The 557,556-nt window shown below is 41.7% G+C and overlaps 53 protein-coding genes, 3 long non-coding RNA genes and 1 other non-coding gene across 133 annotated transcripts in view; 31 read left to right on the top strand and 26 right to left on the bottom strand.

Annotated features, from left to right (window-relative positions):
* The window catches only part of LOC135502735 (structural maintenance of chromosomes flexible hinge domain-containing protein 1-like), a 29,528-nt gene extending 14,512 nt beyond the window's left edge, over positions 1-15,016 (bottom strand). The window contains exons 1-27 of one of the 4 annotated variants that reach the window (XM_064795748.1): positions 14,867-15,016; positions 14,610-14,692; positions 13,957-14,093; positions 13,397-13,423; positions 11,080-11,206; positions 10,541-10,660; positions 10,289-10,452; positions 9,925-10,024; positions 9,548-9,761; positions 8,595-8,718; positions 8,251-8,446; positions 7,880-8,074; positions 7,431-7,651; positions 6,930-7,123; positions 6,558-6,755; positions 6,251-6,395; positions 5,654-5,966; positions 5,111-5,257; positions 4,649-4,811; positions 4,298-4,508; positions 3,739-3,865; positions 3,303-3,539; positions 2,964-3,089; positions 2,511-2,590; positions 2,151-2,308; positions 1,114-1,229; positions 513-530 (exon numbers count right to left, since the gene is read on the bottom strand). In XM_064795748.1, the coding sequence (XP_064651818.1) occupies positions 513-530; positions 1,114-1,229; positions 2,151-2,308; positions 2,511-2,590; positions 2,964-3,089; positions 3,303-3,539; positions 3,739-3,865; positions 4,298-4,508; positions 4,649-4,811; positions 5,111-5,257; positions 5,654-5,966; positions 6,251-6,395; positions 6,558-6,755; positions 6,930-7,123; positions 7,431-7,651; positions 7,880-8,074; positions 8,251-8,446; positions 8,595-8,718; positions 9,548-9,761; positions 9,925-10,024; positions 10,289-10,452; positions 10,541-10,660; positions 11,080-11,206; positions 13,397-13,423; positions 13,957-14,093; positions 14,610-14,692; positions 14,867-14,906 (3,981 nt within the window). In that variant the 5' untranslated portion in view covers positions 14,907-15,016. The remainder of the gene's footprint in view (positions 1-512; positions 531-1,113; positions 1,230-2,150; positions 2,309-2,510; positions 2,591-2,963; positions 3,090-3,302; positions 3,540-3,738; positions 3,866-4,297; positions 4,509-4,648; positions 4,812-5,110; positions 5,258-5,653; positions 5,967-6,250; positions 6,396-6,557; positions 6,756-6,929; positions 7,124-7,430; positions 7,652-7,879; positions 8,075-8,250; positions 8,447-8,594; positions 8,719-9,547; positions 9,762-9,924; positions 10,025-10,288; positions 10,453-10,540; positions 10,661-11,079; positions 11,207-13,396; positions 13,424-13,956; positions 14,094-14,609; positions 14,693-14,866) is intronic. The other 3 variants (XM_064795749.1, XM_064795750.1, XM_064795751.1) reach the window with 3 other exon arrangements.
* A 3,023-nt stretch (positions 15,017-18,039) lies between these two features.
* LOC135503318 (serine/threonine-protein kinase 3-like) lies at positions 18,040-29,907 on the bottom strand. 6 transcript variants are annotated; one of them, XM_064796842.1, is made up of 14 exons: positions 29,742-29,907; positions 27,646-27,726; positions 25,191-25,274; positions 24,164-24,344; positions 23,851-23,913; positions 23,188-23,352; positions 22,662-22,829; positions 22,315-22,452; positions 21,999-22,112; positions 21,810-21,842; positions 21,437-21,527; positions 21,069-21,221; positions 20,204-20,394; positions 18,040-19,849 (listed from the first exon to the last, which is right to left on the bottom strand). In XM_064796842.1, exons 1-14 carry the CDS (start codon positions 29,753-29,755, stop codon positions 19,691-19,693), a joined length of 1,635 nt encoding a protein of 544 aa, XP_064652912.1. In that variant the 5' UTR covers positions 29,756-29,907; the 3' UTR covers positions 18,040-19,690. The 6 variants fall into 6 exon arrangements, with proteins under 6 accessions (XP_064652912.1, XP_064652915.1, XP_064652917.1 ...); XM_064796845.1 differs by lacking the exon at positions 21,810-21,842; XM_064796847.1 differs by lacking the exon at positions 25,191-25,274.
* On the top strand, positions 28,621-51,059 carry LOC135503316 (tudor domain-containing protein 7-like). 3 transcript variants are annotated; one of them, XM_064796839.1, is made up of 28 exons: positions 28,621-28,675; positions 31,261-31,384; positions 31,631-31,736; positions 31,848-31,980; positions 32,205-32,447; positions 34,031-34,178; positions 34,956-35,219; positions 35,593-35,667; positions 35,974-36,081; positions 36,388-36,473; positions 41,277-41,410; positions 41,553-41,687; positions 41,909-42,020; positions 42,527-42,646; positions 43,080-43,226; positions 43,427-43,511; positions 43,939-44,034; positions 44,205-44,305; positions 44,751-44,912; positions 45,385-45,593; positions 45,859-46,102; positions 46,425-46,649; positions 46,987-47,097; positions 47,495-47,598; positions 48,040-48,628; positions 48,815-48,886; positions 49,284-49,512; positions 49,689-51,059. In XM_064796839.1, the coding sequence occupies exons 2-28, from the start codon at positions 31,303-31,305 to the stop codon at positions 49,901-49,903; spliced, it is 4,335 nt and encodes a 1,444-aa protein (XP_064652909.1). In that variant the 5' UTR covers positions 28,621-28,675; positions 31,261-31,302; the 3' UTR covers positions 49,904-51,059. The 3 variants fall into 3 exon arrangements, with proteins under 3 accessions (XP_064652909.1, XP_064652910.1, XP_064652908.1); XM_064796840.1 differs by lacking the exon at positions 28,621-28,675 and adding an exon at positions 29,943-30,089 and having other exon boundaries at positions 35,974-36,012; XM_064796838.1 differs by lacking the exon at positions 28,621-28,675 and adding an exon at positions 29,943-30,089.
* LOC135503319 (kelch-like protein 38) lies at positions 36,105-40,636 on the bottom strand. Its single transcript, XM_064796848.1, has 4 exons — positions 40,308-40,636; positions 39,255-39,303; positions 38,627-38,910; positions 36,105-37,539 (listed from the first exon to the last, which is right to left on the bottom strand). The coding sequence occupies exons 2-4, from the start codon at positions 39,275-39,277 to the stop codon at positions 36,965-36,967; spliced, it is 882 nt and encodes a 293-aa protein (XP_064652918.1). The 5' UTR covers positions 39,278-39,303; positions 40,308-40,636; the 3' UTR covers positions 36,105-36,964.
* A 13-nt stretch (positions 51,060-51,072) lies between the features above and the next one.
* On the bottom strand, positions 51,073-53,517 carry LOC135503315 (snaclec agkicetin-C subunit beta-like). Its single transcript, XM_064796837.1, has 6 exons — positions 53,478-53,517; positions 53,184-53,232; positions 52,936-52,962; positions 52,524-52,679; positions 51,982-52,105; positions 51,073-51,374 (listed from the first exon to the last, which is right to left on the bottom strand). The coding sequence occupies exons 2-6, from the start codon at positions 53,218-53,220 to the stop codon at positions 51,227-51,229; spliced, it is 492 nt and encodes a 163-aa protein (XP_064652907.1). The 5' UTR covers positions 53,221-53,232; positions 53,478-53,517; the 3' UTR covers positions 51,073-51,226.
* Positions 53,518-54,261: 744 nt separating this feature from the next.
* LOC135502961 (DDB1- and CUL4-associated factor 13-like) lies at positions 54,262-58,260 on the top strand. The gene is made up of 11 exons (XM_064796190.1): positions 54,262-54,443; positions 54,793-54,992; positions 55,125-55,232; positions 55,511-55,660; positions 55,911-56,003; positions 56,176-56,336; positions 56,544-56,611; positions 56,802-56,898; positions 57,048-57,183; positions 57,356-57,519; positions 57,853-58,260. The coding sequence occupies exons 1-11, from the start codon at positions 54,374-54,376 to the stop codon at positions 57,938-57,940; spliced, it is 1,335 nt and encodes a 444-aa protein (XP_064652260.1). The 5' UTR covers positions 54,262-54,373; the 3' UTR covers positions 57,941-58,260.
* A 1,477-nt stretch (positions 58,261-59,737) lies between these two features.
* LOC135503049 (sialin-like) lies at positions 59,738-67,687 on the top strand. The gene is made up of 10 exons (XM_064796329.1): positions 59,738-59,845; positions 60,996-61,195; positions 61,449-61,682; positions 61,911-62,085; positions 62,474-62,607; positions 64,414-64,593; positions 64,842-64,974; positions 65,757-65,912; positions 66,250-66,335; positions 67,211-67,687. Exons 1-10 carry the CDS (start codon positions 59,743-59,745, stop codon positions 67,439-67,441), a joined length of 1,632 nt encoding a protein of 543 aa, XP_064652399.1. The 5' UTR covers positions 59,738-59,742; the 3' UTR covers positions 67,442-67,687.
* A 1,402-nt stretch (positions 67,688-69,089) lies between these two features.
* On the top strand, positions 69,090-72,885 carry LOC135503394 (collagen alpha-1(XIV) chain-like). Its single transcript, XM_064796953.1, has 6 exons — positions 69,090-69,159; positions 69,331-69,408; positions 69,931-70,248; positions 70,669-70,960; positions 71,454-71,833; positions 72,800-72,885. Exons 2-6 carry the CDS (start codon positions 69,342-69,344, stop codon positions 72,883-72,885), a joined length of 1,143 nt encoding a protein of 380 aa, XP_064653023.1. The 5' UTR covers positions 69,090-69,159; positions 69,331-69,341.
* A 1,375-nt stretch (positions 72,886-74,260) lies between these two features.
* On the top strand, positions 74,261-81,670 carry LOC135503057 (eomesodermin homolog). Its single transcript, XM_064796343.1, has 5 exons — positions 74,261-75,300; positions 78,396-78,550; positions 79,299-79,414; positions 79,604-79,750; positions 80,102-81,670. The coding sequence occupies exons 1-5, from the start codon at positions 74,681-74,683 to the stop codon at positions 80,840-80,842; spliced, it is 1,779 nt and encodes a 592-aa protein (XP_064652413.1). The 5' UTR covers positions 74,261-74,680; the 3' UTR covers positions 80,843-81,670.
* A 186-nt stretch (positions 81,671-81,856) lies between these two features.
* On the bottom strand, positions 81,857-85,023 carry LOC135503005 (uncharacterized). The gene is made up of 4 exons (XM_064796255.1): positions 84,988-85,023; positions 83,287-83,354; positions 82,893-82,960; positions 81,857-82,762 (listed from the first exon to the last, which is right to left on the bottom strand). Exons 2-4 carry the CDS (start codon positions 83,339-83,341, stop codon positions 82,523-82,525), a joined length of 363 nt encoding a protein of 120 aa, XP_064652325.1. The 5' UTR covers positions 83,342-83,354; positions 84,988-85,023; the 3' UTR covers positions 81,857-82,522.
* A 129-nt stretch (positions 85,024-85,152) lies between these two features.
* Positions 85,153-91,875, bottom strand: LOC135503290 (organic cation transporter protein-like). 2 transcript variants are annotated; one of them, XM_064796800.1, is made up of 11 exons: positions 91,723-91,875; positions 91,006-91,533; positions 89,450-89,573; positions 89,079-89,182; positions 88,425-88,579; positions 88,163-88,331; positions 87,694-87,921; positions 86,946-87,166; positions 86,519-86,700; positions 86,188-86,324; positions 85,153-85,943 (listed from the first exon to the last, which is right to left on the bottom strand). In XM_064796800.1, the coding sequence occupies exons 2-11, from the start codon at positions 91,281-91,283 to the stop codon at positions 85,865-85,867; spliced, it is 1,677 nt and encodes a 558-aa protein (XP_064652870.1). In that variant the 5' UTR covers positions 91,284-91,533; positions 91,723-91,875; the 3' UTR covers positions 85,153-85,864. The 2 variants fall into 2 exon arrangements, with proteins under 2 accessions (XP_064652870.1, XP_064652871.1); XM_064796801.1 differs by having other exon boundaries at positions 91,006-91,364.
* An 821-nt stretch (positions 91,876-92,696) lies between these two features.
* On the top strand, positions 92,697-107,295 carry LOC135502944 (WASH complex subunit 2-like). The gene is made up of 29 exons (XM_064796159.1): positions 92,697-92,768; positions 93,298-93,402; positions 93,526-93,690; positions 93,847-93,906; positions 94,123-94,302; positions 94,615-94,705; positions 95,647-95,735; positions 95,920-96,018; positions 96,444-96,530; positions 96,686-96,815; positions 96,988-97,104; positions 97,302-97,511; positions 97,849-97,908; positions 98,211-98,366; positions 98,660-98,802; positions 99,084-99,173; positions 99,306-99,448; positions 99,674-99,865; positions 100,070-100,169; positions 100,408-100,557; positions 100,873-101,007; positions 101,345-101,506; positions 101,739-101,810; positions 102,269-102,410; positions 102,602-102,852; positions 102,991-103,750; positions 103,984-104,105; positions 104,553-104,742; positions 105,085-107,295. The coding sequence occupies exons 2-29, from the start codon at positions 93,298-93,300 to the stop codon at positions 105,249-105,251; spliced, it is 4,368 nt and encodes a 1,455-aa protein (XP_064652229.1). The 5' UTR covers positions 92,697-92,768; the 3' UTR covers positions 105,252-107,295.
* A 1,338-nt stretch (positions 107,296-108,633) lies between these two features.
* LOC135502711 (DNA endonuclease RBBP8-like) lies at positions 108,634-110,110 on the bottom strand. Its single transcript, XM_064795675.1, has 4 exons — positions 109,976-110,110; positions 109,701-109,806; positions 109,418-109,565; positions 108,634-108,943 (listed from the first exon to the last, which is right to left on the bottom strand). The coding sequence occupies exons 2-4, from the start codon at positions 109,731-109,733 to the stop codon at positions 108,801-108,803; spliced, it is 324 nt and encodes a 107-aa protein (XP_064651745.1). The 5' UTR covers positions 109,734-109,806; positions 109,976-110,110; the 3' UTR covers positions 108,634-108,800.
* A 5,330-nt stretch (positions 110,111-115,440) lies between these two features.
* LOC135503091 (protein odd-skipped-related 2-like) lies at positions 115,441-123,508 on the bottom strand. The gene is made up of 5 exons (XM_064796422.1): positions 123,180-123,508; positions 121,999-122,239; positions 121,251-121,406; positions 119,643-119,742; positions 115,441-117,845 (listed from the first exon to the last, which is right to left on the bottom strand). The coding sequence occupies exons 1-5, from the start codon at positions 123,475-123,477 to the stop codon at positions 117,618-117,620; spliced, it is 1,023 nt and encodes a 340-aa protein (XP_064652492.1). The 5' UTR covers positions 123,478-123,508; the 3' UTR covers positions 115,441-117,617.
* A 27,471-nt stretch (positions 123,509-150,979) lies between these two features.
* On the top strand, positions 150,980-156,122 carry LOC135503047 (uncharacterized). The gene is made up of 5 exons (XR_010449850.1): positions 150,980-151,283; positions 151,675-151,727; positions 152,889-153,912; positions 154,592-154,652; positions 155,400-156,122. It is a non-coding gene; the product is annotated as an uncharacterized LOC135503047 (long non-coding RNA).
* Positions 156,123-157,104: 982 nt separating this feature from the next.
* Positions 157,105-171,401, bottom strand: LOC135503048 (uncharacterized). The gene is made up of 2 exons (XR_010449851.1): positions 171,252-171,401; positions 157,105-157,452 (listed from the first exon to the last, which is right to left on the bottom strand). It is a non-coding gene; the product is annotated as an uncharacterized LOC135503048 (long non-coding RNA).
* Positions 171,402-175,482: 4,081 nt separating this feature from the next.
* On the top strand, positions 175,483-208,074 carry LOC135503021 (RNA-binding protein 38-like). Of its 2 annotated transcripts, XM_064796277.1 has the most exons (5): positions 175,483-175,868; positions 181,868-181,997; positions 184,739-184,780; positions 187,018-187,111; positions 204,862-208,074. In XM_064796277.1, exons 1-5 carry the CDS (start codon positions 175,596-175,598, stop codon positions 205,226-205,228), a joined length of 906 nt encoding a protein of 301 aa, XP_064652347.1. In that variant the 5' UTR covers positions 175,483-175,595; the 3' UTR covers positions 205,229-208,074. The 2 variants fall into 2 exon arrangements, with proteins under 2 accessions (XP_064652347.1, XP_064652348.1); XM_064796278.1 differs by lacking the exon at positions 184,739-184,780.
* Positions 208,075-210,882: 2,808 nt separating this feature from the next.
* On the bottom strand, positions 210,883-212,688 carry LOC135503089 (large ribosomal subunit protein P1-like). Its single transcript, XM_064796420.1, has 5 exons — positions 212,498-212,688; positions 212,131-212,191; positions 211,641-211,769; positions 211,377-211,427; positions 210,883-210,987 (listed from the first exon to the last, which is right to left on the bottom strand). Exons 1-5 carry the CDS (start codon positions 212,567-212,569, stop codon positions 210,974-210,976), a joined length of 327 nt encoding a protein of 108 aa, XP_064652490.1. The 5' UTR covers positions 212,570-212,688; the 3' UTR covers positions 210,883-210,973.
* Positions 212,689-212,807: 119 nt separating this feature from the next.
* LOC135503302 (thioredoxin domain-containing protein 5-like) lies at positions 212,808-217,536 on the top strand. The gene is made up of 8 exons (XM_064796816.1): positions 212,808-212,974; positions 213,482-213,578; positions 213,893-213,951; positions 214,112-214,220; positions 214,500-214,697; positions 214,898-215,196; positions 215,456-215,585; positions 215,838-217,536. Exons 1-8 carry the CDS (start codon positions 212,814-212,816, stop codon positions 215,961-215,963), a joined length of 1,179 nt encoding a protein of 392 aa, XP_064652886.1. The 5' UTR covers positions 212,808-212,813; the 3' UTR covers positions 215,964-217,536.
* Positions 217,537-218,200: 664 nt separating this feature from the next.
* Positions 218,201-223,053, bottom strand: LOC135503221 (receptor-binding cancer antigen expressed on SiSo cells-like). 4 transcript variants are annotated; one of them, XM_064796685.1, is made up of 7 exons: positions 222,912-223,053; positions 222,221-222,431; positions 221,822-221,869; positions 221,311-221,511; positions 220,980-221,009; positions 220,018-220,101; positions 218,201-219,745 (listed from the first exon to the last, which is right to left on the bottom strand). In XM_064796685.1, the coding sequence occupies exons 2-7, from the start codon at positions 222,407-222,409 to the stop codon at positions 219,527-219,529; spliced, it is 771 nt and encodes a 256-aa protein (XP_064652755.1). In that variant the 5' UTR covers positions 222,410-222,431; positions 222,912-223,053; the 3' UTR covers positions 218,201-219,526. The 4 variants fall into 4 exon arrangements, with proteins under 4 accessions (XP_064652755.1, XP_064652756.1, XP_064652757.1 ...); XM_064796686.1 differs by having other exon boundaries at positions 222,867-223,046; XM_064796687.1 differs by lacking the exon at positions 220,980-221,009.
* Positions 223,054-223,144: 91 nt separating this feature from the next.
* LOC135503348 (protein LKAAEAR1-like) lies at positions 223,145-232,184 on the top strand. Its single transcript, XM_064796900.1, has 7 exons — positions 223,145-223,452; positions 223,832-223,987; positions 224,195-224,277; positions 230,407-230,478; positions 230,790-230,847; positions 231,089-231,211; positions 231,325-232,184. Exons 1-7 carry the CDS (start codon positions 223,441-223,443, stop codon positions 231,382-231,384), a joined length of 564 nt encoding a protein of 187 aa, XP_064652970.1. The 5' UTR covers positions 223,145-223,440; the 3' UTR covers positions 231,385-232,184.
* Positions 232,185-232,761: 577 nt separating this feature from the next.
* Positions 232,762-236,343, top strand: LOC135502943 (myosin regulatory light chain 12B-like). Its single transcript, XM_064796157.1, has 4 exons — positions 232,762-232,902; positions 234,354-234,462; positions 234,985-235,225; positions 235,530-236,343. The coding sequence occupies exons 2-4, from the start codon at positions 234,361-234,363 to the stop codon at positions 235,727-235,729; spliced, it is 543 nt and encodes a 180-aa protein (XP_064652227.1). The 5' UTR covers positions 232,762-232,902; positions 234,354-234,360; the 3' UTR covers positions 235,730-236,343.
* Positions 236,344-236,638: 295 nt separating this feature from the next.
* LOC135502990 (E3 SUMO-protein ligase NSE2-like) lies at positions 236,639-241,539 on the bottom strand. Of its 5 annotated transcripts, none has more exons than XM_064796230.1 (6): positions 241,417-241,539; positions 238,820-238,967; positions 238,509-238,618; positions 238,017-238,173; positions 237,629-237,818; positions 236,639-237,214 (listed from the first exon to the last, which is right to left on the bottom strand). In XM_064796230.1, exons 2-6 carry the CDS (start codon positions 238,950-238,952, stop codon positions 237,055-237,057), a joined length of 750 nt encoding a protein of 249 aa, XP_064652300.1. In that variant the 5' UTR covers positions 238,953-238,967; positions 241,417-241,539; the 3' UTR covers positions 236,639-237,054. The 5 variants fall into 5 exon arrangements, with proteins under 5 accessions (XP_064652300.1, XP_064652301.1, XP_064652302.1 ...); XM_064796231.1 differs by having other exon boundaries at positions 238,820-238,962; positions 241,417-241,536; XM_064796232.1 differs by lacking the exon at positions 241,417-241,539 and adding an exon at positions 239,316-239,439.
* A 906-nt stretch (positions 241,540-242,445) lies between these two features.
* Positions 242,446-259,344, top strand: LOC135502737 (arf-GAP with SH3 domain, ANK repeat and PH domain-containing protein 2-like). Of its 13 annotated transcripts, none has more exons than XR_010449823.1 (29): positions 242,446-242,641; positions 243,084-243,156; positions 244,651-244,799; positions 244,908-245,032; positions 245,236-245,311; positions 245,580-245,633; positions 245,794-245,879; positions 246,326-246,485; positions 246,900-246,926; positions 248,055-248,081; positions 248,833-249,003; positions 249,195-249,242; positions 249,601-249,652; positions 249,772-249,990; positions 250,171-250,304; positions 250,606-250,694; positions 250,836-251,019; positions 251,335-251,426; positions 251,526-251,712; positions 251,924-252,251; positions 252,580-252,609; positions 254,356-254,520; positions 254,771-254,825; positions 255,046-255,101; positions 255,585-255,841; positions 256,154-256,220; positions 257,493-257,549; positions 258,241-258,277; positions 259,001-259,344. XR_010449823.1 is itself a non-coding variant. In XM_064795756.1 (28 exons), coding segments are annotated over exons 1-28 (3,084 nt in total). In that variant the 5' UTR covers positions 242,446-242,506; the 3' UTR covers positions 259,002-259,344. The 13 variants fall into 13 exon arrangements, 9 of the variants coding, with proteins under 9 accessions (XP_064651826.1, XP_064651825.1, XP_064651828.1 ...); XR_010449821.1 differs by having other exon boundaries at positions 258,786-259,344; XR_010449822.1 differs by having other exon boundaries at positions 257,493-258,277.
* Positions 259,345-260,082: 738 nt separating this feature from the next.
* Positions 260,083-263,177, bottom strand: LOC135503087 (bystin-like). The gene is made up of 9 exons (XM_064796416.1): positions 262,984-263,177; positions 262,535-262,732; positions 262,228-262,360; positions 261,891-262,033; positions 261,523-261,620; positions 261,312-261,390; positions 261,100-261,165; positions 260,732-260,940; positions 260,083-260,491 (listed from the first exon to the last, which is right to left on the bottom strand). Exons 1-9 carry the CDS (start codon positions 263,134-263,136, stop codon positions 260,266-260,268), a joined length of 1,305 nt encoding a protein of 434 aa, XP_064652486.1. The 5' UTR covers positions 263,137-263,177; the 3' UTR covers positions 260,083-260,265.
* A 111-nt stretch (positions 263,178-263,288) lies between these two features.
* LOC135503118 (nicotinate phosphoribosyltransferase-like) lies at positions 263,289-270,933 on the top strand. Of its 2 annotated transcripts, XM_064796474.1 has the most exons (14): positions 263,289-263,404; positions 263,901-264,071; positions 264,193-264,403; positions 264,602-264,732; positions 264,883-264,998; positions 265,162-265,355; positions 265,525-265,665; positions 265,876-266,041; positions 266,518-266,620; positions 266,904-266,921; positions 267,804-267,889; positions 268,153-268,224; positions 268,475-268,582; positions 269,026-270,933. In XM_064796474.1, exons 1-14 carry the CDS (start codon positions 263,308-263,310, stop codon positions 269,101-269,103), a joined length of 1,692 nt encoding a protein of 563 aa, XP_064652544.1. In that variant the 5' UTR covers positions 263,289-263,307; the 3' UTR covers positions 269,104-270,933. The 2 variants fall into 2 exon arrangements, with proteins under 2 accessions (XP_064652544.1, XP_064652545.1); XM_064796475.1 differs by lacking the exon at positions 266,904-266,921.
* Positions 270,934-271,139: 206 nt separating this feature from the next.
* Positions 271,140-272,350, bottom strand: LOC135502998 (small ribosomal subunit protein bS1m-like). The gene is made up of 2 exons (XM_064796249.1): positions 271,897-272,350; positions 271,140-271,648 (listed from the first exon to the last, which is right to left on the bottom strand). The coding sequence occupies exons 1-2, from the start codon at positions 272,277-272,279 to the stop codon at positions 271,507-271,509; spliced, it is 525 nt and encodes a 174-aa protein (XP_064652319.1). The 5' UTR covers positions 272,280-272,350; the 3' UTR covers positions 271,140-271,506.
* A 30-nt stretch (positions 272,351-272,380) lies between these two features.
* LOC135502997 (5'-deoxynucleotidase HDDC2-like) lies at positions 272,381-274,615 on the top strand. Its single transcript, XM_064796248.1, has 6 exons — positions 272,381-272,521; positions 273,297-273,418; positions 273,572-273,674; positions 273,872-273,940; positions 274,135-274,276; positions 274,501-274,615. Exons 1-6 carry the CDS (start codon positions 272,462-272,464, stop codon positions 274,593-274,595), a joined length of 591 nt encoding a protein of 196 aa, XP_064652318.1. The 5' UTR covers positions 272,381-272,461; the 3' UTR covers positions 274,596-274,615.
* Positions 274,616-275,591: 976 nt separating this feature from the next.
* LOC135503079 (organic cation transporter protein-like) lies at positions 275,592-284,206 on the top strand. 3 transcript variants are annotated; one of them, XM_064796391.1, is made up of 11 exons: positions 275,592-275,841; positions 277,738-278,176; positions 278,676-278,779; positions 279,183-279,337; positions 279,852-280,020; positions 280,282-280,414; positions 280,806-280,912; positions 281,243-281,463; positions 281,835-282,013; positions 282,227-282,363; positions 282,527-284,206. In XM_064796391.1, exons 2-11 carry the CDS (start codon positions 277,775-277,777, stop codon positions 282,654-282,656), a joined length of 1,737 nt encoding a protein of 578 aa, XP_064652461.1. In that variant the 5' UTR covers positions 275,592-275,841; positions 277,738-277,774; the 3' UTR covers positions 282,657-284,206. The 3 variants fall into 3 exon arrangements, with proteins under 3 accessions (XP_064652461.1, XP_064652463.1, XP_064652460.1); XM_064796393.1 differs by lacking the exon at positions 275,592-275,841 and adding an exon at positions 276,772-276,941; XM_064796390.1 differs by lacking the exon at positions 275,592-275,841 and adding an exon at positions 277,424-277,497.
* A 12-nt stretch (positions 284,207-284,218) lies between these two features.
* On the bottom strand, positions 284,219-286,379 carry LOC135503078 (uncharacterized). The gene is made up of 5 exons (XR_010449854.1): positions 286,302-286,379; positions 285,631-285,727; positions 285,340-285,375; positions 284,822-284,854; positions 284,219-284,455 (listed from the first exon to the last, which is right to left on the bottom strand). It is a non-coding gene; the product is annotated as an uncharacterized LOC135503078 (long non-coding RNA).
* Positions 286,380-289,449: 3,070 nt separating this feature from the next.
* Positions 289,450-293,316, top strand: LOC135502886 (proteasomal ubiquitin receptor ADRM1-like). Its single transcript, XM_064796068.1, has 6 exons — positions 289,450-289,686; positions 289,891-290,007; positions 291,056-291,215; positions 291,599-291,752; positions 292,036-292,426; positions 292,801-293,316. Exons 1-6 carry the CDS (start codon positions 289,480-289,482, stop codon positions 292,990-292,992), a joined length of 1,221 nt encoding a protein of 406 aa, XP_064652138.1. The 5' UTR covers positions 289,450-289,479; the 3' UTR covers positions 292,993-293,316.
* A 2,953-nt stretch (positions 293,317-296,269) lies between these two features.
* On the bottom strand, positions 296,270-301,887 carry LOC135503270 (uncharacterized). Of its 2 annotated transcripts, none has more exons than XM_064796771.1 (7): positions 301,801-301,887; positions 301,000-301,233; positions 300,556-300,764; positions 299,799-300,358; positions 299,449-299,571; positions 299,095-299,217; positions 296,270-298,899 (listed from the first exon to the last, which is right to left on the bottom strand). In XM_064796771.1, the coding sequence occupies exons 2-7, from the start codon at positions 301,069-301,071 to the stop codon at positions 298,406-298,408; spliced, it is 1,581 nt and encodes a 526-aa protein (XP_064652841.1). In that variant the 5' UTR covers positions 301,072-301,233; positions 301,801-301,887; the 3' UTR covers positions 296,270-298,405. The 2 variants fall into 2 exon arrangements, with proteins under 2 accessions (XP_064652841.1, XP_064652842.1); XM_064796772.1 differs by having other exon boundaries at positions 301,794-301,883.
* A 228-nt stretch (positions 301,888-302,115) lies between these two features.
* Positions 302,116-309,742, top strand: LOC135502922 (exocyst complex component 3-like). Its single transcript, XM_064796121.1, has 20 exons — positions 302,116-302,281; positions 302,513-302,610; positions 302,837-303,006; positions 303,323-303,413; positions 303,690-303,796; positions 303,968-304,049; positions 304,374-304,522; positions 304,654-304,767; positions 305,243-305,432; positions 305,717-305,793; positions 306,012-306,107; positions 306,305-306,371; positions 306,730-306,822; positions 307,214-307,307; positions 307,563-307,633; positions 307,819-308,039; positions 308,398-308,553; positions 308,746-308,941; positions 309,120-309,212; positions 309,436-309,742. Exons 2-20 carry the CDS (start codon positions 302,533-302,535, stop codon positions 309,529-309,531), a joined length of 2,241 nt encoding a protein of 746 aa, XP_064652191.1. The 5' UTR covers positions 302,116-302,281; positions 302,513-302,532; the 3' UTR covers positions 309,532-309,742.
* Positions 309,743-311,677: 1,935 nt separating this feature from the next.
* On the top strand, positions 311,678-315,923 carry LOC135503065 (KICSTOR subunit 2-like). Of its 2 annotated transcripts, none has more exons than XM_064796353.1 (11): positions 311,678-311,740; positions 311,985-312,142; positions 312,428-312,571; positions 312,755-312,936; positions 313,085-313,222; positions 313,498-313,639; positions 314,036-314,095; positions 314,376-314,470; positions 314,754-314,919; positions 315,066-315,161; positions 315,314-315,923. In XM_064796353.1, exons 2-11 carry the CDS (start codon positions 312,002-312,004, stop codon positions 315,485-315,487), a joined length of 1,338 nt encoding a protein of 445 aa, XP_064652423.1. In that variant the 5' UTR covers positions 311,678-311,740; positions 311,985-312,001; the 3' UTR covers positions 315,488-315,923. The 2 variants fall into 2 exon arrangements, with proteins under 2 accessions (XP_064652423.1, XP_064652422.1); XM_064796352.1 differs by having other exon boundaries at positions 314,003-314,095; positions 315,314-315,922.
* Positions 315,924-315,982: 59 nt separating this feature from the next.
* Positions 315,983-336,529, bottom strand: LOC135503064 (uncharacterized). Its single transcript, XM_064796351.1, has 18 exons — positions 336,452-336,529; positions 335,823-335,935; positions 335,458-335,569; positions 335,018-335,195; positions 334,811-334,922; positions 334,501-334,607; positions 334,074-334,200; positions 333,778-333,898; positions 333,463-333,548; positions 332,894-333,075; positions 332,524-332,583; positions 332,195-332,359; positions 331,752-331,880; positions 331,239-331,353; positions 317,796-317,939; positions 317,483-317,655; positions 317,060-317,151; positions 315,983-316,826 (listed from the first exon to the last, which is right to left on the bottom strand). Exons 2-18 carry the CDS (start codon positions 335,926-335,928, stop codon positions 316,604-316,606), a joined length of 2,232 nt encoding a protein of 743 aa, XP_064652421.1. The 5' UTR covers positions 335,929-335,935; positions 336,452-336,529; the 3' UTR covers positions 315,983-316,603.
* Positions 318,487-322,299, top strand: LOC135503066 (uncharacterized). Its single transcript, XM_064796354.1, has 3 exons — positions 318,487-318,844; positions 319,252-319,404; positions 319,670-322,299. The coding sequence occupies exons 1-3, from the start codon at positions 318,502-318,504 to the stop codon at positions 319,900-319,902; spliced, it is 729 nt and encodes a 242-aa protein (XP_064652424.1). The 5' UTR covers positions 318,487-318,501; the 3' UTR covers positions 319,903-322,299.
* Positions 323,429-327,183, top strand: LOC135503067 (uncharacterized). Its single transcript, XM_064796355.1, has 3 exons — positions 323,429-323,759; positions 324,123-324,275; positions 324,541-327,183. Exons 1-3 carry the CDS (start codon positions 323,507-323,509, stop codon positions 324,771-324,773), a joined length of 639 nt encoding a protein of 212 aa, XP_064652425.1. The 5' UTR covers positions 323,429-323,506; the 3' UTR covers positions 324,774-327,183.
* Positions 328,502-331,131, top strand: LOC135503068 (uncharacterized). Its single transcript, XM_064796357.1, has 3 exons — positions 328,502-328,817; positions 329,173-329,358; positions 329,577-331,131. Exons 1-3 carry the CDS (start codon positions 328,544-328,546, stop codon positions 329,828-329,830), a joined length of 714 nt encoding a protein of 237 aa, XP_064652427.1. The 5' UTR covers positions 328,502-328,543; the 3' UTR covers positions 329,831-331,131.
* Positions 336,530-336,665: 136 nt separating the features above from the next.
* Positions 336,666-342,374, top strand: LOC135503050 (U4/U6 small nuclear ribonucleoprotein Prp3-like). 3 transcript variants are annotated; one of them, XM_064796330.1, is made up of 13 exons: positions 336,666-336,678; positions 337,288-337,467; positions 337,659-337,927; positions 338,045-338,268; positions 338,585-338,608; positions 338,901-339,201; positions 339,467-339,568; positions 339,818-339,974; positions 340,146-340,389; positions 340,694-340,807; positions 341,052-341,170; positions 341,391-341,524; positions 341,746-342,374. In XM_064796330.1, exons 2-13 carry the CDS (start codon positions 337,323-337,325, stop codon positions 341,899-341,901), a joined length of 1,989 nt encoding a protein of 662 aa, XP_064652400.1. In that variant the 5' UTR covers positions 336,666-336,678; positions 337,288-337,322; the 3' UTR covers positions 341,902-342,374. The 3 variants fall into 3 exon arrangements, with proteins under 3 accessions (XP_064652400.1, XP_064652401.1, XP_064652402.1); XM_064796331.1 differs by having other exon boundaries at positions 336,671-336,689; XM_064796332.1 differs by lacking the exon at positions 336,666-336,678 and adding an exon at positions 336,798-336,816.
* A 5,412-nt stretch (positions 342,375-347,786) lies between these two features.
* On the top strand, positions 347,787-355,733 carry LOC135503262 (protein unc-45 homolog B-like). The gene is made up of 18 exons (XM_064796760.1): positions 347,787-347,899; positions 348,203-348,415; positions 348,608-348,879; positions 349,071-349,238; positions 349,399-349,612; positions 349,842-350,009; positions 350,130-350,368; positions 350,590-350,682; positions 351,257-351,391; positions 351,559-351,653; positions 351,917-352,058; positions 352,571-352,750; positions 353,006-353,121; positions 353,477-353,657; positions 353,883-353,998; positions 354,184-354,301; positions 354,542-354,688; positions 354,998-355,733. The coding sequence occupies exons 2-18, from the start codon at positions 348,217-348,219 to the stop codon at positions 355,268-355,270; spliced, it is 2,856 nt and encodes a 951-aa protein (XP_064652830.1). The 5' UTR covers positions 347,787-347,899; positions 348,203-348,216; the 3' UTR covers positions 355,271-355,733.
* Positions 355,734-356,375: 642 nt separating this feature from the next.
* LOC135503208 (zinc finger protein 706-like) lies at positions 356,376-359,311 on the bottom strand. Its single transcript, XM_064796669.1, has 4 exons — positions 359,251-359,311; positions 358,585-358,749; positions 358,217-358,313; positions 356,376-358,004 (listed from the first exon to the last, which is right to left on the bottom strand). The coding sequence occupies exons 2-3, from the start codon at positions 358,717-358,719 to the stop codon at positions 358,218-358,220; spliced, it is 231 nt and encodes a 76-aa protein (XP_064652739.1). The 5' UTR covers positions 358,720-358,749; positions 359,251-359,311; the 3' UTR covers positions 356,376-358,004; position 358,217.
* A 4,989-nt stretch (positions 359,312-364,300) lies between these two features.
* Positions 364,301-377,634, bottom strand: LOC135502902 (DNA ligase 1-like). The gene is made up of 11 exons (XM_064796089.1): positions 377,501-377,634; positions 375,220-375,314; positions 374,971-375,111; positions 369,352-369,422; positions 368,377-368,478; positions 368,148-368,220; positions 367,631-367,878; positions 367,283-367,425; positions 366,850-366,995; positions 366,513-366,620; positions 364,301-366,210 (listed from the first exon to the last, which is right to left on the bottom strand). Exons 1-11 carry the CDS (start codon positions 377,532-377,534, stop codon positions 365,074-365,076), a joined length of 2,298 nt encoding a protein of 765 aa, XP_064652159.1. The 5' UTR covers positions 377,535-377,634; the 3' UTR covers positions 364,301-365,073.
* Positions 377,635-379,619: 1,985 nt separating this feature from the next.
* On the top strand, positions 379,620-392,586 carry LOC135503071 (double-strand-break repair protein rad21 homolog). 3 transcript variants are annotated; one of them, XM_064796361.1, is made up of 13 exons: positions 379,620-379,762; positions 380,605-380,770; positions 381,087-381,316; positions 381,536-381,642; positions 382,234-383,565; positions 384,611-384,823; positions 386,582-386,665; positions 386,884-387,003; positions 387,159-387,344; positions 387,699-387,925; positions 388,055-388,399; positions 388,613-388,921; positions 389,260-392,586. In XM_064796361.1, the coding sequence occupies exons 2-13, from the start codon at positions 380,627-380,629 to the stop codon at positions 389,548-389,550; spliced, it is 3,588 nt and encodes a 1,195-aa protein (XP_064652431.1). In that variant the 5' UTR covers positions 379,620-379,762; positions 380,605-380,626; the 3' UTR covers positions 389,551-392,586. The 3 variants fall into 3 exon arrangements, with proteins under 3 accessions (XP_064652431.1, XP_064652430.1, XP_064652432.1); XM_064796360.1 differs by having other exon boundaries at positions 382,234-383,574; XM_064796362.1 differs by lacking the exon at positions 382,234-383,565.
* Positions 392,587-400,168: 7,582 nt separating this feature from the next.
* LOC135503310 (uncharacterized protein C8orf34 homolog) lies at positions 400,169-407,113 on the bottom strand. 3 transcript variants are annotated; one of them, XM_064796828.1, is made up of 15 exons: positions 406,946-407,113; positions 406,538-406,727; positions 405,798-405,914; positions 405,079-405,242; positions 404,804-404,937; positions 404,481-404,629; positions 404,266-404,330; positions 403,951-403,983; positions 403,164-403,225; positions 402,879-403,041; positions 402,603-402,630; positions 402,147-402,233; positions 401,486-401,754; positions 401,054-401,189; positions 400,169-400,822 (listed from the first exon to the last, which is right to left on the bottom strand). In XM_064796828.1, exons 1-15 carry the CDS (start codon positions 407,006-407,008, stop codon positions 400,809-400,811), a joined length of 1,674 nt encoding a protein of 557 aa, XP_064652898.1. In that variant the 5' UTR covers positions 407,009-407,113; the 3' UTR covers positions 400,169-400,808. The 3 variants fall into 3 exon arrangements, with proteins under 3 accessions (XP_064652898.1, XP_064652901.1, XP_064652899.1); XM_064796831.1 differs by lacking the exon at positions 402,147-402,233; XM_064796829.1 differs by lacking the exon at positions 403,951-403,983.
* A 789-nt stretch (positions 407,114-407,902) lies between these two features.
* LOC135503213 (uncharacterized) lies at positions 407,903-413,876 on the top strand. Its single transcript, XM_064796675.1, has 5 exons — positions 407,903-407,955; positions 408,653-408,886; positions 410,295-410,406; positions 410,652-410,791; positions 410,880-413,876. Exons 2-5 carry the CDS (start codon positions 408,690-408,692, stop codon positions 410,947-410,949), a joined length of 519 nt encoding a protein of 172 aa, XP_064652745.1. The 5' UTR covers positions 407,903-407,955; positions 408,653-408,689; the 3' UTR covers positions 410,950-413,876.
* A 645-nt stretch (positions 413,877-414,521) lies between these two features.
* LOC135503026 (splicing factor 3B subunit 6-like) lies at positions 414,522-416,976 on the bottom strand. Its single transcript, XM_064796288.1, has 4 exons — positions 416,926-416,976; positions 416,303-416,421; positions 415,531-415,669; positions 414,522-415,156 (listed from the first exon to the last, which is right to left on the bottom strand). The coding sequence occupies exons 1-4, from the start codon at positions 416,947-416,949 to the stop codon at positions 415,067-415,069; spliced, it is 372 nt and encodes a 123-aa protein (XP_064652358.1). The 5' UTR covers positions 416,950-416,976; the 3' UTR covers positions 414,522-415,066.
* LOC135503507 (U6atac minor spliceosomal RNA) lies at positions 416,097-416,209 on the top strand. The gene has a single exon (XR_010449906.1). It is a non-coding gene; the product is annotated as a U6atac minor spliceosomal RNA (small nuclear RNA).
* Positions 416,977-417,182: 206 nt separating the features above from the next.
* LOC135503072 (tumor protein D54-like) lies at positions 417,183-467,031 on the top strand. 22 transcript variants are annotated; one of them, XM_064796363.1, is made up of 13 exons: positions 417,183-417,313; positions 445,985-446,083; positions 446,699-446,725; positions 451,719-451,852; positions 454,524-454,672; positions 454,860-454,919; positions 455,869-455,928; positions 456,577-456,636; positions 458,612-458,671; positions 461,577-461,678; positions 461,902-461,962; positions 462,316-462,378; positions 463,931-467,031. In XM_064796363.1, the coding sequence occupies exons 1-13, from the start codon at positions 417,262-417,264 to the stop codon at positions 464,054-464,056; spliced, it is 1,053 nt and encodes a 350-aa protein (XP_064652433.1). In that variant the 5' UTR covers positions 417,183-417,261; the 3' UTR covers positions 464,057-467,031. The 22 variants fall into 22 exon arrangements, with proteins under 22 accessions (XP_064652433.1, XP_064652435.1, XP_064652445.1 ...); XM_064796365.1 differs by lacking the exon at positions 445,985-446,083 and adding an exon at positions 420,897-420,956; XM_064796375.1 differs by lacking the exon at positions 462,316-462,378 and adding an exon at positions 462,857-462,941 and having other exon boundaries at positions 463,931-464,020.
* A 2,412-nt stretch (positions 467,032-469,443) lies between these two features.
* On the bottom strand, positions 469,444-474,309 carry LOC135502941 (sialin-like). Its single transcript, XM_064796155.1, has 8 exons — positions 474,147-474,309; positions 472,879-473,072; positions 472,102-472,519; positions 471,872-472,002; positions 471,546-471,695; positions 471,214-471,346; positions 470,806-470,961; positions 469,444-470,671 (listed from the first exon to the last, which is right to left on the bottom strand). The coding sequence occupies exons 1-8, from the start codon at positions 474,199-474,201 to the stop codon at positions 470,376-470,378; spliced, it is 1,533 nt and encodes a 510-aa protein (XP_064652225.1). The 5' UTR covers positions 474,202-474,309; the 3' UTR covers positions 469,444-470,375.
* Positions 474,310-474,500: 191 nt separating this feature from the next.
* On the top strand, positions 474,501-479,383 carry LOC135502893 (translation initiation factor eIF2B subunit delta-like). Of its 2 annotated transcripts, none has more exons than XM_064796079.1 (10): positions 474,501-474,561; positions 475,298-475,700; positions 475,826-475,943; positions 476,162-476,345; positions 476,614-476,805; positions 477,097-477,199; positions 477,365-477,492; positions 477,698-477,875; positions 478,171-478,351; positions 478,547-479,383. In XM_064796079.1, the coding sequence occupies exons 2-10, from the start codon at positions 475,350-475,352 to the stop codon at positions 478,750-478,752; spliced, it is 1,641 nt and encodes a 546-aa protein (XP_064652149.1). In that variant the 5' UTR covers positions 474,501-474,561; positions 475,298-475,349; the 3' UTR covers positions 478,753-479,383. The 2 variants fall into 2 exon arrangements, with proteins under 2 accessions (XP_064652149.1, XP_064652150.1); XM_064796080.1 differs by lacking the exon at positions 474,501-474,561 and adding an exon at positions 474,677-474,754.
* Positions 479,384-479,488: 105 nt separating this feature from the next.
* On the bottom strand, positions 479,489-483,135 carry LOC135502894 (adenylate kinase 2, mitochondrial-like). Its single transcript, XM_064796082.1, has 5 exons — positions 482,941-483,135; positions 482,555-482,600; positions 482,115-482,305; positions 481,664-481,831; positions 479,489-480,720 (listed from the first exon to the last, which is right to left on the bottom strand). The coding sequence occupies exons 1-5, from the start codon at positions 483,034-483,036 to the stop codon at positions 480,499-480,501; spliced, it is 723 nt and encodes a 240-aa protein (XP_064652152.1). The 5' UTR covers positions 483,037-483,135; the 3' UTR covers positions 479,489-480,498.
* A 630-nt stretch (positions 483,136-483,765) lies between these two features.
* On the top strand, positions 483,766-492,032 carry LOC135502953 (sorting nexin-17-like). 3 transcript variants are annotated; one of them, XM_064796169.1, is made up of 14 exons: positions 483,766-483,956; positions 484,392-484,466; positions 484,772-484,889; positions 485,053-485,117; positions 485,445-485,646; positions 485,831-485,991; positions 486,235-486,327; positions 486,685-486,825; positions 487,041-487,100; positions 487,498-487,701; positions 487,888-487,983; positions 488,297-488,353; positions 489,239-489,307; positions 489,508-492,032. In XM_064796169.1, exons 1-14 carry the CDS (start codon positions 483,897-483,899, stop codon positions 489,607-489,609), a joined length of 1,503 nt encoding a protein of 500 aa, XP_064652239.1. In that variant the 5' UTR covers positions 483,766-483,896; the 3' UTR covers positions 489,610-492,032. The 3 variants fall into 3 exon arrangements, with proteins under 3 accessions (XP_064652239.1, XP_064652238.1, XP_064652241.1); XM_064796168.1 differs by having other exon boundaries at positions 483,772-483,956; positions 487,038-487,100; XM_064796171.1 differs by lacking the exon at positions 488,297-488,353 and having other exon boundaries at positions 483,779-483,956; positions 487,038-487,100.
* Positions 492,033-496,341: 4,309 nt separating this feature from the next.
* LOC135503219 (transcription elongation factor B polypeptide 3-like) lies at positions 496,342-504,161 on the bottom strand. The gene is made up of 11 exons (XM_064796682.1): positions 504,078-504,161; positions 503,442-503,498; positions 501,141-503,108; positions 500,881-500,995; positions 500,508-500,597; positions 500,274-500,327; positions 500,025-500,122; positions 499,762-499,863; positions 499,454-499,532; positions 498,891-499,094; positions 496,342-498,667 (listed from the first exon to the last, which is right to left on the bottom strand). The coding sequence occupies exons 1-11, from the start codon at positions 504,150-504,152 to the stop codon at positions 498,603-498,605; spliced, it is 2,907 nt and encodes a 968-aa protein (XP_064652752.1). The 5' UTR covers positions 504,153-504,161; the 3' UTR covers positions 496,342-498,602.
* Positions 504,162-504,823: 662 nt separating this feature from the next.
* LOC135502938 (DENN domain-containing protein 3-like) lies at positions 504,824-516,118 on the bottom strand. 3 transcript variants are annotated; one of them, XM_064796152.1, is made up of 25 exons: positions 515,736-516,118; positions 515,262-515,604; positions 515,013-515,137; positions 514,697-514,842; positions 514,282-514,390; positions 513,924-514,121; positions 513,524-513,664; positions 513,149-513,306; positions 512,652-512,859; positions 512,175-512,311; positions 511,830-511,865; positions 510,330-510,504; positions 510,055-510,191; positions 509,673-509,845; positions 509,307-509,411; positions 508,799-508,991; positions 508,353-508,483; positions 507,975-508,143; positions 507,546-507,745; positions 507,261-507,379; positions 506,807-506,958; positions 506,331-506,467; positions 505,837-505,958; positions 505,436-505,558; positions 504,824-505,327 (listed from the first exon to the last, which is right to left on the bottom strand). In XM_064796152.1, the coding sequence occupies exons 1-25, from the start codon at positions 515,829-515,831 to the stop codon at positions 505,109-505,111; spliced, it is 3,852 nt and encodes a 1,283-aa protein (XP_064652222.1). In that variant the 5' UTR covers positions 515,832-516,118; the 3' UTR covers positions 504,824-505,108. The 3 variants fall into 3 exon arrangements, with proteins under 3 accessions (XP_064652222.1, XP_064652221.1, XP_064652223.1); XM_064796151.1 differs by lacking the exon at positions 511,830-511,865 and adding an exon at positions 511,188-511,253; XM_064796153.1 differs by lacking the exon at positions 511,830-511,865.
* Positions 516,119-517,409: 1,291 nt separating this feature from the next.
* LOC135503297 (uncharacterized) lies at positions 517,410-519,576 on the top strand. Its single transcript, XM_064796811.1, has 4 exons — positions 517,410-517,496; positions 517,833-518,458; positions 518,733-518,885; positions 519,156-519,576. Exons 1-4 carry the CDS (start codon positions 517,424-517,426, stop codon positions 519,495-519,497), a joined length of 1,194 nt encoding a protein of 397 aa, XP_064652881.1. The 5' UTR covers positions 517,410-517,423; the 3' UTR covers positions 519,498-519,576.
* A 53-nt stretch (positions 519,577-519,629) lies between these two features.
* LOC135503500 (rho GTPase-activating protein 18-like) lies at positions 519,630-540,693 on the bottom strand. 7 transcript variants are annotated; one of them, XM_064797130.1, is made up of 17 exons: positions 540,529-540,693; positions 531,769-531,828; positions 530,636-530,803; positions 529,834-530,069; positions 529,236-529,398; positions 529,014-529,150; positions 528,504-528,590; positions 528,110-528,272; positions 527,773-527,864; positions 527,372-527,609; positions 527,035-527,117; positions 526,414-526,704; positions 526,003-526,065; positions 525,544-525,576; positions 523,791-523,945; positions 523,389-523,474; positions 519,630-523,057 (listed from the first exon to the last, which is right to left on the bottom strand). In XM_064797130.1, the coding sequence occupies exons 3-17, from the start codon at positions 530,769-530,771 to the stop codon at positions 522,960-522,962; spliced, it is 2,061 nt and encodes a 686-aa protein (XP_064653200.1). In that variant the 5' UTR covers positions 530,772-530,803; positions 531,769-531,828; positions 540,529-540,693; the 3' UTR covers positions 519,630-522,959. The 7 variants fall into 7 exon arrangements, with proteins under 7 accessions (XP_064653200.1, XP_064653199.1, XP_064653201.1 ...); XM_064797129.1 differs by lacking the exon at positions 540,529-540,693 and adding an exon at positions 536,005-536,189; XM_064797131.1 differs by lacking the exon at positions 531,769-531,828.
* Positions 538,103-551,770, top strand: LOC135503498 (uncharacterized). Of its 3 annotated transcripts, none has more exons than XM_064797123.1 (11): positions 538,103-538,216; positions 543,274-544,761; positions 545,407-545,523; positions 546,086-546,268; positions 546,539-546,640; positions 547,366-547,476; positions 547,849-548,030; positions 548,407-548,604; positions 548,868-549,054; positions 549,267-549,402; positions 549,687-551,770. In XM_064797123.1, the coding sequence occupies exons 1-11, from the start codon at positions 538,198-538,200 to the stop codon at positions 549,739-549,741; spliced, it is 2,778 nt and encodes a 925-aa protein (XP_064653193.1). In that variant the 5' UTR covers positions 538,103-538,197; the 3' UTR covers positions 549,742-551,770. The 3 variants fall into 3 exon arrangements, with proteins under 3 accessions (XP_064653193.1, XP_064653194.1, XP_064653195.1); XM_064797124.1 differs by lacking the exon at positions 538,103-538,216 and adding an exon at positions 538,596-538,694; XM_064797125.1 differs by lacking the exon at positions 538,103-538,216 and adding an exon at positions 542,609-542,672.
* Positions 551,771-557,556: the final 5,786 nt, after the last annotated feature.

Genomic DNA, 557,556 nt, shown 5'->3' with positions numbered 1-557,556 from the left:
GTTCCGGCCATGCACAAATACTACGAGATGGTACTGGGGTACTCTGAGCAAAGTTCTGGAGTAAAACTTTTTAGTCATGAGAAATTGTTAATATGAGCTGTCTTCAGCATCATCATTATTACCCTACAAGCCAGGGGATATAGTTCCTATCAGCATTTCTCTTTAAAGAGAGACTGATCAAGCTTTGAGCAACAGGAACTGAGAGACATTGGAGGAGGCTTTGTGGGTACAGTGTCCTCAATAGTGAGGTTCCACTGTACTTTTGAAACAACTTTCTCAAAATACCCCTGACTTTGGGTTTCAAAGGTGACAAAAGCGTCAACAGGGGTCGTTATGTTTGGAATGGGTCATCTGGGACGTTATTTCTGCTAAGTAAATACTCTTTTTTCACCCTAAAGAGACCGGATAGGACAAACAGGCAAAGCTTGCGACCCATGCAATGGTTCATGCTGCTGACCCCTGACCTCTTGAGAATGAACGAAGAGTATTCATGTTGCACAAATGTACTGTACCAGTTTACTTCCTGAACCCTGCAAAAAAAGCAAGACATGAAAGTTCATCAAACAAAAACCCATAATTTATCTTTTTTTCACCACTTTCAGTTACCAACACTGCACATGAAGCAAACTCAGGACAGGGTAGGTTCTATCGGTAACCACCCCTCTTCCCGGCCTGAATCCAAATTGACTAAGTAACTGACAAAAGGTTTATTTCAAGCTCCCCTGACTTAAAATGATACTATGATGTGATTTACAACTTTGCGGAAATACGTCCGTTTTTAATTGTTGATCACAAATGTAAAGCTCAAATTTTCCATTTTTGATCAGATTTATAATAAAATCGCTGAATGTAAACCACCGCGACCGCGAAAATGTTCATGTCCGGGCGGGATTAAACCATCAATTTCTAGAAAATGTGCATTTCGATTCGAAAACAATACCGATTTATGAGAAAGTGACGTAGTCATTTGTCAAAAACAGCTAAAACATTATATGGTGAAATTTGACACGAGTTACCCTTTAAGTGAGTCTAGCAGTTGGCAGACTTGTTGCCGAGCCCTGGAGACCCAGTCATGAAATTGACGGGTTTTCTCGCTCTGTCTGGTATACTTACCGAGTCTGGTGGTTTAGGGTTGATGTTGTCCGCCCTCCAGAGCCGCATGGTCAGATACGATGGCTGGGCGGCTGTCATGAGTGTGTCGTCTTCTGCTATAACTTCGACTGTGTAGGCTGGAAAACAAACGGAAAACAAGGTATGGTAGTGGCTGATCAAATTCCTTAGAGGGTGCAGTCACTTGGGTCTCTTCTTGGGAATAATGCAGAGCTACCAACCTCTAAAAACCCCTTTCAGTATTTTCCCCCTGAATTTGTCACTTTTTCAGTATTTTGGGGGGGTCTTTCAGTAACACATAAATGACTTATTATCACAAACTTTCAGTAGGTTTTTTGTTCCTTGAGAAGCACTAATAAAGTCCAATCTCCGTGCGAACATCAAATTCAAGCCGTCAAAATCGAAATCCGCCATATTGTAATCTGAGAGTGAGTCGTGCGCAACGCAGGAGAAACGTTGGCAGTATCATAATGCCAATGTATTTGAAAAAGTTAATGTGATTTGCGCGAGACTTGGCGGTGCACAGAAATCAACAAAACGAAATCGACGAAACGAAAAAAAATTGAACTTTTTTTTGAAAATCGTATTTTTGATAGCAATTCCGTAACATCGTACTAAAATGCGTTTTTCGGCCAAAATCCGTACTAAATACGGAAAATCGTAACAGGTTGGCAGGTCTGATAATGGGGAGGGAGGTGTTCTCACCAGAAAACAACAAACAAGTTAAACACCACAGCAAACTAAACGCATCTGGGAAGATCTAGCACGTCGTTGTGATGTCATTTGCTTGCTCAGTAGCGTGTACTGCATGACATCATTGGTCATCATTCACAACATCAGCAGTTGGCATTGTCACTGTGATGTTGCTACGGAGTTGAAAAGGCACAAGCTTGCTGCAGCATCTACAGGGATTCATCACAAGTCTGCTATCCCATTTCAAGTAGTTCAGCTACCCAGGCTTTCACAGACTTCAATTAAGTTGGCGTAAGGCGATTTCCTAGGGCTTCGCCTCAGCTACTCCAGAGGGAATCAACACTCACATGGCATTGAGAATCCGACCACGTAGACAGCATTCTTGTCATACTGTAACTTAATGGAAACAGGCTTGGCAGCATCTGGCGTCACGCTGATCTTTAACTTCGGACCTGACAGCGCGACCTTCCCGTAGAGAGCTTTGGGTTGAATCTCATAACTCCCACTAAAATCAGAAAAATATTTCAAAACATCAAGGCGATATCAGTGGCATTTCTCAATTCATGACATCCGCAAGAAGCAAGTGTTCATACTGATAATCATTTCTGAAAACATGAGAAGGTGGCACAAGACATTCTGATCATTTCAATCATTGTACACATTCAAACAAATCGGACACAAAAAATTTACTGGACGGTCTTCCTTACGTTTTCGCTGTCACAATTAAGTTGCCGAAGTTCACTTGTCCAGCTTTGTCAACTTTGGTGGGTTGTGGTGCGGGAGATAGCTGTAAAATGGAATCAGAAACAAACATGAGAGTTGACAGACACGAGGCCTTGGGGGGGATTTTCAACCTCTGGCTTTGGACTATCCTGAGACGAAGACCGGTCTCGATTGGCCCATACACTTCTCAGCAGACGCCTTGGTTTCGGAGAGGACTTGCACAACAACTGACTCGAGTGTCTGACTGAAGTCGAGAGAGGAATAGCCACAAATGTTTGAGAGGTTTTGCATAGAGATGTCCACGGCATCTAAACAAAAGCTGAATTGACCACACCACAGTGAACTGAGGTTAAAGAGGTATCTCTGGGTCAACAACAGAGATATGTTCCACTAGAAACACCTTTCTCCATCCTAAAAGATGGACCATATGTTCTTACCTTGATGCCAGTATCCTTCGCCAGTTGAACTTTGACCTCAGGGTCGGAGGTCGGGTTGCCTAACTCATCACACACTTGTACGATCAATGGCTTCTCAAACTTGCGCTCGTTGAAGACAGCCACTGCCTGAAGATACAAATCGATTAAGTCAATCATCAATCCGTCCTGAACATCTGTGTCATCATCATCGTCATCATCAACCAGTATTCAAGGAACAACCTTAACTCGACCAGTAGGGGAACCAGGCAGTGACTCAGCCATGAGTCGAACCCACGACCTCTTGATCATGAGGATGACACTACCGCTCCCCCATAACATACTCTCTCAATCCCAACCCACCTGCGTTAAATCCCATCCAGGAATGGTCAACTTTGCCGGCGGCCCGGACACCATCTGTAGCCGAACATATTCCGTCAACTCCTTCCACTTGATCTTGAGTTCTTTCCCGCCAAGACTGTTGCCCTCGAACTTGACTCCTTTGATCACAAACGTATTGCCGTTGATGCTTTTGTCGATTTCGTGGATGTTCAGATCATCGCCCGAGACCTCGAGGTCATCTATTGCACTGCTGGGTAACTGGAAATTGGGAAAAGAGGATATGAAATCAAACAGGGAGGCAGGGAATTTTACCCCTTGACGACACCTGAAACATTTAGGTCAGCGATGCAGCCAAGATGGAGCGGTGCCAAAGAAGGCAGTAGTCTCAGTTAGCTTCTTCCCGAGGAAAAAAACCAGCTTTTTTAGACATTACATTTCTGGAAAGTTTCTTACTTACATTTTTAATTTCATTGTCTTTCTTATCCTTGAGGGTGATGACGATCTCGCCGTCAAGTGTTTCACCGATCCTCATTTGGGTCGATGCGCATTTACACTTCAACACAGCTGGCTCACCGGGGGTAGGTCTGAAAATAAACAAATTGTTATAATAATAATAATGAGTCTTTTATATGGCGCAATTCCGTGACACTATAGTTCGCGCTCAAAGCGCTTTGGGATATCATATTATTACCCCGGTCTCCACAGAAATCAATCAGGGGTTTCAAGGAGCAACCAGAAGGTGCTCACTTGAACTCGACCAGTGGGGGAACTAAGCAGTGACTCGGCCGGGAGTCGAACCCATGACCTCCTGATCATGAGGCCGACTCTCTTCCACTGCACTACCGCTGCCCCTCAAAATTGTTATAACTCAGTCAGATTAAACAGTATTATGATTGAAGAATGGGTCAAGATCTTGATCTTTTTAGTTGGCAAGATAACCAAACGATAGTGTCAATGAGAAGAAAGCGTTCCTCATTTAGAATTTCAGAAACCAAGTACTATAGCAATGTACTCACTTGATCGTGAAAGAGAAATCCACCCCAGTTCCATTGATACTTATATGACAATACTTGGTGTCGGAAGCAGACGTCGGTATTTTAATATCAGGCAGGCCGCCTTTCAAGACCAGGTCTTTGATTAACTTGGGCGTCCAGTTCACTTTGACTTTCTTGGCCAAATGGTCCTCCATTTCTATTTCCCGACCAGCTTCGTCAAAGATTTTGAAAGCTGAAAAGGTTACAATAGGTTTGAGAACAAAAAACAAAAGAGATAACATACAGATGTTGCCAAAGATGAGTTTCAATGTTAGGATGACGTGGTCTCACAAAACAAGTCAAATACTTGAAGATGGTCATGCAATTACTTACTAATTCCTTTAATCATTTCACCAGCCACACCATTGATGTCAGACCCTGCTCTGATAGGGAGATTTTTATCTCCGTTATACTTGTAGAATACCTCCATGTTGCTTGCCTTAGAACTCGGCACGATGACCAGCTTTCTCTCCACGGCTTTGATATTTCGCATACCCTGCAATGAGGAATAAGATAAAAGTGCAATTTCCACTTGCATAGGGCATCGTTAACACCAAATTGAGATTACTGGCTTTTAAAAGGAAAGGGCCTACTAATACTCCTTATGGTTTGTTGAAGCAACATCCTATCCGATTTCGTTTTCAGAATTATGACACAGGAATCCCTGCAAGGATAACACAGAACCACTGCGTTGACCATCAGGTAACTCGACTAGAACTGATCACACAGGGTGATGGAGTAGCGATTAATCAAAATCTTGAAAATATCAAAGGAGCATGCAGAAAATTTTCTTACATCTACCTGCACTTCGATCTTAGCAGTGAGGTTCTGTGATCCCCGCACTTTCTTCATGACGAGGGGCTCGCCTGTGAACACGATATGACCGGTGCTTGTACAGTCTCCAGTGTAGAGGTAATGGGCGAGGCCGGGCACACCTGTGAACTGAAAAGAGAAAATCACATCAGGTAAGATTGAGGTCTCTGGCAAGTGACGTTACTTCAATTTGTCTCTTTTCAGATCAGCACACCTTGTAGTGGAGTCGTGTTTAGTCCAGGCATCCCTGCCGCAAGAACAAGTGCTTCTGTAAACTTTGTAATCAAGGATAGCACAGGAGGTTCGAGGAAGTGGAATAGATGAGAAGAAGAGATGTGTCATGTAACATACCTTTGCCGTCAGCACAAGTGGAAACAGATGAGAAGAAGAGATGTGTCATGTAACATACCTTTGCCGTCAGCACAAGTGGAACCAGATGAGAAGAAGAGATGTGTCATGTAACATACCTTTGCCGTCAGCACAAGTGGAAACAGATGAGAAGAAGAGATGTGTCATGTAACATACCTTTGCCGTCAGCACCACTTTAGGAACTGTTGTCACATTGCCCGCTTCATCCAACAGACAGACGGTAAAGTTTGCTGGCTGTCCGTTCTCGATTTCAATCGGCTCTTCTGTCGGCTGTACCCGGATGGATTGGGGCGGACCAGGGAGTAACCTAATCTTGAGAGACTGTTTTGAGTTCTCTAGAGCCTCTACGCTCACCGTCAGATCGAAGTTTTGCCCGGTCACAGAGCTGACGGCACCTTTAGCTATGATGCCCTTGATGACCAATGTATTGCCTTTGATTTCTGTTTGGTCGTACTTCAACTCGAGGCCACTGAAAGGAAAGATCAGGATTTCAGCATTAGCTTTTATTGAGACTGTAGTGGGTCTCTGGTGTCCTCTTTGTCCTCCAAGCCAAAGGTTCTTCATAGGTTCATGTCTACACTCTTCAAATTCATCAGACAAGACTGCACACAATAATTACTGGTCTAACCTGAAAGCCTCTAAGGAAGGCTAATCCTACATGTATATTTGTTCCTAGTTTATGTACATTGACACAAAGAAACTTTCCGATATCGGTAGGAGAAACACGGAACAGTTTGAGTGACAAATGCCTACCTTGCTTCTAGTTTTGGTTCCAGTTTTTCACTTGGTTTTGTGAGGTTGTTGTATCCGTCCTGGAATTCTAACGGAATCTGGAATGGTGAGCCAACTCGGAACGGACCCTCCAGGAGACCGACGTTGAACTTTTCCGGCTCTGCCTCTGTGAAGAAAAAGATCTGCACATTAGAAGCGTGGCTCGAAATCCGAAATTGAAATGAATCTTAACCTCTTCAAAGACATATTCTTTTCGATCTTATGTGCTACAGGATCTGGCAGGATGATTTAAATCTTCGCAGGCCAAAATACTTTCAACATTTCTTACCTGTGACTGTGAATTTGATTTTCTCCATTGGGAGCTCCCGACCAGCAAACTTATTCGCTCCGCTCTCATTTAAGACGGCTTGGATAGAAATCGTGTATTGTCCAAGATTTTTGATGTTTTCCATCTTTCTGAACCAGTAGGGCCAGGTCTTGCCGTGCTGACTGATGTGAGAGACAATGACTTCATCACCATGTGGTGCTGCAAAGTAAAACGGACAGGAATGAGTCAGACACTGGTTTCGATGCCAGCATTGCTACAGTTCTTGACCATTGCCTGCAGCTCATAAATCACATCCTCTCGTGCAAGTCTCGTAAAAAATTGAATGATTTGTGAATTTAAGGTTTGATTACAAAACACAACAAAACCACTTACAATGCCATATAACTTTAAGCTCCACCAGCAGTTTCTTGGACGAGCCGACCGTCCCAGGCAACTTGCTGATGTACTCTCCCTTCCTATTGGCAATCTCAACTTTTATGGCACCGACTGTCTTTCCCGCCGCTCTCTTTTCACCCTTCGTCACTTCGTATCCCTCCGGCCACGCGATTTTCAATTTGTGAGGGAGTCTAAAAGATAAATCATTCAATCATACTTTCATGAGTGCATTCAGAGTTCCATTCCTCGAGTAGCAATGACTCGAACACACATAACTTACATTGTAAAAGCTTTACAAAGAAGTACAGAAGTGCATGTACCTCTCTACGGGTCATTGTTGTCGCAGGGGTGTCATTTCATGTCCCGCACTGTGGCTCAAGGGTAGCAAAAGGGTCAATGGAAGGTACACCATTCCAAATCGGCCAAAGCTGGCCCATTCATTAGGGCCGACACTTGAACAAAACAAACTTTACTTCACACAATAACTACATCACTCACTTTGCCTCTTCCTCCTCGATATATTTCTTGATCGCTTCCTGCGTCACTGTCCGGTCCAGCTTCACCAGCGGGTAGACTTTCACCTCATCGTACAACGTCTTTGGTTCCTGGACGATCTCAATGTCGCCACCTGTGGCAAACACGTCGCCCTCGTGGTCCCCGAAGAGTAAGAAGCGGTTGATTCTACCGTAGGTCACTGGCAGTGTTCTCTGTATCCGCACCTGGAGGAGATAATCGAATAGTCAGAGAGGCTCCAAAAGTGCCCTACAAATGAGCATATGATGATCATCACCCTCAGGACAGACTCGTGCTGTCCTTTATAGAGAGGTGTCATGATTAGAGAGGTCAAATCCCATGACAACAAACCAATATGGGAACAAAACTAGAGAGGGTGGCGGCTAAGGGAGGTTCCACTGTATCTGAATTCCATTTGTCAGCAAATGCCTTACCAGTTGACCTTTCTGGAAAGCCTTCCCATCCCACTCGATGTGCGTGTACTCTGCCCACGGCGTCTGCTTGTTTTTCGGCAGGTCATTCCTCGATACTTGTTTAGTGAAGTGAGAGAACTTGATCTGTTTGTCACACTGCTCGTGACACTCCTTCAACCAGTTGTAGAACTCTTTGTCGATATTTGTCCTCTTTTCCTGGAGAAAAGAAAAAGTCGTAAAGCATTCTAATGGGAGAAAGCCTGGGGACTTGAAAAGCCAGCTTCTGGCCGATAACTGAGTCACCAGGTCAATAAAGCCTGGCAGTTTTCTGGCACCCGGGATTCGCCTTAGGGCCCCGAAACTGCCTATAGTAGTTGGAAAGCCCTGCTTACCTGAGGCCTGGGTCCCTGGATGACCCGACTGAACACGCACTGCTTGTCTCTTAGCTTCATCTCAAGGTCGATGAAGGTCAACTTATTTGTGCTGACTTGGAACTTGTCGTTTGTGAAGAGAACACCAGAGATCCTGTTGAAACATTCCAGTGGGATGTTGCCCCTGGCTTTCTTCGGGATGCTGCACCATTCAAAACTGAAAACAGAAATGACGTGCAGGTGAAAGGAGTCACATAACACAGAGGAAAACCGCTTTCTAACTTGGGGAACTGGTCAGCCAGGCCAAGGAGCCATCATGGAGGGACAGAAAAGTCAGAGTCAGATAGTGACTGGTCGAAACTTACTCGTCAATCGTCGTGTATGGAATCAGCCGGCCGTTCCAGTAACACTCATAAATCGCCCTCCGGCCTCGGGCCGGTCTGATGTCAGAATAGTTGACGTCACTGTCGTCTTCCGGGAACGCTTCGGCTGCAAACAAAGAACAAGTGAGATACAGCGATGAATTTGCATAGGTGATTGAAAAAGTTGACGACATCGATATTTATTTGATGGACTACGATAGAAACACAAAAAGATTTTCAATCTTTAATCAAGACGAGTACAAAGAACTCAAGCAAAGAAAAATACAGTGTTACCTTGAAAAGATAACATGGTAAGGACTTCGAATTATCTTACGTGACTAAATTTAGAAACATTCAATTCTGTGAAAGCTCAGACAATCTTGGTTTTAGGTAACGTCATCTGAAGCCAAGGAACGGATTCTTTCAAGGAATTTAATTCTAAATTTCTGTGCACCCAACCAACACTAACTACATCAAAAGCATGCAAACAGTCCATTTAAAGGGACTAATACTGTCACTAGTGTCAGGCAGATTTTTTTGCACAGTGTTGCCTGTCATGATAATCATGAGTAAAACAAGCTTATAAGGAGTTTACATCACATCGAAGCTAAACCTTGCACACATATCATAATACCTCTTTCTGAATTTTCCAATAACACGGGGACTTGAAATTAAAGGGGGAAAAAAGTTTTGTGAAAGATTGAGTAAAAAAATTTGATAAAAAATATGACAGAGTGACATGATTTTTATTGGCATAGAGAGAATAAACTATTACAAATAAACTTGTTCAACCTCCATGGACTCTTTTTAAAGCACTTTACGACAAAGGAAGTGCAACTCCAGATAACAAACTAAATTGGACTGACTTTGACACTGGACACATCTCTTACTCATCACAAATGAATGATGCATCACTCCACTCAACAAATGTCTATCACCAAAATGACGCTACTCACCTCTGGGGTCGATGGCATCAGATGGGTACGTCTCTCGGTCGTACATGAACGGATGGTACCGCAGCACCCCCTCGACTACCCCCGTCCCCTCCACGGTCGCCTTGAAGTCGAAGTTACAGACGGCTGAGCGTATGTACTGTGTCTGCATGTCATCGCTGATGTCTCGTAAGCTGATGACTTTAGGCGTGGTGTGACCTTTGTTGAAGATTTTGATCTGAAAGTAGAATGTTGGACTTTAAGCACTGTTGACAGTCTGCATGTGTAGGGGGGATTTTGAATTTACTTTGCAGCACGTTTTGAAGAGGAATTGAGGTTATAAGTGAAGGCAGAACACTTCACACATCTAGATAACTCTAAAGTTTGACTAATTTCATTACCTCAATGTCGATATTTTTGAACGGGCTTCCTGGTCGCCTCGTTTCATCTGGTTTGTCCATGTTGCCATGTGGGCCATGGATGTAATAGTGATAGATGTGTCTGAAAGAGGAACGAAACAGTTGCAACACTTGATGTAGAGCGCCCCGCAAATGAGCATTTTAATCGCTGCGACCGGTGGCGATGATCGTTTGATCATGAGGGTCATCGCAGGTCGCCTCCGAGTCAATATCGAACCCAATGTTAACTCCAAGTGATGTCATCACAAACTGATCTCTAGTCCGGAGTGATTGATACATTTCGTTAGTCCCAAAAGATTAATATATCAGCAGGCAGTTGGGCAAAAAATTAAGTTATGAAACTCACGCTAATTGTCTTGCCCAGGATTTGGCCTGTGTCTTCATATATGGAATGTGTGTCTGGTTGATACCATTGATGACGACAGCGGTAAAATGGTCTTTGTCTTTTTCTTCTTCGATGAGATGGCGTACAACTTCGTCTTCATCTTTCAAGTGACTTGTATCGCCGGGCTACAAAACACAGATTTCATTTGACGATCATTTGTGACAAACTTGCCAACTCATTCAGCAAAGACCACAAGGTAATGATGATAAATACCTTTCTGTTTCTGATGAAACCACTGTATATGGCCTCCTTATTTTTCTCCTTCCTCTCAAACTCTTCCTTGGAGATAGTCAGCTCGTGGACGTCGCGGGAGTCCCTTGGTTTGGAGATCATCTGTAAATAAGGTAGGACAAATTATACCATGCATCTTTCAAGAAGCATGTCCCATCATAAAGAAGCAACAGGGAGATGTCCTCATATTCCGACCAGGGATGGTTTCATTATCCAGCACAATGAGGCATCTTCAAGTGAAGACCACAATGAGGCATCTTCAGGTGAAGACCATAATGAGGCATCTTCAAGTGAAGACCATAATGAGGCATCTTCAGGTGAAGACCACAATGAGGCATCTTCAAGTGAAGACCACAATGAGGCATCTTCAGGTGAAGACCACAATGAGGCATCTTCAAATGAAGACCATAATGAGGCATCTTCAAGTGAAGACCATAATGAGGCATCTTCAAGTGAAGACCATAATGAGGCATCTTCAAGTGAAGACCATAATGAGGCATCTTCAAGTGAAGACCACTTACCCTGGTGGATGTTCCGATGAAGAAAACGGCCTGTTTGCCACCTACTCCAAAATATGAGATGTCTGAGTTGAGAGATCTTGGTGCAGTGCCGGGGGTGGAGGGCCGGTTATCATCATCGTCATCATTCCTACAAGACAAGATACACATGTTGGATGACTTAAAGGACAAATTAGTCAATTGATAAGTCACTTGTGGCCCACTGGAACTTAGAATCAGAAATCAGTGAGTACAGTGGAACCCCGGTAACACGACCTCCCAAGGGACTAAGCCGAAGTGGTCGTGTTACCGGGGTGGTCGCGTTAGTGAATTTAAGAATCATAAGTAGGTTTTCCCGCCAAAACATCGTCCTAGCAGATATGCTGTGTGTACATTGACATGCATTAATGACTACGCCACCGGGTGATTCGATAATTTGTGTGTATATCACGAATAAAAAATCATTTTCTTGAGTGTTTTGCGTTTAATTTACAACTTATGTAAATGAGTAAATAAACTGACGAGAGCTAATTAGACCAAACATTACATTAAAACTTGAGCATGCTAATTAGAGCAAGCATGTCATTCACACCATCGGCAGCTGCCCTTCTTGATGTCAAGCTAATATTCCCGCTAACATTGAGAGAGGTGATGTGAGAAGATGTTGAGAATTATTCCTGATGTCTTCCTGCTTTAACTTCAGCCAATTTGAACTGGTACTGATTAAATCATCTTTTTAAAAACGTATTTTATCAATATTACGACGTAGTAAGCATTCTTTACTTTGAGTATCGGTACTCTTACTAATCAACATAATTTATTTGTCCTAAAAACTACGTGTGCATGCCTCTTGACATCATTTAATACTAAATGATGAAAAACAAACCGTGAGTCGAAAAGAAAGTTTATTCTTCATTTATTTGCGCTTACATTTGATCAAACTCACTTACACATCATTTATTTTCATATGGATTCCCATGGTCATTGTGTTCGAGGTGCTAACTATCAACACGGATTTGCGAGAAGGTGCCAATTGATACGATGCGGTCATGGTTGATTACGGCAATTAGGCCTCATGGTCGCGTTAGCGGGGTTAATTTGCAGTTTGGGACCGACCAAGCTGGTGGTCGCGGTCTGGGTACCGGGGTGGTCGTGTTAGCGAGGGCCAGTTAATGAGAATTAGAGAGAAAACCATTCGGGAGCGGAGAATTTTGGTCGTGTTCGCGGGGTGGTCGCGTTACTGAGGTGGTCGCCGACCGGGCTTCCACTGTACTTCACTCAGTTTGTATTGTTTAAGGTTCAGGTGACCCCACATCTATCAATCTCGTCCCCATGTGGACCCTCAAACCTTGAGATTGCCTCACTTTCGCACTACATGTATCTAATACTTGAGGAGCGAGGTCATTCTGGCAACATCTTGCCAGAACTGTTTACAAAGTGGAAAAAAAGACCGGCATAATTGATATCCTGGAGACCTCCGAGCCAGGGGATGGCACACAGTCCAGGTTTTGGTGCATATTTAGTCAAGGCCGAAAGTTCATGCAGGTAATGATGACATGCCTAACTGAACTATAAGTTAAACAATTTGAACTGTTACGCTGCAAGGGATACCCTACACCACTGAACCACTAACTACTCGACGAATTTCAAAATCTAAAGCTACCTGTCTTAACATTAGATTTGTACCCACTTCATTGCATCTGAGCACCCTTTACACACAAGTGATTTAAATTGCTGCTACCTGAGACGATAATCGCATGCGACAATAAGATATTGCACATCGCAGCGATTATAATCGCAGGCAACAGCAATTCATCATTTGCGCTGTTTTTAGAATGTAAAGACCACCACCTCGAGCATTGCCTGGAATCTAACCAGGCCTGGAATCTACCCAGGCTGAAGAAACGACCAAGCGGAGTTAGTAACCTACCAATAGATACAAAATAGATTGAAAAACAACACTAGTACAAAGGGTGATTTACTATAATAGCTGAATAAGAACACACATTCACCACATCAAAATGCCAAACACCCTTTCTTGAAATAGACAATGTGTTGTGAGAAAATGCACTAGGCCATAATGAGCAATCTTAGCAAAAGGAAAGTTATGGAGATTAGTGCAACTGGCCGTGCTTAAGTGCCGGGACAGATTTCCAATAACAGTAGACACGTATTTTGAGAATGGTTTAAGTGAGGTTTGTAAGGAGTGTATTACACACCTCTCAAATTCATTGGAGAAAGGCTAGTCTATTGGGCCCGATACAATCATCGATTTGGCACAATGGAAATGCAGCACAGAAACATTAATAGCAAAATGATGCCTGAATACTAAGTAACCTACCCTGCCCCTCCGTCCTCTGCAGCAGAGCTGTAATCAAAGTGAACTTGAAGCATGATAAGGAGATTGAGAAACAGCAACTAGAGGCAAACATGCCTGGAACTCAGCTGAGGATAGTTGACACTGCACCAGACAGAGGTGGCTGAATAATATCAGCTCCACAATAACAATTTAGGTAACCACAGTCTTTTGTTTGCTGTCGGTTTGTTGTGGGTCTCAGTGGCTTCCTCCGACTGGTACAGATATATGTAAAGCAGCAGAATCTTCTGTGTTGCCAGATGACGATTTTGTGTCGCTTGAAGAATGCACCCTTGCGTAAGTATGGCAGGCAGGCACATTCCTCTAGCAGCAGACAACTGAATGAAAGGTTATGAAAAAACGTTGTCTTCAGGAATGAAGACGTTTCATTTTTCGGGAGCACAAAGGCAAAAAGGGAAGGAACGAGACATATATTTCTGCATATTTCGACCCCAGCCTTCTAAGTTGATGCCTATGACATGAGCACAAACCAAAAACCTAACGTAAACAAACAACCGAAGCATCTTCGTTTTCCGGAAACTTACAATTTACGTTTCTTGTCCTTGCGGATGAACTTTGACAGCCTGTAGATGGCCCAGTTGTTCAGTTGTTTTGGTGCCATGCCCTTCCCGTTGTCGAGGACTACCATCACATTCTTGGATGGGTTTGTGTCGTCAAAATGCTGGAAAATGATGAGAAACAACTTAAACATAAGGGTAACTCGTGTCAAATTTCACCATTTAATGTTTTTTAGCTGTTTTTGACAAATGACTATGTCACTTTCTCATAAATCGGTAAGGTTTTCGAATGAAATGCACATTTCTAGAAATTGATGGTTTAATCCGGCCCGGACGGCTCGCTTCGATGCCTTTTTGCGGTCGCGGTGGTTTACATTCAGCGATTTTATAATAAATCTAATCAAAAATGGAAAATTTGAGCTTTACATTTGTGATCAACAATTAAAAACGGACGTATTTCCGCAAAGTTGTAAATCACATCATAGTATCACTTTAAGTAATACGAGAATGAAAATGGAGCAGAGATGACCAGCCAGACTTCGTAGTATCACTGATAGCTAAAAGTCTGTCAGGCTGACGTTGGTTGATCTATCAGGTTATATCATTATCATCCCACTTTACACTTCAGTCAACCTTGGTTTATCTAGAAAGTGAAACGGTTTATTCCTTGAATCACTTACCAATCTAATTTCAATCTGACGAACCCCCAGGTTATCAGCTGTGGCTGCCAAAGAGTTGTCAATCAGCTCGGCAAAGGCATATGCTGAAAACACAAAAACAAAGATTTGAGAATCATAAATAAGAGAGTATTAAGAACGAATGCAGACTCTGAAACGATTAGGGATTCATGGCAACGTTTCTGCTAACGCCAACTCAGCAACCTGGCCCAGGAGGCCAATGATGCAAAAAATGAAAAGCTGTAATGATATCTACTTACGCAATGGGTTCTGTCCCTCTGAAGCATAATATTCATACATGCCTCCCTTGACTATTGTATCATAGTGCGGGAGATAGTTTACCCGCTCCTCTGCCGGGGCGGGCAGGTCCTGGTTGATCGAGGTGAGGACATACAGGGTGTCACCTTTGTCAATGTAATCTGAAATGAAAGACAAGGAAAATTATTTTAAGTTTTGACAGTTCCAGAAATAATAACATTGGGTAGTCTGTTTCCTTGCTGATAGATGGCCACACTGGAGACATTTATGAAAATTAGCTAGTTTTTGGACAAAATATGCGATATTTTTCAAAATTATGCGAGAAAAAAAGAAAGATGAAGTTACTCCACAAATTGCATGATAAGAAAATAATCAATGAATATCAAAAAACCCAAAATGAGATTTCCGGATATTGTCTTTAATTTCTTTGTGATCTCCAAGATGGCGATACCGCAGCTAGTGGACATTTTGGGAATATCTTGAACTATTTGGTCTTCAAATCGTTATTCGGTGTGTTTTGCACTAGAGTTAGTCTTACCCCAGGTGTCATCATCGTGTATTTCATCACGATTGGTTGTGGTGATCACAAAACCTTCATCGTCAGCAATCTTCAATGCCTAAAAAGAGGACATAAATTGATTCAGTTTTTCATTCAATTTAGACAGTAAAAACACAGAAAGAGTGATTCTTTGCTAATTGCTTAATTGAAAACAGAACATAGGACTAATCAAGCAAGATAAGAAGGGGGAGAGCGCAGAGTTAGAAGTTTGATGTGGTCGCAAATGAAGCCAGCAGCCCCATTTTTGGCATTTTCTCTAGTCTTCCCACATTTTCTATTGATGATTGCTTCACTCATGCACTTTAGCAAATATCGAAATAGACTGGACTCTTATAGCTTGACAAAATCAATGATAAATGCAATATAGCATAGAGTTGTGGATGCCTTGATGGATATTTTCACGGATGGTCGCACAACGGACCCGCATCACAAGAGAAGAGTAAACATGTGTGTGTCATTGTACTATTGTGTGTGCATCGCTTGCATGGGAGCAATTTTCATTTTTTTGACGCGCAAAATACGGCATCTTTTACCTCCTTAACGCGAGTTCTAAAATCGTCAAAACTAAAAAGACCTCCAGTTTTTATTTTCGCCTCTGGCAGGTTTCCAGATCTTCGATCAAAAACGAAGACAAAGGGGTCATCTTCTTCATGATCGGATGAATTTCGAGAATTTGCTCGATCGCCGAGTGACTCCATCTTGAAATCAACACTGAAGAACCCGGATGACAGAAAATTAGGTGGTTCTAAATATTTCCATCAGATGGCGTGGCGGATTTTTTCGGCTGCTAGTTTTTTTAATGTTGCTGCAAAAAGCCCTAAAACTCTTTTTTGGGAGCTTGACATCAAACCGGAAGAGATGAAGGGCACAACTAGTGTCTGTGTGTAATCTCCTGATACTGGTAACTGATGTCAATCTAGCCTAATTCCAGTAAAATTAAAAGTTCCAAAAATCTCAAATGTTGCCACCCTACAGTGCTGCCATCTAAAATGAGTCGACTAAACTAACACACATCTTTGACACTTTCTTCAAAAAGCTAGATAAATAATTCCAGGCCGATTAAACGAACATGCTCTATTAGGGGAGAAATTTTGATACACAGAATGTAAATCGCAACTAATTTTAGAAAGAAAGGCAACAGCCTGTGAAATAAAACCTGGAAGCAAGTCAAATGTCCCCGTTCCCCTCCTACAAAGGGGGTATTTCAACCTCGCGATGAGGCAATTTTTAATTTTAAGTAATCGCGTAGTTCCACTTTTTTAGCTCAGATGGCGCCAGCTAGTGGGGAGGGGTCCTGTCAAAATCATTGGCCTACCTGAGGCTAATGAGGAAACTCACGAAACTCTACAGGGTGGCCCAGAAAGGTTTGTGTTTTCCCTTACACAATAGAATTATATTGTGAATCCATTGTGTGAGTAGAATTCTATTGTGTATCCATTGTGTGAGTGAAAATAATTCTGGGCCACCCTGTAGTACATGAACTTGTCACCCTGTTCAAAGACATCGTAGCGAAAGTGAAAAACGACCCACCCTTGTCTCCTCCACACTTAGGAAAAATTTGTCTCATTTTCACATGGTGAATACCTGATCATTTTCATAAAGGGATTGCATGAAATCAGAACACCAGACCTGAAGGGACAGCAGGTACTGCAACAACCATACCATAACATGCTGTCACAACCATACCTGATAATACAGCATTTGCTGTCACAACCAGACCTGATAGACAGGAGATGCTGGCACAACCAGACCTGATGAGATTGCAGATGCTGGCACAACCACACCTGATTAGATTGCAGATACTGTCACAACCAGACCTGGCGAGATAACAAATGCCTGTGCTGTCACAACCAGACCTGATAGACAGGAGATGCTGGCACAACCAGACCTGATGAGATTGCAGATGCTGGCACAACCAGACCTGGTTAGATTGCAGATACTGTCACAACCAGACCTGGCGAGATAACAAATGCCTGTGCTGTCACAACCAGACCTGATAGACAGGAGATGCTGGCACAACCAGACCTGATGAGATTGCAGATGCTGGCACAACCAGACCTGATTAGATTGCAGATACTGTCACAACCAGACCTGGCAAGATAACTAATACCCAGAGCCAAGGGCAGCAGGAGCAGATCTGAGGGATATGGATACATACTGGTGATACACCATTCAGTGGGAACTCAAGTTAATGTGATCACAATATCAATTGCAAGCTCGTGCCAATAACAGCAGAAAGATTATCCTTCATTAGAAGATTGATTGCTCTCAGGGAGAATGGGCAACTGATCCCCTGCAGTGTAAAATTGATACGACAGGTAGCACCACAGATGTTTGGCCAACAAAAGGGCTTGCCCGGGAGTTGAACCCGCGACCTCTCGCATCCAAAGCGAGAATCGTACCACCAGACCAACGAGGCAAAGGGCTCTGTATTCAGGGTGTCTCGAAAAACAGTAGGTTGTTCTCCAGCAAGGAGAAGATGTACTGGATGTAGATATCCTATTCAGGGTGTCTCAAGAGAGAGTAGGTTCTTCTCCAACAAGGACAAGGTGTACTTGAAGAAGGACTCTGTATTCAGGGTGTCTCAAAAGAAAACAATCAAGGTGTTAATTCTGTGTGAACTTCTATGTACAATTTATTTATAATTCTGTACACAAATTTTCCCTTACACAATATTGTTTACTGTACACAACCTAATATTTCATGGCTGTTCTTTCAAATGTCTGCAGCCAACGTTCATGAAATGAGACGACTTGAAGCCAACTAAGAGAAGCTTTTAGCTCAATGACATCAGCACAATGCAATATTTAAGAGAAGATGAAAATGCTTCACAAAAAAAACTAAATTTGTTTGACATACATGTATTAAAATCGGGAGAACAGTGGATAGAACAGCCCAAAACCTGTTTAAATGCATAAATTAAATACAGTTGCCATGGTAACATAGGCTACTAAACAGGAAGGACATAACTATAATTGGATAAAGACAAACTGTGCACAGTTTATACATTTGTCAACGACTTCGTCTCCTTTAAACAAGATTTCAACTACAAGTAGGTTTAACAAGATGCAGAAATTCGAACCAGGAAATTTGGAATGAGGTTAATAGGTGGCATCAGATATTTTCATTACACACCGTTACAGGAGGTGTCACTGTGATGAAGGTGTTTCAGGCCTTGTACCTTCCCCGACGTCAGACCCCCATTTCATCAAGAAAGCATCCCAATTGGCTATCGGAATTAAAAAGGCATATAAAAATGTTCAGAGAGTATTCCGAAAAATTGCGAGGCCGATATTAATATCAATAATTAATTTGTGATCCTCTTTGGCATTGAGACGACATGATTTATTACTGAGACCATAGCACACTAATGCCACAAACCTGTTGAGAACATTTACCCTAAACTCGCAGCACAAGAGACATTATATCAAGTGCTGTAATTGAGGTTAGATGTGTAAACAGGCGGTTGAGAACAGTGACTTATCAAGGAGCCTTATACGTATAAGGATAAACTTTAGGACAAATTGTGTGTACATATCTATCCATATACGTACGAGGATCCACGACAAGTCTCTGATCTTAAACTCCCTATTACTTTATGGACACCCCATACAAACAATCATCCCTGCCAAAATTGATATCATGGGGCGTAGCAGATAAGGACAAATCTTTACAAGAACAGTAACACACAAAAATTTAATGATACAAAATCTAGACAACTTAATACAATGTATTGTATAAACCTAACAAGAAACATCCTCGCAAATCGGGGTCAACTGCATGCCCCTCCCTCTTGCATGTGTTTGGAGGAGGTGCCAAGTGAAATTCACCTGAAGTTCAGGCTCAACAAGAAAAGCTACAATGTCTTCTCACAAATAAACATTTCATAAAACCTTTCTAACATACAGCGCAGCTTTTTACTTTGATCCATGGTCTTCACACAGGATACACCGTAACTGTAAACAGCCGAATTTTCAAGGATTCCCATTTCTCAAGAACCTGAACAAAACCATAGTACATGTATTTGACGAAGGAAACATTTGGAAGAAATGAAGACCAGAAACGTTAGGTACGCATTCTTGACAAGAGCATGGGATGACACCTGTTTGCATACAACCTCGTTCCAGCTTTATAAATTAGCACTACGCAACCACAAGTCTATATCAATATGTACTCAAGGGGTTCAGGTTAAATCTTATAAGAGGGAAAATATGTATCAGTCGTAACGTCCAATAGAAATCTGCGAATAAAATCATGTATGGAAAAATCAAAAGTTCTGCTGACGTTTCTTTTTTGTGTCGATTGCATCCAGGATTGGTTGTCGCTTTGCCTGATAGCGTTGTCGTAGTTCTTCGATTTCTCGCTCCATTTCTGGATCAAGGGCGGCCATTCTCGCTTGTAACTCCTCATAGGTCAAGTTTGAGATCTGTAGAAGAATACGAAAGTCATGAATTGAGTATCCCACATGGCAAATACTGTCCCTTAGTGGACACCTAAGGACAATAGTTTTGGTCCCACATTAGTTGTCTCCATTCAATTTAACCTCTCTAATCAGGACACCTCTCTATTAAGGACAATACTTGTCAGTCCTGAGGGTGTCCTTGATAGAGAGGTTCTATTGTACAACCATCTATCCTTAATAACTGATAATTTATGCTACTTACCCAAAAGATTTATGCTACTAGGTGACACAATAACATTATATACTTTTAATCTTGAATAATTCCCAAGATCAAAAGTATAAGATATTTTTTGAGACACCTAGTACTTAATTACTTACATAGTCGAAGTCACCATCAATGAAAGATCGTTGAAATGGCGTATGTTTTTGTGGTGCAAATGCGGCCGGCGATGCATTTGATTGTTTCGAGTTGTTACTGGAAGACGAAGCTCTGGGATCCTCCTTCTTTTCGAAATGTTCGAGAAATGCTGGACGGTATTTACTTTTGTTCACTTCACTTGTGTCGTGTCCTGAATAATACAGATAAAAATAAAAATAAAAATTTTCGGTTTTCGGTCTGTAAGGGATCTATTGATGAATTATTACAGACATTCAGTGGCCGGCTTGTAAAGGGCTGCTTTTGGGTGTCTTTTTGGGAGAAACATGAGGAAACCAGCCCTGTAAAATATTTAGCCGCCCTCCAACTTCAAGCACCCCGCTGATACTACACACAGTGATGATCGGCAAATTTACCTTATCTACCTAATGGCCAGCGTAACCAGTGATACTCGGGCCAGGTTCATCATCATGTGATCATGACTAATTACTGTGATGAGACAAAATTAGAAGTTATTTGGTCGACTACAAGGCAACCAGGATGTGATAGCAAGATCGGTTATGTAACAACATATGTTGACCTCAGCCTTTGGTCCGGCAACTCAGCAGGAGGTTACCTGGCTCAGATAAGCTGAGAGCTAAAGTCAATAAACTATTCCTCAGAAACTCTCCCCTCATCAAATATCCCCCCCCCCCCCCCGGCATCTAAGGCATTTTCCATTAGTTGGTGGGGGATGGTTAGGAGATAATTTTTACAGGGCTGGTTTCCTCATGAATTGCTCAAATGCTGCAGGGAAGTTCAGGGAAACAGGATCTGAAGGGTAAACCCAGGTCTAAACCTTTCTCGGATCAAATTCATAGATCTTACGTTTCATTGTAGATTCATCCTCATCATTCTCCATCTCTTCATCCGTGTCCGTCTCATTGATAACCATCGTCCCGAGCTCCGACTCCAAGTCGATCATCGTGTTTGCCTCGCTATTTACCATCATCGTCCCGCTGTCACCCGAAATTAACGTCGCTAGAATAGACAATGAAATCGTGATTGTACTACTCATTGGAGAACACATCTTATGTCAATCCAACAATTATGTTCTTTGGCCTTACAGAATAACTGTTTTACTGGTCACCCAAACGACCCTCGGAAAACATGAAAAAAAACGCCGACTTATGAACTCCGCACTGACAAATGGAATTGTTGAGAAAGCTGTTTGTCACGTATGACTGATCACTTACAAGCATCCACAGCAGGTTGGCTACCAGGCACTAACGTCCCCTCATCTCGCACTTGCACCATTGTACCTCCGTCAACGTCATCAGCCTCATCCTGAAGGAAAGACGAAATCATTTCAAACTGTGCGATGCCTTAGGATCCTGGGGGTTTTGTATTTCCATGGGATCAAGAACCCTATTACCATAAACGGAAATATGTTCACCGATGTATAGTTTCCCGTATGAGTCCATGAGGTATGTTTTTTGGGGGAACAATGTTTAAAACCACCACCTCGGCAGAAGGTTTTACCAAGCTCCTTCATGCACAACCAACCCAAAGCAAAATGGCCTAAAACAGAACGGCCCTGGCAGGGATTTATCTCCGGAAAAGACAAACCTCTAAATGTTCTGGCATCGAAGGCATTTCTTCCTAAAGAGAACAGAATGTGACATGTTACAACTGTGATCAGCAAGACAAATAAAGTACTATCCAAGTTATTGCAAAATGCAAAAATAAAACAGCGCGGTTTACGATATTAGTATAAAGGGTAAGTCAATGTGCCGTAGTTTGAAAGGGTTAACTTACTGAGTCATCATCGTCGTTGTCGTTAGTTTGGTTGCTTGCTTCTTGGATCTCCTTGGCCTCGATGATCATTTTGTGTAACACCGTCGTCGCTTTGGCATTTTTTATAAACTCGTGCTAGAATTGAAAGGAAGGAAGATTTCTTCAATAAAATACTTCCACAGTAGAATGTCTCTATTGAGGCACCCTCGTGATGGACAAGCGCTGTCCTTAATAGAGAGGTGTACCAATTAGAGAGGTAAAACTGAATGGAAACAATCACTTAGGGTCCCTATTAGAGAGGGTGACCATAATGGAGTGACCTTGGGATCCAACCTACCTGTAATAAATCTGACGCCAGCGATCGCTCCTCTGGATTTTTTACGAGACATCCTGACACAAAGTCTATAAATTCCGGTGACCACTTGTCGGGATTTCGAAATGATGGCGGAGGCTTGGTTGGAATCATAAATATTGCCTGAAAAGTAAACAGAAATTTCTGAAACATGATTTTGGGAATTCATTCCTGGGTGGAGAGAAGGAAGTAGAGTTAAGTTCATGCTCGAGGATACAAAGATAGAACAGCAGTGATCCCACTGAGTGTCGAACCCATGACCTCCTGATTATGACCCGGTATGGCCTGGCTAGGATAAACAACTACTCAACACAATCATTTCATTCACTTACCCGCATAGGATGTATATCACCGTACGGCGGCTTGCCCTCGGCCATTTCTAAAGCAGTAATTCCTAAACTCCATATATCCGCCACGCAATCGTACCCAATCTCCTGTATCACTTCTGGCGCCATCCAATAGGGGGTGCCAATCACCGTGTTACGCTTCGCCATTGTGTCCTGCAAAAGAAGCCATAGCATTAACACTTTGCCTTCTGCACTCGGTATAGACAAGTCGTCGTACTAACAGCCCGCAGTAATACGCACTGCAACATTTCCCCCCAGTGTTATCATTCAACCACAGTCCCTTTAAGTTTTTGGTTGGTTACACCTGAAAATATTAGATGCCTCATAAGAATTGCAGCACTATACTCAACATCTTTGTGAAACAGTTAGGAGCGAGTTTACAATCCCCGATCACACCCCAAAAAAAGGTCATCGGTTGACTAACCAAACACCAATGGATTTATAGTTGAATGCGATCAAACTACGTCATTTCCGATCGGGGATTCGAAAGTTTAGCCAACAGTTGACCTACCGTTAGTTGCCCTGCCACCCCAAAGTCAGCAAGTTTGGCATGGCCTTCTGTGTTTAATAATATATTCCCTGCTTTAATGTCTCGATGTATTTTTCGTCTCTGATGGAGATATTCTAAACCTTTTAACGTGTATGAAAGTATCGTGGCTATTTCTTCCTCTGTTAGCTGCAAAGATACAAATATATATGATGTAGAAGATATGTGACTCGCTCTACCAAAACTAGGCGCTTGTCGCATCTGAACTTGACAGGTTGATACGGACTTGTTGTTCACTTCCCTATTGTAGACCTTTTGTGAAATCTATTACAAACTGATTTGGTCACATTTCACAAAAGGTCTACAATAGGGAAATGAACAACAAGTCCGTATCAACCTGTCAAGTTCAGATGCGACAAGCGCCTAGTTTTGGTAGAGCGAGTCACATATTTGTTGGGAAGTAGTAATGTAGTAATGTGACGTGAACTGACGCAGTCGATAGCATTGCCCCCGGTACCCCCAATAAGAATGTCCATCATCATCATTTCGCTCCTAGTCCTATCATCACGCAGCCTGACGTAATATGTGGTTTTAAATATACTCCGCCTCTCGATACGATGTAGGAGTATCAAAAACCTGTATCTCAGGATGATCATCACGTTGATTTGGCTTAGCGGTCAAACGTACCGTTTTATTGCGCAACCTCATGATATCTGATACAGATCCAGCACCACAGTATTCCATCACAATCTGAAAGAGACAAAAAAATCCATGAAATACACGAAATACACGAAAATTAGGTGAAGCGGTCGTTAGTTTAGGTCAAGGACTGCAGTGGATCTGGGCTTATCTCATCTTCAGAGTTTGGGATTTTGAGAATCATGCCAGATAGCTCTAAGAGGAGCACTATCTGATGGTACCTTTTGTTTAATGATCAATTAAAGGGACAGGCCTTTAATCGTTTAATGATCAATTAAAGGGATAGGCCCTTAATACTTACCCATAAGTCTGTATTTTTGAAATAACTGCCGTAGTATTTGACGATGTACGGACTGTCACATTGTTGCATAATGGAGATCTCCTTGATGATTTCCTGGAGGTCCGTGTCGACAGGTACCTGCTTGATCGCCAGCACCTGACCGGACTCCTTGTGGAGGGCCTTGAATACGCTGCCATACGAACTGGAATCGAGAGGGAGAATTTAGAAAAAATTCATCGAGAGTTCGGTCAAACATGTCAAAGGGCTTTATGCTGCAATTTCTCCCCATTCTAAGAATATCTAGCATTATGTCTCACAAAGCATGGTATTTTAACCCACTCTTTCACTTTTACTACATGACTGTTGACAGAACACAGTTTCTATGTATACTCTACTGTTGACAAAGCCCCCAGTCCTCAAAACCGTTTTCTTCAACACAGAACTGAAGAAAGGGCAATTATGCCATAACAATTACACAACTACCGGTAACATAATTAGTCCTAATTCTGCTATTTACACCTATTTACACATGTCAGACATGTACATGTAAGCAACTACATACAGCAATGCATCCCCAAAGGCAATTTTTTTTGACAAATCAACCTAGGGCCTATGAGTTTTCAGATTTAGAGTTTACAGCAAAATATGTTAACAGATTTGTGATTTTTATCCCCAGCTTATATGTAACTTCAGATTGACAGAGACTCAAGATCAATTCCATGGCCTACAAAGCAATATGCCCTTTTGATTGGAATGCAACACATGCAGATACATTTTCACAAAATGCAACAAAAAACCATTTCACCACTAACTCAAACCAAAGGTTTCAACAGGCCATACCTCCTCATACACCAAAAAGCCACCAAACATGACACAGAAATCGTGTTACACTTTGACAAGTTTCAATTTTGAATTTTGAATTCATTGAGTTGAAACATTGAAACATATTTTCTAAATCAGACTTTTTACTTCATTGTATTGTTGCATCACAACTTCTGTGCCAAAACTAAGATATATTTCATCACACAACCATCATAACGAGTCTTACCCCTCGCCGAGCTTGCCCAAGATATCAAAAACCTCCTCCGGCGGCCGTGTGAGACTCTCCTCACTAAGCCGGTTTAAACGGTCGCTATGGCAACAAACGAAAAAAAACACAACAACATGAAAACAAAGGGGAACAGAAGACAATCGACAACAATGATTATGAGGCAAATTAATTATGCTAATTTATGCGAGCAGGTCGGAGATGACGAGATGTCGGCAGGCGGAGTGTACACAAACGTGGCTGGCTGCAAGCAAACGTTTTAGTGAGACGATCGTGGGTGGAGGAAGCTTGGGAGGATTTTCAATGCAGCGTCTTTTGATTTCATCATCATCATCATTATCATCATCATCATCATCATCATCATTATCATCATCATTATCATCATCATCATCATCATCATCATCATCATTCATCATCATTATCATCATTATCATCATCATCATTATCATCATTATTATCATCATCATCATCATCATTATTATCATCATCATCATCATCATCATCATCATCATCATCATCATCATCATCATCATTATTATCATTTAGGCATTGTGGCCCATGTCGCAGGTGCGAAGGGCAAAACTGCCAGATTTTTGACAACTACTGATGATCCTTGCCTGACATCAATCTGAATGTCCGACTTGATGTTCGACGTTCACCTTTTGAACTTGGCCTTGAGAAGGAGGATGTTCAGGAATGTTAGCCCACTGCATGTTTGATGCGGTTCATATCATAATATGCACATAATTACTATCAACAATCTGTAATAGTGTTAACAAACTGATGATATGATATCAACACAGCACATCATTGAGTGTATTTAGACTCAATAGTACATGTAGATCAGATGATACTTAAAAAAAACCCGCAGAAATGTAGTGTATGATAAGATTTTGTAGTAGATTAGAATCATGGTTCTTGCCAAGTTTTCACAAACTAGGGCAAAAGTTTTTAGACTAACTAATCACAATAAGAATTGATTTTGAAATGCTCAACACAAATCATGACATTGAAACTCCAAAGATTTTGAAAATTTTAAGCAAGGCGCAGAAATGTCCCCCAAATTTCCTCCACCTCCGTCAAAAATGCACTGAAAATTTATAAACATGCAATTAGTTAAAATTTACAATGGCAGGGCTTTTCAACTGGACAACAATGCCATTAAGAGTGCAGAACTGCCTAAGCTTTTCACAATACCAATTCCTTAGATAAAGGGCATTTCAAGGCTTTTCCCAGGACATGGTCGTGCCATTTGGGAGTTAAAAACCAAAAGGAGTGTGGTGGAGTACTGGGCCAAGTGACCTTGTGGACCCTTGGTTCAGCACAGGAGCCCCAGGAGTTGCTCAGTCATAGTTGAAAAGCACTGCAATGGTAAGGCAAGACTTTTTTTATACCTTGGTTAGCGTGCTCTTTCATCCAAGGACAAGCTGAGGAGGGTGGAATAAAACTTTCTCACATTTGTGACCCGCTCTACCAAAACTAGGCGCTTGTCGCATCTGAACTTGACAGGTTGATACGGACTTGTTGTTCATTTCCCTATTGTAGACCTTTTGTGAAATGTGACCAAATCAGTTTGTAATAGATTTCACAAAAGGTCTACAATAGGGAAATGAACAACAAGTCCGTATCAACCTGTCGAGTTCAGATGCGACAAGCGCCTAGTTTTGGTAGAGCGAGTCACATTTTCAGTTAATCGCTAGCGGTGGGCACGCTTACCAAGGTATCGAAAAGTTCTCGTCTAATACTCGGAGAGCAAACAACATCTAAGTTACCAACAACATTTATGCAAGCAAATATTAAACATAAAAGATGATTATCAAGTAGCATGGTGTAAATTCACATCATGATGCGGTAATGGATAAGGATGCTGGGTAATATCGAAGATTAGATCACCGTGGAGAGAAATATTAAAGTTCATGCGAATGACGGCTGTCACACCATGCAACAAGTTGAAAATGCCATTGTGCTTCAGTCCGCAACTGACAACATTGTCTCCACAACTCACAATGTTGTCTCCACAACTCACAATGTTGTCAGCGCAACTGACAACATTACCTTCCCAACTGACACCATTTGCTTGTTTCAAAGTCAAGGCTGAGCAGTCTGTGACACCTGCTGCACTTAATAACAATCTGCCTGTGTGACATTTCAGGCTGTCACCACCAGATGGTGTGGAGAGACACAAAACACATTTGTGATATCAAACTCAGTGCGCTGACTGTAAATGGACGCAACAATTAGTGAAAAATGTTATGTCAGATTCACACACGTAGTATTAGCATTTGGTGACATCTTACTACAGCCGGTAATTGATCGAATAGTACTCAATTATGTTTTTAAGAGGGAACATCATTCGAAGTTTTGGGTACAACTTCGTTTTAAAATGTGGAAGTAGCAGTTACAGGAGTGAAGCACACACAACAAGCACAACATCGAATATCCGGTGACGTCTTACCCGCGGCCGATCTTACAAACGACGTCAAATACCTCATCCGGTTGTCGGGCCAAGCTCTCATCACTGAGCTTTTTAAGTTCACTGTCGAGAAAATCATAGTCGTATTTTACCATTTTGAAAAAGATATTGCGGCATAATCCTCAGACCTAAGATAGAAATATTCTGGCTGTGTGTCCAGCATGACAATAAAAAATTTCAGCCCTGATATTACATTCCTTCATCAAACACATTTAGAAAGCAGACACAACCATGTGAGGCGCTGAAACAAAATATTGTAATGTCTTCCTTCCCCTCCCATTGTCCAGATTATCTTTGGGTTGCCCTGAAAATATAGCAGTGAAGAAATTCAGAAAATTCATTGGCAGATTTCAAAAAGAAATTCCCTGAATTGTCAACACTGTTTAGCCAGCCCACAATGCAGGCCCACTTCATGTGTACACATGTAAATGTAAAATAGGCCTGTGTACAGGCATCCATAACTGGATGAATCGTGTCGACGCAGTATGACCTTGCATCAGAGTCCAAGAACGGATAGCAACCAATTCCACTGGTATTTTTTAGCAGACTTACCCAGCCAGAGGTGTATCATGTCTATGTCTTCCTTTCAGCTTTCTGAACACCACAACATCGTCGACACTTGTATCCCTAACATGTACATTTCTAGGCATGACTAGAGTGGTATTCGGATCAGATAATGAGAAATTCCACTATTTATACTGATCTAAGGTAAACTTCTGATATTCCTGAGTCAAAGATTAGTAGTCACAACCAAACATCACACTGTGACTGTCTTCAGATAGACTGATTCTTTTTCTTCCTGGTTTGGTTGAAGAACATTTTTGTATTCGGGGATATTGACCGTGTCAATTCATGACCTCACTTATTAAAAGGTGATGACCAAATAAATCACAGCAAGTGACACCGAAACCTATATAATCGTACTTCTTTCTTATCGAGATCAAAGCTACATGTATTATCTGTCTGGCCTGTTTCAAAAGCCACGGATGACAGTTACAACTTACATGCACAAGTAAGTATCTAAGGAAGGGGAGGTAGAAACAAAAACCTGTTTCTCATCCGGTTTAAACCACCAACCTGAAAATATTTTTTTGCTGTTTTTTTTTATAAATAGTGTTGGCCACCACTACATCACATTTTACATGAACAGCAGACCACACATGCACAGCCGTGCTGCCAACATTTCTCTTACATCACATGGGCATGCTTTCTGCTTGGTTTAGGGGGATTGCCTTCAACCTAATACGTGTTAACTGTTCCCAAAGAAATATCTTTTGTCTGATTTTATTTGTACTGTATTGGTTAATACTCATACTGTTGTACTGATCAATCAACAATTATAGGTCTCAGTCAATAGCTTGCATAAGCTCATGTAAATCAACAGGGGACAAAGGAAGTAGGACAGAAGTATAACAAAACATCTTAGCTGGCTTTTGTTGTCTCAATCAATGTGAGGAAGATGTCAAGTTGGGAAAAGACCCAATGTTCAAGAAGCCAAAGGTTCTCTTGCCTATTGCGACGTTATCATCCTATGACCAGAGTTCCCCGACCTCAGAGTCTAACATTGCCCATTAGGCTCTTCTGCCATGTCAACATTCTCAAGCCCGTGACTCAAGGGTGTTGTTTTTCGTTAGTCCTCACATCATGACATATCAAGTCACGTCCTATTCCAATCCAAAATCTTCACATAACACTATCAGTCTTCACAGTACATTTACGGGACTTGCAACTTTTTCGACGTCACTTGTGATGTCACACTCGATAAGTCTTGCACCAGAAGTCTACTGGTTCAAAAAATTTAATATTTTGGGTACTGCGACAGTGCGAGATTCAACAGCCGACGAAGTTGTAAGTTCTGTTCGGTTTCACATTGGAAAATGGAGAGATTGACAGCAGCCAGATTTGTATAATCAATAGAATTGAAACTGAGATGAAAACACAAACAAAGGTCATCATCAATGATAGTGCTGAAGTGTAAGATCATGAGACACAGAATACAATGTAGCCATGTACATTTTCTGTACATTCGTGTACATAATGTACACGAAAATTCGTCACCTGAAAAATGCAACTCTCACCTTTTATCAGACATTTCTTCAGCTCCAAAAGACAGCTCAATATCAACAAGAGTCTACTCAACGTAATCACATGTCCAAAAAACCTCACTTTTGAGAATAAAGTACGTTTTTCAGCAATTTTAACATGTTTATTTACCGGAAGTTCACCAACCAACTCTCCCGGAAGTTATTTCTCCCCACAAGGATTGTGGGAAGTCGATAGATGGCGCCACAGTCATAAACGTGGAAGTTTTGAAGGATTTACCATCTGAAAGCGATTTTCTGAATAATTGACGTGAAACATAATATCTATACGACATTTTTTACAATCTTTAGATAACAGTCCTTTGTTTGGTTCATCATTTTAGTGTAAGTCAAGATGAAAACATAAGAATTTCAGGATTCAAAAATGATGCACAAAAGTCAACATTGGCATTTGCATGCATCAATGCACTGCCAGTGCCACTGCGCGTATGCACTGCATCAATGACAATATCATGACCTGCTCTCTGGTGTTCCCATTTAAAACTTTCCATTTTCAGGTGCATAACTGTGACTTAAGCTTCTTTAGTGCTCAATCAATTTATTGTGCATTTTTTGTTGCTGCTGGTTTATGCTAGGGCAGGCCTGCTTCAGTTTCACTTCACTCAGCCTGGCTACCTTTACCTTAGTCCACGGCATGATCAACTTCTTTCACTAGTTTCAGTCAAGCTAAGTGTCAGTCATGTAACGCCAGAATGAGAAGTCCTAAAATCGACGTGTTGTGCATATTATGGCTGTCTACCTCATGACCTTGTTCCCAGTGAACTTTCACTTGGCCATAATACATTTGGCGTTGTGACTTCAGACTTGTGGTAGAAAGAGTGATAAAAAGGGCGTGTGAATGATATTGTCATTTTGTTTGGAAGTACTGCAGGTACTGGAACATCACAAATACATTTTCTGTGCAAGTTAGTTGATGGAAAAAAAATGTACACAAACATTCTACAAAACGACTATTTCTTTGATCACAAATTAGGGCCTCCAATAATTATTTTAGCAGAGTAACACCATTTTCTCAGGAACCTGGCAACTATTCATTGAAAGTGACCTGCCGACAGTAATTCCCAGGCTCTTTCAGCAAAAATCAGTAGGCATAACCAAATCAAACCTTATTGAAAAGTAGGATATAGCTATTTAGCATAATTTATGGATTTAGTGATTCAAGGAATCCATGAACTGTATGGTCTTGGTGTTTGGTATGTCATAATCATGATTTATCTCCCACTTCACACCAAATAGTCTGTCTAGATTTCCATTGAATTCCTACACGTATTTCAGATTTCCAAAAAGCTGGGGACATATCTGGATGTGGTCAATGTCAGACACTTTTCAAGGACAGGAATGTACCACTATTTTCTAGTTTCATGTTTTCTTTCTCGAAGAATTTGTAGAAATAGGTTACAACAGGTGTATCTTTGACTTCATGTCTACTTCCAGATATATTGCAGGTTATATTTTGACCTTACTATTCTCATCCTTCTCAAATATTTACTTGCAGGCGAAATTTGATTTCATCGACCTTTAACCGCACACATACATAATGGACCTGAGTAATGTGAAGTCATTACTCAGGGCTGTGGTCCAGAGCTGCAAGGAGGGTGTTCCGCTCAGCAAACTTTCGGGTAAGTCATGACAGAATGTGATACATTTATCAAGCCTTGTCGATCTGCCCATGATTTCTTCTGTCTCATTGATTGATTGAACTGTCCTGTTGAATTCCACAATTCTTGGAGCCCTCTGTAATCAGGACACCTCTCAATTGAGGACATTTGTCAGTCCCGTGTGTGACCTAAACTATGAGGATCTGACACTACATATTTGGGCTTCATTCCTATCTTGTTATCATTTGACGTTTCGTGTTTTTTCAGGAGAGTACCGTGTGATAACCGGAGATCATATCCCATTCAAAAAGCTTGGTTATTCCACAATTGATGATTTCCTGAGGGCTATTCCTGATACTGCTTCTGTCAGAAGGTAATATTATACTCACCAATCTAAAGACTTCATTTATATAACATCAGGCCAGTGTGCTGTGGAATGTATTGCTGATTGTACCAATTGTAATAACATATGTGTATCTTCCAGGAATCGTGATGGCGACCTCACCGTCTACGCCGTGGCGGATGAGTCGACGGCCCATTTAGAAAAACTGATCGCCAAACAGAAGACAAATACTAAGAAGAGAGGAAGAGGAGGGTCGAGAAGGCCAACTGCTCGGGTATGTGGCGTTTGTCCCTTGCCAATACTTTCAAATGCACTTGGAGTTTATTCACTTGTTATCTTAAACACCCCCTGTTGAAAAAGGAAACTGTTGCCTTGCTGTTTTGGCCTCTAGTGCAAGTCGTCATCATCACAAGAAAATAATTTCAGACTTTTTTGCCCTCGCTCATTGACATCCCTGGAATATGCATGATCTCCAAGTTTTGTGTTTAACTTTTACAGATAACAAGGCCACTAACACATGGTGGAGGTCGAGGTGGTCGGGGCGGGGCCCAGGGCTCCTACTCCCGCATGCCACCTCGATCAAACTACTACAACAGTTTCCCAACCGCAAAAACAGCTCCTCCACCACGTTTCCCGCAATACAGCAGTGAGAATATGGCAGATTTCGGATACTCACGAAAGGTTTTGCAAGGCGGTGGCGACAAGTTTGGTCTGTCCGTCAGCTTTCAGAATACGGAGCAGGTAGGTTTTGGATGGTTGTGGCGGAGATTATTTCCTCGTTTAATATTATCACAAATATCGTACCTTTCTTTAACCCTACGTCTTGTCCCAGCTTCAACCTGGCTATTTGACATCTTTTCATCTCTGACTCTAGTCTCTGAACACACTCGTTCTATTCCTGACTTGTTGAGTGTTCCATTCCAGGAAAGGTTCAAATTGAATCCAATGGCTGCCTTGGCAACAGGGCTTCCTCTGTGTGCTCCTAACCCTGCAGTGATGTCATCAAGTAGCCTGCAGGCTGCCTGTGCTAGCCATATCCCCAGCACTCTGACAGCACCCAATCCCTATGCTGGCAGTAGCAGCTCTAGCATTTGGCCGAGCCCCAGTGCCTATTCCTGTGTTATTGGTGACAACCGTAGCATTTTGCCGGTGCCCGATGCCTATGCTAGTGGTTGCAGTACTAGCCTTTTAGCGGCACCAAGTGCCTATGCTAGTGCTAGCCCCTCTCATACTTTACTGACAACACAAGTCTGTGTACCAAGTTATACACCAGGCTCTACTACAAATTTTGTGGCCATTCAACAGAATAGAACTGTAGGAGTGTATAAGGCAATATTGCCCCAAGTTCAAAGGACAAGCGAGGTATTGCTTTTATTTCAGAAATGAAGACCTAATCATAACATTATCCAGCGTTGTGTGTGTCTCCTTTTAACCCGTCATGCTCCTGTCATTTAAAATGTCCAAATCTTGTAGATTGGTGCCTACAGATATAAAGTGCATGCCTGTCATTGTCTAGAGACACTCTCCCTTTAATATCTCCTCCAAATCTGCCTGTCGATTCTGTGTCAGGTTTCCCTTGTTCCGGTGAATGCATGATGTACTATATTTTACCCGAGTAAAGGGGACGTCAGCTCCCCAAGAGAACTCAGCAAGTGGTATGCTAAATTCATAAAAATACCATCAAACCAGTCATTTTATGGATTTAGTCGTAGGATTTGGTTTAATGTCTTGAAACATCTAGGTAAAGCCATTATATCAATAGATTTTGAGGTGAGACACGTGTAAATGTTCTTTGAAAATCAACTTTTTAACCCACCATACTTTTTTTAATCGCATGTGTACTTAACAGGTTATTTTTCCTATTTTCTGATTCTTGCCAATAGTGTCTGTTACTTCAAATAAGTTACTCATCTGTTAGTGTTATCACTGTCTTCTGCTAGTGTTGTCAATTTTGTAGCTCAGCTGACGAAAGTCTTATCAACATGTTAACATAATTGAGGTTGAAATAGAAGTACCAGGTACATGTACTTTCCATGTTTTGTACAGCCCTTGGGCCTCTTGTTTTCGAAAAAACACCATTGAAACATTTAGGCTTCAAAGAACCTTAGCTCTGGGCCAATTGGTCTGAATGGAATTTCTTCCATTATCTCCTGGTGTCATTCAGGCTCATCTTCTTTGTGACATGCGTCCGGTTTTGCTGTGACGTGTGACAAATATTCAAATTCCCTTCCCTTCAGCTGGTCCAGAAAGCTTAGGTCCTGGTGAAGCGAAATTCCTTCATTGATATCTTTCAACCTGGTTCTTCTTCTTTCTTGTTGTTCCAGTACCGCAAACCGCTCCTTCCAACGCCTCAAACAAAACAAGGTCATGGTGATGACTCTAAAATTCATTTCTCTGAGCGCTACCAAGTCCCGCCGCGATTTCAAAGACTTGTGGAATCCGGCAAGGCGAAGGGAGGTTCCAGGCAGGGACGTAAGTATCGAGTTTTTGCTCTCGTTTATGATTGTTTTCAGTGCGAGAGAAAAAAAGTGTAGCAGAAGAAAAGAATGTAAGAAAGTTGATGTGTGACCCGCTCTACCAAAACTAGGCGCTTGTCGCATCTGAACTTGACAGGTTGATACGGACTTGTTGTTCATTTCCCTATTGTAGACCTTTTGTGAAATGTGACCAAATCAGTTTGTAATAGATTTCACAAAAGGTCTACAATAGGGAAATGAACAACAAGTCCGTATCAACCTGTCAAGTTCAGATGCGACAAGCGCCTAGTTTTGGTAGAGCGAGTCACATGTATGGAAGAAAGTTGATGTAGGGAACAGCTGATGTTTCATCAGAGTCTCTTATTTGTACAAAATTGTGTTGATTTTAAAGCTATCCCAAACTGCAACACTTTACCAATGACGTCTACTCCTGAATCCCCCCCCCAAAAAAAATTAAAAGTTACAGAAAATGTTGTTCATGTGATGCATTGATGATCTGTTGTTTGTTTTTTTCTTGCTCAGGACATAAAACAGGTAAGTCATTTCCTCAAGATAGTGTTGTGTTGTTGTTGATTCCATATAAGGGAGGTTAATGGGATGGTGACGATAATAACACTTACAGCCCCTTAACCTCCCTATTATTGTCTACGTGATGTCAACGTTGGTATGGTTGACTGTAGAATATTGGGTTTGGCATCCATCATGTTTTCTGGTGAAACTCCTCATTTGTTCGTCTTCACTTTGTGGCATAAAAATATCAAATTATTTCCAGCCTTGGAAACAACCAACACAAATTCTAATCAACCGGAGACCAGAAGTCTATCGGCAGCGACCACTGATAATGTGTCTAACAATGACGTTGGTGCCACCTCGGATGCCTTCCCTCGAGGCGACACTTCAACCGTGGGTTACAAGTCCATGCTTAATATCTATTTGGCCAAACACAAGCTCAGCACTCCCATGTATAATTCGCTGGAAACACCGTCTGGATTTGTGTCGCATGTGAAAGTCAAAGGAAAGACGTATGGATCAAGAAGTAAGTAGAGGTCACTTCAGTGGAACCTCCCTTAGCAGACACCTCTCTATCAAGGACACCCTCTCTATTAAGGACACTAGTTTTTGGTTCCAAATTGGTTGTCTCGATTCAATTTGACCTCTCTAATCAGGACAACTCTCTATTAAGGTCAGCACTTTTCAGTCCCGCGGGTGTCCTCAGTAGAGAGGTTTTACTTAACTTACTTTCTAAAGCCCTTCCCTCTTCTGAGGCATAGACCGCTAACAACTCTCAACAATCGTCATCTGTCGTTCGGATTCTCTCCAGTTTTTGCCAAGAGTGATCCATGGTCTTCATGTCACACTTTGCATGCTTGTTGCATGAATTTTGACGTTGTTCTTGTTTTTTCTTGCAGGCATCGTAAAGGCCAAGAAAACAGCAGAACAACTGGCGGCACAGTCTGCATGTGAAGATCTAGGCATCAGTGAAGGTACGGGTCATCATCTTTCTTCAAGAAATAGCAGTTGTTCTTCTGTGCTTATTGAATTCGATATCACCTGACACCAATTCCATTGATTATCACATGATCTTCTCTTCATGGTTGGTTTCTGGGTCAGATTCATTGAATCCTTGCATTGGTCGTGATGACTTGCCTATTTACTGCAATTTCAGGTTATGATTGAAAATTAGAATTCAGTGAATCTTTCCAATGTTCAATTTGAAACAATGATGTATGATCGCCGTTGCCAATGGTGATAGTGCTATTGTTAGCCCATCAACCATTTTGTAATTTCAGCTCTAATCGAGAGTTATACGAAAAAGGTGCCCAAGAAAGGTAAACCAGTCAACTTGAGCAAAGGTCCTGATATACAGGGCATGAGTTTAGGCGGATTAGCTGGTGATGGTATGTTTATTGAGATGAAATTTCACTCTGACATTAAAGTGAAAGTGAAAGTGGTATTGGCCAATAAATGTGCTATTTGCCAACCATTTTAGCAAAAGTGAAAGTGATTTGGGCTTATACAAGTAGAAGTGTTGTCATTTCAGTGGAATCTCCCTTGCCGGACACTGCGATATGCAGGATATCCTCTCTATTTAGCGCACTGGTTTTGGTCCCAAACTGATCACTTCTACTCAGTCAGGATACATCACAAGGACAGCATTTCTCAGTTCCAACGGGGTCCAAAGTGATCGTTTTGTTGTTTTGCAGACAGCAAGATTGACGAAATGAGCAAAGAATTCAGCAAAGTTGTGGTGGATACGCCAAATAATGAGATCAAGAACAGAGTCCGAGATGTAAGTGTTGACTGTTATTTTGCAATAGATCATGTAGTCTTGCTCACACTTGCTCGAAGAATGGAATTCTCTGAAAACTGTCCTGGTCTTTGTCAAAGAGGTTAAACATGCATGTTGAATAGCTAGTGCTACTCTACTTGTCAAGCACCCTATCAAATTCTAGCATTGGCACACTATGACTATAAAAGAATACGGTATCCTATCACTATCAGTAGTCAAAGCACATATTCTGTCCATGCAGCAATTGCATGTTCATATTTAAAAATTATATAAAAAAAAAATAAATAAAAAAAAAAAAAAAAATGTTCATATTTTCCTGTCATTAGGAGACGTCACCAAATTTTGGTTACTAAGGTTCAAGAAACCTTCAGCTCCAGTAGAAACTAATCCATTCATTCAACAGATGTAAGTTATTCCATCCGTGCAGCGATCGCAGGTTTCCAGCTCAAGTCAAAACTGATCCATCATACACCCAAAAAGCAATCCAGTGTTCATATCTTCCTGTCTCTGGGAGTCGAGACAACCGAATTACAGTTACTATGGTTCAAATAGACCTTTCTCATGCCGATCGTCTCACTACACAGTCTACGAACTTGCCTCTGAACCTTCTCATTACACTCCGTACAAGAAAAATCAAACTTGTCATTCGTGATATGCCGGTAACATCTCTTACTCGGTGATTCCCATAATCCTTCAATCGTCCGCGTATACAGCAGTGTTTTCTCATGCTGTAATTTTAACGCTTCATGCTCCGAACGGGTATTCTTTTCCTTCCCCTGCATGGCGTAGGCATATTCCCGTAACGAGTCCAGTTTCGATTTGTAGATCATTAGAATTGTATGCGGTTCTAAATCGGTGAATTCGGGGCACTTTTCAACGTCTTCTAGGCAACAGTTTTTGGCGTAATCTACACATGATTTGAAGAGGCGTTTGAGGTTGTAGCGCTGGGCGGTCACGAGGGTCTCCATGGTGGGGTCCTTCTCCAAGAGGAAATCCTCGCATTTCGTCATTATTCGTTCCATCATGTATTCGTCAGCGAGCGATAGGAGGGTGTTGACGTTTTCATCTGAAAAAAGAAAGTTTCTTCAAGCTTATTAATTTTGTGGAAGGTGGAAGTTGATTTAGAAATCTATTATGTTGTGTTCAAGTAAAGTTTCTTAATGTTGTTTTGGTAAATACTTGTCAGGAGAAAACATGAGGTGGTCTCGGTTATGAGTTCAGTAAACACTAGAAGTGATTATGGTATTATTTTGGTTGAAAATCAACATCGTAGTCTTAATGGGCAAAGATTGGAAATGCTGTTTAAATCCGCGCATAATGGGAAAAAAGCTCCCAGGTTGTGGTTTGGGTCATTGTGGTATGTTTGTTAAAAATCAGCACTTTATGAAAAGCTGGAAGTGGAAGGAAATAAGCCAGAAAAATCGTGTTAATTTGTAAAATTTGGATAATCGAGATAAAAATCTCCAGACTGGTAAACCTGTAAACTTGCAGGTTGTTTCAAAGCTAGAAATATCAACTTATAAATTGTGACCCGCTCTACCAAAACTAGGCGCTTGTCGCATCTGAACTTGACAGGTTGATACGAACTTGTTGTTCATTTCCCTATTGTAGACCTTTTGTGAAATGTGACCAAATCAGTTTGTAATAGATTTCACAAAAGGTCTACAATAGGGAAATGAACAACAAGTCCGTATCAACCTGTCGAGGTCAGATGCGACAAGCGCCTAGTTTTGGTAGAGCGAGTCACAATTTATAAATCTATTAGTTTTTTGGGGGCATTTCTCAATGTGGAGTCCTGTGTTGAACTCTTCAGAAGTGATTAAGGTGGTAATAATAGAATTTTATGTGTGACTTATTTGATTGGCCAATTAGCATTGTGATGATTAAGTCACTTGGAATAATTTAATGAACCCTTCAAAGTGATTTAAATAATACTACAGTAGAACCTGCCTTAGTGGAAACCTCTCTATTAAGGACACTAGCTTTGGTCCAAAATTTATTAAGGACACTAGCTTTGGTCCCAGATTTGGTCTTTCCATTCAGTTTGACCTCTCTAATCAGAACACCTCTCTATTAAGGACAGCACTTGTCAGTCCCGAAATAAAGAGGTTTCCGCTGTCTGAACGTAAACAAGCACAAATGATGATACGAACCTGTGACTGCACTTTGCATCGGATAAATACATCGCAACAAATCCAATATGTCCTCCAACCTCTTCCCAGGCAGCATTATTTCCGTCTGGTTCCTATTCGCGAAGTTGGTCAGAAACATCGTGCGCCAAACGGACGACCATTCTGCCAAGTATTGTCGGTGGACGTACAGCTTCTTTTTCTCGACGACCAGAATGACGTCGCTGAGTTCGTCCGGATTCATGAAGTCACGGAATTCGTCTGATTCCATGTCGACGTTTACGTTATGTGTGCCGTTTGGGAGGTCACTGAAAATGGAAGTGATAGATTTGGTCTTGTGTGTTTGGATGAGATTCCTGACTGCTGGGTGCTGGCTCTCGTGTGCCAGTCCTTTATCGTGTCTCACTTCTGGTGCTTGAGTGTCAATCGATGTGTATGGTCTGTCATTGATTTGGCTTAGAGATTGAATGCCTTCATTGACCGGAGTAACACTCCCAGTGTGCAACCTGGCTTCAAAAAACAATGAAACCCATTGATTGTAGGATAGTATCTCTAATATGGATTGATTCTTATCTGTTGGCGACAAATGCACTTGGCACCAGCTTGAGGTTGGGATCAAGGGAGTCAGAATTTGCAGTAATAATTAACTTACTTTTCATTAGGTAGCTCCGACATAGTTGCAGTCTGTAATACTTTGCTCTCTGTGGAAAAGAGAAAGATTATTGCTGAAGAATGAATATCGTTTTGTATACTCTTTCGGTGGCTGAAATCCTTGAGAAGGAAGAGAAACTTAAAAGAATGACATGCATGTTCGTTCTCTGAGGCAACACAAGAAACTCAGTTTAAGACTTTGAGAACTTCAGAACAAAATAATGTTGAGAAAAGCTCCTACAGTTATTTCAGCAAGTGACCAGGCCGCCAGGCAATCACTTATCCAATTCATAACCCATTAGAAACTGAAAGATTGATAGATTTTTTCATAAATCTCGCCAAAATAGGCAGCAAATCTCATCATTCTTTGGAGCTTTCATGAGAATTAGAAATACATTAGATCAGGGCCTACTATATATACTGGTGAAATGGGCAGACGGCCCCAAGGCACTGTGTCAACACAGATTGGTAAACTCACAAAACACAAATCTCTCATAAGTGCAAAACAAAATAGACAGGTTGTCTTTTGTCTCCAAAATGTCATTGATGTCTGGTGGGTTGGATCCAAGTGTCAGATGCAGTCCAATTTTGATTGTGATCTTTGGCAAACCACATAGCATTATCGAACTGAACTGCAGTGATACACACCACTGATAAGATTTGACTGATTATGCATCGATTCTCTTTTAAGTATGTTTCTACATTGATTAAGCTCCCACTTTCAAAAATATGCGCTGATCATTGATCTCTTTGTGATACTTGCAACCAAATAGTTACCTACCTGAATTATTTATTGAGGTAGGCCTTTGTTTTGATGTGTGTAGGCAGTGTCTGATCATTGAATCTAAGCTTTGGTCTGATATAGCTGAGGTGTGCGTTCATACTTGCTGTGTGGGTGAGAATCATCCGAATTAATCTGAATTTCAGGATTCACTGGTCAAAAGTTGTAAAATTATTTTTAGTTCTTTTGTTGAAAATGACCCACAATGATCGCTCTCTGTCATATATTTTGTGCTTTAATCTTGATGAGACAAAGTTTTAAAAAGATACTTACCTTTAAAAGCTACTGCATAAATTCTCTCACAGAAGTGTCAAGTCCATAGTCTAATATCCTTTGCTACTCATAGATCAGTCTCACAGAAAGCTGTATCCGTTTAGAAAACTATCCCACTCATGAAAGAGTTGAAACAGTCACTTTGTCCACAGTAAAGACAAGTTTCAAACTCCCATAAATCTGTTTGGAATAGAAATCCTTATCCGTGATATTCAGAGAAATAATTTCATTGGACTGTCAGCTCGTTCAGTTCAAAGTGTGGGAGCTGAAGGATTGAAATATTTATGATGAATTGTCAAAACCGTACCCATAACCCAACTTCTATGTGTGTGGGTATTAGATTGTGAAAGTCGATTTGGTTCAAACAAACAGTCAAAAATATCTCATCTCCTAGAATCGTATGAATGAAAACAGAGCCAAAAAAATGCGCTTCCAACGAATTCCGTCTCTCTCAAAGGACTGAAAGCAGTAGTAAAACTTTGTCATAAGTGTAGACTTAATCCTATTTGAAAGAGCGTTTATAATAGTTCCTTTGCTTTTAAATCATTATGTCCGCACGTTAATGGCATTCATATTCCAGTAAATAGTTGTATTAGGGCTTTCACTAGCGATCTCCGATCTTCTAATCTAGGAAAACAAGCTTTCTATTGTTGTAGGCCTAGGCACACGGGGTATGCACACAGGGCCTATTCAGGGGCGGCTTTGACGAAATATTGGGTTGATATCTCGGTGTTTGTGTATGCTAATCGCGTTCGATTGTGTTTGCTTATGTAAAAATTAGTATCATAGGCTTTGTTGTGATTAACCCTTTGAGCTGTCAAAAGAGATAAATATTGGAGAAGTGAAATTTGATGAGCTGGGATTGAATTTCATGGAAATTAATCTCGTTGCAAAACATCTTGGAAAATGGAGCCAATCAAGATGAGTGGTTGCCCTTTCTCATCATTCCCCTCTTTCATGTCTTTTCAGTTGATTGCCACGAAACCCTCGGGAATGTGGAATACACGCTTCCCTATTGAATACAAAGAAAAATATGGCGAGAATTTACCATCAAATTATGGAGAATTACTTAAAAGCTGGGACGATATTATCAGAATTGAAGAGTAAGTTCTCTTAGACTGTAACTGCGTGAGAAAACGGCCAGAATTTCATAATCTGCCATATGAAAATCGTAAAAAGTATGTTTTTCGGAAATATTTGTAAATTGCATAAATGACGTGGCGTTTGTGTTATTTCACCCTCTAGGAGTGCAGCAGCGAAGACCATGTCTATATACTATCCAGTTAGTCAGTCAGCGACGAAAATGATGTCAACATCGTCTGGTGCTGCGTCCAGATTTGAGAAGGTCATCATCCCGCCGATGAAAACATACAAGGCTGGGTAAGAAACCTCTGATGTTAATTTTGTTTGGATCTGGCTGGAACCCTGAGGATCTCCTCTCAAGCTTCATGTCCTATGGGCAGAGGTCGCTCTCTCCGATTTGGAACTTGTAAACAACTTGTTGGTTGGGCTTGCAGCAGACGATGCCAATTTACACCAAACATCTAACAATCGTTACTGTTGAAATTGAGATAACTGTGAGATTCTGCCTTCTTTTTCAGTGATAAATTGAAAGTGTTCATATCATACACGCTGCATTGCAATGAGTTTTACGTCCAGGAGGAAGCCTCGTGTATCGAAAGGATCATGGAAGAAATCCGAGGCCACTATGAGGTGAGTTTAATAAACTGGTCTTGTACACTTGGCGGCTAAGTATTCCTCCTGCCCGCTTGTCACAGCCATAATCATAATAATTGGATGGGGTGTATCAACCATCAAGCCTTGTTACAGTACTCCATTTCACGAACAATGGCACAGCACGCAGAACAAGCCAAGCGGGAAACCTGCCAGTACTTGACTTGGCCTGTTTTGGCCCCAAGCCTCGTTCCACAAACTAGGCCGGTCTTGGTCAGGCTTTGTCCGAGTCTAGCCTAGTCAGTATGTTTGGATACCTTGGACTCACTGTCAAGATTACTTTTGATGGGCACAGTAAGTAAGTGGTTCATGAATGCTGTGGTTAGGCCTTGAGAAGTGCTCAAACTTGAGCGCTGTCTCCAGGCATTTATCAAAAGTCCACTTGCTCATGCTTTCATATAGCTAAGGGATCCCACTTACCCCAAAACTCGTAGTTATGATACATTTTGTTCAATTCCTTATGATGTTTTTTTTCTATATTCTAGTCGCGCGGCTGCCCGAAGGAAATTACGAAAATGGAGGAAGGGAGTTACTGCGTGGCGCAGTTCAGTGACGATGGTAACTGGTACAGGGCGAAGGTTATATCGACAAGGGTTTCTGGAAAGGTAAACGTATGTTTCGTCGCTTACTGTGAAAATCTTCTAACCCAGATGAGCACCAGGCCAAAATGATACTCTTTGGGGACACATCTCAAGATATCCCAAGCACCGAGCTAACATCACTGTAGGTATGAATGGATAGGGCAACATTGACGTCATAATCCTGACACCAGTGGCTTGTGATCTGGACAAGACACTTTACTTAGAATGTAAATAAAACTAAGAATCCAGTTGTTTGTACTTTGTTGTTATGCCAAGGCAGACGAGATAGTTCCAAGTTGGAAACATTGAAAGCCAAATTGATGACCAGACACTTGGGCAGAAAATCAACTGGCTTGACAAATGCAAAAAATGAGGAGTTTATGTGTGAAGGTCTTTATCCATGTGTTGTTTCATGAGTTTGTTTTGTGGAAATGAAATTTTGAAATGATTTTTTCAGTTTGAGACGGAAGGAGAGGTTCTTTATATTGACTACGGCAACACTGAGTTTATCCCCAAGTCGAAGATGAAGAGAATGTTATCATCAGTTGCTAAGGAACCAGCACAAGCTATAAAGTGTTCGTTACACGGGGTCACACCAACTGAGGTAAATGAACTTCGCTCTATCAGTCACCAGTGCGGTCTGGATGGGGGGGGGGGTATTGTCAACCTTGTATGCGGAATGATTTTCACTTGCTTGGTCTGTTGCATGTCTGCCCAAACCTGGCAGCTCTCTCCAGTGCAGCCACTTGATAAGCTCTCAATTTAGATTTCTTTGTTTTGTTGACTGTTCCTTTTCTCTTCCAGGCCTCTTGGAGCATAGACTGCATCAGGGAGTTCTGTAAACTCACGGAGGACCAGCTATTGACTGTTGAGGTTCTAGACGTCATCGGTGAGTCCTTGAATCTCCTTCTCCTTCTTCAGCCTGCCTGTGCCATATCTTCAGTCCTGTGTTGGAGATGAAGTGGTTTGTTGTTTTGAATCTGCTGTGTTCCCCTCAGTCTTGCCTTGAACTCGGTGTCTGCGGGCCAGAATTTCTGTCGCCACCTTAGCAGTACAACAGGAATTCTAGAGCGCTGGCAAATGGCATCACATAGGGTATGGTCCAGTGATGGGGGCAAGTCTGTCAATGCTGGCACCACCATGGCCGAATTTGAAACTAAACCTAGTTCATCACAAGAATGAGAATAATGGAAATGCCGAACATTGGGCTTGTAATATGCATTGTCTTTGATCGCGTCAGTTTGTTAAAATTTCACCGAATGGACCAGTAGGGTGTTTGATTTTGATGTGACATCTTTTCACCGTTTGTTTTTCAGATGACACTTGTGATATCTCGCTGGGAACCGACCTTCTCTGTATCAATGACGTCCTCGTAGAGAAAGGTTATGCAAATCAACGATTAGTAGAACCAGGTAATGTTTGATATTCGAGTTTGCTGGGCGACTGTGCCGGGATTAGAAACAGGGGTAACTTTGAGCAAAGGGGATCTGAGAGGGCACAGTGATTACATGTACATGTATGAAGTAAAAATGTACTGCTTAACAATGGAAATTGTAATCAACATGTATTTGTTCCTTTCCAGATACCTTGGTGATACCTGATGATGAAAATCTCGACGTCTTTGTGTCATTTATCAACAAAACATCGGACGTCGTTGTACGCCTTGTGGGGCCAAACTATTCAGTGAGTGGATTCCCGTTATGTTTCTCTGAAGGACGGTCCTTGTAGGCCTTAGTAAGAGCTCACAGGTGCTGAACCAAAGACTCTGATTGTCAACTTTAACTAGCAGACCACTTACACACAAATAATGACATTGTGCTCATGTAGTGATGACATCACAGATCTGTGTGTACTTTTGGGGAGGGAATTTTAAGTTAGTTGAGAAGAGTTGTTCATGGAGAACAGATTGAGTCAGGAGGACATATTATCTAGAGGATAAACTATACCAGTACATATGACAAAGAATGATCACAGGCAAGAGACCTGGGCTGGCCCATCATATGGAGTGACTGTATGAGTGGAATACAACCAATTTCAGTAAGTAATGACAAACTTTTCACTGATCACTGGTGCTGAACCCAGGCCCCTGAACATTTTATAAGTCTTCCTCCTTTCCTTTTGTCTCCAGGAACTATTAGAGGACCTCGAAGAAAAAATGGAGAGGTTTTACACCAAGAAAACCATCCCTCCAACATTCGTGCGAGCTGGTACGCTCTATGCTCTCGTGAATGAGAACGATGATGGTCTTTCGGTCAATCGGGTCCGTGCTATTCACGTTGATGGCGAAGAGGTGAGGATTGAATCATAGTTTGTGTAAACTACTCATTGTTGACCCCCTGCCTGAACATTCCTTTTAATTTGACCTTTTTGGAGATCTTCATCTTCTGCTGGTTGACACTGGTTGGCCCGTGTCTGTCATTTTGGTGTAAATTGCGTTGCACTGCGGTTATGCGCCAGGAATCCTGGCCCAGTGCATCCGTCTTCGGCAAAAGGAGATCTCCAGCAGCTACGCAGGACCACCAACTTTATAATAAAATCCGGACTGACTGTTTAAAACGTGGTGAACGAAAGAAAAGAAGAAAAAACTGGTTGGCCCCAACCACCAGCCACCTAAGAAGCTAAAAGTTCTGACAGAAGTGAAGGTGCAACCAAGAAAATTGGCATAGTTCCTGAATTTGTTTGAGAAAAAGCTCCATTTTCTGTAATCATAGATGCCAAGTTTAGAAAAAACTAACATTTAGGTGCCGTTTTGTTCATCTTAGGTGAATGTGTCATTTATGGATCACGGTGGAAGAGAAACCGTCAAGGTCAGCCAATTGAGGAATTTAGACAACAAGTTCAGGAAGCTGCCGTATCAGGCCATTACTGTCAGTTTATCAGGCTTGGAAGAATTTGAAACGAACGAAGAAATTTTGGAGAAATTGTTGGATGATGTACTTGGAAAGAGTTGCTTGGCGAAAGTTGTTAGCAGGTAGGTAAGAAATTGAGAAAGTGAGAAAAAACATTTTATGTAATTTTATTTCATCATTGTTTTATATCTGGGAATCTACTACTGTAACCCAGGAAAATTTGGCGGCAGGTTAATTTGCGGATTTGTGCTGACCGCAAATACCGCAAAATTAACCTGCCCGCAAAATTTTCCTGGGTTACAGTATTCATTAGTTTCATATCAAATTTGGATTCTGATGAATATTGTGGGTGCCGCTTTCAAACCCGAATTCCAATGCCTATTCCAGATCAGATCGTCTGAGTGTGATCCTCTTTGACACGTCTTCTGAAAACGACGTCAACGTCAACAATCTCCTCATGGAGACCGTCAGCGACCAAGACTTGTCACCACACCTGCCAACAGATGGCTCTCTCAAGGAAGTTTACATCATCCATATTGACCCTAATGGCCTGTTCCACCTCCAGGTGCCTGGGCCGGGGAAGCAGCGCCTTGAGACGATGATGGGAGAGATCCAGGCACACTTTTCTAAGGTAGGGGAAATGATACATCAGTTTTGAACTGGCCTCATGACATGGGGCCAGAGTGGTAATCCTGCTAGAATGACTATCGGTCTTTACCAGCATGATTTTCAACGAAGTTACATTCCTGCAGCTTAACATTTTGTTGAGGACACCTGAGATCCCTTGTCCGTCTTTAGACAGATATTTTAGGAGTGGCAATGTTAGTACAGTTTTGACAAAGTTAACATGTTTTACATTAACTTCTTTCCATTCTTTGTTACTAATGTTTAGCGTCCAAGTGACTCGAAAATCTCAAACGGATTTCCTAATTCTACAACATTTCATTTTGCAGAGGATTGGTGCGGATGAATTCATCGCGAATCCTGAACCGGGCCAGATAGTCTGTGCGAGAGACCTGGTAGACAGTCGATGGTGTCGGGCAGAGATTCTCCAGGTTCTTCCCGACAGGAAGGTGGAGGTGTATTACGTCGATTACGGCAATTCAGAAGTCACCGAGATCAGCGAACTGCGTAGTCCAGCTAAAGCTAGTCCGCATACACTGTCATTCCCTCATCAGGTAAAACCTTTCTTTCTCTACGTGTAACGTCTTTGTGATGGTGACTTTGGCCAATGATGACTGAGGGTCAGAACATGTTTTGTTGGGGCACATTTTGGGGGTAAAAAGGGACATAAGCCCTTTCTAGGAGTGGCATGGCACTATTTTGTGGAGTTTTTTTATGTCCTACTGAAAAAAGAAACTTATCAGATGAACACCTCCTGAGAAAGTGGAGTAACCTTACCAGTTACATTGGTCATACCTCAAGAACCTCATTTAAGTAGGTTTATCCAATTTATGTCATAAGTCATCTCGCATCAAAAGAGAATGTACAGTGACCTTGACCTTTCTATTACAGGCAGTGCAGTGTACATTGTTCGGTTTACCGCCTCCCGGGAAGATGTGGACCCAAGAGACTGTGAGGACTCTTGAAGCCTCCATCGATTTGGATGCGTTTGTGCCAATTAAGGTATGTTCGAAGAGGAGCAACGAGGTCTAGTTCTGCCTGGGAGTTCAACCCGATATAACAAGTTAGATCCACCCTTGTAAATGAGTTAGTTCTCCCCAGGTAGAAAAGTTCTACAATGAAATGACGTGGTGATGTCATTGGCAACGTCACACTCCTAGCACCTGTTATGTCATGACGTCATGGGTATCATTACGTCAGAGCCCTTGTTAATGATAGCCTGATTTGATTCATGACTGTTCACATTGGAGATAAGTCGCCAAACCATCATAGGCTAGTGACAACCATCACTGCCGTGATGCCAGTACACCAGTACTTGAGGGTTGTGCTTCATCTAGAAAACAATTCTGTGATGTTTTATCGGAAAAGATAATGACATGGTCATTTCCTTCTTTTGTAGACCATGACGCAAGCAACAGACAACAGTCCGGCGGAAGTGGTCATGTTCCTCTTCGACGAGAATGAGAGGAATTTCATCCCATTGAATGAAGATATATTAGAATTGTGAGCAAACTGTTTTGTTAGCTATGCACCTGTCGGCACTTTTCTTTCTTTCTTTTTTCTTTTTTTTTTTTTTTTTTTTTTTTCAGCACTGATGTCCTTGATTCTCAGTCGAGACCGTAATATTTACTCATGTGATAGACATCACGAGTTACTTCCTACTTACAGTACAATCTCCAATACTGTTTTGAGCCAATAATGTCCCAGTTGATGCTCAGCTTTGCTTTCAACTCATTAGAGACTCAATTTTTTAATCAATCTGTTTACCACTATCGAACTGTTTTAAATCCAAATATTTGCTTCTAACTCCATTGTAAAGTGCCTTGGAGCGTGCTCAGCTTGTACAAGGCACTATAATATCCGGTATTTATTAAATTATTATCATTATTTTATATTTCGATTGTGCATTGGTAACGAGCCAACTAATGCTCTTGTTCCCTGCAGTGCTGATGACTTGGAAGCCGAAGTGAATGATGTCGTATTTGATGATTTAGACGACGTAACTTTAGATGAATCGGCTGAAGCCGCCTATAGGCAGGAAGCGGAACTATCAGATGGTGCTACGGTAGCCTCGGATGCTTCAACAGCCATGACGTTGGATAGTCTTGATGTCAACATTTCAAAACTGATGGACACCACTGTTGATGCTTCTGAAGTTGGGCTGAACAATTGGCTAGTCTTGAATCACACTGGCGTCAACGATTCTTTAAATACTCAAAAAGAGGAAAATAACAACGGGCAAACAGTTACAGATATTCAAAATATCTCCGCTATTGAACCAGCGGCGCCACCAAACAACATTGGCAGCAACTCAAATTCGAACTCTGGGTCCATAGATTCGTTCCAGCTTCCAAATCATCGGACTAAGTCCATAGACTCGACGGCGAGCTTTGATAGCTTGTCGGAACCGTTATCGAGTATGCGGATGAAATATTATCACAGGATCCCGATACCGACGATAGCAGACATACCGGAGGTTGGGAGTTTCTTCGATATTCATGTGACGTGGGTTTGTGATCCAAGCAATTTCGCAGTAAGTTGTAAAGAAATTCTTTCCCACGTTGGCTGCTTTCTAACGTTTGAGACAACTTTCACAACACTCCGTTGTGAACTGTCTGTAACCGGTCGAGGATGATAACATGTTAACGTTGTTTATCAGGCACTCGTCATGTAGGATATTGTTAGAGCCAAACTGATCTTTCTCCTCCTTTTTCCCCAGGTTGTCCCCTATGACAGTCAAAAGGATCTCGAAACTCTGATGTCGGAGATGTACAGTGCTTATCAATTCAAGGTTAGTGTTTGATTAACCGTACTGTAAAACTACAAAATTTCAGCACCTGTCTATTCTTGCAATTGGCAAAAACGATATATATGTGACCCGTCACAGCAAAACCAGGCGCATGTCGCACAGAAGATGATCCTAAATGACAGCAGGAGATAATGGAAGAAATTGATGTGCTCATATTTCACAAAAGGCAGACAACAGAGAAATGAACAAACAGTCCGTCTCAATCTGCCAAGCTCAGAGCGACATGCGCCTGGTTTTGCTGTGACGGGTCACTCACATATCTCTGCGCACTCAATTGGTCTTATATCAACGGTGAGCTTTTTGACCCTACATCACATCAAGTGTCATCAAAAAGTGAGTTACAATCTCACTAATTCTAGCATTTTTTGTAATCTTTCAGTGGCAGCATACAAACTTGACTGTCTTTCACAAAGATCAGCTTTATGCTGCATTCTACGAGGATCTCTGGTATCGTGTGGTGGTTAAGGATCTCCTCCCTGAAGAGCAAACAGTCTCCGTGCAGTTCGTCGACTATGGAGACTACAATATAGTGCCAATGGATACATTGCAACCTCTGCCTGGAGACTTTAGGGAGCTTCCTCTACAAGCTTTCAGGGCTGAATTGAGTGGTAAGTTTACTTTAAGATCTTACTATCAAAAGTGTATGTCCAGGTTTAGAATTGTTAAGGGAATTCTCTGCAAGAAGATAATGTGGTTACATGTGCATTGATGTACATGTACATGAAAGGACATGTCAGCATGAGGTCAAGCCGAAACAGTTATCGTATTTGCATTTATCTTCCAGGGATTTGTCCGGCTGATGGTAAAGCGTGGTCGAACAACTGTGAAAAACGCCTGAGAGAACTCCTCAGCGATCGCGACCTTGTGGCCTTGATCAAGGACAATAACATCAAGCAAGGTCAAGCCATCAAGGTCAAGTTGGTTGACACATCTGACGAGGAAAACGATGTGTGTATTGACGATGTGTTAGTTAATGAGGGGTTTGCCAAATATGTATGATGCTTTGTTTCGCTGTTTCATCAGTAGACTTGGGTACCCTTGCAAAAGGTGCCCTCATAGAATCTTTGATGGCCGATGGTAGAATCTATGATCATCATCACAAACCATGTTTTACATCGGCGGTACCATCATAGATTCTAAGTAAAATGTCATTCCTTTTAAGGAGCATCTCAATATTGATTGAAGCCTGAAAAGACCAGTTTTTATCTTGGGGTGTGGGGGTTTCATCTGTTACACCAGCCAGTCTTCGTTCTTGAGGTATTGAAGAATAGATCTAAGAAGTGAGGTTACAGCTTTCTGTTTTTAGTCTTTTGGGAGGCAGGATTGGTTCAATCGGTGATATGAATAAAGACTAGCAAATGCTTTTACTTCAATTTTGTATAGAAAGACCTAGTGTATATGTACATGAAGTTTTAGATAAAAGCATTTGCTAGTCTTTATTCATATCACCCAATGAGAGGTAATTTTGTTGTCATTTCAAGGCTTCAACCTGTTTTGAGGTAGTCTCTTAATCAAGATGTCTTTAATGGTATGTTTCAGTTGCTTTTTAAATTTTATCATCGGAACGGGATAAGAGACGCCATGAAAAGTGTTTGTTCCGAGAAAATGTTGGACTTATTAGGAAAGTACCAATGCACTGGTGTACATATACAATAAAATGAGTTTCGTGCTGAGCTTTGAGGAGGAACATATGATGGAAGTTAATAAGGCAATTTAAGATTAAAGTTAAATTTGTGGTGAAAGATATTGCTGGAGGATGTCCGTTTTAGAGACACAGTTGGAACTGACTTATTGGTCGTCATGCGGAGGTCTCTATTCTAACCCTGTTGATAGATACATTTTACAACTTTTGTGGGACGTCCAATAAATTGATTGAAATGTTCATAGATGTGTATTTGACTCTGCTTGTCATAATGGTCGCAAGCCTTCATAATCAAACAGTCAGACTTTGTCACAAATTACTGCAATCGCTGTGTGTACCTAATTGTGCTTCGTATTATGTTCTTCTGACGTCACACTTGATATGCCCTGATGCAAGCAGCAGCCCGGCCCGTTAGCAGAGGTAAACTGCATCTAGATCATTGTGTTCATGTTGTTATTCATGCTTCCGCCGCTGCCATTCATCTTAAAATAAATCTGTACATAAGAATTACAACTTACTTCTTTCCTTTCATTTATTTGTATTTTATTGTCCTAGGCTATGATGAAATTTTTACAACATAAAATCTATGATGGGCCATCATAGATTCTATGGTGATTATCCTCAAAGAAAGATGGAATTTTTTGACGGAAACTTTTGCTGGGGGAAATGATTGTCATTGTTTACTTCTTGAATCTACAGATGAACTCCATGGGCCAATTGTAGTAGCATCCCGTCCAGAAGTATTTGCTATCATCCGGTCTGACCAGCATGCAGCCAGTCGGCCGGGACGTGCTCCACGGGCCCTTGTCACGGCCACCAGCCCAATGCCTGAAAGACACGAACAAGTGGAAAATTTATAACTACCTTAAGGAGACAAAATATGTTGGGGGAATTGATATGCAAGGAAGTTTTGGTGATGTCTATCGAACATCTCATAGACATCCCGAATAACTAGATGTCTAGAAGACAACAATTTGTTGTTGTCTATTGGATGTCGATCAGCCATTTGATGACTGTTGGATAAATATTCCAATGAGTTTTTCATCATCTGATGACTTTATGATCACAGAACTGAAAAAAAGCATTTTTAAACAAAACTTTAGACAAAGGGATTCTATTGGCAGCAGCCAGGAAGGCAAGATAGATAGTTACACAAAATTGCCAGTAGGGGTCTCACCTATCTCGCAGTATGTTGAAACTGCAGAGAAATATCCCCCCTGCTGAATAAACCATGACCAAGTACACTAACTGTGAATACAAGCCACTTTGACCCTGTAGCTCCTGCCTGTTTTCCCCTATTGGGACTTGACTCCTCCAGCTGGTTATCAAAACGAGGTCTTCCAGCAGCTCAAATAAAAGGCACGTGAAATTAAGAGCTCAATATCACCCCCCCCCCCCCCCCCCCCACACACACACAGCCCAAATTCCAACATACCTATACGTGGATGTCTCTCCGTCCATCCAACCCTCCGCAGACGACCCAACACTGTTGATGTTGATGAACAAGGCGTTGTCCTTGGCAACTGGGTTCAACTTCTCAATCAAAGCCTCGACGAAATCTACCACCAAAAAAAGGAGAAAAAACTAATTATTTGGGTCTCGGCTGTCGCTACTAATATGTCAATCAGGAGCCGTCGCAGCTAACGAGTGGAGGCAACATTTTGAAAGTAATTTGTCGTTGGATGTTCCTCTGTCTTATAGAAACAGGGGCTGCAACTACTCTATTGCGTAATAATGAGAGAAGGGGCTTCAATCATTCATGCAAGGAGATCAAGAGACACAGGTTTCTGATTTGATCCAATGTTGGGCAAGTGGTTGATGCGACAATTCTTCTTAGCGGCCGTCCATGGTTCTGCAGTCCCAACTCGCGTTCCCAATATTTTGGTTGGACTGTCCAACTCCCTGTCCATATCTTTTTGAGCCAGAGAAGATGGTGAGGACCGTACATAGGAGGAAACCGGATGATTGTCCACTCACCCTGTGCGCTCTGGCTTGGGATACTAGCCAAATCTCCACCCCTTCCCTTGCAGAACGTCTGTGCTCCGTTCCATGTCTGTAGCTCTCCTAGAGGCACCATGTAACAGCTGTTACTACCTGTGTGGTAGTTTTCCGCCTCTTGAGTGCACTCATCATCTGAAGATAATAGGCCGAGGGAACTGATGATGCAGGGACCAAGAGCGCCAGGCAGGGACACTTTGATCAGGACAACACTTGTTTATCGCAGACAAATATTATGGATTCATGGAATAGTACTCGTAGTCGCTACCAGAAATACTGTGTATTGTGTCGCAATGATTGTGATTTTCATGTGCCGTTATCGGGTTAATTCTATCCCCCACACGCATGGAGGGAGAAATCCTTCAAAATGGACAGAAATGCCTGAACTTACTGGTATTCGCCAAGAACGCATTGGCATCTGAAAGAAGTAAATATAGGATTCAAAGGACGGATTTTACTGCGCTTGATGTCTCTCTTATACTGGATGTGGACTCCACCTACCCATTCGGAAGGATGAGGCCACATCATCGCATTTGCACACATTCCCCGAAGCAATGACTGTCGCTATCAGAAAACTATTACATGATGTCTAATTACTACAAACGAATCTCGATGTATAAGAGAATAGCAAAGACTTACAGAGCACTGCGGACAGGAATAGACCTAGCCTCAACATGATGGAACGCAGCTGAAAGTGACCCAAAATTGAAGACAACTATTTAATTGCGTCCGAAAAATCAGGAAGATGTCTGCGAAAAAAGAGGCCGGAAAATGTGCTAATCTCTGCGCGTAAGAAGAGGACTGTTGAAATAGCAATAAATCCAAATCGGGGATGCGAATCAGTCCAAAATGAATGAGAGAAGTAGAGAAATGTTAGCGAATACCTACTTACCAGTCGATGTACAGATAAAAAATGAAACTTGAAATACAAACCTCTTTCCGACGTAGACGCTGGAGAAAGCGATGATGAGGCCTTTGCTTATCATACATCCTCTTTTATAGTCGTCTGGTCATTTATCCTGTGATGATACATCTGGGAGATAAAATGAGACTGCGACAGATGGTTGAGCCATGTCCTGATAGGGAGACGATACACACTGATATGAAGGACTGGCCATCTCACTGGGTCTGTCCTGGTCTTGGTTTGACATGGACATGGCTCATGGCTCTCTCAGTGCGGCAAACTATGGTTAATCGGTATATACCCTTTTCACATACCAAAAACAAATGAAAAGCAGAGGCCACGTGTTGCGCCACTACCCACGTGTTGCGCCGCAAATTATTTGAAATTCCCGCCAAATCAACATGCGGAGCGAGCATTCTTCAAGCGTCTTCAATGGTGATCATCGTTGCCAACACGGGGCCGACGCACATCCCAAGTTCACTGTACACATACGTCGGCAACAACAGTAAAATACGTAGTTTCTTGTTAGCCCAGCCGCCTATTGAGTAGCACTCTAGGTTTCCGAAACTCTAGAAAAACATGTCTTTGCCAAAACAACTGCTAAATCAACACTGGCATACTGTGAGAACCAAGAAATTAATGATATTTTAGAAACTACGATTAGGGCTTGGCCGGGCATGAGTCCCTAATGAGACCTTCATGGGGCACGTCATCATCGCCTACATTCGGGAAAAACTCCCTAACGAGACCTAAGTAACCCACATTAGACTTTTGACGGAATATGGTCTGCAGATTCACACTGTTTACAAATTTCTGAAAGCACGTGGACTTCCAAATCCTGCCGATTCGCAATCGAAAACGCGATCAAATCGTTGAAATCAAAAAGTTATTTCTCTAGATTTGAGTTAGTAAACACAAATATGACATGAGGGTCAAAATATTATCAAGAAATCCGAGTGAATTCCGTCGGGAAACGAAGAAAGACATTCAAAAAGGTGCGAAGATTTTGCTCGTGCAATTGCCTAGTCTGTTACTCTGTACATTTTGTAATGTGTTCGTGTTGTGTAAAAGAGTCGATGAGGGGTGGTCTTTAAACTCTTGCACTTGCAGTCTTGGGGCAGCTCATTCGTCATCCTTCGTTCGTGAACTTCCTAAAGTAGCGAGAAGTTTAGTTTTCCTGGACAATAGCCAATGGACGATGCTGTAACAAAACTGACTGTGAATGAAAGGGGATTTTGCATTCGTGGTGGGATGGACTTTGACATGTTCATAATTGGGCTTCGTTTTGTTGGAATGTAATTGAGTATGTGAGATTCTTAATCAGCCTTTTCTTTGTATTTTCAGTGCCAAGAAACTATGATCCTTCTCTTCATCCCTTTGAAGCTCCAAGAGAATACACCAGAGCTCTCAATGCAGCCAAACTAGAACGAGTCTTTGCCAAGCCGTTTGTTGGGTCCCTGGATGGACACAGCGAAGGGGTTCATTGCCTCTGTAAACATCCCAAACAGTTGTCAACGTTATTATCTGGTGCTTACGACGGGGAGGTAAGAATCAAATGCCTCAGGGCCCTGCAAACGAGAGATTTTAAATGGCTGCGATTCAGATCGCGTGCAGCGATTTGCTTTTTTGAGTGAAATTTCGCCTTCTGATTCCTGATCTCATGTTTGTTTTTGCAGCTGAAGTTATGGAACTTGCCGCGGAGGGAGTGTACTCGGAGTATCCAGGCTCATGATGGTTTTGTGCGTGGAATCTGCTGTCATCCAAATGGAGAATACTTCTTCTCAGTGAGTAGCTCTCAAAAAATGAATTGTTGAAGTCATTTTCGTTGATACTGGTAGGCATTTCAGTGTTATGGTTTTCCCAGTGTCCTTGCTGCTGAGCACCATGACCACTGTTGTTGTATTAAATGGAAAGACGAAAAAGTCTCTCTACTGTGTTGAGAGTGCTTCGGTGGTGTTTTTGAAGTGTTTATAATTTTCAATTGTCCCGAATTGATCTTATGAGGACGCCAACAGAACCATGAGTGCAATGTGTGATTTCATTTTCTTGTCTCTCCTTTTAGTGTGGAGATGACAAGATTATTAAACAATGGAGCATGGCGTCCCCTACAGATGGTCAGGAGGAACCAGTCAACTCGATCGTTGGGAAGCACATCTTTCAATCTATAGACCACCACTGGAAAAATAATATGTTTGCCACAGCTGGAGAAACGGTAAGAGGAAAGATCTTTCCAAGGTCGGCCGCAATGTTTCTTCTCCACGGTGATTTGACCTAGGTGGGGGGAGCTCTTGCCTATCAGTTCTGTCACAGAATTATTCCCCCCATCTTGCAGCCACCTCTGTTGAAATTTATATTCAATACTGATTAACGCAATTAGAAATTTTCAACTTCAATTACAAATTTTTAACAAATGGCATTGGCCTTTAAATCTGTTCATGTGGTGTCTTGTGGTTCTGTTCTAGGTTGACATTTGGGATGAAGAGCGATCGTCCCCTGTTCGGACATTCACATGGGGTGTTGATAGTATAGGCAGTGTGAAATTCAACCCGGTAGAGGTGAGTTTTAGCTTAGATTCCGAAATGTTTGTAATTAGTTTATATGGTTTCAAAACGATGTATGCCAGAACTAAGATGGCTTTTTTAGGGGCTGCTGGATCTTGGTATGTGTACGAAGCGTAGGAAGTGTATGAAATTTAGGAGATAAACACAATGCTGTATTTCTTTTCAGACTCATTTACTAGGAGCGACAGCCCAGGATAGATCTATTATTCTTTATGACATGAGAGGTGCTAATCCGTTGCGGAAGGTTATATTGAAATTGCGATCGAACACAATAGCTTGGAATCCGATGGAAGCGTTTATATTCACAGCAGCTAATGAAGATTATAAGTAAGTGAATTTAAAAAAGTGAGCTGAGAACTCAAATTTAGGCTCTTTGGACAGTATTTGGGCCTTTTGCTTAGGAGAGGGAACTAAGGTACTCAAAGGAAACCAAAATTGATGAATAGAGTAGCCCTCTCTATCACTTTGTGTTGTCACCTGTCAAGTCACTTGTGCACATTTTCAGGCTTATAACTTATCTTGTTCTTTTTTCAGCTTGTACACATTTGATATGAGGAACCTAAGCGAACCACTTAATGTTCATATGGATCATGTCTCCGCAGGTAAGAAAATTATAGAGAAAAGTTAAAAATTTGATCTTGGTCATTCTCACCATTTTATTGGTGGTACATGTACCTGACACTCATTTCACACCTTCATTTATCTGTTCATCATCTATATATTGATGAGCCTTGCCCTCTGATATCTTCTCATGCCTTTCTTGGACTTTCATGTTGTCATAATTCTGTTCAGTTTTAGATGTCGACTACTCACCGACTGGTAAAGAATTTGTATCAGGGAGTTACGACAAGACTATTCGGATCTTCTCTGTTGACAAGAGTCATAGCAGGTGCGTAGCTCTTATATTTTGATAGTAGACAAATAAAATGATTGCATGTACAAATGTACGTTGGTAAGGTTACATCAAGCTAAATATTGTCAGAGGCAGAAAGTGTTTCATTTTTTCCAACTGAATTTTTGGAATGTTGTTTATTTCAGGGAGATCTATCATACGAAGAGAATGCAGCGTGTAGTTTGTGTGAAATGGTCATCAGACAATAAATATCTATTATCTGGGTCGGACGAGATGAATATACGAGTATGGAAGGCGAAGGCATCAGAGAAACTTGGGGCGGTAAGTTACGGTTTTGTGATTGATTATCGGGTTAATGTGTGTTGCTGAGGTCTATGTTCAGCGCCAATGATGACCCGACATACTGTTTTACTTGTTGGGAATATGTCTGTGGTGACATTAAGCTCAGTCCTTCCAAGTCGAGTCTTACTATCTCTGTTATCTTGCATTCTAGTTACAATTGCGGGAGAAGGCGGCCTTCAACTACAACGAGAAGCTGAAAGAGAAGTTTGCACACCACCCGCACGTGAAACGTATCATCCGCCATCGGCATATACCCAGACCAGTCTACACCGCCGCCATTGAACACAGGACCATTAAATACTCGCAGAAGAGAAAGTAAGTTGTGATGTACTCACATCATGCTGCAGTCCTAATTGTAATTCTAACATTTTACTGGCTGGGCCTCCTGAATTCGAAGTGTATCATCTTGTAATTGGTTGCTATGAAGAAAGACTAGCAAATGCTTTTATCTAAAACACCATGTACATTTACATTAAGCCTTTCTGTACAAAGTTGAAGTAAAAGCTTTTGCTTGATTTTTCATATCAGCCATTGTTTCGAGACTTTCTTAAAAAGATAAACACTTTTTCTGTGCATACGAAGCTGAGAAGTTTTCAACTCGATCAGATGGTTCTGATATTTCATTCAAAATTGTTCTTGTTATTTCAGGGAGGCAAATCGTCGAGCCCACAGCAAGGCGGGAGCGGTGCCTTACGTCGGGGAGAGGAAGAAAAGCGTTGTGGGGGAAAGAAAATAGATGTCATGGGGGAATAGAAACTGTTTCTGAAAATATTCGTTATTCTGGACACAATATGTATATTTTGTGGACTTTTGTGATTTTGTGTCTTGTTCCAGATGGATTCTGGAGCTCTTTACTCTCAATGGACTTCAAAACCTTTTCTTGGACTGGTGCATTTAGAGTGTTCGTTGGCCCTGGTCAGAGTGAGATTTTCTTCGATTTCACGCGGTCGATAGGTATTAAACTTTTCCTTCGTGTGGAGAAAGTGAGAGTTTCCAGGAGTAAGAAAGCAATATGGTCTTGTAACTTCAACAATAAAACTCCAATTATTTATGTAATTCAATTTCAGTGTTGTCATTCAATACTTTTAGTTGAGACAAGACCACTAATGAATATTCATAGGTTGGAGGGTCCAGGCCTATCTATTAGACGAGTGCATGTTTTTTACTCTCAAGTACAATCATGTTCAAAAGTTTATGGACACCAGTTTTTGCACATTTTCTCAAAAACGGCTAATCCTATTGAACCCAAATTTTCACCAATGGTGGAGAATCTTCTTGGCTATCGAATGACGTGATAGTTGATATCAGGACCAATTGCATAACAAAGTTATTACATAATTTTGAGAGGGATCTTTTTTTTACTTTTTTGTTAATCAATTTTTCAAAACCAAATTAACCTACAGTATATATTGCACATAGCTAAGACTTTCTGTGAAAAAAATTTGGATAAATCTCATTTCGGTTTTGAGATATATCGAAATATCAAAATTTTGATATTTTGATAATTTGATATTTTTGGGTTTTTTGCAACTGTATCATTGAGAAGTCATACCCAAATAATGATTGGCACCAATTTAGCACAGCTAGCAACTAATATTGCTGAGAAAAGGTGGATACTTGGTAGTATGAAAATTTTCATATTATAATTTCAAGATGTTCCTTTAGTTGAAAATCAGAAAAAAATCACCATTCATTCAGGGGACATGGGTACTACTAGGATATATCGAAAAATCAGAAAAATCTCAAAATTTTCAGAATCTCAAAATTTTGATATTTTGATATATCATGAAAAGTAAATGATATTTTCAAATACTTTCTTCACAGAAAGTCTTAGCATTGTTATCTGTATGATGCAAGATTTATACTTCGATTTAAAAAAAATCAACCAAAAAGTGAAAAATAGATGCCTCTCAAAATTATGTAATAACTTTGTTATGCAATTGGTCCTGATATCAACTATCACGTCATTCGATAGCCAGGAAGATTCTCCACCATTGGTGAATATTTGGGTTCAATAGGATTAGCCGTTTTTGAGAAAATGTGCAAAAACTGGTGTCCATAAACTTTCCGACAAGGGTGTACATATTTGGAGAGGTATTGAAAAAATATTTGTTGTGGCAAGTCTACAGATATAAAGAAATTATTTGATGAAAAAATTAATTTCGAATTTTGCTAATTGGGTAATAGGGGGCGTGTTTTGAGTTTTTTCTGCCAGTTGGCTGAAAAGAGTGGAAATATCAAAGTCTGTCTAATTTGTCGATTAAAAAAAAATTTCCGTGGTCAATCACCATTTTATTTTTCACCATTTACTTGCCCGACTGTCCGGAATAACATAATCTAAATTTCAGATTCACAACACCACGCGTTCTTTGATGCGTCGCGGTCAAACATTGACAATTTAACTGCTAAAAGGCTTAAAAAATCAATTGTGGTCTTGTCTCAGTTTAAAATTACTGTGCCAGGTGACAGCACAGATCAGTTAGCAAAAATGGTCTGTAGGCTGTCTTTGCCTAATTGACTGGGTCACATGATTTCAAGATGGTAGGCGATGTAGACGCGCCATCTGCAGATCTGTCCGCTGATCTGTCAGAAAACCAGCGATTAATTAATTCAGACTCGGTCAAATATAAACCTCCAAAAGGTAATTGACAGATACATTGATGGGGCGTATGTGTTTCAATTTTCAGGGTATTTGGTTGGTGCGTTTTTGTGTGACATTCGTTTTGGTGGTGTAGGCCTACTTCCTTCAAAAAAGTTGAAATGTTATCAAGGTTGGGGTCCTTTCGAGTATCGTGTGATGTCCTGTCATCCAAGATAATTGCCAAACTAATCAAAGGATGGTTTTTAAGGCGGGCAGGCTGCCTTTTGGGGGAAAATGGGGCAGCACAGTGTCAGTGGTGCCCCTTGGCAGCATGCATGGTCCATCCATAATCCATCCCATGAGAGAAGTAGGCTATACCAGTAGTGGACCCAACACTCTTTGAAAGGTTGACTTTGGCACTTGTTTGTGATCATTTGGAGACATACAGACAGGTGGCCTATTTCACATGCATTGAGCAAGATCAACCAATCTGATGATAACAGCCCAGGTTTTGAAATGACCTACGAATTTCTCATCAGCCGTAGCTTGTAGGTTCAAGACCTGGTAGTGAAAGTGTTAATGATGTGGATTGATAGATTTGGGTCAAGGCAGTGTCAGTGACCTGGTAGATAATAGGTGATCTTTGTATTGTATCTTATCCCACTTAACCTATTGCCAGTATGTCCGTAATTGAAAGTCCACCAATTGCCTTGCCAGACCCTTGTATTTGACTTCATTTGATTGATGGATATCGGTTATCAGGTCGAAGTGATGGCATTGACTAGATAAATATTGGGCTGAGGTGTGTAATCGAATATTATGATCAAAATCAAAAAAAAGAAAGTAGGAACATAAATGTGTTGTAGCTTGACGATAATTTGAGCTTTTGTTAACAACAATCAAGCTTGCCTTGGAATAGAAATGTAGTTCTGACATATTGCCAAATTGTGCTGATAACGGACTTGGCCCTTGCATGGTGGGTCCTCTTGAAAATGTGAACAGTCATTTTTCTGACACAGCTCATCACCGAGTTAGTTCCCGAGTCAGTCCCCCTGGACCAAGCAGTTCCAGTCCCCAAATGTCTCCAGGGGATACCTTAGGCTCCTCAGGGGGCACTTGTCCCCAGATGTCAGAGATTCCTTGTCAAGGGGTGGGAGCAGGGGAGTAGGGGATGTCAACATCAAATGTATCCATTCTCATTTCTACCTAGGATGTATTCAAAGTCGCTATGTGCTGGCGTGGTGGGCGTTCTGTGGATTTTTCGTTGTTTACTCCCTGAGGGTTAATCTGAGTGTTGCCATGGTTGCCATGGTGAATCAGACTGACACCTCAGATACCAACAAGACCGGCAATAACTCTGAAGCCGAGTGTTCGTATCCCATTTCGTCAAATTCTTCAAGACAAGACAAGGTGGGTTAACTTTAGTCATCCTGATCATCCTTCTTCGATGGCAGTACGAGGCCGGTCCACTGCGTCCTGAGTGGAGAGCATGTAGGCTTGGAGACTTCATTTTGGGCATCCTGCTTGAGAGGTTTCCTGATTGTTGAGGAAGTAATCTTGAGTGGAAATTGCCAATACTGTAATAAAATGAAATGAAGACTTCACAGTACCAGGTTTGTAGCTTTGCTGCCAATGATTTTTCCCCCTTTTTTGTTTGTTCCAGCCGGGAGAGTTCAACTGGAGTTCCACAACAACTGGTGTCATTCTTGGTTCGTTTTTTTACGGATACATCGTAACGCAAGTCCCCGGTGGCTGGATTGCGGCCCGGTTTGGAGGAAAATGGGTATTTGGATTGGGCGTCCTTTGCACTGCTGTGCTGACTCTTGTCACGCCGCTTGCTGCCAGGTATAGCGTGGGGCTGTTCATCGCTGTCAGGGTTTTGGAAGGATTGGGAGAGGTAGGTCCAGTATTGTGTGTCCCAAGGCGAGGTGATTGCCATGCATGCACATGTCCTCCCTTCTCTGTATGAAACCCTGCATGTGGGGCCATTGGGCCCCTCACTTTGAGAAGAGTACTCTAGCTGCTCTAACTTACACTCTCGTCACTTCAGGGTGTCGCATTTCCATCCCACATTGGGCCCCTCCCTTTGAGAGAAGAAAACTCTCACATATTTCCTATACTTCAGGGCGTCACATTCCCAGCCATGCATGCCATGTGGGGCAATTGGGCTCCACCGTTAGAGAGGAGTAAACTAGGTGCTTTTACTTACACTGGTGCTCACATGGGGACGGTGTTCTCTCTGCCGATCTCCGGGTTTCTGTGTGATTACGCAGGATGGCCGTCCGTCTTTTATGTTTTTGGTAAGTTTTGAGCTGACAATAAGTTTCCAGTTTGATGATTTGGAACCAGGCCTACGAATAATGTCATTTCTGCTTGAAAATCTTCATGCTGATAAGTTTTGAGCTGATAATAAGTTTCCAGTTTGATTTGGAAGCGGGCCTACTACATGGTTTTATGAGAATAATGTCATTTCTGCTTGAAAATCTTCATGCTGATAAGTTTTGAGCTGACAATAAGTTTCCAGTTTGATGATTTGGAAGCAGGCCTACTACATGGTCTTGTGAATAATGTCTGCTTGAAAATCTTCATGCTGTAGACAATTTGATCTGATTTCTGCACAAGGCATTGTTCTGTATGTTTCTGCCTGTTTCTTTTATTGGTAATTAAATCGTCCAATTGATGTTGCAGGTGCTTTAGGTTGTGTGTGGTTCTTAATATGGATACTGGTAGTCCATGACACTCCAGATAAACATCCGAGGATCTCTCATGAGGAGAAGTTCTACATTGAAGGGTCACTCGGGAAACACTTGGAGAAAAGGATTGTAAGTATAGCAGGTAATAGCATGCCGCGAAGTTACTATTTATAGCTCACAAGATCATTTGCATAAGATGTTGATGACGTTTTAGTCACGTTACAGTCGGATATCGACACTTATTTCTACGCATTTGAGCTTATTCCAAAGTAAATTATCTTTGACCCTGCATTGTTAGCTCACCTCTTAGCAGAGGTGAGCTTATCCCATACCGTGGCGTCCGTCGTCCGTCGTCGTCGTCGTCGTCGTCGTCGTCGTCGTCGTCGTCGTCGTCGTCGTCGTCGTCGTCGTCGTCGTCCGTCGTCCGTTAGCAGGGCACGTTTCGTAACTGTTAGAGCTATTGAGTTGAAACTTGGTACACATGTACCCTTATGTAATGACACCTTGGAGACCAAGTTTCGGTCCGATTCGTTTCATGGTTTGGCCACCAGGGGGCCAAACGTTAAAAGTGAAAATATGCAATATCTCCCTTAATAGTAGTCGGGAAATTTTGAAAAAAATATGGTAGGTACTTCTAGCAAATGTGCATCATATATCCTCCTGGTTTTTGATTTGACCTCCTTTTCAAGGTCACAGAGGTCAAATGGTGTAAATTGGCCGTTAGGATGTAACGATGGCACGTTTCTAAACTGCAATGACTATTGATACCAAATTTGGTACACATTTACCCCTTAGTCAGGTGATCTCAGGGACTGAAGTTTGGTCCAATATGATTCACCACTTGACCACCAGGGGGCAAAATCCAAAAACCTTAAAAATGTGATTATTCCTTAACTTCTTGCCCGATTGCCACCAATTTGATATCATGGGTACATCTAACCACCTTACAGTATATGTCACACAGGTTTTTAATTTGACCTTCTTGTCAAGGTCACAAAGGTCAAATGGCGTAAATTCGCCGTCAGGCCGTAACTATGGCACGTTTCTTAACTGCAATGACTATCGATCAAAAATTAGGTACACATGTACCCCTTGGTCAGGTGATCTCAGGTACCGAAGTTTGGTGCGATCTGATTTGCCGTTTGGCCTCCAGGGAGGGGGCCAAATCCTAAATTCTTCAAAATGCCATTATTCCTAGTAATGACTTGCCCGATTGGCACCAATTTTATATCATAGGTACATCTAATTCTAACAACCATTCAATGTGTCACCCGGGTCTTCTTTGATTTGACCTACTTTTCAAGGTCACAGAGGTCGAATGTTATGTAAATTGGCCATTTTGGGGAAATTGTAATTGCTTGGACCTACATCAAACCTAACACTACATGACACAATACCATGCTCTTTATCCATCTTTCCTCCACATGAGGTGAGCACAATGGCCCTGGCCATTTCATTTTTAGAATGATACCATAGAGTCAGAGAGAGAAATATTCAGAACAATTATGTAGTATTTCCAACACTCGGACATCGCCAGATTGAATCTAACTGCCCTAGTTAGAAAGCCTGAATCCATTACGAAACCGCATTTTGTCCGACATTGCCTGTAATTAAACGATGGGGAAATAGAGGGCAGCAGCTGCAGTGACGTCATCTTCGCGGAATGCTATTGACTGAAAATTTACCTTTGGAATCTTGATGTATGTTGAAATGACTTACATCACATCCCCAACTCGATGTGGCCATTGGTAACTAGGTCAATCTGATATCATACGCTGTAAATTTTGAAGGCCTGTCCGGTTCTCGGCAAGGGCAAGGTGGAGAATCGATTCCCTAGGGTGTATCAGGTGAGCTTGCCATTATAATAACTTCTATAGTAGTTGAAATATCAACCAAAAGTTTGAACTTTTAACATTTCCTCTCCCTTATTTTCAGGCCAGTTCATCAGAGTCTGTCATAGTGGGAGTGCCCGATACTCCCTGGTGTGATATGTTTCTTTCTATTCGACTCTGGGCCTGCCTCGTCGCCCATACCTGTAGTAACTGGGGGTTCTATACACTACTGACATCACTTCCTGCGTACATGAAATATATACTCAAGTTTAATTTACAAGCGGTAAGTTTTTCTGCCAAACTGTTGACCAGGTTGTCATCACGAGATTTGAACTCCAGTGAGGATAAACAAGTTATCTGTTGTATCATTATATCGGTAATAAGAGTGCTGCCTTTGTGAGGAATGAAGTGGTCCAATCTTGGTTTTCTGGGTGTGACTTTTGTCCTTACATGACCGATTTGCATGAAATAGCACGGAATCTAACTAACACTGCGTCATTGTATCACGGTGTTCTCACTTTCATCTTTCAGGACGGTGTCTTATCCGCCCTGCCATACCTAGCCTACTTCATGATAGCAAACATCTCTGCCTTTATATTCGATGTATTGAGGAGGAAGGGTATTATGTCCACCACGTCGGTCAGGAAGTTCTGTAACTTTGTTGGTAGGTATAGAGGGCAGCAGTAGTTAATCTTAATGCAGCCATGACACATGAATGACAACCTTTTCACACTTTGTAAACACGTTTTGACGGCTTTAGGATCAGGAAGCCAATAACCATATTTGGCGCCTAACTGTTGAGTAGCACATGAAAAATATTCGGAAGTGAAGGCAGACTCGACCAAGAAATTATGTCAGCAAAAAGTTATGGCGTCAAATCATGTCAAGTTTTATATCCTATTTAATATTTACAATAAATTGCAGGACTTTTAGGTCCTGCCGTTCTGCTTCTTGGCGTGGGCTGGGCCGGCTGCAACAAAACCCTTGCGGTCACATTTCTCACGCTCTCCGTGGGGTTGGGTGGATTTGCAATGTCGGGTTACAATGTAAACCATTTGGATTTGTCCCCAAAGTTTGCAGGTATTGTTCTGATTATAAAGGCCTGGTTTCACTAAACACTTCCCTGCTGCAGTCGTCACTGTGACAAAACTATGTGGGTATTTTGAAATTAGAAACTATCCGGTTGCGGCGTCTTCCAATACCTCTGCTTCCCACAGCAGCAGTAAGATTTTGAAAATTTCCAAATAACTGCTGGGATGGAATGATATTTTGCTGCAGCGGCAAAGTGGAATCTCTAGTGGAACCTGGCCTTATTTGTGAGCATAGTCAGTTCCCTTTTCTACTTGTAATGGGCATATACATGTAGATAGAGTTATTCTGGTATGATATTTTTATGTTACCTTCTCCCAAACTTGTCTTGTTTTCAACCCCCTCTACCGTTTTTAGGATTAGTAGGCCCTGCCCTATTCCTGTTAGCAGTTGGTTGGGTTGGATGCGACCAAACCTGGGCTGTAGTATTCCTTGTCCTCTCTGTCGGAACGAATGGTATTTCTCTGTCCGGTTACACAGTCAACCATTTGGACATCGCCCCGAGATACGCAGGTGAGTTCGGCCCAAGCTTTTTAAATGGGGACTAGAGGCAGGAGGAGACACGCTAATTTGGCCATCTTCAGGTGACTCGTACACATAGTAAAGTTAGATACCTGAAATTTGCAAGCTATGTCAAAAAGGGTTTTGCAAAACTAGCGAAAATCATTGATAGATATCGGCTTCTTAGTAGATGCATGGGGAGACATTGAGCATCTCCAGGCGACATTCTTACGGGAAATAAACATTGGAGATGGATCTGCGCTCCAGTGATGATTGCCGGTAAAAGGGGTAGACATGAAGATCGATGATATTTACATAATCCCTAATTTGCATACTGCATGCCTTTCAGGTGCTCTGATGGGGATAACCAACTCTGCAGCAACCATTCCAGGATTCTTGGGGCCATTTGTCGTAGGAGTTCTAACCGATAAAGCAGTAAGTGTGGGCCATTTGTCGTAGGAGTTCTAACTGATAAAGCTGTAAGTGTGGGCCATTTGTCGTAGGAGTTCAAACCGATAAAGCTGTAAGTGTGGGCCATTTGTCGTAGGAGTTCAAACCGATAAAGCTGTAAGTGTGGGCCATTTGTCGTAGGAGTTCAAACCGATAAAGCTGTAAGTGTGGGCCATTTGTCGTAGGAGTTCTAACCGATAAAGCTGTAAGTGTGGGCCATTTGTCGTAGGAGTTCTAACCGATAAAGCAGTAAGTGTGGGCCATTTGTCGTAGGAGTTCTAACCGATAAAGCTGTAAGTGCGTCGCCTGGGTCAAGGCACTTTATCTCTATGCAAGGTGTTGATTTGAGATTCCATGACAACGAAGATAATTTCAGCGAATTCTCTGTTTATTTTGTTGTGATTTGGTTTTTGGCCAACTTTTCATGGTTGTGGTGCCTGGCAATGGAGAGGTTGGGTTCTGTGAAAGCGCCCCCCCCTCCCCCAAAGCATAACAAAATGTGTTTTTGTCATGGAGGTAAAAGTAAAAAAAAAGGGTCTCACCCCACAGAGTCTCCCAGGACGAAAGTGTTAAATACAACCCAGTGTTGCCAAGGTGCCTGGTGGCTCCGGCTGGTCGGTAACCATATTTTGAGTTGCAGGGGTGCAGCTGGGGGATGGGGGGTGGGTGGGGGGCGTACAGGGTGGCGAATGCTCCCCAGCCAAGAGTCACCAAATTATGAAATTTCAGAAAGGGTCATTTTGCCCCCCCCCAAGACCAAAAAGCTAGCTACACCCCTTAGAAGGGGGGTTATAGAATAGGAGGTTAATTTCAAGATTGGCCAACACCCTATTATTCATTGACTCATTCTACTCTTTTAGGAAACGAGAGGACAATGGATGATAGTTTTCTACATCTCTGCAGCTATCTACGGATTCGGTGCTCTTTTCTTCCTCATATTCGGCTCCGGCGACCGACAGCCGTGGAACGACCGCGGAATAATTACGGAGACATTCAAACGCCGCATCAGCATACGAACTCTCAAACGTGACACGGTCAATACTGAACGAAGTGACTATGGGTATCAGGCTGTTTCGCAGGACATGGAATAATTTTATTTCCGTCCACATGAGAGATTGTGATGTCGCAGTGTTTCTGACTTTCTTTATAAGTGATGAGAGCCCTGGAGGACCACAGGCAGAAGTGACGTGGAACTACGTGGTCACTAGTTCAGGTCTTGTTTGCCGGCCTCTGGTCAAAGTGCAAATGTCTATTGATTTTACAATACAATCCATGTAAAAGATTTTGTAATTCTGCACGTGACAAAATTGAATATAATAAATTGATATTATTTGTAACTTTTTTGTTATGTGTTATTATGGTTGAAACCATGGGGACCTTCTCCAAAAGCTGGTTGATATTTACCTCACTACCCCCTCCTGAGCTTCAGGGCCTTTCACTCAGAACTTCCTTCGTAAAGAGCTTATGTCAGTGCTGTATGGCAGGGGTGGAGCTAACAATTGAAGGTATTGGAGGATGCCATTCCCTCTGCTTGCACAGGGCATACATTTTATTATACACAACTGGAAATGTTTTTATTAAAACTGTCGCAGCTGAAACGCTGGGTGTTTTCGCGTATTCAAGATTTAAAAAACTTCAATGCAAAAAGGACATCTCCCGAGTGGAGGAGCACTGGTAGATTTGTTTTAAAGGTGGGGGGACTCAGACCCTCCTTGACATGCCCCCCCCCCCCCTCTTCCCTGGTGTGCCTCAGAGCCAGACAGCTCTGGGCAGACGGAGCTCATCGGCTTTCTGCTGGTTGTGACTTTGTCCTCATAAGCAGCCATTTGTGATGAATGGAAAGGATCCTTCCCCTCCCCATTCAAATATATGCCACAAAGGTGCACTCGTGGGCTGCGAATAAGCTGGCCCCAAACTTCTCCCTGGCCCCCCCCCCCCCCGTCAATAGGCCTAGCTGAGCATGGCAGTGAATGGAAAGACATAATAATGAAATCATCCTTGCATCCGTGGTGTTCCCTTCGTCCTAAATTGGTCTTCTGAGGACAAAGTCACAACGAATGCAGAGAAAGGTTAACTTTTTAAAGCTCGAAATCCCAAACGGAAAAGAAAATGGAGTTTTCGCAAATCCCCCGAAACGCCAGCGCGAACGCCTATCTCATAGTGTTCGACCTCAAGATAACGATGTCAAAATTTGGGATACGCGTTCACGTGGGCGTTTCGGGAGATTTACGAAAACTCTATACCGCTGAGTCTCCCGAAATAGTTTGTACTGTCTTCCAACATTGTCCTATGTTGTTGGAAATGACGATGCTGATCCACTGCGTCCGGAGTGTATGATAAGGAGTCCATTACAGGGTTCACAATCAGAATGTGTTTAAACTGGGCGTCTTCCTGATATGACTGATTGATCGCCGAGTGACAAATTGTCTGTTAAACCTTATCCGGATTGCGGATGAAATATTGGATTTCACCTTTATTCGCTGGGCTATTTGTCATGAACAAATACGGCAGCAACATGTTGATCTATCGGCCATAAGTTATTTTTTTGTTGATAAAATATTTAAAAATCCATAGCTCATAAATCATTTATTTGTGCGGTAAATTCATTCCGGGGTCCCAATTTTGAGTGTCGACGCATAAAATGTAATGATCCGTATATATATGTACATTTCCTTGAGAACCACTTTGTTTATTTTTGATAACAAAGGAACAACTGATAATCTTGCGGCCATTTGCGTCTGTCATCTTTCGCCAGTGCGGAGGGAAGCACTTATTGGGGTAGGACGAAGACATACCGCTATTTGGATCCGTAAGTCCTGTAGTCCTCCGTATTATGTTCTATCGCAGAAAACGAACCATTTGGCTCTGTTGAGACATTTCGCAGCATGCCGGGGCGTAGCTAGCATTTGGTCTTGGGGGAAAATGGCTCTCGCGGGATTCACAAAAGGAGCTTGATTAGCCATTTCTTGTTTTATTTCAGGTTCTCTATGAATGATGGCGTCTTTGACGCTGCTGATGATATTCCTGGTTCTGGCTCTTGGTTCTCACCAAGCGAATGGTGGGTCAAATTGTAGTCGGGTGCAATATTTGTGTTTGAAATTGTCTTTCAAATAAATAAAATTGAAAGACTCTGCTTGTGTATATACGGATAGGCCTACTGAAAGGTGTGGTTCGTTCGTGTTCAAAGTTTCATGTGACCCGCATTTCATTAGGAAACATTGCCGTATATACTATAGTGTAGTTGTTGCATAGGCTCTATGCACGCAAATGCGATGAAACTTAGCATGCATAGTACTATAAAATAGTAGGCTGTATCAGTCTTCACAACAGCTTTGGTGAAATTTGTATTCAATATATAGATATTGTCATTTGTCCTCTTCAGTCAGGATTCGACGGTAAGCGCGAAATGGCCTCGTCCTTATTGCATTGTAATATATCATAAAGGAATAAACGTAAATGGTACACTGATTGCGTATTACAAAACATTGGAAAAGTTGCTCGACAATTCTGAGCCAAACAGACAATAATGATCCGTTACGTTTATTTCTGTATGGTTTGTATATATTTTCGTCTATTTCAGCTTTCACAAGAACAGCCTGCGAACATAGAAAGATGTATATACGTTGTTCTGGTACAATTGTTGTATCGGGAGTATTTTGGGGGCGCACGAACACGCGCCTGTGCGGGGGTTACAAAACGTCGAATTGCATTGACAGAAGCGGACGCTCATTGGCGAAGGTGAAACAACTGTGCCATGGGAAAATTAATTGCTACTTTGCGGTGACTCCACAGACCCTGCTGGTGGACCCTTGTTCGGGAGTTACGAAGTATCTCACGGTGACCTACACGTGCAAGCCTCCGCCTACCCCACCGACTATAGGCCCGGCGAAAAATGTAGGTGAGATATATTCTAGGATGGATTATTCACGCTATTAAGGCTATTCTACATGTGAAGCACCTTATGCATCCTGGCATAAGTTGTTTTCAATATATATGTGCTCCGCCTCTCGATATTTTTGTGCATGACATCAGGTAGAATGGGGTTGTAGCCGCAGTTTATTTGTAGCCCCTGCATTGTTTGATGCGTGGGGATATCAATCAATATCATAGGCAGGGGCTACAATTAAACCGGGGCTACAAATACCCCATTCTACCTTACAAAACTGATTTAAGGATGGTTTAAATGGCGCACTGTTTACAAACGCATAAAGCACTGTGCGGCGTCGTGCCAATTCGCCGGGGAGGCGCCACGGGATTTGGCTACATCTCAGCTCTATCCACTTCGACAACATACAAAGTTTCCATTTTATTCTTTCAGCATGCGGCAACAATACCAAGGCAGACATATTCTTCCTTGTCGACTCCTCGGGTAGCGTCCGGAAAAGGAACTTCGTCCATCTCCTGCGCTTCATCAACACACTCGTCAACCAACTGGCGATCGGCCGGAACCAAGTCCGGGTGGGGCTTATCAGGTTCAGCTCTGGAGTCCAGCTCCACATCCCCCTGAACCGACATTACACGAAGGCGACCCTGCGAGCGGCTGTCCGGTACATCCCGTTCATAAGTGGAAGCACCGCCACATCAGCTGTGCTAAACAACATGCGAACCGTGTACGTATTAGCTTATTACTTTGCCTCAGCGGAGCTATCAGGCCACCGGGCCTCTAGTGTCATGCTTCTCGATCAGGGAAGCCATTCCGGCCATCGGGCCTATGGCATTATTACTCTGCAACATTGCTACAGAGCTTTACATAGCCAGTCCCGCAGGATTTGCAGCTTCAAGGGACTGATGCCTATCAAAAACCAAATAGCGACTGCAGCCTCACTGGTAGAGCCATGCCGACTTACCGGCGGTGAACGTCAATCCAAGTCTCCTACATGAAAGATGGATATACGCACAACGCCGGTCGATCGGCATTTGGGAGAGGTGACTGCAAGAATATGGTCGTCACTGTGGCCATGCTGTCAGAACCAGCAATAAACACTCTTAGCGGCAGCGAGAGATCTTTTTATCGCTTATCGCAACGATCATATTCGCAGTTCGCAGCGATAAAAATGTTTTGTTTGCGGGAAGCTTTACAAGTCAGGTTACTTTCCATTGCAGTGGCTTCACAGCACGGCATGGCGCCAGGGCGGGTGTCCCTCGGATAGGCATCCTGATAACAGATGGCATCCCCAACAACATGCCAAAAACGCTCCAACAGGCCGCACTCTGCAAGCGAGCCGGCATCGAGATATTCTGTGTGGCAGCGCAGGCCCCGGGGTATGCTAAAAAAGCCATTAAACAGATCGCCTCGAATCCTAAGCAGTCACATTCTTTCATCGTCGACAAGTTCAGCCAGATGACTTTGAAAGCGCCCCCTATCGCGAGGAAAATATGTAAAAAGTTGGCCAAGTTGCAACCAACGACGACAACATCGACGACAACGACGACGACGCCAAGTACTACAACGACGACTACGACAACGACAACGACAACAACGAGTGAGTCCTGAAATTTCAACATGATTGTCATGATTCAATTTAAATATCATAACACACAAATCACCCTTATCATCTTTGCCTTATCATATACATGTACAACTTCTGGAACCGGTGTTATATTCAAATGTGACTTCATAGATATTCAACCATTGCCATAACTTTTTCTAGTTTTTGCAGCGTGCGCTCCGGACACCCATCTCATCATCAGCGTCATAGACCTTCCTCATCCTAGAATAACTTGCACAAGTTAAATCCTTGAAAGTTTCCGCCGCCGATTCGAACCATCCTCCGGCGTGGCCCACCTCCAGGTGTCCCCTGACGTCACAAGCAATCGACCAACGTTCACTCACTCCCGCAGGCTATTTTTCGTCAATCTCTTGATTTATACAATAAACAGTCTTTATTTTAATTTGGTTCATAAATCATTCATTTTGGTCGCCAATTTATTCCAATGACGATGATGTCGAGCCGCTTTTTCACGCAAACACAGGATTAGGTATCTTTATTCTTAGAAACGTCCATATTCTTGAAAAAAACCCGCTCTAGTCTCATTTTCTGTGCGCTACAGAGAGGAGAAGGAGCAAAGATAACGACCTGGTCTCAAAGGTGGCAAACACTGTCTGCATGGCCTGCTCTCAAGAAAAGCAAGGATTAAACCATCTTCGCTCAAGATGCCACGACCCAATTTATTCGAGCCAAACTTGAGAATGATGCTCAGAAAGCCGAATTGCAGGTTGGACCACACAGCAAGGAAAAGTCTACGGCCGCGCTGCGTGATACCCTGCAGGTCACGCGCGGGTCCGGACAGAGGTCCCGGGACCTCCGCCTTTGCTTTGTATGCCCCTTATAGACGTTGCAATGATGATCGTTTCAGTTAAAGGGGGCTATAGGTAGGAGATGGGTGGTCACATGGTAGTCTTTAACTGTTTAACAGCGAAAAGGCCTAATAATGGTTAAAATTTTCAGAAGCCCGGGTCCATCGGTTGGATTGTGACCGGTTAGATCGCCGCACTCAAGCCACCGCTACGTGGACACTATTTGTAATGTTTTGAAAAAGTGCGACAAACTCGTGAGAGTAATTTTGGACAATTCTTTTGTTGTCGGAGTGGTGAACGAAAACTCAGAAATCGGCCGGTGTTTCCTGAACGCTTGGGTAAACTTCGCGTAAACCAAAGTAATTATTTGATACCAGCTATTGTTTATTATTACTAGGGGCATCTGTGACATTAGTAATCAAAGTCAAGTTTTTGAAAAAGTAACGGCCTTTTATTCTGTTTCTTCTTCTTCTTCAATATTACTCGGGGCAATCGTGGCATTAATTGGTCAATCAAAGTCAAGGTTTTGAAAAAAAAGAAACCGGTTTTTTATTTTGTACCTTCTCCTTCATCTGCGCTTGGATTGGTGTTCGGAGTTTCGAACTTAACTTGTGCCTCGGCGGCCCCACCCCATGGCGAAAGGTGGCTGCAACGTCGCATAGACGAACAGACCTAGATATAGTCCCAGGTTCCTAGTGTTAATAGCGAATCAATTAACACGGCCTTTTCTGAAATGAAAATCCCACAAAACATTGACACTAAATTAACGGTTGCCTGGGTTATAAGAAATACGCCCCATTCATTCTTCAAACATGCGTTGGATGAGAAATTAAAGGCCAGCGCAATTTACGTCAGAAATTGAGAATTTTTGTTTTCAAAGGAAAAACTAAAATTATTGATATTCTGCTGTCCGGAAACGGTAAAGATTCCAACAATCCTTAAACGTCGATTTCCCTCTCCAGTTCATTTTGCCAAAATGGCTTCAAGTCTCTTTGAGAAGCCACAAGGATTCGAAGCCATACAATTTGTGCTTAAAAAATTCAACATAGGCCAATTTTATTTTCGATAGTCGATGGTTTCACACCACTTGATACAACACATTACGGTCAAAATTCTGTGAACTGGACTTGAATACGAAGAGATGTATAATGACCTGCATGGGTAAAAATTGAAAAGCCCAAAGATGTTTGTTTGTATTTTAGAATTGGATTTAAGTATATTGGTGTCTGAGTATGGATTTTCAGTCTCTGGAGTTTCTCGAGTAGTGACTTCGTTTCTAACTGTTTTCTCCGTTCGTTTTGAAGTCACAGTCCCATGCAGTCCATTTCGTCATTCTGATCGTCCTTCTCCCCGGCAGCTGGACGAGACCGATCCACTGCGTTCGATCGCAGTGCAGTCAATATATGAATGACCTGGTTGGTCCCACATTCAACACGTACGAAGCCCATAAGTAATTTAACGACATAAAAGAGATTAGAAGTGATTGTTAATTTGAAAAATGCTCAATCATTCTTTAATCTGCAATAATCTTTTGCTGTGCAATGTTCTGCTCGTGCCAGAGACTTCCTGCATTGTTTCTTGTAAGCCTAGCTCAATATATGACAATAAATAGTGAACTGTGCTATGTTATTTTTGTTATAAATGAAGATTTGGTATCATCTCTATCCCAAGCCAGCGTAAAAAAAACAACGACTAAAATAAAAGCCAAACTTGTCACGAAAAATCACTTCTAAAATCAGCATAATTAGGTATCCGAAAGACCTGCGACATACAAGGTATGATGTAATTCAACCTCAACCTAATTGCCTCGCGTGTATTGACTGCGTAGCGCGTGCCTGTGGTAAGCGAAGGGAAACGAGGTCCAATGTAATTGACCAATGATGAGTGAGCGTTCAGTCAGCTGATTAGCTGAGTTGTCAATCGGAAAGGAGCAGGTGAGGGATAAAAAGGGTCGCAAGGACCAAGGAATCACACTTTGTTTTCTGCAACTTGACTGTGATAACCAGCGAGCCCAATAAACAAAATCAACAGAATGTTGCGACAAGATTTAAACTGTGATCTCGCACCGGAGCTGTCACCGGGGACCACTTCACCACCAAGAGTAGAAGATGTCACGCCGGAGGAGATAAATACGCAGGATGTCGTGGAGTCAGAGGATGACCAGACGTACGGGGAGCTGTCACCGCTCAAGCAGGCCTACTACTACCGCGACCAAACCGACGGAGCGGCCCCCTGCGCTTTCCCAGAAGAAAATGAAAGAAACAGTAACACGGATTCGCCGTATTTGCAGCCCATGAGATTCAGGGATGATGTCGACGAAGCTTTGCCCGCGCCTGCGAATTTACAGAACTACCAGAGTTATCAAACCCAGCACGGTGGGTATGATGTTGCCCCAGTCAGCCAAGGAACGTATCAGGACTCTTCATACGGTTACCAGAACACGTTGCCTTCCACGGTCGCCGCGCCAAGCTACAGCGCGCCCACTGCCCGAGTTCCGTCTCCGCCGAGCCAGAGTTACCCTCAACAACAACAACAGCAGCAGCAGCAGCAGCAGCAGGGCCAAGGGAAGGCATGCATCTACCTCTGCAACCGCGAGCTTTGGTGCAAGTTCCATCACAACACGACAGAAATGATCATCACGAAACAGGGCCGGTGAGTTGAATTTTTGATACTTTTGTAACTTCATGCTCATTGCTTTCCAGACTCATGTGACCACCATCCGAGGAGCTGTTTTGAAGACATTTTGCTCAGCAGTAACAAGAAGAGTTATGATAGGCCCATTAAGAAACTTTCTGTTGTAACCCCGTTTCATTTCCCCGAATGACATTCTTCTGTTTAGTATTTATTATAGGAAACAAGAAGGAAACTGTATTAACTAATGTCACACTGCCGTTGTATGGTTTCCAACATTCATGGTTTAGACTTGATGATCTTGTGAAAATGACTGCATGGTTAAGGCCATAGTTTCCATGGCCCCTTTAGGAAAACTGGTTCTTTGAAAGATGAGTTAATCTGGCCGCATTGGCAGCTTAGCTCAGCTTTATCCCAAGCGACGTCCAGCTACTTCTGAACTAAGCCTCCGTCATCATATCATGTTCTGGATATATGCATATATATCAAATTCTAATTATGTTTTATTCGTTCACATACAATGTCCTTTATGTGACAGTATGATATTAGGATACACTTTTTGAATGAATTCAGTGTGAAATCTAGCGCTAACTCAAAATCGCACTTGTGATATCTTGAAGTGATATAAACTAAATTGCTTTCTTTGGACGTGTGATTCACTTGTCTTAATCAAAATATACTGATTACGAAGTTTGCAGGATGAAAACCCTGCTTGGGTCAACTGAACTTAAGATGTAACTCTCATCACTTGTTCAATTAGGATTAATTACACGTCAATTTAATCACTAATTAATCAGATACATCGTATAAAATTACAGCAAACAAGTTCACTTTCTGAGAAATGTTGATTGATGTTTGGTTTTGTTGAACAAACACGTGTCCTATATGGTGAAATCGTTACAAATTTTCTTGGAGAGTTTCTCCAAGCCAATTCATTAACTGAGCACAGAAGACAAGAACAAAGTACTATGAATAATCGTGTCATTGCATAGCAAGTTTTCTTTCCAAATGGTTTCGAAGATGCCACGGTATAAGCTCTAGACGAGAAGCCGTCGCTGAGCTGATGCAGCTAAATGATTACATATTGAATATTAGTCACGGTGCTGAACGTGAAGTTCACCCGGAGTGGTTCAACTGAGCTAAGTTCCGACGTATTCTTTTTTTCTGATTGGAATAGAAAGGAAGTTTAAATACCGTTAATTGGCACCATCTACGCTTTACCAAAAATAACTGTCGACACTTTCTGATGTCAACATTCCTCTACCAAATTAAGAAGACCCTTTGGACTATGTCTGATATCTTGATCTATAATCTAACTCTGCCAATGCTAAAAAGTGCCAGCGACGAAATGTTTGCTGGGGACGTGTCGGCTGGCCTTGTTAAAATATTGAAGTTCTATCATTGAAATATTGAAATTCTATCATTGCTTATGTTCTTAGATAGCGATTAATTTTGATATGGCTTGGTAGCTACCCGTTCCGATGGCAGAATATCAGCCTTTTTATGAAGTATAGTGCCATGTCAGGTAACGCATGTAAACATTCACAACAACACGAATTCAAAGGAAACAACAACCATTGCATAACAATATAGAACCACAATGCATTTTTCTGTACACATTTATGAAAACCAAAAATTGGACGTCAGTAGTATTTGTCACGCCTCCAGCTTGTGTTTTCCACAGTTGACGATGATTTTCTATCATTAAGTCCTTCAGCATGGGCCTGTTCTATAGCTCAAGTACTTAATGTTTTACTTATGATGTTTTGGCCCCAATTATGTATATTTACGTTTTGGGGGTATGCTTCGCCAGCGCATCCTTTAGGGATTGGGAGTTTCTGCAGAAGAAAGGGATTCGCTGACATTGTTAGTTTTGTTGGTGGACAGACTTTCCTCGTCCCCTGGCTGAGGAACAGAAAAACATGGCGTCAAATTTGCAAAACTTTCAGTGGTCTTCAACTGTTCGCATATAATCCAGTGGTGAAATAATTTGTCTTTCATTCAAATGTAAATTATTTGTTTAATATATTTCTCGCTCTTCCTAATCCCTTCGGGGCGTTTAACAGATTCTTTCACTAAAACACGCGACACTATTTTTGCACTTTCCTTTCTGGTAAACACACACAAAACACGTTTACGAAGTGATTAACCCATTGTGTTTTATATTATTGATGTGATTATCCTTTAAAGGGGAATCTGCGAAAACAAGAGAAGCCTTAAGGGTCAAAAAGAACCAAAATCAAGAATTGAAAGGCGTGAAAAACGTGTGAATGGGGTGTTAAGCGTGTCCACTCGGATGGTTAACTACGCCATTGACCACTTGTTCAATCATTTGTAGTGATTTTTCACCACTAAACTACGTTTCAATTAATGTAAACAAAAACCCGGTCGTCTGCGACGTAATTTCAAAATGTTGATCGGCCCACCTGTAGCGCGCATGCTCGCGAAACAATCACGTGCAGCTGCCCCTTTGTTCATTGGACGCCACCCGGCCCTGTTGCGCCAAATTCCTTCCGACAGAAAACCATAACCATTTTTTCTTTCCACAAATCTTGAAGTGGGTAGGCGGGACATCGCTTAAAATGCCGGAAGATAAGCACGACATGCTCAAAATAAAAGTCGAATCATGTCTTGATAAAGTTAATCTTTCTGACCATCTTACACTGTGACGTCACAACGCCATTATTGTGTCATTAATTAGCATTGTTATCGGCGACTGGTACCGTCAATTATTCCTGCTGTAGGGGGCTGGACAACAATTGTTGACCACCAGCAGACGATTTAGTAAATCGGTTGTCTGAAAGACGCCAGATCGTGACATGAACGCTACAATTGTCAATGTTACATGGAATTATTCCGTTTGGAGCCAATGTCGTCTGCTAGCCGTCTGTAAACTTCCGACCTGGCCCAAAACATTCGGGGTGACCGAGTTCACCAAGATCCGTCATTTCCGTGACAATTATGTCATAAGGAAAACTATAGAAAAAGCATGGTCATGTATGGTAACAATATAGTATGCTTCATCTCAGGATAAAAATCACACGAATGTTAAGAAACTTAAAAATTTTCATTTATCTGTATGTTTACTCATGTTCCCCTTCATTTTCTCATTTCAGTCGCATGTTCCCAACCCTCCAGTTTAGTCTGACCGGTCTTGATTCCCAGCGCCATTACAACGTCTTCGTCGACATGGTATTGGCCGATCCCAACCATTGGAAGTTCCAGGGCGGGAAATGGGTCCCTTGCGGAGCAGCGGAACAACTTCCGCCAAGTAAGTCCCTCAACATTTATGAATTGTTTCATTTCAAGTCAAAGTAACATGAGCTACAGCAATGTGCCGTTAAAACTTGTCACTCGGCCATCTTATCATTCCCTGGATCCACCTGGACCGCAAGGTGTAAATGAATGACGATGTCCGTCACCATGACGACTTTTTCCGTTTGCAAAATACGCAACATTGGCGGGCAAAAATTGATCGGGTACCCAACGCGAACAACGAATCGCTTTGTTTTCATTACGATTCAATTCGAAGGTGATAATCAGGAATACATTTGGTAATTTAGAGCTGTTCACCTGCTCATCCCGAAAAGCAGACGGGAGATGGGGAAATTCTAAAGAACATTTAGAATGGGTGGAGAAATACTAAAGAATGAATAGGGCAATCCTGCGTGTAATTTGTCCTTTTGCTGCATGCATAGTTTGTGTGTCTAAATTACATCATACGGCATGTGCTTTCATAGTTGATGATATTAATCTCGTTCAGGTATTATTCAACAAATCGGACATGTGTGCGCTGATCCTTGTTTTTTTAGAGACGCGCGGCATCAATCAAAACAACAATAAAAGTCTAAAAGGAAGCGTCAGTGTGGCGCGTGGAAAACGGGATCGAACCACTGAATTTCCAATGGGCGTTACCTCCCCGAGATAATGTCTGGCCCCTTCCCGGCCCGTTTGCGTAAATGTTCGTAACCTCACTATTATCTACGGACTCGTCAATGTTCTGATTTCTCTCTCTATAGATGGTCGTGTTTACCTTCACCCCGACTCACCCAACTCTGGCGCCCACTGGATGAAACAGGACATCATCTTCAGCAAGCTCAAACTCACCAACAACAAGAACTCTAATCAGGGATATGTACGTATAAGACAGGTTTCGAATCAAAGCTGTAAACGTTGCGTAAACGGAGATAACGATGAATAGCACTGGCTTCTGAGATTGAGGCAATATCATTGAAATGATGAGAGCGAGGCGTAATTTGTTGCTAAACATTTGAAAAGGACAATCGACAACCCTTTTTAATAACGTGCATTATCTCCATTTCAGATCGTCTTGAACTCCATGCACAAGTACCAACCCCGCATCCACGTGATTGAGGTGACCACGTGCGGACCACGTGAGCAGAAGAATCTGCAGACCCATAGCTTCCCCGAGACTCAGTTCATCGCCGTCACAGCCTATCAGAATACAGACGTAAGTATTTTTGTGTGATACGTCGTTGTGTTCTGCTGTTTACGTCACGTTATGTTTGGTACCGGTTTTTTCCTTCTCCATACACGTTCCCTTCTTATTGCTCTGAATCCCGCGAGGGAATTTGGTCAAAACAATGGTGGTATCTAAATTGTGATTATATGAGGCACGCTAACGTATGGTACGTACCGATGTATCGTTTTTCTTTGCTCCTCATACCCCAGTGATCAAAGCTAGAGAGACCGCAACCTTTCAATAGGGAACAAAAACGTCTCAATATGTCTATATATATCTTCTTCATCCGTCACGTCCACCTTTTCCCCTGTGTAATCATTCCCTGTTTCTTACTCTTAGATAACTCAGCTGAAGATAGACCACAACCCATTCGCCAAGGGATTCCGCGACAACTACGACAGAACCACTGAGCGAACTCCGTCCCCTCCCATGTCAAACTACATGCCCGCTATGCAGCAAGCGACCGTCCACAATCCAAACGTCATCCCGCCTACGCTTACTTACCCAGGAATGCCAAGCAGGAAGCGATCGCGATCCCCCTTCAGTGCCCGCGAAACCAACCAATATGGCGCCCGACAAGCCCTTCCGGAAACATACAGCGATACCTATTCACCGAACGGGAACTATTTGGATGGACATTACGATAGTACCTTGCCATACGCGCAGTATCCTGGTTACGAGCAGGGCTACATGGCGCCGCCTGGTGGTTACACGCTACCACAGACATACGCAAAGCAAACGTACTCAATCTTGCCAGCAGAGGGAAGCACCGAAACGAAAGAAACGGCAGAATACGACGTTGCTTGGATGGAGGGCAAAGGTCAAGGACAGCAGATTGCCGGTGTTGAAAATTCGAAGCGACGGAAGTTGTCCACTGAAAATTCTCCCGAACAGATCGTCCCGGGAACAGGAGAGTCCAAGACGGACGAACATCAAATGTCTTTGTTCCAGGCCCAAGCTCAAGCGTTTTCTTCCTGCGGAGCAGACTCCACCTACCAGAATTCTTATTATCCAGCGACCTCTTTCGCTCACAACACGTACTACAACTCCATGCCAGAACCACAGATGACGTACACTTGAACAGTTATAGACCTTTGATAATAATATAGTGCTTTAATTCAGGTGCTCGACCTGGGACGTTTTGTATGCGTTCTCGGGTAAAATGGTTCACAGCGCCGCGAACAGCGAGAAACTGTACTACAGGAACACGAGATCCGCGGCCATTCAAATCAGTCAAATATGTTTAGAGCGTCCATGGCCAGTCGGCTTCACTGAGGGTCGGTGAAGAATGTTACTTATGCATAAATTGCGCTTTTAAAAGGACTATAATGGTAAAGCAAAGTTGAAGAAGAACAGAAGTGTAGGCCTATAATATATCAAAGCCGAACTTTATTGATGTTCTTCAGGAGCTGCTGTGGTTCTAACGCTTTGGTAGCCAATGTTTGCTCAAGCAAATCTGTGGTGACCTTTGACCCATGCGGTTTTGTATATTACATGAGGCCTATAGGTCGTTTGAGCAGTTAACTGCTCGATTGAGTTTCAGTCCGTGATTGTTTTTATAAGAGTCAGCATTTCAGTGCATTTAATAGTATTGTATATATCACTGCCGTTGTACTGTTTTGACACATGCCAAGCGTTGTTTTCGGATGTGCACAGGGATGTACATGCGTCATGTGGCGCCACCTATGTTGTGTCTGCTCAGAGCTATACCGTCCAATAATGAGTGTTTTTCGTAATGCAGCAAGTTGCGGATCAATTCCACACGTACAAAGACGCGACGTAGAATCTGTTTTATCGACGAATATGCAAATGAATTTATCCGAGTTGCGAAAATCCAGGTTTTTAAAATTGTATATATTTTATTTATTTTATTCCACAATATACTAAATGTATATTGAGAAGATAAAATCACAGATTTGTAAATTCGTTTATAGATGTTTGAATATAACGAGAAATCTTAAAAACGGCGTTATTTCATTCTTTCTGCAGGGATTGGAAAGGTTTTGAAATCCGTTCGAAAGGCATGCCCATGATTACATTTATAATTCGTTTCTTTATGGTAGAACAGAAAAAGGGAAATGCTAACAAACAAGAAGTAAGAATATCACTACATTTTATTTCGCCAATGGTGTGAACCGAACAGACAGATGGTTATGTCCAATGACAAAGATGTACTTTCCCGAGTAAGGTCCAAACCGAGCACTCCGGAATGTTCGTGATCATTTGGATCTTCTACGACCCCTCAGTGCACCGAAAGTAGTTCCCCACGTGCCGACTCATCATTACATTACTTTGGCCAATCGGCGCCCCGTGTGCATGGCCTAATGGTTTTAGGCTAAACTGAAAGCGAGCTAGGCCATTTTCTGCAGACTGTGTGGTTCACTTCCAGAGATGCATTCTGAAATCACTGTATAAAATGCAATGGCTATATGCATTAGAGGATCCAAATGCTGTCACAGTCATTCCCGAGCACTCGGCTGAGGTGCGGTTATATTTGACTCGTCAGCAACTTGAACTGTGACAATGATGTGAATACCGCACCCGTTCTATCCCACCTCTGTCACTCAGCCGCCGATTCACATAATCACCGTCACTGAGACCACGGATGTGCTATATATTATTGATGCGACCGAAAGTGGACCACACCATTTTGAAATGAGGCATCAGACTACATAAACTATCAATGGCGTCTGAGAAAAATTTAATTTTCGGTATCGGCGGCTGAGATACGGAAGCTCCTTCCAGCGATCGCAGCGACATCTAGAATTCGTAGCAGACGGATACAGATACTTCAAAGTTTTCCGTTCCCTCTGGTGTGAAGTATAATTTGTCTGTTTCTGTCGGTTTTGAGAAGTGTACGTGTCCATCCTTGCCCTTGGTCTTCCCGACGTCGACTTTCTTACCTCCCTCATCGGCTTCGACCTTGACCTCGCCACCTTTGACCTCGACCGCGATGACCGGGGGAGTCTTGTCTTTGCCCCGTTTCAGGTTGAGTTCGACCTGGAGGAAGCGAGGAAAATATAGTGAGGTTAAGATTTCATACGTGTACACTCAAGTTAGATGTGAGGGAAATCTCCTACGCTTAGGTCTGGACTCTGTTGGCCATAGCAGCAGTAATATCGTGTCTTACCGTTCCCTTGACTCCCTTGAACTCCTTAAAGGCATATGTGTCTTCACCGCTGCCGGCAGGGCATTCCGCTGAAAAGAAAACATTTCCAGATGTCAAATTTCAATCTCCCAATGAGAGGATAGCTAACATTTGCTCCGAAGCAAAGGCACGCTGATTACGAAGCAACCATTACCGATGGTGAGCCTTGGAGATTGGTCAAATATATGAATTTCAATTTGAAGACGTCGATACACCATCGAACGGATACTTCATATGTGTGATTGTTGCTATTACAGATTAATTCGGTGTCGGTGTAGAAGTAGAAAATGTCCCCTAGAAAAAGTTTCCGGCCCTATTGTATTCGGACTGATTATGGTACATTTGTATGCTTAGGTATGATATAAACTTTTCTCACCTGCAAAGGTAAAGCAAATAGCTGCCAACAGCAAGAGGGCAGTATACGTGTTCATGATGATGTTCGGTCTGGAAAGAGGAATAGTGATTAAATGAAAACAAGGCGTGATCACTTCTGGTATAGCACAGTATAAATTAGCACTAGCAGGGGTCAATCTAAGATTTTGGAAAGCAGTAGATATGCCTTTTTTCTCTCGACATCTGCAAAAAAAACATATGCGGGAGATTTTTCTGCTGCTGTAACCCGTAAATCTAGCAGGTATATATTCATTCAGTTGCTATCTACTCGCTGGGAGTACCCGCTCTCGTTCTCAGTTTAACATGCAGGGAGTATATGCCATGGACAACCTTGAACGAGGATGCGCTTTCCCCGGAAAGTTAATCAGGCAAGATAGGCAAAATTTGTAAAGTGATCACGTACGTTAGGATGCATTTATGACCATATTACTATTATAAAAGTAATTTCGTTATTGTCTGTGGTATTAGCGTGCTATTGCTATGATAACGAAGTGTATCTTGTACTAAAACAAATTAACACCCAACACATAAATTATGACAAAAAACGTATTACTTCAAAGTAATAAGTGTTTGGTGTGGCAGATATTAAGTGGTCAGAACGAAGCAATTACTTCTCCATGAACTATTTACCCTTTTATTGGTTTCGTTCGGTTATTAGTATTATCACTGAAGAGCAATCAATCAAATATGACATTTCTAAAGCGCCCAAATTTGGTGAAAAATTTCACCAACTCTCAGGCGCCTTTGAAATACACTCGAAAAAGGTGTGCTTTTAGCATTGTTCCAAAAGCTGCCTTTGACTCCGCAAGTCTCGTGTGTGGGCAGCCCATTCCATAGGAGTGGCGCTGCCTTGTAGAATGATCTGTCACCAAAACGTATGCACTTGGTGCATGGCTCCTGTAGAAGGAAAGCGGCATCAGGGAATAGGCTGACCACTTACATCAATGAGGATATGTTATGTATTTACTGTACAATGCAAGCCTCAACCACGCCTTGACTTGCTCCGGGTACAATAACGATAGCATTGTGTTCTCTCCTCTCTCTCCCCGCTTGTGGACATCGCACTTATTCGACCACCCTCTAACCTGTTTCGTGGGGGTCGATATTATCAAGATTTGCCCAGATAACCCTTTGATTAGATGTTGGAACGATGGGACTTTAGGCCTAACGGGCTATGTTTAAAGACAAGAGACTGTGCTACGCCTGAATTCTTTTAACCGCGCGGAAAAGGACAAAAAGGCGTAAAGGAGATGTCACTTTGACGGACAAAATATTATCATACATATATTTCAGCTGTGAACTCCAGAAAATAAAGGAGATACATTGAATAGGGAGGTTTCAAATTTTGCCAATATGCGTGTGATTGTTGACATCGAAGTGATCGAACCCGAAGGTCCTCGAGGCGGGGTTTCAGGACTCGAAGACAATTCATTTCTTGTTCGAATAGACGATGAGACCATTTGAGATATTTGAGGGGAGCATTTTGTAATAGAACCTCCAGCAAAACTTACCGTGTTATATAAGCAACAATCATGAAACGTGAGCCTACTATCTTTTATAAGCCCTTCATTGTCGAGAAATTAGAACTTAGTTCAGACTCTTTGTTCAAATGTTGTTGTTTTTCATATTGGCTATGTGGAACCGAAAAAAGCACAACTTACCTTCTGCTGAATGAATAACTCACTTTAGCAAAGGTTGTCTTCTTGCTTCTCTTCCCGGTGTTCCAGACAGGAGTGTTGCCTCATCACCATCCTCACCAATTTATACCCACCCAGTAGCATTTCTGGCATATGGGCAGCTAATTGCGCATAATTGAGAAACGAAAATACATCGTGAACTGTCCATTCCTCGTTTATTTGTGTGGTTGTGGCAAACATTATGAAGTATTAGATGAAGTACATGAGGTGAACAAAATGATCGAGATAGCTCGTCCTGACGTGGAGTATTCCGCTATGGTTATCACTAAACAATATGTCAAAGGCACAGCCTGTTGGCCTGCGCGTAGAGGAGTCCACTAGGGCCCCTGTCCACACCCGTGCAGGGTCTGCAGTCGCCCTGGCATAGATATCAGATACCACGGAACAAGCTAAAATAATTTATACTGTCCCATCAGACGGACGAAAAGAGCGTGGGTTTTTGGCCCGAATGGCCCCCGATTGAACCCGGGACCTGCTGCTTGGTAATGTTAGGCGGGCGTCATTAACCTTTAGACCATCGCGGCTCGATCTGTTTGATGAAGATGATAACATAAGTTATATCCAACCTCGAACAACTTAGTATATCCTCGACTTCTTGGTGTACAAATTGTCCTTAATAATCTAATTGTCCTATATCTACTGACAATTTTACATTATCCAACAATCAATTAATTATTTCTGCGCACCTTTGTTATTGAGCTTTGTGTAATATCTTTGCATTTCACGAAAACGGCACCAGCTGCATCACCTTATACTGAGCTCGTGAACAGTTACATGTAGCGTGCATTTCGGGTGGGCTATAGTTCCTGCCGTTCAATAATCTCAAGAAAATGAATTCCAATTCTTGTTGACATTTAGCAATTTTCATGCTTTCTGAGTCCCATTTGAGGCAGGTGAGTAATTCAACATCTCAGTGTTTGCATCTTCGTCTTTTTGCTTTTTCCTGAAAACGAACAACATTTCATATTAGATTGGATTGATAAACGCACTCAATGATTTAAAGTCGTCCCTCCAGCGATTAAAACTGAACTCCTTCGAAAGGCGAACACCCACAAGACCAACAAAAAACTCTGGCAGAAGGTATGCAGATACTGTGTCATACCAACTATGATTGGCCAATGCAACTAAAGTCTTTAAACTTCAACCAACCAGGACTGGTCTTACAAAATACATGCACATATACTCACGTGCCAAAGTTTTCTCCATCTTCTATAGTTTCTGGCAGTTTTTTGTTCAGTGTTTCTGGTAGGAGGAGGTTGGAGAGTCCAGCAGTGATGGCAACGACCCCAAGGATAATGGCGGGCAGAGGCTGCCAGACTATCGCCTGAATAGAATATAAGACGAGTGAGATCAGTGTCACGGTGATAGCGCTGAGGTTAGGCCTTAACAGAGAGAAAAATATATAAAGCGAGCCCTGCCCCTATATTTTTACCAATAGACATCTCCAGATTTCCCCTGTGTACATAATGATATTGTGATCACAAAATCTCCTAAAAAGCCGTGTTTGACTGAACTCACCAGCCTGACGAGTTGTGGCGCCACTAGTCCTCCTACCCGGGCGAACATCGAACCACAGCCGACTCCGACATTTCGGACCACGGTGGGGTAGTACTCCGACGAATGGAGGTACGCCCCGTGGAAACCAGCACAGTTAGCGATCTTCCCCAGGAAAGATACTGTGAAAAGGAGGGGATATAAATCTGAAACGAGAAACCAAGCACGTCCATTGTGAGGGCTAAGTCGGAGATCAGTGGGGCAAAGAGCTATATAGTATCCCAAACCATTGCCCCTAAGAGAGCCTTCTGATTGGCCAATTACAAATGAGCACGCCGAGGATGCAGAATGCGGCAGTTTTGATTGGACAGTCAACCGAAACGGCAACCGCAAATTAACTGCAAGTAAACCGCAATTTCCTATAGCAAATTCCTGAAAGTCTTTTACTTACGCTTCATATTTAACAAGGGAATGCATATAAAGATGCAGACTCCAGCGGTCACCGACATTGACATGATTCCAAGTCTTCTGCCGATTTTGTTGTAGAGAATCACGCAGACGAAATATGCCAAAATGGCCGCCGCTCCACTCTGGGCAACATTTGCATAAATGCTGAAGCCAAACCCGCGGTCACCGAGCATTAGGCCGTAGTATACTGCACTGGCGGAGAACCTAAAAGAAACGAAAAGAGATTTCAATTACAGTCAAACATAGGGTTACAATCAAGTGGTGTATTACGATTACGTCATCAGCTGATTTAGTCCGAAAAATTCCACATGCACGCGGATGGAAAGGACATTAATACTTTTCCATGCATGTTCCTTTCTTTTTACTCATCATAGGTTGTCACTATGTATGCCATCCGGCCATAGATATTCATTGATCTCTAACCGCTACCTACTACTACAAGATAGGTTACGTCGTCGTGGTGATCTAAAAACATTCGCAAAACAACTTTTTTGTGGACCAGCAGCACGAAGCATCCATAGTGCTTGTCACTGACCAATGCATCCGCGCGTTAAAACACTATACATGAATTAGCTCTCGGCAAAAGTTACCTGAAATATCACGGATTATGACAACACACTGCTTCGGAGCCCGACCTAGGAAAAAAGCAGCAACCAGACTTGGGATTCGAACCCGCGACCGATGGATTACGCTCCCTCACACCATCACTTATACCCTCCATGTGTTCTTACCACACGTAAAATGATACCAACGACCGCCTCCTCATATTCGGAGTCCTGAACAAATCCAACGCACTTGTGGCCTTCTCATCATCGTTGGCACTGTGGTCAATGAATGACTCTAGTTTGGTGTTCTCCGGGAATTGCCGCCGGTTGATCTTGGCAACCTTCCGCAGGAATACCTCGGCCTCCTCGAACCGGCCTTTGGTGACAAGCCATCGCGGCGACTCTGGGACCAACCTGGAAGCAAAAGAGTTGACGAGAACCATCAAACAGTGACTACATGCACCTCCCTGGGAGTCACAGCAGTTTTGTATTCTAAGGAATTGCCTCCAGTTGAACTTTGCCTGCCTTCCTCCCTCCCTCCCTCCATCCCTCTCGACTGCTCACCTCCTTCAGAGGTAAGTATCAGGAAGGAAACCAGTGAAATCTTGTCGTTTGTTGCTTATCGATTATTGCAGCCGTGTATCGCCATACTTACAATTTTGCTACTAGAAATATAACTGGCGGCACCGCGAATATCCACTGCATGTTGATATGGTCCTTCACGGTATAGCCAACTGCGACAGAGAGGAACACTCCCACGTCGAAGCCCCACTGGCCGAAGACGCCGATGACGGCGCGGTACCGGGGGCCGGTCAACTCGAGGACTGGAATATAGAGGACGAAAAATCATTGGTAGGACTTGGAATTTGGGGTGGAACAGACCCGCGAAACAGAAATAAAATGGCAGAATTACGTACCATAAACGTAGGCGCACGTATAGGCAGCTCCAGCAGTCGCCCCGAGCAGAAATCTAAAGACAGCGAACATTGAATAGAAGGGGATGTAGATCTCTGAAACAGCTATAACAAGTTCCAATCCTAATGCGATAAGGAAAGCGGTCAAACGGCCGTACCTGAAAGTCGTAGACGGAATATTTAGAGTTAGTGACATATATAGCGACTAAGCAGAGTTATGCAGGCCATTATTCAGGACTCAAAACCATCTTTGTGGCTTCGAGTGTCCATAGTCCATTGAGATCACAGGAAAAGCAAAAGGATTTCACCGACATTCATCAGTAGTCTCTTCAATTCCCCTCACACGCCCGTAAACGGCCACAAATTTTACCCTTTACCATAGGATCCTCTAAGCCTTCCACAATACCCCTCTAACGGCCGCCAACGGCCTGCTAATTTCGAAGGTGCCAAGAACCTAGGATCCTCTACATAGCGCGGACTCCACCACCAGCCTTCTGCAAAATCCCTCAAAAACCCGCCAACGGCCTACGCCAGCAACTTCTATGCAACCCGCCAACGCCCTGCTGCGGGAGGGAATGGTGAAGCCGTTTAACTGTAGGCCTACTCTCAAAACAGATATATCGAAGTAAGTTGGGACCTCGGTGGGTTCACACACACCTGTCCGATATAGTTCCGAAGAACAGGCAGCCGACCAGGTAGCCAGCCATGTAGATTGTCTGTAGCATGGAGGTGAGCCAGTCGCGGTCGCACACGAGGTCATACTGGAACGAAAATGGACAAAGTTCAGTAATCCTTTCGAAGCGGTCAACGGTCAGGCCAAAAGGGTCGTTTACACGTGACCAAATCGATCCAGATCGATCCGGATGAAGTGCAAACTGTACTGAGTTCAGATAGATCAGATGTCAGCATGCCGCGCAAACGTCCGATTCGGATTTCTATCAAAGCCGGCTCAGACCTCCATTATGGATGGGAGGGCCCCAGACTATGGCGAGGAGGTTAGTTTGGGATAGAGTTCCCCTCCGATATACCTGATTGAGCAATGTTGATGTAAACTCTGTTGAGCTGTATTCCCAGGAGTCGCACTTCTCAATCTCTCGACTTGCGTTCAGAGGTCCCGATGTGTTCCATGATGTCAGCTCTAACAGGCTAATACTACAAAGGGAGAAAGATGAAATAATGAACCCAGCTTCAATTTGTAAATAAAAAACTACCATAAAGAAACGAACTGGAATGACATGTTGGGTTCCATTTCTTGCTACCAGGTGGCTCTTCACCGAATATTATGTGTTGACATCACATTCGTGCACAGGTGCGTCATGTCGTGGGAGGAGTAAGAAGATGGGAACATGTATGGAGAAATACGATCGATTTAAAGGAAGTCTACACGTTTATCGCCAGTTATTGCCAGTAAGGCAAGATTATGTTGAAAAGGCACCAGATGGCACACTTTCACCAAACCTAGTACACGGGATCTGTTACGGAACGACTTCATATGTATACACTATGCAATGGCCTGGTCAGCGGGCGAGGTCGTATCACATTAAGCGCGCGTGTTTTAGAGTAGCGAAAACATAGCGAGACAGACAATTTGTCGGTGGAGTTTTGACTCTGTTGGGAGGTGAGACCAGTGCGACTTATTAATTCGATTATTGTGTGACACACCTATTAAACAGTTCATACGTTTAGTGTAAGTGAAAACATTGATTGTTTATGGTGGGAAATGTATTGCTTATCCGGTTGTGAAGCCGTCTAGATATTTGAACTGCATATCAATGGGGTTAGGGTTATCAGGACATTCAAGTTCATGAAACTTGTCTTATTGTGCACGCACAGTTATCAGTAATTATCTGATGATAACTTTGGACATAGTTTGTAGCAGATAACAATGGTGTTTCTGTCGTCCTGATCTGTAAGGCCGTTTACTCGGCACTTATGACGGCGCGGTCAATGACAAGTGTGATGGCAGGAGCATGCGATTGACCCAGGACGTTGTTTCGTGGACCGCCTAAAGACTGAACAAATTCTAGCTCGCTGAAAGAATAGTCCCGTTGATATATATACTGAATGAAAGAAGGTCATAGCTGATAAAAAAGTTGACTGGCACAGACCCAACTCTTGGCGACGATGCCTAAGTGAATATGATGATGATGAGGATGATTACGGAACTCATTTTGCGTAATGAATGTCATCAAGATAAGCGTCGACATTATCTAATTAGTAGAAATTATTTTGTCACAATTTCTGTAAGTTCATTAATCAGACAAAGCCTTATTGTTTTCTGTTGAGAGTGTGAAAACTGTCATGATTCTATCATTCTGATCGATGATTTTTGTCTGAAGTATAGATTGGTCAGCTGAGAAAACGTACTGTGACCTTCTTTCATGGGGTCACAGATTTGGCCTATGAATTGCATGCATGAATCACGGACTGTTCAGTGACCCCTCGGAAAGGAGTTGAAGTACATCCACGATAGCCGCCGGGCAGAGTCTGTTGACCTAGCGATTGTCTGATGGCCAAAAAGAGGTTTGACCACAATTCCACGTTGACTTACTTTAGTTTACATCGGCATTATAACGATAATTACCTTGAAATATTGAGGACATTCCTGTAGCACTGTCGACAAACGTCTTCTTTGATATTAGGTCCGCAGTACGCCGGCTCGACCAGGCTTCGTCGCTGGGTCTCATTCAGTCCCTCCAACCCCGGGACACGGCACCAGTGGTCTCTGTGTGCCCCAATGAACACGATGGAGACGGTGTGCCATCCCGTTGAGATGAAGGAAGCGCACAGCAGAAAGGACAGCATAATCTGGTAGCGGCCAAACTGTCCGATTTGAACAAGAATATCATCGAAAGTTCCCATCTTTGTTTTGTTTCTGAGTACCGGTAATGATATCAAGTCAATTTCCAGACGAGTATCCTTCACCTGACCTATTCGTGGTGACTGGAAAAGGCAAAACTCAGTGATTCAGGATGAGTTGTTCAGTCATTAGCAATAATTTGGAAGTCGTTGTCAGTATAGTAATATTTTCCCTAAGAAGGTTTGACGTATAGTCTCAGCTCTGTCTTTGAACATCCTCAGAAGTCCTGTTACTCAGACAACGGCATAAAACCTGAAAATAAGTAAAGACAAATCAAAGTGTATTGAAAAACAAGAGCAAACAAGAAATTAGCTCCGTACACATCATCCCTTGTGTGGTGAGAGTGAGTCACTACCTCCGAGTGTGCGAAGGCTCCAATTCCGGCAAAGAATTGAAATGCCGTCGCACACTCAGTGTTTCATCAAAACAAACTGGACTCACCTCTGGTCATGAAGATATCCGCGGTCTCGATGCCTTTTTCCACCAGTGTAATATTCTTGGCAGTTGCATACGAGGTTATCATTCCAGGCCGGTATGCATTCTGACTTGTCATTCGGTAGACTGGTGGTTTTGTTCCAATTTTCAATACTTGATCATCAGCGCTGACCTATTCAATGAACTGGTTCAAATCAATTAACAGCCTTCACCCTTAAACATGCTTAACTCGTCTTATCAACTCAATATTCAATGTTATGAGAATATTAGGTGTTGTTTGATAGTGTTATTAGTTTGATTGACACGGGCTTGATAAGACTCACCCTCGAATACCATTCAGGGTTAGTTCAATGAGTGTTCTTCCCCTCGCACACTCTGTCACATACGCTCTTTATTAAGAGCCAAGTGGAGGCCTTAAAGCTATGCGCAGAATTCAAGAAAATCTGTGAAAATGTCCGGGGAAACCTTACATTGCACTCTATGTTAATTCTCATACAAATGTTATTCCAACTGTTGGTTTCGTGAGTTTTGGACATGTACGTTTGTTATCATCTAAAATTATATAAGTTATCGTAATATCTGTGTGATTATGTCATAGCTATTCAGGTGGATTTTTAATTGTTTAAATGGTCGAATTATTTTTCTTCTCGCTGGCGAACCCTGGATATCGTGGCGTAACACTTAGCAAAACACTCAATTCCAAGGGACAATTTGCGGACGAAAAAAGTCTCGTGTCCTGAAACTATAAATAAACATTAAATAATCTCAATCGTGTCATTTATTTGCCATACAAGTCAAACTGTCTATATGCCTCGGACGATAGCGCAATACTTCGCACGTAGAACGTTTGCCCAAACGTAGAACGTTTGCCCAAACGTAATTCGGCGGAACCTCTCTAGTATGTGTTTTAGTTTAGAAATTTATCAATAGATGGCAATTCCAAAAAGTCACATGATACCTCAAAATTCAAGATGGCGCCTACTCCTGCCCCTCCGCCTCCTGAAGATTCTGGCCAAACTTTTGCCTCCCCCTCCCCCGATAGTGGAGCAGCTGTGAGTTGGTTGGTTTAGAACGAAAGAGCTCTTCGAATGCTATAGGAATAGTCTTATTTGCGTGCCAGAAACTCACCCAGATTTCTCTGTGCAGGCATTGTTTTGAATGTGTCATGTCCATTTTTTTATCTCTGCAATGCATTTGTACACAAAATGTACGTGTAATGTACGAGTTGGTAATGTAACAGTTACGACAACACTCGTGATCATGACCTATTTTTGGTGGTGATGACAGTCTAGCTCTGTGTCTCTATGGACAAGTCGGGAGAAGAGGATGTCCTTCTGCTCTTATCATCCCAATATGATATCTCTCTCTGAGTCTGAACTGAGACTGAGTCTGAGACTGAGTCTGACCAGGCCTCGTCTAGTAGCTCATCAACTGATAAATTGTCCATGTTACACAAAGCAGTGTCCACCGGTGATCAAGAAGATATTGTGGCCAGATGTTGACGACTTATATTAGCAGAAGAAGTAAAAAAGTTGTGGGTTTTCAACTCATTTTATCAATTCAATATCTTTTCAATTTCAGATGAATGGCCCCACAGCAGAAGGGGACAAGGTTTGGGAGAAAAGCTGGTCGGTTGATGAAATTAGGAAAGGCGCTGTAAACTGGTCACTAGCTGGAGATGCAGGCGTAAGTCCTGATACTAAAAAATACTGAATACGATAGTGCTGGACTCTTTTTCGAGGGGTCAGTTTTGATTGCTTCACCCCCTCAGCTGATGTAACTTTCTAAATTTGGTCTATCTGTTTTCAGCTGCTTCTACATCTGCAAGAATTCTCGCAAAAGATGGTGTCAAGGACACATGAGATTGAAAAACAGGTTGATGGCTTGGTTCATGAGACGAAGGTGGCCAATGTCAGAGTTCATAACGTCTTCAATGACTTCATCATGCTCGCTAATACACAGTTTGTCGAAAATGTAAGTTAAGTTGTAGTTAAAACTAAGTGACATACTCTTGAAATCATTCATTTATTCTTGCTGATATGGAGATACGGATCGAAACAAGAATTGATAAAAACTAGTAATTCTTGATAGAAATGATTACATGTAAGAGTTAAATGTTTGTATTTCCAGAGGGTTTATGATGAAGATGTCAGTCAGGAGCCAAAAGATGAGACTAAGAAAGAAGAACAGGTTAGTTATGATGAGTATCACTACAGATTGTAAACAGAGTGTTTCAAAAAATTTACACTCCAGGTAATTTGGTAACTGAAATATTACTTTTTACAGGTATCGAACAATAGAATTGGTTTCTGCCTGAAAAACATGATAAAATGCAGATAGGGCTAACACATCTGAATCGAAAGTCTGTCACTATGGTGTGAGATTAACGATGAATCTGTCTTTCAGGAGAAGAGTCGAGAACAGCGGGAAGTTGAGTTGATACCGAAGATAGCAGAGGCGATAGGTTTCGGTTTGAAAGTGATCGAAAACTCTTTCGAGGAGCTGGATGTAAATGTTGCAGATTCTGACTCAGAAGAGGATGATGATGATATGGTGGGTCGTGCCGACAAGATTCTCAAAGTAAAGGTGGGTGTATTCTTGAAGAAAACTAAAAAATGCTTTTGACTAGCCTTCTAGATTGTTGATTGGATCAGGAATTGAACTGCTGAGTATTGTTCCTACTGCTGGAATTGTAATTCTCGGGATATTGTAAATAGTTTTTTCTGTGAACATTATGAATGGTTCTTGTGGAAACCTCAAATCATCAGAGCTTTAGCTGATTTTCTTCCATGAATTTAGAAACCTGAACGCCATGACTTGATCTGGCAAAAGTAGAAGTTCTTGAAATGGCTGGCCCAAGGAACAAACTTGTCAGAATGTTTGTTTTCCATTTGATAGGATCCGTATGCTCACCGCCCCTTGCCACATTTGATCGGTAGTCCAGCGTTTATGCAGGAAGATGATGTTGGCATCGCTGAGGAATTCTCAGGTTTGTAAAACAATGCCTTAGGTTTATAATCATAGCGAGTGGCTTAAAAAACTAAGACACTTCAGCCAGATTGAAAAAAATCCATGAGATTTATCGCGACGTATAACTCTCCAGAAATTTATCTTGACTTAAACCTCTCCTGAAATGAGTTCCTTCTGGCATTTGGGACATATAAAGAGTAACAGAAGAGAGGCAAAAATACCAGTAAATCTGAAAGATCTCCACCTACATGTTTGAGGGAAGTTCTCAACTTTCAGGTTCTTATTTTGGGTTGTAAAAGAAATGTCCCTGGGCTTCGGACACCACTAGCTCGCAAGGAGGTCTGGTCGCTTCCTGGTCCCAGGTTTCAATCTTATCCCGTGTGCGGCACTCTGGCATCAATGGTGTCTGAAGCAGAGCGTGGCGTAGACACAGGAGATCAATTCTTCGATGCCAGTGCCTCAGAAATTTTCAGACCAGATTCATTCGAAGTTGATGATTGGTGTGGTTGAGGTTCTGGAGGCAGTGAAAAGTTTTAGTAGCTTTAACTTGACAAGTGGCGCATCAATTTGAAATTTTATCACACATTTCTATTATTATATATTAAAACAACAATCTACTGTATTAAATTTTTTTATTTTGATGTTACTGAAGCTTTTTTTGTCACATTATCATTTTGTGAGGTCATTGGCCCCTAGTGGCGATTTCTTGAACTACATGGTGACTTTGAAATAAGTACATTTTGTGTTTGCTTTTTCGAAAGGAACCACTTTGGATTGATATTGTAAGAATTTATGACAGCGATATCAGTTATGAAGCCCTTTTGAGCAATATTAACCCTTATCGCTCTGTGGTGACCACATTTTGACATTGGTAGTGGCAAAATAGATTTTTGTGGCATGTTGAAAGACGTCGGTAATTTTTTTTTACTAACATGAGATGTTGATTTTATGTGTTTTCAGATGAAGAAGAAATTGAAGAAGTGTCAGACAACGGCAGTATATCAGACTCTGATAAATCAGACATATCCGACTCAGAGTCTGAATCTAGTGTAAGTGATTTTTTTAAAAAGTGTGCAGTGTTATCGATCAAGTCTGGTAGCTGAGACTACAAACCGATCAGATGTATATGATGTACCTCTGTTTAATTGCTTGTCGATTTCCAGTTTTCTTGTCCTACTTGTGTTTTCGTCCTTCTCCCTCCTAGCATGTTGATGTTGTACATTTCATTTTTAGTACTCGGACACTGAGAGTGAAACAGATTCGGATGCCGAGAAACCACAGAAGCGAACAAAGTCTAAAATATCAAAACAGTCCAAGAATTCAGATGATGAGGTAATGCATGTTCAGTAGAACCTCCCTTAGCGGACACCTCTTTATTAAGGACACCCTCTCTATTAAGGACACTAGTTTTGGTCCCAAATTAGGTGTTTCCATTCAATTTGACCTCTCTAATCAGGACACCTCTCTATTAAGGACAGCACTTGTCAGTCCCCAGAGTGTCCTTAATAGAAAGGTTCTACTGTACATTGCTTCACAATAAGTAGTAATAGAGAGGTTTCAGACCGCAGGTCAAGTGTGTTGGGGCCAGTGAAAATCATCTTGTGGGATCTGTATGACGAGGGAAAGCTTTTTAGAGGTGAAACACTCTTTAAAGTGACGTTATTCATGGCAAAATAATGAGGACCAATGCTCCTAAGATCAAACAAAATCTGACTATTGAAACATTTTATGGACAAATTTTATCCTTTCTTTCTCAGAGCTCAGAAGGAGGAGACCTGTTTGGTACGAAAGATTCTGACGAAGCTTCAGATATGGACAGTGAGGAGGAGCAGGTTCTCAAGCAGGTGGGTTTAAGTTTTGCCTTTTCCCAGGCAGGAGTTTATTCCATGTTACCTTGGTAACAGACAAGACTGTAGTCAACTTAAAGGGAAGTGAGACAATATAAAATGCGATATACTTACTTTTTAAATAAGGTCGGGAAACTTGTCTTTTTTTGCAGAAGCCCATTGGAGGAATGGGTGGCATTGCTGCCGAACTTGCCGCCAAGATCGGAGCGCCCCCAGCCAGGCCAGCAGACGATGGTGGGGACTCGGAGGGCTGGGATGAAGAACCAAAACCGAAACAAAAAGGTAAAATTTGAAATTTTGCGCTTTTATATTGTAAACAGGGGGTGCTGGGGAAAAGTGTATAAAATTATTGTTCCTATGCACCCTCTGACCCTTCTCGGGAAGTCCTACGCCTTACATGACATTAACCATTCGTGTTTGGCTTGGTTTTACATGATATTTCTTCTGTCTTCAGAGCACAAGCATAAAAAGAAGAGAGCGGACTCTAGCACAAGTAAAGGCAGCCATCATCGTAAGCGTGCAGACTCCGAGAGGTCCAAGGGAAAATCAACAAAGAAAGCAGTAAAAGAAGGTATATTCCTTTTCTAAATTCTTTTGAGAAATAAAGCCCAAACTGCAACGTATTTTGCCAGTTTAGGAAGGCCTATCTTGTGTATAATAGGCCTATCTTGCGTATAATAGGCCTATCTTGTGTATAATAGGCCTATCTGTAACAGACGCCCTTCAAAAGACTAAAAGCATCGACATTATATATTCCATATTTTGCAGAGGATCCCTTCGGCGGCCCCTCGATCGAGGAAGACTCACCGTTCAGTAACAAAGGTGGTCTATTCTCGGGCGGCGGTGGCTTATTCGATGACGATAATGACGGTGGCTTGTTTGGCGACGTGCCGAAACCAAAGGCGGCAAAACCGGCGCCACCTGTGGAGGAAGACGAAGAGGAAGAGGAAGAAGAAGAAATCATAGAGAAGCCAGTTGGTGAGTTATAACTTTATTCATTTGATATTCAATCTTTTTCCTGGCTTTTGGTTTGAAGGCGTCTGACCTTCCAGTCTCTTATCACACTTTTTTGTGCAGCTGCCAATTTTGTGTTTCGATTCTTCTTAGAAAGTCATATTTTCACTGTTTCATGGCCTTTAAATGCGTTTTAAAGGGTTTGAGTCATCTAGATGCGTTGAATGGGGGTTTACATGACTTCGGGGATAAAGGAATTATTGCCATGTTGGCCACAGCGGTACCTCATGAAATGAGGAGAAGTGAAGCAGATGTGTGGGGTTGTTGGAGTTGGTTAATTGATGAGGTACTTCTCTTTCAGAGAGAGCAAAGACAAAAAGTGGAAAAAACATTCCAACCGGTGGTATCTCCATTTTCGGAGGTAAGGAAGTTTTGATATTCATCTAGATGTGTGTCAGCAATTCAGCATTCCATAATATTGAACAGGCACCTGATTGATTCACCCAGAAGTGTTATGATAAGTCATTGACACATTCTGAACTATCAGTGGTATTCCATTTGTTGCCTTCCCTCATACCTTTGCCGTTTGTCTATAGATCGATTGTCTCTGTTTATAGTGCCTGTACTGTCTGGGTCGGCATAATGAAGTTCAAAACCCGAGGATCAAGATATCGTTGATAAAGAGTTGCTTGATTCCTCATCTGTCATCATTTTAATTCTCAGGTGGAGATGATGAGTTATTCACCCCCTCACCCTTGGAAGATCAGGCACCAAAACAAAAGACGTCTGCCCCGGCGAAATCTTTTGGCGGTGGTCTCTTCGATGACGGTGATGATGACCTGTTTGGTTCAGCGCCGAAGAAGGCACCGACCAAAAAGGGTGAGTTTAGCATGATTTGAAACACACCAGACTTAATCAGATGGAAGAGGAGTGATGTGGTCTTGAAGTGGTTTTGAAATAACTACCAAATTGCTTGTGGCCTTTGGCAAGTCAATTACTTTGCCTCTTCACTTGAATGAAATGTGAAACAGAGATTCCTATACTGTGTATCTATGCCCTGGCAAGCAAAATGGGCCCAAGTGGCCCAGGATCAATCCTGGGACCTGCCACTTCTTAGGTAAACGCAATAACCTTGTAACAGAAGCTCATATCTCCTTGATATTTTTGAACAGAATCCACAAAGCCGCCTTCCAAACCATCAGTTGACTTATTTGGAGGTGAGGACGATGATGAGGGCGACCTGTTCGCTTCAATGCCACCAGTCAAAAAGGCAGAACCGCCGAAAGCAGCGGAGAAAAAAGTGACCAAGAAAAAGGTAAGAGTATTATTCCTTGGCTCTTTTAGTTTATTTTGAATTTGAATAAAAACTCATATCACTCTTTTATGTCAATGTTTTCAGTAGGTTTTGTGGTGACTGGTCAATCGCAAATCGATCGGTTGATTCTGATATCGCCACCTGCCTGTGATACATTGTGGACCTCAAAGTGTAATGGATAACTGTGTTGGCTGAGGGGATATCCTTGGGTAGTGCTTGGAGAATGCTCTTCAGTGTCTATCTGGTAGAGTGACTAATAGGCTGTCTGCTTTTATTTACAGCTGCCAGCTGGTGCAGTATCTGCATTTGGTAGTGGGCCTAATCCTCTTGCCGCTCTGATCAAATCACAGCGCCAGGGATCCGATGAGGAGGTACGTTTATTGTGTATTCTGTTTTTGTGAGCATACTATCAAACAAAAGTTATTTTCACAACAATTTTTAGTACATGTAGAGGACAGCTCCACACTTTTCGTGGCTAATTCTGGTATCATTCTCTTCTCCAGGAGGAAGGTGGTTGGTCAGATAGTAATAAATCAACAAGCTCGTCACTGTCGTCTGCTAAACATGACGCCAAGACGGAGCGTAGTCCATCTGTCTCGAGTAACAGTCTGTTTGCCGAGGAACCGGAAGAACAGAAAACTGAAAAGTGAGTGTGTCTTCGGAAAATGGGTCTTCAGACTCAGAATTCATGATTTATATCAAGGGTTGACAACAGGCACCTCCAATTTGGTTAGAACTTGAAATCCTAAGGCATTTTGAACTCTTTCCAAGCAAAGTGATTGTCAATTTCAAGAGTCAGTTCTTTGTTTTTGGAAATCTGATCACCACTTTTCACCCGTGTTCGAAAATCATCAGATCAATCTTTTTCCAGGAAACCTAGCAAACCTAGTTCCAAGGTGAGCTCAGGTTTGTTTGATGACGAGGAGGATGACCTATTCTCTGGGCTGCCGAAGACCAAACCGGCCGCAAAGGCAGCGAGTAAACCTAACAAACCAAGTCTGTTTGTCGAGGATGGTGAGGGAGACTTATTCGGTTCGGCATCTCCGCCGGCTCCAGCAGCTGCGTAAGTCAAGGCCTAAAATACAATGTTCTGCTAATTTTTTTGCCTAACTAGGTCCGAACCACAATTTTTGGTCAACTCAAAGTCAGGCACCAGTTGCTTCAATTCGGTATTGCCAACATCAAAAGTGTTTGACTGCATTATTTTGTTCATTTGAGTGTCGTCATGTTGATTTCAGCATCATGTTTCGTTTGTTGTGAATTTCAGTCCTGCCAAGAAGAAACCCACAGGGGGCGTATCCTTATTTGGTGGTGCAGACCTGTTTGGTGACAGTTTGAAGAAAACGCCAGAGCCAGAGGAGAAGAAGGTATACTGATAAAACTCCTTGTATTTGGCATTGGAATTCCTGGTTAGGGATTCGTCCCGTTCTACAGTGTATACATACTGCCAATTGGGGCTTGTAATTTTTGTTTCTTCATTTGACCTTTATTTCACAAATACAGAAATAAGATGTGATGAGCCTCTTGGCCAGGCCCTGTGAAGTATCTTGATTCTGTTGTTTATTCTTCTCCGTCCTGCTAACCTTCTCCAATATCTACCTGCAGATTGCACCCCTTACCGAGCCTGCTCCTTCGCCCGCCAAGCCAAAGACGACAGTGAAGAACTCACCGCTGTCGTTGTTTGACGATGATGATGAAGGCGATGGTGGTGACCTATTCGGTGCAGCGCCGCCGCAAAAGATAAAACCTCCAGATGTAAGTGACGGCCTTGGTTTGAAATCCTTGATATTTAGCCTGGGGGACAGACACAGACCTTGATGAGTATCTCCTCGGAGTGATGAGTACTTCATGATGGAAATCTAGAAGGGAAACATTACACCATTTTCTGCAATTTTCATGTCCTTTTGCCACTTTGAATTGGTCCGATTCACATGTTGCATGTCACTTGTCATGAGCATGTTCATAATAAGCTAATGGCTGAAACAACAAATGAGGTGAAACTATTGCAACGAGACTAACCAGTGCGTTTGTGAATTTGTTTATATTTTCTCAACGCTGTTTACTTCTCAGGACAAGAGGAAGAGGACGAGGAGTAAGAGTCTGTTCGAGGATGAGGACGTGTTGTTCGGGACGTCTCCAGCTGCTCCTGAGGACAACCCTACCGTGGATTTGTTTGGTGCTAACAGTCCCCTAACTCCCTCAGAGGTAACAAACGTCTATTATCAACTTTTTTGTCTGCATTTGCTCTTGAATGATAGTGCATATCAATGCAGTTTCCTGCATAGCAGCGGGCCAATGACGTCCTGACTGAAGTTTGCTCGAGGCAGCTTGACTCTTTTTTTGGACTTTTAGCTTGTCATAGGTGAGGCACTCTCGGCCAGATATTTCCAAGACGAGTTTGTATATATTTGTGATATTGTCCACTGGGATGTCTGACTCCTCTGCTGTACAAGCATCAGGAAATATACTGAATTTCTGCCAAATCACAAGTCATTCCTTCACCATACTTATATCAGTATGTTCACCTTTTGTATTGGTGCAGTCGAAAGCCAAGCCATTCCCAAAAGAAGAGCCCAAGGCTTCCCCAAGCGTGAAAGTCACTGGATCAACCACGAAATCCAGCAGTACTGACTTGTTTGGTGGAGATGACACGACGGATGATCTCTTTGCTGCGCCTGCCAAGAAACCGGAGCCGATAAAAAAGGTAGTTACCGGACAGTCGAACACATGATTGAGCAGCACAGCTCTATAGGAGGTGTCAGGATAGACTCCTCACCGGGGTGAAAGTGTGAAGTTTGGTGATACCTCTGTTGATATCCGATAAAATCCCACTTTTAGCATTATCGTATTGATTACAGTTGATTTTGATGTCAAACTAATAGAGATTTTTGTTGAATTGTAACGAGAATCTTTACTCTAACTTTCTGTGTTTTTAGCCAACTGTCCTACCATTAGGTGGCGCCACTGAAGATGAATCCTCATCTGATATGTTTGTTGCTCCTGCCAAGGTGAGTTTGATATGAGTTTGATATGAGTTTGATATGAGTTTGATATGAGTTTGATATGAGTTTGATATGAGTTCATTATGAGTTCGATATGAGTTCGATATGAGTTCGATATGAGTTCGATATGAGTTCGATATGAGTTCGATATGAGTTCGATATGAGTTCGATATGAGTTCGATATGAGTGTGATATGAGTGTGATATGAGTTTGATATGAGTTTGATATGAGTTTGATATGAGTCTGATATGAGTTTGATATGAGTTTGATATGAGTTTAATATGAGTTTGATATGAGTTGGTATCGTCAGTTCTGCTTATAAGATCATAATAAACAAATAAACAAACAAACAGCTCGAGATTCAGCACAATATCAGCTCACAAACAGAAAATGCTTTTTAAAAATCAAAATCACAACTAGACTGCTTGAAAATAGTCAGGAAGAAACCTTCCTTCTTGTTACAGCCTGCTGCTCCAGTTGTCAAGTCCAAGAAGCCAGTCGGTGGTGTGTCCATGTTTGGTGGCATGGACCCCTTCGCAGCAAAGAAAGCGGCCTCTAGTCCTAAAGAAGAGAAACCAGAAGTTGTGCTGAAAATGCCAGTGGCAGGTAAGGAATGAGTGGGTCGAGCTTTTACCATAAGGGGAGCAACGGTGTGAAAAGTTGATGACTTGTGGAGGTTGAGAGTTCAAACTTTGAAGCCTTTTTTCCCCAGAATAGAAAAACAAATACATCTGATTTTGTGATGAAACTTCACTTGTTGAGGCATATTTTATTTTGTTGTTGTTTTCTGTTTTAAGATCCGTTATTTGATGATGCAGATGACACGTTCGGTAAACCGGCCCCAAAAGTTGAAAGAACGCCGGAACCAGTTAGCAACGTCGACACGCAACGGAGCAGCGTTAGTCCCTCGAAAATCAAGGCGGCCGGGTTGAACATCAATCCTCAAGCTCTGCTGCCTGGTGCAGCTCCACCTATCAAAGAGCCGGAGCAGGTGGCGATTGGGTTCGATCAACCGGCCTCGGCGAATACTTTACAATCATTGACAAAGGTATGGAGAATTTAGGATATCTCTGGTCTTTGTTTAGAGTAAAAAGACTTTAACCTGCTCCAGTATACAGTTATTGGAATGAGGCCCATTTCTGTTATTTACATGTGTTAGAGTTCATTGTTTTCTTCTTATTTGTAGGGTCGAGCGAAAATACAACAAAAAAGACGTCTGCCATCACGAGGTCGTGGTGGTCCGCAAGGTGCTTCAAATGGACAGCAAAATGGACCAATTGACGAAATAGACGCATTAACAACAGTATTAGAGGCTCCACCTGTGGTGAATTCTATAGTTACTCAGCCGAAATTGCCAGATATAACGTCACAACCGCCTGAGGTGACAGCTACACCTCCTGCTGGAAGAGGTCGCGACTTATTCGGAAATGATGATTTATTTCCTGAAACTAGCCAATCAGATCCTTTGTTTTCATTTGGTGCGGATTCCTCGTCAACAAAAAAAGATTCCACAGACAATGACATGTTTAAATCTGTTGAAATATCAAAGGGTAATGGTCCGCCGTTAGGTGACGAGGACGATATATTCGGGTCCGGGAAAAAATCAGTTCCGCAGAAACAGGATTCTGGTGATATCATCAGTGCAAAATCATCAGGTTTAGCAGACGGTGATGACATATTCGCCTCTGGACCTAAGAAAAGTAAAGTGCCTAGTGACTTAGATATTTTTGCTCCAAAATCAAGCCAGAAAAGTGAAACAAATGACATATTCAGGAGTGCAGAGGAGAAAAATGGAGAGAAGCCGGCCCCAGATTTATTCAAAAGTCCGGCAACAGATGAAGAGGATATCTTTGCATCGAAATCAACAAAGGTTACAAAATCAAAATCTAGTGTTATGGATGACAATGATGACATATTTGCTGATTCCAGTGTCAATAAGAAAAAAGGTGAGTGTTTGAGACAGACTCCTTACTGCCATAATTTCTTATTCAGTGCTGTGCACATGTGCATTTCCCTGAACTCGCAGTGTAATACATGTAGGCCTACTTCAAAAATATCCTGAAGTGATTGAGCTCAAAAGGTATTTCAAGACAGGTTCTGAATCATAATAATTTTATCCAAATAAAGTGTTTGAAAGTTCATAATTTTTCAGTATTTAATTTATGGTAATGTTTTACAGAACCGAAGCCCGTCGTCACTGAATCGCAGCCCTCTGCCACGGCCATGGATGATGATGAAGTTGACATATTTGCCCCAAAAACAAAACAGTCAACAACGACTAAGAAAGCAGACGCATTTGAGGTAAGAAAAATGTTTTCCTGATATTTGACTATAGTGGACACGAGCTTGAACAGGAATGTACAGGCTTACAGTAAGGGTAATACTTGTTATTGGAACATATTCAGTTAATTTTTAGTAGTACCACCCGAGTCCAGGTGGTGATACTAGTGTAGTTTTACAGAGGACCAACAGGTGGACTTTGCTAGTTGGCCAGTTCAGTTTGTGTAATCAAGTCAAGTAGACAACTAATATATGCTCTGGAGGAGTAAACTTTATACCAAGGGTAGGAAGTCAAGGAGACAAGCAACACGGGCCGGCCCAAAGGATAGGAGCAGGAACAGTAGGACTGCAGTGAGTATAAACCCATTTTCAATACTATGGCGAAGGGCTTGTGAATCAAATCAAAAGGTTATTCGAGTACAAGCACATTCAATGTTATTATCATAAAAGTCGCTTGCCTTTCTCCAGGACGATGATGACCTATTCGCCAAACCTGTCAAGAAAGTCACTAAGCTTAAGAAGGAGAAGACGAAAGATGAAGACTTGTTCAAAGATGAGACGGACATCTTCGCGTCGCTACCTGCGTCTGCGCCTAAGGAGAAGAAGAAGAAGAAGAAGACAGATGCAGGGTCCAAGAGTTTGTTCAAGGGAGATGTTGGTGAGTGTGGTTTTATTGTTTATACACATTTGGGGAACATTTTAAGTTAATCCAGTTACTGTATACACCTTTCCAGAAATGGGGCGCTGTGTGTGTGATGTCATTAGGGGAAACTAGGCCTTCTGGTGGAGGGACAAAGAAGATAGTCATGGTTGACCAACACACTTGAATGCCTTTAATGACGGACACGGGGGGAAAAGTTAGTTCCAATGCAAGCCACAAATTTCGGGAAGCATGTATATGGTGACACTTTGAATATCATGAGAGCTCTCAGATAGACGTCACTACTGCTTGAAAAGTCCCAGTTATTCACTTTTAGTCTATGATTTGACCTCCCTTCAGACGATATCTTCGCAACACCCAAGTCCTCCTCACCGACATCGAAACCCAAGACCAAAAAAACGACCACGCCGAAGAAAAAGACGACGTCGGCAAAAGATGACGCTTCAATATTCGATGAAAATGCTCCGAGTATTTTTGACGACCCTCTCAATGCCATGCAGTCGTAGCTGTACTGATCAAATGAAGTTTGATTGCTGCTCAATAAATTTGACTTCGTTTGTGCTGGGAGTAACTCTTGAGTTGGGAGTGTTGCCGGGCCAGCCTCACCAAGACTGAGAGCTAAGCCTGGGTATTTCGACAACAGGACAGGGGTTACTCTCGGTGCGTCAGGCAAGCAGTTTTCAAGTTAGATTCACGTACGATACTCAATTCATAACCTGACGTCTACTGCCGCTCTGACCTTAAAATATGTTGGCACTTTCAGCTTGTTTTGTTTCTCTATATGTTTGAAATTGGTCAGCCCACATGGGAGCATTTTAAGGTCAAACCCTCGATAGATCATCTTGATGCAAGGTAATCATAATTTCGAAAGTGTTGCATCTTTCGTTGAAAATTTTGATCTAAACTGCCACATCTTGGGCTAGGCGGATAATCTAACTTTACAACTGCTTGTCAAATTGTCCAGAATTTGCCACTTCAATTCCATTATAGATTTAAATTGTTTATAAGAGATTATTTGTATAGCCCTAACTGTGATCAGGAACAGACATTCAAATATTGTGACAAACTTCACACAATCAGGCCAAGTTATAGAAAATGTACTGTAAGGACAGCAAGGAGCTACTGCTCTGCATTGTAATGTAATATTCATTAACTAAATTAAGTGCTTCATGTATTAGAAAGTCATGATGTCTCTTGACCAGTTTTACAGTATACCATCATGTTTGCACATGCAAAATGCATGATAACTTATTCCAGGGTTATCAAGATTGTTATCAGATGGGAACTAAGAAGGTCTCAGTGTTTGTTGGGGATTTGATCAAAATATATAATCAAGCTGCTAAAGTTGCAAGAATGATATTATATATAGCTTTATGTGGACATTTGTCCAGTGCTTGGGGATCCAAAATGACCTGTATACTTGTTGCGTTATGATTTTCCATGACCTCCAACCATCATTGACACAGGGAGGTGATTTTTGGGTCAAGACATTCTGCAGGATCCAGAAAGAGTGAGGTGGCCTATTGTGTTGCTTTATGAATTCTGAGGGCAGCATTTAACTTCCAGGGTTTAGATGTTGTGCGGTGATGTGCAGTAACCAGTCTTGTGATTGTTAGTGTATCAACAGTTTATGCATTTACCCAAGGAGGGTAGTGAAAGTGTGTCACTATGGAGTTATTTGTGTACATTATGCTTGTGATATATACATGTACATGTAATGCAAAGATGAGATGAAATTCTAATTCGAAACATAATCATATCAGGACTTAGAGGAACTCTTCTATTTCTAAACTATTCTTTGGGTAAATTTTTTTCAAATACATGTATGTTACCTCAGGCTATAACAAGGTGAAATTGGCTGCCCACACTTAAAATGAATAAACAATATATGACACTTTTCTGTGGGCCATACTCAACTCCAAAGTGACGCACTTCCATCCCTCTTTGGCATTTATCTACAGTTTTTGTTAGTACAGAAGTACAGGGTGTCTCTAAAAGAATGCCGACTGGGTTTGAAGCTCTATTGATTTTGGAGCTAACTCCTATCTTATACAGGTGTAGGCAGACTTGGTTCTGCTAGAAACTTAACAGAATCCCTTTTATATGATAATTTATATACTTAAGCCTGTCGTCTGCTATCAAAAAAGGACTAATGTACTCCACAAGTCAAATTTGGATGAAATGCATATCTGTCCCAGCTAACAATAGCCAGCGCCCCTAATTTGGATACAGACAACGTTAGACTTTGTGTATGAGAGGCCTGGCGGATGAAATTCAATACTGAAGGTAAATGCGATGGTGTCATCATCCTTAGTAACACCCTGGACCTGTGAGTCCCACAAAACAGCGCACTTAACAATCTGTACTTGCTTTAAAGACCACAGTGACCTCTTTGTTATATTTGGAGACAGTTTAAGAAAATTGAATATTCAAGGTAGTAATCCTGGATTGTAATAATATGTAATAATATGTATCAATATTATGTACAAATTGTAAAGAAATTGTCTATTAAGTATTATCTTAATCAGGTAATAAAAAGTATATGATTTACCGAAGTGTTTGATTTAGTTTCTTTCCCTTTGTTTACAAATGTGACGGCCTTTGTGACGTACTCTTACTTACTAAGGACCCTTGGTGAGTCAGGAGGCACATGGGGCTTCCAACAGGGTCCTCCACTCAAGTTGGTTGGCAGCTTTCTGCCTGGCTGACTCCCATGTGAGGACTGGAGGACCAGGAGTCTGATTGTAGTCTGGCTCCTCTCCTTCAGCCAATCTGGCAAGGTTGAACCAACCTGCAGCTTTCACTCCTTATTATACAGGTCAACTCTGATATCCACCTACAACTCTTCAAGTACTACTTAAACCCCAATACCACTTGGGTGGTTGGTGGTACCTGATACAGACAACTTCTTGGCTTGCTGTATACACCTTTCCAGAAATGGGGCGGTGAGTGTCCGAAATAGTGATGTCATAAGGGGAAACTCGGCCTTAGGGTGGAGGGACAAAGGAGATAGTCATGGTTGACCAACACACTTGAATGCCTTTAATGACGGACAAGGGGGAAAAAGTTAGTTCCAATGCAAGCCACCAATTTCGGGAAGGATGTATAGGCTAGGACAACTGGTCTTGCAAACTCTTGAATTTGACCATGATATTCTGAAATACCAAAGGGCTTCTCCTTCTCCAAGCCTTGGCTCTTGCAGCCGTCCTACAGTATAGAGGTTCAGAATTTGATCAGAGAACAAGGAGGCAAAACGGACCTGTCCACACTGTGTAGTGTTATTTGACACGGCCCTTGATGCTGTCCTCTGCACTGAGTGGTTCCACCTTAGTAAGGGCTATCAGAGTGTTGCAGTGGACAGATCAGTGCCTGCCACCTCTAGTACCGGGTTCCATTCCTGGTCAGTCATGGTATCCTTTCATGATAGAGAGAGCCCCTCTTACCGACAGCCTGGGTTTCTGCCCGGGACTGCTATTCAGTAAAATAATACAAGAATAATACATGTATATGTGTAGTATACTGCTATTCAGTAAAATAATACAAGAATAATACATGTATATGTGTAATGTACTCTTTATTGTCCTTCCAATGTCGGAATGAACACATCAATAGTCAATACAATTACAGGCATTCAATGTACAGGAGATTTGTCAAATTATTCAAAATTTATGATTCCAAAATTACAACCTTTCGATAAGTTAGAGCACAAATGTGTGTACATGTATCAGTTTAGACAAAATATTAGTATAATATCGCCGGATAATGGTTAATCTGCTGAGGCAGGAGACAATAAACAAATCATTCTGAACATTTCTCTGAATTTCTTTCCTGCCTTCAATCGGTAGCGAAACTCACTCAAAATCTATCAAAGTTTTTTCAAAACCCAAGTGCATCATGTGACGTTATCATTTCAATTAGTGATGAGTAATGGCCTGAAGTACTGCAATATTTTTGCGGGTGCGGCTTCGATGAAGGGGACGCAAGGCCTAGTGGTAACACAGCTGGCTACCACTAGGTGTACATGTCATCGTAAAAGAAGCATTTGCCGAGTCTGTTCAGCTTTTATCATCGAATTTCGGAGGTAGAATCGTCAATTTGTTTTTGCGACGGAACTTCTCCTTTCCCTTGGCTTTGGCTGGTTTCGGTTCGGGTGATTTGATGCTGGCCGGTCCAGCAGAAAAGGATTCATCGAGGTGACCTAGAAGTTGAGAAAAACAGGAGTGAGGACCATGCTAAGGTTTTCAAAACCAATCTTGGCATCTTGTATACAGTCACCTGACCTTATACAGTCACCTGACCTTATACAGTCACCTGACCTTATACAGTCACCTGGCCTTATACAGTCACCTGACCTTAGCAGTAGTCAGTCATCAGTGTGCAACACGCTTAAGTGTATCAACAATTGGGCTGACGTGGGCTTGGATTCGATTGTCACCGTCAGTACATACGAGCAATTTGCACACTGACAACTGGCAGATTCTAAATTCACGTAACTGTCAGTGGTTTCTCTTCTTCTTGTTGATACTGGAGAACAGTCTTGTTAGACTATTTTGCCCACATATATAAGAATTTAGGGCTAGATGTTGCAAAGTGTTGGGAATGACAATTAGCCCAGTGGTTCACACCAATAACTTGACTTTGAAGTAGTCTTTGCATCATAGGCAACACATACCTTTCATGTTCATGCTAAGACTCTGTGTCGATGGGATGTTCAGACACCAGAAATTTGGCGGTGTGTCTGGAGGGACGTAATAAGCTCGATGGCGGGACGATTCTTGCATTCGTTTCTGTCGCTCTTCCTCAGGTAGATAATCGTAATACTGGAGGTGAAAAAAAGAGTTGTAATTTTTGCAACGGACGTCAGATCAGACTATGAATACCAAATGAAGAGCTTCATAGCAAACGAGATATGCTTTTGCCATTTATAGGTGGCGTAGTAGTGATCGATCACTTACATCCTTACATCCAGCACAGTCATGTCCATGCATACAGTGATTCCTCTTCTGGCGATTCCTTTCGACTTTGCAGTAGGCGTAATCCGGTCCGTCATCCTTAGGTACCCTGCGGAGATAAAAGATATGTTTAAAGTTCAGTAGTAGTGTACTACATGTACGGACCCTAGGGAAAGACAAATGCTCTTTGAGAGGAGTCCTAAGTATAGGGGAGGTAAACTGTAAACCCATATGCCATTTCCAAGGGGACCGGCCGGGGAAGGGGTGAAGATTCTTACCTATCAAAACTGTTATCAATAAGTCGTTGCTCCTTCCTCTCTTTCCTTCGTCTACGTGAGATGCTTCTCTCGCTCTCATCAACAGGTGTCGCCACAATACCAGGACAGGGGTATTCATTGTCATCTCCCAATCCCTGACTGTCCTCTTCCAGATCAACATCCTTCTGGTTCCCAATTCCCAGGGCATCAGTCTTTCCCTCATTGACCTCAGACCCTGCATTATTAGCATCAAATAACAAAATGTCCAATTCGTCTGGAGATTGAGGTACCTCTGCAAAAGTTTTCGGCCGTGCACCAAATTTCATACTCTTGCACATGTCGGCCATCATGGCATCACCATCGTATTCAAAATGGCCACCGTTCCCCGAAACCATCACCGCATCATCCAGTTTTTCTGTCAAAACATAACTTGTCTCATCTGGCAAAGCAGATTTTTTACGACCTTTTCCAGCTTTTACACCCGACACGTCACGTTTTGAAGTCTTGTCTAATCCTCGCATTGATTTTTGGGAAAATTTAGAGCTCTGATTCTTACTATTGTCATTAGTGGCTTGACTGGCCTCAAATTTCTTTTGCCCAACTTTGGAATGAGATTTCCTTGACACTGTACTCGGCGCCGTCTCCTGACTTTTGATCCCTCGTTTCGGCCTCCCACTAAACTTGAAACTTTTCTCCGAGTCCTGTCCAGCAAAATCGAGTTGAGAATCGTAATCGGGATTAAGCAACAAGCTGGGTTTTTCCGGTGATTTTTTCTGAGATCTGTTTTTTGCTTTCCGGCTGCCAAGTCTTGCTGACTGAGGAAGTGGTGGTGATACCTCACTATCTAACAAATCAGCTTCAGGTTTTCCATGGCGGCTACGATTTCTGATTTTACGCCTGTTGAATGCAACCTCATGCCCAGGTGCTACAGGAAATTCAGAGTTCTGCGGAATCTCTGAAGCAAGTTCGGAAAAATTTGGCGGAAGTCCTGCAGAAACTGTTCCACCCTTTCCAAATGTGACACTGCGACAAGTGGAATGGAACGGTACTTCCTCTGAAAGGTTTGACTCAGTGCAAAGCAGAGGGTCAGCCACACTCTGGGCTGAGCTGCCGACAATGATTCCATCTTTACCAAAAACAACACTACAAGATTTACTCAATATCTTATCACTCATTTCGGACTGATCATTGTTCGATACCACGGAGTCCACATATGCTGATAAATTCAAGTCAGGGTCTATCGTACCATTGTACTTTGCAGCCGATAACAAGCTGTAACTTGTATCCATTTCAGAATCATGAAAGTTCGTTTCAGTTGTGCCGATAGGGGTTGCATCATTTTTCCTATAGCAGGGACTTGCGTCGATATAAGTCACTTCAGAACCGACCTCAGTACAGGGAAATGGGAAACGGGTCAAATCCGGATCAAAGGCCACATCTGCAGATTCCCGTTTCCTAGATTTAGCTCCAGTGGCGAACGTTTTAGGACGACGGAACTTTTGCGACATTGGTTTCTGAGGCGAAGGTGGAACATTCTCATCTTCTTCATCTTCGTCAAATTCAAAACTGAGGTTCGGCACGTCAGGATTATCGGCACCGTTTGATTTCTTCGACGACAGGACGCCACCGTTGAAAGTCGCAGCTTCAGACAAATCCATCTCGGTGTTCTTTTTCAACGTCAAATCGATCGTCTGCTGACGGAAATTCTTCGGCGACGATGTCACCGTCGTGTTCAGCGTAATATTCAGAGGCGTTTTAACCCTGTGTTTCTTAGGTTCTGGTTTCTTGGCAGAAAGCCAGACTTCCTCAGCGGAATTTTTGAAACCTGCATCGCTTTTAAATTCGTCGTCACTATTCCTCACATCCGTTGCTAGTTTGGTTTTAAACGTCTGGGACACACTCAACGGTGAATTGGGCAACGATGAATGTTTTGACTTCATAGGCGAGGGCAACCCTACTGATTTCGATTTCTTCTGATGAAGCAAATGCGAATCAGATTTGCTCTGCGCCAGAGATCGAGCAATGTTTTCTTCACCCGAACTATTCATGTCAGTCCCCGTCTGTCGATTAGAACTTCGATGAAGCGACATTCTGGACGAGACTAAACTCTGTGATCCACTCATCTCAGATTCCTGACTCTTCATCGACGATTGTGATTTTGCATTGACAGATTCCAATAACTTATCAGAGTCTGTGCTATTCTTTCTCCCGGGAACATCGAGCATCTGAGTATCCTTCCTTATACCATTTGAACTAACAATGTAACTGTTTGTTTCTGATTCTCCCGCCACATCAATTCGGACTTCACTACCTTCGGACAATTTATCCAGTGGAAGGTTTTTGGCATCATATGTAATTTTGACCTTGTTAACTATATGTCGGATAACAACGGGCGAATCACTTGAACCACCCGAACTTTGATTCGATCCGACTTTGAATCCTTGAGAAACTAAAGGAGATTTCTTAAAATTCGTCCCTGAACCTGAATTCTGCTGAACCTGATCTGTATTATCGTCATGTTCATGATTCAGATCCTGAACACCGTCAAAAACCGGTGATCTCGACCCATCAGATCCATTCTCCAAACGGGCAAATTCACTAGACATCGAATCACGTCGCTGACCTCTCCCACCATTTTTTAGGCCCTTTTTGACAGGGCTATATAGTGATGCCTCTGCCTCACTTTTTTCCATCCGCTGAGACTCTGAATCGGACAAAAGCTGCAAAGCCTGGGTGTAGCCCAACTGAATGCTAACTTCACCCGCTTTCACCTTTTGACCTTTCGGGGTCAAACTCTTCGCCCTCCTACCATCTCGCACCTTCGATTCAGGAGACATCTCTTTCGGATCACCTTCGGTAACTTTTCCTTCAGTATCAAAATCGAGTTTCGTTGTTACGGTCGTATCATGACTCTGCGACCAAATGAACATTTTCCTTACTGAATCTGGTGCGTCTCGTAAACTATCATTGTCTGAAGTATCAATGACTACGACAGACTTATCTGATACTGGCTTCAAAAGAAGCCTATCATCGAAATCGCCATATTCCTTTTCATCAGGCTCAAAATCCATGGGTACTGTCTCTGGAATAACAGAAATCTGATCACACCACTCTGCAGCATTTTTATAAACACTCCTTCCATTGTTTACATCTGAATCAACTTCACACGTCTGTCCAACGAGGATTTGTGCTGGATTCAGAGGTTCTGGAAACTGCGTGCTTTCCGTTTCGAGTTTTTGCATGAGTTTGTGCCCCTCAGGCGTTTTTGCAGAGTTGCTTGTCACGTCTGCTTGGCCCATTCTTCGCTTCTTTCGTTCTTGAGAGGACGGCTGAAATTGATAGAAAACAAGAATCACCCAGTTGGATATTGTTCAAGTTCAGTTTTTTCAACTTTGAAACAAACATAGCAGGACCTTTAAAAGCCCAGGATGAAGTCTTAGATCATAGTCACATTCACAATGAGAGCGAACCAGAAATGACAGTGAAAATACAACGTTAAAATGCTATATCATTGACCTTACCTCCTCCTTCTTTCTTCTTTTCTGTCTTCTCAAAATCGTAGTATCGGCCTCATCATTGAAAACCAGATTCTCTGCTGACTTGCTGCACGAAGATTCAGCTGGATCAACATTTTGAGTAAAATCGCTCTTGATCGACTCCTTTCTTTCCCCACAATTTGGGCATCTTCGGTTTGTGCTAAAAAACAATATCAATACTTGACTGCCAGAGAAAACCTAAAGGAACGGGGATGGAAGGGCTATAGGCAGTGGTGCCACCTACTATTTGAAGGATTCTATAACCATAGGACGGGCGGGATCAAGGTTTTCAAGCTGCATGAAAAGTATGATTTCTTGTCAAACTTTTGGAAGAGTATATTCTGAAATAGGTTATACTCACAGCTCAGCAATCTGGTTTTTCAATTTGCCTACTTCCTCTTCTAGAGTGTTGTTTTTTAACTCCAAACATTCCAAGTCTGTAACAGAGAAAAGGTGATGATAATGACTAATAGCCCTCTCCCTCCAAATCGAAACTTGGAATCTGGGTAATACTTTTTTCATAGTCTGGTGACAAGTCAGGTCACTTTTGATGAATAACCATACAGCAGCTTTACCCAAGAAATTTCCAGCTTCATGAAAATTGATATTCATAGCAATTAGCATACCTTTCATGGCCGACTTGTAGGTCGCAAAGACCTGTTCAAGAAGTGTCTCCATCCTGAAAATTCCTGTTGTCGGATCGAAGATCAAGATTACAACATCCTTTCCAACTGTACTTCCATCCTTGGAAGTCGCCCCCTTTTGGTCTCAGAGATACCTAAAGTGAATAATAAAAGTTATAAATGAATGACAGACACAGAATAAGAGTGACAGACTTGCAATTGCATGACATAATTGAGGGTCACCTTGTAAATGATGATGATGATGATGACGAGTTGACACATCCGTCGTCACGGATAGATGGTTTCGACTCGTCATTTTGGACATGAACCAATCCAATGTCATCATAAATTCAATCAATGAATGTCTTAACAAACTGTCAAACATGACTGACAGACACTGACACTGGCACTGCCAGAGACAGGAAGTGTCAGGGCAGGCCACTTGTCAGACCCCAATATCATTTAAGATTTGGAAGTTACGAATACTAGCATGGCGACAGTCCCCCCCCCCCCCCCCCCCCACTGACTCGACTCTCTAAAGCTGTAGTGCATTATCACATAGCCGATGGATAATGGCTATGCCATGGATACGGTTGTCGGATGAAAAATGGGTTGGAAGATGTACCGTAAAAGCTCGTTCCAAGATAACTGCAGTTATTCAAATTGTTTCCAAGTCTCCTGATATACGTTATCAACAAGCGAAATGTATCTTAGAGCCACAAGACAGGCAGTATGTTGAGATTTTTCCTTTGTTTTCGTCCGAGTTTCGTATTTGTTTTCATAACTCCCTCCAGTTTTTTAACATTGTCGTTGCTAATAAACTCGACAAAAGTGTTGGCGACGGAGCCGTAGTGCCAAGCGATAACCAACTGGAAGAGTCAACAGGCGGGGATGATAACCAGCCAGAAGAATCAAGAGTGCAAGAAACAATGCGACCATCGGTCTTCCATAGACTGTCTTGCAAAGTTGATCGGAAGGGAAATCCCTGGGCAACCGATTTGGCCAAAGTTGGTCATAGAGCATCCTGAAATAACTTCGCCCCTCGATGCGAACTTACCTGGTCCCGATTGTTTCCAAACAGGGTCACTTGTTGCTAGACAGGCGTCACCTCTTGCTGTAAAGTCATATTTCATTTGTCTGAGAATTCCGCCGGTCCAGAGCCCGGGGTACATTAAATTCCATTGCCTGCTGGTTCGCCATCCTCCATGACAGCGGGAGTGAAGTCAGGACCCCAGACTACTATCGCACATATCATGCCGTGACGAAAAAGAAGAATAGAAAATGCTGATATCAAATTATCGAAACGTTTTTTTATTTATCACAATATTTCAATTATTGAGTACTTGATAAATCATCATTTTATTTACAATAATTTTGATGAGTTAATGATCAATGTATGTACACAATCAAACGACAGTGAAATAACTTAATAACATCTAATACTAATATAGCAATACGCTTTGGCCTACATTAAGAACAATGAAGCCGCTTACATTACACTCCGAACGCAGTGGACCGGCCCCGTTCCTTACCATAAGGAGACCCAATTAGGATGACGCAATGGACTGCGCCGGGAGTCTTACACTACTATACACCTTTCCAGAAATGGAGCGCTGAGTGTCCGAGATAGTGATGTCATAAGGGGAAATTAGGCCTTATGGTGGAGGGACAAAGGAGATAGTCATGGTTGACCAACACACTTGAATGCCTTTAATGACGGACAAGGGGGGAAAAGTTAGTTCCAATGCAAGCCACCAATTTCGGGAAGCATGTATAACAGTGTCAATTTACCTAGAACAATGCGTTGATTTGGAATAGCACATTCATTGAACTATTCACATGCCACTGTATCGCGACTTTGTAAAATGTCTACGAAGGGTTAATACACAATGTTTTAACCCCTGCGAACCCCTTTGCTGGGGTTGTCGGAAGAATTCAGTTCCAAGAAAAACGCCAGTTGGCGCGTCACTATAAAACACCAGTTCAGTCTGAGAATTTCGTTTTGCCCTTGATACAAGGAACAATTCTCAACTAAATGTTGTACATCAATTGTTCAAAACAAAATAAAATGCTCGAGAATAAAATAAGTAATAGTTGAACATGATTTTTAATATCTATATACAAAAGTTCAGTAACTCAGTGGCCTCGTCATCCCCCAACGACACAGACACACAGACGGCATCCATTCACGGATTCCATCCAAGGCAACTATACAAAGACACCAGTAGCAACCACAGAAAGGAATGATGATTACTTTCGTCTGTTATCGTTTCAAACAATCCATGTTGTTTTTGAGACAGTGGGATTTAAACTACCATTTCATGCAGACATTTCAAGAAAAAAGACAAATGAAAAATCACGGTAGCACATATAGTGGTCGAGATAACATGTCCCTGCGGCGAATAACACAAGATTCAAATGCCACTGAATAAAATAATCAATCGAGACCAGTACTCATAATAAAGGCAACAATAATTAGGTGGGTGGCCCAAATAGTTCTCCGCATACCCAGTTGGATGCTGAATGTATCTGGAATCACTGTCATACTGTGGAATGGTATTGAGAATAATTGAAGAATAATATTGTCGAGTCCTCGTTTCGACCCAGTGGAATGAACGTGCCCGTGACTCCCAGTGGAGTCATGCGAGAGAAAATCATGGCTGAAAGGGTAGGCCTGTGGTAATTGTATAATACCTGTAGCGACCTTAACTTACCAACAGCAAATTGGTGACGAGATTTAAAAGAACCTACAGAGGACGGCTGTCACAAATTCTTCGATATAGGGATATGTAAGGGGGGGGGGGGGGTAGTCGAATTAGGTGTCACGGTCCCTATGATATGTATAAAGATATGTAAATTAATGACACCTTCGTCACTTTCAAAAGTTGCTGGGGTGATTAAAGAATACGATTCCCAGCCGTCGATTCATAGTAAGGTCTCACCGGCACGCACTGAGCCCTGAATGTAGCTACAAAAAACTACGCAGTCCCGTAAAACTACAGAATATATTGCACTTGTTTGCAGTTCAGTCTGAACATGCCAATTCAGTCTTTTGATATTTTTACACCAGTCAATCAGACGCCTCGTACCAGGGTCGTAAGAAGGCAGCAATTGTTCCCCTTAGAACAAATTAGACACAAGTGCTGCCATCATCATATCAAAATGCCTCCTTTAAGAATATCCAATATGACATTGCCTGCAGCATGAGGCTAAGAAGTTTCTGACATTTTGGTCCGTTCTATCAACTTTCTCCGTTTATGTATGGTGAACCAGTTGAAACCTGCAACTGCAACTATCTTTTTTCAGAGTCTTTCAAATAAATTTATTTGAATTGAAAGACTCTGCTTTTTTCAGCCAACTGTAGATCACCGTCCTTCCTCGGCCCCATGTACTTGGTGTTTCAACACGATGACGAGGTTGTTAGCAGACAACAACAAAATCTCAATACTTGTTTGTTGGCACAGTCTGTAGACACGAAATTCGTTTGTTATTGATTTCGTTTTATCAGACGACAGTGATGAACTCATCCTCGGAGTCAGGTAACATGTTGGCACCACACGGAGTGAGGTTGTGCGTCAAACTATGACGCCTGAGATCACAGTTCCTCCTGAAAACCTTTCCGCAATTTTGACAGTCGAACGGTTTAATGTCTGTATGCGTCAAAAGATGGGTCTTTAGGTTGCTGCGTTGGTTGAAGGTTTTCCCACAGGTGGCGCATTTGTGCGGAGATTCCTGAAATGACATAAAGAGGGAGACGCTATAGACCAATTCAGATAACAATTTTTTACCATTTAAAAAATTGAAATTTGTCGTTACAAGTGTTAAAAAAGTGTATGACAAGATCGTAGCAATTTCGAAACCATGAAAAATGAGTACTTAAAAGTTTCTGACATGTGCTCAATGTAAACAAACAGTGCATTCACAAATTTCCGAAAGCAGAATTTGTCGATTGTTCCAGTGTCAATTTTGCATCCGCGGCGCGCTCATTTGTAATGAGCCAATCAGAAAGCTCTGTTTGGGTTTAGTTCTGGACGTCAAACTTTGCTTTCGGGATAGGAAAATACAGACAGACAGGAAGGGAGACAACACTGAGTGACAAAAGCCGCAGTTGAGGACATGCAAACTGACTATAAGAATCTGTCTGGAGCCACTGCACCTGCGCAGCGCGTGCTGCCACCTTTTGAATGCAAAATAATTACTTTGTCCATGCGCAGAGAGTAGGGCGGGCAAGTTGAGTTACAAAAAAGCATGCCGTTTGGAGATTTGTGATTTTTACTTGATAGAAAGTATATCGATCATAAGATCACTGATAATCTTTCGGGAACAAAATGAGCGACTCCTCCGTTTCCCAAGTCACGAAAGGCTACACCATTAAACGTATCAACCAATTCCCACTGACTTGCGTAACACTGTGATAATCGCCCGAGAGATTGCGAAACTGTAGCACCGGGTACCAAGCCCTCCTCATCGCGACATCGAGTCTGACAACTTATCACCCGACCCATGCATGCAGTAGCCTGCACTCTTAGTCCCCCCCCCCCCCCCCCGCAGGCACACGTTGTTCTTAGAAGGAAGGTGAATGACGATTTCTCGTCACAGGAGCTGTCCGTGAAAACGTGATGTAGAAGTATGAATATCTTTCTCCTGGCCTCAAGGCGGCGCACCCTATTTTAATCTATACCATAAGGACGCCCTTTCCCGCGCCGCGAAAGGCAGAATCTTTCTCATATGGGTCGGTTACAAACGCTCTTGGAACATAAATTACACAGGACCCTATACGGAGCAAAACATATCACTTTTGACCAAAGTTATTATCTGGAATGAACCATGCACAGAGATTTCGTTTTTTCGCTTTGCGCGGATTCAACCAGGGTGAACACAGCTGAGTCGTCCCCGGAAGTTCGTAAAGCGACCTCTCCAGCAGTTTGTGTTTTGAACGTCTTAACTACAGATTATTCCTTTCATGCCTCCAACCTCTTCAACGCGGACTCGAAATACACAACTTTCCCCGTCAGAGTCAGGAAAGGGTAACAACGGGCCGGGTAGGCAGTGAAAGTGCCCCATGTTGACAAAGAAGACGACTACAAGCAGTGCGAAAGGAGCGGGTCTTGGGCTTGCGGGGATTGAGTGCGGTCGATATGTTAGGATCTACTCTTTTGGTTCTAGTAATTCGAAAAAATATCAGTTTCTATTAGGCGTTAGTGCTATCTTTATTTTGGAGTTGTCTCATTTTGACAACGCAAAAATGAAGTCAACGCCTAGTCAGTGAAGCAACGCCAGGTTTGTGAATAAATCCAGGCAAATTGGTAACCTCAGATATTCCGCCGCCGCTACGAATCTTACCAGTGTCAAAGAGATCAATAATCTTGATTTTTCATAAATAAAGACATTTCTCCAGGGTACTAAATTTACTTTCACACCGGGTGATAAGAGTATTGGCGGCTGGATATCCAAAGCCTCGCGCACTCTAATCCAACCTCGCACAAAGGTGAAGAAAGCGGGCATGCGTGTGCTATGTTTAAAGCTTACTTGCATGTGAAGTGTCTTGTGAACTGCAAGGGTCCGAGACTGGCAGAAGCCTTTTCCACATTCTGTACACTTGAATGGTTTTTCTTTTGAGTGAATATATCTGGAAAGAAAAACAAAAGAGCAGCCATTAGTTAAATTTTCAACTGGTAAATTTTTGCATAAATCAATCAATAGTCAATCAATCAAAACACCAATCAACAAGAAAATAAAAATCAACCACTGAACGCCCCAATCAACAATTTAAAACATCAATTCAGAAAAAAATTGACTTGTTGGGGTAAGATTATCGCGATCCTATTCGGTCAATTTGAATTATTCTTTCACCAGACGAAGTTTTATTAGCATATCAATCCACACTGGAGAGAATTTGGAAATAAACAAATGTCGCTAAATGTTTCGAAAAAACTGACCAAGTTAGTAATATAAAATATGTTGACGGAGAAGTTCACCGATAAACGGGAAGTTATGTTTATTGTTGATAGGTGCCATATGTTTCTCTGGCGATAGAACCATGCTATAACTTGTTTATAAATGGCCATCTTTTACCATGTTTTTACTAATTAGCGTCTTGCCAAGCGACCTCTTTAGCCATGCTTACAGTAAAAATGGGCATAATAACGATATGTACCTAATGCTTGACTGGCCGGGGCCCAAAAACGCCCAAAAAATATGTATCATAAAACTCGCCCTCAACAGGATTCGAACCCACAACACAGTTAGCGGCACTATCTGTGAGTCCGACGCGCTGTGCTCTGGGCTAAAGTGGCTCATGCCAATAGACGGCCGACAACATTGGTAAGTTTGATCCGGGAGTTTGATCAACCCTTTCTTAGACAATTTGCGCATGTCCGGCTCTGTCACCGTTAACCGTTTGCGCATGCGCGTGGTGCTCATTCAGTGCTCGATCGCCTGTTGATATATTTGTTGAATACTAAATAGCTGCTATATGAATTTATTGCTTATTAGAAAATAGCAGCCAGTTTTGTTTATATAACTCTCACAAAAGTCCCAATATCCGCAGTTCAAATTTCCCAAATTAATTCAGGCAAGTATGATATGCTTTAACTCGATACCACGCCTGTACCCTGTCTATAACTTTTTCCAATTCAATTCCCTGCCTAACATGTTTAATTCAACAGTTTCAAATGACAGTGGGGTAATTTGTTTAACCCTAATGAAACTTTATTCCCGTCCAACACTTCGCCGTAATTTTGTTTATATTCAAAATATTATGGAATAAAAACAAAATTGGACGAACGCCTGACGAAGTTCCGTGCTACAAGCAGGTTTCAAGACAATCTACGAGCCAGGATTTGGCAATTAACCCTGATACAATGTGGAATTTGGGAAGGATTCTTGCGGTGGACTACTTTTTTATCAACAGGGTGGCCAGCAAGTTCGTACGGTGCATTGTTGTGGGGCCGCCGCACGAGGTAATTGCTTTTAAGAGGGAATAGGCTTATTGCTTTTTGCATCGTTTTCTCTACGCTTTACGTGTGGCAATAACGTTTCTGAAGTCTTGAGGCCAGCTGGAAGCCATTTTTGTATGAATAGCAAATATATCTCAGCCGCAAATGGCCCCTTTAAATACTTGAATTTCATTCTTACCTATGGTCTCTGAGATGATCTTGCCTCCTGAATGCTTTGTTACAAATGTCACATGTATACGGCCGTTCGTCCGTGTGTGTTCGTTCGTGAATGAGAAGATTGTAAGATTTCGTAAATTTCCTTCCGCAGTATTTGCAGATGAATTCTTTCTTGGCCCTGGAGGAGTAAAAGAAGGTTACATTATTAAAAACCAGGTGGCAGCACTGATGATACAAGGATCTCCGAATTGTGCTTTATTTTCGCTTCCCGAAAAGGTTTGTAAATGCCATTGCGGGCGCGTTTTAGCCTGGAAGGAGTTCATCCCGACTTCTCTATTTTGATTAAAGTGCACAACGGGTTGTGAACCTCTGCATTTTAGTTTCATGGATCATTATGCCAATGTTTACCACACCAAACACCAAGACAGGTGTCTCTAAAGATGTTACTGTTAGTGTTAATGAGGTAGATCTATATATGACACGTTAGCACATTTCAGCCATTGATTTTAGCATGCTTAGCACATTGGATACATCTGTTCCGTTACCAAAGCAAAAGTGACGTCATCAATTAATCTAGTTCCGGGCTGCGCAGGAGTCTTCACCTGTTCGCGTTGAGCCTCGATCCTGTCATCGCACCTTCGCATCTCGTTATATGAATAGCTAAGTCGCTAATTTCTGCCGAATTCAGGATCAATAAATCGGAAATCGCCCCAAATTCTGCTTGCAGAAACCCGTGTTATTATGATATCTACATGTAATTTTCAAATTACCTTGCGGGTCCTCTTCCTCGTGGCTTTTTCTCTGCTAGTTGTTTGCACTGATTGCCCGGATGTGTTGGAATTATGGGATAGAACCCGCTTCGTAGGGGGTCGTGTCTGAAGTCGTTGATTGGAAAATGATGATTTGGCGGCAATGCGAATGGCTGCAATTTTTCCTCTTTAATGGGGTCTGGTTTCGTGCAAGATTCGGCTAAGTGCGCGAAGTCAAACCGTGGCTTCTTCTTGGGGGTTTCTGAAAAAGACAGGAAAAACTATGTTTGGAACGGCATCTTTCTCGGTCATTACCTTCAGAAATCCAATATGGTGGCAGGCACACGCGGCCATCTTTCTTTTCCTTCGGGCTCGCTTGGCATCCCGTTTTAAGACGCTGAAACAATTCGTCACTTCATGACAAGTTCTTTAAAATACCCAGAAGAATTTTAAACATTTCCAACAAATGATGTTTTAACTTCGTTTCCGCAGGCGTGACAAATTTCATCAATTTCCTCTGTTTATTCAGCGGCGTCCTAAAAGTCACGCTCCAATCGCGATCAAGTAGGGGAAGGACGCTTATGTCAGTAACAATCTGCACAATCCCCACCCCGAGTCAACAGAAACGCACAAATTACCAAATCATGTTCTCAATCGCGGACGGGAGAGATAATCCCCTGCTCAGAACCTCAGAAAGTACCCGGCTGATTTCCCAGCTGTAGATTCGAAACTACCGCTCGTGATTTGGGCTAGCTTATATTGCCGCCATTCGCAGGTGGACAAACAGACGACATGGATTTTGTGGTAATTCTAGTAGGCGAGCTTTGTCTTTGGCTCAACTTGCTGCTGGCTGACAGGGGAAGCACAAATCTTAATTATTTTCTGTCAACACTGATGGTGGCGAGAACAAATTGTGGCGTAATGGAATTTTTACAGTTTTCTTGAGAGAAAAATCTGCAGCGGGGGTAGGCGCATTTTGAAAATCAGAAATAGAACCACTAAAAAACGTGGCATTGAGGACAACCTAGCCTATTTTTTGTAAGTTCTGGTTAACTTAATAGGGTCCGTAAAACAATCGTGGTTCCAACATCTAGAAAACAATGACGTCGGGAGCAAAATTTGGCGATGAGCACAGCAAAAACTGATGACGAAACTACCAAATTGTGATTACGTAAATAGCAAATCGATGGCGAAATGCTTACCTTCTGTTTTCTCCCGTATTTTCTCTTCAACTTTCATGCCAAACTTTTTCACGTCCGTCCGCAGATCCTGGGGTGATGTTGGTGACCCAGGGGCGGTGTCTGGCGCGGGGATTGCACGGAGCGACGGATAGTAAGGAAAGGCCGTCTGGTATGAAACCATGTTGAGGAAGTTGAGCCCCGGGAATGGATACGCCATCGGGAGATGTGGCACCTGTGGGTGCCGCGACCGGAGGGCGGGAAGAGCCCCAGTGAGAAAGCTTGGGTGAGGGTAGAAGGGCAGGGCGAGGTTGTCCCGCATGTCTAGGGGTGAGGTCGGTGGCGTTGGCGGTATCTTCTCTTTCCGAAGATCTAGAAATGTGAAATATATAAAATATAAAATAACGAATTATATGATATAATGCTGTATACAGAATTGAGGCCTTAATCCTGAGATTCCTCTGAAAAATTGGAAATGTTCAATCCTAAAAGTTGTTTCAAAATTATTGGTAACGAAATCAATAATGCTTTATCTTTTACGATAAAGTTTCCTAACATGCGTATTTTAATTAATGGACTAAAAAATATAAGTTACTTTTGATTATAATATCTTATGCTGAGAATTATTAGCTAAAAAGCCTGTCAGTTCTCAGCCAAAAAGTCAAAGTCGAATGACTCTAATGCCTCCATGTAAATTTCACAGCAAGAAATTGCCGTTATTTTTTTCGAAAATCGTAATAACTACCCCGACTGGCTCCCATTATAAGAACAAAAATTCATTTGAAAAAATGATTCACGTCAAATAAAGTTCAAAGCGACAACGACACCCGTAGTGCAAATATCTTTTTTTTTAGTTTGTTTCGAGTTTGAAGGTCTTTTTATAGGCGTTGACCCTTTAGTGTGTTAAAAGGCTTCCACTTAACACATTTTCCTGCTCAACTGCCAAAAAGATGACCTCGTGTTTTTAAAATGTTAACACTCAGCTTAATAAGATGATAAAGGTCAGCGCTATCAGAGTAACGCAGTGCCGTGAGAGCGGGATAGCAGCAGTGCCTGTCACCTATGAGGTCGCGGGTTCGACTCCCGGTCGGCGCAGGAATTTGATGAGACGCAAAACAACAGTTTCCTTTGCACGGTTTTTGAGAGTGTGGTGCGATAGTGAGTTGAATTAAGAGAGATCTGAATAATACTAAGTAAACGCGTTGGGTCTCTTTACAGCCATTTCAGAGAACGCGCAGCAAATGGTAAGCTTACAGCGTTTTATACTTTATCCTTCTCTAATGGCAGGCATTTGGATCGTTTCTAAAATACTCTCAGACAAAGATTGTATTTTAGGAACTGCTGTGGGCACCCTGGAGAATAAATATCCCTGATTGCCGAGCATCTTGTCAGGCCTTCCAACTTACCGAGCAGACTGCCTCGGATAGTGCTCCTTGAGGCCTGGGAGAATGGCTGCCTTACAAGAAAAACATCCAAAACGTGCGCTCGTTCGTAACTTTTCTAAAATAAACTGTGTCCATCTGGTAACATCGGCAATATGTCATCATATGCACTAAATTTCGAGGTAAAATAACCAGCGGGTTACTCTGTGATGCACGCACAAACTCCATCAAAGTATATTTGACAATTTGTTCGCTTTCCATAGCACAAACCAGCAGGGCATTTTTATTTTTATTTTGCAAATCATACTTGAAGAACCTTATCACCAGATGAACACAATAACATTTTGTTGAAAGACCAAATACCGCAGTTTTTCTAACTTTATTAAATAAATTTTCCTTTCCCAGGACAGGCAAGCTCGGCAAACTTGAAGGCTTGATAACATGCTCAGCATTTTGAAATTACTGTCTGAATTGATATCAAATTATTGCTAGAAACCAAGTATTCTCTTTAAATTCTCATAAATTAGCAATTATACAACAATACGGACTGACAGTTAGTTCTCTTTAAAATAGACAAATTCGAGTGATGCCGCATTGAGAATGATCACAAGCTCCTGCCAAAGGTTTTATCTGAAATATAGGCAGGCCTGAAGAACTAACCGAAAGAGGTGCAAATAGCAGCGAAATTATTTAAACCGTTAGATTACAATGCCTGAAACTTTGCTGAAAAATCAAGAAATGGAAAGACACTTTCTTAAAATTGAGAGAAAAGGGAAGAAGTTTTCTTAAAAATAAGATTATGCAAAGAATTTTTTTTTTAATTCAGAGAAACGCAAAGAAGTTTTCTTGAAAGTAAGGAAAATGCCACGACGTTTCCTTAAAATCAAGATAGAAGTAAAGAAGTTTTCACAAAAAATCAAGGGAATTTCCAAAAAATGTTCTTAAAATAAAGAGAAAAGCCAAGCAGTTTCCTTGAAATTAAGAGAAATGTCCAGAAGAGACGAGAAGAAAAGGTTCCTTACCTGTCGGAAATGAACTGACCAACATTCTCAAGCTATCGAGATATTCCGAGATAAGAACTCTCAACAATAGATTCAATCAAAACAAAGCCGATGATAAACTCGAAGTGGAACTCGAGCTTGCTATATCACGAGACTAGTAATGTGCCATGAAAGTCCACCAAAGTTTATATAGGACTGCGTGCCGCAAACCTTGTCCCAGTGACAAATTAGCTGCGAAGTTAACACATTTCCTGATGCTTGCGAAAGGTGTGGCCACACGGGGACGGATCTGCCGCGCGAACCAATCAAATCGCGTGAGGCGTGGTTTCGTTGTTTGCTATATCGCGAAAGTGATTCAATCCTGGATTCAATACTCCATGCAGTGGTGTGTTTGTTTGGGGTTTTGTGGGCGGAATGTATTGTTCGGCTGTGTGTATGGAGTTTATCTTGTGATTTATGACATGTGGTTCATCACACAGGTGTAGGCTGCGAATAGATGACAAGTGCTGACGACAACCTGTTTTATGATTGCGACCTGGTTCCAGGTTTGTTGCCGGAAGTGATTAACCCCGTTTGGATAACTGGGCGCTAATTTCTGCGACATTTCACCAAACCGATAAGAGAAATAGCGAATAAAACTGAAGGGAAAACTAGCTCAGTGACTCGTTTGTCGAACACTGGTTTCTGCAACCATGCTTATAGTCAGTCATCGACTTTCAAAGGACAAGGGTCCCGTTTCACCGGAAGCAACAAAAAGAAAATGTGTGCGTGAGAGCAGAGTTGCATCAGCAATATCAACAGGTAAATCAATCCCTGCAGTTGCATCTCGCATGGCGGTGTCGTTTTCGTGTTCCGAAAGGGATGTTTTGTCTGGTCAGTACTGTACCGAATGAGCGCCTGTTAGACAAATATAGAGATTAATTCTAACCTTCTTAATTATCTGACTACAATGAGCGGGTACCTAACGGTAAACAACTATTTCAAGAAACAATAGGTCACACCCAACACGGCAAAGTCTGGGGATCCAAAGTCACAACAACGCATGACGCTGGGTAAACAAGTCGAAAGTCAACAAATTTGGTCCTCAGTTTCCGCTAAACCCGACCAGAGGTATTAGATAGGTTTCGCAAACCTTACGAACGACGAAATACGAGGGCCTATGCATGGTGTCATCAAGCCCTGCGCGAATTCATTCACGCGGCATTCATATATCGGGGTTCAGACTCGGCAGCAGATGGAAACAGGGAACGCTCGAAAACCTACTTGAAATGGTCCTGCTGCGACATCACCCGGGAAGATTTTCAGAAAAACCAATCAGTAGGCTATATTGTAGTTTAAAAAAAATCTTCAGCAAGTTGGAGGAGTGAAACTCTTGCGTAGAGGAGAGGAGGAGGAGATTCGACTCATAAGGCTTTTTATTGATCTTCATTATTCTGACTGATTTTAGATATCGTTGTCCAAAATGTGATAGAACGAAATCTGAGATTTGACCGAGGCATTTCTATGAATCTTGGACGCGCGTTAGCCTTTTATTTTGGTAGTTTAGGCGCCTAACACCGAATAAACAGATCACTTTGACAGTAAACTACTCAATAACCTGTCATTTCTCGCATGTTGAACTTAAACAAACCCGACAAAGCTACACATAATTAGATTTGAAAGGAAACAATTAAACCCTTTAGGACAAGGAGGGGACCCATTATCGCCAGGACGGCCATGTTTGAACGGCCATTATTGACAGTTTGGACAGTGGTTGTTCAGCAAAGAAGGTACATATCGCGAAGGCCGTTGCAAAATGGTAATCGTTTGTTTACGCGCCACGCCTGAGGAAGGCCCGTGAAGAATGAGCGGGCCTTTGCGCTAGCGCTACCGTGCATAAGGCTATTATGCTTGAAAATCCGAAACAAATTTCTAAATATTTTGACAGGATATTTTACCCGGTGTAAGTTGACTTAGTTCGGTGCGGATTGACAATCCTAAGCTAGGCCTAGTACACAGTAGTGAGCATGTTTTTGGACGCGCCGTCCAATGTTGTTTGCGCCTTCTTTGAAGCACTGAAACCGAAAATACCGGGATAGATTCGAAAAATCGACACGGCAACAGCATCGAACGCGATTGAGTGAAGCAAGTATTTCCACGAAAATCAAGTAAACACTTTCGGCACAAAATTCAAGATGGCCGACGCCGCGGAGCCATCTTGAAGAGGTTTTAATCAATTCGATGGAGGGTACTCTCCTCGCAATATCAATCAATTTCTCAAACATTTTCATGTCCACTAAAGTATTTCGTTCCAAAGCGCAGTGGGTACGCAGTCTGCAACCAACTTGTAACAACCGTGTTGTAGAACACTGTACGCGCTATAAAACCGCCTGAAGCACAGCCGATTTCCCAAATAAAAGCTGACGATCTACATTTTTATGTTGTATAAAACATCATTGGGACTTCTCATTTTTGTACGAGTGTTGTTGTAGTCGCCAAAAGGTAAATACCTCGATGCGGATTATCTATTTATGCACTGGTTAAAAAATATTCGGCTTGCAGATCCCGGGATAAGCTTCAATGATCACCGCCAGGTGCCGCAGGCTGTTGCTAAGCAATAGCGAAATGGATAAAATATAGGACAAAGAAAAAAGAAATATACTTTTGCTGTGCCGATCAGAACAGCAAACTTCAAAACGTATACGAAACGTGTTTTTAAGATAGTGGCGTAAAGATGGCTACGGTGGCGGCCATTTTGATTTTTGGAATACGCCTGTACGGACAGTCCTCAACCCGAATTAGACTGAGAACTGAAAAAAATCAAAGGGCCACTTCTTTTCAGCAGTATGGAAAAAAGTTCCGACATATTTGGTATGATCATGCATGACAGGCAATATCATTGCTTTGCACTGCTATGAGATATCCGGTGGGAATCTCTCAGCAACGTCGTGGCCGAATTCAGGGCGAGGTTCATGCACCAGGATTCAAAAGTCAAACGTCTGCTACAAAAATAAAGCAAAATAGTCAACATAATTCGTCACAGGTTGACGTTTCGCCATTGTACCAAGAGCCGACCCCGCGCCAATGTTTGTCAGGCGACGGCTACCAGCTCCTCGAGTAAACCTTGCACTGATCACACCCCGACTTCAAACGGGTGAGCCGGCGTTACACTCAGGACGCAGTGGACCGGCTCCGTCCCTCACTATAAGGAGATTCAAAGGATGATGCAATGGACTGCGCTGGGAGTCTAACCGGCGTGGACTCTGGACTATTTGTTCACTAGAACTCATTTACACTTGGATATTCCGCGCCTGGGATGGTTTTTGAACCTATTAGTGTTCTTCAGCCAACACAAATGTACACCCCTTGAAATTTTCTGAGAAATTACAAACCTCTCGTCGTCACGTTTATTTCAGACCCACATTTGGACAACGCATAGCTAGCCGTCACGGAAACATCGGCGTCACTGCAAATCCGTCCGCAGGACCCAAAGTTATTGACATTTCAGATAGCCTGAATAAGGAGCCGCCCTGATAGTGGAACTTTGACGGCGACCAATTAAAGTATTGGTTTAGGACCCTTTCTGCCCGATAAGCCCAAATGCAACTTTAAATTTTCGATTAGATGTTTGTCTTTAAAATGGTTTAGCGCCCGACTGACTGTGACGTCACTTTGCTTGTTCGTAGCCTAGTAGCGCGGTTTAAAAGTTTTAAGTCAATATTTCTCAGTTCATTGCAGGGCGTTTAAAGAAAGATTTGTCGTCTGTATTGTGGTGATTACAATTGAAATCATAATTATTATATATGGGGAGTCCTGAAAATGCTGGTAAATAACCTTTCATTTTACTATAAAGCAAATATTAAAAACTACGCTTGAATGTACTGTTCCGTCTATTCGGAGAAGTCTTTTCCGATGGATATTTTGAACTTTGAACACATTTTTTCCAAAACTTTTTAATACGACTCTGGCATTGTCCGTCTGGCTGACGAGGTAATGGCCCTCCTGTGCGGAGGTTGATTTCATAGGCCCACATTAAAAATGAGAGGCAAACCACAATAAGCTTGAAGCAAAACTAAAACCAGTGAACCTTCCCCAGTGGACTTTACACTAATTTTGATAAAGCTAAATATATATAACCCTCAATTTCGTAATAGACTTTCCATCAAGTTAAGACAAGTCAATCTAACTTCTAAAGTAGCGATAATCTCTTTTTCCCAAACCCGCACATGCAGCCACTTGCAGCCAATTCGTGAGAAGCATCGCCATAAAATAATCATCGGACCGCATCACCACACCTGCCAGATACCCATCTTCCATAATAAAACTCCTGAAAATGGCAACCAAACTATCAACAGATTAAAAATAATGCGCCTCTCTTCTTCAGAAATAACCACTGCGCAAATCTACGCCAAAAACACTCCCTAGGTAGCATGTCTGTTTCTCCCGTAGCCGGGAATCTCTCTCAAGGGGCACATCGCGGCCGCCCGCTGAACCATCGTTGGGCCGTGATTCCCCGTCTTACGGGTCGTTACACGTTTTATCGGCGGCGGAACCCCGTCACAGGTGCTGAAAGATCTCCTCGCTGGATGACTTGAAAGCTTCCTAATGAGTAAAAATGGATTCAGTAATTAATGAGTTGCTTTTATATCTGCTTTGACGAACCGTGGTTGGCTTTGGGATTTGAGCAACTTCGGTTTGGGTGTTTTAAGCCGCCGTTCCGCCGTCCCATGAATGCCCCCAGAGACCCGACTTATTAGGGCATTAGGGGAGAATGTTCTTGCGAATGTTGGCGCTGATGGGGTAGTGAAGTTAAGTAGGGAAGTTGTTACAAATGTCACAGTTGCGGTAATGATTTTAAAGATGATAAATCAGTGTGAATGTTTGAGACACATTTCTTCAAATGTTAATGGCCGTTCGGATGGGTTTTATTTCTAAAGCAAATTGGGCAGAATTTGTCAATTCTCGTACGACTGGCCAATTTAGTCAAAACCATTTTTGTTTATTTTTTTGAAATGAATTTCTTATCTCACGAACCTAGAATAGAATAACAGACAAACAAACCTAGCTACAAACTTTTCCATTTCGACACAAAGCAAACTGCGCATGCGTGACCGGAAGTTTTTGCGAGATCAGTGGTATCGTGTGCGTCACCGGATGTTGTGAACTTGAACGGAACAAAGTAATTTGTCAATTTTTGGTGAACTTTCCCTCGCCTATGTTATTAACGAGACGGCAAACAAATTTGTATTCCTGGGAAAATCTTGAGAAGTTGAACGGCGTCTGCGGAAGTATGTAGATTTTTGATGTTTTGTCGAATCAGGAGATGTATTTAGGGTGTGTCTTGTCTTAAGTAGAATTCGCAGTGTGGTGTGACTTTGCCCTCATCCGGTTGAAGACTGTTGATAGGGAATTGTAGGATTTTTATCGGTCGTGGATTAACGCCATGTGAGAACCTGTCAGGACCAAGAAAATAAAATTCTCCACGAAAAATTGAAATATCCACGTCCATAGATCAACCACGCGAGCCATTTCATTCCCTTGTGTCCCATCGATCATTGCGAACCAAACCGCCTTATATACACCCAAATTACCGTCCATTACGAGCCATTCCGCGGCTGCCTAGGGCTGGACCACGCACATAGCGTCCCCGCCAGTCACGATGCTCTTATCAATGCTGAAGGGAGCGGAGGGTGATGAGAACGATCCATTTGGAGAAATATACAAAAATGACCGGGAAAAGGCCTAATGCTCTCGGGATGAAGATTCCAGAACTTCTGATTGGATAAGAGTCTCATCCAATTTTAAGTGAGCCCGCTGATGGCGTTATATCAATGATGACCAATTTTATGTCCTGCTGAGGGTTCAGAACTCATGAGAGACCACTTCTGGGGTCATTAGAAGAGACAACGACAAACTGAACCCTGCAGGGCCAATTAAGTTTGCCCTTAACATCGAGAATTATTACAAAATGATTAGAGGGTAGAATACGCAAATGCCCCGAGACGCCATTGCAGATATCATGGTTTTCCCAAATGCTGAATTATTATGCAGCGAAATCTGGTTAATAGCCCCGGGTTGAATGCATCAACATTTCGATGTTCGATAAGTTGCGGGACGTCTTCAAGTCAGTTGGGTAATATTGGAAGTTTTGCGTTGTCATTGGACAAGAATCCTACAAGTTTTCCTCCCATGAACTGCAATTTATTTTTACCCCTTCTCCTCAGGAAAAAGGGTCGAAATCTCCAATGTTTTGATATGACAACAAAGAAATGGATGCACTCCGAATATTTTGTTTCTCAAATGCTGTTTACATCCAAATTTTGTCACTTCAAAACAATGACGAGACCGCCTCAATCTCTTTCCCTCAGTTACTGTTTGCTGGCAACAATGTACTTGACGACCCAGAGTCTTTCAATAAAGCCAATTTTATCGAAAGACTCTTGAAGATCCAACTTCATCGTTCGATCGGTTACCATCGGTCAGCATCGGTAAACATCGGTTATTTCCGCGAGATGACGCCCTAACGCGGCACGGCGGGAAACAACACCCGCGCCACTGACCGCCATGTTTGCTTTCGCATTCCGGCGGTTCAGGGAGACGCGTGTTGTGAATCATCATCAAAAATCACACAGAATATTGACTTTCAAAATTCCAATCATAGTCAAAATCGGCTAAAAATCAATTGATATCAGCTTTAGTCAATTAACTTGTGTTTGTTTTGAGTAATTTTGATATCAACTGTGTATACATTTGACATTCCTCAGAAGCGCGCGCCGGACGCGCCCCGTTTGTTGACAAGTTATGTTTACAAAATATGAAGTTGTCAGCTCGGCACAAAAGAAGTGAGGAACAAAAGCCAAGCGATAATTTGAAAAATTTTTATTAGAAAATTTAACTATGAAATTCAGATTTGTAAATTTACTTATCTGTTTAGGAAATTCTTCAGGAGTTCGCCGGGTGCTACACGGTTTGCTTGTTTACAAACATTCGTCCAACATTGGACAGAACGTCTAAAATTGGGTCTGGAACATATCAATACGCTTTAGATACAATAAATCGTCTGTATTTAGTGTAAAACAGAGTTTTATCTTTTGAGAAAAAGCCATAGGATTTAACTTGGAACATCTACTTCAACGGGTAAACCCACAATTTTAATCAGATAATCAAAATTACACAAAACATGTCCGTTCATGATATCCGTTCCGGTGTTTACCTTTATCAAAGCGAGGGCGCACCGCGAGAATAAAACTACGACAACACACCGATTGTTATTGCTCTCGTCTGCGACAATGGCGTTCGCAACAGGCACTTTGTCAACTCATATCAACACAATTAAATGAAAATAAAGATGAGTCAAAGCGGTTTCCTTTGAAGTTTTCGGGGCAGGATGATATTGGCGTCTTAAACTGCCTATTGGCGTTCTTTTGGTAACAGGGCCTATTTGGAATTTAACGGGGGTTAGAGGGTCATATAAATTGAATGTTTCGTGTTGTTTTACATTTTGATCTGATAATTTTGGAACAGATCCACTTCAAACCAAGTGGTATTATTGTGCGAGGTGGACCTATTTGGAATTTTAAATCCCTCTGGTAATAGGGTTAATTGTACGGTGCCTTGGAAAGGTACGGCGGCTGGGAAAGGACTTCACATGATTTTTTTTCAGTTGCCAAAATTTTTTTGACCACACTGGATTAAAACATTTTGGAATCAGTCCTGACTGGTTTATTGAAAAAAATCAAGCCAGTTTTAGCTGACCCATAAAGGGAGACCAAAGGCAGCAGCCAAGATTGGCAGGTATAGGCAAGATTAAGTTACACGAAATCGCCAATAGGGTCTCTCCTATACATGCCATACCAGTCGCTACAAAGATGTAAAATGGGAAAATTGGGAAAAGGCCTAAAATAATCTGTTCGCCTTTGGCTCAGCAGGAACAAATTTAACTTTGTATTCAGAAATTCAATAGTAGGCCAAGAATTTTTGAAATTTCGGCTCGCTTCGGATCTTCCAGGAGGTAAACATTTCTTAAGTATTAGTAAGATGAGATTTAATTATTGTCCTTGATATTCCAAAACGTATTATTGGACTTTAAGACATTGGGTGAATGAATAAAGACTAGCAAATGCTTTTATCTAAATCTCCATGTACATTTACACTAGGCCTTTCTGTACAAAACCGGAGTAAAAGCATTTGCTAGTCTTTATTCATATCACCCAATTGTCATCATTTGCCCCCGTGGGAATCAGTGAAAGCAATGCAAGTATTTGTGATGAAATTTCAAAATTCAAGATAATAATGCACTGCTTACTTAAAGATTATAAAAGAAATCACAAATCTTATAACAATATTCGTTTTTGTCGCATTTCACCTGTTTCGCAAAGCTCAAAGCGCCGAAAACATGTGATTTGTCTTGAATAATACCACCCAACTTTTAATAATATCAGTAGCGATTTTAACAATCGAAGATAATTTTTCGTACCCCGCGACTTAAACTGAGTGTTATTTTATTATAAACATCTTGGTGGTCTGCCGACTACAAAGCATCCGACAATTGATATTTTGATAACTTCTGTCGCAGTTAAATCTCGCATTTTCACGTGCGACAATAGGAGGAGTCGGTGTTTCATTGACAGCCGTCGGACCGTATGATTGCCTGACGCGGCCATCTTTGTTTGGTGTTTAGCAGAGGACAATGGATCAAAGGCACCACGTTTTGTGGAATGATTGCGTATTGAGAGTTTGATATTATTGGCCTGGGGGCGAGGCAGTGGATCTGGAAGTGATGGTTGACACTCAATTGGCCGATAAACTTAAGCATGACACCCCCTCAGTCAGTTCAAGTTACCGTACTTCAAGATATGAAATTAACGCCAAATTAGCCACTGCTTTGTTTTGTTTTGAACAATCCGACACTGACTTTGGAAAGTAGACTGAGACAGCGGTGGTACATCGTATAGTCTCTAATCAGTGCTGACGCCAGTGACCTTGACACTTAACGCACTTACTTCACCTTCTTAATAGGAATGTAGGCACCCCCTCAAAGCCATTTAGGCTGTGGAAAGTGCAACATTCCCCTTTCACCTCCCGGCCTTGCTCTGTACCGTGTCATATCCAGGAGGATGAGACGCATTTTTTAACAAGTGTCAAGCACCCTTCAGGTTGTTCATCTGAGATGTCGATCAACGCCCGAACATGCCCGAAGGAATCGTAGGAATCAATAGAATAATACTATGGTAGGGAGCGTTATTAGTAACTTCCTTCATTCAGATGAAGACCTATTATCTTACTTTTATAAGAGTGGCCTGAGGGAAGACGCCCATGTCCATTTTTTTGCTTTTCCTATGTGACTTTCTGAGGTACTTTCTGATCTATAAAAATAACAATTATATATTGTCCGAGGATACTTTCACCAAAAAATATCTCGGAGTTCAGTTTCCGGTCAGTATATTGACTGCAGCATTGTTAACTTCCAGTCTTGCCTTCGACGCTCTTTTGCCTAAAAAGACGTCATTTGTATTTTAAGAAGAAATAGTCCTTCCGTTTTGCTATCGGCAATATAGATATGCCTCTATGTCCTTTTCAGTGATGAAAGAGGTAAAGACAAAGCGGGTATACCGCTTTGTACTTTATGTGGTGGCAAAAATATACGGCATAAGGCTTTCGGCTACGCATGTAAGAACTTCCTGAATCTATCACTGGAGATAGCGCGCTATCTTTTGTCTTGGATTTTTACCATGTCCTAGTGGAGAGGCCAGGTCAAGAATCCGCCAATCCCTACAGACTATCAGAGGGACTATAAGACCATTGTACCTAAAATCAAGCATTCCATGGTCTTTTCGATAACCCCTCTCTCGCTGGAGGAATACAGGCGAAAAAGAACTGAATATAAAGATGACAGTCAAGTGGCATTTCTCTCTCTCCCTATCAAGTAAGTACGTATTCGTGAAGTGATTTACTGACTTAGCAATCGCGGCAAAACAGCATCTTCCGCGCCAGTGATCTGAAGGATTATCTTTTTCGACAGTGCCCGAAAACTATCAGCATCCACAGCACAAAGCAAACACTTAGAAACCAGTTATCAAACAAACTTTAAAACGTGGCATTTACTTCTTCATTTACTTACAGCTAGTCAAACGTTAACACAAAAGGAATGGGGGCTATTTACAAACGCAATATCTAGAAAACACTACAGCTTCGGCATTTCGGATTCCATTGTCGAAGCTTTCTAATCGAGCGGAAAAATATCACCACATTTTACTGTTTCTGAAGATGTAGAGAGGGTATTTCTTTCGCGTCGTGTTCAGTAGGCCTAAACAATGGGTGGAAAAGAACTATCTGAAGCAGAAAAATGCTGTAAACTTCAACCTCGTCTTCAGATACGCTTATTAGGAAAATCTAAGATTCTGCAACGTCTTCATTTCGGAATCAACATTGATACGACATTTTCCAGCGAACGTATACCAACTTAACACTGAAGCCAAGTATAGCGCCTGTTCATGTGAGGAAGTTGCCACTGTTAACCTTGGCGACGAGGTTTGTAACTTCTGTCAGCATCTTAGGATGCAGCATCTCAATGACTCCAGGGAATATACCTCTGACAAAGCGTTCCGCTGATGTCCTTAAAGAACATGTTTGAACAATAGAAACGAACACGCCGTTGTTTCTGAACAGTTTAAACAATGGTTAGCGACAATGGTTGTAAGAATGATCTATTGTTTTGGGAACAATGTAAAGAGACGACTCGATGTAAAGCATGAAATGCAACCCTCTGGCTCGTGCGTTACTACTGGCGGTTCATCTGCTTTTCATCGGCAGGTTTTTTGCTCAAGATTTTTTTTTGCTCCATCTTTCTGTCCATGGGTCTTGGTCTTTCTTACAAGCAGCCTTTAGGTAAAATGGAGCGAAAAAATCAGCTATGTGAAATCTTTGGCAGGGGCTATATTCACCTCAAAGCCATGGGCGATGATCCATGGGGTAAATGTAACCCCTGACCACGACGAGTTTTGAATTGTCTCGTGCACGGCAATGTTTTTTTACGTCGTCCGACGTAGCAAGTGTCCAAATAAAAAGTTAATTTGAACCATAGTTAGTACCTGAAACCAAGAACTTTGCAAAATAATATCGAATAGACATTGCAGCAAGCCAGCAGAATCGTTACAAACGCACCACCAAATTGTTTTCGTTGCCCATTGAAACTGTCTTGAAGTTTGTTCGAAGGACATTTAGCTGTCTCGAATCATCGGAGAACCCTAAACATATATTTATCTTTCTCATGAGAAGTTATCAGAACACTTTGCCGGCAATAAATATCCAAAAACAACACAAATGCACCTAAGTATCCAAGTCAGTTTAGAAAGGAATTAAAAATCATAATCTTCGTTTTGTAATCACAGTTGCTTTGGCGTATTTAAGGAAATTACATGTAGCTCTCTTTGTATGAATTTTGTTGATATATTGTTTGTAATGGAAAGGTTATGTAGCGATGTGTAGGCTTTTTCGTAATTATTCGTTTTGTTTACTTTCTACACACCTGGTTGTTAGGGGTGGAGAAAGACGGGAGAACAAGAGATGTCGGGTTTGAAAAGTGATTCATATCAAACAAAGTGATTTGATTAATTTGATAGTAATTAGTGATGATTAAAACTTGTTTTCTAAGCAATGTACCTTGGTTTTTTTTACGATGTACTGAGAATATTTTACCTTTTTTTCGCGCCAAAAGGTGCGTGGTATGTTACCTCGAAACAGAATAGTATCGAATGACTTGAAAACAATGTTAAATTACCTACATAATTAGTCAATAATTGTAATAACCTTAACAAAACAGTTAGAACTTTTACCCATATCAGTTTGCAAAATATCTGGCGAAATTATCAGGGTGATTCTTCGCGTGGTTGAGTCCGAGGCTGGTTTACCCGCGCTAATTTTTTGAGTACTTGCTCCCACGCGATAGTTGGTAATCGACTCTGAGACTGTATTAATTACTACATGTACTTCTATCAAACTGCTGATAAAGCAGTGAATGAAAGTCACGGATATTTGGCTCAATGGCGGGAAAGGTGCTACATCCGCGCGTTGGCGCGTTTCGAAAACTGAAATTCGCTGTCGACTCATGAAAGGCCAATGGTTTGTGATGTTGAATGTAACTTGTGATATAGCTAGACCATTATTTCGCAGTTGGCGCATTATTTCTTAATTGACTTCAACAGAACCAGGAAGCCTGTCTCCAAATCGACATGCCCTAAGCAACCGTCACCAAAGAAGCATGACGCGTGATCACCATTTTGCCGCCAGGTACCTTGGCCCCGACTCGCCCCAATGGTCGCCTTAATTGCAAAACTAAATATGGCGCCGCCAAAGTTTCTGAATATTTGCAAAATTATTCATCGATGATGTATGCGCTCATGTAGCCTATTCGGAAATATAACATTGACTTTATGAAGATAACATGCACATTAATCGATTTCCCCAACCACCTATAGGCCCTATCGTTGATGTTATGGGGATCGAATGGAAGTATAGCTTCAACCAGGTTTAGAAGTAGAAAATGTCCCCCTTGAAAAAGTGTCCGACCCTATGACGTTTGATAAGCAACAAAAGTCATATAATTCTTTTGAAACTGCCCAAAATTTCTTATCTATGAGCAATATTTCACAGGTTCGTTCACAGATAACATCAGCATTTCGCCCACGTCAGTTCTGTCACGGACGTTTATATAAAAGTGAATCGACGACCGTGGTTTTGGCAGATTTTCAGCCGAGTCCCACCTACTCTGGGTCATCATTTAATATCAAGTGGATATAAATTTTATAGAAACGAATACATAAGATCTTATTTGAGATACGGTTTATCATGTATATACACGTATATGGTTGCAACAATTTGGCACCGCTTTACAACCAGTTTAGCTCCAATTAATGATCAAAGACGGATAATAAAATCTCAATAACGACTTTAATCATAATCACAAAACGGTAGCGGTCGCCATCACTTGACTATAAAGTCATTGTCACTGTTCATTATCAAACCTCCCTGCGCATTTACGCGTTTATAGCCCACTAAACGGTCGTGGAGAAGGATGTTGTCATAGTTTGATATTTGTTGAGTCCTTTCAATCTGTCCGTGAGTAGGCGAGAGAGAAAAACTCTGACTCAGAACGACCATGATTTTGACAGCCACGGTAGGCCTATTTCTGGGTACCCGCCATCGCCGTGATGATTGTGTAAAGCAAAGAAAGGAGAAATATGGAGTTTTATAGACAAAAAGAGAATGACCACTCATTAAAGCAAGCAGTTTACGGTTGAAAATGCAAGTCCCGAGATGTTAGGTGAGGACGTTTTGTCACGTCACCTGAGTAAATCAAACTCGCTTTTCACATGCCTACTTAATATCATTGTTCGTTCTGAGAAGAGTTTGGGCATCTAGGGAAACCTGTGCTTATTTTGATACCAACACCATACGAAACATTATCGTTTCAAAGCAGTTGTCTGTAGTTGTCGGTAATTAGGACGACCCTCGTCATCATCCTCGTTGTCGTTGCCGGTTGTGATCGTCGTTACCATCATCGGTATCACTTTGGCGCCGCGTCTTTCCTACCACTCTCGTGATTTTGCCGCTATATCATTGCAACTGTGAGTTTGCTAATTTCCTTCTGGTTGCAAATTAACTGAGATCTTATCTCTAATTTATGCATTGGAACAACAGGTTACAAGGGTGACAGCCTTTGCCTTGCCGGTAGCAGCAAGTTTCACATTCTTCGGGCGAATATGCACATTTGTAAACATCCATGCATTTGTTTAATTCGTAGACTATCAAGCTTGCCGGTAGCTAGATCATTTCCTTTGCCCATAGGCCTACTGTACAGGTAGAGGTCACATAACCCCTTATGTTATAACTGGTTGCAAAAGTCACTGACGTAGCCCCCAATACCGGATAGGTGACTTATAGATTGAGCCTCTCAAGATATTCCACTGGGTGTGCCTCGGTTGGTATACCCGTGAGACAGTACAACAAGTTCTCATCTGAAAAAAAACCGCGAGAGCTTTTTTTGTTTAATTACATTGACCGTTTCCCCTATCCCTTTGGCCATTGGCTCATAGAGAATCGCCGAACAGATTCGAGTCAGTTTTGATCCCGTTTAAAGCACATTATATCTGATTAACGCCCACATATTTCCGAATTCAAACATAAGATTGATCTCAATTTCAAAAGAATTGAAAATTACCAGGGAAAACGCATCAATAAAAACAACAACAATAGTTGCGGTCATGAGACCAGCTCAAAAACTCATTCCCAAACACCAAGTCTGTGTTCACGCCGTTTATCGTGAGATCACGGGGACAAAATGGAGGCGGAGCGTCAGAGAAACAGACTTCACCCTCGGGCAGGTTCTCGCCCCCGACAGAATCTAATTCCCATAGAGAGCAGGGGACAACTTTGACCTGAAAGTCAGCCTACCCATTTTGCTTCTAAAATCTCAGGAGCACATTCCATCTCAACGTATTATTACCTTTTGAGGATTTAATAGCCTTTGGTTATCAGGCGGCCAACACAACAATAGACCGGAACCAGAAACGCGTTTTTTATATTTTCTCCAAATGGCCATGAGTCGTATCGTCAATCACGCCACAAAAGGCGGTAATAAATAATTCGAGATATGATAATCAGCGGTTGATTGTGTGGACACGCTTTGCTTGTTGCTTTGTAGTGATTTTGCTGTCATTTTAACCAAGTTTGGTTTCCGGTCAAACGTCAGGGTTTCTGTCAATCTCCCAATGAGAGTACGCGCTTGCCTCTTTAAACCGGAAAAGACCAAATGAATGCTACCATTGGCGAGGCTAGGAGATTTGGTTTCAGTGCGTAATCTTGTCTTTTCCTGACAAAGATTCAGGAACCGGAAAAGGCACATTCGGTAGTTCACCGACCCTTGGCGCTGGGTGGAGATCAGGTCACTTTGCAGAGGAGTCGAACCCGTGGGCTATGTCACCGGCAGTTCATCTTCAGTGACCTTTTCCGATTTACGCATTAGATCATGAGGTCCTTTGTTAGGCCTTGAAAGAAATTAGCCTTCCCCTACCCCCACCATGCAGGGGTGAACTCGTGGCATCTGTAAAGGTGACACTGTAATCTCCTTAACACCGAATTGTCCCTGGCGCCAGTGTTGCTGACTTCTAGAAGTAGAACTGTTTGATAAGGGGGCTGGAAATGGAAAGAATCACACTGACAGAAGGTGACGGTCCTACCTTGTTGGGGACTCCCGGCGTCATCATGGCATCTCGTCTTTGTGGAGCTGTAGTTGTAAGGCTGATACCTGCTACCCGAGGACGAGATCAAGAAAGATTTCGGCATTACCGCAGTTGTTTATTGTCGTAAATCAATAGGTGGATGTGGAAATTGTCCGAATGGAAAGTTTTTTCTTGAAAATTAACAGGTCCTGTTCTATTGAGGTGACCCTCCGTTTATCTAAAGTTGCCGGCCCATTTTCGACTCTTCCGACAAGACCAAGTATGAAGAATCTGAATCAGACGCAGAGGCGACTAAACGCCAATTTGAAAAATTGAGATAACTATGGTAAATTGAAGCTCACGGTACCTCAAATCTGATATCAGAGCAAAAGTCACTAGAGTAACGGCAAAAAAATTTAAATGGATTTAGTGGTATTTCTATCAGAAATCTTCATATATGTGAGATCAGTGTTTGTCGGAGACAAGGAGCTGTTGTGACACGTGATCCGTCCGCCCCTCGTCTTGGTCCGGTCCGTCGTTTGCGGTTGATTTTCGCTTCACTTCACTATCTGCAAACCTTCGCCTACAAGCCCTCCACTAATTAGCACTGTCTGTTTAATTAGAAAGGCTGAGATGTGTGTCGAAAATGACTATGTCTACATCCTCTCGTCCGCAATATATAATATGGCCTCAAGAAATTGGTCAAACAATAACTAATAGATTGTTTAACTCTCATGATCGAGTCGGCGGCAAATATCAGGTCGCGTGGGTGAGAGACGGGAATTAGTCACCCAGAAGACTAAAAACTATCGATACAATCAACAACCTGCAATATTTTATCGCAAGCGACATAAATTTCTCTTTTAACAGGCTTTGTCAACATGTTATTCTGAATTCCGAGTTTTAAACGCAAAATAAGTATTAAGTGATGAGTCACCACCGTTCGTTCAGCCGCAATAAAAAAAGTGATAAAATCGACTTCGAAAATGTTGAAAGATGAGTTACATGTGATCACACTAAACATCACTTCGCAGCTAAACGTGCGAAACATAACAAAATTACAAAAAAAATCGCATACGTCATTTTCCAATTTACTTTAATCAGTAATATTGCATAAACACAATTCAGGCTTCCTTGGTGGAACTCAGTTATATTTTTAAGCAGATTTCATGGTCATTTAACTGCAGGACATCTTTTTGTCGCGGATTCGCAACTACGTATCAGAATCGTGTGCTGAAAAGATGGCCGACAATGACTTCTGCAATCTTAGGTTGTATTTTTATGCCCATTAAACCGGTGGTCATGCCGGCTTTGACTATCTCGAGCAAACGGAATTGATAAATAAAACCTTGTAATTTGTCTCCGAAGTGTTGACATTCTTCTTTTCTAATAGCTACTAATAAAATCGTAAATCTAGGGCAATGAAAATTGAATCACATGAATGTCTCTTGTCGTCAACTACGCGATCGGGCCAGAAATATTGCAGAAATAGATTTCGGTTTTTCATGCCTGGACCTGCTGACGTGGCCTTATCTCAGGTGTTCAGTTATGCACAGTAATTGTGGCTTCCACGCGGTAGGGCTCGGGTTCGATTCCGGGGAGAACTCAGGATTGTATGTCTGGATGAACCAGCGAGGCTTTGATAAGGAACTAAATTCCTGGCTCTTCACAACAAATCTTATGAATATTAGAGGGTCGTGCTGTGTCGGATGAGACCAAAAGCCGTGGCCTCTTGTGGTTCAATGAGTGTTTTTATTTATCAAATGTCAACGTCATAAAGTCACAACGGAACTACATGTACGAATTCTTGTCGCGTCATCATAACTTTCGTGTAATAAAAAGCCGTTTGATAACCCCTTGATAAACCGTAGAAAATTCGGGACAGTAGCTTGAAAAGTTCAATACAGTCTCAATTACGTGTTCCCATTGTTCCTGACGATGCTTTTTCTGGCTTATTCATCCGTTTCTGCTGGGGTGATTTGCCCCAATCTATCTTACCGAAAACGCACGATTTTATTCCTTTTTTCAGTATCAAACTAATCAATTCATCATCCAATCATAATCCCACACAATCGCCTGCAACTATTTACCATCCGCCATCGTGGGCAAACTGGTGCATGTCACGTTTACTTTCATATCTCGCGTGTTTGTACGAGACATTCCTGAGCCATGTAACCGCCCGCGGACAAGTCAACTGCCCGTCAACAAATGAGCGTTTGTCGGGGTCTCATTCTAATTAAGACAAAATAAGATGCGGTTACATATTTGAATAATCTACCGAGGTCTGCATCGGGGCATCCTCGAGTCTAATACCTGATGCGCCTCCCATCGCACACGTTACTCATAAGCTCGGTCATTAGTGTCGAGTATTGCACTGAAGTTATGTACGACGACGGGACCTATTTTAACTTCACATAAGGCCAGAGTCCTCTATTAAAATTTGTGTACATTACATGTACATTGTTGTGCATACGTTTTGGTAAAAAAAGTACACCTTTGACCAATCAATCTGCACAAAATTTTATATATGTCAAGAAGAACCCTTTGCCAATAGCATAATAAAGTTTTTAAAAATTCCAATACCGATTGCCTGAGAAAAAAAGATTTCCGTACACCATATCGTCACTGGCGCATTGATATGGCCCTGTCAAAGTACAAGTTCTAAACTGACCAGTGAGACCACATTTTCTTAAATATATTATCAAAAAGCATATTTCTGTGATGGCCTGACTCTGTAGATTAAGAATCAACCACAGATTGAGAATTAATTCCACTTTGGTCCATCCCAGCCATGTATTTACCACAACTTGACATTTTGATAAGCTCTATGTGACGTGCCACACTTCCGGTCGTGGATGAATACATGACTCTGCCCATAACCTATCACTGCAATATCAGGAAAGATTACTATCCTTGACCGGAGCATGACCCCCCCCCCAAACATTTTTCAAGAGTTCCCCTGCAATGGCTTTGTGGGGGGAAAGATCTTAAAAGAGGTGACAGAAAAGCTTTTAGCGATATAAGTTCATTGTTATATATAAATGACTGACATTTTGTATTCATAACGTGTGAATTTTCAAATGAAAAACGAAAAAAAAGTATTTTTTTCCCCCAAATGAACGGGCGCCAACTCGCCCTGCGACTGCAGTGAGCCGCGGTCGGTTAGTTCCGCATGCTCAGGTGGACAGTAATTAGGCTCTCGAAAGCCACAAGTCAACAAATTAATGTTCACCAAATATATCAGATTATATACATTACTAATCATAAGATAAGTGTATAATCACTTCATTAATCCGATATTTCCCCTTTATACTTCAAACATTGCATCTAAACAAGGGTTTTGAATGCAACGTTGGTACAGTGTTGCAAGCATTTGTTTTGTCGAACAAAGCACCGCCCCAGAAGACGCGAACTTCTCGTAAAGATTTCGACATCGTGATGTTGTATTTCGAAATTTTTTGGAGTGATTTATGTCGTTCGGCGGGCTCTTCAAATATCTACTGCTTCCACTCCGTATAAATCGGCCTAAGTTCTGCCCCCACTGTGCGTTTGCCGCAGATTACGGTCACCGGCGTTGCAAAGGCTTAGTTGGTACATTCCCTCTCTTCGTGAATCGCCTGTGTCCACTGTCAACAAGCGCGTAATGAGAAGACCCGCTATACCGACAGCAAACCATTCCAATGGCCCAATTCTTTGTTGTAGAGGGTGGACAAGCGGACATTTTAATGCCACCGATTGAAAGCAAAAAATGGAATACCCTGCATAACAAAAGAATATGATCAATGGACTCTACTAGTGGGCGGCAAAGCCCTGTTCATTTGTACGCAGTGATGTCATACACCAGCCGTTGACAACGGCCATGTTTTGTTACCATTATTGTCAAGGTGACCAGTGGGTACTTGTTTTTGTGCCGCGATTTTTGTTTGTTCGGGATGTAAGTTCGTGTTCGGCCCGCGGTGAAATTAGCCACATCTCGCGGGAGGGGTGGACGGGTTTCGGCAGGAAAGTCACGAATCATCAGGTCGATACTTATTAGCCTGCTGCTCTCTGAACTGTGGAAGCCATGTTGTTGTTAGGGTTGCTGTTCGGTCTTTGTTTGAGATGATAGTCTATGCCCTACGTGAGACTGTGGGAGTGTTAACCGGCTCTGAGCGCGGTTGCAACCAACGCGAGAACTAGAGTCCAGTTCAAACATGTTCTACTGAAAAGGAATTCAATGAATCAAGACGTAACTTAAGAAGTTACATTGTTACTTTATAATTGCTATATCGCCTTCTTAAATCAGGAGTGATTTGGTGCTTTGTTGTCCAAGCCGAGGGTGTGAAATACAGTACGGGCACGCTTGCTCACTGTCGATTTATATGTAATAATTCCAGTTTGAGCATGTTCCGCTGCAGTGGGAGTCAATGAAATCAACACTGTTTAGAAAGAGTCAATTTCATTTTAATTATACTAAATGTTTCCTAATCAGTAGTAATTAGTGGTTCTCTGACAGGTAGTCACGGTTTCTTTGTCCAGGTGACGGACAGGTTGAACATGCCAATATATGAAGTAGAGTACAGTCTTGTTCCAAAGCACAGTTACGCCAGTTTTTCTGCATTGTTGTATCGGCAGGCGGCGCTCATAGCATCACATGATGCCTGCCCTTCTGCGTTTGTGGTTTAAATCTTTTTCAGTTATTCTGTTTGGAGAAGTCACGGTCCCTCTGGAAGCCATTTTTGTTATATGAAAAACCAACATATCTCATGCCCAAGTTGTCCTTTTAACATTGAATAGTGTTCCTGTGATGTAAAAGGTACGTGGGGTCTGTAGTCCGCCTTGGCTGACGAGTAAATCTCACACTTCGTAGATGGGAAAGCCGGCATTGCCGGTCTAAGTGGGGTCCAAAGCAGTGCACCCGTCAGACCCCCAGATCGCAATGACGCATCGGTCTTGCAGAAAAGGTTAATAAAAACTCATAAAAAGGCCGAGAAAAGTCACATTCAGTTTGAACTCAGAAACCCCCTTTTTTCACTTTGATTTCTGCGAAGCTTTAGCAAGTGTGTCTCGCGGAAACACGCCAAGATACATGGCTGAACTCTTCCTAGAACATGCACAAGAGGTCTTGGCGGGCTCTTCAACATCCCTCGATTCCGACTGGTCGCACTTCTGTTGGCAGGACTTTCCGTGTTTGCCTCCAAATTGTTGAATGACTTGAACATTGAAATCAAGGAATCAGACTCAATGGCAATCGTCCAAACGAAGTTGAAGACACGCCTGTTTTTGGGTCCGTAGTTCAGCCGATTCTGGGGCAGCCAGGTCACGTGATCAATAAGATCAGGTTACATGACTAGCCCTGAATCAGGACAAACGTGTTTCTCTCTTTCACCCACAGCAAAACATCTCAATTATTTGATCATGCGCCGACTCCTTCAGGGAGTGTCAAAAGTCTACCGATGTTTTCAATCAATTTCCCAAAAGTTATTATTCCCTTCCGGGCCCCATATTTGCATTATAACGCGCCGCGAGAATCCGTATCGCGGCCATTTTGTAAATTTTCCCGAGGCGAAGATGTCAGGTCGGAGAAGTACAAACGTTTGTCGTGTTTTTATTTTCAATCGAACATAAATATTCCGCCAGTGATTCTCATCAGACGACATCTTCAGTTGCAATCCCGTTCCTCTGCTTCTCATGTAGGCTTATACACAGATTCGCAGTGGTCTGATTGGCCCTGGGATCAAGGTTGTCGTCTGCAGGAGCTGTAGTATCGCTTCCGGGTGTCAGACCAAGTCCACATTCTGACGAACACATTTGCTGTGCAAAATTTTAATTAAAAAAATAGCTGGGGCGAGGATTGATTGGCATTTTTAAAACTGGATGATCAGAATGGCCGCGGGACGCGACCGCCAAGTCATGAGGTCAACTCTCTTGTTTTTATTCAGGATTAAACATAAATAATTCATATTTCTGTTTTCGTGATAATATATATATTTTGATAATGAAATCTGTCATTTTACATTAGGCCTATTTCGTGGATTGGACTTACACCGCGGAGCCACTGGTTGCATGCGTCTTGCACGCCTAACACCACTGAGCCAGGTGTATGTGGAACGACAACAACAACTAACGGCGATTGTCAGTAAACTGGACTGGAAGCTATTCGATCAGTAAATTATGAAACCGGCCAGAAATCAATGTGCATCCTACTGAAAACAGACTTAGAGGTGCGTTTGGCCTGCATGCAGATTCTTTACGGATGCTTCCTACATGTCAATCACGTAACATGTAGAAGTGAAGTGGGGGTCCCGACCAACTCTCTTATTCAACAGTTTTTTGTCACCAGTGTGCCCTCGGTGAGAAAGCGTATCAAGAGCATCCGTGGCTGCCCCCGTGGTAGACAGCGATGTTAACCACTGGGCAATGAGGCTCGTCAGTTTTGTCTTTTTGCTGAGAGGTGATGGGTTCCATCTTTCCAGCACTGGGACTACTTGACTTGCAAAAACCAAAACAACATAATCGACAAATTGCAGTTTGCACCAAATGACCCGAAAATTTTGCTATGTCAGAAATCTGACCGTGATTTGTTTACAAATATGACACTGTTTGTCCAGAGTGTTGCGTGGCCCGATATTTAGACAGGCGACAGATAAAGATGATAGGCTACTGTCCTAACTGTCTAACGGCATGCAGAACGGATGGCGCACTTGATGACCCAGTCCTCGCATGCCGGAAATATTTCCGAGACGAAAATTTAACTGTGTGAAAAAAGCATTTTGAGGGAGTTTTCATCACTTTCTTCAAGTATTTTAAATGACCTCCTGTTGGAGTTGATGACTTCCGGTTGACAGTGACCTAACCACCTTCAATCTGGCCTTTATTTCCATGCGCCGATTCGGACCCTCCCTCAAACGCCTGGAATCAGTGTAAACTGCATTCCGCTCTTCAGAAATGACTCTATCATTTTGAGATTTCAAGAATGTAATCCCGACCACTTTAATTGAGTCCAATCAACGTCAAACAGTTGTCAGAAAGATTAAAATTGGGGCAGATTACTACATAACTCCGCGGGTCAATAAGTACAGATTGATCTTCTGCGCTCGCCCACCTTGTGACCCACGACTCCCGCTGACCGACTGGTCGCCCAAACACAAGTTGCAATCTGCGGATGGGACGCTAAAATCGCCATCGCATCCAGGCGTTTTCTCTAATTTTGCTGACTTTTAACTTATGGAACGTCACTGTGGTGGCTCTTGGTTAAACGAATAAAAACTATGTGCAGGAGAGGTACTTTCATGTATGTTTGGAAAACTGGGGCCATGACTCCATCTCGGGCGCAGGCAATACATCGAATACATACCGACGGCGACTGACCGTGCAGACGGAGGAGGCCCACGATAGGGGGTCATGTTGGTCTGGACGGATGACAGCTTGACGGGTTGGCTGTCGACCAACAAAACCACAAGAAGTCAGATAACAAGTATTTGCCATTATCTACACGAGTAAATACTATAAACTATTGTCCAATCGATTAAACAGTACTAATAGTCTTATCAAGATGAGCTGATATTTTGACACAAACGGGGGCGATTGTGAGCCAAGCTCTGACATTTTTGAGAGGCCTGTCAGTGTCATGTCACGTGTCAAGTAAAGTGATGCTACCGTGAAGCAACATACAAACTGTACTGAATGACCGCAAAGATATCCAAATATCCTGCCAAGTAGGGCCTTGTTTATCCGCCCGCAGCGCCGCCTGGGAACTTGGCAGATATGTCCCATTACTAACTTCTCAAAAAAGCACTTGGCCACTCAATCTCTATAGGCAGTACGTTTGTCGTGGAAAGAAAAATGACATCACGTTCAATGATTTTGTTGTCAGAAAGTAGCGCCGCCACACGGGTCTGTTCGGTATTAGAATACGACGCGCCCATCCACTCTTGTGTTCATTTCGCGCCGATTTTGCCCAGTCTGCAGGGTTAAAGCACGGAGGACTATATTCGTGTACGACTTCTGTGGTTAGAGTCAGAGGCCCCGGCGTCTGCTTATCTTGTTGACAAGGGCCCGGCATACCTGTTGTGCGTCCCAAAATTAGTACTACCTGTCATTAAGTGCTAATTAAAGATTCTTAGCAATTAGGAAGCCATATATGATATTAATTAGATGCCTCCAGTGTCGAAAAAGGGGTAGGCGCTCGCAGTGACGTTTCGGGGGCTTTGCAAAAACTCCCGAATTGTTTCACCGTCAATAGGAATTCTTGCTGTTGTAAATAAAAAGTTTAACAGACGCTTGGCGTTGCTTACGAATTATCTTAAAAGTCTGTGCACCTGTGACCTAGGCGCAGCATGCCACGTGAACAATCAATCAGCGCAACCTCGAAAGTCACCGTTTTATTTGTGCGCAGGTCGTTATAAAAACAAAACACAACTACATGTAAAAGATGAAAGTCACGTTATTTATTTGAAGTCGTTCAATGTTTATCAAACCGCTCCAGGAGCAAATTTTTTGTTCTTTCTTGCAAATTTCTTGCAGCCTTTCGGCGGTCAGGTTCACGGGAGAAATACGTTGTCGGTGACGTCCGGGAGTTGCCCCCTCTGACACTCCTCTAAGTCTGAATATTATACTAATTATATACATGTAGTATTTTCACCCTTTGAGGGTTGACTGAAGGAAACTTATTTGTATCAAGGTGGGAGTTTTCTTCATTTCCTTTAAACCTGATGGTTGCCCCAATTTTGTTTGGCCACCACGTGGGGTATCGATATTTTTTCGCAGGCAGTGCAATACATCATCTTCCAAAACGCAGAGACAGGCCTTAGCAACCACTCTCCGTTGACCGGCCTCTTCAAAGTCTATACCAACGTATCATATGTCTATTAAAACCTGCTGAAGAATCATGATTTATTGAAAGCCCATTGTTTTTAACGCTCATCTCTCGATTCATCATCATCTACATAAGGAACGCCTGTCAGCCACTCGACAGAAGTTGGATTACTTTACGAGGCACGAGGCGGATGAACTGACCCCATCAACCGAAAGATAAACAAACACGTTTGGTTTGATAACTTGTCTTGACAAGCAGCATATAATGATGGACTGCCCTCACACCACGACAACCAATAATAAAGAGATATGCTCATCCGAGATATGACCGCCCGAGGATCGGGAATCAGAAATCAACAACATTGGGAGCAGTTTGTCAACTCCTCGGTCCGACAGCGACATCTGTGCGGACATGCCTCAACTCCTCGGTCCGACAGCGACATCTGTGCGGACAAGCCTCAACTCCTCAGTCCGACAGCGCCATCTGTGCGGACAAGCCTCAACCTGGTCCCGCCGGATCCTCGAGTGGTTTCGTCCAGCTATTGGTAAACGGTAGTGCAGTGCATGTATTATATACTCTCTGTTCTTCATGACGGAGACCTGACACTTCATCTTGTGAAATAATCAAGCTGTACACATATGACAGAAAGCTCTCGGAGTTCACAAACTGTCTCCACCAACTGGAGTTATTGCCATGGCCACGTGTTGCACTGTATTTCCCATGAATTTGAAGAAACAGCGCAATGCCCACGGGAATGGTCACGACGCGTGTTCCGGTCCAGTTTCGGGGCGTGCGCCCACTCTTGGCGCGCCTACCTCGTAGACCAGCGAGACCGCGACCGGCCACAAACACCCCTTGTTACAACACTTTCGATCTCCTTCAAACACTGAAACGATCATTAGTAACTTCTATGAGCTTCTAAAGGAGCCGACGGTATTTACATAACCACAGCCTTCGGTTCAAACTGTCATATCTATTGGTATAAGCGACAAATGACCGCCATTTTGTTGGCACAAGCGACAAAGAACCCGGATGATGCATCGCCTGGTCATCAGTTATTCACGTGACCAGTGGATGACAAATCACCATCAATCAAACCATTGTGTTTTAATTTCCAATGAAAGTTCAAATATTTATCGATTCTGCGCACCCCAATGGTACTTAAAAACATCTGTTTGACCATCCGAAGGGGGAAAACCGGAAGATAAGGTCGGGACTCGGTGGGAGGGGCTCCTAGTATATAGGAGCCGAAGACATCGGGAAGGGCACGTAGCGTGTAAAAGAGATAACAGCTGGAGTAAAAGTCATGTCGCGGCGCGTGTCATGTGATAAGTCATCGTCTGACAACGCTTTTGAGATATACTAAATGAATTATACTAATGAACGATACGGGCCAACAAACCTTGACGACAGGCTACTGTTTGGGCAGAATGACGATAAGCGGCAGGACACACATCCTGAACGTCAGTGCAGCACTCGGCACTAATGACCGAGATACGACTGACTCTGTTTTCGAGTATGAAGGTCACAGGACATGACTTCTTACTGTATAGTGATTTTGCAGTGGATCGATAAAGTGTTATTATCATCAATCATGCCCAATTAAATGATTACCTTCTTATTTTCTGTAATTGTGTGTTAGAATGTGGTGATTTATTTCTTGAATTTTCGGCCAAGCGCATTTGATTTCTGGGACAACCATAGAACTCGTTTACATCCCGAACAAAAGTTACAACGCACTTCGTTTGAAGGTAAGACAATTTCGAATCCGTTTTGTTAGGCCAAGGTTTGTTTAGGAGTCATCGCCGACGACGTCATGTCCCACGACTCGCACGAAACTTAGTAGTGTGTCGGTTTTACAGACTCCTCGTCCATCCAACATTTCAATATCGGCTTACAGTGAACAGATGCCAATACAGACTCGTGGCTAATGTTACAATATCCCGGGGTACACCTGACCCGGGGGGGGGGGGGGGGGGGGTACATCCTCATGAATCATAAATCCATCCTTATGCATACTGTATGATTTAAGCATGGATATCATGAACACCAGTCTGTTTATCACGCGTTTCCCTAATACGAGCTATCGTCGTGCTTGCTGAAAACTTGCAAAAACTATTATCACATACCTTCCTCTTTCAGAAAAATGAAGACTTTAATACTTTTGATGTTCCTTGGTCTCATTGCAATCACGTGTAAGTTTGTCCTCGATCAGTGCATTTTTCTTTGTCATGGTTGCGACATTGTCCTCAGTCGCGGTTGTGAAATAGTCCGCTGGAGCACCTGTTTTAAAGGTGGCTATGAATACTTTCCGACTCCAAACCGACGAGGGATAAGAGCCAATTCCTAATAGAACAAACAGTGACTGACTGACTCGTTTTCGACAAAAATTCGGTTGTTTGCAGAATAGATTTCTGAAAAATGGGTGCTATCTCGAAAATGATTCTTTGGTCAGAGCACGTCCCGTCGTTTCACCACCAGTAAAACAGCTTAGAACCGTAATTTCGAACAGCCGGTGTAACGACTTGGTTTGTCCCATATTTCCGTGTTTCCATACAATAGACAGCGAGAGAGACCATGCCTTTTTGATATATGGGGAAATTTTAGAAAAGTATCACTCTGTCTTGCAGCGTTCCCAAACAATGAGGGAAAACACTCGGTAACGAGAACATTCAGATTGGTAACACACCCCGGCGAACGATCCTTTTATCGCTCATTGCAACTATAACTGTCGCATGTCGCAGTGACAATAATCACCAGTTTGCGGGGTGCGTTAGTCTTTATGGAATGCACTTTGACGTGCGAGCAACACCGTCATATATACGTTGAGATGAATGCATTGTGAACAAGTGAACAACTCACTCCATTTGGTTGCATAGGCAAAGGTCACACCAATCAGTTTCGTAATCACCGCAAACTAAATACGAAATAATAGCAAACTCTACAGGCCTAAAAATAATAAGCCAATTTTTTGAAATTAGGTCATGATCTCACCGGGTGTGATCTCACACTTCGCTTGGTCATCGCGTTGTTCTTTTATGGACGTCACAATCAGAATCATGGAAGATGAGATTTAAATCATAATCGGACGTTACGTTATTTTGCCCCACATACCTCGCGCCGTTGAAAGAATTCAGGTCTAGCACAATACACGGTCTATTGTCTTTAAACAAGGCCCGCTCGCACCGGCAAATCTTGATAACATCCACCCCACAAACAGCTTTCCCGGGGGCCGATAGGCCAGAAGTTAAGGGCAAATTATCGTAATGGATCATATGCTCAGCTTGCAGACAATGCCGCTGTAAACACGTAAGACATAACTTTGCAAAACCTCATAATATGAAATTTTTTTCTAGGCGCCAAGTCGACAGGATCAAGCAACGTTCATTCCATATTCAAACGCGGAGAGTGCAACGCCCTCGGAGAAGCATGTCCCTGGACCTTCTGGGATAGGTGCTGCAATGAACTGCAGTGTCACAAGATTCACATGACGGAGGCGGGGACCTGCCAAATCTGCAAATTCATCGACAGCTACTGCAGCAAGGACAGTCAGTGCTGCCCGGGACTCCAGTGCAATTGGCTCGGGAAATGCGTCCGGGACACTTAGAATGGACACGGTCGCGCGCGAGATAATACTTATATGATAGGACCTACAAACAACAATCACACCATTTTGACTGTGACCCCTTTGAGAAATGCTAAGCCCTCTTTTTCGAGTTCGTAACAAACATGAATTTGAATTGATAACAACTTTTCACTTCAAATACAATCATTAATACAATCACTTCTCCGTCTGAATTCTTTCGTCAGTGCCGGCGACACGTTGGTTGTTCCCAGTATTTCATGTTTCAATAGCTAGCATGTACTTTGAAATAGAAGCGTCACCTTTTGGTCACTTCCTAACATTAATCTCACCCCGGTGTAACATCTGTGGTTGTTTCCCATGTGTCAGTGTTTCCAAACAATAGGCAGCTAGAGAGACCACGACTTTTCAATAGGGGGGATACACAGAAAAACTTGTCAATCTATTTTTGAGCGTTCCCAAACAATGAGGGGAAACACTCAAAAACAGAAACACTCAAAAACATTACACCGGGCCTCGCTCCTGCCTATAGTCCTAACTATTGAACATTGAACCCAACGTTGGCCGGGCTTTGAACTGGACGAGAAGAGGCCAATTCAAGAACAGTACCAGCAACATTTGATACACTTTTTAGTCGTCTGGGAAATAAACGATCAAAATAATCATGGCACAATTATTGTAGTTATCGTCATGGTATTTATGCTCTGTGATTTGCATACCAGTCGCATTCGATTTTTTGAGCCAGCTCACAGAACTCACCCGCCAACATTTTCAAGCAGCGCATTCGTCGAGACAGGGTAGGTACATCCGTTTCTGATACATTCACTTCTTCCCTCAAGCGGACTTCCTGTCCAGTTGACCAATCAAGAGCCAAGGAGCCATCTTTCATGCTTCCTTTTTTTCCAAATGAATCCTTGGGCGACTCTCAATTTCGCTCCATTCTTTTTTCGACTCAGAATTTCGCCTCATCTTTTTTTCACCCTTATTAGCCCCACCTTGATCGATCCCCCTTTTTCGACTCTCAACTTTTTCGACCCATTTTTCAAACAAAGGAAAAATACCCTCTGCGCGTTCAAAGACTTACATAACTTGTGGTGTGTGATGTTTATTAGCCATCTACAGGTTTTCCATGTGCATTGAGACCTCGAGTCATCCTACGGCGTTGCCGTAAAGTTGCCGTGATCTAGTCGTCGATGAGCCTCTCCTCTGGGTCGTATACTCGACCCCAGGCTAGTCTTGAAAGGATATATTCTTCTTTTCTTCATCTGCGTTCAGCCTGCCTGCACTACGCCTTCAGTCCAGTGACGGAGATGAAGTACCTTGTCTTTTCAAGGTCGTGCTGTGTTCCTCGTTCCTCGACATCGGTGTCTGCGGGCCAGAATTGTAGAATTGACAAGTTCCACATGATCTTTATAGGTTGTCATTATCTTTGCAGAAGACGATCGTTTCCTTAAACATTCTCTCGGGTTTTTTCAGAATCAAGACAAGATGAAAACTTTAATTGCTTTGACGTTCCTTGGCCTCGTCGCATTGACAAGTAAGTAGATCAAGTGACCATTGCGCGTCGGATGGGGACCAACACTTTTTGGAAGCCATACTGGCAACCCCGGCCCCAGTTTCAAGGATGGTGCTAATAATCTACACGTACATTTTTCCAAAAAAAGTTGTTTTTTTGTTCAAACGGCTGGCCCAGACAATTTCAGGACAAAAGTCGACTGCGTATACCAGCACTGCAACTGTTGTGGGCGGACTACAGACAGCACCCCCTTAAAAAAGGCTAAACGCCGCAATCTGGTGCAGCGAAAGTATTCAATATGGCAATTTAGTCCATCTATAAATTGCACGCAATTTCCTATACTTCGTCGACCCAATCAATTGTGATTACATCATTGGCCCAATTCTCAAATTGGCCATACATTTGGGATTGCCGAGCCATATATACCGGAAGGCATAACTTGCTTTTTTGTATATTTTTATCTTTTTTGGGGGAAAAATTTTGTCACTGATTCGGCTGACCTTTATGTCTCTGGAATTGTCCCAACTGGAAATACTAAATACTGAATTTTATTATGCTCAAACCGCTAGCCGCGGTGGTATTCATACGCAACAGCCATCTTTCGGCTAGAACTTCAACTACATGTACATGATATTGTATACGGCATGTACTGCAGATTATTTTGAGACTGGGCCATTTCAAATCTGTATGAGTTATGAAAAACCAGCATATCTCACACCCAAGCTATCCCTTTAACACCCAGTATGGTCACGGATATTCTTTTTTCAGCTGCCAAGTCCACTGGTAGCAACAGCTTCCGTTCCCTGTTCGAGACCAAGCGAGACAACGACTACGTTTGCAAGGGAGAAGGCAGACCTTTCGGCGCTGAGTGCTCATGGGTCCCTTGGGACAGATGCTGCGATCACCTCCTGTGCAGCAAGACGCACTTGAACAGCAAGGGGGAGTGCGCCTTCTGTAAGGCTCTCGACAGCTTGTGCAGCTGGGACAGCGAGTGCTGCAGCGGCGAGTGCAACTGGAAGAGGAGGTGCATCGAGGCTTAAGGGAATTGCTTTAACGAAGACAAAGAGTTAAACAGGTCGCGGACCGGCGCTCAGCTTACGGTCTTTCAAGGAAATACCTCCGTCATCCTGGCGTGCAGCTCTCAGACTGTCTTCCAAATGAAATACCTGTCTAGTAGCGCTAAGCCTAGATAGCAACATGCACAGTTTTTAATCTGAACGCCTGGCCGCAAACTGTTTATATATTTGACTTTTTACATTGTCCATTTGTGAAAGTACATGCACAGCAACTTGGAGTGCTCAATGCGTTGACCCCTTGAAATGCCGCAAGGAGGCGTTGTCGTATCTGGTGCATTCTCAGCTGGACAACAGCTGTATGTTTTCCAGAATGAGCCGTCTTTATCAAATTGTCAAACAAACAGGCATGACATGTCCCAAGATTTCCAATGTACATGTGTTCAATCGAATAAAATCAGCTAGTTCTCCACCCTAATTTGATTGCTTTCGAAAAATAACATATACCCGTGGTCAAAATATTATCTAAATACAAATGTATAACACGGCTGGTGGTGCCACCTGTGAATTCAACACTCACCTAAACGTCTGTCTTTACTGAAAGACAGGCAGATGCATGTGTACAAGAAGGCATCACCATGGCTGTTGACAATATTCGCCACCAAGACCAAGAAAAACTAAGGGGTTAGCATTAATTGGACAACAGGACGGATCTTAAGACGGATCAGCAGTGATCACCGGTGCAGAGACACGGATGTAGGCGACTCATATTGGTCCCTGATGCTCCCCGACACGACACCGTGAAAGAATTTCAGTTTGAATTCTCTTTGGTAGATGGCGCACCGGGATTGACGCCAGGTGTGTGGGAAAATCCGTCACAGAAGCGTTCTTCTCTGGAAGTTTTGAATTCTGAAGGCTTATACGGGAGCCTCTGCGCCTTGCTTGTAGGAACCTCGCTGTATTCAAAGTCAGAGGAGCCTTTACTCAATGATTCAGTGTCAGATGCAACTTTGAACCACACGAATAGACCGTAGGCCTACTTCGTACACGATGCTAACAAAATGTTATCGAAGGGAAAGTCCAGCAATCTCTCCGTCATTTAGTGTGCGAGCCTATTCGCAGGGGGCGATACTTGTCAATGTCATCGTCTGTCGTTGTCGCTGTCACTGTAAATTTCTAAACATTTCTGGGAGAAATCAATATGTTTTTTGACAAACAGACGTGTAGTTCCATTGGGCAAAGAATCAAGGCCCCGTCCGCGGATGTGTAAGGGGCAACTGTTGAACAATACCGGGGTGTTTCCTTCATGCAATCCCAACATCACCCTCCCTAACCAAAATTCCTCCTAAAATATTAAACGAGTTGTCCTTGCCGATAACGGTGAACCAAGGTGGGATACGGGCACCTGTTTCGGCACGTGCGAGGGCCCCAGTCCTGCATTCAATCACTTAAACGCGACCTTTCAAAATATTTTTATTTCGGCTACAAAACTGCATACATGTTTTACTTATCCTAAAAGGAATTGCGACCAATCATTACGTAGTCTGTTTATTACGTCATGGTTATGAATTATGACGCAATATAACAGTTGCGTTGGCCGATCAATTGTGTATTGTTGGTCCCATTGTTGTATTGTCTGGTGTTTTGGCCCTGGGTTATTTAGTGCACCGTGCGAAAATTTATCAAGTACTGTAAGAAGTCTCTGAGGCGTCCACTCCGCGATGTGGCATCAAGTCATGTGACTCTATGTCATCACTTTTCCCCCATTGCTACCGTGGTATCCAGTCCTTTCCTCTCTCCTTGCAATCCTGAAGCGAGAATAAAGAAGAACATGTATATTCGACAGTTGTCTGATTTGGTATGCGCCCGTTCACACCCTGGCAAATCATTCAGACACATACAGATTGACACTTTATGCAAATATTGACAAACAAAAGTAGTTGAAACCCAGTTTTAATCATGAGTCGCGGTTTTTCACTGAATTATACTTCATTGGTCGGAGTCGTACAAAGGATTACCAGAGAAGTACCAAACAGAGTAAAACACAGGATAAATATTGCGACAGCCATTTCTATTTTCGTTTTAGATATAATAGTTGACAACAAAGAAAGTGCTGTGGCGAATTTAGTTAATGCTAAAATGCTACTAAGCAGAATAAATATTTGTTATGTTCGCTTGCTGTTGCTTTAATTTACTCAATGATTTAGGTCCTACCAGACGTGTTGTTTTCAAAAGGGCCTACTGGGAAATTTAATCAGGTACAGTTGTCAGTGAGCTCTGGTAATAGAACTTGAAAAATCCCGGGCCTGAGACTCGCTGAGGCGTTTTCTGCAGCCTTGCCCATGGTGGCCCTCAGCGCCACCTTAAGATCGACACAGAACCAGGGCTACGGATCATGATCAAATCTGCATGGTGATACCAGCTTGGGGCTCCTACCATCTTTATGAACATAATCAACAAATGCTTATTCATGTAGGACACCAGACAGTGAATTCAATTCTCCTTTTTATCATTTGAATTGAATAATCTCATATGCTATTGCCAGCGTGGGCCCGCTATGCAAAAAAGAACTTCGCGCGACCTAAGTTCTTCTCAATCCGCACGGTCACAGTGGCGGGGGGTTCTCACGGATAGACCCGTACAGGCCGACAATGACCGAGGGATCAGCCGAGTGATTTAAACCACAGATCCGTTAATCCGTGCAAAATGATACGTAATATCGCCCCCAGCCGTTCGGTGGACAGAAAGCTCCCGTTATTGTCCGGGCACCAGTTCTTTGCGCCACCTTTCGCAACAATCTTATGATGAATTTTATAAAGGATAGCGGGCTGATCGAAGGCTTTCAGCAAGGCCTTGAGATTCATTTTTTATGCGGGTGGCAGTTTGCTGTGTTAAAATACCTATCATGTTAAGTTGGTAATGGGAGCCATTGGGTGGCAGCTCTATTGAGACTATTACTCAAAGGATTCAACGTTGAAACCCGAAACAATACGTTTCAACACTGTCTAGTATTTTCACTGACAACATTCATTTTCCAAGTTAATAAACGAAAACAAAAACAGACAGTATCCGGTTTTGTCTCATGTTTACTCTATACTTGAGTATCCTGTACATTAGCACAGCTTCCCTTGGTGAAATGTACAGTGGAGACGGGTGAGATCGAAGTTTTTTAGACTATATTCCTTGTATTTCGGTCAATACAAGAATTTAAAGCGACTTTTTCATAGATAGGAGCAATGTATGTCATATTAGATTACAAAAAGGCTCCTATAGTGGTCTCTCCGCATCTCAAAGTACATTTGCATCAAAACTAGTCACGCTTGTATGATGAATACACGCGTATACTTAATTTAATCCCAAATCTAACACGACCCATACACCTAACTATATGTATTCGTCAATTAAAGGAGACCATTTGACCCCCATTTCCAATTAGGTGATATGACAATCAGGCGAAATGGCATCAGGGAAGTAGAAAGCGTGTCAGGCTAACTGGCAATTATGCCTATAGCAATTTGTCTATTGTATAAGTAGCCCCAGCTGGAGAAAGCCTCGAAGTGAAAAGAGAAGTGCACGGTCTAAATGTTTGTGTGCTGTTTTGATTGACAATAAATGACTTATCGCCAGTACAAGCTGTATGAAATTGACAAGGTTCCAAAGAGTAATTGCATCTTGATATCACGCACGTGGCGCTTAAAAGGGGGTTGGCAAAATCCTTGCTTCCAGGGAATATTTGGCCGCTATACCCTGCTGGCTTTTCATCAACCCCACCAAATCCTGCAATAATTTAAACCGCAGAATAATTGTGTTGGTTTAAAATCCGTATTATCAAGTAGGCCTACTCTGTGTTATGTTAAAACTGTTCCAATTAGGCCTATGTAACGGTCATCTAAAGCAACAACCTAAGTCAAAGGGCCTAGTATTATTTTTGTGAGATTTACGGATTTGTCGTATTTATCTTTTATTATCTGACCGTTGTGCCAAGCTGTGCGAGGGTTCGTTTGGTGTGGACACAGTGGGACTTCATAGGCCTGAGTGGGCGAGAAATTGACCAAACTTTTGCTAACTGTACCCGGTTGACCTTGATAGCAAAGGGCCTAAGCCACTCGAAGTCTCGCATGCCTTACACACTCGGAAGCCCTGATTATTTGGCAGGGCCGTCTTTAGCTTTTCACCCCAGGCTGAATTACCTTGGATGTGCCAGGCGGGCCCAAGGTTTCAACCCAGCTGCTCGCTCACCTTGGCAAGCCTGTGCCAGGTAGGCCCTGAGCCAAGGTTCCATAGGCCTATCACTTTACATCCCATTCACCTGGTAAACTTCACTCATCGCAGTATGTTTTTCATGGCTTGTGAAGCATCGCTGGCAGAGGGCACCACTGCCGGAAGAGGAGACAGTGGCGACACGCGATAATTTCAAATCTCCATTGCCTTTGCAATTCTTTGCATGTTTTGCTCATACCTGACCTTTCGTTCATGCCAAAGTATTGGATCAACGTCCAGCTGTGGAGTCTAGACTGGAATTCATTGACGTCATGACCCACCAGACCACGTCGGCAATGCACTGCCAAAAACTGAATTTTGAATGGGGCTTCGAACGGAACGACCAATGTGAAATACATCTCCCATGTTTTGATTTTTCTATTCAGAAACGGTCTAAGACCGGTGACTCTCATTCGAGTATAGAAGTTATAAATTATGGTTCCGCCTTCAATTTTTTTCCATAGATCTGAATTTTGATTGACGGACTACACTGTTGAAGCACAACTAAGTTGAATTGCGATCACATTCGTCTCACAGTTACATGTATACGTGCATATCATTAGCCATGCACTGGCACATCCTCAAGTGCACTTGAAGAAGGTTTTATTTGATCCCAATCATATTTACAAATATTTAGAGTTGCTATGCCCATATGCCGACCATCATCATCCCATCCAAGGGCCCTTTCTAATGTGTCGACTAGAATTGTGATTACCAACTAAGCACAGCGCAAAGTGCGATTTTTATCGCTCCAACCTGCGATTATTGTCGCTGCGTTTGGCAAATTTTAGTAACACTAAAAGGTACGATGTCTGAGATCATTTTTAATTACTTCTTTTCCAAGTTTCTGATTTCATCAATGCGCTATTACGAATCTCTGCCAATCTGTTTTTGAGTTGATTGGAAATAATTCATGTCTCAATGAAATCAAGAAATTCATATATAGCAATATTGGCATTTTTCACCGATGAATAAAACAACAGACGGAAATACCGAGTTTTATTTTCACAGTTCATTAGTCAAATGAGAGATCATAAGAGTACAAACGCCCTAAGCGGTCAAACCAGATGAAATCGTCGCAACACGGGGCAATAGTGTTGCAGAGAATGCGTTGGGTTACATGAATATTTGCAATATTGCCGTCTTTAATGAAAAGTTTGCTATCGACGGGGGATTTGGAATGTTCTGTGGGTATTTTAACACGAGTGTTAATAACCAGATAACCGTATGAATACAATAATCGAGCATATTCATTTATATCATGCCATTACGTATTCAACGCAGCACCACTAATATTGAAAGTGCAGAATTCATATTACGTAATGGGGAAGAAAAAGTATAGTTTTGTTTGCATTTAATCTCAGAAAAGGTCCATGTTACGGAATTGACCAGGGATTATTGATGACCAAGTCTTGGTATTATGGAGGTTCGGATGTTGTACCGAGGGCGTGAACGAGGACGCTGTTGCATCTTGACGACAGATACGGCATTGCCTGTTGTCAGAATTGTACTGAAGCAGTTCAACATTTTCCTTTTCTTTCAGAACGTGAAGCCTACGTGGGACATAGAACCGATGAATCAGCAAACCCTTGCCAAGCCATGGAGTGACCATAACGAGAAAATATATCGCTTTTGATTAACAGTTAAAAGCCAGGATAAGCTCTTGCACACCGCACGAATATTTGTCTGAACAAAAAGATATGAAACCCGCAGCTTAAATTTGGAAAATGGCTGTTTTGACCTCTTGTGTCTCAGTTCGAGCTTAAACTATGAAATCTAGGTTTAACTTATTGAACTTGAATAAACACTACATGTATCTTTTAAGTCTGTATAGGAATGTTAATCGAAATAAAGTCATTTTTAAGTAATGATTCGCTCAGCTTCCTCTACTCGCAGTCTCTGCGGGAGCGGTAGACGTCAGGGTCATGTTCGGAAGGTCGAAGTGGGTTCGACCCCGGCTAGCTTCAGGGTCATGTTCGGAAGGTCGAAGTGGGTTCGACCCCGGCTAGGTCACTTCGTTCGTCTACTAATCAAGAAGACCTGCCAGCACTAGAGCTTTTCCCACTGCGACTGCATTATCTTCAGGGTCATGTTCGGAAGGTCGAAGTGGGTTCGACCCCGGCTAGGTCACTTCGTTCGTTTACTAATCAAGAACCCTGCCAGCACTAGAGCTTTTCCCACTGCGACTGCATTATCTTCCCGGTATGATGCGCATCATTTGAACGTTTGTTGACAATAAGACAATACTGACTGCTGCGTTCTGTTATTATTTTCTACTTCAGGTAAAAAAATTAACAATTTTTTTGTGGGAGCATGGTAAGTAGTTGTATTTATGCACCAGTTCGCTTAGGTTGGATGTCTAATTGCACAAGGTTAAAAGATGTTCCAAGCAGCATAGGCGGTTAATTAGTGCCGCCATGAGAGAACTGCTTAGATATGCACAATAGGAGAGGTTATCACCCTGTCTAGTCATCCCGAGATTCGCTTCGCCATACGACAGGCGGAGTATATTGAAAATGCCAGGATGAGTCTAGTATGCACGTCATGGTTTTCGTAATGGGTTGCTTCATCATCGGTACTCCTTCCATATATCACGTGTCGATCACGTGATACGTAAACAGAGCGGTACTGTACCACAATATTGATGAGGTTGCGATGAATACTGGTCTGTCCTGCTATAGACGTGTTTACAGTTGAGTTTATTTAACCGATTGCATTTCACCAGAGTGTACACAAATACATTTGCATACCTGTAAACCGCAACATTTTCATAAAATTTGTAATTGGCGAAAATTTCTTTCAAGTCTCGCCTATCAACGAATGCTGAACGTGCATGTATGTACATGTATCTATTATTCTGTATGTACCATAGGATATATTGTACAAAAAAAATAACTCGCCGACAAATATCTGAAGCTGTGATACACCATGAACTATCAAAAAATGTTGTTGAATAAACTGAGAAAGGTGCACGCGCTTGTGTTCGAAAGCATTCATAAGGTTGAATTTGTTATTGACACTACTCTCTTTCTAGACATTCTTAAGGATTCGTACTATTGATAACACCTATTACCTAGAGTGTTCTTCTTGCTATTACATACGCCGACTTTGACGTGTATTCGTCAGTTACATACCGTGTAATGCTATCAGCTGACTGAGCAGTCGTAAAGTTCTGTCTTCAAGATCATGATCAGCATCAGCGTCTATTCGGTCTCTGTCAATACTAACCGGGTCAAAGGTTGTCACAGGAATTGTAGGCCTACATATTCCAAGTTCAACCAATCAAATAAGAGCCGTCACGGCACGGATAAAGTTCAAGGGAGAAAAGCTCACGTCCGCGGGACAAATAGCCTTATTTCCACAGACAAAACAAGATGAAACAGATACCGTAGGCAAGCAATAGGCCTGCAGGTTTGGTAAGGCTTCAAGTTGAACATCAGCTTTGAGGTTTTATTGTTTATTGCCAAGTATGAGTTGTTAAACCTTGAAGAAAAGAAATTTCCTTGGAATTAAGGCTCGGCAGGTTATTAGTTATAATGAGAAAATATATTAGCGAGGTATGCATTTGGAGGTATATAAATTTAGAGGGAGAGCATTTTTATTCACCGTTTGCAAGGTGTTTGTATCTGTATTGTGTTGTTTGAAGCGTTTGCGCGAAGTTTTCACCATGATCAAAAGAATGAAACAGTACTAGTGAATTATTACTTGCATAGACTATTTACATGTAAAAATCAAGCAAAGTCATCCATCATTAGTAATATAAGTAATTATGACATTAATACACCTGTTTGCGTTCGTATTCTCCTTGCATGCCAATGCAACATGAACAGGCATTTGCAATTTTACCCGTTGTATCAATGGCCCTTTCTAGACTATACAAATGACGCATTCGTAGAGCAACATTTCTCTAACAAAATTGGCATCATATGATAAAGCGCGCAGCAAAGTGCATTGCAAAATTTCTAAACACGTCAACAAAAATATCGACCCTAAAGAATGACGTAAAGAAGGGCCGCCATGTTTTTTTTTCACGCGGGTTAATGCCGAGACTGGCGAGAGCAGTTCCGTGTTTGAAACCTCTCGCCAGGTGATCAACTTACTTACATTCCGTTGTTCTATAATTGACGAAGTACTTTGTAAGACGTGACAGCATGTTTCTTGTAAAGCCTAAACAAAACACCGTATTGGTTACCAAGGAATCCAACAGAGAGGTGGTTACTGTCTGTTCGTAAACTCCGCAAGGCCATGATGTTCATCCTTGGGAACAAGCTTTCCTCCAAATAAGCCCGAAAACAAAATTTATGTTGCATTGTAAATACTGTCGGAGTCACCCATAAGGGAACAGATTGAGAAGAATCGAAGAGAAATTAAAAGACTGAGGCATGAATGCAAGGTTTTGATGCATAGTGGCCAACGTTATGGGTATTTTGCATCATTTGAAGTTGTCCGGAAATGGATAACTTTCAACCGACTATTGGAATATTAGAGCATTGCATTTAACATTCTGTTCGTTCTATTGGCGAATCACTTTGAAAGCATGGCTCTCTATGGATGAAGACGGGGAAGGAGGGTGCCCCAGAAAGTGAGGTGATGCAGGTACGAAAACAGCACCAAAGAAACCTATGACATTTCCATGCCCAAAGATTTAGCTCAAGGCGTTGGACAATTTATTTTTCTGTATTTCAAATATATGTGAATATTTCTTCAACAAACCACGTATTACCTACCCGGCTTATGCTAATTAGCACTTAGTGGAAACACAGCATGAACATATACATACATTGCGGATAACTAGCTGTATAACATGTATAACAGCGATTTCTCTGAGAACACCGCAGACAGGTAGACTAGAATTCCTCCCTTGGCTGCTGGAAGAACATACCAATTAGAGTACTTTCGAAAATCAGACTAGTGGTCTATTTTTTCTCTCATAGAAATTAGAGCTATGGTCTATTTTCTCTGAAGGATCAGACCCATAGTCTATTTTCTCTAAAGGATCAGACCCACAGTCTATTTTCTCTAAAGGATCAGACCCATGGTCTATTTTCGGCCTCAGATGCTCCGATCGATGAGACTATTTTCATAAAAAAAAAATCAGACCTATGTCAATTTTGCTCCCAAAAAACAAACTACATGACCGTGTTGTCTTTTTTTCTCACGAATGAGACACGTTGTATATCTTCTCTTTAAAAAGTCAGACCTATGGTATATATATTTAATCAGACCTGGCCTATTCACTTCTTTTTTTAAAATGCGACATGCTGTGGACTTGCTCGCAAACACTCAAAAGTTTCACGATTTAAACATTACGCATAGCTTTTTTCGCTCTTTGACACACACATGGCCGCAAGCTTTCTCGTTTTTTTCATATTTCTCAATCTCAATTATTGATGGAAACGAAAGAGGAAAGTGCCTTTATTAGGCAGACTTGGCAATCTTTCATTGATTGCGAAATATTCATTGACCCATATGCACTGTTAGGTTTCTTTCTACGCCGTACTGTGAAAATACAGATCTTGGCAGAAATAATCCACCTGGATATGTTGAATAATTTAACTACGGATTATATTTCTCACCGATTGGTCACAGCAGTGGAAAATAAGAATGGTGACCGGTGAAAAGGACCAAATGAAATATTCCATATGGTTTAAGATAGTCTATGGTTTAAAATATTTCTCTGTTACGTTGTGTTATAGGTGCCGTTGGTAGTTAACACTTGACCGGGTAAAATATTTTCATCTGAGTCAAATTTATATTTTCATCACCAGAATGGGTTTCCTTCGGGGCCACAATGCCTCTAGTGTCCAGAATAACATAATAATTTAATAGAGCAACTCATTTTATTCTAAATTGTTACACAAAAACTCCTTGACTTGGTTTTCTGTTTCACTAGATGCAATACAATATAACTTTTTTACTATCATTTTATGTTCATCTAAAAAAAACACAAGTTCGGTAAATATTCGTCGATATTGTAATGTACCACCGCAGTCCAGTGCAAAGGATTGGCACACAACAAGTACGTACATGTACGCGTGCAAGATGTGCACGCAACATTGCACTCCATTGCAAGAGAATGCACATGAATGCATTTTAGACATACCGTTCCGTCACTACCCCCACTACTCATGACTGAACATGGGGAAAACATACAGCAGGATATAAATCTTATTTTATGATTTTTTTAAATATCGTTTTGGTCTATGCTCTGTTTGCTGCCATGCGTATCTCACTATGAATGATTTAATGGCGACGATGTTGTCTAGCGGCGGGGTTATTTCAAATTGGTTATCTGTCGAAGCCAATTTTAAGCAATTTTCAGCAAGATAACTGCGCCAAGGGCAACCTTTATTTCCATTTACCTGCAGCCAAAGGAAATGCCCGGTGTAACATCTGTGGTTGTTTCCCATGTGTCAGTGTTTCCAAACAATAGGCAGCTAGAGAGACCATGACTTTTCAATAGGGGGAAACACAGAAAAACTTGTCAATCTATCTTTTAGCGTTCCCAAACAATGAGGGGAAACACTCAAAAATTGAAACACTCAAAAACATTACACCGGTACTCTGTCAGCGAACAACAGTATAGCAAATTCAAATACACGTACCCGATACAAAATAGTCATAAAACACTTATAAAGAATTTATTTTAAATAACATATCGCTTTGCATAAGACTAGCAGGGGAAAAGTACCAACACAATAATATTGTGATACGGTTCCGATGCATTTTTTATATTAATTAATGATAAATGTACGTATTTTGTTGGGCAGGTTAAGGCTCCTTGGACCGATATGTACATTATCGATGGATATTTTAAAAGATGTTGAATTGTGATTTTTTTAACGACCTTTACAGATAGTTACATAATATGTTCATGGTCATGTAATCGTCTCAGATCGCTACAGGCGATGTGCACTCAGATATGACGTTATTTTGTCCCTTTACCTCGCGGTTACAAGAATTCAAGCTTGGTCCAATACACGGTCTATTTTCTTATGACAAAGCCCGCTCGCACATGGACCTACATTCCCATTGGTCTACTGTCTTATCAGAGGGTCATAAGGGCAAATCTTGATGCCATCAACCCCCACGTAACAGCTTTCTTAGGGTACGATAGGTATAAACCGATAACGGCAAATCTTTTTGAGTCACATACCAACTTATTCGATTGAAAATATGAGGTAAAATAGTTCTGCAATACCAAAACATACAAACCTATGGTTATGATTTATTCAAGGAGTTGATTCGCCGTCCGGGGTCGAACGGTGCAGGCCAGAGAGCGGCGTAATTAGTTTTTATTATGAATAATAACGCAATATTATCATGAAACACACCAATGGCTATTATACCTGAATTCTAACCTGCTGTTACATCAAAAAAGATGGAAATATTTTCCTTTCTTTTGAAGAGACCCCGCAAAGCATGTTTGGAGTGATACAGTGTTATTTGCAGTGCGGTTCTGACGTTTCTGATAGTTAACATTCCGATCGATCCTGGTGATTTCCCAACTTTTGATCGCAAGGTCTACCGCTAAGATGTGGCGGTGAACGAGAAAGTCCAACTGCTCAAATGAGTTCGAACCCCAAGCCCACATCAGCACTGAAGCATTCTACATATTGCTAGATGTCTATTCCCAATCTATATACCCGTAGTATCAACAAGTTATGGACTGCCGTAAGATAAGACATAGAGGAGGTAAATAGTCCTATCAAAGGATGCCCAGATTTAAAAGCAAGGGCAGCAGCTAAAGAATGTTATCATGGGCAACCTTTAATCTACGTACGGAGGCCCTTCTGCTGCAGTAGTGATGACACACCTGATCAACGCGCGCAATATAGGCCCCAAATCCCTCCTTCTCCAAACATGTCCCCGCTGGAACGTGCCAAGTGGTATGTCACATCAACACGTCATGCTTAGCACTCGACAACAAAACCTACTGCATCGTTGCACAGATATTTGAGTTGACAATTCTTTCAGAGAGAAAAGATGTTTTTATCAAACATGTTTTCATCAAAAGAAATAAAGTGAACAACTAGAGTGTAACAATGAGTAGGCTTTTCTACGGAACAGAGCGGTTCCGCAACTGGAGCAGTTCCGTTACTGGCGAGGTTCAGTCGATGATGTTATTATAATGTCCTAAGTTCAGTGAACAGGGCATGTGAAAAAAATTTTAACTCTCGTTGAGCACGTTTATCGATTTGATTAGTGAATGCTGCGATTTTCAATATATCGTGTCAATGGCGCTGAAATATATTTACAAAGAACTAAGGTTTCGTACATGTAATTGGTAATATTTTATATACAGTCTATTACACATGAAAAAAGCACTCCGATCGTTATGGATTTCATACAAATATTGCAGCAGTTGAACAAATTGTCATGTATCATCTCATACTATCACTCACTCAGTGGTCACGTAAGGGAAGTGTCCTCTAGCGGCCGGACTTCGCAACAGCCTCTCACAGCAAGAAGAACGAGCTGAGAAATATCAGATGCAACTTCGCAATCAATTAATTATCAAGAAAAAAATGTAGTATTGGATCAGTTACCGATGCACTGTTACAAAAACGAGTCGAAAACAATGTCTAAAAGGCTGTCTAGCCAATGCCTGGAATCAAGGGTATAGAAGAACGATGCATACAACTGCGTGTAGTTTACATTAATGTACTCTTGTCAGAATATGATACAATAAGGCAAAGCTTTGCAATCGGAGATTTCTTGTTTTTGTTTACTTTTTTTCTCGCCTCCTCAAACGAAGAGCACCATCATGGCGGCATTAACATCCTTTCTTGATAATAATGTCAGCTCAGGTGGTCTTGTGAATGTGAGACATAGACATATGACCTTCCAGGCCCTTAGAAAACATTTTCAAGCAAAATTGATTTGTTTTTAGCTTAATGACTTAAATTACCAATGTAAGACTGAGTCACGAAACATCTAGATGGTTTTCCTTTGCCTGAAATGACCGAAGAATAACCTCAATTCGGGATAAGTATGGTTCACGTTGAATGCTCATTCCTCCTACCTGATGGGGCTGTGGTATTTGGTATCTTATACTGAAATATTATTATTTTTGTATACTTATGTATGCAGACCACCGTGCATTCTTGTTGTACATTGCCTGCATCACGGAAGTAGACCTTGAAATTGGACAGATATACCAGTAAGTAGATGGATGCCCACCGTTAGCACTGGCGCGAGTGACGTCATTTGGTTGCAATGGCGTGAGTGTCGTCATTTAGTGACATACGAATTTAGGTTTACGAACTTTGTAACCAGTTCGTGCTGGGATGATGTCTTTAATGGCGATGCATGTACATTTCTAGCTGGGATGTTGTTGGTAGGTCTATTACAGGGGTGGAAGAGCAGTTTTTGTTCCCTTCTTGTACTTGAGCTCTCCACGCAGGGATATGAACTTTTAGGGGGCCCCCATATTTGGTGCTGGGTTCGAGAAAGGTACTGACAAATATCAAATACTGACAAATATAAATAAAGAATCAAGTCTTGTATTTATGTCACAAACCGTTGAATATACTGGACCACCAAATAAGAATGTTTCTGTACATGGAGACATATGTACACGAATAACTCCAGGGCAAAATACTCAATACCAAATCCATCACGAGCCATTATTGAAAGTGATTGTCCATTCTGTGGATCACACTACACCCCAAGGTGACACTCTAAGTCCATTCCATCTCAATACGTACGACATCAGCAATGCATTTATACATATCCGTGTGCATAAATGTTCAGCATTCTCTACGTAATTAGCGTGCGATGAATCTGCTTGTTTTGCACAGTATAATGTATCTCTCATTCTGTCCCAATAGGCTTAGACTAGTTGTCATAAACTTAGGGTAGTCTGTCAACAAATGGAGTGAAACAAACTGCACCTATGGACCTTGGGTGTCTGAAATATGTTCCACACTGTCAGATTCGGCCCAGGGTATTCTTTGGCAAAAAGGTTTTGAGAAAGAGATGTAGTGGTGGTATGATTCCTACTAGCTTAGGGTAGGGGGGAAATTCCCTTTAGCTCAGTCGGTAGAGTGATGGCCTTATAAGCGAGAGGTCCCGGGTTCAATCCCCGGTTGGACCTTGGTGTTTTTCCTCTGTTACACGTGCATGGCTGTACCTCGTGTTTGAAAATGTTTTTGATGGTTATGTAGGGGGACATCTCTCAATAGATTTCGGCTTTTCCGAGTAGTAGCTTTTTCAGCGCAGTGAACATGGGGTGAAAACAAAACTCAGTCCAACTGTGATTGCAAGCCCAAACGAACCCGATCAGATCTCACATTGTTTCACATCATGGGGTCGTAATGTAACGTTTTATCCCCTCAACTTGGGTTTTATCACAGAGGGGCCTCTCGAAAAATACCTTGTCGCATTAACTGCCTAGTGGCTTAACAGAAGACCTTGACGACAAGCATTTCCAGCTGAGATAACGGTTATGCACTAAGACCTAAGGTCAAGACAATACAGGCAAGACTAACGTTACACGTTTAAAGGATGCAAAAATCAAGTCGAAACAGACATTCCTAGGAAACAAAACCATTACATTATCTGCTCATTAGAGAAAGACTTGTCTCACAATTACGAGGCATTTTTGATGCTGGACGGATTTCGATTATAGGCGTCCCCAGGGGTGGGGGCCGGAGGGGATCCGAACGACTTATCACTTTGGCAACTAGAAGATGCATGGACTTTGGGAGAATGTGATACGAGGATCACGTGTACAAATCATCCTTGTCTTAAAGTTTCTACGTGGTACACTGCAGAATCCCGTAGCCCATGCGTGCACAACACCTTCCGGGTGATCTAGTAACAAACAAAAAACAAAACATCAATCTTTTATTATCAAAATCAACACTAATCAACAAACTCTACTTTTTTACCCGATGCTTCAAACGAAACAAACACTTGACTATGTTGAAGCTTCATCACGTGATAAGCGGCCCAAGTTCATTTCAGCCGAAGCCACTAATTTGCATATGCTTATACTAATTTGCATATGGTGCAATGGCCGACACGCTGTGAAGGTGACCGTACAAAACATGGCGCCGGTGGTGGGTGTAAATATTCGAAATTTAAAATTTGCTCAATTTACTATCAGTGTTCGAGGTTCCCAGATTGATAGAACACTATTTCAGACGAATCTGAAGACGATATTCAAATCTCTAAACAGTGCCAACGGTTCGAGTTCAGCACAGACCGAGGCGTTTCGAACACCATGCAACAGACAGAAAACACTGCAAACGTTTCATGCCAGCATAATTTTTGTTATTGAGCAAAACCAAAACACCAAAAAACACCCAAACCACACGGCCACTCGGTTAGTGTACTGTACCTATGGTCACAACATCATCAGCTTCAAGTATAATCCATTATTTTTCAGTAACGTGCCAGTTTTAGTCCGCTATTTCGAGAAATACGCGCTGGTATTCCTTTTAGCTTCCAATGAAGTACCTTGCATGGCGGTAACGCGGTCACCTTGGAGCGAGGCTCGAGAGGGTATTGGGAGCTGTGGTTCTCAACTTGGCCGTGAACAACCCTGAGGAATATTGGTTGAAATGAGTCATAAACCTTAATTAGTGTGTGTGTGTGTGTGTATGTCGTATTAAATTCTACCTCTCCAGAATAGTCTAATACCCTATGATTGAAAGTAACGTAGACCGAGCCTCTGTTTCTCTTTGAACTCTTTCGGAAACCGCAATGGGGCAAAGCTTGATGACGGGAATTGACGGAACCTTTCGGTGCTCTCAAAATATCTAATTTATCGTGTTTTTACTTGTTATGAGTCGCTTAATGCTCCAAGTGTTTTTTCAATAATCCAAAAACACAAAAGAAATGCCCCCAAATAGCGATTTAAATCTACCGTTCCGGGACGTAATAGGCAAATCGAAGCGGATTATAGGCCTATGGAGAATTAGCCTCGTGGATATAAGCCTTGAGCGCGGAGAAAGGGTTCGGGGGACTGAGACCAAGGCAAACTATGGCTAACAGTGGGAGGGCCATCGTGCTCGGGCAAACTTTGATAGGCATAACAGGTTTTAAAACGGGAACATGTATGTGATTAACTGTAAAAGAAACACTATGATTTTCTTTTAATTGGCTTCGATCAACACCAATATCAGTAATTTTGAGACGTTTGTAGACTTTAACAGGGGAATGGGTATACAATGCACAGAATGATGAGTTCAGGATTAGACGCAGAATTACGTATGATTTTTATGATAACGGTATTTCACGTTGATACCACGTTGATGAAGAATGAAAACGGCTATACCGTCTTTTAATTCTGTCTGGGTGTCTAGTAGAGACTTTTGGTAGGCCTGGTGGGGCAGGGGTCATATATTTCAAGAGATGACGTTGCCACGGGGAATGTGGTACGCAAGCAGGCTTTATTCCGGGCCCACTAGGCTTATTCGCCGCTGGGAGTGTTATGGCCATGCCCACTAAGTCCAGGGATTATAATATTAAGGTATTAACTGTCATATTTGCCGTAAATCGGATCTAAATCTCGTATGCACTTACAGCAGTTTTTTTCTTCATAATTATTACTTGTAACAATAAGACTTTACAGAGCATGCGCCCGCACCCGTTTCGACTGAAACTGTACAAATATTTGGAGAACGTATAAAAAATGGCCGATGTCATTTTGATCCACTTTTCAAATCAAATGAAAAGTTTGATTTTAGTTAAGTTAAATTACACTTAAGTTTATTACATATAGTCTTAATCAAAATTATATGATTGCAGAGGTACAAGGTGAAACTTGAAGGGATGATTATAATATTTTTTTCTGTTTCTGCATTGCTCTTTTCAAAACTACATGTAATCAATAACTACTTAATCAGCATACCGGCTGATCACCTCAGCCCTAATTTTGGCACTCATTTCAATAAAGTTAAAAATAAAAAGTGATATAAGGCATCCTCAACCTCTTGAGCTTGTACCCCCTTTAAATGTAGGGTATATTCAAATATCGATAAGATGCAAAAACCTTAGAGGGCAAGATGATTTTAGGGGATCGAGAGGAACCCCCAAGAGGAAACTAAAATATTCGTCGTTATTTCATTGGCACTGCTGGTCGGAACCTGTTGAAAACACAGGAAAATCAAGATGGCGACGATGAATTACCGGCGACGATATGTCTGAGGTGTAGTAGGGCCAACCAGAAGATTGAGGTGTTTGACACGGCGTTCATACAATCGAGTGCTGCCTCACTGCTGTGACAACTTAGTTTGTAAAATACATTTTTTGTCAGTTACTGGAAGAACTCAGCAAATTTGGAGTTCAGCTTGTGTATCACGAGTTCGTCAGAGACGAAACATCGCGCCTCATTGCGCATGACTATTGACACTCTTCCGGCGGTGTCGCAATCCTGTTACAAACACGGGTGAGACAAACAGACCATAGGCTTTGATTGTGTTAATGAAAGCCGTGCGAAATACAACACCCATAATGTATTAATTTGACACTGAGTATAACAAGCGGTCATCAAGACGTATTGTTTACTAATTAGATCACTAATTATGTGGGAGGGTTATGTGTATTACACGCGTTACTATGGACATTAGAGCCACCGATTGGAGAATTTATTCTCTAAAATATTGAAAAATAAATGAGTTTTTAACCACTATGCCTACAAGCCTTGAATGTCTCAAACTGCTCTATACCTCTGGTATCTTCAATATGCCTTCATGAATATACATCTTTACAGGAGAAATTGCTTTTTTAGACATTACATGTACGAGAGGTGGAGACTGTGTTTAAAAAATCCTATGCCATTTGAAATTTTTTTTCAATCATGGTGAAATACCCCAGGCTCAGATTTTAGACCAAAAGGCCACAATTCAAATCCGTTGAATTTATATTTTCGCCGTAGGATAAAGTTCATATTTTATAATATTTGCCCTAATCTTTGGGGATTATCCTAGATAATGCATGAGGGGAGAGAAGTATATATTATTTTCTTTACGAGAGACGCCAAATAGTCCAGACGCATTTAAAGCCAACCAGAAATATTGCGTTGGGAATGAAAATTGTTGTTGCATTTATCATTCTAGAGTTCACCGTTCTAGAATTCATCACATGAGTTCATCTTTTACCTCTAGTACAATTTTTTGGACAAAACATGGATTCCCCGTTCACTTGCACGTCCTCAACATTAGTTTTTCATAGCCGTGCAACCAACGAACCCTTGCAAAGCGTTTCTGGATCGGAAGAATTAATTCTTTGTGTACGATGCGTCTTTGTTTTATCCCTCACAAGAACAGACCCATCATTCTCAATTCGACCTACTCAAATTACCTCAATAAGTAATAATCTGCCATTGTTTTTGTTGTAAGCGACGAGAGAAACTTTCACAGCGAAATAGGCCGGGTCGTGTTTTTACTCAAAGGGTCCAGTGTGACAAAGATTAGGCCGTACTAATTACCAATTAAGGCAGTTTTACCAAAACAAATTTTCGAGATTCCCTTTGAAAGACCTAACTGTTTCTTTTGTGATTACCGCGGGCAGCTGTTGGGAACACATCGCAATAATAACAGCGGTGCATTAGAAGACGTTGTTGTCCTTTTTGGGCCGAATTTAACTAATTTTTAAAAATGTCAACAAAAAAAACAGCAAGCAACTTCACAAATAGCAACAGTAACGCATTTGTCTCATTACTGAAACATTGGCACGACATTTGAAAGCAACGATTCAATCTCGTCGCAACGAGATTATGCAAATCATGAAAAAGTAAACAAATCATAAAAATCTGCTAAATCTGGAATATCGTTAATTTTTGTACACACTTTGTGATGGGAGTCGCGGGGGTAATCATTCTGCACTTGTTTGAATATGAATTGCAAGTTACGATCCGCAACTGAGCTTTATGTTTTGAGACAATCGATAGATTTGGCGATATTGGGCACGTGGTCCTGATAGGGCCTACGTCATTCGCAGCTGCCAAAACCTTACAACAATCATGACTGTATTGCACATTGTCATGATATAGATTTGATTCGAGGGTTGCTGACAAAATGTGCATTCAGTAAATGTCAAATGAAAATGGCTGCCCAGGGTCACCCATTTTGTCGCATTTTCAGTTCCACGTGACGTCGATAGGAGCGCTGATGAGACGTGAGATTTAGCTTCGTATAAATGTCGACCAAATTTCGGTTGCCTCTTTGGTTACTCCGATTTTGCTCTTCCTTTCCATAATTAGTAATGAGGGTAATACTTCAGTTATCATTAGCAAATTAAAGCTCGTGAGAAGTCATTACTTTTTACCATTTAGGCCAATATTGAAGGTCATTGTTAGACAAATTTAAGGTTAGCCCTGGGGGTTAGCCAAAGTACCCGAAAGAGCTAAAAATTCGGAATATCACTCAGTTGATAAAAACTATATACACCATTCATATCATGAAATGTTTCTTTTCTCTGCGAAATGCAGGTGCGCACACGCCGCTTGGTTATTCATCCGCAGGGCGGCGCTTAATATGCAAATGAGCTAACTGTCAGGTGTATGGCTGACCGCGTGCGTATACAAATAATCTGGCCAGGTGAGCGTTTCTTTAGTACAGTTTAGGCTACCGAAGGAGTAACACCATTTCACTGTGATAAACTCTCGGGGGATACACGGATTTTACCCAGACACTTTATATATAAATTTGTATAGTTTATTTATTATATTTATTTCGCAATGGAGTCAGCAGTCAGAGCATCAGTCGCACAGGCAGTCCAGGGACAGTCCATCCAGCAGCTTCAGCAACCCGTCATGTCGCAGGTTTCGTTGCAGGGCTCGGGGCCGTACCCCTGCCAGAAAGACACAACTCTCACGAAACTTTTTGTGGGGGGCCTACCCTACCACACGACAAATGAGAGTCTTAGGAAATACTTTGAGGAGTTTGGAGATATTGAGGAAGCAGTTGTGATCACCGACAAACTGACGGAAAAAAGCCGGGGATACGGATTTGTAAGTAGATTGTATCTTTTCTTATGTTTGCTGATTATTTAGTTTCTTTTTCGTCATTACTTTCATCATGGTAACGGAAGCCTGGTCTTCGCGATCTTCCCCAATGCAAATGCTTGAGATAAGATGAAATGCTCATGAAAGCTTCGTTGATGGCCGAGGCCTTTGTAACTGCGAACCTATCTCTAGCACGTGCTTTTCACCTTGTTTCCGGGCCGAGAATGTCTTGTGTGGTTTTGCGATGGAGTTAACCAAAACGGATATTCGATCAATCTCTAAATGAAAACATATGAAATGATTCTATGAAACCTCGTTCCTGGACAGTCTTTGATATCAGATCTCACCTTTATTCTAAAAGCACTCCTGAGTTGATCTTACGACGCTGATGTGACGTAATTGCCTAAGTCTTGTTTGACAACCGTCTAAGACGGTGTTAACCCTATGTAGTTGATTGTTGATGAAGTTTTTACTTGAGCAATTCACGGTCCCAGCGTTCCCATCGGCATTCTCAGTGAAGCTACTCCATGGCACAGCCTCGGATATTTGTATCATGGTCCCTGGCAAGCCGTGGTCTTTTTGATAGGCTTTGGCTTGAAACTGGGCCACGAAAAATCAGATTTGCGTTGTCGATGTCAAAAAGTTTGGCGATCATCGGAGACGAAGAATAACGCAAAAAAATCTAGCAGATAATATTGAAATACAGTACATGTAGTCAATATTTGTCGTATGTCCATTCTATTATGGTTGGTATGTATTGTAAGAAGATATGATGGCAAAAAAGAGATATTTTTTAATCATATGTTCCACTCACATGTGGACAATAGACGAATTCGACCTGGTTCAATAGTTGACCTGTTTTGTGGTTGGAAGGGAAAAAATGCTAGGAAATCATAACGGTTAATGACAGTGTGCATGGCCGTGACTTCTGAAGGCAATGGAGAAGTGAGCCATGCTAGCTTAATCGTCGTCTTGGATAATTATTGATGTCTATAATTATTACCTGAGATGTCACTAAATGATTCAGCAATGCCATTTGGCGGTCACTGCGACGTTTCGCAGTGGGGGTCGGTGTCAATGGACACGACATGGTGAGCGCTTTGTCCTCGACCAATTGTCCAACCTTGGAGGAATAACTAATTACTTTGATAGTACACCAAGGAAGGTTTATGTATTTGTCATGATATGATGAAAAGATCGTGAAAAGATAGAGCAATATTTGTTTCGACTTGGTCACGAAAAACCTGCAAAACCAACCAAAATCCTTTGTGCTATGGAATTAGGCTTTGAAAATACTAAGATAAATGGATGAGATAGCGATGAAAAAAATTGTTGAACATTCTCACCAACCAAAACGCCAGCAGGAGCGAAGCTTCACACGTCATGCTCGGGGACAGGGCACCGATATATTTATTTTACGGCATGCTCGGATAATGGACACACGTGGAGCGATTCCACGCTACTGGGTTCTCGACAGACAAAGTACACATACCGATGGTGTACACTCACAGTGTATCCTGCTTAGATAGCGAAACCATGTGTGTTTCACCTGGAGAAATTCACATGCTATCTCTTGAAGCTTCTTGGCTTATGCGCTGCATGCATGTAGGCTACTGTGTACATGCATGTTATTGTATGCGGCGATGGTTTTCTTTTCCTCCAATATGTTGATATCATCAGCAATTGGTGAGGCCATTGAGGGCATTTTCTTCACTGAGAATCTCACAGAAGTTCCGCTAACTGCTCAAACGCTAGCCACACGTTTTGCCTTTCTGGGTAACAATGGGCTACTGTTTTCCGACCACTCAAAAAAAAGCACCTCGTGAGGTCAGACACCGGGCCTTGGGCGTCATCTTTTAGAGCTACCCACTTAGCCTCGTCTGCTTGCTTTGAAGATTAACCAAATCGCACAAAATCACTCAAAATATTTCCGAATATTTTGTTCAGCAGGTCTTTGTTGTATGAACATTCTTGATTGCAAAAACGAACACGTCTTTCATTTTTTGTACTTTTTGTGGGATAAGATTTTCTCCGGCAATTTGAGACTAGTCAAAACACAGGTTGCTCATTGTACAGTTCGTTTAGATTTCGACTTACTTTGGTTAGTACTTAGATTTGGTTTTGTTATTGTTAGCAAAAACACTAAAAAAAGTATCCCCTATCAAAGTACTAAGTATTTTATCATGGCATGTGTTAGAAGGAAATGTAAATCCGCCATTGTCTCCAGGTGGTAAACATCAAAATAAGATAATAGAACGCATAAAATTAGTAATATTCAACCTGTTCCTATTGTCAGATCTGGTTTTAATTAGCATTTAATTAAAAAGGACAAATACAGGTGAACCATGCTGTGACACGTTTGATCAGGGTCGAATGTCTGTTTCATGTCGGTCTACACTCAGATTCGCACGGATTTGTAGTGACATTATATATGCAAATTTGGAAGTGATTTGTTTTATATTTGTGTTCATCCGCCGTATAATTAGAGGATGCTGGTTATGATAGTGAAGCCTGAACCAACAACTGGCGCTACTTGGATACAGATTCGTATCAGTGATTATGGGGTGATAATGGTATCTATGCGTCTGTAGCAACATTATTTCGATACAATTATTTTTGTTTTTAAAAGCGAACAGTAACTCTATGAAAGTTTGATGTGGATCGCTTCAACCAAAGAAAACAATGAATCGTCCTTGCTCCAACCTCCGCTGATCCGGCCAAATTCAATTTACGAACTCCAACAACTATAGACAATGCAAAAGAAAAATATTGGCTCATTGCTGAGCACACAAGCCTGAAACCTGGTCACATTGACATCATCATTTCACACTCTTCAAGAATCTTTAGCGCTGTTGGCCTTGTTGTCATCAGCTTCTGTCAGTTATCATAACTTTGGCTGAACGTTCATCAGTTTACAAACAGTGCAGTCTTGTATAATGAAGGCAGTTGACAAACAAAGGCAGCTGCCATCGCTGAAGTCCAAACATTGACCTTGTTAATGTAATGCAGGCTGCTGTCATCTCTTAGGGCAATCATGAAGGAAATTGTAATCAAAATCAGAATGCAATTCTGTCTCATCCACCGCTGACCTTACACAGGTGTTAAGTCAACGACCTCCAAACTGGTCAGTGGCACCCAGCGAAACCTGCCCGCGAAAGAAGTAAGACAAAGAACGATGTGGTTGAATGCTCGCGTCCGGGTTTTATCGTTTGTCCAGCTGGACAGTTCTCTCCAGTGTCCGTGGGCACGTGCCAGCATAATCTGCTCTAATTTTAGCTGGTCACCTGTTTTTTTCACGACACGATTCTTTGGGCATCGTCCTTCAGCGGTCATACGGTAGACAGCCGATTACTTTCTGGTCGGTGTCAGTATTGTATCAATCATCGCCCAACGTTTACTATACACCCTATATTTGCAATGGAGAAGGCAGCATGCAGTTCTCTATAATACAATATATGTATCTGTCTACCAGCAACAAGTCCTCTGAAAAGTTTCACAACAAGACATTCCCACATGTCCAGGCAGTGCATAGATCAATACATTTATACACATCTCAGTGTGCAGTGCGTAGTATACCAAATTTAGCTCAGGCCCCCGCTTTGTTTAAGTAAAGTCTTTAGATTAAAGAAGCCGTACTTGATGTCAAGAGGGCCATGTCCTTTTCATGTCAAGCTCGTGTGTGTTTGCTTGAGCAATGCACGACGCCGCAGGGCTCACCGGAGTGATTGAAACATTAGAGAAACAATCTATGAATAAATCAAACAAACAATTAGACAAGTATATCGAACCAGAATGACTTGATTAGACGAGGGTGGCCTGGTGAGAAAGTAGGTCGAATCGGTAGCAAGACGATTTGCTCCAACTTTCTACAGATTGAAGACGTGGCGTCTCACAATGACGTAACAGTCATCACCACACGTGGTTTGCTTCACTCAAATGTCGTCACCTATATCCTTTTCCGCAGCGTTCGATCCTGTAACATCTTCTCGGTGGCTTGGAGATCTCAGCTCGGGCGAAAACTAGACATATTCCTTTCCAGCTTTGCGTAGCCCAGCTTGACCTACACATACGTTAGTGAACAGTCAGGGAACGATCTGATTAATAAGCAGTTATCAATCGAGTCGACAATGACGGCTAGGCCTCATTACAAGACGAATTCTAAAGGCGAAGTCAAGAGAACTCACAGGGCCTTTGTCCGCCGGCTGAGATATGTAGACACCATTGTCGCGATGACACAATTGTCGTTCTTTCCTGTTGACTGAGTTGTATCATCTTGGCAAATTCAAACCCGTTAGATATAGTCTTACATGCTTGATTAGACAATCTTCAAAATATTACCCATTTATTGCCTGTGTTAGAGTTGTTGTAAATGTCTATTGGTCTTAACCCTTAAATTTCTATGAATGTCTTGAATTGTAAGCAGTTACTTAACATCTTGATTTAGACTTTTTGAGACAGAATTGGATCTCAGCATGGGTTTTGACAGCGTTGATCCACTACGAAGTGAATGAGTGCTCCTGTATTATCTCGTTCTCAATAACTTTGTTGGCTTTCGAGAAGGCAAATGCTAATGGCAGAGCTGCAGTCGACAAACGAGTCGTTACAATTGAAAGCTACAGGCAGAATTTTAGCGATTGATAAAGCAAAAATTCAGCTAAAGCCTCTTTGGCGAAAGTATTGAACAGAAAGGAAATTGTGATCGAGATTTCTTAACCTGTTCTACGAAAAAATCCCCATACCATTCAAACCGTGACTGTGACGTACGATTTACGACCCAAGTCGTTACTGTGTAGTTATACGCATGACAGTGTACATATAACGGAAGGTGAACAGTATAAAGCCTAACTAAGCTGAAAAGTTGTAAAAACAACTCTTATTCGTGGTGTAGATCCTTTGTGGTCCAATGAAGGCTATGGCTTGAGTTCTGTAGAAGACCAGTGTTCGGCATTCCTCGTCAGACTCGATCCTTTAAACAAACACTAATGATCAGCGTTATTTACGTTGAAAAGTTGAACATACATTGTGTGCATCATATGCCCCATCAAAGGTCGGACAATTTTCAAGAAAAAGTATCAAAAACTAAACGTAGCCATCTGCGGCGATGGGTACATTCGTCTACTTCTATCTCATGATCAGGTACCAGCAATTATGTTGATAGTATCTGCCCGAGATGACTGAGAATGTGAAGCAAACCAGAAATGCTGAACACATGTTTGAAACCCCAACTGCTTTTATGAGATTCCAATGAATAAAGCTATGCCAACAATCTAGCATAACCTTGCAGAATACGGAGAAGCTTGGCATTATACGAAGCTATTTCAGCTGATCGATAGAAAGCATTACGCAATCGCCCAGCACTTACTAACAGTACACACAGTTGTGCATACAGAATCCTCTATCCTGAATCATTCTGGATTCCTGGAGGGGTTCCAGCATAATTGCTTGCCTACCAACAGATGCCTGATTAGCTTGCCAAGGAAGAGATTTGCAAGCACTTGATTTAATCCTCCTAACTACATTGGCGATCCCACCTGGATTGATTAGGAATTAATCATTGACTTTCATGGATTGCCATGGATATGGATGGACCTTATAGAGTAACTAGTTACTCTAAGGGTTGACCTTGAGATGCTCAGACCCCGACTGAATGAGAATCCAACATATAGATGAAAATACCGGAGCATTAGAAATTATTTTGTAGCATCCTTATGGTCCCCTTTTTTAACCAGTCGGCGTTCATAGATAGACCACGGACTTCTGTACACGTCTACACACTGTATAAGTCCAACTACCGGTCCTGTTTCCGTATACATAATTGTGCATCGTGGCCCTGATTCTATGGCCAGTGTAAATATAAGATAGTCCTGGTGACAGGGAAGAACCTTGTAGTACTCCAATATTTTCCAGGATACTTCTTGATGCACATTTGGCTGGTACTCCAGCTGCTGTACTAATTTGCGATGGCATGTGCTGTTTCTGACCAAGTCCTCCCCTTCTCATTTCAGGTCACGATGTCAGATAAAATTGGCGCAGAAAAAGCTATTGAAAATCCCAACCCGACGATAGACGGCCGAAAAGCAAATGTAAATTTAGCATATTTAGGAGCTAAACCTAGAAATAATAACTGTTTAACAGGTAAGAAGCATGTCTTTTGCATATTTTGTGTTTTGAATGGCTTTGTTCTTAGCCTAACAGGGCTCCCTTGCTCCAGCGAAACAACAATGAAATACGCTCCATCAAAAACCAGTACTTCCACTGCAAGATAATTTTGTATGCATACATACTTTGCAATGATGTATATCACAGTTTGGACGAATTGGAACCTGCTGCTAATGACGAAACATTGACACACAGCCTCGCCCAAAACCAGCAACAATACAAATGCTCTTTGCTTCAAGCATGTAAAGAGAAGGAAACAGACTCACTGGGAGCTGGGTTTAAAAGTCTCGTACTGAAAAACCCTAATTCTCTTCTTGACCTTGGTAAGCCAGTCAAAAGAATTTTTTATGTAGATTTAATTTCCCTTTTTGTCAGATTTTTTCTTTTCTTCCCAAATTGTCCCCAAATGGGTCTCAGTCCGTCACGCGTTTGCACAACAGACCCCTCACGCCAGAGGACTGACAAAGAAACGATTAGGCCAATAATCACAGGGGCGGTCTGTCTACAGTCAAAAAATCTACTTTTGACGATTTTCTTTGAAAATATAGCGAACTGTTCTTTTGTGGTTCTGATGTGTGCCTCGAATGCAAACACTTCTTGATAATGAATGACTATTATATCTGTACGAAATGCATCGGTGAATATTTTCTGCTTTCTGCTAATTTGCATGTTTGTTACGTCATTCTTAACCCTTTGTATTTTAACTTAAGTACACTTTTACTCTGCACGATCAAATAATACAGCAGTATCTAACTGTATTCTGGAGATTTTCTTCTTCATGTTTTTAGTCTAATCACATTGCTACATATAGACACACGTTGAAGTTAAATACACTTCATGTACTTCGATCACATATGTCTTCAAAGGTCCGTTTCTCAAACCCTGGCCAAGGGAAATATACCATTTTTCAATTAGTCCCATGCAGCGAACATTCTAAACTAGAATAAAATGTTAAGTATGCACTATGATTGTTTAAAGCGTAACTGATGCCCAGGTGATTGTAAGACTTTTGTGTCGGAACGATAAATGTGGCGTGTAGACACATACACCGTTATTAGAGATAGGGAAATTCGAATTTGCTGACGTTGAAACTTATAAGAAAAAAATCTATGCTATGGTGAACGGTCAGAGCAATTTTAAGACCAAATGAGGTCATGAACTGGTATCCTCTTCTACTTAGTCGAAACTGTACATCGGGAATGTGAACATCAACACCATCATTTGGGATAGGGGAATAAAAATGATGACGTAGACACTTTAAGGAGACTATATCTACACCAACTCCAGACATAATCATAAACCACAGACAACCAACACGAATCATTTACACGATACATAATGAAAATGATTTCATACACATGATTTAGGTGACAATATATGAGTGTAATTTTTCGGTCGGTTTGAGCCATTTAACCAATACAAAGACCGTTAATAAATGGGGTTTCACTTTTCACACCAACACATATAAATTACAAGTCTCAACATTTCCGTTAAATTAGGTCGTAGATCTTTGACAGTGAAAGAAGAGCATAATAACAACTGAGTATAAAGCCTGAGATTTGAATTGATAGTGCTCCAAAACTGACTTTTACCACAAATATTTCAACCTTCGCCTTAAAACTTTTGTCATCAAATAAAGGAAGGTATTTAGGGTTTTTTTCTCCTTCATACGGACTGTTGTGAATATGTATGATATCACTATATCATGCAGTACGTCATTCTGAAATATGAATGTAAAAAGATATGTATATTTCCTTGTCTTGTTATGTCTAGGTCTTGTTATGACTAGGAATGTTTTATTGCCTTTTTTTATTAAATACCCCAAATGTTGGCAAACCACTGAACCTGACGTCAACTATGACATCAGAAAATCATATCAAAAGAAACACTTTCAATAATCTAACTGCAAACGCGATTTAAACTGATCAACATCCGTTTGTAACACCGTCTTACTGATCATTCGGGCAATTTTTCTGATTTCAAGCTTAAACTTGTAAATTTGAACGAAAACACTAAAAGCTCCTGGAATTTCCTGAGATAGTAGTTCGCCTTTGTAATGACGTAACTGCCTGGTATGCATGTTATCGTGTATTCACCTCTTGCATGCACATACTAATGTCACCCTTTGTATAAAATGACGCATATTGACTCAGTCTTGAGCGAGCAAATGAAGCGAAATGATATTATCTAACACGTGTTTGCGCTGCTTGAGTGTTATGGCGGGGGTCGTGTGAAAATCTGAACTCATGGAAAGGAAAGAACCTAAATGCATGCGAATGGCCCATGCAATTACCATGTAAAAATGCCGATTGAGGCAAGGATACAGAATTGCGAGTAAGAGATTCAAAAACGAATATAGCCTACCCATTAGTAGTAGAATGCATGGACCTCCTTCAACCAAGTTTCTCTGACGTGCCACATAGTACTAGGTGACACAAAAAAATATCATGTTTTTTTGTTTTTCTTCTTGAATAGCTCCTAAAAGGATTGATCAAAGCTACATTGCAGAAATTTAGTAAAAGAATATTTTGTGGGTTTTTCAAGATTGTGTCACCGAGGATTGTATGAGATGTGGACGACGATGTTCCTTAAAGTTAGCTAGATGGTCATATTTTTGTTTTGCATGAATCATACTGTAGTCCTTGGTTGAAGGATATGGTAACCTCACCCCAGTTATTCCTCTGTATACTGAGTCCATGTATTTACTATAATTTTAGAGTTTGGTGCCCAGGATGACTACACAAATGAACTACGACGTTGTAAGTGCCATTATACTCTATCTATCCCCCTGTTCGAACCCTAGTCTTTAGGTTATAGGGCCATTCTTGGTCATAAATCACCTGCATGAAAAAAACTCATTAGGGGATGAGAGAGTGACAAAAGAAAAGCTGGCTAATATCTCCAACTGATATAGCTTTTATCAAATCCCGTCCATTTTCTTATCTATCAACAAAGCAATTAAGGAACTTATTGTAGTGGCTATTATAAACAAGGAAGGATGGGTGATATTCGGAATGCCATTGAAAGAATATTCTTATGGCTGCTATCAGTTCATGCGATTTCTGTTGGACTTAGCCCCTGACCAGGACGTATATGATCAAGTGCCTTGGCAGCGCTTTTCGACAGCAACATCAGACAATACGGTAACCATGTGAACAACAATGAATAGAATTGCTTCAAATTCAATGGATACAGTGTTCAGAAATGTATTGAAGTGACGATCGTATAATTGACTAATGAACTTGTAATGAATATACATTGTACCTCCACTTCATTGAAGCCTACTTATCTTTAAACTAAAGAAACACCCTGGGGTTCCTGAAGCGAGTTCACGACACTTCATCTAATAATGAATAATCTTGAACAAAATAACAGTTTAAAGTCACCGTGACGACCTGAAAGAGCTAGTAACTGTGTATGAATAGATAAAGTGCTAATCCTAACCAACAAGTCATAAAATCATGTAAAATAGGCCTTAATCCCTTTAATAATGGCAACAATTAATTTCCCTTCATTGGCGTTTCTTGTCGCTGCCTGGGCACCCTGAAGGCCCAAACTTCAATTCACGATCGTGTTTATTTGTTTACTAATTTTCCTAGAGGCAAAACACGTGAATAATCTTGTTAAAGTTGTGTCGGTATTTTGGTTCATACTCAGAAAGCCTAGAAAAGCATTGTTTTGACTATTTACACGCCCATTTAACTTCCTAGACAATTTAATGGCCTTTTAAAAACAGACAAGATGGCCGCCACAAGAGCAGGTCCGCAGAAATAGTGACTTGGCATTTCACAAAATTTCCTTTGGTTGGTAACAAAGTAACAGTGGCTAAATATATACGATATAACGGATATGGTATTTTTTTAAACCGATGACCTCATTAATGTTGGTCTACCTGATCACATGATTCAGGTGGGAAAAAAAGTTACTAAATTGGCACATTTTATTGCTAATAAAACTGACGTTAAACTGCAATACACGTACACCGAAGTATGATACAACTACAAAGAGTATCTAGATGCATGCGATTTTCAGCAGTTTGTCACACGACATCTAGTAGAATTCATACAGAAGGCAGACGTCCAACAAAACCTGCATATGAAATAACATGATATTAAGCAATAGGGTGCTATAAAGTTAGTGTCGAGTTCTTTGTGGCCCAGTTCATCTCGTTCCGTATGACGTATAGCTCAACGTGACCATGCGACCATAACCAAATGCAAGGAAAATTAACAAATCTTTTTTTACAATCTTTCGACCAAAGAAACAGTACAGTAGCACACCACATACATTGACAACACATGCACAATACACTGGAGATAGTTGGGGGGTTTGTCATTCAAGTCTTAGACAAACACTATCGTTGTTGTGTAACATTCTTATCTATTCTAGAATAATCCATGTCAAATCATACATAAAAGTGTCAATTTTCAAGTGGCTTGGTCGGGACAGTCGCTAAAACAGGCATTTAAATCAATAGATTATCTTCGATATGACTATTTGGGCTAACAATACAAGTTAAGCATCTTCACACACGCAACTGTCTGGTGGTGTGAAGTCTAGCATGTCTAGTGTTAAAAATACCAACACCTGATCTCAATACATTTTGTTCGTTGGTTGTCTGTGAACATGGGAGGCCAAAATGGCGTCGGAGAATATATTTTGGGGGAGTGCTTCCACCTTATGGCGCCCATGAGAACCATTAATTCGGAGAAATCAAATAGATGTTATAGAAATGCTGTCGGTACCAGCGTAATGCATGAGCCACCCCAGTGTGATTAGCTAAGAGAAGAGTATGAAAGCCCTCTTTCGATTTTGTGGACCCAGTCTGAAATAAAAAGGAAAAGAAATCTTGAAGCTTTGGGAATGATGTTCGTGTACTGAGAATGAATGATAGTTTTTTTCAACTGACGCTCGAATATATTTTTTTCTTTTGCACGTTTCCCGTTGCCCTTGGCCTCAGATGTCATAGTCTTAATAATTTTGCTCTTTTTTTCAGCAAATCTGCAAAATTACATTGCAATGCGGTCAGGAGGTATGTGGCCTCTTGGCTACGTGCAAAACAGCACAGGCAACGCCGTCTCATATGCAGGGTAGGTTCATTTACATATGTATCTTGTTTATTTACACAATTATTGATGACGTCATGCGCATGTTTTCTCACTTATGTTGACCTGGTTCCTCCTCTTGCAGCTGTATAAATGCAGGATATTTTTGTATCAAAAAGATGGCCATCATTTGGCAAAGAAATTCATAAAAAAAGCCAGAAAAATCTTGGCTGTAGACATGTTCATGACGTCATCATCACATCCAGATAAATCACTTCTTATGATCCTGTAATGTGTCGATTTTCATATCAATGATAGGGTCGCACCAAATATGCTGTAACCTAACTACAAATAGTAGCAAATCATGCTCCAATATACTTTCTGGACTCCCTGGCGGACTTGAGATGATACTCATGCCGATCACATAGACTGTGTCAACGGAGCAAATTGCCCAGCAGGTTATCTTTCATCAATCACTCCCTGAGGAGAAGAATGCCTTCCTCATCTTCGAGTACCTTTATTCGAAAGCTTCTTGGTGTCTTTAGGCCTTAAGAAGTGTTGTATACCAAGAGGCCCGAACCACAAGCAGTCTAATGTGATTCCCGACTGTCAACCTAACACTGTTTTATTCTTGTAGCGGCTGAGGCCCAGCTTAAATTCTATTGGATAATCATGATCACGTGGTCCCCAGTATCGCAGGTGATTGGTGGGATTATTCGTCAGAGGAACCAATAGCGTTCGGTACGACTTGTGTTTGAACTTGGTGTGTTTCGGTCATGCGCAGTGTTGCCTTCTATCTAGTATGAATATGTCCTTCTGTGGTGCTGTGGTGATGGCTTTCACGAAATTTCTCGTCGAACGCCACTGGCGGCGAAAAAGAAACTTAATCACCTATACCCTGTTTGTGTTTCGGCGTTTCCGATTGGGCGAGAGGTGGATCACATTTTTCTAGCCAATCATACCCGCAAGAACATAATACAAGCTTTCTTGGTTAGTTTCTTTCTCTTGCCGTTGGTGGCGCCTTTTTTGACTGAGGGAGTATTTGCATTTGAAAAATAACAAAATAACAGTTTGATAAGTTGGATTTGGAGGTTTATACACTTTATAATGTAGGATTTCTAATCGATTGAGTTGGTAGTTTTGCTGTATCAACAGTGTACACTTGTGACTTTGGTAGAAATAATCTCCACCTAACACAATAAAGGGAATGCGGAATAGGAAAATCAGAACAACACCACTAATCCTCAATGGATTTCTGTCAGTTGTGAGGCAGGTATGGTGCGTTGTCAACCATTTTGAGTTTTCAGAAAACTACTATATCAACTGCATGAGCTCGTGTTATTGGTAGATAAGCTATTGTAACTTCTACGAACAAGGCATAAATTGAAAAAACACGGTCACTACCTTCTGTCTTCTTTCAATGAATCCAAAACGTATCTACACTTCTTCCATAATCACCACAGCACTGCAATCTGGGTAAAACCTCATTATAGCACGTGGCGATTTCTGCTGTGCATAGCTGTAACCGTGTGCTCCTGACCCCTGCGTGGTTGTGCTTAGATTGATCTTCCAGTCCCTTTGTAAACTGTTTGTGGCATATATTTGGACGCTTTTTAGTCGATGTTGTCAGTTTGATGGTTTGGACCGGGTGGGATGGATTGCGTTTTGATTGACTAACGAGTTGAGTGACGTTTTCTCATTTGTTCCTTTGAAGTGTTTCGTGTAGAAATTGACAGCGATGTTTCCAATTCCGGAAACCGAAGTGACGTATCTATTATCGGACACAACGCAATGTAGTGATTTTGTGCAGCAATGTACAGTGTTTCGAATATCGGACACCGAAATTATTCATCTATCTTCGGACACATTTCAGCAGTTCACTAAGATGCATTTGGTACAGTACGAAATTATAATGTTTCGAATTTTGGACGCAGACATGCGCACCGATTAACTCTGATATGCTGTTGACAAATTTGGACACTGAGATGATAGTAACTGATACTGAGCCAGAGGTTAACGCATTGACGGCCGGATGAATGCTTATCGACCAGCAGATCCAACTGACCGAACTAGCGGACCAAATGGTCGGCTAAAGGACCAATACACGTGCATCTATATTCCCGAATCGACGCGGGCTAAGCTAATCAATACCGTATATTTATATCATTGTGTTTATTCTGCTCACTTTGCTTCGGGCTTGCCACACCAACTATGACCAATATGTTGACACAGAAGGCATGAATAGGAAATATCCCGAAAACCCGAATCTTTAAATTAGTAATGGGCGCCCCATAAAGATGTGACGTCGAGCGGGATGGCAACCTCGTTCCTGGTATGAGCCCCAGGGTCACGCATATGTTCACACAGTGCAATGTATCTATTCAGTTCAAATTACGGTAAATTACAGAATTACAGTGTACTTTTTTGACGCCATGATTTTGGTCACAGAACACGTTAGTACTCGTCATGTAAATTTACACAAAAACATGAGAATTTTTACACCTTAACTTAAATTTTTGACCAATCGGGATAATGAATGCACCGGCGCGAGTAGTGTACATAACCACCCGATAAATCAACAAGCTGGACAATATTTACAAAAAGCAGGTGAACGCTGTAACTACTGGTATTACATCGTGTACACTTTGTCAAATTTTCTGATCGTATTCATTTGGCGGCAAACCAATGGACTGGTTATTATGTGTTGAATCCTGGCATATACTGCCAATATTGTTGATATTGCTGGCAATCAAAATGATTTATACAATTCGTCTTTTAGATCTGTTTTGCCAACAGGCGTTGTAGCGGTTAAGACACTGTTGATCTGTATTGACCCATATTTACATGTTCTTGGGGCCGCTTTGCTTGTTTGGTAAAAAATATACATACGGCTTATAGACCTGCCGATGAAACCAAGACAAAGCATTTCTCTTGAAAATTACAACAACAAAAAACAAGACACGAGCTTCAAGCTTCGAGGCATGCACAGAAAAACTCGCGGCACGTCTCTCGACCGCCAGGGGGCGTAATTTCAAACACATGCAGCATCTGATTCTCAGACGCTTGCGTGGTTGTCTGCCTATTATGAAGCCTGCTATTCGCAAACTAAATTCACCCTGCAGCGCCGTGCACTGGTTGTTGGCCAATTCCGATGCTGTGGGAGATTTCGTGGATGCTCTAGGGGCCTGTCAGACAACTCTACAGATACATGTATGCTTGGCAACATTATCAAAGCATAGATGAAACAGGCTCATCTATTGTCCAAGATTTAGAACAGGACGGAAAAGCAAAATTGGTGATTTCTCTTTACTGATTTGTGTTTATTTGGTCTTTCACTATTCTTTGTCGGGAGGCAATCGGCGGACGTTTATATGCACCCACTTTCCATCGCATTCATAGTTGGTTAGCTTTTTATATCAACCCACTTGCAATATCATCGGGTGATTGCACTCAGTGAGCTTGTACTCTTGTGATGTTGCAATAACATCTACTTTTTATAACGACTCAAATCATGTCGAAAATCAAGGTATCCACGGGTAGTCGAACGAAGCGATCGATTGCGCCCGGGTTCACCTTTTAGTTCAAATCCTTTGGAAGCATTCTCACCAATCTCCCAGAGAGGATAGCTAGCTTTTGCTGCGGAGCAAAGGTACGCTAGTACACGGTGCAGGTTTCACTATGGAACCGCTACCAATTGCGAGGATTGGAGAATGCATTCTCACCTGCTGGTAACTTCTCATCGTTCATGACGTCACGATGTTTTAAGGATTTGGGAATGCTTCTCCCGAAAAAAGTTACTTAACCTCTTCATTGTACATACGAGGTTCATTGATTCGCTTGTCCTCTTTCTCTCACTTGTTTTCCCCCCCGCCAAAATTACCCATATCCAAGTGTATAAATTCCCTGGGCGACAGTTATGTTCACCCAAACTGGGTGAACCCCTAGGAGAACACGTCCTAATTCACTGTGTCATGTACTCACGTCGCCCATCTCAGCATATTACACGACTGTAAAGCAGATACAATGCCTTATTGGTCGCTTATCGTTTTGTACATCTATCGCCCCCGCTTGGGGCGCCCCGGGAGGGCCCAACATCCATAGTCCCAAGGCGAAGAACACGCCACGAGAATTGTTTAGGTACGACTATATTCATGTTATTAGCCTTCTTGAGTAAGTCTTCTATTCTTCGCTGATGTCATTAGGCATGTTGATTCAGGTTTTGATATACTTAATCATATCGATAAATGTTGGTGTCCGGTCCCCAAATAGGACAGTGTAGATGATTATAACTGTAAAGGTGTCAAAAGAAAATAACAGTCTATGTGATATTCAGACAGTCTTTGGTTGTACCATTAGAGCGGGTCATCGGTGACCGTACATCAAGGTACATGTGGAAGTATCAGAGTTTCGATGACCTACATTATAATCAAAATATCAAAAGTGGTTATCCGGTTCTCCTTCAACACCAGTACCGGTACATGCATTTTACAAGTATAAGTTTGTTTATGGAATCTTTAATGTCTGATATAATACCATGTGTACCTAGTGAATTCCGCCATGTTGTCCCACCAAATCGGATTGAGTCTCGCGCAATCAGCATGCAGAGGAGTTTCCCCCGACTAGCATTCGGTGTCAAAAATCAATCGTTCAAATTTTCCAACAGGCGTTTGAGGTTCAAATTACCTGTTGAAGTGGAAACAATTTCTCCAAGCTGTTTTTGTTATATTTGATGACAAATGGGCAGTTTTTATTGGTGTTTCTTTACACCTCTGGTTCTACCTTGCCAATTAGCATAGCTATGTCAGAACGAAAAATGTTGAAAGAGCATAAAGGTTAACCTTGGTTTCTGTGGGTCTAAAGCACTGTTTAAAATGTACGCATGAAAATGCACCCAAAAGTAAAATAGTAGGTCACTGAGGCGAGGCCAACTCAGCCAAACTCTACGTCACAAAAGCACTGACCAAGAACATCTTTCATTCCGTTCGATTTAGTGAAACAGCAACCTGGAATCCTTGTAGGGCCCCCGTGTCCTGACGGCTCAAATCAGAATTTCTCGTTGCTGATCGACAGTAACCACTTCAGCACCAGTGAAAGAACATCTCGTCACTATTGAAAACAAACATCCAACATAAAAAAGTCATATTCAAGCGACTAACAACACAGAAAGTGATAGTTGATTTAATAAGGATTCCTCCAACCAAGTGTAAACAACGCTTGTATTGAAATCATGGTAGAAAGCAAGTTGCCGCAGATACCTCGCCAAGAAAAAAGTTCGAAAAAAACAGCATGTATATCTCAGGTGTAGATTCTAAATCTACACCGCAACTTTTGAAGCAGTAGACGGTACTAAAATATTGCTCTTATCTTTTCACTGCTATCGCTGATAGTGTTTTTCGGATTCTATCTTTTCATTTTTGGTGAAAATAATCCCATTGTTTATTTTTGAACTCTGCTCCGACGATGTTTTATTTCAGTAGGTTGGCTTTTTCATTGCTTGGACGATTCTGTGTTCAGCTGAATGTCTTCTCACAAGATATTGTTGAGATCAGAAGTTAGTGCTTGATCAGGCACACCCCGAGGTGATTTCTGCCGGTGCTGTGAAGTAGGACTGTTCGTTTCATCAGGATGGATCGACAATTTCTAGTTTGTAATCACCCGCCATTGTGCCGTTGTTGTCGTTATTACATAAAACAGGTATTCACCTTCTTCTGTTACCGTGACCACTCTGAGTGGTGGACGTCTCCTCCCTTATATCAAACGATACTTCAGCGACAATGACTTTAATTTGCGCATCCAAGCCCTTGTCCAATGAATATATCATGAATTCGTATACAGATCTGGTCGTGGGGAAATCGGCTAAATAATGCAAATTTGATTGGTCAATCGAAGCTTTTCCCGAGTTAATGTACTGCTTTGAATGGAGATAATGCACTGCAAGTACGTGTAAGTTGCAGCTCATCAGCGCCACTCTTTGTATCTTTACTCTCTGTATGGCAATGTTATTGAAGGGATCTTTCACCTTGCTCATGTGTCGTCTGATAGCGTACTTTTGCTTACGAGGGCTCTGGATTGGAGGAAGGCGATGCTTGTTGTCACGTTCTTTTTGGGAATGTGTGGACTTGCACACCATACACAGGACAAAGGACAAGCCAAGATGGTCTGCAGTGTAGTACAGTGTAGACCTGCACTGCACGCGAGCCATGATCTGACCCCCGCCACTTGTCTGCTAGGCATCACACCAGGCTGCAGGCGTACGGCGTACTTCTGTCATCAAATACTTTCCATTTCATCCCATCTTGGATTGACATTCTTTTATACTTGAAGCAGTCGGCACATAGCCCGAATTAACCTTGGCTAATATCTACCAGAATTGACCCAGCACGCGTCCCTGGTATCACTTTCCACCATGTGGTCTTTTGGAGACAAAGAAATGGCCTTCCTGGAAGTAGGTTACTACTTCCATACGTGCGAATCAAAACATTTGAACAGCCATGGCAGCATCCTGTCTGATGTCTTGGTGTTTGAGATGCACTGGAGTGGGATCTTCTCAGTTGAACTCCACGCATTGCATCACATGAGGCATAGCATGAAAATGATGGTGATGATGATTACTAAAAAAGAGCATATAAACTTAATTACCAGATACATCTGCGAGTCATTCATGCAGATAAGTTTAGCTGATGAATCGTTTATGCTGATTCAAGAGACATCAAAGAAGGGAACCGAAGTTTCATCGATGATGTCGTAATCATTGCGATTGGGTGAATGTTAATCTTGATGGCTTGCAGCACTGGTTCATTTTCCTCTTCCTTCACCAATCGCCACCTGGAAACGCAGTGCTCTACAAGGTGCTTTGGTTGCGGCTGAAAAAATGGATATCTACGCACGCTATGATCATTGGTGAGTGCTAGTAATCGGTTGAATTGCCAGGGATGTAGTTTAATGGTGCTCTTAACCTATTGATATACTTTGGTTTTGATGTTGCATGTGTTGGTTGTCTACTTCCAGCCAGGTGGGAGAAACGTTTGGGGGACCATCTCAGAAAGAAAGTAATTTGACATGTGAAATGGCTTGTACAGCTTGTACTTGTATCGAACATGTGTATCACGTCCATGTCCTCGAAAATACAAGAACCCGGAGGCTGGTACACACAAGTGAAGCAAGAAGACTAGTCCTCTGTCCCACTATGTAGTTGGTTTACAATCTACTTCTCATAAATACCACGCTGTTTATGCAAAAGATAATTATTTATTAAACTGTTCAGACCAACACGATTATTACAATTCATCAATCGCAGTAAACCAAAATGGCGCGATGGTAACTTCCCAGTGTTAAAAGCTATCCAGAATCCAGGATACGCCGGGAAATTTTCTTCAGGCCTATTTGCTATTCCAAACATATGTTTGCCTGTAGGTACAAACCATGGATTACAGCGCTTGGGATTACGTTGGCATTAGTTTCTGTTGGTGCAACACGATGAAGCAAGATTTGAGTCCAGTCTGTATACCTGGGCTAGCCTACGAGGCTCTTGGAAAGCGTCCATCTGTTGATAGCAATGCAGACTTCTAACATGTTAACCCTTGTTTGTTTTAAATGTATTTTGTTTCTTTTTTTCTTGTGAACAACCGGATGCTTACATTCTTTAGGCCATGTCCAACTCAAAAATTGTGTCACAGTCTATGGAACTTACAATTCCAAGTAGAACGTCAGGCCACGTATGTATGCCGATCACGTGACCTTGGCCTTGACCTCAGTTAGAAAAGGTCGACCTCGGCAATTACAAAAATACTTCACCTGTTCCTTTGACAGAAACCATAAATTTCATGCCACTATGTAAGTGGGATTCTTCTGTGCAATAAACGTATGCAAGTGTACATCCATCTACTGCTAATTCTAAAGGTTAAGTTGAACATCGTGTCGTAAAGATAAATAAACTAGGTTGGCTACTTGTATCTTCTTTCGGTATTTCCTCTTCAAGGACTGACAATAATTGATTGATAGGGCATTTTGCTCAGACAGAGGTACGTCACAGTTCAATCTCCTGCAAGAATGATGAAGGGCCAATTCGCAACAAAACAATACCTGTTAAGAGTGAAGGACAAAGTGCGAAGGCTTGACCTTGATTTATGAAGGCAGATGGGCCTTTGGCTGTCAGATTCCTTTTGGGATCCCAAGGCCTAGCGAATAATACTGCGGAATTCGGTGAGATATTCTTCGTGAAGAAGATTGTGGCTAGCCTAGATGGGTATACCATTGTCTTTGTGATAAAGTCTCAAGTCTTGCAAAGTTACGATTGAAATTCAGCTCTAGAAACAAACAAAACTCATGATCACGGTGTACGTCCTAAGTGCACCGTTACTTGAGAGTCATTTCTCTATTACGACTTGTACTTATCTTGATTTTTCTATCGTCTTTATCATGAACAACACATTCAAGTGTTATGATTGATTATCTCTACACTCAAGAAACAATCTTTGAACTAGATCAGTTTGAAAAAAATTCATATCGATTCGGCGTTCCAATCATTTGGGGTAGCGAGTATGTCATTTTCAATGTGTGAATTTCGAAGGCCAACTAGACTTGCTACAAGTTCCTGTCTTTAACACCATGAACCCTTGTTCTATTCTCTTCTTCCTGTTCAGTCCTCTCCTCGAATTATCATAGTAGTTGGTTTCACCTGAGCATGCGAGAGGCTTCTAATGGAAGTTGAGTATTCAGTGGTCGAAGCCCTCGACGGACAGTGGTAAGGTAGCATCGAAGTACAAGGTATTCAAGTACCAATTCCTCTCTTATTGTTCTCATCATTGGCATCATCAAAGAAAGATAGCAACACATACTTAGCAGTCATCACTGAAAAAGCTATTATGTTCTCAGCAAGATCTCTCAAAGAGAGTCAAGTACAGCTCGTTGTTATCATTATTGTTTAAACATATTCATCAGTCATGGGGTAGCGAGTATGTTACGCAGTTGTGATGTATACCAATAAGCCTGAAGGTAGATTGTACATTTTTCGTCAGACTTGTTCTATATTGACAAGAGATGTCGGTAAATATGCTTGGCAAACAGTGGAAATGTTGAATATTTTCATCTACAGTTAGCCCAAGGCGACAGAGCGGGCTTGGTAGTTCGTAACACGTGGTTTAACCGCACTGCTCACACTCTGTGGTCGACCAATGGAATGGTGACACGTAGTGCAACTTGGGTGTTCACCACAACACAGTCATTCAAATTGACCTAAATGAGGGAATATTAAAGATGGCTACCGTAGCGGCCATTTTAAAGTAGAGTGTGCGGGGTCACTGAGCTTCAACAGATTCGATCCTATATCTTGAGGTCGATAAAAATGTTGCTATGTGGTGGGTCTGGCCATTGGCAACAAGGTTTTTTCTCATCGACGTTTGGGTTTTTGGCTGTGCAATGATAGAGATTCATGTCCGTCTACCTATGTATTCGCTAGATGTGTAGTTTGTTTCATGATCGTGTGAACTTCTCCAACAGACCAATCTGTACCTACCTTTTTACCTTGGAAAAATCTGCCATATCACCTGGACAAAGCAATATTTCATTTCAAGGAGAAAAACTCTGTCTGTGAGATTTAAGAGGAAAGTTATAGACTTGGGCCCAAAGGTGTGCACCCAGTCTGATCCTTAATAGTTTAAAGTATAACATAAGCTGAGGATGAACGCTCAGCCTCCAGTAAGATCTAACACTAAATTAGCAATACATGTTCAGGCTGGTATGAGAGAATGTGTTTTTTTACTGTATGTTGGTGGAATGGGTTCGGCGGAAATGTTAAGGCAGTATCTTAGACATACTGAGGTGTCATTTCCATCATTCATTATTGGCGTGAGAAACAAAAGCGATTCTTCTTCTCCTTCTAACACATGCCTCTATTTGCGCATCGAAGCCATGTACCTCTTCGTATGGAACTGTTGTAGTCTTTGTGGTTCTACATGTAATTGCTTCCCCTGCCTGTGGTGTCATTGGTGTGGGAATTAGCCTCGAAGTTGTTCATTATTCCTCCGCTTCAGTCATCGTTGTCAGCGTATGATTATGTGTGTTCCCCACAGTACATCAATCTGTGAAATGTGTAATCTGTATTGGTGTCAGCCTTTGGATTGGAGTCGATTCTCTTACTCTAATTGTGTCATTGTTGTCATCGTCAGCCTGTGAGCTTTTCCTCAAACGCGCCAACAGTGCGACCGACAAAGTTCTTCCTGGCACCTCTGCTAAAGGTGTCATCGGTGAAGGCATTTGCCTGGGAGTAGTTCCACATGACGGGCCCCACACGACACGTTGTTCCTTCTGGTCCCTCTCTGCTAAAGGTGATTTCGAAATCTGCTATCCCAACTCCGAGGCAGTCTGCTGCTTGTAGTCCGAGCATACCAGAAGCTAACAGAGCCGTCACTCTCTGTTCAGGCAGATGTTGCTTATTTCCCTCAACAGGTGAAGCCTACCTTGTAAGTTGTCGAGTTCGCTGAAGGTCGAGCATTACATTGTTTGGAGATCACTCGGGTATTGCTTCGGTGCACCAGCCGGGAAACATAGTCCGAGATCTCGGCTCAGGTATGTTGTATAGCTGTTGGCAAAAGAACAAACAGCATCCGAATCATTTCTATGATGGCCTACATTGCAAAAAAGCAAGGATTTTAACTAGGTTGAGGGAATGGGGTAAAAACAAATTCATGGGATTGACGGATGGTTTTTTATCTGGTATGTTTCACTTAATGTCAATAGGGATGTTACCTCAAGCCGGTAGTGCATGTCCATTGCACTGCCTTTACCTGCACCCCTGCTTCAATGCACCTTCCACTGCTCGTCGCCAGCAACGCCAGGGAGGAGATAGACCCTCGTGTTGCTCTTTTGTCGGGGGCGGAGGGTGAGTGAGACTCCACTGGAATTTTTGTGGGGCAAGTGATAGGCTAGTTTTCATGTATATACACAAATTTACAGCTGGGGTGACTCCTCTACAGGATCAAAGGCTTTGACACTGACTTGTGATTTAAGTTCTATTATAAACCGCGTTCAACACGAAAGTGTATAATAAGTCATGAATTGAATACGTGTAATGATTTTCACTGCACACACGTGTGTTTACATCCCATTCAGTGTACGATGATTACGATCACTGTATGAATACAAGTAATATAGTTGGAATAATATTTGTCCTTCTGGCAGGTAAATAATTTGTATACATTGCAATGTTCTGTTGCTACCACACATTGAGGATACACTGTGCCATGAAAGTCTTCAGAAAGATTTTTAGAGAGGTTTTTGATGGGTATGGTATTGATACTCTGAGAGTTAATCAAATGGATGATGCAAGGATTTGATAGGAGGCAGCATAGACTCCAGTCTTCTAAAATAAGGATGTTGGCATTTAGCTAGCTTCGCGATCACTCCTTGATCAACACCACGCCGGTAGAGGTTCTCATAGTGCATCAACCTTATGCATTATGGTATAATATCATGCATCAGTAATGTCAGTAGGTTGCCTGAGTCTTATATATCCAACAGGCAGCGATTTATCATACAAAGTGACGTCTGAGATTGACTATTTTTGACATATAACAGACGTATTTGAATTCAGTGTGTTAAACCAATGGATCAATGGCTTATTTCATTTGAATTACAACTGAACAAAACAAACGTTGTCACCTGTGGCATAATATCATTTCTGTAATTTTTGGGAAAAAAGTTATATAAATGAGGTTAAAGACTGCTTTTATCGGGAATAATATCTTTTTGATATTCTGTCGGTGGATAGAGAAACACAAAGATATCGCCATACACATTGTGGGGATTCTGTCCTGAATACCTAACTGTAAAGGTTGACCTTAGCTGAATAACTTGTATTGGTCTGGTGGGCAACAGTTAAATACCGAATTACATTGGACAAAGTTGTATCTGAGAGATGCGGTCATGTGAATAACACATCGAATTTTCATAAGTGGCACTACAATAGAAGAAATATTGGCAGATATTGACATATTGTATCTTCAGTTTATCTTTAAAAAACAGCCTTTATTGCCACCGTAGGCCTACCTGTTCAAACGTGTCCCAATTTGTTCAAAGATAGTCGTTTTTAAGTGTTTTTTGGCATTTTGATAGACATGTTGACGATTCCTGGGACCCCACATTAACGAGTGGTATGAACAATTCTTATATTTTTGCTGATTGGGTGAATGTCCTGAGGTTTGTTTTACTTCTGTCATTCTGAGAAGACTGTGTGGCCTTCATTCACCATGAGCTCTACCAGACCAGTAGTATCAGCAACATTTGCTGAAATCACCTCCTCTTCAGCGTATCGGTAACTTCAGTTGGACAGCAGTACCCTGGTTCCGTCTCCTTGAGTTCTTTTTTGATTGGTATATCTAAAACAAGGACTCTTAGTTGTTGTAGAGCCACTTGAACCCATGGCATCCTCAGCATGCGGGATGTTTACAGAAGTGGCATTCTGAAATAAATACGGGAACAGACCGTCTTTTTGTAGCTAATGCATTTTTTACGACGATCTGACGTCATGTTTAAGTATAAGATGGCCGAAAAGTTAGTTTCTGGTTTTCGAACCAGATGTCTCCCCTCTGTACTGAAAGTAGACACAGTAGTGTTGGGATCTTGACAAGAGTTTGTGGGCAAACCGGTGTCTTTTTCAGTCCAATCAAGTCCTGTAGTCTGTGCACATAACAAATACCACACCGTGTTTTCTCATGAACTTTATCAGAGCAGGAAACTCTGAGATAAAGTAAAAATTTGAACAGCTGCTAAGTTCCCCTGTCGTGACATGTGTAGGACAGGGATGGACAGTAAAATCGTATGACAGGACCCAAACGATATCTAGATGGGCATGATAACGACTTTTAATGTCCTTGAGGAATAGGTCAGGAAAGTCGTCCAGTAGCTCAAAAAATCGACAAACATAATAGATTGGCTGTTTGACCCAATTATGATATGTTGTGTAATACAATATGTGACCCGGGAGATCTTCGAACGAGATGGACAACATGAACAGGACATCAAGAATTCTTGGTCGTCAAGAGAAAAATAGGTCGAGCAGAGTGATTCTCTGATGAACACGAAACATATCAGACAGTAATTCGGTTATCCATACACACGTGTTATCTCATGGATATAAAATGGTATGACCAGACGCTGTTTTCTCTGATAACAGGGTGGAGTGGTCAGCATTGTGCAGTTGTTCCCAGACATTGGCAGAATACTTCAAAATAGAAGCTCCCGTGTCCTACATTCAGGATTGTGCAGACGGTGCCCTTTTATAAACACCTTTTTGGCCAAGAGTGTTGTTGCGGACGCGAAATAGGCTACCATTTGATACTTCTCCCAACCTGCTGGGGGACAACTGACGACACAACAGTACACCTGAGCCAGATTAGTATCCTTCGTCGGTCTATGACAGTATTTAAGCGGTGAAATGTGTATCTAGCACTCGTTGTGGTCTTGCGACAATCTGGCGCACAGGAGCATGAAGATCCAGATCAGAACGCCCGCCCAATTGACTCATCTCATCATCATTCCGGCGCCTGTGTGTGACTGGCAGGCTCGAGACTGAACACCCAGGACAAAGTCAACTGACATCAGTGTTGTATATACATTGTACATTGTAAATGAGTGACTACCGAGCGTCTGCTTCCCTTGTAGTACATGGCGTACGGTAAACAGGACTTGCTCTATCTGTACCTATCATCATCACTTCACAAGATAACATCACAATAATTAAGAAGTCACTCATTCCACTGGTACAGAAAACTTGGCGGGCATACTTTGCCTGGCCTTGTTCTCGCATACCTGTAAATCGGCTTGTTTTAGGTTACTTTATATCTCTGTGAGTAGACTGGAACATCATTGCGGAGCAATAAGTTAACATTGTTATTGCCAGGGGTTCTTTAGTCTAGTCTGTTTCACCATCTCCACTATATCTATTGATACAACCGTCATACACAATCATCTATGTGTCCAAACAGTAAGCATAAGGTGAAATATGTCCCATTGTCAGAACAAAGCAGAGAATAACTTCATGAGCAAGCATCGTTTTTGTACCTGTAAGTGAGATTGATAATTCTTGGGATGAAAAAATTCTTTCGCAACACATGACACAGGAGCCGAGCAAGCCAACTTTTAGCGGAAAAGAATTATGGCCAGGTGTTTTTGGTATCATGCTACTTATTGTTATTTTTTGGTTTCACCTCAAGTGAACTAAGCCACCTTGTAACAAGTCTTGGAACTAGGGTAATTTGGGCTGCATGCTTTAGTTTCGAACATCCTACAGTTTCGCTACGAATTCGGAGTTACCAACGGAACTCTAAATTGCTTATCAAACGACGATGTGACAATGAGTGCACTGCTGCTTACTTTTGGATGCGAAGTTGAGTGCAAAGTCATTCTGCCTCGTAGCCTCCTACTGTAGGTTTCTGCAACTAAGGCAAATGGTGATGTAGAACGCTATCCATACTTTCAAATCAATCGGTGTGAAATCGGCAGGTATACCAAACGCCAATTGATCATAGCATTATGTAACTTTTCAGGATTATGTAGGCTTTCGACTGATTGAACAAATTAATAAGAAGTTTGCAGGGTGGTTATCGGCAATCTGAGATCTTTGTAGATTGCACCTAAGCAGTATCGCCGTGGGGGTCTGGTAGGCCTACATCTTATGTAAAGGTATACCATTGGCTAGCAAAATAGGAAAAGATTCTGCGTACTATGCAGCAGCAAGTATTTTGATGATATATCTTCCTAAACGCTACAAATCCCCCATCACTCAAACTTCTAGCTATTGGATTATTATTCTGATCACCCACATAAAAGTACCGGGTATCTGCCCATCACTGAAGAACGTGTTCAAGGTTTCCAAACATAGAAATTGATCGGATTGCATCCCTCTAGTGAAACCGTACTCAAATTAGGGCATTGCAAACAGTGAAAGGTTCAATGGTCTACCATATGCCATTTGGTCCGCCTCACCAATCACCTTTCCTCAATCTTCATGCATATTAAATCAACCATAATTAACATTTGATAGTGTGTTTTTAAGCATATGATTGATCTTCCCTGACCCTCTGGCCCATACCTCTCCTTGCACCCCGAGGTGGAGAGTGAACACGGATCAAGTGACCAAATACCGATGTTAATTGAAAGTGTAATTTGGTTTGATCGTTGTTTCTGTGTACTGGCAGATCAGAAGTGAAATCGAAGCATAATTAACACGAGAGTTGGGTCCAACCTACCTTGACCTGAATCATCAGTGCATTCTATAGGTCTGAAGTGTGCATCTATTTACTTCTGCTTAAAGAACACAATGCCTCTGAATTAGTTCACAGGTAAATATCTCCGACTTGTTACTGTTGTTCGATGTTAGGCCACACGAGACTGTGGGAACGTCTGGGCAAAACGATGTTGATTGCTTCATTAATCTTGCATGAAACTGGCCATGGAGAAGCAGAGGCCATTGTTAGAGATGGACAAGACCTTGATCTTCTCGGTTGCTTTGGTAGAGAGCTGAACACCAACGTTCAAAGTACTATAGAACGAAAGTGAAGAAGATTGTTTGTAAGGATGGGTCACTTTGAGAGGGCAGTGCCATGCTCTGACCGGTACCCTACTTTTGTTGCTATCGGCCATCTTGAAATGGAAAAGTTGGTTGAAAAAACGTTGGTGTTTTAACAGACTGTCCGCATTTTAGAGGCGCTCTCTGTCGCCTGCCTCGCATTGCCACGTTGCCCATCCATCTCACAATGCTTCCATTTCAAGTCACACCCGCCTCGAGCGGGACAATGTTTTGATAACTACCTCACAATATGGTTTTACAACCCCCTGGCTTATTTGCTAACCACTAAATGTATTGAATACAGCTACTTTTTTCGCGACGTCTTTGTTTGCGATGACACAGGTTGTAGCTGGAGACCATGTAGGGTTTTGTTAAGGTATTAAATTGGGCCCATTAAGGTTCGGGTGAATTTGGATATGATACAAATATGATAAAGCCTAATTGTTGGCAATTGAATCTACATGTAAGATTGTGATCTTAGTTGTTCGTGATATTATTTGTCTGTGTGTGGACTTTCTGAAGTGATTCCAATCTCTTTAAACTCGACTAAGGACAGACCTTTCAGTATACCTCATGTTCAGTATGGTCGAGTCAGTTCAAGGTGTCAAAGCAATGATATCGCCACCCTACCCGCTGTGCGGTCCTTTGAGACCCACCCAGTTAAGAAAGTTCACAATTTGGAGCAAAGAAAGCAAGACATGGATAATTTGTTTGCAACACACAATCGGTACAATATCGGTAATTGGGTTGGCAATACTTTGACTTTGAAAGTGTCTACGTCTCCGTCGTTGTGTTGTATGTGTACCTCATTGGTCCTGAACCCCAAATGGCCAAACCAACACTTCACTGCTGGGTTTTTGGTCATTTGTGGAATCTCCTGCGTTTCTCCACTTTATGGAACATTCGAAAATGCCTCTACATAAAGAGGTCTCTCAGATTCATAAAAACAGAGCAGACTTCGTCCAGACTTGTCTCCATTATCAGTTGGTGCATTTCAATCCGTTATTTTGGAATGTAATCCCCAGGGACAAGCAGTGCAGGTGTATTCATGTGTACCTGTCACCAAGGATAAGGAACCCTCATCTTTAGAACAGTTTAGGATCCTGGCTTAGCCTTAATCAGCTGTCCCGTTCTAAATCCGTGCCCCAGATCCACCTGTTTTGAGCTTAAGTCCTTTTCTATACTTAGAGTATTTGCGAGTAATCCATATTACCCTTCAGGAACGGCTAAAATATTTATACAATTCTCAAAGAGACCAACAGGATTCTTGTTCTTAAATGGCAATTGATAACCAAAGGTTTAACCCTTTCTACAACATTTACCATCTCTTTTTGTTGGCAAACCTTCTAAGAGTTTATGAACAAAAAAGTCACAGACCTTCAACTGTGGTATAGGTTAAAGTTTTACACTCCAGGAATATGCAACCAAATTCCATATTCTCGGTAAGGATAGGGGAAGTTCTTTAAAGAAACACAAAAAGCTATTCAAGATGTCGGACATAACAGGTGTGGGCTCCAGGTATTAACAATGTCTTTCTTAAAGGCTTTAACTTGCAAAGGTCAGTGCCGATGGGTGTTAAGTATTGGGTTTGGAAAGGAATCTGGGAAAGAAACTCGTAACAGATATTAGACAAATACTTTAACTGGTTGCCGTAATTGTTTAGCAAACGTTTGTGAAAGAACATAGAACTTACGCGGGTTTGCATGTACGTGTATAAACGTATACCTTGGCTTCCTAACCTTTGCCAAAACTACTTCCGGGTCGGCGTGAAGGTCAAGGTAAATGAAGCCGTCAGGCGGAAATGGATATTTTTGTGTCTTGCATCTGTTCTTATCAGTACTTGTCATTGCTGAGCGCCGCTCTCTTATTTTCTGAGCAGTACGTCCGATATATATATGTTTCCCTACACTCCATTCTAGCACTGATGATATGGGTCGAAAAACCAATGGAATAGTATAGCGGTTCAAACATTATACACCGTCTTTCAATCCTAAAAAAACAATCCATCTTCCAGCAACCCTTCTCCTCAAATAAGTTTGACATTGGTGAAATAGCTATTGTGGAAGCAAGATGGATGACCCAATGTGGCCACCAGGCATCAGATCACTTGACACCATCGACCGATGGTGGCGCCTAAAGTTGCGAATAACTGGTTACTGCATAATTTCTGTACAGTAAAATACAAATGTAATCACGTGACTTATCTTTTCCTATTCTTGTGTCTTTGCAGATATCCCTACAGTGGACTTCCCCTGAACATTCTTCTGCCTCAACTTCAGTCGCAGTACGGAGCATTCCCACAGGCGTCGCCACTATCGCCAACAGCCCAGACGAGTACAGCCAACCCGCAGCATTTCTTCGACTATTCTGCTTACGCGAGTCAACTGGCAGGACAGGAGGGACTTCAGGCTTTCTACGCACCCCATCATCACCAACACGCAGCCCATCCCGCAGCTGCCCTCCAACACGCCCACAGCTTACAACAGCAGGCACAAGTAGCCGCCGCCCAGCCAGCTATCTATTCATATATGCCCCAGACAAATGCCGTCCACAGTGCATACCAAGCGCAGCAGTTAGCCACCCCAGACCAAATTTAACCTCGAGTCAGAGAAACGTAGAGACTTATGCAAATTGAGGAGAAATTTCCAGGTAATGGGAAGTTTGGGCGGACTAAGTTATGTCCATGTAAGCGCGCATCCGGGATAGTGCGTCCTGGCTTTGGGTGCAGGACGCGGGGACTGCTCTGTGAAAACTGGACAGTTCGTCTACAAGTCAGGATCAAGGTATGGACCAGCATACAGGAAGGACTCCGTTTCCGGCGCAAAAAAACATGGACTCTAGTGTCGTCTGCTTGTAAATAGTCACATGACCGCCGGACAAAATGGTGGACAACAAAGCAAGAGCACTCTTGATCTCCGCTATGCAATCATCCGTGATGTAACTTTTGTTGATATTTATTAATGATGTAAACATGAAACTGTGAAGATAAATCTAAGAAAGTGTTATAAATGTTATTAATGAAGTACAAAATGTATTTATGATTACCGATTTAGGTGAGATTGTGGCCAAGGGCTGGGTTGTTATGGGAACATGGTATAGGTTTTATCCATGACGGGAACAACATTCTCTCTGTGCTCGAAATGATGTTGATTTGTGTTTAGAGAGTAGGCTAGAGCAGTCGCCATATTGGCATGTGACAAGGCTGATTGAGAACGAGGCTGCATGCGTTGTTACTATGACAATCAATGTATGTATCTGCCGTTCCTGTCCGTGTGCACACCAAGGAAAGACTTTATTCAACTGAAGAGAAAAACTTTTCGCCCAACAAAAAGTTGATGATTTTGATAATGCATTGTAGTATGGGCGATGGAGGTTCATTTCTTAATAGGTGTGCACTTTCGATCAGGCGGAGAAACCGGTGTCAAGACATTCGGGCTTTGTCGGCAAGGTTCGGAAATGTGATCTCGTGAAACACTTACGCAGCTCTGATGGTAGTAACATCAGTCGGTCAGTGTTCATGGTTATAGAGCTATAGGCTAGTGCACTGTTTCAAGACATTACCGAAAGAATTTAGGGTAACCGTATTTAATGTATGCAACTTTTCAGCATCGGTAGGCCCCCTATGTATAAATGTATTATGTAAATTATAACTTAAGATATTCACAATGTAGATAGTACTAATAGAAAATTAGCAATAAACCACCTTATCGTTAGTAACCATATTAATAGAGAGTAGTTGTCTCCTGCTCACGCTGGAGATTCACCACTTTTCTCAAGCAGGGTTCAGGTATTGACCAATCAGAAGACATTTATCTTGCTTGTTCGACGTAGTACAGAGCTTCTGATTGGCCAATACTTATCGCCTGACAGGACAGTACGTTCCTAGTAGGACGTTGCGAGTTATTCCTGTTTCAGGAAAGTGGCGAATGGCGACACGCCTTTGGGGCTATGGGTGGAGGGAAAATATAGAATATTGTGCTAGCAAGTCCAAAGTCGGCGTGCCAGAGTCGCTTTTCTTGTTTTATCGTGACCAAGGTAAACTCTGGATAACGACGTAATCTGTCCAGTACCTAATAAATTACCAGCAGCTGAATATAAGGTGGATCTGCCACGCCCTCTATTTTTAAACCTCTGCCAAGCGGTCTTCAGTACTTGCCAATAGATGGCGTTTTGCTCAATATATTCAAGAACGCCACCTTTTAACTTAGTCAAGCATTAATCAAAGGAGCAAGAGGTCGATCTGGAGGAATATCCAAAATGACACGTGCCTTCCCTTTGTTTTGATTGCATAATTGTATATGTTATAGAAATCATCATAGGTCACTTTTAGCCAATAGAAATGACGCATTGTTGTCTTCGCAGCACTAGTCATTTGTTAGTTTCGTCACTTCCGCCTGGTAGTTAGGCTGCAGAATCCTGACTTTACTTACAGGTCGTCTCTCATTACAGTTTAATTAAATTATCTGCCTAAATGGGCAACTTTATCACTATATATTTTAGATTATGCCAGATCATCATTTTAGTAGAAATTTGAGGGTCAGGTCCGACCCAAGACAGTTAATCTTTTTAAACCCGAAGTCATTTCAAAAGTAACATCGTCGCTTTGGAATTCATTGCCAGTGGCCAACTAGATCCGCAAATTTAACGAGGGCAAAATGTAACTTCATCCATACTCACTCCAAACCTCGCCCGGTCCGATAGAGATTTGTGTGCTGTATTGACAACGCCGGGCCGTGCTGTTACATTATTATTCTTTTGCACAAATTGCTTTTCCATCCTCTTTTCGAAATGAAAGTCGGGCTTTAAATGGTTAACTTACTGAAATATCTGCCAGGAGCCGTTGCGAATCATGAAGGTGGCAGCATTGTCCACCAATACATTCTGTCCCATGGCAAGATGGGAGTAGTTCACTCTGCATTTGACACGAAGGAGTGTATTAATGTTCATGATGACGTATTCATTAGACACAGTTTTGTTATCTTGATTATGTCACCGTCACAGCGACTCCTGGCGGCTGTAACTGTACATTTCTCTGCCACTAAACATATTAGATAAGTTATACACACTAAGCATATATGATATTACTATAAGTATTGTCGGGCATTACGCCTGTAATGTATATTTTAAAAATGCCTGTTTATAGGAAAAAATCACTCTTTAGACTCACGTCGCTCATTATGAAATGTCTTGTGCAACAGTCATTTTCTTATTCCATTTTTATATTGATTCTGTGATTCAGAAACAGTGGGATTCACAACGACTATTGCGCAAGGCATCAATTAAGTCAAAATGTTGACTACGTCATCACATTTATATATGATGTCATCAAAAATGTTGTTCATCGTCATCATTCATCGTTCATTGTATATCTAATGTATAATTACTGTTAACTTCAACTGTAAACACTATAAAGGCCAATAAAGCCACATCTTCATACAGTACATCCGGGTCCTTGTCTTTATTGCCTCTTTTATTAAAAAAATCCTCACGGTCCCCAATCCACTTCACTCCGGAAGATGTGAACCGGCCTCGTCCCTCACCCAAGGATATATATAACATGAAGCGTTGGGCTGCCACAGGAGTCTACAAACTACACGTCTGATGATAGGACCGTGGTGGAGTTGAAAACTTTTGACGATCATGCTAAATTGGTAAATAGCATGACCATGACAACGGAGTGAGGCACCCGAAGAAAATACGTTCGGCTACCAAGCTGAGCACCCGACCCTGTAGCCTCTTGTTGCTCATGCCGTCCTTCGGCACTTACTGACTGCGGCACCAAGCGGTGGAACTAGACATCACGGGGTAGGTGAAGAGGCACCTTTAAATCTTCTTCGGCGCTTTTTTCACATGCGATTGCTTACAAAGTGATATATATATATCAATATATTACAGAATAGGAGTATTGTTTTGTGAGGTAAACAATGCTTTTGAATGACGATTACCTAGCAAGCTTGCATACCAGCACATACTCCGCGCTCCGCCAGCGAGAGCTAATTTAAAAGGCCTCACGCGGTCTCCAGGATGTGCGAATTGTTACAGTTTTTCCGGTTATGTATGCTTTACAGAGATGACAGGTGATACTTAACATAAGAAACGTGTAGAAAGAAACCTAGGGCAAAGTTCTATCAAAATCTCAGAGGCTTCTATTTCTTGAATGTATTTTGGTATGTATCGTATCTACCAAGCGTTCTACAAAGGAATGATTCGCAGCGCGGACTTCTTTCCCCAGGACAGAATTTCCTTTCTCATCTGGCCGCAACGAATGCTCAAGTGTCGCCATCTACGATCATTACTGTGTAACTAACCGCCGGAGATGGATCAATGGGTCGGTAGTACGAGAGGTATGATTGTCCTCACAACATCAATGACATATCGTGTCTGTCCAATGTGTTACCTGCATGGTTCCTTTGTTTTATGGTGACAGATAAAGCTACGGTTCTACAGATACCCATGCCCTTCAATAAACCAGAAGGTGAAGGAGAATAAGCGAGGACACATTTTCCCTTCACACCCGGGCCGTCGCCTGTCGCCAATGTGCAAGTGTCTCAATCTACGTCGACCGCTGTGTAACTAACCGTCTGTTTCGAGACAATTTGCAGTGTGGTTGTGAGGAGCATTGTCTTCACTATCAACGAGTGCGTTGTGCAATGTGCTGGCTGAAAATTGACGGTGTCATGCAATCCAAGATATGTATGCCTAAGATATATATAGGATGTCCCTCCCCCTCCCCCCAACCATGGATAGAAAGACGCCAGCGATAATGATGCCACAATAAACCTTGTGAGAAGACTTCAAAAGAGGGCCATTGCTTTAAGTTTTACCTAGAGTATGATGATGTGGACGACGGAAAGACAATTTTATGAAGAGGGAGATGTGAATGTAAATAGGAAAATGATGAAGACCAAGGTGTTGATAGGCCCCAACCAATGAGTTTGTGCTCGTCATACTGGCCGTGGACAGGTACACAGAGTGAAGGTAATCAGTGGAAAGACATCGTATGCTGGATGCAATCGAAGGAGAGACGGAGCCATGCTGTCCTTGATCTCAACAGGTCTAGATTGGTATGCTTGGCAAGAAAGCACGCACTGGATGGATGTGATTTGCAGACATTGGCGAAATCCGTTGCTGCTCTGAATGATAGAAGTCCAGGCCAAAGCGGGAGACACCCCACATGCTCTGAACGATGTCCTTTTCTACCCATTGCTCGACGTGTTTGCAGCAGGGTCGCAGATTGAAGGGGGAAGACAGACACGGTGGATGTGATCGAAGAAGGGACGGATACGAGAACCATGCTGCTTTTGCATTGATAGATTCCTTTGCAGTCCATTTCATCATCCTAATCGTCTTTCCAGGCATAGGACGAGGCCGGTCCACAACGCCCTGAGTGTCCGAATTGACAGCTTCGAAGGTCGGCCGTAATTTGACAGGACTGCAGACAGTACTGAGTGTGACTGGAAGATATTGGCGATATTTGCTTCGCTGTATGGTAGTAGGCCGGGCTGTGATTGACGAAAGGACAGCATGATAGAATCCCTGCTGTCCTCGTTTGGTCACATTCGATATATGCGCTTGTCCAGCTATTGCGATACTTGATGCTGTCGCTCTAGATGGTAGAAATGCTGTGGGGAGGGGATGCGATTGTCAATGAGACGACGAAAACCATGCTGTCGTCTAATAGGCCACAGTCAAGATGTGCTTGTTTAGCCAAAGTGAGACTGCAACGAGGTTGATATTGATAAAGACAGGTACAAAGGTCACAATCAAGACGATTCTGTGTCCGGTCATAGTCATACTGGATGTACGTCGGACCAAAGTTCTGAATGGGCTCAGCAAAGACACATGGTGTGCTCAGATCGGCTTCACCCACATTCATTGCTGCTCTGAATGGAGACCAAATGTCACAATCAGGATGTGCAAGTGTCCAGTCAGCAATACCATTCACTGCTCTGGTTTATAGGAGCAGTGGCTGTCCTCGATAGGACACTCCCAACACACGTAGTGAAGGAAACTGGGACGACAATAGCAAAGGACGCCCTTAACGATGTGCCGTCTCAAGTTTTGGGACAGGATGTGCGCCGCTTTGATGTGGGTGGCATGTTGATCAAGGATATAGTCACTCACTGGTTCATGACATCCTCAGTATGAGCATCCCTTTCAAGATGATGACATTTGTCCCACACTAAGAATATAACTTCCCTGTTCTGCTGAACACTTGGCTACAGACAGCACCAAAGAAAACAAAACATGATTTCAGGGATTTTTTCATTTATTTTCTTCACTGTACATAAAAAGTATATACAGATAGTGGTCTTTGTTGCATCTTGGTGTTCAGACAAGGCCTAATCGAAGAGACCTGGAACAAGAACAGAATGAAGGTTAGAACTGGTTGGAAACGAATACTTATTCCTCATCTGATACAAATGAACACTACCAGCATTCCAGTTCTCATGTGAAGGCATGGCCATACGGAACTATTCGCAGTCTACAACATTTGAGAACCAGATCTTCTTAGAAAAGAAGGACGAGGATATTTGCTTCAAAGGACACCATCTTGATGACGCATTGCAAGACGGGAGCCTCATAATAGGATAGATCAACATGCCAATTTCAGGATGTGAACAGCAAGTTTTTAATCATTGGCTCATCAAGTCTGTACTGGTGTTCATGTTTGTTATGGTCTTGAGGTGCCCCACTGAAAGTATCTTCGACAGCTGTGGCGAGAGGACCATCACATTAACTTACCGAATCCCATGTCGTCATCAGACTCCTCTTCAGATTCTTCCTTCTTCTCTTCTGTAATGAAGAAAATGAAAATTTAGCAAAATCTCCAGGATTTCCACATTTTTAATATGATAACAAACATGAGCATGACTGTACGACTCAACCCAGCTTATTCTCTGCACGCACGCAGATCATAACAAATTTAGGGCACGATGATTTCAAATATTTTCCGCAATGAAGGTACAGGGTTACCACAGACAGCAGCATGAATCAGCAGACACTCACCCTTCTTCTCCTCCTCAACTGGAGCAGCGGCTGCACCTGCACCAGCGGCAGGACCAGATCCAGCGGAGCTACCAATCTTTGTGACCAGCTCCTTGACATTAACATCGGTGAGGGCTTTGGCGAACAGACCTGAAAGTAACGCACACAAATATGATTACTCGAAGAAAAAGCTCACGAGGGCAAAGAATTCCAACCTTGGCTTGAAATGTTGTAAACATCATACAACATCACATGTATTGTATGTGAAGCCAAGACCAAGAGTTGGCGAATTTTTAGTTTATTAACAACGCAAGAAAGAGCCTCATATTAGCGGGTTGTATCATCAACTTCGTAATGTGTAGCATTTTATGATTTGTGAAATTTTAAAATCATCGGCTCTAAGTCTACTTATCAAACAGGACATTCAAACTACCGGTAGGCGGTACGGTAATGGCAGTGGCAATCGCATGCAAGTCCAACTTTTCGACTTTTCCCATTTTCTCAATCTCACCTGGCCAGAAAGGCTCCACTTTGACATTAGCGGCTTTGAGGATGGTCTGGAGCTTGTCGGCCTGAAATGAAGAAGCGAAAAAATTGGCGATCATCATTCATTCATGTCAATTGTCATGTGCATAGGCCTAGGCATAAATATCAATAAACAAGGTTGGTTTTGGTGCTGAACAATCATCGCCATCGTCGTGCTGATGGCATTAAACTATCTTCATTCTACCCCATTGCAGAGTCAAAGAGGTGAAAACTAGCATGCTCAGCAACTAATACCATGGACCCTTTACTCGTTACAGTGCACCTACAGCAGCACACACATGCAATTTAGTGCAGGCAGGACCATGGAAAAAAGAAAATCGACCCCAACTTACAGTGATGGCTACATCATCATCGGCAAGGATGAGGGCACTGTACGTGCAAGCCAATTCATCAGGAGTACACATAGTTTAATTTAAAGTATAAAGCGGTCTTGGATGACAAATCTATTCAGTGTATGTTGCCGGATTGGCCTTAGCTCTTTCGAGGACAGTACACTTTCGTCAACGACAAGATGGCAGAGAGGATGACCTCGGAAGTGAAGGAACGTAGGTCAAAAATTTAAATAATTTGCCGAACTGTGCAATAGTCTCTCGTAATATGACCAAATACTACCCGGTGTTTTGTGTGAGACTTTATTAAATTGACAACATGGCTCATTTTGAAAAATTATTGCTTCTCTTTTCCTCTGTTGTTCTAACTTTCGGAGGGGAAAAATTTTATGATGATGATGCCATTCCAGTGTACACAAATGAGTTTTTCAAAGCAAAAATAGAAAAAGATCCACATTTTGTGCTTTTCTACGCGCCTTGGTGAGTTTGAATTTCACTTGGTCTTTGACCTACTTTTCAAATTGTACATGTAGGGCTATGTATGTACACTGTACAGGCAGGCGTGTGACAGGTGCGAATGGTGCCACATCATCTGTTGATGATATATAGTATATAGGCCCCTCGCCGGAAAATGGCAATCAGGCTCTGATTAACAGGTCTTCACCATGTTAAGAGTCAAAGATACCAGACAGTCAAGGTGGAGGAGCCCTGTAGCTGTTCGAATGGCCAGCCAGCCAAAAAATAAAACTGAACTTGAAGCGCAACACCAACGTCAATGAACAAACAGATGAACACGTGGTCCAGGTTGGTATACAACCGCGGCTAAGCAGTCTTTTAAGATGGATCAGAGCCCATTAAAAACAAATGTGCACACTCAGAATCTGACTCGGAACACGTCAGAAGGCCTTAGCCGACTTCAGATAATGCAGCACCCAAACAATCGTCCATGAAAAGGTTGATTAAAACTACCTGCCATTCTCATTGTAGGTGCGGTCACTGCCAGAAAGTCTTGCCAACATGGCAGCAGCTTGGGGAGCATTATGATGGCTCTGATGATCTGAAGCCAAATGTTAAAATCTTACAGGTTGGTAGAAACAGTAGACAATGGGTAGTGGGTTCTCACCAGTACTTAGCAACAGCTGTCAGTTGGACGGTTGGACCAAAATCAGTGTCCAGCTAACGAAGGTGGCTGCTGGCAGGAGGTTCCCAGTCATTCACATTTGGGTTGTGGGGAGTGATCACATCAAAGCTTCATCACTCCCCTTAAATCATCCATTGGAGAGCTGTTATCACTCCCCGATGAAAAGAGACTTTTGAATTGGCGTCACCTAATCTTTCCTTACAAGACAGTCGGGATTGTTTTTGAATCTCTGTTTTATATAAATCTTTTTGTTTCAGGTTAATTGTGTCTTGAACACAGAACTCTGTGCCAATTACAATGTTCTTGGCTACCCAACGTAAGTACCAGCAAGAAATAATGACGACTTCAATATTTTTATTATCGTATCACTCATTCTGCTCAGTTTGTAGCTACCAGTTGATTAAAATGGGCAAAATGGCTTACCATTCATTTCATTCTGCTCGAAATAACACACTTTCACTTCATTCCTTTTTCAGAATGAAGTTCTTCGGTGTAAAGGGTACAGAACCAGTGACCTTTAAGGGTGGCCGTGACATTGAAACATTTGACGAATTCATTAAAAAACAAATGGTACCAGATGCCCAGGTAAAAGTTCATTCAAGCAATGAATAATATCATCAATAAACATGAGTTCATCAAGAAATTGTTGAGGCGGTAGTTTTGATAACTATTAAATCAGTTTGGGCCTCAGGTCTGTACTAGGTACCTTCCAGGCAGGTTGCTGGGTACGACAGACTACCCTGAATACACAAGATAAGATTTTGTCAGTGGGGGAACTGATTCTCCATGGCGAGTTATTGCGGGAACATCACAATAAAAAGAGTCTGCCCGTTTGTTGTACACTATACTTTTGCCTTGTCACAGGAGCCACTCACCCCCAATCCAGTTGTCAAGACAGGCCTGTACGAGCTCACAGAAGATACATTCCAGAACCACGTACAACACGGCGATCACTTCATCAAATTTTACGCCCCCTGGTGTGGACATTGTCAACGGTTAGCGCCGACGTGGGCCGAACTTGCAACATTCCATACAGAGAATCAAGATGTCAAAATAGGAAAGGTAGGTTAGGAACCCGCCGCCACCGTGATATGCAGTGTTACCTGAGAGTAAACATCAAAATACAGCTTTTTATGTTAAAAAAATGTGCCTTGATTTGGCACCCGATATGGCCTGATTGGAATACACAGTCACATCACAAGGAAGATGCCCTTTGCTATAATTTTCGAATATTATTTCTTGCATTCCTTTCTTCCGTTTAGGTTGACTGTACAGAAAATCGTGCCGTGTGTCAAAAACACAGCGTACGGGCCTATCCCACGTTGCTCTGGTTCAGGAATGGTATACAGTACGAGAAATATCAAGGCGTCCGAGATTTAAACACGCTCCGTGATTTCATCAAGCAGAAAGTGTCGGAAATGGCTGGGAGTGAAAATGAAGATGCTGAGAAAATACCTGACTCAAAAACACCAGCCCAAGAAAATGTTGTCAAACTGACCGGTGCCAACTTCGATGCATCTGTTGCATCTGGTGTCACTTTTATCAAATTCTATGTTGATTGGTGAGTTTTTATTTTGTTGAGAGAAGGAATTACAGCATGAATAATACACTATGCTTTACTTAGATGCACATCCCAGGCCTGTGACTGATTAAACCTGGGCTAATTGGACCATATTATCATACTGTTTCTATTTATTCTGTTGTGTGTTATCGGCAAAAACACTGATGAGGGGGAGTTGGTCCAGAGGTCGAATCAGAACTCAGCTATGTAAACATTTTTGCCCAATTCTGCACGCCACATTTCTTCTTTTTTTTTGAAGGTGTGGACACTGCAAAGCTCTTGCCCCTATATTTGAAGAGTTGGGAAAAGCGTTCCAGGTCTCGGGGAGTAGTGTAAAGATAGCAGAGATCAACTGTGAGGATAATGCAAATATTTGTGAGAAATTCAAGGTAAGGCCATCTCAAGCTCTGGGATTCATAAGTATATCAGCATCAGAGGTTGCACCGACTTTGACAACACAAGTGAATGTACTGCGAGTGCAGTCAGTGCAGAAGGTATAGCCCACAATGTGATTTTCTGGCAGAAGACTGTCCTCTCAGTCCTATAGGACTGTAGTTCTATAGGACTCACGTTGATGCCGAGTTCTTGACTGCCGATTCTATCATAAATACATGTAATAGTTTCTCCTTTTGTGCTTCCAGGTCCAAGGTTACCCAACAATTATGCTATTCAGGAACGGTGCACAGATTGATGAGTATTCCGGCCAACGTACTCTCAATGGATTCACCGAATATCTCTCCATGCAGACACTTCACGATGAATTGTAAATCATGCTCACGAATACAGTAAAGCCTCTGTATTAAGGACACCATTCGACTGACAAATGCTGTCTTTATTTGAGAGGTTTGGATCTTATTGCAGAGGTCAAATCCCCAATGGAAGTGACCGATTTGGAGCCAAAAACGGTGTCCTTGATAAAGAGGGGTCTACTGAGGGAGGTTCTATTGTACATAGATCACCTTTTTTGGGTCTGAGGGTTACTTCTGTCCAACGAATCGTAGAATTTTGAATTTTGTATCCTGTTTGTCCTGGAGTAAAGTCAGATTCATATTCTGATAGACACATGCCCAGCATTGGTAATAACGATCCAACATTCTAGATTACATGTGTGAAAGTCGTCAGAGTGTAAACCTGGCTTTATTGACACTTTACTTTGCAAATCTTGCCACCTTTTTGTGATAAAAACTTTCCGGTAAACTCCTCAATTTAGAGAGCTCACAAATTTCAGGCAAGTTTTGTGTAGCAGGTTCTTTAATCAGTCAACATGTAAGTCAAATTATTTAAACTATTGTCACAAGATCTTTACTGAAGCCTTAAATTCTGGTCTTTTGAAATGCTCAGTCCATTTTTTAAGGTCCATTTATCTATTGGGGAGGGGATTTCTTTTACCAATTAGCCTTGAGTTCAAAATTTTAATATCTATTCATTCTGAAGAGATTATCTATTTGCATTCTCTTTGTGTGTGTTTTGTTTTAGAATGTGTATATTTTGTTGCAATTTGATGGGTTTTTGTGGCGATGTATTTCAGCTGAGCGCCAGGCCCTTGTGCCTCTTGTTGTATCATATCAGATTCGCCAAGTATGGATTATAATCTGTACATTCACTCATCGGGTGCGGGCCTAGAAGTTTGTGCTCAATTTCGGTGCCAATTCGTGATATAGACACGATAGATGTATATAGTCATGGTATGTGTAGGTGCAGCAAATATGAACCAAGAATTCCTAGTTGCTTCATCTTGAGAATCTGGTCAGTTTGGCTCAGAACCTCTCCACAAATGGAAACATGAAAGTTATAGACCCTGGTACAAGAATAAGCTAACCTGTGCCCCTTCATTTATTCGGGTACACCCTGTAGTTAAACTTTGTCTTAGTTTAGTAGTGACATCTATACTGATCTAGTCTGGTTGTGGGTAAATCTGTGCTATTGAGTTGCTTTGAAAAATGGTTGTGTATGCCTTAATACATCAATGTACAACGAAATATTTCACTTGTAAATTATCATAACAGTTTAAAAATCACCAAACATTGGGTTTGTTTACGGAATTCCTGATCTTACATGTGCCAAAATCAAAGTCTTAAGACTTTTCATTGTGAGTTATTGATAATCAGCTATTGAAGAGCAACAATTTTGGCATCATCTAATACTTTTTTCCGAACAAATACTTGTCATTCTGTTTACAAACCCTAAATGTGCCTTTCAAACGCCACCAAGACCTGATAAAGACTGCATGAAGACTAGTATTTATTACGTCTTGACGCCAATCACATTTTCATGTAATGATATTCTGTTCAATGCGCACTTATTTATGCAAATCTGTGTAATAAAAATCATCCTTGGTAATCATTAGTGTCTTTTATTTTTGGGACTAATATGACAGCATTGGATCAAACCTCGACATACATTAATATCCCGATGTTGTGATTATTGCCTTGTTTTTCCATCATATTCCCTTACAAGAACCCAAAATCAATTGCAGAGTAGGGGAATTTCCCATCTCAAGACTGGTCTCGGCCAGCAGCACCACTTGGGAGAGCAACGCTACGAGCCCTGCGGCAAGACTCAACATAAGGGAGGAGGTCCAGTTCATCGGCTCGACCCATTACCTCTCTGGCATCACCAAGACTCACAACGACAGGGAGTAGGGCTAGCACCATTCCTCAACCAATTTGGACGAATTTCAGTTGAATCGGACTGATCACAACACAAATCAAGACGGAATTGAGCATTTCACACCTCGTGGGACTATTGTCCGGAGTGATTCTTTTGATGTATGCACTATTCCTGCATGTCTGACGCCAGAAGTGTCACCGAAGGACACTTCTTCCACACAGTGTAAATGTATCGTCCTAATATGCAAGTTTTCCTTGCAAGCGGCTGGTATAGGCTGTGGAATTGCTTTCCAAATAGAGCCAGTGATTCTTGGACGATGGGATCTTTTGAGTCAACCTTACAATCTTGGCTGTGACAGATGTGAAAGACAACAACGACAACAGAATCATTCAGGATTTTAAATTTTTATTCGCAGGCATACTCAAAGTGTCGATACGTAGAACCTCCCTATTAAGGACACTATCGGGACCGACAAATGCTGTCCTTAATAGAGAGGTGCCCTGATTAGAGAGGTCAAATTGAATGGAAACAACCAATTTGGGACCAAAACTAGTGTCCTTAATGGAGAGGTTGTCCTGAATAGAGAGGTGTCCGCTAAGGGAGGTTCCACTGTACATCCAAAGACACAATCAGACGTCTATATTTCTAAATCGCCTTTACAGACCTGAGCCTGGCTGTTCAGAACAAACTTTGGTCACCAACAATGGCGTAGAATACCTCGGACAATTCTTAACCCCTAAAAAACACTTTAAGAAAATAACACAGTGTCAGTCAATGACAACCAGGCCCTAGCAAGCAGAATTACAGAGTAAGCTTAAATAATTATCATTGCACTGCTTTTTCGGAAGAAATAACATAGTATTACCGTACTACGACATTCAGTGAACCAATTTTAGAAAGAAAAGAAAAAACAATTAAATGAACATCTCAATGAATACTTCACATCGCATGATATGCAAAACAGATCATACACTGGTCGATCTCTCGACCAGAACGTCCAGATCCCCACGCCAAGTTCCATTACTCAGTCTTTCCTTTCACTAAAGATCTAACAGTCAGAAAACACCAACAATATATCTACTGCTGCTATCATCAGATCAAGTTAAGAACCAGATAACTTGCACATTGGGTGATATGAATAAAGAGCAGTAAATGCTTTTATCTAAAACTCCATGTACATTTACACTAGGCCTTTCTGTACAAAATTGAAGTAAAAGCATTTGCTAGTCTTTATTCATGTCACCCATTGTCCAGAATATTTATTCATAACATACATGTTACATGTTGCTAATACAATTCTCCATTTTAATAGCTAATGCATGCTCAGTTGAGGACCAGACATCTCGCACAGTGTCCACGATATTCACTGATAACACAGCAAGTTACATGTCATTCCCCTTCCTGCAGCTATTGCATGCTATCAGTTTAGTTCAGGATAAGATAACTTGTACACTGTCCAGAATATTCACTGATAACATACCTCATGACTAATACGACCATCCCTTCACAAGTTGTTGTCAGTTGTGCAGCTCGTGCATGCTGCCACTTTGGTTCAGTGTAAGAGAACTTCACACAATTATCCAGAGTCCAGAATCTCCCCAACTACCGGTAGCTACATTATATGCAGCTGATATCAATCAGTCCACACCTGGTCCAGATTCACCATGCATAATCTTCCAGAATACTCATTACATATCACAGTAAAAAAGAGTACACTCCATCATGATAATTTCACCGCGCTAATGTGACCACCGCTGTCTTTTTTATGAAGTCTCTGAGAATCTCGCTCTATTTTTTTCTTCTGGTGTTCCAGGAAACGGTGTTCACGCTCTTGGCGACGTTTTTCTTTAATGGCCGCCTCCGCCTCCCACGACAGATCTTCACCTAAAGCCTCGTCCCAGGCATTCTCGGTGTCTTCCCACGAACCAAGATCCGGTCCCTGAAATGAGATTGTATGTTGTTATGCATAAGGGAACTGATAGTGACCGACTCAGCTAGACCAAACACAAGCCTCCAGCTGAGCGCATGGGAGAAAAATTGAAGTCCCACAGCGAGGTATCAATTTCTATTCGAGAAGGGGTCACAGTGAACATTTGCCAACCAATTTAATCCCAGGATTCCTTGGTAGTGGTCCTTGGTTACAACTCCAAAAACCAGTGCAATCGAAACGAGCCTTAGTTGAAAATGGTGCCAGGACTATCGAATCATTACCTGTTGAGGAATATCCGATCCTGACGACATCGCCAGCCTTGATGACAACGTCCCAGCTTGCTCTTCCTTTTTCCGGATCAATATCTGGAAGAAGTGTGAAATCATATCAAGAACATTCAACAAGACAAGTCAGAAGAAAAAGATATCAAAATATCTCTCCTGATTACAAACTATTCATATACATTTACACCAGATTTTAGTTTTACACGCAACAACACAACCCAGGTTCAAACTGGTGAACACCTATCACCAGGATGAAATGTTTTGATTCTTTTAAATGAGACAGACAGATTTCATTGGCCACCGCAATGTAGATGTCTTAAGAAGTTGGGTAAAAGCACTATTGTTACAATATGCAGCATAAAGGACTGGTTCCACCACAGAATGTTAACAAGAACACACGGCCGGCAAACTGCTCCAATGGCATCAGTCCTTTATTGTCAGCATTGAACACGAAGAAGCATTTGTGGGATAAACTGCCTATGGATGAAGGTGCCTTTTTTGGAATAGCCTAGCAAACTGCTCCAATGGCATCAGTCCTTTATTGTCTAGCATTGAACACGAAGAAGCATTTGTGGGATAAACTGCCTATGGATGAAGGTGCCTTTTTTGGAATAGCCTAGCAACTGTATACATATGTAACTAGGTTCAGGGCATTAGGATAGAGGAAGCTGTCATGCGATTCCAAGTTATGTGGAGTGGAGAATTTCTACGCACGCCTCCATGTTGTGATAAAAAACCTTTGGTTTGGACATTCAGAAATGATAATGGTGTGGTTTTTTAGACACGGAAACCTTAGCCACAGGGAAGGAATTTACAACAGATTTTGTTAAACAAGTTTAGTGTCAACGAAGTCCCAACTTAAAGCAGGTCAGGGTTACCATGATAAATCATTATTTCAAAGCCAAAATATTATAAAAGTCATAAAAATTCTCCACGGAATCTCAAAGAACCCCTCTAACCTTCTGTGATGACTCTGAGCCAACAAACATCTGGAAGTAAAGTTACATTTAGTCTTCACGATATTACAATAACAACATGATACTAAATGCCACACTTGTAAAGCGTACTTTTCAACAGTTCAGTTGTTGAAATGTGCCGAAACATATGATTACCCTTGGGGAGTATCACATCCCAGCTGCATGGTCCAGCACACAGGACGAGCAGTCACATTTTCCCATTGGCAAGGCCACCAGTTACCCATTCACTCATTGGTGGAGAGATGGCAAGTAGGGTTAAGTGCCTTCTCAAGGACACAAAGACAAAAAACAGTGCTGATAACTTTATACCAACCGTTTTTGGTTTCCTAAATGTCGGCGTCATATCCTGAAAGAAGTCTATTTCTGGCTCCTCCTGTGCATCAGTGTTATTCATTTGGTTGCCATGGTGACCTGGTCCACCTGTTTGGTAATTGTTGGCCATACCATTATCGACCACGCTGATGTTGATGGTACCGTCGCCTTGACCCCAGTTGTCCCAGGACTCGAGCTCAACCTAAATCGAGAATTTGATCACTACAATCAATGTTCATGAGAACTGATTTCACCATTAGAAAATTTCTTTTGGATATTGATAATGACAATGCTGAAATGATTGGGTATTAATCTATAACTGGGAGATTTTGAGGTGAACAGGTCTCGATCTTAACTCAGGAAAAGGACCAAAAGAGGTGATCAAATGTGGTTGGTGGATGTGGCTGGTGTATAGAGTTAGAGAAGGGGAATCAAAGATTGAGAAGATGTCCACCACCCCCATGCCATAATGGAAAGGAACCTGTAACTTTTGCCAAAAATGTAATTCTAACCTCCGGAGGCCCACCACTATCACCTTCCATTAACACATGAACTGCTTTCTGAAATGAAAGTTCCACATCACATTCTGCTAGTCTCGATACCCAATTTTTGTTCACCTTAAGTACTTCATGCAAGGAAACAATAATCAGGGTATAGCATAAACAAAAGGATAGATTCTAACAACAGGAGAATCAGCTGAAGTAAAAAATATTTCAAATGTAAGCCAGGGTAAGTGAATTTGGTCATTTTCCAACAAGAAGGAAAGAGTAGCAGTGACTGAATTCATCTTAACCCAGGCGCTATGAATAAGAAATCAAAACTTGATGAGACAAATTCTGAAGAAAGAGTTATGACTGACATTAGTGACAACTTCACAACGGAAGACTACTTCTTTGATTTTGGATACGTACCTCCTCATTTCCCGGCACGGACTGTGTAACATTTGCCGACATGGGATTAGGATAATGATTGGCTGTCGGCAGGAGAGTTCCGCTATCCCGGCGTTTCCGCCCAAGGAAGCACATGGCTCTCTTGAAGAGCGCCATGATGCCCAAGACGATGCCAAGGAACTTCCGGCTGATCACTGTGACGATACTCATTGTTGCTCCGGGGTAGTAGGATCTGCAAAGGTAAGAGAGTTTCTTTTCAGTCAGGATTCACCGAAAAAATAAGGTCGATGATGGAATATGAATTAAGCGGTCTGCACCACTGAATATACCCTACTGCAGGCTACTGTCCATTTGGCATGAAGATGACATTAGTGATAACGATGCTGACGCTGTGAGTGATGGGCATGATAATCATCATCACCGACGTCATCATGTTATTCCGCACAAGTAGTATGTGAGTAGCACTACTGTGAGGCCTACATTCTATTTAGTTATGCAATATATAGCATGGGAGGTAACTTGAATGCATGATCATTATCAATCATGATAACAATATCCTGCATCTGCATAGTGCATGAAGCAATGATGTCTGCAATGCATTGAGCATACAGTATACACTACACAAACTCAAAACACAAAACAACGACAATAATGAAGAATATTTTGCCTTCTTCAGCGATTAGATTGCACGCATCGGACTAAATAAATGTACCTATGAATTAAGTAAACATTTAAATATATATTTATCAGGTCGATATATCAATTCATCGTAATTTGACGAGACAAATGAGGTGTTTTTTCATGTTGTGAGGTGGCGAATCTGAAAAAGCTCGCCATTGCCTTTAGTCTCGCACAGACACATGTTTCGCGCAAGAGTTTTGCACAGTTCGGCAAATTTCGTATTTCCCGAAAATTCTCGCGAGATTTCCCGTAGCAACGCGTCAACTTCCGGTTCCGAAAATTTTTGTTTTCATAGTTTTTCTCCCTACAAAACCATTAAAATACTCATAGAAATACAACAATTTACAAGCAATCCACCGTTGTGGTGGGAGTTCATGTTGTGTTCTATTGTTTCAGCCAAGAAAAGCCCTCGAAAAAACGGAAGTTTTCTGAGAATCTGCTAAAACTCGAACACTTTTTGAGATTCTGGGGTCCAAAAAATATATTTTGGAAGCCCAAGTTGTCAGTAGTAGTGAGGCGTGAATTCAATGACATCTTGAAGCATATTAAGCAAATCAACCATGACAGACAAGGTGAGACACTCTTGAGCCGCCAGAATTGTTATCAGGACTGGCTGGGCTGCGCTGGCTGTGTCAGTGTGTGTACAGCTACAGTCTGGATCAGTCAATCCTGGTGCTAGTCTTTGTCGACTTCACTTTGGCACACGTTGTCGTTGCAATCACATTTAAACAACAACAAAGATCACCCGAACCTTTGGTCTCCGGATGCTAGGCCCCCCCCCCATCACAGATATGCACCATTTTGTGTCAAATTTGGCAATGACATGATGCCACGTCACAATTCTGAATGAAAAAAAGGGGAAGGGGGCTGCATCACTGCTGAATCCACACCTTCAAACAGTAGGCCCCTACTGGGTAAATTCTTACAAAATTTTCCTGTCTTTCTTTCCAGCCTGATGGCAACGAGAAACTGCCTCCAATCAAATCCAAGAAAGATGATGAAGACGTGGGGCCACCGAAGGAGAAATTTGCTGCCAAGAATTGGAAGGCCGTCCCTCAAAGTGAACTCAAGAAAATGTCACCACAGCAGAGGAGCAAATACTTAGCTGTAAGTAGTAACAGAAGCCTAGGCCAATGAAGGCATTGAGGTAGCAATCCCCAAACTAAGGACAGTTGTCACCAGTTGTAAGCGCTTTGAGTTTGAGACAGTACAGTTGTATAATATTAAGCACTCAGTCTAAGACCTCACATTTTTACATTTGCTGTTCCTTTTTATCGAAACTCCGAATACTAAAATACGCAAATCTTGTTTCAGTATGAAGAGCCCCCTAAAGATGCAGCAGCTGCTCAGTCTGAGGCACTCAAGAGGCTGGTCGAGCTGAAGAAACGAAGGCAAAAGTATGTACTGTTTTCAAAGATTTTTAAAATGCCATAGAGGCGGTTCACATCCTCTGCATCTGACTACTATAGATTCATGCACTTGATTGGGAACAACGTTTACATGACGTAGTGTTGGCCGTCGTCACGTCACCATGCATTTTTCATTACTGTAACGTGACGAGACGCGACGTTTTCGTAAACGTTGGTCCCAATCAAGTGCATGGATCTATAGACTATAAAAATAAAGAATCAATATTATTTGTTCTCTAACCTTTTGTGTCAATTTCTTGCGCTAATGAGCCTAGAAAACTCTACCATAAGGTTATTAACCTTTGGTAGTATATATTATGCTAATTCCTGCTAGCTCCGCTAGATGTCTGCAGTGTAGAAAAAGAGAGTCTGCGCATGCCATGGCGCATGCGCAGACCTCCCTTCCTCTGGAGTGACCACCTGAGATTGTCCTCATTCCTGCAGACACCGGTGTCGGTGTCACTTGTTTGCTTTGCTGGTTTGCAAAAAATGAGGGTATGTTTATCGATAACTTTTTCGATTTCTTCCCTGTTTTCCAGCTTTAGTTTGTTGCTAACGCTATTGCTTTTGCTTACATTGCAGTTGCTATTGTTTGCGCCCTGCCTCACGCGGTATTCGTCGTACGCATAGCTTCTGTTTACTGTTATTGTTTTTGCATTGCTTTGGCTTACTGCGAACAGCATACCCGCTTAGTAGCTGCTTTTATACTGACGAGCAGAACCAAGTCTCTTGTTTCGTCAGTACTCTGTTGCTTTTGTTCCTGCCTATCGTGGTACCAGCATGGGCAAGGATAAGGCTAGTAAGAGGACTAAGAAGGATAGGACCGGGTCCGGGCATCAGCGTGCCTTGTTTCCCGGCCCTGGCCCTGTCAGTAGTACTTTAGCTAGTAGACCTTCGTCTCCCGGCTCCTCCCCTGATCGTGTTCAGCTGGGGGTTGGGGATTTTCCGGGTAATGCTGGAGAGGTAGCTATGGAGGTCCAGGTGTCTTCTGACCATCGGGATCCCATTTCCGCTCTATTTTCCCCAAATAGGCAGAGGGGCAGGTCCCGCTCTCCTCAATCGTCAGTCGGTGGTTCCCCTCCTGGGTTAACTTTATCTCCGTCTGTTAGGTCTAGGGCCAGATCTAGAGCTATGCATCGGTATGTGAACGAGGGTAAGCCTAATGACGACGCTCAGGGTACTTATCAGGGTCGCTCAGGTTTTGACCTTGATATGTACCAAGATTTTCTGGATTATCAGAATTTCGTTAGGGCTAGGGGGGCTGGGGCGCAGTCTCTGGCCCCTTCTTTAACCCATGCTTCGGTAGCTGCTCGGCCTCAGCATCCTTTGGCTCGGGCGCCTACATTTATACCTACTTCTCGTTCTCGGTCACCGGAGGGCTCGGAGTATTCCCCTGACCACCAGGTCAGTTTACATCTTCACGCCCCCTCCCATACGGGGTTTAGTGAGGACGAGGATATTCGTTCAGTAATCTCTAGTCAGGACCTGGCTCAGCCCGAGGACCCAAAGTTATCATCAGAATTTGCTGTGCTAATGGATAACCTTCAGGTCGTGCTAGGGGAGGATCTCCCCTCGAGGAAGGTGTCATCCTCAAAGGTGACTGCCTTGTCTCAGCTGGAGGATGGGGACGAAGTAAGAAAGCCCTCCACCTTTCCTCATTCTTCTATCATCCCCTCCTCATTCGCTTGTCTTCACCAACAAATGTGGGGAGACGCCACGCTAAAGGTTGAGGACCCAAACTCTCTGCCCCCTTCCCTTATTGCAGGGAAAAAGTTGGGTAAGAGAAGGATTCCCAAATATAGGGAAAAGTTTTATTCAGTTAAGTCCGATTCCCTTCAGCCTTCTGCGGCGGACGTGGGGGTTAGTATGGAGTCTTACGCCACTGTCAAGGAGTCCTCTGTCAAGATCAAGGCAGAGGAGGTCAAGGGCATTGAGCGTCAGGCTAGAAGGTCATTACTGGCGATCAATGCCATGGATGTTCTCCTGGGTGGTATCAGAAAGATTGATAACATTCAGGATCCTACGGACATCGATCTAGAAGCCAGGAAAAGGTTCCTGTCTAGTCTAGTGCTGGCGGTAAAGCATGCGGCAGAGTTTTCTGCGACCGCAGTGGCCATGTCGATGAATTCTCGGAGAAAGGCCTTTCTAGAGGCCATCCCGGATTCCCTGCTCCCGCAAGCGGCCAGGAATTGGCTCCTTAATCAACCATTTCTTCCCCCCTCAGGGGACCAACATTCTTTGTTCGGGAATGTGGTTCCCCAGTTGAATAAATTCACTGCCAAGCATAATAAGTTGCATGGAGTGGCCAAGAGAGCAGGGGATTCGGGGGCGCCAAAGAAAAAGCCCTTTACTAGGCCTTCTGTTTTGGCTAATTCGTACCAGGCCCAGCCAAGGGGTGCGTATAATTCTTATGGGGCGATGAGGAGTTCTCGCCCCTATGCTAGGGGTCGTGGCCGTGGGGGTTCCTATAGGTTCAACTCTCCCGGTGTTTCTGGGGGTCAGCCTGCACGCGCAGCGCATGCCGGTCCTAAGAAATTCTCCTAACCTCTTTTCCTCAGGCCTTGCCCCCATGTCAGGGACCTCCAGTAGGGGCAAGGTTTCAGCACTTCGCATCCGAGTGGGAGAATATCACAAGCAACATCTGGGTGCGAAGTGTAGTCAGGGAGGGCCTTCAGTTAAAATTCAAATCTCTTCCCCCTCTATCTCCAATACACCGGAATGTTCAGCTCCCAAAAGATCCTCAAAAGTGCCAGGCGCTTTTGGGCGAGATACAAGCGATGCTTCTAAAGGAGGCAATCGAGGTTGTCCCTCGATCAGAGCTGGTACCAGGCTTCTATTCCCATATGTTCTGCGTGCCAAAGAAAACTGGGGGTTTCCGTCCAGTGATAGATCTAAAGCTCTTGAACAGGCACCTTGCAGTCCCCAAGTTCAAAATGGAGTCTGTGCACTCAGTAAGAGCGCAGCTAAATCAAGGGGAGTACGTGGCCACCCTAGACATGAAGGACGCGTATTTTCACATTCCGGTTCACAAATCACATCGTCGTTACCTTCAGTTTGCCATAAACGACACAGTCTATCGCTTCCGGGCCCTTTGTTTCGGCCTAGCGTCGGCTCCATTCATCTTCACAAAAGTTCTGAAGGAGATGGCCGTGTATCTGAGGCGTCTGGCTATCCTGATCCACCTCTATTTGGACGACTGGCTACTGAGGGCCAAGTCTCCAGAGACCCTTCTAGAGCAGCTGCAATTTGTCTTGCATCTGGCAGAGAAATTGGGCATCATCATCAATCTAGAAAAGTCGAACCTTCTGCCGCGTCAGGTGTTCGTATATCTAGGGGTGTTGTTCGATCTGGTAAGAGGCCTCGTTTTTCCCTCTCTGCAGTCGATCGACAAGGTCATGTCATGGATATCGCAGCTCAGAAGTCAGGTGGAGATTCGGGCGGGGGACTTCCTCGCTTTTCTAGGCCTGTTAAACTTCGTCGCGGACTTCATTCCCCTAGGTCGTCTCCATTTGAGACCCCTACAGTTTTATCTCAAATGTTTCTTCAGGGTCCACCAGGACCCCCTAGACAAAGTGGTCCCGCTGACTGCCCTGTTCTTCGAAGCTTTAGAATGGTGGGGCTACAGGGACAATCTGCTTGCCGGAGATCCCTTGCATCCTCCCGAGCCCCAAATGTCTCTGGTATGCGATGCCAGCGAGTCAGGTTGGGGGGCGCATCTCGCCCGGGACATGGTGTCAGGCCTCTGGAATCAGGAAGACCAGAGTTTGCACATCAACCTCCTGGAAATGAAGGCAGTAATTCTCGCCCTGGCGCATTTCCTACATCTAGTAAAGAGGAAGTGTGTCCGGGTCTTGTCAGACAACACCACGGTAGTTTCGTACATTCGGCGCCAGGGGGGCACTCATTCCATCGCCCTTTTTATGTTGACTCGAGACCTGTTCAGGTTCTGCCAACTACATCAGATATCCCTCAGAGTGGCGTATATCCCAGGCAAAAAGAATGTCATGGCGGACAGTCTCAGTCGCAAGAATCAGATATTGCCGGGCGAGTGGACTCTGTCAGTGTCTCTGTTCAGACAGATTCACAATTTGTTCCCCATGTTACAGATAGACCTGTTTGCAACATATCTCAACCACCAGCTGCCGCTGTATGTCAGCCCTTTCCCAGACGATCAGTCTTGGGCGACAGATGCGATGACCCTCCAGTGGGACGACCTAGTCGCATATGCTTTCCCTCCGGTGAGGCTAGTCTCACAGGTTCTGCAGAAAATTGCGTCAGCCAATTGTCTCATTCTCTTGGTGGCTCCAGCATGGCCATCTCAGCCGTGGTTCCCAACATTGCTGGGGCTCCTGGTGGAATTTCCTCTGGCCCTTCCTCTATCCAGGAAAATGCTACACCAACCAACATCCAATGTTTACCACTCCAACCCGGGGATGTTGGACCTGCACGTTTGGTTGTTATCGAGCGTTCGCTCATTCAGAGAGGTTTTTCTGAAGAGGTTGCGCGAAGGGCAGCCAGACCTCAGAGGCTCTCCTCACGTTCAGTGTATGAGAGCCACTTCTCCGCATTCAAAGGTTGGCTCGATAGGCGGGGTAGGTCTCTGGAGTCTGTCTCCATTCAACTAGTTGGAGATTATCTTTTGTACCTCTTTGAGGATCTCAAGAGATCGGTGAGCACAGTGACAAACCATAGGTCGGCTTTGTCAGATGTTTTGCCAATTTTTGACGGTTACACGGTGGGAAGTCACCCAGTGTTATCAAGTTTGATCAAGAACTTTAGTCACGACAGACCTGTCGTTAGGCAAAGAGTGCCTGATTGGGATTTAGTTTTGGTATTAAAGAGTCTTATGTCGGCCCCTTTTGAGCCTCCAACATATGGCTCAGTCCAGGATAAGCAGTTTCTTACCTGGAAAACCTGTTTTTTGCTAGCACTGGCGAGCACCAAGAGGGCCAGTGAACTACATGCCATTTCTAGAGATAAGCGCGATTTAGTTTTTTCTGATAAGGGTGTCTCTCTCAGAACGGTGCCTGGTTTTCTAGCTAAGACCCAGGCAGCGCAGGTTGATCCAAAACCTTTCTTTATTCCTCGTCATGACGCGTTCTCGGGCAGAGACACGCCAGACAGGTTTTTGTGCCCAGTAAGGTCGTTGAAGTTTTATTTGCATTGTACGGGGGGTCATAGGGATGGTCAGTCCCTGTTTGTTAAGTGCCGCGGTGAAGGCACAGTGTCTACAAAAACAATTTCGTCTTGGTTAAAGAAAGTTGTTTGCTATGCGTACGACAATACTCCTAGTGGGGGAGGGGCTCACCCGAGGGGTCACGACGTCCGGAAGCTCTCGGCGTCTTGGGCTTTCTCTGCGGGCATCCCAGTACGAGACATTCTTCAAGCCGGCTCATGGGCACGAGAGACGACTTTCACCTCCCACTATCTACACGATGTCCAGCAGCAGCTAGATGGTAGTAGGAGGCTTTGCCCAGTGGTGGCATGTTCCAACACTTTATAGGTTTCGTATCCACCGCCTCTCCTTTTCTTTTTCGGGGGGGGGGGATAAAGTTGGTCTTTACCAAATTAGATTCTCCGCCGGTATCACGGTTTGGAGGTCTTTCTCTGTTTTTTTTCCGGTGGGTATCCCCCTTATTCTCATATACTCCCACCTTCCTCTGCTGATTCAGCATAATATATACTACCAAAGGTTAATAACCTTATGGTAGAGTTTTCTAGGCTCATTAGCGCAAGAAATATTTCCCCTTTGAAATAAGGGGTCTATTTCTAAGCTATAGCCTAGAAAACTCTAAGTTTTCTGGATCCCACCCGTCCTCCCCTCTTGGGGGCTACCCATCACGGTGTAAGTGGGTGTCTACAGGAACGAGGACAATCTCAGGTGGTCACTCCAGAGGAAGGGAGGTCTGCGCATGCGCCATGGCATGCGCAGACTCTCTTTTTCTACACTGCAGACATCTAGCGGAGCTAGCAGGAATTAGCATAATATATACTACCAAAGGTTAATAACCTTATGGTAGAGTTTTCTAGGCTATAGCTTAGAAATAGACCCCTTATTTCAAAGGGGAAATTTTCTGTACTTTGCATTTTGTTTTTACCAATAGTCTTGATTTTCAGGGCAGAAAATTCTGAACGAGATGAGGAACTCGATGAGAAGGAGAAGCATGCCAAATTGATAGGACAACTCAAGTGAGTATATCTATTGACCCTATCAGTGTTCAGTGTCCTTATCAGTGTTCAGTGTTCTGATAATGCTACGTGCTCCAGTATACCCTCGGTCCTAGTCCTGTCAGTTGTCTTCAGCTTGCGATGGTGATCTTAGATTGAAAGTGAAAAACAAAGTCCAACTGTGAACTTCAGTTTAGGTTTTCATGTCTTTGCAAACTGTTGGCAACACAGGTGTTGCAGGGTAGAATTCTGTCTATGACATGACAATGTTAATCAACTGAGGTGCTGGAATTCTAGATCGCACGTTATATTGTCTTATATTTCATTTTTAGGGCTGCAGAGGCCAGAAACAGGCTTAGGATTATGAGATTAAGATACTTTGCTAACCGGGTAAGTTAATAGGCCAACCTGTCATTATTGGCCTATGGATCTGCCCCTGAGGCACCAATCCGACATTGAGAGTTGAGTTAGACTAGAGAGAGGCCAAAAGAAAGATATTCTTGTACCTAGAAATAGTGCAATCCAGCAGTGTGGTCCCAGGTTCTACCTTTAATGGCTTTAGATTACTGTCAGTTCAAAAGGTTTTTGTATAATTTTCAATATCATCATAATTCCAACAAATTCTTTCCAGGGCCAAGAGGTGAATCATTTGATCTCTTGTCAGCCGTCTGCACTGAAGGCCGTTCGCCTGCAGGCCTTGTTACCCGCTCACACAGACTATGATAATGTCAATGACACTATGGAGAAATTAGACGTAAGTAAAGACACTGCTCTATTATAGAATTTTAGAATCGAACTCGAACTAGAAAATGTCTAATTGACAGAGATTTAAGGTTCATGATTTGTGTGATATTTTTGTCTTTTCAGCGTGATCGATGTGAGAAACTCCTAGAAGACCAGAAGGGACTCTTGACTCACAGAACATAAACCAGAGGAGGTAGAAATCAAGGGCTTCGTGCATTTATATCATTGACTCTTTTTCAGTCATGTTAGTGACATCAACAGTTATATTCTTTAATAATTGCACCCAAATTCAGCAGGAAATGACCAATTCTGGATTGTCATTGTGATTTGGAATCCCACAGTACAAATGCAAGAGCGAGTCAAAGAATAGAATGTTCAAGGTTTTCACTTTAAAAGAGATTGTGATTTATAAAGTAGATTTTGCGCTACTTTTTCACATTTTGTATTTGTTTGTATTCTACCCTGACCGGTAAGTACAATTTTGGTTTTATTGTAAAAGATTGTGAAAGTCCAGTTTATACTATCCCAATTTAACCTAACGAATGTCATTCATAATCTTGTATAAAATCCTCATGATCAAGTATTCCAATTCGTCCTTACTGTATATTTCATTGTCTTATCTCAATAAAGTGCTGTGATATGTTTATTCATCCATCCAAATCTAGAAATGAGATTTGTAGTTTGTTTATAAATTATGTATAAAGTTTTATAAATAAAAAGTGTGGAGTGTACTGTCAAATCGGCCAGGAGCTGTAAAGACTTTTGAGAAGAGGAATAGCATCTGTATTATTTGGTGTGGCTTTTCTATAATAAAAGTCATTTTGTGCCACCAACAACAGCAGTAGGCTTTATTTGTTCTTGATGTCACTCTGTGATCTTCAAAGATTTCTGAAATCATGAGTATCGAATCTGATGGCATGAGAATTAACAATTTGAAAATAGCGGCCTGTAAATATTCGTTTCGGAATAAAGGGATGTAAATAGAAGTGATATTAAATGTCTGTAGTTTTTTTGTCTTTGCTTTCATTGCAAGAAAAGAGAATAGAGTTTGTAACAGCTGTAAACGAATAAGGAACAGCCGTACTTTATACTGGGCCCCAATCGATCGGGTTTGGTAACTTTTTGAACACCTGCAGAGGGACACTGGTTACTGTTACACCCGCCGTCAATACGCCACCGATGCTTCTGACAGTCCTTCGGATACCCTTCTCACTAACGGAACGCACACGGCTTGAGCCCTCGCGAAACCCTTTGCTGACAAATAATTAGCCAGTTGGTTGTCAACTGCTCGGTATCTTTCTTCTGCCCGAAAGTTTATCTACTTGACTGAGCCTATCGCTCCTTTGTAATGCAAGCCAACCCGACCTATCAGACGTGCAGCCGCATATATTCGAACGCAGGCAGACTAAGTTTCCTCCTAAAATAGGTCTCTAAAGACATGAGGGATTATCATTTCTTGTGAAGAAAGCGAATGTGGCCCCTCCCTGCTCTGTATTGACGGCGCCCCGACCACGTGTCACGTTCAAATTTCCCGCCACGACGGACTGCGCTGAGCGAATGATGGGAGTGATGCTAATCTCACTGCTTCATCAGCAGACTAGCATCACCTGGTTTATATTTCATCCTCATCATACGCAAGCCTCCATCTTTCCGGATACATACGCCATTCCTGTTGTTCGCAGGCCATTCAGACAAAGAAAGGTAATTAGCCGGCATATAAAATAAATGTAGTTTGCATTCATGTATTCGTTGAGAAATAAGCAGCTAGGTTTGTAGATTTCTTCTCCAAAGATCCAACAGTCTTTTCTGCTTCTGAAGTACATGTCGTATGTACGTGTACCTGGCATGCCTGGGTGCATAGGACCTGCCGTTGCACATTGGAGAAATCAACTTCAGTGTATAGCTTTCCGAGTAGCGTACACTGCTGCCAGAGAATCGGTGCAACCCGTGATGGAGATAGATATCACACAGACCGTTGCCGATAACCATGGTTCACAGAAATGCCAGTATAGGGGCCTACAATAGAACCTCAGGCCTCCTGACTTAATTAAATTTTGGCCAGTGTTGACAGAGACCATCCTCGTGTTTTGGTAGTATTCTCCTTCAAACAGATCATACCCGTGAAATCCTTTCCAGGAGGTCAGTGGCCGGCAGGGCCGTATTTAACTTTTTTGTCCAGGGGGGGGCAGCGGATAAATCGCCGAAGGGGATCTGCATGCGCCGCAGGCGCATCCGAACGGGGGGGTCTGGGGGCCCTCCCCCAGAAAAATTTGAAAATGAAAGGTCTGAAATGGCATTTTCCTGGCATTTGGAAGTGTGAATCAATAGTATTTTTACTCTAAAAAAGGACCACTTTTATGAAGTATTTTACGAAAATACCACATTTGGACAGAAAATGTTAATTTTCATAGTTTTAATTGTGCAGGATACCGTTAACAAGCAATAACAAGCTAGTCTTTACCTAATGTTGCATCATTGTGTATAACCATAGAAGACTAGGGTCAGGGCACTGGACTGGTCAGATTATAAGGGTTGCACCTGAGTTGATAACATCTGCTATCCATATGCTGCTATCATGCTGGTAAAGCTATGGCTAAGATTCGTTTGTCTTTTTATTACTGTCTGAAAATTTTTTTTTCAACATTTATTGCACAGGGGGGGCAGCTGCCCCCCCTGCCCCCCCTCTAAATACGGCCCTGGCCGGGTCTTCTACTTGCATGCAGATCGTAGGCCTGGTCATTGACCTCATCAGAAAGGTTTTCATGGTATGTTAATCCACGACAGCCTCCCATGTCAGATCACACATATTGATTCCCATGGTATTGATTGATTCAGCCTCAAATGAATAACATGTCTGAGCTGGTATTACCACAGATCAGCGAGATAAGCCTGCATCAATTCACTTTTCAATTCAAGTACAGTAACCCCTTCTATAGGGACACCTCACATTTGGACACCCTCTTTTCAGTCCAGAGACGAAGTTCCTTTAGAACTGTCTCAGTATAGTGTGCTATGTACCTCTGTCGAGAATCACCAAAGAATGGCATACTTTCCTCCCCCAAGTAATTACCATTTCTGTCTTTGAAGACCATCTATGAATATCTAAACAACACTTTCTGGTTATGCAGCCTGTGTTGACATCCTTTTTGCAGCCTCAAGATGTCTTCGAGTAAAGCTAAGAAGAAGCACAGAACGCGCGCCCAGCGCTACACCTCCAATGTCTTTGCCATGTTCAACCAAGCTCAGATACAAGAGTTCAAGGTAAGAAAGCCGCTAGACCTTAGAAACAGGTTCATAAAGTCTATCAGGTTGGCATAGAGACTGTCATTGCTGTGGGGGGCTGGACAGTTCGTCCCCAGGGGACGACTAAGGGTACAGTGTCTCAGCCTATCCACTTGTCTCTGGAAACTATAGTTACAGTAGAGTCCAGCGAAATGCGTTCTGAGGAAATCAGGGGTTAATGTTAGCTTCTCCGGCCCAGTTTGTGAGCTGGGCCTGAGAAGCGGACACTAACCCCTGATTTCTCAGGATGAAGAAAATGAAAGCTGTTGTACGAAGCTCCTTCATTATGGTTGCTATACACTACTGGTAGAGAGCGCAGCCGTTCCTTCTCGAGCACTTTCATGTGACCAGGAATTACACCTCTGTGTATTGATTCTTATATTCCCTGGGAGAAGGGATCTCTGCCTCCGTCTTCCAAACAATCAACTAGACAAGAAGCACAGGTATGTGAAATTTACCTGAACGTTCTTTGGGTGTTACTGTGTCCTCCTCTTCTTGCAGGAAGCGTTCAACGTGATAGATCAAAACAGAGATGGCTTCGTCGACAAAGACGACCTCCTGGAGATGTTGACTTCCCTGGGCAAGAACCCCACGGAAGACTTCCTTGAGAAGATGATCAGCGAGGCGCCCGGTCCCCTCAACTTCACCATGTTCCTCACCCTCTTTGGCGAGAAGCTCAACGGAACAGACCCAGAGGATGTGATCAAGAACGCCTTTGCTTGTTTTGACCCGGATGGCACTGGTGAGTTATATGAGTCGTTATGCAGCCTTTTGTAAGGTTCATTCAGGGAAGAGACTGCCTCAGCCCCGGTCGGCAACCTGTCCCGTCTATAGGAGAAGGAGAACTCTGATATAGAAACCGGGCAGTAAATGCCCTTATGGCCACTGAAGTCGGCAGGGTCCGGCCAAATTTACCAAGTTCCTGACCTTCTTAAATGAAAGTCTAGGCGGGGACCCAGGAGGGGTATTGGTCTAGACCCCCCTGATCCTCGAGGCCAATAGGAGATGTGTAATTATCTTTGAGGTCCTTCTCTTGTCTCTTTTAGGTTGCCTGAGCGAAGACCATCTTCGTGATCTCATGACCTCAATGGGCGACCGCTGGTCCGACGATCAGGTTGATGAACTCTTCCTCGGTGCTCCAATAGCGGAAGGAATGTTCAACTACTTGGAGTTCACCAAGACACTGAAACATGGCTCAGAGAAAGATGATGATATGCCTAATTTGCCTCCCCCGCCAAAGAAGTAATGAAGTGAACTTTTAACATGTGTATAGCGGAGTGAAAGTTCCTTTCGTGCAGACAGTTTTTCTTTTCAGAAGACTTGGTGCACATATGTAAAACTTTAAAACAATGTTGAGTGGAACATCCTGAGACTCTTCTTTCTTGAAGAAAGACCTGTGTTCCCACTGTCTCCTACAATAGAAAGTGGCTTTTCGATCTGGCCTCTGGGATAAGGACCGTTTGGTCACAACTTTCATCAGGGTAGGTCCCCAACCATTCGGTATCCAAGTCGGGCGACCTGATGCACTTCAAAAGTGGCTTCGCACCAGCAAGATCTCTACAGAAAGAATATTGGAACGTTCAGGTCATTAAAGTTTCTTGACTGATGGTAGCTTTAGGGGCCTCGCATCCTTCTCTTCTTATTCGAATACTCCGCCAACACAGCGTTGTCAGGACAGTAAATGGACATGTAGCATAGCTCACTTTCTCAGTTACCGGTATTCGCATTTTCTTCACAATTTTTGTACTCGTCTTGCCGACGATAATGTGATAGGATATTCACACACACGTTTATAAATTATGATACCAAAAGGCTGATGGAAAACCTGCAATAAAGATAGGTGTATTCGTTACAAATGTTTCTGTCGTCTTTGCCATTTGTCTGTTTTCTTGGTCTTGCTCTGAGCGATACCCGGCTACACTCGGGACGCAGTGGATTGGCTTCGTCCTGTGGCCAGGAGATCCAATTAGGATGACGCAATGGACTGTCCTGGGAGTCAACTGAACCAGGGATCAGCCTGGCCAGGTAAGACTACAAAGCAGTCCATTTCGTCATCCCGATCCTTCCTCTGCCAACCATGGCAGTATCACTACAATGCACAATTGCTGTCCAGACTGGGAGAAAGCAAGGCAAAACTCAACACCTTATGTTTCCTATTAAACATTGTATTTGAAAAATATTGATCGAGTTACAAATCTGACTAGTGAAAAATACACATGCACTTTCACAATAACGTCGAATATAAAATCTATATCATGAAATTGGTGCTAGAGGATAACATTTCTGTCTCCTCCGACCCTGCAATCATTCATTGTAGAAAATGTTCAAGTACCATCTCTCAGGCTTTTATGAGGATCATTTTCATAGACGAAACCCAATAACCCCCATAGGTTCATTATTTGTACCCAATAGCTTTCCAGGGCTGTGACTGTGTCTCACCCTATCGTACCACTTGTCCATCATTCATTTATCCCAGTAAAGCTATTTCGGAGTTCTCCTTTCGAATCAAACATTGGCAGTGTTCTTAAAAAACATCTCTCTTAGTCCCTTGTTACAAACACAAAGGATTCATCACTTGTGCGCTGTAGCCTTCTGTAACTGTGTCCCACCCTCGCGTCTCCTCTGCTTGCCCTGTCTGTTTTTCATCTCAATATATTTCTTCAACTCCTTGTTTTCATCCAAGTCGGATTTCTGGAGCGGTTTGTCGTTGTAGCAGCCTTGGACTGGACACCTGCGGAAGAGAATGAAGAGGAATCAAACTACATCCAACATTACGTGCCTCCTCGTTACCTTCGCTCTGAATCTCAGGACCTTCTCACTTGCAGGAAATATAGATTGAAAACATTTGGAGGTCGAGCATTCGCCACTTTAGCACCTCAACTGTGGAACTCTCTTTCCCCCACCCTGAGAGCTGCATCGGATGTCTTTACCTTTCGCAAGGAACTCAAGACCCTTTTTTCAACAGAGCTCACCAGCGCCGGTGAACATTTGTTTCAAGTGATACAGGCACTTTACAAATAACAATTTATTATTATTATTATTATATTACTACAAGCAATCCATGGGAGTAGCAACTGAAGTGGCTTAATATTATCGTCTCATTAACTAATCTAAGTGAATTATCATCCATAAATGATTGACAGACCTTGATTTCCTTTGTTTCAACATCTGATCCACAGCCTCTTTGTCGTAATTGTGTTTACAGATGAGATTCCTCCACGGATTTGTCATTTCTCTGGCGAGGTACGGACAGCGCGTGTTGATGTCTTGTTGCGTAACCGCGACTTCGTCATCACCTTCGTCACCAGCAGTTTCTTGAGTCGGCATAGGCTCATCTGCAACAGAAATGAAATAAATATGATTGTTAAGTTTTGGCCCCAAGTGGTTGTCTCCATTCAAATAAGACCTCACTAATTAGGTTTCTATCAACACTTTTTGCCCTAAGGTGAAAGAAGGAATCCTTGGGCTTTTTTCACTGAGGAAACCAAATGCTGCTCCTATTTCATGAATCAAGTCAAATTAAACCCACTTACCAGGATGTAAGATGTCCCATATTTTTTGCTTTAATTCGAGATATTTCTCATGTCCCTCAAGTTGTGCTACGTTATTGCTGGATTGTGCATCGTTAAGTAAGTCATCAAGTTGTTGGTTTAGATCCGGCCACTCTTTTTCCGAATCGATTGTCTTGGCCTGCAAAGAGGAAGATATTAGCTATGAGAAGATTTGTCAGACAAGAGCTAGTGTCACTGTCTGTCACAACCACAGATGTCTGATGCCCCTTTCGAGGACTTGAGGAGAACATCATATGGGACTGCTGTACAACCAAGGATGATCACTCGGCATTGACAAGAAAATTATCAGAGCAAAGAGAACTAGGAGCAAGTGCTTCCAGACCAAGATGTTCCCTTGATTTCAAGCATATTTTAAAACCACTTCATACAGCATCGTTATGATTTTATTTCTATTTTCAAGATTATTCACAACACTGAGGACTTTTTGGCCAAATCTCTGACGTCTGACCTCACCTTTGCTTTGACTATCCCAACATTTTCTGTAAACTGTTTCAGGTCCCTCTCCATGGCAGCATACTGCAACATGATTTCTTTCAAGTCATTCACTTTACTCTCACTATTTTCTGGAAGAAAAATAAAAACTTTATTTCCTCTTTTGTGATGACCTTGACAACATTCATGAGGGGTGTTTTGTACGTTGTATTGCCTTTATCAATGATATCGGATCAGTGGTACAGTATTTCAATGTTCGAATACCATAACCAGGCCTTAAAAGTTAGACCTCTAAATATTGGAAATGTCTCATCCTCATCGAATAAGATTACCTTTGTCACATTCCACCAGATCCAGGGACACATCGATTGTTGTTTCTATCCCAGCCATAATGTACTGCTCTACCTTCTTCAAGGTGTTCAATGCCTGATCCACCATACCAAACTTGCCTCCTGATGATGACATCTTGAAAGACCTGGACTGGAGAATAAAAGATTATATTACGGTTAAAAAATCTAATAGGCCTACCATACCGCCACTGCCTACCGCCCGGTACGCGGTATGATGACTCATAAGTTCCGATTCGATCTCTTGTTGACAGTTAGACAAGTTGTTGCAAGTTGCAAGATTATTTTGACACATTAAACCATTACATTTACTGCGTGTACATGATGCACACAGACACTGAGACAGCGAGTACACTAGCAGAGAAAAGAAAATTTTTTTCACTAAGTGCCCATTATTTCGCTGATCAAAACTTCAATTGAGATTAGCTTGTTTTATTTTGGTACATAAGATGACAAATATGATTTAGGGAGAGTCTCATACCAAACTTATTTTTGGAAATAGAAGAAATTGGATATTTATTCATGCATTTTTTGACATTTTTTGCAAATTGCCCCCATGCAGTGCTGCTCTCTTTTAGCGAAAGATTACATCGGGCTGCCATGTAGTGCTGCCCTCTTTTAGCGAAAGATTACATCGGGCCGCCAGCGAAATTTTTTTTCCTAGGATACTTGGTACACAGTGTACATCTTTCATCCAATCAGATAGCGGAAAAAAAGAAACGTCATCAATTACATTATCATATGCATTCAACCAAAACAATCAAATAGTAACATATCGCCTTCTTTTCGGCGAAACCGAGACTGAATTAGTGTGTTCAACTGCGTTCATTTCGCAATCAATTCATTAGTTACCAATGTATGCCTTAGAGGGGGCAGAATGGCACTGTTTAGACAAGAGGCCTCTCCAACAGCCCCAGGAATATTGGATAGAACGGCACTGTACTGGGTCCCAGTAATAAATATTGTCATAAAGACATATGATATTGTTCTGGGACTTATGTAAGATTAGTTCTCTCCGCCAAACCCAAGACTGAAGGATTAAAATCTTGTGTTTATAGGCTAACAAATGCAAACACTTCCAAGTGAACCCCCTACAAGAGAAGAGTGGCTCTTCTTCTCTCCGACTTTGACACCCTATGCGAACATATCAATAGATCAGCCAGCGGTCCTTGGTGTCGCCGCGTGGGTTACGTCCAGTGAAATTGTTTGCAAATGTCAGGGAACCACGATCTGGCATCAATAACCAGCGTATCCCCTTTTCATGCCAGTTGCAGTCGGGTGCCACACCACAGTCGGGATAGTGGCCGCCAAATGAATTGTTGACTGTTGTTGAATTTAAAATCATGAAATCATGAGACAGATCAAGCTAAAGGTCAAACTCAGGTACGTCAAGATCAAGATTTCCTTCAAATAAATTTTCAGCAAGACTTGATTTCACTTGGACAACCGCAACGTGAATTAAGACTATAGAGACCTAGCTGCCACCTAAGTTTTCCTGGCAATATGGTCCACCAGAATAGCACCAGGTAGCATATAATGCTGTCTTTATCATACATTTAAAGGCACTATGGCAAACTTCCATCTCCAATCACATCAAAGTATGTTGGATCAAACACCCACACAGGGTCTCCTAATTATCATGATCATATACATTATCAAATAGTAACATATCACCTTCTTTTCGGCGAAACCGAGACTGAATTATTCACATTGTGTTCAACTGCGTTCATTTCGCAGTCAATTCATTAGTTACCAATGTATGCCTTAGAGGGGGCAGAATGGCACTGTTTAGACAAGAAGCCTCTCCAACAGCCCGAGGAATATTGGATTGAACGGCACTGTACTGGATCCCAGTAATAAATATTGCCATAAAGACATATGATATTGTTCTGGGACTTATGTAAGATTAGTTCTCTCCGCCAAACCCAAGACTGAAGGATTAACATCTTGTGTTTATAGGCTAACAAATGCAAACACTTCCAAGTGAACCCCCTACAAGAGAAGAGTGGCTCTTCTTCTCTCCGACTTTGACACCCTATGCGAACATATCAATAGATCAGCCAGCGGTCCTTGGTGTCGCCGCGTGGGTTACGTCCAGTGAAATTGTTTGCAAATGTCAGGGAACCACGATCTGACATCCATAACCAGCGTATCCCCTTTTCATGCCAGTTATAGTCGGGTGCGACACCACAGTCGGGATAGTGGCCGCCAAATGAATTGTTGTTGAATTTAAAACTGTTAACTGTTTACGTCAATTAGACAAACCTTCGTGAATTCAGTGGAGATTTCCACATCACAGGATAGAAAAGCAGTGATGGGATCTCGCAGATTTAACATGATCACTTCCATCTTCACCATCATGACTTGGACGTGCGCCTTTCGTTTCTTTGAGTAAATGGTATTTGATTAGGGATGGCAATTAAAATTGCCGTTGAAGCGCAGTGATGTACATAATTCAACATGTCTGCCTTGAAATTTCAAACTGCGCAGTTCATTCCCCCCTTGATTGTATGACTATTTCTACAATAAAAACCCTTTAAAACCAACTCATACCTTTATCAGGAATAAATACTGTGTCTTACCTTCTGCTGCAGCAATTTTGATTTGTTTCGGAAAATTTGAAGGCATTTTAACGTTTGAAATCGGAGAAAGTGTTCCCGCGATGTTCTCCGCACCTCACACACCAACCGACTGGCGTTCAAATCAACCGCGACCGATCATGACCAAAGACAATACATTTGACGTCACACCAGGCCGGCTAGTAGTTATCTGCTCAAGCGAGACCTTTGTTCTGTCAATGATCAATATGACAGGCATTGTCAAAATGTGGGATTGGCTTTAGCATACATACTTGTACATGTACATATGCTGAGCGGTGGAAATGCATTAGGCAGGTTCCGTGAGCCAAGAGACGATGTAAATGCATTTTATCGACGATTTTTTTAAAATCATTTCCCCAATTCCTTCTACAACCAAGTATAAAATATGGTTCAGTGTCGTGGTTCACACCCATTCTGAACCATCAGAGTTAATCGGTCCGTTAGTGTAACGGAGTCCGGGTCGGCGGAGTGGATCCAAGGCTTGAGGGTCAAGATGCTCACACCAGCCGCCGGCTGTGAATGACCGGAGACTTCTCGTTTACCACACCCAACAAGTTCTGTAAGTCCCCACCAGGGGAATGACACAAGCCTCCCTTTAAACATGTTCAAAGCAGCATGAATGCCCTTGTGTTATTCATCTGATTGCAACACACGTGGAAGTCTTAATTATAGATACGCACGTGGCTACGTAAACATGGTGACAGTCTCTGATTGGATGATAGATGTACACTGGGTACCAAGTATCCTTGGGAAAAAAATTCGCGGGCCGCCATGCAGTGCTGCTCTCTTTTAGCGAAAGATTACATCGGGCAAAGCGAAATTTGCCAAAAATGATTTGATGAAATTCTATAATAAAGGCTGGATTGAAAACATTGATAATAATACTTACCAGAAATATTCATTCAGATATCAGTTAGATTTACAAAGATAATTGATGGATTCATATATTTTAAAAACAGAAAAACGTGATTTAATTCCATGCGGGATCGCCATTTAAAAAGGTCAATAAGTTCATGTTTTGAAAATGTACTTCCTCAATTTTCTTAGATAAATTGCCCTCAAAAACATCAAAATGTTCATGATTCCAACGCATCTCTCCGTACCGGAGTTTATTTCACTTACATCTGAGGATATGGATTCGCCAACAACGTCAAGTTTCTTTGAGAAAATGCCAAAATGTCGTGATACAGTGACATATCTAGAAGAGGTAAAAAAATCTCCCATTTCTGATTTCACTTTTCACATTTTTTTGGCATGTCTTCTTCATTCATGATCATCTGATTCTCATTTGCAGCTTCCATCTCCAATTATAATAACTTAATGATAACTTAATAGGCCTAGGTTGTAGGCCTACTGTATCGTCGTGCACAGCGTGCAGCGATGAAGATGTCAAGCATAGGCCTATAGCATGTTATGATATCGAGCGAGCTGCGATGCGACAAGTGCAGTTAAGTTTTGACACTTATAGTTATAAGTTATTGTCATGCAGTCTTTTGTTTGCCGTGGCCAGCCGTGGTTTCCTCCACCTGGTGTAAGGCAAGATTTGATGATGACGGCCTGAAGATGATAGATGAGCTCGAAAGATGAAATGCAAGCATTTCAAAGACACAGTAAATTGCAAATATATCGGACTCGTTTGCTGATTTCAGAATTTGGACTTTGACAGGAGTGGGCTGAACCGAACAAAGAAAGCTGTAAAGGCACTTTATAACTCTGGCACTAGTAAGTATGGGGACTTGGGCACGAAGTGAGCCCAGGGTTAATCCTACAGACCCTATTTCTTTTGTGGCCAAAAATACAGAACTTAGTTATATCTCTGAAAAATCGTTTGACTTTCTTACCAAGAATAACCACAAAATATAAAGCTTTGAAAAATTACTGAGATGAAAAAAGTTGTTTTTGCCAAAGAGGGGGGGGGGCAACTGAGGCCAACTTTATGCCCCCATTGGCCTGATTGATTGGTGAGCGTCTTCCAAAAAATGAAACAGGACATAAAACTCCTCACTTAATTCTTGTCATTTCTCACTTCTGTAGCAGCAATGAATGGGTCAATGATATACTATGATAGATACATTGTAGAGATGACTGATACTGTCTCTGATATCTGTTAATTCATCTCATTGTATCTACCATAATTTGCTTCCGTTAATTCTACTACATTGAAGTGCATTGACCTAAATAGGCTAAATTTGATTTAGTTTTTGTCAATACACCCTCACATTCCTCCCCAACTTGCGGAGGTCTAATTTGAGGCCGAACAAACATTATATGGGTTGTGATAGGGCCTTGAGGGGATGTAGAATGAACATACAAATCAAGAGTTAATCAAGACGACTCTTTATTAATTCTTGATATTAAACATGTACATGCATGCCCACGCTATCACTTCTCCTTGATGGACTTTACCGTGACTTCAAAAGTTAACTTCCTGGTAAAAACTCGGCACTCCCGGTTTTACCGAAACACACAATGAAGAAACATTGACAAAAATAGCTTGAATTTGTGTTTTTTAAAGCGTTCACATTTTACATTCTGTAAGTGTAACATGTGTTCAATGTAATGTTAGTGACTTCCTGAATTGATTGTCTCCATACACATATCTACAGTCATTCATTGACATCCCGGCATGATGGCTTGTGGGCAATTGGACAACATCCTGTTATCTTGACAATGGGGTGTAGTTAACTTTCTGAATATATGAAATGGTACGTGTAAGGAGTTGGTTGCTTTCCTCTAGCCATATTGACAACTGAGACTGCAAGCGCGATGTGGTAATTAGTCGAATGACGCATGCTATTTTATCACAAGTCCCAAGAGGTTGGTTGCCATGACAAATTTCATTACAAAACAATGACGAGCATTCGTGGCATTGTAAAATCCCAGCCAAGGAGTGGCGACGATTAATTGCTACATGATCTGCTGCTTCGACATGAATACTGGGCCAAGTCATTAAATAAACAAGTCTTTTAGTTCATGACATTGCTACTGGCAACAGATGGACAAGAGGGGGCATCTCAAGACTATTTTGATTTCATAGCCATTGATCTGATGTAATCAGGCACATTCGCCAAATGTTCATGAAATAAAGCTTAGCACATTCTTTCCTATGTGCAAATAAGATCAGCTGAGCAATGAGTATGAGCTGTGATGTGAATAGATGTACATGGGATCCACAATCCTGACAATACAGGACTGCATTCTCTCTGTGTGTTCCAGGTCAATCAATGAATGAGGATTATTTGGCCAAGAATTTTACGCGCCTTGCCAACAATGCCATGTCCAAGGAACAGGAGCCTGAAATTGGTGCTGCATTCATGAAGTTTGCCGTCGTGACGAAGGAGTTGTCTGATCTCATGAAGAACCTGGTAGGTGATTGAGGCCGATATTTTTAATTTTTTCGTGAAATCCGCGAAAGTAAGACCCCGGCAAAGCGGTTCACAGTACACCAAGCTACATGTCATTTTCTACTTCAGATGCAGAACTTAAACAACATTGTGATGTTTCCGATGGAATCTTTCCTGAAAGGTGATTCTCGGGACGTGAAGGGAGATTTGAAGAAACCATTCGACAAGGCTTGGAAGGATTACTTTACCAAGTAGTAAGTTTTGTGACTCCTAGTCCTACCTAGCCTGACTCATGATGATAGGATGTGGAATGGTCCCCTTCGAGGCCGATGACCCGGCATTTTGGTAACCTGGCTGTCATTCCCCTTGGAGTGACAGTCTCGCGATAGCTGATCAACGTCAATACAGCCAAAGAAATCAGACTTTATCTAGAAGTTTATCTGATTTTTGTTTTCAGTGGTAAGATTGAGAAAGAGAAGAAGCAGTTGGCCGAGAAACATGGATGTCATCGGACAGAGATCTCGGGCGCAGAGGTGAGTTTGTTTGTAAACTCTGTGTAAACGTACAAGTTCAGTTCAATCATGGACAGAGCACGAGATATCTTTGAAAAGGGGAGGTAGCATAAATCAATCAACAATTTGCAAGTTCTTATCCCTATTTGGGGTTTTACACTCTGGTACTAGGGACCATAGCTTCTAGTCTCATCCAACAGATACTTGTAACGGTTACCCCTTTGCTGGTATTCAGTTATATTTGACAGATTGCGATGGTGAAGTTGATTCAACTGTTGTTTTTTTACAGATTGCTGAAGAAATGGAAAAAGAGAGAAGAATGTTCCAGTTACAGATGTGTGAAGTGAGTAGAACAGAATTGGGCAATGGCCAATCAGATTTCTGTTAAAGTGGCTGCACGATTCTTTTGACCCTATCAGGGTACCCCTCGCAGAATTTTTTTCCTTCTGAGAATCTGTGATTTCTTTTTGGTTGATTTATTCCTCGATGTTCTTTTCTTGCAGTATTTGATCAAAGTCAATGAATTCAAGACGAGAAAAGGTGTGGAATTACTTCAACATTTAGTGGAATATTACAAGGCACAAACAAAGTAAGTTGAAGGAACTGAAATTTGAAACGTATGTTCTTTCGCGCTTTATACTGTATAGCAGTCTCGTAGCACTGCATAGTGTTCCTCAGCCTAACCCACGAACCAAGGAGTGCACATACTGCATTACACTTGGTCATTTCAAGCAACTGAGATTGCACTCGAGTGGCACTGGGCTCGAACCCATGACCTTCCGATTACAAGATTCAGATTCTCTTCCACTGTGCTATCGCGCTTGAATGTGATGCATGTCTTAGATAAACAGTGGCCAGGAAGAATCTGATCTCCATTCTGTTGACCGTCCGGACCTATACGGCTGTCGTGTGAGGTCCCCACAACCTCACTTGAATATCGGACAAGATTATTGAGTCATGGAAGCTTCACATCAAAGGATCAAAGCTGCTGTAAAAGAGAAATCACATTCATCTGTATGTCTTTGTTCTTTTCAGTTTCTTCACAGATGGCATGAAGGTTGTCAATCACTTCACAAGTTATATCGACGATCTTTGCTCGAATATCCATAAGACGAAACAACGCCAGGACTTAGAGCGACGGAACTTGGTTGACTTGAGAGACTCGCTGAAAAACGTCTTGGCTGTTTATAAAGAGGTGTGTTGCTATAATTACTTGTCTCTTATACCTGGACCATCATCCCTGCCCTCGGGAACGTTGCCTTGCTCGTAAAGAGTAAGCAGATTATGGTTGGAGGTGATTTGGAAGTCAGGGATGTTGATTTTTAGCTGGGCTTATATATTTTTGCTTGTAGGCCCTGATGAAAAGCATTGCTGTTCCAATCTACTTACTCTTTCAAGGCTTCTTGACTGAAGTTGGAATGCGGTGGAGGCAGCTTCTTACTTTTCAAGATGCAAGAATGTCCTATTGTACAATTAGCATGCAGCCATGGCATAAACTGATTTCATTCATTGTTATTTGGTTCATTCGGAGAAGGATGTACATGTAATCGAGAAAATTTTATCACTCAAATTCTTTTTGTCATCATCATCTGTTCATTCTCTTCAAAAGCATTCTTGTTTTCGAGGCTTGATCTCCGTAAGTAACGGTTCTGTCATTGGGAATGGTTTTCCGGGGCTCAAACTTGCTACATACACCAGATATATCTAAAATGAGTGCCCGCAACGAACGATTTTTATCACTGCGGCCTGTAATTATTATTGTGCGATGGGTGACAGAGAGATCTCGTGTTTGCACGGGTATGGCGAGACTTTTTTCATACCTTGGTTAGCGTCCTTTTTTTCAGGAGGGTGGAATAAAAAAATTTTTTTTTTTTCTCAGTTTTCAGCGACTTTCAGTGCGGTGCGCTGATGGGCTTGCTATTAAATAACAAATTCACATTTTCAGTTAATCACCTGGCAGCGGGCATGCTAACCAAGGTACAAAAAAGTCTCATCTAAAGCCGCTTGATTTTGTATCGTGACAGGTAACATGAACAACTCATGTTGCAGGTATCTGCAATGCCCACCGCAAACAGGAGACTTTTGTTGCATGTAAAAAAGATTGCAGGTCATTGCGATCAGAATCACTCGTTTGCTGGGCGCTTCAGAGTTCATCGTCTCACGAACAGTAGATCATTAGCATACTCCAGCATTCTGTTGCCACATCAAAAAGAAAAGAGCATTGCTCAATACTCTCATTATGTGGCACGATTATGTTATTGTGAAAAAGACTGTGGCCTTTTCTGTTCATTTCACATCCACATTCTTTTTGCCAGAGGAATACAGCCATGGAATGTTCACTTCAAGTAATATTGTTAACTGACTGGAAGAGTTTTTGCCATGCCACTGCAATGGCTGCTGTGGCAAATTGTAATTCAGGGATGACCACAAGTTGTCTGCTTAGTTTGAGCCCTTTCGGTTTTCTCTGCTAATGTCCATTTTTTACCTTGACCCGTAGCCTTGCGTTGATGTCGTATCTATAATTGTCAAATCAGAAATGCATGGCATGAGCCTTAAAGCGTAAAGTAGAATTAAATTTGGATGTCATTTTCCTTTAAATATTGATCGGATTGATGTCGTACATCTGTCAATTCTTTGTGAAATTATCTGTTGCTCATTTAAAAAGTTGTCAGTGATTAACTTTTGAGAAATCGTCCATTATCTTCGATTGTGCACTTATTCAAGCTGATGCTTCTAGTTTGGGTTTTTATCTTTTGAATTTCAGGGAGTCACATCTGATCATGAAACTTTGGTAACCATGATATGCTTTGAATTGATTCCTAAGGCTTCGCTTGAATTCAGGGACAAAATATTAGTTCAAAATGCTAATCATTTCAAAGTTTAAAAAAAGGATTTACGATGTTTTGTACCTTTGAGTAGGCAAGTCATAAGCCTACAAGAACATGTGAAGTTGAAATGTGCCATTTGCAAGCTTGGAAACCTTTGGCTTTAATCATCATTTTGATTGATATTTTGTCCCTGTTTGGAAGCACATGTGTTATTAAAGGTGTTGTGTTCAGGTGGTTTAGCTCGTGGCTTCGTCAGCTCTCCAAGTTGTGTATCATAGCCTGTGTGTCTTGGTTGAATCCTGGTTTGTGGTACCCTGTCTCCGGCTTGAACTTAAATATCGATTCATTCTTATGACTGTGGATGAAGTTGATGTCAGAACAGAATCTAATTATGTATACTTCTGTATATATTCTATTTGTGATCTATTGTACATTTCCATGTGGCTAAAAATTCACTGCCAATACATTCGCATGTGCATGTCACTGCATCAAATGCTTTCTGTCTTGTCTTACCAAAAGATCAACAAATAAGGAACAAAAAAGTTAGGTGGATGAGTTCTTTCTTTAAAATGATGTTTGTTGTAAAGAAGTACTCGTCTATTGACAGGGTTGAGTTTGTGTATGAGGAATTAACCAAAATGGCAACCGATGTTCATCATGTACATTTGGAAACCTCTCATAAAGAGTGTTAAAAAAACCTGTCCTTTCTTTCAGCCAACTTCCAAAGAGATGGGATACAATCTCCACCAGTTGTCGGGGAACAAAGTCCACGGGTGCGAGAAGCAAGGATACTTGTCCAAGCGTAGCGAGAATATGTTGAAGAAAGTTTGGCTGCGGCGGAAGGTCATGATAAAAGATGGAATCATGTTTATCAGCCGGTCCGATGTAAGTGTAACAAAACTCGGTCCTTCTTTTCAACGGCAAATACGGAATTCACATCGACGCTGAAATCAACAGAGTCTGACGCCATCACTTGGCAATGTTCGACCATGCCAACACATGAGGTGCTCATCTGGACAGAAATGTATCATGTTGATCTGAATTTGGATAATGAATCTCTTAATATTTCTTTTCAGTCGAGCAAAGAGCCAGTGAAACTTAACTTACTCACATGTTCAGCAAAGGTAGGTTCAAATGTTTGAAACCGCCACTAGCTTCATATTGCTATCTTTGACAGCTGGGTATTGATGAAGTGGTGCTCTCTCTTGGGTATCATGCTTCAAAAACGTTTCATTAACTCTGGAATGTAGACCTAACTCAACTGACATGAAGGGCCTGTACTAACACAAACTCTACAGTCACAATACGGGCTTGGGCCGGATGAAATAATTGACTATCACGAACATTTTTATGAACATTCTTGTTCCATAACAAGTTTCAAGAGGGCCTTGAGTGGTATTCCAAAAATCATACTGTATTGATCGCTAGGATCAGCATATGTTGAGGTTAAATTTTTTCTGATTGTTCCTCTTGTATTTAAAGGTTGCTACTGACGACCCGACGAAACGATGCTTCGACTTAATGTCAGGATCTCGTAAGTTACATTGCATATTTTGAAATCAGGCATGGTCTTCGGGCTGTGTTTCGTCTTGAAATTGTCAGAAAGATTCTCAAAACAGTCAAGAATATCTAACATGATCACCTCTCTTCCAGAAATCCGAACCTATCGATTCCAGGCGGAGGACATGAAGGAGTTGGAGGAATGGTTATCTGTCCTGCACAATGCAAAGGAGGCCGTCTTGATGAAAGCGTTTACCGACTCACCCGAGGACAACACCGTCAACCAAAGCGTGAAAGAGCTTACCAGGAGTATAATCGGCGAAGTGAAGAAATTACCGGGCAATCGATACTGCTGTGATTGTTCTGCGCCTGGTAGGTTGATAGTTACTTGCCGAAGAAACGGCCACGAGGCCTACCCCACTGGTGGAGAGTCTTGGGCTCCTGAAGTACTACAGGTCCACTCAAGTTCGATGACTGTCTTGATAGAGTTGGTTTTCAGCTCAGTCAATGAAGCTCAAACTTACTGTTAAAATGTTTCTTTATTTTCTTCAGAGCCAGAATGGTTGTCCACGAATCTAGGAGTCCTGGTGTGTCTGGAGTGCTGTGGTATCCATCGGGAAATGGGGGTCCATATCTCCCGGATGCAGTCGATAGTCATTGATGATCTGGGGACGTCGCAGTTATTGGTGAGTGTCCTAGAGCAGGTTTTATACCCTTGTAAAACGAAAGAGTTGTTCATGTTACTCATTTCCCATGTTTACGGGGAAGAGTTTGTTCGTATTCTTGAGGTGATACAATGTGAACCACTAAATCTCTGGTGCGTAATGGTATATTTGTGTTCCGAAATGATCTGGGTTTCAGGGTTATAAAAGCAGTCATTATGGCCTGTGCTGCCATTGTGCGTAATGTACCCTTTACCTTTGCTGATACTAATACCTTTGGTCCTAAATAAACCGCCTCAGTGTTACAAATTTATGTTGATTTCAGCTTGCTCGGGTGATAGGTAATGCGAGTTTCAATGAAATTATGGAAGCAACACTCAGCCCTGCACAGAAAATCACACCCTCACAACAAATGTAAGTAAAGAATGGAAATCAATGATTTGTTATCCTGGATTAGGCTTTGTTGTGAACAGTAGTGGGGACCAGAGGTGTGAAATCAATAAATTTACTCACGAATGGAACAATTTTTCATCCCCATTTGTTTCTTTTTAACAGAAGCCAAGAAAGAAAGGATTTCATCCGAGACAAATACGAGAAACATCACTTTGCGATCAAGATTTATACGAGCTCCGAGGCTATCCGACAAGACCTTAAACAAGCTATTCTCTCAAAGGACATCCTATCGTTATTACAAGTATTCTCTGAGGGGGCCAACTTGATGTGCCCCTTACCTGACATGGTAGGTAGAAGAACTCGCTCTTTTCAGTCTTCACTCTTTGGTTGTGGATTACGTCATTGAGACTTTGGCCGATTAAATTTGCAGGGTTTGAGTCAACAATGGGTTCACATTCACCCCTTGTGTTGGTTTTGTCTGCTTGGACAGGTGCTTAGGTCCAGATTATTCAAAGGGATGTCACGAATCAGGAATATGACTTCCACAAATCCCACACTGGTCCATCCGGTTAACAAACCGAGCATCACTTTAGTACCAAACACTGGCCATTGAGCTGGAGTTCTTTCATTGATGCTGAACATAATGTGTTTGCTATTTCAGCCAAATAATGAGACAGCCCTACACTTAGCCATTCAACAGGAGGACGGTACATCACTACATATGGTCGATTTCATTATACAGAATTCAATGAGGTAAGCAAAGCAAAACCTAACAAGCAAATACGGACCAAGGTCTGTGAGAATGTCACAAAAAAGTTGCAGTTATGATCAGTTCCCGAATTCTTTTTTCAGCAATGACTTGGAACGGACAACTAAACTTGGTGACACAGCCCTCCACATCTGTGCCAAATATAATCGAACAGAGTGTATGAAGTTATTACTCAGAACCAAGATGCACATTGTCACATTGCAGAACGGTAATGGGCAAACAGCGCTAGATATTGCCACCGAATACGGGTTTGATACGTGCATAGAATTGGTAAGAAAAATCTTTAATCTTTTCTTCACATTTCCTTCCTGTCATCATGTCCACTCAGTTAGCACAGTTTGCAAGGGCACTTTGGATGCCTGAAATTGATTAGGCATTTGAAAAAGAACTAGGCCTTCACATGGCATTCTGTGTCTTTGGTTATTGTTGAGTTGTCCCAAATGAGACAAAAAATACAAACTTCATCTTCTGATTTTTCCAGCTAAAACATGCAATAAACCACAAGACAGACATGTTCCATCACGTGAACATTGACTGGGATCTGATCCAGGAGGACCATATCTACGATCCCGTCGACGGTCTCGACGGTGTCGATTTCAGTGACGATGAGCTAGACGAACGGCCAGCGCCCCGCTTGGGAGAGTTCAAAGTTCGGTCACGACCTTCGAGTGCAATAGACATTGGCGTGAATCTTTATTTGCCACCGCCACCTGGAACGAAACCCTCGGATCAAATGGATGGGAGGGGTTTCGGGTTTGGGACGAGTCCAAAGGGCCAGCCACCTCCCCCACCTCCTCATAAACCGAAAGGTGAGAATCTTTCTAAACTGATCAGAGCAAGCTTTGCTACACAGATTGTAGGTTAGGCTACGGCTTTCTATTGCGTCTGTAGGTTTCATGCCCCGGGTTTTGAGGTCGGCCTGTGTAGTATAGATCCACAACTTTTTTCTCGGCACCAAGTCCACCGCCAGAAAACTGAGAGCTCGAATGTATGCAGTGTATTACAAAACCACACATTGAGGTGGTATAGTCCTGTTTGGCAATGAAAATCTCTCGTTTGCAAGGGGTGGGGCTTTAGCCATCCTGTGAGTGTCCGCCCAGCTCCGGTTCAGTACAATGTTACCCTCTTCCATTCTAGTATTCTACCGTCACTCCCTATGTCTGTCAGGTAAACACAAAATGCATTGGAATGTTGTAAAATCTTGACTGGCTGTTCCCTCTTTAGTTTGTGGCCTGAAGTTTATTCTGTCAAAAAAACAACCAAACTGAAAACCTTAATTGAAAATAAACAACTGTTTTGTTCTCTGAAGGTGACTGTTTTATAGCTTTTTGTACTTCCCCTGTGTTGTTTTTGTGACAAAATAAAATTTGATCCATATTTTTCTTTTGTGCTTGTGTATCCTGCATTCTGACTCTCAAACCCATTTTCTATTTGTTCAGGCAACCGTTCAATCAAACATGTTTATTTCACTTCGTAACCTCTATTCACTTAACTGCCAGTCTGGAGAGTGTTTAGGTGTCGTACCATATACTCTTCATACCTAACACCCTATTTATTTTTACTATTTTTGTTGTAATATCAAGATTTTTCATGATGTGTCGTACTACAGATTTCAGTGTTAGATTAGATTGTACATAAGCCTAAACAACCCTGTATTGTGCATCTAGATGATTACAAAAATGCCCCCTGAAACTATCAGGTTGTACGTGTTATTAGATGTATCTACACCTTATTTCAGATTGTGAATGTCCTAACCAAATATGGACGTGAGGCAGGCACAAATAAAGCTCTGTAGAAGCTGTACATGTGTAGAATCATTTTCGTCTGGAATTTTCAAATCGCAGATTTATACGGCAGTGATATAACCATTGTCATCTCACTCTTAAACCCCCACCCACAGTCTGCTGCACTCACATGAATGCAGCCCTGTCACCTTGGCATGTCCGTCAATCGAGGTCATCACTATCACTTGCATGTGTCTCACAATGCCTTCATCATATCCTTGTCACTAAACCAGATTTCTTATTCTTTGTTTCACATGCATCAGTAGGAATTGCAGGTATACAGTGTTCATATATCTATAAATAGTGATAGTGTGTTGTGTAGTTGATTTCTTTGACTTGACACGATCAGTCTGTTCAGTCTAAATCAGACGACCTCGACAGACCATAGGTTATGTGCTGCCATCTAGTGGCCATGGTCGACAAAAAGATGACATTACATCAGTGCTTGACCACTAATGTACACTTAAAGTTTTTGCCAAAGCATTTGGTATGTGATATGTGACCCGCTCTACCAAAACTAGGCGCTTGTCGCATCTGAACTTGACAGGTTGATACGGACTTGTTTTTCATTTCCCTATTGTAGACCTTTTGTGAAATGTGACCAAATCAGTTTGTAATAGATTTCACAAAAGGTCTACAATAGGGAAATGAACAACAAGTCCGTATCAACCTGTCGAGTTCAGATGCGACAAGCGCCTAGTTTTGGTAGAGCGAGTCACATATGTTATAGATGCCAATGCTGTACAGACATGATGTTATCATTTTGTAATCCATCGCCTCATTTTTGCCTTCCAATATTACCTCAGGACAAGACTGTATCAGATACAAAGTATCGTAGTTCTGTTGGTTTGTTTATAGTTGCTCTCTTTGTACTATGCTAAATAGTTCACTCGTGGTGAGGGTTGAACATGACGTTAGTTTCTTTGCCTCAGAGTTTCTTATGCTGTCCTTTAAAACAGCAGAGATTAGAAATACGTCCTTTCATTGCAAGAACCACAAATTCTGGAAGGTTGGAATCTAAAATATTTTTGTTCCCCTATTCAGATACCGTGACCAGTTAGCTGGTTTGAAAATTAAGCAAAATACCCCTTCCTGTAGATATTTTTTAGAAAATAATGATTTTTTCCAGTTCCGAATCTCATTATCCCAAACAATGGGACAGTGGCACCCCCACCAGTCCCCACTAAGAAGAAGCCAGCTCCACTTCCCCCTGGACCAAAGACCCCCACCGCACCCACCCACCGACGGACACCCTCAGAGCCTCCTCCTTTGCCAGCCAAATCCTTTCCCTCAGGTAGTTCACAGTTCCTATATCTTGTATCTGCCAAAACAATTAGTGAGATTTGCAGATTATGTCGTTTCACAGAAATAAAAATCACACGAGTTTATGTTTTGATTGAAAAGCCAGAAGAAATATGATTAGTAGTCTTTTTTGCACGAAAGCATTAAACTGTCTCTGGCCATCTTAGCAGACCACGCAAATACCCACTCAGTCTAAACATGCTGTAATATTATAAAATGTTTTTTTCAATTCTTTTCTGCAGGTGCTAAACTTGTACTCCCTCCTACAGTGCCAACAAGTCAGAGTGAACAGTCAGAGTAAGTCATGAATCAAGAGCCAGCAAAAACGAAAGAATTTACATTTCATAACTGAGAAATTCACGAGTGGAGAAATTGGCATCCCTCCAGAGGACTGTAAAACATGTCGATCTCTTCTTCAGTGGAGATTGACAACATGAGCTTGAAAAGTGCTGACAAACTTTGGTAAACCTAACACTAACAACCTGCAACTTGAATGAAAACCTTTGTTGTTTTTCAGCTCAGCCTTGAAGCCCAAGCCGTTTCCACGACACACCCGGTCCAGCAGCGACCAAGGTGAGTAGTGCCGGGATCTTGCCATTATACCAGCATTGGTACTGTTTAAGATCCTTTAACTGACGTTTTTAGAAGGGTTGTTAACACATGTGAATTTTCTTCTCCTAATAGTTTTTGTTAACAACACTTGACTGTCTACCCTGTGCATTGTCAAATGTCTGAGTGATCCATTGTCCCAAGAACATATATACGAGAGTTGTGTCACACAAAGAAGGGATTAGTAATTGACACACATAGAACAGCTCAGTGATAATAGTTGATTATATTATCATAGCTGTTAAGTCTGAAAAGGCCATTGTCTGTGTTCAGAGAGGGTTGGTGTCTCTTGATCTGTATAGAGAAAACCACTCTATAGCCTCAGTCAGTTTGCTCTTAGTCTTTTTCTTACTGTTTGTATTGTTTGATGATTAGTTCCACCTGTATTGAATAACTTAGACCTAATGTGAGTGGCAAGTATTTTAGTGGAGTATTTTGTATTTTCAGTTGATAGCGTTAAGACTTTCATCAACAATGAACCGTTGAAATCCCCAGGTAGTCTGAGCTCGAATGACTTTGCAGGTAGAGGAAACCCACCCGTCCCGGTGCGGAGGCAGAAGAAGAGTTCTGGGTCGGAGCCTGGTGGCGTACAGCGGCGGCGTTGTCGCGCACTGTATCCGTGTGTTGCGGATAAAAGGGATGAGTTGACGTTTCAGGAGGGTGAGATTATATTGGTGCTGAGGGAGGAGGATGAGACATGGTGGGTAAGTAGCCATGATGACGCCTACATGAGTTCTCTGTCATGAGGGCATTTCTGTGCCAACCACCTGGCCTACGGAGTATCCATCATGACATCAAACAGAACTCGCATGAACCAGTAGCCCTGAGTTAATGGTCTCTGTTGGCAGTGACATTGAGCTCATCTTGCCCTAGCTGTCAGATAACAGAAAACTGGCCTCGAAGCCATATTTGAGTTCTGCTGTTTTGTTGGAAAAAAACTGTCACCACTTATCCAAAAGGATAACCAATGCAGCTAATGACTGCTTGCGGATTTATCTTCTTATTTGATATTTCAGGAAGGTGAGATAGCAGGCCAACCCGATCGGCGGGGAATGTTCCCCGTCAGTTTTGTTCATATACTCAGTGAGTGACGTTACTGATGCATCTTGGGACACTGGTGACAGCATCCCCTAGTGGAAGGATTAGGAACTTTACTGTGGTGCTACGAGAAATGCTTGGATTAGTTGGTAGCTGCACCCCCTATTGGCTGAAATGGATGTGATTGTATTTTGGCATGGTAGACGTTTGATCCCGGTGTCAGCTCCCCTAGTGCCTGGAATGGAAACTACACAGTAGTCAGTGCTTTGTAGACGTCTGTCAATTTTACCACGAGTACAGATCAGGTTGTTGTGGGTAGTAAGGTGATAGATGGCGGCCATGTTTTCGTGGTGATGGTGTCCTGTAGTGGTGAGCTTTTTTGACCCAGCCAGCGAAGAGTTTGCCTGCTTTCTAACCATACAATGTGCATCCTGTGGAATCAGCTTCAGTCTCTCCGAGGAGCTCCCGCTCGTCGCTGACACGCTAATATTCATGGAGCACCTCTACTGTCATTCTTCACAGAAATGACATACATGCCTTCAAGTCTAATGATGATTTTTATGCAGTCCTCACCATAGACATATACTTAACTGATAAACTATTTCTGAAAATTTAGAGCTGAGCTTAAAATGTCACCTCAAAAATGTTTGGTGCAAAGGCCAATGTGATCAAGATTACGATAATATAATATATTTCTGTCCATGAATGTTTTTGACGAAAGAGACTTTCCTATTTTTAGATATCGCTTTAAAAATATTCATCTATTGTTTAAAATTGGGGTTGTGAAATTGTTGGGATTATTCCTAGATTTGCCAAAATATCTGTATGCCCACCAGAAAATGTAAAGAGCAGTCAGAATTAACATGATTAAAAGTGAATTTTTTATATGTAGATTCCATATATTCAATGTTGTACAAATGTCTATGTGTACATTCAGTCTATGCCAAAAACTTTATAAAGAAGGTGTGAATTGTTTCTTTCTTTATGGTCAAATGAAGTACTCACGTTCTTGTAGGTTTCTGGTCTAAGAGCATGAGGGTTATTGTGATTGTATTATAAGCAATTAACATGGATTAAATGAGAAGAATTTTTGCCAATATATTGTTGTAGTACATGTACAAAACATTGTGTATCACAGAGTTGCCCTGTGGGCTGACTTTACGAATGGGAGATTTTTCGTTATGCAGCAGTTTTGTTAAAATGCTGCTCAGTTAGGAAACTTTCATTTGATGGGAACTTCATTTCTATCAAGGCTTAAATTCCGCCAAAGTTTAAAGGATTTCCTTGTAATGCCCTACGTTGATGTATGTTCTACAGTTCCAGGAGACAAATACATTGATTCATACAGCTGAAGTGGTGGCGAGTTTCCAAAAGGTATGGAACTATCAAGTTTGAAAATCAAATCTATTTTGGAAAATTCTGTGTGTTTAATGTTGGAGATTAGGGTTAATGAAATGAATGTCGTGATGAATAAAAAGGTACAATTACAAATGAACTGAATATAATCATATTCAAGTTGGTGCTAACAAGATTAGGTGGTAGCTTGGAATTGTCTTGGTTGCCTAGGCCGGTTGTCCTGATTGCCTGGGCCGGTTGTCCTAATTGCCTGGGCCTGTTGTCCTGATTGCCTGGGCCGGTTGTCCTGATTGCCTGGGCTGGTTGTCCTGATCGCCTTGGCAAGTTTTCCAAGATGGGGCACGGTGACTTTATATCCCCTAGCTATAGAAGAGTTGATAAAATGTCCTCCAAATATAATAATTGGATTTGTATTGGGTATATAGATCTCTCTATTTTTGATTCCTATGAAATCTGAACCAATAATAATAACCAATACAAATGTGTAAAGATCTATGATATACTATAAGATACATGTATGCTATCGACTATGTGATGTGTTTATCAAATATATTTTTATACACATTCTTAATCTAAACCCCATGAATGTGACATTTGCAACATATTCCTATGCATTCCTGAACCCTTTAATGAGAGGGAACTGCAGAAATTAATGAGAGATGAGCTTTTATTTTTAAAACTGTGTAATATTTTCCCCTATTTCTAACAGATGATCCAAGCCTTGTATTCAGCTGGTTCGAAAGTTGGTGAGTGAATCTTTTCGCTGTCCTGTCATAAATTGGTGTCAATTAGTTAGTTAGCTGCCTTCACCAAGGAAAGGACAGGACAATGGTTGTCTCGGCAGAGAATTATTTTAGTGTGAAGCTCCCTTGTTTATGTGCATTGAATTTGTAGTACAGTAGAACCTCTCTATTAAGGACACCCTCGGGACTGACAAGTGATGTCCTTAATAGAGAGGTGTCCAGATAAGAGAGGTCAAATTGAATGGAAACAACGAATTTGGGACCAAAACTAGTGTCCCTAATAGAGAGGTTGTCCTTAATAGAGAGGTGTCTGCTAACGGAGGTTCCACTGTACATGAGAATCACCTGGTCACTGAACTTTCAAAATCGAAGTTTATTATATAAAGGCTCTCTATGCAACTTGGCCTGTTGATTTGTTCCAGTTGTGAGGTATCTCTTGTGAGGTATCTCTAAGTATTTTTGAGGTATCTCTAAGTAATGAAGTATTCTTGCTTTTTCTTGCCAATTTCAGACAAGGCTAGTCTTCTGCCATCCCGGTACCTTACCTTACCATACCCGGGCACAACAGACTTATTGCAGAGAAATTGACTCATTTTGTAAAATTAAGATAGGATCTACATATGTATTATGTGCTCTGATTCCGGCCAGAATAAATCGAATTCTGAGACTAAGTTTATTTTGGCACAATCTACTGTACTGATAGTGACTTTATGATTGATATTCCAGAGATCGTCGCAGTCTTTCCTCTCAAAATGATAACTGACTGGTTCAGTTATTGACCACTGGATGTAGCTACCAAACTTTGGTCCTACACGATTTGGCAGCTACAGAACCGATTGGAGGTTATTTCAATTGACAGTGTCAAAATATACTTTGGTCCTGTACTATAACTTGCAATCAAATTTAAACCTTGTTCAAGGATGACTTTGTTAGAGTTAGTTGTTGTACACGTATAGTCGTGTATAAGATATCAGTACTTATGTAAAACCATGAGAAGTCTTTGTTAATATATATATATGGATATATTGTAAAATTATAAAGAAAGTTAATAAATTTATCACATGGCATGACTTCTGTCTCTGTTTGATGATCCACTTGTCCTTCTTAAGACTCAGTGAGAGTGCTGCTGTGAGCCTTAAGCAGCCCTATACCAATCCTGAGATATCACTGATCAGGCAATTTCACTTGATGCATACCTGGTACTTACCTGGAACTTGCGGAAGGAGTCATGTTGTCTGCCCTGCTTGCAAGAGGGTGCCCTTGTACCGTCGGGGACTACTCCATGCCTACATGAGGTAACTTGGGTCTCCTGCCAAAGATCTTGATGTTCTAGGTTCAAAGCTGCCCTTGATATGTCAGTTGGGTGACTGTGTTCAGGGACTGGGCTACCTTGGCCCAGGAATAGACACTTGGGATACTATTGCCTTGGTTCTCGTCTGGCAAGCAATCGCAAGGGTCAAGGACATTCCATGTGTACACACGTATTTGAACCAAAGGCCACGCACTACCTATGGTCTTCATGTCAGTCTCCAGGTCCAGTTGCCAGCTGTTGGTACTGTGTCTATGGCAAGGGTTTCTTTTACAGGGCAAGGTTGCTGGCCTCATGTTCAACCCTCCTCTCTATATCTGGGCTTGGGACCAGCTGTGGCAGTTTTATAAGATGACTGGGGACTGATTATTCACTGGACTGATCTTGGCCAGAGGACGTGGGGACACCCTATCCTTACAGTGTTGCAAACAACCAGGAGTATGAGTTACAGTACACCAAAAAGACAAACGAAATGGATGACAATTATTCATATGGTTTATTTACAAATCTTAAAATTATCACCTGCAAGTGATTTACTTGCAGTTCAACCAACAAGGATATCAGTGCAGTGACAAGCCTTTCAGTGGGTGTTCAGTTACACTACCGAATCCGCGATGATCAAAATCCCAAGTCCTTGCTGTCTATCAAAATATAACAAGCTTCTGATTCCATCACCACAGTCCTATGAATCCATATCATCAGGTGGCGTTGCAGTCTCATCATCCCGACACTTTGAGTTCATCAGTTCGCGTCTTATTTCCGACGTTATCGTATGATGTGTATGCGCGCGTAGCACCTCCATTAACCCCTCTTTCTGTTCCGTCGAGATGTCCTGTTTGTAGCGCTGGATGAATGTGAGGAAGCACTGATGCCACAGGACAGGGAGCTCTCGCTTGTCCATTTGGAACCTGAAATTAGAGAATCCACGAAGAATTGTTGTCGAGAATTTTTGGGGTGAAGCAAGATAAAGGTTGAATTTTGGCTTCAACAGCACTCTGGGTCAGTCTCCTCATTCTTCTAGGTGACACGAGGCTTGTTCAAACTATCACAGGATGCTTCAATTCAAAAGTCACACCCACTGAATGAAATATAACTCCACTATTTCTTTTATTCTGTGCCTCCATCTGTGATTATGAAAGGATACTTACTTAATAAAGTGGAACACCACAGCATCCACCACTCGGTACGGTAATGCATATTTCTTATCAAGCAACGTCCGCAGAAAAATACTGTTGGCTCCGTTGTAGTCCATCTCCGCTATTTTCAAGATGGCGGCTGCTGAGTGCAGCATCGGTATTGAACACTTTGCAAGGATGCTGGCGATGATTACAGCTTCTCGTAGTGTGCATGTGCCACTCTGAAAAAGGAAAAAGATATCACAACATAAGATCCTCCACAAAACAACCCAAAATTTATTGAATTTTTCATCTTTGGACAACCACCTTAAGAATAATGACAGAACACCTGATACTGCCAGGGTTCTGTCAATAGGGCAGTATGTAGAGTGGAAACTTACCTCACAGAGTGGTAGAAGAAATCCCTTGAAAAATGCAGCCGGTTTGAAAAGTGCTTTCTTTATTGCCTGGAAAAAGAATTAAACGACATCAGATAAGTATGCCAGATACGATCAAAACAGGTCTTTAAAATGTACAGTAGTAGTTATAACGAAGATAACAGATTTGTTGGGGGGGGGGGATCAAGAAATAAGCACCTCTCTTGTTTACTCACCATGTATAAATGAAAATTCAACTTCTTATATTCTGCAATATCATCCCGCACCCGAGGCAACAGCACCAGATTTATGAACCTGGAACAAAAAAATGAAATACTGTCAAACCAGGAATATCTGCGTGCAAAAGTTTGTTAATCAAAAGAGTAATATGACATCCTACTGTCTTTTTAAATCATTCATTGTAACTCAAAGTCAATGTTTCCTTACCTTTGCGCCATTTTAGCATTGAGATTAGAAGCGAAGATCCTGGTTGCCTGGTAGGTGCTAGCGGCCGACCACTGGTCTGGTTCTGTGATGTAAAGAATCTGAAAAACCAAAATGAAGAACTGCTTTTACGCTGTATAGGAACACAACCGATGCGCAGTTTGATCAAGGTTTATCTGGTAATTCTCCTGTATAAAAGTCCCTCAGTACATCAGTTTTTTATACAACATTGTCTACCGATGACACACAGGCAGAAGTTTGCCAGAACCAATATTTGATTTTATCACAAAGCCCTCATTTAGTGACCTATGTAATGATAATTCCTTGGGGCAAAAACAGAATCGTGCAATCTCTAACAACCACCAACTCACCTGTTCCCAGTTTGACAACGATGGTATGATCTTGAAAGCCTTCGGTAACTTCCCACTCCGATATCTGGATAAGATCTGTTTTATTTGTTTGTACATGTTCACCACTCGCTCATCTAGCTGTTGAATCTGAAGACTTCCCTGGTCTGAAATGAGGGCGAGCGAAATGAGGGAGAGTCCTGTCAAGACATTATTACTGTCCTTTGAGGGAGAGGAGCAAGTTTTAGATGCACTGTCTTGTCTTATGATGGATGGGAGAGTATCACAGACAGATGGCAAAGGAAAGCTGTAAATCTTCTGCTTTTCTAAGAAGACACAAGAAGATCTCAGTGTCGCTCACCTGACATTAATGTGTGTATTTCTGTTTGTTTCTCGGTGAGTTTCTCTTGGATAATGTCAGCAAGTGTCCGCCGCTGTGGAGCTGATTTTGACATGAACATTTCCAATGCTTTCTCATCTTCATCATTAATTTCCTGAAAAATATGAAACCAATTCATAAAACCCTATCGGGGAAGATAAATGAATAAACTCAGTGATCACCAACTAAAAGTTTAGAATATTTCTTTTGGAAACAATTCCTAAAAAGCAACTTTATGTTCAGTTGTCAGAGCTCCAGCAGTTGCAGAGGTTATGAATATTTCACTTACAACATGCTCATAATCGAATTCTTCTGCATCCGATATATCATCTTCAGAATCAGACTGAGGTTTCGAAGGTCCCGCACCAAGACTGACAGTCTTCGGCGATTTCTTTTCTCTCTTCTTGACACCATGTTCATCTTCTAGTTCTTCTTGTTGGCGACGCGCCTGGTCTAAGATTTTCCGCGACAGTTTCTCATCAACAAACTGAAATAAAATTAGCATGATGATACTTATACTATTACTAGGCAACTTCAATGTCGGCATTCCTTTAGTTTACGCTTACAATGTTGATCAACAAAGGCCAGAGCTAATTGCAACTGTAGGCAGGACGAGTTCACTAAATATTCAAAAAGGACCAGAGGCTTGACAGTCCAGTAGAGTAATGCATTGGATATTATCATCATGTGAAAATGTACAGCAGCATACACTACAATACACATGAAATCATAGCCTACATCATCATCTTGCTCCCTCCGCTGTTTTCCCTTCGTACGGCCTGGAACGCGAACAGATTTATCTTCCAATATCTGGTCAGCTAAATGACCCCCTCTACTACTCAGTGGATCATTTGTAGCGGCCCTTGACTTTGATTTCTTTGCTTTTCCCATGTTTTAAATCGAGCAAAAATCCTCCAAAAAAGCCACATGCACCGGAAGTTGAAATTTTCAGTGACCTTCACCCTTTCTGAACACTCTCCGAAGGTGGAAAATCTCATTTTCAACCCCGCGTTTGGAGAGTTAAGATGACCTTGACCCAAGATAGCAACATCAAAACTGAACATGGATGGACAAGTTCACCTCGAACAACCTTCGATTCCTGCAACAAAAAAGTTGTCAGTGCACGAACAAAATGGAGTGGTACAACCTTTACTCACTGGTAAGAAGATGATGCAAAATTTGTGTCTATTGTCCTCAGAATTAGCTCTGAAGCAGTCGATAAAAAATGACACAAATATTTTTTGCTAAATCATCATGTTACTGAGTTAGGGATGCTTGCCTGTGCCCTGTTCACTGGACCTGTACAAATGTATGTGGAATGTCCCACATCAAAAAAACCCAGTCATGCCTGTGTAAAGTGCTCAGAACTCATTGCTTGCATGTCTTTATTTTGGTTCAATGCCAGACATGAGACAACATTGCAAGGTTGTTGGGACGTCATCCATCGTAATTGAAATATAACGTCATGATGCAAAAGTGGAAAAGGCGATAACACACACGACTTGGCGATAATATGACTTCTGGCGTTACAGATAATTGTGAAAATATACGACCAGGAAAAAAGAAAATGCATCATTGAAATCACTGTGTTACGGAGGACGGGGTTGTCAAAACGTATATATATATGTATAGTGTGCTGAATTTCTCCCTCCTAGATCTTTACCAGATCACCATGGCGTACGCCTACTGGAAGAGCCAGAAGAGGACCGACCGCAGCGTATTTGACCTGTACTTCAGGAAGAATCCCTTCCAAGGAGAGTTCACAATCTTTGCTGGTTTAGAGGAGTGTTTGAAATACTTGAAGAATTTTAAGTTCGCTACTGATGGTGGGTATTTTTATATATATTTGATCCGATATTTTGTTGTTGCTGCAGAGATTTGCACACTGAAGCTGAAATGTGTTGAATTGAGCAATGGTGTCTCTAGAAATGTTTCATATTTATGCAGATATTGAGTACCTACAAACTGTCCTGCCAGCCCACACCGACCCCGAGTTCTACGACTACCTTCTGAATCTAGACACGGCCACTGTGACCTTGTATGCCATCGATGAGGGGACGGTCGTCTTCCCAAAAGTCCCACTTCTTCGACTAGAGGGACCGTTACCAATTGTCCAACTGTTGGAGACAACATTACTTACTCTTGTCAACTATGCTAGGTACGAGTTTTATGACATCAGCAGTTTGGAAATTCAGAAATAACATCACTTTGAGGTTGAGGTTGATGTTGACATCTGCTCTTTGGCCATTTACATTGATAATTCATCCAACTTCAGCTTTTTTGATTCCTTATTCTAAGATGACTCTCTACTTGTTCTGTTAAGTATATGTACGACTGCTCTTTTGAACTCTTCCAGTCTTGTGGCAACCAACGCTGCCCGTTTCCGCCTTGCTGCTGGAGATAACATCATGCTGTTGGAGTTTGGTCTGAGGAGGGCCCAGGGGCCTGATGGGGGGCTGTCTGCTTCGAAATATTGTTATATGGGAGGTAAGATACAGCAAGGGACTGATATGTGATGCTCCGTTTTGATTCCATTCCATTTGCATTTTGTCGCCAGATCCCAGTAACATCTTATTTTTCCCAATGCAACACCAATATTCAAGAGGATAAGTATTTGCTTTACATTTTACTCTCCAGGGTTTGATGGGACAAGCAATGTTCTGGCGGGGAAGCTGTTTGGGATTCCAATCAAGGGGACACATGCCCATGCCTATGTCAATTCATTCACCGACTTGGATGAAATCAATTCAAGGGTAAGCTCATTAACTATGCATCTTAATAAGCTACGATCGTTGGGCAAAAAAATGTCGCAAAATCGAAGCTGAGGAAACGTCTAGATTGTGTAAAACAATTTCAATTTTAAATGAAATTAACATCTTTCTGGTTAGAAATGAAGATGATGAAAATTCATTTCAGGTGCTGAAGCATGCATCAGCTGATGAAGAGGTCGACTTTGTCTCCCTTGTCGATTCATGGCTGACAAAACTAGCACCGCTATTAAGTTGTATAAAAACTGAGGTCCACCTAGGAGAACAGGCAGCATTTATTTCCTACGCCATGGCATTTCCGACCGAGGTGCTTTGTTTGGTCGATACGTATGATGTAAAAAGGTTTGTATATATTATCCTCAACCAAAACCTCTTCTTATCTAAAATGTGTCACCTTTTAGTTGTATTTTTGGTCCAAATACATGAATAAACATGGATATCAAGGTCTGAATTCAAGAAACCAAATCCAATGTGTTTTCTTCATTAATAATTGTTATACTTTCCGTTGTAGGAGTGGAGTGCCAAACTTCTGTGCCGTCGCCTTGGCCCTAAACGACCTTGGGTACCGTCCAAAGGGTATTCGTCTAGACAGTGGCGACTTGGCATACCTCTCAGTGGAGGTTAGACAGACATTTAAGCTAGTCGCACAGAAGTAAGTCAAAACATTCCCTCTTTTGGGACAGCAGGAACAGCGAGGAGTATAGCATAAGATAGCCTTGATTCAGAAGTTCCAGAAAACTGTGTCAGAATTTGCCAAGAATGTCTGCCGGATGCCAGGTGTGGCCTTTTCATAACAGGGGTACCCCCTTCCCCTTATGTTATCATTTGCATAGACAGACTTGTGACATTCGTTTACTTTCAGATTTGACGTGCCATGGTTCGCAGACCTCATCATCGTGGCAAGTAATGACATTAACGAAGAGACCATCCACTCGCTGAACAATCAGGGCCATAGTATCAACTGTTTTGGAATAGGGACGCATCTTGTGACGTGCCAGAAACAACCAGCGTTAGGATGTGTTTTCAAGGTAATGGATTGTGCCAAATGATACCATAAAAATGGTTCCCTGTTTGTCTGTTTAGGAGAAGGACAATGTCACAATCAATCACCAGCTCCCTCCCTGTAAACATTGGGGGAAATTGTACACATTTTCAACCCTGTTCTGTTGAAAAAAACAGAAGGTAGGCTGTATCATTTCTATGCCCATAAAAGGGTGAATCTTGGTGTTCTTCCATGCTTTGTGCAGGCAAGATGAGCAGCATTAGAGTGACCCTGTAATGCAAGAATGACAACAATGTATTTGGGGAGAATATCAGCATCACAAGAAGGAACACCAATTATGATAACAATGGGTGATATGAATAAAGACTAGCAAATGCTTTTATCTAAAACTCCATGTACATTTACACTAGGCCTTTCTGTACAAAATTGAAGTAAAAGCATTTGCTAGCCTTTATTCATATCACCCATTGTCTTGATTTTCTTAACTTGTTTCTTTATCAGCTGGTAGAAATAAACAAAACCCCAAGGATGAAACTGAGTGAAGACGTTGAAAAAGTGACCATGCCAGGGAAGAAAGATGCATACAGGTTATACGGGAATGACGGTAAGGGGAGATCTCGTGGTGGTTTCTTGAAACAAATTTTGATTGGAACAGCTTACCGGTAATTGCATTGCACACATTCGACTAACCAAGATCGATGACTGAATAATCGAAAATTGGCAATGCTGATTGGTTGAACAGAGTAAAGTGACCGGTACCTAAACATATTGGGAAACTTTTGCAGATTGCAAAAATAAAAAGGAGTGAACATTAGGAGGTTAACAGTACAGGGGTATTTTTTCTCTTCCCTTTTCGCATGCTGACTGGTGTTGTTTTACATCTCTAGGTGAACACTGTGCCTTTGGTAAGTGGGAGTTTCCAAGTCCACTAAACTCCCCATGCTCCATATCCTTCCTGTCATTGTTGTCACGAATAGAAGCTGATTCCTTTTGTTTCCTTGCCTACCCCAAATTGTATATGATATGGTTGTAAAGCCTGTCTTGGGGGAGAGCTTTGGCCATTTAGACTTGTTAGTATTCCTACATTGATTTTATACCCAACTATACCAATTAGTTTTATGTGCCACTGCCCTAGCTGTGACAGCAATAGTTTGCAGGCATTCACGATCACATTTAGGGTGCATGATAACAAATAAAGCCCCACAACACTCCCGTAAAACTATCCATTGGAGACCTGTTATCACCCCAATGATAAGAGAGCATTGATACTTTTACTGTATGGAAAGTGATTCAGCTCTTTAGATCCAACTAAGGGACTGTAGTCCGATGCTGATACCTGAATAATGTAATGGAGGAACAATGTAGCATCGATCACAGAGGTGAGTCCCAGGGAAGGGGCTTATTCTGTGATGGCAGACAGGGGAGAACTGGCGTCATAGGCACCAAGGTCAAATGACTGTGGCGACAAAACATGTTGGTTGGCCTGGGAATCATTTGTGACCCGCTCTACCAAAACTAGGCGCTTGTCGCATCTGAACTTGACAGGTTGATACGGACTTGTTGTTCATTTCCCTATTGTAGACCTTTTGTGAAATGTGACCAAATCAGTTTGTAATAGATTTCACAAAAGGTCTACAATAGGGAAATGAACAACAAGTCCGTATCAACCTGTCAAGTTCAGATGCGACAAGTGCCTAGTTTTGGTAGAGCGGGTCACATTTATTAACATAGGAGAAGTAAAGATGATCTCTTGAAATGCTGTTGCTATTGATTACATGTACTTGCAGGCCACGCACTGGTTGATCTTCTCCAACAACCCAATGAACCTCCACCGAAACCAGGGAACAAAGTTCTCTGTAGACATCCATTTGTGGTATGTATTCTGAAAGTGGTCGAGTCTACTGAATTGAAACTCTAGTCCCAACCCATTCAGGAACGATTGTCAGAGTTGCGATGATCCTTGTCAAGCCTTAATTTCCGGTAAATATATTGCTTGAAGGAAACGCTAGATTCCCCTGTGGAGCGTCAAACATGTGGATATTTGCTACATAAAGTTTTAACCTTGAAGTATGAAGTTAAAGTAGGTCCAAATCCATCCTGACACAGATACCATGGATGCTATTTTTTCCCTTTTAGGAATCGAAGCGAGCCTATGTTAGTCCAGCCAAAGTTGAACCTCTCCTGAAATGCTACTGGAAAGAAGGAAAGGTATGCATTTCAAATGAAAAATGTGTTTTTGAAGTAATTGGGATTTCTAAATTAATGTCACAAGCTTGTTCGGAAGGCTGCCTTGCAAGAAAAGGCCACGTAGTATAGTGAGGCCTAGTGTCTCACAAAATGGTCTGTCAGTGTCTCTGGGAGTCAGATCCTGTGGTGGTTAAAGATGTGAGGCTATCACCAGATTTCATACCCACGTTGGGTTGGAGAAACTTTCTATATTATTGACATTATTATTCAGATTTGTCAGCGTTTGCCATCGATGGATGAGATTAGGCAGCGGCGATCCAACTCGCTGCAGCAGACAAGAAGCGATCACAAGAGGGCGCTGAATCCCACACCATACAAGGTAAGTGTCACCACGCATAATCAGCTATACTGAGCACGATTTTCGTCCATAGCGCATCTCCCAGCTTTCCTCAAAACAGTACTGGTATGTTCTCTCAAACGAGCAATAGTCACAGGCTAATATTTCATCTCTTTTGGCTTCATGTTTCTTAATAGCCAGTTGTATCTTGCCACTCGTCCTCAGCAGGTGACATAACTTGGATGATGGGGCCTGACACACCAACTCTGTGAAGGAAATTCCTTTACAGAGAGCCTGGTTAGATGGCTGTGTGTTTCTTATATGCAATGCATGTTCCACTGGTTACCTCAATTCCTATTCATTTAAACGCTTAACTCCCGGTGCAGGTAGCTTAGTCTCTTCTCTTTGAGTGTCTTTCTGGACGAATTGAAACTCTGGGACTCTGCAAGGTTCTTTCAGTGGTAACAATATTTTGTTTCTTCCAGGTGTCGGTGACGGGCAAACTCTACAATTTTATCCATGACCTCTGGATGAATGATGCACCGATTGGAGAGCTCTCGTAACCTGTTTAGCCATCGCCGATACCGACGTGAAAGGCGCAAAAATCATGTGATACAGGATAAACCAATAGGTGACGCGTTCGAGTTTTTATGATGGTCGGCCGTGCCATCTTTGTTATTGACACTACTTATCTATTATTAGTGTATGATTAGAGTTTATGGTAAATTTTCACATTTGTTCATAGGAAATCAAATATGGAGGTTGTTATTTGTTTTTCATCCTCCAGTCACGTCTGCGGTTGAAGCTAGAATCCTTATAAGCCTGCACTATTCATGTATGGTGTAGGCCTTTAAAGATACCAGGGAGTCTATTGTAGACCGTAATTGGCATTGTCAGTCTAGTGAACCAGTGTGCTTTTCTAAAAGATCATTTGCTTTAGCTTCTCCAGAGGATTAGCTGAGGGAGTTTTTGTCTTGTGCTGAATTCCCTTCTGTTCCGCGCATAGCTTCTTTCTCGATCCTTGGGGTATGTTTCACCATATTTACCGTATTTATTCTAAAGCTTAAGTGCTAATTAAATAGGCAGTTACAGGCTAGATTAAATGGAAAGTAGTTGAATGTTCTAGAAATCAAGATGTTCAGTGATGTTGGATAGGAAAATACTTTTACCGGTACAGTTGTTGAAGTGTATTTTCACCACTCTGGATAGTTTGGGTAGTTTACATGTACATGTACTTTCACCATCCTGGATAGTTGTAATGATAATTTCCATGTACTAGTGATTTTAGGCATCATGTTATCATTATGTTTTGTTTTATTTTGTCGATGTGATAGTTTGAATTTAGCTAAATTTTGTACTCAGGGAGAAGCATAAGTACAAACAACTTATTGGCACTGGCTGATCTAACACCATCATCTGTCTCGGTAAATCTTCCATCTCAGTTGCATTTGACTCAAAAGTCATGATAATTTGAGATTATAAGGTATTTTTATGTTTACATTTATACTGTTTCCATTTTTCTGGTATATAACGTATGTATTAGGGTAGATGATGGTAGACATATATTACATCATATACCGGAGTGAGTGATGATCTGAGATTGTTGAATGAAACTTGCCGATTTTTTAGGGAAAATCGGCGGAAACTCCCTGGACCTTCAGTCACGTGGGTTTCCTTGCCAAAGACCTTTCACTTGTGTGATCTGCTAACATGAAAATCTTACTCGAGTGGTTTTACTGTCACAGGCAAGCACAGTGGCTCAAGCTGTAGTATTGTGAGGAAAACGAAAGCAGGCAAAGGGGATCTACTTTGGCGTAAAGCTTTCACCAGGTTCACAGCCACAAATCCACTTCTTCCCCTTTGCCAAGACAAGTCGAATCTTACATTCCAGGCATTTACTGATCTAATAACTGTGCCATAACTTACACACAGAATAGCTTCAAATTATTCTTTAGAATTGTTGCTCTATGTAACAGTTTTGATAGTACATGTACATTACACAAGTTTTTAATAGTGTTGTAGAACCTGTTTTCTTCTTCTGGCCTCTCAATCTTCGCCTGTTGTGTAAAGGAGAAGCTTTCAGTGTTCACAATAGGCATGGTGTTTCTGAATGACCTCCTGAATTTCCAAATGTCAAAAGTTATCCTGCACACCACATCTTGATGAAAGAAGAGCGTGTAGCAGCTATATATGCTGATATTTATGCCAGGAACTTTAGCATATATCTTGGTTGTCGGTATCTGTCAGCAGCTCGTGCCACCAGCATTGCCATGTTCTTGATTGTAGTTTGTTCCCACCTCTTAGCAGTTGGGTCTATTGCACTGTAAATTAATCTATTAATCATGACAAAATAAAGCATAAGAGAATAAAATTAGATTTTGTCATTGATTTTATGCTCGTGTTTTTACTCAGTGGACTTTCAGTTTGAAGCCAGGCTATCGAGCCTTCTTTTTACAAGCTCAGGCTGATCCAGGTGGCTCTTGGGCAATCTTGTGTTGCCTCAGTACATGCACCTCAGACAGCCTTGGTCTGTGTTCTTAGCCCAAACTCCCAGACTAATCTACTGCCGATTAATAAAGAATAAACTGAAAAGGGAAGATTCTTTCATAAAACTTTATTCATTCAGAAATGAGTTTCTACCCAATGAAGGACGTTCAGTAACCCATTGATCAAATACACTACTAATCCCTGGGGCTGTAATCAACTCCCCATCTGTGCTGAGAGCATCGGAATGTATTTCTGAGTCAAATTTTTTTCTTGGTTACTGTGGGTTACCCTAGCTATGGTGGGAGAGCCCAAGTTCGAGAAGGCGAACTATAATACTAGTAGTAAGCATCCACTAAGTCTTCTTGGCAAAACTCAAAGACTAATCCACACATAATGTCTCTGTCACTTGATCCTTGAACTATGTCCATCTGTAGGTGATCTGATGACACACTGTCTATCATATTTTGTTAAATGACCAGCTACTTTTTACCACCTGAGTATAATCCCAGTAACGTTGCATCTGCTTCCAGTAGAGTTACGTGTTTTTCCGATCCAAGAAACTTTGATGACATCTCCAAGTCATGGAGACAGATCTTCACTTTGGCTCCTCTGTGATATTCGCTGGAAAGAAAATGAAGAAATTTATGTGGCAATATCTTGACCCAGGAAGGCCCTTCACAACAAAAATATAAGCATCTTTTCCAAATCCAGATGAATAAAGTGTTATTGTGATCGAGATTACATCAAAAATAAGAAGAAGTCTGGCATCTCATCTGGTTACGCCAGGGACAGTATGTGTCAGGGATGGGACTCCATGGCCATGGGGCGGCCAGCCATCATCATGGGTGAGAAATATTCTCTTTACACACCTTGACCGACCCTTTGGTCTGCGGCAAACACAATCGAATTTTCCTCCAAAGTCAATATAAAGATCATCAGCAACAACTTCTCGTATTTTGCCTACAAGAATGGCACCATTGGGATCACCTATCTGCATGAGACGTGAATTTCTGAGCATAGATGAGAAGCTTTCTTGAACAGGGGTTTCAGGGTCAGCAGTTTGAGACTCCAATTTTCCAAATTTCTCAAAGGCTTTAGTGAGTCCGCTGACTTTTTGAGGAGCTACAGTCGTATCTGAGATTCCTTTATCGTTTCCAGTCGTACTTGAGAATCTACGGGCGCATATTGGGGCATAAAACCTAGAAATTCTGCAGAAATTTGCAAGACACAGAACTTTGCTGGGCGCAGCCATCTTGGAATTTTATCCAATCAACATTGCTGTTGCAAATCCCGGATATGAAACGATAAATGTGATTGGATAAAATGCTGTGGTACTTCTGTCAGACAGCTGTTGGACGAAATTACGCGAAACCCACATTGTACCCATTGCATGCATGAAACAAGTCCAGGTTATTTCAGCTTATTTTTTGAAAGATGGCTAACTCCTGTCGCAGTAAAGCCTTGGACTTCTTCATGATCATTGGACAGCTAAAGGTGCTGTGACCTTATTGGGCTGACATGCTGTTATTTTACTCTCTCTCAGCATTGTATTTGTTTTTTGCTGTCGATATCGCTGTCCCAATGCAATGCATGTGCATGGTCATCGGCATCCATGGACATCCGACATGGTCAATTACGCTTATTCAAGATATCAATTTATATTCAATTATCCTTATTTAAGATATGCTCAAGCCTGCTTAAAGCACTGTTGTAATTAGTTTATATAATAAGACTACCAAGTTGTAATTATTACCGGTATTCATATTATACGTTGTATAGCTTTCTATTTCACATGTATTACATATTTTTATTCTACTTTATCTTATTTTGTACTGTATATTTGCTTGAAATTATTGTATAATACCATTGACCCCTAGAGGGTATTTTAGTGTAATAAAATCAATTTGAATTACGCTGTCACTGAGACCGTGCTGTTCGTTGTGCTGTCAAGCACTACACTACACATGGTAGCAGTACGCATCGTACAGCATGCTCTTCAGAGATCACTTCATATTTGAGGGACAGTTTTCTCTTTTAGCTTCTCTCTTTAGTCTTTCTTAGTTCAGCATCAATCGGATCAATCAAATATCGTTTCGTAACTTCATAACCATGCAATTTGTATTTAGCAAACATAGTTGCTGCGTGTGCAGCACCCCGGACTGCTTTGCTGCCTGCCATGTGTTCTCTGTTTATTGTGCCTATATTTAGGTTAGGTTTGGCTCTGAACAGTTTCTTAAAATTTGTATTTAGAATAACCTTTTTATTGCAGAAAATCAAGCGAACTGGCTGGGTCTATAGAAAAGTACCGGACCCAGAGCGTGTGGCTGGTCATATGTATCGGATGGCCATAATGTCTTTTCTTCTGGAAGATAAAACTTTAAATAGAGATAGGTGAGCAGCTCCTCAAAGCACAATTCAATTGTGTCATATGGAAGACAATAGCAATCCTGGACATGCTTAGATTGGTAATAGGCCCCACTGGCATGACTAGTGACTAAAGTTGTAATGGAGAGTGACAAATAACTTGGATATTTTCTCTTGCAGGTGCCTGAAGCTCTCGTTAGTTCATGATATGGCAGAGAGTATTGTTGGTGATATTGCACCTGATGATGGCATCTCTAAAGAGGAGAAATACAGAAGAGAAAAGGTATGGGTTTCATTTGTTGTTCTTGCATAGTATTACTATTCTGAATTATCTAGAACGCGATGTATAGTTCGGGGTTGGATTGTAGGAACTTGTGGTCCACGTTGGAGATTGACATTTTGGGTCATCTGACATCCGTCATCAGCTACCTGTGCTATTTTCTTTAAATCATATTTTGTCTTCAACTTTTAATTCTCTAGGAAGCACTGGATAAACTGCAGGGCCTAGTCAGTGAAGAGGTTGGAACAGAAATTGGCAGTTTATGGGAGGTAAGGTGATACATGTATGTTAACCCTGTAAGGACTGAAACAATGTTAGATCAGAATAAATGGTGGGCCTTGAAGTTGTTATTGTGTCATATAAACATCGTAGAAAGTCACCTTAATTGGCGGCGGTGGTGAAAGCATCAGCATTGCTGCCTGATCCTCAACAAATCTAAGCCTCTCGTTCAACCTAATTACAGGAATATACAAATCAAGCCACACCTGAAGCAAAAGCCGTGAAAGACTTTGATCGATTTGACATGATTCTTCAGGCTCATGAGTACGAACAGGATGAACCAGAGAGAGGAGCTTATCTCCAGGAATTCTTTGATTCCACCCAAGGTTGGTACTTGACCCTCCCAAAATTTCTATTCATTATGCACAAACCTATTGTACTCATGCGAGGTTGCCACACTTGAAGCACTTGAATTGATCCACTCCAAACTACTTCGTAATGTACACAAGTCCATTTTACACAAGCAAGGCTGGCTTAACGTCGTTTGTTTATAATTTGAAATTATCCCAGCAGCTTCTGAGGTTTATTGAGTTTTCTTCCACAATTACAGGTAAATTCCAGACGCCTCAAGTCGTTGAGTGGACAGAGGAATTATACAAGCGTAGAAACAATACAGCAGAGGAAAAGAGCGAATTGCAATCATGACTGAGGCATTTTCTGTAAATTGTGTAAATAAAGTTTTACATCTGAAAGTTCTTCAGCCTAGATTCCTTGATGTTGTGAAAAAGTTTTTGTGGAGAAGGGGGCTGCCTGTCCCATCACCCCATGAGAAATCGGAGAGGCAATGGTGGCCAACTCTGATGCAATTTCTGCCTCTCAATCTTCGGCCTTCCCAATCTGGCTTAAATGCTGGCCCCCCAGTATACAACTGAGATAAAATGGGATGTAGGGCATGTTGCACTACTTTTCTGTGATCCTCACAATTTGCATACATGAATGTTGTGGACACGAGAGGGTCAATGGGGGTCAGCACATGCATCCTAACTCACAGTCGCCTGTCTGGTAACCAGCTCTGCTCATAGAGGTGTCTGTAGAGTGAGTTGGGTGTCCTAGCTGGTACAGCTGCTAGACTATTTTGGACATCGGGTGTTCCAGCGAGTAGAGATGCCAGTAATTGACGGGGGCATAAGCAGCGGGGGGCAAATGCCCCTCCCCCTAACTTTGACCATGATTTTGGTGAAAGATTTTCAAAAAGTGTCCATCTAAGACCAAAAATCTAGCAGTGCCCCAGATTGAGAGAGCGTCCTGGAAGCGTTGGGTGTTCCAGAGGTAGATGTGTCTGTTGAGAGAAATTTCCTCGTTTTTTACTTTCGCTCCGATGTCTTTGAAGAGGGTGACAAGTTCATGTACAACAGGGTTGCCCAGAATTATTTTCCCTCACACAATGGATACACAATAGAATTCTATCGTGCAACGGAAAACCTTTCTGGGCCACCCTGTAAAGTTTCGTGAGTTTCATCATCAACCACCCAACGCTTCAAGGACACTCTCTCAACCTGGGACACTTTTTGAAAATCTTTCACCAAAATCATGGTCATCATCAATGATTTTGACAGGACCTCAGCTGGCGCCATCTGAGCTGAAAAAGTGGAACTACGCGATTACTTAAATTTAAAAATGACCTCAACGGGGGACGAGTTATTCCATGAACCCCAAACATGATGCTGACGTCGATCACAGCTTATCTTTAATCCAACTTACTTCATGACCAGGACCCTCATATGCAATGCAAATTCTCGCGCCATTACTCCTGTGTGGACATTTTATATGCGTACTATGTCGTATGAATAGCCAACGGCTGGGCCGGAGGGGCAGGAGCTCAGGATGAAATTAAATCTGCGATATTCTGTATTCATATTGCTGTGTAGGTGACTGCGTGGGACATAGGCAGGTAGGACAGATTAAAGGTCACCTAGGGCATAAGATCGATAACCAACACAGCGTTGAAAACCGCATAGATAATCGATCTATACCCATCTTCAAGTTATGGCAGGTAGAAAATTCAAACATTCCTGGTGGTGCAGAAGAATAAACTTGTGATGTACTTCATGCTGTACTGAAGTAACGTTTTCATGGTTTCCTGCCTACATACAGGTTCACCAAAAGCAATTGGTGACAAGGTAATTTAGCATGTAACTACCAGTTATTCACAACACAATATACATCATCAATAATTGTTCTTCCTGCACCACTGACCTGGAATGTTTGAATTACATGCGTTTTTACAGTCGTGCTTCTTATGTTCTGCTCTATACTCCAAGTTAAAATTCAAAATAAAAGCGTTTCAAGTCACTTTTCAGTTTACTGGCATGGTCGATTCTCGTCCGATTTGGCGACAATTAAACTTGCAAACTGGCTATCCTTTCTGTGAAGCAAGGACTAAAGATCTCAAAGATGGGTTCTGGCATGACATCTGAGCCATTCAATACCTGTTTAGTAATACGGGCGTGGGGATCATGAGCATGCCATTGACACTGGCATGCGAGTATCGACTTTGCAGAGCAGTGAGCTGATTATCCACCATCCCGAGATCAGGTTTTTGCTCTCCTGCCTCGTATACAAAAATATCGAGGGTATATTGAAAATCACTTGTTATGTCAGGATGATCACCCACTACTGCATATATAGTAGGCCTATAGTTTATCCCCACCGTCATTTAATGAAAATCGATATACTTTGGCATGCAACACTGATGCCAGCTGCCAAAGGTACCTTAAATAATTGTATATACTGGCATAAATCCTGTTGAGATAACAAATTTCAATTTCGGATGACATTGGATAATAGTTTTGAATATTGATAGAAACTGACGAGTCAAATAATTATACCAGGTTGCATATACACCCATACTGTCCCCGATTAGGCCTACCACGATGTTCGTGATGGGTATTCGCATTTGAATTTCTCCGGAAGGTGTTAGCTTACGGTGCTTCCCTTACTTCCTGTATAGGTAAAGTGAATTACGGTCGTTTTTTAATCAAGTAGATATTGGTAAGTTTCACTTTCATCGAAAGTTTCAGCTACGGACGCATATGTAATGAAATGTTCATTCTGGCACCAGTAATTTTCAATACTCCGGGGATCAGCCTCTCGATATTTCAAACGAAGGAGGTGAAATGTTGGGTTGGTGTATGCATGCTCCGCCTGCGACGATAGGGAGTCTTTCAATTTCATGTACAACCTTCGGACAATTGCGCTATTCAGCGGGACATTTTGTCACGCAAGTTTTTCATGGAGTTGCTCCGTTTGTAAAAAAAGCTAGTGAAAAATAGACCATCCGTGTCCTATCATAGTTTGACACCAAGGTTCAGGATTTTCGCATATCCTGAGATCGTCAGATCATGCAGACTTTTTTTATTCCTCTGTCGTGGCCAATACAAAAAAAAAATCGAGAGGCGGAGTATATTGAAAACAACTGGTGCTAGGATGTGGTTTTCGGTGTGTGTCGCTCCGAATAGCCTATCGGGGAAGTCCGAACGAAGCCATGGATGGGACCATGCAGGACTGATCGGCGTGAAAAGCCTCGCTCCGACGGGTCGTTAAATGAGTAGGTCATTGGTGGTTAGGAATTCACCCTGGTATAGATATATAGGGGGGACATTGGAGAAACTAGCGTAGACCATCCAATAAGATATCATATTGTTCAGATTTCGAACAAGACGCCGATTCGGTACACGACACTATTGTGGAGTCGCAACAAGTGAATACGCTTTGTGATTCAACTCTTTGAAATAAGCGAATTGTATAAAATGTGAACGGAGTGAATTTTAATTTTTTTTTTTTTCAGTTATACAACGTTTGAACGACAACATAGACGCAACAAGATGGTACAGAACTTCGACAAAATCTTCAACTCAATCGGACAGTGCGGCCGGTACCAGATCTTTCTCTACTTTCTGCTAGGTCTGGTTGCGTTTATATCGGGCTGGCTGAATTTGGTGATAATTTTCGTAGCTGGGAACCAGGACCATTGGTGCCGGATCCCCGAACTTGCAAATTACAGTTTCGCTGACCAGAAAACCATAGCAATACCCGCGATAGTTGGAGGAAGCTACAGCCATTGTAAGAAGTATGATTTCAACTATACGGTATATTCTGTGGAGGAAATTTTGTCTTGGAACCGGAGTTCTGGAAATGAGGTAATCAACAGTACGGATGTGGTAGAGTGCGGTAAAGATGGATGGACTTATGATACGACTTGGTGGCTGTCGACAATCGTGGAACAGGTAAACGTGCTTCGATAACGGTATATTGACTAAAAAATACGGGCTTACCGCGACCAGACAGATTCATTATTTTTATGGGGCGAGGGGCACGAATAATTTATTTTTATGAAGCGTTTCGCATGTCGGGTACCAGCAAGGATCTTCAATCTTTGTCACGAAAAATTGATAAATACTGATTCTATTTTGCATATTTTCACCTTACACATCATGATCATATAAACATACACTATTTATACTGCCGGTGTAACATCTGTGGTTGTTCCCCATGTGTCAGTGTTTCCAAAAAATATAGGCAGCTAGAGAGACCACGACTTTTCAATAGGGGGGATACACAGAAAAACTTGTCAATCTATTTTTGAGCGTTCCCAAACAATGAGGGGAAACACTCAAAAACAGAAACACTCAAAAACATTACACCGGTATTGTAATGTTATGCTACTCCTAGTGGAGGTTGGGCAAACCATTTCAAGTTATTCAGTGCCGTGATGTCTTGTTCCAGTTTGACCTTGTTTGCAAGAGAGAATGGATAGTTGCTATTACAACCACTGTCTTTATGACAGGAATGCTGGTGGGATGTGTCGGATTCGGAGCATTAGCTGACAAGTGAGTTTTGTTTTTGATTGTTTATAGTTAAATGCTTTTTCCAAGGACATCACCTTTGTTTCAGGGCCGACAGTCTCTCCCTGCGTGGACTCTGTTGCGGCGTGTTCTCGTGTTATCTCGTTAATATTACCGTAACCTGATCGGCTTCGGCCTCTTGCGTGGAGGCATTATCCGGCGAAATTTCTGGGAAAACCAAGTGATGTCAATTAAGCCAATCGGGTTCCATCTCTTTTTATTTTAACGCTGATGTCAACATGATTTTTCATTACTGCTTTGACGTGAAAACAATGTTTTCGACGTCGTTTCGCCAAGCATCTTCAACGTATAGGCCTACGCCATTGGCGTTTTTTTGTAATTAACCATCCCGAAAAATTGATGACAAAGTCGTAAATTACTTTTGCAGATTCGGTCGACATAAAGTGCTTTTACTGAACTTAGCACTTCACTTTGCCTTCGGTTTGGCGGCGGCTTTCTCCCCCAACGTGCTGATATTCGCCATGCTACGCTTCCTGTGCGGAATGGCGGCCGGAGGAGGGTACACGACCGCTTTCGTCCTCAGTATGTGACATGTTTACTTACCACCAAAGCCAGTGGTCCATTTCTACCTCCTGGTGTTCTACTTCAGCTTTAAAAACGTCCTCACCTAAACTGCATGGGGGCGTTGCCATCCTATAGCCACTTTCCTCAGGCAGAAAACATGCAGGACTTCCTGTCAGGTGACAGGTTTTGACCAATCAAAACCCCCGTAGTGATCATGGCAGTGATGTCTGTGCCAAACAAGCATGATAGCTCTCTTCTGATTGGTCGATATCTGTCCGGAAGTCCCAAATTGCTGCTTGAGGAAGTGGCGAATAGGTAACATGCTCAAAAATTAGACACTACAGATAGTTGGTGCCAGATACATACATTGTATTTCACTCTAGCGGCAATGCCTGCAATGCCAACGACACAATCATTGATTTCCTTTTATCATCAGAATCTCTCAATAAAAAAATATGATATCATCGAGTGTTATACGATACATGTACATCATGCACATGCCTTTTTGAAGCTCTCTCTTTCTCTTTAAAAGTCATGGAACTGAATGGGCCAAAACATCGCACAAAGCTAGGAATCTGGGTGCAAGGATTTTTCGGACTCGGATTCACGACTCTGCCCGGCCTCGCCTACTTCATCCGGAATCACGTGACCTTGCAGATCGTCATCGCAAGTCCTTGCCTTCTCCTTCTGTCGTACTATTGGTAGGTACAATGGTGGCCCACTATAATTTAGGTGCACGAGGTTAAATTAATCGACTTAGCATTAAAGGAGATAACGCAATGTTACAGTTAACTTGTATAGTCTTTACACACACCACGGTCAACCAAGAGGACATCTGTACGGCCTAGTACCTCTGGCCAAAACGATATAATAAATGCTATATACTGCATTGTAATGACACTCAGTTAAATATGAGTTTTCGATGTCGCCGGCAGGCTTGTAATGAGTTCTTTCTTCTGAAGGTTAATCCCCGAATCCCCGCGATGGCTGATGACCCAAGGGAGATATGAGGAGGCGGAGCGTATCGCGCGAAAGTTCGCGCGTCTCAACAGGCGTAGCGTCAGCAAGAAGATCAAACTCACTGAAGGCACAATGGTATACTATAATATGATAGCATGCGGTATACACCTTTCCAGAAATGGGGCGCTGATTGTCCGAAATAATGATGTCATAAGGGGAAACTAGGCCTAATAGTGGAGGGACAAAGGAGATAGCCATGGTTGACCAACTCACTTGAATGCCTTTGATGACGGACAAGGGGGAAAAAATTAGTTCCAATGCAAGACACCAATTTCGGGAAGCATTGTATAGGGCTAGCTCTCCGTGGTTGATAGAGAGTACCTTCCAAAAGTTGGGGGCGAAACCTAAATTTTTCAATCATTTTTCATTTGAAACTCCAGGGTGGGCCAGTGGTGGTCAAACAAACCTAATAACCATCTCTTGTGTTGTTTGCGTGGGTTCTTTTTATAATCATCATCGGTTGCAGATCTCGGACGATAATAAGAAGGACAAAGACAAAGACACCGCCAACATTCTTGACCTTCTGCGGACGCCGAACATAAGGAGGCAAACATTCTGTGTAGTGTTCATTTGGTAAATTAAGCATTTCTGTTCATCACCGTAAGATGTCTCACGCGCAATAACCGAGCAATCGTGTGCTTTTGTTGCGTAACACTCAAGTCAACGAAATCGGTTAGATTTTGGGCTTGTTCTACCGCCCATCTTGACCCTCAATGTTTTGAAATACAACGCGTATGGGCGGAAGCTACGGAGGCAATACCGCTGAAGTTCAGTATGTGCAACCCCACGGTGGGTAAAGTTTGCAACACAATAGAAACAAGGCGTTGGGGTAAAATCGGATAAAAATATTAAAGGAGGTCCTTACGCCCCTCAAAATGATTTGTGTGTTTCTTCCTGTTTCAGGCTTGTAAACAGTCTGGTCTACTACGGCCTCTCATTCAGCTCAGGCAGTTTCGGCGACAACATCTACCTCAATATCTTTCTGGGGGGCCTGGTGGAACTCCCGGCCTACGTAGTCACCATGCTCCTTCTCGATCGATTTGGTCGTCGGGTGATTCTAATTTCATTCATGGTCGCTGGCGGCGCTGCGTGTCTTGGGTGTATGCCGCTGCTCCCGCATAAAAGTAAGCCGCCTATATCCAGATCATGAAATATCTCGTCAAGATTGCAAGAAGCTATTACTTCAATATCATAACCTGCGTTAGTTACGTGACCCATCTTTGTTTTTTTGTATGCTAAAACACCTTGTTACAGAATTTTTGTGTGGTGGTATGTATGAGCCTCGTTTTGACCCCAGCGGTTTTGGTGAGACAACCGTTACCTCTTTCCTGCAAAATATGAAAAAGCAGTCGAAATCAAATTTCGATGTTTCTGTCAGTATTTATCATTGTCTCACCATTCACACCTCTATGACCTCGCCTTGGGTTTGACCTACATTTTAAAACTCCATCCATACGATGTTTTGTGTGTTTGACCTTGACCTACTTTTCTTCAGCTTCTCCGGTACTTTTGTCGATCGCTATGTTTGGGAAGTTCTGCATCTCCGCATCTTTTGCCATCATTTACCTCTGGACGGCTGAGATCTATCCCACAGTGGTCAGGACGGTGGGCGTCGGCAGCGGCTCAATGGCGGCCAGGTTTGGAGGACTACTAGCGCCACAGGTGGCTCTGCTGGTAAATATTCTTCTTTTTTTACTTCTGCTTGTGTATAATTACGGAGGGCAGAAAACACTCACCAACCACACACTTTACACATGCGGTCTACAATTTAATGGCACATAGATAATTTCATCTCAATTCATTATTCTTATCCTAATCGTCCCAGACTAGGTGGTCCTTCCATTTCATGACAGTGGTAGACTCGTGGTCTCAATCTCCGTGTTTCAGGTTAAAGTGTGGGAGCCCCTGCCCACCCTCCTTTTCGGGATTCTGTCTATCATGGCGGGACTTCTAGCCTTACTACTGCCAGAGACATTAAATAGACAACTGCCAGAGACACTGGAAGAAGGGGAGAAACTTGGAAGGTATGCACTGTAGACATTGCTCAACATTTTTGTATTACGAACAGGCGGGCTGCGATAGCTAGTCAGGCTGTCAACCCGGAGAGATGAATCATTTTGAACGGAACCTCATTCTTTTCTCTGACGACGATATCTCAATCTGTCTCCACAATTTTGATTTTTGTAGGATTTCTTCCCTAAGTGATACTTCGGATAAGATCATGATGAAGGCGTCGCCGCCTAGCAAAACTAGTCTAGACGAGGAGGAGGGGGAGATGGTGCCGGAGAATCGGATCATGGGCGAGCTTCCTTCATAATGAAAAAGCTTTAGACTGCATAATATCCATAACAATAGTTGCTGTATTATGATAATACTCCAAAAATGATAGCTTTTGATAGACGTATTGGTCAGGAGGAGAAGCGCGCCGAGTATGCCCGTAAAAAGAAAGCGTCACTGGGCAACAGTAGTCAAGACTTGTTACCTAGCAACAGCGATCAATCACTCATGCAAGGAAGTAGACTGGGGAGGAGTTTCCTCTCAGAAAGAATTATTGTGCTTATTGTATGATGGACCTGGTAGGGCTAGACTCATATGCGCATGCGCTTTTCAACGACGATTCTCGGAATATAGGGTGCACTCTAGTGGTAAGATTCCAATGCTTTAACCAGGTAATTAGGCGACCTGATCTTCAAACCGCAAAGTTGACCATGATAATTACATAGTTTGGGGGTCTATAGTACTAGTTTAGGGAGTCATATTGGACCACTTTCTACTGGTGAAAAGACTTTTCGGACCCCTGAGACCACATTATTTTGGCTATTGAAAAGAAACTTTAAAGTTATTCATTACCAGCTATTGTGGGCCTAGCCAATTAAGCCAATTAGTGCACCTGCTTAATTGGTCCTGGCAAGCCTAATGGAAAATGCATAGGAAATATCAATAAAGTTGGCTTTTTGGGCGGGGTGTTAAAATAATCCCAACTCCCGACTTCTGACACAATTCTATATATGTCTAGGTATTTACTGGCAAAATTTGGAGTGATTTGGATGGAAATTCGATGGGCTGAAAATTTTGGTAAATCTGTATATGCTTCACTCGCAGCCCGTAGTGTAAATTCCTGAGAAATTGGGTTTTGGGGGCTTTTCTAGCTGCGCTAGCTCCGAAACTATACATTTGATACAAACTCCCGACTTCAGACGTGATTGATATAACTCTTAGGATTATATTCCCAAGATTTCAGCTTTATTGGAGAAAAATTCATAGTGCCCATAGGGGGGCTGAAAATTGGAGGATTTTCAATTTTTTTCCCAACAAATATATGCGAAAAATATTACTTTCCACCTAGAATTAATCAAAATTTCGCAAACGATCATAAAGTACTTCCTTGCGACAATCATTTGTGTAGCTTTCAAAACTTTTGGCTGATTTATTTGCCCCTTAATTAGCAAAAACCAACATTTTAGTGTTTGCATGCAACAATGCACAGGAGGCTAATTGCCAATGCCAGATTAATTCACACCTGTCCAATCTCAAACAACAGGAATGATGGAGTCTCCCTCTATTCAAAACAGAGTGTGCTAGGCCTGCCATAGCTGGTAATGTGCCTTTTATACAAAAGGAATTCATAATTCACATCATATTGATGTATATGACCATTTGAAAACTTATTATTATCATTTGTATGTATTAAACCTAGCTGTTTTTCAGTAGATACAGGCGTGAAGGCAATATAATCACCTATGCACATGTTTCACACGTCCAGGTGTGTACAGTGAATATATTATCTACATAAACATCATAATAACAATACAGCTGTATATCACAAGTTAAAAATGTAGATATATTTGTGTTAAAATGAAAGGCCAAAAGCAACAAAACTTTGTTTAATTTCACTTTATTTCTGAAATCAATCCTCTCCATGAAAGTAAATACGAAACCACGAGAGTAGTAATGTGACGTCACGCGGGAGTCACCATAGCGTCATGTCATCGCAGGGAGTTACTTGGGCTGTATGGTGATTTGGCTCTGACGGCATCGCATCACCACCCGTGCGCTCAACTTCAAGATCGGCTGCCTAAAAACCCCCATCCAAACCAACTTCAAACCCGCTTTGAACTGAAAGAAGAGTGAAATTAGTGAAATAATTTACTATTCTACGAGATAATGTGATAATGAAGGTATGAATGTGATGTATTGTCGTGCCTCTACGGGTGGGCGCCAATTGAGTCTAAAGGACAGGTGACTCCGACCAAGCCATCACAAGCTTCATGAAGAGTGTTCTTGGATGGGGTTTTTGCTTGACATGTACTAGAAACCTCCGTTTTACGCGTCATTCGAAAGACTTTTCCTCTTTGTTTACCATCTTACAGAAATGAAAAATCTAAAATTTTGAATAATGCACATCACTGGCATCCAAGAAGTTCTGAACTGAAAACCACTGATACCTGCCAATGTTCTCACAAGACATGAGAGTGGACTTACATCGCTTACGACGGCTCAGAGTCTCCTTGTTGTCTGCGGACGACGAGAAGATGATAGCGTACATGAATATCATAAAGATATAAGCATTTAGAAAGGAGAAGGTGGGTGTGATTCATGTTCTTACTGCATGTTATTAGTTCACCTCTTTGCCGCCATCCATATGGCTCTTATAACCCTATAGTTGCTTTCGATTGTGATACAGGCGTAAAATGATGTAATGAGTTTTTAGGCTGCTGTAACGGTGCTTTTAGACCTATGCCGCCACATATGTACGGAACACCCTCGTGCGAAGAAAACGCCCGATACCACATCATTTTGTGTTGAGGGCTTAAAATATCGTCTCATGAGAAAATTCAGCCAACGGGCATCTTGACCCGCAATCATATGTTTTGATATCTCTAAATCACTCATCTCGATAGTGGTGACGCAAACGCATGAGAGTCAGGATGCCAATGGGAGGAGAGGAAACAAATGAATGATGAGGGAGATCACTGCAAGTAAATGTACTAGCTAATTACCTCGCTCGTGGCGGCTCAGTGTCTCCTCCTGGCGACCTGGAAAGAAATGTCAGACATCGCGTGAGGCGTTTTCTCAAAACAAAACAAATCAAAATCTACTTCACTTAGGGCGTAGTGCTGACTGAAAGGTTTTTTAAAGTGTGAAGTGGGAATGGGACGCTGGCCACTGTTACTTTATCTCCATTAATGTTCCCGTTCCATTGCTCACTTAGCGTAGAACATTGCTGCCACCTGAGGCAAGGTTTCTCGATACACCGACCGATCGTAGGCCTATATTCCGGGTCAACTCACGTTCAGGCACGTTTCGCTTGGCAAATGTGATGTCTGCGTCAGCCTGGTCCAGTGTCATTCCTAGGATGAGCGCCAACGCCAAGGAGATTGCAAACTTCTGAAATGTAGAAGTGAGGAGAGGAATATAGTCTTACTTGCCAAAGGACATCACCCTCACCACAAGGCTCTGGGGCTCTGTGGTGGGCTAGGACAGCCGATTTTTTTACCACTGAAAGGACTGTCTAGCATGCACCTCAAAAATTCCGAACGCAGAAAATGAAGACATACATGTATATTGTAAGGTCATACCAATTTTACCGCAGTAGGCCTACTGGTTTAAGGGGAGCCTAAGACCCAAACACAAGGCTGTGGCTAGCGAAAAGATAAATACAACCCTCAGGGAGCCATTTTCATGACCTCAGTGACGATGTGAACTGGGATTAGGCACGCCATACGCCATTTATGCATGTAGACGTCAGGTTTCGCGAGCCTTACGAAGGGCTACGATCGACAAAGTTTGAAGTACGTAGGTATTTTGGTTCTCCTACAAGTAAGTTTAAAAGACGATTCACGAGCACGAGTGTCGCGTGATGAAACACAGGACACTGCAAACATTTCGTTGTTCGTACTGACTGAGGAACCAGCCTCGTCTAGGTTGGAACGGCGATAAAGCAATACAATCATGTACTTACCATATCTACTTGTGACTTTGACGTTTTCTTGCCTGAGACTAGGAAGATATGGCATGCGGTGATTACCGTCTCTTAAATATAATTCCGAGGTCCTCTAGAGGCCCTGTCCTTATCATCCATCTCTAAATTTATCTTGCCATGAAAACATGCAATCTGATACTTAAGATCAGCAGCATGAAATAATTCAAAGATTAACCCCAGAGATTGAGAATTAGCATCTCGTAATGATTGTATCTAAAGATTAACATGCGATATTTCTGCAATTAATTTCCTTCTCTGATGCTCAATGATAAGAAATTAAAATTTATCAAGTCTTCTATAGGCCTAATCTTAATAAAAAAAGACGACTATTCAACTTTATTTCAATTGCTATCAAGTACCAGTTTCTCCAATGACTGGTGAAATTGTCTAGAACATTCTTGATCTAGCATCACCCGTTATAGCCTCGTTCCGCGCTGTACGCTGTGCATCTTTTGGGGACGAAGTATTGGTCGAAGCCAATCTCCCTGTCTTCGGTCCGTCTGTCGAATTTTACATTCACCCGCTGAAATTCTCACTGGCCATTCTCCAAGCGTCGTCAATGGTGATCATCGTCGTCAAGCCTCACTCGACCGACATAACAAGAAGGCTTTTCAATCCATGTTACAAGCAGCGCACTATAGGCTACACACTGGATCAGTGTGTGGACTATCAAACTGTTGCAGAGGGACTATGTGAGAATTTCAGCGGGTGCATGTAAAATTCGACAGACGGACCAAAGACAGGGAGATTGCTCACCGGCGAGCCAACTGTAGCAGAGACGGTAGGTCGAGTGAGGCTCGATTATGATGTTCACCTTTGACAACGCTTGGAGAATGCTGGCGAACTCGAATTATGAGACTTCAGTACAAATATCGGATTAATATGGTTTAAAAACAGTCCGTATAATAAAAAAAACAAATGCATTCATACATAGGATGAAATGATATCAAGCGATTGACTTGAACTCCATTATACATTTAATATTCATGTATCGCTACGTATCCTAAGTGAACACGCTCCCTTCATGCTTCATTCAGTTTGGGGCGGAATATTCTTTCCGACATTTCACAGGTGTCACCTGTTCCCGGGGGTGGGCGGGTGGGAGTGTTTAAAAATGGATTATCATTCTTTTGTGTTTTGCCATGCGGGGAGAGATTCCCTTATACCAAAGAATGATGCAGTAGTCTTCAGTTTCAACCTAACCAAGTTTTGGCCTCCTGCTTGACCAGACTACGAGAATTACGCAGGTAGCGCCGTCTGGTGTTAACTTAGGATAGCTTTATGTCTATTGGGCGTTGGTTGTTAGGTTCCAATCAATCTTGTCCGCCTTATCCGCGTGAAAATTCACTGGGACTTAGAAGTCCTGGATAAGAGGGACAGACCAATTAGAACCGAGGCTTTGCCTATAAAATATATCATATTACAAGTTATTCTCCAAGTCTGACCACCCGGCAGACTATTCTTGGCCCTTCATGTATTAGAATCGAGTTCATACCGATAGTCGCCCAGACATTTCGAGATCGAGAATTGCTCATTTACGGTACTCTCCTTTTCATTATAGTTCTGTCTGAGCATGGAGGTATTATTACCCAGCAGACTTATAGATTATGTTTATTTTTGGTTCGAACACCCAGCGAACCTGATTATATTCTCTAATATCTGATCCACCCAGCAGACTATAGACTATTTTATCTTTAGTGCGATCCAGCGGATCTCTGATTTTCTCTAATGTCTGACCACCCAGCAGACTATTTTATTTCATATCTTTGGTCCGATTACCCAGCGAACCACTGATTATTTCAATTACTTTTTGTTACAAGTGAGGTCCTGTATGGGCGGTTATTACCGCAAATAAAGACAAACCAAAGCAAAGACACTTGTGTAGCATATCAAGGACACGTAGATTGATACTCCTGGGCGGTTATTACCGCAAATAAAGACAAACCAAAGCAAAGACACTTGTGTAGCATATCAAGGACATGTAGATTGATACTCCTGGGCGGTTATTACCGCAAATAAAGACAAACCAAAGCAAAGACACCTGTGTAGCATATCAAGGACACGTAGATTGATACTCCTGGGCGGTTATTACCGCAAATAAAGACAAACCAAAGCAAAGACACTTGTGTAGCATATCAAGGACATGTAGATTGATACTCCTATGTGTGCCACATCAAAGACATCTGGACCATACACCACATCAAAGATAACGATGCGAAGTCAACAGGCGGCGCCACCGTCTTGGGACAAGTAAAAACGATTTCGACAACTATAGGTTTTTGTTGATATAAGCGACTATTTTTATTTTTATAATCATTTTTTTCTCGCAGTGAAATTTTTTATTAATTGATTCAACTTCAATAAGTTAAATGAGAAGAAAAATAAATATCTCGACTTGAAAAAAAAAATTTAATTTCAAATTTTTTTTCTTGACATGAAAAAAAATATCTTGACTAGAAAAAAATCATTTCGACTAGAAAAAAAATCATTTCGACTTTTTGAAGCAAACGGCTTGCCATAGGAGAGAGGTGGCAAATAACAACAACGTCAACAGGCAGCGTACGGCCGCCAGCAATCTACAGTGGCGCCGCCTGTTGACTTCGCATCGTTATCTTTGACGTGGTGTATGGTCCAGGTGTCTTTGATGTGGCACACACAGGAGTATCAATCTACATGTCCTTGATATGCTACACAAGTGTCTTTGCTTTGGTTTGTCTTTATTTGCGGTAATAACCGCCCAGGAGTATCAATCTACGTGTCCTTGATATGCTACACAAGTGTCTTTGCTTTGGTTTGTCTTTATTTGCGGTAATAACCACCCAGGAGTATCAATCTACGTGTCCTTGATATGCTACACAAGTGTCTTTGCTTTGGTTTGTCTTTATTTGCGGTAATAACCGCCCAGGAGTATCAATCTACGTGTCCTTGATATGCTACACAGGTGTCTTTGCTTTAGTTTGTCTTTATTTGCGGTAATAACCGCCCATAGTCCTGGATAAGGTCTGCGCGCGCTGTTCGCTTCCTAATGAAAGAATGACTGGACAACGAGAATTACGCAGGTAGCGCCGTCTGGTGTTAACTTAGGATATGTATTTTTCAAGAACAGTTTATCGATAACTTCAATCAGCAGGCTAGCTCACACCTCAAATTTGCGAAAATGGCGTCTGGTGCACTTTTCGGAAATGCAGCGAGTCGGGGAACTTCTAGCGGCCGAAATCTGGTTGAATTTCGAGCTGGAAAGATGTATATGAAGGGGAAGATGGTTCACCCTGATAAGAGGAAGGGTCTGGTCTATGTACATCAGTCGGATGACTCGTTGATGCACTTCTGTTGGAAGGATAGGACGTCCGGTGTCGTCGAAGATGTGAGCATAATTTATAACCTTGACCCCGCCAGTTGTTTCAAAATTGCATTGTCATACTTCATGTTCTTGTAAATGTTGTCAAGCCACTGAAGCCAAACGCCGAGCACGCCACAGGGCAGAATAATCAATTGTCCTCCATTGATTCGCAATTTACTGATTGACTTATCATTTCTTTACAAGTCCTTTCCTCCTAATTCCTTCCAGGATCTGATCATCTTTCCCGACGACATCGAATTCAAGCATGTCCCAGCGTGCACCACTGGCCGAGTCTACATCCTCAAGTTCAAGCTATCCAGCAGGAAGTTCTTCTTTTGGGTGCAGGTAGGATACCAGTACAGTAACTAGGCCTACCAAAAAATCGAGACAGAAGAATGCAGTAAATAGTAATACTAGGCCTAATATAATAGGCATAAGAACCTAGACTCACGACTGACATAGCCTAAGTAAGTTTGTAGTTGTACAAACCTAATTTTACACCCTTTTTAGTCTCCGCCATCAGCTGAGACTTTTGTATTAGGGTATTATTCTCCTCAAGAAATTATTCCAGCAAACTCTCGTCCCCAGGTGAAAGCTTCATATGTACGTACATGAACACGGCAATGCATTGCAAAACATCGATAAAACGAGGGTGTCCATGAACTAAGAAGTCAATCTGGGTAACAGCCGCGAAAGTGCTATGGGCATGCATAGCGCAATACATCTAAATTTTTAACCAATAAACCTCGCCATACCGGTGTAATGTTTTTGAGTGTTTCTGTTTTTGAGTGTTTCCCCTCATTGTTTGGGAACGCTCAAAAATAGATTGACGAGTTTTTCTGTGTATCCCCCCTATTGAAAAGTCATGGTCTCTCCAGCTGCCTATTGTTTGGAAACACTGAAACATGGGGAACAACCACAGATGTTACACCGGCACGATGACTGGTGCCCCGCGTTATGTGTATTACATATTGGCTGCACATATGGAGGAATGTAACGGATAAAGACCAGGGACAAGTCTACACCATCGAAGCATTTTTCTATAAAACCTAATATTTGGAGTTTATGGGCTATGAAATAAGAAAAAACGGCAGTGAATTGAAGCAGCTGAGTTTCAAGAATGTGTTCTTCCCTTCTGGACACTTTATGTTGCCTTGATCAGTCGTATTTCGCACATAAACCATCGCTTCGCTGAAGTGAAAGTGCGATGTTTTTGTTTTGTTTTTGTCAACATGCATGGCTGTGTGCATATGAGGCGGAGACTCCAGAGTCTGCAAAGACTCAACTGACAATTCTAGTTTCTTTTATCCTATCCTAAAATCAAGTTAGAAATGCTGTTTTTGTTATGATCATGTTTTGAAAGTAGCTTATCATGTGTTATGTCATTTCCCAGGAACCCAAGTCCGATAAAGATGAAGAGAATTGTCGCAAAGTGAACGAGTTCTTGAACAATCCGCCAACACCTGGGTCCACCCGTGGTGGTGGTGGTGGTGGTGGCGGTGGTGGAGGCTCCGGAGGACTTGGTGGTCTGCCGCCAGAGCTCGCTGGTCTAAGTAAGTGTAAACGCGAAAGAATAGCAGAGAAATATCTGCTCATGAACACATTATGGGTAATGAAAATAAAAGAACAAAGATATTTCAGAGCATTTGCTGAGTTGGCGTAGAGCTCTGAATTGGTATGTTCCTGTGTTATGTGAGAGCTGAATTGGTTCAGGTGTGTTCCTGTGTAATATGAGAGAGAGCTGAAGTGGTCATAGACCCTCGTGTCTATTGCATCTCACTCGGTCACTGCCTTGAGTGCAGGGTGTCACGAAATTAGAATGCCAAAGACAAGGGCTACACGTTTTGAAGTGGATGAAGAAAGTGGAAAAGACATCCAAGACTCAGATTTTCACAATCTATACAACAATGAAATTCCTATTTCTGTTCTTCCCTAGGTGGTGACAGCGATCTCCAGGGAATCCTTGGCAACATGAGCCAACAACAGCTGATGCAACTTCTTGGTGGGATGGGGATGGGAGGTCTGGGTGGCATGTCCAATCTGCTGGGTAGACCGGGCAGTGCCCAGTCTACTGACTCTGCTAGTGCCACGTAAGTATTTAGATATCAATTGAAGACATTGAGGTTGGTCCAGAGAGCAGCCCTGTTTTCTGGAAAGGTATCACAGTTTGAATCACTTTCATTAGCTGAGGGGGGGTCTCAAAAAGATAAAATAAAGAGGGAAATTTTCAGTCTCCCTCCCCACTCTGCAGTTATGCCCTTGACAGTTGATGATAATGTATATTTGTAGGTAGCCAGTAAGGACAATCATAGACACTGATGAAGTGTATGATACTCAAAAGTTAAGATGAAATTTATGCAATTTGTTTTCCAGACCTGTGCGTGTGCAATCCTCTCCAGGCCCAAGGACAACCACAGCGGCTGGAAGTGGCACGAGCACGACTCCTGCAAGTACTACGAGCTCCTCTACCCCAACAACGACCACCCCTTCTGCTTCGACCGGTGCCACCCCAGCACCTCCAGCTCTTGGGAGGCAAAGCTCAATTCAACTGACGGATCTCCAGAACATCTTGTCGAACCTCTCTGTTCCTGCGCAAAAAGACAACGTGGACTTGTCGCATGCGATGCCAGCGGAGGCAATCATTCCGCTCCTCTCGAACCCAGAGACTCAGCAGCGACTGATCCAGTTTCTCCCGGAGGCGGAGACATTGCCAAGAAACGAGACGGAGTTGAGAGCAACTATACAGTCGCCACAGTTTCAACAGGTGAGCATATTTGGTTGGATTGGATGCAGCCACAATCCAGCAAGAGGTGACCTCAATGCTGAGGTATCTCAGTGCGGAGGTATGAAATCCAAAGACCAGCATCACAAGGCAGTGTCAGAGATGTCAGAGATGATTACTGCGAGTCCATGCTCGATTGCATATTCCTTGTCTTCATTCCAACTCGAGGACGTTGGCTTCAGGCCATATCTTGCCTATACATTTTTCGTGGCTCCTGTTTTTAAAAAGAATGCACTAACTTTCCAGTTGATGTCGCCATGTACCTTTGCTGGAAACTATCCTTGATATGAGATTACAAATACATCGAGCAAAACTTGGACCAGTTCAGTAATGGAACTAATATCATTGTTTTTTAGGCCTTGAGTACCTTCAGTTCAGCCCTCGCCTCGGGCCAGCTTGGACCACTGATGCAGGAGTTTGGCCTTGGGGACGCTGTGGTGACTGCCGCTGTTGCTGGTGATGTTCCAGGATTCGTCAAGGCGTTGGAGGAGGAGGACAAGAAGAAAAAGGACTCTGCGGAGAAGATGGAAGAAGGTGACAAGGAGTGAGAAGAGATTCAATCGTGAACAAAAGTTCAATATTTCCTGGATTGGAACATGAACTATCATTTAGAAAATTTCCCCGGATGCTTAACTTCTCTAGTATAGAGTTCCTTGATCATCAGCAACTTCACATTGATTCTAAGAAACTCAAACTAAGTGCAGATTTGCCATTGATATAGTGAGCTAAAAAATGCCAAAGAACTACTTCATTCATCATTCAATTAGTAATTTGAGTCCAGATCAAAATGTATGGTATCTTCAAAGAATTGAATAGACAATCCCATCATTTCATTCACTGAATAAAATAATGAGGAAATGTTCTGCAAATAAGCTCGGACTTTCTAGTTGTTATTTTGGTGGTTCCAGGGTGAGCTGCTAGAATCTTATGAACTGACTGGGCACCTCTGACTGCTCATGGGTGCTCACTGAAGGCCAAGTCTCAGTCTTGAAGACTCCCAAGGCAGGCGAGATGGGTGAAGTCGCCAAAAAGCCTTAACACAACCACAGTCATTGTTCAGTGCTCGGTGCCCATGCTACATTCCTGATCTGTGATGCAGGTTGTGTCTGTCCCAAGTGGTTGTGAAATGACCTACAATGCAGTGCTAAAGTTTTGTGATGATCATTCCCATTCACCCAAAATTGTACCAGCCAGGCTGGGTCCTGTGTTGCACCTCTTGATGTCACAATGAGGAACGAAAAGATTATCCAAAATGTCACAACCACCGATTTATTTGGCAAGAGGTGGTGATGTCCATGATTTGGCCAGTGTGGCAACCATGCTCTAATCTGGTGGAAGACATCGGTGACCTATAGATGGACTCAAAATGTTCTCTAGTGCCAATACTGTTGGAGAGAGCAAGCATCAGGCATCCCTAGCAAGATTGAGACAGTGTCACATCTTCAAGTACAATGAAAGAAATACCTCTGTCTGTCACAATTCGTCGCTGGTGTAGCAGGAGGAATAGTCCCCTGCCTTGTGACTGGTGAAGCAGGCGACTTTTGGGTGGTGTAGCAGGAGGAATAGTCCCCTGTATTTCATAAATTTACATGGTCCCAGTCTCTCAAAACATACAGCTGGTGAAACAGAAGGTACTGTCCCTTGTCTTTTACAACTGGTGGCTGGTATAGCAGGACGAAATTCCCCCAGTCTCTCACAACATACAGCTGGTGAAGTAGGAGGTACAATCCCTGATCTTTCACAACTTGTGGATGGTGTAGCAGGAAGAAATAGTCCCCTGTCTTTCACAACCTTCTCCGCTGTCTTTCACAACTTGTAGCTGGTGTGGCAGGAGGAATAGTCTCCTGAGCTGTCTTTCAACTTGCGAATGGTGTAGCAAGAACTTGAGGCTGGTGTAGCAGGAAGAAATAGTCCCCTGTCTTTCACAACCTGCTCCGCTGTTTTTTACAACTTGTAGCTGGTGTAGCAGGAGGAATAGTCACCTGAGCTGTCTTTCAACTTGTGAATGGTGTAGCAAGAACTTGAGGCTGGTGTAGCAGGAAGAAATAGTCCCCTGTCTTTCACAACCTGCTCCGCTGTTTTTTACAACTTGTAGCTGGTGTAGCAGGAGGAATAGTCACCTGAGCTGTCTTTCAACTTGTGAATGGTGTAGCAAGAACTTGTGGCTGATGTAGCAGGAAAAACTGTCCCCTGTCTTTCACAACCTGCTCCGTTGTCTTTCACAACTTGTAGCTGGTGTAGCAGGAGGAATAGTCACCTGAGCTGTCTTTCAATTTGCGAATGGTGCAGCAAGAACTTGTGGCTGGTGTAGCAGGAAGAAATAGTCCCCTGTCTTTCACAACCTGCTCTGCTGTCTTTTACAACTTGTAGCTGGTGTAGCAGGAGGAATAGTCTCCTGCCAAGCACAGCTTTTCGCTCATAAAGCAGAATTGAAGGGCTGGCTCTCTGTCTTTAACATTATAACAACGTGTGGCTAGTGTAACATGGAATAGTCCCTGGCCTTTTCCAAACTGATGTACCAATGGTCCCTGCAGCTGTCACTCACAAGCTATAGCTGGTGAAGTAGGAGGTATGATAGCTTGTCTTTCGCAACTGGGGGCTAGTGAAGGAGAAAGAAACAGTCCCCCGGTCTCTCAACTTGTTATTTGGGTTTCAGGAGGAATGGTCCTCTGTCTTTGACAACTTGTGGCTGGTGGCAGGAGGCCTAAACCGGTGAAGAAGTTTAAAATGTCCCAGGAGAGGATTCCATTATGCGCTTATACGAACCTACCTATAAAAAAACCCTTGCAAACCGGCCCTGTCTGTCACTGCTTGTGACTAGTGTAGCAGGAGGAATAGTCCCCTGTCTCTCAACTTGTGACGTGTGTAGCAGGAGGAATAGTTCGTCTTTCACAATTTGTAGCTGGTGTAGTAAGAGGACTGTCACACCTTCAGCTAGTGTGCTGCTGTCTTTCACAAATTGACATGGTCCTTGTCTCACAACATATAGCTGGTGGAGTAGGAGGTCCCTTGTCCTTCATGTGACGCAGGTAATTTACTTGTTTTCTTTTGTCTTCGGGGGTTGGTTGTACCTCTGCGCCGTGGGTGTGTCCCGGCCAGAGTGGAACCTGTTGTGTTCGATTGTGTGTTGAGAGTTTGTCAAAGTAAGTTGAATAAAAGGCAGGAATTCAATCAATTGTGACAAGAGCTAGCCCTTGTCACGATTGATTAAATAACTCCAAGAACTATGAAATATCTCGCCACTTTCTCTCGACTTTTATTCAACTTACTTTGACAAAACTCTCCTCATCAACACAATCGAACACAACAGGTTCCACTCTGGCCGGGACACACCCACGGCGCAGAGGTACAACCAACCCCCGAAGACAAAAGAAAACGAGTTAACTACCTGCGTCACATTCACAACCTGCAGCTGGTGTAGCAAGTGGAAATAGTCCCCTGTCTTTCACAACCAGTTTGGCCGTCTTTTCAAAAGTTGCTCCCCGTCTCAGCTCATAACCAGTAGCTGGTGTAATCGAAGGCCTTAGCCCTCCCCCCATCTTTACACAACTTGTGGCTGGTGTAGTAGGAGAAATAGTCCCCTTGCCTTTCACAACCTGTGTTGCTGTCTTTTACAAGATGTTCCTCTGTCTCACGACCGGTAGCTTGTCTCACAGGAGACATAAACTCTGGTCTTTCACAACTAGTGGCTAGTGTCACAGAGTTGTGTCTGACCTTTGCCTTAGCCAGGGTTGAAGGGGATAAGTGTGCTCATGCACTCTGAAGGTCTTGTCCTGGATAAGATATGGCCTTGCCAGATAGAGGACACGAAAGACTATCTTTAAATATAGATCTGTAGAAAGTTTATTTATCTTCTGCCATATGTACAATATAAATGTCTAGAAATCTTATATACAGAATAACAATACCAATCTCCTACAAGGAGTCAATCAATGTATATGCCGAAATGGAATTCATTATAATCTACAGCACTCTCCTATACACTCCAGTTTCACCAGTCTAAGATTTGAAACTCATGCATATGGTGGTTCAATGCCTGTCAAAATAATTACAAGTTTTCAACAGGATTTTTGCCATTTTTCATGTGTAATAATCAAGAGCTACATGTATCAGTTGGAAAAATATGGTTTTGGTACAGGCAAATACATGTAGTTTCTGTATTGTATGGTCAGTCAAACCAATCTAAGCACACGAATGATTTAACCACTAGTGTAATTATAGGAGTTCGGCCAAAACTGTAAATCTATAATGTTCAATATTTTAACTTTTATAATCATACAATCAATTTCAACCATCCCAATAATTCTATCAATTTATCATTAACTTAAATTGCAATCATAAATCTTTCTGGCCAAAAATATTGATTTCGTTTTCAAAAGGTCTCAATACATGCAATAAATTGACCTTTTTAACAACGATTACATGATTTTGCTCAAAATAGATCCACTGTACACAAGTCACCCAATCAAAACCACAATCAGAAGTATACATTTTATAGTTGCCTGATCTGACACAAACAATCAGCAAAAATTACCTGTGCAACTGGAATGTGAAAATATTTCTTATCCCAGAATGTCTGCAGAGACATACATTTAAAATACAACTGTCTCTCTTCAGTCTTGGTCAAGCTTTCCACTTTTTGAAGAAGCCTCATACTAAAATCAATTAAATACAAGTAAATTTGAGTCATTCAGACATAAAATGCTTGGAATCCTATTCCAGATAATATAAATGCACAGGATCTGGTATTCTACCCCGTCTGACGATTCAAACACCTAACTTGACTCTGCCTTGTCCCTTGTTAGACCCAGATGAAAATCTACAAGTGTCTGCAATCACAAAACTCCACTGCCTTTTCAATATTACCCAAAATCAATACAGCATGGATATACCTGTATACTACTTCCTGATAAAATTCTCCACATTTCTTTTCCACCCAACGATCAAACACGACCTAGTCGTTCGACGACAACGAGGATGATGATGAACTAATGGACGAGACAGAGCCAAGTTTGCAAGATGAACGCAACATGGGTTTATAATGGCTAAAGAGCCATGTGTTCAAGACCACAAGTGGTGGCAATGTCATGATTTGCATAATAATTCCCGAAATGTCATTATGGTCAAGTCCATTCTAGAGTACCGTCATAAATAAATGACATGAGACCCTTCCAATTAAGAACATTTCTGCATTGGCCGGTACCATAATCTAGTTCTTGCCGCTACATTTACATGTTATAATATACAACCTCGCATACAATTCACAGCAGAGTAGACTAAAGTTACATGTATTGACAGCCCTAAGAAAATCAAAAGCTCTACAGAGTCAAAATAATTCTAAAACAACTATCATTGAATCGCAGATTTCAAACGCTCCGCCACCTACTCTTCAACAAAACTTTTCATGAAATAAATGCAAACTAAGACAAGTAATATCGAATGAACCCCCATTTTCAAAATATACAGCCATAAACAACCAAAAGAAACAAGAAAAAAATACAAATTCATCATATGGCTAATGCTCTTAGGATACCAATGGTCATGATATTCAGAATCGCATTGAAAACAACATACTGAAACAGTAGCCGCCAACCCTTCATGAGGGCCATCAGGAACTGCTTCCAAGAAGTTCCTTTCTTTTGGTACTTTTTACCAAAATATCATTTCTCTCTGGTAGCAGTATTTCTGCATGATCTTCAGTACTCTGCATGGGATATCGAAGGAAAATTTTGTACGATCTTACAAATTTTGACAAATTTCAGAAATATGGACTAAAAGTACTGATGGGTTGGCAGCCCTGTTGAAAAAGGTTGGTGTAGTGCTAGTTACTATCACTAGTATCAGCAGTCACTTTAGACTTATCAGTTCCTCCAACTCCCCACCTTTGAAAAGATTGTCAAAAATATAAAAACCCTCTCACGTAAACCACACCAGGGACACGTTTTAAATGACAATTTTTCATCAGTCATCATCATCCTCATCCTCACCACCAGTATAATCCTCATCATCAGAATACCGCCCTCGTTTCCTAGCCGCTGCCGTCTGCTCAGAAGTATTACTCTTCAAACTCGTCAGATTATCATCACCACCACTATCAGAGGCACAATCCTCTTTCATCTTCCCTTCCGCAATACATGTATTGCTATTTTCATCGGCTAAATCGTCCGGTACAGTTTCCTTCGTCGGCGGGATGCGGTTAGTTTTTGCAGCTTTTCGACTCCGCTTTCCCCCAACTCTGACTCCGCGTTCGTCAGAATGAGAGTTGCTCTCAGACTGTTCTGACTCGACCATGTCCTCACCGACAGTGCTCTGTTCTGACCAATCGGACGGAGCCGGGGATGGCATGGACAGATTTGGACGCTTCATACTCATCTCTATGAGCTGGTCGAAGCATTCAGACTTACGTTTTAGTTCATACTGCTTCATTTCAGCCTCAGCAACCCTCTTCTTCAAATCTGAAACAACATTGAGATATATTTCCAAATCTAACATTCAATCATCTAGTATAAGTATGGGAAGGGCATCTTTTATCACAAATAGTCAATTATGCACTAGGAAGGGCTGTCCAGGGATCAATTTATAGATGGCGAGGACGAATTGTCTGAAGATGAACATTCCTTGTTTCGCCATAGTGAAAAGGTCAACCTTACCTTCCATTTCCTTCTTGAGCTGGTCTTTCTGCTGCTGCATCTCACCCCGTTGCTTAGCAACCTTGCCTCGGATCTGTTTCATTATTCCCAACTGCTCAACAAGTTTTGTAAGACGCTTCGATTCTGAAATGATGAGATAATAGTGTTTATGTCAGCCTGTTTTCAAGATAAGTTTATCTGATTTGGACATCACATCCGTCAGATCAGAAGTTTGGTCAGTGAAAGTTGCACTCCTCAAGTAGATCGAAGAATTACCTCCCTGCCAACACAGATGTTAATTCCCCCATAAGGACCCAGACGTATCCAACCAACCCACCACACATCATGATTCAGGCAAACCATAGACGTTCTTACCTTCTTTGCCCACGCTGGACATGACGAGCTCAAGTTTTAACTTCTGTACGGCCGAAATGATGTCCTGCATGACGTTATCTAGGATTCCAACTTGAAGTATGCCCCGCCAGAATACCTGACTGTCTGAAATCAAAAGTTTGAATGCATTACAGAAATGGTAAAGCTAGGAGAATATAGACAGGTAGATGTCTGGCAAAATCATGTCACAACAAAACAATGTGGTTAGTACAGTTACCATGGAGATAGATTTACAATTCATCAGTATAGTTACGGTTGCCATGAGACAGAAAGACAACATAGTTAATACAGTTACCATGGCTACAGATAAACTACTCGGTTAAGTTAGTTACCTCGGCAATGTTCAAACATACTCAGCTCTTCAGGGTCAAGGTCATGGGTCGCTTCACTCTCCATATTAGCATCAGCACCATCGCTACTAGCACCATTATCGAGCGTCTTCAAGAATGACATCACGTTGCCATGGCTACCGTTCTCCTTAGCAACCACACCAGCTTTCAAGTCAGCCATGTTTAATCGTAGCAGTGAATTAGCTGCAGCAGTTTTTGCAACAGTTCCATGGCTTGCGTTAATAAAAACAGTCTGCATTTGCTCGGGGGTACTTCTTCCCGATATTGGTGTTGCGGCCACTAACGACACTGGAATTGCACGTGATCTTTGACTTGGTTTTGACACCTTAGCACCATGAAGATTTTTAGATAGTAAGCTTATTGGTTGACCCTTAGTTTTTACAGAATCATTTTCAAGCCAGTTGAAAGTAGTTTCTTTGATCGAGCCCACTTCTGTTAGGTTTAGTTCCGGTCGAGGGAGTGTAGTTGCCCGAGACAGACATCGCATCGTGCATGTTTCTTTATGGCGGTAGAAATCGAGGTGACCAGCTTCCATATAGCGCCTGAAGGGAAATTATATACCAGGTATACTTTATGGACAGATTCAATGATTCTTAAGAATGTTCTCCTCAATAACAAGGCTAACCTTAGCCTTGCTCTGGACACTGTATCTACATTGAAGCTACAATGTAGCCTACATCTTGCTATTCTGTATAACATTATCAACTGGTCTGCCTTTTAAAATGCGACATTGTCTTACCTGATTGGGATCCCGTTCACCCTGACAGCAGTCTTCCAATCCTTCAGCCTCTCTTTCTCCCCCATTTTCACAAACATTTTTGGCGTGACCATCAGTTCCTCTTCGACCTCTATACACTCCATGTGTATCCCAGGACAGTAGAAGCGATTCTTATGCAGCTTCCCCATGATTGTTCCACATGTTAGCCAGAGGTACTCATCCTCGACTGTCTGAAATGGTCAAGACTATTATTGCATTTAGAACATAAACGGAAGTTTGCCTCAAAAGTATTCGAAGAGACCTTAATTCAACTCCTGAGGGGAGTAGCAATGAATGAATCAAGTGCTCTGCTTGTTACCCTAGTGTGCCATGACAATGATGATGATCTGACAGTGACACCGTCTTAGTTTTATGTTATCCCCTAGAATTCCTAGCACATGGCCGGATGAGAAAAGATTAGCCCACCTGATTGAGATTTGCTGCAGCAATTCTGATCTCGGCCTCCTGCTGGTCAGGCACACCCACAACCTTACTCATCCCTGCGGTCAAATCAGTTCCCCTTCAATTTTGGGTTCCTCTAGGCTCTATACAAGCCTCACTCGCTTCCACTTCAGATGCAAAAATCCCTTGTGCAAATCCTGGGAGACCCAGTCACTATGAGTCAGGGGTCTTGTGGTTGTCAATCTTTGGAGCGCTGCCCTGAAGTGAAGAAAATACAAAAATAGAGATCATTTTCAGTGGATGGCTGACAAGCATCAATCTGTAATCTCTTATCTATTATCAGGCAAGTCGTTATGCTGTAGCTTCAATGGGCAATGGCCTCAACAACAACATCAATGACATCAAATCATGTCTCGCAGCTGTGTGCTCCAGTCCAGGATGGACGACAAGCAATACCCCTTACCCGTACCGGGGTACGAGTACCGGATCCTCATCAATGACATCCCAGGCATAAATGACGGTACTGACTGATAGGGATTCCTCGAAGGTGAAAATGCGACCTCTCAATTCAAATGCCAGCTGGAGGGCCTGTAACAAGTTTGGATGGGATGTTTCACTGATTTCTGGGTTATCATGTACATGGCATGCATGGTGGCTGGCACCACGCCAACTCTATGACGTCACGCGTTACGTGGCGGACGGCAAGGTCCAAGGAAACGGGACACTACAAAACACCGTTTTACGCAAAAAAGAAACAATATTTCAAAAAGACAGCGGTAGAATTTAAATCTTAACATCTTTATTGTTAAATGTCTCACTTCTTACGGAAAGTTATGATGTATTTCGTATAGAAATCATGACAAAAATGTTGAATGTTGTTGCTCCACTTCTGACGAAAGCGTACCGTCGCCGCATGATTTGGAAATTCTACGGAATTAGGCCATGATGTGTTCGTTCCCTTTTCAACAGGAAAATAATTTCAGCTATCAAATAAAATCCATATTGTAACAAGCAATTATTAACTTTTTGTTCCTCTATTGTGTGTCAGTTCCATGAACATCTGTGAGGTAATTGTGGAATTATTAATTCCCAACATTTATGTCCGGGCAAAAATGTTCTGCAGTTTGCTTCCAGCAACAAAATGTCAGCCCCCATAAAAATGTCAACATAGTTTTATTTTTCGATTTTCTCCCATAAACAATAGTTTGATTTTTATCTCAATGTGATTTTCCAATAGAGAAAGTATTGAGAAAGAGTTTAAACTCCAAAAAATACTATTTACCTTGTGATTTGTTGGCAATAAATGGTAATTATTTTTGCTTCCTATACCTGCTGTACAAAATGTACTACAGTCACCTGTACATTTTCATTGGCCACGCCCCTTTTTGTTGTGTACCTCTACTTCGCCTTAAATTACCTTTTCGTTTGTACCAAATTGGGGGTATTGGTTTTCTTATGGATCACCATATGATTGGAGGAATAAGGGAGAGCACCCTTGACTTTGTAAATTGAAATCACTTTTGACCTTCCATTTCAGTGTCTTAGTCGACAACTGTCATGTTGTCTTCAGACCTTGAAAAGCTTGAGGGAGATGCGAAGATCACGGCTGCCAAACATGTGGCCAATATTCTACAGGTGAACCCTTTATACTTGGCCATTGCCATACTTCTAAAACGCCTGAAAAAGAACATAGATGGAAAAGAATTTTGATCATATATCAATATCTGTTACTTTGTGTTCTCATGTAAGTGTACATAGGGAGTCCCAGACAATGGCCAGCTAAAACTTTCACTTCAGACATGTTTCCTGGACTTTTGGTAGAATTTTCTAAGCGATTGACTTATGGTAACTTTTATTTTAGAGGCCAGATCAACTGGAAAGGGTAGATCAGTACAGGCGGAGAGTAGCAAGAAAGAAGGCCTCCGTAGAGGCAATGCTGAAAACAGCTGTTCAGTCACAGCTTGACGGCGTTAGAGCTGGATTGACACAACTGCAGACTGCGCTGGTGGATGTGAAGGAAATCAAAGAAAGGTGTGGTGAAGTATTATCAAACTGTTGATTTTGTCTTACTTATAGTCTTGTGACAAAAAAATATGCTAATTCAGCTGTTATTATGCTCCTTGCATCGTGATTATCCTGTTTGTTTTTGAATGTTGGAGAGAAGCAAGTGGGGTTCAGTGCCTTGCTAAAGGACACAAAGATGAAATAGCATTGATCCGTTCGAATGTCAAACCCACAACCGCCTGTTTATGAGCCCAGGACTCTCACCACTATGCCACTGATCTCCCTTATCTAAACCATCTCTGCTTTCTTCTTTTGTACATTCTGCCTCTTGTGTGTCTTTCAGCCTGGAAGACGTGGATGAGTCGTACAAACTCATCTTTGGATTATCGGACAAACTGGAGGCTGTCAAATCCGAGAATTCCCGGCATTCTCAGGTGAGCTCGGAATTGATGTTCAAAGAGGAAATGCACGGGATGCGGTTGAGCGCCTCAGACATCCAGTGTAATGAGGCCTGGCAAGAAAATGAATATGACCAGCCTAAACTATGTGAAGAGAGCAGTAGCACCTCTCTTTTAAGGACACCCTTGGGACTAACAAATATCGGCCTTAATAGAGATCTGATTTAAGATGTGATTTGGATGTGAAACTAATCCGTTTCACATGTTGAAAATTTTGGGTACCGGTAATTGATTTGTAAATTTTTACTTCAGTTGGTGGCTGCCAGAGAAAACATGAAACATATCTTTACGGTGCCAGAAATGGTGAAGAAGACACAAGATTATATCAACGATGGCAAACTTCTCCATGCCCACAAATAGTAAGTACATGTACATAAAAACTAATCTGCCATCCAAAATGCCTATAAGTTGGCATTTTGCGGCAGATTCTGAAAATGTCTGGGAAAGTGTTTACACAACATTTAGCTCATTAAGTTAGACAAATTTAAAACCTGATCATAAAATTTTAGAGTTTATTTTCTCTTAAACAGTTTGACGGACATTGAAGCATCAAGGGATGACCTATTGTTTGAACTCTATAAGCAGCCTCAGCAAAGCCCAACAGATAACAACGTAGGTGGCCATTTTGATTTCAAACCAGATTCCAAACATAAATAGACAAGAGCTTGCATTATTGCTACCCAAAGTGTACAAGTCTTTTTGGATTTCACTTGTATCTAAAATTGGAGGCCCTGCATGAGAAATTTTACATAGTGCCTAATGTTTTGATTGAAAGGGTCGTGGTAGTGTCATTATCTAAATGTAATTTTCCTAAATAAAACGGCCATTATCTTACTCCAATGTGGCTCGTTGGAGACAGCATTAAGTCACTGTAGTAGAGAACAAGACCAACATTCCTTATCATAATCACTCCTTATCAGCTCTCTCTATTTTCAGACACTGAAACATTATTTCGCCGGAGCGGAGAAACTTTCGGAATCACTCGGGAAACAGCTGTGGCTGATCCTCCAGCGTACGCTCAGCAGTATAAGACGCGAACCAACGCTGATCGTGACGGCATTGAGGATTATTGAAAGAGAAGAGAGGTGTGTAAATATGGCTTGGGGAGTACACCCGACTCGAATATGAATGTCTCAAATAGATAGAAATGGGCTCCCTTTATGGCTGTGCTGTGCCCTCCCTTCAACTAAAACAAGTCCGTGTGATTGTATTTCAGAACTGATGCCATCTGGTTGAAGAGACAGGATCAAACCGGCTTCATTCCTCCAGGACGTCCGAAGATGTGGAGGGAAAGGTGTTTTAGTGTTCTGCGCGATTCCGCTGGTGCTAGGTAAAATTTTTCATTATGAATGATGTTGTCATTGTACACTTGTAATCTCAAACTTGCCAAATGCCCGAAGCTTGGTAGACTCCTCTTCTTTGAGCCCAATCTGGCAAGTCCCCCTGAGTGACTTATGATCAGAAGTAATAGGAAGTCTTGTTGGCTGTGTGACTCACTTGGATATATGTGACTCGCTCTACCAAAACTAGGCGCTTGTCGCATCTGAACTTGACAGGTTGATACGGACTTGTTGTTCATTTTCCTATTGTAGACCTTTTGTGAAATCTATTACAAACTGATTTGGTCACATTTCACCAAAGGTCTACAATAGGGAAATGAACAACAAGTCCGTATCAACCTGTCAAGTTCAGATGCGACAAGCGCCTAGATTTGGTAGAGCGGGTCACATATAATAACAGCATGATGATAAACACTTTTATATGTAAAGTTATCTGCATTTGAGACAAATTGATCCTTCTTACAGAATTGAAGGGAATCAAGTTGAAGGTCGTCTAGACAACAAAATGTGGTTGGTTCGCCACCTGGAGATCACGAGACAACTAGTCGTCGAAGATTTGCGAGTTGTGAAAACGTTATGTGAGCCGTGCTTCCCGCCAATATATGACATTGTCAACAGTTATGTTAGGATGTACCACGAGAGCATTGGAGAGCATGTAGGTATTAAAGGGGGACTTTAGGCAGGAGCTAGGTGGGCAAGTTGGTGGTCTCCAAGTGATTGATATGCACTGGCAGGAAACTGGGTCAGGTTTAGCCTGACGATAAATTTACATCTGGTACGGTCGTGAACACACCGTGTTGATATACTGTTAGATATGACATTATGCGAGGGTGAAAGTCACAAAGTATATCCTATGTAGTCCACTCTTTGAAAGAGACATAACTCGATTTAAACCCAGCCTAATACGTTCAAATAAAATAATCTGCCATTCCACTTCAGCTGAATGAGATGATCACCCAAGAACAAATAGAAGGAAATGAAATCGTCTCTCTCATGACATGGCTGAATACTTACGAGTAAGTTTTGCCAGAATTGAAATTTATATTCAGTTTTTCTTTTCATGACTGGAAAATTTCAGATACAATTTCAAATCTTAAGCAAACAAACCATGCCTGTAATACCTTTGCACTTCTATGGACAACATAGACTGTGGATTCTAATAATTCAAGTTTATTTCTCCCTCTTTTTGTTTTGAATGCATCTGAATGTAACGTCTGATCGCATTGCCTTTCAGGGGGGCAGAGATGATGGGGAATCCTGACCTCAAGATTGATGTCAAGAGCCTGGGACCATTGTTGGAAAATAATGTCCTGAATGACCTTCAGAACAAGTAAGCCGCTTTTTCTTATCCAGTCACTCGCAACGGCTTTGAACATAAAGGCCCGTACCATTTGTGTACATTGCACTAGGGACCTCTGGACGGCTGGCCTAGAGGGCGGATCCGCTAGTCCACAGCAGCTCCTGAATAATCTCTACGTACCCTTTACCTTGGTAACTGAATTGGCTGAACGTTATCTTGTGTTTTAGGTACCTTGATAAGATGAGGAACAACTTCCAGGAGTGGATGACAAACTCACTCATAACTGATAGAAAGGTAAAATTCGCTTATCTTTTAATGAAACTCTTGATGGATGGAGAATTTCAAACATAATGTCACAAAATTGAACTTGTACAGTGGAGTGATTACTCATTATTAATGCTGTTTATGTGGGGGCCGAAAAGCATTGTTTATCTTGCCGCTTCCTCGGGGTTTGAGAAGCAGGGGCAGGCCACACACAACCTGGAGATCTACAGAGGTCCTCCGACCTCCTGGAACTAGTAGCTAATAAATAAAGAAAATGGAGGGAGTATTGTCTTACCTGAGCCCAAGCCAAAGCAATTCAATGGTGACGTGGAGGTGCTTTAGTCTGACAATATGGCAACACAGGGTCTCTATTTTCTATTTTGTTCAGGATTGGTCAAAAGAACAGGAGCCTGAGGCCGACGGAGAAGGATGCTACAACACGCCATTACCAGTCATTCTCTTCCAGATGATAGAGCAAAATGTAAGTTCTTCCTTTTGTTGTGTGCTACTACGGCTGGGCATCAGTTGGGTTTATTGGCCTGGTGACTTGGTCTTTGCCTTGAGGAGGAATCCATCAGAACTAACTCGAGGTCTTATGCCTACCTGAAATAGGCACCAGGTAAAAGGAAGCTCAATGTTTACATCTCATTTCCTGAGACAGTTGCAATAGAAGTATGGAATAAAGTGACTTGGCCATGGTCACAAGCAATGTGATATGGAAAGCTTTGTATCATCTAATCAGATCATCGCCCTGGATCACAAGTCTCTGTTATCATTATCTCCCTTTCTTATACCACTAGCATGCTACATGTTCCACTTTAGGAGGTCTTTTCTACAATGCAAAGATTACTTCCAATGTCGATTTCTTCCAGGTGCAAGTTGCCAGTTTCATCAGTGAGTCCCTTGTGAAGAGAGTCCTTGGCCTCGTCATTGATGAGATGGCAAACTTTTCCAAATTTTTCAAAAGTGAGTGAGAAATAGTGCGGGGAGAGATGTAATCCACTTGCTTTGCCAGTCGCATCCATTGAGATGTCGTAACTGGTGGGTCAGTTGTACCCACTGAACATGAGCTTTCCCTGAATCTGCCAGTGGTTTACCTGGATGTCAGTGTTGATAATAAAGAGACGAAGTCTGGAGGTCTCTTGCCTGCCTTCCCCTGAAGCTGTTTCCTGCAGATACCGGAAACCTAACTACATCTGATTGTTTGGCATTCCTTTCCAGCTGAGCTGATCGCCTATCGAGAAAAGCATCTTCAGGCCAGGAGTGAAACAAGATACTTCATACATTACATGGTAAGATCCATTACAGTCATAAATATCTCATATCTCTGCTGTAAAAATCACTAATCTGACATGTGATTTCAACTGATGCTGCATTCTCTGTGTGAAATCACCAAAAATCTGAGTGCCCTTTCTTTTGAAAAAGACTATAGTTTCTTACTATTGTCCCTCTTTCATTCTTGTTTCTGAAATTGCAGATTGCTAATGTGAACAACTGCAGTACATTCATCGAATGCATCTCCCAACTAAAAAAGCAGTTCCTTGCCTCTGACGATGAAGACAGCGCTAGCCATGAGAGGTTCCAGATTCTGACGGAGACGTTCCAGAAAATCGCCCGGGACGGCTGCGGGTATCTATTAGAGGAAATCTTCCTTGATTTAGAGACGTTTGTCAGTGAGCTGCTGGATCTGAAGAAATGGTGAGTGATGATGACAGATCGGTTCATCCCACTTATGTCTGTTGATTGACGTCAGAGTCTGTGTCGGGATTCGATTGGACCTCAGCTTAAAAACTGAGATGAAATAACACTTGGGTGAAAAACTACATCATGAATCTTGTGAACTGTTATGTAGCCTGTTCTTTGGAAATGACTGGTTCATAAGCGATGAGGTGACAGGTTATAAGTGTGTGTGAGCTCTTATTTAAGTCAGCCCCATTCTTACTACAGAACTCTATGTAAGTCCATCATCCCATTACATACCATGAGCTATATGTAAACCATACCAATAACTCTATGTAAACCAAGTCCCTCATGTAGTATATTCTGTTTTCTGTAGGCTATCACAAGAATCTATGGCGATGGAGACCATTCTAGTCACAGTAGAGGACTACTCCCAAGATTTCATTCATCTAAAACCGAAACATTATGAGAACATCATTTGTGCTGCACAGGAGAGAATCCTGCTTGAATATATGAAGGCTATTCTCAATAGGTAAGGTATTGTCCTGGATAGGTTTCCTCCCCTTATGACCAAAGATGTCTCATCTAATTTCAATTTTGGGTAAGTATTACAAGACGATATGTAGAACAGTCTTACATGAGGTAGTAATGATGTCTTGAAATATGAGCTCAATGCTATGAAGCCAAATCTACCATTTCTTAAGGGATTTTTCTTTTCTTTCAGGAAAAACTTCTACAAAAATCACAATGAGAGGAAGGAGGCTGCGGAGAAGATGACCAAGGACGCTGGAAATATGTACGCCTTGTTCAACAAGCTTGGCTCCAGGGGACTCCAGGACGACAACCCATTCAAAGTCATTGCCGAGATGTCAGAGGTCATCAAACTGACAGATACATCGTTCTTGTCATTGGAAGCCACTGTAAGTTTGAGAAATACTGTTATGTTGGATTTGCTGACTCTGGCAGTGGTGCTGTGATTAAGCTGTGTTTTAATGTGAAAGTGAGGGTGACTCGGACAGCATACATAGTGTTGGTTTTCTATGCAGCTACTGTGTACTCAACATGATTAATTAAAAGTATATTTTAAAAAAATTTCAGGGTATTGTGAACCGTCACCCCGACATGAGACCAGAACAGTTAGTAGCTTTGTTCACATCTCGAGGGGACATCAATGCTAAGGACGCAAAACAGGTACGGGACTGCCTATCTTCTGAAGAGAAAACTCTTCAGTTCCACAAGCTCTATTCTTCATATCAGCCAATGTCACAATCATGACACCTACATGTAAACCCAAGGACGACCATCTTCTTAGATACGTAACTTGTTATCATTCACCTAGCCAACAAGCTTGTAGTGATGTGACCTATTAAGGTTTTCATTTGATGATGACACAGCCACTTTCTTCTCTCTTCAGCATGTGATGGAAATCATGGGGGAAGAGGAAGGCCAGATTAAAGTTCGACCTAATGGAGTGTTCACCAAAGTGACAATCAACAACCCCAAGTGGTGATCTAATAACATTGGCAACAAGTAGGACCATGTTTGTGCAGCTTGTGGAACAAGCTAAATCAAAGCTGGCATACTGGACAAATACGCCGTGCTCTCATTGCTCTGTTTGAATATGCTGTTTGGACAATGTAATTGTCACAGTACATATCCTTCTATGTCATGTGCAAAGCTATGTAACCGTACATATGTAAATAAACTATTATTATGTAAAACTTGTGTCTGATGTTACAATGTACATGAACTACCATCTTAACTTAACTCGATACAACTTGATTGCATTGAGGAATGGAGGACACGAAAGGATTACACACTCAAATTTGAATGCGCCATCAGGAATGATGTAGCGTCGAACACAGAGGTGGGGCCGACTCCTTGGCACCAGATGAGAGAACTCGCATCAACATTGCCCACCCAGTTCAATTCTGTTCAAGTCTGCACAGGTCTGAGTGTGTTGGGAGAGAGGCGACTGAAGATGACTTTTTCTAGTGAGGACATTGGACAAAAAGAACAGACAAGCAATTCATAAAATGACTATATATTCATTTGCATGATTCTTTCAAAAAACAAGTTATGTACAAAAATGACCAATGTTCTAAATGCTTGGAATCATTGATGGAACCCCTGGCTGGCAAAATTGAAAGCCGTAAATTTCTCTTATACAATTGAAAGTGGAGACAACACTCAGCTGCACAAGTGTACAAATTTGACAAAACTTTCAAACCAATGGCATTGTCCAATTTACCAAATTGTCCAAGTTTTTCTCTCTTGAAACTGAATGTTCTCTCACTATTTGTTCATCCATTATCAAGGTATGAACAAGTTGTAACATATCCAAAGTTCCAATGAATCCAAAATGGGCAATGATGATGAACGATACAAATTCCATGACGTGTCGGCTCCTGAAGTTATCTCGCCTCAAATACAACCACTGAAGTCTGGTCAAGGAAACGAACAAAAAGAAATTCTACGGCCTGAACTGAACTACTATCATTCGCTGATATGATTTGTGTGAATGATCTCAATGAAGACACTAAGAATGATGAATTGGCAGGTACGAGTGGCATCTTCAAATCTAAATGGACAGTTGCCAGCAACATCTAACAAACTTATCATAATTATAATCACATTCGAAAGGATACTACGCTTTGATCGCTTCTTGTACATGATTCTGTAACCACACTCACGACACCTAATGGGATCTCGTGCCTTGATCTCATTCTCTTTGTGGCATTCTGAAAATTGGAAAAATCTGGTTACAATAGACCTTCTGGCAATGTTTAATGAAAGCTACTTGTTGTATCAAATCAGAAAGTAGAAAAGCTAGTGAATTAAAAGTTTTCCCACAATATGTTTTGGTAATTTACCTCCACAAATATAAATCATGGCGGACTGCTTCGGTGTTGGAGCTGGCGCAGCTTGATCTTTAGCCTCCATGTTGACCTGAAATGAGGAAAACTACAAACATAACCAACTGCAATGTGACACAATTATTATGACATGGTATCACAGCGACACGGTTGTTTAAAACAATCATTGACACAGATCAGATGCGTGGTGGTGTCAGTGGTGAACTAATGTTGCACACTGCTAGGGATGCTGGAGACTAAAGTCGTAGATCCATGCCCCCTGAAGGCGACTTTGTGTCCTTTTATCTTTTCAGTTTTAGTGAACATTGAAGCAAACTATGTATCATGCATGCAAGATATGGATGATGCCTCACGATGACGATCATGATTCTTGAATGATTGAATGTGTTCATCATGAATCATGTGTTTTCCCTTCGCATCACCCATATTTATTAACAAACTATATACAAATGAATTTGTTTATCGCAAGTAAGTTGGCAAAATATCCCAACAAATTTCCTGCTCTACAAGGGTGAATTGTGACTTTATTTACCGAAATTCAGAAATTTTGCACTATGTTAGAAAGTGAAATTTTACAGTAAAATAATGGGCGACGGTGCACGGACTTGAGAAAAACTCACGGTTAAAGTACTTCGACTTGGCCAAACGTAACCAAAAATTATGATTTTAAGTTATTTAGATAGTATATTTTTTGTTAAGGGGCTCAGAATAAAGCATATTAGAACTTCTGGCGTGATAACCCTGAAAAACATTTTTTACCGAATATATTTTTCAAAATGGCGGCGCCCATGAAAAAGTAAAGTTTCTCACAAATCCCATAATAAACCTCTGTTTTCTTGCAAAGTAAGTGTTTATTTACCAAAATATGACGCTTTATAAATGGTATGATGTTTGAGAAGAAAATTTGGTCAGTATGGTAGCACTTACCCTTACCGTTGTCATGTTGCTTTGCTTTGCAGGTGGTTTGTTCTGATCTATCTGCTCTGGTGTATCTCACTATCTGCATGCAAGTGCTGTACATTTCATGATTTACAAACCTTTACACAATGGTTTACTGAACCTTATAACGCGTTGTCCATACTTTCAGGTTGTAATTGTATATTGATGAGTTATGAGCTAACTCCGATTATGGCGACAGGAGGCTCCCCAACCCATGCTCCCCCAGTATCTCAGGAGCAAGCTCTGCTTGAGTCGTTCTTCTCCTGCTTGAGTCAGTTTGCATATGACAAGGCAAAGGAACTAATGGTGAGGATGTCAACTTGCCGTGATCCAATGTTTTTCACCACGTTTTATGACCTAGAAGTTCTGTGAAGATTCCAAACTGCTGTCCCAAAGTCTATGCAAACCTGGAACATATTCTTAGAAAGAATGATAATCATCATCATTTCATCCACATGGCTTCCCTGGAGACTTTGCTGATTTTATTGTCAGTTTCCAAAGAAACTGTGATATGAAGTCAAGAGTCAAAACTCTCAACGGAAAAGTAGAAACTGAGAGTATTTTCTGATGAATGCACAATTTTATTTGCAGGAGAAAGAGCGCGACGGCCACAAGGCCACGTTCGGTTCATCCTGGGGTTTGCTTATGCATTCCATGGCTAACATGGCCATGAATGAGAAAACCTACACTTCACTGGTTTATTTGAGTCCAAAGTGGTTCGGTCGCAAAGATGTGGTAAGCACAACTTTTTTAAATCTTTGATCAGAATGGTGAGGTGGGCTCAAAGAAATTTTGAAGAAAAAAATCAAGAAGTTTTTTTCTTCTTTTTTAAGACCTCCCTGAGTCATCTTAACCATCTAACAATGCACCCATATGATTCAAAAACCTCTCAACTCATTCATTGTGTCCTCTCTTCAGTTCCAGAATATGCGTTCCTCCTACACCATCCTCCTGACAGAGTTGAAGAGGATAGAGGAGATACCCGGGACACAGGCAGACCCCGAGTTGGTAGCCCCACCACCATCATCAGAGAAACTCCTCTCACACCTCTGTGGGCAGCTTGGACACTTTGTGACGGCAAGAATTAAGATGATGGACTTGTATCCTTGACCCAACCATAATTACAATATTGCCATTCACATTCCCACCTGCCTTTTTTTCTTCCTCTTGTGTTCTATCCACACTGTTCGTATTCTTTGCGTCTCATAACATTGCCATAGCGCAGGATATTCCTTAACCCTATCCCAGCTATGAACAGATGTCAACTATGGGCTCGATGAAAGTCATCAACTTCGACGATCTTCTCAATGTTATCGCACACATCAGTCAGAACCATCAGAAAAACTTCCACCATCCGATTCTCAGTCCACTGAAAACTTCTTTCACGTGAGTATGTTGTTGTTTGTGATGCTTCTCCGTTAAATTAACCTAGGCTGCAGTCTCAAATTGATAATCTTTACGCTCATGTTGTTTCCATCATAGATTCTAAGATTTCATTCCATGATGGAAAATCTCCTCAATAGACTTTATAATGATTACAGTTATCCTCCTTAGATTAAATGATGGACGGTTTTGCTTCGATACGGTAAGCTTACAGTATATTTCGAACAAAACAGATGCACTTCAACTGTATAATAATCGATTCTTCAATCCGGATACAGGTTAGAATGTGACATCAACTCACACCTACTGCAAGCACAGAAAAACATGGCCAACTGGCAGTTCCTCACCTCACTTTTGCAACTCCACGAAGCCCACACGAAACTTGCTATCTGGTGTGATGTCACGCAGATGAAGGATACAGTAAGTGGTAATCCAATTGCCTCTGAATTTATGAGTTTATTTTGATCTGTCTTTCATTGGGGAGAGTGGCCTCCTCAGCCTTCACAGGCCACCAGTCTAGGAGAAAGGAGACTATAATATAAAACCTTGGAGTAGATTAGACGCTAAAACAGGTAAAGGTGTAGTGTGCTGGCCCACCTGTGTGTGGAAACTGCCTGATTCTCAATCCAATTCGCCGCTCTAAGGGCAAAACGCATGTCAAAGAGGAAAGCACCGGGCAGTCAGTTGCGTGCTTCTCCCCTCGCAAACTTCACTTGCCCTGAAGCTCAGGATGGAAAGTGCCTTTTGGCTTTATTCTAATCTGTTCATCTTCTCTTGTACTAGACTAAGAAGTTAACGTTTGGTTCTTCCAAACAGCCAGCAGTCCCAGCTCTTTATCATTGGCTCAATAAGTTCAAGGGAGTCTTAGTATCAAAGGTAAGATGTTGGAGAAATTTCTCATCTGTCAATAGTAATGTTGTACTTACACCATTCCTATTATGTGACTTGTCTTTTCCCCGCGCAAATCAGATTGTTAATCTGTAGAGAGACAGCATGTCCGTCGGCAATGAGACATGGGTTAGTGAGGGTGACTACAGACACCAATAAAACAGTGCTTTTTCCCACTAGTTTTTGTTTGTATCGATGTAGCGCGGGTGTCAAACTCCAAACGATTGTATAAACTTTAAACTGTCAAGCTAACTTGTTCTCTTTCCAGTTCAGCCTATATTTCTACGACACCCTGTCTAAACAAGCTCCTCAAGGTGAAATGAAATCTGTGATGGCAAAGGCTACAGTGGACTTCATTTCCAGGCAAGTGCTCTTAAAGGGAAAAGTTGGGCAGCAGATGTTGGTTTTTGTACCAAAATGACTTCCAGCTTGGCCTTGGCTGCTCCAAACAGTACTCAACTGCACAGTGCACTAAAACTGAATGTGACCATGGACCAGCTTGGTGCTTTGATCCTCCACACTGAATTACCAATTCCTTCTTGAAGAGTTGACTTCAGTCGTTCATCTCTTGAACTTTTGACAACTGTATACAAATCTGCGGATTGTTCTTCTCATCTTTTTAACAATTTCTACAATTTTCTTTCAGAATCACAACCTTCCAAAAGAAATCTGATGCAGTTAATATCTCACTGGTCTTCGACGTCCATGGAATAGAAGACCTTTACAATGGACCTGGCTACCATCACCCCAATAAGTTCTCAGAAAAACCAAAGGGACTCGATAGCTATCCGGCTGTGTTTGCTTATCCTGGGGTAAGCGTTTCCACAAAAACATGTCTGGTCAACGAGGCTAATACATAACACATAATCGATAATGAAACATTTTAACCAAGGTGTTTAGAATATCAAACTAGATGATGTAAACATCTTTTTAAAACCGAAGATATTTAATTTTTCAGGAAAAACCGTCCAATCACTGGCCCAATGTGATCATGATCATGGAGGACCGACGATCAGAAAATACTTTTGACAAAGTGATCTTTTTCTATGATAAGGCAAGTACTGCAGGTTTATTTGCTAGGTGGGCAGAGGCAGAGATACAGTTGGGAGTCGTTCAGGGATTTCTCTAGAATGAAATGAGATTGATACTGTCAGTACAGGGTTTGGTCTTTGGTTCGGAAGTTATAACACTGAATCTTTTTTTCAGAAAATGCAGAGTACATACTTCATGTCCAGGATCGAGCCTCGGATTACGTTGGTGCTAATATTCGAAACGAAAAAGGCGGAGAAGGACTCTTATATTGTGAACTTTGTCAATGAATTCTCCACGTTGCTGCGACTGAACAAGACATTTCAGACTCTAAAACAAGGAGCGAAATAGAAAGATAGAAGGCTAGGGTGCCCAATCAATTAATCGTACTAAATCTTAGGGAAAATATTTTCAGACACAATAGACCTGCCCAATTTTTTGTGACTGGTAAAATTAAGGAATGCATTACCGGTACTCCATTTCGCTCCTCTGAAATACATTTGAGAAAATATTCCAGGGAGTCTGTTGTGGCTGGTAACCCACATATTCATTCGATGGGCACTATGATAATCAGCAGTGTTGATTTTGTCCCCTGAGGGCCCTCTTTCTTCCAGTTGGTGCTATGGTTTGTTCAAAGAAAATGGCGACTGTTAGTTATGATTATGAAATTGTTGAATAAAGTGAGCATTTTGAGAATAAAGCTCAAGCTTTTGGGGCTTGTTATTTCATGGGGATGTGTTCTGTTCTAACTGTGATATATGTTCATACAAAGTCCTACCCAGAAAATAAAACAGTTGACTTTTTGTAAAGAAATATTATCTTTCTCTTTATTCATTATGATTTACCATTTTTCTAAATCAATACCCTGTCCAAAATAACTAAGTATGCTCTTTATTTGGTCATGGTTGTACATTCAAGAAATTCAAAAGTTAACCCAAGCTACGTAATCAAGGGAGATTTGAATATTCTTACATAAAAGAGTCATGATTGTGATTCATTCAATTACAAAATTTCTCAAAACATTGAGGACAATATGTCATCTCAGGATGGTCAGCACCATGACATGCATATTACATTGAATAAACTATACCGGCAGCCCCTGGGTCGGGGTTGAAACTGAGGAAACATTTCCCTGCTTACCAAGGGTCGCATGCCAAATCCACCAGCTGGAAGAGTCACAATTGTCCAAACAATAACCAGCTGGAAGACTCCACACTATTCTATTGGGTTTATTGGCCCAGTGGCTTGTCTTTGGCCAGAGGTATTCCACGCAAGCTACTCATGTGTCTCACTTGGTGGGTGATCTTTTGCTTGGGCCCTGGCATAGACACCAGGACCCTCAGTTCTTAGTCTCATTCAAAGGACTGTAATGAGCCAGGAATTTTAGTTCCTTGAAAGCCACGGGTGTCACCCTCATCTGAGGTGCTCGTTGTCGGGGGACAAATGAAATGACTAAGTTCCTGAGAGTCAATCAAATGATATACTGTATCCTTGATCCACAAGACGGTGATGTACTGCCATCCACGGGGCCCACCTTTCAATTTTGGCAGGACTGAAATCGCCAGGGTTGAGAGTCTCTGGGACTGGATTGACATCTGTTAATGTATGGTTGGCAGCTTTGAGTCCCATCTTGATGCAGATGTCCGGGGCGTGATTCTGAATGATGCCACACAACATTGCTGCATTGAGGCTGAAATGAAAATAGACAATGGCTGATATGAATAAAGTCTAGCAAATGCTTTTACTTCAATTTTGTACAGAAAGGTCTAGTGTCAATGTACATGGAGTTTTAGATAAAAGCATTTGCTAGTCTTTATTCATATCACCCAACGTTAGAGTTACTTAGAAATTCTGTTTAAACTGAATGGTGTCATTGTCGCAAGGTTGTTGGTAAGACGGACTAGCACTGACATCCTAACTTACCAGTCACCAGCTCCAGAAACACTGGCGATATTAGATGGTCTTTGGTCAGGAGTGCATGGCTGGTAGTAGACAGCAGACATTCCATTGGATTCCTGGAAGGGAAGGAATACTTTGAAGAGACAAATTGACATCTAATACAGAAGACACTGCTTGTCACATCCAGGTTAGTCACCCAAGTTGTCGGCTGTTTAGCCAATATAACCAAATCAACTGCATCCTGCACCTTGAATTCACCTTTACACCCATAGTTGTGACAATGTCCTTCCCAATCGTTACTATGTCAAATTGAATTCCTAAACCTATTTACTACATACAATTATTGTTCTCCTGATGCCATCGCACCGTTTCTAGCCATGGTTGTGACTATGTCTTTCCAAAATGTTACTATGTCAAACTTCAACTCCAAACCTTTTCATAACATACCATTATTGGTCTCCCTCTGATAGGGAACGGAACTTCCGCCTTCTTATTCCTGCAGACCATCACTCCATCTTTCCCCATTGTTGTGATGATATTTGGAATGTAGTTAACGAGGGTTTGACACAGGGACAAGATGACATCTATCTTCTCTTGGCAGTTAGTGACGGTCTTGAGCACTGAATATAAATTAACACTGTAAATGTAGATGGATAAGCAATCATAACATGTGACAGAAACAACCTATCACGTCCTATTTTGGGACCATACAAGCTATTTGGAACGATTGCAACATATAGATAGAGTGGGTCACTCTTACACAGTGGATCCTTTGGTTTGCCGGTGGCGTATGAATGCATCATTTCTAGCTCCTTCAAGTTTGGTCTGATGTATGTCAACTTCTTCCAAGCATCTGATAGGAATGGTTTGCAGGCTTTCAAGATGTCGGTGCAGTCATACCAAACTGGAAAGACAAAAGGGATAAAATATAGAGAACCTCTTAGCCTTGTGTGTCAAGATGAACAGGAGTGGAAATGAGTCTGAAAGACCTGGTAAGGATAATGATTCTGATGAAAAGGGATGACACAAGAAAGTCCTATTTCAGTGACGAGTCCACCTGGAAAAAATGAAGAATAGAAGCCGACTGATCTGACAACTACCACACCCAAGTACCAGGGCAGGTGCCCAACCACACCCTATAAGTTATACTATAAGAAAATCTTCAAACAAACTGCTTTTCATACTTGCCTTTCATCACAAGAGGCCAAAAAAAAACTTCTATACAAAAGCAATATACCTAGCCAATGGCCTATTCTTTTGATTGCAGGGTCTATCCGGGGATCTTGACTGACAGTCACTAAAAATCACAGTTCCCTTCCACACAATTAACTGCATTTTTATTGGGACCTCCTGTAATTTAAGGTTTCACTGCCTGCTACCCAATCTTGACACTAGAGGCGCTGATTTCGTTCCTTAATTTCGGCACTGGTGCGAGTTTGCCTGCCACCCCCAGCAGGTGCGCGAAAATGGAATCGCCCAATCAGGTTAGCCTCGATTTGAACAAATGTAAAACTGGAGCAACTTCTTCGACTTTTGTTGAAAATTCGACTCCAAAAATGTCGAAAGCGATGTTTTTAGCGGGATTTGTGTGTGGTTTTATTGCGTTAGTCTTCACCGTGATATCTTTCTCCAGCCCCTACTGGTTGCAATCATACCCCAGCATTAAGAGCGAGTTCGTGAGACTTGGTTTATGGGAGATATGTTTTGATGATTATGTACATCCGCTAGATTACAACTCGAAAGCGTACGATGGATGCTGGTGGGTGTTTTCACCGGAGTTACATCCAATTAGGCAGTGGTTGACTCCAGGTAAGTACTCTATGCAGTCTCTTCTATATTTGTCCGAAGTTTCGTCCTTAGATTCGGCGATCTTGGGTGTTTTTCAAGCCTTTTTTTGCCGTCAAGTTTTTGTTGTAGGAAGCCATCATGCTTTTCAAAATTAGGTCAGTTTGTTTACATTACCACACCATGTACATTTTGATTTTGTACAGGATATAATGCATTTTATACAATGTGTTTGAAATGAATGTGCAACTGAAAGCTTTCGACTAGAATAGCACCAGATCAGATATGTCAATGTTGCTAGAAAGCCGGGTTACCGGCCGTGACCTGGTCCTACTGATCCTTTTACTATAGCCGCAGCGCATGGGTGTGAAAGTTTGTTGTTCGGGCTCCGTTTTTTGTATCTATATTTCTGTTTTCCTTTTCAATTTCAGACTGGTTCATCAGCGTCCAGGTCTTGATTACCTTGGCCTTCCTTCTCCAGATGGTCAACGTTGTCATCACTTCGATGAACCTCCTCAAATGTTGTGGCCGTGAAATGGGATTTACCATCAACCTTGTCTGCAGCTTAATGAGCATCGGCTCTAGTGAGTATGACAATTTACTGGTATTTGATGGTCCAAAAATGTCGGCGGAAAGAAAGCGTATTGAGAATCAAGTTGTTGTGTGCAAATAGGGTCAGATATGAACGCAATTTAAATATGATAAACTTCTTCTATCCTTGGCTACATAAAAAAAGTGTATCCAGTTACATTTTTGTGGCTAGTGGCAGCTGAATTATGTTCTGGTATACATGTAGGCCAACATGTAATACATGGAAAGCTCCATATATATCATTTTCTGTACCTCCAGGTGTGCTATTTGGAATTAGCGTCCTCATCTTTGGTGTAAAGAGCGAGAAACGTGACTGGATGCCCCGGCCGGATCAAAACTTCCTCTCCTGGTCATTTGGTCTTGCTGTTCTTTCCGGATTCTTCTCAACATTCGCAGGCCTGTTTTTATTGGCTGCCGCCAGAGATGTGATTACAAAGAAACGAAAGGCAAAGAAGGATCCACACGCCTACCCAATGGCGCCTAGGCTTTAGGATATACGCTTATTTATCGGCCATTTTGTTACCGAGGCTTCGTTTGTTTTGGCTCAGGAACTCGACCTGAAAAGTTTGGCCACCATACACAAGTTTTCTGTGAGAGATTTACTCCAACTAACTGAACTCATGTGCATATTTCGAAATAAGGGGTGAAAATATCAAAATGTTCATACTGGTTGGACTCCTGACCCAAACACCTCTGCACTTAATTCCACACACAGGTGTCCAAGTCCAGAGTGACCTTGCTCAGAACTGAAAATTTCCCAAGTTTAAGGCAAGTTTTCTCTTCTGAACCATGCAGATTTTCTGTCTCTTGATGTCAGTCAGCTGTGTGTGCCATACATGTACTTCACCTAGACAGTCAAGTACTCATTGTGTGCATTGTAAATACTGACAGCCTCATTTATATACATGTATCACATTTGATATCATTGACATGACTCGGCTGCCAAAAAGATTTCTGCAGGTGACAAGTTCATCCTTTTGTAAAAGGATGTATGTTTTTAAAACCATGTTATTAGAGTTTTTCCACATCCTAGTTTTAAAGTTTGAAATTTTAAAATTGTGCTGAATGGGGATTACATTTTAATACTGTACTGATTTTGGGGTACATGCCAAAGTCACATGCCTAACATTCCAATATCTTCATGTTTTCTTTGTGATTATTCCCTCCAGAAGTTTAAAGAAACGTCCTCACTGTTTTAAATCATTCAAAGTGTCCATCCAGATCACTATTTCGTCCACGATTCCAGCCACTAACTATTGGGTTTCGTTTGAATGTATTATGCGTACCTATTAAGTTGGCCTTTGATGTTGTTTTGGACATTCATGCAATTGGTCAGTTTGCACTTTGTCGGCTAACTTAGTAGAGGTTACTGTGCTACACATAAAGAAAGATGACAAGATTACTTCTTATTGAAAGTAAGTGTTAATTCAATGTAAATATCATACTGTAATAGACTCACAGATGCTCATGGCATTGTCCAAAGTGGGCTTTGGCACTTTGACATGTTCTGAGTGTGTGCAGTTGTTTGTTTGGGCTCTGGTTTGCCGTTATCGAAATCGTCTATTATTGTGCCCTACTTTTTATGTTACCGTAGTTGTGATTAATTTTTTTTTCGAAGCATTCCCACTGACAGAAAACATTCCAAGAAGAATGAGTTAAAGTGATTGCCACTTTGCAGATGTTTAGGTGGATGTGAAATTAAAGTACTCTCCCAGAACATTTCTGTATAAAAACATTTGTCTGTCGTCTATTATAAGATCATGACCAGTGAAGTGCATCCAGAATCCTCTTAGTCTTAGTGGACAGGTGGCTAAAAGTAGTCTCTGCACTACTTCACATGTTCAGTAATATGAGTGACCACATTTTACCCACATCTGTAAAATGGCTAAATTAGTTTGTCATTGACTACATACGATACATTCCTTTTTGTGAAAATTGTGCGTTTATTGATGTTTTTCATTTGTGATCTTTTCAGTACATATCCTCTTTTAGCACTTTGATGATTTCATCCCTCTTTCTTGTACTCGAGAAATACCTTTTCAGCAGATACATGTTTTTAGTTGCTTTAGATGATTCAAGCTTTGATTAAATTTTTATTTGCTTATCAAAATTTGTGTGTAAATATTATGAGTTGTGTATGTATGTTGAATTAGTTGCATACTACTATGTAATTATTTTCAAAATGTGTATAAATTGATTATGAAAATAGCTTGCATTTTATATTCATTTTATACCCTGAAGAAAAAGGGGCATACCTAATCTTCCTTCACTATAAGAGAAGGAGGTATTTTGGTTGTCTTCGTTTGGCTCTCAAAAACCAGTAGCACATATCAGATATGTATTTGTATATTCTAGGATCTTTTTAAAAAACAACTGGTTTTCAACATGTTCAGTGCCAAGTTGAAAATTCACAGAATGGTTGCCGTTATTTTGAATTTCTATGGTACTTGGAAATGGATGCTTAAATCTTTCTGTGATAGCTGACAATGCAGTGCTTTGATTAAAACCTAAAAAAGCCCTGTTTATGAAGAGCAACCCTCAGTGTTTCTGCCAGGATTGAAATAAAGGGGGTACAAAAGTTTTTTTAAACTACAAGCATTTTTTTTTAAAAGATCAGATGGCCTTAATTAGATGTTTTGAGCACCGAATATCACCAACCAGATGGCCCAACTTGTAAACTTTTTCATTAAGAATTCCCATCAAGATAGTACAACAAACTTGTTAGCACACAAAATGGGTTTGTAGCCGCCCCCCCTTCCAGCCAAGGGAGATATGTTAACACTCATTGTCCAGTATGTAGAAAGTAATGATTCCATCCTGTTGCATTTTCATAATGTTGGCAAATATATCAATTTTATAACCAAAATAAATGATTTATATTGAAAACATCTTTGCTGTGTTTCTTCACTAAATTTGAAGGGCAATACATATACTCGCCGGGAAAAATCTGCTGATTTTATGGTGTAATGGCAAACAAGCGTCAGGAAAGATGGCTGCTTATTGAGCTTGGTCGTCGGGGTGACCAATTGATCAGGCTCTCCACTTCAAGAGTTAGATACACATTTTGTGTTCAGATTTCTATTCTATTCTGATCTGTGACATGTTGTTCCAGCAGACGAAAAAATCTAGACTGATTCGAAATTTTTTGTGATGGTTTTCTCACTTTTATTAAGGACACCCTTTGGACAGACCGATGCTGTCCTCACTAGGGAGATGTCCTGATTACAGCGAACAATTTGCATAGAAATGACGTATTTTTAGACCTATATCATGAGGGTGTCCTGCTAAGAGAGGTGTCTGATAAGGGAGGTTCCACTCTTGTTTTGATGACAGAAGTTGATGTAGGCTTTAGCCCTATTTAGGGATTGTGAACAATTAAAAACATCTTAGAGAAAACTTCTTAGATTGATCAGACCTCTGATATTGAGAAGTTTGCAACTTGTATATGACCAGACAGATTTGTGTCTGTTGTTATTATAAGTAGTGCTGAGAGTCCTGATGATATTTTTGGAAAGTTCACCACATTTGTAAAAATTACCAGAAATTTGAGAATTTGAAATAATTTGATCTCTCCTTAGAAGTTTTCTCAAACTTTTCAGTGTTGTACTTGATCCCTTGGTGTTGGCTGATCTGACAACTACCACACCCAAGTACCAGGGCAGGTGCCCAACCACACCCTATAAGTTATACTATAAGAAAATCTTCAAACAAACTGCTTTTCATACATGCCTTTCATCACAAGAGGCCAAAAAACTTCTATACAAAAGCAATATACCTAGCCAATGGCCTATTCTTTTGATTGCAGGGTCTATCCGGGGATCTTGACTGACAGTCACTAAAAATCACAGTTCCCTTCCACAATAATTAACTGCATTTTTATTGGGACCTCCTGTAATTTAAGGTTTCACTGCCTGCTACCCAATCTTGACACTAGAGGCGCTGATTTCGTTCCTTAATTTCGGCACTGGTGCGAGTTTTCCTGCCACCCCCAGCAGGTGCGCGAAAATGGAATCGCCCAATCAGGTTAGCCTCGATTTGAACAAATGTAAAACTGGAGCAACTTCTTCGACTTTTGTTGAAAATTCGACTCCAAAAATGTCGAAATCGATGTTTTTAGCGGGATTTGTGTGTGGTTTTATTGCGTTAGTCTTCACCGTGATATCTTTCTCCAGCCCCTACTGGTTGCAATCCTACCCCAGCGTTCACAGCGAGTTCGTGAGACTCGGTTTATGGGAGATATGTTTTGATGGTTATGTACATCCGCTAGATTCCAACTCGAAAGCGTACCAGGGATGCTGGTGGGTGTTTTCATCGGAGTTCAATCCAATTTGGCAGTGGTTGACTCCAGGTAAGTACTCTATGCAGTCTCTTCTATATTTGTCCAAAGTTGTAGGAAGCCATCTTGCTTTTTAAAATTAGGTCAGTTTGTTTACATTACCACACCATGTACATTTTGTACAGGATATAATGCATTTTATACAAGGTAGGCTACCCGTTTGAAATGAATGTGCAACTGAAAGCTTTCGACTAGAATAGCACCAGATTAGATATGTCAATGTTACTAGAAAGCCGGGTTACCGGCCGTGACCTGATCCTTATACTATAGCCGCAGCACATGGGTGTGAAAGTTTGTTGTTTGGGCTCCGTTTTCTGTCTTATTCTTTGTGAAACCTGTCTGTATCTATATTTCTGTTTTCCTTTTCAATTTCAGACTGGTTCATCAGCGTCCAGGTCTTGATTACCTTGGCCTTCCTTCTCCAGATGGTCAACATTGGCATCGCTTCGATGAACCTCCTCAAATGTTGTAGCCCTGAAATGGGATTCACCATCAACCTTGTCTGCAGCTTAATGAGCATTGGCTCTGGTGAGTATGACGATTTACTGGTATTTGATGGTCCAAAAATGTCGGCGGAAAGAAAGCGTATTGAGAATCAAGTTGTTGTGGGCAAATAGGGTCAGATATGAACGCAATTTAAATATGATAAACTGCTTCTATCCTTGGCTACATAACAAAGGTGTATCCAGTTACATTTTTGTGGCTAGTGGCAGCTGAATTATATTCTGGTATACATGTAGGCCGACATATAATACATGGAAAGCTCCATATATATCATTTTCTGTACCTCCAGGTGTGCTATATGGAATTGGCGTCCTCGTCTTTGGTGTGAAGAGCGAGAAACGTGAGTGGATGCCCCGGCCGGATCAAAACTTCCTCTCCTGGTCATTTGGTTTTGCTATTCTTTCTGGATTCTTCTCAACATTCGCAGGCCTGTTTTTATTGGCTGCCGCCAAAGATGTGATTACAAAGAAACGAAAGGCAAAGAAGGATCCACACGCCTATCCAATCGCGCCTAGGCTTTAGGATATACGCTTATTTATCGGCCATTTTGTTACCGAGGCTACGTTGTTTTGGCTCAGGAACTCGACCTGAAAAGTTTGGCCACCATACACAAGTTTTCTGTTAGAGATTTACTCCAACTAACTGAACTCGTGCATATTTCGAAATAAGGGGTGAAAATATCAAAATGTTCATACTGGTTGGACTCCTGACCCAAACACCTCTGCACTTAATTCCACACACAGGTGTCCAAGTCCAGAGTGACCTTGCTCAGAACTGAAAATTTCCCAAGTTTAAGGCAAGTTTTCTCTTCTGAACCATGCAGATTTTCTGTCTCTTGATGTCAGTCAGCTGTGTGTGCCATACATGTACTTCACCAAGACAGTCAAGTACTCATTGTGTGCATTGTAAATACTGACAGCCTCATTTATATACATGTATCACATTTGATATCATTGACATGACTCGGCTGCCAAAAAAATTTCTGCAGGTGACAAGTTCGTCCTTTTGTAAAAGGATGTATGTTTTTAAAACCATGTTATTAGAGTTTTTCCACATCCTAAGTTTGAAATTTTAAAATTGTGCTGAATGGGGATTACATTTTAATACTGTACTGATTTTGGGGTACATGCCAAAGTCACATGCCTAACATTCCAATATCTTCATGTTTTCTTTGTGATTATTCCCTCCAGAAGTTTAAAGAAACGTCCTCACTGTTTTAAATCATTCAAAGTGTCCATCCAGATCACTATTTCGTCCACGATTCCAGCCACTAACTATTGGGTTTCGTTTAAATGTATTATGTGTACCTATTAAGTTGGCCTTTGATGTTGTTTTGGACATTCATGCAATTGGTCAGTTTGCACTTTGTCGGCTAACTTAGTAGAGGTTACTGTGCTACACATAAAGAAAGATGACAAGATTACTTCTTATTGAAAGTAAGTGTTAATTCAATGTAAATATCATACTGTAATAGACTCACAGATGCTCATGGCATTGTCCAAAGTGGGCTTTGGTACTTTGACATGTTCTGAGTGTGTGCAGTTGTTTGTTTGGGCTCTGGTTTGCCGTTATCGAAATCGTCTATTATTTTGCCCTACTTTTTATGTTACCGTAGTTGTGATCAATTTTTTTTCGAAGCATTCCCACTGACAGAAAACATTCCAAGAAGAATGAGTAAAAGTGATTGCCACTTTGCAGATGTTTAGGTGGATGTGAAATTAAAGTACTCTCCCAGAACATTTCTGTATAAAAACATTTGTCTTTCGTCTTATAAGATCATGACCAGTGAAGTGCATCCAGAATCCTCTTAGTCTTAGTGGACAGGTGGCTAAAAGTAGTCTCTGCGCTACTTCACATGTTCAGTAACATGAGTGACCACATTTTACCCACATCTGTAAAATGGCTAAATTAGTTTGTCATTGACTACATACGATACATTCCTTTTTGTGAAAATTGAACGTTTATTGATGTTTTTCATTTGTGATCTTTTCAGTACATATCCTCTTTTAGGACTTTGATGATTTCATCCCTCTTTCTTGTACTCGAGAAATACCTTTTCAGCAGATACATGTTTTTAGTTGCTTTAGATGATTCAAGCTTTGCTTAAATTTTAATTTGCTTATCAAAATTTGTGTGTAAATATTATGAGTTGTGTATGTGTGTTGAATTAGTTGCATACTACTATGTAATTATTTTCAAAATGTGTATAAATTGATTATGAAAATAGCTTGCATTTTATATTCATTTTATACACTGAAGAAAAAGGGGCATACCTATTCTTCCTTCACTATAGAGAAGGAGGTATTTTGGTTGTCTTCGTTTGGCTCTCAAAAACCAGTAGCACATATCAGAAATGTATTTGTATATTCTAGGATCTTTTTAAAAACAACTGGTTTTCAACATGTTCAGTGCCAAGTTGAAAATTCACAGAATGGTTGCCGTTATTTTGAATTTCTATGGTACTTGGAAATGGGTGCTTAAATCTTTCTGTGATAGCTGACAATGCAGTGCTTTGATTAAAGTCGAAAGAAGCCCTGTTTATGAAGAGCAACCCTCAGTGTTTCTGCCATGATTGAAATAAAGGGGGTACAAAAGTCTTTTTAAACTAAAAGCATTTGTGTCTGAAAAAAAGATCAGATGGCCTCAATTAGATGTTTTGACAATTTGAGCACCTAAAATCACATACCAGATGGCCCAACTTGTAATCTTTTTCATTAAGAATTCCCATCAAGATAGTACAACAAACTTGTTAGCACACAAAAGGGGTTTGTAGCCCCCCCCCCCCCCTTCCAGCCAAGGGAGATATGTTCACACTCATTGTCCAGTATCTAGAAAGTAATGATTCCATCCTGTTGCATCACAGTATATTTTCATAACGTTGGCAAATATATCAATTTTATAACCAAAATAAATGATTTATATTGAAAATATCTTTGCTGTGTTTCTTCACTAAATTTGAAGGGCAATGAATATACTCGCCGGGAAAAATCTGCTGATTTTATGGTGTAATGGCAAACAAGGGTCAGGAAAGATGGCTGCTTATTGAGCTTGGTCGTCGGGGTGACCAATTGATCAGGCGCTCCACTTCAAGAGTTAGATACACAGCTTCAGAGAACCAAGTCTCTGTGGCACCCATACAATCAGAGGTCAAGAATTGGTGGAAAATGATAAGGAACATAAAACAAGGACTGGTGTACCTATGGATCCAAGAGCTGGGGAAAGAGGACAAGAGTTGTGTGTGATGTCTGTTGGTTTGATACTGTAAAATCGACCAGGAGCTGGCAACTTGACTTGAAAGTGACAGTTCTGCCAGTGCATGGAGAATGGAAGGCCAATGCCAATGATGACTCCTGGATGATTTAATAGTAGTATGTACAGACATTTGTCCCTAAATAAGGTAAACAATCTCTGGTCTACCATCCTGTAGAAATCAGGGGCCGTCATAATATCGAGCGGGGCAGTATATTGAAAACCTCAGGCATACGAGGATGCCGTTAGGCTGGCATGGAGCTCAAGTAAGCGAAGTAACGGAAAGGTTACGGGTCTCGGTCCTCCAGTGCGCCACGGCACCAGGGTATCGTGCTGCCACCGGGACTGCAACAACCAATAGTTATCCGCACGGGTGAAAACACATTCACCCGACGCGGCACAAAACGGTGCCAAATGTGCGCTGCCGAACTTATCAACATTCATGAGATCTTATTAAACCATAATGAATAAGCTGGCAGCCTTTGGCTAGGCTAGCTAGTGTAGTCTAGAGTTTCACTTGCAGGAATCCGCGAGCCGGCGAACAGCCAACACGTGGTGGTGCGGTGGCTGCACGCCCAAGAGACCGAACCCTGCTCTTGCGCCTGCTATTCGGTATAAACCATGGATCGATGCGGATGAGCAAATAATATTAACAAGGGCGGATCAGAATTAGCCAATGACTTAGTCATTTATTGAGTCATTTCTATTAAACAGAAAACAATGCATATATACGTAATGCTGGAGACACAATTTTTACCGCCAAAAAAGCCTATGTGCCAGTTTCAGCAAAAATAGAGGCAACCCGGGAGGGGCAAGAAATTGAAGAATGATATTAGGCATTAAATCAATCAGTTAGATAAAATTATCATTTGGGACATGGTACATATGACTAACCGCATAAGAATTGTCCCCAACCCACCCCTTAATACCACACATGGACTCTCCCAGGTGTGACCGCTTATCAAACCTTTCATATTCTAATAAGCAGGTATTGATCAAACACCCGAGCGCCGCAAACGGAAAAATAGACTCAAGCCACCAAAATGGCGAAGTTTCTTCACAGAAACCTCAACTTTACATTCGCAGTGGCTGGTTTAATGGCCATATGTTGTTTCATTTTCAACATCATAGCCTTCTGCACACCCAACTGGTTGGTGTCTTGGCCAAGGATACACAGTGGGTTCCGGCGGATCGGCCTCTGGGAGGTTTGTTTTAACGGCTATGTGCAACCTTGGGACTACACTATGCAGTCCTATGTAGGTTGCTGGTGGATTTTGTCAACACATTTCTTGGAAATCCGATTTTGGCTTTTGCCTGGTAAGTTTTAGGTTTCAAACCTCAGAAAACAGAAGCTTATATTCTCTATATTCTATCTGCGTTATATTCAGAGATATCAATTCCGTAGAATACGCAAAAACATTGTTTGTAAATAAATAGGTCAAGTCCAAACACTGTAAAATCTGTCGGGAGCCATCGTGACCTGGCCCCTCCAACTTGGTCACGATAGCTCCTGAGTGTATTTACTGCAAGAGAGTGCTCATTGCATTAGTAGAGTAGTTACTCCTTCCACTTTGTGAAGTAGCCTCTACTGTAAACTAGTTCAGGAGCCAAAGCAACTTCCAATCACAATAAAAACTTCTCCATTTTCAATTGATTGACTCTTTCCTTCCAGCATGGTTCGTGTTCATTCAAGTACTGATGACCATCAGCATCATCATGGACATCGGCATCCTCGTCTTGAGCATTGCGATGGCTGTCCTCCGCGTCAAGAACAAGACCGCCAATCTGCGTAAAGGTTTTCATGGACGCCATGGCATTAAGATGATGAAAGTGTGCATCGCTTTTGGGTTCCTTACTAGTAAGTAAATGGCTGAATATATTAGGAATTTCCAATGTGTTGCCATTGTACCCTGAAGCTGGCCTTCAAAGTTGCCAAGGACACATTGCAGAACTTATTCAGAACTTGTTTCTCTGCCATATAACTTCATTTGCATAAGTGTCCCCTTGGAGACTTTGACAATTTGTATTTCCGCTTGTCTTCAAACGTAAAATAACCGAACCCTCGTCTTCTTCCAGCCATATTCTTCTTCGTGGTCTCCGTCCTGCTGGCCATATACAGCGAGGACCCCCTCTGGATGCCACAGCCCACCATCAACAAGTTCTCGTGGTCCTACGGCCTCGGCATCCTCTCGGGTTTTGCTGGGACTTTCTGCGCCCTGGCATACCTGTTCGAGATGCGCTCCATGATGAGGGATGAGCACGATCCCGACGATATGCCGATGTCCCCGAAAATGTCAGAGCCACAATTGAAGCAGTCAGAGGACTTATAAGAAGCAGAAGGGCTAGAGCAATCTTTTATATGTTTCTGGACTGTTTTGGATTGCTACCATATCCAGTCTTTACATAAATCAACATAGACTTCTGTTAACAGATTTAAGAATGAGGAAAATACTTGAAAGCTTTACCCAGACTTTCTAACGTCATACCTGCTGTAAAATTCATGCCAAGACTTGGACTATTTTCAACATTTGAATGTGGTATTTCTTATCATTTACCAGTACACCGTCCACGAAGCGCAACCTTAAAATCATTCCATCCAATCGATCTCGGCAAATATCCAAGGTGCCATTTTTGTTGTGGTTTTTTTCTACCGGCCTTGTTTCAGGTGGCTTCTTTCAGTGAATTCTGTTGTTGTAGCTATACAAAGATATTGCCTGGCCAGTAGAAAAAGGTCAATGCGCATACATGCATGCGCATAAAACGAAGATGGGGCCGATATTGAAATGATGAATATTAACACAAATCTTTCGAAAACATTCCATTACTTTAACAAAGTTTCTTACATTCCTGCCTTTTTACTTTGAAAGCAATGTATTACTCCTGTTCTTCTTTTAAAGATGTTCTGTTTCAAAACAGAAACTTCACTATTCAAAAGGTTACAAACATGTCTGTTGCCAGGATATTCTATCCGTTCTGGAATTCATATTTTGAAATTCGCCCAATACCGGTGTACACTAGTTATTGCTGGCATCCCAGGTATCGTCAACTGATTAAATTTTTGCTATCTTACCAAAAACTTTCATAGTTTTAACACCCTGGCAACAGGCCTTAGTAACTGATTTGTAAATAGGTAGCATTTGTGTAAATTTTATGCGTCTGTATATAAATTCGCCACGCATTTGTATAAGAATGTACATGTATATCATTTTATAAGGAACATTATTCGCTTTTAGTGATTTTAAATCAAATCATATCTCAACTCGACGTTAGACATGTCATTACTGTCAACTCGGACAGGAGCCATCACGACTTTCATTATTAAAGAGGCGTGCCTTGAGATAATACCCTGCCATTTTGGAGGACGAAATAGCTCCTGACTGATTTTACAGTGTGTACAGGCAACCTCTTGTAATGACTTACAATTTAAAATGTAGTTGCCAGTAAAACAGACAATTAAATGATTTCACTTCAAGGTCAATGAGTACAGGTCAGTCAAGATTTGGCAAAGTCCTCTGAGGAGTATGTGCTGTGCCTGTATTGTGCAAAGTTCATTGCTTTTATAGAAAGTTGAAACATGTCAACAGACAGAGTGTACTTTATATTCAATAAATGATTCTAATAAATACATTTATTCATTGTTTAATGTCTTTCCTTTGCTAGAACTTGATACAATACTGAAATGTGAATGTGGCTGGAGTTGCCAAGAGATATGATGTCTGGGTAATTTGGAACTCTTACCTGGAACCTTGGTTTCATTACACAAATCAATGACGTACTTGATGGAGTCGGCTGGAATATTGCCATCTAGTGCAACAACACTGGCTTGTGAGATGGCGTCTTCATGCTTGGCAATCTGAAGAAAGTTAGAAATGGTTTAGGGACGTGATAGGATTATCATAAGGTCCATCACACCAAACTGAAGCCGTCATTACTGCTAGCTCGTGTGATCTTTCAACTTGACCAATACAGTAATACTGCATTCACAGGCAGATTAAGCGGAGCACAGGCCTGTCCTTCCTTGTCCCAAAAAAGTTTTTGAAATCGACGGGAAACGCATTCACCTTCCTGAATCCTGGCTGCACCCTGCATGAGCAGACGTCGGAAAACCATTGACATAAGCGACAGCAAGATTGGTCAGAAATCCACGTCCTCACCATTTTCATCAGTCGCCATTTTGTTTTCTGTTTCATTCAAATTAAGGCCACATCAAGTGAAGTGTCCTGCCCAAAATCACAAACAAAATGCACTCACCATTCCTTTAGTGATTCTGTCATGGATCTTCATGTCACCGATTCCATAGAGCAGACGACCCGTCGATTCCAACACTGCACAATAGGTAGCAGTGGATATGTCATCTAACTGCTGGATGCCTGACAAATCCTGAAAGGAAAAAAGATTATTGACTCCGATGTCGGAACTTTTCTACACCCAATCGAAAATGAGGAAATTTGCCAGTGTCTAGCGTAGCAAAGACTTCCTGGCTTGTGGTGATGTCACATAATGAGTGTACCGGTAGTCAAAACAACTTCTTCGATTAGCTGAAAGTTTAACAATGGTACTAGGGGGTTGGTGTATTGACCCACAACAATTTTGATGCACAACAAGGATTACAGAGAAGGACAACTCAGATTGATCATCAGTGGGACTGATTGTCCAGAAAGAAGATGAGAAGCTAGACGGCATTTATATCTTACCATGTGTGAACTGCAGTGTTTCAGTAACAAGCCGGCATGCATGTCTTTACCAACGGCAGAGATGAAGAGTGGAGGGTGGCCGAGTCGGCTCATGCAGTCTGCAATGTTCCGGCCAACACCTCCATAGGACTGTCTCACTTCACCTGGATAGGTAGCACCATTCGACTGGAAAACGAATGAAATCATAGGCTTTTGCAATAATAATGATATATTGTTCTTTCCTATTCTGAGATTCAAATGATGCCAATGCCAGGACAGGTAAAGTCACTAAGCCAACAACACCAGTAAGATGTCGATGAAAAAAACTGTATAAGCTTTTGAATACTTACTGTATAATGCTCTGTCTTCATTGTTGTGACGAAATCAACGTTAGAACCTCCAATCACAACCTGGAAAAGAAGGGCAAGAGCTGGTAAATTGTGCCAAGATTTTCTAAAAAATGATTCACATATCTTGAACTTGCAGTAAAATATTATGGTCTCTTAGCAGAAACAAGCACAGGCAGCATACATGCAACTGAAATGTGTTTAAAACTTGCTCAATATGACATCAAATACAGGTAGGTTCAGATAGGCAAGGTTGATCCACTTAACTACAGTAATTGAAACTTCACCAACTTTTCCCTTTGCCTCTTGGACTATTGGGTACATGTATGCAAGTCAAAATTTGTGATGGAGAATGTGAAAATGATAAACATACTGGTCTTCCAGTTTTGATTGATTCTAGAAGAGTCCTCGACTGGGAGATTGTCCATTTCTTTTCTCCACCTCCAACAGCACCACTTGCATTTTGATCACTGCTAGAATCATCAGACCTCAGCTTTGTCAGCTCACAAGCTATTTTGCTGCCGATGTCAGCATTGTTTTTCACCAGGGCAATGTCTAGGTACGGTCAAGGAGGAATTGTCACCGTAAAATGATGTTATTTTAAACCCGTTGCAAGGTTAAGTGTGATAGCACTATAGCTGTGCAATGACCACAGAAGTGTTCCCTTTCCTATGCAAGAATGAACTTGACAACAAAGTGGAACATCAGAAAGTAAAGACCTTTGCCAGGAGGATGCACTCTCTACAGAGGACGCTCATTTCAGGCAATAATTTAGTTTTAACTTCCCACTCAATTGGTCCTCTGTGATCAGGACACCCTTCTTCTTGAGACAACATGTGATTCCCAAGGGAGGTGCTAGCAGAGGTTGATTCACACCAGCCGAACAAATGGTGGTAGAAGTCTCATATAATTCCATCAGCGCACAAACTTTCACAAGGATACTGGACTTCAAGGACTCTCCTTTTGTCAGTTCATTCACCCTCTGAAGAATATAGGGTGTCACGAGTTTGCCTGCGACGTTCTTTTGTCTGGAAACAACAAAATCAACAACCATTATCACCAGCATGAAACAGTGTGATGCTGCAAAACCTAATGTGGGGAAGCAAAACTTATAAGGCTCACCTAGTGATGGAGTTGTGGGTTCAAAGACTGAGGTTTCAGCCTCTCCACTTGTGCCTGTAGTGTTTGCCACACATTAGCTGGCCAAAAGAGACATGGTTTGTCAAGTATTATTCTTTCAATCTGTTTGAATCTTACCGCGCTTCTTCTACAGCTTGCTGTATTGCTTGTGTTATCTCTTCTCCAGACGCCGCTAAATCTGATGGGATTGGCACGCCAAACAGAAGACCACTTCCAAGGCCAAGGGAAAGACTGGAATCTGCAAGACAAAAGGACAATCAGCCTGATCCATTTTAGCATCCAATTCTACGTACAGAGTTTTTAAGGAGTTAAGGGGGAATAAGGGCGTGACTGGTTCTCAAATCTTAAACGACTCACTAACTGAAATTTTCACAACAGTTGAAAAAGTGTTAACTCAAACAAAACATGGTTACCGATTATCTGTGCAGCCTGCATGGGTGTCCTCACATTGTAAGGAGCATCAAATCCACTTTTAGGGGTGAAGAAGGCAGGGAAGTCTTTCGTTGGTCCATAGGAGAAGACACCAACTCCCTGAGTTTCCTAAAAGATAAAAGAAAATGAGTATAACATTGCTATCTTTGATATTTTTTGACAACTGAAACTTGTTTAGTTTGACCACCTCTTGGTCTTTTCAACCTCCAAGTGTGGAGACTTTGCCACAATTCTACTCTCCTGAGACAGTGGTTAAGATCACAAGCAAGTATTTGCTTCAAATATCCAGGAATAGTGATAACCACCAGGATAGTCACATGGAACACGTTAGACTTCGCACTCTCTAGGGCTATTGGGATTATTATAGATTCATATGTTTTTCACTGAGAAACCAATGATCGAACATACCAAATATTCCAGTGTTCTCCCTATGTCTAGAATAGACTTCACTCCAGCTGATACGACGGCTACAGGTGTTCTGCCAAGCTCGGTTAAATCTGCGCTTATGTCCATGGCTGAAATGTATGAAATATGAAAATGCTTATTAATCCACATTGGTAATATCTTGACAATTTTCTTACTTCAAACCTCCTATTATAGATGAAACACTTCTAATTGGAACATTTGGAAAAGAAATCACATGTTCATACAATGGTGAAAAGTGAAATTGGGTGAACAGGTGACATACTGTATTAGCGCCACAACTTTTTCTACCTACAGGACTCAGCCCCTCTGTGAACACCTCCTATGCCTCCGGTCACAAATATGGGTATCCCAACTTTGTTGGCAGCAATCATAGTCCCAGATACGGTAGTACCACCATTCAGTTTCTGTAAGAAAAATGAAACAGTTAAACCATTGTGTCCAAGGCAAAAGACCTTGGGTTTCAACTATGCAAACCCTGATCTCACCATTGCATCCTTACCTGACTAATCACATGAGGTAGATCTCGACGAGAAGTCTTGACAGCTGGTGTCGTACTTGATGCCAATTCCTCTAGTTCCGGCTCCGTCAACCCGACATGAATTCTGCCATTCAAGATGGCCACTGTGGCAGGGATGGCACCATTGTTCCTTATTACCTCCTCCACTTCTTTGGCAGTGCTTTGAACAAAAAGAAAGGGGAAAAAGTTAACACCCAAAAAATTTCGTCATAAAATATTTTAATCTTTGGTCACGACTGGGGCTCGTACCAACTACTTCAGATGTGACATGCTCAAAATACAATCCCATCAATTGAATTACTCTGACAGAAGTAACCATGACGGAAATAGTCCGTCTAAAAGTATCCTAATACCATCACAGAGCGAAGCAGGCCTAGAAAGCCATGAAAAGGACCAAGCCCCACAGAGAAACAGAAACTCACCTTAGGTTATGTGGATATGGCATGCCATGTGTGATGATTGTACTCTCCAGGGCAACTACTGGCTTCTTACTGTTTATGCCCTCTGACACTTCTTCTGATAGAACGAAATAATCTGAAATTAAAAATTCAATCTGAGGAAAAGTGGACTGGCTGAGAGCAAATAGATTTCTATTGAACAGAGTGAAATACAATACACAGAACTGTTATACAAGTCAAAGTGCAGATGACCTACACAATATCTAGGTTTATTTAGTTCTCAGTCAAAACTGTTCCCTTACAGCAACAAGCTCAGAGCTGAAACCATGACTTCCAAGGAAATGTTTTTTCTTTATTTGCTACCGGTATTGAGTGACTTTTGATTGTACCCGAGATCCATCGTCTTTGTGTCCATGGCAACCAAGAACTTGTATTCCTCCCTTGGCAGTGGCCCCCTGAGAGTTTCCCTGAGCTCTGCCACGCACGACGTAACATGGTATAACTAGAAATGAAGAGTAATTTTTTGGTGGTTGGAGGTGTAATCTGGGTAGGATCAGCAAAGAAGCCCTGGAGGCAAAGATGCCCCTTTTTATTGCAGAACTCTTCTTTATTAGATAGTGCATTTATTTTGTCCTCTCTACCTTAGACTTGTCCCCATCAGTGGGTCTGACTGGCCTGAGCCAGGCAATAAGTGAATCTGAATGATGGACGGGGGGGAACTTAAAAAGCCGAGGGGGACAGAGTGCCTACTGTCAGCATCCACTTTCTCATTGAGAAGTGTTAAGTGCATGGTAGGGCAAGGGACACGTGGGTGAACAGCCAGTAACTGGAACACACACACACACACACACACACATTCACTGTCGACTCACTCACTCGGTCAAAAAAGCCTAACTTCAGATGTCACATTTTAGGGCCATTTTCTTGATGAAACTAAGAGGTTGCATTACAAATTCTATGACCTACAGCTCAACCTAATCAATATCTACACATAGAATGCCAAATATCTGTGACATACCACGAAATGAAATAAAAAGGGGTGTTTTTCCAGATATTTTTATCAAAATCTGACAAATCTCATGTCGCTTGTGCAAAGAACAAAATATGTGGAGGGGACAACGGCAAGAGGGGAATTGATCAAATTTTATTTGTTATTATAAAATATTAAAATATGTGGAGGAGGCAGCGGCAAGATGAGAATTGATGAAATGTTAATTTTGAAAATTAAAAAACGCCATCTTGAACGTAAGCGGAACGTGTGCATTACAATATTTCAAAATAAAAGCATTTTCGTTGTCCTGGCTACCCTAAAATATTATTTATTTGATAAACTATGCCATAAAGCTTTTATCACTAAAATCATCTGTAGCAAGTAAGGAGCAGGTACTGAAAATGTTGGTGTCCGAAAATAGAACCCTGTAGCCTGTTCACGCTCATTTTCTACAGACATTTCCATGGGTTATGTTGTCGGATAAATAATCACTGTACATTGTACAATCTAATGCTGTAATATAATAGCTTCGACTGACACCTGTACCTTACACTGGCCTCAAGTCTACTCACCCTGTTTTCATCAAAATCATTAGTAGAATGATAACGACCAAGTCGACCTTGGGCTAATCAATCTACTCATTGTGCCACTATTTACGTTTGTTTTGGCTTTGATTGAAAACCTGTGAGTGTGATGTGTGTCTTACTCTTAGTACTCTTACTCTTGACTTGGTCATGCCAAATATCTGTCACTTTGCTACCTGAGTTCGGAGAACCCAGCCATAAAAAGAGAAGTGCGCGGCAGAATATTGAAAACCTAGCTTCGTGATCTAGTGATCATGCTTTCATGTTATTTCTTTCCAGTCATCTGGAACAAACTTCTCCCAAAAAATTCCAAGATGGCGATGTCACGTAAAGACCTAGACATTCTGCGCCCGATGATTGACCGAGCTGTCCAGAAGTTCTTGGGCTTCAGTGAATCAACTCTTGTGACAGCGGCTCTCAACTGTGTGGACAAAGGTTATGATAGGAGAAAGACAAGAGGTAAGTCAGATGCAGGCTATCGAGGTGATTTCCTTGGCATAACGCCCTATCTTAGTCCGGAACATAAATTGTCTGTGGTGAACCCCCTTGCCAAAAATGGGGTTGGTACATGTAGCTACTTGTGCCAGTAAAGCCTTTGGCGTCGGACACTAGTAATAACTCAAGATTTTATATTTTGTTATAACTTTCAGATAAACTAGCATCAATTCTGGACGAAAAGCAGGCTAAAGGCTTCACTGAAAAACTCTTCGAAGTGATCTCAGATTTTGGTTCTTCGAGTAAAAAATCACGAAAAAGAAAGGAAGGTGACAGAGAGAGGGAGAGAGACAGAGATAAGTCTGAGATACCTCCAGAAGAAATAGTGCCACCAGAGGCAAAGAAAGTACGGAAGATAGAGGATGCTGTGACTGCTGTACCAGAGCCTGGTGCTCCTAGTCCCGGGCAGCTAACAGCAGATAAGGTAATATTATCAGTGGCTTTTATAAAAAAATTTTTCACTGGGGTTGTTTGATGTTGTTGGTTTGTTTAGTTTCATCAGAAGAGTATGTGTGTACTTATGGCTTGTTTTTTCCTCTAGATCAAAGAGATGATGGCGAATGCCCAACGCATGATCCAACAGAGGAAGATTCAACTCCAGGCGACAATGCCCGTGCCTATACCCATGCCCTCCCAGCCGCCACGGCAAGAACCACCACCACAAGATATGTCAGACAAGGAGAAACGTGCCAAGGCTTTGCAGGAGAAGATTCAAGCACAGTTGTTGAATGCAGGCTTGGGGACTGCTAATGCAGTTGGTGGGCAGTAAGTAAATGGTTTTGTGATATCCAAGATACATACAGTAGAACCTCTCCATCAAGGACACTCTTGGGACTGACAAGTGCTGTACTTAATAGAGAGAGGTGTCCTGATTTAGAGAGGTCAAACTGAAGGTAAACAACTAATTTGGACCAAAACTAGTGTCCTTGATAGAAAAGGATAAGGATTGGCCAGGGGAAAAATATGGAACTTTCATTAAATCCTAAAACATGTTAGCTGTAAACCTGCAGGGTTATATGTTTTTTTACACCTCTTGCTTTCATCTTGTTCAATTGTTTCATCAAAAAAATTTTCCTTTCAGGAAGATAATAGCACAGGCTCCTGGGTAAGCTTTGGACAACTTGTCTTGAAAATGTGGCTGGTCCCCAGAATATTTCGATGTTCAAAACTTCCCAGTACCATCCTTCAATATGGCTTTTGTGAAAATCTAGGCTGTTGCAGCATTCTTATGCTTACCACTCTCTCATCTACAATCTTGCAAGGTTGGCATATCTTGGTGGCTCTGGTTCTGCTCTATTATAAAACAAATTTGGCTCTGGCTATGAAATTCCATTTGGCTAGATAACAGAAGGAGATATATCAATAGATACTAAAACTTGATAAATTCTGTATTCCAGCGCATCTGGCCAGTACAGACCAGCACCTGTCTACTTGGACGAAATGGGCCGCACCATTGATGTCAACACTGGAGAAGCAGTGCAACTGACACACCACATGCCGACCCTAAAGGCCAACATCCATGCGAAACGCCGAGAACAATTCAAGCACAATCTCTCCGAGAAAGCTCCCGAGGATATTGCAGAGTCGAAATTTTTCGATACGCGTGTCAGTATACGAGGATCTGGGAGGACGAAGAGATCATTCAGGTTTCATGAGGAGGGAAAGTTTCAGCAGTTGGCTCAGAGAATGAGGACTAAGGTAGGTATCATGAGACTGACCATCATCACTGAAGGTTAGGGGACTGTTATCCTCCAAAAACTACATACAACCGTGACGAAAGTGTTTCCATTACCATTGCTCGTCTAGAAAGATGTGGAGTCTGTAAAGAGGACCACCAAGTAAGGGAATTGATCCAATATAATGTGCTTATTTCCACTGAAAAAGCTGGTAAATGATGACAACCTTGTTCCCAATGTGGCAAATATAGGCAGATATTCATGTTTCAACCGTTCTTTCTCTCCAGGCTCAACTTGAGAAACTTCAAGCTGACATCGCTCAGACTGCCAAGAAAACTGGTATCGCCTCAGCGGCTAAGCTGGCTACGATCGCCCCCAAGAAAGAACTGGTATGTATTTCAAACCCTTTCAAACTGCGACTTCTCTGAGTTGACGAAGTGAGTGTCAGATGCTGGTGTCGCTGGGCACAAATTGGTGCAATGGCCTAGTGACTCTCCCTGGGCAGGGTGCAGGAGGCTACCGCAGGCTGCACGTGTAGCATGATGGCGGGAAGTCATTTCGTCATGATGCAGGAAGCAATCAGAATGTTTTTGTTTTGTTATTTTGACCTAAGTTGAAATGTTTAATCAATTTTCCAGAGTGAGGGTGAAATACCAGACACAGAATGGTGGGATAGTATCATCCTCCGCGGCGAACAATATGAAAACGTAATCGACGAAAATGACGAAATCGACATTGGCCTGTTTGAAGGAATAACCCGTCTCGTCGAGCATCCTATTACGATGAAGCCACCTGGTGAGTAGAATTAGTATCAATATTGATGAGATTGCAGTGTGTACCGACATTACAAATGTTGCCAAATGCTCAACAATGAAAATTTTACAAAAGAGACAGAGAATCACCTCAGTAACACACCAACAACTTTTACTGATAGCAGATTTTCTAATTTTCCTTTGAAAATTCCAGCTGAGACAGACAAGCCTGTTAGCATCCCGGTCATCCTGACGAAAAAAGAACGGAAAAAATTGCGCCGGCAAACTCGAAATGAGGTGCAGAAAGAAACGCAGGAGAAGATTCGCCTCGGTCTTCAGCCACCGCCAGAACCTAAAGTGAGGATGGCAAATCTTATGCGGGTCCTCGGTAACGAGGCAGTGCAAGACCCAACGAAAGTTGAGGCCCACGTCAGGGCACAGATGGCAAAGAGACAAAAGTAAGTGGTAACGAGATGACACGTTCAGTTTCAGGAGACATGGCAGCAGTTTTAGGCTGCGTATTCCTAGGCTGTTCCCTTGTGAAGTTGCTTTCATTGTCTCCATTGCATGCTCCCTGGTCAATGGGAATGTCCAGTTAGCCAACTTGAGGTTAATTTTGTGTGTGGGGTGTCGCAAGCAAATGCCGAAAGTTTGATTTTGAGATTGAGACTGATAGTAAAAGATAGGGTTCCCTTCAGGTGTGATAATGATCAAATATTGGTTATCACCATACGCTCAAGGCTGCATGTGTCCTTGTTTCAGAGCTCATGAAGAAGCCAACGCACAAAGAAAACTTACACCCGACCAGCGGCGGGAGAAGAAGTGCCGAAAACTTAAAGAGGATACGTCATTAGGCGTGTACGTCTCGGTCTATAGGTAAGTACCAAGGCAGGGTTTCCCCAACTGAAGCAGGAGGCAGGAGACCACCCAGGAGCAGAATGAAAAGCAAGTAGCATTGATGTTCATCTCAGTGAGTCAGAGTTAGGTCACTAGGTGGCCTGTATGAAGGAAAATTATTAGGTGGCTTCTATCAAATGTACATTAAAGAGGATAAGGTTGGGCCAAAAGACTGAGTTTTCAATCCAATGTCGTGAAATATAATTCTGTATTCCATTTTCAGGGTTCGAAACCTGAACAATCCCGCCAAAAAGTACAAGGTCGAGGCAAACTGTAAACAACTCTTCATGACTGGTTTCGTTGTCCTCTTCAAGGATTGTAATGTTGTCGTAGTGGAAGGAGGTAAACACAAATACCAAATGAAAAAGGCCGCGTAATCTTCTTGCAACAAAATAACAATGACACTAAGCTGACCATGGTACGTCTTTCTACTGGATGAAACGCTTGGAAACAACTTCTGGCCGCATGGCATAATCTGACAGGAAGAGTTTGGCCAAACCTAGAGTATCTCGTATTGGTCAGCTACATGTATGATATTGCGATCCAAATGTTCTTTTTGCAGGGCCGAAACAACAGAAAAAGTTCCGTCACTTGATGCTCGACCGAATCAAATGGGCTGAAGATAAAACGAAGGACAAAACAGATGTGGATGAAGATGGGGAAAAGAAGGTCAACAAATGTGATTTAGTTTGGGAGGTGAGCTCATGCTGATGTGATTCCCATACGGAAGGATACGGAAGAATATTGCCCAGCATATCTGGGAGTTGAAAATTAGGCTGAAAGGATGATGATGAGGATTTGGTCTGAAGTCGTAGATTAAGGATATCTCTGATCTGTTTCTCCATAAATTTACTCAAAAAATAAATGACGAATGAAAATATTTTTGAGTTTTCTCAAGTCTGAAACTTTCTTTTCAGGGCATGACGAAGAACCGATCTTTCTCAGATATCATCTTCAAGTTCTGTCCGACAGAAACATTTGCCCGTGAGCAGTTTAAAAAACACAATGTGGAGGAATACTGGGACTTGGCGTACAGTGGAGCAGTCTTGGAGGCAGCGGGAGACAATTTATGAGACGAAAATCAGGACTATTATCGATTCCTTTGAACTAACTGCAGTACTGCCACTGCTACAGGATAAGAAATCAGAAATACTGTGGTATACTGGTTAGTGAACAATCCACAATCTTGGTTGTTGGCTTGTACATCGGTTTGGTCACTTCTCATTGATGAGCTCAGTCTTCGCAGTGTATAAGCCTGAGCTCGTTGATGCCTCTGTGGAGGCCAAACAAAAGACAGGTGTTGTGAAGATCTTCAGGACAGGCCTTGTTCAAGGAGGAACATGTAGTGTCTGTGAGAGACGCATAAACTTCACTTTTGTCAACAACATGCTTGTTATCATTACTTATAAAAAGCATTAAAAATTCAAATATTTAGGATGCGAGTTGGAATATTAACAGTCGAGTCGCATTGTAAATGTGTTAGTGTGTACATTGCTCCAAGTTACTATGGAATTTAGTAAGGATGGACAATAAAATCTATGTGTTAGTTCCTTTGTTTTTCTTTGTCAAGTTGCACCAAGTGACACAAAAAGATACATGGTAGCAGCTACTGCTGTTAGATTGGTTGTGACATTGTCTCTACAGGGAGATATACAAGACATGTGCCTTCCCTAATCAAATAATGGCTCCTTATGAATTTTCATCCAGGGAGAATGGGGAACAAGCAACCTTCCCTCCCCAGATCCCCTGCAGTGCAAGATTGATACAACAGGTAGCAGCACAGACTGTCTCGGGCACATCGCCTAGCTTGGTCACATGGCATGGACCATTTGAACAACCACTCATAGATGGGACAATGTCACAATCTGCATGAAAGGCTTCACTACTGGAGTCATCACTGGTTGCGACATTGTCCCAGGCAATAGATTAAAAGTTGGTGTAGACACCCATGGCTTGGACGTCCCTCCTGGAGTATCCTGACAGATTGTGACATTGTCCCAGGCAATACAAAAATTTGGCAGATTTCATAAAAGGTCAAATATCTTGGCAGGGCCAAGCAATTTAAAAACACCTATTCATAACCAATTCAGGACTGGAGCTTACATTTTTTTGGGCATTTTACATCCAAAATTGCAAGGCAAAACTCTCAGTATTCTTCAGATAGTTTCTCTGTAGTGCCAGCCAGTCAAAGAAATTATTGCTTGGTGTTTACTCCAACAGGGATGTAGAGACAATGCTTTCCTTGCAAAGCATTTGGCTTGAAATGAGGCTTATAATTTCATTTCTTTTGCAGCTCCAATCCCGCAATGTTATGCCTTACACTTCAGCAAACCAAACAAATTGGACAATTTTTATTCTAATAAATACAAATGAATGAAAGGCACTAATTTTAAATCACATCCAGAGCTGGAACAACAAACATGACAAAGTTTGAAGCAGGATGATACAATCTCAAGTATTTCTGAAAACTTCTCACCTACATTTGCCAAGGACAAAAGAAGCAACACAAATTTACAACAAATTTCACAATCTGTGATAAGTGATCAGTGCTTTTTCTCACAACTTCAAATCTTGCTAAGGACAAAAGGCCCAATGATTGCGATTGTGAAACAAGCAACGCTAATTTACAAATGGAATGAAAGAGTTAACACATTGGGGGAACTCCACATAACTGTCAGGTAATCACTCTCTTAACTGGTGACAATCAGACTGGCCGCAAATTCTCATTATTGACCACCCCTCAGCTAAAATGAATCCAACAAAAAATGGGGTCATTGTATACAGAGGTACTGTATTACCCTGATGAAAAGCAACACGTCCATCACTAGCAGCTAAGATATTTGTGCGTACCGGTTTGACTACAGGCTGAAGTTGACGATGTACTCCTGACGGAGCCATTGGGTGCTTTGCCTGCTCATTGACCGAGGCATGGTGACCAAGGAGACAGTGACCGGGTTGGCACTAGCTGATCAACGGACATATTCACATGGCGGCAATTCGCATCTTCTCATCTTTTCTCGGTACCGCCTATTAACGTGGAACAAGTTTTACAAGGAAACCTTCTCCTTACGTAGCGTGGGGTACCAACCCACCGCAGATTCAGGATAGTGCAATGGTTTCCAAATAGCCTCCACCCGACTCGCCCGATTGTGGTATCCATTCGTAATAGACTTAACCACCGTCCTGCCCCTTTGAGGTCACCATCTCTCAGGTGCTAACAAAGGGACAATCAGGTCTCAAATTTTGTTTAAAGGGATGGACGATAATGACACTTCCGACCAATCAGAGTGTCACCAGTTCAGAGGGCAATCACCTGACAGTTATATGGAGTTACACCAAAATGCTAACAATTCATTACATTTGTAAAAAGGTGTTGATTAATATTTCATCACATTCAGTGGACCCAGTCCAACCATCTCAGGAAAGTTCAATGCAACAAATCGCATAGCTTTTAAAACCGACAACATAACAAGTCACTTCACTACCCAAGCTATACAAAAGTTATCAGTAAACTACAGTGCCTAGAATACCAGAAGGGTGTTGGTTTGCCTCTCAGAAAGATCACCGATGATTAACGTCCATGTCTGGATCCTTGAACAAGAAAACGAACTCTAGAACTAACAAGAAATCTAGCGACATTCTTTCCCTCTGTCCAGGAGGATGAATAGTTTTAAGGCTCTCTGAGAGTAAGCCACCTGTCCAGGAGGCAGACATTCCATTCAGTTCTGGTTGTAGTACAGCAGAACTCAATTTATACATGTACATGTAGTTGAAAATCTTTAGGCCTACACTGAAAACAAGCAATTCTCTCTGCTGTCAAATTGATTGTCCAGGTATTTTGTTGCACTCGAAGTCTTCATCGCCCCCTTCATCCTCACAATATCTTGCACGTGCTGTACCATCCAAGGACCTTCTGTGTGAACCAATGCTGAAATAATGATAATGACACTTAGATTACGAGTAAAACAAAAATAAGTTTCGTTTGCTTTCCTTTTTGAAGTGCAATTCAGTGATCTCATCTTGCTCAGGTTTTCGTCAATTCCACCTTGCTCACTGCCTCGATATCCCTGGAGAAATATAAGCCTTTTACAGTGAAGCCTTCTTTTCCTTCTAAGTTCTAATCTTGAATTCATCAAGCATGTAATCACATAACGTACACGTCAGTTCAACCTCCCAACAAACCTTGAATTCAGATAGATTCCTTCCATTGTTGTTGTCCTCTGATCTCCAGTCCAAATGGTGTTGCCACAGGAGTCAGCAAATCTTGGTGAGAAGTTGGCCGTAGTACGGGACCTGCAACCCTCGGTAGTGAACTAGCCTAGACTTGTTAACCAGTAGGACCAAGGTGCTATACCATCTTTGATCAGCTGCACTGTTTACTGTTTACTGCAAGGATGTCCTCAGCCTGTCTACCACCAAATTTCTCTTATACTTTATACGATGGCGAGTCTTCTTACTGACCAGCTGTCACTTTCTCACCAAGTCCTAGAATCTGAATCGCTGTCTCAGATTTGTCAAATGGAATCATCCCAACAGCAGAGCATATTTGTTACTAAACAAACTAACATGCCACTTCTTGATTGCCAAGGTAGGAAGTGAATGAGGACCCTCCTTGGCATCAACCACAATTATGTCTCTGTCGGCAGCCTTGCATAGTCTCTGTGACAATATATTCAAGTTGAATGTTACACCAACTCTAAGTAAATTTGAAAACTAACACAAAATGCTCTATGTTTCTCCAGTTCTGCTGTTCATGCTGCAGGCAACATGGCGGGAATTACAACTCTTTTGCTTGGTGCAGCCCTCAGCTACTGTTCACAGCAGGCGTTCCCGATGTGAGGTTAGAAGCATCTCCAAGCATCCTGTGATGGTTTCCCTGGGACTATGTGACAGATGCAGCACCAATCTTGGACCTCAGCTGAAATGAAAACCAAACTATTATAACTAGCATAAATTTGTATGCCATTAGACACGTATAAATTCTCTGACACTTGACATCCTGGAGCTTCCATCCTTTCGTTGACTGGCTGTTGATATTTCTTCATAGCAAGATTGCCTAGTTGAGGTGGCTAATTAGTAAATATACAGCAAGGCATCCTGTTTTAGAGGCCTTCTCCTCGTCTTCCGACAATTCAAAAACTTTATTTAGCTTAATTGTCATTGTCAACCATAACAAGTGCAATGACTGGCATCACTATGTTGGGAGCTTGACTGCATTGGATCAGAGGCAAGGACTTTTCAAACTGCAAAATTACAGCAGAATGACTGACAAGAAACTTCATGCCGCACGCAGGCCTCCACCCCTTTGGTTGACAGTTAGTCGATTGATACTTAGCTACGCCCAACCAAACTGTTCCGTCTTCTTCTACTGTTGTACGAGTCTCCCTTGGAAAGCCTCGGTGACATCCACTCCCGCTGAACAAACCCAGGCATTCTACTGTAGCGGTTCTGGTTCTCTCCAATGATCTTAAATCCAGGCTGAAAAAGAACTCAAACCATTAGATTTTTGTAGGATAGAACACAAAGAGATTCTTGATTTCTTCAATCCTGAAGCGTTCATCATCTTGCTGACTGGTTCACAATTTCTTATGGTAGGGTAGTCCAGTTGAAATGGTCACCTTGTATGTGGCACAGCAAGTTGCCATCGCCCCTGTTCATAGATCATGTCGTTGTCATTCATTACTGGTCTCTCAATGAATGTGGTGTGGTGTCACAGTCTTCGGACTCTTCACTCTCTAAGCGCTGCAAAACCACACTTTCATCACTAACAAGCTAACTTTTACTGCATACAGTAATACACTACCTCAACCATGTCCTGACAAAGTCCCTCAGATGCGGTGGCCGGGATGGATTATGACAGACGATGGATTCTTCACTAGAACAGGACCGTCCATCTAAGATTGAGAATGAAGATGATGGGTTGCCAAACTACCTCATGAAAACAGGCTGAAAAAGAAGGCAAACACTTAAAGATAATGCATCAATTTTTGATAATCACAATTCTGGGGGGGTACTCCCCATAATCCTCAAGTACCACACTCAGCCCAACCTTGTAAGAATGTGGCAGGTACTGTCATACTTCCTGTCGAACAATCGTCCCAACTGTCCTCGTTGTAAGCATCCTGTAGTAGCTCGCCCTACTGTGACATGTGAGAGACCCCTATTGGCGGCTTTGTGTAACTTTATCTTGCCTGCCTAGCTGCTGCCTATATTGTCCCTTAAAGTGCCTAATTTACTCCCATGCTCATGGGCATGGGCCTTAGAGTTTCTCCTTCCTCATTTTGTAATGATTAGCCATAGGACTCAGGAGCACCCCTTTTAAATCCCACTAACTCCTCTCATATTTTCGATATTAAACCCTCTTCTGAACTCAACACTGATCCAATCCAATGCACACACAATGCACATGGTCAGCAGGCATGCGCCATTGCCACGGAGACATTGTATTCCGTTCTCGCCCATGCGCCTATAATTTTTTGGTGCACGTTTTTCAATCGAAAAAACGCTCAAATTATTCATAAAATCTAGTTCACCAGACGGAGAAATACGAAAAGAACATAAATTTCTGAATCAGGCAACTCGACCGGGATGCTGGAACTCCCAACCGACATTTTTTTTGGAGGAGATGAACGCCCATTTCATGATTTGTCAAAAATGTGGGCGCCATGACAATTTTTTGCCCACTGCACAAAAATTATGAAATACTGAATCAAAATTGAAAGAAACGGGTCAAAATCTATGTATGTTTGAGCTATGATATCTTATCTATCAACTTACCGCCAAAAAAGTCTTTACTTGCGAAAAGAAACGTAAAATCGAAGTTTTTTTAAGAGAAATTTTGAAGCTCCCGCTCAGCGAATTTACCAAGTTGCAGACGATTGCGGACGAGTGTGATGACGTCATCCAACCACAATTCAGGGAATCCTACCCGGAACGGAACCGGAAATTACCTGGGGGTTTTCCAAACAAGGCATGATACCTGTAATAATCTTCAGAACGTACTAGATCACTTATTTATAGCATCCCTCCTGTTTTAACTTCTTAGAGTCCGAGTTCTTTGTTAGAAGGAAGGTAGGCACAACTTTTTACCAGCTTTTGAGTTCATTTTGATAGCGTTTTCACGAAAATCTGAGGGGAAATCCCTTTTCTGAAATATACATTCACTACATATGCAGTGCATTTGTCATGTGTAGTGAACATTGCAGTGCAGTGCTGAGTAGGCTTATGGTGGCTAACACTGTCACTATCTATGCATGCATTGAATGACTACTTACTTTTTCATGCAAATGACATACTCGATACTGTGACTGTGTTCGTTGTGGAGGCCTAGTCCTGACTGAATTGTAACCAAGTTTAACAATACTGCTATTCCAGGATAAAGCATCATCATGACTGAAGCTGATGCCATCAAAGATGAAGGGAATGTGTTCTTCAAGGAAGGCAGATACGAAGAAGCGCTGTCCTGTTACACCAGAGCGCTAAAACTCTCCGACAGCGATAACAGTAGTGCCACCTTTTATAAGAATCGGGCGGCATGTTATCTCAAAATGAACAAGAATGAAGAGGCATTGAAAGATACTACAGCAGGTAATAGCTGTTTCATCATTGTCTTTTCTTTAATACAAATTAGTTAATAAGGAAGAATTCATCTAAAAATGTTTTGAATAATATCTTTATTTGGGAGGGTCGGGGGAAAAACCTGAGCCAGATTACACTGCTGGTGATATTGATGATGACGATGAATGTAATTTGTAACCAACAGAAAATTACTCTTTTCAGCTTTAGAAATCTGCCCGAATGACCCAAAGGCCCTGTTCAGGAGGTGTCAGGCCTACGAGAATTTGGACAAAATGGCTGAGGCGTACAAAGATGCCGTTCACCTTTTGAAAGTTGAGCCGAAAAACACCGCTGTCCAGCCGATATTGCGGCGATTGAATAAACTGATGCAGGAGAAGGTCATCCAGCAGAACAGCTTCGACAGCAAACTACAGCAGATGATAAATATCTTGTTTGATGCGTCGGGGAGTATGGAGAGGGAAAAGAAAATTACTGTAAGTTTCCAAAAACTGGTTGCAAAAGTCTTACCATAGAATTAAACACCAGCGAAAGGAATTGATAAGTGGTGATTGTTTTTCTTAACTTTATAGCCAAAAGCAGGTTTGTTTCCAGATCTCCTTAATAGGTCATGCTGTGATCAAATTAGCATGCTTAATAACTGTTTCATCTTGTTCTTTTCTAACAGGCTGCGAACAATCTTATCGTGTTAGCACGAGATGAGGCGGGGGCCACCGAGATTATCAAGAATAACGGGATCAAGTTACTCAACACGCTCGTACCGCACAAAGATCTTGAATTACTGACGGCCGTCATCAGAGTGTTCTCATGTTTAGTGAAACATCGCCAAGATAAGGTGAGTAGATTGTAACATCTCCAGGTCACTGAAATACACACTTCATATTCTCACAACCAGCTGGTCTCTATTCATATCAACAAGCATGAATATATTGGACTATTATCTATTTAATCTTGATATCAACCACTGCTTTGAATAACCAATCTGCCGTTTTCAGGTAATGGAGATCTACGAGACCCTCACTCTTAAGAATATCATCATCGTGATGGGTCTACCGAATGAAGATGTCTCGACAGCCGCGGCTCATCTTCTACAATTCATCATCAACGCGGTGACAGGAATTGAGGTCCAGCGGGAAAAGAAAAAACAGCTCGAGGAGGATAAGAAGAAGTATAAGAATTTGCAGGATAGATGTCCGCCATTGAAATTGGGTATGTAAGGCTTGACCTCATTCTTGGGTGAGTGTCAAATGATGTTTCAAACGTTTCCGGTCAGTTGTGGAACAGTGACTACCTTGTTGAGGATCGTTTTATAAACATTTTCATCTTTACTTAATTTTTACTCCATTCATATTTGACTTGGACCTTTTGTATTAGGCCCTGACCTTGATATTTGACCCTGACTGTGGTATGACCCTTGAACTTGACCTTTGTTTTCCAGATGATGACATCCAGGAGTTTGTTGATGAGGTCTTCATTGCCTTGCTAAAGATGTTGCCAAATGGAAAAGTTTCTGGATTTGGACGGGATTCTTCGATGGAGATTTTGATCAAGAATGTTACGCGAAGTGATGGTCTGGCTTGGACAGCCAAATTCATCGAGAAAGGAGGTAAGTTCATCGTTTTATTGCATTCCCAAAAACTTAGTGCTAATAAGTGTCACTGAGCAATACGTTCCTCTTTAGATTCTCCATTAACTCATATCCAAATGTTCTTCTATTTCTCCAAAGGCATCCAGTGTGTCCTCACAGTCGCTGGAACCATCAAACAACACAAAACCTTGGAAATCACGGAACAGTCCCCGATGCATTCCTCGATACTTTTATCAAAAGTTTACGATGATACGTCAGGAGATAAAGAACGAGAAAAGTACCGAGCTGCGTGCGAGAATCACCTTGTTGAAATGCTAGGGGATGACTCTATGGATTCTAAGTTGGAGGCAGTGGAGGCAATTTGTGCTTTGCTGAGGGTAAGTTTTCTTAGTATCTGAACCTTGACATTATGCTAGCTGGCATTTCCATGTGACATGCAATAGTTTTAGAGTTAGAATCATCCTAAGAGCAGAAATTAAAGGTCGTTAAAAACTCTTGAAAAGGAATATCTAAATCTGTTGTTGATAAACATTAGTAGTTCTTGTCAACAACCTAGTCAAAAAATATCCATTTAGAATTACTTAAAATGTATTTTCAGGGTCCTTTCGATGCTGGGAATGCAATCCTGTCAAGAGATGGTATCATGCCAATTATGCTGGCCATGGCTAACTCAGAGAACCTTATATACCAGGTAAGAGTATGAATATGACCTCCATCCTCTGTGCCATTCTCTTGTGAGCAATTAATACTTGGTGCCATTTAGGATTTGTAGTAAAAGGTGGTGTTTCAGAGAAGTCATGTTTCTCACTTTAATGGTGTAGACCCCACTTCAGTTCGCCAGATATCAGGAATCACGGTTTTACATATCATACAAAGAGTTAGAGTGATTATAGACCCCACATACAACAAATGTGGGGTCTATATTGAGATTACTAGGAGAAGGTACTAGGCTTCTGCATTCTTCCCAGGTTATATTATGGAGGTAGTCCAGCAAAACTGCTATTTCAACTGAAAAACTGTCACCCCTGTCCCATCAAACTAAACTCGATCTAGTTTGTCCTGACATTGGTGCCAGGTACGACGGATGTATTAAGGTTCTACTTCTGGTGTATTGCTTCCAATGTAAAGGGCAGGTCAATTGAAATCAAGTGACTTGTCCAATGTCACAACTGATGTATGTCTTTTTGGGTTACTAACACACCTCTCTAGTTTGATTGCTACAAAGTTGTGTTCTTTCAACAAAATCTCTGTTTATATCCATCCAGCGTGTGGCCATCGAAGCCCTTGTCCTGTCTGCCTCCAAGAAGGACAAATGCAGCGGGATCATCAAGGATGCTGTACCCATCCTTAAAGCACTTTACAACTCCAAGAGTGACTCTGTCAAAGTGAGAGCCCTGGTGGTAAGTTATAAAACTATCTCAGTGAGAAAAATACCTTTATTACAGAAATCGCTATGAAGAGACTTTGGCAAAGGCAACAATGCTTTGGCGAAGAAGGCATTGAGATTTGGAAACTTTGTACATGTAGATGACAAGTAAGACTTATTGCCCTGGTGTATTCTTTTCAGGGTTTGTGTAAACTGGGCTCCTACGGAGGAACTGATGCAAGCGCGAAGAGTTTCGCTGAGGGTTCTACACTTACACTAGCCAAGGCATGCAGGAAGTAAGTCGGGTCTCTCAAAGGTGTTGTGAACATTTATTGAGCTGATTCAACAGCGCATCTGAGATCCACTGAGAGGCTTCCAGAAAGGCAGGGGTTAAACTTTACCGTAGTCGATATCAAACTCTAAATCTAAATCTAAACTAACTTTAACTTTTGATTTGGGTACAGTGTTGTATTTGTTCGCTATAACAATATATTGTCACTGGCAAAATTTTGCTACACTTAATTTCTGGATTAATAATATAGTAACTTTTATGTTTCAGATTCTTAAACGATTCAAAGAAAGACATTGACCTTAGAAAGTGGGCCACAGAAGGTCTCGCGTATCTCACCCTGGATGGAGACGTCAAGGAAGAGCTGGCAGACGACACCAAAGCCTTGAAATCTATCATTGATTTGGCAAAGGTAAACAAACACCATGGTTATGCAGGTGGTCTTGCTAGGAAAACATCAGGCCTAGTCATGTGTGGCGAAGACCTACTTAGAGACGCTAACCTGAAGCCCATATCAGAATTGGTGAAGGAACGAAGATGGCAATGGTTGGGCCATATGCTCCGAATGACTGCAAACGCATTGCCAAGGAGAGCACTCACATGGACACCACAGGGGAGACGGAATAGAGGCAGACCAAGAGAGACCTGGTGGCGTTCCATGGCAAAGGAACTTCAAGAGAAGGGCCTAACGTGGGAGGCAGCCAGACAGCGAGCAGCCAACAGACTTGAGTGGAGGACCCTGGGGAACGCCCCATGTGCCACCTAGGGCACGAAGGGTCCTAAGCAAGCAGCATTCATGTGTGGCTACAATCCTTTGTCAAACAGCTTACTCGTGAGATAGAGATGCTGACCCTTTGACAGCTTCTCTGAGATTCTAAACTCAAATTTTGAATCAAAAGTTCACATTTTCGCTCTCTGTTTCAGACACCGTACAGCACTCGACTTGGCGGTGATGACGACAAAAAGCCAGACAGCTCCATCTTATACCCAGCGGTCCAGGTGTTCGTGAATATGACCAACTCTTACGATAAGCCCGACATCATGCCCGAGATGCTCGAATTGGCCAAGTATTCCAAGCAGCACGTCCCTGAGGAACATCCCAAGGTATTTTCAATCCCCACGTTTCTGCAAGTCATTTGGTGACCTTCAACAAACGTCGTATTTTCATGTTCAAAAGGTGGCAAGATCTTCATAAAGTCATCATTGGTATATTAGTACAGGCGGGAACGTGTCTTCAAATTTGAATGTCATCTTTGAGTATGTTTCACAAAAGAATAGGACAACGCTCTCTCATGATTGCCCAGCCAAAACTTTGAGAATCCACTACTGAATGATACTTACGACTGCTTTTTCTTCAAGGACAAGGAAGAATTTGTCAAAGTACGAGTCGAAAAGTTGGTGAAAGCTGGTGTGTGTGGTGCACTCCATGAATTGGCAAAAACGGACAGCTACAGCAGCAGGGAACTCTTAGCAAGGTACGTCATGTAACTAGAGAATGTCGCCTAGGTTTTAAAAACTTGGCTGTGAAATGACCTGATTGATTGAAATTTTCTCATAAATTGACCAAAAGACGTTTGGTTAAGAGACAATGGGTGATATGAATAAAGACTAGCAAATGCTTTTATCTAAAACTCCATGTACATTTACACTAGGCCTTTCTGTACAAAATTGAAGTAAAAGCATTTGCTAGTCTTTATTCATATCACCCAATGGGTGGATTTGCCTTCTTTTTGACTTTGCTCACGAAAGATAGTACTGTGGCGCTAATAGTTACTGCCACTAGAAAATAATTTCTGTCATCCACTCCAAGTTCCTGTTCTCCTCTTTCAGAATTTTCCTCGCCATCACATCCGAGCCTGCCCACCGAGGTCTATGCGTCCAGCAAGGTGGTGCTAAAGCTCTCATCCCTCTCGCCTTGGAGGGGACAGCTGAGGGAAAACTGAGAGCTGCCCAAGCACTCGCTAAGATAGCCATTACGATAAATCCTGACAATGCCTTCCCGGGACAGCGGGTGAGTATTAAAACCTTCAGAGTCTGCTTTTAGGAAAATTTATCATATCAAGAATACTCATTGAAATAATTCCAGTGAAGAGTCGTGGAAACTGATTTTTACTATTTATAACTTTTTCTCCAAGTATGATTTGTGACAACGTGTTGCTTGCTCTACTCGTGTTAAAACTGGTATCTTGGATGGCTGGTGATAGACAAAATTCCATTTGATTTTCTTTTATTTCAGAGCCTGGAAGTAGTACGTCCTCTAAATCAGCTTCTTCATATCGACTGCACGGGATTACAGAACTTCGAGGCGCTGATGGCATTGACGAACCTCGCATCAATGTCAGACTCAGTCAGGTGAGTTCAATGAGGAACCAGCATGACTATACTTTCATCAAGTAATGATTGACTGATTGTCGGAGAGTAATAACGTCGCTGATAGACCTTTTATCGTTTGTGATGTCCAATCGCTAAAGGTTAGTGGTGATTTCAACGAGTTTGTCGGAGTCTAAATTGAGTCAGTTGTCACCTTCTGATTTCAGGAAGAGGATGTTGAAAGAGAATTGCCTATCGAACATAGAGCATTGGATGTTTGAGGAGCACGAAATGATCAGACGGGCCGCGACAGAGTGCATGTGTAACCTGGTCATGTGTGAAGACGTAAGTATAAAGAGTCTGTCTTGGACCTTTCTAAGACCCTTGAAGAACATGGGTCATTTTTTCAACAAAAATACCTGAAAATGTCTAATTGACTCAGAGTTGAATCGACCATGATTGAGGGCTTTCAAATGAATGGTTATCTTTATAGGTTTTAACCCTTCCAAACTTCTTTGTCTGTTTATCAACTTTGATTTGTTCTTCCCACTCTGATCCACTATGAAAGTATGTTTCCTATTTTAGATTGCTAAGCTGTTCCTGGGGGAAAATGACCGTGTGAAGTTGATGCTGCTCTACGCAGGTGATGAGGACCCTCTCCTTGTCCGAGCTGCGGCTGGTGCTCTCGCCATACTCTCATCGTCCAGGGAGGTGTGCAATAAAATTATTGGGGTAAGTACATTAAGAAATAGGTAGTACATGTATGAACTTACAGTGTTCCCACAGATGTGATGTGTAGACAGTGTATCCAAAATATAAGACCCTGGTTTCCCGGGTCTGTTTAGAGTGCTGGCCAGCAGTGTTTACCACTACGTTATGAGACTCCTCAGACAATGTCAGTGAATGATCAGAATCTCATCTGAGAGGGATCATGAGTGGTAAGGCATGGCTTAACAACTTGAAAAACAGTGCTATTGTGAGAAACAAGACCAAATCTTGGGTTAGACATTCATAATTTTTGCCTCATCTTTCCTCTTGCAGGTGAACAATTGGTTCGAACTTCTCCAAATGCTTCTCGTCCATGATTTCCCCGACATCCAGGAGCGTGGCACGTACATTCTCTTGGGCATGATGTCAGCTGATAAGGAATTGGCCCAACAGCTTGTGGAGTCACCCCTCTTTGAACTCTTATTAGCACTCTCAAGAATCGAGGACGCTGATCGGGTGAAGACGAAGCAGTATTCACAACAAGCTTTGGAGAAAGCTGCGGAATGGGCCCTGGTGAAGCCGAATAAGGATGCGCCCAAGAGCTAAGAACTATGACGATGATTTTGAATGTTTTGAACTTGGAAAATGTGAATCTCGGCCATAGTGAACAACATATCCATGACTGATGAGAAATCATGATTGTAATAAGCCTTTTGATTGGGCAGCGGGAAGTACTTATGCCAAGGTCACCCAATCAAGAAACTTCTTACACAAACCCATGCAATGCTACTGCTTTGGACCATTTCAGAACTTGATTGCAGTGCTCCTTGAAGGTGCTACTTACTCGGTATTCTTTTGTTGTGAGCTGAGTTTTTGCCTTTAAAGGCCTATGCCTCGTTTTCCTGCATGAAATCTTTAGAACTCTCTCTTCATCTTAGTATACCAATGTATCCAATGATAAAAAACCAGTATTGACTTGTTTTTTCTCTGCGCTTGAAATGTCCCTGTATAAAGTCTGTTACATGTGCAGCTTTCTATTTATTGCAATACACCTGAACTATGTATTACTAACATCAATGTTCCCTTTATTTTTTCACAATATATTTGGATGGCTGGAGAGGACAACAGGTTGTCCCTTCTTCCTCTGCATTCACTCTTACCTGAGGCAATTGTACTTTAAGATGTGCTACTTGAGTTGTGTCAATGGTTAGGTTGGGCCTGTCTTCAAGATTACTCATGGAGATAGAACCCTTAGGCCTACCTGAGACATTAGAAAGAAGGTAGAAAGGTCGTGATGTTGTCCCAAGTACCCTACTAGGTCATATTGGACGGTCTGTCTTCAAGAGCAGGAACCTTTACCAAAGGCAGAAGGGTGCTGACATCATCCGACGAACATGACATACCTCCAGTACATGAACTGCTTCAAGGAGTCTACCATACTTTGAGCTGCCAAGTCAGGGTCATTGGCCAGTGTTCAGAATAGCAGTCAAATAGAGTCTTTGCCAAAGGCAGAAGGGTCCTGATGTTATGCAAGGTACACGGGCTGTATCAGGCATATCCCAGATACATTAGCTCATAGGCAACCCTCTGGAGCCAATTTCTTGATCTGGGAACAGGGCATCTCATCCTGTTATGATCCTGATGATGCAGTATTCTAAGCGATCAGAATTTCCAAAATGGAGGCAGTCAAAAACTTACAAAAACAAAGACATAAAAATTATGACACAAATTTATTTACCCGAAGAATGAAACCAGAATGAAGAAATGACATCACAAAGAAAACTCCTAGCTGTCAAGCAGCCCTTGATTGGTCGGTTCTGGTCAAATGTTTCTGTCCAAACCAATCAAAGTGCTTGTTACATCTCATTTTAGTAATAGTGAGTTCATGAGTCCTTCCTTTCAGATCATCAGGGTCAACATAAACCAAACTTCACAACTGTGTTTTTGACTGGCACCAAATAAATACATAAGTAGGCCTACTGATTACTAACAGAGATGAAATTTCAGTCCATGATCGGCAATAGAAACAATCGAAACTGTGAGCAGCCATCAATTCTTCATAAACCAAATATTTGATGACGGATGTCAAGACATGTCACTCCATATGGCTGCAGCAACCTTTTGAATCTTTTCGTTCGGTCAGAGTAAAATTTTCAATGACAGCTGTGAACATTCTGCCATGTGAACCAAATAACACGAAGCTCACAGTTACACACAGGGGCAGCATTAAGCCCAACCACCGGATAATTATTCGAAAATCCCATCGTCAACCGTATACAAGACGATATAAAGATCGATAGTGAATTGGCGTACAGTATTGAATCTCTTTAGTGATGCCTTTAAGCTACACAGAATTACATAACATTTTTCCTCTGAAATGCAGGCTCAGTTATCTGAAATCAGGCACCAACTCAGACGCACAACAATTGTCTTACAGTATCAACAGCTGATTGAACTTCACTTGGAAAACATACACAAAGACTAAAAGTATAATGCTTCAAACCAGATAGGAAATCAGAGTCAGAAATCACACAGGCACCCCAGGTAAAACTGCAATTTTTGGAAACTTTCTTGCTTTTCAAATCAAGACGTAGACTTGTATTTATACACAACAAATTAACTTTTCTTCAAATCTGTTTTTTTCAAACCTTTCACTGTCTATGGAGACATCAACTTGGCATTATAAAGCATATCATGAATTTCTTAATCTTAATATTATAATTTTACATAACGGTAGTCAGATGAGGGTTGGTAGAAGACAAGCTTACATATTTTTGGTAACATTAATATACAGTTAGACTATGTACAAACATTCACGTGAGAGAATATATATTATAAACTGATTGATGAAATTTCAGAACGTTTTCGTGAACTATCTCTCAAAGGGACAAAGAAATAATGGTCATTTAAACTGGTGGAAACTATTAAGTACTTCGGGACAAAATCTGGATTGTTGAAAACAGCTTTTATTTAACTATCTTGACATGAGCATGACCTCAGTGTACAGTTTCCAGGGCTATTTACTGAGAAAACTAAACCAAGATGGTGCTAATTCAAAGTAAGCAACTCTCACTGTTTTGAACAACCAGACCCACTATTATAATGAGAGAAAGACTGCTCCTTCACTACACTGGGAAACTTCTTTACTATTTACCAAAACACTGGGAAACTTTATTACCTCACTGGGAACCTCCTCCAAATTATATCCTAACACTCTCTCAGAAGACACAACTCCCAATGAAATCCACCTGTTTCTTTTCTTGATATGGGGCTACATAGTTCTGTTGAAAATATGTTACACTATGGAACTTGAACTGAGGTACTATAATTCTCTTGGACCCTGAAATGAGAGTGAATGGATATTAAATCTGAGTTCAAGTGATGTACATGTAGTCTTCTGGTTAAAGAATCTGGCTCAATTACTGAATATTGTGAGTTTGCAACTTGACACATCGGCACGTCATTTTACTTTAACTGACATTTGAATATGGAAGTCCATACTATCACAAACAGTATGGAAATCCATCACTTTCCAGACTATTCAAACCTTACCTCACGCCTGCTCCGCAGCCAGCACATCTGGTAGTGCTTTGCCAGGATGTTTGTTTTCAAAGTGTTGTCTGTACGTCTTCAAGTCACCCATCATTGACTGGAAAACAAAAACATCAAGCAATAAACAGTGTGTTCCTCAAAAAGGTTCTACTTCAGTTATCGATCAATGTAACGATCAATCTGTCCCAATACAGATCTGTTCAAAGACATCATCACCATCATCCACGCAGGAATTAGCAAGATGGAACAAGAACAACACCTGTCACCAGTCCCAAAGAAGCCATTGTGGGCAATTGTGAAACTGTAGTAAATCTGAATCTAGTGAACAGACTATGCTTTCTTATGTCATTAGAATAAAGAGGTTTTACCTTGCACACGGTACACTGGTGGACAAGGGCTGCGGCTGCTGCCTTTTTCTGGTCGTGACCCTGAGCTTTCTTCAATTTCTGCTGCTTTTCCAGATTCTTCTGCTGCGACTGCACTTTCTGATGTCCGCGGGCCATTTTGTCTGGTTGCTATAGCTACACAGGGAACTGCAACAAAGGAAACTAATCATATTGACATTGAAGAGTGTACAACGTAGAAGTAATACTGGCAGCGGGGGTGGTGGTATCACTATGACCACCAAGTAATTTTGGCATAACATCATGGCCCACCCTCTCCCAGCTGCAGCCCCCTCTCCCCTTGTTCAGAGTGAAATGTATGACTGATGAGAGCCAATTGCAATTGCAATTGAGCCGGAACTGACAAAGTTATGGTGCAATCCAGGAAACCCAAATCACTGTGCAGCACACACCATGTACTATACAGTGTACATAACAGTACAATATAGGGTGAAGTGTACACTGTACATGTGTTACACAAAAATGTACACAAAATCATGTGAAATGGTGCTTCAGTTCGATGTCGTTTTACTTCATTCAATACACCACGTAATCTACTAAAAATACCAGTATTCTTTAAAATATTGTCTGAAGTACGTACTCAACGCAGTAAATCAAGAGATATGTAATCATAAATGGGCTAAAACTTACATTTACTGGAGGGAAAATACACGTCGCACAAAGTATTTCAAAACCGGAAGTAGAACAATTGCGCTCCTGCTACGCCTGGCGGTCAAAACAGAACTAAACGTCTAAACTGTCTTCACTCAGTTGTCACATCCTTGACCTTGTTATTCGTTGTTATTCCGACCAGACAGCTGATTCGATTGGCTATTCCCTGGCTACTACTAGAGGTCTAGTGGGGACAAGGCTCGGGGACAGACTCAAATCTCTTCCGGAATTGATTCGATGTTGTTAGTGGGCTTTCAGCAGGCTTATTGGTATTTCCAAGCAGATGGGATATGACACAACACGAAACCTGAATGGAAAGAGAAGTAATCCATCTTTCCAATAAGACAGCTTGAAACCAATTCGCTCTTCTAGTTGGCGCTTGTTCTGCAAGGCTTTAGGAGAGATGACATCAGACGACATTCCACATCCATCATCAGAATCGTCCATCCGAGCAGACAAGAAACCAGTTATTTACTAACAACCAGACAAAGTCTTATTTAAATATGACACACCAGGACTTTTATTTCATATCTCTGTATACAAATAATTTATTCTCATCTATTTACATTTGATTCCTGATAACCACATCCTGAGGAAATTTTGGGTTAATGTTCGCTTCTGCAGCCCTCGTCAGATAAACCTATCTCCTCTCACTGGCTGAAACACAGGTGTCCATTACCACCGTTATTTGGATATCGTTGGCACAAAGTTGATGTAATTCCCAAAATTGGATGCTCGTGATGCTCTGCATTTTGATTGGTGCCCTTAACTTCAGCCAATGAGACAAAAGGTCTGAGGGGTTTGTGTGAGGGTCAAAGATGCGAACATTAACCCCGATTGTGTTGGGAGGACACATTCCTTTCCTAACAGCATAATTCGAGTGGGATATAGAATCATAGAGTCGTAACCTACAACCAACCAAGACGACCAAGATGCTGACTGGAAAGGAAGAGAAGTGACCATGTCTTTATAGTATACAGGAATTTGAAGGATCTTTTCTAAATTGATGATGTGACCTGGACTCAAATACCAACAATGCCGAATGTTCAGTATTTCAAACACCACAACCTACTTTGTCTAATCTTGGTTTCATTAGTTTCCCTGATAACCATGGCAACAACAAACAGTGTAACAACAAATAGTCACCAGTTTTTTAGCCAGAAGTGTGGACATTGGGTGAGAGTCAAGTTTTATTTGCCTCCAAAACTGCAAAAGTCGTGTCACAAATATTACCCAATCAACTGCTCTAAGTCTAATATATCAATTTCTCAATCTAAATTTGTTGACAATTTAACAAGAACATTTTCATCACATCCACACAACTGGTAAACATTTCTGATTTATTGCTGCCTCTAAGAAATTCAAACCACAAATGTAATACTCGGTCATAGACACTTACAGTAAGTTCACACACAAATAAGAACTGATCTTGGTGTCACGATAGCACAGCAGGAACACACTATCAAATTGCTCAAATAGTACAACTTGCCCAAACCACACTTTGCCATTCTCTTCACAATGTCCCAAAAACCATGCCTTCTGGCAGCACGAAAGAGCATACCAAGAACTGCATATCAGGAAAGATTCAAAGAGATTTCAAGTGTAGACTTGGGCAAGTTTTACCGTATTTTGAACATACAGAATTATGAAACAGAAGTTTAACCATGGAGCATTACATCCTTTCTGTCATTAATCATACAATAAAAACAATTCAATTATTTTAGGAATTTGGTTAAAATTGTATGAAGAGCCAAAAAGATTCCATAAAACAGCTGTTCATAAATACTCCTGGTCCTGTAGGAGACGTGTCTCTTGAGTAAAAATATGACTTGACATTTTTCAAATCCACTCTCTTTACAACAACTGTCACTATCATAGTTCTCCACCCAGGCTCAGTGGGGTATCATGTAACTGCTTTTGTTTCAGCGCTCACCTGAGCTTGACCTGGCACCACAGCCCTGCTTATTACATTGAACTCCCTGGTAACCCAGGTGGCAAATCTAAGAACAAATGGGAAGAGAATTGGACATGTTGTCAGCCCTGAAGAAATTAAGTACGAAAACACAGAGGTAGTCAAAAATAATACATCTATTGGGCACATCTTCAATTCATAGAACATGAAGACAGCATGACATTTAATTAGTAAACAGACCCTTGATTCTACAACATGATCACAAGAATAAATTTAAGCAATTAAGATCCTGATTTTTTTCACAAACAGACCATGATATTCCAGAACATGAGTCTTCTTAGGCCCCATGACGACACTGCCCCTTGAATTTTACTCATTTTATGTAAATTTTATGCAAATACTTCACGACACAAAACTACAGCACACATTTACAAACCTCACATGACCCACCAGGGGTTGGTTTCTATTAACAAATTTCTAAAAATATGATTGCGTCCTTGGATAATGCACACAGTGAGTGTGGTGAAGAGATGAAATGTGTGTTCTGTCCTGGTGCCAGCGCCACCATAATCATGTATACTAGATCATGTCATGACTTGAAATAAAGGAGGCCCACTGACAAAGTGATGACAAGACCCTGGCCTTGGGATCAGAGTCAGTAGGACACCTTAAGCAGTAATCTGTCCCGGGTCCTGGATTCCTCCTTTCTTATTAAGCATAACATTACACATGATAAAGACAGTAACCATGCCGGCTACTGGCCCCCTGAACACACATGAATGCCAATTGTGAGATATCTGATGCCACCTAGTGGCACCATTGCAGATTACACACAGACAAAATAGAGACATACCGGGTATGCACGATATCAACTCGCATGCACAATCTAATAGAAAGGTGTAAATTACAGGCCAATTAATCATAAGATTCATTTTATGTACATTTTAACTTACAATGCAATTTGGTGCATACTGGCAACTAAATAAGCGACAGCTGGAGTTGCAAAAACCGCATTGACGATTTGTGGGGAATATTTCCAAAGATCTTGAAACGCTTTGTTTATTGAAATATGTCCAAATCAATATTTCAGTAAACCTTTAGCTCACAGCAGCAAAGTACTCTAAACTCAATTTCGCGACAAGTTATTTCAAAATTTGGTGACGAAAATCAACCTCTCCTATTTTGTGACCTTTCACACCAAACAAAAACCTGGCGATCGTCAAACTAAACAAGTGCAGACGTTAGCAAAACATACCAAAGATCAAATAGCGGCGGTCAGAAAACAAACAGATTTACATTTCGTAGCAGCAAAAAATACTGACCCCAAATGTTCCAAGCGACTATCAGAAACTGAATTGTCAAAAATAACCCTGAAAATCATTTTCAACTGTAACTTAGGCCTTCTGTCACCCAGTATAAATCATCATTCCCCATCAAATGAATTTTGGTTCCATACAATAGCATACCATAATCAATAAGAGTTTCGCTAAATTGATTGACAATCAATCAAAACAAAATAAACTTTATCATAATATATTCATTTTAAAATATATATAAGCTGCGCTTACACCACGAAATATTGGTGGACCAATTGCACTTACACCACCACATTGCCGCGACAAATTGGTTCGGCAATCCATTGCCGATACAAATTGCCGAGCGAATTTGTCCCACCAAGCTTGATGGTCCAAATTCGCCCGGCTTGTTAAAAGCTCGGCTTTGTCGTGGTGTACGCGCAAATGGTTCGGCAATTAGCTAGTTAGATGGTTCGGCTCCAGGCGGCGCTTTCGAAATGGCGCTTTCTGCCAAGGCTTTCCGCGTTCTGCTTATTGTTTGCGCGCCATCTGTAGCCGGATTTTATAACTAGCTGCAGCGCTGGTGTAAGCGCTTGGTGGATTTTCGATGGTGCGGCATTGGTTCCCGAACCAAGATTGGTGGTCCATTTTCAGGTGGTGTAAGTGCGGCTATATATTATCATGTTTGACTTGCAATACATGGACTTCTTAAAAAGCTTTGGTCCACATGCAGAAAGCAAACTCATCCAATATACATGCAGCAAAACTAATGAATTTTGATTTGCATGAGATAGCCATTTTGCAAAAAAAAAGCAAATGTTCTTAAAAGAACAAGCACATCGAATAACAATCACTTTTGAAAGTTTACAGAACCCGCAGGTTTTCAAAAATATCCCGCTAAGTACATAAAACTTATCATTTGGTTCACGGAACGTTCACCAATTTCCGTCCAGAATACTTTTCAAATAAAAGAATGGCTAATAAGAACTGCTAATGATGACAATGATGGATCTAAAACCTTGTCAAGTTTACAGAACTGTCAAACCTTGTCAAGTTTACAGAACTATCAAACCTTGTCAAGTTTACGGAACTGTCAAACCTTGTCAAGTTTACAGAACTGTCAAACCTTGTCAAGTTTACAGAACTGTCAAACCTTGTGAAGTTTACGGAACTGTCAAACCTTGTCAAGTTTACGGAACTGTCAAACCTTGTCAAGTTTACAGAACTGTCAAACCTTGTCAAGTTTACAGAACTGTCAAACCTTGTCAAGTTTACGGAACTGTCAAACCTTGTCAAGTTTACAGAACTGTCAAACCCTGTCAAGTTTACGGAACTGTCAAACCTTGTCAAGTTTACAGAACTGTCAAACCCTGTCAAGTTTACAGAACTATCAAACCTTGTCAAGTTTACAGAACTGTCAAACCTTGTCAAGTTTACGGAACTGTCAAACCTTGTCAAGTTTACAGAACTGTCAAACCCTGTCAAGTTTACGGAACTGTCAAACCTTGTCAAGTTTACAGAACTGTCAAACCTTGTCAAGTTTACAGAACTGTCAAACTTTGTCAAGTTTACAGAACTGTCAAACCTTGTCAAGTTTACGGAACTGTCAAACCTTGTCAAGTTTACAGAACTGTCAAACCTTGTCAAGTTTACGGAACTGTCAAACCTTGTCAAGTTTACGGAACTGTCAAACCTTGTCAAGTTTACGGAACTGTCCAACCTTGTCAAGTTTACAGAACTGTCCAACCTTGTCAAGTTTACAGAACTGTCCAACCTTGTCAAGTTTACAGAACTGTCAAACCCTGTCAAGTTTACGGAACTGTCAAACCTTGTCAAGTTTACGGAACTGTCAAACCTTGTCAAGTTTACGGAACTGTCAAACCTTGTCAAGTTTACGGAACTGTCAAACCTTGTCAAGTTTACGGAACTGTCAAACCTTGTCAAGTTTACGGAACTGTCAAACCTTGTCAAGTTTACGGAACTGTCAAACCTTGTCAAGTTTACGGAACTGTCAAACCTTGTCAAGTTTACAGAACTGTCACTCAAGTGTGTATAAACTCCTGTCAAATTTACAGAAGTGTCACTAAGTCAGCAAATTTTGGTTTTCTTAATCGGTATCCAAAGACTATATAGCAAGAAAAGTTTGCGAATCTGACACTGAAGCAAGTTTAATAGAACTGACCTGGAACCCTCAAGGCTCTGAAACAAAGAATCTAAGGAAATAGCCTAATGACTTCGATGTCAATGCCTTATGATCATATCATCAATATTGATAGCCCACAAATGCCAATCAATAACCTCCATGGAATGGAATTCATTCTACGTATGTTGATGTGAAATTATCAATGAAAACCACAAATAATTTGAGATTAGTGGTTCGACCACTGTGCCACTAGGTGCCACTACCAGTACACTATATACAGCTTTGTAAAGAGGTCATTTTAGCTGTAATGTATCATGAAGTCGAAACTGATGATGGAAACAAAACTTGTGGTTATCAAAGTGAGCTGTTCACATCAACACACAGCTACCCCAGGAATGACGAGGAGGAAAATACCGCTTTGAGCAATTCTACCTAAAGATGGCGACACTGTGTTACGACTCATCAGAAGTCTCCACTTTCAATGTATCTTCTGACGAATCATCAAGATTCTCTGGCGACATTTGTCCTTTTGGACATATCACAGGCCGACTGATTTCCCCGTCATCGCTGGATAAAAAAGTTTTCACCACAAGATTTTGTTCCGATGATTCGTAACTGTCTGCGATGTCCGAACTGTCCGTGCTCCGTTCTATTTCCACATCCGACATAGTCCCGTTGTTTAATGTTTTTATATCACGTAATAAATCTCTAACGGAAGAATCCATGTCGGTGTCGCTTAGGTTGCCGTTGGACAAATCTGTGTGATTCGACGCGCCGTTTATCTGAGGTGAAACCGTGCCGACACCATTACACTTCACCTGAGCAAGACTAAAATCGGGATTTGGATTTTGCACTTCGGGTGTATTCTCCTGATTGGGCGTTGAACTTGTTACGTCTTTATTCAAAACAAGTGCACTTGCACCCAAATCTAATTGTTTCTGAGGTGACACGTTATCCTCGGTTTTGTCTGAATCGTCCTCACACAGTTCTGCAATTGCATCAACCGCATTCAAGCACGCCGTATTACTCAGCGGATTCTCAACAACACTACTCATCGCTGGACACATTGTCTGAGCAGACGGCATCACAAAACCATTCTGGCTGCAACCGCGTATGGCGTCTGCTAAAAAGTCTGCGTTCGCCATCAGCGGTTTGATATCACTCCGCGAACTCACGAGCGTGAAGTTACGTCTCTTCTCCAGCGGAGCAGTAGGAATGTTGTGGATGTCGTCACAGAACACGTCATCATCACTGTCATAAAAAACGTCATCTGAACCCTGTGATTCCTTTTCTTCCTCAATTTTCCCAGGAGTGGCTACAGTCTTTTTCTTAGCCTCGTCTATCAATGGAATATGGTTGTCTGGTTTCAGCTCAAGGTCAGTTTTCGGCTCAGAGTCTGCTTGCTCCATTTTAGGTTCGTTGGAATTTTCATCACGACTCTGCTCACTGGAATTGGCGACATCACCGATCTGTTTTATATCATCTACAGTATCATCAGTAGCGACAATTGAGTCAGTTCCATCCCCTTTTGGTCCGACTTGAACCTGTGGAACTGTTCTCGACGCAGGGGTAGCAGTTACGTAGTATTGCTGAAATATAAGATGAGATATTAAAACAGAATGATTCAACAGGGGGTCACTCACTTTTACTAACTGGTGAATAATTTCAAAAGTTATCTAGTGATCGTCATTTGAAAGAATAAGACTTTCATGCAAGACTGACTTCATTTGAAGAAAAAAGTTGATTTGAAAGTGTTGCACATGGGGGTTCTCTTTCTGGCATACCGACCTTCACTCAAGTTCTCTCAAAGTGATTCCTTAGATGGCCAGGAGGAAGAGGTATTTTGGGCATTTGACATATTTCTTTCCAAATGTTCATGTTTTTCACTTACCCTCCTACCCTTGAGCTGTTCTATAGATACTGGCACTTCATTCGCATTTGACGGTGCGTTCAGGTTTAGTTTGGCAAACTGGGCGAAGATTTCTGGCGTGTGGGTGACCTGAAGATGAACAAAGGCGTGTTAATGCGAGCAGATATAAGGCAAGACTTCAAATCTTTATTATGCTAGTCTCCACTGAGGAGCAGCATCAAAGTTTTATAATACCAGGCCCTGGATGGGTTTCTAACTTGTCTCAGTCTAGGCACCAGCTACACTCACTCTGGGTAAGATGTCTCCAACAAAGGACAGACACTCAAACTAACGTAACTCATTCAAGAATAGTACGCACCTGTATTTTCTTGGATCTGTCCCGCCTCTTGTTCTTACTGGACACTCTCCGCACAACGGAATTGTACTTAACCTCGTCCTCATCCATACGTTTTCTTGGAAGTAGGTACATGCCATCTTGCTCGACAAGTTTCTGGTCGGTGGGTCCTGGAATATTTGGAAATATTTCAATGTTTTGAAATCTACTTTTATCGTTTCTTTACCGGTACTGATTAGTGGGACGCTCGTCCCTCGATTCTGGCGATAAGCGCCCAGCTTCGTCAGGTACGTTCCGCTCTGAAGACAGTGTCAGGCAGGGAGTTTGACTGGAGCGATACATCTGTCAAAAAGTAACACAGGTGTCCTACGGTGAGCTCAGCGAGGACGGAAACCTCGCGCAGAGCAAAAGGGCAAATGCTCACTTGATTTTGATTTTTAGTAGGAATAATACAGACCTGGACTGCCAGCAGACCCTGGTTGGTCAGTGGGAGCCACATATCGCTGGAGGTAGGTGAGGAGGGTGGTGCACAACTGTTTCTCTTCAGTGAAAGGTTCGATTATCAACGGTTCGACGTGGACACTGGTGTAAGTATCATCACTGAAAGAAGGACGGTTGTGTCAATGAAATTAGATGGGAGTCATGGCTTCAAAATCTCTCTGAGGGGGTGCTGACCATGTTCTTTCCCCCAATTGAGTTGATACCTCCTGTAGTCCTTGGTTGTGTAAGCAAGATTCAATCCCGATTGCTCTGGTTAGAAATACAGAAATGCATGGAAAGTTGACACGGTGGTTGAACTACCAACCTTTCTTTCTGCTTCATGTCCGTCTTCACCTCTTCTTCCTTTATCTTCTTCATCTTGAGCTCTGTCATCTCCTTATGTTCCTTAAACTCCCTCTCCCGTCTGCGGAAGTCCGAGATCACATCACGTTTTTTCTGATGCTGTACTTCCAGTTCTGCCTTCACTTGTTCGATATCCCGTCGCACCACTTCGCGTTTAGATCTGAGGTCGGTTTCTCTCGTCTTGAAACTAGACACAGACTTGTAACACTCCTGAAATAACAAGGTTTTGATCATCAGAACCAAGCAAGCGGACCCTCATAGCTCAGAGGATGAGGACGAGGTTAAGTACAGTTCCGTTGTGCGGAGAGTGTCCAAGAAGAACAAGAGGCGGGACAGATCCAAGAAAATACAGCTCGGAGGGTCTTTCCAGGCTACCATGCACCCTTCGGGCAGGTCTATAGTACAGCACTCGCACTCACAGCAGGACGTGTCTACGTCACCTGTAATAAGGGGAGAGGGGAACTCTCTGACATACTTACATCTAACTCATCCCTCATTTTCCTCTGTTTCTCTTTCATCTTATTCAGCTCACCATTGAGATCCTGGTACTCCCTGCAAAAAAATCATCAGAAAAATCCAGATTTAGTACAGCTATCATCAACAAACTGATTATCATGCCCTTGGAGAAGACTTGATGAGCACGGACTCAAAAACTACAGACTGAGAAAGCATGCCAAAAGCCTTGATGATGAAATCGGACAAACTCACCTGAGCGCCCTCTTTGAACGATTGAGAGTATCAATCTCATTGACGATCTTTTTCTCTTCGTTGAGTCGGAAATTCCTTGTCTGGAGTTGGCATCTTAAACGTCTGAAACAAGAAGATATTATTGATTTTCATTTTTAGATAAAAGCACAAAAGACTTCGAATCATTCAAATCATTATTACTTGACAACTTCTAAAAGCATAACTGACAGTATAAGCATTCGGTTGGCAAACTATCACCACCCTAGTTCCACTCGAAGTCATTTTTAGCCACACTCCGAGATATTAATCAAAGCCAGACAGTGCTGCCACTTAGAATCAATCCATCCGTCAAAAATGTTGTTTCCCAGAAGAAGTTTTACTCCCCATGCAGTGCAGCCCCCCACCCACAATCAACCTCATTTGCATTATTTACAAACATATATCACAACTACATATTGAGGTCAAGAACTTTAAACAGGTTTTCAGTTTGAAGGGGCCTAGATTTATGATGAGTCAGACGTAAGGCTACCAAGAACCACAGATTGACATTCTATTTTTTGATAATGACCTCAGCCAATTACAACCTTGCTATTAAACTTTTGGTAATGACCTCAGCCAATTACAACCTTGCTATTAAACTTGTGGTCATCAAAACAATACATATGTCATTATGTTCTATAGACAAAAATCAATCACTCACTTTGACACCTTGGAACATGTCCAATTGCCCAGCGAGTCTATTCAAAATTAGTCAATGCCAAGATTATTTGCACACTTTCCTTTGATATTCAAATTTGAGTGATTACAGACACATAGTGTTACTGCTTGGTACGGTACACAATATAATATACTAAGTTAGATTGGCCATGAGCAGTGCAGAGTGTTGGGATTTGGCAAAAACTGCTCATGAAAGTGGTAGAGGGTGGGGGAATTGGATGTCATACAGAGGTCCCTTTTTCCCTCAACCAATCGCTCGGTCCCCTGGGCCGAACCCACCTTATTGCTTCATCGATCCGTGATTCCTGCAGATATTGCAAGGTTGATTTCAGCTTGGCAAGAGCATCTTTCTGCAAAGATAAGATAAACGGTTTTTACCAAATATGCATCATTGTAACATTTGGCAAAGATCACAGCTGAAAATTGATTATTTCTCTATCAACACACTAGGCAGGCCTGAAACATATGAAGTAATTCTAAAACTAAACAAAATTGACATGAAATATTCGAAAAAGAAGATAATTTAAAATATTTGGCCTGGGTTGGTCAACACTTCAGCACCATGTTAGCAAACATGTCCTGTGCACCGTGCCCCTACCCCCTAATTCTCGTTCTCTGTCTGGATATCCCTTCATCTCAGCCTATTTTTTCTTTCTAAACACAGCCTTTTTTCCCAATGTCATCGCAAACCATGGTATAATTTTCTTCACAATTGGTATCTATCTCGGCTGATGCAATGGGGAAAAAATATGTTGAGCAGCAAGACTGCCAACGAAAATTTTCCACTCGTAAAATAGTCCACAAAATTTTCCACAGAAGTTGCATCAGTTTTAGACAACCTGATCAACTTCAACTTTTTTTGATAGATCACGATGAACAAAAAACAAGGCATTTTTCTATCTCAGCTTCACTCACTTTCTTAATTGGCTTCATTTATGAAATTTTTGTTGGTCAGGTGACTGGCCCTTGTCACATTACTTATCATCAACATCAATTATACGATTGGTAATTCCCCTGTGGAAATAACTGGTATATTTATGTTGACTCTGCTGTTAGAGCAACACCACAGTGGGCTAGGGAAGTAAACAGAAGATACAGAGCCACTTTATATCACAATTCTGTAGCCAGGGGACACCCACTTTTAAAGGGAAGCTATCGAGAAACGCTTATAAAAATGTGGAGTTTTGAACGGCCCGGTTAAAACCTGAGGTGGGAATAAGTTTCCTTTGTTAGATATTAGCAGTTTCAAGGTCCCCTAGGTAGTTGCTGCGGTGAGCTGTTCATTTAGCTAACATTGCATAACGTTGCATTACATTACTGGCTCTAGTCAATGAACTGCTGTAAGAGGTAATCTCCAATTTAGTTATTTTTACTAAGTTCAGCCAGGCGAAATAAAGACTTGGGTCACGACAGGATCTCTTTAATCAAGACGACAGACTTTCTCCTGTGGTTCAAGTCCAGGGTCAACCAGGGTCTGTCTGTGTCCATTTACGGCATCAACTGTTACTGGAGAGGGGGGGGGGGGTTAAAAGGTGGGCGACAATACAAGACTTTGTGCTTTTGACAGTAAACCCCGAAACAGACCTGTTCCTTATGATCTTGGGCAAGTCACTTTTTAATGACTGCCCTGTCGCTTATCGGTTAGTCAATTTGAATTTGATGAGTGTTGTCAATTGGGCAAGGAAAGGGATTGTACTGAATTGAATCAACTGATTGATCTCAGGTGCCTTGAGCTCGGGACTGGGAGTTTCCTCAAATGTTCAGGTTTTGTGTGCCAACTTCACACCCAAACAAAAATGCTGAGTGCCCAATTCCTTCCAATCATAAAATTTTTGATGACTCAGTATTCTTGGCCACAGTGAACAAACTAATGAGCCCAACAGATTTACCAGGTCAGCACCTATTATTTATCAACAATTCATCCGGTGGCTCGCCAACTGGGATTCCCAACCTTGACCTAGTCGCAATATTTTAGAGACACGTGGGCATTACTGATGTCATACTTTTCCAAACAATAAGGTGGCTTGTCCCTCAGCTATTGGACAGTGGAACAAAGCATTTGGAAGTACTTGTTAGTGACAGGTATACAAACTTTGAACTGATAGAGATCTAAGCAGATCATGATATAGAATTTGGCTGGAGATGTAGATTTTTGCAATATTTTGTTACCTCCTGTAGTGTCCCCCCCTGGAAAAAGTGTCCGGCCCTATTGTATTCTGACTGATTACGGTTCATGGTTAGATGCCATGACCATCAACAGCTCAGAGATTTACACATTGTTTCCTGGACTTTCTATCCTAGGACATTTCAAACTTCTACATCCCTTTATATACATTGTGACATACAAGTACACTCATCAAACCTGTTCACAAATAAAATAAGCATCAATTTCCGACTTGAGATTGTCTAGTGAGAGAGGCCTACAAATTAAAAGTACTGCTGCACTAAATATTCTCCAGGCCAATTTGCAAATCCCACCAAATATGTCTGGTTCAGAAATGGGCATACCAGCACGTATGTACCTATATGTATGCAGGTCTTAGCACTAAAAGTCAATGTACCATATCTTACACTATGAACATTCAAATCATATTGATCTATCAGTGCTTGACTTAACTTGATTGTCCTCAAATCAGGGTGGGTCCTAGTTTGTGAGGGGGGGGGAATAATACATTCAAAATGGATGGAGGAAATCATTATAATGTGAATGAACAAGCACGACAGAGGTTGCAGCAGGCTACACCAGCATTCCAGACCAAGCTAATTTTGCTCATTTCTACTGTAAATGATTTGTAACGCTGGCGTAAAAGTCTCAAAGACATCTCTCAGCAGCTTGGCCCATTGTTACAGACGATGGTAACAGGTTTTTTCTCGTTGAATCATTCATATATCTGACTCATCAAAAACGTGTTGAACATGTTTCAACATGTCCACGGAAAAGCATGTCCAATCGATGAAACGATCTATAATGAAACGAATTTACAGACAATATCAACTTTTGATCTCGACTTTAAACACCGTACATACATAAGATATCAAATCAGCTGCGATAGTGCGATAGTGGGAGTGACTTCATTTTCAAAAGGTTGGGAGAATTTCCAGGACCAGTAGGAACAAACACATGATTACAATCCACATTTTATCACACACTTTTTTTTATCTCGTTTGCCAACACCAGATCAATGGATAGAACTGTTGATGTTGTGGTTCATTCATAAAGATGACTCATCAAAATATCACAGAGTAAAACAATCAATGCCTGAACAATTGGCAATCTGTCACAAATGGGACTGACAGCCACAGACATTGCCATAAAATGCTTGCTGTAGAAACATTCCTTAGCCTTCCTCTGAATCCCTCTCCCTTACAGACTTCTGTGTATCCCCAATCGCCCACGCCAAAGTTATTACCACCATGAAAGACTATGATCGTGCGGGGGCAGCCTATCGCCCGCTGACAACATTGATCGCCAGACTATCATTAGCTAATTATAGCAGTGATCTTTACGATCCTCTGCTCAGATCGCAAGACAGCCTCTCTACTGGTTCATGAGTTTTGAGAAAGGACTGTGTATCTTCAACTCAAAAGTAAACATATTTTAGACCTTAATAAAAGCAACCAGAACAACCGTAATAGCACCAATTTTACATCCAGTTTTCCATTAATACCTGTTTACGAAAACAGACCGAGATGTTGAAAGGGGATTCCGTGCCGGAACGACACCCAGTGCAAAATCAGTCACCACTATTCCCTGAGGGCTGTGATGCTCAGAGGACCACATCTTCAGACAAAACTTTCTCAAGGACGCTCACACACCAGACACCAGACACCAATATTCCATGTCTATGAATAGATATCACTTCCAGGAAGCATGTGGCCCGCTTGTTTGTGATACACCGAGACCATCATTATAGTGGTGACCCCAATTAAATGTTATCATAAAAATAGTCACCGCTGACTATGACCAGCTCCTGACAAATTTTCATAGTTTTTGCTGACACAGAGCGGTGTTAATTCAATTTCATTGAAAATCTGCACGTAAATGTAACAAGAGCTGTCTCACGAGGGTTAACAGGGGATCAAACATATCATCTTCTAAGAACTTACAATACATATCATATGTCCTATAACCTTTATTTGTAGTTAGCGTAGTAGTGCATTGTGTTGCCTCAGGCACGAGCTTTGAACATCCGTAGCAATCATCCGTAGAATTCCTGTGCACTGGCATGACTTTTTTTCAAAAGTATGTCCTTATTTGTGGTTTGAACCATGTGTAGAATACAACTGACGACTGGACTGCCGGTCAGTGAAAGACTAAGTGGCATAATCTGCAACTTTTTGAAGGATCATAACCATAAGTAACAGTATCTGAATTTTAATTTTTGCGTAAATGCCGCAAACCTGCTCAGCTTTTCATATCTTTTTGTTCATACAATCAGTAACCAGAAAGTTGCAGCGTTAAAAACAGTGGTCAAAGATTCGTGATTTTAAACTGCTATCTTTCTACAAGTTTCAGCAGTTTCCCCATCATCAGTGTCAGTCCATGATTGTCATTGACAACTAAATGATATCTCATGCACATTCGGTCTATCCTTGTTGCAGCAACACCTCAAGATGGAGATAAAGACCCTGGTAGAAGTCGATATTGGAATTGAACAGCAAATTTGTTTTGTTAGTTACAACAACCATTTCAATGCATTCTGTCACAATTCTCCTGAATGGGCGTGTGCCATCCAATGTTGCATGTGCGTTGTGAATTTTTGCATTGTACGGACATTATAGTCTTCTACCTCGAGTTTCACTGATAGAAGACCACAGAATCGATATAATGATAATGATAAAGGTCAGGGACACGATGGTCACGACCATTAGACAAATTAATGTTACGCACCCATTGTATATGCAGTAGAACCTCTCTATTAGGGACACCTTCGGGACTGACAAGTACTGTCCTTAATGTATTGACAAGCATGGGTATAATATCTTGCAGAGCTTGGCCTAATATTCAGACACAATCTTAGATGATGAAACGAGAGTAAAGACTACAGAGTAAGGTGTCTGTGACAAGTCACATAAATGTCATCGGTGGGAAGGAGGCAGTAAATGTCAACACAATGTTGACATTGCAGAGGGTGGTGAGAATGAAGGTTTCGTTTTGACTACATTACAGTGTCCTTTAGTTGGATCTATTTCAACATTAGATAAATAGATAATGCTTTGGGCTTTGTGCTTGGTGCCCTGCCTTTTTGCCTCTTTGCCATGCCCTTTTTCGACAGTGGCTGATGCATTTCCATTTGTAGCAGAGCGCCGCACCCCATATTTTACAGAAAGTGACAAGATGAACCATCAAAATGCAGCCACCATCCAAGCATTCAGGTGTTAAAGTGTTAAAGAGTGATAAACTTCTAAGAAACTCGGCAAGATATTGATTTTTCCGCAGGTCCACAAATGATGGAGACAGTTCGGCCTTGGTAACCTGTGCATGTTGGATTACAATGCATTGTTCAGTGTATCGCATGGTCTCCTCCAGTAGGGTTTAATCATGCGCGACTGCACGCGCTAACAACTATGAGATCCTGTGTGATTTACTGGGGAAGCCACAAGGATATACAACGCCTTTTCCCATGACTGCACCAACACTTTTTTGGCTTCAATCAAAATTGCCAAGGAAGGATCATACAAATCAGCATTACAACATAGAAAAGTATAATCAAAACTGAAATGTTGTTAATTCTGGGCTCTACATGTACACTAACAGTAACAGCTTTTACGAATATGATAATGATAGGGTGAACAAATAATCCTATCCACAATGACCCACATATTGGCCATAATTTTTCAACACGAATGATTTCTGCATCGATCAATCACGAGCGAGTTGAAAGTGAACATTCCTACCTTTTTCGAGATATCGGCATTCAGAGCCGACAACTGACCGCTGATTTTCTTCCGTTTGTCAATCTTCGCCTCTTTCTCGCCCCTGATTTTTTGCAATTCGGAAGAAATCCCCAAGTTTTCCAACTGGACCTGTATGGACCTCTGAGAATACGTCAAGGATGAAATAAGACGAACAATACAGAAAGAATATGATGAAATTTTCTCAAGACGCCTAAGTTTTGAAAGGGCAAATTCCTGTGCAAAGGATACGAGTTTGTTGTCCTTCTCTGTTATCTCCTTGCTCAGAACTTCAAGCTCAGCTTCCATCTTGCGTTTGTTGGGGGCCACAACTCTCCGACAAGTGTCTGAAATGACAAAGACGACAACAAGTCAGAACTGAAATCAGACATCGACATGGTAATCATGGTTGGGGGGAGGGGGGTACCAACCAGAAGCCTGGCACGCCTGGTAAGAAGAATCTTGACACAAGGATCTGATAGCATAACATCCCTTCGACAATCCAGAAATCACGACTACATGTATGTATACTCAGTTCAGGGGGATTTGGGATTTGTTGAGGTAGGCTGAAAAGGATATTTGTGGGAACTTTAAGGATTCAGCACTCCAGTTCAGTATGTGCTGTCATAAAATGTGCTAAAACTTTAGGTTAGCTCAAGTGCAAACTGAAGTTGAGCTTTGACACGAAAGCAATAGTGGCTGGTCTGTGGGTATTTCTGGTAAATCAGCCCTTGTAGGCCCTCATCACAGTTTTAAAGCATCCCCGGCTATACTAGCCATACTCCTATCAAATGTATTCAACATTATCTCAGCCTAAAATCAAGTCAGCTCAGGAATGAAACCTGGACCACACCACTCGTTTTGCTCCCTGCCCAATTTCTGGTCAGGCAGTGGAAGTGCTTGACCTGCTTCTCTCAGCTGAGGTTACCAGTCTTAAGGTTGGTCACAATGATGGGCCGTCTTACACACAATAGCCAAATTGTCTCCCAGCTGACCACTAAACAAGTCCCAGGTCCTACCCTGGCAGTTGACCACAAAAGTATGAAGTGCAGATCCCTTGGCCCAGAGTTTTGGTCACTTTTTGGGCAAGCCCCAACATGGCCTGGTGAGTCAATAATAACAACATTGATTAGGCCGAGGACTCCTTTACAAATAGGACAACATACAAAAGGTTTTTTTACAAGTGTTAGCTTTATGATAAGCTGTGTTGGCCTATTGTGCTGAGGATATTGTGTTAGCTACAGGTCACTCATCCATGACTATGCACACAATTGTAACAGCCTCCACAATCAGACAGATTCAGACACAACCAAGTTGCCTCTTCTGAACTGATAAATTTGCTTGGTATGAAATACTCCCGACTTGCAAGGGGGTAGATTTGGGTACATGCCAACACCAAGGATTTGTTTAACATGACAAAGGTTATAGGACTGGTAGGCCTGTATGTCATGTCTTGTAGTATACCCCACATGGTAGGCCTACAAGGCTACATTCCTAGATCAGCTGATCAACAATTGGCACCTCATATTCATTGTATTGGTTGGGTTTTTTGTCCCAGATAGATTGTGTTGGTGCTGTGTTGTCATGACAACAATGGATCAAGGGGCCTGGGCTTCTAACTTGGTGGGATGTCAAATCAGGGGACTTCATGTTGAGTCAATGGTTTTAAATGTATAAAATCATTCAAAACGTTTTAATGATTGTTATTTTTCAAGAACCAGAAAATAATTTTAAAGTACCCAGAGGCCAAAAATAACTCAATTCAATTTTACAGGTAATTTTACATACAACGTTGCAGCTACATGTAGCAGGGCAATGACTTTACATCCCAAATAAATGCCAGTAGGTTGTGACATTTACTACTGTATAGTGTGACACATGAAGGAATGTGCTTGAGATTATATGTAGCATTTTAGCTAGCGCACAAGCAGGCTCACAGACACAGCCCGAGCTGAGCCGAGGACGAGACCATCGGCATCAGGAATATAGCCATTACAAAGGTGCCTGTAGAGGGTAGGGTCGGGGCAAGGATTAGGCCTAGGGTTAGAGTTAGATTTAGGGTTAGAGTTGGAATAAACCATGATATGGAGGCTTTGGTCTACGTTTACCCTATCTAACCCTAACCATACAAGCACCGGTTTCATAACCATATCCCATATGATTGATATAAACTCACTGACATCAGCAGCACTAACAGTCAGTTAATAAAAATGATAAAATCAAAATGACATGCTGAAAAAGAGCAAGTGAGGTTAATGATCGACCTACTGTGTAGCTAGCCGGGACAGTAGTAGCTCTGTACTACATTATCATGTACACTCTGTACATTATGTACACATTCCTATCTATCATTTAGCACAGAGTGTCCCGGGTATTCTGCAGAACTTTGCTCCCGTGTACAAATGCATGCCGTACACACTCACTGTCTATATGTGTATTGCAATAGCAATGCACACACGTGTAATGTGTATGGTGTGGCGAATGCATTCGACATCAAATAAAAACTTCTGCACAACGCTTCAGATTACGCTACCTGGGGGTGATTCTCCATCTGACGTGTCCCCCATATCTTCTATTTCATATCTATCCTAAAATAAGAACTGATTTTGCACTAAAATCGGAATTATTCCGAGGTTTTTGCAAGCCTAAATTCCACACACCATTCCTCCGGAATGATCATCACATTCTACACAGGTCACATGACATTCATGCTGGGGTCGTTGGTCTAAAAGATTTGTGGGCGTTGTCTCTGGTAATGCCTGATGGGCCATGAATCATGATAATTTTTTCTAGGTACACATTTTTGTCCCAGTTATGGTATGAGCTGCAGTAGTGTCATTGATAATAAGCCATGTCTTTGAGGATAGGTTTAAGGACATAGTCAGTTGAGACAGTAAGTACCATCGCAGAACCCCAAAAAGTATGAGGAAAACGAATAAAGGCTGGACCCTAAGTAGTAAGTAAACTTGTCCCAGCTGAAAACCCAGCTGATTGCGAAAGTGCTCTGCCGTGTTAGTCTCCCTAAGGGTGGAGACAAGGTCCACCGTGTAGAAACATGGTGCGCTACGTTGGGAGAGTACACATCTAGATCAGACAGAAGGGGAGGGCAGGTACATCGACGGGTAGGGCGGAAATCTGACATGGTGCTGACAATCATCGGCGCCAACAGCTATTTCTTTTGACCCTGCCGGAGTCATTCGAAGCAATTTATTGATTCATGACTCTGACCCTTCTGGCCTCGAATTCTAAAAACTTTAAAAAAAGGCCATTCAAACGTTAAATCAACTGCAAAGATAATCATTTATATCACAGAGGTATATAGATGCGGTATGTTGAGAAAAATATGTACAACTATCGAAATATACGATTACTTGGATCTATTTCGGACAATCACTCTGCCACCTGCGCGACCTTGTCACAATTGTGGCGCGCTCGTTTGCATATTGCATATAAGTGGCAAACAAAACCTCCACTTCAGCATGAAAGCCTTGACGGTTCAGCGCTAAGGGTGTATGATTGTGGATCGGCTGGTCACGGGTTCGACTCCCGGTAAATCTGCCGTATTTTTTCCCTTTTTTTCTTCTTCTTCCTTATCTTGTTATCTAATCATCCATTCAGTTTTATCTTTTTTCTTCTTCCTTATCTTTTTATTTAAGAATCATCCATGAACAAATGTCAAAATTCCTATTGGCCTGGTCACATTTATTATAGGTTCAGTTTTTGTTTCAAAACATGAACGCGACTTGAGGATTGCTCCGAAGTAATCTTTGCTATCGAGTTCGTTCATTGGTCTCGGCTGCTTTGAGATGGATTATCAGGTGTGGATCTGCTGGTGCTGCCCTTTGCCCTGAGGGTAACAGTATCTGTTATTTCGCCAGGTTACTCTAAGGTCCCAGGGAATGTCCTTGACACCCCGTAGACAACTTGAAGGGACATTGCCTGCCATCTCGGAATCTTGTGTGTCCAAGATCACGTGACATACCATGCGTGTCAACTGAAAAAGAACAGTGCGGGGGGGGGGTCACGAACAAATTTGGCAGGAAAATTAACTTTGACCAGCACCCCGTGCCAGGAAAAGCTTATTTCATTATTTTCTTATTCATGGTAGATCACTGACTGATACTGATTATTTTGGAAAGTGTAATCTCCAGCCTATGTAATGTTCTTGTAACATAGGCCTAATATTAGATTTTTCGGGGAAAAAATAAAAATAGTTTTGTGGGAATAAGCCGCTTTTATCGGTCCACTCGGCCCTCTTAACTCAAGCGACAGCGCGCGCAATCTCCCGGTCTTCGGTCCGTAATGTCGAAAATTACACACACCCGTTAAATTTCTCACATAGTCAGTAGTTCGAGTGAGATTTGGCTGTAATGGTCAACTTTGACGATGCTTGGAGATTGTCGACAGCGCGCACTTGCTAATTAGTATTCATCCGCTGACCTAATTCCCAGGAATCAAATTATACTTATTCAGACTGAGCTGTAAGAAAATTAAGGAGCACCTAACTTGGTCTTTAAAAATGTCTGTGAGATTCTGCTAACGAGTATTATGTTTAATGGCGCTTTTATTATGTAAATATATTTTTCGTGGAGAACTATATTACGTATCCCGAAAGATATTTGGGCGGGAAACAAAAGCGACGCCATGTTGAATTGATTATCCCCGGAACGCGTCGTTTGGTTTGATTTTATGTTTACATGGGTCTTTATATGTGCGATTGCTGCCTTATATTTGAATAAAAGCAACGGTAGTTTGCTCGTATAGTTTTAAAGATATCAAATATATATTGTTGAGGGTAAGATGTTTGGTAGTTTTTTTTACATTGGGCTGCTTTTGAGTCCGGCAGTGTTGGTAAAAATGCGAAAATCCAAGTAGAACAGAAGTATGCACTGCACTCCCGTGTATTGACGAGCGTTATAGTATGAGTCTCCACCTGAATTGATTTGAGGTACCAGCCTTGGCGTTTACCTTGGTGTCAAAGCCAGAAAAAGGCTTGAAAGACTCCAGTGAAAAAGCCAGAAGCAAAGCAGAACTTGAGATAATGAGAAGAGATCAGATAGGGCCTAGGCCTACTTGAGAATGATGAATAAGATGATAGGGCAGGCTATGTCAACAATATTTCGATGTCAATGTCATGATAAATCATAATCAATGTTCACCTTCGCTTTTTCGGGGATGGGGGGGAGGGCGGGATCCAACTCTAGTCCTCCAGAGGGGAATTTAACACAAATGGAAGTGGGGTTTGCATGGTTTTGGCTTGCATCCTCCGTCAGGCCCTGATGATATCTACATCATGACTTACATTCTGAAGAAAAGAAGCCATGTGACATGTCCATATCCAGATGGAAATTTTGATTGTGATAATCCCTGACAGCTTACATTATTATTGTGTCAGTCAACTGTATTATTTGTATTTACCTTTGGCCCCTAGAGGGCGTATTTGAGTAATAAATAAATTCTATTGAATTGAATTGTCCATTTTCCCAGTAGGCCCCTTGATTGCCCAATGCTTGGCCTGTGTGTGTGAGACAATGACTGAGTGAACTGTGAGTGTGACTAACTGACTTCTTATCAACCATGCAAATCATGTACACATTTACTTAAGCATCAGCATGGAATATAATTCTCTTTTTACAGACACAGCAAGAACTAAATCAAGATGTTTTATGCACACTTTGTGCTCAGCAAGAAAGGCCCTTTGGCCAGAATTTGGTTAGCAGCCCATTGGGACAAGAAGTTGACCAAAGCCCATGTGTTTGAGACCAACATCTCTAGCAGCGTGGATGCCATTCTGGAACCAAAGGTATAAATGAACTATAAAGACATGTACTCTTCACTCCAGCAGCTTGCAGCCAACTTGCCTTCTTAAAGAAACAAACTTGCGAAAAATTCTATTGCTAGGCAGGGCTCCCATTGCCAGGATTGGGTCTTCAACTGGGTTAAAACAAAAACTGCGTTTTACAGCATGGAACTATGCCCATTACATGTAGGTCCCCAAATTTATGAATAACGTGTAATAAGTGGGAACTCTTATTTGAATATAAAAGTCTTAAAAATTAGGTGTTTAGAAAGTGTTATTGACATTTATCATTATCATAATGTCACTGGGTTTTCTTCAGGTGAAAATGGCATTGAGAACTTCGGGGCATTTACTGCTTGGCGTGGTGAGAATCTATTCACGCAAAGCCAAGTATTTATTAGCCGACTGCAATGAAGCTTTTGTCAAGATCAAGATGGCATTCCGACCCGGTGTTGTGGATTTGCCAGAAGATAACAGAGAGGCTGCGGTGGCTGCTATCACCCTTCCCGAGACGTTCCACGATTTTGACACAACCATGGCTGATCTGACGTGAGTGTCGGCGATACAACTGACTCTATTGTTCTCACCCTGGATTTCCACATTGAAATCTATTTCAGCCACATTCCATGAAATTGAACACAAAAACAGATATGCTGCCAAATAATCCTGGCATTTCCCCTTTCTCTAAAAATATTTGAAATTACTTTGTTTCAGAGATGCTTGGTTTTGTTACCCTCAGCTGACTGTGATCGAATCATTATCTTTCAGGGACATTGATGTCCAAGCCCAGTTCTCTGTGAACCAGAGTCGACCCGAGGAGATCACAATGAGGGAGGAGATAGGGAACATCACCATCGTCAATGATGATGGATTTGGTAAGTTGATGATCTGAGGTCGCTGGCTGATGGTTGCTTTTTGTGAAATGCTATGTTCAAAAGGTCAGAAATGAAGAAATTTGCTGCCATTTGATCTCTTTGGTAGAAATGGCCAATTTAGATGCGATGTCAACCAATGTCACTTTATTTAATCTGTGTGAACCAAGCTTTTGAGTAATCCTACCCTAATCTTTGGCAAACCATAGAATCTTTATTTCAGGTCACCAGTCTTTTAAATAAGACTGAGAATAGTGGGAGTATTCTTTAATAAATTATGGAGAGAATAGTTCCTGAATAATTGGACTTAAAAAATCCCAGCTGGGAAAAAAGGGTAGGTTGAGGAATGGACTATACTTTTCCTGGTGTAACTAAATTCCAAGATCTTTTTCAGAACAGATTCAGTATTCTATTCCAAAATTTGGGGAAAATCAATGTTGCTCGATGTGTAGTGTTGCACCTGAATTCGTCTGTGTCGTTTGAAATGGCTCCGAAGACTTGATTGCTGGTCTTTAAAATCCTATTACAAGTTTCAGTTGACTGTTTTGTGTTTTCTGAACACTGTAAATGTTTCATTATCTTTCTGGCTGCCAGGTGACTCTGGTTATGAAGATGACGATTTAGGTGGCGAACTAAACCTAGAGGAACTCAACGTACTGATCCGCTCTTATAAGACGAGTGACGCAAAAAATCCATGGAATTTCCAGGGTATGCTTGCGTCAGTTGATGTAACAATAGAATTACACAGACATCAGAGGAGTATAGCAGCCAGGGAAGTTGGTGAAGGAGATCCTACCTCCTTGCATTCCACAGTAAAAGCAAAATCGGCCTGTGTTACTGGTGCCCCTGAGTCACCAGGATTCATTACCCCTGGATTTACTGCGTTAGACCTCTCCGTTCCTTTATCTATAGTGGATGAGGATAATTTTGCGAATGAGAGTATTTCAGGAAATTCAGAAAAGATCACTTCCATTCCTAGTATTCTTGATGTTCCTCTTGAAACGTACAAAACTGGTGGTGTTGATGTTGTAATGACCACCTCCAAGTCTTCCATGGTAGATCTTACCAGAGATGTTTCTGAGGTTCTTCCTAAAGCCAGGAATATTGAAAATGATACTGTCCAAGTCAGTGAAAATTCAGAAATCGGTGTCTCCCTTCAAAACGATTCTGTTTCCAAAGATGCCGGTGTTACTGTTATTATAGAAAGTCAACATGAAAATGAAACTGCTCAAGGTATTGAAGACTTGCAAGTGAGGTTATCATCTCAAAATGTGCCAAATTCCGTCCAACCTCCAAAAAATGCTCAGGAAGGGCCTGCTGATGTTACTCGGGGACCCAAGGTTTCAGATTCTGGATTTGCCATTCCAAGAATTCCAGCTTGTGTTCACGACCAGAAGGATAGAGACAATAAAGGGTCAGCAGAAGTTGTATCCAAGATTGCTCAAAGTTCGAATTGTGTGGTTCCCAAATTAGTTGAAGGACAGGAAAGTGCTACGGAGACTAGACCACTTGCATTGGTCTCCAACGATTCAGGTTGCATTGTTGATGTGGACCCCGAGTTTGACCCGGGGCGAACTCGAGCTTCATACGGTAAAACAGATAAAAAGCCCTTAGACGTTTCAAGTAAACCTTTCCAGGCGGTTCCTTCATCGGGACCTGAGAGCAAGTGTTCTTGTGGTGCTGCAAATAATGCTAAAAATTTGTGTGATAATTCCAAGAAGTGTTCTTATTGTGTGTTCGGACCTCCTGTGGCAACTTCCACGCCCTCCAAATCCCCACAGCGTTCACTGCCAGGCTCCCGTCATATGAGCCGATTAGACAGTGGTGTTGGTTTCAGTGACGACCCCGGTGACTTGTCTGGTTATGAATCGGATGATGAGACAAACGTACAATCAAAAGCTGGTTTGGACGAACGGTCGAAACCGGGTAAGAAAGGTAAAGCAAGAGCTGGGTCATGGTTTTGTTACCGAATAAACGCACCTTTGAAACAAAACTTCTGAGTGAGCAGATTATTCTGGAGTCTTCACACCGATGCCACTGTCCACGAACAAGGCCTATGAGGCCAAAACAGCCCAGTGTAAATTGGGGGGATATTTCTTACTTCTTTTTAAAAAAGAAATTCTGGAAAAAATAAACCATGACCTACATGTAGCTCTTGTGTTGGCTTTCTTACCCAAAAAACTACAGTTATAGAAGAAAAAAAGTTCCCATTTTATGTTGCTTGCTTTGCTTTGTAAAAATTCTTTCTGCAGCATATCTCAAATGGGAATGTATTTTCGCAAGTGAAATCTGAATAACTATCTTGAGAAGGAAAAATGTCATTGTGATCGCACAAGTGCTTAGTGGCAGTAGGAGTAATCGGTGTAAGGACTCCACTTTGGAAATTTTTAACCTCCAAAAACCATACTAATCCTGGACTCTTTTTCAAAAATGATTTTTTTCCAGTGCCTCTACAGTGCTCTACAAGTAATTTTTCAATCCTCCAATTTTCAGTAATTTTTAATATAATTTTTTTACAGGTGATTAATTTAATTTTATCATAATTATGTAAATATTTCCAACTACAGAATAATTTTTAGCATGAATAACACAAGTCCAGGAGTAGGAATGATGCCCATTTGGCAAAAATGTGACTAAATCGTGGTCCCAGCAATTTTACTTTATTTCTATTGTGGTGTTTGCATTCTATTTCTTTAAAAAATCACTATGACTATTCCAAAGGTTTTTTGAGCCCTTTGGACTGCTTGATAAGGAATGAAGCACCAAATGCATGTAGAATTTTCTTTCTTCTGTCAAACTGTCTGAAAACTTGCAACCCACAGTTTGAGGTGTGTGTTGTTTGCAAGTTTATCGGCAGTTCTCGGGCCAGTCGGAAAACGTTTCATAACCTCTCAGTAAGTTGGTTTACCTGCCTGTTTCTAGGCAAGATGGGAAACTCAAACCTAAGCTCTTATCTGTTGTATTCTTCCAGGTGACATCGGCTTCGATGAGAAGGAGATCATGAGAGACGCCGGGCCGATCGAAGACGCACTGTACAAGAGTAGCGACGCACCCAATCTTCTTCTTGACCAGTCGACGAGAAAGGACAAGTCTGCAGATGGAGAGAAGCCAATGGATGTTGATTTCACTGCACCAATCAGAGATGATGGCTTTGGTGGAGGCATTGATGATCAGTTACTTGGAGGTAAGTTACCTAATCAGTAGGAAGAGGCTTTAGAATTTGAATAAAGCAACATACAATTGAGAACTGATCACAAACGGGGAATATTAACCGCATACCTACCACATTGCTTGAGGCGATGACCTGCCTATGAGAACAGTCAACAAACCTCCTTCATGTAGGACTAGTAACAACTGAGGCGTCCTTGAAAAACCTTGCTGTATGAAAAAATTCACGACTTGGTTTCAAATAGCTATTAGTTTATGTACCGTTATCAGCTAGGCTCACTGTGATAGTGATAGTCATTTCTTCCATGTCTGACGAATAGGGTCCTTTGACTTTGCCTTTGGAAAGCGTCGTCGTAAGTACTCTGTCGCTGTCACAAAATGATAGCTCTACCTCCATCAAGACCAGACATATTGTACAATCTGGATAAAGGTAAGTCCATCTCCCAGTCAGAATTTAGCCTGCAACATCTGTTGAAAGATGCTTTTTAGCTCACCTCTTAGCAGAGGTGAGCTTATCCCATACCGTGGCGTCCGTCGTCCGTCGTCGTCGTCGTCGTCGTCGTCGTCGTCGTCGTCCGTCGTCCGTTAGCAGGGCACGTTTCGTAACTGTTAGAGCTATTGAGTTGAAACTTGGTACACATGTACCCTTATGTAATGACACCTTGGAGACCAAGTTTCGGTCCGATTCGTTTCATAGTTTGGCCACCAGGGGGCCAAACGTTAAAAGTGAAAATATGCAATATCTCCCTTAATAGTAATCGGGAAATTTTGAAAAAAATTTGGTAGGTACTTCTAGCAAAGGTGCATCATATATCCCCCGGGTTTTTGATTTGACCTCCTTTTCAAGGTCACAGAGGTCAAATGGTGTAAATTGGCCATTAGGATGTAACGATGGCACGTTTCTAAACTGCAATGACTATTGATACCAAATTTGGTACACATTTACCCCTTAGTCAGGTGATCTCAGGGACCGAAGTTTGGTCCAATATGATTCACCACTTGACCACCAGGGGGCAAAATCCAAAAACCTTAAAAATGTGATTATTCCTTAACTTCTTGCCCGATTGCCACCAATTTGATATCATGGGTACATCTAACCACCATACAGTATATGTCACACAGGTTTTTAATTTGACCTTCTTGTCAAGGTCACAGAGGTCAAATGGCGTAAATTCGCCGTCAGGCCGTAACTATGGCACGTTTCTTAACTGCAATGACTATTGATCACAAATTTATTCACATGTACCCCTTGGTCAGGTGATCTCAGGTACCGAAGTTTGGTGCGATCTGATTTGCCGTTTGGCCTCCAGGGAGGGGGCCAAATCCTTAATTCTTCAAAATGCCATTATTCCTAGTAATGACTTGTCGATTGGCACCAATTTTATATCATAGGTACATCTAATTCTAACAACCATTCAATGTGTCACCCGGGTCTTCTTTGATTTGACCTACTTTTCAAGGTCACAGAGGTCGAATGTACTGTAAATTGGCCATTTTGGGGAAATTGTAATTGCTTGGACCTACATCAAACCTAACACTACATGACACAATACCATGCTCTTTATCCATCTTTCCTCCACATGAGTTGAGCACAATGGCCCTGGCCATTTCATTGAGTACCAGTGGACACGAGGTGAGTCTACCAATAGAAAGAGGAACAAGCCGGCAAAGAAAGGTAAGTGGGTGTTCAGTTATGTTCCTGTTTATACTAACCTGTTGTGTTCTTGTTCTGTTCGCATAACACAGTTCTTGTTCTTATCGTTGTTTTTCAAAGGCCCTGATTCGCCGGCTGGTTGCCATGACGATGACAGCAGCGATGACGACAATTTTGGCGGAGGCATGGATCACGATCTTTTCAGTGAGTATTGGAGAGAAAGCATTGATAGTCTCCAGGTTGTCAGTATCAGAGACCGTCCTGAGAGTTCGTCCTGCAGTTATCACAAGATCTTCTCCCCCAAAATGTCCTTTCAGGCTTATCAAGAATGATGACAATCAGCCTCATGTTTCGTCTTAGCTTAAACGTTTTAAGAAATCTCAGAGGCCTTCGTTCCATCAGTGTTTCATTTTCACTTGCAGCTGGTGAGGACTTCATGGAGAGTGCTGGTCTGTTTGAAGAGCCCCCTGCCCCGTTGGCTGAGGTGTCCATGCCAGACCCTGCTGTCAGCATGGTGGAGGAACCAAGAGAACCGCCTCAAGGTAAGTGATGTGAACATGTCATGATTTTGGGCGGGAAGGGTGCTAAGGGACAGAGAAATTTGTTTTTTGTATAAGATGTCTTTAATTTTGATCTCTCGAATGCTAAAATTGCTTTCAGCTTGCTCCATGATGCCTCCATTGTTGCTTCCTTTCAGTTGAAGAACCTGAACCAATTCCCACGCAGCCACCTGCAGAGATACCGGGAATGTCTGCTGTTGGCCCGCCAGAGATGCCCCCACCCATCGTCCCTCCACCACCACCACCAGCGATTGACCAGACCACACTAGTACACAATGAGGAGGAGGCGTTTGCTTTGGAACCACTCGATATCACCAGCTTAGGTAAAAGGAATAGTGGGATTTGTGATGTGGGAAGTTTTCCTGGTGCCCAGCCAATATACCCTGTGGTATCATTGCACTATTAACTAGGATACAAGAAATGGCTGATTTACCTTTTGCTAGTTTTGAGTCCTCAGTCTCATAATTAGTCAGATCTTTAGCCGACATATGTGATTTGTTAATTACTTAATGTTTACATGTCTAACTGTATCCAAAAGTGTTCTGTAGCTAGAGAGTGATATTTCAGTCCTGCTGGTCCAGTTCTGAGAATAAAGATATTTCGAAGCAGTAGCATTTTTCCAAGCTCATACACTTCCACTTAAACCTGCTTTATCACATCACAAATTATCTTCACAGCCACTGGAGAAAGACGTACGAAGAGAAAGCGTAAACTCATCGTAGACGACGCCAAGGGCATCCCAAGCGAGTCGATGAAGTTACAACTCTCAGACACAGGCGATATCGTCACAACTCTTGACCTGGCGCCACCTACCAAGAAGTTAATGCACTGGAAGGAAACGGGTGGTGTCGAGAAATTGTTTGCTCTGCCCGGAAGGAATCTTCCCTCAAGAGGTTTGCCTCAGGTGCGTAATGAGTATTCTTAACTGAGGAGTGCATTGTCAGTATCCTCTGCATTGATTTTGTCCCCTTATTGCAGTTGCCGTTTTGATGGCTCCTAGACCGACTTGTGAAATCACTTTCTTCTTCAATAGGTATTCTTGAAAAATCTAACCACAAAACCAGTTACAGAGGATGAGGAGCCAGATGATGATCGCCTCGAATTAGAAGCGCCAGAAAACTTCCGAATCGACGACGACCCAGATGAGCATCATCTCATCCGCGACATCTCAAACTCCGAGGATCGTCCTCCACCAAAGACGAGGCGGTCACGCGCCCAGAAGCAAGCTGAAGCCCAGGCGATCGCACTCGCTGCTGCGGAGGCACAGATACGGGGGGCGAACGCTGCAGCTGCTGAAGCAGCCATTCAGGCGCAGGAGGAGGCCATGCGGGCGCAGCAGATGACGCCATCGATGCCTGAACCAGTGCCGCAAGTCAGCGTAAGTGTTTAGTTTCAGATATACTTGAAATATTTCATACCCAAGTCGGTTCCAGTGCCAGGATGACAGGCTTGGTATCTCATAAAGATTACATCCAGCCAGAGGACTTCAAACTGTTGATTTGTTTGTCCCTGTTGCAGCAACACCTTGTGAATCAATCAAGTTACAAACCTTGACGAATTGTAAACATGAACTTTGTCTTCCTCCTTCCAGTTCCAACAGCCAGATATTTCAATACCCGAATTCGAACCACCGATGCCCGAACTGCCCGACCAATCAGAGCTGCAGCAAACAATCAACGACATGCCTCCTGATATCCAACAACCCGAGGAACCAATCATGTCGCCTCGTGCTGCGATTATGTCGCCACGTGCGGCGATTATGTCGCCACGTCGAGTGCAAGAACAAGATGTACGAGAACTGGAAAAAGACGACGAGGATGAAATTGTAAATGACGATATTTTCACGACGGATTTCCAGGCAGATGTCGCGGCGGAGCAGGGATTGAATATGGAGGAATTGGTGAGTTTGATTGGCCATCGGCGGGTTTCATGATGGGCAGAAACTTGATTGCTGAGTTTGTCGCTGTTTGCCCAAATTTATCAAAGCCACAACTGAAGTATGTAAGATATGAGTAAATCAACTTGTCCTTGAGCCAATGATTAAAAACTTGCTGTTCACATCCTGAACTCAACTTGTTGATGAATCCATTATGAGGCTCTAAAGTTTTCCAACCTGACGTCAAGTGGGCCCCAGCATTTAATGCAGGACAAAGGCTATTTCGATAACGGAATAAACTAAGACTGCAGTATGTACAAGTGGGATATTTTTTCCTCAATTTTCTGATTTCCCAATTTCAGACAACCGAGGAAAGAGACGCACTCACAATGACAGAGGAATACGAGGAAAAACGATTGTCGAAACGATCACAAATTATTCTCCGGACTTTACATAATATTATGAAAAAGCGATCGAGTCACTCGATAGGATTCAAGGAGTTCACGCGTACGAATCACCGAAAACAGGCAGCGTCGAAATTCTACACGATGCTGGTTTTGAAAAAGCAAGAAGCACTCGAAATCAAGCAGACGGAGCCTTTCGGTGATCTCATCTTATCACGAGGGCCACAGTTCGACTCGATGATCGAGTAAATCATCTTGTAATGATACTGCCAAAGACTTATTGAATCCTGTTGAAAATGGGACTTCATTCATATAATGAGACTGGTGAAATTGGACAGACATTGCTACTGGTTTTGACTCACAGACCCAATGTTGCACGCAGAGAATTCTCAGATTCTTGCAAGTCGAGGAACGTGCTGAGTTATAATGTGCATTTCCAGTTTGGATTTGTCTTTGCTTACACGGTTCCTGTTGCTGGTGGTTTTCCATGATGAGTCACACATTTCAGGATAATTTGAGGTGTGCCCACGCTGACCAGTGTCGTCGTGTTTAAATTGCCCTCACATGGGTACATTAGGTAGGTGTTATTACCATTTCATCTTTGGATTCCTGAAAGAGAATTGTTGAAATGAGAAGACACCTATCTCCGTGTCTGTGAAGCGCAATTGTAAAGATCAGTACTTATCTGTTGAGGACTAAGCCTCGAGCTAGATATTCCTTTTCCCCTAGAAAATGGGGACAGGCACATGTACCCAGGGTGTCTCGGGAGTGTTGTCACATTGGGGAAGGGTGGGACGACAACATGGGTTCTGCTGTCTTCTAAATTATGCGTAGACGAGGACTTAAGAAAACCATATACGTAGAGGCCTCGCACAACTGCACTGTTTGTTCATTACCTATTGTTTTATATGTCGATTTTTTAGTCATTGATTTTTTGACTGACCATTCTTCTCTGTGTGTTGGAGATTCTGTGCAATAATAAGAAAATGATATGAAAAATGAAGTCTCTATTCTCATACTTTAGAAATTTGTCCTTGAGCTTACGGATGGTGATTGTTCTGTTGTGGGATAGAGCTGTGAAATCAATTTGAATCTCTTGAAATAGCTGACTTGTCGCTGATGGAGTCGAGGGGTCGATTCAGAGACCCACATTATCATCAAGAACTTGTCACTCAGTTTTTGTTTTAAATATCTCCATCTCATTTCTGTAATTGTTAAATTTTTCCCTTTTCCTGCAGATATTTTAATTATTATGAAAACGCTGCATGCATTGATTTCTATTCAACTTAGTTGTGTGGTCTCAGTTCATGAGCTATTGTCTTTTATTTGTGCAGGATGTGACAAATAATAAGTGGAGGTCACGTTCTGTTTTTGTCAAAAGTGCATTACGCTAAGAGGAGAAAACTTGGGCTAGTCGCATTGAAGGCCAAGTGACAATCACCTGTTGTGTAATTTTGCAGCCCTCATGTCACTGCCAGAAAGATTATCAATATTTCATATGGTGTTATTGGAAGAAATCAGTTATTTCTCACAGACATACTTGTTTAGAAAGTGTTGGAAGGTAACATTTTGACATCATCAGTACAGATGATGTTGTTCAACTTTTAAAATATTGTGATGGTTTAAATTGTATTTGATTAAAATTCATATTCAGTGTTACCAATTTTGGAGAATTTGTTCAACTCAAATATTGGGGGAAAGACGAAAAATAAGGTTGAGCTCACCAGACGTCATTATTCAAATTTTTGTTGTTGTCGACTCATTAAAACGGTCACTTTCTGTGGGTTGTCGTAATGGGGTTAAAACGTTTATCGTAATAACAGAATATTGAAAAATCTTTTTAAAATATTTCATTTTCAGAAAAAATAATGTTTTGTCCCAAACTTTCAGCAAATGTTGTATCTATTATCGAAAAAAGATCATATTTATATTACATTGTACAATAAAATGACATGTATTCTGTGGTATTTCTAGATTTTACTGATGTTTCTGTGTTTTTGAGTTGGTTGATAGGACATTTTCGAACAAATGTGTACTTGTAGCTCTGTCTAATAAAAGTATTTTCAGACTTTCATCCCAAAATTTCATAAAAATAATGCGTTGTTGATAGTTGGTCATACTTACGAACATTTTCAAAATCATAAACTGTACATTTCATGATTTCAGATTGTAAATAACATGTCATTTGTCATTCACATTTTGGGGGCATTTGGTCATTGACTACAGTCCCAATGTTGGGGTGATGAAATTTATGTCAAATGATGTAACTGGGCTATCTCAAGAGAGAGCTCTGAAATATAAGCAGAGGTTGTAGAGATGGCTTCCTGAACTTTCAAAGTCTGAGGGAGAGGGAGATTTTTCCTGGCTTCCTTGTTGTAGTCAGCAGATTGACACATGTATGCTGTAAAATCGATCAGGAGCTGTAATGACACCCAAGAGGGCAGCTGTCACTTAGTAATGAAATGTTTGAATCATTCTGGAAAGTCATAGTGGCACCTGGCTGATTTTACAGCAGCAAGTAGTGGATTTTGCACCCTACTGAACCTGAACGAGATACTTAAGCGTGTTTGGTTTTATATTTGGTGTCTTTGGCACCCCTGTATGTAAAGTACTGCCAAGTTCTATGTAAATTTATGTACAAACATAGTACGTCAAGTTAAACGTCTTTCTACTCTAAATCTTGTGTCCTTGTCTTCATTCCTTGTTCTGTTGTGTTGAGACACTTTCATAAAGTGTGCCTCATTGGTATTCCTCATTAAGAGTTGTATCCCAGGATTGGATTCCAGTTGTTTTCCTGTACAGAGGAAAAGTTCTGAAGTCAAACTGATGGCAGAGTTGTTTGCAAGTGTCCTGTGAATGAGATGGCTTTTTATTACTGCCCCCCCCCCCCCTGATTTCACAACTTGGAGGTCCGTTCTTGAGTTCAGTTGAAATCAATGACATCTGGACACATTTATAGCAGAAAGACTTCAAGGAGTTTATTGTACGTGACAGAGTTGTCAAGGAGGTTGATTAATGGTGAAAAATTCATGGCTGTTTTTGTTGAGATCTGGACCTTTCTTTGGAGTTTTAACAATGGTTAGGGAGGCCCACGATATCAGCCATTCAAATTACAAGTCTAGGTTAGATGACCCATGTATGGATGTTCGTATGTGTCCCAAGTCTATATAATTTTCTTGTTATTTAAAAGTAGAAAGACTGCGGGTATTGAAGGAAAAAGACAAGTGCAGCTTCATGCAATATTAGCACATGTAAGACCATATTTTGTACAATAAAAGTTGAAAGAAAGAACATTTCTGCTTGTGTGGTATGTCATCCCTCATTTGTCATATCGCCTTATGTACTTTTCCATGAGACATGATTTGCAAAGTCATGACAGCTGCAAGGACTTCATCTCTAAAAGGGTCGTCTCTGTGTGCTGGGCGGTGGGGTCCGCCTATCATTTCTCCCATGTTTGTAGAATATAAGAAGAAAATGCAAGGTGTGCTCAAAAAGATCGATTTAATTTACCTATAACCTTAACATTAACTTAGTACTAAGAAATGAAATACTGAGATTGGTGAAAAGTAGACATATGATGTTCTCAACTTGATATTTAATCCCAGATACTGACTACCGAAGCTGAAAAGACCAGCCATGGGAAAGAATACGCATTTAGATTTGACTAAACCACAGGAAGACATGTAAGACAGCATGTATTATACAACATGCAAGAACAACATACCCAGAAACATCATAAATCAATTCTTTCTAATGTGTAAATGGAATAAATCTTTTATTTTGAAAGTGGCGCTGGTGAATTCGATTGTGCTAAGTGGAAATGGTTGTTCTGAAGTGGAATGGATGCAATAGCATTAGAGACGGGTGAATATTGCATATTCTCTGGAAGGGGCAATGCTGGTATCATACCATATTAACTAGAATTCATGTATGGTGCTGGCTTGCTTACACACAGGCCATGCAGATCCAGCATGGCATAATTGATATTACGTAAGATTAGAGACAGGTGTCCATCCTCTCTAAAATCACAAATGCCATATTTTATACAAAGTGTAATTTTTGTTAGAATTGCTAAACTGACAATTATGGAGAGACTGACCGGCAGCCAACTGTTTTTTGATCACCTGGTGTTGATACAGTAGGCCCTGATTTCAGACCCCTAAGCTAGGACAGCATCTGACTCGAGTCCAAGGACACTGACGGTCTCCAGAACTAGGAGGCAACTGAAATACCAATAACCACTTTAGCACATCATTCACACCCTGTCCCTATAACTTTTGACATGTTTCCCTGGCTTTTTATTCTTGGGGACTAGCTTCAAATCATTCCACGTCATCCCGTCCGATTCTTGCTTATAAACCAACTGGGCAGGAAAGATGAAATTCAACAACCAAAAATGTCCAAAAACAGATCGAAATTTTTTCGAAACAGGCGCAGTGCAGACTAAATCGTCCAATTTTTGCGCCTCAAACATTGTCTTTCCAAGAAAAATGAAATAGATTTGCCCGATAAAGAAACCAATACACATGAATCCTGACCAAGAAAAAACGTAGAAATGTGAAATCATTATGAAAATATGTCCCTGGATTTCTCCATTCCACCAGTTGACGAATGTAATGGGTAGGAAGTAATCCCAGTAGTTTTTTGCGGTGAAATGAACTTGGAGGTAGCGATGAGTCGATGTTAGCGTTTGTATACAAACAACGCTAGCAAAGAAGACTAGCATGACAAAATAGCGTTGGTTGTAGTATCCGACGCAGCGTCCAGCGATGTAACAATGGTGGTCACGTTTGAGGACGCATTTTTCACACAAATTACAATGGTGGCAGCGTGGGGGTTGCGGCATCTCACATATGTCACAATAACGCCAGTCTATAGACGGATGTGGCTTACTCATCTCATCAGATTGACCACCAACACCAATTTCCAGAGCACTTTTAGATTTTCCATAACCATTCTTAGTTTTTGAATTTCCGAACCCGTTCATATGACTTTTATGACCATTCTGGTATTGCAAACAGTTCAACTTATCTTGAATTGTTGCATAAATCATGTTGGGTTTTTCCTCACGTTTTGGCCGATCTGCAGTTTTTTCATGAAACGTGTTATAGAGTTGCAAACATATCCAATTAGCAATGCAATTCACGAAAATAAAACACGCTAAGATATTCCTCAAATAGATGGTGCAATCTGAGTAACCTGCATAATCAAATGGGATAAGGTACTTCAATGTCGTATATAATTCCGTTAGAATTCCGTACCAGCCCAAGAAAGAGCAGGCATAGTATGACCTTTGAGCGGTGCGTTTTGATTGCCGTCTGCCACGATAGGTGTCGCTCCATTTTTCCACAAGTGACTTTTTCTCCCACTCCTCATCCAACCTCCTTCTCTCAACAGAATCTCCCATTGGATGAAAGTTTTGTCATCTAGCGTCTGAAAATGGAGCAAAAATTAAAGTCAAGTGTCTTGCTCAAGGGAAAAATTGTTGTTTGAACTTGTAGAAAAGCAAAATTCATGTAACTTGCAAGACTAAAAGCCTTCAGCACTCTTGGCCTACCGACATTCGCAAACAATCTATCTCTAATGAACATACACCTGTACGTGGAGACTAACCAGCACAGTTGATAATTGATGCTAATCACGAATGGTTATTGAACACAACCAATGTATATTGTAGAAGCATACTATACATTGTATTGCATGACAAAAAAATACAACAATGGATTCTCATAAGAGAAATGTAATTCTGCATGTATGTTAGATGTAAAAAACGCAAAAGACAGCTTTGGGAATTACATGCAAACAATCCTACCTGAGTTGCGAATAGATATTTTGTGAAATTGATTCTTCGAGAAAGTTTTTACAAAGTATTTTTCTTGGACATGCTTGCTCTGCTAACACCTGCTGCCATCTATGATTGGCGTGGTAAACAACTATGTTTGTTACCATGGCGACACCGCACCATATTTGTACGGAGGCCGGGAATGTTGGCCCAACGTCGCTGCCATATCCAACGAATTATCAATTATCTGAGAGAAATGAGCCACCGTACTTTTCCTAATTGCTTTGTCGTCTGCTCGGGCAAGTCGGGAGAACTTGTGTCAACAACAGGTAAAACAAGCATTGAATGCAGTGGTATTACATAATCTTATGTTTTTCCTTTTTGTGAAAATAGCGTCTATACATACCAGTAAACATATCAAGTGCCGACAACGTACAATTTGTAAAGGTTTAGTGCGGGAAAGGGACGGATCAGACCGACATGAAATTTTGCAGGACCTAAACCCGCTAGGACGCGTTGAGGGTATGCTATACGAGGAATTAGATAAATCAAAAGATACAGACGGGAAATTTAAAAGGTAAGTGAAATATGATAATTTTCAGTTCCCCCAGAATCTGCAAGCTGAACTGCTGGCCGGGCGCATCTCGGTAACCGAGGTAATACCGCTGGAAGTTCAGTGTGGAGATAAGCAGAATGACGCTTTAGTCAGTCATTACTTGCTGTAGATAGAAATCGATACCTTGTCATCGATCGTCCAGTTTCTCTAATAAAGACAGAGGCAATAGTGATAAGATGCATTAATCATGATAAGCTTTTGAATAAATCACGAAGGGAGCTATCACGCAGTCAGCGTATACTGTAAATTCGGCACTGCCCCGTCGCGTCCAGGTGGTCTGAGAGAGGTCTCGATGCGAACTCACCCGATCATTCATATCCAAGCGATGGAATTCGGCTTGTGACTTATCATCATTCCTTTAATTTCAGATCTTAAGGGAGATCTTTCGAGGTAATCTGTCAGTCTGTTGGGACACCTATGACGATCGCATACCGAAGATGGTTCAAAAACACCAAATGCGCATGACTTCGACAATGCCGAAAAAGGGCGCAAAACCCTTGACGTTGATGGAAAAATGGGAGGCGCACAAAACGTCGGGACAAGCGGAGACGAATGCGCAGGCGTTCCTTGTGCGACTGGCCCCACTCTGGTACCTTGTGACTGTCACCGGGTGCTTCTTGATAGGAACGCATCAAAGTTTGTTCATTATTTACGAGGGTTGGAGTAGAAGTTTCATCTTCTGCCATCAGGTTTTTGCCTACGTCGCATTCATTGAAATGATGATCAACTGGTTTTGTCTTCGTTTTGTGACGTCAGATTTCACCTGGGAAACTGCCGAGAAATGTAAGCATTTAAAATTCAATGTGTCAGAAGATGAAATCATGGAAAAGATGACTGCACGTGGCATGAAATTTGGCGCCAAAGATCAAAGGAACCAAAATGGATCAGGAGCAGACGACACGGTGGATAGAAAATCTGACTCCGTAAACCGGGGCGCCGTGAAGCGCCACATTTCGCATCTCTTTGCAAACAAAAAGAAAGAAACTGTCTCCATGGGAACAGGGTCGAAGAATCCCAGAAAATATGCGTATTGGTCTTGGAGACCATGTGACAAATGCAAAATTGAGAGACCTCCTCGCGTTGCGCACTGTCCTGTCTGCGACAAATGCTCCCTGAAGAGAGATCACCATTGCTACTTTTCGGGAACCTGCATCGCTCTTCACAACCAACGCCACTTCATTGTCTTTTCATTGTGGAGTTGTCTTGCAACAGTTTACTCAACAATGCACGCTGCAGCGTTACTCTACATTGATGTCATACCCATGACGTCATGGTGGGATCTCATATTTCCGGTCACATGTTTTCGTTGGTTGCTAGGATACACCGGACTGTATTACCTAATAGTTTTCGCCCTTGTTTATTCTCTAGTTTGGTTCTGTCCCATTAGTTTGTACTTTTTCCAAGATCACATCAAAATCGTAAGACGAGGTATCACTACTTTTGAGCACGAAAAAAACATACATCTCACAAACTCAAGAACGCAGTATGAAAACTTTAAGTCGGCTTTTGGGGACTATTGGATTCTTAACTTCATATTACCTCTGCATTTTTTCTACAAACCACATGGAAATGGATTTGAGTACCCAAACATCAAAGTTTGGTACATTGAGCATTGAAATGCAAAAGCTGCGATAATCGTAAAGATTTTTGTTCATTTACTGCATTCATCAAATAGGATGGCGAATGGCCTGCCTCGGGAGTGTTGTCACCTGGCGAGCATTTGGGATAGAAGAAAGGGTTGTGTGATGACGTCAAAGCCCACTTGATCATACACTCTTGAGGCAGTGGACCGGCCTCGTCCTGTCACCCGGTCCCACGATGGAAAGACGCCGATCAGAACGACGAAATGGACTGCACAGGAGCTAGGAGTATTACTTAACCATCAAACCGTTGGGGAAGACCTCAGCTACACCGGCGACGAACTTGCTATTGCCAAAAAACTACGAAAGATATTCAATTGCAAGAATATCTTTAAGATATTTTACTCATCAGATCTTTTGAACCTGTTTGCTTTAATAACCCACAAGGGGGAACAGGCTTTCCCAAAAAGTGATGTGAACTAATAGGTAAATCAGATGATACACGAAGAAATGTTTCACTTATCTTAAGATAAGGTTGCGTGATAAGTGTCATGGGTCTAGAAAAAACACATGGTATTACTTTCGGTATCTAGAACTATGAGGTCCCTAAAGATGATTAATGATACTCCTCATATTTCAATTGTTTATATTATGACACGTGTTCTAATGTCAATATATCTTTGTGGTGGTATCTGTGTTGTTTTTTCCTTTGACTCCCACTATGATCAACTGGAATGGAGGTTCGACCAAGCTGTGTCAAGCCTTATCAATTAGACCACGCGTAGTGGCGCTGAGGCGGCCTGTAGGTCAAACTCGTCAAGTGCGCGTAGGAACGAAATCAGCGCCTCTAGTGTCAAGATTAGGAAATGTTGTCCGCCTAAAGAGGAAGGAAATCAGCGCCTAGTGGTCAAGATTGGTAAATGATCAACTTGGCCAAAGCGAGCCGGGAGTTGTGACTATGTCTCTGGTTTAGCTGGTGTGGCAGATATGTCTTCGTGGTGAATTTGTCTCTTCTGCAGTTGAGGCAGCTATCAGACTGTCTCGGCCATAGCGAGAGCGTTTTATTTTCTCCATTGTAGATAACTATTGCACACAGGAATGAGGACGCCGAGGGAGCGCCGGCCGGGGACCGGCCTCGTCCTGTCGCCCGAGGAAGAGGAAGATGTCCCATCCTGGCTTGGTGAATGACAGAATGGACAGTTCGAGATGATTGGCTATGGAGAAGAGTGCCAGAGCCTTCATGCACATCTCACTCCAGCTTCTTAATAAATCTCTTTGCCGTCCATTTCGTCAACCTGATCGTCTAAGGCATAAATAACTGCCGCAGCAGAGACAATGTCACAACTCCCCTCGCTATGTCCGAGATGAAGGGATAGCTACCACAGCTAACAGAGACAATGTCACAACTCCCCTCGCTATGTCCGAGATGAAGGGATAGCTACCACAGCTAACAGAGACAATGTCACAACTCCCCTCGCTATGTCCGAGATGAAGGGATAGCTACCACAGCTAACAGAGACAATGTCACAACTCCCCTCGCTATGTCCGAGATGAAGGGATAGCTACCACAGCTAACAGAGACAGTGTCACAACTCCCCTCGCTATGTCCGAGATGAAGGGATAGCTACCACAGCTAACAGAGACAATGTCACAACTCCCACGCTATGTCCGAGATGAAGGGATAGCTACCACAGCTAACAGAGACAGTGTCACAACTCCCCTCGCTATGTCCGAGATGAAGGGATAGCTACCCAGCTAACAGAGACAACGTCACAACTCCCCTCGCTATGTCCGAGATGAAGGGATAGCTACCACAGCTAACAGAGACAACGTCACAACTCCCCTCGCTATGTCTGAGATGAAGGGATAGCTACCACAGCTAATAGAGACAATGTCACAACTCCCCTCGCTATGTCCGAGATGTAGGGATAGCTACCACAGCTAACAGAGACAATGTCACAACTCCCCTCGCTATGTCCGAGATGAAGGGATAGCTACCACAGCTAATAGAGACAATGTCACAACTCCCCTCGCTATGTCCGAGATGTAGGGATAGCTACCACAGCTAACAGAGACAATGTCACAACTCCCCTCGCTATGTCCGAGATGAAGGGATAGCTACCACAGCTAACAGAGACAGTGTCACAACTCCCCTCGCTATGTCCGAGATGAAGGGATAGCTACCACAGCTAATAGAGACAATGTCACAACTCCCCTCGCTATGTCCGAGATGTAGGGATAGCTACCACAGCTAACAGAGACAATGTCACAACTCCCCTCGCTATGTCCGAGATGAAGGGATAGCTACCACAGCTAACAGAGACAACGTCACAACTCCCCTCGCTATGTCTGAGATGAAGGTATAGCTACCACAGCTAACAGAGACAGTGTCACAACTCCCCTCGCTATGTCCGAGATGAAGGGATAGCTACCACAGCTAATAGAGACAATGTCACAACTCCCCTCGCTATGTCCGAGATGAAGGGATAGCTACCACAGCTAACAGAGACAGTGTCACAACTCCCCTCGCTATGTCCGAGATGAAGGGATAGCTACCACAGCTAACAGAGACAGTGTCACAACTCCCCTCGCTATGTCCGAGATGAAGGGATAGCTACCCAGCTAACAGAGACAGTGTCACAACTCCCCTCGCTATGTCCGAGATGAAGGGATAGCTACCACAGCTAACAGAGACAGTGTCACAACTCCCCTCGCTATGTCCGAGATGAAGGGATAGCTACCACAGCTAACAGAGACAACGTCACAACTCCCCTCGCTATGTCCGAGATGAAGGGATAGCTATACCACAGCTACAATGGAGACAAAGTGACAACTCCCCTCACTGTGGCCAAAAAACTACAAATTAACTTCACTTTGTATAAATATATTTATTAAATAAAGATCTACTGATATGTACGCTTTCTTCTCATCTACATTTGTCCTTGAAACTTATAAGTAACTATAAACTACTTTCCTCTAAAAAACCTAAAAGACGAATCTCACCTATTCTCTTGTAGGAACAACATTGTGTATTTTTGGAATGTTTTTTTCTCTCCAATGAAAAATGGATGGATTTTGATACGTGTTCATATTGAATATGTAAAGATACAATACAATACAAAATATATAACATAGGTGTACACACCACCTGGTACATTACAGTGGTACATCCGGGTGATGGGCAAAGTACATTACGGGCAAAGTACATTACTACTCAAGGATGATGGGCACTGTTAAGTCATTGCACTTCTTGGGCGCCTGGCATCACTCCAAGACAACATTGGCTTTTGTATCAATCGGGTCACTCCGCCACTCCAGTGGTCTTAGAGGTAGAGCAAAGACTCATCCAGAATCGCATCCAGAATAACTTTAAGCATGGTGGGTTTAGTTAGTAATAAGAACAAAAGCTTTGGCGAAATCTACAGTACAGAAGCCTATTGACAATACGTCAGTCTCGTTTTCAATACGACCTTTGGCTACATCATCATCTACATGGTCTAGAACTAACTAACAGCTGCTGGAGCAATGATCAGTACTGCCCACCTGAAAAGATCAGAAAAAGGAAAATTTACATCAGTATTTATTTCATATTGTGTGACCTGTTGCTTCTCTCGAGGCCCTAGCTGGTAAAGCTTCTCAACTCTGGTCCTTACGATGCCTGTGCCAGGCCAAGTAAAAGAGTCCACATCGCAATGAGATGATCTTTAGCTTGTGATCGGCTACTCCTACGCAGTCACAATAGTTGAAGAAGTAGGAAAAGACTTAGATGCTGACCTGCTTGGCGCCCCTTCTGTCCAGCCCCCTTTCTCCTGTCCCACTCCATATCGGATATCTCCGAATCCTCAGGTATTGCCCAGGATCTCCCTTTTTGTGCCAGTAATTCAGGGCTTTCCACATTCCTTTCGTCAAGCTGAAATCAAGGGAACTTGCATTATGATTCCAAATACTGGGGAGTTAAAAAAATATGGCTGCATGGCAGTCCGTCAAATGACTGAGGCGTAAAACTGAGATGCTCTGCACCCAAGTACCAATGCCAGAGTGGACCAAAGATTACACTCTAGGGAGAAGCTCACGGGCACAGTGATCAAACAGTATGAATGAAATAGAGTTTGAACCCATGTCATCCTGGTTATGAACCCAATGTCTGACCATGATACAACCGATCTCCGAAATAGGGCAAAGTCAAGTAGATCAGTAATGACTTACATCTTCAGACATGGTCCTCTGCCAGTTTGGTACAGGGGTGTGGCTGGTGTCCACAGTCCTGGGCGTATCACCACCAACCTGGGGGGCCAGGATGGCGGCAGGTGCCGTAGCATTCAGATCGATCTGACCTCCACCACCTGCTGCAGACGACTGCCCAAGAGACTGCATCGAGTCGCGGACATCTGCTCGGCTGTACATCGGTCTACCTTTATTTGGAGTGCCATGTGATTCGAACATCGAGACACCCTTTCGGGGTGTGGTTGTCTCAACTGTAAGAATACCAAAGTCAGAATTTTTGCTTTAAATTTTTGTTCCTGCTCATTCTTACAACGTTCCTTATTCTAAAGCTATCATATTCCTGAAGAAATACCCTTTCAGAACCCTCACTAAACAATTGATTCAAAAGTAGATAAACGTCTTGTTATGTGTTTGAACTAAAGAGATGTGCATCGATTAGTAAGGATTAGTGCATTGAGTCTCCGCGTGAATCCCATATACAGGGTGTCGAAATAAAAATGCAACAATTTGGGAACATTGTTTTCTTCATCACTTACAGATATTTTCAGAAGGTAAATGGTACGGCACAGGTTTTTTATATAGAAAAGATGTACTAAGCAAAATCAATTGTTGCATTTTGACTTGGACGCCCAGTATAAGCTACCTGTAGATTGGATGATGTTAAGGTTGCGAAGGTTGAGGACGTTATTGCCATGGAAGTCGGCAGAATCAACACTGGAGTCGGAGAGTCCTTGGTGCAAGAAGAAGGAAGGCGTTATGCAAATGAGGCGCTAGAGCAAATAAATCAATAGTTGTCAATTGTTTGTTAAGGCAGAGAAGGTCTAATCTAAGATCAGGTTATTGGTTAAAATATTCAGGATATGTCAAACTGAAGGTAACACAACTACAGCAGAACCTCCTCAAGCAGACACCTCTCTATTATGGATACTGCATCTCGGCCCAGATTGGTTATTTCCACTGCAATTGACCTCTGCAATCAGGACACCTCTCTTAAGGACAGCATCGGGCAGTCCCAAAGTAGCCCTTGGCAGAGAGTTTCTACTGTGCAACATCTACCTACAGACATGGGTGATCATTACAATGAGTGGGTTAAACATACCATCAGAGTCTTGCCAAACAGGACGACGCTGAAAAGTCAAGAGAGTGTGTTTCAGAAATTAAAATGAAGAAAGATTTGGAAACATCTCTGAGACACACCATAGCTGCACAGCTCCTCTTAAAGGCCTACAACCTGTTCAAAATTTGAAAATTGAACTTGAAATTGAAGATGTCCAAGTGTGTGAATGCATACCGAATATAAAGTTCAACGATGCAGTATTGGTAGACAGATAAGCAACACTACTGAGGCCTATTTTTGGCAAATCAAAACACTTACTGGCCCAGACACCTGGGAGACGCTCTCGAAATCCTCATCCTCCACATTAGAGAACTGGACTGATCGCTGAGTCTCAATCGAGCTGTACTGGGGCAGCTCACCAAACTTGGAGCCACTTTCGGTGGCACCGTCGTAAGAGATAGGCTCAGCAGACGTCATTATCCTGAAAAGGCAGAAGGAATGATATTTTGCCTTCAATGTACAAAAGATATAATGTTAAAGGACGACTGTTTAAAGCATCTACGGTAAATGACTGGTACAGAAAATTTGTGAAATAAAACTTACTTGGCGCAGCGTCCGCAGATAGCAACTCGTACGACGGGGTCTCCAGATCTGGCGGGCAGTGCCTACAACATAACAATTCAGACATGACATCAGTGACAAAAACTCATATTCTGCGACATTCTAACTCAAATTTGATTCTTCAAAAGGTTAGGGAAATGGGCACTGTATAGACCTCAGACATGCCGGCCTGGGTTAAACGGATACAAACGACGGACGCTACAACCAAGGTTTAAAGTTGGCCAAGGTTTAAGGGGTAGGGAAGAATCCTCTGCAAGTTTATAAACAAAAATAGTTGTTCAACTGAGAGAAAAATGGTTAACAAATACTGAAAACAGAAGTTATGGGAAACAGAATTCACACAGATATCTGGACTGACTTTTGTGAAAAAAATCAGGTTTCATACCACACATTTGTCATACCATACCACAAAGGTAGACAGAACTGACTTCACAGTAAAGCTTGGTCTCTACTGTAAAAGGAGACTGTGGACCGATCACCTATCATTCTCTCCTTCAGCTCCACAGGTAGACGTTCTCCTCGTGAATCAGATAATGCACTATTCAAAGATACATTAGAAGGCTACCTGAATGAGTCATCACTTACTGGTAGGATCTACCGGTACAATATGCCCAGCTTTAGAAGTACCCCCCAAGTAACGTCATTTTTTCACAAACTCATCTTTGCTTTCAGTATGATTCAGTGAGTGCCGTAAAATAAAGCATGTGTTCCTGTGACAGTGTTAGTTAGAAGTTTGAAAGGGCAGTTCTACAATTTCAATGTTTCAAACCTTATTTCCTTGTCTTTGTGATAATTGCAGTGACTGAAAATTAAATGTTTTGTACAAAAATACAGTGGAATAATTCGTCTCTGCAACATGTTGTCAAATATCTTCAAAAAACAGTAGGTAATTTTTTTTTAGAATCTATTTTTTCTTGATTCAGGACAAATTTGTATAGCCTTTAGATACAATACGGGTGAATGAGTTTCATCTAGTTAGCGCTTGCGTGTAACCAGAGCGTCCACATGAGGACTAAGCATCTAACAATGCTGAAAGCTGGTATTTAGCATCACACTCACAGATGAAAGACATTGCTATAGTTACCTTGATCTTGATGCCGGAGCCCTTGATGTTTGTCACACCCTCACTCTTCAAGTCATCCAGGTTTTCTGTTGAAGAAGAATAAAATCTGTGATAAGCATTGCAGGTTTTTTTAGGCTGGCTCCAGGCCAACAACCTTGACCTCCTTTTGTTGCTTGATATGAAGTGGGTTCTCCCATGTCTCAGGAAAATGAAATTCCCCAGAATCCAAATCTTACCCCAAACATCGAGGCCGTCATCTTCTCCCTCGTATGAATGGCTGTCTTCAATACCAGAATCCTCCTGTTTTTTCTGAGCTTGCAGGTACCTTTGGAGTTCTTGACGATGTTTCATCGCATTCGATTTCGCTCCTTTCTGTTTGATGGTCCTAAGTTAAGAAGAATAAAAGTGAGTGCTGGGAATTGGAAGGTGTAGGCCTACTGGTATATAAAGGGCAGCCACACTTTACTCTGGAAGTATGAAACTTCATAATAAGGACCAAGATATGTTATTGTCCCATCCTATGTCATCAAAAACAAATTTTTTATAACGTTTTACTTACGCAACTGTTGCACTAGTTCTCGGCTTCTCTCTGACCGGTTTGCCACTTGAGATACTCAGCTCGGCATCCAAGTCACTCGCTGTCCCAATATGACGGGGTCCAGTGTATCCATGGCTCTTGTAGTTAAGTTCATGCTTCAATGGAAAGGATTAAAAAATACTGCAAATTGTCTGTGCTTAGTCTAGGTGATTTTTGACAAGACCTCGTGATTATGAATCTGGTGCCCCAGCCACTGACCTCCTTAATGTACCTCTCCATTGTGTATGCGGACTCACCTCATACGACGGGCTCCTCCACAGCTTCTCTGTCCCCGTCTTCGTGGGCGACCCGGACCTCCGCGGGTGAGTCTGTGTTTGTGCAAACATCTCGTCAAAATCCTTGGCGCCAACTTTCTTATCGTTGTTCCAATCTTGTTTAGCTGGAGAACGAGAGCGTCGAGCTGAAAGAGAAAAACACATTTTATGAAACACCGCATCCTTGTAGACCAGGGTCCTTGACACCCTCCTCCTAACCAAGCAAAAAAGGCCCTATTTACAGGATGAAAATAGGGTGCATACCATACCTCTTCTTCCTCTTCCAGCTTTTGTCAACAATTGACTTAAGTTTTTTTAAAGTTTGTGATTATAGTGATGCCAATGCATGGTACTTGAACCCACAATGTCCATATTATGAATCTAACTTGTCACTAAACCATGACGCACCATTCTGAGGTATTAAAGTTTTGGAAGTGACTACTTGGCAAGCCCGGCTTACCGAACAGCGACTTTTTCTTGTCCTGAATGGAGAGCCGAACTCATTAATATTAAAGTAAAGTCTCCAGCTCGCCAAACAGGGAAGATTTTTTACCCGTTTGGCAAGCCCGGCTGGCCGAACAGGGTGGCTTTTTAGTGCTGTTTGGCAAGCGGCTCTCCAAACAGGACAAAAAAAGATGCCTGTTCGGCGAGTGGCTGCCAAATAGACCCGGCCAAAAGTTTTTGGGAACCTTTGTTCTTACGTGGCTTGGAAGTTTCATCAGCTGTCTTTGGTCTTGGTACCCTCTTAGTGTTTGTGCTGGACAACCAAGGCTTTTCATATGTCACGCCACGCTCCTTGGCAACAGCTAAGCCTCCATCTGAAAACAGGTGCATGAAATAGAATTACATAAAACTGCCCCCCCCCCCGACCCAAATTGTCATAAATTTGAGATATGACAGTCCTCTCAATCAGGCTAGTATGACCTACGAACCCTGGTTGTGACCCATCGCCCCGGCTGTACCCCTAATTCTCCCATCCCTACCACTGCAGCTTTCCCCACAGCCTCTGCTCCTTGGCACTAAAACAATTCAATTCAATTCAATTTTATTACTCAAATACGCCCTCTAGGGGCCAAAGGTAATACAAATAATACAGTTGACTGACACAATAATAATGTAAGCTGGCAGGAATTATCACAATCAAAATTTCCATCTGGATAATTATGATGTATGATGATATGTATATAGTACAAAATATAACTACAATAAAACATGCAATAGTTACACAATTATAGATCATGGAGATACTATGAATGATTTTAATACAGAAATAGTGAAATCAGTGAGGCAGTGAAGCAGCTCTAAGTTGGAAAAAATCAAAGACGAATCTTGCAGATGATGTTGTTGGCTGATCAAGGATTTTCCTGATTTTCACTATGTCTGAATGGTAATCCTTCAATTCCAAACTATTATATAATTGTTCCCTTAGGTTGTGACTTACCTACACTCGTTGTAGCCCACGCACCAGCTGTACCTCTCATCCTCCCATCCATATCACTGGCGCTCTTCCTCATTGCCGAGATCCCAGCCGATCCTGTCATCTTACGCTTCTCGACTTTCCTCTCGAGGAGGGTACAGAGGTACACCAGAGGATCAGTCGGTGTATTGTTTATCACCTTGGCCATCAGTTCCTGGAACAAGGATGGCAAAATTTATGTATCATCTCAATCCAATAAAGGCAAAGGCCAAAATCTGGGCCACATGCCATTTAATGATGAATAATATGGAAAGCGGAGACCATCCTTGGGTATATTGCTTTTTGGAATGTCAACAGCTGCATTTTTTTGATGCACCCTGTATAACTTTAAAAAAATCAAGTTTGGTTTCCTGGTTTTCTGTACAAATATACCTCAAAAAGACCACTGATCTTATGCTTTTCCAAGTATGCTTGGACTCTCTGTTGCGCTGCCATTATTTAAGATAATTTCAACAACTTTTGGATGGAGCAAAACAATGTGAACTGGAAATATTTCAACAAATCTGGAGCACTTTCTAAAATTCCCCGGTATCCAACAACGCCATAACTCACAACAACGTGTACAAAATGTGCGAAGAAGTAAACAACGTCAATATTTTCCACATTTGCCGGAACTACTAGTTATTATCCTCACTAATAGGTGACAGCATCGACAATTGACCTGCAACGCACCTGAAACGTAGGCCATGGGAATTCGAATGATTAATCCGGTTTACCGTCCGAGAGATTTAAAAAGATGATGAGGCTTTTTTTCATTTTTCATTATTCATTATCGGTTTACAGCCTGATTTACTGGTCAAAACACGTGAGTGAGAAGTATCCTATATTGACCGAGACACATACAAAACGCCACCTCCCCTAAGGCTAAAGCCACTAACTGCACGTATTAGTCGTCAAATAGGAATACCACCAATTTCACCCCCAGCTCCTACCCATAGTCCCCCTTTAAGAAACCCTTTTCAAAACACCGGGAAAACCAAGTCCGCAATTGTTCACCATTTGAACTGCGCACGTGCGTTTGTTTACAATTTCATTTCCCGCGAAATCTCAAGGATCACATGACCTGCTAACGCGGATTGGATATAACATCAACCGCCGGGCCATTCCTCCTACAGCAGCCGGTTCGGCTAACGTCTATTTTTGACATAGGTGTTTTGATGATATAAAGTATGGTGTTTTTCGATGTATCTAGGTCACTTGATATTTCAAGTTAAGACCCACAGCAAAAAAATCCGTCAAAAAATGAATTTTGTGCTTCTTTCCAAAGTAGTTTTTGCAAGTTTTTGTTTTTCACTTTTCATTCTCGGCCCCCATTCACAGCTCATCCGGGCAATTTCTAAAATGGTGCCGCCCTTCAAAGAATTTTGAAGTATTTTCTCTAGGTTTGTTGGCAAATATATCCGAATTATGAATCTTTTCCTCCATTTTCGTCATGCCTCGTGATGCTGTATTTCGTTTTTCAGATTTTGGTGTAGTTTGAATCATCTACTATTAGTAATAAATCCAGGAGCTCGTCTGTTGTGTAAAAGAAGCCAGTGTTTATGAATGAAGTGTCAACTCGACAACTGTCAGGTTTCGCATACACATCAGACCAGTCATCATGACAGTCCAAGTGTGTGCACATGCTACACGCAAGCAATGCACTGCCACTGCCACTGGACATGCTGGAAGGAATGTTTTAGTTCTCAATTCTCTAGTTATATTCGCTTATCACTAGTCCTCTTGAAGAGTATTGTTGCTAGACCAGACCATATGTTAATGTTGACTTCCCTTGCTTGGCCTTGGCCTTGCCCTGTGCCCCTGGGTCTTGGCTTTGGAATTGTGACTGTAGTGTACAAGTGTACTGGGCCTGTGGCTATTACACCCAAGAAAGAAGGGTCCAATCATGTTCTTTGTTATGCAGGATGGAGTTTTGATGTCACCCGGCCGGCCACGTTTTCATGATATTGTCTCTGCACCGGCGACTTTAGAAATGTGCATTTTTGTTCTCCCTAAATGATAAAGAATTTAATCATTGGACAGTTCTTCACAAAGGCAACCTAGAGCCTCTTTAAGATAATTCTCCTTCTTCTTCTTCAGATTATTTAGCCTTTCGAAGTGGTAGAGAACTGCAACAATGGGCTGCTGCACTGCAGAGGTGGAGGGGGGCAACCTTGGTACCCTGAATCCAATCGAGAAGATGAAGAAGAAGCTATGGCGGGTGCGGAATTGTGGCATTGGCTGGATGGGAATCTCTTTATTGCTGTTCATCATTGGAATAGTGTTACTTGTTTACTTTGCCAAGTACATCCCTGGGGACCATAACAGCGATTGGTGCGTTATATTTTTCTTCTTCTGAAAACATCATGCATGTTTTACAAGGGGAGTGGTGTTTTCTAGTATCCCAAGAATGAGCTGGCTGTGGGTCGGCATTGAGGTGCAATAGCAAACTGAGATTCCTACATGTTGGGCAAGCAAAAGTAGGACCTTGTGATGAAATATTTGTCAGGCTGAATCCGAACTCCAAGGTACTAGGCCTTAAATAACACAGTTGAGGCATAACTGTTGCTGTATTGGAGGAGAAAAACTGTTCATTTCATGATGTTCTTTCCCAATGGACTTTGTCATTCAATATATGACTGCTTTCAACCTTTCTTGTGTGGCCATGCCTGAAGTCTTTAATCATGTAAAACCAATGCTGGAGGAAATGGTTATCTGAATGGACATTTAAAAGAGCAGTGGCCGCAAGCTCAGTTTGCTCAGTTCAGTATATCATTTAAAAATCAGTCTTTTCAAAGCCAACACATTGTCATGAATTGAATGACCGCGCCCTCAGAACTGATGATATTTTCCATGTCCCAGCTGGCCTTATTCAATGATATTTCATTTCAATCGCAGCACTTCTCTTTATTGATTGATTGTAAATGTCCAATGCACATTGATATAAATTCTGTGTTTACATTAGAAGATATTGACCAAAAATAGAGAATATTTGTATTTGCATTTAGTTGATGAGTCCAGTATTATCAATTGGCATTAATTGTTTTTTACTTCTGGGGTTGGTTTAACCCTTGGGTTATCAGTAACAGCGACCAGTCTAGACATTATGGCCTATATTTAGCCTTTGCTCCCCTTGACTCTTAACACACATGATTCACTTGTTTTGTTTGCAAAAGGCAGAGACCAGGACTTATCATATTATTTGGGTGCAGAAACTTCTTGAGAATAGAATCTATAGAGTGGTTTCAAGGGACAGACAAAAGAAAGCAAGCCAAACTGACCATGACACCATTTGATTCAGTTAAGTCAGGCATGACAATTCATTGTTCTGCCCTCAAACATGGCTGACTGTGAAAACACTATACAAACATCATGCACTGCAGAGTTTTCATCCAATATAGATTTGTATGGGTGACTTTTTAGGAGGCATGTGTTTTGACCCAGTTACACAACAATGAGCAAAGTAGTTTGACTTTGTTACCCATTCTACTACCGGTACTCGATTGTGGGTTATACCTATCCCAATCAGTACCAAGAGAAATTGGTTACTAATGTCCCCCACCCCCAACCACTTCAAATACTGTAGAATAAATTTATATATATACCGGTAGATGAATGATAAATGACCAAAATCACTAAATACGTGGCACTTGAAAATTTATGTTTTTGTAATGCCTGGGTTGTTTCTCTGTTGGCTGTTCCCTCTCCCTTGTGGAAGCTAATGTGTTTGACTTGTTTCCAGGGTTGGAGGTATCATTGGTATTGCATTCCTCTGTTTGGGATTCCTGGGTCTGGCCGTCGGTATCATCATCATAGTTGTGTTCTGTATGGCTTTCAAGAGGAGCCAAGATCGGGTGAGTAGGATTCATATCCCACAACAGTTGGTCCACAAATTTATAGAGAAAGAAACTAGTATTTGATGGTTCCCTTTAAGTTTAGTTCAATGTGTCCTCAGTAGTCTGACCGTACTTGAAGACCGAGAAACATAAAAATCATGAGTAGCTTTGATCTAAGATTTTTACCCAAATGACTTTGCATTATTTGCTGGATTGTGATCCAGTAGACTCTTTATATCTTAAACTATTCTCATCTTCTTCAGATGTCAGGCCAACCCATGACAATGACCAGCAATGCACATAAAGGTCAATTCCCCGATGGCCTCTATCCTAAACAAAAGGGATTTATCTATCCTGGTCAAACCCCGGCCCAGCCGTCGGCCCCAGCGGATGCTCCAGCAGAGTAAGTCAAAATACCACTGTTCACCCTGAAGTATTCACATTCACGGTTCCTGGTTGAAATATTTCATAACTTCTTCTTTTCTTTACAGCGGAGGGCACGACAACAGTGCTGTTACACCCGATGAAATCGTCATTGAACCATCAAAGGAGAAATTCTAACGGGAGAAGAATCTCACTCATAACTGTCATAGAATTTGAGGATCTTTCTTCGAATTCACAAAACGTCTTCATCAGTGGTGTCAACATAACATCATGCTTCCATTGTTTGAAGTATTTCAAATTTACAATTGCTGATTTATTGTCGGTGTGCATCAGTTCGAAATTTCCCTCTGGACTAATGCACATCGTCATTGGAATTCGCCTGTTGAGGCAGCTGTTCGAAGGCTATACCTCAACCAACTAAAACCTTTTGTTTTTGAGGCCCATGTCTTTGCAGTGATGCTCTTGTCTTCCTGTTTTTCTGATCTTTTGCCTTCTGTCTTGATGCTGGATGTCTTACTATGAAATTCTGTGCAGAATTACGCAGTGAATAAGGTCTGTGAGAAATCGGTGCTTGTAAGCTCCAATATCATGACATTTATTTTCCGTTGGCCCATTTCATTGTGAGATAGAGAGAGCAACTCTCTATAGTTACATTTTTTCGTACAGGATCTGGTGACCTCTAACAAAACCTTACCGTTGTTTACTAGGCTACACTTGCAACAAGTTGCGTTGTAAAAAACTCTATTTTATAAGTGTGTTGTATAATAGCTCTTCCTTTTCTATTTTGTAATTCGTCATATCTATTATACTTACAATCATGTATTTCTTACTGTTCTATTAGATTTTACATAAATGGGACCCAAGAATTTAAGAGATATTTGGGATACCGAGAAATGTTGGCTGGGTATTTTACCAACTGCTGATAAAAAATGAGATGATTATGGATACAATGTGTTGGTCATGATTTCCTGCACAAGATTTGGCATTTTAAGTCATTAATGAATTGCCATTTATATAGGACTACTTGATACAGAACTAAATGTAAGTCTTAAAATTTTAATTTCTTGCATGTAGTTAGGCTTTAGAATCAATTGGAAGTCATGGTGCAAATCTCAATTGAATTAAGACCTCATAGAAGTAGGTTATTAGGTTTGGTATGCACAAAATTGTTACCAATTTGATGCTGAAACACTTCTGGCATTGTTGACTTGAAAACGTGTTAAATAAATGCGGAAATTTAACTGTTAAATGTATTGTTTTGTAATCGTGTATGTTGCTTCTGCATGCCAAACGTTGTTATTAGTTTTTTGTCTTTGTTTAAGGATTTTAAATTTTTGGCAACACCCAAGGTACAACTAAACATATTTTAGCTTTGTGATATTATCGATTGTATTATTTTGCGTTTGTGCTTGTTGCGAAATCAGTTTCCATTTGTTGGAGATAATTAGAAATATTTGCAAATTTCTAATTCCAGTACCAGACAAAGTGATGACTTTCTTCCTAATTGGCAATTCACGGTTTTTGTCAGTCAATGACCAATGCGTACAATGTACTTATTGCATGCTGAAAATTTTAGGTTTGTTTGGATTTTTTAAAATCAGTGAAGATTTGACAATTCATGATAAGCTAGATTTAAATCTACCCAGATACACATTTATCAAGACTAATGTGGGCCATATATGCCTGGTAAACTGGCATCCAATACATTGGGTAGGTACCTGACTTCTTCTTAATAGAGCAGTTACTTTCTCAGAAGAAAGTTGCGTTATATATTTTATTTTATTTTATTTTATTGTTGGTTAACCTAAGTTACCAATACCCACCCGAAGCATGAGTTTGATTTTGTCCTTGTGTAGAGAAGCTATCGAAAAGGATGACTGACCTATAGTTCAAGAGGTGCAAAGCTATTATTCATGTTAACTGTGTCAACAGAGTCAACGCACTAAGTAGTTTTTGAAAACGTTTTCTTTATGGAAATAAATTGATATTTACAATTTGTTAATGGTGATCAATTCAAACGTAAAATTTCTGATAATGCAAAGGTTGCACATCGTCCTGACTCCCATGCCATCTGTTGGCCTGGAATTTTTCCCAGCCTGCTCCTAAAGACGACCACCTTGTAGTCGAAAGCGATGTCCCTGTGTGTGGTGCGTCTTTTTGTGTAGTTTTCTAAGTCGTTACGTCATTCACTTGTTATTAAGACATGGTCACACATCATATGACGCTAAATCACCAGAAGTATCACGTCACTTCAAGTCAGTTCTAGATTTTCTACGACAAAGTTAAAAAACGTCTTCCAGGTCAACTTGGAGTAGGAGTTGGGGACGATGTTCAACCTATATCAAAAATTCTGATTTACATAATTTTTTTATCTAATTGGTAATAAGATGTTGATATGTATCATTGAAGAATGTGTGTGCATGCCTGCCAAATTTATGTCATGTTTTAGATGTTAAAGGTTCTGGGTTTTAAAATGATGCTGCAGAAATAATAGTGTAAAAACATATATTTATTGATTTGTACATATAAATTGTTTCTACTGATAGATATGCATGTGGTGGCTCACGTACTTTGTTCCAAGCATCGAGGATAGATTATTCAGGAATAAGTTTGTATCCAGGGGGTGGATGGCCTACTGGGATGCCCCCCTCCCAAAAATCTTTGAAACTTAATGTAAAACCACCTTGGCAGCTGCTTGACACCTTTCCGAGGTGTCCTCTTAGACCTCTGGATCTGTCTCGTGAGTTGCTCCTTTTCACAATCTTCCAGATTTCTTCAAGAGCGAGACCGGACAAGAATTCGGCATCAGTGCTGCCAGCTACTACCTTGGTGGCAGCCAATGTTGCGAATGCCCTCGTCCCCCAGGCAGCCAATACCCCACTTGAATTAGAAATGAGTACAACATCGGCTTCCTGGGGAAAAGGAGAGCGTGGACAACAATTGTGATGGTCAGTCCTTTTTGCCATAATTCCCTAGAATGCTCCTTGTAAACAAGAGCAGAGAGTAATTTTTATACTGCTTTTCTATTTGTAAGGAACGGCCATCTATCCATGTGATAAGTGTATTACTTCCTTGTTAAATACAATTATTTATACTGAGAGTTACTGGTCTGTTGTTGACTTTTTTGTCTTGTCTTCAATGTGTACAGTGTACAGTGCCTCAGGGACAGTCATCAGAGATGTGCCATTGGTCTCTCTCTATGATAGGGGTCCTCAATTGCTGCTCTAACAAGAAATTGGTCCTCCAGCAATGATGTACTTTGGGGAAATATGCTGCCTTCAGTTATTTCAAACTATGAGAGTCGATACAGCACTGGCAGTATGGGACCATAAGGACAATAAGTAAACCTGTTCTGATATTGGAAAGAAGATTCCATTGACGATCTTCTTAGTTATTTAAGGTAGTCAATTCAACTTGGTCATGGAAATAACGTTCCATTTCAGCTGCATTGGGATGTGTACTTGCAATGGACCCGTCCTCATAATAGACAGGTGTACAATTGTCCAGTTTTCAGGATCATGGACAGCTCATAGAACAGCCCTGCCTTCAAGGATGAGGCATTTGGCCGGTCTGCACTCAGCAGAGATGGGACATGACCCTGCCCTGGCGAGATGGGCAGCATGAATGTACCCAATAGGCCAGAGAACACAATGCAAGGCTCCTCCCTTCTGATGGCTATGCAGTACCATAAAATATGCTATGCCATAAAATATGGCATGTCACTTGAAATAAAAAGCAGTTACACAGTGTTGTAATTTTGAACACATTTATTTCCAAAATTTTCAGATCGGTGAACATGTTTTGTCCCACATAATATGGCAATGAATGCAACTTTTGAATAATGAAGTCAAGTCATGTCATCTTGCAAAACTCTGAGAAGTGCAAAACTGGAACATGTGCCAACAATTACGTACAACACTATCAATTTCCTTCATGAGCCCCCTTAGCTGACTGATACTGGAATCGACTTCAAACTCCCCTCCCCCCATTTGGAAAAAAAACCATCTAAATTGTGATATTTGGACAACATACAACCACCTTGACACACAGAGATGAAGTAGCTAAAATCCCTGACAACTTATCGCCCTGGTTTACGGTACAAGATCTGTGTTCGTGACTCTTATGATGTGTTTCAAACACTGATTTTACAGCAAACCCATTCCATATTTCCTGCACACGTAGAAACACGGCTTATGTCATCACTAAAACTGAGGTCCGGATAATCCATGATGTTTCTAAAGTCTGTTACTGTACAAATACAAAATCCAATAGGAAATTCCAAGATGTGTTTCGATCACCGTTTTTCTGGCGTACTGAGTCCGTATTTTGCTTTCATTTGGTCTAATTCCTGTTTCTTTTTCTCGGTATCGATTTTTTTGAAGGCCTGCAAAGAGAAAGAAGAAATTTAGAACTGAGGGTTAGCCCGGTCTAAGATAAAACCAAAAGGGGTCCAAATCATAATCCATACATCTTGACTGTGAAACCGAACACTGACAAATTGCTTGTGACCTTTCATAAGTCTCTTCAGTTCAATTGCCTTGTCCCTTGAACAAGACACATAGCCAAGATTCCCCATACCTGGTTCCTCATATCAGGACAAACAAAACTCAATCAGACTGAGAAACTTTAGAAGCTTGCGACTGACTTCTCAACCCTGACTGAATACAAAGTCACTCCGTCAATAACCCCAATAGTTGCGCAATCGTAGTTGCAAGCAACAGATGCTCACGAAACTAAACGACCAAGAAGAATACACACCTTATTCGACTGGTAGTAGAGTACAACCAGATATCTATTACAGACGTTGAAACCTGAGAGATGGTCGCAAGCGTTCTTGGCATCAAATATGTCTTCATAAACAACAAACGCAGTGCCTTTTGTCTCTGGAGTTACACCCCTAAAAAGAGATTCAAAATGAAGTTATTTTCTGCAATCAATTATAAACAGGAGTGGTATGTATGTTAGAATAACAGTGAGAAACTCAAAGCAATACTGTAAATACTTAGGCCTATATCATGATGAAAATACTTTCAAAGTCAATTTCACTGGAGCCTCTCCTCACTCCTGACTGTGCAAAGAATATCCATCTTTACATGACAAAGCAGTAATTAAAAATAGAATTTCAAATCATATCAAAATTTAAAGGACACTAAAAAAATTAGAATTCACTTGGGGTTCAGATACGTAGGCTTGCATTGCAAAATATCACAGAACTACTAAGTTCTTGACGCAAACAGTTTTTCGTCCATCAGGATTCCAAACCATGAATACAATGAATTCAACACTGCAACACATATAAAGGACATGAGTTCCTTACCACTAATGTGTTGTTAAAAAGGAGAGAAGGTTAGCACTCCCCTTGATAAGGACGGAAGAGGTCTTTGACCTAATAACACATGTAAGGCACTGCTACCTACTTCGTAGCAGACTTATTTTTTAGCCAAATTTACAAGAAGAGAATTTTTCTCGACAAAACTGTAAATTGACCAGCACATCATGAGATACGGTCGCAATGGCTACGGATACTTACATTCTTATTTGGCGAATGGCACCATATTTCCCAAAGATGTCGTACATTTCTTCTGCGGTTATCCTGTACGGCAGATTACGGATGTACAAGATCCTGTTCACCTCTGGGGGGAGACGCACCTGGAAGACATAAACGCAAACAAGTTAAACAACAAACATGTATGCACACTGGACACTAATAACATCTTTTGACAATATAGGCTGCAGGCCTACAATAAAACAGTCAACACACCACACAATATGAATAATGAGAAAATCAGTCAGGTCGCCAACCAAGTTGATGATCAAATCACTGTGATGTTAAAAATTTGATTATTTATGGTTGACAGGTAAGGGTCTATGATCCAAAACAACCGTAACAGCACTCATCCGCTGAATAGTCACCCAAAGGGACTTCAAAAAACACAACAAAGATTAGGGGTACTGGCGAAATTTGGTTTGTTTGCGTGTGGTTTCTTTCGCCATCAACCTCAAAGGCCTGGGGAGCCAAGATTTCGGCCCAGGTAGGAAATATCTATGGTCGACTACGTGAAATAACACTTTTTTGTTAGTTTAGTACACCTCAATCGATAAAAATGTATTTCGATTTTATTATTTTGATGAAATTAGAACGATTTTTCGTACGTTTGTTTTTCGACTCAGCGCCATCTTGAATTTGCGTTTTTACTCTCCAAACAGACAATTGTGACAATTATTCATATATCTAATTCGTTAAAATGATCAGTAATATTTGGAACAAAGTTACCCTTGGTGGTTATAATTTTAGTAATAAAGTTGGTATTAGTATCTTGATAACCATTTTTACGGAATATCATATGCCAAATTTAGGAATTATTGACATCAAATTTGAGGTTAAGTTGATGATGTCAGCTGGATTCACCATTTCCGGAAGTTGAAGAGGACAACATCACAAATTTTATCATCATATTTTTGACTCATAAGGCCCCTTATTCTGCCAAAATGGACCAGAGACTAACCGAGGAGAACATGTACATGAGCAACTCTGGGGCTGGTAAGAAATATTGTCATTCATTTAAGTGATTTCATGAGAAATCTGCAGATGCATGGTTGCACATCCAGTGTCATCCAGTAGAGTTCCAGTGTGCTCCCAGTGTGCATAGGCCTACATGCACTGGGAACAACAACTGTCATCCGTGGCAAACAGTGTCAGTGTCAGGTAAATTTGCGTCTAATCATGGACAAGAAGGATGCCAAGATTAGAAGCTATGACATGTATGAGAGATGACGATTCCATGATCACCATGTTGATTGATGATGACGATGATCATGATGATGATGATATTGGTTCTCTCTTATGTCGCTGACGTTGTACAGTCATGCTGGACTGGTGGGAGTCCTGTTTTCATCGCTTCATAGTGACATCGTGCATATCAGTATCATCGCTGATCAGTGATGTCATCATATGAAAGCGGTGATTAACGCAGCGATGTGATTACGGTACTAAATACATGTATGGCCTGTGGGACTTCTGACGCAGATGCATTTCTGTATTTTATTACAGAATCTCAATTGCATGAATGTCTTTCATTTACAGAATAAGTGTTTGTATCCACTGTAGGGAAAGAGTATTTCATGCCTCTCATTCTCAATGTCTGGTATTGAATCAAAGCCATGACTACAAATAAATCAATTTTGAAATTCATACAACTGCCCAAGGACAAAGATTGGATGGACCTAGAATAGACCAAGGACGAATGTGTTATTGCCCATTGACTGAGTGGACCTAAAATAGACCCAGGACATCCAATGGTAAAGATGTTATGGCCCATTGAAGGGTTTGGCCTGAAATTGACCAAAACAAAGATTTGATGTTATCGCCTATAGTGAATAGTCTGGATAGACCTGAAATTGAACCAGAGTAAAGTCACTGTGGTCTATGATATGACTGGGATGACAACAAATTTGCCGTTTTTGCTAATGTTTTGCATTTATTATTGGCGATTATGTCAGGTGTCAAATTTATCAGACTTCAAGTTGAATTATCATTGATTATGAAACTCAGTCCGTCTGTCTGGCTTAGCATATATCTAATAGTTCTTGGCATGCTTATCACAATCACTTAACAACATACAGGTATGTCATTTGTAAATGTATGTTAACAGGTTCAATTTGTCAAAGGTAGTTTGTCCTTTGCTCGTTAATAATTATATAGTTCAAGTACATGAAACATGAAAATTGATAATCTTGATGTAGATGTAGGTTTGGTTTCTCAATAATAGGTTGCTATGGGGATTGTAGGAGGATTCTAACACAGTCCATTGTAACAAATCCAATCCAATTTCCTTGGTGAAGTCATGATATGAATGCCTATCTGGAGGACATACCTTTAAATTGAGATCTGTTTAATTTTTAATCATGATGTGCCTATATGCAAATATCACTGCTGTTGTGTGCAGTGTTACCAACATTTCTTGAAGTACTTGATTGGGTCAAGTGTCCATTCGTGTTCATAGAAGAAATCTTTCTGTGCATAGGCAGGAGGATATACTTTGGTATAAGAGGAATAAAGATAATTTTTGCTGGATTCTTTAAATTTGTTCTAAAGGAAAATGTACCATCCGAAAGGTAGGTTGATTTTGGTTTCCCTGCCAGTCTGGGATGGGGTTCCGGCTCCCTGTCTTTGTTGAAAAAGTTTGCCATCATGTTGATTGTTTCATGTCAGTTGTTCCTGTTTAAGTCTGGTGATACTCCCCTCTCTGCACTTTTTTTTGTCCATTCAATGCAGAGACCCATTCTCATTATATTCACCTGTTTTTATAACCTAGTTCAAATAGGCCTACTTGTTTCCAAATGTACTCAGGCATTAGTTAGACGGTACCTTGCTCAAGACAACTTACAAAAAGTGTCTTTTGAAGAAAGAAACTTGGCCAGCTTATAAACTGTTACATATAGGACTCCTGAGATTTTGGCCAAAATTTGGTTCAACTCCCTATCAAGAAAGTCTAGGTCAAGTCCTGGACCTGTGAGCCAAATTTCTATGATCTTCAGCGTCATAGACATTACCATAATCATTCATACTGTTTTCTTGAATATGACTATTGTTTTGGCTTTCTCTTATCAAAAACCACAGTGTCCATTATCATTCACAGACCTACACAATTGAAATATGTATCATGAAATCCACATGCATGGAAAAATATGCAGTTGTTCTGCTCAAAGTATAATCCATTTGTCACAGCTGGTCAAGATTATCATTGAAAACTAACTGATTGTATCGTTGGGTTTACTACAATGTGTGCTTAGAATTATACTGTTGGCGGTCTATGGTCATTATGTGAAAACGAGAGTCTCAAACTGATCAATGAACAATCCTAAGTCCCGCGTTGTCAGTATCTTTGAGAGTTCACATTTCAATAGTTTGCACTTGCAGGTCACTTTACTGTGCTTTGACCACTTTTTATCCCTCTATGGTCAAGGTTCATTGTTTGACATGAACAGCGTCTGCCAGTTCCCACTTTAGTACTCTTTGTCCAAGGCAAGAGGGTGAAGTGTCTTGCTCAAGAACACAGAGAAATACAGTGGTCATCATTCAAGAGTCTAACCGAGTGTGCTAACTGCTTCACACTTATCTTCCTTGAAACTGTGGCAGAAAACCAAGCCTGACTGATCACCACCAAGGGCTTTGCCTACTCGGGTCGTCTCCCTATAAATTGCCATACCAAGGAAAAACTGTGTCTTCCTCAGATATTGTATACATTTTTGCCCCCAGGCTGCTCGTCAGACATATAAAATGTCAACGCAACAATAAATAATTATAATGATACAAAATGAGAGAAAAAATTGGTGTCTTATTGTTATTCATGGCATTCTTTAGATGCTGTATTCACATGACATCTGGGTATCTTTATTACAGTTCTTGTCTTCTGACATTTACACTGTATGTTTATGTGGTCATTTCATCGAGGCACATACCGACACAAACAATGGACGTGAGACTAGGGAAATGTCAGCGGAGTACGTTGAGTGTGCGCTCGTGTACAAACGATGTAATCGACAAATGTCAAACAGGGTGAACTCCGAGTTGGTTTATGATGGCTAACATAGATGGCTGTACGATCCATGTATCTTTCTCATCATTTGAAATAGATATGCGAGAGAATTCCTTTGCCTGCAGCAACATGTCAGTGATACAACCAGATTGCCCAAGATGTGAAGGGATGATTGTGGCTGTGGGATGTTAAAATCATTCGAGTACTGCTGGCGCAGAACACAGATATGATAATTCCACAATATTTGATGAATCATGAATGATGTCAAGGATGATGTTTCGTAAAACAGAGTTGGGTCCCAAGTTGGGGGGGGGGGGGGGGGGGCTTTATTTCCATGACGTCTGACAGGGGAGAACCAATGTTAAAATTAGCCTGTGGAAACGAAAAATGCCAATCATAATGGTTTAGTGGTGTTGCATGTTTTAGGCATCCTTCTCAGAACCAGATCAAGGCCAGTGGTCCAAGATCCATTGGAAGCTGGTTCAGCTAGGATGCATTTGTTAGCCACCAGTGTAGAACTTCACTCCTTTATCGATAAAATTGTGCCTGAACGAACCATGTTAAACTATTCCTTTTGCTCTACAGCATCAGTCGAGCCGACCGCTCCGACTCTGACCCCAGACCAACCTTCAGCAAACATGGCCGGTAAGTCCTAAGAGTTACGTGGAGTGGGTACATCATGTCTGTGCACGCACCGTGGATTTGGGACATCATGTTTCTCATCCAACTCTTAGCGTGTGATGCTTCTTGCCTTGTGTATATCTGCAGCATCCAGTTATAATGCCGTTTAGTCATAGGCGTATCCAGGAGGGGGCGGGCCCCTTGTTATTTCTGAAAAAGCTTTGAAATTGACCATTTTTGAAAGTTTGAAAAATCTTGAGATTGAGTAATTTTTATTAGCAAGCACTGGAGCGCCCCAAGTTTTTCTTAACCCTGGATCCGCCTCGGATATAGTGTCTGTAAATAATTAAAATCAGTGTCTTTTTCTTTTAGGAACTTGATTTATTTGTTTGTGGCTAAATATCAGTGTCCTATGTATCATCGTGCATGATGGTTCGTCCTGTCTGAACTGGTGACCAGTGTGCGGGTGGCCTCTGTAGTAGGGTTTTGGTTGTTCACAGTGTCTGTTGTTAGGTAACATTTCTTGCCCCCCCCCCCCCCCACCACCACAACCCTTCTGCTGGCTATTTCATCCCAGCCCCAGACATCCCTAACATCTATTCTATAGTGGTCATTGCCAGTATCGTCCAATGATGCTGACACATGATTTATGCTGTGTGTTTTGTCATCAAATCCCAGCCAGTTACATATCTATAATAAATCAGACGCCGATGTAGATTAACACTATTAGTCATGATTACATAGTGATCTATGGAAGATCTAAGGACTGGGTACATTTGTCAAATCACACCACAGACTGCAGATAGATTTCAACAATCAAAACTGCAGTAGAACCTCTCTAAAAAGGACATCCTTGGGACGGACAAATGCTGTCCGTAATTGATCGGTGTCCCAATTACTGAGGTCAAATTCAATGGACAAAATGTTGTGTCCTTTGATAGAGAGGTGTCCACTAAGGGAGGTTGCGCTGTACACTAATAATCTCGAGTAACTTAGTTCTCGGGACACCCTCTATTCAGCCATTCAACGTTTTTTCAAGACATATCTTGGTAATTTTAGAAGTTGAATTCAACCAGAGTCTACTCTTATGACGTACATAGTGTGATGGTCCCTTGTACCAAAACTATGTTCAGCTTAGCATGAACTGTACGCTACATCTGATTAGGATTCATCTCATGTTGATATTTCAGTCGCCAGAACGTGTGAACATGAGATTATTCCCGCTGATTACCTGTCACGCCGATGTGACGGCAGCGTTATCACTCTGATACAGTAAAAAGTCGGTAGTGTCTAATTTGCATAATTGACTGAATGGGATTATCTCGTCGAGTGTTGCACGAGACGATGTCATGAGTTGTTTTGATAAGTTCTTAGTTCTTGTAGAGTCCACAAGGGGCAGCACTGTATTATCTGATGTGATGGAGAAGACAACAGGAAATCCAATAGGTTTGGAAGCAAGTTCTCAGCATCATGACATCCTGTCTTATCTTGCTAGATATGAAATTGAAGACCTCAAATTAAGTGAAGCCATTCCTTTAAATCAATGCTTTTTACTACTTCCTAGCGTCACAGGATCACATTAAGCGTGGAGAACATCCTTAATCCATCAGTGTGCACGTCAGGCTAAATATGGACAAAGACATTATAAAAATCCATTAGGGGTGTACGGTATCATTGGGAATCGATACCAATCTTTCGTCGGGGACAAAGCACAATCTTTGGCATCCAAGCTTTTCCTGGAGATTATAAGATCACTGGATCCCTGTTAGCCTAATACGGGCAGTGAACATGGGTCTGGGTATCTGCAATCAATAGGTTTGGTAGATTATAGTGTTGGCTTTGTAATGAGTGCTCATGCTATCAAATTGCCGGGCCTGACCTGGGTTGTGGGCCTGGGGCCAACTTGTAAATGACTATGTTCCGAGGTGGTTGAATCTCGTGGTAACAATGCCAGATTCCCAGGAAAATGCCGGGCTGCACAAAATGAAGTGGCAAATAATGAACCTTTTTGAAAAAAAAGGTGTGCCGTTTCGAAATGAACTGTGAGCCCTGGGAGGGAGAATGATCGTGTTGCCAATGATAAAAACTTGCCTAAGACAAAGTTTCATTGGCAAAACGGCTTAGAAAAGACTCCATCACGCGAACCAAATCATGATTTATGGAACATAGCCTGTGGGCCGTATCTCTCTCAAATCTCCTTCACATCCCATGATACCCATCGCCAAGTTCATTAGCCAACCACTCTAAGATGTACACTTTTTTCTTTGCTTGAACCGAGGAAGACGATTCCTAACCATTACCACTAATGGCTTGGTTACTGACTGTATAGTGTATGCCATCACTTGGCAATGAGGACGTATTCTTTTTGGAAGCGGTAACAGTCATGTATTTTGCTACAGAATAAAAGTCATGCGAATGTATCTGTGTCAAGTTTGCCTTTGATCGATACTCTGACATCAGACTCTTCGTGCATGTTTCTTTTGCAGATATGAGCAAAAAAGGCCTAAATGCCAAAAGGTTAATAATACAGGAAAAGGGTCCAAGTGAAAGGCATACTGAATAGCTATGAGAAAAATTGTGTTACTACTGACAGCAAATGATATAAAATACTAAGGGGTTCCAGAGAAGTCAACATCCAGAGGTGGATTCCGTTGAGAAACCACAGAAAGTCATTTAGATTAATGGCCGAACCAAGAGAGACCACTTAGTGCAGCTCGCTTCATATAAATGTATTACCCTAATCCATCACTGATCGGGTGACAGCAAGTGGCTAGGCAATGCTGGGGGTCTGCTGATGATGGTAGGGGGATAGAATCTGAACCATGTTTGCTGGCCAGTGTTACCCAGGGCGCAGGATTCCAAGGAGTCATTGTCTCGTGGCTGATTCCTGCAGAGACCAGGCCAGCTTCAGATAAATATATTACCATATTCCATCATTGGTTGGGTGACAGCCAGGAGCCAGAGAGTCATGTTGACCATAGGTTTGGAACCAGCCCACATTCTGGTCAAAAGTAACATCACTTCTTGTGTACCATACTTGGGCCATTTCTCCAGGGACAAGGTTGCCACAAGGTTGCTTCGACCATATTGGACCCAAGGGCGATGGCTACAGTGATTGCACTCGACAGCGAACCTAATCACATCAACCCTTTGACGTCAAGCGATAACAATCTAATCCGCTGAAAGATTACCGCAGGCAAATCCAGCCAGAACCCAACCCCTGCCTAATCAACCGTCCAAATAAAGATTGTTGGTGTGGTGGGACCTGATGAGTTGGAGATTGGTACGGCGGGAGATGTCACCATGTTGACAGAGTTAGTCCTTGAGTTGTCTTCTAAGATTTGCTTCTAATACCCTCTTGACACAGGATGTGATGGCCAAAGCCACAGCAAGGGAACACAGAGCGTCTTTGACTGATGAGATAGAAGTCAGTGCATCAGGAGATGTCACTGTGATGACAGAGTGAGTCACTAGATTTGCCATTAAGACCTGCTTGGCTGATAGCAACTACCTTGAGGTGTATAGAGCTTGTTGAAGGCAAAACTTTAGCACCCCTATAAGTCACGACTGTTACCCCCCCCCCCCCCCCCGCCTTACGTATTAGTAGAGTTGTTTACTTGTTCATCCCATTACCAAGTTTCTTACTGGTGCTGTCCATCCCCTGGTGTGGGGCGGGGGAGAATGGGTTGAAAAGAACCTTCTTTGCTGCTCCAAAAGTCTTGGCTATTTATACCTGTGACTCTCCCTAATCCCGTAATCATTAGATATATACTACTTCCTCTAACAACCAAATTTGTCACCGAAAGTTTACAATCCATTCTGCGATGTGAAACCCATGCCATGCATCTAAAAATAACCATCATGACTATTTCAGTAGGTTAATTTTTCCCAGTAGCTTTCTAAAACGATTATACTTTAACCAGTCTAGCCTAATTATTCCTATGACTGTTCCCAGCTCTTTACTCATTCATCTCAAAACCAAATTTGTCCTGGAAGTCCACAATCCATACCACAGTGCGCAACTCTTGCGTTTAATAATAACCTTCAAAGCTATTTCAAGTGAAAGCAAGGCTGTTGTCGTCATGGTTTTCCCAATAGGTCAGCTCCTTCTTCTATAAATAGGTACACATTTATAAAAAGAGAAGTCTGTCTATGAATAGAACCAAGTTACAAGGGTTAAAATAGGATAATCCTGTTGATACATTTCAAGAGGACAACCTTCTTCACCAAATTTGTCATTTATAAGATGACCCCCCCCCTCGACTTTTTGTTGGAATCACCGGAACATCATATCAAATGTGTTATTGATGGTAATTGCGTATCTGTTTGTGCTTCTGTCGATTATAGGATTCTAAACGAGGAAACCTTCCTCGATGACGTGCCGATTCCATATGTGTCATTGTTTTGTACCCACCCCCTCATTTCAACTTGCTACGTCTGAACACCTGAAGCTATCGCTATGGAGAGTCTGGAGCAATCCTATTGCTATCTGTCGGTTTGTCTGCTTGATTATAGATTACATTCTGAACCTGGGAACTCCCCTGCTTGTGTTGACGCGTCCATACCAAATTTGTCACTGAAAGATGAGACCCCACTTCGCCCGAGGCGTGAAACTTCCAACATGACAAATATTGATTGGCAACATCCAGTGATAACACCGCAGTAAAAGTATACTTGGCATCAAGCGGAACTTCACTCGAGCCGTATATGGTGTGCAGGCAGCGCTGCCGTCTACGTTAGCTGAGCTATATTGGTGACGTCGCTAGTATATCAAGGCTAGCATGGCTAGCTTGGATAGTTACCGAGAAGATCGCTCGTGCTGCATCACTGGGGAGTTACAGCGGGACATCAACGCTCGTTAGTCACAGTCTCTGTCGCTTTGTTTGAATCATACGAAAACGGGATTCAGTCGAAAACAACGTTCAGGATTTCTTTGTTCATATGACAGATTACATTGTGAAATATCGCTGTGGATAGTCACAGTTTCCTATCATAAGTCCATCAAGCTTCAACCAAAAACATAGCTATCTGGTCCTAAAGTTGATTATTTCTGGATTACTTCGAGGATTGCCTATAAAATGATGGTTTGTAATGGTGTTGTTTGTGTGTCCGATTTCCCTGATTTGTGTCTGTTTGTTCCTCAAGTTGATTTCTTTCAGGTTTCGTTTTTGTCGATGCATTACTTCTTTCTCTGGTACACTATACATTTTGTGGTTAAATAGTTTTAGGTATTTCATCTTCAGACTCGGATAAATCGCTTTAGAATCTTCTTCTTATGTTTAGGCCCAGATAAAATCTATGCATACATTGTATTTAAGTCTGCCAAAATTGTCAGATTCCCGTTTCATGCAGGTAACCAAATGTCTTGATCTTCATTAACAATATCTACAGGAAATGAACTGGAAGGAAACTGGCAGAAGTGGTTTTGAAAGCAATACCATCAATTTGACCAACTTCTGTGAAATACTCTTCATTCAAACATTGTCTTGATCAGGCAAATCCTTCAGGCTTGTTCAGAAAGAAAACGTATTTGATCATTTTCTGTTCATCTGCTCCGCGCAGATGTTTGTTTCTCGCTGGGATTCGCTGACCCTTCAGGCACTCTGTTTTTCCTAAATTCAATCAAATGCATCTTCAAAGGATGATACACTCAAAACTAAGACTTTTCATCCAAACCATTGATATTGGTCTCCTCAAAACAACCCAAAGAAACGCCATCCTTTGGCCGCCATCTGTTTTTCCTTGTAATCAATCGATCTGTCTTCTAAGTACTCAACATTATCATTCCCATCGAGAATATTGAGAACGGCGTCCCAGGGATCACTTCCCCTTGAGGCATCGTCGCTTTTCTATGGAATCGGTAGTTCTGTCGTTTTCTGCATCAAAATGAGATATTTCTGCAAGAAAAGTGTGCTTAGGGTTTGCCATGTAAGACTCTTACCCATCCAAGAAAATACTCTGCATTCACCTCTTTCAGAGCATTTGGTTTTAGACTTGAATACGCCTTGCACGAGAATGTACCTCATTGGTGACATCCGCTATAGTCTGATTGATTGATTCATCATCCTCGCCAAGTTTGGTACTCTGTAGACTAACTTATTCATGTAGAAAGATGACGATGGGGGAAGAAATGGCTACTGTTCACCGACCTTATGAAAATGAGTCTAGAGTATCATTGCTCTTATAATGTGGTTCTTTTGTGTTCAGCCGAGATATTAGTTTGGTAGAACTTTTGTCAGAGAATTCCCATAGTGGCTATTGATTAGCAGCTGCCTTTACCTAAGTCTCAGAACGCTGATTGATGAAGGAACAAGATAGAGTGTGTTCTATCTCTTTTGTCTTAGTTATTACTGATCAAAGAAAGAACCATGATGAAGTGTCTTCTTTTGTTCTTTGTCTCAGTTATTGATTCAAAGGTGACATTCTGGACAAAGGTTGGTTAGCTGTTTCATTAGAGGATGTAGTTTTAGCTCTGATTCTTACATACCTTCTTTGGCAGTACAGATTTCAGAGAGTTTCCTGACCACTCTCGATTCATGCCTAAGACCTCATTCTTGTTTGACGACAAGAAGTAATAAAGTGAATTGAAAAGGATATAAATTTATGATAAGTCAGCGTACAACACTAGTTTACTTTTCTTATTCGTATTAGAGAGGTTGTACTGATAGCATAACTGAACAATCACCGGAAGTAAGGCAGCGCATCATCGCAAAAAGGAATAGATTAAATGTGACGCAATATTGCAAGATTGCCTAAGTGATGCTGACATTTCTTCCCGAGTGAGTTGCATCGACTTCAAAGAGATGCGCATATAATGCTCTGTGCAGGCCATTATAATCGGAAATATCTGCTTTTCTGGAAGGTGAAACATCAGAATATCTCCATTGACCATATGGCGAAATGTCAAAGCTTAGTTTGGTTTCATGTTAATCGTGGACGCTTATGTATGTTGTGTACAAAATAGTACATTTTCGTCAGTGGTGTACAACTACAAGGCATTGTTCTAACATCCATCAGTTGTTAGTCATATCTGAAGTGCATGTGCTTGCCCCGGTGTTGATATTGAACCAAAGTGACTATCTCATCTTCTCATACTGATACAAACGTGGAGAATTTCATCTGAATTTGTTGTGAGGGCCTACTGGAACAACTGTGAAAGGGCCAAGCAGAAAAAAAACATATTTACTTTCTTCTTCTTTTCACAACAACAGTTTCATTCAGATAATTACTATGCACCGGTTTCTAATCAAGTTCCATTTCCATCTCACTTCAAGTTCAACTTAATTAAAACCGGCGCGATAGGGATTTAGATATTGTTGTCAGTGACGGCGTACGGCATGTGGGACTTTAGCAACGAGGTCATTTTACTGATTAAAGTGGAACCCATTGAAATTAGATATCAGCTCCCTTGTCCCGGGTGATTCTGTGAGTGACTGGTTTTTGGAGGCAGAGGGAGCAGTTGCTGAATGAAAGAATGAAACTTATGCACCAATGTTTATCTTCCCTAAACAAATATATGTGTTCTGCTTCAGTCTGTGTTGCTACCATCTCTACATCAGTCATCATCCTGCACCAGTCTATGTTGTGCTTATTGCTGCTGACTTTGTTGTGTTCTGCTTCAGTCTGTGTTGTTACCATCTCTACATCAGTCATCATCCTGCACCAGTCTATGTTGTGCTTATTGCTGCTGCCTTGTTGTGTTCTGCTTCAGTCTGTGTTGCTACCATCTCTACATCAGCCATCATCCTGCACCAGTCTATGTTGTGCTTATTGCTGCTGACTTTGTTGTGTTCTGCTTCAGTCTGTGTTGTTACCATCTCTACATCAGTCATCATCCTGCACCAGTCTATGTTGTGCTTATTGCTGCCTACTTTGTTGTGTTCTGCTTCAGTCTGTGTTGCTACCATCTCTACATCAGCCATCATCCTGCACCAGTCTATGTTGTGCTTATTGCTGCTGACTTTGTTGTGTTCTGCTTCATTCCGTGTTTCTACCATCTCTACATCAGCCATCATCCTGCACCAGTCTATGTTGTGCTTATTGTTGCCTACTTTGTTGTGTTCTGCTTCATTCCGTGTTTCTACCATCTCTACATCAGCCATCATCCTGCACCAGTCTATGTTGTGCTTATTGCTGCTGACTTTGTTGTGTTCTGCTTCAGTCTGTGTTGCTACCATCTCTACATCAGCCATCCTCCTGCACCAGTCTATGTTGTGCTTATTGCTGCTGCCTTGTTGTGTTCTGCTTCAGTCTGTGTTGCTACCATCTCTACATCAGTCATCATCCTGCACCAGTCTATGTTGTGCTTATTGCTGCTGACTTTGTTGTGTTCTGCTTCAGTCTGTGTTGCTACCATCTCTACATCAGTCATCATCCTGCACCAGTCTATGTTGTGCTTATAGCTGCTGACTTTGTTGTGTTCTGCTTCAGTCTGTGTTGTTACCATCTCTACATCAGTCATCATACTGCACCAGTCTATGTAGTGCTTATTGCTGCTGACTTTGTTGTGTTCTGCTTCAGTCTGTGTTGCTACCATCTCTACATCAGTCATCATCCTGCACCAGTCTATGTTGTGCTTATTGCTGCCTACTTTGTTGTGTTCTGCTTGAGTCTGTGTTTCTACCATCTCTACATCAGCCATCATCCTGCTTCAGTCTGTGTTGCTTATAGCTGCTGGCTTTGCTGTGTACTGCTTCAGTCTGTGTTGCTTATTGCTGCCAACTTCACTGTAAACTGCTTCAGTCTGTGTTGCTTATAGCTGCTGGCTTTGCTGTGTACTGCTTCAGTCTGTGTTGCTTATTGCTGCTGGCTTTGCTGTTTACTGCTTCAATCTGTGTTGCTTATTGCTGCTGGCTTTGCTGTGTGCTGCTTCAATCTGTGTTGCTTATTGCTGCTGGCTTTGCTGTTTACTGCTATATTCTGTGTTGCTTATTGCTGCTGGCTTTGCTGTTTACTGCTACAGTCTGTGTTGCTTATCGCTGCCAGCTTCCTTTGCAATGCTTAAATCTGTGTTGCTTATTGCTACCAATGCTCCTTTCTACTATTTCAATCTGTGTTGCATTTTGCTTGTGCTTCGCTGTGTACTGCTTCAGTTTGTGTTGCTTATTGCTGACGCTTTGCTGTTTACTGCTATATTCTGTGTTGCTTATTGCTGACGCTTTGCTGTTTACTGCTATATTCTGTGTTGCTTATAGCTGCTGGCTTTGCTGTGTACTGCTTCAGTCTGTGTTGCTTATTGGTGATGCTTTGCTGTACACTACTTCAGTTTGTGTTGCTTATTGGTGATGCTTTGCTGTGTACCGCTTCAGTCTGTGTTGCTTATTGGTGATGCTTTGCTGTTTACTGCTTCAGTTTGTGTTGCTTATTGCTGACGCTTTGCTGTTTACTGCTATATTCTGTGTTGCTTATTGCTGACGCTTTGCTGTTTACTGCTATATTCTTTGTTGCTTATTGCTGACGCTTTGCTGTTTACTGCTATATTCTGTGTTGCTTATTGCTGACACTTTGCTGTTTACTGCTTCAGTCTGTGTTGCTTATTGCTGACGCTTTGCTGTTTACTGCTACAGTCTGTGTTGCTTATCACTGCCAAATTTTCTTTGCAATGCTTCAATCTGTGTTGCTTATTGCTACCAACGTTCCTGTGTACTATTTCAATCTGTGTTGCATTTTGCTTGTGCTTCGCTGTGTCCTGCTTCAGTCTATGTTGTTGATTGCTGCCAACTTGGCTGTGAACTGCTTCAATCTGTGTCGTGTACTGCCTCATTCTGTGTTGCTTATTGCTGATGCTTTGCTATGTATTGCTTCAGTCTGTGTTGCTTATTGCTGATGCTTTGCTATGTATTGCTTCAATCTGTGTTGCTTATTGCTGATGCTTTACTGTGTACTGTTTCTATGTGTGTTGCTTGTTGATGAAGGCTTTGCTGTGTACTGCTTCAGTCTGTGTTGCTTATTGCTGATGCTTTGCTATGTATTGCTTCAATCTGTGTTGCTTATTGCTGATGCTTTACTGTGTACTGTTTCTATGTGTGTTGCTTGTTGATGAAGGCTTTGCTATGTATTGCTTCAGTCTGTGTTGCCTATTACTGATGCTTTGCTATGTATTGCTTCAATCTGTGTTGCTTATTGCTGATGCTTTACTGTGTACTGTTTCTATGTGTGTTGCTTGTTGATGAAGGCTTTGCTGTGTACTGCTTCAGTCTGTGTTGCTTATTGCTGATGCTTTGCTATGTTTTGCTTCAGTCTGTGTTGCTTATTGCTGATGCTTTGCTATGTTTTGCTTCAGTCTGTGTTGCTTATTGCTGATGCTTTGCTGTGTACTGCTTCAACCTGTGTTGCTTATTGCTGATGCTTTGCTATGTATTGCTTCAGTCTGTGTTGCTTATTGCTGTTGCTTTACTCTGTATAATGCTTCCATCTGTGTTGCACTGCTTTTAACATCCATTATGGCGCTCCTTTCCACTACCATCTTCGCACTCCTTGCAGCTACCATCATTGAACTCCTTTCACATACCATTGCTGCACTGCTTTCCACTTCCATCTCGGCACTGCTTTCATCTATCACCGCTGCACTGCACTGCTTTCAGCTAACATCTCTGCACTGCTTTCAGCTAACATCTCTGCACTGCTTTCATCTATCACCTCTACACTGCTTTCATCTACCATCTCTGCACTGCTTTCATCTACCATCTCTGCACTGCTTTCATCTACCACCTCTACATTGCTTTCATCTACCATCTCTGCACTGCTTTCATCTATCACCTCTACACTGCTTTCATCTACCACCTCTACATTGCTTTCATCTACCATCTCTGCACTGCTTTCATCTATCACCTCTACACTGCTTTCATCTACCACCTCTACATTGCTTTCATCTACCATCTCTGCACTGCTTTCATCTACCACCTCTACATTGCTTTCATCTACCATCTCTGTACTGCTTTCATCTATCACCTCTACACTGCTTTCATCTACCACCTCTACACTGCTTTCATCTACCATCTCTGTATTGCTTTCATCTATCACCTCTGCACTGCTTTCATCTACCACCTCTGCACTGCTTTCATCTACCACTTCTGCTCTGCTTTGCACTCATTTCAACGACCACGTTTGCACCACTCTAGGCTGCCATCCATCCACTGCTTTCAGCTACAACCATCGCACAGCTTTCATCTATCATCTTTACACTGCTTTCAACTGCAACCCTTTAACTGCTTTCAAACACCATATCTTTACTGCTTAAAACCTAGCACCTTCTCACTGCTTTCAAATAGCTGGCTTCCACTTTACCTCCTACATCCACAGCATGATGCTTGCTGCTTGTAATGTTACAGCTTTACCTCCATGTGCGTTGCTTCTATGACCGTCATTACTTAGAGCTATAAATGTCCCCGCTAGTCAATGTGTTCATGTCTCTACTCATTCCCTCACTTGTACACCTCATGTGCTTGCGATGTTCAATCTGATCACGTAATTCATTAGCTTACTGTAACCTTTGTACTGCTCATTGTAATTTTATTGTTGCTGCTTCCAACTACGATCTTTGCGGCTTTCCATGTTTCTCTACCTCTACAACACCTCCAACAACAAACCTCTCAGCTTGTAACATGTAGTTTCCCTTCCTCTAGCTATGGCTTTTCAATGCAGACAAATGCAGATCTTGCTTTGAAAGTTGATCCGGTTACTGATAGTTCCAGAAGGTTTCCTCTTTTGAGAATTACCATATTTGGTGTCAAATGACGCATTCATCATTTACACTCCAGGGAATCCTGGCAACAAGATTAGAAACCTTTTCAAAGATTTGCCTTCTTGCTTAGAAGGCGTTGCCTTATAAGGCTGTCTACTCGGGTTCCCCGATATTTTCTCCGAAGGTGCACTATTGCAGGCAGTGCTGTCAGTGACATACTGCATCGCCATTACCTAGGGAATTGGTTCTAACTCCTATCATAGAAAGGAAAGAAATCGACCGCTGTATTTCATAGAAGTTGTCATGTTCTTACACTATAGGTGCTCTTAAAGTGTCTTTCTTGACACATCAATAAGGGTTATATTGCGTGTCTTCCTTGACGGATGTAAAAAGTATAGGCTTTCTGCCTGTTTTGAAGTTTTTTGTCAAACATGGACATCCTGGTCAGAAATTACAAGGTTCGTTTGCGGATCTTTACACAATCATTTTGTCAGTCTGCTGACTTCATTGCTCGAAAATAGAATAGGGGTTAATGTGTGCCATGGGCGAACCTCATGATAAACATTTGATGTTTGTTTTTCATGTACAGTAATGTGTTTACATAACCTATATATTTCAAAAGTTCAAATGGTATGTAACTTCAAAGAGAATTGAAAATAACTTTAAATTAATATAAATAAGACCAAATTAGGGCATGAAGAGATAATGTCCAAAAATAGATAAATCTCTTTTCAAGTTGATGCGCGTATTATATCGATTTTATGTAAAATGATGCGACTAGGAAGCTGAAAGTATAATGTCGCACTCCGAACATGATTATATAGCATAATAGAGACTATAGATATGTGGAAGATAAATCAATCACGGATGATTGAATATTGACAGATACCTGAAGGCATATCTAGGGATTGAATGGCGTCACTGGTTGACGATACTCGTCATCCAAATCACTCCCTGTCTGACGTTTAGTGCTGCGGTGAAGTCGGGAAACTCCTGTTCTATGGTTAAAAATGATGTACATTTTTCAGTCAATGACAATAAATGGATTTGTCTTGGGCATTGAGGTACATATGGGGGTTTATATGGTATAAAGGGAAAATGATAAGGCAAAGGTCCAAATTTTGACCATGATTTCAGAATTGTGATGATGTGGAGGAGGAAACCTATGCTTTTGAAGAAAGTCGCCCTCTCTAGGACATAAACAGATACTAGAGCCAACCAGAACACGGAACATCAGACCTTTGATACAAGGGATGCCACCCTGAATATCTCCTTTCCAATACAAGTATCTTAAAACGATATCTCCTCCACATACTATTGTCAGAAGCGTGCACACTACTAGTATCACTTACAATTGCACGAATCAACCATATGGCTCAACCTATACAATTGCGGCTACAATTTCATCCATTACTGCGGCAAGATATCATTTACCGCGGCAGTCTGTCCGGACAAAAAGATCTACTTAATGGTGATGTCTATTCTTTAGGGGGTTTCATGATGCAATGACACACTGAAAAGAATCTCAACTGGCAGTGAGAAGAATATTGAATGTTTTTATGGCGCATTAGGACCATTCTGTCAGGTGATACTTTATCATTTTTGCAATGTCCTCGGCAGGTTTTTTCTCCGAGTGCGTATTCCATCTACAGATTAGACTATTATGTATTTTTCATGGGGGACTCGTTGAGTGCTGATATGTTGTTTATGTGATCGTACGAGGACTTGTTTGGTACTGATATGCATCTAACTTAATCTTTTTTGTTCAATGTTGCATGTTGGTTTTTTGGTGTCTGACAGTTACTAAGAAGGTTTGGCAGTTTTCTTTTCGGCACTCTCAGTCCAACAGTCCTGTTGGCTTGAATGGATTGATGTCATATCCCTTACTTAAAAGTCGTGTATGGAATTGACATTCTCCAATATTTCTTCAGTGCCTATCAATATCACACTGGTAACTTTCAGCTATATCGACAAATGAAAGATTTTCTGAAATCGGAGATTGTTGTCAAAATGTTACCATGGCAATGTCAGGTAGATGTCATTGTTTGCTGGGTTGCGCTCAGTTTACAAGTTAGCTGTGTCTCCCCGATTGATCAAGCTGCGAATTTTAGAAGTTATTGCCTGCGGCTGATTTCGGTTGGGTTCTGACTAAATTTGGTGACGATGATGATTTGAGTGGTGTGTTCAACGATTCTAGTGGCTGCCGTCCATTGTCGTGTTTATTGGACCAATGAAAGAATATACTAGATGTCATTTTCACCATTCTTTGCTGCTAGCATCATATGCAATGTTAATCTCTGCCCTCTGTGACCTTCTGCCAGTGAGCTAGCAGCCCTAATCTCAAGGATGATGGCTTATCATTCCATTTCTCTCTCAACTGCTATCTCGTCCATTAGCCAATCCCATCCACTTGATAAAAAGATAACCATTCTCTGCAATCTTGTTTGTTTATCTCTTGGATAAAGATATTAAAAAATACCCCTGTTACAGAAACATGGATATCCCACAATCAACTAAACCTAGATCTGTTGTATTGTGACGTGACAGAAAATATTCTGGAGTGGAGACCTATCGTTTCATTCTCGGTCACAATCATGTTGAATCGAGAAAAAAAAGTCTTGCAGCGACCTGAGTTATCTCCAGTGGCAATGTTGAAATTATTCATAGAAAAACTCATAGAAACGTCGTTCTTTGTGGACTCGATCTTGGAAAAGATCTCCCTTTCTTTGCTTTGCAATGGCAACCTATCATTTTGTGATCCATTACCAGCAATGGCCATTAGGAAATTCGTAATGGAGGATTGTTCTGTATGATCATGGCGGATTATCCCTCGGCGATTTGTAAAAAAATCACCTGTTTATACAGAAGCATGATATCTGTGCAAGTAATCTGAAGTCAAACCCCATGTTTTTGTGACATCATATCAAGGATAGACGTCCGTCCTCAAGGCAGAAATTGGTTGGCGTAGATTCGGAGCATGTTCAGGCAATTACCATTCATTTCCACAGTCAAAGTGCCTATATTTGTCCAGCTTGTTTGTGAATGAAAGTTGTATAGTGGAAGATGAGTCAGTCAGAAGTCAAAGGCAGATTTAGCTCAAAGCATCAACCTCCTCAACCAAACTCTAATCGGAAAGCATGCAAAACTTATATTCTGAAAATACAGAATGAGAATCATCAATTCATATGCAAGATTCATTAATTTATCCTTCTGTGATTGTCATCTGTTCCCATAGGTGCTGATCATCAAATTCTTGATTTTCCTTCAAGTTTCAACCCACATCACTTGTCAAATTTTGAGTTTGATCAAAAGAACACGAATCGGTCTTTTCAAAGGTATTATTTTACCTGAAGATGCCAAACAAGGAATATTTGACCATCCTCGCCAGACTGGCCTTGTCCATCACTTTCTCATGTACCGAGTTGAGTTGGCCAAAATAAAGGAATAAATTTCCAAATTTGACATGTTAGCAACACTTCAATATATCCCAAGTGATTCTGTCGGGGGATTTAAGTTGTCATATTTCAGTTTACCATACATAATTCAACTCACTTAAACTATTCTCACCCCTATGACCTCTCGCTAGAATCAAATCAAATCTGATTAAACTGAACAACTCACAAATTTGTCCAATTTTCCCATAATTCTCGGCATTATGAGTTCTCCAGTTAGGATTCGATTTTGGATAATTTGGACCATGTCAGCAGTGTTCAAGAATTCCTTGAGGAAGTTACCGAAAATTGAATTTGGCGTCAATTTATCTTGTGCGAGTCCCCACATGAATAATGGAGATTGTGACAAGTTAAATACGTTTTGTGGTCGGTTTGGTCTGGAACCGATATTCCTTGCGGTTGGTTGTCCGTCCGATTGGTCGGTGTTGACTTATTGGTTAAGGTCAGTTGTCGTTACCTATGCGACTTAGGTTGGTTCCCCAGGTTTATTATACATGTATGTTGGGAACCATTTGATAATTGCTTGTACCCAGCCAACTTGATGAAGATTATCCCTCAGGTTGCTATAGCTTGCCATCTCTCCCATGAGCAGTGCCTGTTCTAACAGGTAATTATGATATGGTGATCTTGAATTATGAACTATGAGGCCAAAATGCTGCTCCTATGGTGGTACTAAAGGAGTAAAGGATTGGCTGTTCAGAGAATGATGAGAAACCTAGAGCTTCCAACCAATTTGGTAAAGTCACATCGCTCAAGTACCAAAACTAGGACAAGAGATGAGAGATTTTAGCCCAAAGCTCAAAGGCGAGACCACAGACACCTCCAGGCAAGCTGGGCATCAATATATCTGCTTGGTAGATTAATCCCAGCCGCCGCCGGCCACCGGTCAGGGATGAAAACACCTGAGGGACCCTATTATTGGGTGAGGTAATGAGATAAGAAGGTAGGCGAGTGGAGCTTTCGGAAGCATGTCCTTCGAAACCCAGAACTGGCAACGTAGATGATGGACTTATCAAAGCCTGAAGGTGAAAGTCTCTGCACTCAGTAATTTGCAAGACAACACCCAAATGAACAGCGCTCTACCCAACCCTACACTCAGTCAGGCAGCGTAAATCAAGAAAATGGATGAAAAAATTGGGAAAGTCTATGGTGAAGACTGCTTTCTGATTCCAACCATCTAGAACCTGACAGGCAATTCAATGGCTCACAACCCATTTCTTCTGTCAATAGATGAGCGTTTAGAATGCGAGATCTGTCATGGAAAATCTGGCAACAAGTCAATGTCTGCTCCCGTGGGATTGCTGCAACACCACATCCGTCGCTCAATAATCGTTCCCCCTTCAATTGACCTTCTGGGAAATTGTGTGCTCAAGTTATCGTTCTCCGATCATTTAGCGTGTCTCTAACCGCAGCACGATTCGGCAATGATTTGAATATTTGACAAGGAGGAGGATATATCTGCAGCAGTGCATTATGTTTCTAAGTGATGAGCGTGTTGGTGCTTATAACAAGCTCGAAATAATCTAGTTTCCGTTCGAGAGCTTTACGTCTGACTGCTCTGGTTTCATGGTCCAGTTGTTTGTTTGAGTCTTGCGACTTTGTGAGTTGACCCTGTGATCCACTTGTCGTTTCAACCCCAATGTTTCAATCATTTGAACATCGGATGAAGATAATCCTATTTGTTGCTGGTTGAGTTTTTGCGTTTTCCATAACTGAGCTCAACAAATTTGAGTGAGAAGAAGTTTCGATTGAAATTGAAATACCCTTGTTCCTACTGATTAGATTGCTCCTGTCTACTATATTGGATTGGCGAAATCTTTTGGCGACTATCGTTTCTGTTGACCTTGTCTGCCGATTGTGCACACGGCTTATCATCATTTTACACGTATCTGACCACTATTCGATAATTGGAATATTGTGGAGGGATAATTCCTCTGTCGCCAGCATAATAGTGGGTTGTGGCTCCAAGAAAATGGCTTGGGAAGGTTTGATAGTAAATTGGTATTCAAATGAATAATGGTGTGTTTTCTGATTTTGCCAGGAACAGAAATTTGAGCATTTGTTGGCTGGATTCCTTATCTGAACAAACTCCCGATATCTTGGCTCTGAACATTTTGTGGTTTACAGTAGTTATCGAGAAACCAGAGCCTTGGGGTTAGCCAAACATGTTCACGATTATTCATGGACAAATACGATTATGTATATGTCATAAATGTCAAGATCAGAGTACCGCAGGTTATAGCAGAAGGGCAGAAACATGGTGTGGATGCAATACTCTATGAGCAAATTATCAAAGGTCAGGTGCCGGGGGTGGGGATCGCACCTCATGCATTAGGTATCCGTGGATGGTCTTGCGAGATATAAACCCCAGCAATGAGTCTTTAGAGCTTCTTTTTGTCACCAGAAGTGGCCTGCGATCTCCGAAATAGTCTTTTGGTTGGAGTTGCCAAGGTCAAAGAGGACTTGCCAAGGTCAAAGGGGACTTTGGAAGAGCACGTTGATTAGATTTTAGTTCGACAAAGACCTACTTCTAAATGATCTAAACCTGTAAAGACTCCCCAGGATAACGGTTTCAAAATGTGATTGGAGCAGCTGCTTTGAGTGCTGGGTTCATTGCGTGGATTGAGGCCAATGTCTCTGCAGTCTTTGGTGACCACTGAGCATGGTGATGATGCCTGTATTGATGCGGAATGGATTCTGTTTCAAGTTTTCGTTTGCTCTCTGGGGAAGCGGATATCCCACTTTAGACTGTTATTCTTTGAGGAGGTTTTGACAAGAACCCAATGAGTGTCATATGTCATGCCCTGGAATTTGATTGGAGGAAGACTACACAGTAATGATTGAAAGATGATCACATAATTTGGGAGCAAAGTACATTGGGGGTGATGCTGTTGGCAGTCGTAAAGTACTAGGACTCATTTCCTTACGAAGCAGTGCGTAGCGTGTTTGAAAGCGTCTGGTTATTGGTTAATGATTGCTGGAAAGTCTTGTGAGCGTGTTGAGGGCACCATCATCAGCTCCGGTTAATCGGCAGAGAACCGTAATAGCTGGCAGGAGTATTGATTGCTGGAGACCACACTGGCGCATGTAAATAAACAGTTGGATCTTTTGTGGGCCTTGAAGGTGGCAGACGTCCAATGATAAGCCATTGTCGGACATGGCTCTTTCATTTAGGGCCCGACCGCAGTGCTGGTTGCTGGAGCTAACACCACTGGTACAAATTCTACAATCACCTTGCTCTCAAGTGTCGAATTATCTTGGAGACAAATATCATTACCGAGGACCCCCTTAAGTCGGGTAAGGTGACATCCTCAATTAGCTGTTGAGAATTTAGTTTGGGTCCATCAGGTTCTCCACAATATCTTCTGTCCTCATTATCGACAATTCTCAACACATCTTGTCCGTAATGAAGTTAGAGTGTTGCAGACGCGGTCAGACAACGGCAGAATGTAGCCGTAACATTATGTGTCTTATGTATGATAGCGAAGCTAATGAAGTTAGCCCAGGAATATGATCAACGTTAATTGTTGTAATGGTGTTTAGAGTGCTGCTGGTAGTGGCATTGATTTTGGACTGGATTCATCAGGGAATAGTGGCATCATCATTGCGTTTGACTAAGAAGTTCTTACACTGGTTCAGTTTGTTTGTCAGACCTGTGCTAAAAATATAGATGTCTGCCCTCTTACATTCAAGAACTTGAAGAGAGTCCATCATTCGCTGATAAAATACATCTTTTTGTGTTTCTCCCCCAAGGATTTTCATTAATGGATGCCTCACTACAGTCGCATCTCCTGACGCGGAATTTTATCGAGGTTTTAAAGGTCGGCTGTCTCGGTACAATGGCGGCTCTTGATCGATGAACGTTAGGGATCAAATTGGCGCGTGTCAGACCCATCTTTTCGAACGAAAGCTTTCAAATGATTGGTTGACTACATGTGATCGCTTACGGCAATGATTTTAATGATGGACAAAGCTCTTCAATCATCTTCTGGGTACATCACCATCTCATAGTGATCAAGAAGTTGCTACAGAGATTTTTTTCGTCTGGCTCTTTCTCTGGGTGTTTTTGGGTCGTTACCAATGTAAAGTGAGGTATGGCCTGGCAGCCATCTCACATAAAGTTGTTATATCAGTCAAATATATTCTCTTCTCCAACATCTTGAGTCTCGCCGAGGACGTGAATATGGATGTGGCGATATGCATATCGCTTGCCTGGCAGTGTATGGCACCTCCTTCAGTTCACCGCAAGATTAATGTGGCCAACTGTCATTGAATTATTTATGGGTTCCATGAATAGTTGTATTGGTTTGTGGCTGATGAATTTGTTTCTGTTGGTTTCGTGTCGTCTCCCTCAAGGCTAGTCCTCTCAGTTATGTTGATTGTTAACAGCCAAATTTGCAGGGGCGATTTATTTTTGCGCATTTCGAGAATAACTAAATAAAAATTTCGAAGAAAAAAATTTGATTTTAAAAAACCGAAAGAAATTTTTCAATCGGTCGAAATGAAAGTTGTGAACATTATTATTTTTTGACAAAAATTCTGCATATTGTAATAATAATTACGAAATAAAACGATGGTTTTGCGTATGGGTTTCCTTATGACCTTTCCATATTGTTTACTTCAATGTACCGTTTTCTTGCTTGAAGAAGTTTCATCAGAAACTCGCTTTGGTTTCACGACCAATTGCATCCACCTTATGGGAAATATCATCCACACTGTCATTGCATTTCTTATCAATGTCGCTTGCGGTCCTGCTAACCAAGTCAATTTCCTTCATAAAAGGAAGCTAATCTGCTCAGAGAATTTGATATTGTTATTCATACTGTTGATTTCAGTTTGTGGATCATCTTTCTATCCAGGGTTTAATGGTCGTCTGCTTTCATGCTTTTTTTGGTTTTGTTCAAAAGTTGCGGTGTTTGTGAGCCCTCCAGGTAAACTACGCAACTAAACTCAAAGCATCGAGTTTGTATTTATCAAAGTTCGTGTTGTAGAGCTTTAAAAACATATACCACAGAGTGGAAGATATTGTTATTGTCTAAGTCTCAAAATCTAGTCATGGCCAATGTGTCCAACCTGTTACACGATGCCTGTCGCTAAGGCTAGTTAGCTTATATTATGCTACCTATAGCCATTCCGATAACACAGTTCTCGCTTGATTCAGGCTGATTAGATTTGTTGCGTGGATTTCTTGGAATATCATAATCACGACATATCTACGTGATCAATTTCACTGTACTTGAAACCTGTCGCCTTGGCGCCGACCGCTGATGACCACATCGGCAAGTTGGCATACGATACTGATTTGATATTTCTTAATGGTCCCTGTGGTGGTCCGGTATTTACGAGGCCTGCCGGCGGCTTGCCTTGAAAAAGACTGGTTAGATGGGAAGAGTGGTTGGGCATTTTTGGACCCACTTGGAATTTGTTCTTATGTTGATTATGACAAGGGAAGTTTAAAACAACTGGTTGGACGGCAAATTTTTTTGTATTTTCTCTAAATACAGAAAATCAATCGGGTTAATCTTTAGATTCAGTGAAGCTTTGCAAAGACTGAACCCAATCGGGTGCATCAGGCAAACGAGCCGTTACTGGACACTACACGACATCGTCACAATATCCGCATCTTTCCTTAATTAGCCGTGCGACAGAATCGTTATTCTCAATTCTTCTAGCGTAGTCCAATCAGAATGCTTGAGCCACGACCGGATCTATCGCACTGTGAAATCGCTGGTGGTTACGATGGTGGTTACGATGGTGGTTACTGGGTGCAGGTGGATGTAAGCGGGAATGCTCGGAGTTAGAATACTAGTGCATTCTAAGAAAGACGGTATTGAAACTTGAGTGACCTAGCCACTTCTTGAAGTAAAATTTCTCTGTCGATGCTTGCTCTGTCTCCCCCCTCTCCCCCTGAGGATCTACAAGGACGATATTTCTTTCTCTTGGTTGGGGATATGACAGGCAGTAAACAGACTGAAATTTGTTTGCCTATTCTTTGAAGAATTTTAGAACCGTTGATTCTTTGAGGTAGATTTAACATCGTCAACATGATATCGTGACTGAATTTGATCGCCCTACAAAATGATCAATCCCTGATGGTGAAATCTATTGCCATAGACAAATCAGGCATAACAGTTTTATGGCCCATTTGACTGAGCAATTTCTGCCAATAACGGCCACTATTTTTTTCACGTCGAAAATCTCCAGAAGCAGTTGGCGCTGTTCTCATCGCTAAGTGAGTCGGAAATGATCTAATGTGGTTTGGGATCTCCTTAGGTGATCAGAAATGGAGAAAAATTGAGTGACAAATAGAATAGGACTAAGAAGCAAAAGGTGAGAAATGATCCAAGGGTAGTTGATGGAACAAAAGGCTTGAGGGCCTGGCTCGTAATGTCCAGTTCATATGAAACTATGTGAGAGGCAATGCACCGAAATTGGGTGATAAATTGGAAAGGAATTAGCAGAGTGTGGTCAACAGTGATGGAACTAGAGACCCAAAGGCCGGACGCTCAGCTGGGCTAGACTTTATCAATATCATTATCAGAAGCATTTTGAGGTTCTGGTGTCATTATTTAGGCCAGACCAACAAAATAATTGAGCTGGTTTGCTCTGCTATTTTATTGATACACCTGAGAAATGCTACATGTAGGAAGAGAAAAACTTCAAATGATAGCTAAATATGTAAATTTCTTTTCTTGATTGAAAAAACTCATTGAAAGACTCAATCAAGACTATGCCCTGGCGTGCACTTAAGTTTGATAAATCGAATCCAGAATTCCCATGTTTAATGTAGCGTTCCTTTTGTTGCTTCCACTGACGCAGTTTATGAAATCTGTAATTTGCCTCGCAATCAATTACTGAAAAATTGCTGTCAGAATCATGTTTTTGCCCGGGAGCGTTTTCAAAGGTCACATGATCAAAGATAGCGATAAAACACGGAACATTAGTCGATGTTTGAAAATTGAATCACCTGACGTCAGTTCTTATATTTCATTACAGAAATAGATTTTGTAAGTGCGTAATCTGGCGAAGATGCTCATAAAGATAGTTTGATCATTTTAATTCTGAAAGGTGGTGTTTATTTTTGCAATTTTCATCTCATTTTTAATCACTCGTGCAAATTATTGCAGTTAGTCAGCGAAAATTATTCCATACTTTTTTTGCATGGTTATGGAATGATATGGTGGTTGAGATCACCTGTACCAGACATTTTGCCTCGATTCATAAATTTGGCGAATCCTCTCGCAAAAAGAGTCACTTGGAGACAAAAAAGTTTTCCAGTATTTGTACAATGGGGTGAGGTTGGCATTTTACGTGTTCGTGAGAAATAGATATTACTTAGTTGATTATATGGGGGTTGCGGAGAGATGATCTGAGCTGAGTGGGTGAAAAATTGGATAACACCCGGTGTCATCCGGCACGGATATACCTCAGATCATACAGATATCATAGGTGTGAAAATCATAAGGAATATGTGATTGACCTTTACCTACAAGATTTCGCGTTGACAGCGACAAAGGTTTGTAGTTAGTACTTTCGAGATGAGTTTTTATCGAAGATTGAAAAGTCTGTACAAAAAAATGGTGAACAAGAGCTGAAGTTGGATGTTTTTCCTCTCAGCTGAGTTGAAAGTTTTTCTGTGGAAGCGGCAAGGTGTAAGTGTGAATGACCTTTGCTGCAGAGTTAAGACAGTTTTTATACTAAAACTTCTTCAAGAAGCCGTCACGTTTCTGTATTTCTGGCAGATCTACAGAGCAGAATGTAAATGAAAACTACCTATCGGGTTTGAGGTGTGTGTTAAGCTGATCTGGCAAGTGATATTTCTACATTTCCATTTCATTTGGGGGTCAGTTATCAATTTTCGGAGATCCTTCCTGTTGTATAGTCATCAAGTTAGCTGCCAACGTAAAAGGCGAGTTGATGTGTTGCTATAGAAATTTCCATCGTGTTAAAAGCTATTGCGATGAGTACTTTCCGCTATCAGCATTGAAGACCATTAGATAAAGAGTTTGAGGGCTTTTAACGCTGATAATATCTGATGGAAACATTGTCGATTATAGTAAGGATCTGAGGTGTTGAATGTCAAGCAATAGATACATTAGAATCAGGAAGTTAGACATTTTATTAGGTATTAATGATGAGATTTTAGCGAGAGCAATTGCCTTTTGATAACTTGAGTTGTCTTTACTATGTTCCTGGAGACTTGCCTCGTTTCTCTTAGAATTTCTGTGAATTATGATCGCAAATCTTCAGAAGAAACAGGGTAGCTTTAATATCAAAGTAACACGTGTTATTTCCTTTACTTTGAAGTAAATGGTGAGGTTTAACTTGGAGCAACTTTCCTGTGATAACTCGTTTCACTTTGAATTTTTGTCTGACTCCTCTAACAGCATTTTGGTAATATTTCTTGCCTTGTTTCTCTTAGAATTTCTGTGAATTATGATCGCAAATCTTTAGAAGAAACAGGGTAGCTTTAATATCAAAGTAACATTGTGTTATTTCCTTTACTTTGAAGTAAATGGTAAGGTTTAACTTGGAGCAACTTTCCTGTGATAACTCGGTTCACTTTGGTGATATTTCTTGTCTCTCTCAGAAATTTCAGACAGAGGTTGAAACAGGAACTTGGGCTGTCCTTTCCTCTCTCAACGTCTCAGTTCACTTCCTGTATCTCTTAGAAATACTCTCCAAGCGTTGGTGTAAACTCGACAATAGGATGCAACGAATGTGGGCTTAACTACGTCAACAGAAACATTTCAGACTTTGGTTCAAAAGACGCTGACTCTTCAAAGGGACTTTTCTATTGTGAGAGTAATAGGAGCCTGTTGATCTGGCTTACTTGACAAGCTATCAAAGTGTAGGAAGTTTAATGTCAGATGTGCGCAGACAAGCTGCATTCTTTGGCTATCTTAAGAACTTGGTGCTTACCACTTTCGAGACAGAACTCACCGCGGAGCTTTACTGCAAGGATCTTAAAATTTTCAGTATTTTCCAAGTGAAATAGTGCTGACAGCAGTTAGTTTGTCGACAAAGAAAATACTTTGTAGGTGATTTTTAGGTATTTTTATTGTAGGTATTTTGGTTCTACTTTGTGTGTCACAATCTCGCAAATCTAAGCCCATGTTTTGTTAAAAGCTCATAAGTTGGATACATTTTGTGCTGAACTTCAAATAAAAGAGTTATTGTGAGTTAATAAAGCTCTAATTCCTTCTAAGAAAACCAAAGGCCTAATTCTCCAGATGGTGTATAGTGTACCACAGAAAGAGGTTTATGTAGGAGAGACAGGAGGAAGTGTACTGACCTCCCTCTGTTATACGCTCTCCCTTCTATACCAAGCATTTTCACATTTTAGGTCATCCTTTGAAATTATCTAGGAAACACAATGGAAAAGTGAGACATCGACCTTCAAGATATAGTCACAACCTTCGAATTGGATTAACGACTTTAAAAAGTGACCTTGACATTCGATCGACTACAATATATTTGACCTTGGACTACGAGACTTTGAACTTGACATTTTGTCCCTTGGATTAAGTGACCTTGGACCTGACTTTTCTGACCTTGCCTTCAAGGTCACCACACTGCTGATATTTCTGCTTAAAAAATGAAGGATCACATCGGCGAAATGTCGAAATTCTTCCAACAGTGGAAGATGAGGCGGTCAAGATCGCATGAGGTCGTCAGCACGAGCGCAACGCCATCAACAGTAGACATTGACAAAATTCACAAGGATTTACAAAACTTAAACCTCACACGGAAGAAGAAAAACCGTTTCAAACTGGATTTAAAAGTGTCATACGAGATGTATTGTAATTCACGAGAAAAGGAAAGAACGGACTTGACGGCATTTGACTATACTCCATCTATTAGCACACCTGATAACTATCATTCTTATCTTCATCTCGTCCATTCTGATTCCACAGACAATTTTTCCGATGATGAAGAATCTGAGGTGAACACGGATCGCTTGACTCGCGATCGGACTTTTGATAGCCTCGATTCAGCTTCGCCAATGTCCACAGGTAATTTTCAAGGATATTTTACCGGAAGTTTTAGTTGTCTGTTTGTGTTGTGGGATGGGAATTTGCAAATAATCTGGAATCGGTTTGCTGTCTAAAGGCTTGATTCCTTTGGTGCTTTGGTCTCCGCTGCAATCACTGCTAAGGGAAAAAGTGGGTATTGGGTTATCAACATTTATCTGCTGGTGTGGTTGAAATCAGACTAGAATGTAATTGGAAGTACCAAGCTCCTGCTAGGGCCGTGCGTTCAAGCAGTGGCTGCATGCCGCAGCGGAAAACACCCCTAGTGGAATCTGGCCTTTAGATGCATGTCTGGTTATGCTATTGGCATAATCAGTCAAATCTTGGGCAATTCTCATTACGCTTGGTGAGGAGCAAGTCTTAAAATTTCCAATCTGGTTTCATGGCAAGTATGAATACCTTTGGTTTCATGGTAAGTATGAATGTCTTTAATACTTTGGCTCAAAATCTTTCTGGTTACAGTTCTGGACAAGTCATATTTTCCTTATCAATTTTTCAGTTGTGCAAAACTATAAATTCTTGGTTGCAGAGATATTATCTGAATCTTGCCATTTTGACAAATATCCTTATGCCGTGTCCCCTTCTGCTTTTTTTCAGATCTTTCAGATATTAATATTACGCAGGGTAGGCGGTTTACGAATATTTCATTCAAATTGCTTTGGGTGTGAAGTATTAAGTTGCAAGTTGCGATAGCTAACATCCCCTGCGGCATGTGATATGCCTATAATAGCGCTTCCAACCCATAAAGTTCATTTCTGTAGCGATCTCCACTGGCATTATACAAAATTCCTCAATCCCTCCCAACTGCTTGCAGACTTCCTGCATAGGAGGTGTTCGTTGAGTGGACCTTAGGCCTGTCAAAGGTAGGCCTCTGGTCTTATATGCAGTCCTTCTAGAATGCTGATGCATGCCAAATGCACCTTTGAATTTCCTTCTCAAATCTAAGTGATTCTCAGCTCTAGCCTAAAGTGCTGCACAAACAAGCGATATTTGTCTTAGCGACAGAGCCATGAAAACATGACAATTGTGGTGGGTGTTGTGGTTTTTAAATTGCAATCACTCTTCATGTTGTCGTGGTTCTGTCGCATGTCGCAGCAACTAAAATCACTCGTCTGCACTATTCTTAGTTGGTGAATGCGCTTCTTATCAAGACCGAACTTTTATCGCCAATTTGTTTGCCAGTCTCTGTTTAGAAACAGACTTCCTTGCAGAAATGATCCACGTCAGAGCAAAGATAGATATTATAAGTTTGGTCTTGAGTCAGATGTTCATGAGGTTAAAACTTGGTGATAACACATCCAAAGCAATTGCTCGTTTCAGAGTTTCTAGATCTGTATTGTGTCTAATATTTTAATATCTATGTTTTACCTTCCAAGGACTGATCAAGCTGGTGTCGATAATTTGAATGAAAATTTGCAACGCAGTTACCAGAATGCTCATGAAGTAGAACCAGGCTTTTCATTCTGGGCAAGTATCATGTTACTTTTATCAGAGGCTGATTTGATGCATTGGTATTATGCTTTCTCCTGTGAAATAAAACATTTGGAGAACTGCCCGACATTGAGTCAGAGTCTTGAGGCGTTTTAGCATAGAAATTGATATCTTGCTATCGGTATTCAATCACCTAACATGCACTGGTAGAGCTCTCATTTCGACCGAAGCACGTTTTGGCCAAGATTTTAGCCACAACCTTGGAGTGTTTGGTGATCGAGCAAATTTGAACTCTGCCAGAAAATTAAACCTTAGAACTCTGCTAGAGAAAGGCATGAATTGTCACTAGCTGTAAACCATCAGTCCTTGGAAGAATCTCAAACTTTGTGTTTAACAAGAATTTTCAATTTTCAGCACCCTCACTCTTTCTTTGGAATTCAGTTACTGTGAACTGCCAAATTTTTGCGAGTGATTTTTTTCTGCGGATTTTGCCAACATTTTTGATTTGCGGGAAAAAAATTTCACGAAATTTTTTTTTTCTTATTAGATAACCTGATAGAAATTTCATAATCCATCAGAAAAAAATCATAAAATTTTTTTTCAGAATTTTTTCATGAATTTCATAAAACGTTGTGAAGATTTTGCGGATGCAGTAACTCAGCACATAACACCAATCATAACTTTGTTGGTTATGCTATGTTTTACTAACTACTGTATTTGTAACATGAGAATGCGGAAATTAATGAGAAGTCGGGAAAATAAGTCAATTTGTGGTTTTGGATGCCCATCTATTTTGTTGTCAGTCTGTTAGGTAGATATCCTATATTATCATAATAATGTTCTGATCTATTTTTTCAATAGATAGAGTAGTCTTCTTTATCTTCTCTAGATTTGAAGTGTTAGTTTGAGAGGAAAATTGCCTTGAATCTACCCAATGTCATTAATTCTTCCATGACGAATATCCATTATGAGACCAACTTGACTGTTAGTAAAAAATCCTGAGTCGATTTTTGCATGAATTTTCTTCTCAAAATTGGTTAAGATTCTACAATTCTGATTAGATTAAGATTGAGATAGATTGAATTCCTCGGTTCGGGAAGCAATTTGTCTGTGAAGAGCATGTCACAATTTGCTTGATTACATCCACTTATCCGAAAGACAAATCACATTTCTAAAAAAAGGTAAACTGATTTTGCTTGAATTCTCCTCATAGTTGGTCATAATTGCATCTTCTAAGCTTCTGATCCAATTGAGTTCATTAGTTTGAAAAAAAAGATTTGCTGCATACCCTCTACACCCATTCTTCCAACATGACTCTTTTTATTTTGATTTGGATGAAGTATTTTTGGATTTTGCCAGTTCCATGATCAGCAAAATTTCATCTATCCTTCTACAAATCTAATAAGAAATTTCCTAAGAGAGCCTTGCGAATCTAATTCATCCATTCTGTTTTAGAATAAATCTCATTTCTACAATGTAAGCGTTATCATCGGGCCTTGAACGAAGAAAAGCTGCAGGTCTCGATCGTATTGCATCTCTTCTTCAGCGTGTCGAATGAAATCAAGTTTTATTCAGCCATTAGGAAGCCATTAAGTGTATCTCGTTTCAATCCTTTGATCTCGAGGGATTCTGAACTCTAATTTTATTCCAAATGATAGGCAGGAGTTTCAATGAAATTTCTGTGAGCTGATTATCTAATTTTGTATACTTTGTGAGCGTCATCAGTCAAGCTTTTAAATGGTTTGTATTGCTGAGGTTCTGTTTTACATAGAAGTCTTGGTTCCACTACAGGGTTTAGATCCGTTTCTATCGCATCCGCATCAGGTCCGAACTTAGCTTAGTCCGGACTAACGAATGTGGTGCAGTTCGACTACAGGATTGGTAAGTTAACAGGTACGGCTACAGGCGGCGCCACTCTATGCGCGTTAGGTGTTGTTTTGACAGAACCAACACTTCCGCTCATGCGCAATACGTTCACATTGACACGCCACCTGTAGCCGTACTTAGTAACTTGATCTTAATCCGGACTAATGCGGTTCCATTACAGGTAATTTCTGCTTTAGATCCGGGTCTATTCTAAGTTCGGCTTAAATCCGCTTGTCCTATCCGCACTTAATAAGACCGCTCTTAGTGAGAGCCGGACTTGTTTAGTCCGGACTAGCTGTAATGGAATCACAACTAATTCGGATGTAGTCCGCACTTTCCTGTAGTTGAACCGCAACTAGAGAAAGATGTCACTTTTAAAATGGTTAAATGATTTTAAAATATTTTTGAACCAAAAAAAGAGATAGCTTGATATATTTCATGGGAGGTTACTTTTTGGGCCGTTTGTGTTTTCTGACTTGTCACTGGGGGTTTAAGTGTGCATGTCAGCTTTAAATATTCGTGGCGTAGGAAATATTGAGAAACTTTTCTTGTTTGTCTGTTGAAGTGCTGCTCATCCTGCCCACTTGGGTGTAACACAGATTTACTTGAATATCTCATAAACGAAATCCAGATAACTTGAATATCTCCTCAACAAAATTTGTGCGCATTTTATGAATGGAATTTGTCATATATTGTACTTAATCAGTCCTAAATCTAAGATAGAGTTTTTCTCAAAACAAAATACACACTGATTTTATGTGTGGCTATCTGGATGTTTCCTGCTGATGCTTAGAATAAATATTTGTTCAAGAATGATGCAAATTCCTGATACTTTCTGCATCCTGCCTGACTGAGATCTAATTTAGAAGAGTGTTCAACCATTTCCGTCTGCTGATTTGTATGCATGAAGTTGAGAATCAAATTATTCATAATCTCATTTCTGAATCTGTGTCTGAAAAAAGGCAGCTTTTCTGAAGCAAAGCACAGATTGGCCATGGAAATCCGAAAACATTTTTATTCGGTAAAACATTTGTTGTCTGTAGATGACCAACCTTGCAGAACCTTACAGAAAGATTCCATTCTTTCACCAAAAGGGGTCAACCCTTGTCAATTCTCTGTAGTGACTCTGACCAACCATCAACCACCCAGACGTCATTGTCACCATCAGACATCATAAATCACCATCGAGATTTGCAGAACTGCTGAAATGTTCAGATAAACACCAGTAATTGCAATAACAGACTTGTGGCATGTATTTGATGACAAGTGAGCACAAATACTTATCAGAATTCTCGACAGATGCTACGAGGTCCCTCGTACCGTGTTTGCCGAAACAATCAACTGGGTAATTAGATATTTTGGATGCACGGAATACCGTTCCAGTTGAAGCTTAGCTAATTGGTGAAAGGCTGGGATGCTTTCCTTTCCGATATTTCAGTCCTTCTGGGGCAAAGAGAATGCCTGATTTAAGCTCGGGTAGGTTTAGCTGTTGCACTGGACAATCACCAACAGAAATAACTGAGGTACTTGTGGCCTCTTTGGCACAAGGGGATAGACACTCTGGCACTGGAACTGCAGCACCCATATACATGTAGTGCAGTCCACATCCCATAGCCATCAGTGATGATATCATCGCTATCGGACTATAAATTACCCATCATCCTTCATTGTCAACAATGATTATTCAAGTCAGCAATTCTCGTTACCGGGACAAACGAATGGGCTTCATCCTGCCATGTCGCTTTACAGCCAAATATAATCAGATAGATATCAAGTGATATATGGGACAGATTTAAGAATTGGCGCTTGATACAGAAGTCAGAACATTCGATACATTTCCATATTTTGCCAGTGTGGTTGTGCCTGATCTTGGTAGCCTCCCGCACACAATCAATTATTGTCCATGCGACCTGCAACATTTGCTCATATGGGGGTAAACGTTGGGTTGATATGATTGTAGGTCACAGAGGTCAACAATGCTGGTCGCAGATTCCTGCAATGACCATCACAAAAGGTTCCAGCAAGGGAAAGGCTTTTTGCAGAGACAACTAATTGGTCCCATTCTCACATTACACTTTTGACTGATCTGGCAGAATACTGACATTTAAACTCCAACATAACATTACTTTCAACCGTTATCAGAATTCTGTTTTGGAGATATCATTAAATTTAGATCACTGACTCGCCACCTGATGTCGTCTGCCCAAAGAGTTCCTTCCATGGATCCAGATTTGGCAAACGTTGAATGCTAGTTTTGATTACCAAAACTAAGATACTTCTGGTTTGCTCGTCTTATGAGGACATCTTCTCTATTTTCTAGATAATCAGTATTTTGAGACTGCCGACATCGCGCAGCCGGATCTGACCTCATCAGGCGACAATGTTCATTCCATGGCTCTCGATCCTGCGGAGGAGGAGAGGAAGAAGGAAGAACTGAGGGCGGAGCTCAAAAAGGTTAGTTCTTATTCGTTCAAATGGTGGCGCTACTGTCTAATTGGAAGTAGCAGGGATTATTACAGAGTCTGCGTTATTGATAGCTTCAGAGAAAGATGAATGAAAGGTGAAATTTGATTCGACTCTTTGACAATGTGGCGTTTGTAATGATTTGCAAAATGTTGTATGTACAGGGTGTCCCAAATAGGAAAGAGTCTGTGAAGTTACAGAGGTTCAGTTGTTAACAATAGTGATATCACTTGAAAGGTGCAAATTCTTTTCTGGGACACCCTGTTGTAACCCACCTGAGACTGAGTCTGGACCGATTTTTTTACGGAGAGAATTCGCTATTCGTTACAGGACGGTGGTTCTAAAGTGGTTAATAGGTGCCGCGTGGTAGTTAGCTCCTTCATGGATAGGTGGAGGAGAAAGTAGACGTTGGTGGGTAGTGGTTGTGTTTTGACGGAGGGTGAGTCGAATTGCGTTTTTCTTCTGCACAAGATGTTGTCGTGCAGGAGTGAGAGAAGGCGCGGTTGGGTGAGTGAATGGATCACAGACCCCATCTCGATTGAGAGATCGTGTCTGAATCAAAAGATCGTTCCTCAGTTGAAAAACCACAAGGGCGATTCCCAGGATGCATTGTACAATTTCGTCCAATCAGATACAGTCATTGGTCTATTCAACGAGGAATGATCAGACATAGATTCCTCAGTTGAGGTGAGATCTCCGATCTGATGAATCTGAATGTGATTGAATCTGGAGTACAAGTGAATGAGTCTGTTAGGAAGTAGTCGATGTTTTCAGGGAAACATTAAGAGTTTCAAAAGGGCTGTTGAATTAGTGGTCTCAGTAGTGTGGCAAGATGACCATCCCGATTAGCCAAGTGGCTCTGGTGATGGCCTCACAGACTTCAACCCTTTTGAAATTCTATGATGTGTACCTGGTTGTGGTTTGGTGAGCTGCATGATGTTACATTTTCGAGAAGTGAGAAAATGTGTTTGGTTAACCAATGATGTCGACGATGTTGTCAAGTTCGCCTGGCATGGGATTCTGCGTGTGAGTGTGAGACAGTGTGATCCACTTGTGAATAATGAAATTGCACATGTCAGTGTTGTGGGTGTGATCGTGATTGAAAATGCGAAATTTGTCATGATTTCAGATTTTTTTTGGGACAGTCCGAATATCCCACAATTGTGACTGGCTCTACCAAAACTAGGCGCTTGTCGCATCTGAACTTGACAGGTTGATACGGACTTGTTGTTCATTTCCCTATTGTAGACCTTTTGTGAAATGTGACCAAATCAGTTTGTAATAGATTTCACAAAAGGTCTACAATAGGGATATGAACAACAAGTCCGTATCAACCTGTCAAGTTCAGATGCGACAAGCGCCTAGTTTTGGTAGAGCGAGTCACAATTGTTAAATGTCTGTGGGGGTTTTCATGTTTCAGATTACATTTGGGTGTTTTCATGTGGGGAAAATCTCCTTTATTTTCTAATTTTTGTGCTAAAAGTTGCATGCCTTCTTCACTGATGCATTTTAATCAAGAGCATGATTGTGTGGTCCTTGGTGCCTGTGATTGTCAGTCAGTTCTGAAACAACTGGTGAAGCCCTCCGCCATTGAAACTTGTTAACAAAATGTTGCTGTCTTCTAGGTGGAAGATGGAAGTGACCACCATGTCCACAAATAATCTATATTTCTGTCTTCTAGGTGGAAGATGGAAGTGACCACCATGTCCACAATAATCTATATTTCTGTCTTCTAGGTGGAAGATGGAAGTGACCACCATGTCCACAAATAATCTATATTTCTGTCTTCTAGGTGGAGGACAGAAGCAAATATCATGTCCAAAACTAATCATATGTTCCTGTCTTCTAGGTGGAAGATGGAAGCCACCACCGCATCCAGAATTAACCTAATGTTTCTAACTTCTAGGTGGAGGACAGAAGCAAACATCATGTCCAAAATTAATCATATGTTTCTGTCTTCTAGGTGGGAGATAGAAGCCACCACCATGTCCAAAATAAACTTAGATTTCTCTCTAAGATGCCAGCCCAGTTGACACTGAAACATCTGCCAACGTTATGACATCTTTCTTTAATGACAGACCTCTGCATTCTTTAGAATCAGATGAAGAAGACCCGTCCAGTCAATAATGATTTCAGGGTTTCACGGAGTAAACTTTTTCCTTACAGATCTAACCACTCTTTCTCTCTGAATTCTCTAGGGTCAGCATGAGCTTTTGATGTTGTGTTATCAAGTTTGAAGATTAGGTGCTACCCTTTGCAGTCACTCTTGAATAACCAACATGGGCCTACCTCTAAAGACGCTCATGAATGCTGAAGGGCTTTAAGCAGGATGCTGTGTCCTTAACCTTTTATGTTTCCAGCTCTAGGCAAAAGAAAAGACTGACAAGCTGAAGGTCCACCTGATGTAAGATAAAGCGTAACAGAAACAGACTTATCCATTCAAACTTGAAGATCTATCTTTCACCCAACATGTTATGTTCTCTCTCCCCTGCATAGAAGCAAAATTAAACACTACACTTAGCATTTTTATGGCAACTCTAGATACCCATTTATCAAGTTTAATGTCTCCTACTGCTTATCAAGTCTATGGTCTCTTACTAAATCTCCTAGCTCTCTTGACCCGTTTTTGTGATAAATCTTACCGTCTTTTCTCCCCTCCCAGATAGAAGATGAGATAAACGTCCTCCGTCCGGTGTTAGAGGGAAAAGTCAAACGTGCGCAAGCATTAAAACGGGAACTCGGCATCACGCCGCTCAACCAGGTTAAACACGATATCTCGGAAGGGGTGAAACATCTTAAGGAATCAACTGCGTAAGTAGCCAATCAGATCGCTTGTTACATCTCATCTTGGCAAGGTTGTTTGCCATAGCAAAAATTAAATAAATAAATAAATGCTCTTCAGATGCATTTGGCTTCCAAGATAATTTTTAAAATTTTTGAAAAAATATTTTAGTTTTATTTTCTAGAATGTGTTTGTTTTTTCTGTGTCCTTCCTCAGGTACCAGAAGACTAGTGAAACTTTATCGGCCGTAAATGAAAAAATTACACAGTCGGAAGTGTAAGTTTTTTCGATTCTGTTCCTATGTTCACCGTTGAGAATCAGGTTTCCTCCTACCTTAACCTCATTCCCAAGGTACTACTTGATACACTGGTCAGAGTGTGTAAGATAATACCATGGGTATGAGGCTGCATTTATCCATATCCCTACCAGACCTTTTGGCTAACTAGCTGTGTCTTATCGGATGAAATATTCTACAGTGCTGTTAGCCTCATTTATTGATACCTGGCAAAGTACCTTCTTTAAACCCTTCTTTAAGAACAACTAACCAACACCCTTGACAGATACAAAACAGTGTCGATTATTCGTCCCCTGCAAGCATCGACCAGCTCAGCCAAGAATCCTGGAAATCGTTAGGTTTGAGGTGTTTCATGTTTTGCAGCAACCATTAATTCTGATACAGCAAAATTTTGACTTCAAAAACCTAATTCTCAAAGGTGACTTTGATGCGGTTGGACTTTTGCAAAGCTTTGCTGGTGCTTTACTTGCCCCCTCCCCCACAAGCAAAATTGTCCGGAACCAGGAGCTGATTCACCAGGGCTGATTTTCTGTTCTAAAGGTATCCCGAACGTGTCAGGAAGGTGACAAGAATGCTTTAGGGAGCCAGTCGATCACCAGCATTGCGCATGTTTTGATGCCGCACTATTTGCGCCTTATCCTAGCAGTATCCTTTATCTTGGTGGAAGTGCTGCCTTTGACTGCATTCTATTGAGTTGCAATTAAGGAATAGACGTCTGCTCATCTTAATGATGGAGATTGGTGTGATAGTTAGAGCTGTAGCTTGCAGGACGCAGCAACGGCAGACGACCCCTTCCCTTGAAGTTCTGATCAGTACAGAAGGCAGCTTATTGGAATGAATGGGGAAAGAACAATAGATGTGATATGAGATGTTTTTTTCTCATGTCTGAGGCCAAGCTGTTTGTAAAAATTCATGAATTTTATCCATCAGGTACAAAAAGACTAACGAAACGTTCGAATCTATTGATAAGAGTGTTCGGGATTCAGCTGCGTGAGTTAGCTAGCACTTAGACCTTGTTTGATTCCCTTAGCAGCTTAGTCAATCCCGTGGGGTCACTTCCTCTGACCTTGGTCACTAAGTGGGTCAAGGTCAATGCCTGATGAGACCATCAGGTGGTTCCCGTCGGCTACGCTGTGGCCAATCAGTATACTGCCAAATCCCAAACTTCCATTTGCCTTTCCCCAATAATGCTATGAAAAACGCTATGTACCAGTAATCATATCGGACCCTTGGTGGTCACTGGCAGAGGATATGACCCTTTAGACCCAGTACAAGCAGTGAATCTGTACATAATGCCTGTTCCTTTCCAGTGTGATGCCCTGACAAGCATATTACTTACTATTTCATCAAAAGGAAGGAGTTATAAATGATCACCACATTTCACTGACGCCTTCCTTTAAAACTTAGGCAAAATTTCTTGATGGGAAAGTGACCCACAACTACTGGATAACCTAGTTCTGCAACATGATTGTCCTTGCAAAATAACCTTCCGGTAGCCCAGCGATTACAGGATGTTGCAAGCAGGATTATATCAGACTACCGCTGTAGAAAGTGGTGTCGCAAAATCCTGTGAAGTATTTTGCCCCCGACTGAAATTTGTTTTACGATTATAACCTGTTGCTTGCTTCGCCTGGCTAGGTATAAAAAGATGAATGAAAAACTGCATGTCTGGAACGAAAAAGTCAAACAATCGCCGACGTGAGTATGGCCGATGTTCATTGGCTGCATGGTGTGGAGTTGACCTCTGACCTTTAGCACTCTTGGCAGACTCTCTAGAGGATTCTCGTAGATAGGTCACAGATTGCTACTCGATTTAGAATGAGAAGCTATGTTTTAGGTAATGGGAATTGATCGCAGTTGCTAAAGTAATGAAATTGTTGGCCATGCCCCTTGCCAATTTCATCCAAGTGGGCTAGTTTCGTTCAAAATTTCACCAAAACGGCTGATAGAACTGTGTTTGCTCCAGCTTTAGTGCACTGATTGGTTGAAGGATGTTACTGACAGCGGGAACCAATCAGGTTCATTCTGATTGGTCAGTGCAGCCGTCACATCAACCATCTTGGTGCTCAGCGTCACCAGTAAATGTCGGGAAACATAAGTCTGTGACCTGCTTCATGGTATTCAGCCTGCTCTGCCTATCTCTTTGACTACGCTAAAGACTTTCTTCTATTTAGGTGTATTTGTGGATGCATCAACAACTTAGATTTCATTTTATCTATTCCTAGGTTTTAGTTTTGATTTTGGTGCAACATAGATGAGAAACTCTTATGTTTGTTTTGAGTCTTTCTCTTATGTAGCCGTCTTTTAGTTTTCATGTTATGGCCGAGTAGTGGGGTTTTGTGTTTCAAAAGGTCAGGTATTTGGAAAAAGAATTACAATGGGATTGAGCCTGTTGCATGAGACTTTTTTCTGAGCATTACGTTTGACGAAGTACTGTCAGTTTTGTCGGCAAGGAGAAGAGGTTTGCATCCCCTGATCCTTCTCCTCCCGGCCGGCTGCTGCCCATGTGAGCAATCCATAGTTGTTTGTCAGCATGCAGTCTGTTCTGTCTGTTGATTATGAATCCCTTAGCGTCGAGAATTAGACGAAGGGGATGTAACATTAAATTGATGGCATGTTTCGAAACGGCTGTTATGGTAATTATTGGCAATTTCATCAAAATTAGAAAAAAATTTGATGCGATGAACCATTTTAAAAATGTCCTCAAAAAGCAAATTTCTTAACACTTGTGGCACAGCCTTTCTGCCAGTAGTTTTTTTCTAGACAGACACTCTGTAACTACAGCAGTGAGTATGGGCGAAAGCTCCGTCTGTTATCAGGATTAATCTATTAACAAGAGACGTTAATTATATCCTCGCTCTTGATATTGAGAGACCCTCTTAAGCTGATTGCAGGATGAAGGATCGAAAGAGGTGATCTTTGCACAGTCTTTCCAGCTCTAATTAGATTGATGGGGTAATGAGTTCAATTACAGTAATTAGGTGGGAAAGGATTTGCTCGATGTCTTGTCGGGAACTACAGGAATTCATATAGATTTGATGTTGCCTTGATCTGCTAAAGGTGGCAGCACTAGTAGACTGACCTGGTCATAATGAAATGTGATGAACTGACGGCCTCTCAGACCTTTGCCCAAGATGTCGGGCCTGATCGCCAAGGATTGAGGGTGGGGAATTTCTAAAGTTAGCACTAATATATAATGCCGAGATCAACAGAGCGGAGGCAACAGACAACCTCTGTCACAAAATTGATTAAAAAATGATACCAAGGGAGTCAATTAGATTAATGAGCTAATTAGGGAGATGATCTTCATTAGGTGATGAGGTGATTTATGACGTGAGGATTAGGAACAGATCAACATGATGCAAGCAGGGCTCTACTGATGATTAGTTAGGAGACTTTCAGCAACATTGAGCATCTGGGAGTTTCATAAAAATCTACCCAATTGAAAGCAACACGTTTCGAAGCGAAAGAAATCCAGTTTTCATAATGTGATGTCTCAAAAATGACAACCCAAAGAAACTTTATTGATATTGGGTGGAAATTTTTAGTTTCTTCACGCTGTTAAAGCGTGAAATTTTGCCAAACGTTTTATCTTAACCCCTTGATTCCATCCTCCGGGCCTTCACATCCCTTGGGTTTGTGTTTTCATATTTGTTAATGTTGTATCACGCAGTTACCAAAGAACAAGTGAAAAAGTATCGCACGCCAAAGATAAGATCCAACAAACGGGAGCGTAAGTTATTCATTTTGAGGACTGGCGGGATTTCTTTCTAACAAATAATCTTTTATTGCTTCGAGCTTAATACAGTGCTGCTCAGAAATAAAAACCATGTTCAAATCAATGCAGGGTGCACACATTGCAATTATTTCTTTTTGAAGTTGGGAAAATAGGCTGGATTTTCCTAAAAACTGCCTGTCCTCAAATGGTCATACCTGCATGGAGATTGCTGGTATTGGTAATATAGAGTGCATCTTGAAATTGTAGTGTACCTGGCATGGATTCTCTTCTGTTTGTGTGTATCAGGTGTCCAAACAGTATTCAAACTAGAACACATTCAGCTAGCTGTAAGTCTGGTCTAGTGGCTAGGAGTACCCATGGATTGGACCTTCCAGACAACATGGATGTGTAGTGGTGAAACCTGTAGAACTATATCTCTGGCCACTCTATCTAAATCATCAACACCCCTCCCATGCTATCTGAACGGCCCCCAGCCTGACTCCGCCACACCCTCCTCAGCCTTGCAATCCCTTCCCCATCGGTGATTTGGTTTATAGTAACTTCTGAAGACACGTCTGCTTATGTTTTATGTTAGGTATGAATGATACATCTTCTCTTCTGTACATTTCACTCTGTAAACACTTTTGCTGCTGGTGACATGCATAGTACGTCATGACACAGGTCGCCTCAGGTGAACATGACGTAGACAGCACGTCATGTTCTTTGAAATATAAATTAATCAGCACTGGACTGCAGCCTCCACATGCTACACTTTGAGGAGCATTAGTTTGATCCAAGTACTATAGACGGCAGCACTTTTCAATAGTATTTGAGTGCTCCAATAGATGTCATCACTGCTCAGGCCTAGCCACTGCTCAGCTCTGAATGGGTGGTGCTGGCCAAAATGGCATCCGCAGCAAAAGGGTTACCATGAAAATCCTAATCGTATTTAGTTTTTGGGAATCTGGTTTATGATATATCATTTCTTTTATTGCAAGTGTCATTGACTGAATTTATCTTTCAGAATTTTCTGCTTCAGAACCAATTCGACCATGATTGATGTCTTTGTGACGCGTCAGAATGAAATTCAGAGTTCAACTCAAATTTGTGAACTTTGAAAATGCCTATTTTACTTTCATTGATCTGGAGATGACTTTCCAGCAGGCAGCTAGATGGTAGTCAGAGTTTTGTGCTCACCGGTGCAGTGAGTCTATACAATAGCACAGTGTCCGTTGATCAGTACTTTGCTACAAGAATTTTTGTGACGGTTAAAACCCAGTGTGCTTGCTCAGTCCGACCCAATTCTTTTTTTCAAAACAGAGGGCTTTTATTTGGCTAACTGGTTGCTAACGGTGGTTTATCAGAACCTAAAAAATGAGCCTTATTGTAAAAATGTTGTGTTAATAAACTATGACAAAAGTAACTCACCTTTCAAGTGATGGCTGGGGCACATCTCTGAAAGACAAAAAGAAATATTTATAGTAAGTGGCCTGTTGCATTTTAGTTGAAATTTGACTAAAGTGCAAGCTTAGGCTAAACTTTAGAATCCCCGATCGGAAATGACGTAGTTTGATCGCATTCAACTATAAATCCATTGAGCAGTGGTGCTTGGTTAGTCAACCGATGACCTTTTTTTGGGGTGTGATCGGGGATTGTAAACTCGTTCCCAAGCTTACATCAAAAAAGGCCCAAGATGAATCATTGAGTTGAATTAGGCTCATCATTATGAAAGAATCATCAATACTATCACAGGGCCAGAAAGAAATTCTCAAGAAAAGTCACACTAAATAGTGATTTGCAAGGACATTATATCAGGAAACCAACCTTAAAATGGCCCCAGGCTAATCTTGTAACATATCCTCATATCAAAATTGAATAAAACCTAAATAATCCAAAATATCATCCGAAATAGAAGGAGGTCTTTTAAAGACACTCATTTTACACACACTTCCCAGTGCAGAGCAAAGCCTGAACTGTGCCCCCAGACCAGTTGAATCCAGTTCAAAATGTTTGGCTTGTCATGTGACCCAAGCTCCTTCATTCTCCTGTATTGTCTAATCTGATGTGTTTTGTCTTGGGTGGCTGACTTGTAAGGCTTTTCATTGTCTTGGATATAACCTAGTAGGGATTAATCCATGCAGTGCATTTCACTTGCTATTAAGAAAAGCTATCCACAGACCAATGCTTTTCATACAACCATATAGGATTTGTATTGTATGTTTGGGGAGAGGGGGTGAATTTGTGTAGTTGCAATACAAATCTCTTGGCTGAACCAAGTGCAACCAAAAAATACAAAAATGTTTACTAGAAGAAGTGCTGGTTGCATCAAAATACACTATAGCGGTACAAGTAGTTGCTGAAAAAAATTGGCTAGTCTGAATTTATCTTTACATGCCTGTGCACAGGGTTGACAGTTTGGGCTTCTTTGATGGTATTCAGCTACATCCCATCATCATATTGTGTTTCTACAATCTCATCTGATTCTCAAGTTAGCCACTGTTGATCTCACTCTCAGTACACATTGTAGATGAACCTCTAGTTCAAATAAACACAGTGTGATCTAATTCACCACTTGGCCACCAGGGGGCCAAATCTGAAAACCTAAAAAAGTTATTTCTTGTTGATTTGGGGTAGTTGTGATCAAATGTATGTCAAAGGTACATCTAATGACCATACATTATAAGTCATCTTGGTAATTGAGTTGAACCTCTTTTGAAGGTGACAGTAGGCCAAATGACACAAAATAGACACGATTAGACATTTGGATGTAACTCAGGCACCTATCAACCAAAGTTTGATCCAGTGAGCACAATGGCCCTGGCCATTTCATCGAGGTTTCATCATGAAGATAAAGTCATCTGGAAGTATTTCATGGTCGTTGATAAATGTTTTATCAACTGTTCTGCTTCCACTTTTCCAGATACCAGAAGACCAACGTGGTCCTGCGGAGTGCGACTGAGAAGACCTCCTCAGCTCTTTCCACTGCTGGTGCTAGTGTGTCTCGGAAGTTAAGCGACATTAGGTATGTGTGTCATTTACATGCTCCTCCCCTTCATGAGTTTGGTAAATTTCATTCAGCCTCTGCACACACAACATGAGATATGTTTGTCATTTACATTCTCCTCCCATGCGTGAGATTTTGGTGATTTCCGTGAACCTCTGCTCAAACAACATTAGGTATGTTTGTCATTTACATGCTCCTCCCATTGCATATGCTTTCATGTTTTTGTAATTTCTATCTCCAGGAATTCTAATAAGTTCCGGTCCTTTGAGGAGCGAATGGGTAGTGCTTACTCCAGCGTTAAGGTGAGTTGATATGAAAATATAGAAAAACCATTGCGATAGAAAGCTATTTTCTGAGTGGAAACGTCTCCCGTAACGTTTGGCAATTCCATTCAGTTCTACCTCAGTTGTCAGGACACCTCCCTAATGCCGGCACAAGTTCTTAGTTTGAAGGGTGTCATCTGTTGAGAAGTTCTACTGCAGGCTGAAACACATTCTGATGCATCCGATGTGACAGTTTGAAAGTAGAGATCCTTGAAGCCAGACCTAACTGAATTATGAATGTAGCATCTATCGACTTGAGACATATTGTCTCATTAGTACATGCAGCAACTCTTCCATGTGAGCTAAACTATTCATATATATTTTCCCATTAGCGCTCTAAGTCTATGGGCATGCTACGTATGCGATCCACATCGCATGCCATGCCTTCCCCCTCGGTGAGTGCTAGCAATTCTAAAGAAATAACTTTTCGTCTGATTTTTTTGTCACTAGTATTTTTGCAGTCTTTCCTCTGATGGGCGTCTGTTGGTTGATTGTGATAGCGTTAGTTGTGTAAGTTGGTGGTGTATTACTGCCGTTTCTAGTTGACCCCCCCCCCCTCCAGTTCTCACAGCCAACCACAGACACCCATCTTTACACTTGTCACAGGTTCTGTATATCTCTTGCTTTTCTTGCATTCTAAATTGATGGTTTTCTCCGGTTGCACTAAATCCCGACCACAACAGACTAAACACAACGTTAAATTTCAACAAGAAATGTAGAGAATGGGGAGAAGTGTTTTCTGTGTCGAACAGAATGAAAGGCAATGTTAAGACGGTCTGGTTCAGTCGGTTTGGTCGGTATTTAGTGCGATCCGTTTTCTCCATTAAAACACAACATCTTTGCTCATCTTTTACCTCAATCGTTTCTCATCAGAAATCTCGCTCGTTTGGGAGTTTAAAGACCATGAAATCGCCTTCTGAGTCAGACGGACCGGAGTTTTAAATCCATTATTTAGGGTGTATGTATGATGTTTTCTCCGCACTGTCTGAATGTAAGCTTTGCTCAACAAATCAGTTTTTATCTGAGGTCAACGGAAGACTTGTGAGCTGGCTTGATTTTGGCTGGCCGAAGCAGGTTTTGATAAAGATGGGATTCTCTTCAGAGGCAAGTGAAGATGCCAGACATTCCTGGCTAAAAAAAATTGATTTGTTGAGCTCCAGCACTTAATGTCTTCTTCATATTGTAAAATTGTTGTCAGATATTACGTTTGTCAATTTCATACTTCATATTTTGATTCTCTGTTGACATTTTCACAATATCTGTTATTTTGTAGCCAATACATCTAATAGTCACAGAATTCATGTTGTCTTCCAAAGTTTCCAGCTGCCAGTCACTTCGAGTATCAGACACGGACCTGGGGATGTGCCTTGGGTGGGCGTCCCTAATTTGAGAACAAATTTTGAAACTGACCAAGAATTTTGAGAAATTGGTGTGAAAACACCTTTCTTGTGCTCATAAGTGTGTCCCCAAACCTAGACTTCTCAAGTGATGAGGGACCTGGATCTCGCAGGAAGAGGAGAGAATCTGTACTGATCAGTACTGATGTAGCGCCATCTTTATTGTGATGTCGTGTTGTCCCACGATGTTGTGTAGTGTTTCTTGTTGTGTAGCATATATTTTCCCCGATGGCCCCGAGAACTATATTTCAGGCTTTGAAGTTCCAACTTACTGTGCCGCCATCTTTGATTCAGGCCAAGTTCAAAGACCTGCCTTATTCTCAAAATTCAGTATTGAGAAGAAAATTTGATGTGCCATGGATATATTTCCTCATATGTAGTTGCAGTGTAGCAAAATATAATCAGGGAAAGGTGTTCTTGTATACATGTTCTTGATGGCATCCATCCCAGGAAGACCCTGATCACAAAATCAACGTGTTCTCTTCTGACACTGTTCGTCCTGTTCATAAAGAGTTCCAGGTTTTAATCATCGCCTCTATCTCTATTTCAGTCCAAGGTCGTTGGGAGCAAATCTGAGGACAACTTTGAGGACGTTCTTAACAGCACAGCGGCCGCCAATGGGGGAGGACAACCCCAAACAGAACAACCGCTACCCGAGGAGAAAGTACCGCTTTAAAAACATCAATCCAACTTCGATGCCAGTTTCCATTTTCTAAAAACAAGTCAACATTCGAAGTAAACTTTTCATCATGTGTGTTTGACTTTCTTGGGAAAGAGGTGACAAACTACAAAATTCGAAAGATATTTTGAGTTTTGTAGTTTGTCACTTGGCCACACCTCAGTTGGTCTTGGTACTTAAAATATTAAAATGCTGCAGTGATTTCACAAGTAACATGTCTGACCTGGTTGACTACAGTGCGAGCCTGTGTGGTATTAAAAACTGTATGATCGTTGCTATACTCTCTGTGGACAAGTGTACAGGCTATATCCCGGAACGGGACAATTCCACGGATAGATACTTTTCAATCCATTGAACATGTCAGATTTGCTTAGGTCAGTGTGAGATACCTGTGTCACAAAGGAAATGGCCCCGTTCCATGATATAAGTGAATGTAGCCAGTATGTCCACAGTGTTACTGCTTGTATAAAGCTTTGTATGCTTCTAAAACTGGTTCGGGGAAAAATGTTACTTTAATTCCTGACCTTTCAGCCCTATATTCTGATTGGAATCATCCAATTTAGTTGATTGGAGGAGTCTAATAATAGAATTTAGGGTGTTGAGGTTGCTCAAATAAACAGGTGTTCTGAGATGTTGAATCTTCTTGTATCCTCGAGAATTATTGATGTTAGTCGGAAATAATTTTTCATGGATTAATCGGTGATCAGATTGATGTATGAACGGTTCAGATGTTGTTGTCGTTTCTGCGATCTTTGCATCAATTAAAAGAGTGTTGTACATAATGTATTACGATGTGTTCTTATGAAAATGCTTGAGGCAAGCTTGTTCCCAGGACATTGATATCCATCTGTAGATGAGGTTGATTGTTGATTGAACGGGCGAGGATGCTGGGAGAAGAGAGCGAAAATGTTTGACACCAATATGGCCAGTGCGCTCTTTCTTGAATCAGGTCTTATTTTGGAGTTTTCTGTCTCCTTGTGGGGTTGCCATTTCCTGCCTGACAGGCCCAGACCTCCCAGTTTGAGTTGTCTCTCTTAGACTGGTGGCCTACCAGGGCTATGGAGGCCAGTCTCCCCGAGGAAACATTCAGCAAACTTCCCATCTTGTAATCCTGGAGGACAGTGTCCTGGCAATAGGTTGTGTATTTGGGTCCAATGGTTGGCCCTGTCGGTGGGACCAGTGGATAGTTTACGATGTTATCAGTTTCAAACATTCAGACGTTAATTTGTTTAAAACATTGTATGTTGTTCGGTTGTAAATCTCTCTATTCAAGAATTTATTTCCATTTTGTATTCTGATTGAACTGTGAATGCAGTTAGAAGTTGATTGAAGTATTTGCGGGAGCTTTGTGTTGCTTTCAGAGTGAGTTCAGGCACATTCACTGCTGGTGCTTTTGCATGAGATAAGTCTTATACTTATTGGGAAGAGGTTACTTTGACAAATTGAATCGAATCCTTTAAAAAAATTGAAGTTTGCTCAGATAGAATGTGAGTAGCAATGATATAGGGCCGAGGTCCAAAAAATACATCTTGGCCGATCGGGGGTTAAAATTCACAAATTGATCTACTCATTTTCAAATGAGCATTTCTAACTTGTGTGAAGTTTAACCCTTGAAGCTTCAAGATGAAAAATAGGGGTTAATACTGCAAACTGGGAAATGTTCACTGTAAGTTGTATTCTTTATGAAAAGCTCTTCAAAGTCATTACAAAAAGATTCAGGAAAAGACAAGATTTTGCTATTAGATGTGAAGCTCAGGTAGATGAATTTCATACTATGATAGCTGACACGTGAAATTCTTGCAAAATGTTTCCCAGTTTACAGCATTGTATTACTTCATTACTTCATCACTATAGAACCAGAAACAGTTCAAACTGTCCTTTATAATGATTTTCTAATCACGATAGTAATATTGGGAAGGTGGTGGGGGTATGACTGACAATTATTATAACGAGAAGTTTTTGACACTTGGTCATTGAACGAAACAAGTAGGATACAAAAGAATATCCAGTTTAAAGAGTGTTTTGTTTTCACGCATTTGGAAACTATTATCTTTCTGGATTTTTATCCTAGTCATATAGTGCTGCCATCTAGTTGATGGCTGGGCAACTAACACATCGCCTATAAAAAGACAGGTGCTGACTATGGAAGGAGAATGGCTGATGTGGGTCACTTGTTGGTACAAACTTCATCGTACATACGTCTCGTCTTGATGAGCGTCTGCCTCAAAAATCAATCAGAAATATCTGTACGGTCGCTCACTCAACAGGTTGATCCCACAGCCTTATCAGTCGCAGAGTAATAAATTCAAACCCTGCTCTGCATCCTCTTGTGCGAGATGTCCAAGCAACAATCGTGACCTCTCTCATGATATTTCCAGTATCCCGTAATCTCCATAGTTACGCACTTCAGCCATTCTCCTTGCTCCGTCTCATAGGTTGTGTTATGGTGTTTTTATTTAATTGACCCTGTCATGTATGAAGAGACTCCGGTCTTTAAAGTGTATCATTTGGTAGATGCTTAGATCAATCCTTCTTTGCCCTCTGGTGGTTTTCTCATGAACATAATTGACTATTCACACTGTACTAACCCTTTAAGAACTGTTTATCATCAAAATCATAGTCCCCCCTGTGAAGGTGAGTCTGACCCGTAGTAGGCCAACCATTACATTGGGAAGAGCTGGTACCACAGACTCAAGTCTGTGCGGGTCCCAGTACCGATTAAAGGCAGGCTTTGAAGTGATTGATCCATTCAGTAGGAAATGTATTATATACCCTAACATCAAATGAACCGTTTCCTTACTGCTTACTGCCCATTAGCGTAGCCAATTACTTCCCTGAGAAATCCACCAGTGTAGCACATCTTTAAATTAATATTCTCGGTGGCAGTGTATGTGCTAAAACGGGAGACAACATTGCTAAGGCTTGAACTTACTATAGGAGAGTGTAAATAAATTTCAATATTAACATGAAAACCTCTTTCTTTCTGCTAAAACTTTGCAGAAGCCCATGGTGTAACCCTTTCTGTAGACTTGGCAGTGGCATAGTGTCAGCTTCACCTAACAGAGCTAACATGGGTTCTGTAGACTTGCCAGTGGCATAGTGTCAGCTTCACCTAACAGAGCTAACATGGGTTCTGTAGACTTGGCAGTGGCATAGTGTCAGCTTCACCTAACAGAGCTAACATGGGTTCTGTAGACTTGGCAGTGGCATAGTGTCAGCTTCACCTAACAGAGCTAACATGGGTTCTGTAGACTTGCCAGTGGCATAGTGTCAGCTTCACCTACCAGAGCTAACATGGGTTCTGTAGACTTGGCAGTAGCATAGTGTCAGCTTCACCTAACAGAGCTGACGTGGGTTCTGTAGACTTGCCAGTGGCATAGTGTCAGCTTCACCTAACAGAGCTAACGTGGGTTCTGTAGACTTGCCAGTGGCATAGTGTCAGCTTCACCTAACAGAGCTAACATGGGTTCTGTAGACTTGGCAGTGGCATAGTGTCAGCCTCACCTAACAGAGCTGACGTGGGTTCTGTAGACTTGGCAGTGGCATAGTGTCAGCTTCACCTAACAGAGCTAACATGGGTTCTGTAGACTTGGTAGTGGCATAGTGTCAGCTTCACCTAACAGAGCTAACATGGGTTCTGTAGACTTGGCAGTGGCATAGTGTCAGCTTCACCTAACAGAGCTGACGTGGGTTCTGTAGACTTGGCAGTGGCATAGTGTCAGCTTCACCTTACAGAGCTAACATGGGTTCTGTAGACTTGGCAGTGGCATAGTGTCAGCTTCACCTAACAGAGCTAACATGGGTTCTGTAGACTTGCCAGTGGCATAGTGTCAGCTTCACCTAACAGAGCTGACGTGGGTTCTGTAGACTTGGCAGTGGCATAGTGTCAGCTTCACCTAACAGAGCTGACGTGGGTTCTGTAGACTTGCCAGTGGCATAGTGTCAGCTTCACCTAACAGAGCTGACGTGGGTTCTGTAGACTTGGCAGTGGCATAGTGTCAGCTTCACCTAACAGAGCTAACATGGGTTCTGTAGACTTGCCAGTGGCATAGTGTCAGCTTCACCTACCAGAGCTAACATGGGTTCTGTAGACTTGGCAGTGGCATAGTGTCAGCTTCACCTAACAGAGCTAACATGGGTTCTGTAGACTTGCCAGTGGCATAGTGTCAGCTTCACCTAACAGAGCTAACGTGGGTTCTGTAGACTTGGCAGTGGCATAGTGTCAGCTTCACCTAACAGAGCTAACATGGGTTCTGTAGACTTGCCAGTGGCATAGTGTCAGCTTCACCTACCAGAGCTAACATGGGTTCTGTAGACTTGCCAGTGGCATAGTGTCAGCTTCACCTACCAGAGCTAACGTGGGTTCTGTAGACTTGCCAGTGGCATAGTGTCAGCTTCACCTAACAGAGCTAACGTGGGTTCTGTAGACTTGGCAGTGGCATAGTGTCAGCTTCACCTAACAGAGCTAACATGGGTTCTGTAGACTTGCCAGTGGCATAGTGTCAGCTTCACCTAACAGAGCTAACATGGGTTCTGTAGACTTGCCAGTGGCATAGTGTCAGCTTCACCTAACAGAGCTAACATGGGTTCTGTAGACTTGGCAGTGGCATAGTGTCAGCTTCACCTAACAGAGCTAACGTGGGTTCTGTAGACTTGCCAGTGGCATAGTGTCAGCTTCACCTAACAGAGCTGACGTGGGTTCTGTAGACTTGCCAGTGGCATAGTGTCAGCTTCACCTAACAGAGCTGACGTGGGTTCTGTAGACTTGCCAGTGGCATAGTGTCAGCTTCACCTAACAGAGCTGACGTGGGTTCTGTAGACTTGGCAGTGGCATAGTGTCAGCTTCACCTAACAGAGCTGACGTGGGTTCTGTAGACTTGCCAGTGGCATAGTGTCAGCTTCACCTAACAGAGCTGATGTGGGTTCTGTAGACTTGCCAGTGGCATAGTGTCAGCTTCACCTAACAGAGCTAACGTGGGTTCTGTAGACTTGCCAGTGGCATAGTGTCAGCTTCACCTAACAGAGCTAACGTGGGTTCTGTAGACTTGCCAGTGGCATAGTGTCAGCTTCACCTAACAGAGCTGACGTGGGTTCCGTAGACTTGCCAGTGGCATAGTGTCAGCTTCACCTAACAGAGCTGACGTGGGTTCCGTAGACTTGGCAGTGGCATAGTGTCAGCTTCACCTAACAGAGCTAACGTGGGTTCCGTAGACTTGGCAGTGGCATAGTGTCAGCTTCACCTAACAGAGCTAACGTGGGTTCCGTAGACTTGCCAGTGGCATAGTGTCAGCTTCACCTAACAGAGCTAACGTGGGTTCCGTAGACTTGCCAGTGGCATAGTGTCAGCTTCACCTAACAGAGCTAACGTGGGTTCCGTAGACTTGGCAGTGGCATAGTGTCAGCTTCACCTAACAGAGCTAACGTGGGTTCTGTAGACTTGCCAGTGGCATAGTGTCAGCTTCACCTAACAGAGCTAACGTGGGTTCTGTAGACTTGCCAGTGGCATAGTGTCAGCTTCACCTAACAGAGCTAACGTGGGTTCTGTAGACTTGCCAGTGGCATAGTGTCAGCTTCACCTAACAGAGCTAACGTGGGTTCTGTAGACTTGGCAGTGGCATAGTGTCAGCTTCACCTAACAGAGCTGACGTGGGTTCTGTAGACTTGGCAGTGGCATAGTGTCAGCTTCACCTACCAGAGCTGACGTGGGTTCTGTAGACTTGGCAGTGGCATAGTGTCAGCTTCACCTAACAGAGCTAACGTGGGTTCTGTAGACTTGCCAGTGGCATAGTGTCAGCTTCACCTAACAGAGCTAACATGGGTTCTGTAGACTTGCCAGTGGCATAGTGTCAGCTTCACCTAACAGAGCTGACGTGGGTTCTGTAGACTTGCCAGTGGCATAGTGTCGGCTTCACCTAACAGAGCTGACCTGGCGATACTGTTAGATAGCATATAGTTTGTACGAGATGCTCACTCATGGAAAATGAATATAAATGATCAATTTATATCCACAGCAGACTATTTATTTTTTCATAAATACTAATGACTACAGTACGGTATATTATTATATACATTATTAAACATGTTTTAATATATATCTGGAATGCACTGGTGATAATTATGAAAAAATTCTAAAATTTCCATCATCGACATGTTCATTGACACGGATGTAGAGCAACATCTGTGTTATTGATCACCAGATGTTTGACATCATATTCAAGATGGCCGACATAAACACAAGATGGCCGACATAAACACAAGATGGCCGACATGAATCAGAAGCAGAGGCAGAGTGACAGTACAAAGGTTCTTGACCAAGTTACGTCATGAGCAAAGGTTCGTATTGATATTTTGTCTGGTCAAGAAAAAAGCTTGTTTCCTCCTCCTCCTCGGAATCTTTTTCTGGTTTGACCTCATAGTGATCCCAATGTTGTCGCTCTCCGCTGCCGAAGATTACGAAAAAGATGGCACCGAAAACAAAGATGGCCGCAGCGATGTAAAAGACGATTTGCCACTGGAAACGTGTCTGATTTTTATTGGTCAGGACGCCAACGACATAGGGCCCGAGCATTCCTGGAACGGTTGCTAGCGTGTTTGAGATCCCCAGTAAAATACCTAAAAATTATAAAATGAGCTTTGTCAGGTCAATGGCTTGTAATAGAATTGACATTTTCCATCTTTTTAAGTCTACCTTTGCAAAATTGTGAAAATAAAACGTTGTTGAAAATGTCATGGTCTACAGTACATACCAGCATGATTTGGTCCAATATCCAAATGATTCACAAAGAATCCACAGAGGTGCAGCCCGTTCATTCCTATAGACAGCATGAGTAGGGCAGTCGCCAAGGAATGATCACAGCCAACCCAGTGGATGCCCCACAGGGCCATGGCTGGAACCCATAGTCCTGAGGAGAAAGAAATGTTTGAGGGTGAGGTCGGGGAGGAGAAAGCAGGTCTGTAGGCAGGAGCCAGGCAGGTCAGATTAGATTACATGAGAAGGGGGACTGGCCTCCGTAGTCCCGGTAGGTTACCAGTCGGGAAGAGAAAACTCCTAAACTGTAAAGTCTGATCTAAGACAGAGCGACCAGCCATACTTGCGTCTAACCAGGTGTACACACAAGAGCAGCCAATAGAGAAAGGTTTATTGACGTACTTACCAAGGACAGTTAGCGACTTTCTGACATTAGTCGTGCTAGCCACACCACGGAATCGACATATATCAGCGAGCTGTCCACCAATGTTTCCAATCGCCCAGAATATTGCGTATGGAATGGCGGACAGCAGGGAGTTCTGGAAGTAAGGGAGAGGAAGATTACCATTTGGTCAGGGGTAACTGTGATCATCAGATCAATCTCTGGCTGAGAAATGTGCCCCAGTTACATCCAAAGTGCCAAGTTGATGGCATTTGACTTCTAGGTCAAATCGACAACTTGTAATTCAACCACCCAGAAGGATTCTTTTGAAAACCAAATCTTTCGATTTGACTTACTTTTTTTATATCGAAACCGAGCACGACCTTCATGTACGTGGGCATGCATGTGAGCATGGTATAGTAGCCCCAGTTGTTACACGTGTGTGCCACGACTACTGCATAAACTGGCGCTGACTTCAGCCACTCTTTGATGGGAAGACGATGGGACTAGAAGGAAAGAACAAGGCATTGAAGGAATTTGCTCATATTCTGTTGGTGATAGACTCAATATTGTGTTTGATGTTGAAGTGTAAGGGGCAATGCATTGAAGTTGAATGTTTCATGCTTCTTATGGTCAAATTTGACAATGCATTTGTGAAAAATTTCAGTCCAATAATACTTACGGCTGGTTTTTCATAAGTTCCTATCGACTTTTCAATGTAATCTTTTTCAGCTCGCGAAATGAATTTGTGCGTAGCGGGAGAGTCGTAGGCAAACATCATCCAGAAGATGAACCATACACAGCCAAGAGCACCTGGAGTGTTAAGATAGGATATCATTGGTGAAAAATTAACCGAGAACAATAGTACACAGCTTCGCAAAGAGTCATACGGAAGCAATCCAACTTACTTACCAAACACATAGAAGACCGAGGGCCAACCACCAGCGAAGCCATACTGACACAGCAACCCAGAGATGGGCATTGCGGCGAATGTACCAAGGTGCATCCCCGAGTAACAAAACGTGCCAAGTTTACTCCTCTCCAAAGGTGGCGCCCACTTCGACCACATGGCGTGCATCGCTGGTATCGTCACGCCCTCACCAAACCCCTCAAGTATTCGCAATGCTATGAGCATCCCCACACTCCATCGTGCCGCTAGTGGGGTGAGAAGGGTTAGCGCAGCTGTACAGAAAACACCGAGACCGAAGATCAGTTTCCCACCAAATCGCTGCGCCAGAATCCCGCCGATGAGTTGGGTGCAGATATAACCATAGAAGAAGGAGCCGAGAACGATGCCTTGGGTCTCTGGGGTCCAAACAAACTCTCCTTCCTGTAACAGAGAAAAAGTTATCTATGAGGGTGGGCTATTGATCTGGAATGAGCTATACAATGGCAAGTATGCTAGTTATTGTGTCTCATCCAGGTTGGGACAGATTGCTTAGACTGTGTCTCAAAGTTGTGAATGTCTACTAGTATCTCCTCCTGGTTGTGACGCATGGTTGAGACAGACCCAAGGTTGTGACAGTCTCCTGGTAGTGACTGTCAGACAGCCTGCCTCCTGGTTGTGACACATGGTTGAGACAGACCCAAGGTTGTGACAGTCTCCTGGTAGTGACTGTCAAACAGCCTGCCTCCTGGTGGAGACAGGTAGGGGGCATGGCTCTATTGAAAGATTCAATAACTACATACCGCAGCATCGTCCACGGTCCCATTGGTTGGCAGATCCTTCACACAGTCGCTTACTGTTTCATTGGCCATGTGTTTCACCGCTGTTTGGTTCACCATGGCAACCATGGCGATACTCAGGTCAACCCGGAGAGCATAGACATTGAAGAAGCCCAGGAAGCTCAACAGCGCCAACTGGTGACGAGCGCCAAAACATCCTGAAAGAAGATAAAAGTGGTAATAATTTCAATCCTCGGATGCTATGAATCATGGAGCCTACAAATTCTACAGTGGAACCTTCTGTAGTGGCCACCTCTCTAATGAGGACACCCTCTCTATTAAGAACACTAGCTTTGGTCCATAATTGGTTGTTGTCATTAAATTTGACCTCTCGAATCAGGACACCTCTTTACTAAGGACAGTACTTGTCAGTCCCAAGGGTGTCCTTAAAAGAGAGGTTCTACTGTACTAAAGTGACAGATTACTTTATAGTGCAAGGATTCATATATACAAATGTATATACATTGCTAATTACACTATTTTCCATAATAGGGGCCGTGAATATCAAAGCCTGGTTATCATAATGATGGTTGTTCAGCAGTGAATTTGGCAGCTGTGATATTCATTTTATAAAAATACATCTGAATTGTGCACAACTCCTGTCCTGTATAGGGATCCTATATAGGGATCCTATACAGGAGGCCTTGGATATAGAAACGCAATTCCACTCCAGGCTACTGTTGAAGGGTGTCAGGGGGTATCATTGTATTGCCTCCCAAGGGGAGGGGGTGGTGTAGGCCACATGTAAGATCCGTCTCTACTTTATGCACAACCCAGCGCATTAGACAGTAGGCCTTCCAACTGAACTGTCCTCGAAGTCTTCAGGGGCTGGTGGTGCATCCCCCTTGGTCTTTCAAGCTGCTTTCAATATAATGGCCCGATAGTATAAACTCAAGGGCCTTTTGACACCAATATAAAACAAATCAAGAAAGGGTGGGGCTATTATCATAAATCACCTCCTTAGAGTCCCGGGCTTAGACTCAGTATTGATTTTAGCTAGGAGGGGGGAGGCAAGTGATACTGGCCAAGGGTGGGAGGGGTGGGTGGATATGGCCCGCGCCCTGGCCTGAAGAACGGGGTGGGGGGATATGGCCCTTCATGAAGGTGTGCTATCAACGTGAATGACTCCACCATCAAATGTATTGATTTCTTCACCATGGAGGTACAACCATATGGAGGAGTCTACACCAGCTAGATACAATGTAGAAATGGATGGGGATACCTGTACAAACCTTTCGGTGGTGGAGGCGGCAATCTTGAGCGCACAGAAACAGCCTTGGAAGGCATTAGCTCACCAGACACGTGGCACTGTTCCGCACATGAATTTAAACAATCTCCCGGTCTTCGGTCCGTAATGTCGAAAATTACATACACCCGGTGACGCTTGGAGAATGGAATTTGAAATCGACGATCATTCTCCCGGGCGCCAGGCCAAATGTCTAATTTACATGCACCCGCTGAAATTCTTACATAGTCAGTAGGTCGAGTGATGCGCGACGATGATGATCACCATTGACGATGCTTGGAGAATGATCGACGATGTCTGTTCTAAAAATAACATTTTCCTAGAAGGCCTATCAGGAAAATCACCGACAACAACAACGATAGGAAAAAAATTAGAAGTTGCATGAGACACATGAAATAATGGTGATTATTGTCTTATTTCAAATATTTGTTTGAATCTAACTGATTAGCAAGGTTAAGTAAGTCTAGTAGTACGTAAAAATGTCTTTTTTGAAACAAATAGTTCCCTGGTTTATTGGTAAAACGCAGCCAGATGCAGAGCATGTTTCAGTTTAGAAGATTTCAGTTCCATCAATCGCCACAGGAGCCGCCACTGGTATGTTAAAGGGACTTCTGTATGCATATTCTATGCTGGGGCATCGGGTGATTTTGGGTGGTTCACCAAATACTTACGGGTGGCGCGTGGCACAGGCTCAGACGAGGTTCAGTCAGCTGCTGGCAGGGGGCTCATCAGTATGATTGGAACCTGTTCCTGTCATTCCCAGAATGAAACTCTTCAGAGATGAAACTTTGTAAGGTATTTCATAACGTAATCTACTAGTCTAGTTCGACAAAGATGAGAGACTTTGGCTCCAACCAACCTGGTCACCATTTGTCACGACCCTCATGCAGAACTGTGTTTTGGCATAGGGAGGTCTCGACTGGTGACCAGGTTGGTCGAGCTTGTCTGGCACAGAGATTGTGTATCGCTTGTGATGTCTGGTGATAGGTCTTGTGCTTGGCGTCTTTCCTGACGTCAGTCCACCATTGCATGAACACATCTGCACCTCAAGAAACTATTGAACCAATTGCCCTGAGTGATTGACAAGGGATGTCACCCATGAAGTCTGACCTAGATCCACCTCTTTTGTACTTGCAGGTCATAAGATAACAGATATCAAGTAGTCAAAGATAACAACAACACATCAAAGATGGCTGATGCAGCACCATCTCCGGTGGAAACTCCGCCACAGCAGAAGCAGGGAAAAAAGAAACAGAAGGGACACAAATCACCACAAGGACCAAAAGACAAGGGTCAGAAAGGCCAAGGTCAAAAGCCTGCTGGAGGTCATGGTCAAAAGTCAACTGGAGGTGGAGGTCAAGGTCAGAAACCTCCTGCAGGTGAAGGTCAAAAGCCTGCTGAAGGTCAAAGTCAGAAGCCGGAAAGTCAAGTTCCAAAGCCAACGGCAGGTCAAGGTCAAAAGCCTGTAGAAGTTCAAGGGGCTGATGCTGCCCCACAGAAATCGAAAGCTGAATTAAAGGCGGAGAGGAGAGCAAAACAGGTAAATCGTGTTTTGTAATTTTTGCCACTTTCAATCTGGTGTTGGTGCTTGAACATAGTGGTAAATCCCAAAGATTGAGTAGGTATTCTGAGACCAAATTTTGTAAAAGCAATGTCCTTTTGCAGGAAGCTCAGCGAGCAGCCAAGATGGCTGCCAAGGGAGGTGACCAGGCCAAGAAGGGAGATCAGGCCCAGAAGAAACCTGAGCAGATGTCACAGCCTTCAAGTTCTAGCTCTTCAACATGTGAGTATGGTTTGGGGATCGAGCATAAACCGTGAGCTTACATTTGTAAAAGATGTTCAAATCACTGATGCATAACTGTATTGCTACTCTTGATAGTTTGGAGAGGCCATTGTTGTTTTCGGTTAGAATTTATTGAGATAAGAAAAGTTTAGAAATACAGTTGGCCCTCCAAGATGTTTAGTTTGTTGATACTGGTATCTTTTTCTTTAATTTTCTAGCTCAGAAGAAGGAGATGCGTGTGTCCTCAACGGTGCTAGCAGATGACGCTCATGAGCAGAAACGGGTCGCTAAGAAGTTACAGAAGCAACAAGTTCCTCAGCGGACTAAGTCACAGAAGACCGTCAGTCTATTCAGTCATCTACATCAATATGAAAAGGACAGCAAACTCACTCAAAAAATACAGTAAGTTCGAAAACAGTTTTGTGTTGGTGAAGAAATTTTAGAAAAAGTTAGCTGATGAGATATTTCAGAACTGTTGAAATCTTAACGCAAGGGTGTGAAATCTCAAAAAGTTATGTCCGGGACTAAGAATTGTGCATCTTGAGGAGCCCCATAGCATAGTAGTTCACAATGCTGGCTACCCTGCAATAGGGCCCGGTTGCGATTCTGTGGAGAACCTGGTATTGTATTTCTCGGTCGTTTTGCTGAGCACGTTTCTTCTAAATTCCAGGTTTTCCAGCACTGGTCTTCATCCTGCATTTCTCCGACTTGGCGTTCAGTATGCTGAGGGTATTATCTGTGGTTCTAACGCTCGATGTGTCGGCCTCTTGGCGGCATTGAAGCGGTTTGTCGGGGACTACACCACGCCTCCCCAGAAGGAGCTTGCCAGAGATATGGAGGCGAGGCTGAAGCCTAATATCACGTAGGTATTCTCAACTAGGAATTATCAACAAGGATTGTCAACTTAAATCAAAATTATAGACACAACTGAAAATAAAATATAAAGTTTTGAAATTCCCATCATAGATTTTATGATGAAAATTTTGAGCCATACTTCTAGATCTGGCAGACTATTGAAGCAGGTGTCACTATTTGACTTTTTCATTTCTAGTCTTCTTTGACTCTGAATCTTCCCCAGTTCTTCTCACCTGTCAATCACTTGCCCTTGTCGTTTTTGATTTAATCTAATTGAAGGCATCCATTTTGTTTTCAGTTTCTTGAATCAGTGTAGGCCTCTGTCAGTTTCGATGGGAAATGCAATCAAATACATCAAATGGCACATAACGCATACACCGTCAGAAATGTCTGATAGCGAGGTAAGTTTACCGAAAGTCAAATCCGAATGTCTTGTCTTCCTTGTCTCAACTCTCTCATCGGCTCCAAGTTGTAACAAAATTGTCAATAACCTTGTCTCATAATATTTTGATTCTCTAGGGTGAGTAAATTTCACTCTTCCTCAGTTTCACATTTTTGTGTTTCAGGCCAAGAAAAATTTGTTTGAAAATATTGATAACTTTGTGAAGGAGAAGGTTGTTTTGTCTGGGAAGGCGATTCTGCAGTCTGCGTCTGCCAAGATCAGGGACAATGATGTCATCATTGTTTATGGCTGGTAAGAAAATCTGTCAGGGTTGGGCTAATGTGGGTGAAACATGGTCTCAAAGAAGAGAAGAAAAATGAAGTACTCGGACTGTAAACACGCCTGGCCAGCAGACTGACTGAAACTGTGGTCTAAAACGTGAATCTTGATACAAGAACTGAGAACATCTATGTATCCTCAGCCTGGGAGGTGTTATCCTAGATTCTTTTTCTTCCAGCTCGTCATTGATTTATCGAGTCCTAAGTGGCAGTCATGAAGAAGGGAAACGGTTCAGAGTAATAGTCGTGGATGGACGGCCGAAAAACGAGGGAAAGGAAATGTTGAGACGTTTGGTGAAACTTGGTGTCCAGTGCTCGTACGTGCTCATAAGTGCTGCTGCCTATGTGATGAAGGAGGTGAGTTTGAACTGAAATAGTTTGGAACCAATAAAGGGAACCAGTCACATGCACTGACGTGTGATGTGCAATGTGCATCAACTACAGAAGATGCCTACAATGTTATAAAACACATCCGAAGCCGATTGCTAAAAAGGTCCAAGGATTTGTGATCCATTAACTGTCTCAAGATGAATAGACAAAAGTCAGTAGCAGATTTCGGTTGTAAATTTTGAAACTAACGGTCTGCTCCTCTCACAAAGAAATCACCCAGGGACAAAATACAAACCATCTCATTGTATCTTTCGTTTTGCAGGCGACGATGGTCCTTCTTGGTGCTCACGCCCTCCTGGCAAACGGTTGCGTCATGTCGCGCGTTGGAACATCGCAGATTGCCCTGGTGGCGAAGGCTTACAACGTCCCGGTGCTGGTCTGCTGTGAAACGTATAAATTCTGTGAAAGAGTCCAAACGGATTCTTTCGTATTCAATGAGTTAGGTTAGTGAGGAAAAATGACAAATTCCAGAAAATTGACTGAAATTTTACCAACACAGTCTGTTGTCAAATGCTCTGGCTCTTGAGAGCACGAATGATGAATGAATTTTGGTGTTTGCTCTAGTCATTAACTTGCTCAGACAAGATTGCATGGACCTGATTAAACTGCTATTTAACAAACAATCTTGACTTTTTCAGCGGACCCAAACGACCTGGTCAAGACAGACAAGGCCAAGCAGTATCTCTCTGGCTGGCGTGACATTCCTGCCTTGAATCTCCTCAACTTGATGTACGACGTCACGCCACCAGAACTAGTAACGATCGTCATTACGGAACTTGGAAAAATTCCTTGTACATCAGTTCCTGTTGTGTTGAGAGTAAAACAAGTAGAGACTAATGAATAGTTGGGACAATTATCTTGTGATAAAAGAAACATTTGTTGAGCTAAGTGTCAACGAGGACTTTATAAGCTCACAAAACTATATTTGAATATATTGAAGGTGGAAGAAAACCTGGAATTCTGCAGAACACCACAATGTGCACAAAAATCAAGATATTATCTAGCAGAAAATGTTTTTCAAAAAACATGCGATTTGTCACAACCACGTCAAAAGGTAATGAATTTTCATTGCTAAGCATGCCTGCACCAACGATGTTTGATTGCATTGGCACCTAACGTCCTGCTTGAAAGAACTTGTGCACATTTTGGCGTAATGCTAATTGGAAAGCTGATATCCAGTTTTTGTTTTGACCAGAGCCTGGTTTCAGGTTGGATTATACGTATAATATACTAGAATTTGGAAAATGGCTTTTTCTTTACTTTCTGTTCTGCTGGAGTAGAACATGCAGCTTTTACTCACTCCTCAAGGGTATGAGCACTGACAAGACTGTTATGTCTTATTCTAAAGCTACGATGTCCAATCGTGACAGTGAAATCGAGATCAGCAAGTTCTCATACATTGCCCATGACATGTCAAGGTGTTCCAGTCCATTTTGATGCAAGTTCAACGATTGTGACTGAAAGATTTAAGACTCCTCAAGCCGCGTACCCAAAGGCTGTTCCTTTGTGGTGAAGATTCCATCGTCTCTATTGTATATCCCCTGGTACATTCAGTGTAATAAACGAAATGAAAACTGAACTTTGATCAGTAGATTATTTATTCTTTTTATGTAAATATAGCTTTTCATCTACATGTCCCATTTCAAAGAAACATCATTTGTAAACAGCACTATCATATGGTTTCAATGGTACAAACATGACCTGATAAACAAAAAGAAACAAGGCCATGTTTATCAGTGAATTGGTTGACAGAGTGGTCCACAGGTTGTAATCCTAGCAGTACACCTAACCCTCCCCTCAGCACTTGTAAAAGCCAACTTCAAGTCAAACAGACAGACTTCCAATCAGGTATCAGCCAATGAGAAGACAGCGACCATGCTTGTTCAGCTCAGAAAGCACGGGCCTTCGAGCTTACGGGGCATCTGATTGGTCCATACCTGTAGCTGTGTTGAAGAAGTACACTAGGTTTTCCAACAGACCACATTGTAAACAAAGCACAGATGGACAAGGCCTTTAGAACAAAACAATTCCTGATAACAAAATCGACTTCAAAATGCTTTCAGTAGAACCACAGTACTTCCAAGAATAAGCGATTCGGATCATTTTTTTAACAAACTGGGCACCTATCTATTAATAAATGGCCATGAACTTCTGTCGGCAATGGCCAGTTCATTTACAACATGTTGTCGTGCAAAACTGTATCCCAGAAAAGCCTTGTTAGTGAGCATTGCTAGGCCTACACGGTATTCAATTCGTTATCAACATTTCTACAGCAGTCCAGTCATTGCACAGATATCTTACAAAATTTGTCCAACTATGCGCACACTGATCTATTCTCACAGCACATTTTTATGGAAAATTCAATCAAAAATATCTCGTACCAGAAATAAGAAAAGAAAAGAATAACTTGAAAAAAGAAGTTGCACCAAATGTGGCCTCCTCATTTCAACACTGAGGAAGCTGACAATAATTCCTACAGTCCAAGGATGAATGACGTCCTGAATACTATAAATTTCTTTCATGATGGTATTCCATTTAAAAAAAATTCCTGTTAAACCTGTTTACAACTCCCTAATCATCTATTATTTATCTATAAGTGCTTTATATTTTTACCAGCAGAAGATGCGGAGAATGCTGCGCAAATACTAGAGAATACAGTGGCTGGTTTCAGCGATGCATTCACACTTGTATGAAGGCCGCGTTTTCGGTAATATTCTACGAGGGGTTGCGTGGATTTATGGTAGGATTCGAGTCGTTTGCGAAGGGCGTCTGGATTGTCATCTGATCGTCGAATGAGGGCGTCACCAGATACCTGTAAAAGTAACATAAGATGGTTTAAAACTTTCAGCGCCGAACCTACGTGGCCCAAATCCCCCTCCCCATGAGCTGGTTATCGGAGTCTCATGGACTTCATGAAAGAACTACGCCATCGCCATCTTCAGGGCAAGGTATGAACTGGAGAGACCTCTTCTTGTCTTTTCAGTTCCAATCTTGCCCTGAAGATGGCGATGGCGTAGTTCTTTCATGAAGTCACTAATTTTAAAGTTCTGAACTACACCATCGCCATCTTCAGGGCAAGGTATGAACTGGAAAGACCTCTTCTTGTCTTTTTAGTTCATACCTTGCCCTGAAGATGGCGATGGCGTAGTTCAGAACTTTAAATGACTACATGAAAGAACTACGCCATCGCCATCTTCAGGACACGGTAGGAACTGAAAATACCAAACGATATTTTCATGGTCTTTTCAGTTCCTATCTTGCCCTGAAGATGGCGATGGCGTAGTTCTTTCATGAAATCATTTAAAGTTCTGAACTACGCCATCGCCATCTTCAGGACACGGTAGGAACTGAAAATACCAAACGATATTTTAATGGTCTTTTCAGTTCCTACCTTGCCCTGAAGATGGCGATGGCGGAGTTCTTTCGTGAAGTCATTTTAAGTTCTGACCTACGCCATCGCCATCTTTAGGACACGGTAGGAACTGAAAATACCAAACGATATTTTCACGGTATTTTCAGTTCCTACCTTGCCCTGAAGATGGCGATGACGTAGTTTCCGATAAACAGCTCAAAGAGGGGGGTGTCAAAAGGGCCCAGATTTGAATTCCGAGGGAAGCAAGATTTGCATCTTAATATGCAAAGCAGGAGCACAGGTATCGTCTCCAAAGCTTCTGCTAATGACCATTTTGATGCCAACAGTATTTCCATCAAACAAGCAAAGTTGAGTTGAGCCGATTAAACTTGTGAACACTTACATCGTCTGTCATCGATTTCTTGGGTGGATTGAATTCTTCGTGGTACGATCGGCCACTTTTCTGGTGAATGAGACGGCCTGTAATACGCCTAACAAGGAGGGAATCGTCTATGCTAAACTCAATCACGGAATGGATCTTCTGTTTCCTTCGGTCTAGGAGGTCATCAAGCTGAAATACAAATGAGAGAGACTATAACTTTGAAGGCATATGATTATTATTCTCCTGTGTTTTCAATGCGTTCATCTTTCACTTCAGTGTACTGTCTCAATATCTGCATTGAAACGGTTTCGTATTCAGTTCAGATCTCGTTCACCTTTGGCAACGTTTCATAATTACTAACTCCTTCAATTTTGAATGGTTATCAGTAGATTCAGGTCTGAGCTCTTCAAATTAGGGTGACTGATGATAGAATTTTTCAAAACCCAGCAATGGTGAATGTCATGTAACAAACCTTTTGAGCCTGGACAACAGTTCTTGGAAACCCATCCAGAAGAAAGCCACGTGCACACTCATCCTTCTCTAAGCTATCGCCAATGATTTCAACAACCATCTCATCGTTAACGAGGGCACCACTGTCCATGGTGGCCTTGACCCTTTGACCTAAGGCTGACCCACTTGAGGCCACAGCCCGCAGCATGTCACCTGGAGGAATAATTGAGAACAAAACTTTGATTTCATTTCACCCCGACCTCAATGATGGGACAGTGGGCTGATGCACCTTTGATGAAATGGCCAAGCTATGTTGTGAGGTCATTTTCCGCCGGGCTTTGATTGAGTTGTTTTAGGAGAGATTTAAAGACCCGCTGAGGGGTACTAACAAAACCTGTCTTGATCATTAGCCAGTACAGAAACATTTGTTTAGAGATAAAGGAAAAGTGACATTTGACATACCAGTTGATAGATGACAGAGACTGTACTTGCTGGCGAGCATCGGAGCCTGAAGTAAAATTGGAAAAAGATCAAAAGATGAACTTGATGTTTGGGTTCCTATTGAAGAATAACAAGATAGGCCTACTTCCTGAAATCATGACTTTCATAACTCTGTCTATCTGCTCCGATACGGCATAGCTTAGGATTTCCAAACTGCATATGTTTACTATAAACATGTGGCAGCGCCTGTAGCGCCACTTTATTATTCATTAATGCACACACACAATACATATTCGTGGCATAATCATGCACTGCACTGCAGTCGACTGAGTAGTGTAACGTCACATGTACACAGTCACAGTACAGCCCAACACAGGCCATTTCAAGGTCGACTCTAGGTTACCAACCTGGGTGCCTTTCCCGGCTCCTGGTGGTCCCAACAAGATGGCATTGATTGTAGGGGTTGTGTCTTGAGGTTTGGGTACAGCAACTGTTGGTGCCATCGTGATTTAGGGGCTGAAAACGAGATTTTAAGTGCAAGTTTTGCCAAAGTGGCTTCTTTTAGTTCTTTGGATGGCCTGAAGGTGACGTTACGAAATAATCTCAAAGGATATACATAAAAACTTTACGTATTAATCTATTTAAGTCTACGCATAAGTTAACTACAAAATTTGATAATCAATAATGTATAAACTTCTAATTTAGCCACCAAACCTGTCTATAACATGAGTTCTAATATCGTAAAAGCAATTTTTAAATTGGCGATTTTTAGGGTGCATTCGAATTCCCGTTCTCGAACCAAGAACGGTGTTCTCGAACGAGTCGAACACTCGAACCAGTCGAACACGCGTTCGGGAACCGTTCCTGTTCCCAAATCTCACACCACCTCGTCTGCTGGTGCAGCGGGAACGAACCAAGAACAAAGATGGCGGCCAAGGACAGTTCGTCTGCTTTTTTCGTCATTTTTGTTCGATTTCAACAATAAAACAATGTCTTGAACAGCTTTAACCCGCTATACAACTGAAAAACGTAAATTTTCAACATAGTCGACGAAACGTAAGACGGAAAAATGGATTTTATCGCGCCTCGTTCGTTGACGAAAATAACTTGCTGGCCGGGGTTTTCCCGTGGTTCCGGTAGAGTAGCTATGACAACAGTACTAACCCGTTCGAGACTCGGGAACGTGTTCGCCTGTTCTCGGTCCGTTCCAGAACGGTGGAGTACAGGGAGTCGAATACACCCAGATTAAAAGGTCACATGATCTGACGTTGAAAATGGTGGAAGAGAAGTGGGTGTTTCTCGCATAAACTTTGAAAAAAGAAACGCAAAATCGATGATATAGTCAAGAGTTTGTGTCCTCAGGATGCATTTCTCAATACCAGATACTCAAGAGTTCCACGATGAAAGTGGTTCACCTTATATGGTAAGTGGGGATGACAAAAACGTGCACAATCTGTCACTTTTTGTAAACAAAAAATATGCTTGCACCAATGGCCAATGCTTCCATGTACTACATGATGCACTGCAAATGTGCATGGTACAGTGTGGGAGTTTTTTGTACTTTTATACTCATTAGTTGCCATTGAAGTAAAATGCTCCACAGACAAGTGATTTTTTCTGCTGTGACCTGCAAAATAATTGCTGGAATGCTGCTGCCCGGTCTACTGTATGGGTGACAAAAAGATCTCGCGTCATCCCGGATATCTGCGCAGTAACGGCTGTGATCATGATCATTATCAATTCTCTAGTATTGGGCACCTGCATTGATCAATGCAGACAAGCAATTTTTGTTGCATGCGATTACGATTGCCAAACAAACCAATTTCCATCAATTTCAATTATGCTACTTTATTTTCAGGCCTTCAATGTTCATGTCAATGGAGTGTTCCACTGTGCCGTGAGATTCAAACAGTTACATAACTTCCATGAACAGGTGAGAGACACAATACAATCCTCTCAAATATTTCAAACCCTAGCATTGTTGAAGAAACGGGTCATGGCACACGGAAGTTCTATAAGCTGACTTGTCAGATATACCCTCTTGAGGAAGGCAGTAGCTGAACACTTGGAAATGTTTGTAATGAAAACTTGGATCTTCGATTGAATACCCATTACACCCAGTGCACAACCAAAGCGGGGGCAAATGCCAGGGACCATAGGGTGTACTTCAAAAGAAAGCTTTCAGTTTCGGAGATAGTACGGTTATGGGGGAAAATAAAGTATTATTCTTTTTTCCAGTTAAAACGTGAATTCGGAAATAATGTGCTTCCCCCATTTCCACCCAAGAAGCTGTTGTCCTTGACGCCAGTCCAACTTGAGGAGAGACGATTCCTACTTGAAAGATACATACAACTAAGTAAGCCAATCAATCAATTCAATCGATCGATTGATCAATCGATCAATCAGTCAACAAACCAAATCAGTTACAGGCACCTAAATATTATAGTTCTGTGAGAACTTTTTTGGTGAACTTATAGTTGCAGTCACTGTCTTTAATTTGTGTGTTTGTCTTTTTCCAGTCAGCCAAGAGCAAGACATATCCAACAGTGCTGTTTTTAATAGTTTTCTGCTCAACGCACAACAGGTATGTTATGAGCACAGTGGTAGTGGTGTGATGAGGCAGTCCAAGTATCACTGCTTGAAGTGGTTACGATTATGAATGTGCTGAAAATGCACTCCCATTCCATTTGCCCATCCGTCAATGAATGAAAGAGGTACAGAAAACTTTAAGTTGCCTTGATTGGGATTCAAACCACAGATTCTTTGAATTGCTTCTCATCAACTGCTGTACCGCTGTACTATCAAGGTTCCCTGTTCTTCTGCACTGTCTGACACCAGTATTAGAGCCAGCTGTTTATGTCCACTTCATGTAATATGCAAGTAACATCCGTCTTCCTTATTGTCTTAACAGGAAACACAGCAACAAGAACCTGAAGATGTGTCGTTGGAAATATTCCTCATGAATGGTCATAAGATCACAGTGAATATCCAATCAACTGACCAGACGGATCTTGTGTTGGAAAAAGTCGCGTCGCAGATTGAAGTGCCGGAAGAATTTGTGTATTATTTTGGTTTGTTCCTCATCAGGAAAGAAACAGATGGTGATAATTCAAGTGAGTCATCGAATATTTTCTCTGGTATCATTTTTCTCCTCGTTTGCGTGGTATATGTGGTATGAAATATCTGGCTTATTTCAGTGCTGATTAATTATCGCACAAGATCGAATGCGGAGGAAAAGAGTTGGAATAATGCACTTAGACTTGATAAGAATCCATACAGTTCTTTTCTCATTTTCAGTTGTGAGGAGACTGCAGGATTTCGAGTCACCCTATATTTCGCTCAACGCTGCCATGAAAGATGGCTTGCATCGGATTGTTCTGAGGAAAAGTACATGGGACTTGCAATATGACGACCATTTACTTGAAGATAGAATTTCAATGAATCTATTGTATGTTCAGGTAAGTTTGTGTGGAAAAATATAATATTGTTTTGAGAGCTACCATCGGATGTAGCTGGGGCTATGTTCAATTTGACCTAAATTCATGGCAGAAGTCACTGTTCCAGCCAGCCTGTGTTCTGTGTTCATAGCCAGAGCACCACTTAAACTTTCAGCTCAATCTCCCGGTCTTCATTTTAGTACTGCGACCCGACATCACCTCTAGATGCCAGTTAACGATCGGTGACCTTCAATTTGATTTCAGGCTGTGAATGATGTTGAGCGAGGCTGGGTGCAGCCCTCAAAGGACCAGTTGAAGCGGTTAAATGCCCTCCAAGAAAAAGGATCCAAAAAAGAGGTAATTTTCATACAACACTTTTTGGAGAGGACATGATGCAATATTGACAATCTTATAAATAGTTCCAATGAAGTTTCTTCGTCTTCTCTCCTCTAAGTCAATTCTGTTGTTTATTGGTGGTGATTTCAATTCATGGAAAGACACATAAAGCCAGATCATGCTTATATGACATGAACACAACCTCTTATCTCTTCAATGACCATGTTTGATAACAATTCAGACATTTTATTGTAAATCATGTCCAGCATTGCCTTAGCTTATGATAAGAATGCACATCTTCTAATTGAAATCTGTTCATTTCTGTGTTCATGATACCTTTACAAGAAAGAATATTCAAAATTTCACTCAACCTTTCAGTATTTACACTTCTGCCGAACCTTGAAGTATTATGGTTACATCCAGTTCAAAACATGTACCACTGACTACCCTCATCCCGACTGCCGTGTGGTAGTGTCTGCGGGGAACCGAGAACTCAACTTTAGGGTGGAAGTCGGGTCGGTAAGTTCACCTTGACAGAATCAGAAGGTGCCTGTGAGTTTGGTCCTGCTTTGTGACCTTTGGAAAGGCACTTCATATCAGTTGCCTGTTCCAAGATGGAGTTACTCGGCCTATGTGACACAGTTTCCCCTGAACAACGGCTGCAAATGCGGACGTGGAAGAAGTGAATATTGTACTCATTCATGCAATTCGTCTTTAAATCTTTTTTACAGCAGCAGTTTAAAGAGGGCAGTTTCAAAGTCACAAGGATGCGATGCTGGCGTATTACAACAACGGTATGTAGAGTCTTTAATGAGAGACTTCCATCTCTTGCACACTCTCCTGGTTGATTTGATCGTGTCTGATCTACCTGCAAGTTTTTTGCGGAGACCCAAGTTTTGCTGTTTGATTCCTTTTAAAAGTCATATATATTCCTGGAAATGAGACGGTCAGATGATCCCCGAGGTCCCTGGGCAAATGTTTCCTGTGGATCCCCTGGTATTACCTGGAGACGTACGCTGGTAGGAGTTTCCTTGTACTGGCGGCAAGGCTGTGGAATAACCTAGGTGTTGACATTCAAAAGGCTAAGACTGTTGCCTTCTTCAGCCTTGGGCTAAAGACCAACCTTTTCACTATTTCAGACGATAAATGTAAACTTCATTTCCGTTCATGATATGTCTCTCTTCTTTCCAGTACGCTGAAGCAAATGGTGACACAGATGATAACATGGAACAAGGGAAAGATGGGAAGTTGGAGCTGGCGTTCGAATACCTGATCGCGAAAGACACGTTGAAATGGGTGCGGATAATCAGTGACCAGGCGATCTTGATGAGCATGTGCTTACAGGGAATGGTCGATGAACTGGTGCTGAAGAAACAGGGGAAAAAAATACGGCGGGTAGGTACGGGTGGCATTGCCTTATTGTTAGAGCGCTGGTCAGGTTTTCACAAGGAGTAATATTTGACTCGAGGAAGAGAATGGTGATGTCCTCGCTTCCATACCTGACACATACACGTCTCAAATGACAGTTTGTTACGTAAAGTGAGAAGGGAGGTTTTAAACAGGATTCAAATCCAATTTCAGCCTGCCGTGCGAAAAAAGGAACAGAGCCATAATTTCATCAAGAGGGACAGCAGCACCAACTTCCTGAAGCAGATATCGTCTGGAGGTGGAGGAGATGTGAGTACAATACTTATGATCATTACTTCTCAGCCTCTGATTCGAGCAGATGACATTTTCTACCCAAATTTTCTCTGAAACTTTGAAGAGAAGTTGATCAAGTCGAGACTTTCTAAAGCTGAGTTGCTCCGTCGGCATTAGCAGTAACATTGGCATTGAGTCCTGACACTGATCAAGCAACTTGGCCTATCTCTTAACTCCAGCATTCGCTTTAGTAACTCTGCTGTCGATTTCTTGTGTGTGCTGGCTTTTTTTTCGAACTTCTTGCATGATTGAATTCTCACTCTCGATGTTTGTCTTTCCTGCTGAACAGAGGAAACATGCTCATAAAAAAATTGTTGAGAAAAAAGTTGTTGTCGTGCGAACAGCGGTAGGTGTCATGAGTTCTAATTGTTATGTTGTTCAGTATTAACATTGTTTACAGTGTCGTCTGCTTTAACTGTTTCGTTCCAAAGTAAATGTTTTGTTAGTAGTTTTTTCCACTGGGTTCATAGTAGAATGGAGGCTAATTCTACTTTGGAAACATACACCCATTTGGTGCAGGAACTGTGATGTTGTGTAGCAAGATGATATGAGCACCCATGCTAAAACTAATCACTGGTGGTGGTCGATGATACTTAACCGCATAACATGGTGTATTTGTTTACCAGCTTGTGTTCACCAAACTAACATTTGTGTCGATGATGACATCAACATCGATGTAACAACGAGCTATACATGTATCTTTGACATCCAAAACAATGCTCTTTGCATGGCTTCTGAGGAATGACGTCATTGCAACTTCTATGCCTGCAAAGTTGAATGAGTAATACAAAGTCGTAAATTTCTGATTCTGGCATCCATACCTTGCTGTGTGTTTGTGCAGTCATTAAATTCTGTACACATGTAAAGTCTATTGGTATCGCACTACAAATGATTGGCGAAACGTGATTAGCTGTCTGCTTTTCCATAAGGATGATTTCAAAGTGGTATTCAAATACCAAACACACGCAAAGAGAGCCTCACTTTACCTGCCGTGTCTAAAGTATGACTCTACCGACCAGTCCCACTTTACCTGCCGTGTCTAAAGTATGGCTCTACCAACCAGTCCCACTTTACCTGCCATGTCTAAAGTATGACTCTACCAACCAGTCCCACTTTACCTGCCGTGTCTAAAGTATGACTCTACCAACCAGTCCCACTTTACCTGCTTTGTCTAAAGTATGACAATTGTAATTTGTAATGGCAATTGACAGTTGTAATGTTTTATTTTCAGACTGACGACAGTCCAAGCGCAGCTCAGAACGCCGCTCAGAAAGCTAAACACTCAGTCAAACGAATCCAAGTAAGTCGGTCTTAGTTAACATTTTGCTTCAGAAATCTTCATTCTTTTTCTTCTTTGAGTTCACTCAGTTCTGCTGTGGAAAGTTCAGCTGGGTTTATCTTCTTACCATTATGTATTGGGTTACAGTCACTTCGACTCTTTACGAGGTCACCTGAAGTTTTTCCTAAATGGCTCATCATATATTGTGGTTTCCTTTTCAGGACAAAATCACTACTGCTGTCAAATCTCCGCTGCGTTCTTCGGAGAACGATGCTTACGACGGTGGCGTTGGCGACTATGGAATCGGTGACGATGACTTGTAGCCCTCCTGGTGATGTCTTAAAGTATTATTCAGACACGGCTCTGGTTCGAGACAATCCTCCAATGATATGGGACTATACGTATCGAAATATCTGTTTCGTGGACGACCGATTCTAACCGCTGGTGTTGTCTCTGCTCGATATGAACAAGGTGCTAATCACAGGCCAGTTTTTGTAAGCATTGTGTTTTTGGCCAGGTTTAATCAGCAGCGGCTGACCTCAAAACTCGGTGAGGTTAGCCAGATCCACTGGAACAGGCACTCATGTGGACAAGGTGAAACGTACTGGAGAAAGAATATATTTATTGACCTGAAGTATTTTGATTCAATGGGTAAAAAGGATATTTTCGAATGAAGGAGATGATGAAAGTAAGTTGATCCTTGGCTTCGTAATTACTTTTTGATAAAAATCTGTGCCATATTTGAGGTTTTTACTTTGGGTTTCTGGCTTATATAAGTTTTGATAATCGCATATTTTCGGGGAAGTGGTTCCAGGCAAACCTGAAAGATGTTGCTCTGTGATTTTCAAAATTCCATGAATTGGCATTGGCAAACTATAACTAGATTAGTATTGGATTGAATTAGGATTGTCGTCTTGGCAACCGTCGCAGTCATTGAGAAGCCATTGTTCCCGCGACTTTCCAATGACAGCGACGCTAACAAGGACTTTTCTTTTTGGTATCATGTATATAGTCATATTTCTTGCTAATTTACAACTTTTTTGGTCTTTTTTGTGAATAAATCAATAAAGGATTACAATTTGTATTTCCAAATGCAGATTTGTGTACCAGTAATATCAATTATAAATGTACGTAACACACTTATTTACTTCAGTGATGAAAGGATTTGCTTCTTTGTAAAGTCTTTGATTAAATTCTTATCGTCTGTCATATAACACATGTATGATCATGAATTGTTATTAACTGTGAAACCCTTTTACCCCCCTGTGGGGCAGTGTGCAAGTAAATTAGTCTTTATTTCTTTATAACGGTTTGTATGCATGTGATGTAATTTGTAAAATATGAATCAATCGAAGAATTTTTCGACTGGATGTATGTTTTGTTACATATAATGTTTTGTCTAAAATATTATAATTACCTTGTGGTAAAGTGTTTTGCTCAAGGCCAGGTTACGCAATGTCGAATATTTCAAAAGGCCACCTCAGTTTACTGTAAACCGTGAAGTTTTCGCAAGCTTTTGTTTTCAATTTTTGCGAATTCAACATCAAAGGCGAACTTAAACTGCCAGTAACCATTATATATCGGCAGCCAATCGGATATTCTGTCTCTTGCCAAGTAAAAATGAGCAAATTCTCCAAGTTTTACGTTGCGAAAATTTCACAATTTACAGTAACTACTTGTAAAAATTGTTCTAACTTCTGATCTGTTTATGCATAGAAATTTAGTCTTCCTTTCTTAGTAAATGTATAACAAAGTGCAAATGTAAGAACTTCTCCACAGAATTCTTCTAACATAGCTCTTTACAGCCAGAGCTAAAAACAGTGATTTCCTCTGGGCACAAGGTTCGCACAATTATTGCCATTCTAATTTAACGTCAGATATTGAAAACGTGTTGATAAAGGCATCAAGATACATTCGCAGTCGACTTTAGACCTCCAAACTCCACAAAAAATCAAAGGTTTCATTTCGGTATGTCGTTATTGTCAAATTTCACCTCATATTACTCAAATTTAGCCGCGAAAAAGGTATAAAATCAACATCGTTCTGGCAGTATTGACTAATTCATGAAACCCTGTAGGCCCATGTGTTATTAGCTGTCTGTACATTTTGTATATTTCTAATTTGTATGCAACAATTCATGAATCATAAAGCCAATTGAAGGTTGGACTATTCAAATGCTATTTACTGTACTTATGTATATACATGTATTGTTCATTCAGACAACTGGAAACTTCTCCTGCAGTGAGTTTTTTGCTTTTTTGCTTTCAAACTTATAATCAAAACTTATTCTAATTTTCTCCACTGCTGTAATTCTTATTCCACAAGTCTTTCTTCTCGGCGGTTATGGCCGTCTTCTTCAGGATATGGAAAACCTGCCTATTACTTTAGGGCTGAATCAGGAGGCCTGTGTCTGACCCTTGTATCTTTTTAACATGTTCAGTCGGACCGATTTTGTCCATAGGGGATTATTAGTCAAGTCTACCAGGTTAAAACACCTTTATTTGTTTCAAATGTGAAATAGAAAATTTCCAGTTGTGTAATTATGTACTTATTCAACCATGCCGCTCAAACCTTTGAAGGAACACACCAGGCCTTTAATACTAGCAAATTTAGACTACTTTAATTTTCTCTGTAAAATTCTCTTCTTCTGTGACAGACGCTTGTCAAGATATATTTTTGTAACAATTTCTTAAATTCTATGCAAATATTTTTACCATTCGGTAATAAACACATTTCATAAATGAAATACAGTATTAGATTGTTTATTCACTTGCACATATGATGACCCCAGGCATCATTTTGAATTATGCGACTTTGAAGGACCAGATGTCTTTCAATCTGCAACAGACGATCTGCAACATCTTTGGAGCAGGCGCTTATCAACTCATGGAGACGCATTGAAACGTCTTGAGAGCAGACGCGTACAAACTCTTTGATAATGAACTGCAGCCACAACCAGTGACCCTCTTAATGAGAAGAAATTCTATTGTCAGCTTGGCCTGAACGGATTAGAATGGACTCCTGAGAGGACCAAGTGTATATCTTACGACGATATCTACATTAACCACACACCAAAGACAGTACTTTATCCCCATTCCACCCTATTTGGCCAATGACTCCTATGTATAATTCACAAGTCACACAGAAAATGTACATGGAGTTCTGGTCAACTGGGGTGGACTAGGTTTGTGTCTATGGTACTGCCCTCTTTTGTCCATGACTAGAACTAAATTTGGGCTTCTTAACGGCACGTCGGATCGGAACGAAACCACCGCCAATGGATTTGTTGATGTCCTAATAGCCTGTAGAACAAAATTCAGCTCAATATTCCAACTGGAAAGTGGTTTTCCAGACATAGGCCAAATTTTGGCCTTTTTTTGGATGAGATGATTGAAAATTTCAGTTTTTACCTTGGATCCAGGTCAAAAAGATTTTACAATGTACACCAATGTATACACTTTAAAATCACTTAAGGCCTGGGACGAGGTAATTTTGGAGCATTTTGAGGGGGGTCTGCATTCGCTAACTACAGGGGTTACCGGGCTGAAATTTTTTTTCAAGCAAGATATCAAGCTGACTAGATAGCCATATAAAGGAAATTTTGATATCATTGCTAGTTTGGTGATAATTCACAAATATCGAAAAAATGATAATCTGCCCTCATATCAAAACTATTGGCTCATTTTACAAATGACAAAATCTTATGGGTAGATATGACTAATTTGGATCTACCTTCTGATTTTTGAGTGAAAACCTTATTAACCCATTGTTTGGCAAGCAACTGAAAATTAGCAATTTCCCAAAAATATCGCTTTTCAAAAAGTGCTTTTGGTAATTTTTTTACTATCAATTCCTGATACCATTTGAAAGAGTACCACAAGAAACCTCTAAAACATCTGAAATAATCTGGGATTTTTGTACACAACAGGAATAAAACCATTTTATCACCAAAAGATTTCAAATAGGCTTGATTATCGATTAGAATAGCTATCAAGTTGATATCGCAATGAAATTATGATTATACCGTTTCGAACACACATATTCAAAGATATTGCATGCCAAAATTCAGGTCAAAATTCCCACTGGAAAGTGGTTTTCCAGACATAGGCCAAATTTTGGCATGTTTTTTTATTAGATGGCTGGACATCAAGGTTTTTACCTTGGATCTAGGTCAAAAAGATATCACAATGTACACCAATGTATACACTTTAAAATCACTTAAGGCCTGGGATGAGGTAATTTTGGAGCATTTTGAGGGGGTCTGCATTCGCTAACTACAGGGGTTACCAGGCTGAACTTTTTTTTCAAGCAAGATATCAAGCTGACTAGATAGCCATATAAAGGAAATTTTGATATCGGTGCTAGTTTGGTGATAATTCACAAATATCGAAAAAACGATAATCTGCCCTCATATCAAAACTTTTGGCCCATTTTACAAATAACAAAATCTTATGGGTAGATATGACTAATTTGGATCTACTTTCTGATTTTTGAGTAAAAACCTTATTAACCCATCGTTTGGCAAGTAACTGAAAATTAGCAATTTCCAAAAAATATCGCTTTTCAAAAAGTGCTTTCGGTAATTTTTTTACTATCAATTCCTGATACCATTTGAAAGAGTACCACAAGAAACCTCTAAAACATCTGAAATAATCTGGGATTTGTGTACACAACAGGAATAAAACCATTTTATCACCAAAAGATTTAAAATGGGCTTGATTATCAATTAGAATAGCTATCAAGTTGATATCGCAATGAAATTATGATAAGACCGGTTTGATCACACATATTCAAAGACATTGCATGCCAAAATTCAGGTCAAAATTCCCACTGGAAAGTGGTTTTCCAGACATAGGCCAAATTTTGGCATGTTTTTTTATTAGATGGCTGGACATCAAGGTTTTTACCTTGGATCTAGGTCAAAAAGATATCACAATGTACACCAATGTATACACTTTAAAATCACTTAAGGCCTGGGATGAGGTAATTTCGGAGCATTTTGAGGGGGTCTGCATTCGCTAACTACAGGGGTTACCGAGCTGAAATTTTTTTTCAAGCAAGATATTAAGTTGACTAGATAGCCATAGAAAGGAAATTTTGATATCATTGCTAGTTTGGTGATAATTCACAAATATCGAAAAAATGATAATCTGCCCTCATATCAAAACTATTGGCTCATTTTACAAATGACAAAATCTTATGGGTAGATATGACTAATTTGGATCTACCTTCTGATTTTTGAGTGAAAACCTTATTAACCCATTGTTTGGCAAGCAACTGAAAATTAGCAATTTCCCAAAAATATCGCTTTTCAAAAAGTGCTTTCGGTAAATTTTTTACTATCAATTCCTGATACCATTTGAAAGAGCACCATTAGAAACCTCTAAAACATCTGAAATAATCTGGGATTTTTGTACACAACAGGAATAAAACCATTTTATCACCAAAAGATTTCAAATGGGCTTGGTTATCGATTAGAATAGCTATCAAGTTGATATCGCAATGAAATTATGATTATACCGTTTCGAACACACATATTCAAAGACATTGCATGCCAAAATTCAGGTCAAAATTCCCACTGGAAAGTGGTTTTCCAGACATAGGCCAAATTTTGGCATGTTTTTTTATCAGATGGCTGGACATCAAGGTTTTTACCTTGGATCTAGGTCAAAAAGATATCACAATGTACACCAATGTATACACTTTAAAATCACTTAAGGCCTGGGATGAGGTAATTTTGGAGCATTTTGAGGGGGTCTGCATTCGCTAACTACAGGGGTTACCGAGCTGAAATTTTTTTTCAAGCAAGATATCAAGCTGACTAGATAGCCATATAATGGAAATTTTGATATCATTGCTAGTTTAGTGATAATTCACAAATATCGAAAAAATGATAATCTGCCCTCATATCAAAACTATTGGCTCATTTTACAAATGACAAAATCTTATGGGTAGATATGACTAATTTGGATCTACTTTCTGATTTTTGTGTGAAAACCTTATTAACCCATTGTTTGGCAAGCAACTGAAAATTAGCAATTTCCCAAAATATCGCTTTTTCAAAAAGTGCTTTCGGTAAATTTTTTACTATCAATTCCTGATACCATTTGAAAGAGCACCACTATAAACCTCTAGAACATCTGAAATAATCTTGGATTTTTGTACACAACAGGAATAAAACCATTTTTATCATCAAAAGATTTAAAATGGGCTTGATTATCAATTAGAATAGCTATCAAGTTGATATCGCAATGAAATTATGATAAGACCGTTTTGATCACTCACATTCAAAGACATTGCATGCCAAAATTCAGGTCAAAATTCCAGGTCCTTCAAGGTTTTTTCAAGATATTGTACCCCAGGACAAATCATCCAAGACGAATCTTAGTTATGTTAATGCGAAGGACTTGGCATACACTTACAGGTCCTTCAAACAGTTCATCCCAGGCAATATTTCCACAAGATCTATAAGGTTAAAGCACAATTCCTCCGATATTTTGTTCCCCAAGTCGTCTGCCCCATACTCATCCAAGACATTCTGTACCCTGGGACAAACCAGCTAAAGTCTTCCCAAGCACAACCTGGCCCATCCCTCAGACAAACCAGCATATCTGTCACATAGACAGGACAATTTAGACTTTGAAGACAAGGACAGGACAAATCATCCTGAGACAGATTGTCTAAACAGAACTTGGATGTTCAGCTAGCTGGAGACTTGCCACATTGAGGATTTTCATGTATGAGACAATTCATCTCAAGACAGTTTGTCCCAAAGAAACCTGGTTGTTCAGCTAGCTGGAGACTTGGAAAATTGAACTCAACTATGGATGTCCCAGAGTCCTCAGACAAACTGTCTGGAGGACAATAAATTGGCCACAAGACGAATTGTCCCGCACAAGGTTACTCATTTTCTCTTAGATGTTGATCTAGCTGGGACGAGTCATCAACCATCAACCCTTGAATGACCTTTCGTCGTCCTCATAGATCATGCGGTGAGGTGAAGTTTCCCATCTTTTGACCTCTGTGCTTTGCCAAAATAACATAAGAACACAAAATTTGTCAAATGCGAAACTTTATTTCCAGGGACCAGTGGATTCAATGAGGCTGTCTGGGCCCTTCTTCCAAACTTTACATCATACTGTAACAGAACAGATGACCTAAATGAAGGGGCTTTTAACAAATTAGCAATTTCAAGCAATTTTCGAGTAGAAAATAAGCTTTTCCGACAAAATTTCTCTATTCAGGTTGTCCAACAGTATGAAATCTTCATCCTTACAGGGATTATTATGTCAGGACAAAAAGTGGCTTGGAATGCTTCACCTCACCACCATCAGAATACATATTATGATAATGGAAATTTTGTACAGAGTGATTTAACAATCCGAGCACCAAGGAGGGGTTAATCCCCCTCAAAAAACATTCGTTTACTTTTTAAATATGGATGGGTTGTCCGACATGTAATAACAAGGAACATGCAGGAAAATGTAGTGCAGTTTCAAAACTTTTAAATGACATTACATGTAATAGTCATTCCAGACAGTTCTAATCAACGTCAAATTCTGCAATAAATATATCTCACACAATACAAAGGAACTATTATACATTTTGTAACAACCCTTAAGTTAAATATTGGGTATATTACCTTTGCCTAGTTAGGAATGAAGGGTTTGTAATGAAGAAATAAATAGGAACCTTGGGTTCACAAAACCACAAAGAGAAAATGCAAAATTTATCAAACAAAAAAAAATGTTGTCATGGGCCTGTGGTCAAAGGTACTATTGACCTGATGCCCATGACACTTAAACGCATTGTAAACATAATTTAAAGCATAAGTTAGTCATGCAATAACTATATCCATCCGTAACAAAGATCCATTTTTTCAGAGGACAGTTCATACTTCTCTGCTGACAGGAGCAGTGGGCATCAACACATACATGCACCTTTCAGCCAATGTGCAAAGATCATATAGGCACATGAGAACTTTACCGATCGACCGAGTAATAATGATTCAATTCATTGAATGTGCAATTGAATCTCTTGACAAATTAGAAAAGTTCTGATATTCGCAAATTATCTTTGGACATGGGCTGGGAGGTGACGTCACATCGAGACACCACATTCCATCCAACATCTGGTGGGCCACACCAACTATTAGATACAATTATAATTCAGTGAGATGAACAAAAAGTAAGTTGTTCGAAAGATTCCTGATCGTCTTGCAAAGGAATCTGTAAATACCGGTACCTGACAATTATGGGATGCATTATGACATCACGCCTACCTTCGGCATTACACAACATCCTCAGCACAGGTCAGATCCATATTTTTCAAAATAGTCAAGTTATATCAACTCAATTCAACAAAAGGGAATTGAATCCCTTGACCAATGAAAAAATATCTGATCTGTGCAAATTATGTTTTTGTATTGGCTGAAAGGTTAGGTAACAGAGTCATCACATTTTATCCCATAATTATCATTACTGCTCATATGTTTTTGTGAAATGACCATGCGCTATGTTCTTTTTTGCCTTTCAAAACAAAACCTAGCCCGATAGCGCACAAGTCCGCAGAGAAGCATATCCAAGCCTCAAGACCAGCACCCAATAACATCAAACATCTACTATACCAGATCAAGATCATTTATCCATCACAACTCACTGACTCAGACTACAATTTGCAACACGACTGACCAGCTTCCTAAATTATGCCTTGGACTAGATATACGAAAACCAATGTCATAGACGGCATTTTTTAGCACTTACCCAATTTGTCACTGCACCGGACAGAAAATAAGCTGGATCTCAGACTACAATTTGCAACACGATCTGACCTGCTTCCTAAATTATGCCTCGGACTAGATATACGAAAACCGATGTCATAGACGGCATTTTTTAGCACTTACCCTATTCAGTATTTGTCACTGCACCGGACAGAAAAATAAGCTGGAACTTCTCGATGTAAGTCATCATCAAGGGTCAGCTGACACTCAACACACATTTCAACAAAAGAAAACGACTACTGGGGCTAATATCAATACATCCGCTGTAAAGTTTCACGGAGAAAATAATATGTTCGGGTGCAGAGATTAATCTGCTCATTGGAGGCATAGCTCAATTCAACAAAGTTAAGAATTGACAAAAGTTATTGACATGACCATCCGTTGGTAAGTTCCTGATCAGCAATTTTTGTGTTACCATTTACGTGATTCCAATCGGGTACATCGAGTAACGAGTATCGAGTATTCCAAAATCGTACGTCCTAGTTTTAATATATCCTACAAAGTTGACGAGGTCAATGTCTGATGCAGCAGTATTATTTAACGTTTACATTTCTTCATCATCTTGAGTGTCTTTGCCATCATGGGAGCTACTTGCTTCGTCACTGAAACGGAAAGATCGCCAAGATTAGCAGAGCGTGGAACTGAATCCAGCAGCACAAAGTATCGCTGAGAGAGGGGAAACACAACCTTCAATACCAATGTATCGTGAAGGAGAAGCTATTTCAGGGCCCCCCTTTCCCCACCAGACTCTTGCTATAAACTATTGGGCACCATCACAGAAGTGGCCTACTACACTGGCAATAAAATCTACATTTTCCAACTTACTTTTCTGCGGCTTAAACATCTCCGCATGATCCGACGGTTTAACATATCTCGCTTTCCCTGGTCCTCCTCCATGACTAGAGAGCTTCGCGAGCGGATCTAAGTTTTTAATCATCGGACCTGCGGTACCCAGCTGCCTCTGTCTACGGAGAACTTCCCTTGGTGCCTTCGCTGCGCTGTCGACGAATGCTAATTTTGTGGTTCGGACTGAAACATAAAACGTTGCACTTACATGAGCTGCAAACCAGGTTGAACAAGCCCCTCGGTGTTGTAATATGTAATGGACCAGATAATACTAAGTATAGACCCCTTCAAAATGTGTTTATTTCTGCTCACTTAACAGGATCAGGGCACAATTTGCTCTGGACAGCCTGTCGTTGCTTCTGGTTTTGTGGCGGCCATGGAGTAGACCGTGAAATCATTAGGCCAAGGATCCAAAAACACGGTTGTAGACTATTTTCAGCAGAAGGGGTTGTGCAAATTTGGCCCATAATGGTCAATTTGGTGAAAACAGCAAGGCAATGCCACATGCAGTGAACCACGACAAAATCTCCGATGAAACTCACCAGGTAATTTTGCAGCCATGGACGCCGAAATATTCGTGGTCAGCTTCTTTAACCGGGCTTCCCGCTCATCATGCAGTCGCTGAAAAATGAATTGGAATTCAGTTCTCTCGTTGACCAAAAGGGGCTCTCAGGGTCTTATTCTCCAAATTCTCCCAAACAAATCAGTGATACTGGCATACAAATGTGCATAACACACTTAAAGAATGTGTCTGAATCGAAGCTTGATGAAAATTGGTTGAACTCATGCCATTAGGGAAGTATGGAGGCTAACAGAGCTTTTAAATTCTCAAGAATAGCAACATGATTACCAGGTATAATTCCCGCCAACTCTCCATCTCTTCCGGGCTGTACTTCCTGAAGTCCTTCTTGCAGTGCGTCTGCCAGAGTTCATCGCTGTCTTCCACCAGGTGCTGAAAATGTACAATTTTGCACCTATGAAATAGAAGTCGTATCGTGACATTCTGTCGCTGATAACAAAGATGAATTTCTTTGGCTCCACATGATGATAATCACTTAAAGATGAAGTTAGACACAGTGTCTGAATCTTTTCAACCGCCACGGGATAACTTACCGGATTATAATCCTCCAGAGTGTACAGTTGGCTCGGCGTACATTTCTCCAACACTGGTTTGATGATGTCATATGGCACTCCTCCGATGCATTCCAGGTCTGAAAGAAGTAGAGCAGACGTGATTGCATGAGATGTGACTTGGAAGATGCGTCGGCCAAGGATTAGGAGAGGATATTGAATCATTTTGATCAAAGACAACAATACGCAATTAAAAGGAACAGATTTTACGACTCATTAAGTTTTACTTACTTTCAAGATGGTTCATCAGGACCATCATACAAGCATCATAAAGACGTGGTACCTCTGAAAGACAAAACACAAAATCATCAGCAAATAGAGACGTGGAGGAATACAGTGCGATATATTGTTGCAAATTGCATTGCGAAAAAAAAGCCGTCATACTTGCATGTGTTGGCACGGCAGAAGTCATCTATTTACGGTAACTTTTGAAACTAAATACGAACGAGGATACTTCACACCTACCTGTTAGATATGTAGTAGTCTTTCTGCCGGAGTAGACCTGTGTCCTGCTCTTCTTTTTATTACTGAGGAAGTCACCCTCAACCTCGTGTTCTGAAGTAGAAAAAGACATTTACTCGGGGCTGGATGAAATGGCAAACGGAAAGGGAACCAAGGAATTTGTCTCTATTGCCTCGGTGGAATTCAAGCCACAGTCTTGATGAAACTTCACCAATTTTGATCTGTCTCAACGTGCTTTACAACAACCGCCAGTATGAAAGTAGCAGCGCGATTGCTGTTATACCTCTCCTGGTCACCGATCCACCGATGAACCACACTTGCTCTGCAGAGGCATTCCACACCACGACGCCCCATACGACTCAATACATTTACTTACTATTCGCATGCCTTGACTGTCCATCCATATCTGGGAAATGTAGCGGCTTATAATCTGGCTGCGTCGGCGGTAGGGCAGAGACAGAGGACAGAATGTCTCGCTGCGATAGCGATAGCTGTAAGGAACATTGAAGAGATTGATTAGTAAAGGAGTTTCATATACGTGACCTGCTCGCAACAGCAGGTGCTGGTCGCATACAGAGGAAAGGGAGAAATAAAGCTTTCACCATATTAGAGATTGTTTGAAGAAACCTGACTCACCTTCATGCTTGGCTGAGGAATATCCAGCGGCGACAAGGTCAACGTGGACCGGCGGGGCTTGAACTTTTTCCCATCAGGCGACTCTCCATCTTGCGAACGATTCCCGTCTGAACTTGTAATTGTCGTTGTTGATTTCTCCGAATCTTTTCCTCTATTATGGCTCGCGTGTCGGTCGTGTTTGGACGTTTTCTCAGACTTCGGTTTATCCCGATGTCCGTGACTGTGTTTATCATGGTTACCATGGTTACCATGAGACTTATGTGATTTATGTTTAGCCTTTGAACTCGATGATGATTTCGACTTCCCTGATTTCATCTTCGCTCTTGCATCATAGCTTAAAAAGTCTTCAAAACTTAACCCCTTTTGCTCCTGATCGGAACCGACCCATTCTTCCTCAATACCTGCACCACTGAAGTCTAACTCAGCATCAGAATTAGCCAGGCTTGTACTAGCTAGCGGGCTATATGAATACTTGTCATCATTGAGTGAGTTTTCCACTTTCACTTTCTTATTGGGCATATCAAAATCGGACACTTCAGCAGATCGTTTTTGTGATGAAGATTTGTGCGACTCGTGATTGTGCTTTTTTTCGTGATTTTTAGAAACATGTCGTTTTTCATCTCGTGTTTTAGATTCATTAAGTTTGTGTTCGGATACAGGCTGTGAATTTCGTGTCTTTTCCATATGTTGTTGATCACTTTTGTGCTCATGTTTTTGTTCACGTGATTTTGTATCATGGTGTTCACGTGTCAGAGAGTCAGTGGACCTATCACTGTCATGTCCGTGATTTCTAAACGCACGTGACTTATCACTTTTATGCTCACGACTTTTAGAATCGTTTTTACGTTCATTTTCGGAATCACGTGACTTATGACTCTTATGGTGATGATGTTTCGACTCATCACGTGATCTTTCTCTCCCGTCATGTGACCTGTCTTTTTTACGCTCGGTCGACTCATTTGACCGATGACTTTTACGCCCATCATGTGACCGATGTCCATGACCATGCTTATGTTCATGCTGACCATCATGCTTAGAATCATGCGTCCTTTCTCTAGAGGTGGGATTTGGCGAAACAGACATTTCACGTTTAGTTTTGAGAAGACTAGAATCATGGGTCCGAGAGTTCGGATTTGGCGAAACAGACAATTCACGTTTATTTTTAAGTACACTAGAATCACGTGTCCTCTCTCTAGAGTTCGGATTTGGCGAAACTGATATTTCACGTTTAGTTTTTTGCACATTATCAGGAATAGGCTTCGGTTTTGGTTTTGGCTTGACTAATACAGTCATAGCAGAATCCGGTGAGAATAACATCGGCTCATTTTCATACAACTTACTGATCTTTTTCTCACGTGCTATTCGGCGCTGTTCCCTTAGTTCCTCGATGCGGCGCTTCTCTGCCTTGAGTTTAGCGATCTCCGCCCGCTGCTTAGCTTCCCATTCAGCCACTCGGCGTTGATGCGCGATCTCCTTTTCATCAGCTTCCGCGTCCGAATCGTCATCTTTCAAACCCTTGAGAATATCGTTGTGATTTCTCGGCGGACTATCGTCATAATCACGTGATTTCGCTTTTGAAATACTCTTTGTCTTAGTTTTTCGCTTTTTCTTAGAAGTTGGCACAGAAACATGTTGAGTGGTACTTGTCACTTCGTCATCATCTGATGATGACGATTCTGATATTTCATGATGACGTGAATTTTTCAATTTATCTTTAAGAATTTGCAGCTCTTGCTTAAGTTTGGCCATGCGGGCATTTTCATTGACCAAATCAACGATGTCCATATCAGTTTTTCTAGTTGCTTCTCGTTCTGCTGCCTGCTTATCAGCCTCAGCTTTGGCCTTTTTCTCCTCGGTAACCGTCGTCGACACCAAGGTCTTCCAATAGGCGACCAGGGCTTTGGCCCTCTCGCCAACTTTTCCTTCTTGTTTTCTGAAGCCATTGACAAGTTTGCCAATACCAGTCGACTACAATGAAATGAAGGATACTTATGGTAATGATTACTGCATTCAACCCATGGAAACAAAGCAAAAGGATGTGCAGATGAGCTAACGGTCTTATGGAGGTTTCATACTGAAAGTGAAAGAGCACATTGAATTGGACCGTTGAAACAATTTTCTTTCAAAACATTGCATAGCAATATATCACTACTCTCCTTCTTTTTCAGCGTTCACTCTGCACTTGGAGGTGATTTTCCCCAGAGGGTATTCCTCTTCCAAGGTGGGATAAGCTATCACTACAACAATGCAGCATTAGGGAAAATCACTAGTTTGTGTGCCCATTGAGTAATGTTTACCTACCTGTAACAGTTCTACTGTCAGTTGAATCTTGCTGAGACTTTTGAAGACTTTCAGGAGCTGCAAAAAACAGTGTCGTATAAATGATGAGGCCGAGGGTGAGGGAGGTGGATACAACACGCAGGGGATGTGCGAAGATGTCCATCTCCGTGGCGTCCAATCATGATATCGACTTCATCTTTTTACTTTCAATAGACGAATTCGAAGATGTTTGTTTTTGCACTGACCAGTTTCTCATTGAGCAAAGGATCGCCGTGTCTCTGGGCATTGGCCATTGTCCAAAGTGAAAGTAGGCTTAGCCGGCCTAGGCTTTGGACGTGTTCCGAGTGTGCGCATTTGATTTTGTTTTGGCACTGATTCTTCTCGCTCACTAGCCCTATTAACGAAGAGCTCCCTATCAAGGCCTGAGCCTTCCCCATATTATTTACAATACACGTTGCAGTGCATTTATGCATGTACTGAAGCAACAAGTTGCATGCATTGCAATTTTGCATGCATTTTCATTTTGATGAAGAAGTTACAAATGAATGAAAGAGAAACTGCGCCAATAAATCGTTCTGCGCAATTTTTGCCGCTTAAAATTGCCTCAACTGAAGGGCCATATATTACTTATTCATTGCAATCCATAGGGACGCTTACAGTTTCAGGATTTATGCCCTCTGTCTCCAAATATCTCTTCATACATAAAATCTGAGCTTCCTTGGTCTGCGCCATCTTGCCCTCGTCTACAACCTCACCTCCAGGCAGGTCGAAATTTGAAGAGTACATTGCTGTAGTGTATTCACCGTACACTTAAAATCCTCTTATATTAGGGACGCTGTTGGTTTTTAAAGTGGGCGTGTCCCTTTTTGTCCTTTTCAGCATTTATTTATAAACATTATTGATAAATAAATATTGGAAGGACATATCGGGGACTGGTAAACATTATTAAATACACATTTGCGTCAGCACTATTCCAGAAAAACAGTGAGAAGTGGGCACGTAAAGAGTGCTGAATAAATTTTCGTCTTGTTTTTCGGTTATCACTCATCCACTCACTATCAGTTGCTTATCCTGGGGGCCAATTAGCAGTAGACATTACTTTATTGATATTGCAGCTGGAGTTTCTCACAGTTGTAAAAAATCTTAACCAGAAATCGAGAAGACAGTCTCCCGTCGTGTCACAACCAACCAATCTATATCCAAGACAAAATCACAACCAGACTGATGAGAACATTATGTGTGTCCTTCGGTGAAGTCACATCCAGGTTACAAAAGAAACCAATGTATGTCTTGTCTTGTCACATCCAGAGTAATGCTTGATGTCAGGTATGTCCTAAAGGAAAGTCTCAATCCTTGAAGACACAGGGTGTCACCGCATCGTAAAAATAAGCAAAGACAAATCCTTATGATAAGCTAACACATTCATGATTGCCAATTTATTCTTGAACATTGGAATATTGGAATAATATTGTAACAAGAATACAGATATGCATCAAGTATTTGGCCGAATGACAAGATTATTGACATAAGCACCGTTTTGGAATTATGACAACATCACCACCAATCCATTTTCGACGGTAATGACCACGATTTCAGAGTTGCAGCGATAAAAGTACTGGTTCGCAAGGCACTACACACACATGTACACAAACAGACATGTCCCGATGTATTCCAAATTCTTCACAAATTTACGGCTCCAATTCAAGAGACGCTGTTGCAGATTCCATCGCCGATGTCCGCCATATTGCAATCTTTCCATCCGACCCACCAGCACCACTGACCACGTATTGGCTCATGGCCGAGCACAGGGAGCGAATAGCATCGTCGTGTGCCTTCAGCTTCCTTTCCAAATCTAGCTGATGATAATCGAAGATGTACAGAATGCCTGCCTTCGATCCTGCCCAGATCTGAAAAGAAAGAGACAGCCAACTTAGTCTGAGCACACGAAGAAACCGATATCTTTCTACTTCAGTGTGTACCTCTACCGTAGGCACCACAACTCAGGAACTACATACTTTGTCACCTACAAGAACCATCTTGCTGAAGCCTCGGCAGTCCACCTCGAACACTTTGATAATTTCAAACGTCGTCGCATCCCAAACCACCATCTGTTTCTTCCGACTGCATCCGGTCCATACCTGGAACGGCAAAGTTTTAAGACACTGACTACAACGGCAGCACTAATTCAACTAAGTTCAAGGACTGAGGAATCTTGAGTGACCAAACTAATTCTATCATACCATATGCTCTGTACATGTGTGTCATATTTCAGTTGAGTAAGCCAAGTGGGCTTGTAGTTGTATGTAAACACTATAACGTCTGCTGAATTAGAGCTGTGTGTTCGACTGAATAAAGCAGACGGGTAACCAAAGTGCTCAAGACAGTCATAAAGGGTTAAGATGGACAATAATCTTACCTGTCCGTTGTCTGTGACTAGAAAACAATCCAACTCAACGACTCGGTTGTCTGCACCAGTGTATCTGACTTTCCCGAGAAGATCACCAGCCTGAGAGATGATGCGGATTTCATCTTTCACACCTGAAAAACAACGATACCTTAACCCTGAAGTACCAGTTCCTCCACGATCATTTGGAGATCAAACATTCGGACAAAATGTGTGGGAAAAATAAGAAGAGATGTTCTTCTTTATCAACGATAAGTCCAATGTTAAACTCATCTTTTTAAGCTGACGCCATGCGACCTGCCATGTTTGGTCCCCAAGGAGATTTGACCTGGGTGGCTACTTCTGACCTGGGTTGTCCACTCTTTGACATCATGGAATGGGTCTTCATTGGGAAGGCCACTGTGCTGGGTAACTCTGCTTGGTTCTCAACTGATAGGACAGCATTTCATGTCTCAGGGCACAGAACACCCATCAAAAGGAAGACGGGATAGGATGGAGATACCTACCACACCAGATACTGTCATCAATGATACTGATGTTCCTGAGTGAGTAGACGTCAGCCAGCTCTATCTGACGTAACTTTAACAACTGCTCTGCGTTCCAGATGATGATGAGACCATTCACGCTCGCAGAATAGACCAGGCTGAAACAATGAAACAGTAAATACTGACAGGTCTAAAACAACTTCATAGTGAGGGAGAGGGCTGGTGGGATCTGGTTGTTAAGATGTCAGACTCAAATCTGAACATCAAGGGTTCAATATCAGGCCAAGACCTATTGCTTGAGACCTCGGGCAAATTATACATACTTTGCTTTGATAACATTGTCCTTAACAAGACATAAAAATGGGTTTCCTTCCACCCGTATTAGGCAGTCGTCCAATCGTTGCGTGTCCAGGCAAAAAGGCATGTTTTGGGGACAACTTGCCACAGGATTCTTGCCTGACTTGTAAAGACCAGAGTTAAGGTTACCGGAAATTTACGTTTTGTCTTGACTAGACGTGATGTAAGAGATCATGTGATAGTGTTCCTTCAGCTGCTGGTTGCAGACCTTGGACGTCATGTCAATCACATAGATGACACCATCAAGTGACCCCGCCCACACGCTACTGTCGTCAACGTTGAGGAGGCTCACCTGAAAGAATAACCAATCTGTATAGTGGCGACAATGGCCCATTACGCTGCGTATCTAACAGCTGTTGCCCAGTGGACTTGTGGCGTTGTTTCCATACAAAGGTCCAAATTTTTGTTTGGTGTGTACCAAGATCACAACAAAACAAGGATGTGATGGCACAGACAACATAAGAATGTCAAGTTGTACAAGGGAGTGGGTGAAATGAGCGACTGCTGCTGTAAACCTGATGTCTAAGAACACCATAAGTTGTGCGTTCTCTACGGGACAGATCAGCATCTTTCTCAAAACTTGTAAACACTTACCACCATGTGATTTGCCAGTGGTATCTCCGACTCCAGTAGCCAAGTACTGGCATCGTACACCTTGACTTTCCCATTGCTCATCCCGCACCATAGCTTCGGTCCGCGCTCTGAGGCGTTGTCTGCAAGAAAAGGATCACATGAGATGACCAAATAGTTATCATAGAATTTAAAGATTTTGGGCATACAACAAGAGTGATCAGTCTCTGCCAAACAAAACTCATTGCATTTCCCCAAGTAATAGAGACCACCAGCATATCTATAATAAGTTTGGGCAACTGAACTCACATCCTGGAGTATAGAGTAACACCTCCACACCACTCTTTTCAGTCTCCCTGATGTTCGGATTCAGACGATGCTGCAGTATTTCCTTCGTGACAGGATCCGGCAGCACAATCCCACCATCTTTTATCTGTTTGGTGAAGTGACAAAGACCATCGGCCGCCTTCTCCAAGTTCTGGTGATGACTGGCGACAGGTTCATTCCCACTGAAACAAGAAGACAGAAGTTAGACTTCCTAGTGATGTGGGGGGGGTCTTTTGATTGAAGATAAGTCACTGGGATTTGACGCAGGTTCACTTCTGGCTGGTAAATAAACAAAATTGAACTATCAACGTTCCGACTTTAGACATAAAAGAAACAAGGTATTTCAAAGCCACATCAGGAAAAGAGCTCCGTTGACTGTCAATCTGGTTGAACAAGCTCCGTCAAGATTACCTTCTGATGACTGCATCCAGCAGTAGAACATTGAGAGCAGCCTGCTGTATGATGCCGGGGTCCTTGAGCTCGTCTGCGATGACGAGCCCACTCCGCATCTCCTCAATGAGCAGGTACCACTGGTTACGTTCCTCCTTCAGACAAGCCATGAACGGCGCCTTTTTCTTGTCTGAAAACCAAAGGTTGATTGAATGAATGTCCTTGGTCAATCAAGTCAGTTAGGGGCAGTGCAAGTAATGAGTACCTTTAACTGGGTCAGTTACCTGAACATACTTTGCAGTCGACTTCACTCTGAATCTCTATGGCATCTATCCTGATATGGAAAGAGTTCCCAATAACCAATGTACCGCCTTACCCTTTACCTAAAGACGCCCTCACCTTTGTTATGAATCTTGATAGCGTCGACACTGATGAGGAACGCATTGACCTGAATCTTCTCGAGGTTCTCGACATCTCGTAGTCGTATCACCTCAACGTAATTATCAGAACCCTGCTGGATGTAGAACAGCCTGAAGTGTAATAAGTTTCCCTGTGAATCAATTTGTAAGTCTCAAGGAGGCATCAAGTTAGCTTACAAGTTTCATTTGGGATTACTGGTATATCCAATGCACTCTAAATGTTCCATGATAACCTGTCCTGCAGTGAAGACTTGTCATAAAGGCAACCATTTGCCTCGTTAATGACAGGTTGATGGCATGTTCAACGACTGCTGATAAGCTTTTTCCAATGCAGCTGGTTGGTTGACCACCATCTTGTTGAATACTGATACAAACTTTCACCTCACCCGATGCAAGGCAAGTGCAAATCATCAATCATTCAAATACCTTTTCGATGTGAGCATCATCCTTCCGCTGCCTTTATCAGTCTTGATGAGTGACGAGACCTTCATGACACCTTCATTAGCATCGAGCATGTCATCGGGAGTATTCAAACTCAGACACTGATCTTCATTCTCCTTCCAACACTCGTAGAAAATCTGAAATGTGTCCTTGTCAACGAGAAACTCCTGCTGGCCACCTGAAACAGAGAAATTCGGGTACGTTTTTACATCTAAATATAATGGGGACAAAAAAGAATGCCAGAGATGACATTGGTGGTTACAATCAGTGGTGTTCCTATCAATAAGGCAAATCAGGCCAAATTACTTCAACATTGGTTGATCTTTAGCCTGCTCTGGCAGAGGTGCTCAAGAATAACCAAGAAGGTTGTACCATTCACCCAGAAACCCTAACTTGGGATCTCTCCAGGCTCAACCCCAACTCCACGGTGGACTCAGTCTCCATTGGCTTAAAGCTCCTCAATCAAGCCAAACTAGAATCAAGAAAGACTCACTCTGCAACGTCTTGCCAACAGTGAGAGCATTAAAGAGCCTGAAGATCGTGTCGCGGTCTCCTGCAATCTCTGCCAGCTGTATTTTCTCTTCAAAGGCATAGAAAGCTGAAATGGATGGCAAAATTTGAACAAAATGCACAAGTCAGAGCGGGGAGTACTTTTGTGTGAATGGTACGCAGGATATTCGAAGACGACTTATAAGAATAGAGAGGGAAACCAGCCTGACCACAAAGCTCTAGGACTCTGTCGTGGATCTCTCTAGGACAGTTGACTTTGTTACCGAAAACAGAATGACTGTCTAGTGTGCATCTGAAATATTCTGAATGCAGAAGAAGAAGAATCTGAAAGCGTTTAATATGTACTCACTGACGTCTTCCTCAGGTACGACGTTTACTTCAATCTGGATGTCTTGTTCTTCTTCCAGGGGGACCAGGTTATTGGACACCTTATTCAACATGTACGTCTTGTAGATGGACGATTCCGTCAGCTGTTCGGATTGGTTGGTGTGGTTTAACATGGCCAGTGTTTCATCGAATACACTAGGAAACACAGAATACAAGTTTTAAATTTAAAGACGAATAGATCACTTATGCTGTGAACTTTTAACCACACTGTGAGCTTTTCCACTTCAGTCCGAAATGGTATATCATCATTGACAATTGTAACAAGTTTGCGTTATGACGGTGTTAAATTTTTGGGTCAATTGCACATTTGTCTGGAAAGAAACCCTGTCTGTCATGGAACTTACGCTGATGGATAAAGCCTTGTGTCCTGAGCACCGAGGCTATGAAAGTCCTCAAGGCTCTCGATGAGGTGTCCCAGGGCGAGGTTGACCATTCCGCGTAGGTAGAGGCAGGACGCACGAAGACTAGCAGATTTTGATGACTGAAATGAGGTAAATTGTTGGATTCTGTTAGCAACATTCATGAAGATAACTAGAAGGCTGAATTAGGAGGCCTGGGTTGACCTTAATATGCTTTGAACATGCTGGCAAGGACAGGATCGATTTGAGCCCAAACTTACGTCAATTTTTCTTGTAAATTCCATGATGCATCGCTCGAGGAAATGTTTTGCACCAGGACCCTCCTGGATGTACCGCGGTAAGACCATAACCTCGATATCGACTTCATTTGAAGCAATCAGCAGAGAATATGACGTCGACTGTCGTCTGGCTGATAACGACACTGCTGGTCGAACACTGAAAAATCAAAATCGAATTGTTCGGTTGAATATTCAAGCACTGGCTCGCCATTCAAATTCTATCAAAGACAATCCTGAGTAATGCTGCAATTTGTGATTAAACTCCGAACTAAAGGCTGACTGCTGCTATTCAAGCTGTAGGATTAACGAAACTTCTCAAAAGAGATGTTCGTATTGATAGCAGAAGGTAACTTGAAATGACTCTTTTTCAAGGTTTGGACCTTCCCGATTGCATTCTTTATTTATCAAGTGCACAGTAGACTGTAGGGCTATAGGGGTAAACTTCTTACATTGGGAATTACTTTATTTACAAGGATTAGGATGCGATCTGCAGGAGCAAAAGGATTAACAGATAATCTAAGAGAGAATCCACCCATGAAATTACCTCGAATATATAAAGTCTGAAGTGTTTTAGAATAGAAATCAATACCTCTGTCAGAATTGGTTGTCTCACCAAAAACAGCTCAGGTGGAATTGTCATTTTGCCCAAAACCTTGAGTACCACTCCTGGGTGGTCACAAATTTTAGCTCAATCCTCGGAGCATTTGGAGAGACAACCAATACCTCAATTCTCAGTATCAGTTCCTTCAAAAGCAGCTGCATTATTCAAAGGCATGAAATTTACATCAGCCAGGCATGGATTGACAAGCTTAGCAAAAGTGAGGTTAGCAAACTGGCTACCGTAACTGATCCATCACACTACTGTGTTTCTGTCTCCGACTGACTCGAGGAGAATCAACCACGCTACTGAAAATTGTCACCACAGCAAAAACGTAATTTTTAGAAAATTGGTAAAAATTGACGAGGCATCGATTAGTTTAGTGATTAAAAAGCGACGTGCTTGATAAGTGAATCATGTACCGTAACTTATCCGTGTTGTCCTTTACTTGTGTCCGCGCCTTGGAGAAATCATATCACTGAAAATTGGTATATCAGCAAAAAAATTAACTTTGCCCAACCTGTACATTGGAAGACTCTTAAATCGTTTTTTGTCAAAAAGTTGGTCACGAACAATGTTCACCCATTAGAAAGTCAAATCTACTAACGCAATGATAGCCATATGACTTAACTATTCACGTTTCTGACTTCATTGGTTAGTCCCCTCTCCTTATTAGATCTGAGAAAGCTACCATTTTGGAAGCTGAAGGCTAGACGGTTTGCCCCCCCATCCCGGAGACTACCGTAATGGTTGTAAGCTACTGGATCACCACGAGGAAGAGCTTATAGGAATTTGGAATAATGATCTATTAAGAATTTATCAAACAATCTGATGGATAATTTAGAGGGGAAACTCTCGAATGAAAATGGTGTTTTTCCGTCTACCTTCCAAACCTTCTGCTTCTCCTCATGCTAGAACGACTGTTCAAAGACGAGATGAAAATTCAAGAAAGTAAGAAATGACTGGGATTCATTTCCTATTAACAAATCTACAAAGTCTCTATAAATAATTGAAAGGATAGAATGATATCTAGCAATAACTTGCAATAATCTTAAAACATAAGTCAGTTCCAGTAGTAAAGTTTTGCTTGAGTGAAAATGAAAAGTTGAGTTATCGAAAAGTACTAATAAGATTGGTGCTTACTCAAAGAAGTGAAAGTAAAATGGAGAAACAATAAACTATGCACCAAAGACCAACTCACAACATCTATTATTCATTTTGTAACTTACTTTTCTCCCTTGTCTGTGATCATCCCGATGGACGGCCGCAGCACCGACTTTGTCCTGTCCTCCAACGCTGTCCAGTAGTCTCTCTTCTGGCCGAGTCGTTCTCGGAGGAATCGGTTGAACATGTCCGTCTTGACAACCTGATAGAGAAAAAACTTTTACAGATGTGCCGAGTTGCTTTCAGTTGATACATCACTTTGTGTATCATCCTTGTTGGGTGATCTTTTATAAGGAACAACCACCAGAATGTGCAACCTCTGGCTGAACCTACCCCAATCTCACCTAACTCTACCCATCATGTCCTGTCGTAACCCCAATCCATCCCAACCCACCCATCATGTCCTGTCCTTATCCCAATCCACCCCAACCCAACCCTGCGACCACCCGGAACTACACTTTTGATGAGGCAACACTTCCCAAAACACACCAGCTTTGTAAAATACCCCACTCCCCACATTTGCCCTCGGTCGAAGGACTCACGTCTTGGTAAAACTGCCTATCCTCTTCCGCCTGTGATTGAAGGAACCCCTCCATATTGAAATAAGATCGCTCCACATTCAAGTTGAACGTCACCTCCCTGAATAAGTTCACCATCAGCTCCAGGGACGCGGCTAAGATGTCGCGATGGAATTGCTGCGTATGTTTCTGCCTGGCAGCCATTGCTTCTTCCGCCGATTGAGGTGATGGGCTGGAGACAACAATTGAGATGGTCAAGGTAAATTAGGAACATGGGTGTCTGTCTTTCTGCCTTTACTCTTTTGTTGCATGCCCCGATGTCTGAGAGATTAATCAGTCTTGAAGCTCCATCGCAGCTGGAGAGTAGGAGTCCACCACAGCCCACTGTCCATTTTGACGGTACCTTTGCTTGCCCCTGGCATTGGCACTAGGTACAAGGAACTTCGATCTTACACTTTATGTGAAGGACAAACCAATTTAGAGGTTGGTGTCTACTCATCTTTCCCCTCTAACCAGCATACCTTCTAACTTCTTCCAGTTCATAATGTAGTCGAGCTCTCTTGCAAACTTCCCTAAACTTGGTCGCTGGCTCAACGGGTATGTCTGGAATGCTGCATTCGATTGTTTCGCAAATGTGGACAGTGCCATTGTCAATGTCGACCGTCACAAGACCTTCAACCTACAAAAGACATGCGATTCCATCTTTGGCCAGAGGTGGCGTCTACACAAGCTTCTCCTGTTTCTCACTATGGCAACATTGCTAACCCTGGCATAGACACCAAGGGGAAAAGTTTAGGTGACACCTAAATGTAAGCAGACAATGTCAGTTGAGAGATTTGCTCAAGCCGTCAAAGTCCTAAGCAACTTGGTTGAAGGAAAACATATTTGAGACCAACCTGTTCAATTTCGTCTCTGTGTGAGGAGTGGCATCCAAGGATGTACGTTCCTGGTGCATCAATCAATTCGAGCAGACGATCAGGGAGGACGGGAACATAGGTGAATCTCCAATGGAACGGCAAGATGAAGGAGAGAAAACTCTGAAAAAAAGTAACGCAGTATTAGGAACTCAATTGGTTCGTGATCTGAAAATTATGAGTTGAGTTGGACAGTTCTTGTCCCTAAAGTGGTCAGCACGTGATGTGATTCTTAACTTGGCCACTAGGGGGCTGAAACTGAAAACATAACAAGCTTAACATCTTGCTTATAAGTGATTCCTAAGTGAAATTGCAACGGTAAAGCGCCGAGGTGAAGACACTCATCAAAAGAATTGAAATAGACAATAGTCAATGAGCTCACCTCTGATATGACCGTCAAAAGTGCATAGTTACTGGACATGAAGACAATTCGCTGCATCGTCAGGAGGCAAGACAAGATCCTCAGGATGGTGTCGAGAGAAAAACAGAAAAAGACGCAGCTTAGCGGAATGTCCACGACTGGTTTGTCTGGGTAGTCACTTGGGTGGAGCAGGATCTTAGCACCAAATAAATCGAATGTCTGAAAAGAGGAAAAACTCTCGATACTGAAGATTCCTAGGTCAACCAATGAATGGTCTAGCATCGGCAATTCTTCTTTTAGCTGTTGTTCCTCAGTCTTTATTTTCATTACCTAAAGCACTTGATACCCTGGCCACGCAGGGTTTGACTCAAACACTCACCAGTCCTAATCGTCCAGCAGGTGGCACTGGCGTCATGGTCACTCTGATTGCCAACTCCTTCAGGTACGAGGACAAGTCTTCAGGGTTGTACCCGATACGTGGCACAATTCTGAAAATCAGATAATAACATTGTCACAATACTACCAACCTCACAATGCTGAAAAGTATTCACATCTATTGGGCTCGATAAGACATTCAAAATCATCTCCATGGCAACTTAGTTCACCCAACCAAAGGTTTTTTGGCTTAAATGTCTATAGAGCACTAGATCTCACCAGTGTATTGAGCAACAGTGGCTGCCTTTGAAAACAAACAAAATATCTCCCATAAATTGGATGCACTTTCTTAGTCTTCCTGAGACCTATGATGCTCCAAGGAGCAGCCTATCCCAATCTAATTGGTGTTTCTGACTTACGTTGACAGACAGTCCTTCAAGACTGTGAGATACGGATACTTTGATATAAGAATCAAACAGACGGGAACATAGCACTTGACCTCATCGCTCTCCTGAGTAACACCGGCGTCTTCATGCTGAAGGTTAAATGTTGCCCCACTTCGAGACTGAAATAGCAATTAGATCAGATTAAGACACAGGTATGATGCGAGTGAGACACATCAGTTAGGATGACCCAGCAACAGGGCTCCTCTTCACAACAAGACCAACCTCAGCTTGAGCAGAGTGTGTTGTCCACAACCAGCTAAAACAAAGCCATTCATGAACCAAATGTTACCTTTTTTGCAATGAAGGGCCTGTATAGAGTAAGACATGTAGCATATGTGCGATTTCCAGTGATATCGGTCAGGACTTGGTATTGTACTTGTTCTGGACTCTTAATGGAAGAAACATATGCTCCTTCTGCAATAAACAAGAGAAAAGGTCAAGAATTTGGTAAATCAAAAACAGATTTCAAATTTTTAACAGATTGCGTAGGCCTTTAATAACCTATTGACTTCTGAAATATTCCTACTTCAACCATTACCTGGGAAACACAAAGTTGGCAACGAATTCACAATATCTGGTGAAATGATGACTTCAGCACTTGGAGTTGGTTTGGACGATATCCTACGACTCTGGCGACGGATGGCTAAATGATCCGTTGGAATAGTCGAAAATTTTCTTGACATTCTCTTCCTCATCATCAAGCTGTTTTCGTTGCGCCCATGTCCCTTTCTGCGGTTTGGGTTCATCTCTGGAGGAGGGTAACGCCAGTCTGTCTGCATCTGCGCTTGGGGAAATGTGGCCGTGGTCTTGGTGATGGCTGCGATAACCTGTGGGTCGAACCTTTCATGGTATATTCCATGGATGCTCAGGTCATCTGGATCCTGGAAGGCAAGTTTCAGAAAGTAATGAATGGCAAGGACCTTAAAAGTCTCCCGAGCAGGAATTGGAATTGTTTATGTATTGTAATGAACTATGATAAAAATGAACTAATGAGAAAGCAGGCTAAACTTACTGCTGGCTCATTCGAAGGATGGAGTCCCGAGTCCATATCCATGCCAACTGCAACCAACATCTCTGCCAGGCAGTTGTGAAGTTTGGTAGACATCATTTTTGCTGCCTGTCACTTATAATGTCATCTGAAATGTGGGTAGGCCTATGACTGAGTACAGTAACTTGAGTAAGGGACTTCCGACTTGTCCAGGCCAGGGACACGGAGTACAGTCGAGATCCGATCCACACGTACTTCACCGTTCACGACTTTCTCTCTTTATTTATTATCACTATTTTCATTCCACGACATTTCTATATATGCCATGAACCAGGAAGAATTGACAGACCGAGTGTTAGGTCAAAAAATAAGGTTACATGTCAGTGAAATGGTGCTAATTGCGAAAAGCAAGGAGGATACCGCGGTGACGTCACATCACGTGATCCCGACCCATATTAGTGATCGCTATGGCCAATCAGATTCAGTCTACTGACAGCACCAGCGCTGAACACATCTCCACGTCTCACTGTCTGGTGCGCTCCTGTACACAAAAACACCAATAGACATGAAATATTGCAATACCTAGTATGGATTCTTCCTGTGTAAAATAAAATTTACAGAGCAGATTAACTTCCACGAATAAAAAAGACGTTTGGCGTGGCTGAAGTGCGGAAATAATGTCTCCGCTAAAATACACTACGAAATACACTAGGCAATGCACTACGCAATATACAGTAGAGATGCAGTTGAGTTTGTTATTGTTTTGACTTAGAAGCCCGCCCATATCATAATATATTCATGTATTCATGAAGTATGAACTCATTTCTGTCCCATACAACTCTAAGAACAGTCAATTTCTCCTTAAATCATCACCGAAACCGCGATATCCGCAGGAAGATTTCGTTCTAGTGTCCGAAAATGCATGATCTTACAGGGGCGCTAACTCGACAAATAGAGGGGATCTATGGGGATCTATGCGAGTTTTAGGTATTACAGGTCTCGAACTTGTAAAATCTGTAAACATGCCTCCAAATCCCATTATGATAATGAAGAGATTGCCCTATATCTGGGAGACTGTTTTGAAACCATCGCTAATTTTGGAAGATCGGTGCCGGCTATTTGGTTTAAAAAACCCTATTTTTCCCCATCAAAACAGCACTTTTCATTATTCAAATGATAGCTTATTGTCTGAAGACTTATTTCATAGCAGAAAAGTACTAATAACTCTGACTTGATGCGAAAAATCTAACTTTTTTGATGACTTGATTTTCCCTTGGCCGTGGATCGAGTTTGTTTACAATATGCAGCGCCATCTTGGAAAAGCCGTGACGTCACCGCGGTATCCTCCTTGTGCGAAAAGTAAACATTTGCACGTGATTGACCTTTGACTCTGTCAAGTGTTTGACCCCGATAAAAATTAGAATTTGCTGCCAAAAAATCCTGAAAGAGAATATATTCCGTAGTATATATATTGAGTTAACTTATATCATAACAAGATATGAGCAATAAAGATCTTAATTTTATTATTTGATAGCTACAAATAGTATCTGGTTGATTTTTTAATAATTATATCCAATTAAATCAAACATTTAATTCACGCCGTCAAGCTAAATTTAAAAATAGCCCGGGAATGGGAATTCCCCTTCATCGTGTTGGGGAATACCTTTTTGAAACAAAAAAGTCGATCAAAGTGTTTTTTTTCATCCAATCAGATGGAAATTTGGCGCTTGTTTATTCTTTTATCACTCTCTTGTTCATCAGGGATTATCTTGATTAGATATAGAGGTGTGTTGTTGTCGTGTCTCTCCTTATTTGGAACAAAAGAGCTTCTAAAATTTCATTTTCTTTACATGCATCACAGGGTGAACCAAAAAAAGTGACAACACAATAATTAGAGGTCCTTGTCAAGTGTTACTGCAGGCAGGGAGCTGTTCAAATTTTTGGCTATGGTCTGAGCATGATCAGAAAAAATATTTGACGTGTCGTCATTAAAAGCAAACTGAAGCCATTTTCAATGATGTCACAACCAGGGACAAAAGACAATGTCACAATCAGACATTATTACTAGCAGAGCTCTTCTCTCGATCTCAAGACAAATTTTTTCTACCTTACTTATTTCAGGACTTCATCATCATGAATATAAAGACTGCCGCTACAACCATCCATTCATCCAAAAGATGTTCAACTCGTTTGTCCAACTGGTTTTCAAGAAGGAACAAAAATGTGTTGAAGTTTTCAAAAACTCCTTCATCTATCGATATGGTTCAAAAGTAGAAAACGTCATATTCAAAATAGAATCAATTGCCGTCCATTCCATTTACTCTTTCATTAACTTTGTCGCATTTGGGGGAATTTGCGGTATTCTAGTACTTTTTGCATGCGGAGCTGCTCAGTTGGTACTGTGTTTCATCCTCTGGAGAAGATATTTTAAGAAGAATCATGTACCAGTACCAGAACAAGATATCAAAGAAGAAGACTCCGATGATACCCCGTCTTCTTGCTACGTAACGTGTCGCAACTATTTCGACGATGAAAGGAATGATAGTAATGAAAATAGTGTTGTGCCATCTGGCTCAAATGGGCCTACTCAGGAATATTCAGAAACGATGGTCTATTGGTCAATATTTCATCGTTGGATACGTAGTTGTCTGATGATTTTGATGATTCTGCTGAGCCTCGGAATCCCCTGGGAGTTTATCCGAATGTACCAAGATGCGGTGGCAAAGAGAGCTGCTGTTATGCAAAAGGTGAGTGAGAGGAAATATAAATCATGATTCTGAAAGGTCCAGTCCGGCCAAAGACGTTGTGGCATGCAAAAATGCTCCCAAGTGTTGCCATTGTCACACTTCTTGGAGAATGATCCCTCCTTGCAAGAGCTACTACGGAAGAAGAAGAAAAAGAATCTTTCCTTGACACAATCCATTGTATAGTCTTTTTGTCTCTTCTGAGGCACAGAAGTTGCATTCATACGATAGAAAATTTCTTGAGAGTTGCCATCATTCTTCGAAACGTTTTTTTCAGGGCATGCCACCAGAATGTTTTCCACACCAGATGACAATATTGCAGACGTTGAAATCTTTCCTGCTCCAACTTCTGTCATGGAACTACGACCCGTGTGAGAAGTATCATCGCATGCTGCTCGTTGATCCGATATGGGATGTAAACCCGTCCAAGGTAAAAAACTTTCACCATCCAATTTATGATTTTCAGAAAACTTCAGAAACGGATTCCAAAGAATGGAAATCGAACCAAGCCACACATTGCACCGTTAGGTTAGAAGTGCCAATGTGGAAAGAAAGCTTTCCAATGATTAATTAGGCTGCGAGTATTCTGAACTTCTTTGTGGACAAATTCTAGTTCTGTGCCTACACAAGAAATGTCAGTATCAGTCCCATCTTAGAGTTTGATATTGTTCTCTGAAATATGTTCTTGTTTTTATTTCAGGTTATCACCAACTGTTTCCTTTATCCCTTTGAGATGCTCTCCTCCACGATCGGGCAAAGTTTAACAAATTTCTTCGAGAAAATTCCGAGCCAACTGCAGCTTTTCTTCTTTGGACTGTTAGCATTGCTAGTTGTCATGGTACTTGTTATGACATGCGGATATCGGATACGGTCTATATTTGTGAGTTTTGAGCCTTCGTGTCTCAAAAGAGGAACAACTGATCAACCGAATCAATATCAGAGCATTAGACGAGAACTGAACCGTGGGATGAAAAAACAAATGCAATTAAAATCTCCTAATGAGGTTATTGAGAAGTATTTTATGAATGATGATCAAGACTGAAAGAAATCATGATAAATTCTACCAGTACGTGTGCCAGAACTGTCCGTCCGTAACGGGGCTGGCAGCTAGTCTCCTTTCATTGAGCATTGTAATCTGTATCATGTAATTTATAAATAAACAGTGAAAAAGACATCGTTTTTACTTGATTTTATTTCATATTGTAGCTTTCTGACAATCACTGACATTATTACATTACGGTGTTTGTCTAATAGCCCTATTATCGTAACATTGTAACCATTGGTGAATCTTGCAACAAAAACCTTGATGCAAGTATCAATTCGTGTCTTGTACCCCCCCTCCTCAAGGGTACGACACCTTATCACCCTATAACGACATCTTAAGGCTCAAGCATCACCCTTTTTTCACCAATGCTACTTTTTCTTTCGTCAAGACATCACCATCAACAATATATCAGTTATCACCGTCATAACCGATCTAATTTTACTGCGTAAGGCTGTATGTTCGACAAGACATCGACACATTAGCATCCTTATTCTTTCCAGCTTCGCCAAATTTTCACTGAAGGAAAAATAAATACTACTCAAGCATCGGCAAAGATTAGTGGTGATAGCTTAACTACCCTTGAGGAGGGGGGTACAAGAAACGAATTGATACTTGCATGAAACAAACAGAAATATCAACAAAATAGAGAGCAGCACTGGATGGGGCAAAGAAAATATGACGTCAAAAGATGTCACTGCTCGTGTTTCGATTTGCCAAAATGGAATATGTGATCAAATCGTATTCAACAGTGTCCAAATAGAAATCACTAGATCACCCTTAAATCTTCTTGTCAGGGTCTTCATTGGTCATTTCAACAACTTTTCTTGAGCACAAATATCAAATTAATTTCTCCCTGAAGTTGCAGTCAATCTGCTATCTATTTCAGAACTGAACAGTCCAGATTTCACAAAGTCTTTTAAGAATCTCCCTTCAGTTTCTGTTAGTCTAGGTTTTTAATACAGTGTTGTATATTTACTTAATTACATGACATTGATTTTATATATTTTCCATAGATGTTACAACAAAGTCCTGTACATGTACTGTCTTGACATAATTAAGCTGGTTGAGGCGGGTCTGTTACATAAAGGCCTATTACATGTATAATATGCTTTTTGTACAGGCACACCTCAGCTGGCTTAATCACGTCGACACAGTATCTCTTGATATACATATAAAGCCAGGCACCAGCTTTTCAATGGTTTTTACAAGAGCGCGATTTTGTGAATACTGTCAACAACATTTTCGATGGACAGCTATGCTAATAAAGTAATGTATCTTGCGTCTGAGACTGAGGGAGCCAAAAGACTCAATATTGCAAAATAACTTGAAATATGAAATGCTTGGAATGTGATAGTTGAAAATAAGGCTACAAAGAATTGACTGAAGTGATGATGCACTTAACGACGCCATTTAACGCAGATTTTCGTAGAAAAAAAGGCACTAGCTTCTACAAAATATAGTGCACACAGGCAACACAAGTCCGCTGCAACAGAAAATTCATTCTGTAAAGGCTCATCTCCACATAAGCCTTTCACGCCATCATTGATTTAGCAAATACTGAGAAGGGTAACAAATAAGGAGGGAATTTATCCATTTTAAAATGGCATCTAAAAAACAACACCATTAAGCAGATTGTTGTGTGGTAACCATGGTCACCAGTTACAAAATGGATGGGATTATCATTAACTATCAACATAGGTGCAAAGCAACTGACATTAACTGATATTAACGACTGTAACCTTTAAAATGGAATGTAACAAAATCATTTGTTCTCGGCTTTCTTTCATCATAACCCCCCCCCCCTTCGAGCTATAGCCAAGCTTATTCACCGTATTGTGGCAGATTTAAAAACTCACCCATCAACAGAAAGACCCGTGAACTTACGATCAGCAAACGTGCAGGTTATCGGCTGGTTCATTCAAGAAGACACAGCAATTAACATGATGCTGCTTCTTCACTGATAGGCCATCACATTAGGCCTAATACCTTGTTAAGTACGTGTATACATAAATACTCTCTTTAAAATATAAATAGATATATTCATAAATGGAAAATAAAGATTCAATCGATGTCATCATCCCACGACTCCTTTAACTCTACCAAGTTAGTACTTGAGAAAATAGACATTCCATTTACATTAGGGATGGTAGGCTGTCATCAAAGTAGACATTACAGACAAAATATAAAGCACACTTCATTACATTATACACTCAAAAAGCCTGGGTGTTTGTCTTGAAAGTGACCTTGCACCCCCATGTGACAAAATGGTTTACTCCAATCACAGCTCTCCCAATGGACACCTAGCTACAACCCCTTGAATTCCATCATGGAATCTTCCAGCAAAAAAGGTTGGGAAGTGTGGTATCGTAATACTTTAAGGTTGTATGTAGTAAAACTCCAAGGCCCAGCATGAAGTTTCAGCCATTCTCCACTCAACACGTTTCACCTTTTTACAAACTTTTCATAACCAAGGTGAAATTTACAACAATCCTGGAATAATTTGAATCAAGATGCACATTAATACATTTCAACACCAAAAATTTAATACTGTGTCGCATTCTACCTTTTAGTAAGGTGGAAACCAATTTTAGGTTTAAAACAAACAACATAGTATAATACACCTTTCATGTGACCTCAACCTTGACCTCGTTTCAATTTGACCTTGACTCACCAAGGTCAAACTAAGGTCATGGGGTCAAAGATCAGTGATACAGAGAGCAAAATGCTGGCAAGTTTGTCATATTCACTTGTCGTGTTAGTCCACTGCAACAGAAAGCACATTTTTACAATCTTTTAGTCCATAAATTAAATGCAATAAAATTCACAACAAATTTTCACGCATTCCCTTAGTGGCTCTCTGAACATGTGTATGATTGGTTATCACCAAGAAGTGCCACGTGGTGCCCATCATCAGAAGTATATTGGCAACAGGGATGAGAAACAAAACCCAATTAATTTTGATGACTTGCCAAAAAAATTCATGATTTGCCAAAAAATCTGAAAAAAAATTAATTTCATGCCTCTGTATTTTCACGATTTGCAAAAAAATGTTTAAAAAAAAGTCATGCCTCTGCAAAAAAAGAATGCTGAAAAAAATCACTTTTTTCACTATTTTTTCAAAATTCCACTTAAAGATTTTGTTCATCTTTTTCACGAATCTGGGTTATTTTCTGGAAAATAAATCACCCGCGAAAATTTGGCAATGACAGTAATTGGGTTAGCCTCAGGAAGGTGGTAAATACACTGCTCTCTCAATAGCTGCTGAACTGAGAGCCAAACCGTAGTCTGTGTATCATAAAATGTTGACAATTGCATAAAAGCCCTAATCTACACGTTTCGCCAGAGTCACATTTTTACGGAATCCTCACAGGCTGATCCAAATTGGTTCGAGTAATCGTCAGCTTGAATGATCCCTGTTCGGTCTTGGTATAGAAGATTCCTGACATCTCATTGTCCAAGCTACAGTAGTTGCTCAACATTTCGAATGACCCACTCTGCGTTGGGGTTTGTCTTGAATATTGTCAACATATTTGAGTTTGGGTCTAAGCAGCGTTCCCCTGAAGGAAAAACGATGAAACGAGTTAATAAATATGGATCAAAAATGACGCTTTATGAGATATATTATTTTAAGGGATTAGAATCATTGGGTCTAAATAGTACTCAGCTGTAAAGGTATCCACCCTTAGGCTGTAAAGGTGTCCATCCTTAACGACAAATGAGGTCAAAAGAAGTAACTTGATTCAGGTCAACGCATGATTTGATCCAACAATGGAATAATCTAGCGGAACGATAAGGCAACAGCACAAAACATCTCAAGATATTGACAGAAAGTTGATGATTATGAAGAAACAACAATACTGGAAGGACACGTTTGGATAAACTGCTTACCTATATTGCCACCTATCTCAAAAAGATAGGCATTCTCCTCAGCGAAGGAGACATCCTTTAGGTTGATACAACCAAATGGGAGGCTCCTGGAAGAACGTTATAATCATGTTAGTATATGGCTCCGACGCATCATTTAAGATTAGCAAAATCATCGTCTCCAGATGAATGCTTAACATCATGTCGCACTGCAGTGTGGCCATGTGGGTGAGCAACCCTGCACTTTTGACTCGACATGTGACACCATGCTGGTCTGTTGTCTACCGGGCAGGTCAAGTCTCCAGGCCAACGACCAGTCAAGCCCTTCACATCCCCAAGTCTGTGGCTTCTCCAATACCGTGTCATTACACTCCTTTCTCAATTTCAGGTTTAATGCATGACTCAGCTTCGGACTGAGGAACTTACCGACTAACATTACCACTTTCACCAGACTTTGAACCTCGAGGTTTGAATTTGGCAACAATGTCGCCGGCTGTCATGTTCTCGTCTAACTGGATCGCAGTGGCAGCCTTGCTTAGTCCCGGTGCTTGGACGTTGATCAAGCCCTCCTGGAAATCACTCTGAAAATAAAGTCATCACATTTCAAACATGGAAGAATAGTTTCTCATTTTTGTTTCAAGATTGCACTTCAAAGGACTTACACTCACGTTTTACTGTAATTTTGTGGATATTTTTCAGTACTGCCAGGACTGGTCTTGGTACCAAAATACTGCCAACACACTGGGTTTGAAAACATCAAGAGTCTCCAATACTTGACTCTTCAAAATAAGTTCAAAAATTAACTTTTCTGAACTCAACCATCAAACTTTAGTAGTAAAGAAGGGATAAAGACAAGGTTTTTGAAGTAAGAATTCTTGCAGAAAAAAGATTTTCAGAAAGCATCTGCTACCAGTGAAAGAGTACGCAAATTGTAATTTCCAGTTAGCAACAAGCTGGGACTAAAGTGACACACACCAAGTTACTCGGTCAAGCTGATGAGAAATGTACAACTTTTTCAAAATTCCTCCATGACAGAAGATCAGATGTTTAAAACCGTCTAAAAAGGTTGATCTAATAGGTCTGCCTTAGACAGGAGAAGCAAGCACGTTATGGTATTTATCATTGTTCTGGCCAAAGGGAGTTAAGTTGAACTCAGGAATGTGACCAGATCACATTTACTAACACAAAGTGATGTTGCACAACACAAGATTATCCGGATTATCCAGATTATCCTTAGTGTCGGCCTAATCAATACCCTTTCAAAGTGTCAACTATGACAATGGCTGCCCAGGGCTGTGTGACATTAATATTTCTGATCACACTAATACAGATAAGTGATAAGAGGTCACTTATACCTTTGACCAGATTGATCTGAAAAACACCTTACAAGGAGTACATTTATATACACAATGGCAGGAAGCGATATGAAGGAAGGATGGAACAGTATGGACTGAGCCAGAGCCATTTCTACAGGATTTTGTTCACATTTTGCTCCAATATTTATAACTCTGTCACCAAAACAGCTTTTTTGAGAGGATTTTCCACAGATTTTTATCATGAAGTTTGACACTCCCTGTTTTCAAATCTATGACTCAGCCCCGGGAAGCGGACAGGAAACCAAGGCAAAGGATTCTGGGTAGACTGCTTACTGGCAGCCGCGGAGGGATCGGGAAAGAGTAATAATACGTTGTCTGAAACATCAGTTTGAACGACGGCATGTCCTGAAAATTGAGATTCAAACCAAAGAATAATTAACTCATTCATGCTCAGCCCTAATATTACTACAGCTGGTGTCAGAAGTGAATGTCCACATCCTTTTGGGCTACCACCCTAAAAATATCAAATGGACTTCTTGAAAATTTGGTTTTCTCAAATCTTTGAGACTTAACATGATTTTCAGGTTAGAGCCTTACTGGGTCCAACAATTAGCATAAAAGAAACCAAACTTGGAAGAAATTTGACAGGGGGATGAGGACATTTACTTCTGACAGTACCAAAAGGTTATTCTACAACAGGTACTACAATAGACATGCTGAAGACCCTGAGAATTCATGCCTTAAGCTGCTAAATAACTAGGACATGTAGGAGTTAGGAACAATTGGGGAAAAGGGGGTGTAAAATTAAAGTGGGTGCTGAGCCTACCTAAGACAGTTTGTTAATACAGACATGACACACTTACTGGGTACACCCATGGAGTGAACAATGGTGCTGACTGAAATATGGTTAAACTTTATTTGAAAGTAGTCCATCGATGGTTAGACATGTATTGAAATGGCTGATCAATGGTATATAAAGGGAAAAACAATTAGGGTCGAACTGCCCTAATGCAGACACTGTCACACAGGAGAAATTACTGGGTACAATCACAGAATGAAATGAACAGTAGAGCTGAATGAAAGTTAATTAGAACTTGAAAGTACCTGTTCAGTTCTTCTACAAGTACAAAGGGGGGGATGCCCCTGTTACATGGGAACTTCTCTTACACATGTTATACTGGGCACGACTATCATCCCACAATACCACAACAGTGAATCCCGGGACCATAGTAGACACCCTACAAACACGTGAGTGATACACATGGGTGAACACAACGATGTCAACAACCCAGCAGATGATAATTCTGCCACCAGTAACTCACCTCGTGAACCATAGACGGCTTTTTGTAAACGTCAGACTTGTCCTTTTTAAGAAGTTTCATGAGCTGTAATTTGAGAGAGAAAAATTATGGATTGATGACTTATAATCGCTCAAACACCTTTCCCTTCAGAGATCTTAAATCTATCCTGGCACGCATTTGGACTATATCCTTGTTTAACGAGAGACTATGCTTCTTTATGTTGATAACCTCAAGCAGTTTCCTTTTCAGTGTCACTATTGTGAAAACTAATTGTGGTGTTTTCCCCACAGGGTCAATGCTTCGGATCGTTAAGAATGTCCTCACAAGAAAAACTCTCTCTCACATCCAAAACCTTACGCCAAGTCATGATTGGACTATAAAAACACGCTATTCGTGATGACTTTAAAGAACTAGGATGACCGCTATACCTACCGATTTGTCTTTATACTTCCTCATCTGCTCTGACTCATACTGATGACGTATTTGTTGCAACAAAAACGACGGAATAGTCCATAAAATGTCTTGATACTTAATCATCATTTTGATGATGTTGGACGTTCCCGCCGCCATCGATATTTCGAAATTCACCTTTTTCGTTTGAGCGGTACTGACGGCCTGATTGATTAAGAATAGATTCGGGGCAATTATCATGGCACAGTTGGCAATTGTCATTTTGTTGAGGTGGTGGTGGTCCACAACGCGTTTTAAGAATCGTAGTAATAACTGGAAGGAAATGGTAGAAATGTAGTTTGAACACAGCATTAAAACATGTAGGGCCAAATTCATAAAGGGCGTTTAAGGGTTAGACGTGTGTAACTTCTCCCTGATCAGTTTCAGGGCCTATTCATATTCTGTGAAGATTTACATGAAGGACCTGAATATGTCTATTCAGTAGTTAAACGCTGTTTTAAGCTAAACGCCCTTTATGAATTTGGCCCGTAGTGTTTGCAAAGTCACAGATGAGAAAACATGAATAACAGCCTGGCAAGATCAGTCACACATTGGAACCTCTGTGAGCCGACACGATACACATTCACTCACGATCGCGCTCACCTTTAAAGAGTTCCTGTTGTGTTCAGGTAGTAATGCGACTAACAGATTCAGAGCCTGTAGCTGTTGCTTTTTGTCGGGTATTTCTGAAACGTAACAAAGACAAGCTTTCAAAAGATGACTTCAACAGCTAGCCAAGCAATCCTCCTTCCTCACTTCCGGCCAACAACCTCAAGTTCGACACCAGGTAAAGCGTTTTCATGTTAAGAAAGCAATGGGTCAGGTAGAGCTCTCTGGATTCGTTTAGCAAGGGAAGCAATGTCACCCCTATCGCTCCAAATCACTATCCTTACGGGCCTTGAATTACACCCCACGCGGCCCGAGACCCCCCTATACTCACGTTCAACACCAGCAAAGGCCTCAACATATTCATAAGTGAGCAATGGGTGCGGTAGATCCCTGAGGAATTGTTTAAGTAGGGCAGCAACATCGTTTGAATGCACATCGTCCCATGAAAAACCTCCATTAGCAAAGTTATCCTCGATTTGTTGACGAACATTTTTGATCCTCGAGGCCGATCCGGGTATTCGTAAGATGCCCTCCTCCTTCAGACAATTTTTATCGAGGTATTCTATTATCTGGAGAGAAAATTTGAAAATCTTGAAAACGTGGCACCTCAAAGTGCTGTCAAACCGGATATTGTCCATCCATTCAAACAAATCTTAATACAAAGTTCAGATAATATTCATTGTTATACCATTCTGACTCATAAATTCTACTACCAACAACCAAATTCCTTACCTCGCCAAAGAGTATAGGTACTTTACACTTAGGGTCACGTTTTCGGTCATTCTCCATTAAGAAATTCAAAGGGACGCCAAACTGGCCAGTTTCTGCAAAAGAGGAGAAATTTAATCGATTTTTTAAACCTACAACATGAATGTGGGAACTGGTCCACAAATATCTCCCTTGGTGAATACCACAAGTCGGCGATAATGGACCATGTGGCCCAAACCAATCAGGCAATCAACTGGCATGACAGCAAGCTCGGGGAGTGGGAACCTGTCGATATCTTAATTGAGGAAGGAGGCGATTAGGATCAGGAAAACGACCAACAAGAGACAGCAATACAACGAACCTTTGAATTTTTTCTTTGGCTTTCTGCAGCTATACATAATACTGTGGCTGTCAAAGAGTGCCGTCAGCTCTATGAGAGCTAGGGAGCGCACCCTATCAAGGTCTTCGGCACTTAAGTCACCGATATGAGTAGTTCCAAGTTTATCCTTCACTAGTATAAAATTCTGAAATGAAAAAGAATGCTACGATCAGTTTGAGTTCAGAAACCGGCCCAGTATCTCAATCGCTGTTAGAGACAACGTTAGCTCAATGAGCGTAATCTCCTTCAGTAGATTTCACTGACAACAGCAGATTTCATTAACAATAGTAGGAGTGAAACTCTTCAGTTACACTCGATTTTCATGTTTTTCAAGGGCAAGGAAGAGACCGCATCATAGACCCCAACCACGACTTACTGGCAAGTCATCTGTTTCGTCAACCTTGTTGGCACTGGGTATTTCCTTTGGTTGAGTCGGTGCCGATGGTGACGTTCCTCCAGCACGCTGAAAGAAAGATACAACTGTATCAGACATGAACGTATACAGGGTGTCTACACAACATAAATGTTATGTTTACAATGTTTATTCTGTGTTGAAGGAGGCCGGACGTAAAAAATCAACATTGGAACAACATAGATTATCTGTTGGAAATTTTTTTTTTTTTCTCAAAAAATTTTTTTTTTGAATTTTCAGGTTTTCATGACAATTGAAGAAATAACTTGTTCCAAACTAATTTTAAGAAAAAAAATCAGAAAAAAAATTTTCCCCAAAAAATCAGAAAAAATTTTTTTTGCACAAAAATTCATTTTTACCTTTTACAGAAAATTTCATCTCGACTCATTTTACTTTTACAATCCCTGTCATGTGACTTTTATCTCCTGCATTGACTCAGGACTAATAGCTAACTATGACATCAGCTGAAGTTACCTTTTCTGATTCAGATTTGAAGTCGAAAGTGACATCAGCGTCAGAGATAGTCGGCATGTTGAGCGGAGGCCTCTCTTTGTTGTTCTTGGCCATGACACGGCCACTTGACGTCGAATGAATACTGATCATTTCGATACCTGAAATTGGAGGCGAAGTTAACGAGAACATCAGCAGATCGATTTCAGCAATAAAAAACTTCCCATTTCTTGATAGCATACATACCTGCAGTGGCATCGTCAGCGATGGTATCACCGAGATTATACTGATGGTCTTTGTTCTTGCCTATTTGGACGTCGCTTTTCTTCCCGCTCTGGTGCCGCGCATGCTTCCCGCCGCCTGTCGTGTTAACCCTCGTCGGTTTGTGGGTCGTCGGGGCAGCATCATCCTAGAATATAAACGAATCAATTGTGTTAAAATGTTGTTCTTCTTTTTCTGCGGTCAGGAGTCTTTGAGATGAAAGCAAGACAGTCAGTCTATCCTAAAGAGTTCTGTGACGCAGCCCCTGTTTTGTGGTCAGACTGATGACCTTTGGCCAGTAGTCCTCTCTGTAATTCAACAGAAGCATGTCTGAAGCACAAGAGCTGGGGTGCGGTCTCTATAACCACATTCACATCGAGAAGATTCTCGTGAACCTATTCTGTGAAGGGGTTTCTTCAAGGGGGTTAAAAATATTCTAGAATTCTGCCCATAGAACCAATGGACACATTATTTGTTCATCTAGAGTATTGAGATTATCCTGAAACTTGCCATTATTTGTAATTTTCAATCAATGTCCATAACTTTTTGACATTCTCAAAAATCGAAAAAAACTCCACCTCACCTCTGTGACTGGTGTATCAAAAACATTCCTGATGTCCTTTCGTTTCTTCTTCATGGTCTGATGAAGCGTGTTCACCCGCCGTTTGACCGCCGCTGCCTGGGTTCTCGTTAGGGACGAGGTTTCCAAATTTATCAACTCATCGACGTCTCCGTCCGGTTCGTCGCCGTCAGTTTCTAAAGTTTGCACCAGGTGGCCATAGCCAGCGTCGTTCAGCCATTTTGTTTCTATTTCACCCTCTGTAGGAAGTGAAATTGAAATTATCTACTGGATATTTGCTCTTACAGTATGGTTCAGCAGAAACATACAATTCTTACCACCCCTCTTGGTCAAAGTCCATAGGTAAACATCAAAATTCAAATTTGAAAATTCCAATCCAATTCATAACTTGAGACGGATGCTCTACACCTTTAACAAACCATCATCTCTTGTTCGACTAATATCACTAATTTCATCTTGTCGATTTCATGATAAATTTATTGTATAACTGCAATGCGATACCTTGATTGCATGTGTTGGCACGGATCCCTGACATCTATATAAGGATTGGCATTATCGTTTGAAAGGGTGTGGTGACCACATCATCAGGAGTATTGATGTATACAGCTGATGTACTAGTACAAACTATACCGAGTGGCATACGATATCTTCAACATGTCTACAGTAAAACGTCTCTATGAAAAGCTAAAGGGAAGAAGCCGGGTTTCCCCAGGGGAGGGGGAAGATGGGGGACATGTCCCCGTCAAATGGTTCACAGAAATGTCCCCAACAATGCTCATGGTTGAAAGGAAGACTGACTACATACCATCTGGCGTCTTCAAACTCGTATCCTCATCTGTCGAATCATCTGGCTCTTTATTCTCCTCAATATCTTTAACCTCGTTCCAGTATTCTTCGAACTCGGCAGGTTTCTCGCCTGTTGGCGAGGTTGAATCTGCCATTCTCTTTTGAAGGATGTATTCTTTTCTCGCGCCTGAAAGATAAGATTTAGTACGACCTTTTAGATTATATGGTTGAAATGCATTTTTTTCTCAAAGCAGAATTGCTTTCACATTCTGAACCTAAAAATCATTGAGATGAATAAAATTTACACTGTAAGGGGCCGTCCAAATTTTAGATGCCCCTGACTGCCAATTTTTGCACCCTCCCTAGTACGCACCTTGTATGCTCTGCTCCGGCTGCAACCCCTCTTCCCCTGCATGCATACACAACACTCATTCAGTAAGCCATTACATTCTACACTGTATACGGGTGTTGTCTAACCCAGGTGAATTTTGTGATATTCTACTTAGACATCTTGCTTTTTCTCCAGAAACAGAATGGAGATTGGCGTAAGTATAGATCGTCACTACTCTGACGATTCGTCAATTGCAAACGAAAAGGGTGAAATAAACGAACAGAGGTATCTCATGCATTGTTTCCATTCCCACACTCAAAAGCAACTGAATAATGCAGAATGGACAAACTGAAGCGATTACCGCTATGTATGTCAATGACAATGATAACAATGGCAGATTGAGGATTCCATTGATTCAGAGGACAAGTGGGTAACATTGTCCCAAAGTCGATCATGCCAAGAGAATTGTTGTCATACACCAAATGGTGCATATTTTAAAAGCAAAGTTACCAAACTCTATATCTGCCTACCTACCGACCTATCTCAAAATCTAGGGTGAGGTACCCATGGTAGGTTGGGGGGGCACCCAGGCTAAATCTGCTGGGGGACGCAACATTGCGACAAGCCTGGGAATCAGCTATTGTCTTTCTAACACAGTTGGACCATTTCTCCCCGAGTCATCCGCAGTGGTGACGCTGTCATTCAAAAGGGCGTGAACACCCCAACGAGGGTCAGTGTGAGAAAAGCCTGGATGTGCGCAAACGTAACTATCATCTATTCCTTCTGTGCAGAAGTGCATGCAAAGACACTGTTATACTCACACCACACGTCTTAACGTAGATCGCTACCACCAAAACAGGACACAGGGTGACAGTATTATCCTGGTACGAAAATAGAACACATATATAATACTGACAGCGTAATTATGACAGGAGAGAAAGATACGCAAGATATCCGATGACATCATGGCTGGGAAAACATTTAACGGGTGGGGGTACTTAACGAGTTAAAGAATAACAGCTCGGTTAGTGGAAAGTGTGAAGGTCAGCTCGTTATACAAAAGAACACAGTCGCAGATCTAGCTGTTGGGGTAATCAGAGATGGAGATTTAGTGTCTTCCCCTGTTTTGACCTTTTGTTTTTCAGATTTGAGAAAAAGATCAGAAGAGGAGAACAAGGAGAATTGATGGAAATGGACTTCGTGGTCATCTGGACCTTCAGGCATTTTGACCCCCAAGGCTCTGATTATACCTCAATAAACACCTCAATACCTGCGAAAATCAGTGACGTAAACAATAACGACACAAAAAACAAACTCGGACCTCAAATCCACTAACCCTTATCAGAATCCAAAGTTGATGCAAAAACACAGGATCCTCTTGGACAAACTGCCTTAGAATGTGACTTCTTTCATGACCCAATGACAATTTATAGAGAAAACAAAAAGATTTTCATATTTTAATATCACGTCACCAACGGAAACCCGACCACAAAAGTTATTTATGACTCTATGAGATAATAACCGACATCTTAAAAAACCCTTTATCTTTGACATCACCCCACGCAAACGCCAATGTCGCACCAAAATAGAAACCATGCGCCAAAAATAAACATGCTAATTATATACAGAGAGTATTATTTCTGGGGACGCGTTATTTCGCAATTCATTGTCTCTGGAGAAAATGAGGGGGTCGTGTGTTTTATCTATTTCCTTGATGCACTTCGATTCGGTTCAAGAAGGGAGGCATATATACTATTAACTGTCATACCCACTTTTCCAACAGCTCTAAATTTAGAAACTCTTCGCTAAAAATAAACGCAGTGGATAAAAAGTATCTTTAATATGTCGACAGGAGACTTCTGCCGCGTAATTGTCCACTTCACTATTTATAGATGTGTAATAAGACGCTCATCATCACGTAGTTCCTAGAGGAGGAGATCGCACAGTTAAAGATATAACACACTTTTAAAATAACTTTTGTCTACTCCCATAATGAAGCCTGGGGGGACATTTCTGGATGAGCTGTCAATGTTCTAGACCTCCCTTCTGACGGATGTCAGAAGTTGCCAGCAAGACAAATTGTTCAATCGAGCATCAAAAACCATCATCCATGCCACAAGTGCAAGTTTCAGGGCACACCGCATCATAAATAGAAGAAAAGTGCAAGAATATTTTATGTCCCACCTGGTCTAAATTGGTTGAGAGCACTTTTAATCCCAAATGGCAACGGGGCGCAGTCACTGCATCCATAATTTTCATAGAAAGACATTTATCCACAAGACTTGCAAGTAAAGATTCCCTCAGTGTTCTCTGGTTTGGCCTAAGAGTTTACAATCCCACGCATAAGAGTTCACATCCTATGCATCATCCAGCCGAATGGAGCCCATAATCCAAGGAACTCACGATGTACACCAAAGAAATATTTAGGAGAAGTATCACCATAAGTCACAGATCGCCAATGTCCCACAGAGCCTCTTCATCTTACATAGCAAGACCGAACGACATCAGGGTTGGATCCTTCATTTATAAGTAGCCAATGTAATTTGCACGATGATTCATTGTTTTCCCATATCAGAGCTGATAACCAGGTCTAATGATATTACAAGCGGTTTCTGTTGACAATGTGTTTAATGACATGACGGCTCCAATCATGAGTGCATGCAGTTATCTCATTCCAAACAACATAGGAAGAAAAAGTGTGATGTATGACCAACTCCAGTCAACCACAAGTTTGAAAAGTCCATGGTCCCGGATCTCAATGACATTCTAACTCCAAGACTGTTGTCAACGTATTGTATTCTATGCAAAAAGTCCTCTAGAAACCTTCTCAAGTTACCATTGACCCCAAAATGGCTTAAAAATTTCAAAAAACACTAGTGATACTTTAGTAGCCACCATTGTATTATCATGATCGGAAGGAATTGATGTCCACTACTGGTGCAGCGGTACCATAAATCATTTTTTGAGTGGCAGACAAGTGTGGAAAGTCTGGTGGAGGGTTAACCCTCATCTGTTTTTGACGTCGACCACCAGTTGGCTCACACTTGAAGTTGAACACCCTTCAGATTTGCTGTAGAAACAGATGTGGAACCAAAATGCACAACCAATGGGTGCAATCTTCAAGACGATCACTGCTGTTTAGTCTGTGTCCTTGAGCAAGACTCCTAACCCCTCTTGCTCCTCCAACCAGGAGTATAAATAGGTACTAGTCTTGACTTGGAAGCAAACCTCTGATGGAACAGCATCTCACCCAGGGGGAGTGATGCTCCTATTGCTCCCCACAAGTTTTGTAAAACATATTCAACTTCAACAGCTTAACCTTTCTCAGGTAACCAGAAAATCCCATATTAAAAATCTCTGTCAGTTGATCATGAAGAAGCTTACAACCTCAAAAATAAAACAAACACAAGTAACAAAGATGCTTTCAGCGCGACAATGGTTCTCCCACATGGATTGCTACTAGTGAAATACTTGATGACACTCGACAGCTCTGAACAATTGCACAGGAATTTTGATTGTCCAAAATCGTTGAAAACAATTGATTACCTTCGCCAAATTGTTGTACTTGTAAGCAGGTGTAGGTGCAAATGCATCTTGGTTGATATATGTATATTCTATTGTACACTCACAGCCAAGGTTTCACATTCACAACATGGACATGGAAGTTTTCAAGAAGTGTTTAAACTAAACCGAAATGGTGATATAATTATCTGTAACACAATAATCTTAATCCAATCCAAGAATTTTAATTACGACAATAAAAGTATTTGAAGGTTTTTAAGACCGACACTTGGGCCTAATTATAATGGCCTGAACTCTAAGTGGCTTATGTCTAGTTTACAAATGTTATTGGGACCAAGCTAAACTTTACATATTTAATGTTAGACTAAATGTCTGTAGAGAAAGACACCTATATTGTTTCCAATGTAAAGAATGGAGACGAGTATTAGTACACCTTGAACAAGCCAGATGAAGTCAGGCCTGTTTCGCACTGCCTGTGTGAATTGGACGAAGGTCCTTAAAAACAACTGACGCTGAAATTTCCTCACAGACAGTGCATTGATTCATCGTAAAGCTTGTCCCTGCTTTTCTATAATCCCCCCCCCATCCCCATTTCATGAACATCCTGAAAATAATCCCGGTGACTCAGCAACTGGTGGTGTCACCTGCATTAACACGGGAAAAATTTTAAAAAATTTTTTGACACTGCACTTTTCCATTGATTTATTGATTTTATTACAGTTTCATTCATTGATGTGTCTTTTAATTACAACAGCGTTTACTTTAGATTAGTTTGAAAATAAGACATAGACCATTTGAAAATGGGGGTTAACATAGTCGAATGAACCATCGACGTATATTGGCTGAGGCAATCGGTAAAAGAAAGCTTCTTTGAAGTATTTTTTTCTTTTATCGTCTTAAGTTTTAAGACTAGGGTTAACATTGTCTGAACAACTTCATGCAATTCTTTATGTTAGTGATGTTAGAGATGAATAAGACTTGAACCACACAACCTTAGCCTAAACAAGGTATGGTCTTTCTGAGAAAATTAAATTCATGTTAATACTGTTAGTGTTATTATTGACGGAATAACTGTTGACAACCACGATTTTCTTAAACTCACTCACCGATCCGATAAATCGGCATCTTTATCCATTTGCTTTCCACTCGTTAGAACAAGAACGTCTGAATTATGCACTGCAGAACAAAAGGTTTCTTTTCAATGCATTCTCATTCCCGTTCCAGTTCTCGTATCGAAAACTTGGCCCTCCTAGTCCTATCTTTTGGATTGGGATATCTTTTAAAGGCTTGTTTGACATTAAACTGGACCACAGGGCGAGGGTCAATGTCAGGCCAGGGGCCAAGGCCCTGCAAACTCTGCCGGCGGAATTTTCGCATGGGTTTAGCTGTGATCTCTTGCAGCATGACATTTAGGACAAGCCCCAAATTCGTGTACATTTTGCATGCATACAGCATGTACAGTGCACCATATCACTGGCATTCTGAACTGACACAAAAATTTGCCAGGTTTTCACCGGATCACCTGAATATCTCACCTATTCCATAAAACCATCGTTCAGCAGAATCTTTGGACATTGGTACTGTTATACTTCATCTCCATGAACACACCACCTGATGTTAGACGAACGTATTTTGATGAAAAAAACACTTATTTCGTTTGACAGGACAAGAAAACAAAAAATACACAGGAAGTTATCCGACCAATCACTGCGCAGACTCAGTCAATTACTGTCAATTAGCAACTTCGTAATTTTCCGGAGAAAACCGAAATTTACCGAGTACAGTCTGGAACAAAATTATTTGACCATGTCTTTAATCAATAATGATTATGGCGTTTTACAAGGGTCTGAGGCTGTTATACTTTTTGTGAATTTGTCATGAAGAATCACACTCGGTTTTGTGACTATGAAGCAGGAGAAAAATTTGAAGTTCTGTGAGCAAGTTTGTCTCCTAAAAACCTGAACCAAAACTCTTATCACCATAATTTTGTAAAAGAGCATACAGATGTTTGTGACAGCTTCAACCGCGAGATGGCACCACTAAAACAATATATAAGTGCATTAAAAAGACCTGATACAGGGATGGCCTGGGGCCAATGCTCTGTTTAGTGCAGGTAAGTAATGTCCAAATATTTAACTATTTATGAGAATTTGAATAAAAGGATTGGGCCATCACCAGCTAAGGCAGCTGGGGAGGTAAGGTGATGACATCATCACTATGGTGATGACATCATCACTATGGTGATGACATCATCACTATGGTGATTACATCATCACTGGGTGGTGACATCATCACAAGTCACTCCTCTTAGCACAGGCAGCTGGAAATAAGAGCTCAATATGCCCCCCCCCCCCTTCGACTGACAAACATGTTGTCAGTGGGGGGTGGGGGGTGGGGGGGGGGGGGGGGGGGGTGGAGGGCGGATTATCAGAAAATGACATACAGTAGAACCTCTATTAGTGGACACCTCTCTATTAAGCCAGGACACTAGTTTTGGTCCCAAATTGGTTGTTTCTATTCAATTTGACCTCTCTAATCTGGACACCTCTCTATTAAGGACAGCACTTGTCAGTCCCGAGGGTGTCCTAAGTTATTAGAGAGGTTCTACTGTATTTTCACCATACCCAACAAACAAAAGTCTCCCATTGGCTAGTATATTAAACACTTCATTAGCCAATCTGGATCTTTTGCATTTTAGAAGGGAAATACAGTGTTGTAACAAAAAAAGTTTTGTCTGGGTGTAATGTTAAGTCATGCCCAGCTTTTGAAACTTAATGAATCATGACCTAGTGGAATTTTAAGGCCAAATTTCCTTTCATAAAAAGAAGAATTTTCAGTCAGTCTTTCAAATTCATGATTGGTTTACGAGCACGTGGGTAAACTTTATAAACTTCCTGGTTGAAAGGCCAATGTTCCAATGATATTGCATTTAACTTGAATCCAATCAGGTCTTTAAACTTCTTTCAGAAAACAAAGTCTTTATTTAAACTTCTTGGCAGACCCTTTTTGCAGGAGTGGGAAACCTTGGGATTTGGGCGTTTTCTTCCTGCTTTTCACATTTTGTGCTCATACTTCCAAGAAACAAGTCAGCAAAGCTTTTCATCACCAGCACTTCCCATTGGCATTGTCACCAGGAAATTTTGGTCTGAAAGCTTTTCAAATGAAGTGTTTGAGGAAGGCTTCAGTGTAAACCAATATAATGACCATTTGTTAAAACTGATTGTTATAGAAACTGGAAGTTCATGGAGTCTCTGGTTGTTTCCCAGTCGTCCCTCAGTCGCATCATTTATACCAGATGAGACCATAACTGATACCAACACAGAAAGGAAGAGAGAATAAGCACTCTTAGATCATGTCAGGGGAAGGAAGTGACAAACATTTCTTTCAAAAACCTGTCAAAAGAAACCCAATTTTTTCCCAAGACATCAAACTTGCATGATCACTTCCACCGTCGAGTTCAACTTCACGCTTTTTCAAATGTCCACTGAGATTTGACACACTCTGGTGGCTTTACTTCAATCCTCCTGATCTCAAGGCCTATTTACGAAGTATTGTGTGGAGTAAGTAAGAAAATGTGTCTGTTAATACCACATCTTTTGTGTTGATGACCTATTTCCATAAATTGTCCTTTTTTTGGCAAAAATTTGTTGGTATATTTAGGCATGAGTATGGTTGGTTTGTTCTTGGTTGGGTATATATATGCTTAATCCTTATTTGGTAAACATTACATGGAACTAGAACGGCTGGGTAAGTAGTTGGTCTGATATTTTACAAGATCTTAATATATGGTAAGGTATAGGATTACAGTTTTCTGGCCAGGATTATCGAGTGGATCAGTACCCATAGCTCTCAATGGTTTCAGGAGAAACACTCAGTCTCCTTTCATTTTCTTCCTTGCTGGGCTTGGAGGACTCTTTGGGGCAGAGGGCAGCTCGTCAAAACAAAAGGAAAAGATAGGTGGACGACATCAAATAGTTTAGGAGTGTGGAACGGCCTCTAACACCTCAGACTTGATGTGTGCTCAATTGAACGACCGGGCTCAGTTGGCCTATTTGCATGTTTGTTGCTTAAAGTGCCTTGTGTCTGCTATTTTCATCATAATTTCCCACTGATTGCACTGGGGTTGACTTCATCGGCATCAAACAACGTTATATACCATACACTATACAGGAACTGAGCAAACAGTATGCGTGATCTGTACAATATGCCATGTGGACACAAAATAGTATGTTAAACCATGATAACATTAGATCTTTTTATACTCGCTAATGATATCAGTTAGTCACTTTTTCCATTCCCATTGGGAACATCACATGCGAACTGAGCGCAATGGCAATGTCGTCAATTTAGCTTCCATGTCATTATTCGAAAAGGAGGTAATTAGCTTTCCAATTTTAAGTTAATTGCGACGTGACTTCATAACAATTGTTTGAAAATTAAAAATTCTTGAGAGGGGATGATAAGGGTGGGTTGAGTGTTGTGAACTATACTGCTTGCGTACTTATTCTGATTTGGACGGATCATAAATCTGTAAGTACTTTCTCATATTAAATCTTGGATTTATTTCAAAATGAAAATGGGCTTGTGGTGCTCTGCTGAACCTGTTTTGTGCTTAGGCACTCCTTGTGAAGTGATAGTGGTGTGATGAGGCAGCGGAACATCGTAAACAACAACATCAATAATCAGCATTCTTAGCATTTATGTGGGAACAAGTGCCAACAAATATCGCTCCGATGTCGTCGTTGAGAGCTATTGTCAGACGGGATTGGCGCCTAACAGTACAATTGCTATAGGTTCTCGAGTGGGAAGATTATCGATATTGGTGAGAAGGGGTTAAATCAAACGTGTGACATTCACATCTACTACTTCCGCACTCTGAACATGCGGTGATCATATCTAAAACCCGTAGAATCTCCTACGGACATATGGTTAATCGCCAAGCGATATCCTCTTTGTCCTCAATCAATATTTACCGCATTTATTACTCGTGCAATACCGGGATTGTGACGGTAAATCATTATCATAAAGCCAGGAGATCACGGGGCTTAATGTGTTGCTACGAAGATTATGCCACTCAAGGCTAAGAGCTGTTTATTTATTAGAAGCAGATTCTTTAGTCGTTTAACAATTTGTTAAGTGATGGGGTATTCTTCATTAGGTTGTAAATCGTCTATTAGTAAATTAAAGCGATCATTTGAACTCGATGCGAAGCCGGAACCAAGTAGTGATTTAATTGGGAGTCCAACCCACAATCTCTCAATCGTGAGGCTAGCACTACTCCACAGTGCTCTTGCCCCATCTATCTGTAAATAAAGAGTTAAAAATGGCAGGTGGTTTGTACGCTTATCTTCCTCTTGTAAGATGCATCTTGGGATATGATCGCACCATCTCGAACCACAATCAGTAATTAGTGTCCATCGGAGGAAATTAGCGTAGCAATTAAATTATCTTCCGCGAGTGGTCACGGTGATGATAAAGTATTGATTGGTTCTCATATAGTGTTGCCTGCAGAAATGCTGCACAGATTTTGAATGATTTCAACCATGACTTTTAAAGATGAGAGCAAGAATCGGTAGCCAAGAGCAGGACAAGGGTTAATAGCAGACACCCCTATTTCTCGTAATTCCTGATGGATGATGCTTCTACGACACGCGTGGATCGTGGAAGGAAGTCCAACGAATTTCAAAGTTTGGGTCATCCAAGAAAACATATTGGTCAAAAAGGGACACCTGTCTCCCTGATCAGTTTAGGCATCCCTCCTTCAGCAACATTAAGAACCATACATTAGTACTTGCTGAGCTATAACTTGCTCCAACTCTTCCTTTAATAAGTGCGGTCCTTTACTGAGCTGTGTCTAGCTCTAACTCCTCCTTTAACTAGTGTGGCCTTTTTGAGGTCACGAGACTAACCCGGGGGTCATTTGCCCCCACAGTTTTACATCACGCACACAGATTATCACATGATATTTCTTTCTTTGTGTCAGTTGTGAAAGCAGTGCTCATTTTAACACATTCTGTCCAAAAGTGCACGTGAAAATTACATCAAATACTCAAACTCACCAGATACTTTTACAATCCCGAATTTATATTTCTTCGAATCTCCGGGAATTTGATATTTTCTTCAAATCACTTTTGATATGAATGGTGACCGAGTTTGAAATGAGACTCTGTGTGTCTGCTAAGCTAGCAAAGCTAAGTCTAGCCTAGTACTAGTGAGCCGGTGGATTAGCTAGCTCTGAAAAGGGTGTGGTGCAGCAGAGTGCCTTGAGGTATTATGTGGCTCCACACGGAGTTCTAATTGATCTATCGGTTGACATTTAAGTTGGTTTCAGTGTAAGTTTGTGTGTGGTTTGTCTATATTCTTGTGTGAGATGCATTGGGAGGTTTAGATTGAAATGGTAGTAAGGTTGATTTCAGTTTCTGAATGACATGAAATGATTGCATTTATCATCGTTTGTTTTACACTAGAAGAAGTAGAGGAGGTGATTCTGGAGATAGTACTCTAGTTTCTCTGATCTAAGACTGTTAAGATCCTAAAAGATGAGGTATCATGCACATGGTCTCTCAATGCCATTCAGAGTGTTCAGTTTAGATAGACAGTGGGTTGCCAACTTGTCCAATTGTCATGATGCCTTGTTCTATATTTACCTTCGTATCAATTTTGTAGTGATCTTAAACTGAGGTTGTCTTAGATCGCTGAAACTAGATTATTCTGTTTGGTTAAGTCAACATTGTGTGTTTCCTGTCTGATTGGTTAATGCTAAGCCGTGCCACCCGGTTAAAAAAATGACGTTTAGTTTGCAGTCTTGTCCAATGTGCGGCTTTCTCCTATTTTTCTCGATGTTCATGCTCTTCAATGGCCTCAAACATGTAAAATGTCAACAATAATAGATTTTGTGAAATAAGAGAAAAAACCTGTGTGCTACTGGTCAAACTGTTGATTATGGAGAAAAGTGACTGAAACCGAATCAGACATAATGTTAAAGGAGGCGTTTCCCAAGTTACTGCTGGGAAACGTAAAGTTAGAGTTCCTGTGTAGTGAGCACCACTGTGTACATTAAGAATGGTAAATACACAATTTGCTGAGTGTTTGTGTACATTTTTAGATGAGCCCAGAACTATCCTCTGTGAGGGAAGTTTGTTCAAATGCTGACCCCACAAGTCACTGATGCTGGGCCTCCTTTGAAATCAATAACGCATCATTTGTAACCCAAAACGTCATCACATGGTCATAGTTTAATGATCAGGTACACATAATCGTGTTTAAATGGGGAAAATTTTAAAAGGTTGCCACCAGGGAAGTCGTCGATGATGGATTTCATTGACGTATTGATTTCCAGATTGAGCGGTTGGCCTTAAAGATTTTCCGCTTGTGTCCGCAAGGAGGTGGTTAATGGTTAGGTGGAATGTACCCGCCGACCATTACAACACTGATTGAACACCTTTGCGGCGAATTTGATGCAATTCAAGAACGTGGTGCATAAATTTTGCTCGTGTTTTATGCAGGTGCAACACTTGACACCTGGCTTCAGTTCAATCTACCCTCAGCTCACCTGCAAAATATGCCGCAAAAAAATAATTTTTGTTGAAAACTCCGCTGGGGAATTTTCTAAATTTAGCACAGGTCTTGACATGTGGATTCTTCGATTTCATTTCTGTCAGCAAACAGGGGGTCGTGTGTCTGTGGCCTGACTTGTAATGAAAATAACCAGGATTAAGGCGAAGATTATGCAGGTGTGACTACAGGGTGTGGCGGAAGAAATACCACTTCATAGTCTTCAATAGCAAGTTGCCGGTACAGCTCAGCAATCCAATCCTTGAAACACGTCTCCACTATCACCTTGAGCCTCAACTTTCATAATTTGATCTCGCAGAATGTGAAAAAATATTTGATTTTTCACCTGCCTGGCCATGGCGCCATTTGCACAGTTTCTATACCATGTAGAACATTTAATCACCCTATAAAACTTCAGGGTCAAGTCATTCTAACTTTCAAGCATTGGCTTAACCACAAACGGGCAAGTGTTATGGCATTGTTCTATTGTTGTTTTTTACAGTTTATTCCTGAAAGATTAGATACCACAAATCAGTGTTTTGACCTATATCTTGGGACAGGACATGTTGTTGGTGCGTTGCAATCATGGAGCAGACACGCCATCCTGTTTTTTTCCACTTTCCTTAACTTTCCCCGCCTTTTTTCACAAGTGGGTTCCATTTGAAGTAGAGTGTTGCATCCTGCCTTTCAAGCCAAAACACTGGCTTGTGTTCAAAATCGATTTAGATCATAACATTTGCGTCTGCAGGCTCAATTACGGACTATAGCCGCGCGTACACCACCTGAAAATGGACCACCAATCTTCGTTCGCGAACCAATGCCGCACCATCGAAAATCCACCAAGCGCATATACCAGCGGCAACAGATGGCGCGCATCCGGCAACAGATGATGCGCAAACAATAAGCAGAAAGCGCCATTTCGAAAGCATGGTGGTGTACGTGCAATTGGTCCACCAATATTTCGTGGTATACGCGCAACTATAGTATGGTTGGGGTACTGCTGCTGCAGGTACTATATCCAGTTGGCTTGGTTAAACTGTCGAGTTGTCATTCACAAAGTTGTAAAAAATGTGCCACCATACTGATTTTCTTATAAATTGCCACATCCTGTTGATATCATTGATATGTCAAGTGCCGGCAATACGCACTTCATGATGAAATTGTAGCGGTTTGATGTCGAAATTATAAACGTCTGGAAAATTTTGTAAAAAATGTCTTTATTGAAAGTTTTCATGCTTCTATCTTTCCAGATATCGGCTTGACCATGTTTTCATCCAAGAAAAAATCAAAAAAGGTGTCCAAGAAGGCAGTGGAGGGTAAAAACGTTGTTGATGAAAGGCAGTCGGGAAAATTCCGCCATTCTCACTTCATATCCAACGCCTTTGACTTTCTCGATGAATTTGAAGAAGAAATTGACGACCAAAACATAAGTTGTAACAACAACGCTTGTTCCAAACAATGCGGCCTCAAAGTTGACGATTTTGATTCCGAATTTGTGCGTGGTTCTGAAACAGACGACCAAAATATTTCGGCAGACGGCAGAGATTTTTCAGCAGACGTCAATCAGGTTGTCAACAATCAGGGTACCAACGGTGAAATATCAAATACCGGTACTCTACACTCTGTTACAAATACTGAGTCAAACTCGAGTGCCAGAGCAGCTAATGGGAATGAGTCACGCGGCACCGTACCAAATGGGAATGAACCCAGTGAGGACAGAATGGTCGGCCATATTGATTATTCCAATCCCAGCAGACGTACAAACGAAGTAAATGTGGGATGCTATGCAGAAGATTGCGCCAACCAGAAATCTTATCCCGGAGAAAACTTTGCTGAAAATGGACAAAATACAACTTTCCAGAGTCGCAAAACTTCCTCAGGTCTGATTCGGGATTCTAGTATGCCTGGTTGCTATGGAAACACTAGTGTTGGCGATGAATTAGGCATTGGTGCGTTGACGGGAGGTGAGACGGATGGGGTAGCTTTGCATTCTTGTGGATTGAAAGCAGACGGTGTGTTGGAGGCGCCGGGGACCATGTGTGCAGAAAACATGGACGAGTTTGATTCGAAAGAAGACGGTCCATGTTTGAAGGGAAGGTGTCCAGAATTAAAGGGTGATGCCACGGAATTAAAGGTCAAGGCCACAGATTCAAATGGACTATCAAGGTCAGTGTCGTCTCAGGATAAAAACATGCTCACAAACGGGAAGAATTGTGATATTTCAGATTTGGTTGAGAAAAAGATTCCTGGAAGTGTTTCTGTGCCGAGCAATTTGGAATGTTCTGGAAGTCCAACAATGACTGGTGATGTCATCACAAAAAGTGATGAGGTCATTGATATGTGTGTAAAAAATACTAATGTTGTGGACTCTGCTGATCAAAATTGTGATGAAAAACTTAAAACTAAAATTTGTGATTCTGAAAAAGATGGATTAACGGATGTGGTTGTAAAAAATCAGGCAAATGTTTATGTCGAAGCTCAAAATGGGTCGGTTGAAAAAGTTGAATCAAATGGGCATAATGGTGTGGTAAAAAATGTGGAATTGAATGGAACAAACCAAAGTACCGCTGTTGGGACGACTTCAGAGGATTCAGGTCTGATGAAAAGGTCAGTGGACAGTGACCTTGACACTGAGGTCAAGGTCGTTTTACGAAGGTCGGCAGCAAATTCACCAAGTCGTTTCAGTGAGAGTTCGTCGCGGGGGACGAGCGAGGATGAGGATGATGATGAAGATGCAGGTTAGTAATATTTCAAGAGAAGTTTTGAAGAGAACATTTTGGAATGGTGCCGCGGGGAGGGGGGGGAGTGTATGAGATTAGTTTCCAGCCCTAATCCTGAAATCTTTCTGTAGAAGCCAAGGACACTGTGCCTCACTTGGCTATATCAGGCTAGTTGAATATCTCGCCCCCTCTAAACGACCACTAACCCCCCCCCCCACCACCACCACCACCACCCTAATGGGTTAATTATAACATCTTCTGTTGTCTTAACTTCTTCCCCAAGGGTGTTTTTTTAACGTCTCTAAACTTGGCAAAACATCCCATTCTTATTATTCTCTCGAGGTTACTTATTGAGATTCACGGCAGAAATGTATGGAAACATCCGACAGTTTCCAAGGCAACGGGTCACGTTGGTTACCTTATTGAATTTTGCCACCAGCACATTAACTCATTAGTCCAGCGCTTGTAAGGAAAATAGCTCAAGAGGTTTGTGTGTTGCAATGAATATTTTAGATCGTCGGAAAAATGAAGCGGAAATTTGAATCGGTCATATCAAGTTTCATGTCTTGCGATGGAAGCAAGATTAAAACAGAGTTCTCTTATCTGAAGACATGACAGGTTGTGACAGGAAGTTTCATATATAAACGACCTTTTCAATTTCAGGTGTGTATGGGGAGACCCATCGGTACTCCCAGTGGATACTTAGCGACGAAGACGACAAACTACAGATGGCGCCGGTTATCGAAAATGGTCCTGGCGTTGGCTCGGAAGGATTGGACGGTGCGTGTCATCGAGCAGTGTTCTCCACATAGATGGGTGGAAGTGACCCCAATCTAGGGAACAAGCAGCCAATCTAAAATGAGCCCAGATTTTATTCCCGACCACACCCTTTGCCCTCCGTGATTTTGAATTTCGTAAACCATAATCGACAAAACGATCATTTTCTAATCAATATATTTGCTTGAGATCAAAATTGGTATCAAAGATCAATCGCACTCTCCAGGGGCAGGATTATTGATTTACTCAGTGTTGGAGATTTGGGTGATTTTAGGACATTTATTTTTAGTTCTGGGAGTCTATTTTTGTGATATGGGGCTCTGTTTGAAATACAAATAACAAAATTGCATAAGGGCACAAATTGATTTTCCTGGTTTCCAGATTATTTGTTCCAGGCTCTTTGTCCCCTTTTTACAGTTCCAAATCTCTTGCCCTGCGCAGATGTTTGGCTTAAATACTATCACATTATCATGTCTTGAGGCAGCATGCACAATATTTGGTGGTATTTCTTGACTGGCTGCAATGGAAGTTGACCGTACTAATATTTGAAGTCATTTCATTCTAGATGCATTTTTCGAACAAGACCAAGATGTAACGAATGAAAGTAAGACACACAGACGCCTAGAGTCGCAGTCCTCGACAACATCAGAGCGCGAATTTAAGCGGAAATATCAGCACGTTTCCCGGAAGGTCGTGAAACGGAAGTCAAGTCTTCAGGCGTATGAGCGTTTGTCTGAGAGAATTTGTGGTGAGTTGTTTTAAAACAAGTGAAGTCTCGTTTTACATACAGTGTACCTCATTTTGGCCACAGCTGATACCTCATTGTCGATATTGGCCTTATCACTGACATTTCACCTGAAAACCTCAGAGTCGCAAGGCGTGATGGTTTCTACATTCAACCTCAGTCCACCACTACATTTTAGCTCTAATTAACTCAGAGCCTGAGGCTTGGAACTGTCAGGAATCCTTGCTGACAGTGATTAAGATGACAAGATCTGATAAGATTCTGTTGTTTCAGAGCCGGAGCGTAAGGTCCTCCTCGAAAGGGCATCAAAAGAACAGGACTTTGGTTTCCACATCAAGGGCTCTGAACCAGTTTTTATATCAACTATTGAGTCTGGTAAGAAAACTTAGTTTGGAAACTATAGAAAAGCAGCTATTAGATGTGACCTATGAATCTCTCAGGGAAAATAACCCAAATCAGAAAACAAATCATTCCCCATCGATATCAATATTGGCACAACGGGATGCTTGGCGGCCTCAATACCAGCTGAGGCTACTTAGATCTCAACTTGAAGCTAATCAGTTATTCGTTGGCCTTGAAATTGGTCTAGTTTCATCAAAGGTAGGGCATCACTTTTGAAAACAGGAGAAACTCAGCAGTTTGTGAGATGGTGTATTCAAATTCATGGCAAATTTAACCCAAATTGGTAACAAATCTCGTGCTGACAACATTGCCCACCTGAGGATATCCATAGCAACGATGCGATACTTTGCTGCTTAGTATTGAGGTGGAGTAAAAGGGAGATTATAGGCTGGAGATGTCAGACTTTTGTGTGGAGGGAGATGAGTGGCATAGTGTTTAGAGCGCTTGGCTTATAATCAGTAGGTCATGGGTTCGACTCTCAGATCATCTATCATGAATACAGTAGAACCTCTCTATTAAGGACACCCTCGGGACTGACAAGTGCTGTCCTTAATAGAGAGGTGTCCTACTTAGAGAGGTCAAATTGAAAGGAAACTACCAATTTGGGACCAAAACTAGTGTCCTTTATAGAGAGGTTGTCCTAATTAGAGAGGTGTCCGCTAAGGGAGGTTCCACTGTACTTGTTTTCTCTGATTTAGGCACGATAGCTGAGGAAGCTGGGGTACAAGTTGGCGAGATCATCGTATCTGTGAATGGTGTGAACTGCATGGAGGCGACACGTGACGAGGTCATAGAACTTATGCTCAAAGGTGAGGGGAGTAAAAACTACAGTAAATACTGGTTTGTAGTAAAAGCAACAGTAAATACTGATTGATAGTAAAAGCTACAGTAAATACTGGTTGATAGTAAAAGCTATAGTAAATACTGGTTGAGAGTAAAAACTACAGTAAATACTGGTTGATAGTAAAAGCTACAGTAAATACTGGTTGATAGTAAAAGCTACAGTAAATACTGGTTGATAGTAAAAGCTACAGTAAACACTGCATGATAGTAAAAGCTTCAGTTGATGCAGTGAGCCTGATAGATATAATGTTCTTTTCTGGAGGATGTGGATAATCCCTTTGCTCTTTCATTAGCCCTTTGACAAAGCACTTCATGCACAAGCTTTTATCTGATTTCAGAACCCAGCAAGGTTGTGCTGGAACTCTCCAAATCGAACAGAAACCCCGACGACGCCAGTGAAGAACCGATCATGACAGGTTACCTCATGAAACAGAGCGGGACGGCACTCCTGAAGACGTGGCGACGCAGATACTTCGTGTTGAAGAGAGACCATTGTTTATACTATTATAAGACAGAAGCGGTGAGTCAATGACTTGTACAAGTATGGCTTGACGCCGGTACGACTCCATTCATGTTTATTTCGATCGTGCCCTGACACACAGTCTCTAGCAAGGAAGAGCAGTCAAGTCTGGGCAGTTTGACAAGCTGAGGGACTCTACTAAACACTAATTCCATCTGGTGTCAGAACCATAACTAAAATAGGGACATGGTTTGACTACTGGATGTTCTCAAATCATGAAAATTTATGTTGAATTCTGTTTCCACATAAGTTTTCATGATTTGAGATCACTCTCCCAAATAGAAGTTTTGGCCTGTGCCTCTGGACAGCTGTCTGTGAGTGTGTAAAATCATAGTCATGGTACCAAAACTATAATATTCTTACTTATTTTTTCAAGGAGAAGGACCCAATCGGAGCCATAGTCCTATTAAACTACTCGATTATTAAGGTTTCCGACTCTGGCATCATGGGACGGAAACATGCATTCAAAGCTGTCAAATATGGTGCAAAGAGTTATTACTTTGCTGCGGAGTCGGAACATGAGATGCTCAACTGGGCGAACGCTCTGAATGAGCTGGCCAAGTCTGCTGGCAGGGTATGTATATATAAATGAAGGACATTTGTATATGAGAACATTAGTTAACACTAGGGCATGGATTCCCGAATGTTGAGTTGCCGCTAAAACATGCTACTCTGCCTGGACAACTGTCGCCCCGTCTGGGATCCTGACTGCACTCTCGCTATACCAAGTAAAAGCTATACATTCAGCCATGTGTATCACAGCTATATATAGATCTTGCTATATCCGTGAAACGCCAGGTTTTAGTTTATCATCAAACAAGCGTTTGTTCCTTTCAGACTGATACTTGGCTTGACATCAGCAGCCCAAACGTAGATGTCCCCGCCCTATCAATCAAGAACCCAGATTGTCACGGCAACCTTTGTAAACTTGGCGTTAAGCGCCGACACTGGCGCCGCCGGTATTGTGTGCTCAAAGACGCGTGTATATATTACTATATGGATGTGAATGCCAGTACTGCTCAGGGTAAGTACACATAAACTGTTGTCAAACTAAAAGGTCTCGTGCATCTGCTCAAACTTAGAAAGTTACTGTTTGAATTGGAATTTTTCAGTTACGTAAATGACAAATTTTGAAGAATTTGTCCTCAATTTACACCCATGACACGAAATGATTTGATTGGACAATTATGCATTTTCATTTGCTGTTTATATAACCTTTGATCTTTCGATTTTCAGGAGTTGCTCATCTCCATGGTTACACGGTGCTCGACTCTTCGCCTCACAGCCGCAAGTTTACGTTTACTCTCCAACCACCGGAGGGAAGAATGAGGACGTTCTTCTTCAGTACAGAAAACGAGACGGATTTACTCAGGTCAGTTCAGTGTGGCTTCGTGTTGGGGTGTTATCTTACACCCCCACTTTCTGAAGTGGACTGTTCTAATGCATGAATTGGAAGAGTCCATACAGGGAAGAAGCTGCTGCAGACCCAAATTGGTAAGAAACACGAGGAGCTTGCGAGCGACTCTAATCCAGCTGATGCCCAATAGTAGTGGCATGTCAGGGCATATATTGCATCAAAATTGTGATCGTTGAATTTGTGGTTATGCCCCATCATGTGTACGTCCCCCTAACCAAGCCGTACCTGTTTTTTTTCAGATGGACCTCATCGTTACGAAAGTCGATTGCCCGATGGGTGAAGACGGTGGAATAATGATCTCAGAACATTTTGAAATCTGATCCTTATACTACCAAGTTTAGAATCTACAATGAAAATTGATATCTATCATGTGACAACTTATATCCAATGTAAACCTCGCCTTTAATGTATCCAAGAAGATCTCAGACGTGTTATCCACTTCTTACTGAACTTAAAGGGACAATGGTTGTGACTACTTGTTTGGCTCACAATTCCATTGACCAATAGTCCCTTTAACGCCTGTACTGCTGTACACAACTATACATGTTAAGATCAGTATAGGTGGCACTGTTGTGCTATGTTATTTTGTGCATGTTTTGTTTATACAGTGTACAATTAAAGCTTTTGCTAATCTGTTTTCATGAAATGAGGACAAACCAACGAGATTTTTTCATGACAATTATTACTGTGTATTATGCTACAATAATAGCTGGTCTGATATTGACAGTTCATGTCCAGTTGTCCTAAGATGACTCAAATTGTTTAAAGATGGCAAATTTTGAGATCTTTTTCTGATGTGTTCAATTCATTTTTGTCAACAATTTCTGGCTAGCCGGAACTTTTTGTGAGCTCCTCTGTGGGTAGACACTGCTATCATCCAATCCCTGGCAATGTACATGTAATTCCATGTTACCTCGGTTCAGAATACTTGCACTGCTGTGACGATTGTGTAGACTGCTTTTTGAGCTTGCTGGCCTTTGGACGAGCATCACTGTCCCTTGGATTTTCATACAAAAAAACATCTAAGAACTTCAATGACCTCCCTTAACCTATTCCCTCATGAGTTATTAAGAGACAGTTTATTCAAGAATTTACCATATATCTTCACTTATATTTTATACTGTTGATCTTTAGTGCATTATAGTGACTTAAGGCCTAGTTCCACTTTGAAGCAAGAGTTAAGGGGAATGGTCTTTTCTCCCCGATGCTTGGATAGACCAATAAATGGCAGGGATTTTCAGGATATACGCCAATATTAACAGGATTTGGGAGGAGAAAACGCCTCTCGGATTTGGAAAAGGGGCCTTTTTATGACGAGAGGTTGGGACAAATACCCCCATAGAGCCTGACAGAAGTGAGGCCAGTTTTGGGTGAAATGACCAAGTCTATCTGAAGATGAAATTCACTTCAGTATGATATTACATTGTGTTCTCATACATTTTTTGTTTGAAATGAGATTAATCAAAATTTATTAGTTACTTCAAACTCTTGGAGATTATTCATATTTGTGTGTTTTTGTTATTCCAGAGTTATTTATCTTTAAAACATCTTGGCATTAAGAAATATTCTTAGTATAAATTAGTTCAAATATATATTCTAGCTTAAATTGACCAATGTATATTTCTCTGTTCAGATTTGTTTGAGTGGAGGATTTCTTCACCTTGAATTCAAATTCTAATTCTGTTGTACGGTGAAAAAAAGTACTTAGATATTCTCAGTTTGCAATATTTTGAAAAAGTACATGTATTGCGAACTGTATATTCGAAGTAATACAAACTTGTGTTCATTTATTTCATGATTCACCCGGTTTTCTGAAAAGTTCAGATATTTTATTATTGTTCATTAAACCATGTATAGTTTATTTCAGTTATTAATTTTTCCCCTAAAGTATCACTTCTTCATGGAGAATATCTTTACATAAGTTATACTTGCATGAACATATATCAAAAAGCCAGTACAGATTGGATTTAAAACATTAATTTCAAATATTCACAAAGAAACTGTAGTCTGTAGTAGGTCTGTAGTAGCTCAGCATGACATTTTTGCTTGTAATGAGACCATTTCATCCGTTTCTGATATTTCAAAGTGTTGGGTCAAACATTCAGACCGTAAGGTAAACTGGTACACATTCAGACAATAAGGTAAACTGGTACAGTTACACCACTGATAGAGTTATTAACTGTAACCTTGTAAAGTCTGTACACTACTGTATCCTATTCTTTCATCTTATTGTCTCGTGCCATATATAAATTTTGTGATTCTCACGACCTATGTTTTCTATTATCTATGAGCTCATGCAAAGAAATAAATCTGTTCAATTCATAAAAAAGTGTTTTGGTCTTTCTTTTTGTGGCCCTGAAATGGTGTGGCCTCGGTTAGTGTCTAATAAACTAGAGGCCTGGCAGCCTGGATAGCTCAGCTGTGGAGCATATGTGCTGTCAAGTAGAGTAGAGAGCTGGCACCCAGGATATATACTCCTAGCTCCACCGTCAAACAGTGTGCCTTTCAGGGTAGGCCTACCATGAACTTTTTTTTTGTTTGGTTTTTTGTGTTCACTGAATAACACATACAGTAGAAGCCTGCACCACAGAGACATGGTCCACCCTGTAGAAACATGGTCCACTACATTGGGAGAGTAGGCCTACACATCCAGTTCGGACAGATAGAGCACGCCTAGTGAAGGGGCACGAAACATCCAGCAAAGACATGATAAACTCTGGCAACATGGTGAGCTAGGAAGGGGAGGGGCACATCCACGGGTAGGGCGGAAATCCAATATGTTGCTGACATCATCGGCGCCAACAACTATTTCTTTTGACCCTGCCGGAGTCTTTCAAAACAAGTTATTGAATCATGACTCTGACCCTGCTGACCTCGAATTTCAAAAACTTTTAAAAAAGGCCATTCAAACGTTAAATCAATTGCAAAGATAATATTTTATATCACTGAGGTATATAGATGCGATATGTTGAGAAAAATCTGTACAACTATCGAAATATACGATTACTTGGATCTATTTCGGTCAATCACTCTGCCACCTGCGCGACCTTGTCACAATTGTGGCGCGCTCGTTTGCATATCGCCTATAAGATGCAAATAAAACCTTCATATCAGCATGACGGCCTTGACAGCTCAGTGCTAAGGGTGAATGACTGTGGATTGGCTGGTCACGGGTTCGACTCTCGGTGAATCTGCCGTAGTTTTTCTCTTTTTTTCTTCTTCCTTATCTGGTTATCTAATCATCCATTCAGTTTTATCTTTTTTTGCTTCTTCCTTATCTTGTTATCTAATCATCCATGTACAGATGTCAAAATGTTCATTATTATCCTTATCATACCCCACACCCAAACTTTTCAAACTAAAAACTACATGTACGTTTTATCAGGTAGGGCCAACCGGTACGGCAGTGGCGTGCGTCTTTTTCATTGAAACGGGGGCGAGTTATTCCATGAACACTAAACATGGTGCTGACTGTCAATTTTGTACGTTTGGGTTGGAGACAGTATTTCGAACTGGTTATATCGTCATATCACAGATTACTATAGGTCCGCGGTTAAAATGTGAGTGGATCCGAGAGTGTTAGCTTATCTCTCGAACTTTGCGAGGCCAACAGTGACACCCTTAGTGATGGACGGCTATAGTTCCTTTATTTATTCATAAACAGAACGTTTTGAGCTTTTTCAATTTACAGAATACGATTATACATTTAGCTGTGGAGTGCGCTCGTACACCCCAGGCGCAGTGAACCGGCCTCGTCCTGTCGCCTGTCACCCTGTAGGAAAGCACCTCTACTGTCATGGTGATTGCCCCTTCGCGACGGAGATTGTTCCCGTCACTCCCGGTCGGCATTCCACTACATTCTCACTGCAGACGTGGACGTGCTCCGTTTCCGTGGCTTCTTCGTAAAAAACTCGACCAGGGCCTGATGGACACTCTTCTTATTCTTAGGAGTCGACAGAAGTTGCGGGGTAAGCATAGAAACAGACGACCGGGGAGAGTTGCACACGGTTGAGTTGGACTTCTTGATTATGCCGTGACCCCCTCTGTTTGCTGAGCGGGAGCTCAGTGACTCTGACCCTGCTGACCTCGAATTTCAAAAACTTTTAAAAAGGGCCATTCAAACGTTAAATCAATTGCAAAGATAATATTTTATATCACTGAGGTACATAGATGCGATATGTTGAGAAAAATCTGTACAACTATCGAAATATACGATTACTTGGATCTATTTCGGTCAATCACTCTGCCACCTGCGCGACCTTGTCACAATTGTGGCGCGCTCGTTTGCATATCGCCTATAAGAGGCAAATAAAACCTTCATATCAGCATGACGGCCTTGACAGCTCAGTGCTAAGGGTGAATGACTGTGGATTGGCTGGTCACGGGTTCGACTCTCGGTGAATCTGCCGTAGTTTTTCTCTTTTTTTCTTCTTCCTTATCTGGTTATCTAATCATCCATTCAGTTTTATCTTTTTTTGCTTCTTCCTTATCTTGTTATCTAATCATCCATGTACAGATGTCAAAATGTTCATTATTATCCTTATCATACCCCACACCCAAACTTTTCAAACTAAAAACGGCACGTTTTATCAGGTAGGGCCAACCGGTACGGCAGTGGCGTGCGTCTTTTTCATTGAAACGGGGGCGAGTTATTCCATGAACACTAAACATGGTGCTGACTGTCAATTTTGTACGTTTGGGTTGGAGACAGTATTTCGAACTGGTTATATCGTCATATCACAGATTACTATAGGTCCGCGGTTAAAATGTGAGTGGATCCGAGAGTGTTAGCTTATCTCTCGAACTTTGCGATGCCAACAGTGACACCCTTAGTGATGGACGGCTATAGTTCCTTTATTTATTCATAAACAGAACGTTTTGAGCTTTTTCAATTTACAGAATACGATTATACATTTAGCTGTGGAGTGCGCTCGTACACCCCAGGCGCAGTGAACCGGCCTTGTCCTGTCGCCTGTCACCCTGTAGGAAAGCACCTCTACTGTCATGGTGATTGCCCCTTCGCGACGGAGATTGTTCCCGTCACTCCCGGTCGGCATTCCACTACATTCTCACTGCAGACGTGGACGTGCTCCGTTTCCGTGGCTTCTTCGTAAAAAACTCGACCAGGGCCTGATGGACACTCTTCTTATTCTTAGGAGTCGACAGAAGTTGCGGGGTAAGCATAGAAACAGACGACCGGGGAGAGTTGCACACGGTTGAGTTGGACTTCTTGATTATGCCGTGACCCCCTCTGTTTGCTGAGCGGGAGCTCAGTGACTCTGACCCTGCTGACCTCGAATTTCAAAAACTTTTAAAAAGGGCCATTCAAACGTTAAATCAATTGCAAAGATAATATTTTATATCACTGAGGTATATAGATGCGATATGTTGAGAAAAATCTGTACAACTATCGAAATATACGATTACTTGGATCTATTTCGGTCAATCACTCTGCCACCTGCGCGACCTTGTCACAATTGTGGCGCGCTCGTTTGCATATCGCCTATAAGAGGCAAATAAAACCTTCATATCAGCATGACGGCCTTGACAGCTCAGTGCTAAGGGTGAATGACTGTGGATTGGCTGGTCACGGGTTCGACTCTCGGTGAATCTGCCGTAGTTTTTCTCTTTTTTTCTTCTTCCTTATCTGGTTATCTAATCATCCATTCAGTTTTATCTTTTTTTTCCTCCTTCCTTATCTTGTTATCTAATCATCCATGTACAGATGTCAAAATGTTCATTATTATCCTTATCATACCCCACACCCAAACTTTTCAAACTAAAAACGGCACGTTTTATCAGGTAGGGCCAACCGGTACGGCAGTGGCGTGCGTCTTTTTCATTGAAACGGGGGCGAGTTATTCCATGAACACTAAACATGGTGCTGACTGTCAATTTTGTACGTTTGGGTTGGAGACAGTATTTCGAACTGGTTATATCGTCATATCACGGATTACTATAGGTCCGCGGTTAAAATGTGAGTGGATCCGAGAGTGTTAGCTTATCTCTCGAACTTTGCGATGCCAACAGTGACACCCTTAGTGATGGACGGCTATAGTTCCTTTATTTATTCATAAACAGAACGTTTTGAGCTTTTTCAATTTACAGAATACGATTATACATTTAGCTGTGGAGTGCGCTCGTACACCCCAGGCGCAGTGAACCGGCCTCGTCCTGTCGCCTGTCACCCTGTAGGAAAGCACCTCTACTGTCATGGTGATTGCCCCTTCGCGACGGAGATTGTTCCCGTCACTCCCGGTCGGCATTCCACTACATTCTCACTGCAGACGTGGACGTGCTCCGTTTCCGTGGCTTCTTCGTAAAAAACTCGACCAGGGCCTGATGGACACTCTTCTTATTCTTAGGAGTCGACAGAAGTTGCGGGGTAAGCATAGAAACAGACGACCGGGGAGAGTTGCACACGGTTGAGTTGGACTTCTTGATTATGCCGTGACCCCCTCTGTTTGCTGAGCGGGAGCTCAGTGACTCTGACCCTGCTGACCTCGAATTTCAAAAACTTTTAAAAAGGGCCATTCAAACGTTAAATCAATTGCAAAGATAATATTTTATATCACTGAGGTATATAGATGCGATATGTTGAGAAAAATCTGTACAACTATCGAAATATACGATTACTTGGATCTATTTCGGTCAATCACTCTGCCACCTGCGCGACCTTGTCACAATTGTGGCGCGCTCGTTTGCATATCGCCTATAAGAGGCAAATAAAACCTTCATATCAGCATGACGGCCTTGACAGCTCAGTGCTAAGGGTGAATGACTGTGGATTGGCTGGTCACGGGTTCGACTCTCGGTGAATCTGCCGTAGTTTTTCTCTTTTTTTCTTCTTCCTTATCTGGTTATCTAATCATCCATTCAGTTTTATCTTTTTTTGCTTCTTCCTTATCTTGTTATCTAATCATCCATGTACAGATGTCAAAATGTTCATTATTATCCTTATCATACCCCACACCCAAACTTTTCAAACTAAAAACGGCACGTTTTATCAGGTAGGGCCAACCGGTACGGCAGTGGCGTGCGTCTTTTTCATTGAAACGGGGGCGAGTTATTCCATGAACACTAAACATGGTGCTGACTGTCAATTTTGTACGTTTGGGTTGGAGACAGTATTTCGAACTGGTTATATCGTCATATCACAGATTACTATAGGTCCGCGGTTAAAATGTGAGTGGATCCGAGAGTGTTAGCTTATCTCTCGAACTTTGCGAGGCCAACAGTGACACCCTTAGTGATGGACGGCTATAGTTCCTTTATTTATTCATAAACAGAACGTTTTGAGCTTTTTCAATTTACAGAATACGATTATACATTTAGCTGTGGAGTGCGCTCGTACACCCCAGGCGCAGTGAACCGGCCTCGTCCTGTCGCCTGTCGCCCTGTAGGAAAGCACCTCTAGTGTCATGGTGATTGCCCCTTCGCGACGGAGATTTTTCCCGTCACTCCCGGTCGGCATTCCACTACATTCTCATTGCAGACGTGAACGTGCTCTGTTTCCGTGGCTTCTTCGTAAAAAACTCGACCAGGGCCTGATGGACACTCTTCTTATTCTTTGGAGTCGACAGAAGTTGCGGGGTAAGCATAGAAACAGACGACCGGGGAGAGTTGCACACGGTTGAGTTGGACTTCTTGATTATGCCGTGACCCCCTCTGTTTGCTGAGCGGGAGCTCAGTGACTCTGACCCTGCTGACCTCGAATTTCAAAAACTTTTAAAAAGGGCCATTCAAACGTTAAATCAATTGCAAAGATAATATTTTATATCACTGAGGCATATAGATGCGATATGTTGAGAAAAATCTGTACAACTATCGAAATATACGATTACTTGGATCTATTTCGGACAATCACTCTGCCACCTGCGCGACCTTGTCACAATTGTGGCGCGCTCGTTTGCATATCGCCTATAAGAGGCAAATAAAACCTTCATATCAGCATGACGGCCTTGACAGCTCAGTGCTAAGGGTGAATGACTGTGGATTGGCTGGTCACGGGTTCGACTCTCGGTGAATCTGCCGTAGTTTTTCTCTTTTTTTTCTTCTTCCTTATCTGGTTATCTAATCATCCATTCAGTTTTATCTTTTTTTGCTTCT

Source organism: Lineus longissimus, chromosome 19 (assembly GCF_910592395.1).
Source record: "Lineus longissimus chromosome 19, tnLinLong1.2, whole genome shotgun sequence".
In the NCBI taxonomy this organism is placed as follows: Eukaryota; Metazoa; Nemertea; class Pilidiophora; order Heteronemertea; family Lineidae; genus Lineus; species Lineus longissimus.
Note: the sequence above shows the minus strand (reverse complement) of the source record. Positions and strands in the feature narration are given on the sequence as shown.

Bases quoted from the DNA above. Each gene is read 5' to 3' on its own strand.
- LOC135502943 (XM_064796157.1), top strand. From the start codon at position 234,361: ATGTCTTCGAGTAAAGCTAAGAAGAAGCACAGAACGCGCGCCCAGCGC. The intron at 234,463-234,984 runs GTAAGAAAGCCG...CTCTTCTTGCAG, and splicing joins CTCAGATACAAGAGTTCAAG to GAAGCGTTCAACGTGATAGA. The intron at 235,226-235,529 runs GTGAGTTATATG...TGTCTCTTTTAG, and splicing joins TTTTGACCCGGATGGCACTG to GTTGCCTGAGCGAAGACCAT.
- LOC135503500 (XM_064797126.1), bottom strand. From the start codon at position 536,044: ATGTCCAAAGATTCTGCTGAACGATGGTTTTATGGAATAG. The intron at 527,865-528,109 runs GTTCGTTGTATT...CCTCTTTTGCAG, and splicing joins GCCAAAGAAAAAATTCAAAG to AAACTGGCCAGTTTGGCGTC. The intron at 525,577-526,002 runs GTGAGTTACTGG...ACCATATTTCAG, and splicing joins AGCCGTCTATGGTTCACGAG to TCAGCACCATTGTTCACTCC.
- LOC135503065 (XM_064796352.1), top strand. From the start codon at position 312,002: ATGAGTTATGAGCTAACTCCGATTATGGCGACAGGAGGCTCCCCAACC. The intron at 312,937-313,084 runs GTATCCTTGACC...ACCCTATCCCAG, and splicing joins AGAATTAAGATGATGGACTT to CTATGAACAGATGTCAACTA. The intron at 313,640-314,002 runs GTAAGTGGTAAT...CTCTTGTACTAG, and splicing joins TCACGCAGATGAAGGATACA to ACTAAGAAGTTAACGTTTGG.
- LOC135503270 (XM_064796771.1), bottom strand. From the start codon at position 301,071: ATGAGTAAGGTTGTGGGTGTGCCTGACCAGCAGGAGGCCGAGATCAGA. The intron at 299,572-299,798 runs GTAACTAACTTA...TTTTGATTTCAG, and splicing joins TATGTTTGAACATTGCCGAG to ACAGTCAGGTATTCTGGCGG. The intron at 299,218-299,448 runs GTAAGAACGTCT...TCATCATTTCAG, and splicing joins GTCCAGCGTGGGCAAAGAAG to AATCGAAGCGTCTTACAAAA.
- LOC135502953 (XM_064796168.1), top strand. From the start codon at position 483,897: ATGCATTTCTCAATACCAGATACTCAAGAGTTCCACGATGAAAGTGGT. The intron at 486,328-486,684 runs GTAATTTTCATA...TCAACCTTTCAG, and splicing joins AAAAAGGATCCAAAAAAGAG to TATTTACACTTCTGCCGAAC. The intron at 487,101-487,497 runs GTATGTAGAGTC...TCTTCTTTCCAG, and splicing joins GCTGGCGTATTACAACAACG to TACGCTGAAGCAAATGGTGA.
- LOC135503297 (XM_064796811.1), top strand. From the start codon at position 517,424: ATGGAAATTTGGCGCTTGTTTATTCTTTTATCACTCTCTTGTTCATCA. The intron at 517,497-517,832 runs GTGTGTTGTTGT...TACTTATTTCAG, and splicing joins TATCTTGATTAGATATAGAG to GACTTCATCATCATGAATAT. The intron at 518,459-518,732 runs GTGAGTGAGAGG...CGTTTTTTTCAG, and splicing joins GAGCTGCTGTTATGCAAAAG to GGCATGCCACCAGAATGTTT.
- LOC135503021 (XM_064796277.1), top strand. From the start codon at position 175,596: ATGGAGTCAGCAGTCAGAGCATCAGTCGCACAGGCAGTCCAGGGACAG. The intron at 181,998-184,738 runs GTAAGAAGCATG...CTATAATTTTAG, and splicing joins AAATAATAACTGTTTAACAG to AGTTTGGTGCCCAGGATGAC. The intron at 187,112-204,861 runs GTAGGTTCATTT...GTGTCTTTGCAG, and splicing joins AACGCCGTCTCATATGCAGG to ATATCCCTACAGTGGACTTC.
- LOC135502902 (XM_064796089.1), bottom strand. From the start codon at position 377,534: ATGGGGGACACGTCAGATGGAGAATCACCCCCAG. The intron at 366,996-367,282 runs GTCTGTATTATT...CAAATATTCCAG, and splicing joins AGGGTCTGCTGGCAGTCCAG to GACCCACCGACCAGAAACTT. The intron at 366,621-366,849 runs GTGCGTACTATT...GTTCATCTTCAG, and splicing joins ACAGATCCAAGAAAATACAG to GTCACCCACACGCCAGAAAT.
- LOC135503318 (XM_064796841.1), bottom strand. From the start codon at position 28,313: ATGCCTAGAAATGTACATGTTAGGGATACAAGTGTCGACGATGTTGTG. The intron at 25,275-28,215 runs GTAAGTCTGCTA...TTGTTGCCATAG, and splicing joins CATGATACACCTCTGGCTGG to CGACCGTTTAAACCGGCTTA. The intron at 19,850-20,203 runs GTAAGTAATTAA...ATTCTTCTACAG, and splicing joins TTGATGGTGACTTCGACTAT to ATCTCAAACTTGACCTATGA.
- LOC135503221 (XM_064796685.1), bottom strand. From the start codon at position 222,409: ATGAGTATCGTCACAGTGATCAGCCGGAAGTTCCTTGGCATCGTCTTG. The intron at 221,870-222,220 runs GTACGTATCCAA...CTTTCATTTCAG, and splicing joins CCGTGCCGGGAAATGAGGAG to AAAGCAGTTCATGTGTTAAT. The intron at 219,746-220,017 runs GTAATGATTCGA...ATCTCATTTCAG, and splicing joins GATCGGATATTCCTCAACAG to GGACCGGATCTTGGTTCGTG.
- LOC135502961 (XM_064796190.1), top strand. From the start codon at position 54,374: ATGAGGGTCAAAATATTATCAAGAAATCCGAGTGAATTCCGTCGGGAA. The intron at 56,612-56,801 runs GTAAGAAAATTA...AATTCTGTTCAG, and splicing joins TATGGATCATGTCTCCGCAG to TTTTAGATGTCGACTACTCA. The intron at 57,520-57,852 runs GTAAGTTGTGAT...TTGTTATTTCAG, and splicing joins AAATACTCGCAGAAGAGAAA to GGAGGCAAATCGTCGAGCCC.
- LOC135503262 (XM_064796760.1), top strand. From the start codon at position 348,217: ATGACTGAAGCTGATGCCATCAAAGATGAAGGGAATGTGTTCTTCAAG. The intron at 351,654-351,916 runs GTAAGTCGGGTC...TTTATGTTTCAG, and splicing joins CTAGCCAAGGCATGCAGGAA to ATTCTTAAACGATTCAAAGA. The intron at 354,689-354,997 runs GTAAGTACATTA...TTCCTCTTGCAG, and splicing joins TGTGCAATAAAATTATTGGG to GTGAACAATTGGTTCGAACT.
- LOC135503348 (XM_064796900.1), top strand. The intron at 224,278-230,406 runs GTATGTACTGTT...CTTGATTTTCAG, and splicing joins CTGAAGAAACGAAGGCAAAA to GGCAGAAAATTCTGAACGAG. The intron at 230,479-230,789 runs GTGAGTATATCT...TTTCATTTTTAG, and splicing joins AAATTGATAGGACAACTCAA to GGCTGCAGAGGCCAGAAACA.
- LOC135503319 (XM_064796848.1), bottom strand. From the start codon at position 39,277: ATGTCGGAGCTACCTAATGAAAA. The intron at 38,911-39,254 runs GTAAGTTAATTA...TTCCATTTTCAG, and splicing joins TCGGAGCTACCTAATGAAAA to TGACCTCCCAAACGGCACAC. The intron at 37,540-38,626 runs GTTCGTATCATC...TTCTTTTTTCAG, and splicing joins GATGCAAAGTGCAGTCACAG to ATGAAAACGTCAACACCCTC.
- LOC135503049 (XM_064796329.1), top strand. From the start codon at position 59,743: ATGGTAGGCGATGTAGACGCGCCATCTGCAGATCTGTCCGCTGATCTG. The intron at 59,846-60,995 runs GTAATTGACAGA...ATTTCTACCTAG, and splicing joins CAAATATAAACCTCCAAAAG to GATGTATTCAAAGTCGCTAT. The intron at 65,913-66,249 runs GTGAGTTCGGCC...CATGCCTTTCAG, and splicing joins CATCGCCCCGAGATACGCAG to GTGCTCTGATGGGGATAACC.
- LOC135503089 (XM_064796420.1), bottom strand. From the start codon at position 212,569: ATGTGTACTCCTGATGAATTGGCTTGCACGTACAGTGCCCTCATCCTT. The intron at 211,770-212,130 runs GTGAGATTGAGA...CGTTACTTTCAG, and splicing joins AGTGGAGCCTTTCTGGCCAG to GTCTGTTCGCCAAAGCCCTC. The intron at 211,428-211,640 runs GTGAGTGTCTGC...TCTTCATTACAG, and splicing joins AGTTGAGGAGGAGAAGAAGG to AAGAGAAGAAGGAAGAATCT.
- LOC135503290 (XM_064796800.1), bottom strand. From the start codon at position 91,283: ATGGGAACTTTCGATGATATTCTTGTTCAAATCGGACAGTTTGGCCGC. The intron at 87,922-88,162 runs GTAAGTATGGCG...TTTTGCTTCCAG, and splicing joins ATATTTCTAGTAGCAAAATT to GTTGGTCCCAGAGTCGCCGC. The intron at 87,167-87,693 runs GTAAGAACACAT...CGTTTCTTTTAG, and splicing joins TTGGTATCATTTTACGTGTG to GTTCTCCGCCAGTGCAGTAT.
- LOC135502922 (XM_064796121.1), top strand. From the start codon at position 302,533: ATGTTGTCTTCAGACCTTGAAAAGCTTGAGGGAGATGCGAAGATCACG. The intron at 305,794-306,011 runs GTAAGTTTTGCC...ATTGCCTTTCAG, and splicing joins ACATGGCTGAATACTTACGA to GGGGGCAGAGATGATGGGGA. The intron at 308,554-308,745 runs GTAAGGTATTGT...CTTTTCTTTCAG, and splicing joins ATGAAGGCTATTCTCAATAG to GAAAAACTTCTACAAAAATC.
- LOC135502894 (XM_064796082.1), bottom strand. From the start codon at position 483,036: ATGGCACCAACAGTTGCTGTACCCAAACCTCAAGACACAACCCCTACA. The intron at 482,601-482,940 runs GTTGGTAACCTA...ATTTTACTTCAG, and splicing joins GAGCCGGGAAAGGCACCCAG to GCTCCGATGCTCGCCAGCAA. The intron at 481,832-482,114 runs GTTTGTTACATG...TTTGTATTTCAG, and splicing joins CTGTTGTCCAGGCTCAAAAG to CTTGATGACCTCCTAGACCG.
- LOC135503219 (XM_064796682.1), bottom strand. From the start codon at position 504,152: ATGGCGCAGACCAAGGAAGCTCAGATTTTATGTATGAAGAGATATTTG. The intron at 503,499-504,077 runs GTAAGCGTCCCT...TGTTTTTTGCAG, and splicing joins AGGGCATAAATCCTGAAACT to CTCCTGAAAGTCTTCAAAAG. The intron at 500,598-500,880 runs GTAAGTAAATGT...TTTCTACTTCAG, and splicing joins ACAGTCAAGGCATGCGAATA to AACACGAGGTTGAGGGTGAC.
- LOC135503057 (XM_064796343.1), top strand. From the start codon at position 74,681: ATGTTGCGACAAGATTTAAACTGTGATCTCGCACCGGAGCTGTCACCG. The intron at 78,551-79,298 runs GTAAGTCCCTCA...CTCTCTCTATAG, and splicing joins AGCGGAACAACTTCCGCCAA to ATGGTCGTGTTTACCTTCAC. The intron at 79,415-79,603 runs GTACGTATAAGA...TCTCCATTTCAG, and splicing joins AGAACTCTAATCAGGGATAT to ATCGTCTTGAACTCCATGCA.
- LOC135503087 (XM_064796416.1), bottom strand. From the start codon at position 263,136: ATGGGAAAAGCAAAGAAATCAAAGTCAAGGGCCGCTACAAATGATCCA. The intron at 261,621-261,890 runs GTGAGTTGGTGG...TTGGTTTTTCAG, and splicing joins CGTTGTCAAACTGGGAACAG to ATTCTTTACATCACAGAACC. The intron at 260,492-260,731 runs GTAAGTATCCTT...CTCTAATTTCAG, and splicing joins GTGGTGTTCCACTTTATTAA to GTTCCAAATGGACAAGCGAG.
- LOC135502990 (XM_064796229.1), bottom strand. The intron at 238,174-238,508 runs GTGAGGTCAGAC...TCCTCTTTGCAG, and splicing joins TTGGGATAGTCAAAGCAAAG to GCCAAGACAATCGATTCGGA. The intron at 237,819-238,016 runs GTAAGTGGGTTT...TTTCTGTTGCAG, and splicing joins ATGGGACATCTTACATCCTG to ATGAGCCTATGCCGACTCAA.
- LOC135503302 (XM_064796816.1), top strand. From the start codon at position 212,814: ATGGCTCATTTTGAAAAATTATTGCTTCTCTTTTCCTCTGTTGTTCTA. The intron at 213,952-214,111 runs GTAAGTACCAGC...TTCCTTTTTCAG, and splicing joins AATGTTCTTGGCTACCCAAC to AATGAAGTTCTTCGGTGTAA. The intron at 214,698-214,897 runs GTAGGTTAGGAA...TCTTCCGTTTAG, and splicing joins AAGATGTCAAAATAGGAAAG to GTTGACTGTACAGAAAATCG.
- LOC135502711 (XM_064795675.1), bottom strand. From the start codon at position 109,733: ATGCATGGACATGACTGTGCTGGATGTAAGGAT. The intron at 109,566-109,700 runs GTAAGTGATCGA...TTTCACCTCCAG, and splicing joins ACTGTGCTGGATGTAAGGAT to TATTACGATTATCTACCTGA. The intron at 108,944-109,417 runs GTATGTGTTGCC...CTCAACTTCTAG, and splicing joins TCTTAGCATGAACATGAAAG to GTCACCTCGATGAATCCTTT.
- LOC135503050 (XM_064796330.1), top strand. From the start codon at position 337,323: ATGGCGATGTCACGTAAAGACCTAGACATTCTGCGCCCGATGATTGAC. The intron at 339,202-339,466 runs GTAGGTATCATG...CTTTCTCTCCAG, and splicing joins CTCAGAGAATGAGGACTAAG to GCTCAACTTGAGAAACTTCA. The intron at 339,975-340,145 runs GTGAGTAGAATT...TGAAAATTCCAG, and splicing joins TATTACGATGAAGCCACCTG to CTGAGACAGACAAGCCTGTT.
- LOC135503118 (XM_064796474.1), top strand. From the start codon at position 263,308: ATGGATGGACAAGTTCACCTCGAACAACCTTCGATTCCTGCAACAAAA. The intron at 264,072-264,192 runs GTGGGTATTTTT...ATATTTATGCAG, and splicing joins TTTTAAGTTCGCTACTGATG to ATATTGAGTACCTACAAACT. The intron at 265,666-265,875 runs GTAAGTCAAAAC...GTTTACTTTCAG, and splicing joins TTTAAGCTAGTCGCACAGAA to ATTTGACGTGCCATGGTTCG.
- LOC135503310 (XM_064796828.1), bottom strand. From the start codon at position 407,008: ATGGCAGCGCAACAGAGAGTCCAAGCATACTTGGAAAAGCATAAGATC. The intron at 405,243-405,797 runs GTAAGAACAAAG...TTTCTCTTTCAG, and splicing joins TGATGAAACTTCCAAGCCAC to CTCGACGCTCTCGTTCTCCA. The intron at 404,938-405,078 runs GTGAGTCCGCAT...TTTCCATTGAAG, and splicing joins GGAGGAGCCCGTCGTATGAG to CATGAACTTAACTACAAGAG.
- LOC135503213 (XM_064796675.1), top strand. From the start codon at position 408,690: ATGGGCTGCTGCACTGCAGAGGTGGAGGGGGGCAACCTTGGTACCCTG. The intron at 408,887-410,294 runs GTGCGTTATATT...ACTTGTTTCCAG, and splicing joins GGGGACCATAACAGCGATTG to GGTTGGAGGTATCATTGGTA. The intron at 410,407-410,651 runs GTGAGTAGGATT...CATCTTCTTCAG, and splicing joins TCAAGAGGAGCCAAGATCGG to ATGTCAGGCCAACCCATGAC.
- LOC135503091 (XM_064796422.1), bottom strand. From the start codon at position 123,477: ATGCGGGACAACCTCGCCCTGCCCTTCTACCCTCACCCAAGCTTTCTC. The intron at 122,240-123,179 runs GTAAGCATTTCG...TGTCTTTTTCAG, and splicing joins AATACGGGAGAAAACAGAAG to AAACCCCCAAGAAGAAGCCA. The intron at 121,407-121,998 runs GTAATTTGAAAA...TTACTCCTCCAG, and splicing joins CGAGGAAGAGGACCCGCAAG to GGCCAAGAAAGAATTCATCT.
- LOC135503394 (XM_064796953.1), top strand. From the start codon at position 69,342: ATGATGGCGTCTTTGACGCTGCTGATGATATTCCTGGTTCTGGCTCTT. The intron at 70,249-70,668 runs GTGAGATATATT...TTATTCTTTCAG, and splicing joins AGGCCCGGCGAAAAATGTAG to CATGCGGCAACAATACCAAG. The intron at 70,961-71,453 runs GTACGTATTAGC...TTTCCATTGCAG, and splicing joins CTAAACAACATGCGAACCGT to TGGCTTCACAGCACGGCATG.
- LOC135503066 (XM_064796354.1), top strand. From the start codon at position 318,502: ATGGAATCGCCCAATCAGGTTAGCCTCGATTTGAACAAATGTAAAACT. The intron at 318,845-319,251 runs GTAAGTACTCTA...TTTCAATTTCAG, and splicing joins TAGGCAGTGGTTGACTCCAG to ACTGGTTCATCAGCGTCCAG. The intron at 319,405-319,669 runs GTGAGTATGACA...CTGTACCTCCAG, and splicing joins CTTAATGAGCATCGGCTCTA to GTGTGCTATTTGGAATTAGC.
- LOC135503498 (XM_064797123.1), top strand. The intron at 548,605-548,867 runs GTATGTATATAT...TGTTCCTTTCAG, and splicing joins TGGCCAAGTCTGCTGGCAGG to ACTGATACTTGGCTTGACAT. The intron at 549,055-549,266 runs GTAAGTACACAT...TTCGATTTTCAG, and splicing joins GAATGCCAGTACTGCTCAGG to GAGTTGCTCATCTCCATGGT.
- LOC135502997 (XM_064796248.1), top strand. From the start codon at position 272,462: ATGGCTAACTCCTGTCGCAGTAAAGCCTTGGACTTCTTCATGATCATT. The intron at 272,522-273,296 runs GTGCTGTGACCT...TTTTTATTGCAG, and splicing joins TGATCATTGGACAGCTAAAG to AAAATCAAGCGAACTGGCTG. The intron at 273,675-273,871 runs GTATGGGTTTCA...TTAATTCTCTAG, and splicing joins AGAAATACAGAAGAGAAAAG to GAAGCACTGGATAAACTGCA.
- LOC135503026 (XM_064796288.1), bottom strand. From the start codon at position 416,949: ATGGCGCTGAGTCGAAAAACAAAC. The intron at 416,422-416,925 runs GTACGAAAAATC...TATGTCTTCCAG, and splicing joins CGCTGAGTCGAAAAACAAAC to GTGCGTCTCCCCCCAGAGGT. The intron at 415,670-416,302 runs GTAAGTATCCGT...ATCTCTTTTTAG, and splicing joins GCCATTCGCCAAATAAGAAT to GGGTGTAACTCCAGAGACAA.
- LOC135503079 (XM_064796390.1), top strand. From the start codon at position 277,439: ATGGGACCATGCAGGACTGATCGGCGTGAAAAGCCTCGCTCCGACGGG. The intron at 277,498-277,737 runs GTAGGTCATTGG...TTTTTTTTTCAG, and splicing joins TCCGACGGGTCGTTAAATGA to TTATACAACGTTTGAACGAC. The intron at 282,014-282,226 runs GTAAATATTCTT...TCCGTGTTTCAG, and splicing joins CGCCACAGGTGGCTCTGCTG to GTTAAAGTGTGGGAGCCCCT.
- LOC135503005 (XM_064796255.1), bottom strand. From the start codon at position 83,341: ATGAACACGTATACTGCCCTCTTGCTGTTGGCAGCTATTTGCTTTACC. The intron at 82,961-83,286 runs GTGAGAAAAGTT...TTTTCTTTTCAG, and splicing joins TATTTGCTTTACCTTTGCAG to CGGAATGCCCTGCCGGCAGC. The intron at 82,763-82,892 runs GTAAGACACGAT...CGCTTCCTCCAG, and splicing joins TCAAGGGAGTCAAGGGAACG to GTCGAACTCAACCTGAAACG.
- LOC135502893 (XM_064796079.1), top strand. From the start codon at position 475,350: ATGGCTGATGCAGCACCATCTCCGGTGGAAACTCCGCCACAGCAGAAG. The intron at 477,493-477,697 runs GTAAGAAAATCT...TTTTTCTTCCAG, and splicing joins GTCATCATTGTTTATGGCTG to CTCGTCATTGATTTATCGAG. The intron at 477,876-478,170 runs GTGAGTTTGAAC...TTCGTTTTGCAG, and splicing joins CTGCCTATGTGATGAAGGAG to GCGACGATGGTCCTTCTTGG.
- LOC135503071 (XM_064796360.1), top strand. From the start codon at position 380,627: ATGTTTTATGCACACTTTGTGCTCAGCAAGAAAGGCCCTTTGGCCAGA. The intron at 381,317-381,535 runs GTGAGTGTCGGC...ATTATCTTTCAG, and splicing joins ACAACCATGGCTGATCTGAC to GGACATTGATGTCCAAGCCC. The intron at 386,666-386,883 runs GTGAGTATTGGA...TTTCACTTGCAG, and splicing joins CATGGATCACGATCTTTTCA to CTGGTGAGGACTTCATGGAG.
- LOC135503315 (XM_064796837.1), bottom strand. From the start codon at position 53,220: ATGTTGAGGCTAGGTCTATTCCTGTCCGCAGTGCTCT. The intron at 52,963-53,183 runs GTAAGTCTTTGC...TACTTCTTTCAG, and splicing joins ATTCCTGTCCGCAGTGCTCT to ATGCCAATGCGTTCTTGGCG. The intron at 52,680-52,935 runs GTAAGTTCAGGC...TATTATCTTCAG, and splicing joins TGCGTTCTTGGCGAATACCA to ATGATGAGTGCACTCAAGAG.
- LOC135502941 (XM_064796155.1), bottom strand. From the start codon at position 474,201: ATGCCTTCCAAGGCTGTTTCTGTGCGCTCAAGATTGCCGCCTCCACCA. The intron at 470,962-471,213 runs GTAAGTACGTCA...CTTTCTCCTCAG, and splicing joins AAAGTCGCTAACTGTCCTTG to GACTATGGGTTCCAGCCATG. The intron at 470,672-470,805 runs GTATGTACTGTA...TATAATTTTTAG, and splicing joins TATTGGACCAAATCATGCTG to GTATTTTACTGGGGATCTCA.
- LOC135503072 (XM_064796363.1), top strand. From the start codon at position 417,262: ATGGACCAGAGACTAACCGAGGAGAACATGTACATGAGCAACTCTGGG. The intron at 455,929-456,576 runs GTGAGTTAGCTA...TCGCCTGGCTAG, and splicing joins AGTGTTCGGGATTCAGCTGC to GTATAAAAAGATGAATGAAA. The intron at 456,637-458,611 runs GTGAGTATGGCC...TGTATCACGCAG, and splicing joins AAAGTCAAACAATCGCCGAC to TTACCAAAGAACAAGTGAAA.
- LOC135502944 (XM_064796159.1), top strand. From the start codon at position 93,298: ATGAATGGCCCCACAGCAGAAGGGGACAAGGTTTGGGAGAAAAGCTGG. The intron at 102,411-102,601 runs GTAAGGAATGAG...TTCTGTTTTAAG, and splicing joins GCTGAAAATGCCAGTGGCAG to ATCCGTTATTTGATGATGCA. The intron at 104,743-105,084 runs GTGAGTGTGGTT...ACCTCCCTTCAG, and splicing joins TTTGTTCAAGGGAGATGTTG to ACGATATCTTCGCAACACCC.
- LOC135503068 (XM_064796357.1), top strand. From the start codon at position 328,544: ATGGCGAAGTTTCTTCACAGAAACCTCAACTTTACATTCGCAGTGGCT. The intron at 328,818-329,172 runs GTAAGTTTTAGG...CTTTCCTTCCAG, and splicing joins CCGATTTTGGCTTTTGCCTG to CATGGTTCGTGTTCATTCAA. The intron at 329,359-329,576 runs GTAAGTAAATGG...GTCTTCTTCCAG, and splicing joins CGCTTTTGGGTTCCTTACTA to CCATATTCTTCTTCGTGGTC.
- LOC135502886 (XM_064796068.1), top strand. From the start codon at position 289,480: ATGGCGTCTGGTGCACTTTTCGGAAATGCAGCGAGTCGGGGAACTTCT. The intron at 289,687-289,890 runs GTGAGCATAATT...AATTCCTTCCAG, and splicing joins CGTCCGGTGTCGTCGAAGAT to GATCTGATCATCTTTCCCGA. The intron at 290,008-291,055 runs GTAGGATACCAG...GTCATTTCCCAG, and splicing joins AGTTCTTCTTTTGGGTGCAG to GAACCCAAGTCCGATAAAGA.
- LOC135502938 (XM_064796151.1), bottom strand. From the start codon at position 515,831: ATGATGTCTACCAAACTTCACAACTGCCTGGCAGAGATGTTGGTTGCA. The intron at 508,992-509,306 runs GTGAGTCTTTCT...TCTCTGTTTCAG, and splicing joins TGTTGGCAAGACGTTGCAGA to GTGGCCAGCAGGAGTTTCTC. The intron at 505,328-505,435 runs GTATGTAGTTCC...CTTTCTTTTCAG, and splicing joins TGGTTCTTGTAGGTGACAAA to ATCTGGGCAGGATCGAAGGC.
- LOC135503316 (XM_064796839.1), top strand. From the start codon at position 31,303: ATGGACCTGAGTAATGTGAAGTCATTACTCAGGGCTGTGGTCCAGAGC. The intron at 46,103-46,424 runs GTAGGGGAAATG...TTCATTTTGCAG, and splicing joins TCCAGGCACACTTTTCTAAG to AGGATTGGTGCGGATGAATT. The intron at 48,629-48,814 runs GTAAGTTGTAAA...CTTTTTCCCCAG, and splicing joins GTGATCCAAGCAATTTCGCA to GTTGTCCCCTATGACAGTCA.
- LOC135502737 (XM_064795754.1), top strand. From the start codon at position 242,507: ATGTTCATGATTCCAACGCATCTCTCCGTACCGGAGTTTATTTCACTT. The intron at 249,243-249,600 runs GTAGGTTCAAAT...TTGTATTTAAAG, and splicing joins TACTCACATGTTCAGCAAAG to GTTGCTACTGACGACCCGAC. The intron at 252,610-254,355 runs GTAAACACAAAA...GATTTTTTCCAG, and splicing joins TCACTCCCTATGTCTGTCAG to TTCCGAATCTCATTATCCCA.
- LOC135502998 (XM_064796249.1), bottom strand. From the start codon at position 272,279: ATGGCTGCGCCCAGCAAAGTTCTGTGTCTTGCAAATTTCTGCAGAATT. The intron at 271,649-271,896 runs GTGTGTAAAGAG...TTTTCTTTCCAG, and splicing joins AGACCAAAGGGTCGGTCAAG to CGAATATCACAGAGGAGCCA.
- LOC135503067 (XM_064796355.1), top strand. From the start codon at position 323,507: ATGTCGAAATCGATGTTTTTAGCGGGATTTGTGTGTGGTTTTATTGCG. The intron at 323,760-324,122 runs GTAAGTACTCTA...TTTCAATTTCAG, and splicing joins TTGGCAGTGGTTGACTCCAG to ACTGGTTCATCAGCGTCCAG. The intron at 324,276-324,540 runs GTGAGTATGACG...CTGTACCTCCAG, and splicing joins CTTAATGAGCATTGGCTCTG to GTGTGCTATATGGAATTGGC.
- LOC135503064 (XM_064796351.1), bottom strand. From the start codon at position 335,928: ATGTTACGTCGTGCGTGGCAGAGCTCAGGGAAACTCTCAGGGGGCCAC. The intron at 333,076-333,462 runs GTATCCTTGTGA...GACCGTACCTAG, and splicing joins AGGAGAGTCCTTGAAGTCCA to ACATTGCCCTGGTGAAAAAC. The intron at 317,940-331,238 runs GTAAGAGTTCCA...TTGTCTTTCCAG, and splicing joins TAATGAAACCAAGGTTCCAG to TTTGGTATGACTGCACCGAC.
- LOC135503208 (XM_064796669.1), bottom strand. From the start codon at position 358,719: ATGGCCCGCGGACATCAGAAAGTGCAGTCGCAGCAGAAGAATCTGGAA. The intron at 358,314-358,584 runs GTAAAACCTCTT...TTTGTTTTCCAG, and splicing joins ACCAGTGTACCGTGTGCAAG to TCAATGATGGGTGACTTGAA.